Here is a 576,716-nt window from a genome sequence, read left to right on the forward strand (position 1 = left end):
GATTGCAGGGAAACACCCCCAGCTGCCGTGGATATGGAACACCATGAGAATTTGGGAAATTCTCATACAAATGAGTCTTCCACTAGAAATGTTCTGCATCTGACTGCAGTACTTTTTATGAACTGTAGATCAGTTAGACCAGTCATTCAGTATAATATTCAGTTGACTAGAACGAGACTACATAATGCAGCTGTATGCACAGGTAAACAAACCTGCTGACAAGTATCTGGTAACACATTTTAAGGTAAAAGCATAATACATCTGTCCTAGCTTACCTATAACACTCCCATTGTTCTATTTCACGCAGCAACTCTGAGCTCTTCTGCTCTTGAGTAGCTGGGTCTTCTTCTCTGGAGAGTCTCAAAAGTTTTAAGAAGTGAAGTGGAAGATGTACACACATTCTGAAGGGCATGGACATCTAGAATCACAACACAAATCACCTGAGTTCTCAGGAAAACCTTTCTTCTTAGAAGGAAGATTGCATGGCATTTAGTTGATTTATTACTGCACTTAGAAGATAAACAGTAATGCAGTGAACTCCCTGACCCTCGCATAAATAGAGCACAGAATAATCCCAACAACTTTACATAGGATCAAAGGAAGAGGAACCAGAGCTGTTTCAGCTGATATGCCTTTCTTTCCTAGTTGTTTTTGCATCTTCTATTACTGCCTATTTTCTTAGAAACAAGCTAGAGGGTAGATTTGAGGTACCAGTGGGATGAAGGAAAGCTTCTTATGACTAAATGAAGTGCAGAGAAAACAGAAAAGAAAAAACATGTTTGTTGTAAAGACTAGACTTGCCTTGATGCAGCAGTCACAGCAGACGACACTAAGAAAAAGAAATACCCAGCATTATGTTTGAGAAAAGCTCAGTAAACACAGGTGCTGTATTAAGGATGACTTACCCAGAGTCTCAGTTTGTGACTGCAGCAAAGTCACTTGAAGGCAAAATGAACAAGTCAAGAGTTCTCTGTTCAGCCAGCCCTCCTATGGTATTTATAGTACTTTTAGGTCATCTGAAGCACACCATCATTTGTAGCTTGAAGGCTTCAAATGCAAGTACCATTTTCACTAACAGAGTTACTGAACTACCACTGATTGTTTAGTTATTGCTTGTATTCAGTGCAGCACTTGGCTGCTGTTTCAAATAGACTTAAATGAGCCTGGGAGAACCTGAAATTTCTCTTTTCCTCTCCTATGAAGAGAAAAACTCTGACAAATCAGTGGATAATACTAGGTCCAATTCTTTCCCCAGGCACAAGGTCTGGAGTCCACTTTTCCAGTCCTGAATAGAAAGCTGTGTTGAAAAGGCTCTCCAGAACCTGCTCAAGCCCTTGACTGAAGTAAAATCCAACCTACAGAGCAAAATGAAGACAGTGATTGCTGCGAAGAATTGAGCGTTATGCTTGCACATTAAATTTGGGCATTGCTAGCTATTACTAAGAGTTAATATTGAGATACCACTTCCGAGGTAAGTTTTCCCATGTTCTTCAGCCTAGCTTGTGTAGTAAGGCAAAGCCGAAACGCTAAGGAACCCATTCCAATCCAAGGACTGCTACCATATGAATTCTGAGTATTTTCACTGCTATTCTTTTACTCAACTCTCCATCCTCATTCAGTCCTTTCGTACCCACTCACCTGCTGCAGAGGTAACAGCTGTAAGGCCACTTAAGAAACATCTGCTTACGGCAGCTGAAACAGATCTGTGGAATGGAAAATGTTGTGAATGCCAACAGGAAATATCTTTCAACCAACAGTATCCACTGCCTGCCAAAGAGCGAGCATACAAGCTAACCTTCTCAAGGCTTCAGATCCACACAGAATAGCTGATCCATTGAAGGATAGCAGAGACAGGAATTAAAAGCTAAAAAGGCAATAGAGGCCTTATTTGTAAGTCTGTGTTTTTGTGATGCAGAGGTTTGGAGCAGCTGCCAGACAACAGGAGTTCAAAAAGAGGCTCTTGAACAAACAATAGCTGTATTGTGCAATAGTGTAACAGTAGCTAGTTAAGAGAGGGAAGAAGAGAGACATTCTTTGAGGTAGACTGCAACAATCCCAAAGAGATTAAGTCAGGGCAACTTTGAATCCAATCCTGAAGCAATAAGTGAGTCATAAGGAAGCTGATGAGTCTCTTGAACTTTATAAAAAGAACATTCATACACAGCTGGCAGTCAGAAGTGATATTATCTTGAGGAGCAGAGCTTGAGAAAGCTATAAAAAAAAAAAAAAAAAAAAAAAAAAAACTTCAACAGTGAGAACACAAAGGGGATAAGAGAGCCATTTTAGAATAAGCAGAGAGAAAGCAAATTAAAGCAACACTGGTTAAGAAAGGTGAGAAGAAAACAGGGATTCTTGTGACAGGAGTGGAGTTATCATAGCTGCGCTAGTAGAACTCTTTGGCTCTGTGCATACTGCTACTTAAGTGAGTACAAGAAGCTGACCCCAAAGCCTAGCAGCATGAAATTCCTCACATCTGGGTTCCAACGGGCTTTCTCTGAAGACTTCTGCTCTTGAGGGGCTGGTGGAAGTAGGCCCTCTAGAACAGGCTGTGAATAAGTAAGCAGAGTGGGCAGGCAACAGTCCTGTGCTGTAGCATTCTCTACCTCCCTCATCTCTCTAGCCTTTATATTCATCCCTCAGCAGGATGGCTTAGGTCAGCACAACTCAAGTGTTAAGAGTCTGAATTAAAAGCCTTTGAAATTCGGTACACAGAGAAGCAATCTGTATCTCTGTGAATTCAGAGCTGGACAACAAGAACGGCAATCAGCTAAACTAGCATAGAAATAACAGATGAAATACTAAGCGAAGGCTAGGCTGCTACTTAGGGAATTTACACAGCCTAAGATTGATTAGAAGCCATCACAGCACAAGTATTAAAAGATCCTATACAGCCTAGGGACAAACTCAGATCAGCAGCATGAACAGGAAGAACTGAGGCAGAGTACCTCAGCAGTTCAAGACTAAGAGATGAAACCAGGCAGCTTCTATCAAGGCAAGGACAGTACTCTACAAGGAGAAGGAAACATACCTTTGCTCTTGGAAAGACACCATCACTACTTCCTTGGGAAAAGCCTCCCCTTTTCAGCACTATCATTGCATATCTGGTTCCAATCAGTTCAGCAATGGTAGGTGATGGCCTTGTAGTAGGAAAGTAAGAGTCCTGTCCAAAAACAGAAGTTAAGCATCAGAAAGAGCTAAACACACACACACACACACACACACACACACACACACACACACACACACATACACACATACACACACACTGTAAAAGCTATTCTCAAACCTCAGTCCCAAGAGGCTCAGCAACATTTCTATCCAGAACTCACTTCTGCTGATGGACTGTATGTGTCGCTAGTAGAGCACGCTTCAGGGAATACTGCTTTAGCTTTTGAGATTTTAGTAAAAAACTCAAGTAGTTTCCTGAACCTGCACTAGGGAAGCATGTCCTTTGCCCCCCCTTCAAAGCATTTAATCCCATCACCAGAAAACTCTCCTACCCTTGGATACAGACATAGCACAGATGGTACCTTTTCCTCTCCTCACCTAAGGTACAGGTTCTCTCCACAACACAACGCTCTTGTCTTATCTTTCACCAAAGACCCACTGATCCCACACAAATAGCAGCTATTTTTTCTTTCCTTTTCAACAAGATCACCAGTTTTTGTCTAGGTGGGGAGCCTTGCCCACCTGCATCCCCCACTGTGCCGCTGAACAAAGAGGTCAGGGTTATGATAAGATTAGAATTTTATCTGTGGTGGGAGAAAGAGCAATGCAGCTCCCTCCAAGGACACTACAAGTTTTATATTGCCTCCAAGTGAAAAATAATATCCCAATGTAAGCTGAGCATACAATATGGCTTAAATAAAACCAACATAACATGTTCAATACATGTACACAAGGTTCAAGGTGCACACTGGAATCATCATCAGATATATTAGAACAGCTTGGCAGCTGATATGCCAGACTTACAAATTTCTTGCTTTGAAGGCCAGTGTCTAAAGATTTGGACCTTCTTCTGTAAGGATGCAGCTGCTGCTGGCCAACATTCAGGACACTGTTATGCTGAAGGTCTCCTAGCAGGGGTGTGCTCACGGGAGGAAGTGTATGATCTGCAGCAAGACCTGGGTAGAAAGTTTCAGACTGCTGCAAAAAACTGGGCTGGCAGCCTCTAAATGTTCCCCCAAAAGTTGAATAGTTAAGAGCATGACACTGCCTTCTGAAGACAGCTAGGCCTGCATCTCTCCTTCTCAAACTCCATTAATTCAGATCATAAAAAGCAGAGATTACTGTAATTATGCTTGTCAGTAGGAAGTGATGAGCCTTCATTAGCACCATTTAGTTTAATATAATCAAGCGCTCTACTTCAACATTCAAAAGGCTCATTAAGTTTTTAACTGTGAATTCAATTATGCCTTTTGGGATACACTATCATTGTTTTGAAGCTGCAGGAGATGTACAAGCATCAGTCAACTGCAGAGGAATGGTTTTCTAAGGACACCTCCCCAGACTCATGATTTAGTGTTGGAGCTTCTTCTGTCAAGTACCTTCAAGTGATCAGAGAGCTGCAGCACAGTAAGCCCTAAGTTTATGGCAGCACAGTAGGCCACTGACTACTTTGTCACCACCTGGTTTACACACATAGCAAAAACAGCACTGACCTGTGCTGCTGTAGGACACTACTGATGACCTGGCTGAGGCATGCTGGGTGCTGGAAGACAGCTTTGGAGTCATTTCCTGTAGACCAGAGAACAAGGTACTCTTAAGCTTGCTCAGACTATTACTAAACAAAACCCAGGATTCAGAATCGACCAGAAACAGTACAAGGCTTATTCAGAAGTAGGAGAAAGAAAGAAAACAATGTAGAATATTTAGAAACTTAGTGTTTCAAGAATCAATTGCAAGTAAATTTTCCCTAAACAGGAAGCTCCAGTCAAGCCAGTTAAGTTTCAGATTCATCTGTTATCACCTCAATCAAGCTCAGTGCTGATTTTAGTCCCAAATTTTCAATGGGTCAGCAACCAACTTCACTAGATTCTTTACAGCTTTCAGAATGCTTTGCCATTTTTCTTAGTTCTGGCTCACATGTACCAACTGGAAAACAGTTAAGTGTACTAATAACTTAGCTCAAACCCAATGCTGTATGTAGAGAGCATAGTTTCTAGCTTCTCTAGAAAAGCAGAATAAAGTTACAGCCTCTACAGAGGTCTTTCTAGTTCACAATAATACACCAATAGTTCTCAAGCTGTGAATATTCCTACAAGTAGCACATTCTTGTGCAAATATAGCTAAGATTTTCTGCTTTTATTAATTCATATCCATTTTCCTCAGTTAAGCAAATGCATTTCAGACAAATGCTTACAGAAAACAGATTCCTGTTTGTTTGCCAGAGCATCTGTGCTGGGCATAACGTGTTAGGGTTTCAGTTCTGTTCCATACAGTTTCTAACTGTGCTCAGACTGAATCCCAGAACCACACAGTCAAGATCAGGCTATGAAATTAAAGAACCCAAAGCCCGCATAGCCCAGTTTACTTAAAAATGGTGCTCCTTCAGTTGCTTCCCAGGCAGAAGAGTGGGAATTCACCAGTAAAGTTGCTTCCTGTAACTAAATCATGTGAAATGCAAACACATCTAGCATCAGTTGCCTCACTGGAAGGTAAAAGTAGGAGTTTGGCTAATATGCGCCAAAATTTCTCCTATATTTCTCAAGATTTTGAGAATACCTAGTTTTAGTGACAACAGCAGACCTTAGAGTTATAAGCCACACTCGTGTCATAAAAAGAAGCGTTTAAACATCACATGAGTTTCTGTAGAGTCAAATACTCCAGTGAACAAAACAGTATCATGTTTGTTCACTTTTGAAGAACAAGACTGCTCACGCTGAGATTTGAACTTGATGTTCTAAGGTACATATCTGTACAGATACAATGCTTAGAATAGACTGTTTATACTTATTCAGCCCTTTCATTTAAAGCCTTACCTGAATTCCTGATCTCGGATGCTGTGCTCTTGTGTTCACGATCTGAAGTGCTGCACTGGCATCTAGGGATGTTAAAAAAATATTATTCAGAGATTTCAAGGCAACATTTGGAATTACAGACATTTCTGGGTGGTGTGAGGGAAGTGAAAGAAAGAATACACATGCAACAGTAAGATATCATGTTGTGGCAAGAAAGTAACACACCTTATACCCACATATCAGAGTTTGATATTTACCCTGTTATTTAATATTTCAGTTTTAGGAAATTATTGAAATCCTGCTTTCCAAGTCAGTTGACAAATTCAACTCTCTATTTATAAAAATCACAGTTTGAAACATCTTCAAGATGTAATAAACCGCAAAGAGTTTTCTAGAAATATTCTTATCATTTACAAACCAAGTTTGCATTCCCTCCTCCCTTACATTATATGTTATGCAATATTTTTATCAAGCATACAACTGAAGTCTAATGACTTCAGTTGTATGCTTGATAAGGTCACTCTGTAGCAGATACCTTTAGGCCTGCTCCCACTTTCCCTTGCTGATGACGATCGAAGCTTCTGTGGTTGCTTAATTTCTGCCATGAGCTGTTTGTGTAAGGTAGGCTCTGATGGCACACACTCTTTCAGCTTCCGCTCCAGCACCTGCAGGCAGAGCATAGCACTGCAAAGAGCCAGTAGCTAAAGTGGGGAGACAGTGGTGACAGAACTGGAGCTTCAGCAAGGGTACTGCTGTACAAGCGCCTCTCACTCAAGAGGGCACTGAGCCCTCTACATCATGCCTTCCATACCTCATTTCTTGTCTTTTGAGGCACTTGAGAGAAGCTTCAGATAATGTGTTTGTTAAAGAACATTTCAGCAACTTTCAGATTTGAAACAAGGCTAGATCAAGTAGTATAGGAGTACTTTCAGGACCACAAAGTGCTCCAGCTAGAAGTAGCAGCAGTGGAAATAGACTGATAATTTTTCTCTGAAGATTTGCCACCTCCCATTTTCCTAATCCCATGTGTTGGCAGCGAGTTCTGCCCAACAGTTAATTACAATTTAGCCCTCTCCTAAATCCAAACCAGTAGTTAAAACATTAAATTTGTATTCCCAGAAATCATCCTATCAACTCTGAAATTATCTTGCTTTGCTATCATTAGATACAGCACCAAGTCACCTACAGGTTTTAGATGAGGCTTGGGAGTGGCTACAGCATTGCTGGGGGTTTTGCATTTTTGCTCGATGTTCACCTGAAAAAGCAGAAATGGTGCTTGAGCAATAAGTTTCTCCACAGTTTGCACACCTTCTCATTCAGAGGCACAATGAACAACTCAAAATATTGAGAATAAGGAATGCGGAGAAGAAATTAAAAAAAAAAAAAAAAAAAAAAAAGAGTAGGAAAATGTAGAGTGATTAAGTTTGCTTAGAGGTTTTTTGTAGAAACAGCTTTGCCTATGGCAAGAGATGATCAGAAGCCCTGCACGGCCCTTTGGAGCATGCATAGGAAGCAGACAGCTCAAAATGCTCTAAGAAGCTACTGAAAAAAATGTTGTAGTCATATTTTAAGGTCAGGACTTGATCACAATACTTTCATTAGTGATAACTCAGCTCCAAGGAGGAGAGTTACTGAATAGGTTAACACAGAACATAGAAGACCATAACAAGAACTGTAGCAGCAGGCAGCTGTATGCATAAGCTAGAGTCCCAGAGACTGGTTTACAGCCCCACATAAACTAGGAACAATAGCAAGATAGAACTGCAGTGCAGGCATTCTTGTGAGGCAGATTTTTTCTCTCATCAAGGCCTGTGTTTGATGTAGAGAGGACAAATATATATATACACACATGTACAACTTGACTTATCTGCCTTGTCCACTTATTCTTACTTTGAGACTATGCCATTTTCTTTCCCTGTGCATACAACTGCAGAATACATGAGAGTGCAGTAAAATACCACTAGCTGTCCTTTAATTTGAAAATTAGACCACTGTTTGCTACAGGAGCTTTAAAGTAGCTTTGCACATGGGGAAATCCTTGTTTAAGAGACTTCTCAAACAAAGTCTGAAACAGTAAGTACTCCTTTCCTTCTCCCAGTATTTTTGACAAATGCGCTTCAAATTGAAGCTTGTGCTTCTTGTCAACCACAGGGAATAAAAAAAAAGAAAAAAAGAAATCAAGAGCCAGTTCATCCTGCCACCTTCAGTTACGTTTCTGTACTACATAGTGCTTTACAATACATAGCAGTATCAATGAAATGAGTAGTTGTATTTTCTCCTTTCCATTACTACTCACGTATTTCTGAACAAATTAGTCTCCAGATAAGTGTTAAAGCCTTATCTGAAGGCTGGCGCCACAATCAAAAGTGAGAGTTAGAGTTTTATGAGTGTTGAGCTGAAGATTTGAATCCCCCGCCTCTAGGAGTGCCAGCAAGGAGGGAAAAAAATGTTGATGTCTAGCACGCTAAGCAAACTTTTCACTTTAAAATATTGGTCTTTATTATAACTGGAGTTGTGTCTTATGTTCTGCCAAGATGTCTGTTTGCAAAACACACCAATGCCACAAAGCCTTATGCCAGTGTTTTAGATCTGCTCATCATTCCCAGCTCAAGCTGCAGCAAGTAAACAGCATCACAAACCTTCGGAGGCACTCAGTCATTTTTATATCTGCGCATCTTCACCAACATCAACATTGCTAGAAGCCTTTACCATTTGAGTCAGCACCACAGCTGCCCTGGAAGCAGTTGAACTTTTTTTTTCATCCTGCCTAAGCTCCTGCAGTAGCTCGCATACACTCCTACAGGCCTCTGCCTTAGGCTGAGCAGAGCACTAACTCCACAGTGATTTTACATTTTCATACATCTCACAGCAGCTAAGGCAAGAAATCCAGTAAGAGATGCCAAGCACGGCACAACTCAAGCAGCCTGTAAAGACAAGTGTCTTGAGTACAAAAGCATGAGCAGGCAAGAGTTTCTTTAATGGAGTTGTTTTGTGCAAGGCAGCTTAATTGCACTGGAGAAGGAAGTGACTGACACCTGGAGGGGAAACAAGCTTGCTATCCAGCTTCATAAAAGTTTGTCTGCCCCAGATTAGAAAGGTACTGGAAATGAAGCGTTTGGTTGGATAAACATAACAATCAGATATTGAGCTGTAGCTGAGAGGGAGCTCTTAATACTTTTGGATCGGATGTACCTTTGAGAAAGACCTGAAGAGTGCCTTTCAGTCAGAACAAATACTGTTTGGAAACCAGTTGGTTTCAAAATTGTCCCCTGACTGTAGTCACTCACCTTCCGAAGTTTGTACCTCTTGTGCCGAATATCATCTAGAAGTAATTCATAAGGGGAGTAGGTACATTCTTTCAGAGGGACAGGACGCTGTGGTCGCTCAGTGGCCTTCTGCAGCTTTACACCATTCTGCAGTTCATGGATGACACTGGGCCACAGGGATGCCTAGGAGAATCCAGTGAGAAACAAGTCAACATCTAGCTAGAACTCATGGCAGAGCACTCTCTCCCTCTCTGTTAATGGGACAAACTGAGCAACTGAAGTCTTGCAGAAACAAAGTGTGTTCTCAACAGTCCCCTTTAACCCACTTGAAGATTAGGGCATAGTACCAGGTTTATCCCTGATTTTTGTCATCAACTTTATGAATGTACTTCATCAAAACACACTTTTTGTTGCCAGGTATTTAAGACTAATCTTCTTGAAGTACTTCCTGCAAGCATTCCATGTACCAGAAGAGTTTTTGTTTTGGTTTCCCCCCTCTTCTTTCCTGTCTTCATATTATTGCACTCTAGGAAACACTGAGAATGAAATCCCAAGCCTTATGATTAAAATCCTCTGAACTTTTGGAAACCAAGAGTCGAAGAGCCCACAAACTCGAAGAACACAAAGAGAAAGCAATCTCTAACAGCAACTTATGTTAGTGGTTACAGCCTGGAGACATAAGCTGATAACTCCTATCTTCCCATCCAGTTCCTGTATTAATACCTGTTTCCACAGGATTCTCAGGCACGTAGGATAGCACAACAAAAGTTAAAGGCAGGAAAAAAAACACACAACATAATCCACTCAATAGCCTGTTTAGACAACATTGTAACGGAAGAGCAAAGTCAACAGCTTATTTAGTTCCCAAAGGCAAACTGAATATGAAAGTGATTGTATTATAAACAGTAAAGAAGGAAGCAACATGTTTTAGAAAACTGCCTCAGAACAGAACTTCTGATTTAAATTCATATCCATCTTCCTTTTACAGGATGAAGTGCGTTCTCTCAAATTATGCCTTCAGATATCTTGGTATAATAGCAGAAAAATTTTACGTATACTCTGACTGGTAGGCTGCCTTTGAGGAGAAAGACATTTAATTGGATTGCTTTAGGTGGGTTCTGCAACAGTGGTATCTCACTTCAAACAAAAAAAAATAAAGAGCAGTCAGATGTTAGCCATATACTAGCCGTATCTCCTTGACTAACATAATTTATTGTGTAGCAGAACACACACACCACACAAATCTCTTAAAGTCCTACCAAAGAAAGAGCTAAGCAAATAGATTGGTGTTTGTCTCCTATTCAACACTAAACACTTTCCATTCTCTTCAACATCGTAAGTGGTAAGATAGCTGTTCCCAAGAGATCTTGGTGCTTAAATTTCAAGCAGAAGATTGTCTTGTGACACATATGAATCAGCTCTGCTCAGACAAAACAACCCTGCATGATATCAGGTTGCAGTATGTGTTTCAGAAAGCCCATTTCATAGCAGTCAAGATGGAAAAGTGTGGTCCACAGACAGCATTAACTGCTTGGCACTACTTAAGGCCTCAGCTCCAATCTGGAATCCCAGAAGTCGGCACCCTGGTTATTTTAAACTCAAGAGTTTGTCAGAGTGATGCAGTGAACTGGTGCTGAGGGACTTGGAAACTAGAGGCAAAGGATTTGCAACAGACATCCTGCTTTTGGAATCCATGTCTCCTGAAGGAGCAGAGGCCAAAAACACTGGCCTCCAGGCCACACGTCAAAGCCCATGTATTTATTCATGTATTCCCTGCAGAAAAGTGCTACAGCAGTTGATGAGTTTGTGGTTTAAGATAGCTTGCCAGCTTATTTTAATAGATCACAAATTTGAGAATATGCCCAAACACACATTTCACAAACATTTTCATACGAATAGTTTGAGCACGCTTCAAAGCAAGTGCTATTTAGACAAAAAGAGCAAGTCCACAAGTCTCTAGGGGCTTGCCATTTGTCTCCACAGACTCCAGACTACAGAGCATTTGTTTATGCTGGGCAGAGCTCCAGCCAGAAGAGCTATTTGTTTCTGACTGAGCCCTGACTATGTAGGGCCTTGGAAAAGAGTAGAATAAGTTGCTATCTCCGCCCCAAACACATTCCAAGATCTACAGAAGGACAGAACAGAAGGACAAGTAACACAGAAAACAGAAGGTAGGAGCTACATCTCCAGCCTCACCCTACTTCATGCCTTTGTCGAGCTGCTGGAGCTCACAACCATAAGGAGGGATGGAGTTACTTTCCTCCCCTCCAGCCCTGAACTAACAGCAGACTCCACGTGATTAAAGTGATGCAGTCCATCTTACTCTGACCACCAACAGGAAGTCTTCTGGGAGTTGTTAATCCAACTACAGAAAGAAACAGATTCCTTTTGACAGGTATCAAATCCTGCCAAGAGATGGAGTGTGGGACTCATTTCAGTAAGAAACAGCATGAGTAACTACTTGTGGACACTTATTCCAAAGAGTGCCTCCAATTTCACTTCTAGAAGTGGTTTAAGTTGAACCACAAAGAGGCTCTTTGTGCAGAAAAAGCATCCACATGAGGTAAACACATGAAATAGCTTAAGTTCAAGTTCACATCCCAGCTTGTTTTGCAGACAAGTCTTTAACTACTTAAGTTCTTGAACAATGTAACAAGTGTAATTGATGTTCAAGCTCTATTTTTGTTTGTTTGTTTAAACAAAGAAGTCACTAGGAAGCCTCAGAGAGCAAGGGTAGACAAACAAGCCCAACCTCCTCTAATGAAGGAATGGAATCCCTTACCCACTGTTTTTCCTTCTTCTGCACGTGGGTTTCCAGCAAATCTTCCTCATCCATTTTTTTTAGACTCTAAGAAGTGAGCACAAGAGGTTGTCACATTGAGCTGTCCAGTGCTTTCCCATTTATCCAGTATAAATTATTAATGGTGACTTGAAAAGCTTAGAGGCCCCAACACCCAAACATTCACAATTTACAATAAATAGTGTGGTGCAGAGAAGTGTTCCATATCATGAAAACAGACCATCAGCTAGGTACTCCATTCCTAGTGCAATGGAAAAATTATAACTAGATCCATTTATGGAGGTAGAAGGCATAGTAGATAAGGGGTGATGCCAAATATACCTCTTTGGAGGTCTGGATGATGGACACAAGCTTCTGAAGTTCAATAAATTCAGTAAAAAGACTCTTACAGGTCATTCTGTAATGACTGGTAGCCTCAGAAGGCATGGACAGGTGATGCTCACAGGCCTGAAAGAAGTGGAACTGTTTAAAAGAAATCTTGAAATAAAAACACTTGAAGGTTGAAGAAAGCAAAATCCTTATTTTTGCTCAATCTGTGGTTAAAAATCATTTTCCTCATTGTTCCTTTGTATCTTTTTGTTTATTTTACTGTAGATGCAGAGGAGCAAAGAAGTAAAATGCCAAATCTTATATTTACAATAACTTCAGTACTTGTGTGATTTATATATCCTGATCTCCACAAGCTGTGCTTTGAAATAAGTACCTGGAAGGGAAAGCTTCCAAACCACAACAAAACACAGCAGGTGGAGTCACTTGTCATCTCATTTTCCCCCTTGGCACCCTACCCTGCTTACACCAGGGCTCCAACGATTTCTTGTTTTCTTAAATTACGGCTGAGAGGAGGCTATTAGTTTGAGCTGTGGCATTCAAATCCTCTTGCAGCAACCAAATATTATGGACAAGTGACTTGTTTCAAGATCTGTAGTCTTCTAGGTACTGAACACTACCGTTGGAGACTACATATTGAAGAAACTTGTAGACAGAGCTGTGAGAGCCATGTTCAGACTTCCTCCTTCGTTTCTTTTCCATAGACATTTGAGTGCACCTTAAAGGTTTTAAACCTTCCAGGTCTGACAGAAAAGCTACACCCTCCCCCCATCCAACAAACTGCCCAGCTACTCCCCAGAAACAGCCTGTCAGCATGATTAGCCATCAGCTCCTCTAAAGCAGCTGTGTTTACTGAGCAAGAAGAAGAAAACCTTGATAACATCCTGCAGGGTGACTATTGGCTTCATTCCCTCATCATCCAGTTTCAACATGAGGCAGAGCAGTTTATCCAGCGGATCACTCAGTTCTCGCTCAACTTGGCTGTCAATTCCCCAGTCCAGAGCTTCATAGATCACCACTCCCAGGTACTCCAGCAGCTGCAGACAGAAGCCAAGGAAGCAGTACAACTCCACAGCCTTCACTTCCCTATTGCTGCTGCCCCACGGGGCTGAGTACACCTCTCAGGGTGAAAAGAGCTCAAAAAGCAACTGACTGCTCTTCCAGTAGCCTGGGACACTCCCCAGTGAGCTATGTTAAGCTTTTAAAAAGCCTTGTCTAGAACCTCTAAATGATGACACCAGGACAAAAAGCCTATACGCTATTCCACAGTAGCAGCACTAGTGCACGCTATTTGTTTCCCAGTCCCAAAGTCTTACTGGAGCTCACTCCTAACATTTTATTTCATCTTTCAGATTACAGGGACAGTCACACCCACAGTACCCAGTGAATGAAAATACCTTCACAGTTTTAGGCAGCTAGATGCCTGCATCTCCCATGCTGGCTTTCTACATGGCAGGATTATATCTGCATGTATACAAAAGCAAAGACACAGGCTTACCTTGTCCTCTGACTGCTGAATGCTGCCAGCATCTGAAAGGGAAACAAGAGGAGGTAGGGCAGGATGATCACTGCACAGGCATTGATCAACAGTTTTTAGATAAACAGGCTTATTTTTCAAGAACCCTGCCAAGCAGTGCAAGATACCCTTTATTTACTGTGACCATTAGCCCCAATTTAAGTACCACTGGTTAGTTTCTTTCCTTTGTTAGTATATATCTAATTACAAGGAAGACAATGGATGTTTGTCTTCATTCTTTACTACTCGCTCTTGTTCCTGCAGAGTCTAGCAATGAACTCCACAGTCAGAAAAATTTTATCAGAAAAATTAGCAGGCATATCTGCATTACATCTTATGTATAAACCTTTAGAATAAAGTACAGACAGAAGAGCAGCCTATATAGTGAGAACAACCTGAGCATACAGAGAAGGGGAAAAATAAAAAGTTTTCATCTGCTTTGTCCCTAAATTTCAACCAATTACAGAAAACAACCCCTGGCATCCACAGCTACTTATGCTCTTACCAGACTTATGATACACCCGGAAGGAAACAGTGCCATCAGCATGAATAAAGATGCTCCCAGGACCTTTTATGAATACAGAATGGAGTGATGGGTACAGCCCTTGGACTAATTCTTTCATTCTGCAGCAGCACTGAAAGCAAATAGCCCAGGCTTGCTCTTCGCTTATAGGGTGCTCAAAGCACCTCAAAATCTCAGCTAGAGAGACCTTTGCAGCCCTCTGCTCACAGCATGGAGACTCCATGTTCATTTTTACAACTCTTTACTAGACTAGGAAGCTTAACAGCCTTGTTCCCAGGACAAGAGAATGCTCAGGCAGCAGCCTTTTATCAGTTCTGACTCAAGGTTTGTTCCCTCACACACTCTGCCACACACAGGTGTGAACACTAATGCCAATTTTACTCTAGCTTTTTAAAGGGACACCACTTAATTTTGCATTTGCACAAACCTCTTTGAAGGAAAAAACAGGAAGCATTTAACAAATTGGATTCTAAAATAATGAGATGGGTCAAAATTTGTACTCAGTTTAATGTAGTTGTCTACAGCAAATACATTAATGGCAATGCTAGAAGGTGAGTGAACATTTATCTTTGACTCAAGCGTGAGGAAATAGCGATAGGACAAGGGGGAATGGTTTTAAACTGAGACAGGGAAGGTTTAGCTTAGATATTAGGAGGAAGTTTTTCACACAGAGGTGGTGACACACTGAACAGGTTGCCCAAGGAAGCTGTGGATGCCCCATCCCTGGAGGCATTCAAGGCCAGGCTGGATGTGGCTCTGGGCAGCCTGGTCTGCTGGTTGGCGACCCTGCACATAGCAGGGGGTTGAAACCAGATGATCATTGTGGTCCTTTTCAACCCAGGCCATTCTATGGTGCTATGAGATGTCTTGAAGTGCAGCCTCATCAATGTTGCATACAGAAAGGCCATCACCTCCCTGCTGCTGCTGGCTGCACATCTCTTGATGCAAGCCAAGAGTGCAGCTGGCCTTGGCCATCTGGGCACACTGCTGGCTGACGTTCAGCCGGTTGTCAGCTAACACCTCCAAACCCTTTTCTGCAGCACAGCGTTCCAACCGCTCTGCCCCAAGCCTTCAGCCTTTAGCTTGGCACTGCGAAGGGGACCATGGACTTGGGCTGGGATCACGCACCCGAGCGCACACTCAGTCCCTCTTCCCCGCCCCAAATGCCGACTGCTGCTCACGTGAAGCACATCGCCGTGTTTTGCGTTGTGGGATCTGGGCATTGCGTGATGGCAGAGGACAGCCAACAGGACTTGTGTCACCGCCCGACGGGCTGCCGCCGCAGCGCATCGCAAGGGCCGTCAGCTGCTGCACCCTCCCTTCCGAGCAGCCCAAACGGTAACGCTCCACGCGCGCTGGGAACGCCGGGGATGACTGAGTGCAGACCGCACCCCCGCCCGCATGTCCCGCCCCGCGCAGCGCCGCCCCGCACAGGGAAAGATGGCGGCGCCCGAGGCGGCGTGGAACCGCGTGGACGTGCCGTGGCCCGCTAGCAGCAGCGCGGTGGCCGTGACCGCCCAGCACCCCGCAGGTCCCCGGCTCGGTTGCCGGACCGCGCGGCCGGGATAGAGTGGGGAGGGGCGGAGGCACCGGAGCCAGAGAGGCCGCAGGGAGGGCCGGGAGGGGGAAGGCGACCCTGGGCGTGCGGAGTCTGGGGGAGCGCGCGTGGGGAACGGCGGTGCGCGCGGCCGTTGCTGAGTGCCTCCCGTTCGCAGTGAGCTGCCTGCCGGCCCTGCGGCGGCGCTGCGTTGGCGCCCTGAAGCGGCTGTCCGGGCCGGGCCTGGCCGCCGAGGGACGCGTCTTGCGGGCCCTGCTCTACGTCTTCCACAGCAGGCTGCTGCGGCACCGGCCTTACCTGGCTATGCAGCAGGTGAGCGGCGGGCAACCTGCCTTGAACACCTCCAGGGACGGGGCATCCACCTCTCTGGGCAGCCTGTTCCAGCACCTCACCACTCTCACAGTAAAGAACTTCCCCCTGACATCCAACCTAAATCTTCCCTCCCTCAACTGAAAACCATTTCCCTTTGTCCTGCAGTTATCTACCCTTTCAAAGAGTTGATTCCCCTCCTGTTTGTAGGCTCCCTTTAGGTACTGAAAGGCTGCAATGAGGTCACCCCACAGCCTTCTTTTGTCCAGGTCCTGCTCCCTCAGCCTGTCCTCACAGGGGAGGTGCTCCATCTTTGGATCATCTTTGTGGCTCTCCTCTGGACCTCTCCAACAGCTCTCTGTCTTTCTTGTACTGGGGGCTCCAGACCTGGACACAGTACTCCAGATGGGGCCTCACAAGAGCAGAGTAGAGAGGGACAATCACCTCCCTGTTCCTGCTGGCCACCCCTCTTCTGATGGAGCCCAGGATATCATTTGCTTTCCGAGCTGCAAGAGCATAATGCTGGCTCATGTTAAGCTTTTTATCCATCAGAACCCCCAGGTCCTTCTCTGCAGGGCTGCTCTCAAGGTCTGCTCGTTGATACCTAGGATTCGTTTGGCCCAAGTGCAAAACCACAGATGGTTTGTGCACACCATGCACTGGTCCCGGAATGGGCCTGGGACATCGTGCAAAGCAGTGCTCTATTTCAGCTGGTGTGTCTTGGAGCCTCGTGCTATTTGATTCAGTTGGGAGCGGGGAGGTTTGTGTGTGGAAGAACAACTGCAGGCTGTTCTGTCAGGCACTGCCTCTCCTAAGGCAGAAGCTTAACTCTTCAGCAGTTCTGTAGTAAAGGGATTGCCATAGTCTTCAAATAACTATGCTGAAATAAAACAGCAGTCATTCTTACCTTCTTGATTCATTTGTTCTTTATTGTTTTTGAAAGACTGGTTACATCCCAAACACATTCCATTGTTAATATTTCAGAAACCTCTGTACTTTATCCCCATCATGCTGCATTATCACAGAGACACAGAATATCATGGGTTGTAAGGGACCCATAAGGATCATTGAGTGCAACTCCTGGCTCCATGCAGGACCACCCAAAAATCAGACCGTCTGCCTCAGAGCATTGTCTAAATGCTTCTTGAACTCCATTTATATGCTGCAGGAGAAACCATGCAGTGCCAATGAACAGTGACCTGCTCCTGCTCTTAATTCCCTGTTCACAGTAAGGTGATAAAGGGGTCTCTTCTGCACAGTGCAGATATGGGAACATGACTGCATCACACAAACCTGCAATTTGCTATTAAACTGATGAGGGGAAGGTGTCACTTAAAATACTGACTGCTCTTAGACAAGGGCATTTGTGTCTCTCAGAACACCAGCTGAAGGACTTTCCTTTTTTTTTCTTCTTTTTTTTCCCCTTTTTTTTTCGTAGGTAGAACAATGCTTGAAGCGCCTGTGGAAAATGAACTTGGTGGGCTGCATTGAAACCCTGGCAGAACTGATTCCCAGGTAGGTATTGCATACGTGACCCTGTATGCAATACTACCCATTGATCAGCCTAGGGAACTGAAGGCCTCCTTCAGTTGCTATGCTAGATTCAGTTGCAGATGCTAGATCGCAGATGTCTCCTTGCCCTTGTCTTGTCACAGGAAAAATAAAGCCGAGGCCCAAGCGGAGTGCTTAGTTCCCAGCCAGTCTATGCTGGAAACGGTGGCCGTGAAGGTGCTGGGAGGCTGTAAGCTCATACTGCGTCTGCTAGACTGTTGCTGTAAAGCATTTCTGTATCCTTTTTTCACTATGTAAACATTCTTACAGCTCACCGGCAGCACTTCACGAGGCCAAAGTAAGGTCTGCTGTAGGCTCTGTGTTGCTGGTGGACTCCACTGTGCAATTCATTTGTGCATGTTGAAGATTCTTTGATAGCCAGACATCTTATTTTCAAGTTATTAGGTAGGAACCTCAGGCTGTTGGCTGGCTGCTGTTCCAGCCTTGAGAAACCCAAAGTTTGGATACATATCTCCCAAATTATTCAGGATATTGCCTTGTGAATTGCCTGTAGTTGGTGTGTTCAGCAAGTTTCATTACATACTGTTTATTCTTTAACCTTAACTGGTGTAATCCTCAGCTTGTCTGTTAAACATCTCTGTTCAGAAGAATTCATACTTTTGAACACCGTGGCTTCAGGCTTGTTGAGCCGGCTATGGTTTGTGTATTTGAGTTTGCTGTCTTTTTGACATGCCTGTCAGGGAGAAAGCTTGTGATTAGAGCATTGCTGCTGAGTGAGCTTTATTCAGCTAGGAGGAGAGAGGAAAAAGATCTTATAAATCAGAGATCCCTCCATCCTTTTGGACTCGATTCTAGCACCTGAAGAGTTGTGTGAGTGGAGAGTGCTGTTTTGGAAGGCTTTGTTCTTTGTTCATCCTAAGGATGAACCATAAAGGAATGCTAATAAAAACACAGCATTACTGCTAGCCTGCCATACACTGACATCTGGCACTCTGCAGCAAGCAGTACATCTGCCTCATGCTGACATGGAAAGGCTGTGATAAAGTTGCTCACTAATAATTTTCCTGGAAAATCATTGTTTTGGTCAGAGCAGCACTAAGAAATAACTACTGCCTGTAACTGAGGAAGTAACAGGACTATGCACAAGAGCTTGCTAAAATTGTTTTCCACATAAGAAATCTCTTTTTCCCCAGCAAACACAGAGCATCAGTGCAAGCACAAGTGTCCTGAGTCCACGTGCACTGCTCATTAGAAAGACCTCTTGTGAAATGATTTGTGCATGATGTGAGAGCCTGCACTCTACAAAGCTGTAGGACCAGTCACATCAGTCCTGTGCTGTGGTCATGAATATGCCTGAAAGATGGAAGGTGTTTTGGCAGGAGAGGCTCAGGCTAGTATTAAAGGAAAATGTGATGGAATGTAAAGAGAAGGGCCTCTACTGAATGAGAACAAAGGGAAAGGGCAGTTTGAAATGTGATTTTTTTTAATCAGCTCTTCCCCTTGAGTTCAAGGCAATTGTTCAGTGAGTATAAGCACAAGTTCTTGCTAGGGGAGAGTCTACACCTTTGTCTTCTCCCTTCAGGATTCAATACAGGTGTGTACTGCAGAGCCTCATCTCCCTGTATGGCGTGGTATCAACATCACTTCATCTGGTGTCTGAGACCCAGCAGATGCCTTACATCAAGGGATTTACCTTCCCTTCTGATATCAGTAGCTTTCTTGGAGTTAACCTTTCTTCTGAGGTGAAGAAACAAAAAGCTAAAATGCTTACAGCAAAAAGACCTACCAGCTGGCTGAAGAAGCTCTTCCCAACCACGTCAGAAGCAGTGTCAAAGGTTGGGAAAAAGAGAGGTTTTGTGACCCCTGCAAGTGCTGTGAAAAACCACAGCATCCCTGCGGATGACATTGGAGAACCCGTTCTGACAACCAGAGACAGCAGAGGTAAAGTCTTTTGCCACAGCGCTACTGGTTTGTGAGATCTGAGACTGGCTACAGCTTTGTCTAACAGAGCCAAGCACTTTTACTACCCAGAGTGTGGTTCTGGTACTAACTCTCCTCTCTTGTCCTTGGAAGAGGATGAGAATGCTGCATGTACCCTTGATTTTATAAAGCTGTAGATAATGTCAGTACTGGGGAAGAAGGAGAATTGTTTTTAAACAACACAGCAAAGAGAGAAGCAGGCAATGAATGCTGTGTACAGGTCCTGTATTTTCTTGCTTCTGTATAATTGGGGCCCAAGAATGGCAAGGGATGCAAAGTCCACACGAGTAAGTAACATAATATAGGGGGCACGTAGCCCAGAACTAGCAATCGTCTCTTGCAGTCAGGCCTATGGTTGGCAGTGACAGTCAGGCATCTGGATATGTGCATGAAGCTTTTATACATGCAAGCTCACCCTTACAGCCATCTGTAAATCTGCATCTTCTTCATCCCTTGCTAGTTACCATGCAGGATGATGAAACGCTTGTAAGTGCTGGGTATAGGCATGAGGCTGCTGAGACAGTGGAGAGCTGAGAGCTCAGCAGGGCAAAGCATTACAGTGTCTTTGTGCAAGGTCCTAAAACTCTTTGCTTAATGGGAACTCTTCTCTTTCTATAGGGAACCACCTGCGGTTTGATGTGAAGAGTTTGCTTAGACCATCCAGACCTCCAGTACAAAGGGTTTGTATGCCACCATTTTACAGGAGTTTGCTTTTCTGTTGGCTTTTTTTTTTTTAAATTTGCTCTAAAGAGCCTAGCACTTGATACCTGTATGATGGAAGATGTCCCCTTTCCTTGCCTTATGTTACTCATCTAACAGGTCATTCTGTTATGAAAGCACTTGTTAGTTTGTCAAATGAAGTGACCAGAGAGGAAGTCAGTAGACAAGAATAGAAATGCTCATTGTGTGTCTCTCCTTAAGAAATGCAAAACACAGTGCTTTGCTCCACTCCAGCAGAGGATCAGACACCTCATGTTTTTAGAAACCCAACTATTTTTGTTTGTTTCAGGGTAGATGCACGACATCAAAACCTTTTAAAGAAACATCAGTGTCACTTTCCTCTTCTGTGGCAAAATTGCAGCATGCTGGGCCTTTCGTACAGATGTTTCAAACAGCTGCATCTTTTGGTGAGCTGTCAGAGGCACTCAGAAAAGCTATTCTGTGGTGCAAAGGCAATAAACTCAAATCAGCAGCTTATTTTCTGCGCAGCAAGTTGTTGAAAAGCAATCGGCTGCACCACGTGGAGGCGCAAGGATGCAGGTATTTTTCCTGAGTCTGGGGGTTCTGGATCTGACTTTCTATAGTTTAACTTCACATGTTTTGCTACAAGGCAGAGAAATACTGTGGTCTAACCTATTTTTTTGAGCTTGAGCACGATCACACCTTCAGGTCACTAGAACTGCTGATATGAATACTCTGTTTAGCTTCACTTGTGAGAGGATTTAAAAAGTTACTAAGTGCATGAATACGTAATAAAGAGGGGGGATGAAAATGCAGCTTAGATTATGTGCATGTATAATGATGCTAGATGATGTAAAGGGCATCAGATTTCTTGAGAATGCTATGGCTACCACTGTATAAGATGCTGTTTCATTTCCTGGGTATGACAAATGAAATGGTAAGAGAATGCCCGTATCTATATCTCTGAAAAGACCAGAAGTAACAGTAACAGCTGTTAAAGTTATCTTTTGTACATCTGCCTTTCTCTTAAGCTTGCAGAAGAAACTGTGCTGTGTCAAAACAACGCTCTGTAAATACCTCCTGCGGGGCTCACAGAACACACGCTGGCCAAGGCAGTACCATGGGGCATGGTTCTTTCAAAGGAGGGCAAAATTCTCCAAGTGCTCAAAGAGAATTCTGAAGACTGTTCAGCAAAAACATTCTGAGCTTTTTGGGGACCATGTGAGCAGTGTTTCACCCATCGTGAGGCCTTCAAGTTGGAAAGGATGTCCCATCATTCATACAGCCTCTGTGAAACAAAGTACAGCAGGGACTCCTGAACAGCTGCTGTTAAAAGAAAGCCCCAAGTCTGTGCACGGAGATTCTGAGAATGTGGATATTGATTCTATTTTTGCAGTAATGGGTGTCTGATTCTGGACTAGGAAGAAGAAACATGTCTCGTTTTTCTAAGTAGAACTCGGAATGCCTCTTAAGTGTCTTGGTACCTCATACACCAAGTTCTGCTAACAAAGGAATAACTATCTTATTTTTTTTTTAAGTTTTTTTTTTTTTTCCTTTTTTATGGAACAGTGTTAAAAACAGATAAGCAATCTTTATCCTTTTACCCAGCCTTGTCCAGGGACTGCAGCTTTGAGTTACTTCCTACTCAGTGCCTTTTCCCTTTTGCTGGGACCACCTGTTATTCGTGCTGTGCATTCAACAGCACTTAATTACCACCCAAGGCAGAAAGCTGCAGCTGATCACTTGCTGCTGCTCAGGCCTAAAGATCTGCCCCTTCTCCATAAAGTGTTATAACTCCTCTCTTGCTGTTTGTACAGACAACAGCCTTGACTTGCAGTGTTTTCACCGTTCTATACTTGTTATCCTTGTCCTGAAAAGAAGTTAACCAAATCCTGCTGCTTTGGAAATAGGGCAAAGCACAGCCAGAGCCTGCAAGAGTAAACCTACCTTTGAACAAGTCCTCCAGTGTCCTGAAGTCTTTTCAGTATGCAATTTTTGCCTGCTTGGCAAAGCAAAGTGTAGCTATTCCAGCACATATTTATTGCTTGCTCTAACACCATTTCACATGCTTAGTGCTTTCCATCAGGCTCTTAATTACCTGGTGATCCTGATCTTGGGGTTATTTATTTGAAAAACTTCTCTGAATGAAGTCAAACCAGCTTTATAGCTGAGCATCTGCCCAACAGGGGTAAGGAAGGGGTCTAAGAGCAAGTAAATCTGGAACAGGTTAATTTCAGTTCTCTAAACATACGGTAGAGAACAGCAGAGCTATGTCTACTAGGACAGAAACTGCACTTCAGAGCCCATGAAATGCTAGAAGAGCTCATACTTTTTTATGTGCCCTGTCTTAACTGGTCAATATAAGTTCAGTCTCTGAAGAGTGGGCACAGACTTGAGCTGTTTTATTCAAGGATTATATACAGAGCAGAATTTTGAATAGTTTGGGCTTGAAAACTTCATTCGTCCAGTTAACCAAGATCTATTTTCCAGGTTTCTTGTCAACAGAATACCTAGCAATAACCAAAGTAAAGAAGAACTTGTCACGGGCCTTCTAGATGCCAGATTCAACAGTCCCACAGCAAACAGACTTCTCACCTTTAAAGAATCCTTAGAGCTCATTTCTCAAATTCACAGAATGGTATAAAAACACGTTAGGAATAACACGTGCAATCAGGTAACACCTGGCTGCTTTGAATGCCTACCACAAGAGGTTGAGAGGCAGGGCAGATATCCCAGCAGCAATGATCTCCACCTCAAATAAACCCCTGAAAGCAACACACGTGACATTTCTTCTTCTTACAGGAGCCCACAGCATGCCCCCGTGAAGCCTGTACGCAGCATCAAGATCCATAATTTGCTTCATCAAAGGCCTTTCTGGCACGTTTCAGTTCTTCATTCATAGTCAGAAGGTCTTTAACTCTGGCAAACTTCCGGGGGTCCTTCCGGATTAGGAAGACAATGTCCTCAACCTGTACACGGCCCTGCCGTCCAATTGACATGGCCTTATGTGTCTGCAAGAGAGAAAAATCAGTGTTCCTCTACCCCTTTTAGTTTTTTTCTGATCTCAATCCCACTGTATTCCCTGTCATTTTTAACAGTCTAGAAGCAGCAAGTGCAGGATGTGGGCATTGCCATCCAAGTCCCAGAAGAACTTACAAGTGCAGTACCTCATATGCGTTGAGTACCACTCTACAGGAATGCCTTTGGAACTGAAGCCGGACTGGGGAGAACACACGCAGCGGACAACCTTTCAAAACTGAGCCATTTGTCAGCAGAACACATAGTGATGCCACAGGGTGCCTCAAAGTCAGCTGTAGATTTTTTCCTCTGCTACTTAAAGGCTCCAAACTCTGCCCTAAATCCATGTGCAATAAAGTGCATTAATTTTGTCTTAATATTCAAAGAGCAACATCTGAGTTTAGATTTCTTCCTAGCTGGAACTGAGTTTTTGCCTGGAATACTGCTGTCATTAAAGCAGAGGGAGCCAAAGCAGGCTCCCTAGATCAGGTTGCACAGGTAGGAGTCCGGGTGGGTCCTGAACATCTGCTGACAAGGAGACTCCACAACCCCTGTGGGCAGCCTGTTCCAGTGCTCCGTCACCCTCACTGTGAAGAAGTACTGTGCACATTTGTGCAGAAGCTCCTATACTCCAGTTTGTGGCCATTTCCCTTTGTCATATTGCCACACACCACTGAAAGTAGTCCAACCTTGTCTCTTTTCCTCCCGCACCTTAGATATTTATAGACATTGATCAGATCCCCTCTCAGTCTTCTTTTCCAAAGCTGAACAGAGCCGCCTTCAGTACACCGCCTCTGGCTGACTTACCATTTCTGTGATAAATTCTATCACCAGGTCCTCAAGAATGTCCACAGATTCTGTGTAAGGGTTCTGGTCATCCCCGAATCCGTACATCATGCATCTTACTGCAGGAAGATACACAGCGTGAGGCCTCTGTCTGCTCAGCACATCAGCAACGCTCCCATCCCGAGCTCCAGCCCAGTCACCACAGCAGGACGGTACCCACTCCCGGCAGGCAGGAGTGCAGGGAACACGTAGGCAGAAGCCAACAAAATCCCAGCAGCGCGCACGGAACGGGATGTCAGACAGCAGCATGCTGGGCCGGCCCCACACCAAACGCTTTACCGGCCACGGGGCAGCTGGCACGGCGGGTAACACACCGCCCCGGCAGCCCCCGCCTGGACTCACGTTCTTTAGAAAAGAGCCTCTTCCTCTTGCCCTGCCCGCCGTCCAGTCCGCCGCCGGCTTCCTCGGAGTCCTCCTCGAACTGGAGGGGCACAGCGGAGGAAGGAGGCCGTTAGACGGGGAGCCCCCTCCCGCCCTACGGGTAGACGCGTGGCCGCTCGCCCCACGCAAACAACCCGCAACCCCCGCCGCTCACCGGCGCATCCTCCTCCTCGTCAGCCATGGCCGCCACAGTCCGCCACCGCTTCCGGCCGAGGACGGAAGACCTTCCGGTTGCTCCGTCCCGCCTCCCACGGGGGCTGCCATCTTGTTGTGCCGAACTATTCTGTTAGAGCGCTTTCTTCTCCTGCCCTGACCAGTTCTTGCACTTGAAGACCTGCCGGCTTCCCTGAGTGTCTTTGCCCTTCAGAAACGCTTTCCATGGGATCCCGCGTAGAGTTTTCTCAGTATGTTTATATCACAGATTCTACGTCCAGGATCTGCTATGCTCCTGACGCTCAAGATCCTTGCTGAATGGTCTGTAGCACTCGTATCGCAGTGCTACTCTTACTGGCCTCTCTTCCTTTCTCCCAAAGCTTGCAAAGAATGCACGTTTATCTCTGCAGGAAGTGATTAGGAGACTGCTAATACAGCATCTGCCTCTGGTTAGCAGTTGATTTGTGACTCTCAGGTCACAAGCTGACAGTTCCTGTACACTTGTATCATAATGAGTATAAATCTAGGGAATCTGCAGATAAGAAAAGCAATGGATATGCTAAATCAAATCTCAAAATCAATTTTAGTCTCTGACGTTCATTTTAGGAAAAATAGTATTGGAGTATCAGTGGAGCTTTCTTGCAGGTAGCAAGGCACTGAAAGAGCGCAGGTCACTTTGTGACAAGGTTTTCTGGAAAAAGGATCTTAAATGCTCCAAATTCCTTTTCAGCATGTCAGTGACTTGGGCAAGAAGGCACAAGCTTTTGCTTGTGCATAGGTCTGTCCAGAAAAGCTGAAGATGAAATTTGACAATATAAGGCAAGTGCTACAGTTACGGTACCTAGTTCCATACCCTGTCAGGAGGATGCTCTGCAGAGATCCACTGCTGTTTCTTTTTGACTCAGTTTTTCAGCATGATTTTGGGTAAATTCCTCCTCCTACGTACATGGATCATGGCAGATTACTTGAATTTCACAACTTGAATTTCAGCACTGAACAATGTGAGTTCTTGTGGAGAATGTCATTTTAAAACATCTTTAGGACTTTTCCTAAATGATGGAGTACTGCGTGGAACATTACCACTGTTTTATTAAGCAGTGTGACATACACAAAGTGTCTTTAGGTATCCTGTTTGCTAGGCATTTATGCTTGGAGATACCTTTCAGGCAATCTGTTGCGCTTAATAGAGCAGTTACAGTTTAGGGAAGAGTAATGGCTGCTGGTTTGTATCATGGGGAATGATACCTTGGTAACTTAAGCTATTCAGAAGATTTTTCTTTAGGAAGCTGAAGAAGAGGAAGAAAAAGATGCAGTTGAAGTGATGACACTGGAGAAACAAAACCAGTAGACAGTAGAGTCAAGAAGATGGAACACAGAGGGATCTCAAGAAGTAAATTCAAAGGAAGTGAATACACTGCTTTGAGGTGTCTGAGATTAAACAGCCTTCCCCAAGGCAGTCTATGGCTGCTGCCATCTGGAGATACCACTTGCCTGAGGGCAGCAGTCCAGCAGTACTGTGGACACAGGAACCACTGGGGAACAGCATCAGCACAAATAGCCACATGGTGCACAAATGATACAGTGGATTATTAGAATACAAAAACATCATCTTCCCTATTAAACTAAATAGTTGATGGCGGTTCAATAATTACCTTATTGAGCACAACAGTTTCCTATGCTTATGTAAGATTTGAGTAGCTATATCTGAAGTAGTTAAAAATCAAGTATTTAACAAATGCTTGAACAGCGTTAAATTAGTATTAAAATGGAACAGTGCATACAGGCTTAACATTTTGGCTAATTCAGTAAGAGATACAGTAGTTAGCAAACCCAGTATTAAAAATCACTTGTGCACGTAAGGGAAGGACGTAAGTTGATACAGCTGGCTGTAAATTGATGAGATGGCAATAAAACAGATGTTACATGGAATGGTTTCAGGATCTCTCCTTCAGTTTGCTGCCAGGCCCACCACTTATCAGCGAGTGAACGAAAGAGAGAACTTCTGTGTCCACAGCCTCAGAAAATGCAATTCTTCATTCAGCAACACAGCACACTCCTAAGAACTTGGCAAGAAAGTCTACTTGCCAGTGTGTCACAACTGTTTAGCCAAAGCATGCACTAAAATGCTTGAACACGTAAAGCCTGCTTAATTTAACTTGATTTTATTTACTGTCACAGAGGCATCAATTCTTGCACACAACAAACTGAGGCCTTGAAGATTATAGCTTCTTTGACTACAATGATGCCTTTGAAAGACACTGGTTTTAAGATACTAACACATGCTTATTCCTGAAATGTTGACATGCACGTCAACATCTCTCTAGATCCTATTGTATTTATTTCTAGAATCAAACACCCACAGGCCAGTTTTCTTTGGAGCATTTTGGGATTATAAACAAAACAGCAGAGTTTTACAGGCTTGATCTCTGCTTACATGTAGAAACTGGAGATCCACATCTCTCTACAGTATTCCTCACCTTTCCACTTCCTACATATCTGCTGGAAACAAACTCTGCTTCAAGTCTAATCTGAGAGTTACAAGAAATTCCTTAATGTAGCAAACAGTAGAAATACCACCTTCAAGCCTCAGAGTAGTTTATGAAAGAATTACCTTGAGATTTAAACACTTAATGTAAGTTAGCTTGAACAACTGCATACACAGAATTGGCAGTCTTAAGACAGGATGAGTCCCAGGGCATGACACAGGCACTTACTAGCTTTGGTCTAAATTCCTGTGCACAACTACTGCTATTTAATGGCAGTTCTTTTTGTAGATTCTGTACAAGCTCTGGTTTCCCCCACATTGTACTCTTAGGTACAGCGGTTGTGGGACCTCAGTATTGTGCTTCAACTCCCAGCACAGGACAGATGCAGGTAACAGACCCATCTCTGATAACTCAGCTGAGGGCAGCTGCAGAACTTCAAGTGGGATTTAAAACAGAAGGTAGATGCAGCACCGAGTGATGATAAAGTGCAGGAGGAGAGAGTTCCGCTAGGTGTTGTTCATTTATCACCACTGTTTCAAGCCAACCAGAAGGCAGATCCCATAAAGTAGGTTTCCTTTCCTGCATCCACCAGGAACAAGGACAACTGGACGTACACAAGCGAGGCATGCTATCGTGCTGAACCTATGGAATGCACAATGCAGAGGAGTTACAAAGGTGCAAAAACACAAGAAGTTTCCAAAAAGCCTTTTGCAAACAAAGCATTGACTGTTTTCACTCTGGATAGCCTTAGAGCAGGCAGGGTGCCCATGTGCTAGTTTAAACTTCTAGATGTCATTCAGCTCAACAAGGCAAGTTTAGTTCACCTAACATACAGCCGTGTTTTTTTCATTTCTAAACTAAATGCTTTTTTATTAATGAGATTACTGGGCTATCTGTAGTATTCTAAATACAGCAGAGCTTAAGTAGGTGCAGTGAATTTTTGAATGTTTACCTGAAGGGAGATGGAGTCCTTTATTAAAACCTGGCTTCTCTGGAGGTCTCTGATTATTTATTTTTCCTCCACTGACACAAATACATAAGTTTTGTGTAGTACCCAGGATCCATTCACAGTGCAGATGTCTTGAATTAATGAATTTATTAAACAAAAAGCTTACCTTTAAAAACATTACCTTAGACAAAAATTTATACAAGCTTATCCAAAAATAATTTTGGTGCTTCAGATTCTTACAACAAAATTCCAGACCTCTAGTTTTGGCACCTTTTGTTCCAGATGAGCTGAGCAGACCAGGAGCCAGACTTTTCAGCTGGCCTCTACAGTAGGCAGGTTTCCAGTAACATGGGCTACGAAACACCTTAGCAAGTGGACTCCTGAAAACTCCACAGAACTGTGGAAACAAAGGGATGTTCAGTGCCTGATGCTGCGTATCTAGGAGCAAGACAAGCAAATTCAACCACTGGCTGCATTAAATTAAATTTATCCCCACAGTGCAATACAACATTAATAGAGTAAGCACTTCTAATGTAATCAATTATAGCTTGTTACTGCTAGCACAGTTCCAGACAAAGGTAGCTTGGTCAGTGCAAATCATCATCCACAAGGAACAGCAGCAAGAAAAAAACCCATTACCTGACTAGGAATAGCTGAGGAAAGCAACCCTGAGTTTTCTCCTTTACAAACTTCTGGATCCCCAGAACATTCTTTAACAACAGTCCCTTGGAAGCTCGGTCAATTTTTGTTAACACCATCTGTATGGACCCAGAAAAAGAAGACAGAGAGGAAAAGAAGATGATTTTGCTGCTAGCCTGGAACATCTGGAAGAGCTCCTGGGGCATTCTGCAAGGCAGGCAGAAAATTCTGGGTCATAGCTAATTGGGAGAAATGGTATAATACAGTTTACCAGAACACCACCACAGCCTGCACAGGCTATAGACCTTTTCATGTTCCTTGAGCTGAGCACTGAAAAACTGTCAATAAATAAATTTAAAAAAATCCCTCAGATGCCCCCAAACAAACCTTGGATCTATTTTATTATCAATAAAGAAGGCAGAGCGGATGGTATTACTAGTGAGGTAGGACAGCTTGCAAAAGTTCAGGTAGGAGGTACATTCCTTTATAGCTATATGCTAAAGGTAATCTAACACCAGTCAAGTTTTCCTACTGCTTCCACCTTCTCAAGAACAAAGTATTACTTACCACATAAGGAATCCCAAACTCCTCCAGCATCTCTACTGCAATAAGATCTGTGCTCTGGATTCCTACCACAGCATCAACTAATAGAAAAGTCCTCTTCAAGCTGTCAGAAATACAGGCAACAATAGTCAGCACCATTATTTTATCCTGCTGTGCTCCTGCCAAAGTCATAAGCAAGAACAAGAAATGCAAGATTTGGAGAAAGAAAAGCCAAGAAAAGCCATGCACGGCAGCTGAGAGTTCAGCATGGAGCAGCACCTTCATATCTTCTGCTGTTCAACCTGGCTAAGCATGAGTGAGTGACTGAATAAGGGTCACCACAGAGGTTTCCAGGGAACAACTTCAGACTCATCAACATGACCACTGAATGCTGCTAGCTCTGTGGCATTTTATCTTCTGATTACATCAATCTGCAAATCAGGCATTCATCTCTCATTACTGCATTGAGGTATAGTGAAGTCCCTTACTTGTGCCGCTCCTGCAGATAAGCCTCCACCATATCCACAAAGTCTTTTGGGGCACGGTAGCCATACCCTGGCATATCCACCAAAGTGAAGTACTTCCCTACGTTGAAGAAATTCATCTTCTTTGTGTGGCCCTGGGGAGAGGATTTAGAAAAGAAGAAGAAAGAGATGCTAAGATGGGCAGCTAGGTGACAGCCTGAAAGTGGTCTCTGTTCCATACCCCGTACATAAGCTGTCATCTCCTCCTCTTCTCACAATCCTCTATGGTTCTATCTTTAAAATAATCAACTAAAAATACCTTCACAGGTACCTTGGTTCTTTTACAAAGGGTTCTTTTACTCCATGTGCCAGGTGTGTTACGCACTAAGGCTGAGGAGCTATGCTGACTGCTTCCCACCTTTCTCTGTGCAAAAGCCAGGCCAGCGCTGGCTGCTCTCCTTCTACTCGAGCCTTTCCCTCTTCCTCAGTCACACCGCCTGGGTTACCAGCAGCTTTTGGCCCAGAGGGACAGAAGTTATAAACGGCACTTACTGGAGTTTTTGACACTCTGACCTCCACTTCTGGAGCCAGCGAGAACAAGGCCCGGATTAACGACGACTTGCCCACGTTGCTCCGGCCGATGAAGCACACCTGTGCTAGAGAAGAGCGAGCACTTCCACACCGACCTTCAGCACGGGGCGGCCGGCACCCACCGCCGCTTTTGCAGCCGCACGGGGCACAGCGGGGACAAAACTACAGCGCTGGGGTCGCCAAGCCCACCCAACCGGCCTCCCCGCTGTCCCGGCCGCGTCCTGACCTCGGGCCGCGCGGTCGTCGGGGCGTGCTCCATACGCACGGCGGAGCTCACGTAGTCGATGGCGTGACCGCGGCGGGAGGTGAAGAGCATCTCGGCATGCTGCAGCGCGGGCAGCCCGGGCTGGAACAGATTGAAGGCCGCCTCCTCTGCGCCGGGAGCCAGGTTGCGCGCCAGCCGCTGCAGTGGGAACATGACGCCGTCACGGCGGCTCCGCTCCAGCTTCAACACCTGCGAGAGGCCGGCCAGCGGCAGAGGAGAGTGGCCATACGGACCCCCCGCGCGGCTCCACGCCGCCCGCAGCAACAGCATAGCGGCGGCACTGGCCGGAAGGCGGCGGGCGGGGCGGGGCGGCGGGCGGGGCGGGCTCGGCGCTACGCAGCGTTTAACCCGTCGGTGTCTGAGCTATTGGCTTGCTTGGGCCGCGCTGAGTGAAGGAAAGTTGTCTTGAGCTGCATATACTTCGGTTGCTCCCAAAGCAATGCCTCCGAATTGTATTCATGGTAACTACAACGGATACAATACAGACAGTAGATATGTAGAGATATCTGTATTCCTGTTGTCCCCAGTGATGCGAACAAATCATAGACTAACAGAGAGAAAAAGCTTAGGCTGCTGACCAGGCTGGCCGTGTGTGGATATGAAGGAACAGCCTTTAGGTACCATAGAATCGCTCAGGTTGAAAAAGACCTTAGAGGTCATCAAGTCCAACTACTATCTAATCACACTATCCTTACTTTAAGAACCCACCGCTAAATCGTGTCCCTGAGTACCACATCCAAATGGTTTTTAAGCACATCCAGGGATGGTGACTCAACCACCTCCTTGGGGGGCCTATTCCGGTGGAACAGCCTCTGACAGCTGCTTTTTGTAGTAGGCATACAGGCAGCAGTCCAACACTGCCCTTCTTAGCATTTGGGAGTTTCTGTGGCCATGGCATCCAGAGGCTGCATGTGACACAATCCAGTGATGCTGAGGGCTCCTTGGGTCACACGGGTCACAGTTCTGAGGTTTCCATTGCATGAGATGGCTCCTGTTCCTTGAAGATCTACAATGTGGTATACAGAATTCTCTAGTGATCTGGACAGAAAACATGTCAGATGGAGATCCAGGCAAAAACGTTTATTTGGAAATGTGTAAATCCAGTAACACTGGAAAGCAACAAAGGCCATTTCTGAAAGTAAAATGAAGTGGGTTTTTGGAACCAACCATCCTTTCATTCAGATAGAGCAGGCATGTCCCACCCGCAGCCCGGCACAGCTCTCCCTGCAGCCATTCCCTGCCCCACACCACGATGGCGGTGTCTCTTCCCACCATGCAGCCCGGCCCCTCAGCACCAACGGGACATCGGTGCACTGTGACCCCATCCGGGCTGGGACCGGGACACGGGGCGCAGTGCGGTGCCAGCTCAAGTGGTGGCCAGTGGGGTTATGCAGTGTGTTACACTGGGACACCACAGTCCTCTGAACAGCCGTGCTTCTGTTTTGATACAAAGATTTGAGAATGCGTTTCAGGATGGCTGAAAAAATTATCAAATTTTTAGTTTATTTGCGGTTCCATTTTCAGTACATTACCTGTGAATTTTCAAATGGAATGTATAGAGTTGCAAATAAAAATCTGATCACGTCCTGCCACCAGACCTCTATTTACCCTTCACTTCACAGTCACACCTTATTCATGCCATTGCTTTTGGGTGGGATGCACCTTTATGAACAATTATTTTCAAGGATGAAGCACAGGAGGAGTAAAATTTCATCAAAAATCCCTATTATACACATGGAGAGCTCACTGAGTTTTGCAACCACTGCCATCGAATCAGCCCAATCTGCTGGTTTCACAAAAACAAGGTCATATATCCCACTAGTTTTATACTTTTGCTGCTCTCTTTTCTGATATGTTCTAATAAAAAACATTAAAAAATGAAAGAAGTTTTGTTACTTACATTCACTAATTACATTATATATTTTATGATGAGCTCTCCAAAAGTAATGCCTCTTATTTTATTATGTTGGCCAACAACACCAGAGGTGGATGTTGCTGGTATGGCAGTAGAGGTGGAACCTTCCTGCCAATATTTCCTTGTGTTTCGTTGCCACGCGACAGATGGACAGATGGCCACACGACAGCGGAGGGGCAGTGTGACAGAACTGCATCTGGCATGGGAGTGTGGATGAAGCAAAGCTGTGCCACCGAGTTACTTCATGCAGAAAAAATGGCACCCACTGACATTCACTGATGCTTGCTGAACATTTGTGGAGATCCAACAGTGGATGTGAGCACAGTGAGGCAGTGGGTGGTGCGTTTCAGCAGTGATGACAGTGGGGCACCTCCGCTGGTGCAGGTTTTGACGAGTGTGATATGCAGGGCAGGCTCCTGTTCATTGCTTGCAAAAATTCATAGCTAATCTGGTGACTATTTTGAAAACTAGTGTTTTGTCGCCAAATAGTGTTATTGTGCTCTTTGTATCTGTTGTAGTTTCCATGGATATAATTAGGAGCCATTACTTCAGGAGCAACTGACATACATGTAGCCTGGAACAATTCCCCTTCATTCCGTGCAGCCCAGGCGATGCAAAAGGTCGGACTCTCATGTAATAGGAGGAGCTTCCCAAGTGGTTGTTGTTGCTCGCTATGCCCACGAGATGGAAGTGAGGGTGCAGGCAGTGTGTGCACATGGAAACACCCTTACACGGACGGTGCTGCGTTCCTCCAGGACTCGAGGAGGTGTTTGCCATTTGGTGCCCGGGGGTGAGCCAGCTGGCGAGCAACAGCTCCACAGTGCGCTTTGGGACACCGGTAGCTAAAAACAGGCCTTGGTACATCACTAACTGGGAAGGAAATGGGAAGGATAAGGCCACTGCTAGAGGTGTGATGCATGCACAAAGTCCCCCCAGGACTCCTGCAGCATTGAAGAAATGACACAAAGGAAGCAGGGCACCTTGCAGTCATTCGCTGTACTTTGCTACCACGAGAAAATCAGTCTCCCAAACCACAGAAGTCTGAACTGAGGTGGAGGAAACAGTCTGAGGCTGAACAACACTTAGAACCAGCTCCAAAGATGTGCTAGAGGCAGATGTAAAACAGCCCGGTCAGAAGCTCTGCTGCACAGAGCAACTACTTGTGACACACCAATGATGCTCGTGCCACCATATTACCATTCTGTGTGGCTCCAGTGTTAAAGGACGACAGAGGCTGACCTTCCAAAACTTGAGAAACAGCAGCCAGCCCCACCACTGGACCCCATCCATATTGCACTTTCATGGCCTTTCCCTTCATCATAGGCATGCAGTAAATTGCTGTGCTGTGAGCAGCTTGTAATTCAAACTGAAAAAACGACATTAACTAGGAGAATGTGAACCTCAGTGCTTCCAGTTTTCATGGCTCAGGCCGTGTTTTCTTCCTCTGTCCTTTAGTGTTAAGCTCTGTCGTCAAGAGGAAGTGGCTGAAGCTCCCATGCTAGAGGGATATCTCCATCAGAGTGTTAAATATGTTCTTTTCATCTGGGGCTCATGTCTAAACATTTTAAATGCTTGTTGCACATGACCTCCAAACCACACAGCAGAGGCTGTACTGACCAAGGTAGCTGAAATTGCTTGACAAATATTTTGGAAAGAAAACTGCAACAACGGCAGAGATGAAAATTTCAGTGTATCGTGACTGTTGGCTATTCTAAATACAGAAACTGTGAGCACAGGAAGCCCAACTTACCTCTTGAACTTATCCAGATTCACCTTTGAGTCATCAATGGGCGCTATGCCCCTTCTCAGCTAACACCTGCAATTTGGAGGAGGGACGGTGGTGAGATATCTGCCTTCTTGCCAATGGTTTCTTCATCTGTGGATGCTTTGTGTCTGTTTGGCCAGAGGACCAAAGCCCTTTCAGGCAGGCACATTTCAGCACAGCCATGGACATCTATAAAACAGATGACTGCTGTGGGGCAAAGAGCTCTGTTCCCTTAGGAACAGGCAAAATAGGCAGCACCTCATTCCAGCCTGGTGGCTTCAAGGGCTGGGAAGGCTAACACTTTGGAGATAAAACTCCATTCACTGCATTAATTTCCAAAGAGGTACATCTTATATCTAGGAAGGTACCTTTGCTGATATGACAGCAGGCTTAATCACGTGGGCAGCCTCTACTTACCCACCTTCCCTGCCTGGAGGGGAGCAGGGACTGGCAATACATTTTAGAGAAGAAGTCTTAGGCTGTTTGGTACAAGAGGAAAATAGAGTAGGCTGGAAGGGAAATGGATTTTAAGAGGGTTTTATTTGGCTTTTTAATATGCCGAGCATCCTTTAAGCAGTAGGATAAGAATAACCTTGCCCCCATTCTTGATGATAAAATCCCCACTGTTGGATAAGAGCCAGACTAAAAGTCACTCTGCTTGTACTTTGTGCAACCTCTGCTACAGATTTTATCTTCTCTAAGTAACATTATGCAAAAGTCCAGAAAACAGAAAGCAAATACCAATACCACTTCCTTTATGTTGACCAATTCACTGCACAGGAAGAAGCTTCTTGATATGAATAACCATCAAGCTGTAGCTACAGTCAGGGGTCTGTATGAGCACAGGAAGAGCAGTGGCTCTAAGTGCTGCGGATCCCTAGCAGGGGAAGATGGGGAACTCACAGCAAGCTGGATGGTGCAAGAAGCCTGCATCATCCATGAAAACGAGAGCTGCCTGGGAAGTGGTCAGGAGCACCGCATGGACTGTCGTTCTGCTCACCAGCTCCGCAGTCACAGGAGCTACAGGTAGTTCTGACAGTATTTAGGGATCAAGTGTCTATGAAGGGCTGAGGAGGAAGGAGCACTGCATCACAATGATCTTTTTCTCAATTCTTCTTCAGATGGGGAAAAAAAAACAACCAAAAAAAGTAAGGGAAAGGATCTTAGAAATTGCCAAAGGGAATTTCTGATGTTTTCCTTCAGCTAAATGTTGTATTTACTCTTCTACTTCATCATTTTTCATTTGATGGCGCCATAATCAGGGAAATCGGTTCACATAAGTTTTTGAGTGGCAGGAGAGAATTTGACTCTTGTGCCTGCCCTGACTGGGGGGGTTGCTCATATCTACCACAAAACAGGAGTCAGTCTTTGTTGGTTCTTCTCCTGTACTGGGCAATGATGCTGAGGGAAGGGAACTCCAGGAGACCTTCCCACGCCAATGGGCTCAGCCAGCCTTTGCTTCCAAGTCATGTTACTTATCCATCGGTTTAGGGAATGGGCTGTGCAGAGGAAAGGAGAAAAACGAAGGACCGACTTTGGCAAACACAGCCATGAATTTGGCAATTGGTTTCTGTCTAAAACGAGACACGCAGCTCTTGGGCTGGTGGTGACAGGACCTCACTTCAGAATGTAATGGTGCTGACATTTGCCCGTGAAGCACGGAAGAGAACTCCAAGGCCATATGTGACATCTTGAGCACTTTCTCATACTTCTTTCTCCTTCCTTGTCTCCCCCAGGAATTAACAGAGTGTCAGCACACCTGGGTCACAGCGCTGTAATGACCTGCCCTAACAAAACAAATGTAACTATGGTAACATGGAAAATAAGCCCCAAGACTGGAGGCCAATGCGTCTTGGCATACCTGATTGGTAGTAACAAGACAGAAAAAACCAACTGCAGTGGCAGAATAAACTGGAGATCCAGACCAGACTGGGATCATGCACTTGAGATACAGCAAGTAGGAATGGCTGATGAGGGAAATTACACCTGCGAAGTGGTAAATGCAGATGGGAATTTCCATGGCCTGCATCACCTGACTGTGCAAGGTAAGGGTCTCCTTCCTCATTTCACTGTTCTCCAGAGGACGGTGTCCAGGCCTGGGCAAACAAAACTCCTCTCCTTGTGCACTAGAGGAAGTGTCTGGTAAGAAGAGGAGCTTTCTCATGGCAATAAAGGGTCATGCATTTCATGTAGAGTAACTCTGTTTCTTCCCTTTCGTTATTTGCCAAAACTCTCTTACCTTCTATTGCGGCTTTCTCCCCTGTAGAGTTATAAATGGTGAGTGTGAAGCAATTTAGAGTACTTTAAAGAAGGATTCTTAATGAGCACACTGATATCCTGCAGTCACTCAGTAACAGCTGCTTGGGACTAGTCTAATTCAGCCCTGTATTCTGGGGTATTCCCTACCTCCATGTCCAGGAATACCTCCTCTCAAGGCATGTGGCTGTAGTAGCTCACTTGAATGTAGAAGAATTGTCCAGAATGAAAAAAGATATACCCTTGTCTCTTGTGGCTTTGGAACACATTGCTGTGATGAGATGGCACTTCCAATTCCCCTCTTCTCACTATGATCCCTTTGGATAGTCGATAAAACCTCCTGTCCCACTGCAGCAACCCACACGCATCTCCCCCCTTCCTGGTACTCTGCAGTTTCCCCGAGAATGGCTCTGTACTGCGATGACCACGGGAACCCTGTGTGCGAGGCAGAGACAGAGAAGCCGGCTGCTGAGATCTCGTGGGTCCCACAGAGCAACTCCACACCCAGAGCAGACAGTCACAGTAACGGGACAGTGACAGTTCTCAGCAGGTTTGCAGCACATAGCAGCGATGGGAAGAATCCTACCTGCATCGTGTCCCACACAACTCTGAACGAGGCCAAGTCCATAGACTGCTCCTCATGTAAGCTTCCCTTTGTGTGCTCAGTTTCCTGTTTAGCCCTCTGTTCCTGCACTAAGACGTCAGTGGCATGACTGCAACCATGCAGCTGAGCTGAAGTTTCCAGTGAGAAATTTGTTGGGGTGGGGAAGGATAAACAAATGTGCTGTCAGAATTGAAAAGTGCTCTGTTAAATTCTAGGCAAGAAGATAAACATGGTACTCTTCCTTTCTAAAAATAAGGCTGAAATTAGTCTTATTCAGAAGTATACGGCAAATAATATTTTCTAGAAGGTGTGATTCTGTCAGGCATGCAGTAAATGGTTTGTGAGGTGCACTTAAAATAACTGTTTCTCTTTAGACCGCACTGCACGGTTTCATCAGTGTGTCATCAGCCTTGCTTGTCTGCTGGCCTCCTTTTTCCTTTTGGCTGTTCTTCACCTCTGCATATTCTGTGATGCCAGGTATGTGCAGGATGTGATACATATAACACCCCCCTTGTCACACCTAGAGAAGTTTACAAGGGCTTCTGGTGCTATTTCACATCATGTGCAGTCATGTCAGAATCTGACACAAGTGAACCAGCTCAGCACATGTTCATGCGGGTTTATCAGAGATATGTAACATCACAGCTGCTCTTAGAATTCATTCATTGGTGCTAGAGACCCGCCTCCTGCTGCCGTACTTCTTCCAGTAGCAAAAATACAAAAGAAACATCAGTTCAGTTCCACTGATAGAACAGTTCCGCAGATAGAAAACACGGGATTTCCAGGCTATGAAGATTAAATGACAGCAAAATATCTTCCAGAGGTTGGGTACACACTTTTGGACAATGTTGTCTTTCTCAAACAAAGGTAAGGAAGGCAGGGGTCATGCAGAAATGCAGGAAGTATTGCACAAGATCAGAATCAGTTTGTAACTGTTTCAGAGTTCTGGCAGCAATCTGGCAGCATGGCCAGTTATCAGTTGTATGCCGCAAGGTGCAACTGCTATGCAAAGTTACAGTACAAACAAGTAAAGCAGAAACAAAATGGAAGTATTTTCATTTGAGGTTACAGACATATATAATCAAAGATATAAAGCCTCATGTTTCTGAAATTCCCCACCAAAAGAAACAAATAGGAGAAATTCTGTTCTTGCATTCCTAGAGCACAGAACTGCATTTCTCAAAAAAATCTTGGTCCTCACATTTACAGTACTGATGTTTTGTTTTCCAGAAAGGAGAGGAACTCATAGAAGCCAAGGCATATCCATGTGCATAGCTGTCCAAGGCTATTCCTAACTCAGCACCTGAGCAGAGATGAAAGAAACTCCCTATATGCCTCAGTCTCAGCAATGTGAGATGTCACCGTGAATCACTGTGTCAAAGCATTCAGGCAGATGAAGCAAACATCCATGAAGCAGCCAATGTAACTGTGCAGAAATATGTCATGCAGGGCAGATCCTAGCTGATCTTTGTCAGCTTTCTCTTTTATCCTTTCTCTAAAGTAACCATAGATGTCATCACCCATGCAAGTATCCTTTTTTTTTTTTCTTAAATAAACACAATAAGAAAGTAATTCATGGTATATAGAAGGAAGTCACTCAACTTTAAGTACATCACATCCTCATATTCAAGTATCCTATTTTACTGGCTCAGAAGAAATTTTCTTGCATACTAGCAATAGCAACTTTCTCAAGATGGTTATGCAGGGACTGAAGTTAGCTTCAGTTTGAGCGGATTTATTATTTTCATTGGAAGAATTCTGTATTTCTGTATAAAAATGACCACGTATGGAGCCATCTACTGGAAGACTGTGTAGAGCAGTCGCTAGCGAAGGCTGAGGCCAAAATGCTGTTGAGTACTTCTGCCTTTTCCTTGTCTGTTGTTATCAGCCTGGCTATATTATCCACTAGAGGGGGTACACCTTCCTGGACTTTTCCAGTTGATGTACCCACAGAAGCCCTTCTTACCCTTCTTTGTGCCCCTTAACAAATCCACTTTCAGTTGGGCCTTGGCCTTCCTGACCTCATCCCTACACAGCCCAGCTGTTGTCACTGCCTGTGCATTTTCTTCTTGCTCTCCAGTTTGACCAGCAGGTCCTGATTCAGCCATGCTGATTTCTTGCCTTCCTTTCCTGACTTCCTACACTTGGGGATGGAGAGCTCTTGTGCCCTCAGGAAAGCTTCTTTAAACACCTGTCAGCTCTGCTCCATTCCCTTGTCCTTGAGAACAGATTCCCAGAGGATTTTGTTGACTAACTGCCTGATGAGCTGGAAGTTGGCCTTCCAAAATTAAACTTCCTGATTTTACTCTTTGTGTATCTGATATCTCTCAAGAGTGTGAACTCCATCAGTGCATGGTCACTGCTGCCCCAGCAGCCTCCAATCCTGATGTCACCAATCAGTTCACTTTCATTGGTGAGCAACAGGTCCAGCATTGCAGCTCCTCTGGTGGGGCTGTCCCTGGCTTTCCCTGGGTGTCAGGCATGCCAAGTACATCTAGACAGACAAAAATAGGTATAAACCATTTGAAGACACATAATTGCTTGCTCATAAATCCTAATAACTTGGAAGATGTATTGTTTTCTCCTTGAATAGCAAACTAGCTTGGCCTCCATTTCTTAGCTGATATCAGTAGTTTATTTACCACTACTTTTCTCCTCCTCACCTTTTTCTGGTGCAGCTGATAAAGTCCTGTAAGTCACTTCCTGGGCTGTTTCTGGCCATGACATTTGATGAACACAGCTGATGATTCCATTCCATGCTCACAGACACAGCCTCATTGTGCCCATCTGCTGTCACATATGGCTGTTTGGTCACAGGAGAGCTTGAACTTTGTACAACTGACACACAATTCAAGTAAACTTGGAGACAAGAGAAGAATAAACTCACTGCAATGCTAACCAAATTACTGCTAATTCACTGTGGTAACCTAACTGCCTTATCAAAAGCCAGCAGAAAACCACACTGACTTTGATATTTGTAGTTATCCTGGTAAGTTTCCACAGTGTGCATCAACCGACTGCATGCAAGTAGTATTCAGCTAAAGTGCTTCTCTGCAGCATCTGAACAAGCTCTGGGCATGTGTACATACAAACCCACATGCAGACACACAGCTGTTCCACCAGTGGTTGTATTTTACCGTAAGAAAACCTGCAGAGCTGCAATTCTGCTTGGCTCTTACTAAGTAAATTACAGACAAACAATACACAGATAAGACTTCTCTTTTTTCTCTCTCTTCATCAACTGTAGGACAAATCAGCATTTCAGAGATGCCAACAGAGTTAGCCCCTATGTTAGCAATATACCACCAGTGTCAGCAGAATGCAAGATGTGAATCTTGCTGTACTGTCTGGGGCTAGCATATGGTATTTGACTTTTGCCAGAAAGAAAAATAACTAGCATTCTTTGCTGCAGTTTCCATTCAAGCAGCTCAGAGCCTCTCTGTCCTCCTTCAGAGATGAAAGAGATCAAATTCTTACAGTAGAATCCACAGGATTATATGATCAACCTTGCCACCATTCTTTGGTCTATTTATTCTCAAAGCCATCACAAATCCTTCTGCAGGACTGGGGATAAAGCCACCCAAGATTTCTACATTGTGAGTTTCAGTCCTGTCTCCTGAGCAGCTACTGAAACAACCTGGAATGTTTTGTCCTTTATCTCACCAGATGCCAAATATTCTCTTTGGCACGTTCACTACATAGTGAGCTTTGGCAAGAAAAGATTGCTTGCCTTTTTTGATTGTCGTTGGTTTTTAATATACCAGTTTTAAATTATTGTTCTTCTTATATGTAAAAAAAAGAGGAAACAGTTCTGACAAATTCAGAGACCACACTAACTTTCCTCATTGCACCTTTACCCCTAAGTAAGTGCTACTCTAAATATCAGTCCTTCTGCAGCACAGACACGCTACTGAGACCGCAAGTTGACCACAGACCCCTTTCTTTTGTTGCTTGGTGAGCCTATCCCAAAGTATTATGTAAAGCCATCTCACATCCTGTTCACTTGCAAGAACTCTCAGTAAGCTCTCCAGCATCACCATCTGTAGCTCTTCCATACTGCTAGTTCTGAATTCCTAGTACAATTCTGCTCTTTTCCCTCCTAATCCTATTTCAGCACGGTTGATGGGACACTGGGAGATTGAAAGATATTTTCAGTTCTCCAGAGTATTTCTGAAGCTTTGTATGAGGATATAAACCCACGCCTGTCTCGCTGACAAGCTCTCACACCAACCTGTAGAGTACCCTGCTTTTCTTCTGTGTGCTATGACTCATGCAACCTGTCTGATCTACCCCAAGATTGCCATAAGGGAGGAAGTACTACAGCAGTGGTGAGGAACAGCCAGGGAGGGGACAGGGCAAGTGAAGCAGAGGCTGCTTGGTTCTCTCAAATGCTGATGGTGCTCCAGCGTGAAAGTGATGCTGTGTTCCAGGTGGAGGCAGTTTCTCTTTATAGGGGCAATGAAACTGCAGAGCAGACTGTGAGGGAAGGCATGACTACATTAAAAGAGCTCTTTCTGTGTCTAAAAACGAATGAACAACAGACATTTCTACTTAACTCTGCTACTCAGAGGCTCCTCTATCTGTAACAGCTGCTTTCTCCAAAAGCAGTTTTAAAAGCCATGTTGTTAATTTTCCATCTTTGGATGTGTTCAGGCATTGGCAAAAGACCACATTGTAAAGAAAATATGTCAGCTGATATTATTCTGAGAGAGGAATAAGCTGGGATCATGCCTGGACACTGATAATACCTTGTCATTACTAGAGGAAGAACGTTTCGTTCCTGACCCCTAACATCTAATGCAAAATATATCTTCACCCAGTTGTGTGCAAAGAAGGGACAAGCAGAAGCCACAGTCACTGTTATCTATTTCCACATGCTTTTCCATACTGTCAGCACAGGAGGCTTGGTGCTGTGAAGAGGGATCTCCAGCAAGGACCCAAGGCTGACTACCTTCATGAGTATATTATATATACTCACATATATATATGAGCTATTAATGCTGGAGGTCAGGAGAACATGCAACATTTGCCTTTGCTGTCAGACTCAAGCCTAGGTAGCACATCCACATCAGACAGCAGCTTGAATGGAAAAAGAAAAAAGAATGGAACAGAAGAAAATTCACCACAGGAATTAAGGAAAAGCGAGACCAGGCAGGAATTTGCTCCCCAGATTTCCTTTTCATGATGCCGGACAGCAAACTGGCAGCAGAGAAAGCGTCTGCTCTGCTGCTGGGCTGGGTTGGGGGAAGGAAACAGAGAAGGATGTGAGCCTCTGGTGGTGGTTTTTTTTTCTCTTTATTTTGTTGTTCTTTTTGTTTGTTTTTTTGGAGGTGAAAGATGTGTGGGAAGGAAGTGGCAGAGATCAGCTTAGGAAATGTTTAGGTTTTCTTAGGAAAACAGCTAACCCCAGTCAAGAGGTTCCAAACAACACACCAACAAGTACTGGTTACTTTTATGGGGCTTTCTGGTGATTGGTATACTTTGATATTTTCCCTGGGTCTTGAAGGCAGTCTTCAAAACAGTTCAGATAGATTTTAAGGGAGAACACTGTGATGGCAAGCTCACAGCTGAACCTACTCAAAGAAATGTGTGTAAATTTGTGCATCTTCCTGACACACAAGGCTGAGAATGGGAGTCTGGTTTGAAGCAGATGGCAGATTCAAGCAGCTGCTCAGCCCGTCAAAGCACAGGGCAATGCACAAACCACCAAGACACCTTTACAAGGATACCAGAACTGGGCATCACCCAGAAAGACACTTTCTGCGTTAGGACACTGAATACATTGACGCAATTGCTCTCACTGGTTAGGACAACACTTGTTACCATGATTGCCAAATGACAAACCAAACAAAAGAAAATCCTAAGACCACCAAAATCCACACATTTAGCAGTTAGATGGTTTCCATGTTTGGAGAATAGCTGTGTGTGTGCTGTGGTTTTCGAAGCTACGCTTATACATCTATCACAATGCCATATCGCAATGCACAAAAACTTGGCACCAAATAAAACAGATATTCACAAACTGCAAATCCATCCAGGGTTCAAACAAAATCAACCACAGCAACAATAACAAAAAACAAAAAACAAACAAAAAACCCAAAAAACAAAAACAAAAAAACCCCTAAAACCCCAAAAAACCACCCAAACCCCCGAAGAAAAAATGCAAAAAAACCCAACCAAACAAACAAAAAAAACAACCAGTAATGAACAGACCAGAGAGGAATTTTGCACCAAGGGCAGAGCTGAGAATATATTTATGATGGATGTTGAATTCATGAATATTTCAATTTGTTTTAGCCCAAAAGCCTCAGAATTAAATATTTAAATTTAACATGTAGAAGTCTACATCTTGACTGAAGTCTAACAGTACCAAAAAAAGATGCACAGGAAATCCTCACAATGAGTCAAGCGCTGTTTTGGCTCAGTGAAAACTCTCCTTCCATCCTAAAAGTTAAATGCTGCTATTTGCTCAACACACGAGTCGGTGATGAAAAAGCTGATAGTGTATTTTAGAACTGTTACCTTGGTTGTACACAGAACAAGCAGATCAGAAAGAATATTAGCATGTCTGTACTGTCATGCACCAAGATATGAAAAAAAAACCAGATAAAATATTTGAATATTCACATGGGAATGTATGAAAAATGGCATTTTCAGTCTACATTTGAAAGAGAGCAATAACAATTTGAGGAAGAAACTTTGGTGGCAAACACCACAGCTGGGGCTTAGAGTTGCCTGCATGTAGTTCTGTGCCTTCACCCAAAAGGTTCAGAGGAAAGAAGAGGAGACAGGTTCTCCCTTGATTCCCTCACATTTGCATAGATACTTAATTATTTTGCATGCCTGCTCATGTCACAGCAGCCAGGTATTGTATTCATTTGACACCTGGCATTGTGCTGGTGAATGCAGTCCTGGGTGAGTTATGCTCTGCCTTTGCAGTCACTTGCAATACTCCTCTGAAGAATGGTACAGCCTCCAATATTGAAGCACCTGAAATTGTCACATAACTCCAGAATCTAGGAGCTTATTTTAATTGGATCTTTATTTTTCTCTTCTTCAAATCCAGGTATTTCCTCACTTTCATCTGCAGCAATAAAAGAAACAACAGCTTGTATACAAGAAAAGTAATTTTCTACTATTCCTACATATTTTAATTGCAATTTTTAATTGGAATTTTTTTTTTTTTTTTTTTTCTGAAAGAAAAATATGGATTTTACCACAGATTTTACTGGAGTAGGGATAGTAAACATTTTCCTTTATGACACCAGAGGACACCAAACCTGTCCTCTTCAGAGAGATTCAGTAGGAATCTCCCACTGTAAAATCTGGACTGTAGGAAAATATTAGTACACAGCAAGTGTTTGCTTTTGGGTAGAGCTATGAGAAAATACATGTGTACCTGCTATCCTGATGGAAGCTGTTTGTCTATACCTTCGAGACATTAATGGACAGTATACTTTTCATGCAGAAGACTGCTTTAAAGACCAGTATTTCTGCCCGGGTGGCTTTCACAGATTATGCATTTGTTAAGAGTAGCTAGTTCATAGACAAAAAATTTTTGACAGAGCTAAGGAGTGAAAGTTGGAGTGAGGTGAAGACAAGCATCTTTTCATTCATAAATGGATCTTTACAATTTCTCAAGTTTTTCTAACAAGCCACAGTTGCATTGGGCAGAACATATTTATTCTCATTCACTCTAGCAGTAAGTTTCTGAGTTCAGCTGAGACAAGCTGAAAGTAGTCATCAGGGGAAGAAGAGTTATATATCTCATAACTATTGGTCTTTACAAAAACTTGCTGAATTTAGCATCAGAAAATCTCTTGTTAAGCTTGTACAACTTAAGACTGAAGATAAACACGGATTTCTGTGTAGAATATTTGTGCACAGCTGCTTCAGTCAATGAATTATTTTAATCCAACAAACCAGGAAAAACTCGCATATAAACCATAGACATCAGAAAGGACTTCAGTTCAAATGTCTCTTTTAGGTTTGCTGCTATTGATTCATGAATTCCACAAATGCCACAGAGAAGCTGCAGTGATCATTCTCCACCAGTGCCTCACAGCCTTACATAGAAGCAGCAACCTCACTGCACTCTTGTGAGTGACCAGGCAGAGCATGAGAGAAAAGAAGCCAGCACCTTTTATATCAATTCCTTTTTACATGCCAAGCCACAGGTTTCACTCTCCTCAGCACCAGCAAAGCTCAGCATTACTCTCAGGATACCATACGATCACAAGCAAACCAGTGGGTCTCCACAGTCTGCAGATAATCCATTCCTGAACTCCCTTAGAGGAGATTAAAAAGACTAGAACCCAGAATGGCAGACGTCATTCCAAGTTCTAGCACAGTGCCTATATGTCAAGCAAGTGAAAAACAACCATACTGAGCTATCACCAGCACTTCTAACACAGCTGGTTCCCCTGCAGTTTCTTTTCTCCTACATACCCAGCTTGTCTCAGCTGCAGTCCATGCAAGCATCTGCCCAGCCAAAGTTGGTCAAAATGATGACACCCCTTGTTGGTTGTTTCTGGACAGCCTTTCCCTCTGGTCTGTATATGTGTCACATGGTCATTATGTGCAGACTGTAAAACAATGCATGTGAGCTATTCAGTGCTTGTCAGGGCCTTTCCTTACATCTGATGGCTCAATTTTCAAGCCAGTACATTTTTAACATGATTCTCTTTGTCTTTTTTTTTTTTTCCTTTTCTTTATTTTACTTCTCAGTGTAATGTATACTAAAGGTACAAAGTGAGCAAGAAGTAGGAAGAGCTTTTAGTGAGAAAACCAACAATTACTTCTGAATTTCCATTACCAAAACAGAGATCAGTAGGTTTCAAGTCTTCCTCTGCCACAGTGCTTAGTTGCAAGACAGCAAATCTGTGACCACAGGTTCTTTGTATTTTACTCACTGTATCTGTCCATCTGAGGATTATGAAAAATCCTCCCACGTCCTCTCAGTGTGTGAGCTCCCCAGCAATCTCAGTTCTACCTACCCTAGGTTAGCAATACCTTGCTCCAGAAGCACCCCTTAATCTTCTGTGTGTGTTCTCTTCTATGTGTGTTACCCACACCATAATCCTTTGAATATGTATGTGCTTATAGTCAGGAAATTACAAGCAATTACCTGCTCAGCAGCAAACAGGAAGTCTGAAATCCGGAACAAAGCTGATCTGAGCTTGTGCTACAGACACAGTGGCACTTGAATCTGTAATTCCTTTCTTCCACATGATATGACAATGAAACGGTTTAGCAACCTTTGGCAGATGCTCACTTTGGAAAAGGATTAAATAAAAAGGAGAGGCAAAATAGAGCCTAAATTATTTATCTAAAAATGAAATGCTTCAAAATATATAAGTAGTTTACTTTGACCAAACTGTACTGCGGTGTTTCTTGTTTGCTTTTGTTCTGGTTCTTAGTTTTTGTGAGTGATCTCTGTGTAAGTACTGTGCAAAAGCACGGCTGGGTGCCTATAAGCAGGAGTGGTATGATCAGCTCTTAAGAGTATTTCTCGGATCCATTAAAGAATGTTTCATACAATTTATTTTATTGATAAATATTACAATTTTGAGCTGAGATTATCTGTGGTAGATGTCTGCCTCACGTCAATATTTGAATTTTTCCTTTAATTTTTCATTTAGATCAGTAACTCCCAAGAACATTTTGCTAACACCAGAAAGCGTGGGCAGCCTTTTATTTGAAAAGACATATTTTACATCAAGGGATTGATATATGGCAGCACTTGCTTTTCTGACAGTGCTGTGCTGTGTTGAGTCCCACCAATGCTTGGTCACTCACTCTCTCATTAGCAGTCTAGCTGGAGAACAGATGTGAGTCAGGCTTGATACTGATGCAGTCATTAATTTTGACCCTTCGTTAAAAGAGACTTGTGCACGACCATATGCATTTTTTCTTTCTGAAGAAAAGTTAGTTAAACCGACTGAAAGGTACCACCTAGACACACAGGTTTATATGTGTGGGCAGTACAGTTTCTACACAGTCTATACCATACAGACCAGAAGTGTGGTATAAATCACCCATCAGAGCAAAAGCCCTTTCTTCCTTCTGCAGTGAAAAATGAGAAACAGCACAAGAAGCATTTCACGTGAGTAAACTGAGGGTGCTATTACTTCTTTGTGGTAACATAACTGAAAGCCACACAAGCAAAACATGTATTTTAAATTAACACGAAGATCAAGTTCACAGAGTGAAAGTGAGCCTGCTGCAGTTGAAAGGTACTGCTTATTACAGAGCCGTCCTTGCAGCACAGCAACCTGAGCTCACATCCACTCATGCAGAGTAGGCACACCTGATATTGCTCATGCACAGGTGGAGCTGTTCGCTGTTCACAAAAAGAATTGACAGTTCAAGACCTACTTTCCTCTCTCTGACAGAAATTACTAACAGTGCTCAAAGCGAAGGGCACACTGCTTATTTTATGATACCATTCTTCAGCGTTCTCAAACATGAGACTGTGGGCTTTGCCATGATTTCAGATATTATCAGAGAAATATATTTTGTTTTCAGATAAATACTTAGCAGCTTGGTCAGAGTACTAGCCATACTTACATTTTAACCACCAACCTTATGCTATCATTTATGTTTATTTCATGTGAATTAGTTTTCTCTGAACTGAGTGGCAAGGCAAACTGTAAGAAATGCATGGCAGACTTTTCCCTGAGAGACCCAGAGATTGCCTTCAGTTTTTCCCTACCAAAAATGTCCAGTAAACAAGCTTTGAGACTTAAGCAGTAACAGAAAGTTTTACTTAGGACACAGCAAACACCCAGCTACAGACTTATTCATTATTACTACTGTAACTCGTTACAACTTGCCAGCTTGTCCTAGGGCATCATGCAGAAGTCCATCCACATCACTTTAATGTGCATGACATCCTCACAGAGTCTGCTGACCAAGGCCTATGTAGTTCAGAAGTTATCTTTAATCTGGTATCTAACAACTGACTCTCCATCACTGAGATAAGCAGGTGCTTTTGTCAGTACTTTAGAGATGGGGAGCAACGAATAGAAGCATACGGTACTATGCAAATAATTGACAATTGATAGAAGTGACAGTAGTAACAAAAAACTCCCCACAAAAAGGAGTTTTCTTCAGCAGAACTTCTCACTTAAGTAAGGATCCCATGGACAAGTAAGGCTGATATATGCTAGCTGCTCCCTCAGGCCCTGTGTTTATTCCTTGTCATACTGCATGGATGGCATACTCTAGGACATGCCAGATGGATGGCATACACTAGGACAGACTGGCACTAAAATAGAATTGGTACCAATTCCTAGCATACAAGGAGCATCTCCCTCATTCCTCAGTTTCTCTTCAAGGAGGTCTCTTTGTATGTGGTTCAGAACTCTGCTCCCATTAATGGCCAAACGCTTCTTATCTGGAAGAAGGCATCAACAGTGCAAATGTAGAAAGACTTATTTTGTCAGCACTTTGCAGAAGAGCTGGGGAGGGGCTGGTAAGACAGGAGCATTTTCAATGCTCAATGAAGGATATGTTTCTGCCACCAGCTCAGAAAAAGAATGCTCTCTTTTAGATGAAACAAGATAAGGAAAGACTCCTATCCCATCAGAGCTCTGCTGCAGGGGTTATCAGCTGCAGATCAGCCCTGTGAGGAAAGGCTGAGCAAAGTAGGTACAGGGGGTCCAGCTCTGCAAAAAGGCATGGACTGGAAGCTCTCCACCTTCAGCAGCCTGACTGAAGCTGTGAAATGAGTCTAGACTAAAAGCAGCAGCATATCCAAGCTAGAGATCAAGCAGAAAGCAAAGACCTAGGTTTGGGTTTAAATGGGGACTCCTGTCCCATTTGTGAGTAGAGGTTCAGTCAGGGCTCCTGGTACCTGTTAGTGCTCCCTGAATCCAACCACTGCAAAGGGCAAACTAACTGTGCAGGGATGAGCTTCATTAAATCTGCTTAGAAGTCTGGTTCATTTGCTGCATCTAGATTTACATACAGTGCAGTCACTGTTAGGGACTGTAATGTAGGCATATGTACAGAAATGGGAGAGAGCAGATGGTGTGAGTCCTGCATCACTGTGGTAGCCACAAAATATATTGTTTCTTGTAAGACTGTAAAACAGGCTGCATGTCACTCACAACTACCAGCGAGCAAGAGTGTCTTGTTCTGAAAGGCAGTGCTTACAATGAGCACAACACTATAGTTTGCTTGCATCCAGACCTTCACTCAATTGATTCTTGCTTGTATTGGTTTGTTCTTCCCTAGGATAATAATGAGCCTGGAAAGAGATCTACACAAATCTGTGAATAAATTAAAAATCTACAACTTCTAGTCTGCTCAACATTGCAAAAATATCTACTTGCTGAAGTAATTTTGGTGATGGGGGACTGTCCAGTGCCAAATACTCAGTCTAGAGTTGCAAATGTTCACAATATAGGTGGTATAATGGCAAAATAATAGGACTTGCCTAATCTTCACTTACTGCCACCCGTCTTCCTATCAAAAGGCTGGCTGGACCTATGTTTATTGTTACTACGTGTGGTGTTTCCACTCATGCACATGCACTTTTTCCTATTAAGTAGTCTGCTTAACACTTGTGCATCGGAAGGTTATCTTACACTGCATCAAGTACTGTTTATTCATTTCATGTGTTGCCTGGTAATGTCATCAAAACGCAGTATGTTATGAAACTGGGCAAGCACAAGCAACTCTCTAAACCAGTGAGTCTCAGGTCTTGCAAGTGGGTAGCCCATTTCACTAGGAAAAATACTCAGTTATGAAACTCCTTTACATACTGCCTCAGAGATGGATTTGAAAATCACGTGTATTTGCAGTGTATGTATATGGGAGTATTTCTGTAAGAGGAAGAAAAAAGCATGAGAAGAACCTGAATGAGAAAGGTTGAGAGCCCATGCATGAATAGCAGTGCAGGATTATATTTATGTGAGGTACTGGTAAGGTCTTTGATGTTGTCCCCTGTCCACTTTCTGTGATGTTTCAGATGTATCAGCAACTTAGTTGAGGAGTGTCACTGTCTATTGATCATGCATTTTACTCCAGATAAATAGCTTTGGTTCTTTTCAGGATCACAGATTAAAAAGAGTGAGAAATTACAAATAGAGGTGAAAACAATGTTAGAATTGCTCATATTTGCTGTCATGTGGGCTACAAACAACCTCAGCAAACAAATCCCTTTCTCCATGGAATGGGAAAAACACACAGCCCATTCATGTGCACTGCACTGAGAGGCAACTTTGAACTCAGCTGAATACTGAACTTTGAGAACAGTGAGTCAAATCACAGCTGTCAAGTGCATCCAAGATAACACAAGTACCTCCTTATAGCAAACTCAGTTTTGCTTATTTCATGTTTTATGCCATGGCAGGAAGCAGTAATTCTCTATGATGCTAACTGTCTTTTCTGATTTAATGAGGAAATTTCCTTAAAAAGTTTTTTCTCGTTTGTCTTGCTCTTAGTTCTCAGATGAAGAATGAGTTTACTTTTAGATAAAGATGAATCTTTACAGCAGTCTCAATGCAGCAGTTACATTTTAATTAAATGCTTTCATTTAAATGTTTTATTTTAAAACAATGATGATCAGTCATTATGCTATACCTAATTCAAGTAATTACATTAGATAAAAGTCATATAGTACTGCAGACTTTCTCCTCAAGCTTTACAGGAAGTAGAACTTCAAAAATACTTTTAAAAATACAAACCCCGCTCCCCTGAACAAATTAATCTTTCACTTTGTGGTGAATAACATATTTCTTTCCATCCTAAAACATATTTCTGAAAGAGGGAAGTGTTATCTGCTTTGGCTGCAAGGCAGGGATGACTGACCAACTCACGGTCTCTTTTTTTTAATCTACTGAAGTTACCCACAGGTTAAATGTACATCATCAAAACAGTATAATCTTACAGACTGGATAGTGAGGAAAAACTGATAAGGATTATCTGACACTATGTTTTGAAACATTTTGAAATAGAGCAATAGGTCAGTTTGCTGTGCATTCTAGATTAACATGTAGACAGTTTTCTTTAGAGAAAAGGTAACACTTATCTCTTTCTGCCAGAGCAGCTGAAAAAGTTAGGTGGACTGCAGGTAAGTTCAGTGGGAGAACCATACAACACAAACAAGATATTCCTTGAAAAGTCACTTCTGATCTGTCAGTGTTTATGGTGAAACAAGATCTTACCACATGTTTATCAGCACAAGACATCAGCCAGGGAGAAAAGTAGGCTGGTGAATTTGCATAAGAATTATTTCCCCACCCTGTATGAATGACCCACTTTATTAGGCAAAAAGTCCATTCTGAACGTGGGTAGCAGTGCAGGAAACCTTATTTGTATTTGGTGATTTGGATCACAACAGTGTATAACAAAATGATTTTTTGGGAAGAAAACTGCTGTACTCCTGCCGCACGTTTACTGACAGAAATGGCATTCATTAGTGAACTGCTTATCAGAAAAACCAGATGCTCTTTACAGAGCTCCAGTCATAAGATGCCATCATAATCAAAGGGCTCAAGGTTTTGAAAACCATTCCCAAGCGGAAAACTTAATACCCTCTTTTGGCTCATCAAAACTAGAGTTGCATTTCCTGGATTTTAATGCTGTTTCATTCTACATCATGATTTCAGCATTTTCTTCCCAAATAGCTGCTACAGCAGTTTCTAAAGAAAGAACAGAGCAGTGTGAGACAACATGTCATTTCTACTGCCCAAGTCATCATTTTTGAGCTTCTAACTCACTGCCTTATTCACATTGCACTGGAGAGATGCAAATTTCACATCATCACTTTTATTCATCAATATGTACACTATGTTCTGAGCTGATTAAAACATAAAAACAAACACTGCAGCTACCGGAGTGATACTATCTTGTTCTTTTTTTCTTTTTTTTTTTCATCTGAAATGTTCTCAGTAGTACTGAATTCCCATATGAATTGATATTTAGAGTTCCACCCCATCTTCTGTACCAGACAGGCCTCGTTGATACAGGTGAAACAAGCAGGGCTGATTCCTATCCATATATCAGCATCAGAAAAAGACAAACTGTTTAGATTAGCAAGTCTACTCACCAGAGAGAAGACAATTTGTTCTCAACTTCCAACACATGCACCTGGAACATAACATCAGCATTATATGTATATAATGCATGTAGCCTGGGAATTTGGGCCTTTCTGCTGGCACAAGCTGTTTTTACAGTCCACTGGCAAAAACAGAAGGTCACAGAATCTGCCAGTGGCAAAGTTGGAAGAGATATCTATACTTCCAGCCTGTCCTGATCCCTACAAATCAATTCTCTTCCCTTTCTCAAAAAGTGGCAAGAACAGCACCATGAAACTAGGAAAATCCATTCTGTACACTGAAAATATAATCAGGAAATTTGTTCAATAAACGGGGCTTTCTGAGGTTAGAATAGAGATTCATTTAGACTTTGCTACATCTTGATAAAACTAATTATAACTGAATGATTTTGCACTTAAAATGACCGTCCTAGATTAGGTTTAGCTAACAAATAGCCCACGTAGCTGCTCACTTACTCCCCTCACCCTGAGTGGGACAGGGGAAGAAAATAGAACGGGAATCAGAAATCTCATGAGTCAAGAAAGAAACAAGAAGATTCCTTATGAATTACTGTCATGGGCAAAACAGACTCGACATGGGAAAATTATTGTCAATTGATAAAAACATGTGGCTAGTAGCAAACAGGAAGAAAATATTAAAAGAACAATATTTCTCCCCACTTTCCTATCCTCAACTTCATTGCTGACCCCTCAGCCCCCCTAGAGGCAGAGGAGGGATGTGGATTGCAGTCAGTAAACAGCAGTGTCGCTCTCTGTATTTTGGACACACCTGATCTTCTGTAGCCTTGAGGAAATTATGAGTTTCTTTTTTTAATATAGTCTCCTTTTCCCACCTATAGCTCTCTGGTTTGGTTTTGTTTTGTTTTGCTTTTCTGGAAAAATAAAGAATAGCACAGAAGATCCTAAAGCTGAGAACACATAACTTCTCTTAATCACCTGCAGATTAGTTTCATCACTGCTACACCATTCACTACCGTGTTTAAGTCTGATCCTGGGAGGAGTGTATAGATATGTATAAAGGGTGTTTCAAATGCCTTGGGAAACTTCCTCTTTATCTAAAAAAAATGAGATACTGCCAGTACTCATTCTCTGTGGCCAGAAAACCCAGGCTTCAGTAGAGCACTTTTCTAAGAAGGCAGCTGGTTTTTAATCTGAAGACATTGAGGCATGGGAATCATTACTTCCTACAGTAGTTTGTTCCAACAAGTGAGTCATACTCACTTAAAAAAAAAAAACAAAAAAAACAAAAAAAACGACCATGTCTGATTTACGGTTTGAATTTGACTGGATGTAACTTGGTGGGTGTTGCTTCTTTTTCACTCAGTTAAAACATCCTTTAACACCTGCACTTTTCCTTTGTACATGTTTCCCGCATATTTGCATGTTGACATCAGATTAAATTTAATCTCCTGTGTTTCCACTTACATGGTTCTTTGTATGCTATTGTAGTTATCTCACCAAAGGATTAGAGCTTCCAGAAAAGCATTTCTTGCTATAATTGAGGAAATGAATGCGTACAAGTCAGGACAACCTGATCATTTATTTCATACAGGTTTCTTCATACCTTGAGACAAAATTCCAATGAAACTAACGAATTTGACAATACACAGCTTGTAAAATTTGGCCTTTTCAGGATGAGATTTATTGATGAATTTTCTTGGTCACTTCAATGGCAGTGATCAGAAAGAAAGATAGAAAGGCTTCATCTTTTCTCCCCTAAGTTCCACTTAATCCTGCCAAAAGTTTTAAAGCAAAGATGATTTTAGACAGATATCTGACAGGTTTTTGTTTTACAAAAAATTGACTAATTTCAACTTTCAGTGACTACTGATGAATGTCATGATGGATCTCAGTGGAATTTCCATCGTTTAAAAATGATTTTGAACTGTGAGTTTACTGTGAATTTATCTGTGCTAAGTTGAACTTCACATAGGAGAGAGGCTATCCTAATAAATCAGAAGAACTGAGAGAAGTTTCCTCTCCAGTGTTCAAAGATACCATGCTGAAAATAACTATTCTGAATGGCAAACTTGAGATTTTGCTAATTCTATGTGGCAGTATAACTGGATTTGGGAAGCTTTTTTTGGTTCAAAAGCATGAGTCTAGCACAAATATTTAAACAATACTGTAACCATCCTGAACATGAAAAGTCAGTTTGACTAAAACTCTCTATAGACAGCAACAATATAGACTTCAGTAAGGCCTTTCACATAATCCCCCATAACATCCTTCTCATTAGAAAGATATGGATTTGGTGGGTGGACTATTTGATAGACAAGAACTGACTGTGAGATCATACCCAGAACGTGGTGGTCAATGGCTCAATATCCAGACGGAGATCAGTGATGAGTGGTATCTCTCAGGGGTCAGTACGGGGACTGCTACTCTTTAACATCTTCATGAATTACATCACTGAGATCGAGTGTACCCTCAGCAAGTCTGCAGATGACATCAAGCTGTATGGTATAGTCAGCATACCCAAAGGATGAGGTACCATGCAGAGAGACCCAGACAGGCTCGAGCAACGGGCCCAGGTTAACCTCATGATGTTCAACAAATTGAAGTGCAAGTTCGTGCACCTGGGTCATGGCAACCCCAACAATCAAATATTCCTCACAAGCTGGAGGTTGTAAGGATGGAGCACATAAAGGACCAAGGAGTACTGTTAGATGGCAAGCTGGACATGCACCAGCAGTGTGCTCTTGCAGCCCAGAAAGCCAACTGTATCCTGAGCTACATCCAAAGAAGCATGGCCAGCAAATCAAGAAGTGAACCTGCCCTTCTACTCTGCGCTGGTGAGGCCTCACCTGCAGTACTGAATCCAGATATGGAGTCCTCAGTACAGGACAAATGTGGACCTGTCAGAGTGTGTCCAAAGGAGAGCCACAAAAATGATCCAAGGCATGGAACACCTCCCATATAAGGACAGGCTGAGAGAGCTGAGGCTGTTCATCCTGGAAATGAGAAGGCTCTGCGGAGACCTGAGAGTGGCCTGTCAGTATCTAAAATGGAAGCTATAAGGAAGAAGGGAACAGACTCTTCAGCAGGGTCTGTGGAGACAGGACAAGGTGAAATGGGTTCAAACTAAAAGAGGAGAGATTTAGACTGGATATAAGGAAGAATTTTTAAAATAAGGGTGATGAGGCGCTGGAACAGGTTGCCCAGACAGGTGGAGTATGCCCCATCCCTGGAGACATTCTAGGCCAGGCTGGATGGGGCTCTGAGCAACCCGATGTAGCTGTAGGTGTCCCTGTTCATTGCAGGGGAGTTGGACTAGATGACCTTAAGTGGTCCTTTCCAACTCAAACGATTTTATAGTTCTAAAATTGTATGAATACACACACCCGCACATACAATGCTCACTTCTGCATGCCTTGACTGCACTGTGGAAAAACTAGCTTTCTAAAGGCACAGGAGATGTTCAGATCCAGAACTGCTTTCAGTTCTTTATCTTTTTCCAATTGCAGAGTGAAATACATTATGCATCGAAGTTCCTAATAAACTTAGTATATAATTTCAGAGTGGCCTTAAAAAAGCTCTCATACATTAGCCACATGCCACCACCATCTGATACCTCAGACTTGAATCAAATGCTTCTCTTAGCTTCCTTTTTTCTTTCATCTTGTAATCATAATTTTCATTTACTTTCCTCCACAGCTGTACATATAGCTGAAGTGCAAGACTGAAAAACAATCTCATCTCTCTTACAAGGACTACAACTCCAAACTAACATGCCAGGATCTACCAGACCATGGCATTTGACTCTCTCTACAGTCCATTGATCTCTGATTGTGTTTTTCTTGCTTTAACCTCCAACACTAGCCCTTCTGCAGCAGGAGGAAGGTAACAGAATAGCTTCCAGCTTTTAGTTTTCCTATGTTAAGAAGTTAAGAACCTAAATGTTAATGCTTAGTGCATGTGGATTTCTAAATTCCAAAACAGATTTTAATAATATGGTTTGCAAATGAAAAAGCAGTAGAAAAACTATCCCAAGAAGTCCAGAAATTGCCTCTCAAGTCTTTCATCCCTAAGGAAATGAAGACACCAAGTTTCATTCTCCTGAAGTCCACACCTTTAACCAAAAACTCCCAACATCACAGGACTGTATTATTTATATTTTTGTGACTCTGTCCACCAGAGGATTACATGGAGACTGAGATCCTGTTTGCATGCATGATTTCTTTAAATATTCAGCTATCTGGTGTTGGTAGCCTTATCTGCCTGAGGTTAGGACTGTTGTCATGGAACTCATCGCATTTCCCAGTGATACATCAGGTGCCTGTTGCCATCCACCCAGATGGAAATCAAGGTGCATACAATGTGAATCTCAGTTGTTGCATCACACAGCAATGACCATCACAGGTGTCTTTCTCACCTGTCTCATTCCTCAAAAAGCTCTTGGTTCTAAAGGGGAGTCTTATTTTGGCAAAGGGTTGTATGGCAGACAAGCAGACTTGTACCAAAGTATCTTCAGGGGAGAGGCCATCCCACAAGCCCAGAGACTGAAAATAGTGATATGGGGAATGAAATCCTCTGATCCAGATAGAGAAGAATAGAGTGAAGAATGCTCAGCATTTTAAGGAATCAGAGAAGTGAAACATCTTCCTGTTGAGAAAGCAGAGCCTTAACAGTAACTTATTTCAGTACAACCTCTTGCAAGATTTTCCTCCTGACTAAAGAAAAGAAGGGCTGACTCCAGTTTTGGATCTCCAGCACAGAGGGGAGCTAGGGCTCATCTGCAAGTTCCTGCTCACCAAACATCTGTCTCATTTAATCCGGTCCTCTGAGTCACTTCCTCCCCACTTTTCAGTCATCCGCCCTCAGTGCACTTCTCCAACTAACCCAGTCCTCTTTGCACAATCTGGAGCAGGGTTCAAGGCGAGTCTTTCTGGGAGGTAGGCTACAGTATAACCAAAGCGTATCACAGAGTAAAACTCCTAGATATCTTTGCTTAAGCAGGACTTTTGAGCTGGTGTGAATCACATGTTTTTAGGAATCTTAATGCTGGAAAAGAGCCACAACATTCCACATCAACAGAATTGTTCATATGTTAGTGATACCAGAGCTAGCTCCAAGTAAGCTGACATGCCATTGCGTTGAACACTCATCTCCACGGGGCAGCAGTTAGTTGCATGAACAAGTTGCTCTGCCTGGCAAGGTGCAGAACTGCTGACTCGTCTGTAGCTCTTCCATTTCTAAAGCTAGCTCAAAGCTAGCTCAGGATGTTAGAAACTGTGAAGTACGGACATTGCCCGCAGAAGGTTTTGAGACAGGAATCCAAGGAGACACAGGAAACAGAATTTCAGACTAGGCTGCAGGGAAGTGGTTAGCGTACTTAGCTCCCCATACAGCACTCCTAGAAATACTTTGAAACAATGGGTAGAATTCTATTTACCTGCATGTGTGTAAAGTGGGAACGATAGTTCTGAACTTGGAGTCAGGCCTTGTAATTTCAGTCTTGCTATTCAATGCAAGCTTCCCTGAAGGGAGAAGGACTCTGGGAATGTGGGCTTCATCTCAGGTTCACCTATGCTTCAGTAGGTGTTGTGTAAAAGAAACCATATTCTCAGCAGGACTTTCAGGTGTGTGGGTGTTTCCAGGAATAAACAACACTCAACCACAGAACAACCAGGAAGCGACTTTATAAGCATACCATGTCACTTTACTGCTACAAAATTTATAAATTTTATCTCCACAGCCAGCTATAGTGCCACTGACTCACCTTGTGGTGGGCTAGGAAATGGTGCACCGTATGCTAAAATGACAAAGCCTGCAATTGCAAGCATTCAGATGATCATATTTTGTGGAGCCTGTCAATCACACTCCAGATAGACTGGACAAACTCTAAGTTCTAAACCAGAATACTAGGAGGAACAGACATACGGAGTAAAGTGCATTTGCAAGGTGGATATAGAAGTTTTGCATCTGCCCGTACAAGAAGTGAGACTATCCAATATTTATGCTTGCTTTTTCACACACCCTTATATTCAAAATTAATGTATTTTGTTGTGGAGGATGCAAATAAAATATAAGAAATTATTTTTCCTTCATTATAAATGTAACAAGTTCTAGGCTCTAAGACGGGTCATCAAAAGGCAGGAAATTCAGTGACAAAAGTGACATATACTGCTATCTTTGAAAGAATTGAAGTGTTTTTGATGCCTTATACACTGGGTAAGGCTGCTACATAACATATTCTAGCTTTGATTCCACTTACTTGCCAAATTCCCAGACAAGACCATTGCATTTTGTTGCCAGAATGTGTACTTAATCTGTAAGACAACTCTCTCAGTAGCACAGAGAACCACAACACTTTTCCAGAACCACTCTGAAGTTCAGAGATAATTGGATTTTCCCATATATAAGCAGCTTTGTGCTACGTGTGTGGTTGCAAGATTTAGGGTCCTGAGCTGACACAGAAGGAGATACAACAGAGAGAATTCTCATGTGGAGAAAAACATGGAAGATCCACAAGATGCAGGCCAGCATACCAGTTTATAGCAGCTGTGGTTTCAGCACATTGATATTCATATCAGCACGGGGAATGAAATTCCTGAAAAAATTCCATTTCTGTCTGTATCTTGATAGTCATAATCCAGCCTTACACATCTCCATTTCTTATTGAACAAATGATTGGTGTGGAATCTGCTGTCAGCAAGGACTTCAAGGCTGAGTAAAACCACTTCAAACAGAGCAGATCACAGACAGTGCCTTTGTCAAATAATATCTGATAACATTATGATAATTAACATAAAATGGTTCTGCAGTAACCCACATTGAAAACCGCAGGCAAAGGCCAAGTCTTTATGGTCTATACACAGAAGACAGGGAATGCTCAGACTTAAGAAAGACTGCAGTGGCTCCTCATGGTCCTCATGGCACCTTAAACAAATGAGCCTCTGCTGCTGTGTAGAAATGTGCATTCGCTATAAGTGTCTTTATGACTTAGGCTTCAGCCTCAGCTATTACAGTTTGTCCCTCTCTTTCTTCTCCTTTTCATCAAATACAACGATATTTCCAAACCAATGCAGCCAGCAATCCCTGATACCCCTCCCCCACTTCCATGCATTATTTTTCATCTAGGTCATCCTCTGTCCCACTCTGGCCTTTTTTGGGATTGATTCCTCTGTCATGGAATCCTGGCTTCCAATCTGTAACTGAGAGGACAGGAAGAAGAAATTAAGGATCCATCACTTCCTGTCGTAGAATGATGCTCAGATTTCTGTCCTACCTTCTCCTATGAGGCCCCTTGTTCCTGAACACCCAGGCTTGAAGCAGGAAGTTGTTCACAGGGCTTTCTAATGGCATCTTAAACGATACCTGCCTAGCAAAAGAACTCAGCTAATTTCTGGTTCCAAAGGAATTCCTGTTGGAATGGCAGAAATCTTTAACTGTGTTCATTTAAACTAGGATTTTCATTATTAATAAGTATACTCTCTTCTAAAATCTCATCTAACCCAGTACATCTTTCATTCTTCAAGTATTTCTCTTCAAGCAGCAATCGTCCAGTTTGCCAAATATAGAACCATAACACTGTTTGAGTTGGAAGGGACCTTTAAAGGTCATATAGTCCAACTTTCCTGCAATGAACAGGGACATCTACAGCTAGACGAGGTTGTTCAGAGCCCAGTCTGGCTTCCACATTTACACCACTTCAGTTTCACTTGGCCTTTGCATCAAGTTTGATCACTGTTTATTTCACACCAAAGGCCTCGTACTGCTTGTATGTCGCCTAATTCCTTCTCCCACCTTTATCTTAATCTTGACTTAAATAAATGACTCCTCTTCTTCTCCAAGCCCTTATCTAGAATACAGCTATGTGTTATTTAGTCACATTTCTAGATCAGTGTTGAACAGTCAAAAAATAAACCAGGGTGTTATTATGAATAGTGAGAACCTCAGTATAGTGAAAACCTCAGAATAGTGCAGAGAAATATCAGAATGTTAAACTGGATTTAAAAATCAAGTGGGAAAAATCTATAGAACTCCTTGCCAAACAAACTTCTACTCAATAGTAAGACTCTAGGAGCAAGAAAAACAAATTTCTGCCTCGTCTGAATTTCTTTATATGGTCATTATCTTTTTGTTTTGTTTTGTTTTTTTTGTTTTCTGTTTTTTTTTTCACTTATTCACAAAAGACGTTTATGTCCAAAAGTGCTGTGCAGTCTTAGTTCCTGAAAACCTCAGCTTTCTGCTGACTTTGATCTGTTTTTTGTCTTCGCTGTTTTTGACTCTGTCCTCAATGATTATTACTCTGACTTGTAATTTTTGGCAGCTGAAATCCTCTCTACTGCTGTCCTGCAGGTGCCAGGGAAATGCTGTGGCTTAAGGAAAAAAAATGAAGCTCTGAATCTGAAATGACTAAATCAGTGAGGAGGTGAAGAAACAGGAACAATGTTATCAAAAGAAAAAATATTATTCTGAAAAAATACCAAACAGTTTTCATTGAAAGATATGGGTAAGCTTCAATTGGTACAATTTCTGTTGGAAAGTATGTAAAATAGTATTTCTTTCTTCTCACTCAGTTTCTCTTCCCAGTGTCTTGAAAGCCTTGTTGTTCTAACAGAAAGGGGGAAATCCTTAAGACAGAAGGAGGAATTTTCTATAATGCAGTGTGACAGAAGTGCCAGATGTTTACATTAGTGGTAGTAGAGGTGATAAAGAGGACAAAAAATTTTCTTACTAGCTCCCCAAGTCAAAGGTTTTCTTTTTGATATTAAACTCAGGCTTGAATAATCTCCTCCATTTTTACCCCATCTGAGATCCGCTGCAGGGTTTATCTTTGCTCATCAGCCTCTTGAGGAGAGCCAATGAACGGAAGGCAGAGCTGCTTAGTATGTTTCCTCAGCGTTCGCCTAGGCACTCAGCACAGGAAGCCTAGTGCTCAGAAAAGTCAGAAGGAGGAACCTCTCCAGCATTGAGGAGTCAGGCGGTCAGGAGAGGAGTAGGGAGAGGGAAGAGAAAACACCAGCACTGGCTGCTGAGGATGCATGGGCAAACAACAGTCTCCATGATCACAGCTAAGCTGTCAGCAAGAGCAATGGAGTGACGGAGCTGCCTGAGCCATGAAAGCAGGAGCTGATATGGAGATTGCTGGAAAGGCTGTGTGTGTCTTCATGCTGCTCACTATCATCAGGCTCAGAAGAACAGAGGGTGAGTCGAACTGGTCTCTGAAAGCGAACAGGCATCAGGGTGGAAAAAAGGGAAATGCGTGCAGGTATTTTCTTCTCGTAAGGATTTCTGCTGAGGAGAGGTGGTAGGCACAGTGAAATATGGCAGGGATCTCTCGCATCTTTCTGAGAAGTGGTGGAAGATCACTGGTGAGCTGACAGTAGGGATCAGCTTCTGGAATTTTTCTCTAAGGCTAATAGGAATAACTGCAATCAAGCATGTGTAGGGCTTTGGTGCCAAACATGGTGAACTAACCCTTTCTTTGTCATCAACTTAAGTTTAATATATTCTAGATATAGAAGTTAATGTCTTCCAGATAGTGTTTATTTGCATTTGCAGAGTTTGTGCTCTTCCAGACAGCAAACAGTAGTCCTAAGATTCGGCCAGTGAATTAGGAATTTGAGCAGCAGTTTCAGAAACCTAAACTGTCAGCTGGAGACATCTCTGAATAACATTTAATATGCATGTGCCCATTACTCTTATGGACAGGTAGAATTAAGCTGCATGGTAATGAGTTATTTTATTCACTTGGCTAGAAAGCAAGAGTAGCTCCTTGAAGATATTTTTAAGCAGAGTAGATGCAGTCATTGCTGGCAGTGAGGGAACACCACTCAGTAATGCATTTGGTAGATCAAACAAGGGATCTGAAATGCTAACCTCAGTACCACTACTTGGAAAAACTCAAAATACTTCACAAACTATTTAATTCTGTGGCACACAGTAGGCACACTGCAGGTAAAACATAAACAAAACAGCTATCAGAAATGAAACTATCTCAGAAGAATGCTGAAGAACTGTCCTAAGGTCATGAATACAGATTAATGATAGCATCAGAGACAATCTACAATTCTGAGAGAGCTGGGCACTTCAATATTAGTGTGACAGTGCTAAGCAAGTTATAGTGACAATATTTTTCACTTAGAGATCCCAGACCAAAAGTATGAAGATAATCTGGTGTGTGTACTCTATCCAGAGAATTGGAATGCTGTGTGAAGCTCAGAGGGAATTGTGCTCCCTCTCTGAAGACCGAAGCAAGATACTCCAAGTGAAATAATGTCACGCAAAAATTGTTGTGCATAACCAGACCTTATCTGCATTTGTACTTTCCTTAACATTTCCTTAGCATGCTGCTCTATGTGGCTTTGGTCAGTTTCTACGAATAAGAAAAAAGGCAGCTCAGCAAAGTCACTCCATGACTGTTATGTTTAAATCTGCACCCAAATGGGGCTGAACAATAATATGCTGCTAAAGCTGCTGGTGCACGATCTGTATGACTCTTCCTGAGAATCCTCATTGCAGAAGCAGTGGAAATGATTCAGAATTAAAATCTTGCTGGCAAACTTTGAAGACTTTTCCTTGTTTAAAAGAACAAACAGGGCACCTTGAGTGGCTGTATGCATACATGCTCCAAAGAAAAAGGATAAGGGAGGGCAAGTTTTTCTATGAGAGATTCACACAACTAAACTCTTTATTGGAGTAACACAAGCAGCGTTGACTTATTCAAGTCCTACACCTCCAGTACTACCATGTGACAATAGATATGACCTAGTGCTTCAGAGGAAGCTGCAGTAAGTCCATTCTCAGGAATGAGATGTGATTCTCTATGGTTAGTTCAGTTCTAACATTAGCAAAGAAGTGAAACCAATTGCACTGGTGCTGGAATTAGAGTGTATGAGGTGAATAAAATTGAAATAGAACGTCAGACCAACCTGTCTAGAGTACAAGGTCAACTACACAAATTCTTGAATGCAACTGCTTTTAGCTTTCACTTAGCTTCTTTCTTTAACAAAACCTTTTAATTCTCCTTTGCTAATATGATGGTGTTTTATTGCCTTGTTACTTGCACCGACTTGGTGTGTTCCCTTTCCTTGTTGCTTCCTATTCTACTTTACTGCTCCGGAAATAAAATCATAGGCTAAAAAAGTATTCTGGTAAATTTTCATTTGTCTCCGTTTCATGATTGCTCTGCTGTTCCCTTGTTTCTATGTGCTGGAATCACTTTGACTTCTTTTACAATAAAAACCTAAACCACCGTAACAAATTTTTCTTACCAAGATGCTTAAAACAGAACTCTGTACTACTAAATTAAGCAAAAAAAAAAAATTCTCAAAAGGTATCTAAATTGCCCTAGCACAATCTTCAAAGCATGTTCATGTGACATAACAATTTACTTTGCTATGGTCCAAACACAGCATTTGAAGGTGTCTAGCTTCATAACTACAGAAATAGAGAAGTTCAGTTTTGCAAGTTGACCACATATTCCATCACTACAAGTATATCTATTTTGATAATGAACCTACAGATGTACAGGCTATTTAAAACTCACTGGTAATATATTTTATACACAGTGGTACAACCATTCAAAAAAAATAAAGCATAGAGATTCTTCTTATGCTGCTTTATTTTTTCCCAAGTAAGAAAATGCTAGAAAAGAAAAGCTGAAGCTGATTACTAAGCAAGGTATGACTGAGATTTTAACCATACAAAGATGAAGGTGTAAGCCTGTTTTCACAGCAGCTCCTTGTCTGCTCTTTGCAAAAAAAAGAAAAAAGAAAAAAGGGCAGGGCATACAACCCATCACTTGCTGTCAATGCTCTATTTTTGTTTGGAATAACAGGAAAATTCCTCTTAAGCATAAATGGTAAAACTTTTTGTATTCTTCTCCTGATGAGGAAGAGAGTAGAAAGTCAAGGTCAGCATGCAGAATACAATATCAAACACTCTGTTTCTGTAGTAAGAAGAGTTCAGAAGGCATTCACAGTTTATTTCAAAGGGTATCCATTATGAAAGAAATAATACCCAAATCACTTTGGCTTCCAGTGTAAAACCTCTTTTCCTCTTATCCTTTCCAGCTCACATTCTGCAAAGATAAAGATCTATTGAATCTGCATACACAAGTTGCTATAGCAAGTTTAAAGATAGTAACCACAATTGTAACAAACATGACAGCTTAAGTTCAGTGAAGATTTATAGATGATGGAAGATTTGGGCTAAGGTGCTAATTCTACAGGCTGGATGATGCCAACACATCACTTCAACGCCAGCTCCTCCATTAAAGAGGCATACTGATCCTTTTTTTCTACAGAGGCATGTTGATATTGAGACATAGCTCTTTTACATAAGAGTAGAAACAGCCTCAGAAAAGATCCCTAAGTCACTGCACCAAATTGCCCTTTTTTACAGGCACTGCATCGTGAAACAAACAATTTGAGCACCAAAAAAAGAGAATGGAAAAGAATCCTAAACACGTTGAAAGGCTGCTTTTAATCCAGATTGAGGCAAGATACTCTATTCCAATTTCCAGCCTATATTTGTTGCACTTTTAAAATTGTTATTACATTTTGAGATGACAGATTTTAATGCATATCTACTATTCCATCATGAATATTACCTGGTTATTCTTTTGAGGTGTTTCTATAATACTGTATACTTTCTGCTTTCAACAAATTTCCTCACAAACTCCAGATACAAATACCAAAGCAATTATTTGAAATGCTACACAGAATTAGTAAAAAACTTGCCTGCTGAAAAACATTATTAGCAAGCCACCTTCAGTGTGACACTTCCTTTCAACACTATCTTTTGCTTTCCCTCCTGGAAACAATTCTTTATCCATCACACATCCCTCCAACTGTTCCTCTTCTCATCAGCTCAATTTAGGATTTTTGAGAGGACAGTGTATCAAACCTCTTTTCCAATGAGGTGAGATTTAACATCTTCCTTTTGCCTACAAAACCAGTTGTCTTGAATGACTGTTTGAAAGGATGCTGAAGAAAGCTAAAGAGCGTGAGGAAATGACAGGGACTTTAAGAACCAAGATTTGGCAACTGCGAAGTTATATTCTGTCTGGAATGTGAAAACTGAAACCTTTTGTTCTTTATTAAGTTCTGTCTGTGTACTTGTCTTTCTGCAAGATATACAATCACTCCCTGATATTAAAGTTTGCAATCTAAAAAAAATCCAGCCATGCTGCAGACAATTCGTACTATAAAAGCACAGTTCACGTTGAAACAGCATAACTTTCTGTCTGTTTTAAATTTGCCACTAAATTTGGTAAGGCAGCAGGAAAGAGATACATGCTGCAACTGACACAGGAATTGTGGTAGAAATGTGCTGCAAGAACAAAAGAACAGTTTGGGCATAAAAATGAAATTTCTGTAGACAGGAAAAAGGCTTAAATAGAATGAAATGGGAAAAGGATACTTTCAAGGAATAATGAAAAAGGATGGATAAAAGAGGGTTTGAAGGAACTCAACAATAAAGACTTCAGTCTTTTATTGTGTCAAGTATTGCCTATCTATGGATGTGTTGACACTGAAAAAGCTGTGACTGTAGCTGAAGTTCTGATGTGAATTCACATCAGTTCAAGCCAACTGGTTCATGTATTTCTACTGCGAGACTTACAGCATTCAAACTACTAACTGCCTACCCAGAATGCAGGGCAGGTTTTCAGTCTGCATTCTGTCCTGTGTCGTTCTGGATACACTGACAAAGTCATGAAGCTGCCATATAGAAAGTTCTGACAATAATTTAGCAAATTATATCCTAGTACAAAGACCTTCTATTTGTTTATCTTTCACTTCATTCCAGACAAGACTTTCTAAGTGTTCACAGGCACCCTGTGATGGGAGAAGGGGAAAATAGATGCAGAGCTCAACCTATTGTACTTGGCCTCTTCCAAGTGTCTGGTACTGTCTTTTTGATCATAACTTGCTATGACTAATATAACGTATTCATTCCAAGATACAGTTAGTCATTTAACTGTGGTTTATCACTGTTTCAGTTCTTTATATATCTAAATTTAATGTGTCATTATCACAGGGAGGGGGAAAAGGTGGGAGGTGGGATGCTCCAAAACACGTTGCAGATAGTGACAGCAAGAAATGAAGATACAAATACACAAACAGGATCGTGCCTGAGAAATTAAAGTAATCTCCTTACAGTGTAAAAAACTCTTTAGCACCTGAATTTCTGCAGAGGCTGTCACGAAACTTGAGTCATTCTGAGGGTAAGAAAAGGTTTTATCTGCTGCAAAGAATAAGAGGCTGGAAATTTTTCCTACTTGAAAGGAATCAGAAGTGTTTCCAAGCTGTCTTTGATTTTGCAGTGATTCCTCTGAAAATTTTAGTGGTTTCACATTCAAATTTTCCTGTTTTTAAAATATTTATTTCTCCTTCTACTGTGTGAAGTAGAAACAAGAGAAATGACTAAGTGATACTGCAAAAGAACTGGCGTAACTAGTTATCCACCAGAGCTGTGAAACAGGCTATGTTTAACCATGTTAAAAAACAAGACAACTTGTTTCCCCAGTCTTTTTCAATTACAATAATCTTAGCGTGACAACAGTAACCACTACGTTTCTGAAACACAAATACCAACTCCTCCTTTGAGTGTGCTTTTTCCCAAGTGAGGATATGTCCATTTTCAAATTGGAATTTCACAGAATCACAGAATGTCAGGGATTGGAAGGGACCTCAAAAGATCATCTAGTCCAATCCCCCTGCTGGAGCAGGAGCACCTAGATCAGGTCACACAGGACTGCGTGGGTTTTGAACATCTCCAGAGAAGGAGACCCCACAACCTCTCTGGGCAGCCTGTGCCAGTGTTCTGTTACCCTTAATTTGTCAGTGCATTGCAATGTACACTCGATACACTGGAATAGAGCTCATGAACTTCCTCAAATATTGCTTAAAATCTATGCAAGAGTCAATGGGAGACACTGAAAGGATGACAAAATGTTATTTGAATTTTAATAAGGTGAACTTCAGAGTCTGGAGTCAAATTGGAGGACTTTAGTCTGGTCTTCAACCCCATCTCCAACCTCGTAACCTGTCAGAGGAGGCTCCAAAGTGAAATCTTCATGAAATCCCACAAATGGGATTTGTTTCAATAACCAAATTTTGGTAGTTCAGCTTGGAGCTGTACAGAACTCCCTGAATCTCACTTGCCTTTTTTCTACATTGGAATGATTGACAACACATTCTCCAAGGCTCTGCACCTTCCAACGAACAGAAAAAAATGATTGCCATTTTTCAGAGTTCACTCATTTGTGAATGAGACTGAAAATGAGAAGTTATTTACAATAAATATATAGATATGTGATCCTTTGTATAGTCTCTCTTGAATAGAATGAAATCATTAGCAGGGCTGACATTTAATTATCATTCTTCATTATCACTGCAAGGAGACAAGCGTGACAGCTCACACCTCTTCAATTTTCTTTTTCTCTGCAGACCCACAGAGAGAGAGGCCTTTGCTAAACTGGTTATTCACTTTTTCAGTTGGAGTAAGCTATCAGTCCAGCTCAGCTCAGTTATAGCATGCGATTTCACCTTTTGAGAAGCATCAATGCAATGTACTGGCTTGATTCCAAGCCATCATTCAAATAGCTAAAAGCTGATGTGTATGGCATATGTGCCCTGATACTTCAGGTCTTAAACCAATCAGCTATCACAGAGAAAACTTCAGCAACTGACTGCCATTTTACAGTATGAAAGCACCATTCCAGGAAACAACGGTACAGTGATCAGTCTGAATTTTAATACCTACAGCATTGAACCTTTCCTCTTTTGTAGTGGAATAATTTTGTTTAGTTTGCCCACAGAGAAGGTATGCATCCTTTATGTTTAATTAAGTTCCTGGAGAGAGGGGGATTTGTGTTCTCCTCCTGAGCTGCTCAGCTCATACCCAAGAGTGCAGGCTCGGGCAGGCTATAGAAAGGCAAAGAAAACAGACTGGGAGACAGAACCTTGCAAAGGATTTGGTTGGAACAAATTTACAGGAAGACATAGAAGTGATGGAAAAAGAAGACAAGAAGAAATTATGTGAAATCCATGCAGCCTGACAAGTCACTGAAAGCTGGTGGAATAGAAAAGAGGACTAGGGGAAAGAAGTCATTTTGTATGAGGCACAGAGAGCATTTCGTTGATGAGTACAGCCAACAACTATAAGGTACCTGAAAAGTTATCACTTCCTTGGTTTATATTTTAACAAGGAACATTTTTAGAGACAGAAGGCTTTTGGAATGCTCACTATAAAGAAAAGTTATGGCTTGACCAACTGCAGCCCTTGATTAACAGGAGATCCCTTCAATACCTACACACCAAAGTAAAGCTGTGGCTGACCAGAAAGGACAGGGAAGAGGATAATTTTCATTCAAGAACTGATTTTGTGCTGTTTGATCCGATAGCTCATGGATGTTCAAATTTTTGGCTTGTCCAGGCTGCACTAAGTGAAGAGGAACTGTCTAGGGCTGCATATAGAATATATAGTATTGTTAATGTATATAAGTAACAAAAATCATTTTATTTTTTATATTTTTTATTAAAACATTAAAAAGAACAAAAAAAGCCCCACATAAAATTAGTGGGATATTTGATCTTTTTTTTGTGTGTGTGTCGAAACTGATGTATCAGTCTGGTTCAATAGCAGCAGCAGAAATTCTTACTGACTTCTCAATATGTTTGTCAGATTTTTGATGGAATTTTACTGTCCTATTGTTTCATCCTTGAAAATCGTTGCTCACAAATATATGTACTGCCAAAAAGTGATGACACAAATAAGATGTGGTTGTGAAGTGATGGTTGTTTTTCTCTGGTAAGAGAGGGCTTATAAAGGTCTGGGAAAGAGATATGATCAAAATTTTGACTTGAATACTTGATTACAACTCTATACACTCCATTTGAAATTTCACAGACAAATGTATTTATGTCAACTGAAAGTGGAGTTGCAAGCATAAAAAATGGATTTTTTTGTAATCTTGGAACATTGTCCCAAATACCTTCATCAAAACGGAAAGCATGGCTGCATATTCTTCACTAATCACATGACTGTGTTCAATCAATGTACCAAAATGCGTAACATTATTTGCCATCCCTTGAGTCAGCACTGCACTGTGCCCTATGTCCTGCTTCCAGCCCAGACAGTGCTGCTTACACAGTGCTGTGTGGTTGCTGTGAATGATGGTTGCGCAGTCAGGGCTGGGCTGCTCAGTGGGGCAGAGTCATTGCCATGATGATGTGGGGGCAAGGGGAGGCCACAGGGTGGGATGGGCTGGGCAGTGGATGGCCAGGCTGTGGGTAGGACATACGTGCCATAACTATTAGCAGACTAATTGTGGAGTGTATATATATTTTAGTCTGTATTTAAATAAAGCTAATTTTGTGGTTATGAATAGGAAATCTCAATATCTCATTGATAAAAACAGGATTTAGACTATGTCTTAGCTTAAAACAGAAGGAAAGGCAAATCCTGTTTTTATCAGAAACTGTTAAGAAAATCTATGACATTGTCCTTTGTAAGCTCTTGTTTTGTAAGTTCTCATCAAGTATTAAACATACAGTAGCACTGTACCTCCATGTGGCTGACAAGCAGAGCTAATAAGCAAAAGACTAGCAGAACGTGGCCACGCTAGTTTTGCAGCTAGGTATTCATATCGGATAGGCCCTGCAGTTATGCCTTTCTCCTTCACCATTTTCTCCCTTCCTCTTTCAACTCAACAACAGACATACAGAGTTTTAGCTAGCTTTAGGAGAATACTAACAGGGTCATAAGATACGATAAAACCTAGTAATATGTTTCTATTCTACAGAGGAAAAAGCATCTTCCTTACTCTGCTTCAAGAAGAGGTTGTCAGTCAAGGTAGAAATAGAAGTCAACCAAACCTTTAACCATTTTCGGCACACACATCCTTCTTCAGTACAGGAAGTCTAAAGGTTATGATTCTAGCAACATACTAGACAAAAGAAGAAAAGCAAGAAAGAATGTATACAATTTATGTTTATGTAAATGCCACTTACATATACTCTAGTAATGAAAGAGGACACTAAGGTGAAAGCAGTTTAACATTATGATATTTATATTTTAGTAGGCAGATGCATGTAAGAATAGGACAAGCAAATATATTTTTTAGTAATTAAACTATCATCTGGAGAAAAAAACATTTGCTGTATTAAACAAGTTACAGGGGAAATCAGAACCTTTCTACAGATTTGTCATAAACCTAAAATTGTACTTACATATGACCTAACAGATTTTAAGCTGACTCATGAGACTTATCATTTCTAAAGAATGGTACCTGACTAATTCTGAGGTGACTCTGACAGAAGGGCGTAACAGAAAGCATTACTTCTGTTCCCTTTTTCTTTCCAGTCTTGAAGTATGCAAACTCATTTTGGGAAACTACCCAACACAATAGGTCACCTGGGAAATGCATAGTTGAAAGACCATTAAACCGATATTCCTATAGGATGTACATGAAAGTGTACACCATTATGCATGCACAAGATTGTCTTTTCTGGTACACACTGCAAACATTATCCAAACAAAACCCCAACCCCCTCAGCTCCAACATATAGTCTGTTTGAATGCAGAGGTTTGCTTAGTCATTTTTAGATGAGGTCAGCTATACTGATGACATGACTCAGAGTTCTGAGGCACTTGGCCTTGTTAAGCTGGCAGAGGAAACACTTTGTTCTCCTGTTTTCAGAGGCATTCATAGAGCTCACTTGCAGAAGCCATCCTGACAGAAAAGGCTTTTTTTCAGTTCCTTTTCTGGTAAAATAATCTGATTTTAAAACATGCACCTCACATTTTCTTGAAATGACATTTGGCAGAAAAAAAACCTCATCATTTAAAACACCTTCAGTGTAACAATGTATCAAAGAATGGTAAATAACTGAATTAAGACAACAAGCATTTGTAGGGCTGGTGTATAATTTATGTATCAGAAAACTGTGAATAATTAGCACTTTATCTGTTGATTTCTCAAACAAACTAATAATAATGATCTGACTAAAAACTTAAAGGTGGTTTTCATTAGGACCATTTCTTATTGTGTGGTACATGTTCAGGAACTGGCCTTCATATTGTGCTGGCAGAGGTCACAGAATTCCAGCTCTAAGCAAGGGAACAAGAAACTCAGAAAGGTCCAGTCTGGGGAAGACTTTGGCAAAGGTCTGAATAATCAAGCACAAGTTAGGTCTTCTAACTCTTTGCATTTAGAATAAATAGTGTAGTACAGTTGGAAGAGACCTTCAGAGATCATCCAGTCCAACTTCATGGCTAACCAAAAGTTAAAGCATGTCACTGAGTGCACTACCCAAATGTTCCTTGAATGACAAATATGGGCATCAACCACCTCACAAGAAAGCTTGTTTCAGTGTTGGGCCACTCTTGTAGTACAGAAATTTTTCTTAATGTCCAGTCTGAGCCTCCTCCAGTGCAGCTTTGGGCTCTTCCCTTGTGTTCCATCAGCACTTCACCTAATTCTTCAAGAGTTTATTTATACATACAGATACACTGCTGATTTTTTGGGTTATTTGGTTTCTCCTTCAACAGGACTGAAAAATGTAAAAGTCCCATCCCCTTCGCAGTTGTTCATGCCATTTTGCTACCTATGCCTTGGGCTTTTGCCTTCTCTCAATCTCAAAAGCACCTCACAGAGGAAGTGTGCTATGAATGTCATAACACGTAAGGAACTAATCTTAAAGAATGACAGATAACCTTTCTTTCACCTCCGAGTGTTTGTCTACATAAATGTTTACTGTGAACAACACCCATCACATATTAACTTATTAAGGAAAATACACCAGTGTGGATAGTTGAAATAAAACAGAACTGTCCCAAATATGACATCATTTTGAGTGGCTTCACAGCACTGTAACTGTCAAGGAAACCCCTTGGATGTGTCAGCTGAAGACATAGGCATATGAGCAGTTATAAGGCTGGTCAGTATAAAAAGATCTAACATTTCAAAAATGATTCAGCCCTGACAACTTGTGGAAAAGGTAATTCATGGGCACATAAGAAAAAATAAAAATATAATTTTAAAAAATATTGAAGGCAATCCTGACTGTGCAGCTACTTGTCTTGCATAAGAAAATGCTACTTGTCTACATAATACAGAGGAGCCATCACAGTAGCCTGGCTGTCACCCTTCCAATGGCCAAAGCGACAACTTACAGAGAGGTCATGAACACTGTGTCCAGGCTTTTTCCATACAGGGAATTAGGTTATTAATTAGGTTATTAGGTTATTTAAGCACACAGCTCATGGATCATGAAAAGACAAAGAAAAAGGTCATTGTACATGACTCCATCCAAAAGTCATCACTTAAAGCCCAAAAGAAGTCAGTGTCATAGAAAGAAAATCAAACAAAAAACAAAGAGAATGTTTCCATGCAAATGTGAAACAGAACACACAAACAAGACACAATATTAGAGTCAACAGAAGTTGCTATACCAGCTGAATAAAGATTGTCTGCGATCTTAGCCTCATAAGCAAGAGGGATAGAGGTACTGGGCACATTTTACACCTCTGTAGCTGCATGCATGGAGCAAAGATGGGTAGGACTTACATATGCCTTATGTGGACTGCTGCCCGTCACAGCATGAAAGCACATATGAGCACTGTGTACACACAGTGTGAATGAGTATGTCCACAAAGATTCAGAAAATAAAGACACCTCTGAGACATTAGACTTTTCTCTCGCACAAAGCTTCCCCATTGCTATCTGTGCTGCAATCATGTCTGACAGATACAATCAAGGTCTTTGCCACAGTGCTGGATTTATTTTGCATGAATGCAGATATAAAAGTTGCTTACTTCCTTTGTAATAACAGTTTCAGAAAAAAGTCATGACCAGATGGTCAAATAAAAGGTGGTAATAGCCCTGAAGTGTTAGGCACATTTTTACAAAATGGGGGAAAAGGACACTGGTGAGAGGTGCATATAAAACCACCTATCTTCTGAATCACTAGTTTTCGTGTATGTGGCAAATACCTGTTCAGCTCATTTGTTTCTCAAGCTTTGTCCTCCCACCCATGGCAAATTTTGTTTAAAAAAACAAACAAACAAACAAAAAAAACCCAACAACTTTAAAAAAAATAAACCTCTTTTTAAAATTATTTTTTATTTTTATTTTTAATGTCCCAACCTGCAAAACTTGCTAAAAACAAGAATAGTGAAAATGTGGAGATCATTTTTTCTGACTTCCAATCTGAACCTCCCTTGCTGCAATTTGAGGCTATATAAGAAACAAAACTACTTTACTTACTTACTTACTTATTTACTTACTTACTTGCTTATTATTAAATCATAATATTTATTTATTTATTAAAGCATAAAAAATTGGGGCAGCAAATCATACAATTAGCAAGATGGACATGTATGGTTTAGCCCAAATAATGAATATTGCTTTTGCTCACTAGCGGAGGTGAGCCTTTCAGTGAAACCTCATTCACTAGAACCTTCATTCCAGTTCTTAATGTTAGGGATGTCCTACTGAAGTTCAATACTTTAGCATAAACAATGCTGTGAAAACATAGCTGGATCATGGCCGTCATGAAGATCGATAATCCCTGTATTTACCCACAGATACAAGCCATATTCCAAGAGCAGTTTCAAAGAGCAAAGTACTTAATTCCCACCTAAATCAGACAAAATTAATTTCCTTTGTAAGAAGATATCAGCATTGCATTCTGGAATAGTAGGCCTAAGGAGTTACTAATCTTGTCTGAATCAGAAGAGATCCAATAGATATAACCATGACCCCCCACAAAGGCATCATTGCTCTTATACATCCATTTTGTATTTGTCTGACATGCTGTGTTTTAGGTCATTTTATGATGCTGCACTACCTGTAGAGTCACTCATTTTAAGATGGCATAAAGAGAGAAAAAGAACTAAGAAATATCCTGGACTGGATCTAAATACTGTACAAATCTTGAAGACTGAGAATAAGCTTTCTTTGCCTCTTATATTATTGTCAGCAAATCCACGATGCTAACTGTAGCAACTCAGCCATATTAAAAATATTCTTTTAATATTCGTTGAATTCTTGTAGTGGTTCCATGATGGAACAAGCAGGAGAACTGTAAGATAATCTCACATTTTTTAGATGTCTAATAAGAGGATTAAAAATGTATTCAATTAAGGAAAAAAGATAAATATATTTCCTGCACTTCTCATGACAGTAGACAAAACCTTAGGAAAAAGGGATATCTCTTTCTCCAGTACAGGAAAATGAGATCAGTTTGCATCCCTGCTACCTATCAAGACAGTAGAAATCAATGGCTTTCTCAGAAAAGACTGCCAGTAGAGAATCAGATCCAAGTGACATAAGCAAAGACAAAGTAGGTTACAAACCTGGAAAAGTGGCAACTATACAGAGATTCTGATAGAAAGAACAGAGACATAAGAGGCAGGAAACAATTAAATGAATCTACCAACAAATGTTTAAGCAATGAACAAAGAGTTGAATACATATGAATAAGATATTGATCTGATAAAATCAATGTGCTGGAGCATGCTCTTCTTGCAGTATCTCTCTCATCGAATAAGATAAGTCCCAGTGGGAAACATGTTGATAGAGCAGACTGTAATAGCCCACTGGCTCCACAGTCCATAGCAGATGACAACTTTATGGATAAGCAAAGGCAGGGCCTCACTCCAGAATGTAATATTACTGACATTTCCCTGTGAAGCACAGACAAGAACTCCAAGGCCATACGTAACATCCTTGGACACCTTTTCATACCTCTTTCTCCTTCCTTGTCTCCTCCAGGAATTAACAGAGTGTCAGCACACCTGGGTCACAGCGCTGTGATGACCTGCCCTAACAAAACAAATATAACTATGGTAACATGGAAAATAAGCCCCAAGACTGGAGGCCAATGCGTCTTGGCATACCTGATTGGTAGTAACAAGTCAGAAAAAACCAACTGCAGTGACAGAATAAACTGGAGATCCAGACCAGACTGGGATCATGCACTTGAGATACAGCAAGTAGGAATGGCTGATGAGGGAAATTACACCTGCGAAGTGGTAAATGCAGATGGGAATTTCCATGGCCTGCATCACCTGACTGTGCAAGGTAAGGGTCTCCTTCCTCATTTCACTGTTCTCCAGAGGACGGTGTCCAGGCCTGGGCAAACAAAACTCCTCTCCTTGTGCATGGGAGGAAGTTTAGGGTAAGAAGAGGAGCTTTCTCATGGCTAGAAAGGGTGATGCATTTCATGTAGAGTAACTGTTTCTTCCCTTTTCTTATTTGCCAAAATTTTCTTTCTTCTTCCTATAGAGTTACAAGTAACAGGTGTGAAGCAATTTTCAAGACACAGAAGGATTTTGCATGGGTAACATGTTATTTTGTAGTAACTCAGTAAAACATTAATTTTTCTAAAGCATATAAGATAAACAACTATGAGTACCAAGATATTCTATCAAACACATTATGTTAGTACTCAGATAGGAAGAACAGCATAATTTCCTCCTCAGTTGGCATTCCAATCCATCTTAAGCTATGACTCTGTTGTCTCTTGGTACAAAAGACTAATTCAGCCCTGTATTCTGGGGTATTCCCTACCCCCAGTGTCCAGGAATACCTCCTGTCAGGGCACGTGGCCATAGTAACTCACTTGAATGTAAAAGAATTGTCTAGAATGAAAAAAAGATCTACTGTGTTTGTCTCCTGTGGCTTTGGAACACATTGCTGTGATGAGATGGCACTTCCAATTCCCCTCTTCTCACTATGATCCCTTTGGATAGTCGATAAAACCTCCTGTCCCACTGCAGCAACCCACACGCATCTCCCCCCTTCCTGGTACTCTGCAGTTTCCCCGAGAATGGCTCTGTACTGCGATGACCACGGGAACCCTGTGTGCGAGGCAGAGACAGAGAAGCCGGCTGCTGAGATCTCGTGGGTCCCACAGAGCAGCTCCACACCCAGAGCAGACAGTCACAGTAACGGGACAGTGACAGTTCTCAGCAGGTTTGCAGCACATAGCAGCGATGGGAAGAATCCTACCTGCATCGTGTCCCACACAACTCTGAACGAGGCCAAGTCCATAGACTGCTCCTCACGTAAGCTTCCCTGTGTGTGCTCAGTGTTCAAAGTCCCATTTAACCCTCTCTTCACATTCTTGCTCTACAGCTAAAGAAACCTACAATCAAATTCTATGTAGATGAGTGCCATCCCATACCACTTTTGCTTATAAACTTTGACAGTTTGTTTGCATTCCAGACACTATTTCCAAGTGGTTTCTTCCCTAAGACTGAAGTACATTGATGCATTAGTGTTATTTGGGTATTTGGAAAGCTGTAGGAAGCAGCATCAGAGTAGACATGCTCTTATTGTTAAAATGCAAATGATCTCCTGTTCGGATCATGGTAAGAGAGAGAAAGAGACCCAACTACCATATATCTAGCAGAAACAAACAAATCATTTTGAGTTGTGAATATCTGACACAGTAAGATTGGTTTCTGCATTTTGGTTTGAATTTTTTTTTCTTTAATTGGATAACTACATGTGAATTGCAATATGGAGATATGCAGAGTCCTTGTGAGAGGATCATCCACAACTTAGTGCATAAATGTTGTGAGCTGTCCACTGTGGAATTTGGGCCATCTGCTTTTGTTTCTGACACAAACCATGTTTTCATTTCTCAGATAGCTTTCATTAATGACTTTCCTTTCTGCTAAAGAGGATTATATTTTACAAGCATGCTGAAAATGTATATATTAAAGCAGCTTTAAACTTACACTGAAATATTAAAGAAACAGAAGTAAGAAGACATAACTAAGACTAACTCATTGCTTTTAGCACACAGATATCTTATCCTGTGCATAGCCATCGTTCTCAGTTTCCTGATCATCATCACGTTTGCGGCTGTCATTTACTATTTAAAGCTCCATGGTTACAGGTATGTACAAGATGGGGCTAAGGAAAACTCATCTGGTGTTAGCAGAAAGCTTTAAATACTGTTTGTGTCTTGAAATCAAATGATTCTGTCTCTCTGTGCTGCTCATGGTAACCGCTATGGGTGAATTAACTATATCAAATATTCTGACTTTCTACTGCAGTAATTGTGCATTGCACACATCTTCACTGAATAATGCCCCTGAGTAAAACATAGATGGTTAGATGTTGGCAAGCAATACTCATTATACTGCATGCTGCACTGAATGGAAACTTCATTCTATCAGGAAACTGGCAGAGTAAATGCAGTCTTCAGGTACTGTGAGAGCCTGTCAGTGTCTCTCTTGTTCAGATCAGAGGATTAATTTCTCTTCCACTAAGCTTTATCAAGTGCCAGAGGATTCATCAGTGCTATCCTGCCACATCAACAGATGGGGCAGCAGATTTTATACGTATTTTGAACAAGATCTCTGGGTGAAGCTGAATTCTACACCCTTTAGGATTTGGAGTGGAGAAGAAAGCAGTCCCATGGAAAAAGAATATAAAAATAATTTGTGCAGATAAAGGCTAATTAGCACTTGACTGAACACTCCTGATAAATTCTCTCTGTCTCCTATTCCTAAACTGACTTTTGTTCCAACTTTCTCCCAGAGATGAATAATTAGTTCAGTACAAATTCACTAAGGACAAATTGTGCATCCTTCCAGAGGATGACATTTGTTTTAATGCTTATTTTCTTTCTCACAGATTCTGTCGCAAAACCAAACCTCCTGATATTGTTCCTACATATTCCTTGCAGGTAAGGAGATTAGGCCATCACTAAATCAGGGATTTTCTAATAGCCCTGAAAACATAGTCAAGTAAGAGAAACCATAAGATTTTTATTTTTTTAATTATTATTATTTTTTCAGTTGGCAATATTATGTCATATACTTTTGAATGTAGCTGTATCTCAGTATTGTCACCACCATAATTCTGTCTTGGAGCAAATATTAGCAGCATGTTTCAACAGCAAAAACTCAATAACTGCCATCTTTTATTATTGTAAGGAGCGAGTCCCACGGCATCTTCCTGGCCATATGAGATACACTGGTCACAGCTGTTGTACTAACAATACCCAAGAAGGGGCGCAATTTTGTGGATTGGGGAATACTAAGAAAGATTGTAAATAAAATGATTAAACAACAATACAAACACAGGAAAGCATGCACAGAAACTGTGAGACATATATATTGTGCTTCTCCATGTACCTACAGTAGATTCAAGGCTCAAATTCTCACATTTTTAAAGTACTTCAGCTTAGATTTCTGAAATGACTTAGCCAATTCTAGCTATTTTTATTCTTTATCTTCTGCTGCCCTGCCTCTTAATTGTTGCTGACAGACACAGTTTCATAAATGTAAAATAATCAGTTACATACCAGTCTTCGTGTTGGCACACTTTCATTAGTGTAGACCCTACACAGTTATCACAGAATCATAGAACAGTTTGGGTTGGAAGGGCCCTTCAAGGTCATCTAGTTCCAACCCCCTGCTATAGGCAGGAACACCTCCCACTAAACCAGGTTGCCCAAAGCCCCATCCAGCCTGGCCTTCAACACCTCCAAGGTGAGGGGTGTCCACCCTATCTAAGCAACTTGTTCCAGTATCTCACAACCCTCACAGTAAAGAATTTCTTCTTAACACCTACTCTAAATCTATCCTCTTCCAGTTTAAAGCCATTTATCCTTGTTATGTCACTAAAAACCCATATAAAACATCCCTCTACAGTTTTCCTGCATGCCCCCTTCAGGTACTGGAAGACCACTTTACAGTCTCTCCGGAGTTCTCCCTTCTCCATGCTGATGAGCCCCTCTCAGCTCTCTCAGCCTCTCCTCATTATGGGAGGTTCTCAAGCCCTCTGATCATCTTCATGGCCCACCTCTCGACCGTCTCCAAAAGCTTGATGTCCTTCTTGTGTTGGGGAGCCCAGAACTGGGCATATGACTCCAGGTGGGGTCTCATGAGAGCAGAGCAGAAGGGCAGAATCACCTCCCTCGACCTGCTGGTCACGCTTCTCTTGATGCAACCCAGGATATCCTGCCTTCATGACACCCCATCTGGAGTACTGTGTTCTGGTCTGGGGCCTCCAGTACAGGAAAGATGTAGAGCCGTTGGAGAGGGTCCAGAAGAGGACCACTAAGGTGACTAGAGGGCTAAAGCACCTATCCTATAAAGATAGGTGAGATGGGAGGGAGCTGGGCTTGTTCAGCCTGGTGAAGAGAAGGCTGCTGAGAGCCTTGAGGCAGTCTGGTCTAGTGGTTGGCAATCCTGCCTGTGGCAGGGGGTTGAAACTAGATGATCTTTGAAGTTCCTTTTCAACCCAGGCCATTCTATGATTTTATGATTCTATGAGACCACGAGGGGAGTAAACTCTTCAAAAGGGCTGACAACAGCAGGACTAGGGGAAATGGATCGAAGTTGAAGGAGGGAAGATTTAGGTTGGATGTTAGGGGGAAGTTCTATACAAGGAGAGTGGTTAGGCCCTGGAACGGGCTGCCCAGGGAGGTTGTGGATGCCCCGTCCCTGGAGGTGTTCAAGGCCAGGTTGGACAGGGTCCTGGGCAACCTGATCTGAATGTGTGTGTTTGGTGGCCCTGCTAGGCAGGGGGGTTGGAACTACATGATCCTTGAGGTCCCTTCCAACCCGGGTGATTCTGTGATTCTGTGATTCTGTGATTCTGTGAGACCTCACTGCAGCTTCTCAGTATTTAAAAGGTGATCATAAAAAGGAGGGGAATCAACATTTACTTGAGTAGACAGTGACAGGACAAGGGGGAATGATTTTAAGCTCAAGAAGGGAAGATTTAGATTGGATGCTGGGGGAAGTTCTTTACAGAGAGAATGGTGATATGCTGGAACAGGCGCCCAGAGAGACTGTGGATGCCCATCCCTGGAGGTGTTCAAGGTCAGGTTAGGTGGGCCCTGGGCAGCCTGGTCTAGAACCAGATCTGGAGGTTGGTGGCCCTGCCTGGGGCAGGGGCTTAGGAACTTGATGAACCTTGGGGTCCCTTCCAACCCAAGCCATTCTATAATTCTATGATACAATTTGGCCTTCTGGGCTGCAAGTGCACACTGCTGGCTCATGTTGAGTCTTTCATCAACAAACATCCCCAAACCCTTCTCCTCAGGGTTGCTCTCAAGCTATTCTCCACTCAGCCTGTATCTGTGCTTGGAATTGCCCTGACCCAGGTGCAGGAGCTTGCTTTTGACCTTGTTGAACTTCATACTTTCTTCATTCCAGATGAAAAGCTTGCAGTGACTTGACAAAATAAACTACTTTCTGTATTCACAATTTTTGGTTTTGTTTTACTAGGATGACACAGTGGAGGTGGAACCTTATACTACTTATGTGCAGAAGGAAAATGCAATTTACAACTCAGTATCTGATCTGACATTGAGGCAGAATCTTCCACAAGGACAGTCACCAGCAACATGAGTGATTCAGCAACATTGGAAAGGGGAGAGACGATTTCTATTACTAAGACAAGTCACAGAAAGAAATTTCTCAAAGCATTTGGCCAAAGTGGGAGGCGACATAGCTCACTAGGTCTCTTTAAAGATATATGTTAATCGATGAGTCTGCACAGTTCTTTTTTTTCCCCTCTTTTTTGCCTTCCTCATTGGTAAAGGAAAGAGATGTCCTTTTTTTCCTAGGGAAAATCTCACTGACATCAAGACATAGTTTTTCCTGGAAAAAATACGCTATAATTGGTTTTCCCTTTGCTGTTCTTGCATTGGACATTCTAGTTTTGTTGGTCACTTCTAGGCATTACTTCGATACTCTTGACACTATGTTGCATACATTTGGGAGATGCGGAGAGTGTTTAAGTCAAACACCCTTCAGTTAGCAGCCACTTTTTCCTAATTGACAAATGACTAACATAATGGCTCTGATCATCACAGAACATTTTGCCTAGCAAAAGGTATCAGTAGGGAAGACCTTCAATCTCTGCTCTGAAAATGGAAATGAGTCATGAACGTACAAGTTCATTCACTAAAAAAAGAGACATCACTAGCATGCTGATTTAACTCGTTAGGTTTATGCTCAGTATTTCCACTAAACCTGTTCATTTGGTTAGTCAGATTATTGCTTTGATTGCTTTTCTATAAGATTACCTGGAGATGGGGTCTTCTTAAATGTATTGGCATTAAAGTACTGTAAAAGAATTACATTACTCAAATCTGGTAAGCTATTTTTTAACAGAAATTAACTTCAAGTATTTAGCAATGAAAAGTTCAAATATATTATCTATAACTGTGCAATAATGTACTAAAAGGACAAAGCTCCTGATGATTGTGATATTTATTTTAAGTACAACTGGAGATATTTTACTCATATGTCTAGATCTTTCACTATTATTTTTTTTAATGTAACTACAAGTCCCCTTTGTTGTATGTAAATTTGCTTGTATATCTTAAAGTGTCTCATGTTAAGGTGATTTCTTCTCATCTTCCCAAAATATATTTTCAGAATAAGTAATATATATATATATCTAAACTAGCAGCTCTCAAGATTTTTTGACTGATGTCTTACTAAGTAATGTATAAACTGGCTTACAGTAACAGTAAAGAGATCCATTTGTAAATTTCTGTTTACTGCCTTTTCTTTCAGTATTTGAAAAGACAGAATGAGTAGCTGGCCTGATGGTAGGATGAGAAGAACAGGATTTTTCCTTTAGATCACAGAATTCTCTTTCTCACATGTTGCTAGAGTTCTCTTTTGAGGTAGTCTCTTGAGGGCTATGCTTAGAAAACAGACTTCTACACTGACTGAAGTTCTTTGAATGCATTACTCATGTAAACTGATGTGATTATTGATTTTCACTCTATGAGCTGTGAAACAGCTGCTTTTGTCCAAATGTTCATATGTATGCAAGTATTGCTTTTCTCCATTTCATTGTCATTTTGAAATGTGATGGATCAAAGCTGCAAAATGAATTTAGCATACTGAAATATAAATCAGCTACAGACATGAAGGTCTAAATAAACTCCAATTTCCAGTGTCTTCCCAAAGGAGAGAACCAGTCAGTCATGGTCCTCTAAAATTTCCCTCTTTAAATAGGTGTAATGCTGTCTCAGTGACCTTTCTTTGCATTGCAAACAACCACCACTTCTCAGATTTTTTCCTACAGACTGGAAAGTCATTTATGTTGTTCAGTGTCCATAAAATGGGGTTCATCCTGTGGGGCAGCTGTTTTTCAAGGTAGATTCTTGCCAGTTTATATGCAATATATTAAATCTATCCAAGTACAGAACCTGCTAATCTGCTGTCCAGCTGCAGGGTTTTAAGATTCTTTACAGGTCCATTACACTGGACTAAACATGTATGATTCAGACCTAGATTTTGCTAAGTTGCTAGCTGATCAATTATCTCCTTTGTCCTCTACTTTGTTCCACCATCAGGCCATCAGGCCATGCACTCTGAGGCAAGAGTCAGTAGGCTGTTGATGGTGGCATGAATGTTTTCTGACCTGAAGCTCAGTGCAGCCAAGGGCTAGAAGGCCCAATCAGTCAACACAATAAATAATCTTGCCCTTTCATGTAGACAGGAAGGCATTTTTTGTGCCTAACTGATGAGCATAGCCAAGGATACAGGCAGATCCTCTACAGTAATTTGGCAGAGAATAGGCTTTTGCCCATATCTTGTGACTGTGATAAATACATACAAGCATCTCAGGTACACATACGTATCAAATCATCTTTCTTTCAAGAAGCACTGAATCTTCCTTCCTCCATTCCTCATTCTCTATCAGGCTACTTGCTATTTCTCTTTGCAGTGTACTGCTATTGTGCTACAGTCATCCTCCATACCCAAATTTCTTTATCTATTACTGGTCAGACAATCCTACCCTCTAAAACTTCCCAGCATGTTACAGAGTCGGAAGAAAGTTAGCAGCTTTTCAACTGCTTTCAGAAGTTTTGGTTTCCACCACATTTATCAAGGATCAATAACCTTGTGCTGCAACATTTACTTCTGCTTAATTTTATTTCCCACCTTAGCTGCTGTATTTACACACATACAGTGCAGTCTCTTGCTAGTTCACAACTGCCATTCCTGCTCTAATCAGGCAGTTAATAATCATGGTTATCTTATGACTATAAAGAACCCTGAACACTGAGCTTACATGCACTGGAAGTCAGCAGGTGTTGTGACGCTCACTGAAGAACAGCAGCTTCCTTCAGAATAAGGGTTTATTTTTTAAGATGAGACTGACAGTATGAAAAAATGGATGCGCTATAAACCCTGCAACTGATGAAAGCTGCAAAACATCAGTTACTGGGACTCTCTAACCAGAAATTATTTCATGGGTACGGAGTCAACCCCTCCACCACTCATTACAGCAATATATAAAATTTCATTAAAACACAACTTCTAGCAGAGTAGTCATTATATGACCACTTACCTGCTTCACACAGCTTTCCTAACGTGACCCCATTAACTGTTCAGCACTCCGTCAGCTTTCAGGACTTACAGCTCCTCTCTCCTGCCAGTATCACCTCCTTGTACTTGTGCTTTACTATCCACAGTTTAGTTTTTAATCCTGATGTCCTTTCTGGGTTCTCTTGTTTGGTGTGTGACTGCCCCACTGTTCTGCCCAGCTTATTGCCAGATATGAATTAAAATGAGTTCAACATCTTCTGTTTTCATCATTCTGGAAGATAAATGTAAATTTTGACATTAGAACTTGATGTCTTTCACATGAGCACTGACACGGGCACTTAACTGCAGATGTAGAAGGGACTTCTTTTTATATAGAGAGAGAATGACTGCGTTTCTTTACACAAATCTAGGAAAATCTATTGGCAAGGGACTGATAAATAAGTTTCAAGAAACATTAATTAAAAGAAATGCGAAAGTTCTGGAATCTTTATAAGCAGTGTAAGAAGCGATTCATATTCTATTGGTAGGGGAAGAGAAGTATGCAATGCAGTTAGTCATAGCTAGAAAGCAAAAACACAGTTTGAGAGGAGAAAACAAATTCACAGAAATTACTAAGCAGAATTACGTTACATTACTGAGTATATTTCACTAGTCACTACATCAGAAAGGCTTCCATAGCCTGTTCTGTTCTCCCTGACATTCACTACTGAGAAAGTATCTCTCTCTGGCAGACTAAAGGTGACAAATGTCTTTAACCACATGTTAAATTTAAAAATAATTACACTTTTGCTTTTTCTCATTTAACACAGATGGGACATTCCTTGGCTAGGAAACTGCATAAACATTTAGAAAGCTACCTCAGTGTTTTTCTTCATACCCCAAACAATGCCTTTGTGTAACTTCTGCAATGACATCTGTTCATTAAAAATGACATTATTTAGAATATGAGCATTCTGGAATTACTGCTTACTGGACAGATCAGATTGCATTGTCATTCCTTTATGGTATCCAAAATCTGTCTCTGTCATCACGGACCCTTGGTATAGTTAAAACTGTAAGCATTACAAGGCAAACGCTATATTTAGGCCCTGAATTTGCTATCAGATTGTACAGAGGGATCCAAATTCAAAACAGAGACTCCAACACAGTGTGAAAATACGAATAACACAAAGAAGCTACAAACTGAGCTAGAGGGGAAGTATGTTTGTCACATATTATGACTCACGCTATCCATTTTGCTCAAACACAGATCTTGTTTGTGTAAAAAGCTTCCTCACTGATTGGCACCATGAATCTCACCATACAAAAAACTTGAGAATTCACAGCTGTTTCTGTCTGCCACAATTCTGCTTGGAATTAGAGCTGTTTCACATATACTGGATGCAGGTAGCACCTATATCAGCAATGCTACACAACAACACCCTAGCCTGAGTCATCAAACTCAGAACACTGTTCTAATTGCTTTAATCTTTCTAAGAGTATATTCTTATCACATTGCATACCAGACTCACTTTTTTTCCCACAGTTTCTCTCTTACCTTCAGTCATTATTGTCTAGGTGTTATTACTAGCTTTACCAATCAGTAATCTGTAAAACATTAACTTACAAGGCCATGGTGGGCAGATGCACATAGTCAGCTTCTGTCTGGCAATATCAATACACTTGCTCTACAATAGCTGCACTCCAAGATCTAGGAGCCTGAGGCTGTGCCTGCTCAAGGTGCATGTAGACTGCTGATAAGTCCTTGTAGGTTTACTACAACTTATTGAAGTCAAGGCACATCAGAAGACCTACACCTCTAGGCTGAAGGCTCTTCTACCTTACGATCTGCGTCTATCCAACTGAAAACACAGGCTCTGTGCTGATGCTGTAACAAAACCTTCTTCTGGGGTGAGTTAGGATAAAATGTTGCTGCTGTTAAGAGGAAATTTGAAACTCAGGCTGACCCACAAAATATAAAAAGGCCCAAAAAGAGAAGTTCTTTTGACGCCCTATTTTGGCATCAGGTATCTTGGTCTTCGGCCTCACACCTCTAAGGCAGAAGCTCATGTGTCACTGTGGTAAACGATAGTATAGAGAGGAAAGAGTGAGTTCACAGCCTTGCTACATAATGTTATTAAACTTGATTCCACTTGATCAAAATCTGTAGAGTTTTTCCCTCCCTCTCAAAGCCTCACCATTGTTTTTTTAATATTATTTTTTCTAGCTTAGCATGTTCAGGTGATATATCCTGGGAATAAGAAACATTCCAGCTATATCCAGATGAAAACAGCTATACAGGGAAATAAGTTAAAACCTGTAATGACCACTAGATGACAGTTTCACCTCATCCTCTGAAAAACACTGCCACGGGAGGAATAGTCGTTCTCCATATATTCTCTCATTGGATTTGGGATTTTAGTGATTCTTTTTTCTTACATGTGGAGCTTCTTTTGTGACACGAGGTTCTTACTTCAAAAAAAAACCCACATTTTCCTGAAGGTGACACAACAGTGCATATAAAACAATAGTGGCATATAAGGCAATTCTGAATGCAGCAAATACAGTATAATATTCACCAACAAGCTCATTCAAAATTGATTACTGACATCCCTATGGTATACACAAAATCACAGTTTTGTAAGTAGCTTTTTTGTACTATTGTAAGTTCTGATGGGACAGAGAAGAGAATGGGGAAAAGCCAGTAGGATATCTACAGGTGGGGCATTAAAAGGCATATTGGGAAGATGGAGGAATTAATGAGAATTTAAAGGACTGCAGTTAAAAGCAGTGGATTCTCTCCTTTTTCAGCACCCCACCTTCTCAGTGGGAAGGCTCCTATTCCTTTTTATTACAGGAATCCAAATCCATCTACAGCCTGACACCCACAGCTAATTCTCTCCTGTGACCCCACTGGTTCCCAAACCTCCTGGACTGCTCTTTTGGGAAAGGAAGCAGGTGGGTGTGAAGTCCCAGTGGAAACGCAACGAAGGACAGAGGCGTATGGCCTAACTACTCTTGTTGCTAGTAGGATCAAAAAGGTGCAGATAGTAAAGCAGAATGGCATCTGCTTCAGTTGTTATTCAATTCAGACAATTGTTGCTTATATTCTAGGTAAAATAAACATCTGAAGTCAGCTTTGGCCAGATTTCCTACTCTTTTCCCTCAGCACACACCTGTAACCCAGAACACCACACAACATACAAAGAGATTGAATCCTATTGTGGGACCCTCTGGTACCATGTGTGAGCTGAGCTTAATCTCCATCTTCCAGTTTGGAAAGAGGAAAAGGAAATGGGTAAGAGACCACTGCATACCACCTCAGTGAATGAGAATCATCAAAACCTGATGGAAAGCATGATGGAGAAAGTAGGTAGAGGCCACATTTTCTGCCTTCATGAAAGATAAAACTGGAGAGGATCTTGAAAACTAAGGGGAGTTTATGCTGCCTTTTTAATTGTAGGATCTAGGCATTCCCACACTGCTATGTGTGGTCTTTCTTTCTAAAGAAAACCCTATAAAACATGGCCAAGAATTTATATTCACAAGAAAACGTAAGTATAGAAACCTGGTAGGAATGTTTCTGTCATCAACCCTTTGCCCTTACATCTGTACCTTTCGTGGCTCTCTCACACTGAGAACCATGAATCAAATATATATATTTTTTAAAGTTTGCATCTTATTGCAGTCACCTGCAGTATGATGTTAGTCCCCTTTATGTTTCTCCTGGGTAACCACCTCAATCCAAGCCACTGCCCCTGCTTTTTTTCTCTTCCCACTTTTCTGCAAGCACTCAGACCTCTCTGTACTGAAATGTTGATAATAATATTAGAAGTTTCATCAGCTTCCAAAATAAGCTTCCTATATCAAGTTTTGTTATAAACATAGCACAAGGGACTGAGGATGTATGGTGTGAAAAGATGTATATTCAAACACAAAACAAACAGATGACTGGGCACGGATGTATGTGATCCACCACACTCCTTGGCATGCTGTTTCAGGAAAGGAAAGTAGAAACACAGAATCATACAATTGCTCAGGTTGGAAAAGACCTTAAAGATCATGAAATCCAAATGCAACCTAACTATACTACCCTAACTGTTTCTGGTAGGATCAAGAGCATAGACTTGCAGTAGAAACTTTAGAAGAAGTTATATGAGAGTGGCTTAGAGATTAATAACTGTAGCAACATGTGTTTTAGGAGTGTTTACTACTGCCAGCACTTGCCCCTTTCCAACTTCAGGAGCCACAAGGCAGAAGAACAACTCAACACATAATAGACCTGCTAACAAGGGGGATAGGGGATATCCAAACCAAGAGCACGGTGCAAATGTAAGAGATGCCAGTGCCACAAGGCACTCCTTCTCTGGACTTAGTATTTAAAGAGCAGCAGTCAGAATACTTTAGAAGAGCAATAATACTGCCTGCCAGTAACACTTTCTAGCCAAGGATTTTACAGCACTTCATCATTACTTATATATTCAGTCTCACTGACCCCCTCTAAATCATCATTGGTATTTTAAATAGACAGGAACATGAAGGGTACAATAATCAGCTTACAGTCACCCAGAACTACACTGTGCCCATTCAAAAATCACAGAATCACAGAATGGCCCGGGTTGGAAGGGACCTCAAGGATCATGAATCTCCAACCCCCCTGCCACAGGCAGGGCCACCAACCTCCCCATTTAATGAAAAACAGGCTGCCCAGGGCCCCATCCAACCTGGCCTTGATGGGGCATCCACAACCTCTCTGGGCAGCCTGTTCCAGCACCTCACCACTCTCTGGGTAAAGAATTTCCCCCTGATATCCGACCTAAATCTTCCCTCACTCAACTTCAAACCATTTCCCTTTGTCCTGCAGTTACCTACCCTTTCAAAGAGTTGATTCCCCTCCTGTTTGTAGGCTCCCTTTACGTACTGAAAGGCTGCAAACCCTGAAGCTTTCTTTTCTCCACGCCCAGCTCCCTCAGCCTGTCTTTGTAGGGGAGATGCTCCAGTCCCCTGATCATCTTTGTGGCTCTCCTCTGGACCCTCTCCAACAGCTCTCTGTCTTTCTTGTACTGGAGGCTCCAGATCTGGATTCCAGTACTCCAGATGGGGCCTCACGAGCAGAGTAGAGAGGGACAATCACCTCCCTGTTCCTGCTGGCCACCCCTCTTCTGATGGAGCCCAGGATACCATTTGCTTTCCAAGTTGCAAGAGCACACTACTGGCTCATGTTAAGCTTTTCATCTATCAGGACCCCCAGGTCTGCTCTCAAGGACCGCTCCTTCCAGTCTGTATGGATGCCTGGGATTCCTCCAGCCCAAGTGCAAAACTTTGCAGTTTGCCATGTTGAACCTCATTAGGTTCACCCCGGCCTATCTTTCGAGTCTGTTGAGGTCTCTGTGAATAGAAATCAGGAAAGATCAACTGCAGTAGTAAAGAAAGATTGTTATAAGCACCCTCAAATCCATTTTTAAAAAGCTGACAATACCTCCAGTAAAAACAGGCAAACTAATTCTAGAAGTCCCACATTTCCTTATGTAAAACAGGGCAATGATAGTGACCTACTTTGTGAACTGCATGGTCTTCTACTTATAATACTGTGTAGAAACTAAGCATTTCTTCTAGCATCAAAGTGCTTCCACACCAGAGCTTGACCATAGTTAACTGTGAATACTGCTAATCCATTTAAGAGAACAGAAAGTAAAAACAGTAATATCACATTGAAACTGCCAAACTCAGGTCAGATGGGGAAACTTGCCCTTCCCTCCCATCCCTCCATATTTCCTCCATGTCACAGAAGTGCATATAACATTCTTACAGAGAATAATGCTGAGTTTTTAAGGAATAACTTTCTAAGGTCCTTTGGTATTTGATTTCAGATGTCACCTTGCTGCAAATCATTTTTTCTTCTCCATTTATTAAGTAATGCTTTCCATGGGACGCTGGTTTTTATTTGCTTATTTGTTTTCCTATGGTCTCTTCACACTGATCAGTGCTCAGCAGTGCTTGAGCTGTACAAGCTGATGAGCTCATGCCCTAAAGTGGAAAGGTTACACAAGACTCAGCTGCTAACACTCTGAAGGCTGAGAATCTACAAACACTGCCACGTGTACGCAGGGATGGGAGGGTGGCTTTAAAAAGAGTGGGAAACAAACTGCAAAAACAATGTATAACATTGCGACTTTGGTTGGATGTCATCTGCTTTCATTTACCATTGCAAGCTCTACTGCACCAGCTGAAAGTAAACATTATTTCTACTCTTTATAACCATAATCGTAACCATAAAACAGGACACAAAAAATCACTTAGATGACTGAATGTGAGTGAAAGAGTCCAAGACACTAGATCTAAGGAACTAAAGTATAGTAGAATAACTCAAAAGAATTCTTAAATATTATTTCAGGAAGCTATTCCCTACTGCTCTACTCCTCTTGTCATCAAAATGAGAAAGAAATTTCTAGCTACTTTTAGGGGGTAGAAGAAAGAAAGTTTGTAAAAATTTCCGTGGTGGCTTTTCATCTTATAGCCAGATTCCATTAACCTTATTCATTCCATAAAGGGAACAAATCTCAAGTCACATACAGTCTAACATATGATCTCTTAATTGCTTTTAATGTAGGAGGATTGTATTTCTCATGTCCTGGCTAAAGATCAAAAGAAAATTGTTAGGGCAGGAGGTAGACACCAAAATGTCTTTTGATGCCAGCTCTTTTTTTCTTTTTTTTTTTTTTTTCCCTTTTTCAGACTTTCATCCAAAACATGCTTACTTTGGCAGCCAAACCATAGGGCCATGAAATCATAAAGAGCCACTGTCCAATTCTTACTTCTGCAAGACAGCAGACCAAATCTAATCCCTGAAAACTGCAGCTATTTTGATCAAAACTCTTTTGCCAAACTAGGAAATCTTTTTAAATTGTTGTTGTTGTTGTCCTGTCATCAGGATCTGGAGGTGTTCAGGAGACATATTTTTCCCGAGGGCTTTTGAGCTATTCTCTTTTGCCTGCCTTTCAATTACATAAAGAAAAAGGACTGGGGATTGCTGGAGAGAGGGGAAGAAAAATGATTTGGTCTGTTTAAGAACTTGCTTTCAAAAGACTGAATGAATGGCTCAGGGGGATAATGAAGACTTGCTTCTATGCCGCTGGCTCAAATCTGAAGTGACTGAAGATCATTGCTCTTTTATTACCTATGTGTGCTATAGCAATATCTAGAGACTAATCAAAATTGACAAAGATATAGTAAGCACTACATAAGCAGGGAGTTGCAGACAGTCTTTGACCTAAGGAACTTAGAATTTAAACATACACACCAGATACGAGAGAACAGGATATTATCAAGATGTTTGAAAGTGCATGCAATGTTGGCTGCACTTTCAGTGCTTTAATGCCTTGTTAGACCTTCCTGGACCAAAGTTAAGGTTTTCAAAAGCATACAGAGGTGTAAGAGTTATGACTGTATTGAGAAGTCTCACCTCAAACGACTAACTCTGCAAGCTGATATACAGTTTCCATTTCTGTTCCTATTGAAATGAATGTTAAATTATTATGCCATTCAAGCAACAATAACAACTTAAATAACTACATGTCTCTGATAAAAAAAAAAAAGCAGAAACCAGTTCTTATGAGGACTTCTTTCGGCAGACATCAAAGCAGTTAAGTTGAAAGTATGTAAGACACCATATTCCTGCTGTGAAGAGAAGGTAGGCAGCAGATGGAATTCAAGGCATGAAATAAAGGACAGGAATTAATTAGAGACACGGAATAACTCAGAATTAGACTAATAGGACAGCATTCATCTAGAGCAAGACTGATCATATTGTCAGTATTATCAGAAATCTAACAACTGCAGGCACAGTGAAACAGAACAGGAAATGCATAAACCTAAATAGCGTAATTTCTGCACTAATTCTCCATTGATCTTTGGATGCATTAAGCTCTCCCTTTTAATCACGGGAATCGCAGAATGGCTGAAGTGGGAAGGGAACCTCAGGAGGTCACCAGCTCCCAGCCCTGATCACGTAGGGACACCCAAAGCAGGCTGCCCAGGTCAATGTCCAGGTGGCTTCTGAAGATCTCCAAGGAGGATATTCCAGAGTTTCTATGAGCAAGCTGTGCCAGTGCTCTGTCATCCACACAGTAAAGATGTGCTTCCTGATGCTTAGGTGGAAAAAGCTGAAGTAGTGTGGAAGTACAGGCAGCAATTTAAGATAGGGAACACTGTGCAGAAGTCACTTATGCAAGGATCAGTACAGGATTTCCGTTCTCAGGTAGGTTTATGGACCTTTAATGTCACAATATTCGGATATTAATGCTCTATGAAGTCAAATTCTAGTCACTACAGTCTGCTAGGTGTTAACATATGATGCCGTAATGAGTTATGAGTTATATTCCTCTTTGATCTGCAATACAAAAACCTCCATCTCTCAGTAATGTCAGAATTTGATCTCACAGGAAAAATTAAGAACAGATTAGCTAAAACCTAAAACAAGTAAATAATGTCCTTTGGGGAATCATATCTGGCAGTTTACTAAGGAAATTCAAAAGTATAAATATTTACAATAGGAGGTACACAGACTTCTCGTAATATTATATAGCTGATTCCAATTTGGAATACATGCTGTTCTGCTTAAGTTTATTCCATCTGCTTTTGAAATCTGACCCATACCCCACATATAAACTTCATTATTTGCTCATCCTTTCTATCTCTATCCCTGCTGGTTTTTTTTTTTTTGTTTTGGTTTGGTTTGTTTTTTTTCTTTTTTTTCTTTTTTCTCTTTGGGTTTGTCTTTTATTGGAAATTCCATGTGCTTTTAAATTTTACCAAAGAATTGCTTTGATGAAAAGCTGTGAATTAAAAAAAACGTATTTACAAAATAATTTCAAGCTGCATATTTATATATGAATATACAAATGTATGTATATAATTTTACTATTATTTAGTAGGATCACTGGACAATTTAGAAATGCTAGTGAAAAACAGGGAATAAAACCTTCTTCCTTGTAGAGTTTACAGTCTGAAAAGACAAAATAGACAGAGTCGAAGAAAAAACACCAAGCCTTCATGCCAGACCTGTACTTTAAAGCTTTTTTACCTCATTCCTTTCCAGCATCTCAAAAGTAACTTGCAATTTCAATAACACAGAAGATTTTATACCCATCAGTAAAAAAATGTGTAACATGCAGGGCCAAAAGAATGAAGCCATTGTCAGCACAGTATGACACATCTGCACTGGGGGTTTGCAATAGCGTTAGTGCACCAGGGCCCCTGCACTAGTGCAAAGAAGATCCTAATTAAAGCAATCTGTATGGCTCAAACTAGGGCTGGGCAGGCCCCAGACTATACAGAGATTCCCAACAGCTTTTAAGCATGCTGTCTGGGTCTTGGTGAATGAGCCCCATTCAGACGTGTCTACCCTGTGTCTGCCCCTCTCATATAGTCAGGTTCCTGCAATGGTTTGCTGCTTCCCATTTCCGAAGCAGAAGAAGTTTCTAATAAAATATTTGAAACCGACTTCTATCAGATCAGAAGAAGTCAACATGAAGCTTGGAGCCCAGATTTCATCCAAAATGTTTCGTCCTCGTTTATAAGGCTGTATCACAAGTTACCAATTCACAGTCTGAGAACCTGAATCTTTCACAGATGGATTCTCCTGAATCAATGCTTGATTATGGGAGGTAGGTGAAAATTGGAAAGAAAAAGAAAAAAAAAAAAAAAAAAAAGGGGAGTTGGTCTCACTGTATAGTACTTACACTATAGTATAAGGATGGGCATACAATGACATTCATCCTTGTTTCACTGGAAACTGGGAAACTAAGGGCAGAAGATCAGTTTCCAAATCTAACTTCACTGCTGGTAATATCTGGAGTGATAATGTAGTATATTAAACTTACAGTGGAGGCCAAGGATTAAGCAGATAAACAGCAGAAGGTATACTTAACAGTAGAGAGTTATAGATACTTCTAGAGCTTGATAGTTTTCTGAAGAGAATGTGCTGATGCTAAGCAGCACTAGAAAACATCTCATTCCTACTCTCTACAAGAAAATGACAGACCCCAGCACGACTAAAATTCTTTGGAAAAAAGCCCCACTTTTTACCAGCTTTGCATAGAAATATTCAATGCCAGACACAGGTGAAAGTACACTCCAGGGTCAACATTTTGTTAGCTTCACTCAGTCTTAATGCACGTAAGTTCTAAGGAGATGTATGGACTACTAGAAATGCCTCGAAAATGCAGCCCTGATAGATTTGAATCAGGCCTCTATCTGAAGACCAGACCAGACATATAGTCAAAGTAGCAATGCTTCAACTAGGCATTAAGAAATAAAAAATGTGTCCTTGTCCTGGCCTCATCTTATTTGAAAGTAATTTAACTGTTTCATTGGGTAGACCCCTAGATGGTTACTAAAGGATTTAAATAAGGTCGTGTTATCCACTGAGGCCTTAAGGGTCTAGGAGCATAAGTGAAAACCTCGTGATTCTCTTTTAGTCAGTGAACCACTTCATTTTTACCTATCTATCATCTCATGGGCCAGGCAGCTTCTGCTCATCAGGTTCTATTTTAAAAAATGGTTTGTGGAGGAAACCACAGACAGCCAACAAAATCCTGAGGATTTATTTTTTCAGGGCTGCATTATCATTAAAGTCTACAGAAACCTGCATCTGACAGGAAAGTGGAAGCAAATGGAGGGTCAGAAACATGCAACACATTAATCCTGCTATTGTTTTCAGAGGAACACTTATCTGGATCTTAAAACTGCCTTTACTGTTATAGATCCCATAAAGGTCCATATGGGTCCAAATTTCCTAGCTGGCCCTAATCTCTAAGTCTAGCCAAAGTTAATACAGACATTTTTGTGTTCTAGGTCATGTCCTATGTATATTCATATACAGAACAGAAAAGGTGGAACAAACTGGTTGCCTCTGTGCACTGGGAATCCTCAACTATTGCAGTGTTTTTCTGCAGAGAATTTAACCTTGTGCCAACTGATGACCCAAGACTAGAGTCCCAAAACCAGAGAGCTATATAGGTGGTTTCCAATAGCTACAGTGGTCTGCACAAGACCCCTCTGGACTTCTGCCAGATACAGTTTAGGCAATCTGGAGAGCATGGGCCAAGCTGTACAATGCAGGCCTGTGGTGGTTTAACACCCAAGGCACACGAATACTGTGAGGTTCAAAGGGATGCAGGGGAAAAAAAAGCATACAAAGCACAAAGCAGTATCTTTCTGTGGCTGCAAGTTCTAGACTTGAAAGTTACTGCCTTGTCTCAGGGAATAACCTGGAGGCATAATCAGCTCTGATCTGTTTGTTTTTATCTCCTCCTGGGAACCATTATACGATATTAACAAAATAAATCAATTTTAAATAACTCTGTGTATACTCACAACAGAGCAGTTCTTTCTGGCATACCTCAGGGACGTTATGCAGTCCTCCGCCATTATGAATGAATGAATGGGCCTTAGCTGTACTGCAATGGAGTAATTTGTTTTAATAATGTCTGAATATACACTGAGGTAATATTTGTGAAATCCCTAATAGTGTTCTCAGGGTAAAAAAATCACATATTTAGGGAACAGTGATTATTTTCATTTAAAGAGCAGTTATGTGCAAAAAAGAGCCTCTAAAAATGACACCAGGAGAATCATATTTACTCTGGTAAATGGTTTCAGTTCAGACTTGCCTGATGCACAAGTCATGGGTGTTTTCTTTCAAATGGCAGTTACAGAAACTTCACGTAGGATTTGAAAGACATCTGCTTTTTATCCCCATACACACAAGGGAGAGACTGCAACTATATTTAACTGAAGAGTTGGCAGCAAGGAGAGACACCAGATGCCCAGAATCTTCCTAATCCTTTACAAGAGAGTCCTCCTCCTTTTAGAAAAAGAACATTTTGGTTGGAGGTAGGTAAAAGTCGCATATGAACTAGAAACAACACAGAAAGAACACTGTTTTAAGGGCTGGAGTCTCTCTTGGGAGTCTGTTTTCTAATATTAATTCCTTCTACCACTAAAAATGCCAGGATGTTCAAGAAGAGTATTTTAAGGTTTTCAAGAACGCCTTACTGAGGAAGATAAAGACATGGATGAATCCAAGGATAAATCCTTTTTGGATTGGATAAAGACATGTCAGTGCCTTTAAGTCAGGTCAAGGACTGAACATTGCATGCTTGTCATTTTTTGATTTTCCACAAGTATCCCGGAATCAATGTCTCTTCTCAGTCAAATATTAAGCTCTTCTGAAGGTATTTCCTATCCTGACTTCTTTCTGCAGACGTTCTACCTGTTTCTTTTTAATTTATGATAGCTCTTTGGAACATTTAGTTCTAAGACCAAGAGAAAATATTTGTAAAATACCGGCTGAAATTTCATTAACAACACACAAAAATAAATTGCTGTAGGCCAATATTTAAAGGCCCAAATTCCCTATTAATAGCCAACTATTCACTGTCATTTGATAAAGCCTAACCTGCATTTAATACTGACAGAGCATCTTGTTTGGCTACACGGTGTTTCTAATGATAAAAGATTAACTGCTGAGATTTATGCAGTATATCTATTGATTGACTGATTGATTGAAGGAATGCTGTTGACTGCTTTCCGTTCTGCAGGCTACCTGCTTACTAGACTGTACCTTCCCTGATGTATGGATTCAACACAGTTTTTGTTGGAGTAGTTCATTACATCACAAAGACAAGCTTGCGGCTTCTGGATTGCTGCTTCAACAGCAGTGGAGTTAAGAGCACTGCAAAAGCATGGTGCTGAAGATGAGACTGACAAGGAATTTCCAGGCTCAGCACTGCAATCAGTTACAGCCATCTCCCCCTTTCCAAACAATATCCCTTCTGGGCAGCTGTTATTGATGTTTGGCTTTGACTCAGAAGCAAATCTTTGCAAGGATTGGAAAGTTTGAATGTAATCATTTGGCTGCCTTGCAGTTATCTCAAGTGAACAAAAATGTTTTTCATCTGTTAGAAACTTTGTTCAGCTCAAGGCAACTGAAACATCATCCCAACACTTCACAAACCTATAGGCTTCTCTAGTATTTTGTTTTGTCAGATTCAGGATCTAGACTCTATAGAAACTGCTTAACAAAGTGAATAAAACCCAAATGCTTGGCACTGCTACAGAACTCTGTTTCAGTGTGGGTGACAGCCCCATGCTTTATTTGTACACGACAGATTCTGTTAAAGCTATGAGCTACAGATAAAAATTATTCTTGAGGAAGGAATTTAAATAACATGAGTATAAACCTTTGCTGGGAATCACTTAGAGACAGAGGTAAACTGTTCAACTGCCCATAGTACAAGCTTTGTAACTATCCACATGGCAATCTACATGATATAGCAGGTTTTCATTAATCCACATTAACAGGAAGAGCTAATTTTTTCTTTTTTTTTTTTAAAGAAAGTTACTACATGAAAAGCACAGAATATAAACTAGGTTCACTCCTTTGAAAAAGGATTTTAGCATTCATTGCTAGGTTATTATAATACCATAAATAATTCTTTACTTCATAACAATAATAAAATCACATTTGGAAATCTTATCAGAAAACTATAAGCCTGACAACAGAAACCTTATGTTTACATCCTGATTAGGGAGTTTCCTCATGTACTTTAATTAGAACACAAGCATCATTCACATCTTTCAATTAGAAATATCTCAGTATACATTTCCTGATGTGTTAGAAGAGACCATCGGAGGAATTGCATTATAAAACTGAAAGCTAATAACCTTGGAATATTTTCAGTTGCTTTTCAGCACTTTATGTTTGTGCATGGACAAAATCACTGTATTTTCATTAAATAAAATAGTATAGAAAGTCCTATTTACAAATAAAGATAGAAAGTAGCTGATGCCTACATCACTGCTGAAATCTGCCACTAAATACTTTCCTCTGTGCAGAGGAAGTACCTGAAAACATATTCAGGAATACAATTACAGGTCAGTTAAATGTTTTCCAATGAAGAAGAGCAATAAGCAATGACAGCTTAAATTGGATAGTGCCAATTGTCAGAAATTTTTAAATTGATTTAGTCAAAATAATGAAATAATGTGTACGAAGGCCTACTAAAAACAGCAGGTCTGACTTTGTTAACACTATTGCTAAAAAATTGTTTTCTTCTATGAAGCTGCTTTAACAAAAGATAATTTTTTAAGCCTTTTTTGACAGTGATAAACTCATGCTTGGCCTGAATTGAGGGTGCATGCTTCTTTTTTTAAGAGAAAAGTAAGTTAAGAGTATAAATAAACAGCTTCCAGATAGTTTTCACAAAACTGAAGCAATGCTTGTTAGTATGATGTTAGCAAATGTCAGAGTCCGAGCCAAAGATCACAGAAATAAAATGAAGCCTTTCTGGCTGACTCCAAGGGACAAACATATTACAATCTACTGATGATATATTTTGTTATAATTACAGGCATCAGATGTTGCAGCCAGAGCGTTGGATATCTGCAGCCAGAGGGTTGTGGTCAATGGCTCTATGTCCAGATGGAGGCCGGTCATGAGTGGTGATCTCCAAGATTCAGTCTTGGGACAGGTGCTCTTCAATATCTTTATCAAAGACACGAAGGGATCAGGTATACCCTCAGCAAGTTTGCTGATGACACTAATCTGAGTGGTGCAGTTGACATGGTAGAAGGATGGGATGTCATCCAGAGGGACCTGGACAAGCTTGAAAAGTGAGCACATGAGAACCTAATGAGATTCAGCAAAGCAAAGTGCATGATGTTACACTTGGGCTTGGGCAAACCCAGATACATTTATAGACTGGAAAAGAACTCACTGAGAGCAGCCCTGCAGAGAAGGACTTAGGGCTCTAGGGGGATGTGAAGCCAGTAGTGTGTGTGCTTGCACCCTGGAAGGCCAACAGTATCCTGAGCTGCATCAAAAGAGGGGTGGCCACAGAGTGATGGAGGTGGCTGTTTCTGTCCTTGTGAGGCCTCATCTGAAATACTGCATTCAGGCCTGGAGGCCCCCAGCACAAGAAGGATATGGAGCTCCATATCACCTCCCTTTTCTGAAGTTAGATATGAAGCTATCCTATCTCACTGGAAAAACAGAAGTGTGATAATATACATGGCTCACTGTATCTACTTAGAACAAATCTTTTCTGTTTTTCAGACATTTTAATATGTTTTGCAACTCCTGTGCTAAGTTACAGGCCTCAAGCCTTTTTTGTTGTTGTTGTTGTGGTTTTTAAAATTGGCTTTGTGGTCTTGAGACATTCAACATGAAGAGTCTCTAACCTAGTCTTCACAGGCTATGCCTTCTTGTAAATAATATACAGGACAAAAGTTTAATTTTAATAAAATGGCTGACTTTCCTATATATTTTCCTCTGTGGTTTAGTGATTTGTGGTAGCAAGGGTAATGGGAGGATGGTTGGACTAGATGATCTTGTAAGTCCTTTTTAACCTTGTGATTCTATTATTCTACCTTTTCCTCCTCCCTGTTTCCTTATGTTGAAGCATGTTTTGTCTGGCAGAAAGTAGCAAACGAGTCACTGTCAGCATTCATATGATCAGGTACTAATAAAATACTAGCAATATTCAGGAATGTAAATTCTACAGGTGAGTTAGAGCTACAAAATTTGCACCTGAAACCAAACTTGCTGTAATGTTTCAGCTCATGGGAACCACAGGAATTACTTTCAGCTCAACTTGATTCACAGTAGGCAAAACTACGTTGCATTTCATTACAATATTTTATATAACTGGTGCTTATTTGTGTATTAGGCAACAGAAGACAAAACCTCTGCTGGCTGCAAGGGCCAGTGGCTATGTGCATAAAAGTCTGTGTAAGGTATTGGAGTATTGGGTATTGGAGACAAATCTTTTACCTGGTACTACACACAGAGTACTGCCTCCCATTTGCTCCTCTCCTCAAGCAAGTTTAAAGACCAAACTGGCAAAATTAATCTCCAGAATTGTAGTGAGACTTTAACAGATGAGAATGGTACCATAGAAAAGCAAACTTCAGTGACAAAGAGCCCCCGCAAAACAAACAAAAAAAACCAAATAAGTGATGCGTGCCAGGTTGTAATAAAAGGAACAAAATGCCTGCAAAAAGAATTATTTAAGATTTCCAGTTTGCTATGGAAAAAAAAAAAAAAAAAAAAGAAGCACTTGCAAATGTAGATATGTTCCATCATCGTTTTTATTTCTGTATGAAATTCTCAGAGGGCCTCTGTCCCAGACACTAAGTTAATTTGCACAAAAACAGTTACAGGTTGGATAAAGACTGTAGGTACTTCAGAAGAGAGAGAGACAGTGTATTTGTGTACAAAACACCTGTTGCTGTAGGGCTCTGATTCTATCTCTGTATCTCTGGGCTCTCTGTATTTCTGACAGAAATAATGCTAACAATAGTAATAATAGTTGAAAGCACATGCTGTTAGCTAAACTGGAGGCATCCATGTGTAAAACTACAGTACAGTCAGGAAACCACAGAACCAAAATATTAATGTTGGAATGCTGGAGATGAAAGGACAAAGAACACAGGATGAGCACAAAGTCTGTGTTAGGAAACACTGCTCTGAACATGCAGACTTTGCAACAGGAAATAAAATCTCCTTCAAAACTTGGTTATTTTAGCAAAGCAACAGAGCAGACTGGCACGATTTTGCTCCAGGAAGAGTCCAAGGTGCCACCTCAAATTTCTCTTGCTCTTTTTCTGATAATGGTTTAATATGCACGACTGGATTGATGATTTCTCCGTGGTTATGAGATGGAGCATAGCCTGCAATGCTCGCTAGTACGATAACTATAATATCACTTTCAACACAGTATTTCTTGGTGGTAATGTATGAGAAGGGACAGAAAAAGTTCAGCTGGGTTTTCAGAAAGAGCAGCACTTGCCTGTTTTGTTTGTTCATCTGGACAAACAAACAAGATGGCACTGCGCATATTTAATTCATTCGGTCTCATTAGAAAGATGATGCTTTCTTCAGAGATGGTGAAGTCTTTCAACATTTACTCTTATGATCTAAGTTCTGTTCAGAAAGGCAGGTGCTCTGATACCCCTCTTGCAGAGTTAAATTGCAGGTTTTAAATAAACTGGGAGGTCTACATTAAAAGCTCTTGGTCTTCAGTAGAGCTTTGGTACTCACCAAGAGCTGCAGCAGAACATGAAAACCTTGCAGATTATACAGCTGCAAACCAAAGGGCTCACTCAGTAACACACTTAATAAACCCCGTGGTCTCCAAACGTGCATTCAAGGATATTCAAACACTTTGGGATTACTGGGCTTGTATGAAGTTAAGCTAAGCCATGCCCTTGGCTCTAAAGTAAAACTAGTCTCACCATCACCATCTCTGCTTTTCATTTCCATGGAGCTTTGCCAATGGAAATTCAGCTCAAGTTGAGCACAACCAGACATGCTGTCACTGCTGTTGCTGGGCTGGACCATGACAGTTAACCTTTCTGGGCCACTATGTGATACAGAATGTGTGCTGGTACAGTAAAATTCCTTGCTGCTGGACTCTCAACTAAGTGTCAAATCAGCTGTTGGAGATGATGATGGAGCAGTCCCAGGGGCACACATCTCTCTAAATCTGCAAAATGAGCCTTGATGTCTGCAGCTGCATTAGCACAGATGTTGCCATCCACTTCTGACATATCATCACACTGACATACTAAAACCTTTCCAGAGCAAAATCAGAATTTTTTTGAGATTAACTCTTTTTCAGATTCAATGCAAGTAGAAGATGTTTTTACTTTTCATTATGATAGACACAGAAACTTAGTGTATGAAATCACGTTCATTTCTCAGATAAACATTTCAGTTTATCTTTTGGCTTATTTCATAGCTGACCACTTCTAAAACTGTTAGGACATACACAAACACAAAAGGATTAAGGAAGCTCACTAGGATTTTAATGTGTATATATAGACATTGCCTTGCAAGGGAAAAACATTCTTGATTTCCAGTGGTGTTTTCAGTGCTGCTACAATCCCACTAGTGTTGCATTATTGAGCAAACTGGCAGCAAAAATTATTTCGATATCTATTGAGCAACAGATTTAAGGAAATTGAGCTATTCCACTGAGACTTTGTCAGAAAGTCAGATGAGAGATCCCAGTGTCTTTGCTAGGAAAGAAATAACAAAAATAATCTTCATGTACTTAGAAGGGAAACCAGGGGCCCACGCTTCACAGTCAGCTCACTACAGTGTTGTAGAGGCAATGCACTTTCAGTAAAGGAATGAACCAGTTTCCAGACAAGTTCTCCTTCCTCAGAGGCTGGAGATTGACAATACATCTATATTAACAGTGCTGGGAACTGCAAGTGTGAAGTGAAATGAAATATTTATGATGTTATTGCAAGTGCTACATACGTATAAACTGCAAGTTCCTGTGCCTTTCACTGGAGAGCCTGTTCTCTACTCCACACAGTGCAGGCTTATAAAGTCTACAAGCTTCAAGGGCTATGTTTTAAACTCCAGAAAATAATCTTTCTGTTCTGAAGATGGATAAAAGCATTTGCAAGATAATGTCAATTTTCCTGTTACAAAATTAATGCTTGCTTGACAGTTTAAAGATGAAGGTCTTATCTGGAAAATAAAGCTTTGGCGGACGTGACTTCTACAGTGCACCTCCCAAAGGCAGTGAGGAGAGCTGCCCACTCCTCCACTGCCTTATCATATTTCTTTTTCCTGAGTGTGTGGTGCCCCTAACACACCACTGGTTCTTCTGGAAATGAGACTCAAATGCTGCTTTCAGACACAGGTTTCAATATGAGTGCCCAACTCCCACCTATTTATCTCAACTGATTGCAGAGAAAGTGTAATGGACAAAATCTCAAATTCATTTCCCAGTACTCGTACCTGTTTCAGAGCCCTGAAAATCTGGGAATTACCAGGTTGGGAAATCGTTCCTTTCTCTCCTGGCTCACAGTGCAGCAGCCCCTTGACAGTACCCAGACAGTAAGAGAAAGGTCAGAGCTCTGTAGCAAGAGCTGAGGCCTCAGCAAACCCCTAGGCTCAAGGCATTTGGAAAAGCTGCCCAGTACGTGTAATTCTGCAAGCTTTTCAATATCAATATGGGCATTTGGGAACTACTGTAGGAGATCCTGTGGCAAGAATCTGCCTCATTTTTATTTTGTAATGTACAGAGCATATTTATGCATCTGTAGACATATTTCCCCAACTATGAACACAAACTCTTCAGAACCTTTTGTTAAGTACTCTATATGATTTTCATAGAAAATGGAGGATAGTAGCTGCAGTGCCTTCAGAGCTCATGAGCTAAACACTGGCAAAATGCATAAAAGCATTTCTCATCTATCAAAGAAAATAAACTGAATTTCCTCAGCACCTCACTTCCGGCCTCCACACCATAGTGATCACAACTTTTGAAAGTATAGCATAAGAGAAAATAAGTAAATCTGCTGGGCATATCAGTGTGACTTGGCACTCTCACAGGTAAACTGTCTGGGAGACGGGAGGAATTTTTTTCCAAGTCAGGCTCATACAGCACTGAAGACATTTTCTTTCCTGATCAGGCATGCTTATTTGCCAGAGCTGATTGCAGTCACCAGCATCTGCTGCAAGAACATTCAGCAACAGTCTTCCCATTTTTGAAGCGTAGCTAAGGACAGTTAAACTTTCCAAATGCACCAATGCTTGCAGCATAATTAATCTCAGTCTGAAGAGCAACCTTTTACACAGGCATGAAGTGATAGGACAAGAGGGAGCAGTTTAAAACTATAATATGGAAGTTTTGTACTAGCTGTAAAAAAGAAATTCTTTACTGTGAGGATGGTGAAGCAATGGAGCAGGTTGCACAGAAAAGCTGTGAATGCCTCATCCCTCTAAGTGTTCAGAACCAGTCTGGATAAGGTCTTGGGCAACCTGGCCTAGTGGAAGGTAAACAGAGGGCTGGAAATGGATGATCCTTAAAGTCCTTTCCAATTTTGTCAGTCTGTAATGTGTATGGGCAATCCAACACAATGGGCTTCATTGTAATGGAGGAAGGATGAAGTGGTTTTATGGACTCAACAGTGCTGGGTAATAAGCAGAAACTCTACTACAGTGCCTAGCATTGATCTGTATAGACCAAAAGGGAAAGTTCACTTGTGCTTACTGACATCAAAAGACTTATGAGGAGAGGGCTACTGCAGAAACCTGAGCATCTGTAAGCAACTGTAAGGTCTAAGGAAAATCATCCTAAAATTTAACCTCTGCCAATGAGGACTCTTATTTCCCAATGTGACAAAGGATTCATTTTAGTCATAAGCTTCATCAGATTCTGTGCAGCAAGTGAAAATAGGTCACAGCTTAGAGGAAAAGCTGTCAGTAAATAACCAAAGTGTTTTTAAGTCAAAAGAACACCGTGAGTTGCTTTTCTCTCTTCTCTCCCACCCAGTCTTGTTTGTCATGATTTGGACTCAGAGATCACCTCCCCAGAAAGATCTGAAGAAACCTTTCATCATGGTCTCTTCTCAAATTGCATTTAATTCCGCAGCATAATGCCTATGTGGTTGCTTCTTTTTTTTTTTTTTTTCCCCCTCCATTTCTTGCTAAATAAAAAGAATTTTAAAACCAGAGGGCTGCCTGCTTAATTTTTACATAACTGAGAGGTTGAGTTTTATTTGATGTGATCTCCAAGTGAAGTGTAGAGGGAAAACAGGATACTGTATCTGGCATCAAATATGTGGCAATCACGCAAAGTAAACTCTTGATATGTCTGTAATCTCTTTGTTGGCTTACCCCTGATTCAATTTAAGGCTCTGGAAAAAGCCACCAAACCTCTTCATAAGAAGTGTGAGATGGAATTTATTAGTCACAGCAATTTGCTTGCCATGGGACTCTGGCAGTAAGAGAGGGTAGCATAAGGAAAGGAACAAACCTAGAGGTGCAATTCCTTTGTCTCTTAGTCCTACCTGTCAAAGAGAAGAGTTCCAGGTAGTTTAACACACAGAAGCTAAGCATAGTAAGGTACATCTAGGGGAAAGTTTGACTTCAAAACTTCTGTCTTCTGATTTCCTCAGCCCTTAGGATGCGAACAAATCCATATGCTTTAAAAACATAAAAACAGAAGGATGGAAAGGGAGGTTGCAGACTGCTACAAGGATATAATTTTGTAAGAGTACACAGCAGAATTATGCTCATCTTTCCACTAGATATCATTTTTCTTGCATCTCTTTCACATTCTTTTTTTCAGTTCAGCTCAGATGACATTATTCACTGAGAAAAATGGACTTATCTTATTCACTTTTAAAAATCACATTGTCCACCCTATTCCTACCTCATTCTGAAGGATTTAAAAAAAACCTTTTCACAGGCAAGGTAGTATGTACTCCACGTTCTTACACACCCCATTCTCCTTTGCTAGAGGGGATAGGAAAGACTTTCTAGGAAAGGTATGTTAGACAAATAAGAAAACTACCAAGGAGCGGAGAGCTTAAAAGAAGGAGCCAGAGGGAGCAGGAATTCTCTCCTCAGATAAATACTCCAAGCTTCACCTAACTCATGCAAAGTACCCATGCAGCCTGGTGCAGAGCAGCTTAGAGACTGTGCACCGCTTCGTGCCTACTGTGATGGTACAAGATGGGAAAAGCAAATGGCGCCCTGGCTGTGCAGTGGCCCTCTGTTCCCTCAGGATTGCTCTGTTGGTCTGTCTCGGGACAGAGCAGGAAAGTCACTAGAGGAATTTGTGAGGCAGGCCAGCAAAAAATCGAATGGGTGTGGTTGGGTGGAAGCAAAGGAAAGGAATTTAGTGGGATTTAGACTAGATACTAGAAAGAGATTTTTGCCCTCACTTTACTGTGTGGGTGGTGAGACATTGGAATAGATTGTCCAATGAGGTTGTGAACGTCCCCTCCCTGGAAGCATTCAAGGCCAGGCTGGACGGGGCTCTGAGCAACCTGGTCTAGAGACAGGTGTCCTTGCCTATAGCAGGGAGTTGAAACAAGATGATTTTAAAGGTCTCTTCCAAACTAAACCATTCTATGAGTTCCACAGTGGAGAATTTCGAAAAGGTTGCAAGGGAGTGGAAAACATATCCAACAGACACAGATTGGGTACCCTCCTCTCACACCTTCGCAGTACCCCAAGGGACCCATCACTCTTACCACCAGTGCTATGTGGAATCCAGGCTGCCCCACAGCGGCCTCCTCAGGAGCTGGGCTGTGCCCCAGGCCTCCCCTCACTCAGCTGCTTCATGTGCCCACTACCCTCAGCTGCAGGGCTCTGGAATGTTCTGCGGTCAGTTGCCAGAGGCCAGTTGCTAACAGCCAACTGCCAATCACCAATTGCCAGCTCCTCACCTTCCCTTCCCAGTTTGCAAAACCTCCCCTCCCCCCCAGGCCGTACAGGGCAAGAGGCAGTCTTCCAGCAGAAGCCACCTTGCAAGACTCCAGCATCTGATGCAGCCCCACAGGAATCACCCGCACATCTTAAGCTTAAGGCTGCAATGATATGTGAACAGAGTAATTGCCCTTTGTATGAGCCAGGAGGATTAAGACAGGGTTTAACACAATGAGAAGGGGTGGTTTTGCACAGAAACTCAGGAGTGATTGAAAACAGCCCTATTTTCTTCTGTTTCAGGCAGTCCAGCTCAGCACAGTGTGCTGCCAGCTGCAGTGTTTGGGATACTGCTAACAACACTGCCTTAATGTAGTGACAAAAATAACCGAGAACTGAGTCACGTTTTCCTTTTCTTTTAACAGTTTTTCATCATAAATAAAATCAGGGTATTTCAGGGCGTCCTTTTCAGGGCACATCTGGGTAAAGAGAAAAGCGCTTCACGCCCACCCGTACACCCATCAATAGGAGGCCATTTTGTGGGGTGGACTGGAGTGGACTGGACTCATGTCCTTGCCTGGAGTCTCCTTCTCCGGGACATACAACTCAGTGCAACAGCAGCCATCCATCTCACTTCATGTCGACACATTTTGAGATGAAGAAAAGGCTTTCATAGACACTTTCTTTTTCGTAGTTTGAAGTTATTTACTGAAAAAGCAAACTCTTGTAAAGTTTCGTCTTGTAAAGTTTTCTAGACCACCTTTTTACTTTCCTCCTTTTTTTCTTCCTTTCTTTCCTTTAAGGACGCTCAATTGTTTTTTCAAACCAACATTCACTTATTGGAAAAATAAAGGAAGAAACTGTGAGAAATTTCAAATTAAATGGAAAAAATATTTTTGGCAACTTTTAAAGAAAGCAATTCCAAACACTGGCCGCTCTTTGAAGTGAAATCCTTCAGCTAATCTCCCTAGTTCTTTTTGTGAGTTATGAGACAAGTTGAAGAAATGGATGGATGGAAGATTATTCTTGATGGTACCTAGAACGTCTCTGTAAATTCTTAGCATCACCGAATCATACAATCGTTATGTTTGGATACACTTCTGCTTTTTCTTCCTTCTCCTCAGTTAAAAGGGTGCCAAAGTGGGTCTCAAGGCAAATTCATGATCCTGCTGAAAAAATGGCCACAGACTGTGCAGGATTAGTGCATAAACAACAGTTCTCTTACACTATACTTAGCAAGACAGTCAGGGCAAGCCAATGCAGACTGCAGATAGTTAGGAAAGATACAATATATGATGAAGATGCTAGTTCTCCCAAATTCCAAAATGAATCATAAATACATATGTAATCTCACTTTTCAATCTGGGGGAGACCCTTGAATATCCCTATTATGAGGGGCACATAAATTTTGAGGTACTTAAGTATTAGAGAGGAATCACCGTGGCACTGGCTGTTCTTTGCAGTTCTCTTGGAGGCGCAGCAAGAGCCAGCCCCAGTATCCCCATCTTCCTAAGTAACCACAGGATTACTCCACTACCTCAGTAAATTCTATCTTCCTTAGTGACTCAAAAGGCAGTAAATACATATTATGGTGTTCTGATACAGGCTCACTCCAGACATCTTTGATTAAAAAGAAAACTGTTTTTTTTCTTGTATTACTTCCCCTACCCTACAGTTGTCTCAGAATGTTTTTGTTCTTCCCGACAGAAGAAAAACACTGATCCACCTGTTAATGTCATCTCTCTTTCAGTCAGCTGCTTTACATGTTTGTTCATAGAAGGCTGAAAAATGGGCCAGTGCAACAGTCCTAAGCAAGAGAAAAGCTACCAGTACTTCTAGTTCACACATCACACGTATTTCAGAGTGGGACTGATTAGGACTGCTGTTAGTAACAGGGAACTGTGTCAGAGGTGCTGTATCCTATAAATTAGTTTAAGCTGAGGTAATGCATGTGCCAACATACACACAACAACATGTTTACTGGCTCATCAGATGTCTGGGAGAAACAAGACCTGCAACATTTCCAAGTATTGATTTTAAGAGTTTCGTAACCCTTACAAAATGTCCAAACTTATATGCAGTTTCTTGAAATACTAAAAAACATTGCATTTTCTTCACACAGGAAAAAAACTGAGAAAATAAAATTGGCATCTAGACTCAGTCTGGCTGGACAGCAAGAACAGCCTTGTTCTAAAAGTGTGGCATTTATCAGTGGAATCTCCTAAATTTTAATTCACCCCATTTGCAACCTGTGTAGCACTCTTTAAAGTAATTTAATTCTAGTCCAGACAGCACATTTTGTATGCTGCTGAGCAGATTAGTCATACGAGTGTATTTCTTTCTGTGGGACTACTCATGTGAGTAACTTCTGGGAGTTTGAGAGGCAAACCTGAGCCTGTGTATGGAGTCTCATAGAAGAAGAAAAATCTACCACAAATGTTAATTAGTTGGACCTCCGTGGAGAAAGAAGTATTTATGGTAAAGCTAGAAGAAATAGTAAGATAGGAAAATCTATAAAAAAAGAACAATAGTTTCCTAAGTAACAGAGGCCTTATTAACTGCTTTAAATATTATTAAACTGGACTGTGGAATTGCAAATGTGGGGAATCAAATAGAACCACCTTGTTGAAGACACATAGAAAATGAGTCAGTACTGCTCTTCTGTTTGTAGTACCCATCATCTTTCAGCAGGTGATTATAACACCTGAGAGAAGAATACAATTGCTATGCAGCAAATCCTGATAAATGAATCCAACCGCAAATCACTCAGAATTGTCATTTCTCTTTTGAACCAAAACCAGAGTGTTGTTCTATAGCCTTTGGGAACTTAAACTGGAACTGGACCCTCTTCAAACTTACTTTACTTAAGGAGAACTAACATTTTCTCTCCCTGAAGCTCCATTTCCACCCGAACTTTTCCAGCACTGTGCTATGAGTCAGTTCCAATTTACCAGGCTGGTTAACAAACAGTTAGTGTCCTGTACTGAAACTGAGCAGGAACAATTTCAGTTCCAGATAAAACTGAACTGAGCTCCTGATATGACACATCCTTGTTTATGCTGGGATTACCTAATCATGTGGATTTGCTTAAGTAAATCCAATCTGAAACAATCATTCTTCAGAAAACTGAGGTTTATGTACCACTTCAACTTCCTGTTACTGTCTGTGTCTTTACTACTTGCGTTTCTCCCACATGATCCCAAAATACTAGTTAAGCCTCTTGATTCCAGGGAGATACCGGTTTCTTCTTCCATAAGAAAATCAAGATGCTGTACAGAACACTGAAAATGGGGTTAGAAGAAGGATGTGGGAATCCTGGTGGCGACTCGTTTCCCTTGCCCTACAGTTCACTAAGCTGGTGGTGCTTTAGCTATTTGCGAAAGACTTCCTTTGCTCTATAAAATGTACAACAGACAGATTAGGAATAATGCAGCCCTCAAGAGAACTGACTCTAAAAGCACATGTTCCTGAGCCAGGCAACAGCCAAATTTTGTGCCAACGACCATCTCCAAGTAAGATTTAATACCTTCTTCTTCTTTCTTTTCTTTCTTTCCCATAATAGAAGTATCATGGATTTTGAATTGGAGTTGTCCAAATCTGAGTTGAGCCACAAAAATGTATTTAAAACAGCAAAGTGTACAACTGAAATACTGCACAGATCACTATCCCAGTGGTGGTTATATCTTGCGTGACATGACATTATGTGCTATTATCAGGTTTTGATTATGACATTTGGATGACTCATAACCATAAGTTTGCTTTCTAATCTTCCTAGCCTCATATAGAGAATGGGGGGGAAAAGCATGTGAAAGTGAACTCAGTGACTGCATACATTGCCCTGCACTGTGGAGAATAAAGCTCTCAGCTTGCTTGGAATTTACTAAAGTTACCAAATACTAGAGTATATGTGCCATAATTTATTCATTCTTTCCATACCAGAGAGGCCTCCCTCTGAGCAGAGCTTATTCCATTTTCCATCTGGAAATATTCCCCTTTGAGAAGCTAGTGACCTGACAGAGTGGTTATTCTCACTCTCGGGAAAAGAAATGAAAACCTACATGAATCCCAAGGACTTAGCACCACTGATGTGTGATATTATCCAGAATCAAAGAGATTATTTACTATTTATGCTAAAGCCTTTAGCATTGCTGAGGCAGAAAATTATGGTTTACCCCCACTCGCATATTCCTGCACTCATACTGTTGAGAGCTTTGAGAAAGTGCCTTAGACTTAATAAAGTTGAGGTCTGCAGATTTTACAAGCACATGTATGCTGGCAGCCTGTGTTCAGGCTTTTTTTCCAGCAGAGTATGTTTGCACCATCCGGACACCAAAACTGGCTCAGAAAAATTGAGCTTTCTTAGTGTGGAAATCCACCTGGGATAACTGACCTCACTGAGAAGATGAAACTCCCTCACAGACAGGACTGAGTTTAGCTAACAGCCAGCTCGAGTCTCTCTCCAACATACTACACTTAAGGTATGCTGCTTTATCCAGTGCAAACACAGATGGGGCCTGAGAGAGCTAATGTGCTGTAAATACTAAGTCACAGAAAGTTCACACAGGCATCCAGCATATTCAGATACACAGCATGAAATTAACAAGTTACAAGAGACTGAAACATATAACTTGAAAAGCAGCTGCTGGGCAGCCTGTGCACAGGGCTGTCCTTAACACTCAGGAGTGTTAGGCCTGCTTGGAATTTGCAGAGGAAAACTGAAGTTAAAGAGGGCAACAATCGCATGTTTTGTGCAGCACTTGGCTGCATTGCCAATGAAAGGAAAAGCAGACTTGGGCTCATAAGCACTTTACTGATCCTTTGCTTTGTTTTCCCTTACCTCACCCTAACACCTTTCAAATTACCTTATTAACATAAGCAACTTGTTAAATTACCCAGACGTTTCATATTTGCAGCAGTTTTAGGGAGGAGTGATAGTCACACAATGGCATCTGCAGCTGATTGTCATTTATTTATCCAACAGTGTTTTCAAATCTCTTGCCCAAAATCAGAACAGCAATCCTCACAGGGAATGCAGTGCCAAGAGCACGCATACATGCGAGGCTGTCTGAAATTTTAATTGCACAAAGGTCAGAAAGTTCAGGCTGAAGGTTCCCACAGCAGCTCGAGCCCCTTTCCTCTGCATGTCACATTGGACAATGGGGTCTTTCACTACATAATCTCACAGAATGGGCAATTCAGCACGCTGCAAGACACATAGAACCATCTCCTATGCTGCAGAGGACTTCCACTCCTCTTCTGTCATCTCAGAGGAACTCCTCTACCTCTTTCCATCCCTAGGAGTGAAATCATGCTCTGGAAACCCCTACACAATCAGTTAAAAGGAAGCTTATGTATCTAAGGAAGTACACAAATACAACAAGGTGTCAAGCACATATGTATCTTGTAGAACACTGCTGGACTCATTGATTAGTGTACAAGCTTCCATTTAGGCACATGTTTAAACAGTGCCTAGGTGAGTCTCAGAATCCTGAATGTGGAGGAGGAGACTGATTCCAAGTTCTTCTAATTCTTGCTGTGATATACAGAAGCCAAAAAACATTAGTGATAACAAAAAGCTAAACTGTTTTAAGATGAAGTTGAGTTCATGAGGAGTGCTACGAAAACTAGGGGGATAATGACAGCAAGAGAGTAGACTTAGAGAGTCTTCAAATCTTACCCAGCCCCATGGTCCTCATTTCCTCTACACCGATTTTTATATGCACTGCTGACTTGCTTCTGTATCAGCAGCTTAGGTGAACTGCCACCTCACAGCTGTTCTGGACCAGTTGCAAAATCTCTGTAGATTTGAAAAGCTCTCAGAAAAGATTTGTGTCATTTTCTGTGGGCAAATAACCAAAGCCAGACTCTGCCCCTACTGACAGCTTCAGTAAGTCTGACTCCTTCACCTGGAATTTATGGAATGCACAAGATGCTTATATGAAGGCCTGAATGTGGAAAAAATTCTTAGTTTTTCCATATGTTTTACGTATACGCTCATCTGGGGAAGAAGAGAATTAAGGGATTGTTCTCTGTACCAGTTTAAATTCTCCTGAAAGAACAGAACATTAAAAACAAAAGAACCCACGCTCAAACAAACAAAACAGAGAACAGATTCTTCTTAAGTCCCGTCAAATTATGATTATGTACAAAAATAAAATTTGACATGTCTTCTTATTACAGTTTTACAGAGCCTGCAAGCTGCAAATCAGCCATCATATTGTGCTGAATTCTCCAAACAGACAAGGAATGAGATAGTTCCAGTTAGCAGCACTAACATTATTTTGACAAGACAAAGGCCAGAAATTTTATAGATGGGAAAATGAAGTGTGAAGAGGGCAAGTGGTTTCTTTCAGGTCACACAAAAAGCCTGTGGCTGAGCAGGACCTGAAACACGATTTTCCCTCGACTGTGCCTACATTCAAGTAACTGCCTTAGCCAGACTAAATACCTGCCCCTCCATGCTGCATACAGGTCAGATTACTCCCCACATTTTTCAGGACAGAGCAAAATGGGTCTATGCTAGAGGAAGTCCAGGCACTACTGAGAATAGTTCATTCTATGTTCTGCTCCAGACAGCTGGCATAGAAATAAACTGTAGATATAAACCATACCAAACCTGAGTTCAGCTTTACAGTACCTACTTCAGCGTGCTTTGCACTCTCAAGCATTCTGACAAATCCTCACACTACGTGCACAGCACGTAATTTATGCCACTGAATTCATCTGATAAAAACATCATCTCAGTGAGCTGCAACATATTCCTTGTTGTTGCAGGCATTTTAAATGCAAAAGAAAGATAATTTAAAATACTGATTGTATCTAGGACTAGACAGCTGCCATGTAGTTCTGGAAGAGGTGAGAATGGATTCAGTATAAACGCTGTCAGCCTGTTCTTCAGCAGGTTTGTCTTGAGTATGGCTGTAAGCAACACTATACCACCTGGACTGGGAAAGGTTGACATTTGACAGTGTAGATGTATTTATATGACCAAGTAGAAGACTGTGAAAAAGCAAAAGAAAAGCTGAACATTTATTCTCATTAAATTGATTAGGGTTGCATGTTAAAAAATGAGCTAAGAGGTAAGCTACCTCAACCCAATCTGAGTAAGCCACCAGCTTTAATCAAAACAAGTGTCCACTGATGCCAACTATGACTTACACAGTTTGGATCCAAGATGCTTCTGCATAAAATGGAAATAACTTGTGCTAGGTGAAAAGCAGAGTTAGTCTCCTAGTGCTAATTCTACAACACACTATAGCTCAAGCACTAAAGCAGGATTAATTTATAATACCCACTGATTAAAAAAGAGAAAAAGACCAGACCTTACATCACACAAAGCAAATGACTGGACACCAGCCAGATGTTTGAGCAAATGTCTACTTCCTCCACTAACTGTGCTGCCTCTAATTCTCTGGGAAATTTTCCCTAATGGCATTGGTGTGGCAAAACTTAGTTTGTTCATTCTTCCCAACTTAGTCACTTACACCACATTCCTATGAACTCTGATGCACATTCCCTACCAGAAGTCCTTGCAAAATTTGTAGTGTTTGCGTGCTGCTTTATGAAGAACTTGTAAGCAGATCTCAGGAAGATTTGAAATTTATGGCTTTCATATAACAGTGTGCTTCTGCCCAAAACAGCACGTGGATAACCCTAGCAGAGAAGCTTCATGAGAACTCATGACTGGAAATTATTGTTGGGGCAAATTCAGATAACTGTAATATGACAAAAATGAATATGAGGTAGATCAACCATTTGAATAAGGTAACTAGATACGTAACTGGCTCTCCCATAATTGAGAACTTTGAGTCAGGATTGAGTCAGTCTTTCTTGAATGTAAGTGCTAGATGAATTGAAGAATCTAGAGATTCTTGTGAAATCTTGGGTTACATGGAATGGAAGATAAGTAATTAGCAAAGTTGGGTTTTTTTGCCTTCAGCATAACATCTATTTACTTAACTACCAGCTATACAGAATCTTAAGAGATTCTGTCTACAGGGGTCTACATGAATATAGATATTCCCACTTAAATGCCGTATATAACACTGAGACAGCTAATTATGAAGCATTCTGTGTGCAGGGAACTGGGAAAAATTGATCAAAACCTTCCTTCTGGCTACAGTGCAGTGATTCATTTTTACCTGTTTAATGACATTTTATTATTGTTATTTATTTATATCTCACTTAGTAGTGAGCTATTTCTTGCCAACAGGTCATTTGGACAGTCCAGGAAAACCATAATATGTGATTAGAACTCATTGTAATAGAGAACAGCTTTCTTCCCAGGAGAAGAGAGAGAAAAAGAGAAATTCAGCAAGTGCTGGTACAACTGCCTGTAGTTTGAATTACTAATGTATGATGTAATGTACCTTGGCTCTTCTTTCCAGCCTGAGCACAGTTCAGACTGCTGTTTCAGGCAGCAAACAGACAGATCCAGCACCACACAAGCATAAGCAAGCTCATACCCAGGGAAAAGTTGTGGTTGAGGTCAGGGCAATGTTACAGACTCCACTACAGTGTCTCCTTGTTAATCCCTATTTATCAGTGTTGTTGATCAACACTGTGGAACAGTATTCAGGTCTAGACTGTAATTCGGATAAGGTTTGACTCCACACACGTCTTCCTGACTTTCCTCTCTAAAGCAACTTCAAAATATTAGACGTCTGCCAAAGGCCAAAATTTCAGCTGAAAAATCTGACAAGCACTTTGTAAAACAAAGTAAAGCATGTAAAGCAGGGGCCTGTATCATGTTGGCCTTGAGCCTTCTGTAAGAGATCCCATGTTAATACACTTGAATCTTTCAGAGGCCTATGTCTAAATCCAGAAGAATTCAGGAGGTGTACACATAAGGCCAAGAATTCACACCTAAACAGCTAAGTAGGATCAGTAAGTGCATTCCTCTTCAATTTTGTTTAGCACTGGTCTGACAGCTTTTCATATGCTTTCTCTCTGTTATGAAAGTTGTACAGGAGCAGTGTAAATCTGTACAAATGCTACTTTTAAAATTAGTTTTAGGGTTCAGTTGTCTACAGGTCACACACAGTCTGCCCTGCAGCTGGAGCTGGTAGCGCTTGCTATTATGCAGCTGCATGCTGGAACTAGAAGGAGCACAAAACAACCAAAGACTAAAGAGTAGCCAACTTCTGTTTATCATGTAGTTGAACTATTGACTTACAGGTGAGAGGCTCCTTATATTAGCCCTCATCCCTCTCATTACTCTTCCCTTTTGATAAAATGCTCTAGGAACCTTTTGTGTGTGTGTGTTGGTTTTTTTTGTGTGTGTGTGTGGTATTTCTGAAATCAGCTAGATGAATCCCATCTGTGTTGAGTACAGAGTAGTTAAGGGATTTAGCTGCAGAGAGCCTTCATCACCTCACCCTTTGGCAAAGTGAACAGCAAACTCTGGAGTTAATCCCTTCATATAATAAAGATAATAATGCTGTCAGAAGATAGAAGCACTGAATGGAAATAAAGGAGAAGCAAGCCATTGGGGCATACTAGATGTCTCGATGGGACTGAAACCCAGAATCAATGAACTGCAAATGAAAAAAATTGTCACTCTTTTATGCACAATTTCTGTGATGGATGACTAAAAGATAGTGTTGCATTATCTGCTTGTCATCTAAGACTTAAAAAAAAAAAAATATATATATATATATATAAAACATCAGAATGATGAATAATGCGTTGAAAATTATAAAAGTTTTACATGAATTAATACTCCCCTGCAATATTTTACTGTCAACAGTTTACATATCAGATCAGCCCGGTTCTGTGACTAATGGGGCAGGGAGACCCATGCCGCAGGAAAGAGAAAAGGGAAAAGGGGGAAGGGTAGGGAAATGGGCCTAAAAACAAAACAGCGGCAGTGATTTGAGGAAGAAAGCTAATTTACTAAAAAAAAGATATCAGAATGCAAGATAACAAACACAACATAATACAATATAATTGGAACTGAAGCTAATAAATGAAATAAAATGAGAGGGAGAGTGTCCAGCAAACCGCAGACCTTACTCTAATGGTGAAGGTGAGGCGAGTAGGGAGCACACACGCTGTTGAGACAAGCAGAAAGGAGGAGTGGAAGAAGAGGGAAACAGGCCTTTGAGGTCAGAATGAAGATACTTAAGAAAAAATCAGGAAATGATTGTGTTATCACTAGATACTGGATCAGTAATACACAGGCTGTGTAAATGTGTAGCACTGGCTTTGTGCAGCACTGAGTGAATGCTCTTGCTGCTGTATAAGTGCAACGATTTAGATGAATGTCAGAGTGGGGAAGAAGTGGCCCAGATTAACATCAAACTGAAGTATTAATCTGAAGAGGTAAAGCCCAGCTCCTGTAAAGGAGAAAAGAAGAATCTGAGCACTCACTGAGGGAGTCACTGAGGCCAGGAATTCAGCAGCATGTAGGAAAGAAATAGAAATTTCCTAGGGAAAGAAAATACACCAGGGCAGAGGGTGCAATTCACTGATTGACAATTCAAAAATGCTTTGAAGGATATCGTGCTGGGCATAACCAACTTTTCGTAAGTTAAGACAGGTAGAAAGAAGTAATTTCAATCAGCATTAGGTTATTTAGTAAGTATTTGCTACTGAGACCTTTACAGCTTTCCTGAAGCAATTAATAGTGGCTACATATGGATGCAAAATACCGGAGTATCTAATCTCATGTGGCAATTCTTGTATTTTTGCAAGTAAAAAAGTAGGTTACAGAAGACCAAATGACAACAGCTAGATGAAAGAAATACATTTCTCAAGAGGACTGCCTAGGATGTCACAGATTATTTTGCAAGAATTCAAATAAACTAAAATTTAAGGCATTATAAGAATTGCTCAAAATCAGATAAGTCAAATTCTGTGTTCGGTTACACCAGTTCAAGCTTATGTTTTTCTCCTGTGGTACAGGTATGATTGAATGGAAAATAAACCTTGGTCCAGCAAAACTTACATCTTGACACCCTTCTCAGTAAATGTTTTACAAACTTTAGCAGCAAAAACAAAAGGAAGAACCACTGCAGGGTGCACTTTATGAGAGAAAATAAAGTCTCTTTTGGAACAGTCTCTCACAGAATTGGAATCAATTCAGCTGTAGTTCAAATGGGAATCCTTATTATAAAAGAAAACAATGATCTACTGCCCAAACGCATCTGAAAGGAACTGTTATATAGCACACTGCTTCATTCCCAGAGAGCCTGTGTAATCATATCTATAGCTCCAGCCCCGAATATCAATGGTTCAAACTCTCCCATTTGTTACGTGTGTGCAGCAGCTTCAAGAGACTTTAAGTAGGGGAGATTTGGCCCAAAATAAGGTTAAACAGATGGCTTGACCATTTACTTCTGAAGTAAAGAAATAAATAAAATGTTCACGGCGAAGCAACTGCCCTTCAAACGCCTATTCAGCTTAGGAGATCATACAGTAGTCTCATTCCTAGCCAGTGAAGTCAGGCTGTAACCACAACAGCAGAGAGTGTAAATCTCCACTGTATGAAATGGCCCAGGCTGATAAAGCGGATTGTTGTGCAAGTACATCTGTGTCTGTGTCTAGGTAAAGTAAGAAAGCGTATGGCTTAGGGTGGGAGTTAGGGACAGGAAATAGCCCACCAAATCCTTTACCAGAGCAGCTGTGGGTGAGTTGCCAGTTGGATGAGCACTGCAGGTGGGCTGAAGCATGCTTCTGAGCATGGGTTGTGGGGGTCACAGGAAGAGGAGGCAGACAGATGGAAGAGGATAATCCAGTAAAGGAAAATCAGCCTGTGCCAGCTGATTCTGGCATCATACAGTGATGCTATTCCTCAGGGGGAAAGTGCTCACTCCAGCCTGACCTCAGACTAATCATTACAGTTGGTACATACAGAAGAGCTCAGAAAAAGACAGCTCTTTTGCTCCAGCCTGCACTCCTGACTTGACAGACTGGGGCCCATGAGCTGGCAGCATACAAATCTATAAAGATGGGGAAAATAACAGCCTCCCTTTAATCATTCTAAATCTGGCATTAGGTCAAGCTTTTCTTTAACATTTTCCAGTGAAACCGGGGCTTTCTTTCTTTCCTTTCATTAAAATAAACAAATGTATGATTGATGATCCTGGAGCCTGATATCTCCTACATATAAAAAGATACAGGATAAGATACAGCAGTGGCAATTGCCAAAACAGCACATACTGATGTGTTCCAACTCTTATCTCCAGACACCCCTCTAAAGGGAAGAAGCCCGTTTCCACGGCCTTGTCAGCCACTGGCTTCTCTGTTGCCGTGGAGGGAAAAACACAGGGGTGATCTTACAAAGAAGGGGCCTTAACCAAAAGGTTAAGCTGTGGCCAGCCTGCTTATCCTAGTGATGCTGATGAGAGACAAGGGAGTAGTAACACTGGCTTATGCAATAGTAATGCAGCAAAGCACAGCAAAATTGAAATGAAAATCAACTGAGGAATTAAAATTCTTTCTCTTACCATCCAAGCACACTGGTACACTTGAGAATGGGCAGATCCTCCAGAGCTTAATTCCATTTTGGAAAGGCTGTTGAATGGAATCCAAACAGAAAATCAGTTTGAGCCGATATTTTTAATCTCAGACCACACAGGAACTTATCTTGATGATTTTGCTGATGCTGAGCCAGGATGAGCAAACTTCATTTTTTCTGGTTCCGAATAAAAGCAGAATTTGCCATTGTCACCAGGCACCTTCCTGTATGGGAACTGCTTGTGTCTAGTAGAGTCCAAACTTCATGCTTTAGACATTTAACAAGTTTCTTGTCTCTCCCAGGATGTATTGCTCACCCAAAGGTGCATTGTGATGGTGCTTTGCCATGCAGATCTTTGCAGCAGGCTGTTCACCAGAAAAACTTTTCACTAGCCTAAATTGATGCCCTCTCCTGAGAAACCAGCCAATTCCCTTTTCTGCTCTGTGTGAAGTGATCTAGGAGTTGCTGGGCCCTCAGCTCAAACTCCTGGATATAACCTCGAATGCACCTTAGATCCCAGATGTGAAAGTGCATGCTTATGCACTGTATAGGCACAGGGGAATCAGGAAGGAAGTGTCCAGTCCTTCACACTGGCATCCCTTACTTTCCTTTCCCTGACAAAATACTGTAGCTACCCACCTTTGTGCCTCTGTATTGCAGCAGATACCGCACACCAAGTGGGCCACCTCCATGAAGCCCCAGAAAACCTGCAGATTTACATTTAAATGAACAATGGTTTGTAGAAGATTCTGAAGGCTGAAAATCCGAGAAACAAAACAACATATTCGATCTGAGTCATGTCTCCTACTTAAGTGCTTCTGGGATATTTCCTTCCTGTTCCTCCACAAAGACAGACAGTTTTTCTTTTAAGAAATTCACTCCTCAGTTGGACTTTTTTACAATGAAAATTAAACAGAAGCACAAAGCTGGAGTTTGTGGGTAACTGGCAAGATCAAACTATGAGAGCTGTTTTAAAAGTTACTTGATACTTAATGAATTGCAAACTCAGTAGAGTACCAGCTGGAAACAGCTAAGCCATTAACCAGCAAGAGATGAGAAAGAATAATGATGAAATGAGTCAGCAACACAGATATCCTGGAGAAAATACTTCTGGCACTGCAGGGCAACCTAAGCAAGTGTGTTATATATAGAACTGGTCCTTATTTGAACACACAGATCTTGAAGTTGACCCCAAACAGAAAGCAGGTACAGAGAGAAATAGGTAGGATGGCTGTGTTGAAGCCTAGGCTGTGAGCTAGGAGTTTCCAGTTTCCCTTTCTCTCAGTTTAGCTTGTCTGCTTGTCCCCAGTCTTTGCAGGCAAACAGGCCACAACACTGAGGACGTTATGATCTGCAGGCAAATGATTAGTGGCTCTCTGTCAGCCTGGCAGGCCAGGAGCCCTGGGGTTCTTGTCTCAGACCACATGTTCTTTGTAGTAGAGGCTGTGTTCTTGCTCTGGGAACTCTAACCTTCGTTGCATACACTCCCTAACAAGGATGAGTACCAGAAATTAAAGCATTTACCTTTTAGACCAAAAAGGAGCTGAATGTTCTTTAATACTTCAGCTACAGGCCTTTAGTTACAGAGCTTTTTCTATGTTTATGGCCTAAAATCTCCACTAGATGCACCATTTTGCTCAAAAAATATTAGGTGCTTTTGTCTATACTAGATCATGGAGGATTAGGAAAGAATATGTAGGAGTGATTTATTTATGCAATGAGTATTTTAACATTGGTCCAAAACATTTGTTTTCTTTTCTGGTGGGGAGGATGAGCTGAATTCTCTGTTTCAGAGTCAGTGTTGCTAACAGAGTGGGATTTTAAGTCTGCCTCTTGGCAATATGGTTGTTCTGTAAAGTAGAAATGTTTTTGGATTCAGTTCTGTACTTCATAAGTTTATGATTTACCCTGGACAACAATCTTAAAAAAATGATGATACGGCGACAAATTACTAATACTGGGCCAAATGCTTTGTTTCTTAAGCACTATTTCCCACAGTCTTCTTTTAGGCTCCATTAAGAAAAAAGTTAAGATGGCTCTCAGAATTTGTTATTTCTCAATAAAAAGTACATAGGAGTAGCAAAAGGACAGAATTTCTTATCATATAACTCAGCTTGAAGAACAGCTGAATTTAAAAGAAGACAGTTTTGCACTGTGTTAGATCTTTTTGTTCTCTAGATCCTGGATGGCAGCTTCTTTGCCAAGTCTCCTTGAAAGCTTAAACAAATTGGGTACAGTTTACACCCTTAAAGATCCTTGCAAATTTTGTCAGATTTATTTATTCCTTACTCTTTTGTATATCTAGGAAAAATGTGATTTTGAACAAAATTCAGTCCATTAGTTCTGAGACAGAAATACACAACTCCTAAGACAAGGAATAGGTAAATGTCATTCTCTACCTTTTCCTGGGGGCAGAGGAAAGTGTTAGTACTTTTCCAAAATTGTTTGATTCACATTGCTGAAAAATTGTAAAAAAAGATATTACTTGGTAAGACTTCAAAATAAGGCTCTTTTTCCCTTGCTTAGCTGCAGCAAAGTAATTTTCCACAGTCCCCACTATGAAGTGCTCACCTCTGTATAAGAAAGAGCATTACAGATGAGATAAAATGTATAGACATTTCCGGCTTCCTGTCTCTCCTTTATGAAAGCAATACTTTGGACCTCTTCTCTCTTCTTAGCAACTGGTTGCCATAGAAGTTGTAGGAATACAGTTATCTTCAAGATTTCCAGCAGCTTCAAGAACTGCTAGATGAAAATGAAAAGCAAGATTAGCCCACTAACAAAGCTGAAAAAAGAAAAAAGAAAAAAAAAGAGAAAAAAGTTCATGTTAAGAAAACACTATACTAGAGAGAATTTGTATGAGGAAATTAAAGCAAACGAGGGTAAGTTAAATACTTAACCACAGGATGCAAGTAACAGCCATTTTTTAAGTGTAGGAGGCAAGCCGATGAGGGCTTCCAAGTCCACATTCCCTGATGACATAATCTCTGCCACATAGACAGATGCTTTGCTGATATTAAGCCCAAAATCAGCATTCTCCTTCTCAGATTTGGTTCATTCAGCTAAAGGAGTATTTAGAGAGGTTAGCAATTTAGCTGGAAGTATTTCACTCAGCACTGATATTCACAATCAAGGTTTCATCCTCGGGACTGTAATTTTTTCATGACTTCAAACCAAAATTATCTCAATTTATTACCGCACAAATAAAGGCAATGAAACCTAAGGATGCAGTGATGTCTTTTCACATGTCAAAAATATATTAATTCTTTTTTTTTTTCCAATTGGAATATTTCAAGCCACTGGAATGTTTTGTAGTCTAGATCTTTTGTGCATTTGGGATTAAAAACAGCCAAGATACTTCATTTTTTAAATAGTCTTCTGTATTGTAGAACTATTATTTTCCCCTTAATAAAAGTTAATTACAGTCTGCTGGATACAGCTGGATTCATTTCATAATGCAGAACAGCACGTGAAGCACAGTTCTACCACAAAAATTCTCAGTTCCCTCTGCTCCTTCTTTTTGTTTTGGCTTGGGTCACTTTAGTAAGGGAAACTTCATCATGTGAAATGCACAACAGGATAAATTCTGCACTCAGTCCTCTCTGTTCTCCCCCATCCAGCCACTTTCATTTCAAAGTGCCCATATTTCACAGGGATGTTCCTCTCAAGCAAGCCAAACCTTCTGCTCTGGCACAGTCACACAAGAAATCTGGGTGATGAAGCCCAGAGCTGCACTGTGATCTCATACAATTTCTTGCTTTGAGATATTCAAGCCAGCTGTCCAGTGCTTGAGAAAGTGACTTGGCAGAAGAGGAGGAGACACTTCAGAGCTCTGCCACCACCCAGACTGATTGACTCTCACTGAAGTTCACCTCGCTCACAAGAGTCCCCATGCAGGAAGGTGCAGCCCAAAGTCTGATCAAACTGTGGCTGCTGTCAAAAGATGTCATGGAATGTGCTTGACAATCTGCATGACCTACACCAAAATTTCTTGTGATGCACTGATCAAATTCTCCACTAGCACTGGCAAAAGAGCATTTTTCAGCGCCAAATTCGTCAAAGCCTCAACCTTACCTAAAGCAAAAATTGAGGGTCCTCTTTATTATTCACAGGGGAATGGGCATGCATGACAAAGAAAATGTACATCTCATTCACCACATATGAGCTTTACTTTTGCAACTGAAGCATCACCATACCAGTCTGTTGAATATTTACATGGTGACCTTCATTTTTTTTATCCTTAGATATCAAAACAATTTACAAAGAGAAGAGTAAGTCTTTCTCAGATGTCAAGAACTTTTGCAAAGGAGGAAGCAGATATGTGCTGAGATAATGTAAAAAAGGTTAGCAGCGTAGGCAGAAAATTAGAGGCATGGTTCTGAGCAGCTAGCAAATCTCTTGAAGTGGAGTATTACATTCTAATTGTTTTGAAACTACAAGAACAGAAGAAATCTCCTTTGTCTTTTTTCTCACTAAACTCATCACAGGTCCATCTGTGCTTTCAGGACCTAAAAAAACCAGATCATCTGGTTCTTCATCAGCTGTGGAGTACTACTGTACTAGTTACTGTCATTTCCTAACTCTTCAAAGGATTTAGTACTCTCTTGTTCACTCTGCTCAAAAGAGAACAATAAGGCCTGTAGTGACACATTATTCAAATACACAGTAGAGTTCCCACAATAAAAGACATCTGGTACTGCACAAAACAGCAAAGCTATAGATTAGCAAGATATTTGCAGTCTTGAGAAGCATTTGCAGCTCTTGAGAAGCATATTGCTTTATGTAAGCAGAGTGCAAATCAGCATGAGTAATAATTATGATATAGCCTTCTGCAACCTTTTACATCTCTTTTGCTGAGGTTTAATTCCAATGGGAACAGTTGCACAGACTTAATTAGTCAGAGCACTGCTTCTAGAAGGAGGCAGGTGACATTGCATTTGAAGACACCTTGGACAAAGTACAGTCAAAAACTCTGTCTTGCATAAACACCATGCATACAAGCTTCATCACTTTTACGGAGCCAGACTGAGCATTTTATTTAATTAAATACTGTGATGTAGATACTACATTATTTACCCTAAACTTAAAAAATAAGCTATGAACAAGGTCAGTCCATTAATCTTATGAATGTAACTAGCAAGCTATCTGAGCAAATATGAAAATAAGTGCTTTCTTCCCATACTATTTTTTTCTGAAGAATATCCTGTGATAATGTCATTGCTACAAGAACAGGTGCTTTTTCTGTTTTAGAACAGAACAAAACCTATCTGTTCACATCCTGAAGTACAGTAGAGGGATCAGTTGGCTAGGAAACTCTAAGCTTGGGTGACCCAACAGACCCTCTTTTTCTTATCTATAGCTTCTCCAGCAAGGCATTTGCACATTTCAGTTTTCACATTACTGAATTTACTGGGGGGAAAAAGAACAACAACAACAAAAACACATGCTCCACGTAAGCTGAAGAAAATTAGCAGAGGGAGATCTGAAGCACGGTGAGTTGGGAATGGTTATATGAGCCCTGGGGAAAAACATCATCTTTAATGGAAAATTAATGAAAGCCAAGCAAATTCATTTGGAATATGAATATGAAAACCATAGGACAATTTTGGGTAAACAGTGATGTCATCAGGTGGCCAGGAGAGACATGCCAATGTTCATTCTCAGCCCACAAATGATCACAACAAATAAATGCAAATGAAAGCTGGAGGTCACTTATTCATGTCTGTGCAGTAAGAGAATTAATGAAAGAGTATGACAAGAGTATCATGTAAGGTTAGCCACACAGCTACTAATTATTGATGAAGTTACTGCTAGAGGTAACAGCAAGTTACAGTGCCCTGCTGTGACTGGTAAAAACGGGAACTTGTTCTGCGGATGTATTGACTGAAGCTTCATATCATGATATCAGCACCTTGGGTTCTTTAGAACAGGAAGCCAGCCAGCCTTCTCATGAGAGATACTCCAGTTCTCTTTTCAGAAAATGAAAGAAATCAGCTTTACTGTTGTGACTGGAATCTGACCTGGGTGGCTGCACTCTGTTCCAGCTTCTGTGGGAAGCCTGGTCTCTGGTCTCTGCTCATCCAAACCACCAGAACTTGGCACTCAGATAAAATGCTTTACACTATTGTTATCTCTTCTATGAGAAGTAGGTTTGGTTTAATGTCACAAAACCTCATCAGTTTTGGTTTTGTTCCGTTAGTTCAGACGTGAGATTGTTCATAACAGAGTTCTTTTATAATTAAACCTCAGTGGTTAGATGGGTAAGATGGCAAATTCCAATCTTAGGCTATTGACATGAAACTAATTTGGGCTACTGAAGTTTGTGGTAGAGCTTGTCTTGGTATGACTTTGAGGAACTCACATTTCTGCTGTTCTGAAATGGGAACTATATTCTCTGCTACTTACCTTCTCAGGCTTTTCAAACAGCAGAATGTATAATGACTAATTTCTCTTCTTTGATTAGAACAAAAACATTTAGTGATGTATTCTTTTCAATTTTCTGCTATGTAGAAAACACTTGAATTCCTCATAGTAAGACCACACTTGCAAGAAAGTAATCAAGATTCAATTATACATTAAAAAGTAGAGTATTTTTTGATAGCAAAGGCAAGAGGTGTAGAGTCAGAATCCTTCTAAGGCAGAAGTTCAGTAGTTTGCTGAACTATGCCACAAAGCTGTCCCGTCTTTAGAAAAAGTTGTTTCAGTCAAATAAAATGTTTTCCAGCACATCCCCCCCAAAAAAGTTTTTTTAACCAGTGAAGTTTTCTTTCTTGTGGCAGGGCCTCGGGGCTTCTGTCGGCCAGTTTTGCAACCAAAACTACCCTATGGTTAGATTATATAAATACCAAGATTTAAAAAAAGAAAAGCAGAAATAAGTTTGAGGCTTGGCTTTTCTATAAATATTCACCTAAGTTCTGTGCAGACATTTATAATACAGAAAAGACTGTTTTCACCAAGTAGGTCCAGGAACTAGCAAATCATCAGATCAGAGATTCTCAAAAATTGTTCCCTGGCAGACTTTTGCATTTGTCATTCTCTGTGGTTATTGAAAAAAACCCATTCTTCTTAGAGATAACTTCCCTACCTCCTGACAGGTTCTTTCACAACACTGTTGACTCCGAGTATCATATAAATGCCTCTAAACACTCAAAAATGTTTAGTGTGTATAGCCAGGTTTTGATCTGTAGGGCTCAGCACACTCACCAAAGAAAGAACAGACTTTCATCATGCAGATGGGGAAGATTCTTATCACACAGATTTTTACGTCAAGCAAAGATCTTTTACTGCAGCTAGCTAACTTCTTTGTTGAGCAGTACTGCTCACTGCTTGCAAAGCAAAGCACTGTGTAATATGGGCGAGGGCACTGCAGTCTGACCGAGTGCAATTTGTTTAAGCTGATATAAATCTATAGGAGCAAAGTAGATGGATTCTTGAGAAAGGCAGCAAAAATGCCCAGAACCAGAGAAATATTTTAAAAAGAGAATGTAGTGACTATGCAAATGGCTATTGAACTGAGAGAGCAGTTATAAAAAGAACATAGGACAGTGATGCCCAGAGCAGAGGGAATGAGATGCACTTCTCCTGCTGAAGCAAGGAAATTGAATAGGCTACCGTGAATACAAAGGATATTAGCATTAAAATTGTGAAAGTGATTTCCTCACCTCTTTACTGCTTTTGTGTCCCTGAAACGCCAGGTTTGGTGAATCTTGGGACCTAGTTAAATTCTTGTTGAAGGAGACAGGAACATAAATAAACATATTTTTAGTACAAACTTTTTAGTTAGAGAGGTTCCATTTCCCTAGGCATAGGAAAATTACCAGTATGTTTCTTCCAACAGAAACATTTTCTTAACCCCTCACTTGCTCCTACAGATAAACAGCATTCTCTTGGTCTCAATCACTCTTTAATATATCTATTTATTTTACTGCTTCCTCCTCCTCATAGCACCATGTTTTTTTCGCAGTATTGGAAACCATATAGGATAAAATCCTTTCTTTAAGCCCAACTTGCTTCAGTAATGGACCTGGCCAAATTACAGCTAAGCTGGTACCAGAGTAAGGCTTGGGTCATGATACAGAAAGGTTCAGCTGGATTGCTTTGACAAGAAGCATATTGTCTTTATATCTCTCATGTGTTAAGGTTTGCAATCTTTTCTACTTTCTTTTCTTCCTGCAAGAGACAGCAAGAACCACCCCTTTATCTTCCCAGACTTGATATTCTTATCCAACTTCCAGGAAGACGCAGTCACACAAAGTCATGCAAAGAGGAAAAAGAGAACTGCAAGAAATACTAAATAACATCTATGGAACGCAAAGCACTGAACTGTGTAAAACTGCTTTAGCTGAAGGATGTTATTTACCATTAGTCTGGGACACCACTTTTTCTTGGAAAGGAGTTGTCATTTGTAAGATTAGTAATCATAAACTGCAGATGGACTCTAGAAGATAAGCTGTGATCATGGAGTGATGCTGGTTTATCCTCTTTTATCTCAACAGACCATTAAATCAATGAATAGCCCAATTTTCAGACAGTCTGGTGCTCACTTCACAGTCAGCAGTCTTAATTTCCAGATAAACTGAAGTGCCATGTCCCCCTACTGTACAACAGCCACGCCAGTGGGTAATCGCACTGTGAGCTAATATGAATTTTGCACAGGCTGCTCCTTCAGCAACACAAAGTGGAACAGTTAGATCAGATCAGGCTTCAGAGCAGGCAGGTGGCAGATGAGCGTGTGAGAGTTAAGATACACCAGTCTACTATATGGGCACAGGTAGGACTCAACACCAATCAAATTAACACTGAAAGGAAGATGGGCAGATTTATGTTAGACACAAGGAAGAAACTCTTTTCCATGAGGGTAGTGGGGTACTGGAATAGGTTGCTCAGAGAAGCTGTGGATGCCCCATCCCTGGAGGTGTTCAAGGCCAGGTTGGATGGGACTCTGGGTACCCTGATCTAGTGGGTGGTATCCTTGCCCATGGCAGGGGGGTTGAAACTGGGTGGTCTGTACAATCCCTTGCAACTCAAGCCATTCTATGATTCTATGACATCTTAGCAATGGCCACTTGTCTTCACCCGTAAAATGGATAGGAGTAGCACATTAGTGGAGTTACTGGAAATAACGCATTAATGTTTGTAGGTAAAAGTGTTTAGCTGCTGCAGGAATTACAGCACATAGTTAAGCTAGCCAGTACTAATTGCTGGAGGGAACACAAGGTTGGGGGTAGGCAAGGAGTTGGGGTTTTTTTTGCACAGTGATTTCTTTAGATAGGTATTTTTCTTAGTCGTGTCAGCATTTAGCCCAAAGATCTATTTGGAATTGAAAGGCTGTAGCTTTTTTTTTCATTGTCTCTGTTCTGGAACATAGAAATTATGAATTTCACTAGCTGACAATATGTGTAATTACTGGCATTTTCTGCTGTTGACCATGGGAAACAAGGTGACTTGGAAGTTTTCACACAGGGGTGAGGAAAGGAATATGACTCGCACAGAGCATTTTTAAAATAATCTCCCCCTATCATATCTCACCCCAAATAAATAGCGGAAAAATTATACTTTCCTTAGGTCCTCAAACACAGTTTTGATTTTTGCTCAGATGTTATGAAGGAACTTCATCATTACAGAAGTAGAATTAGTTTACATACTTTCCTTTTTTCTAAGGCATTGAAAATATTAACACTGGCTCTACCTAAATAGCATTCAATGTCAGCATCTCATCATTTCAGCCAAGTGCAATGCTGACTTTCAAAAGAGTCTGCAGTCTAAAAAGTGGCTCCGTGAAAGTGATACTGGGATACTTTATGTTTGCTCCTGTTTATCCGTATCAGAATGAACAATCACTTCATTTTTTATTTTTCATCTGCCAGTGTCTGAATATGAAAAATATCAGAAATTTTACCAGAAATAAACTAAAAGCCAGTTGACAGCCTGATTGATGAGAAAGGAGGAGTGGCTGGATGTCACCAAAAGAGTAAAAACTTTTCAGTAGCACAGACTTCTCCTCATCAATCCAAAACGTCTCAACGTACAAACAAGAATCTCAAATTCAGTGCCACCTTTCCCAGCTAGGTAGCAATCAAAAGGTTTTCTTTTAAACAACTTTACAGATGTTGCCTTTCACTTTTGCTCAATGTCCTTTTTACAGAGGAAGCCAGGACAAGCAGCTGTGTGCTACTTGTTACTTTATATGAGGTATGTATGTGGAGAAGGAAAGAGCATGCAAAGTTTCAGATGAAAGAATTACCCACTCACCACTAAACAAACTAAGAAGCAATGGAAAGATACAGAGCATTTTTTTCACTTCTCTTAACACACCATCACAGAGCACGTAAAGCACAAATACCCTCAGCATAAGAGGATTTGGGCAGAAGCTTTTCGTTCACCGGTTGTGAAAATGAGAACTACTTGCAAACATTTGGAGATCACCTTCAAAGACATGGTCATTGCTCCTTTCTGCTGTGTGAAGCAGCAAAGAGAAAGGAAGTAAAACAGGAATGAAAATATTTGGTGGTGATGCTTCCTGAAATAAACTGTTTACCTAAAAGAGCACAGTTAAATATTTTTAAACTAGCACCAGCTAATTAAACAATTAAAGGTTGCAGAACTCGCCCTGGATATAGGATCAGGTGCTGAAAGACTCTTCTGTGAATGCAGTAAACTGATGTGGCTACATGAAAAGCAAATTGTATGTATGATCACAAGCCCTCAAAAACCAGTCCCATGTAAAGGACTTTCAGAAAAAAAATACGTATGTGCATTCAGCTTAAAAATCAGCCAGGAACAAATTCTTCTCTTTTTTTCTTTTTCTTTTTCTTTTTTTTTTTCCCCTGCCAATAGCAATAAGCTGAAAACTAAAGGGCTCTTTAAAGTAGTTTTTTTTCAGATTTGCACCTATAGTCCTCAGTGTAATCAAAGGCATGACTTCGCATGATACTTCCTCATTAAGGTGGCTGGAAAATAGAGTGAGAAGATCTCAGACCATGTTACACAACTTGGCATGGGTAAAGTGCTCTTTTACAATGATAGAAACAGCTTGTTTTGTCAGTCAGTTTGGATACAAGAGAGAAGAGAATGAAAAGTTAACAACAACCTGAATTCCTGAGTGAGAACCACAATTGATCGTTCCTTATTGGGCTGCTCAAATTTTAGAGTCAGATGACAGGAAATGTTGAACAAATAGAGGGGTCTGGTTAGGATAACTGGCTACTGTGTTGGAAAGAATGGAAAATGAAAATAAAGCAGCTGTATTAAAAGGATTTACCTACATACATGAGCAACAATTACAGATTATTAGCAACCTTCGACAGCAGAATTTTAGACTGTATAGGAATTGGCTTTTCTTGTTCCATGAACAACTTCAAAATATTTCCAATCTGCATAGATTGTCAGAGGACCAAATGCTTTTCATCCAGCAAAATTATTAACGTATTTTCTATTTGAATCACCAAAACCTTTCATTATGACACCTGTTAAGTACTTTAATGGGATTTTGAGAATGTAGTTTAAAAAAAAAACTACATATTTTGCTTACCTTTTCAAAGACAAGTTCTTGAATTTGAAAAATGTATTTTGTAGCTTTGAAACTTGCATTTTTACATTTTTTCCTGTAATGTGAGTCAAGAACTTTTGAAACTGATGCTTGCAAAGTTCTTACGAGAACTTGGGGATTTTCCAGCAAAACTAGACATTCAAACCAGGCCTGCTTTGCAGGAGCAGATGCCTCCCACCATCATCATCCATGTCAGCTATTTTAACAAGACCGTTCTCAGAGAAGAGGGTATTTTCCTTTCTACTCGTGCAAGACCCAGCAGAAAAAAAAGGGTTCTTGAAACAGTTGTTTCTAAAACAATACAGGATACTTCTGATTTGGTTATCTAAGTGTGTCCTGTACTTCCTAGAACTGTAACTAAGCCGGGAGCGAGGTAGGCACAGTCCTTCCTTCTACACAGCTCACTGAACAGAATTCTTTCTGCAGGGGCTTTTGTGCTGGACTTGAAATCCTGTCCCCTCTGCCCAAGTGCTAATGATCCCATGGTGTGTTTTTCAGAGTTTTCGGGGTTGTCCTTAAACAAAATCCCACTTCATTTTCCCTTTTCGGGCAGAAAGCCCGGAGCTAATTGGATGCATTCTCTCTCTTCTTCAGCGACTAAATGTAATGCTGATGTGTGCATATAATGTGGGAATCACGTTAATCATAGGCGCACAGATTTCAAAGCCAAGAGCGCTGGTTGTGATGACCTAGTCTGATCCACAGTGTAACACCAGGCATAGAATTTCTGCCAGTGATTCCTGCCACAAGCCCATGATTTTGCACCTCAGTTCCCATCTGTATAAACCTAGTCGCAGCTTCCAGACACTGGGTTTGTTATGCCTCCCTCTGCGTAAAAGAGTTCTTTGTTCCCAGAAACCTCCTACTACACTAAAGCCTTATGGGCTCTGATCAAGTCACCTCTTCACCTACTCTTTGCTAAAATGAATAGATTAAGCCTTTTATATCTCTACCCTCAAGGTAAGGTTTCCAGGCTTTGAATTATCTATGAAAGGACCACATAGACCTATGCTGTTGGTATCTCACAAAAATCTTGAAGATATGAAGCTCCTGCAGTGTGGGCTCTTCAAAGGCTGCACAGCTTTTTATTCAGAGGTTAGTAATTTCAGCCCTCCAGTTGGATCTACAGACTTTGCTTTGAACCCAAGCTTGTATGTTATGTCTATAGTTTTCTCATCATCTGTTATTTCTCAATTTGTCCAACAGAGTAGCTGTAATTTGAAATGAGTCCTAGCATCTGCATTTAAGCAGAGTTATGGATTCATATTCAGGGCAAAGGCTTGGAATCTTCAATGGCACCCATAAGGAAAAAAACAACTTAAAACAGAAGTGCTGATCAGTAAGGACTTAAGCAATTAGGTGAGATATCACACAAAGTCTTGGCTGTCCTGTTTGAGATGTAAATTTTTAGTTTGGCCTGTTTTTATTGACTTGATCCTTCAAAAAGAAAACTTGTCTGAAAGGGCTGCTCGTACTACTTCCTGTTACCCTGTTTGACCTGCCATATGTGTATATACATCAAGTGCCAGCTTACTGAATGTGCTGTTCCTGTAATTGCTAGCAAAAGCCCATGTAATCCATGACAAACCAGCCCTAATTTTCATGGCAAGATTCCCAGGTTTTGCAGCAATCTGATGACAGAGATATCTCAAGTATTTTGCACCCATTGAAAAATAGTGACATCATCAAGAGATTAATCATGAACTTAATAAATACTTAATGCAGAACTCCCTTGCTCTAGTATCCTAGTATCTATCTTGGATAGATATATACAGATATATGCACACAAAACTTCAGTTTTCATAATTCTTATACTTAACTGCATTGTGAAAATCAGAGATTTTAAGAGAGCAAGTAAAATCTGGAGAGTTTAACAGAGATTATTAAGGGCTAGATAAGTTGTTCAAATTGTCTAAGAAATTAAGCAGTCCATGCAAGATGCAAATCATAGGGAAAATGTCAACATAGCAGTCATTTATGTTTCTCTAATCAAGTTGAGAATTGAAAGTTCACTCTGTAAAATGAATTTCAAGTATTTTCTTTTTGATTTTTTTTCAATACATACCTTTGCAATACAGAGCTCTTTCTAGCTGCTTACATGTACCATATTAGTATTTTTTTTAAACAGGAAGCAAAAGAAGGAAGGGAGGAATGTGGGAAATAGAGCAAGCAAAACATGATCAACTTTTTTCACTAAGTGTCTTTCATAAACACCCTTTTCAACAAAACGTTTGTAAAAATACTGCCTGTTTTTCATTTTTTCATTGAAAATGCATCAAGTATACGTACAGTAAGTCATACATGCTGAAGCTGCTACTTCAGGCTATCTGCAAACTCAGGAGAAGGATTAGGGTTATTTTCACATACAATAGGACTAGAAAAAAATATTTTTCTATATATTCAGGCACTCTAAAGCCCCATTCAATGGTAAGAGATGGAGTGTATCTTTGATATACAGAACTGTCACGTTACCCTAATTTATTTATATTATATATTTATATACCCTAATTTAGTTATATTTTCTCCTGCAAAAGTCTGAGACATAGAATCCATTGTCTGACTCTGTATTGACTGTGAGGTAGTGCTTGCATCCACTGGTCAAGAAGAAACTTAGGAACCAGAGAGCTGCTTTTTCAGCACAGTTGAGCTGGTGTTTTCATTTTCAACATGTTTTGCATTAAGCATCACTAAAGCCCTTTTACTAATTCTGATCTTGTGATTTTTGCCATTGAAGAATAGGAGCAGAACCCAGTAGAGCAAAGTGATGTAGTATTAGGGTATTCTTTCAAAAGCAACATCCAAATGTGACGGCTGCTCTATTGTCTGGCTCTTTAAACCCAGCACAGGATTTTCCTTATGGGACAGTGCTCCAGCAAAATAAATGAACGGGCTGTAATCTAAACTCCAAAGCTCTCCATAAGATATTATTGTGTTCCAGGCTCTGAAATAATAGGAGAGACAGTACATTGTGGACAAACATCTACTTCTGCACTTTTGGAGAGATCAAAGCTTGTCTGTCTGCAATAACTTTGGATAGATACAAGATAGCTTGAGCCAACACGGTCACACAGTAAGAGAAAATGTTATCAACCCTACATTGTAATTTAAATCCCAATTTCTTCTCAATGCGTCAGCAAGACAAAAGCCTGAAAAACAGCTTACTTGCATGGCATCTATTAAAGCCCCAGTGTTGGAGGTGGAAGAGCAAGTGGAGGATGAAGCACGATAGAAGAAGCACCAGAGGATGCTGTAGAATGGAGACAGAAAGAAGACCATATGTTCAAGTTGAAATTGTTTAAAAAGGGCTTAGTTACCAGAAGACAAGTGTCCCAAATTTTCAACAGATCAGCATTAGAACAAAAACATTCCCCAGATCTTCACCCGTGTTCTCACAGAGGCATAATTTGGACAGGGGCATTTCAAGCCAACTGGACCTGCCATCACCAAATCTGAATGTAGGGCTAGATATATACCCACTGATATTTGTGGGAAGGAGATTAGTGGTCCCAGTTCTACACTATCTCCAAACAACAATCAGCTATGGCAAGATACTGTGGTTGGCATATTTTCCTCACCTGCTTTGCATTTTCTTCCACTGGGTCTGGCAGAAGTTGAGTTAGGTGAAGGTTTGTGCTAATTGTATCCCATCGTTGGTACAAGTTCCATGTCTGGCCTGCAGATCTTTCCACCACACTCTTTACAGCAGTGGGGCAGTTGGCAGAGCCAGAAGCAGAGCTGAACCAATGGGTTTACCCACAATCTGCCATGCACAGCACAGCGACATTGTAGCAGGCTGGAAACGCCACCAGAGCGATCTCAATGCCTCAGCTGAGTCTCAGGACCTTCTAAAACTGTGTAACTCAGCTTGGATTTCTGAATTATCCCAGCTTGAGCATATTGGCTTTTGGATACAGAGATGCTTTGCGAGCTCAGCCCCTGCCATGCCAGGCATTGCTCAACTGAAGAGCTAGACAGTGCCTGTCGGGCCACAGCATTCCTGCAAGGGGCTGCAGCCCTAACAGGGTCAGTGCCCAAGCTCTGGAGGGGGTCACAGCTCGAAGGCTGAGAAGGAGGGGGATGCCAAGAAGGCCATGGGCTGTCTGCCCTCCTGCAGGCAGGAGTGAGGAAGTCCTGGAGGGGTTTCCCAAGGGCTGCCAGTTTCCCCACAGGAAACCTTGGCTGTATTTCCTGCTATGCTGCATGTTGATGTGTGGGCTGTAAATCTGGATGTTAACACAGGAGCATTATGTTCCCCTGAACGGATGGAGGAGTAACTCAGCCTTTTCTTCCTCATTATCCACTATAATGCCTCTTCAAAGTCAAGCACAAGATGACTGTGACTTGCTCAAAGCCACTGTCATTAAGCAGGACACATGATTCTCCTCCTTTTGCTTCTAATCTGTTTCATTCAGGGCTGAGGGCTGATCTCACATAGTCTTTACAGGGTGCCGGTCTTGCCTCACTGGGCAACTAATGTAGTCTAGCTAACACATAAGGTCCAGTTGCATTACGTGCCCTCAGTCATTTCCTTTCAAGAAAACCTAGTTACGCTATCTCAAAACTGCAAAAATGAGTATGTATCACAATGTTTTCCTTCGAAGCATAAGATCCTACTGCTGACCCCTGGCAAATACTTCAAACACAACAACTTCATGCAGCGTTAGATAATCAGATGAAACATTTCATTCAGTTCAAAAAATCAAACATCCCAGTCTTGGTCAAGGGCAGCCACAGATAGAATCAGTATATTTTTTAAAGACAGAGGGTAACTATTATTATTGTATGTAGTAATTGACTGGCAGCAACCTTTAGAGTCCCAGTGCCAGACAAGAACCTTACTGTGCTAGGCGCTGTTCAGAAGTAGAGCAAGATTCTGACCTTTATTCCCCTGGGAGTGAGGGTAAAAAAAGACAAAAGCATCATGCTCAAATTAACGTAATGAAGTTATAGAAATTGAGCTATTTGAGTCTACAGCCACCCAGAGTTTTGATCTGGCAATATGAAATGGCATGAGAGAATAATAAAGGAGGGAGAAAAAAAAGTGGACTGCACTTAGTTAAAAATGTTCAAGACTAAAAAGGAAATTTGCGTTGGTGGTGATACACAAAAATGTGCCTGGAAACACAATGAAAGTTTGGGATCTAGTTTCTCCAATTTTCATCCCTCCAGCTCATTCTTATGAATGTCCTACATAAATAATTTTGCAGGTCTCTAGGTTGTCAGCACTCACCTATTCCTACAGCTAGAAGTTTTTTTTTCTCCCTTTTTGAAAGATCTAATACAAGCCTTCTTTGCTGAACTTAGACATTTTTTAAGACTATCGTATTTCCCACCCCTTGCTCCTGCCATATTCTCTTTTTCTAGACTAAACAAAGCTGATTTTCTCAGCCTTTACTCACAGGTCATGCTTTCTAAGTCTCTTATCATTCTTGTTGCTCCAACAGCAACTTTTTCATGTCTGTCTGCATCTTACAGACAATACAGTGCATCCCACAGCGAATGTTAGGAGTTAGAGTTTGGAATAGAATTCCAAAGAAGGGAGAATATTCTTCTACTGTAAAAATTACATCAAATTAAATATTAGCAGTAGAGTAGTAGGAGTTATTCCATACTGTCAGAGATTGATTAGGTGACACCAAATATATTGTTTCTACTTTTGTTTATTCTGGAGCAGAGGTAGATGGAAGTGGCTACAATGGTGACTGTTTCATAAACTCATGCTTTCATGACAAAGTCATTATTAAGACTCTGGAAAGGGGTGAATACCATATCAGTACAAAACGTTGTAGTAGAGCCAAGAAGACTCATATGCTTTATGTTTAGTGGCACTAGAACACTTGTCTGATGCTGATGAAGAAGTAGGATGATATACCACAGGCACACACACTCAGTAAAGCAAGAATATATATACATAGCACCCTGCTCAAAGGAGCACATTGGAAAAGATCCCCAGCTGGTATGTGCTCTGCTGGATCTGGAGCAGTTGGCAGTACTGTTGTATTTAACATCTTTGTGGGAAAAAAGGAAAGAATCTCTGTTATGCCATCCTTCAGGTCCACAAAGGATGTTCCTTGTGCAGCTTTTCAGCCTTCCTAGTGTAAACTCAGTTCAGCTTAAGTTTATTTGAAAGTGGTGGGTTTGGAGTGGGATCAATCATACAGGCTTCTTGCAGAATGGAACCCCAATGGCAAATTATCAGCTAATCCACGGCTCATGAAAATTACTTACGATTTTTTTCCCCTGAGTGTTTTCCTTGTTTGTTACTCTATCTCTGACAGTGGTGGACCCTAGCTGAGGAAGGGGTCTCATACCCCCTCTCATTTTCCCCTTGCAGAAAAATAAAAATACTAATTATCACAGGGACACACCCAGCTGGCCCTCGCTTAGGCCATTTATCAGCATCAACTCCAAGGAGGAAAGCCTGTTCTGTTCACAGAACAAGTTGGAAAAGTACAAAAGATTGAGAGCGGGGGAAAAACGGATAAAAAATCCTACAACTGTTTTTTCTGTAAATCCTAGAGGGAACTTGGAGCCTGCAGTTTGTTTATCATTTGATTTTATTCAACTGTACTGCAAGAAATAAGGAAGGAGAAAGCTAGGATTGTCTGGAATAGGCTTATAGCCAAACTACACCACTGAGAAAAGGAAAAATGGGTGGAGTTGCTATACGTAGACAACTAATTCCACCAATTCTTCACTTGACCACATCATCTCTCACTTTGTATGCTTCAGTTACTGCCTCACCCTTTTCACACTGGGAATTATCCAGCATTCCCAGAGACTCATCTTGATTTTCTGCTCCTCTGCTTCCTTAAGAATTTATACCAATACCAAGAGTAAATAGAAGACTGTAAAGTCAAGAGCGAGAGCTTCATTTAGTGGAATTATTCCATTCTCCTCAGCATTACTCATCAACAAGCATTACCAAGATGGTGCTGGGGCTCACTGCTATTGCACATCATTTTGTGGGACAGGATGCAGAGAAGGAGGCTTTGGAATTGTTTTCTAATCCCACCTTAGTTTGCCTGGACATGTATCAGCACTTTCCAGAATGTCCCTTCACTCTATCTCTCAATTCCCTTTTTCTTACTGTCACTTCTCTGCATCTCCTGCCATCTCTGTAAAAAGACTGCCTTCTCAGCTCTTCACCCCATAAAGGATTCTACCTTAGTGCCAGCTATTCATCATGTATCAAGGGAAGGAAAGTGTGCTTCAGGTTCTTCTCCTGCTTTGTTCTCATTCTGTGACCCATCACTTTACTTACAGTAAACCAACAAACAAGCAAACAAGCAAACGACAACAATAAAACACAAAATCTGTGCAGTAGAACAGAAAGCTTAAGTAATAATACTAGTACAAAATAGGTCTGTTCTTGCAGAATCTTTGTTTTAATCATTTACAGGCGGAAAATACGGACATCTTTCTGCATATTATTTTTCCCACTGCATTTTATCTGGCAACTCAAAACCTTATAGCCGTATGGAGGATGGCCATATAATTTCAGGGTTCACTTCCAAGCCTTGTGCTGTAGCAGATCATCTGGTGTTTGACCTTCACACAAGCTGAAAGCCTTGGGAAGAACACCACCTTCAGATTTTAAGATCCGTTAACAAAATCAATAGCTTTGTGGCCACTGTGCACATATATATTACATCTGAAACACTCTAAGTTCAGGCCGTATCAAGGATTAGGACCCCAAATGACACCATCAACAAGCAACAACAACAAGAAGCTGAAATTCCTACACAGACCATGCTCACTGATCAAACACAAGTCCATGTGACAGCTCAGGTTAATTAGTTGATGTATGCCAGGCCTTTCACTGAAGTTTGAGCTAAAATACAGTAATTAACAAGTGAGGCAGACTGAAGCGTACACAGTTATGGCAGCTCAGTTGCTCTGAGACAATCAGGTAAATGGCAATAACTTGACCACCTGTCTAAGCCAGAATGCATCTCAGCATGGCTCCGTAATGGGATGAATTTTAAGATTATGATTTGAAGATTAAGATTATGAATTGAATCCAGTTCTCCCTACTGCACCTAGCCCTGTGCTCCTTGTCTAGTTAGGGAATAAGTGTTTCCAAAGGCACTGTTTGTGATATATGTGTTGAGAGCATCTATACCTATGTTCATAACCTCCAAGACTGTTTCAGGCACTCACAGTTGATGCACATGCCACCTTCCCCTCTCCCAGGAGCCCCTAGGATCACACATAATTGTCAGCCAACAAATGTTGTGTTTTTCTACTTATATGAGCCAGAACTCTACTCCTGCCAACACCCATTCTTGTTTATTCTATATCTGTTTGTCTTTCTTGGCATCTCGTGTTGTAGTGCCTAAGAGGAAGCAAGGCACAAGCACTTGGAAGGATCAACTTCTTTCATTCAGGTATCCAAACAGTCAGCAGGTGCACAATGGATTTTGATCAAAAGCCATGCAGGCATTGAAGGCATTGAAAAGGAAGGCTTCATGACTGGCTGCAGAAATTAAAGTGCCCAGTCTTCAACTGAGACAAACTTTAATAAATCAAAATTTTAAAAATCAAAATCCTTGGCCACTAGAGAAATTCAGATCACACCTGGAGTTCAGGATTCACATTGTGACTCATTCTAGGTGGTATGGCATGATTTTGTTCCCTTACTTTCCTCAGAAGCAATCACTTGGTGTTTTAGGATAAACATCTGTCAGGAAATAGATCATATCCTATAGGAACAGAAGGAGGAAACTAAGCTTTGTTCATGAAATGCTAAGAATGTATTTTTAACATCAGGGGCCTGGGGGACTTTCCCATAATTAGTTTACAGGAGTATGTCAGAAAGTCTCTGGCAGGGTACACAGCACTCATAAATCTGCATGAGTGTAAAGTGTTCCAGGGTTCCTTCAAAGGGACTGGACCAGAGGCAAAAATAGCAGGATACCCTTCATGTGGTAATCTCAGGCACCGCATACCAGGAGGTATCGGGAATCTTAATGAGGAATCCACTCTCTGGAGACTTTTACCTCTAATCTGCACCACAGGCAAGGAGGGAATGAAGGAGGGAAGAAAATAAACAGAAGTGTGCTCACATTCTTTGACAGAGCCAAAATGGACTTCCAGACTCTTTAATGTTCCCTCATTGCTGACCAGTGATGACCCGGTAAGACAGAAGTAAACATATTCAACATTAGAAATAAGGTCAAGTTCTCAGACAAATTTAAATGCATCTCCACTGGTTTCACCTGCACTTTACAGTCAAAGACCTGCTTCAGTGAGGCAAACTTACCCTCCATTAGGCTTGCAGCATTTGAAAACTGTTTGAGTAGGAAAGAGTGGCAGCTACTCATATACCCAGGAGGTACAGGCTGGCTTCATCACCAGGAAAGATCATTATTGTCCTAGTCCAGTGGTTTTGGAATGTGAAAGTGTTTTCTTCCCATGAAGACACAAACATTCATAAAGCAAATTTAAAACCACTAAAATGAATTAATTTCACTTAACTTGGGGGCAGGTAGTTGTTTTGTTTTGTTGCCCATCTTAAGGAACAATGGAGTGACAGTTACTGTAACTGCTGTCTTTACAATCCCCCAACTCATGTTTTTTGCTCTTCTCCCAGAAAGATGTGAAAATATTTCCTCATTCTCTGTTTGCCACTTCCTCAAAATGGAGATAAAAATCTAAACAAATCAAAATAGAAGACTACATTATAATGAAACTACCATTTTTCTTGGTAATCTCCTTCAAACCTTGTATGCAATGACCTTAAGAAACTTCACACAGCCCTGAAATTGATTATTGTGAGAAAAGTTTTTCAATACCCCAGTCTGCATGTTAACACTGAGGTAATTAAGAACTGGAACCATTGTATGAGAAATCAGATTTCCAAGCTATTACACAATTATTCTCCTTAAACTAGCTGTCACATATTTCTTACCACTAAAAGTAAAGTGTTTTCAAATTTCCAGAGAGAATTATTTATTTAATTCCTACATTTGAGTCGAAGCATGTACTTCATTCATCAGCTGCTGTCATTCATCCGTTTTTGGAGATGGGACCAAATGTTTTTGCGTTCTCCTTCTTGTGAGCTAGCAAAGTCCCAGTGCTTTTTCAGAATACAGCATGACATGGGACAAGGAGAGTAACTTAAGTGTTTTTAGTGAAATTCAAGGATGAAAAATCCTTTTTCAAATCATCTCTTTAAATAAAGAGAACAAAGTTTGTGCTCAGCAGGCCATTTTAGAACACAGAGAGAATGTATAATTTTAACTCCATTCTAAAGTACTTATCCAGAAGTAACAGTCTGTGCATCAGAGCACACAGAGTACAGTCGGACTTCTTCAGTCTTTCATTTCTCCAGGCACTGTTTCCCACAGCATTCCCCTGGGGAAGCTGGCAGCTCATGGCTTAAACAGGTGTGCTCTGAGTAAAACACTGCCTGGATGGCCAGGCCCAGAAAGTGGTGGTGAATGGAGTCAAATCCAGCTGCTGACCAGTCACGAGTGGTGTTCCCCAAGGGTCTGTAGTGGGGCCTGTCCTGTTTAATATCTTTATTGATGTTCTGGATGAGTGGATTGAGTGTACCTTTAGTAAGTTTACAGAAAATGCTTCTCTATGCCTGAGGGAAGAAAGTCCCTACAGAGGTATCTGGATAGGCTGGATCAATGGGCTGAGGCCAATTGTATGAGGTTCAACAAGACCAAGTGCTGGGTCCTACGCTTTGGTCAGAACAACCCCATGCAATGCTACAAGCTTGGGGCAGAGTGGCTGGATAGCTGTGCAGTGGAACATTGAGGCACTGGAGCATGTTCAAAGAAGGACAACGAAGCTGGTGAAGGGTCTGGAGCACAGGACTTATGAGGAGTGACTGAGGAAACCAGGATTGTTTAGTCTAGAGAACAGGAGACTTGGGAGACATTACTGTTCTCTACAACCACCTGAAAGGAGGCTACGGCAAGGTGCAGGTCTGCCTCTTCTCCAAGGTGAATAGTGATAGGTCTAGAGGGAACAGCCTTGAGTTGCACCGGGGGAGGTTCAGGTTGGTTATTAGGAAAAATTTCTTCTCAGATGGAGTGGTGAGGCATTGGAACAGGATGCCCATGGAGGTGGTTGAGTCACTGTCCTTGGAGATGTTCGAGAACCGTGTAGATATAGCATTGAGGGACATGGTCTAGTGGGCATGGTGTTGGTGGGTTGACAGCAGAAATAGAAAATCTTAGAGATCTTTTCCAACCTTAATGATTCTATGAAATTGTCCTAGTTCAGTCACACACTCGCTGAGACTGCATTATTGACTCTGCAAATAAAAGAAGCTTCACATAAGGATCTATACCAGGTTCAGTAATGTTATCTGCCCCTCTCTTCTACCAATTTTGCCTTCCACAGAATGAAAATACTTCCACTTTGTAAAGCACTTTGAAAGTTACAGAAAAAAAAAAAAAAGACTGAAAAACAACAAACCATTCTCCAGATTACTTATCACTAAGGACACCAAGATCTGATACTTAAGTAATGCCTGTGAATCTAATAGAAGGATTCATCTTTCAATCTGAGCAAAGGAAATTGTCGAATATTTTGCATTTACACCAGCTACAAACAACTAAAACCAACACTGAAGCTTGAGCAACCATAGAAGACCACTGTCCCTAATTCTCATTATATGTAGAACGGCAGGGCCCAGCTGGGAAAGGCAATCTGCTAACATCTTACTAGCTGGCAATGAACAAGAACTAAGTGTGTGCACTGAGTGAGTGCTTCACTTCAGACGCTTGAATGAAGTAATGTTCTACAGTGCTAATGTAAATACAGTTCAATAGAGAGGATGCTGGCAGGAAGCCACTGTTAGGATATAAATTCATGATGCTGGAAGATTAGCTTGGTTTGGCTTGCAGAAGTAAGTTTACAAAGAAATACAGCATCTCACATATATAAATATTTTACCCAGGTAGTAAACCAAGAGAAAGTCTGGATCTTTTTATCACGTACCACGATTAAACAGATGGTTCCACTTCCTCCACAACTTACCCTTATGCTGAAAAAGAACAAGTAAAATGGAAGAGACTCCCAGGTATGCGTGATGTATTTCAGCTAGCCAGGTCAACTGAACAGCATGCAAAGCAGATGAGAAGATACTCTCTTCATGCCCATTCTCACTTGTATCACTCAAAGTATTGATTAATACTGTCCCAAATTAGGAGATTTGGCTGTGAATATGTATATTAACGTTTTCTCCAAAGAGAAATAGCTTTCCAACTGTTCCTTCAAAGAGATGCTACTGAATCTTCTTAGATTATCATTTATTGTTTTTTTTCTAGCCTTCCTGTTTGTCTCATGCAAGCTCTTTATAAAGATTAAATCTGACAAATACTTGGGAATCCATCCAATGCCCAGTTCAATTGTCATAGGAAGATCATTGGTAGTGGCTGATGGCTGTAGGCATTTGCGCTTTCTGGCAACTGCAGATAGTCTGATGAGGGAAATTTGAACCCAGTGAAAGCAACACAAGGGGTTTCACTTTTTTGCTTCTGGCAAATCAAGTAGCTATATCTTCCAACATCAATAATGGATTGTGCCATTGATTCAGACTTAGAGCAGGTCCTCAGTTTCCTTAACTACTTGTAGGCTGCTATTGAAACTTGCCAGTTTCAAGAGGTGTAGGGCTATGCCTTTAGAGCTTTCATTTTTTTCTTCAATTCTTTTATGAATCTGTAAGACTTCAGCTCAATTTTCCATCACCTCTCTCACGTAACATGTCCTTATATTGTATTATATCACAGAATCACAGAATCACCCTGTGCTTCACAGGGCCCATGGCAATTGTCTTCTCTTCTGCATTCTACCATAAAGCTTGAGCAATACTCAAGCACATCATTTCTAAATAACATCTTGTCCTAGGAGTTTCTTATCTACAACAGTCTCTGTTCTTAACTACATCATTCAAAATGGAGTTGCTGTGGATCATCAGTACCATCAATACCAGGTTCCATTTCTCTCTAATCTTAGTTTTATGAGAATGCTTGGGATCCCACTGTTTGTGACTGGATGTGGAAAGTGATTGGGATGCCAGTGGCAGTAAGTGTGACAAGTGTGTTGACCGCAGTAAGATGGCTGGTAGCCATGCACAGCAGAGTGCATATGTGGAAAGTCTCTATCACTGTCCACATCACCTCTCCCACATCAGCCACTAGCCAATGCTCCAGGCACGTGGTTTGACCTTTAGCCTAGGTTCCTAAGCTTGTAAGGACCTCACAGTTTCTTCAGTTCCTAGCCTAGACCCCAGGCAATCAAGCTTCCCTGTTTTCAGCGCTAGACTGTTTTTCTTTCATCCTGTTGCACCTGTTCTATCAGAGATTAAAAAAATGGCTGAATTTTGTCCACACAAACCTATTATAATTTTCTAAGTGGTGGGTCTAACTCTCTCTACTTACACTGCTTTCAGCAGTACACCTATTGGTCCATTCTCAGTCAATCTCTCTGTCCTGCCTCCTTCAGTTTGAGTGTGCACAAACTGTACACAAAATAGCTGCTATGGTTTTATTCCCTCCCCTGAGCAATTCTGTTCATGTTGATATTTTATACTACTTTTATTAGGATTAGTTTTGGCCTCTCACAGTCTTCCAAATAAGCTGGAATCACATGTTCCTCAAATCTTTCTGCCTTTAATTAGAGCATTTCTGTCTGAAGAGCTATCTGTGGCCACGAGAGCTGCATGTTCTAACATAATATAATTATGAATTCCTTCTTGCAGTTCTGCTTTTGGGGAAGAAAAAAAAATTGTCTCTCCTCTCAAATCATCCGATGCCACAAAGCCCTGTAAACGTTGTCAGCACCCATCCCAGTGTTTTACACATATCCTGACATCCCCTGAGGAAATGTTCAAAAACTAAGATATTACAAAGGAAAATGTAACAAGAAGCATGCCTTATTCTGTAGGATAACATCTGGGACATTTGAGCTCAAGAGGAAGGTTGTGGGCACAGGGTCTCCACTTACATTTGGAGCTAACATAGCGCAGTTCACAGTCTTTGTCTTCACCTTCACCTTGGACTCTAATTGCACTCCTGACCTAAATAAAAATCTCTGTCAGTATCTATGCAGACTCCCAAGTGTGACTAAATTTGGGCACTTTTACCACTAATATAATTCTCAGTATTATTTTTGAGATCCTGACTTTGACTCAAGAAGCAAATTTTATGTTAGGAAGAATAGAATTAATAGCTAATACAATACAATGAGTGGGTGATCTGAGACAGTCAGCACAGCTTCATCAAGGGAAGGTTGTGCCTGTCCAATCTGGTGGCCTTCTATGATGAAGTGATAGCATAGGTGGGCAAAGGGAAGGCAAGTGATGTCATCTACCTGGATTTCTGCAAGACCTTTGACATGGTCTCCCACCACGTCTTTATCTCTAAATTGGAAAGAAATGAATTTGAAGGATGGACTATTCAGAGGATAAGGAATTGGTTGAAAGGTCACAGCAATGAGGTTGTGGTCAATGGCTCTATCTCCAAGTAGAACCGGGTAACAAGCAGTGTTCCCCAGGGGTCTTGGGTCTGGTTTTCTTTAACATCTTTGTCAGTGACATACATGATAGCACTGAGTGCATCCCCAGCAAGTTTGCTGATGACAGGACAAGGGGAAATGGTTTCAAATGAAAGGAAGGGAGATTTAGATTTGGTCAGTGGGAAGGAGAAAGGAAGGTTTAGTAGCAGATTGTAATTTGTATCCTCCATCCTGTCATAAATTACTACTACATGGGCCAGTGTGTTCCTGCTTTGGTCAGCAAGGCAGCATTCTGTAAGCCCATATTGCCTAGAAGCTGCCAGCTATATCTGAAACTTGCTTTGTGTTCTCCCCACATCTTTCCTATCATGATCTTAGATTTTCAGTCTTTTTGGTTTGCCTGTTCCATGCACAGCTGCCTGCCCAGTTTGCTGAATTCTAAAATCCTTCCATGACACCAGTGCTGCAGTTATGGCTCTCCATGCAACATACTTTTTCTCTGAAAAAGTGGTCAGGTGCTGGAATGGGCTGCATAGAGTGGTGGTGATGTCACTGACTATGGAGATGTTGAAGAAACATTTAGGTTGTTGTACTGAGTGACATGGCTTAGTGGGAGATATTGGTGATAAATGGATGGTTGAACTGGATTATCTTAAGAGGTCTTTTCCAACCTTGGTGATTCTATGACTCTATGTTTCAGAAGAGGGAGAAGGACACTTCTGGATTGCTTTCTGTCATACATTCAACAGACAAATCCATAACCAAGGTTGTGCATTCCATGAGATGGAAAAAATGACACGAATGAAAATTCCAACTTTTGTGGCTAAGAACAGAAAAGGCAGAAATACACAGATGAGGTGATGAGAAGCCCACTAGTAGCAGCGACAGAAAAAAATATGTCTTTAAAGATGAATCATATATTCCAGGGTTCAAAATATACAGTGTCGTAAGACTGGCCGCTCTTCATGGGATATTATGGTTGTTTATAGGCTATGCATTTTACAATTAAAATGACAGTACTTGAGTCATATGCTTAGTAACCTTCCCAAGGTAACACAAGAGATTTCAGTAACATCCAAATGCTCACTGATATAGTTCCTCCTGCCTCTGCACAGTCTGCTGCTTATTAATGAGAAGAGCTGAAAAAAGATACATCCATGTTCAAGAACAATAGCTCTGAGTTTGTGTCCTGTACAGACAGAAAGGGAAGGGGAGATGACACTGCTGATGTCTGTTCCAAATAGCAAATGACGCACCAAACCACTGAAATTTCCTATGCTTTTGTTTCCATATTTGCAAACTGAGGCTACCACAAAGGCTGTCATGAGGCATGTAGTTCAAAAGTGCCTTGAAGCCACTGATAGTAGAGTCCTGGATATTGCTAAACATCAGCTTTCAGTTTAGGATCTCAAATAGGAAATAATAGAAATAGACAACATTATCCTGTAAGATAGGCCACAATGTGTGAAACAAAAAAACCAGCACTGCCACAACAGCCCCTTTGTGAATGGCGCGACAGGGGCTGAGGTTTGTATTTATACAAGTCTGTACAGATCCCCGTATAAACACTGGCCTGAGATGGGTCAGTGAATGCACTAAATGAAGGCACCATGACATTATTCTGCATTGTCCTACTGATTCCAATAAAAACACTTACCAATGCCTAGTCACATGTCTTTCTGACCTGCTAGATTGCATATTATTACACTTGCTTACTGGAATAACAGAAAGGGAATGCTTTCTACAGAAGTGGGTTGTTGGTCAGAGAGTTTAGTACTGAAATGGGTTTCTCATACAAAGAGGCCTTCTTGTCCCTTAGTCACACCCTTACTACCTTAGTTCAAGGAGCACCCAGCACAAAGCACAGGTAAGAGTGAATTCTCTTTGTCTGAATGTGCTTATTTTCCTCCCACACACATACAGAGTGAGAAGTTTTTAAGCACTATTTGCCCCTGCATGAGTGAGATGGCCTCTGCCAGGTGCTCCTGAGAAAAGAGCATATCCCTTCATGGCTCCATCCTCTGTGGCTGCAGTCAGCTAGCAAGGAGTTGGGGGAAGAGACATCTGTTTCAGATTAAGGAATCTGTTCCAAAACTTTCTGTTCAATGCAAAAAGCACAACAGCACCATGAAACAGCCAGATTCCTTCGAAAGGGAAAGGATGGAGAGAACACAGCAGATGCAAAGTAACTTCTTGCTATGACCTGTCCAAGGATGGCAAGAGGAGAGCTACAGTAAAAACAGTCATTAGGGTTGAAATTAAGTTACAAGCTTGCCACAGGATAAGAGCTTTACCATTCCTCAGAATTAGTACATTTTCCAAACATAAGGTTTCCATCAATTTTTTTTTTTTTTTTTTAAGCAGAGAAAAAAGTATGAGTACCAAAGTAAGAAAAAGCAGCAATAATTCAACATTTTCCAAAATATTAAAGCTAAGAAGTATGAGGAAAAATTGATTTGTGCCTTTCTAGACAGCTAAGGATTATAGAAGGAGGTTATTGGCTTCTCTGGATTCCGAGCTCTTTTTCTCTCTAATTCCTCATAGATTTACAAAAGTTGGAAGCTTACTATGCAGCAGGCTCATCAAATGGTGAACTTGTCAGTAACTTCTCTCGAAGACTTCCATTTTAATAACCATCTGATTAAAGGAGAGAGGTTTTAATTTTGCTTTAAAATAAGAACACAGATGTAATGTACGTATTATGTTAATTTGGGGGGTATTTTGCATGAAACATAAATTGAACTAGTTTGTTGTTGATGTTTTTAATTAATATTAAAAGCAGAGGAGCATTTGTGCATCATATGGACTCTCACTGAAACCTGAAGCTGAACTGAACACTGCTTGGAGACAGGTTATTGCTTCAGCAAACATTTTTTATTTTTCATTTAGAATAAGAAAACAGCTCACATCCTATGCATCAAATGCTTCTTCTGGTCTAATTGCCACTGCTGATAAGTGTAAACATCTATTTTTTTCTTGCAAAAATCACAGATGATCCATTCAGTACAATAAAATAAGAGAAAAGCAAGAGTTTGAGGGATTTGAGGCATCTGTATATGTCACTAGATGGCGTTGCAAAACAGTTATGGTATAGCTTAATGGCAAACCACAAGGCTGTGAAAGTTGATTAATAAGCTGCTGTGCTCACATGTGATACTTTGGAGAACCTGCTCATGTACCACATTCACTGAACTAGGCTCAGGTACCAGTTCCCAGTCAGAGATGCTACAGTGACAGACCGTACAAATGACACACACAAATGACCAGTTTTCTTTCTCTACTGCTGCCCCGACGCAGCGATCTTGCAAGTGTAGTGAGATCCTCATTCCTACCAGACTAACTCATTGAAACCAGGGAGAGAAGCAAAGTCAGGGCTATTTTCATAGTGAACATGGTCCTGTCTTAGGAAATCTGTTGGGCATGTTTCCAGCTTTATGCAGATGACTGATTGATTGCCCTTCCTTAAAGCCTGTGTTGTAGTTGAGCCTAAGAGTGAGTTTCTAAAGTTGATATGAAGAGGTGCTGTATATATTAATATGTATTTGAGATCAGCTCATCAAACTTTAACAGTTAAAAGGATAAATGTTCAGAGACAACCTGCCCTCCTCCTAGGAGCTCTGGGAATCAAGACAGTCATCTCATCCCCCACTTTACCCACCCGTCTCTCAGCTGAGGTTAGTTCCAAATTACAACTGCACTGCCACTTGCCTTCTGGCCTGCCTACAGTTACAGCCATATAGCTGCACTGGCAGCATTAGGACTGGCAGAGATGAGGCTCTGCCTTTGCAGTTCAGTTAAGAAGTCTGTTGATGATGTATGAGCTGTAACAGAGACCAGCTCTCATCCCCAGAGCTGTGCCCGTTCTCCAAGGCTAGCAGGGACAGCATGAGACTTGTTCTTGTCACTAAAATCAGAAGGCATTTTTCTAACTCCCCAGGAAACCAGAACTAGAGGATCTGAAGGTCTCAGTATAGGGTTGGAGAAGCATGTGAAGCTGGAGCTTTCTATTCTACTTCTTTCTGCACAGGATGCATATGAGGACGGGTATGTATGCTCTAGGAATGGAATACTAGAACTGGATGGATGAGACACAAAATGCTGATGCAGTCACCTAAGACTTATTTCCCTGCTCATAAGATGTTCCCTCATGCTCTGCCCAGCTCACATTTAGGAAATCCAGGTATAACAAGCACTTGCCACCTCCCTTTGGAAGTTACCTGCAAAGTTTTGATATGTCTACTTCCATGGACTCTTATCCCTCATGCTAGCCTTGTCTTTGTCCAGTGATTCTATTGCCCAACATTCCCTGTAAAAAATCTCTTGTTCCCTGGTTCTTCATATCACAGCTCATTTTGGCTTATCATTTCCCCAAGCTTAATGTATATGCTTCCTTCTCATTCTCTCTTCATCAGTCAGTCTCTCAGTCTCTCTGTCACTTCTGCTTTTCCTCTCAAAGAGAATTAAATCTCTCCCTCTATAAATAGAGCTGGTTGTTGTTCGAGTCTGCTGCTGATCTTTCCATTACCAAAGCTTCTTGTCATTATATAGCTTACCATCTGCTATGTGTGATGGCATGCAGATGTTAGTCATACAGATGTTAGACATTTCTGGCTACCAGTACAGCAATAAAGAAATATTCCTCTAACACAAAAACTTGAGAACTTGCCTTAAATGAACTAAATAACAGAGGGTTAGTTCTGTCCCTTCGCTTCATGTTGTTGATGAGCAAAATCACATTTTTTCACTCACATTTGAGGAAAAATGTTCACTCTTATTCTTTAGAATGTTCTTTAAAAGCTCCCTATAAACTTCCCTATGCTAAGATACTCCTGCACCACTGATGTGTAGACCTATGTGTCTAACACGTATTTGGCCATTCATGTCTAACACAACAGCCTGGCACTCCTGCCTCTATTGCTTCATTGTTCCTTGAGGTCTTGTAATTGTCTGTCTATAACCACCTATTGCCTTCAGCAGAGACTGCAGTTTTCCTGAAGAACTTTTTTGATGCTTCAGATCTTTGATTGCTGTTACAACAGCATCCTGGCACTAGCCAGGCTATTAATACTAATGACCATGAATGAAACCCATCTAGGACTAGATGATCTTTAAGGTCTCTCACAACCCAAGCCATTCTGTGAAATCATCAAACTCTCTCTACTCCTTTAATTCTTAGCTGTTAGCTAGAATAAATTCATATCAGATGTAATAGTATATTTCCAAGGGTGAGATTAAGGGCAAACACTATTAGCATATCAATCACAGTTTTAGCATCAGACAACAATTATGGATATTTGTAAAGAGTTTTTGAGAAGGAAGATATTACTGGAAATATGAAACTAGCACATTTCATTCAGTAAATAATTTTTGATAAATTTTGATGTTGTTACTCTGTAACAGGATTTAGTTGCTTTCTGATTTCAGTGTTTTTTTTTTCCCTCTGGTTGGGATGGCAACAATAATATAGTAATACAAACAAAAAAAAATGGAAAATAGAGCCTGTGAAAAAGGAACTTTAAATTAACTTTGTATCTGGTCACCAGTTTTGTTTCCTGCAGAAATGTGACAGATTCCAAACAGTTTTGGAGAGCACAGACATTTGGCTTCAGGCTTTTAAGGATTATAAAATCATTCACTCTGGGAGCTGAGTTGAGTTGGCTACTTCATAAGCATCAGTACCATGCAACCATTTAATATTAACTGTCTATGTAGAAACAACAATGAAGAAAACTGGAGGCTTAAATACACTGGGACTTCCAACATCAGTTGCTGCGTTGTGTCAGATACTTTCATAGCTAAAGGTGGTGTAAGAGTAAATTGGACTTCCTTACTCCAACAACATGACTCTCTAAAACACCTGCAGGAAATAAGACACCTAAATCATGTTTTAACCACACCTGCATCACTGTACACTTTTACATGACTTGACGCTTAAATCAATCTATTCTTGATAAACAGTGATTTTCTGTTCTTTGCTTTCTTTCCATTTTGAGTTCATGGACACAAAATTTTATAGTTGACTAAATGATGTCTGCTATATCTCGATTCTCCCAGTGCTGACACATGTATGTAAAGCAGCTTTAGCAGTTCTGGCCATTTGTGTGATAAAATTTCTATTATTACTGGAACAAAACCAGGTCACCTCCCCTCAGTGAAAGCAGGAGCTTGCTGTAGTAATTATGGAAAAACTAACAACATCCAGACTTGAAAATTTGGACCAATTATTTCACCTGGGATCTCTTTCACAACATATTTACTTTCTCATTTCTTTCTCCCTCCTCTTTAATTGTTGGAAGGCTGTGATCTCCCTTAAGTTTTCAGTTTAATCATATCCTATAAATATGGGTAACATCCAGGAATTTTTGCTGATGACAGGAACTTTGCCATTGATTTCAAGGCAGCTGGTTCATATATCAGGAACATGTGTGGGCCTGTCTTTAACAAGAAAATGAGAATGCAAAACCAGAAATGGAAATATCGGATTTAATTGTATATTTTCCTGAAAAAAAAGTCGACTGTACATGTTTCTCTCTTTCTTGTTTTGCTCATTCTGGAGATAATTATCAGGGAGCTTTTATCATTAATACAGCTCTCTGGGCTTAGGTGACAGGGAAGCAAAAGCATTTCTTCTGGTCCTCTAGGTCTGCTTCCTGCTGAGCGGCACAAGTGTGTTGCCACTGCTTCTCTCCTAACAGCACATTCACTGCAATGACATGCAGTGTTGACAACATCGGACCTCTTTATTTGGAAAGAACCTGTCTGGACTGGGATGTCACCCTCCACTCATACATTACACACAGAGGTACCAGATTCAGTGGCAACAACGTATTGCTTTATAGTAATATTAGTGCTTTTAGAATATGAGCAAAAACAGCTTGCAATAATGATCTACAGAAGGGCAGAGACAGTATGTCTCTGAAAGCTTAAAAATAGAAATTAACATAGTATCTGTATATTGAAAGGGAACCAGATCCAAAAACGAACCTTGAAAAGCTATCTAGTATATAGCATATCAGATGCATCTTTTCAGATGTGAGCCTCTACAGGAGTATAATCCAAGAACAGCAGCAATGTATTAATAAAACACGCTTCAACCATATTTATTTTTTTTTCTGGCAGATAGTGCTTTTGCACTCTAGCCCAAAATATATAATGAACTCCAGATCTCACTAGTTGCTGGAATGTCCTTCGTCAATAACTGTGAAAAAATGTCTCTCTCTCACTCCGCAGTACCAAACTGAGCTGTGGAATTTATATGCATAAGTTCTTCCACTCTTAAAATGCATTTTATATTCTGAATGAAAATACTGATGGTGATTGTGCACGGCAGAGACCATTCCCTGCCTCTGCTATGTATGCTAACCCCATCTGCAACTTTTTCGTTTATGTGAGCGTATTGCTTCTGAAGCAATCTCAGAAACCCAGCTTTTTCTTATTATCATTTGATTAAAAATTAATACCAGTATTACTGAATGGGAAAGAGAGAGGTGTGTACATGTCAGTGTAAGATACCATATCAGGGATTAGGATGTTTTTTTAATTGTTTGCTTCTCTTGGTAAGAAAACCACTTTAGGATTCAAATGCATCGTTAGTCTTTGGCTTTGTGGAAACTTATCCACAAGACCTCAGTTTTGCTTTGATTCCAATCTGAGCTGAGTTTAAATCACTGGCCTAAAGAACTGCAAATTGTAGTTGCCAAACCCTCTGGACCATTGTCATGTCTCAAGACTCCTCACACCATTTTGCACCCTCTTCGTATGTTTTCAGTTGAAAGGACCATAATAGCCAGCACTGTTGTATTGCCAGCTGCTGACCACTTGCCATTATCTCATGAATTATGGTTTAAGAACTCGCTGCCTACATCATTCTGCACATATTTCTGCTTCCAAAAGTAGTGCAGAAAGATGACTGATTTATGACCCTGTACACTGGTGGAATGATGAGATTAAGCAAATTAGCAATTCGTCTCCTCTCCCAGGTGAGTACTTTTTGCTCCTCCACAGCCACAGAAGGAAAATAAAATTCTGCAAGACCTGTATTCACCAGCCAAAGCCCACACCCAGAAGGCTGGCATGGGTCTTCTCACCAAAAATAAAAGCTCTTAGAGGAGGCTATAGATCCTCATCCTGCTCTAAATGACTCCAGAACTTTTGACTCCATTTTCTAAATATTCGAGTTTAAGGTGATAGTTGCACATTTCTGCTCTATCTCCAAGAGCATTCCTCCAGAGTTTTCTCTTCCATCTTCAAAGGCCCATCTTCTCCTCCTTCATGACTGGACATAGCTGGGCAGTAGTAGACACTTGTGCTAGATTCAAGGAACGAAATTAAGAGCCTTGGGCTTCCAACTACTTGTATTCCTTTTTCTCATTTTTATAAACTGACCTACAGGTCTCCGGCTTCTGGAGCATCTGCTTACTTAATGGTCACACCTACAAACAGGTAGCACCCTCTTCTGCCACCCACTAAGGAAAGACTCAAGAAGCATCTGGCGAGAAGACTTAGTTTAGCCCAAAGGAGGCAAGGGATAGCCACAGGCTGTCCCTCAGCTAAACGTAGTAGTATCTGATTCTCTTCATTCACACAAAGAGAAAAGAGTGAATTCACACAAGATGAAATTTGGTAATGCTCCTGATAGCAAATTTTAAAAAAGGACCATGAATGCCTGCAAGTGAGCATGAGCAATCTGACAAAAAAGTGTGGTGCATTATTTAAAGGTGATAATATTTCCGAATGTCACTTTCAGGCTTGAACTGTCTTCAGTCTGACCTAAAGAATACGGATAGAATCATTACATTCTTATTCCACTTCAGTGCCTTGCCTTGTCTTCCTTGCCTTCCATGCCCTTCCCTCTATAGAGCCACGAGAGTTACCAAAACAAGATGAACGTCAGTATATGCTTAAATGCTCATCTGACTTAGAATCATAGGAAAATCTGAATCTTTGCCACTGGCTAGTAAAATGTTAGAACAAAAATGTTTGCAACCATGTAACTAGTCATTTTTATATTCATCCATAAAGCTTTCTGACACGTAATCTCTGAGAGTAATCGCTGAGCACAGCCCTGTTTTGGAAGAGTCTTCTTTTGCTAAACTGTAGCCCAGCCTGTTTTTTAAACAGGATCCTCCTTGATTCCAACCCCTTCAATTTTATAATCAAAACAAGTCTTTAAAAAAAGAAGGAACCAAACAAATTTTTTACTTAAATTACAGGGTGAAAGAAAAAGGTTTACAAACCATAATATTTTAGGCTAGATAATAAGGCCCACAAATATCTAAGGATCAACCTCATCTGAATCAGTGGGCTGTTTTCTGGCAGAAATTCCTTCAAGTTCCTCTGTCAATGAAGAGGAGAACTGAGCCTTCCCTGGTAAGTGAATTAGCTGATTGTACTGCAGGTCACTTTCTACTTGATCTGCTTCCACATGTGCAAATCCATAAGTGGTTGCACTTGGACAAAAACAGTAATCAGGGAAATCAGACCTGGGAGCTGAAGTCCCAGCATTTGTGCAAAGAAGTTGCATAAGCTCTAGCTTTCATCCTACTTAAATCTATTTCATACCACAAAGCAGAGCAGCAAGAGCCAGGAGAGAATTTCCCCTCTATCCAGACAGGATAGAAGAAAAAAGAAAGTCTGCTGGAGGGAGGAGGTGGCTAGGATCACTGCTCAGACCTGCACCAGTATAACTTTCTGTTGTGCAGAGGTACAAATGTGGGAAAAGAAACCAAGCCCTTGCAGCTGGTGAGTCCACTGCCATAGCTGAATTCATGACCTGGGAAACCACTGTGCTTCATGGGACAATTCTAAACCTCAGCATCATAAAATGCCCTCAGTAGAGTTTCCCCATGGGTAATACTGCTCCAGGAGAGGGAAGTTGGCCTCACTTATTGATCAGAGCTCATGAAGTCTCCTTTTCCCAGTAACACCAAGAAAGGAGACAACTATTTCTGTGACTGAAAGAATCCTGTACATCAGCAGCTATAACATCAAGAGATCAGCTACAGCAGGCTGCAATGGCTCTGAGACTCTCAGTGGCTTGTGACTAGTAACACAGTTTGAAAGGCCGGCAGATGGCAATCTTCGTACTCATTTGCTCTCAATAAGCACTTTGGTCTCAGAGTACATGACATCAGTTGCATCAGTTTGGAATAGAATTTGTGTCTGTCCTGGCCAGAAAATGTTATGTTCTTCCTGGCTGACACTTCCATCCCAGATGTCAACCAGATGTAGAACAAGAAATGGGTCTATCTGAGAGCCTTTCTCTCACCAGGAGGCCCTGTAAACTTGACAGAGGTGCTAAACTCAAGGTCACCCTGCATGCAGGCCAGTACTAATATCCAGACATTAGAATTTCACTGCATCTCAAATAAAGCCCAAACCTATGCGGTTGCAGCCCTGTCACTATCTTGAAGGCTTAACCTCAGAATTAAAAGTTTGTAATATGTGTCATATTGCATCATTGGTTTCTAAGCAACACTGCTGGGGGACTCTACAGAAAAAATGTACATTTTAATAGTGAAGGCTCTGCTGGGGCCTCCCTATTTATCAAAAGCGCCTTTCTATTTTAGGAGCTTGATCTGACTAACCAGGCACCGCTCTTTTTATTATGGGTCATTGCTTTTGCAAGCCTCCCTGTATTGACTCCTTTTCCTGCTTACATATAGGGGGCTGCAGCACAGGTCCACTGTGTACACTCTTAGTTGTTATTTCCCCAGCTGCTGGATGGGCTATGACCCCAGGCACATCACTAATAATAGCTTCCTCCCTTCAGAGGAAAGCAAAGAGCCAGCAGAGTTCAAGAAACCTGCCCCTTTTCAGAGGAGCAACAATGTCTGCTTCCCAGGACTCAGACTCTGGTTCTCTGTTATCCAGTCACCCCCACTGGCATCCACAGGGGATCTCCACCTGCTCCTCTGGCTCCCAGCTTCCCAGCACAGAGCAGCTGATGCTGGCTTTCCCAAGCCCCTTCATCTCCCATCACCTTCCATGTAAACTCCCTGAAGGCTTTTCTGTTAATTCCTTAGCAGCTAAAATAGCGCAGTTTTGTGCACAGCCCTTTACACACACTTTATCTATATATATATGTTTAATTCTGATACCTAAAGCAGAACATAGAAATACCCACAAAACAGTTATTCATAAGCACATATATATTTCCCTTTTGTGGACACAGCATTAACTATCACTTCCTCATTCAAACCACTCTGAAGACTACAAGATCTGCCTTGTAGCAACTCTACCTGTCTCAAATAGCAAGCTTGTGTTAGCAATAAGAACTGATTTCCATAAGTCTCCAAAGAGCCACACTCTTCAAGAGTGGATGGCATTTTGCTCTCAAATTTCCCATATTGGTGAGTCCATAAGGATCTCTTTCCATCCTTTTGCCATGTCTTCTAATCTACAGATCTCCTACAGGCTTGATTTGAAGAAATGACAGCAGAAAACAACCATACCACTGGGGAAATGGTCTCAGGGATTAACAAAGATCACTAATAAAAGAAGTTGCAGTAATTGACAATTACTTCAAGTCTGCATTTGTCAAGATTTAATTCCTAATCCTTTGGCCACCCTTTGATGGATTACAAAGCCATTTTCTTTCAAAGGACTTTTTCCTGTGTATGCATGCGGAGATCGTGCCCAAGGTGTGGCTGTGCCTTCTCTACAGTTAGCTTGACCTTTTCCCACCTCTGTTTGCATAAGACCGTATCCAGATGTCACATCACTTTTTGAATCCCATGCAACTCTTCAGAAAAGCTTGATGTGCATGGCAGGAACAGCCTTATTGGTACTACATATTAATTCCTTACTTCGCATTGTATGTGAGTAGATGTTTTCCTTGCTGCAGTATCAAAGCAGAAGCTTATTTCCAGTGGATTATCTACTCTGACCTTTAAGTTCTTTACAGAATAGCTGCATTCTAGGATATTTTTATTCATCTCATGCATATTTCACACATTTTTTTGTTTCCTGCAGTATGACCTTGCTTTGATCCTGTAAGACGTAAGTTTGCTTTACTAGGAGTTCCACTTTGGCCTGTAAAAATTATTTACCTCCTATGAAATTCCAATGCCAAATATTTTCAGCAGTCATTTCAGGTTTCATTCCTCACCTCCAATAAAAATTCCAAGAAGCATCAGCCTTGGAAACAATTCCTGCAGCTCCAGCTCTTGCTGTGTGATAGTCTGTCCCTGCAGCTGACTTACAATCTGTCACCTTTGGTGATCTGTCACCTTTTGATAAGCTTAAAGGAAATTCTGAAGCACTTTTCAATAAAGTCCTCACAAAGACTATTTTGTGTATCTATAATTTGATAGGACAGACAGTAGAGAGAATCTCTGTTTCTTTCCTTCATTTTCATGTGCTAGATGTGTTTTTTGTGGCTTCGTTCAAGCTATGCAGATAAATGTTTTGCTTTTGTATGGATTCCTACAACAAGAAAATTGAAGTGATTTAGTGGGAAAAAAAAATCAATTGTTCCAAATTAAGCATTTGGCTTCAACTTCAACTCTGTGATTTCTTTTTTAAATCTTTGTAGTAAAACTGAAGGAAACACTGAAATGAAAAGCACTTCTGAAGCTAGAGTTTATTTACTTTAAAAAGTCACAATGAAGTGAAATTGTTTAAAGACTTATTTTTCCTTGTCAAGATTAATAATCCAGCAGGTCTGCCACTAGTGTAAGTTTAAATGGAAAATGTTACCCAATCCTTGCTTCACAGAACTCCACTTTTGTGGTCCTTCTGAGAGGTACAATCCTCCTATTTTGTAGCTGATATTCTGGGAGGGGCTGATTGCATTCACATTAATGTGAGCACAGGCATGCACCATCCTCCCATACCTCCACACATACCACAGGCCATAGAATGCAAACAGTGCACACAAATTAGTGTGGAGCAAAAACACCACCAACATTTACCAGTGCGTTTGATAACATAAAGTTAAAATGAAGCAAATAAGGAAAGAGAAAGAAGAGGAAGTGTTTTGTCTTTGAAACAGTCATTTCAAGGGACGAAGAAGGTACACTTTTGCCACAATAATTCAGATCAAATGCAGTATTTTATCACGATCACAAGAATGCAGCAGCATCTCTGTAAATAAGTGAGATTTTGGAAAACTATAAAAATAATATTAAGATCCTGGTTGTTTTCAGTTGTTATCCATCAACCACAACTAAGTGGTGTTTTACACTAAAGGTTCATGACACACTGAAGCCGGTGTGAATCAGCTAAAGACCAGGTGCTGGCAGTACAGCAGTGCCAGCTTACGTCAGCTCAATAGAATGGTGTCATTTACCCCATGAACAGAGCAAAGGACATGACCCTGTCCTTAACCATGTTGCTTTAGGTATTTTTGCACTTTTTTTTTTTTACTGCTAGTGTACATTCAAGGGAAATACATGTGACGCTGTTTTTAGTACCATAATGCAGTAAACATCTTGATCTCTTTAAAACTACAAATGAACAAACAGCCATGTGTATATATGTTTACAGAGCAGACTATAGTGACACATCCAAGAGGATCTGAAAGTGAAATCGGCAGGAAAGTGAAGCAAAACAGGATTTTACTGGAGAACTCCCAGAAAACAAACGAACGGGGAGAAGGGGAGCAGAAGGCAGAAACAATAGGGTTACAAAGCAACTACTTTTAAAACAGCAGAGGGGTTTCTGACACAGATGGGGAAATACATTTCTCACGGGACTCTTTTTTATTCAGAGCGTGTCTTTGTAATGGGAAGAAAGAGAAAGATGTGACTGGGGAGCACAAGGGAGCTCGGAAGCGCAAAGGAAAGAGTTAAGGCTGGAGTCACCCTCTCTGAAGTGCGCTGTGATGCTGTGCAGTGTTTCAGCCCCCAGAGCCTTCCTCCTCCCTCCCTCCCTGTGTCAGAGTGGGGAGGAGGCGGGTTCTGCTGAGCTGTTAAATCCTGAGTGAAGTTTCCCCCATTTCCAGTGGCCACTGTTGTCTGAAGCTGGTTCTGAGCAGCGCTGGGGTTACCCTGACATTTCTGGGACCGTAAAGAGCCAAGAAGGGAAGGAGAAGAAAAGATTAAACTTACACAATTTGCTTTTGTCTAAGTGTGGAGAAAGGGGAAAGGGAAGCATCTGCTTTTTTTTCAACACCACATTCCTGTGTTTTTCTTCAGCCTGGAAAATATATTAATGCTTGTGCTTTCCTTTCTGGAAACAAAGGAGCTAAGCTGGACTGAGGAAGCAAGGAGTGGGAAGGAGGCTTGAGGAAGTTTGAAAGAGAGAGACTCAGAGCAGCTAGGAGTTTCCTTTTCTTAAATGAAATCCCTGCCTGTGTGGGTAACCGGTACAGAAAGAAGACAGACCTGCAGGTAAATGGAGAAGCAGAGATCCCAAAGGAAATTTCCACTCACCTCATCCCGCTTGTCAAGAACGTGAAGAAAAAAGAAAAGGTAAAAGATACACAAGTAGACAGACGGGCTCTGGGACCTGCTAGGCTGTGTAAGGATAAATCACCGAGCAGCAGCAAAGCTGTATGGCATTTGTCTCCTTTTAAAGGAAAAAGACGTGAAACCTCGTCTCTGGAAGGGGAACTTCCGTGAGAGTGTAAGTCTCAAGTCTAATTCTTGGCTTTCTGCTCTATGTACCAGACCTATTCTCTCTGTGTGTTTGCATGTGTGCATGTGAAAGTGTGAGAGACTGAGAGAGTGAGAAGGATGTGGATCATGATGTCCTTTTGGATAGACAGAGTTGTGTCACAGGTGGATGATGTCATTTTTTGATAAAATGATCCATTTTGTGCTTTTCCAAAAATAACTTTTAAACTCTACAAAACCACTGGGGTAATACTGAGGTGTAACCAGCACTCTTAAATTCCTAAAACTATCCAGTCTCTTTCTGTGGTTTTATTTAATCATTTGTGCAAATCATCATACTGTTAACACCTGACTTTTTCTCCTCCTTCCCACAAGCAGATTGCACAATGAACTGGAGGCCAGCTCTCAGCTTAGCCCTGCTGTGGACAGCATGGCTAGTTTGTGGCTCTGAGACGACAGGGAGGTTAGCAGAGAGAGGGAGCCATGGAGTTAGGAAAGTGCCTCAGTCTCACAGGGCTGCAAGCAGCCTCCTGAGAAGGTCTGGAGCATCCCTAAAGAATCTGAGCCCGAATCCCCAACACCCCGTCACCAAGAGAGATTCTTCAGTACCTCCAAAGGCACCTGCCAACCTCCTGAAAGAGGAATCACGTTCCCAGCCCAGGAGCATAGGCACCAGAACAAGGCGGGTACAGAGACTCACAGCTGCAGCCAAATATTCCAAGTCTGAGATGATCAAAGATGAAGGGATATCTACTGCCCCGCAGTCACGAGCAGTACGCTTCCCTTTGGGATCAAGCTCCCCCAATGTCTTGGCCAGCTTTGCTGGGAAAAATCGGGTGTGGGTCATTTCTGCCCCTCATGCCTCGGAGGGCTACTACCGGCTCATGATGAGCCTGCTGAAAAATGATGTTTACTGTGAACTGGCTGAGAGACACATCCAGCAGATTGTGTTGTTCCATGAAGAAGGGGAAGAAGGAGGAAAAGTCAGAAGGATAACCAATGAAGGAAAAATCCTGGAACAGCCACTGGATCCTGCTCTCATCCCTAAACTCATGAGCTTTCTGAAACTAGAAAAGGGGAAATTTGGCATGGTGCTGCTGAAGAAAACTCTACAGGTGGAGGAAAGGTACCCTTACCCTGTAAGGCTGGAGGCCATGTATGAGGTCATTGATCAGAACCCCATCAGAAAAATTGAGAAGATGAGACAGAAGGGTTTCATACAGACTTGCAAAGCAGCTGGGGTGGAGGGACAGGTGGTTGAAGATGACAATAACGGGGGGAGCACCCAATCTACCCCAGGTGGTGGGCATGTCCAAGTATCAGCCGGAGGGAGGAAGGAGGAACCAAGGAGGAACAACAACCAGCCAACAAGGACCAAAACAGTGAGAAAACCAATGACAACCACTGTGGCTACTCCTCTGCCTACAGTAAGGACCACTGCCCTCCCTACCACCACCGCAGCCACCCGGCCCACCTCCCGCACAGTGACAACAGCAAGCAGGCCTACAACAACAACTACACCCGTCCCCACCACACAGAGGACATGGACCACAAAGTCACATACCACCACAGAGTACTACAGGCTGCCAGCAGCTCCTGAGGCCACCACACCGCGAGTCATGGCCTCTGAGGATTTCTATTCTCCTGTGTGGAAGGCAAATCGCAGGGACCGGCAGCGAGGCCATCCAGAGAAACACCTGGCAGCCACACGGAAACCAAGCAAAGGTGGCCGCTATGAGAGCTTCACAGAAGTCCCAACCGCCCCCTCAGTGCATTACACGAAGGCAAGCGTGAGTAGGTTTAAAGATAATCGAACAGACAGGAAGGACTATAACCACAGGGACCTGAATGTCACGCCAGGGCAACACAAACCAACTAAGACTAAACCACCAAAAAAGAAGATGCAAGAGAAGATACTGAGTAATGAATACGAAGATAAATACGACCCAAGTAAGCCTGCTAGTCCCCATCTAGAGGAAGAGATTGCAGTAGGAAGTATTCCCCCAAAGAAAGGGAAAGAATCAAAGAAGCATGAGCGAATGGATAAACCTGAGAAGAAAAAGAAAAAGGACAGACCTGACAAGCTGCAGAAGAGTGAGAAACAGTCCAAGAAGGATAAAGCTGAGAAAAAGAGCAAGCAGGATAAAGACCGTAGCAAAAAAAACAAGAAGGGGAGCAGAACAGAAAATGAGGATTTCCCCAAGTCCAACAAGAAGCCTTTCTTACAGCCTCCCAGGAAATCGGTGGCCAACCTCCTAGACTATTTTGAAGGCAAAAGGCGGCTCATTGTGAGTAACTTGTTCATCTGAATTCTATTTCATAAATGAACTAATATCTCCATCCTAGTAGGAACATGGGGAACAGAAAGTTTATGGTGCTTTTGTATTACTCTATTTTGTTGATTTTGTTTAAGAGATCAGATCTCTAGATTTGGAGGATCATTGCCAACATGGAAGTTTTTGCAGCCTCATGTAGAAAATCTTACGTATGGTACAAAAATCCATCAGACAGGAATTAGGTTAAAACTTCTTCCCACTCACTTCCATGAGCCATCATACAGTCATCAGAATATTTTATTTTCAATAGATATACAGGTATCAGGATCCCTACAACTATATTCAATAAAATGAAGTTCATGTGGATTTCAGTCATTGCTTTAGGGTACTTGCCAATGTCACTACATTTTGATGCTAAGCATGTCCTGCCAGCTGGCAAACCTGTTTTGTATTGGTGCTGGTGTCCTAAAACTGGAAGCAAGCCAGGTGTTTTTGGCAGTATTATGCATGTCTGACTAACGATATGCACAAAGGCATATGACAAGTTTGCCCTGAGGTAGAACTGTTATATGTGCCATTATTTCTCGTGGGAATTTGGCGTTCAGATCTCCTAGATATCTTCAGGGATCCCATACAAACTTTGTTCCCTTTTATTCTCCTGCTGTTTTTATTAAACAATAACTGTATGGTTAGTTTTCAAGTCTTAGAAACTCAGCACAATCTGGAGTTACTTCTCTCAGGGTTTAATAGTGTTGTATGTTTTTCCAACGACTTATCTAAAAAAACACTTCACCTGCAACAGGAAACAGTTTTAGCTGTAGTACAGATGTTTTTCCTGGCAGATGGCACATATCCTGAAACGGCACACTTTGAAAAATAGTTCTTTAAAAATATTATTATGGGAGCTGGTTTCTTGCAATTATTCCACTGCAAGCTGGCCTCTTTGACAGTTATTGTTCAACAGTCAGTGTCACAACACAGTTTTCACTTTGATGCCCCATATTTCAGTTCAAATACCTAAGACGCCAAGCCAAGATTTCAACCACTGGAATGTAATTAATCATTCTGTTGATGATTCACAAACATAAGTAGAATCCAACTTTCTTATTCCCCTCCCTATTCTTCCAGCTTCAGGGCCTGTGCAGAGCTAGAAGAAGAACAATCCCTAGCATGTTGTGAGTGGAGAACAATCATATAATCATAGAATGGTTTGGGTTGGAAGGGACCTTTAAGATCATCTAGTTCCAAGTCCCTGCTATAGGCAGGGACTCCTCCTTCTAGACCAAAGCCCCATCCAGCCTGGCCTTGAATGCTTCCAGGGAAAGGGGCATTCACAGCCTCACTGGGCAACCTGTTTTCCAGTATCTCACCACCCTCACAGTACAGAATTTCTTCCTAATATCTAGTCTAAACCTACCTATTTCCAGTTTAAAACCATTTCCCCTCATCCTGTCGCATAAATATCCTTATAAAAACTCCGTCCCCAGCTTTCCTGTAGGCCCCCTTCAAGGAACTCGAAGACTACTATCCTCAGAGCCTTCTTTTCTCCAGGCTGAAGAGCCCCAGCTCTCTCAGCCTGTCCTCATAGGGAAGGTTCTCCAGCTCTCTAATCATCGTTGTGGCCCTCCTCTGGACCTGCTCCAACAGCTCCATGTCTTTCTTGTGTTGGGGGCTCCAGAACTGGACACAGTACTCCAGGTGGGGTCTCACGAGAACAGAGTAGAGAGGCAGAATCATCTCCCTACATCTGCTGGTCACACTTCTCTTAATGTAGCCCAGGATACAGTTGGACTTCTGGGCTGCAAGCACACTTTGTCAGCTCATATTGAATCTCTCATCAATTGACACTCCCAATTCTTTCTCCTCAGGGCTGCCCTTAAGCCATTCTCTGCCCAACCTGTATTTGTGCTTAAGATTGCCCCAACCCAGATGCAGGACCTTGCACTTGGCCTTATATTTGATCCATTTGCAATATATTTGAATAATATTCAAATATTATTCAATTATATTATTATTATTATTGAAAAATTTGAACTTAAGTTAATTTTGCAAATAATGCTTGTCAGTTACATGTTAACTACCAGTTAGGCAAACCAAAGAAGTTTGAGATCTTTGAAATTTGGTCATATATGTCAATGTTGTGGCTTCCAACAACATGTCTAGCATCAAGACAAATAAAAACAAATTTGTAAAACGTCAAAATCTGAGCTTATGGATGTCAAACTGTTAATTCATTACACCAGCACAGTCACAGCAACTTAAAGGCTGGTCTGAAATTTCAATCAGCTGATACCAGGCCACCTGTCAGCTGCATTTTCATTAAAAGAGCTGCACAATCTCAGGCTGTCAGGCCAGAACTCACTGAAGAGAAATGATTGTGCCATGTTCCATTATATTTCTCTAGTATCTAATACTACCTTCAGCCTGCTTGTCCTGAAGTTTCTTGAAGGACAAGTTTGAGGTAATCAATAATAAAAGCAATGGTAGAAGCCTGTTCTCTCTTTTCCATCCCCAGCACGTGGATAACAAAAAACTTTCCAAGCTTAGTTAATCCATACACATGCATTTTTGCACTCCTTCCTATCAAACTATTCAGTTCGCTTAGGGTAAGTCCTTCTAGCTGGACAAACTCTACCATTCATGAGTCTTCAAACTCCTCTAAAGAATTAGCCCACGCTGTTACAGAATTGGCCCTACCTGAGTAGAACACCATCACATTGCTGTGATACTGTCTTACAGCCACTTTAGTAGACTGTCTCCCAAAGATGTGTTTCAATCCTCTCCCAGTACAAGAGAATTTTAAGAGAGTCACAGGCTTTTAAGACTTATGCATCATTAAGGATTTCAGTTTGCAGGTTTCAGCATGCTTTTCAAACATATAGATTCTGAAGGCTAATCTGCGTTAAGTTCAATTAATGACAAACGTAGGATCCACCTGTGAACACTGAACAAGCATATGGGTATTGAGGTCTGCAGCCCCACCAGTCCATACTGAGGGTTTTGTTTCATTCTTACTAACGTTGAGAAGTCTTGGCTTACTGAGTTTGGGTTTTCTGTTTATTTCCTTATGGCGATGAAGTGCAAGCTGACAGTTTGTATAACCATTTATACACAGGTGCACATATATGAATACATACATGCACATACACACACATGCATGAAAATGCAGGTAGATGTGACGCATTTTCTGTTTGGCTTTAACAGTCCTAGAACAAAGCTTTGATGTGAAGATTGCTTTGCCTTTTAAATGCTCCCTGTTTCATTTTGCAAGATCCGAACAAGTACATCTAATTCAGACTTCAGTGTGTGCTCTTATTTACAGCCTCTAAAACTAAACGTACAATGCAAACCAATGGTCTGGTTTTGGTTCCAGTCCTCAAATCCTCTTGATGATCTTTTCTTAACTTGAAGTATTTCTGTGCAATTTAAAAACAATTCATTACATGTAAATCAAACACTTTTTGTGTTTAATTCTCATTCACCCAGGGCTATAGTCATGCCAGGGAGTCTTTCTATAAACTGGTCAGATTTTACAAGCTGATAAATGTCCCCTACGTTTCAGTACAGTTATTAAAATTAATAATGAGTGTATTGTAAACATTAGCCTTCAGGCTCTGTGAACATGAGGTATATAGAAGATAATTTTACCTGCTACAGACTGAAGCATAAGCTTGCAATTGACGGATTCTGGTATTTTAATATATTAAATGATAAAATTCAGATTCCAATTCCCTTTGTGTTTGGAGGAGTGGTTGCAGGTACTTCAGTGTGTTGCACTGACAGCATTTATACGATTATGTTGCTAGACTGGGGGCATTCCTCTCCAAACTTCTTCTGGAAACTGCTGCATAGAACTACTGCATGCTGACCAGACCATTGGTTGCACTTTCCTCTTAGTTTCAGAAGCCATGAGTGAGAACATATATTGAAGTCTGAATTAGACCTGTCATCAAACCTTGCAGAACAAAGCAGGGAACATTTAAGAGACAAACACCCTTCCTGGGACTTCAGAATCCTAGTCACTGATGAAGGAGCCAAGTTATGTGCTTTAAACTTTTTTAAGCTTTCAATTGTTAGGAGACTTTGAAATGAATGCAGTAATATAAACTGTGGATAATTTTATACTTTTGTTTTTATAACTGTTCTTCCCCCTGCTTTTCCTCCATAGCCATGCCTTCTAATCAAATAAAAGACCCATATCACAGCAAAGTGACTTAAAACAAATATATGATAAATCTGATTTTCAGGTGAGGTCACAGTGGCCTTATTGAGTTTTCAAGGTCTTCTTATACGACCATCAGTTATATAATTATTCAATGAGCTCTAGTTGTAATTGCACTGTCATAGTCGAAACAGCCACAGGAGCTCTGCTTGGAGCATAAGATGAGGATGGAGTAGCTGCCAGGCTGCCATGTTCCCAGTGCTCCTGCTGTGACTGGGTGGGAGGAATCCTAAATATGTTGCATCCCTGATGAGTGGGGGGAGATGTGGTAGGGCAAAGGATAATAAGAAGGTAGAGGGCTTCCTGTAAATTCCAGTGTCATTTCTCCTACCAGTACTGTGGAAAGGCATTGGAAGAGCTGGTGCTACCATGCTTCCTATGGCTTTCCTGGGACTGGCTGGAGAGGACTAGTCTTAAAGGTATGCTACAACCACAAGCAAAATAAAACTATAGAGGAGTCAATAGCTTTATGAGAAAGAAATCCAAGGTTGCAGACAGAGACTAGTTCTCCTTCAGTGAAATAGTAATCTGCTTCATTTCTTATATTAAACAAGCTCTTTTGTCTCTGCCACCAACCAGCTGATTACAACCCCCAAGGCGGACAACACCATGTATGTTCAGCAGCGAGACGAATATCTGGAGAGCTTCTGCAAGATGGCAACAAGGAAAATCTCAGTCATTACAATTTTTGGCACCATGAACAACAGCAGCATGAAAATTGACCACTTCCAGCTAGGTTCCTTTTTTTTATATAATTTCTTTCCATCTTGTGGGCACATAACAGACAGCAAAGGGAGAAATTTCCCCAGCTTGGGTCAAGACCTAAGCAAGACCATCTGCTGTGGGATAGTAAGATTTTCAAACCCATTCCTCCTCCCTCCATGCTGACTACTGTCATTCTGTATTTATGTAAAGGCCTCTAATATTTTCCATGCTTAGGCTTCCAGCGCTGTAACTTCAGCTTTGTTTGTGGGAATTCATAAAGACAGTAAAATAGTGTAACAGAGAAAAGGCCTGAAAATTTGATGAGGACATGGAAAATGGGGGAAATGAGGCTCAGTTCTACCAGTATCATGAATACTAACCTCACTATCAGGATGGTTGTCCTAATACAGCTCCACCATTGTTTCTTTTCTAAACCATGGGTGGCTAGATATTTGCTAGCATGTTTTAAACACGGTTTAAAGAAACTGTCTGATGTCATGAAGGAGAGGAGGTGGGGTACAGAAGAAGCTGAAGAGAATGTTTGAGATGATAATTCAAAACTTGGTGTAAGCTTACTCTGTTTTGAAGTTCAACATCATTAGCTTTCTGCCCTGCCATATAACATTTACTTACGCCTTTTCACTCCTCATGAGGCCATGGAAAAGGCTTAATTTTGCACAGGGACACACTCACTGAACCCAGGACTGTGAGAGAAGTGTGCCAGGTAGACTCCTTGAAGTGAGTTCTTTTCCTTCCAAGATCAGCTTTTCTAGGCTTAACAGATGATTTTGAGATGTTTAAAGTGAGTACTTTCTACCACAAGTAGAGGTCCAAGAACGTTTTCCTCTCTCTGCTAGTAAAGAGATATTCATTTAGGAGATTTCATCCATAGCTTCTAAGTATGGGCAACCCTATATATTTGTACTAGCATACCTGATATTAAAAGGTTTACCGTTTTAATTCTGATAGCCTCTCTTTGCCCAGAAAGCAAGATACTCATCAGTGTGTCTGTTTATTGCTGGCTGTTAAGAGGTTAATCTTTGGAGGCACTATAAATCAGACTGTGCAGGTCTTGTAAAGCACTTCTTTCAGCATTATCTAGTTCCACTTTCTTTAGAGTTCCCGTATCTGCAAGTGGCACTGGGCATCCAACTCTTATGTAGTGTTTAAACAACAGGTGTCAGTGCTCAGGTCCTGGGGAAACCCACCAAACCCAGCAAGAACCTTTCCTTCAATTATGGTGGAATTTGGACAGAGACATCAAGTCCAGGTCCAGCAAAGCACCTAAGCTTTAGTGTCTTTTAAAGAATGTAAGCAATCCTGTTGCTGTCTGCATCTACAGCTTCGCACCAGTTTAAGTGTTTTGATGAACCAAGGCAAATCAATAGTATATAAACTACTAGTTTTGCTTATAACTGACCACATTCAGAAATTCATATGGTTTGGTTTCCCAGACCTTAGAAGCAATGTATGATAGAATGGAAAGCTCAGGACTACATGATGCTCCCATTACCTGTCTCTTCCAGAGTATTTCAGATCTGGCATAAAACTGGTTGGAAAATGATGGAACTATGCCTGGCTTCCAGCCATGCCCCCCCTACTATCAGAGAGAGGGGAGCTAGCTGGGGGCCAGCAGACTTGTCTGTGAACAGCAGAGACTCACATATCCAGACTATCCATCCATGCACCTCTCTGGCAAATCTGGAGTGGTACAGAATTTTCCACATCAGACCAAGGTTACTCAAGGTCACTTTTTCTGTACCTACACCATCTGTCTGTCAGTGGACTGTTTAGGAATATATTTAGCTCCAGTCTCTCTAATAAACAGACATTCACTCTGACACAGACCATACTCTTTCAGCCTCTTCCAAACTTAACTTACACCCAAACTTCTTCCAAACCACAAATGTGTATAACAGCTTAATTCTCATAGGAGGAATTAACTTGTTGAAAAAAAGCAAGAGACTTAGAAGGGTATGAGCTAACCTTACATGAGAAGCTCACCTTACAAGTTTGCCCAGAACACCTAATCTCCTGAGCTTTTTCAAAATTTTAATAATACAAACACTTTTCTATTCTCCCTCCCCTTCTTCTCTACTCTTCTTGCTGGCATAGCCTCTTAATGACACAGTCTCTGTCAGCATCAGAGGCAGCAAAAACTCCTAACAAATGTTTTGTTCACAGTATTTTGCCAAAGTGAGAAGTCTTAGCAGCCAGCACAAAGGGATCTACTTAAATTGCTATATCTTCGGACTTGCTGTGCTAGTGAATTATAAGTGACAAAAACAGAAAGGCCCACAGAAAATACTTCATCTGGAATTTCAAACATATTTAGAAGTAGTTAATGAAAGAGCTCATTAACACTGTTTGGCCTAGACTGATTTATGATGAAACCAAAGACTGTTTCCCATTGGAATGACAGAAAATCAGAATCCTTTTCACCTCAAGTTAGCCATTTGGTCTCTTTCCCCCACATCCTGGGAACAGGGCTTCAGGGAACTAAACTGCAGTTCCAAGCTGTAACACAACCATCTTACAACCAAAGCCAGCACATAATCTACTAGGCTTCTATACTTTCACAGCTAAGTACTGACATTCTTTGTTTGACTGAATTATTTGTAAAGAGTAACTCAGCTTTCCAGCCTATCTGGCTGCTAAAGATGTACTGAGAAAAGATTTTACACTTTTTCAGTGACCTATACAGAAACATCAAAGAGAATTTTGCTGGTGGTAGCAGACAGTCTCAACTGTGTTGTTCTTCAGGCTGACCCAATATGCTTTATGACAGTGAAGGCTGGGGACAAGTGGTGAACTGGAAAAAGGCTATCGGATTAACTTATATTTTCCTCTCCAAAAACCACTTCTATGTTTGCATAAGTTTTCAAGGCAAGTCAGTCCTTCTGGCTTTTTTCCCCAGAAAACATTTTTCTGTATCACTTTTGTCATTTGTTTTACTTTACATTGTAAGCTCTGAAAGAAAACATCCAAACAGTGAAACTCTAGAGTGCTATCTTCATGTTGCTATCTGCAACCTTTGAAGCAAAACAGTGCTATGAGTCAGTTAGTGTAAGGTAATGTACCATTGAAGCTGTTTTCCACTAACCTCTCTTGCATTATTTTACCTCCGTACAGACCAATGAGAAAGTGCTGATCTTGCTTTAGGATAAAATTGCAGGCATAAGTATGAATTTTGGTTAATGTTTTAAGAGTCATGCTTGACATTAGTAAGATGTAAGTCTTGTTTAAGAAGCATTAAAGCATAACTGACCCATATAACAGAGAATTTATAACATTACCTACAGTCCTTCACAAAACTGTAAAGTACATATAACCATGCACAACCATTAAAAATGTTGTCTGTAGAATGATTAGTATAGCCAAATTATAGCACTTGATGGTGTTTGGTTTTTTTTCCCCCCAAGGTATGAAGTTTAGGTCAGGTTCTGATCCAAACATTTTCAACTATTTTCAAAATATACATTTGTTCTTGAATAAGTATTTTCTGTTGTTGCATGTTGAAATCAGTTCATCTCATGTCTGTTTGCTGATGAATAACAGTGAAGCAGGAGACAGTAAAGCTGAACCTCTGCACTGCAGCTCTTTACTGGCTGTGGCATCTCTGACTTCAGGCAGATCACTTAAGCCACGACTGAGATCGCTAAGTGATGATGAGAGTATTTATGACCTAGTGCTGTCTTAGGGCATAAACAAGTAGTATTTGAAGACAGCTCTTTGGCCCCCAGGTGCTTTATTTCACTGTGTGTGAGACTTCCCTGCTTTTTAATTCCCAGGCCCACAGCTGCATCTGGAGGCCTGCTCTAGCACTGTTGTAGTTGTATAGTGCTGTTCTGGATGCTGGGGATGAGCTGATGATATGCAGGCTTTCAGGACTTGGCCCTAACGCACTCTGGCTTAAGGAAATTAGGGATCCTCAGTACCTCTATGGGCTTGTCCTGAACACGTTTCAAATCTCTGTCACAAGTCACATGGATCTAACTTTGTAAATACATACCCAGAGTTTCTTTTGGTACTTGTCATCAAATGATGATAAATCATTTGAAAATGGTGAAAGAGGTGAAACTTTTAGGTTGAAACTTGAAGCATCAGACTAATCATTTTTCATGTTAAATATAAGAAAAGAGACATAAAGTTCTGAGGCGGGCATAAAGTTCTGAGTTAGTTAAAAATCTTTTTGGGTGTTTGGTTCTTTTCCATTTGAATAATTTGGACATTTAGTAATTCTGTAAGTTTCAAAATGAAATCACTGTCTGCTTTTTTTTTCTTCCTCTCTCTTTTCTGAAAGTTTTCTTAGGGTAGAGCCAGTGAGTATGCATAAAATCATTCTCAGAACACCTTTTTTTCCCCATCAGTGTGCTAGAATAGGAAACTAACACCAGCAAGCACATAGAAGAGTGCCACAGCATGGTATTTGTGCAGACCCAAAGAGCTAAAACTGCAGTATCCAAGATATGTTTAATGGTTTCTAGTTTCTTGTAGTCACTAAACATCCCATGTAATTTTTTAAGACTGAAAGATACTGCAGAGTCCTGGACAGCCTCAAGTTGTTCTAACTACATTTTACTTATTCAAATTCTCAACGCTTTCCAGCCTCTGCAGGAAACTGTAAGTTTCTATTTTCTATTGCAGGAGCAGCTGCATTTCAGGAGCTACTGAAATAATTAACACACACATGAATATATAAATATGTCTGAAAGAATCTCAAATCCCTCTCCAGAAAAGAGTAGGCAACCAAAATTTTTCAAAAGCAAGTAAAAATGCCTAATGTTGAAGTACATGAGACCTAGGGTAAACTCATTTTCCAAAAATACTGAGACAGAAAACTGGACAGTTAAAAGCCCTAGTGGCATAGCACTGTTTTTGAAGATCTTGCCATTGCAGTGGGAAGAGGTACTATGGAAGATGAACTTCCTCTTTTCTTGCAAGATGTAACTGAAGACAACTTGCTGTGCAATTCCATGACCGTTTTCATTTCTCCTCTGTTTTGTATTAAGATAACGAAAAGCCCATGAAAGTGATAGAGGATGAAGATCTTGTGGATCAGCAGCTCATCAGTGAGTTGAGGAAAGAGTATGGGATGACCTACAATGATTTCTTCATGGTGCTGACAGACACTGACATGAAGGTCAAGGTGAGAATTTTGACTCTTGGAAAGAAAAGGCATTGAAAAATATGAAAAAAATAAATAGATGAAATTATAATATAGGCTAGCATGTCAGGCACATAAGAGACTGTCATTGCTAGATGACAAGAAAAAGGACAGTAAGAGAATATGTTAGGAATTAGATCATTATCTTCATAATCTGCAGATGGGAGGATCTCAGGGATTGTGGCTTTCTGTGGGGATGGTGAGCTGACACTGCTGGGACAGGACAGCCTCTGGAAGGGATGTTTATGCAGTACCTGGTATTTTAAACACAGTATGACAACTCACCAAGATGTTAACTATTTTATATGACAACGCCCTACAAAAGCATATATTGACAATGTGTTGCCTGCAATGGCCTGGTCTTAACACATTGGACAAACAATCTGTCATTCCCAAGGAGCAGTCTGACTGCAAAAATAGGAATATTACCATAGTTCATCATCTGTTTTAGGCATTGCTACCTGTGTGCATAGGAGGATATTTGAATCTGTATACCCCACAGTGCTGCAATGCATGCAGAAAGAATGCTAATACGTGGACCAGTTTTCAACTGTTCTTTTTGCTTGACAGCAATACTATGAAGTACCCATAGCAATGAAGTCCGTGTTTGATTTGATCGATACCTTCCAGTCACGAATTAAAGACATGGAAAGACAGAAAAAAGAGGGCATTGTCTGCAAAGAAGATAAAAAGCAATCCCTCGAAAGCTTCTTATCCAGGTATTACCTTCTGCTCTTAACTGCTGCTTGTCCTAGTAATTACTGTCTTACTAGAAAAATAACTATCCAACTACTTCTACAACTTTTAATAGAGATTTCTCAGTGCTATCAGTGTTAAGCAAAGCAGAGATGTAGCCACAGCTGCATGCAGTCTTGCACAGAGAGCTAGAAGTCAGTGTGCATGTTGTTGCACATTTTTTGGACACTAACTTTCTGTATATCAGTCTCCCCCAACTTCCCCCCCCAAGATATGGAGATAATAACACTGATTTGCATTAAAAGAGCAAATAAGGATTAATTCACAGATGTTAGCTCATTGTTTTGAACGTATAAAGTACAATGTTGATGTTTCAACCGCCATTACAGTCTCATTAATCCCCTTCTAATCCTTTTCATGTAGTTCGATTCACTAATTCATTTGCTGTAATTTCCTTCTTATACTGCTTGAGATAACAGTTGGCCTTTGCCAGTATTAGTCATGTTAGTCATGCATTACAGATCTTGCAGATGTTTCTTGTAAAATGCCTGAGAGACCTTCTGTAGAAAGGCAGTTTTGTTTGTGCAGTCTCTATATACCTGCGAGACCTAAATACCTTGAAATAAACGTTTGGGTTGTGGGAAAATTCAGACCCAAAGAACAGCAGTGTACAGAAAAATTTACACAAAATTAGGGCTATCTCATCACTCTAGGCTTTAAGTGGTACTACTGTGTTCTCCGCACCTACTATCAGAATCTATCCAGGTACACCTTTAATGCCAGATGCCTATACAAATAAGTGGGACAGAATAATGTGTTATGACACGAGGGGGAATGCAGCAACAGGCAAATTGGTAGGTTGTTTATTCATGAACATTTCAAAATTTTATGGCCACTTCTACAGAAAGAGAACCTTTAACAAGACATACCCCACCCTCCTCACCACCTCCTGTTTAGGTCTCAGTGATTCATCCTCAAGACCACCAAGAAGAACCACAGTTTGGAAGCAGCTGTCCAACACAAGAAAGAGCTTGTATGCTGAGAAGTGGCAGTTCCCAAATACTTCTTTGCTTATGAACAGCCTTAGTAGTAAATACACGTTAGAGAAACAGGCAGGAAAAATACAGAATGGTGCATCTATAAACAGAACTACTGCTGCACAAAATTTGTCTGTTGTCTGTGGAATAGACATCAGGTTTAAGTGTTGGGTGGACTTCATTAGCCACGATAACTGGTCAGATTCCCAGCAAGATTACTTCCAGCTTTGTCCAAGATTAACTTTCCAGCTGAACAAGAGTCCTAGCGTTGCAGATTTGGGAGGTCAGTTGTACTTAGGTCTCTCTGAATGTAATGCCTATTTATTTCCATGGAAACTATAACAGATACGAAGAGCACAACAGCACTATCTGATAGAGCAAGTTAACACCTACAAAACACCATTTTTCAATATAGGCACCACCATCAGCTGTGCAATTTCACCAGTGATGAAAAAGAGCATACATGCAGTACTTGTACAAACCTGCACAGGTGGAGGTGACCCACTGTTGCTGCTGTCACTGCTGAAAAGTCCCTCGTCCCCCTCATCCCCCCCCCCCCACCTCACTGTGCACACATCCACACTCTGATCTTCATATTCAGCAAGTGTTGATGAATGACAGTGGGTGCCATTTTTTCTGCATGGAGGAATTCAGCAACACACCTTTTCTTCACCCACACTGCCATGTCAGATGCCAATTTGTCAGACTGGCCTTCTGCTGCCATCTGTCACACAGCAACAAAATTTAACAGAATATTGGTAGGAGGTTCAACCTCTACTTCCATACAACCAACATAATAAAACAGGAGACATTACTTTTAGAACAGCCCTTGTAAAATTGCAAATGTTGTTCTTTACACCTCTGTCTAGTGTGAAAGAAGACCAAGAGCCAGGACTTCCTTAAGTAATTCTTAAAAACCACACATATTGGCAAGAGATCCTTGAATTTCCTTGGATCCCTGTAACACTGAGACACTGGCTGTGCTGCTTTCTGGGCTCACAAATCAGAATGAGAAATAAAACCGGTTAAATGAGGAAGACAGGGTGCACAAAGGGAAAGGTCTGGCAGATTATTTGGGACAGGAATGCCAGTTTGTGTTTCCCACGTCAGGAAAATAGGCATAAATTTGTATATTAGTGTTTCTAAACCAGCAGCTGTAAAAATCTAAATAAATTAATGTATTGGTTAGATGTGACTTCAAACAAGCACACAGGTATAGGCCTTGCCTGGGATAGAAGAATTCACAACTCAAGTGACTGTTAATATTCCTCATCTCTATGCATCCAAAGCAGATACTCAAAAATTAGTAAGTAATCATTAGAGTATCTTAACGCAACTCAAAGGTAAGGTACTATACTCATTTATGCCGTAGACAAAATGTGATCCAATTTTTCCATTCTCTGTCCTTGTTTATAGGCAGCCAAGTGTTTTTGATATACAAAGTATCACAAAAAAAAATGTCTACTATTTTCAGAAAAACAAGAAATTCATCCTCTTTTCTTTACATCATTATATGATTAATGCATCTTCTTGTTCCCATTTGCATACTGCATGCACATCTCACATCTCCTAGCTGTTCCTCCTGGGCAAGATTAAAACTGAGGAACTTATTTTAAAAAACAAAACAAATCACTTATTAAAAAAAAAAAAAAAGCATCAGTCAGTCAACAAGATAAACAATTAGGCAGGAGCATCCTCTGCATTCTCAGTAACTTCTATGACTGAGCAAATCCCACAGTATTTTCTGCATTCTCAAGTGGAATAGTGTTGATCCACTGCATTAGCTTTTATTTTGAGATCTTCATGTGGCGCTGCAGAAAGGCAGACTATTATTGTAACAGAGTAACATCTGCATCCATTTAAAATATCATTTCCTGCTATAAAAATATCCCTGCAGCTCTGCAAATTCCTATAAATCTGACTTATTTAGGTTCAGTGTATAAGTACCTTTACTCAAAAAAGGGGTTGTTTGCAGAGTATTAAATAACTCTGTAGTTAGAATTCTTAAGGGTTTCAAGTGTCCCTATGGCATTCCCTTTCTCTGAGAGGACAATGAAAAGTGATCCTCAGTGCATAAGTTTGGTTTGATGAGACACCCCTGTTAAAGAGAATTCCAAAATCTATTCTGCTGCCCAATGGATGGCTTATGTAGCCACAGTCTCATACAGACATCTACATAAACAAGACTAGATTTAAGAGAATGTTAAAAGTATTTTGAGTGAGCGTGTGTGGTAAAGAAGAAAAAGAGATCAGTGATTATTTACATAGAAGCATGAGTTATGTCTGAAATGAAGATACACCCTAATTCTCAGACAGCCCTTGGACTGCAAAATAACAGAGCAGTTCCAGCAACAGCAAATGACATAGAAGCTAAAATGTCTAATGAGAAATTCTACAGGAATCTCTCTTGCACTTGAATATGCAGGTCTCAGCATTGTAATATCCAGCAAAGGTGGCCTTCAGCAAAGATCTTAAGCTTTTCAGTGTTTATTTGGCTAAACTGCAGCAAAGCTGCAAGAGTTTTTTTGTTTTGTTTTGGAGCTGTACAATTCCACATAGGCTTTATCCTCTTTCCGTGATGAATGAAACTGGGAAGAACTCCCAGCAGCCGTTTCTTAGAAGTTGTGAAAGTTATACGTATCTCAGCCTAAAGAACAAAAATCCTCAAAGTACTCCAGTCGTATGTCATGATGGTTCCCTGTTGCACTCCCTTTTGTTTTCAGGTTCCGATGGAGAAGGCGGCTAGTGGTAATCTCTGCTCCCAGTGATGAGGACTGGGCTTATTCCCAGCAGCTTGCTGCTCTCAGTGGACAAGCCTGTAATTTTGGTGAGTCAAAGGAAATTACATTCTTGCTCCCCAAAACCCACATCCTTCCTGGTGATGCGATGGATTCTTTTGCTCAAGTCTGAAACTAGACAATCTGAGGAGTCTCACAACTGAAGCTTGTAGCTACTCCAAATACAAATGGAAAATACCATGATAAGCAGGTAGTACAGCACCGTCAGCTAACAACACTAAATCAAGTGTTCCCTAGAATCTTTTGCTTTAGGCAGGAAAGGTTAGTGCTCTGAAGCTTCTCTTCCAGCTTATACTATTGATGACCTATCTTACTGCATGAATTAATTATGCAATGCCTTGGAAGAGTCAGATTCTTATACCCAGCTTAGAACTAGGGAGATGCATGGGTATCAGTTGCCTTTTTTTTTTTCTTCTTTTTATTTTTTTTCCCTCCCCTTTTCCTTCCTGCTCCATTTCCTAAACCTGTAAAAAAATGTTAATGGAAGCTACTTCAATCCAGCAACAACCTTCTCAGCTCCTTAACTAGGCACTTAAGATATTCACTAGAGAGACGGACTGTTCCACGAGGCAGTTGAGAGCAAGACTGTTTACAAAAGCCTAGAGAGTCTTGCACCTTAACTTAGGTTCCTAGCAATAACAGAGTGATGCAAGGCCTAAACTTTACTCCTGTAACAGAATGAAATAGGTCCCATTCAAAAGCCATTATTTCAGTACATTTCAACACTGTTACTGCTACACTGCCTTGTTTACTCATAATCACCCGGCTTTCACTTAGAGCTTTAGCAACATCTTATTTGGTAACTCCCAAAGAAAACTGTGAACCATTGTAAACTCCTTTCAGAAGAACAGAACACAGCCATTCCTTCTACCTCTTGCTAAGAATAGACTGAAGGAGCTCCTAAAGGGTTTGTCTTCAATGGTTTTTCTTAACCAAGTGATGTTTCCAAGCATCTTATCTCCACATTGTAAGAAGTTACAGAGATTTCGTGGATCACATAGACTCACGTTTCATAAACAGGTTCTGCAGCCGCCTAAGACTTTCTTCAGTGCTGAGGCAACAGTTCAAGCTTTTGCTCAGAGCAAGTGAAAGAAGTACATGCCTGTCCTAAGCCGTACAGTACAGCGATCGGCAGTTTAACTGTTTCTTATATCACCTCTAATTAAATTTCTGCTATATGAAATGAACAAAACAGTGCAGAGATATTCTTAATTTTGGATGTGGCCTCTGTGAGTTACTGGTATGTCAGTATGCTAGCTTATCCCCATGTTTGGGACAGGTGATGTGACTGGCAGAGACTACAGGGAAACTGGCTGTTCAGCTTCACAGAGGGCTGCTGAGACCAGCTGCTAATTAAGCTAGCATAGGTCTGGCTGAATTAACTGAAATATGTCCAAGAATGTGCATAAAGAACAGGTCTCACTCAAAATCTCCCTCATTTCTTCCACAGGTCTGCGCCATATAACTATCCTCAAGTTGTTAGGAGTTGGAGAAGATGTCGGTGGTGTCTTAGAGTTGTATCCAATTAATGGTAAGTGACTGTTTCTTGATCACCTCCAGGGATGTGACTGCACCATGCCCATGGGCAGCCCATTCCAGCACTTGAACACTGTTTTGGAGAAGAACTTCTTCGTAACATCCAACCTAAAATCTCCCCTGGTGCAACTTGAGGCCATTCCCTCCAGTCCTGTTGCTAATTATGCAGGAAAAGAGGCCAACCTCCACCTTGCCATAACCTCCTTTCAAAGTAATTGTAGAGAGTGATGTTGTCAGCCCTGAGCCCCCTCTTCTACACACAAAACAATTCCAGTTCCCTCAGCCACTCCCCATAAGACCTGTGCTCCAGACTCCTCACCAGCTCCGCTGACCTTCTCTGGACACGCTCCAGGGCATCAACATCTTTCCGGTAGCAAGAGGACCAAAACTGAACACAGTACTTGAGGTGCAGCCTCACCAGAGCTGAGTACAGGGGACAATAACTTCCCTGCTCCTGCTGACTGCATTCTTTCTGATACAAGCCAGGATGCCATCGGCCTTTCTGGCCACCTGGGCACACTTTGGTTCATGTTAACCAGTCTAGCATCAACCAACCTCCCTAGGTCCATTTCTTGCACACAATCTTCCAGTATTTCTGCCCCAAACCTGTAGCACTGCCTGGGGTTGTTGTGGCCAGCGTGCAAGATTTGGCACTTGAACTTCATCCCATTGGCCTCAGCCCAGCTTTCCAGCATGTCCAGATTGCTCTGTAGGGCTTTCCTACCCCCAGGCAAATAGACACTTCCTGCCAGCTTGGTGTTACCTGCAAATTTACTGAGGGTGCACTTGTGCCCTCATTCACATCATCAATAAAGATACTAAACAACATAGACCCAATACTGACTGCAAGGGAACACCACTCATGATCGGTCACCAGCTGATTTAACTCCATTCACCAACACTTTCTGGGCCCAGCCCTCCAGCCAGTTCTTTACCCAGTAAAGACTGTATCTGTACAAACAATGGGCTACCAGTTTCTCAGGAGAATAATGTGGGAGACAGCATCGAAGACTTTGCTGAAGTCCAGGTAGGCAGCATCGAATTCATTGAAGACTCTGTTGAAGTCTAGCAGCAGGGCAACCACCTCTGGTATACTCTCTTACAAGCTGCATCAGGAAGTTACCTTCCATTCACTCTAGAAACTTCCCAGACTGCTTCTTCTGTGCTGCATTCTATTTCCAAGATACATCAAGAAAGTTGAAGTCCCCTATGAGAACAAGGGCTGATGATCATGCTACTTCTGCCTGCTGCTTGTAGAATGCCTCATCTGTCTCTTCACCGTGATTAGGTGGTTTATAAGAGTCCCAGCAGGATGCCTGCCTTGTTGGCCCTCCCTCTGATCCTTACCTCTAGAGATTCAATCTTATCATTCCCAGCCCCAAGCTCAATAACATCAAAACATTCTCTAATATAGAGAGCCATGCAACCACCTCTCTTTCTTCAACTGTCCCTTCCAAAGAGCTTACAGCCATCTACTGCAGCAGCACTCCCAGTCATGGAAGCAATCCCACCATGTTTCCATAATGGAAATTAAGTCATATTTGTCTGCCACACAATGCCTTCCAGCTCCTCCTGTTTGTTGCCCATGCTGCATGCATCGCTGTAGATGCACTTCAGCTGGGCCTGTTGCCTCATTCCCAATCCCATCATCATTCCCTTAGGCTCATCTCTAGCAAGCTTGGTTTTTAACCCCCTCTTCCCCCTTCACATCTAGTTTAAAGCCCTCTCAACAGGCCCTACCAGCTCCTTGGCTAGCATCCATATCCTGCTTTAAGACAGATGAGACCCACCAGCAGACATCAGGCCAGGAACAGAGTAAACTGCCCCACGGTCAAAAAAAACCCCAAATTCTTGTGATTGCACCAGCTTCAGCCATGTATTTATGAGATGGGTTTTCTTGCTTCTCTCAGAATGCATCCCTGCCACTGATAGAGGAACATACAACCTGTACACCTGCTCTGCCTATTAACTGCCTCAGTCCCCTGAAATTCTTTTTGATAATCCTCAGGCTTCTCTCAGCAACTTCATCGCTGCTGGCCTGAACTATCAATAAAGGATAACAATCAAAGGAGCAAATCAGATATTGTTATACATGCTATGTAGTTCTCAACAGATACCTTTAATGTGCTTGTCAAATCACCCTTTGATTTCATGTCAACTTTTAGCATCCATACTTCCCTCTGAGAAACTCCATAAATCTGCAAACCAACTCTTACTTGTCCTAAACATGATTCCTATAGGGCTATTAGATATCCCTTACCTTTTCTGTGGGTAAAAGTTAATTAATCCCTGCAGTAACATACACAATCCTGTAGATCTCCCCCAACCCACTGACAAACCTATGACCATCCTCATTGCCTTGGATTTTTTTCCAGTTTCAAGGTGAGAGAATCAGACGTGTATGTGGTATTCAAGAGGGACACAAAAGGTTTACATAGTGGCATAATGATATTGTTTTCTTCCTGTATTATTTTCTTCATAGCTTCTAACATCTGTTTTGGCTTTTTGACCACTAGTGAGCAGAGAACAAGCCTTTCAAATAACTCCCTTTCATAAACATAAGCTCTAACCTAGAATAGCACCTGTCCCACCATAGACAGCTGTGAACTTTACTGGTTACAGAATCACAGAATTGCAGGGGTTGGAAAGGACTTCAGAATATCAGAGTCCAACCTCCCTGGCAAAGCAGGTACCCTACAATAGGTCACACAAGCTACCTTCCTGTACTCTAGGAACCGATGATATATTATTCCTACCCTGTTTCTGCCTTCCAATCATATTATCAAAGTTTATTTTGAAGCCTTCTAGTAATCTTCATCAACTGTATCAGCCTGACCACTCTCAGCTACCCACTCACAGATCTCCTTTGGAGAATCTCACAAAGTGGGTAAGCAGGATGCCACTTCGTGGAAGTCCTGTTACTACATCAACTCTGCATATAGGTGTCCACTGACCCTAGTTGTCTTATACTTTCTGCCCACTTAGTACAGCCTTCATATTTATAAGCCAAATTCAGCAGATCAGCATGAGAGCCTATTTTTTAAAGTCATTGTGACATCTGCCATTTCTCATATTTCATACAGCATTCCAGTTCAAAAGTGAGGTTCTACACTGCCATTAATGACCCAGCATATTCATCCTGCAATGCTGCACACTATCACATTTCTAGTGTAGTGATTTCTTTCACTGTGACTATTTTTGTGTGCCTTCTGCAGACATTAACCGTTACTCAAGCTGCAAAAGAAGCAAAAGACACACATGCATGCCAGGTGAGGAAAAGGTGTGCCAGACCACAGTAGCTTCAGCTTAGAGGATAAAGACAAATTTACTAACCTTAACAAAACCATTAAAAATGCATCTTTGGTTCACAGTACAGCAGCCTTTCATTTCAGAACCAGGAAATACTACACTGCAAATGACAAGAATATTACGTTATCAAACACTAGGCTGTATCTTTTCTCACACTGCAAACTCACTGAGTTACTGACACTCATCACTGTTGCTTAAACAAAATGCCAATGCTGTTTTGTGTGATCACTTTCTAGGAAGCGCTACTGTGGACCGAGAAGATATCCCAGCTAACTTGGTGAAAGACATTCGAAATTATTTCCAAATTAGCCCAGAGTATTTCTCCATGCTTCTAGTTGGGAAAGATGGAAACGTCAAATCCTGGTACCCTTCTCCAATGTGGTCTATGGCAATTGTGTATGATCTGATTGATTCCATGCAGCTTCGGCGACAGGAAATGACAATTCAGCAATCGCTCGGCATGCAGTGCCCAGAAGATGAGTATGGTGGGTATGGTTACCATAGCTATCACCAGGGATACCAGGAAGGTTACCAAGATGACTACCGTCACCATGGAAGTTACCACCATGGATATCCATACTGAAAAGAGCAAGTTAGTCTCTGACTGCCCTGTGCCTGTCTTCTAATAGCTATCCAAGCAATATGTGGCCTGTTGCAGAGTTTTTCCAGGCCATCTAGATATCCACGCCTCCTTCTTGCACTGTTCAATCAAGGGACTTTGGTTATTTGCCTTCTCAAAAATGCAGAAGCCTTTTTACGGTGAAACAATTCAAAACCATAGTATTGAAGCTTTAAACAATAAAGACTCCTTTATATTTTTAATCCTAAAAACAAAAGGCATCAGCAGTTGCTGTTTCTTTGTACTAAAACTAAACAAAAAGTCCCCACAGCCTCAGTCCATGGACGCTACTGTAGGGCAGGACATGAATGGTCTGACAAATATTGCAATGCTCTTTTTAGTATTTTTTCTAAGAAAAAAAACCCTGTATTTATTGGAAAGTGAGAATTTTGCATTGCGCTGATGAAGATAAGCGAAGAACTTCAAAACTTTCCCAAAAAAGGAAACATTATGAAAGACACCTTTGACAAGTTCTTCAATAATAATTAAAAAAATCCTTTTGAAGTAATTTGTCTAAAAAACACAGCATCCCTTGTACAGTGCATCAGCATTGTAATTTGCTGACTTTGCCAATGAAAGTAAGAATTTTTGGTTCTGGCAGTACTTGTTCCAACACTGAACAGTGTAAAGTTCTCTTAACAGCAAAGCTGGCTGCACGTGGCCATCTAGTCTTTTAATTGGGTCCCTTTTCTTTTAGGTCTTACACACCTGGCAGTTAATTCTGAGTTAATGAGAGCTAAGTGAAAACACCAGCCATATAGTCTTGTCTGAAATAAACTAAAAGCATTATTTCTAATCAGAAAAAAAAAAAAAAAAAGGAAAACATTGTCATTCACATATTTTAAATAAGTTGTACTAGCTCTCTATTGTAATGTTATGTAAACTATTGCTCTAAACTCCAGATTTCCTTCTACCTCTTCTCATATCCTACCCCCTGAAAAAAGAAAAAAAGGATGAAATGTTTATAGAATTGTTTGAGTATAATTTGATTTGCTACTAAACCAGCTGTATTTCTGCCACATTTTCTGAAATGTTTTTCTTCTCCCTTCTCACTGTTGTCTTCGCACATTGGATCCATTGCACAACCTTATTCTGTTGAAGTCAGTTGCAGAAACTCCTTGCAAAGCTGTGTTTTCAGTATCGTTTGGGTTAGATTCCCAAATGCTAAAGACTCAGCAGCAAGATTCAGGAATATGTTGAAGTGAAGGCATCATGCAAATCTTCACATTGGCACAGTAGTCTTGTCTACTGTTTCAGGCACACCTATTAGTCACCTTTTCTTTTTATAATCTGTTACATGGAAGCATATTCCAGATATGCATTCATGCCCTTCATGCATATGTGTAACAGGGCACTCATTAGGTTTTGTCATCACAGCAGTAGCACTGGAGTAGGTAGAAAGTACAACTCAAAACTGGACAGAGCATGCTCTACCATGTGAGATTTTGTATTTTCTATTTTTTTTTTGCTTTCTTTTTCCCCCCAGATGTGGATTGTTTTGTTTAGTTTTTCTGATGGAGTGAGGGTTTTTGTTGTTTTTTTGTGGTTGTTGTTGGGTTGGTTTTTTTTTGTGGGGGGAGGAGGGGAGGTCATATCTTGCTTGGGGGAGAAGGTCATATCTTGCTTACCCTTCTGAAAGGCAGACAGATGTCAAGAGGTCACAGGGCCTGGCCAGTTGTTCCTCTGCATTAGACCTAGTCACCTTCCAGGGCTGGCTGCCCTCTGCCAAAAGGTCTAGCCAACACAGGATATTGCTTCTATCTTAAAACTCTCAGGTTTGCGTCTGGAGCTAAGTGGGCAAAGATAGACTTCTGAGAGATCCAATATGAGAGGACTGATGCCTGCACAGTACTTCTCTTTACCTACAGAACTTCTGCAGCTGAAAGCAGAGGACAGAGAAAACAAAACAAAAAGCCCAAAGAGGACAGATTAAAAAAAAAAAAAAAAAAAAAGTTATAGAACTGAAAGTTTTCTAAGAAAAAAGATTGAGTCCCACAGCTTAGTCTTAGAGAACAAGTACAAGTACTGCACCAACGCGTTAAGGTCAGTTACCTAACCATCTTTGCCTAAAGCAAAAGCAGAGGAAAGTGTACCTAACAGCCACCGCCTGTTGACAAAAGAAGAAGCATCTCTGGAGTGTCTTCTTTCAATTTTTCATTTCAACTTTCCTATAACCTTATTTTTCATGCAAATGAAAAATAAAAGCTGTTTTAATTGACAGTACAAAACATGGAACCTAGACATCCTGTGCCAAGCAGTAGGAAGAGACAGTAAACTTACAAAAGACAGGGCTATGCCTAATCCAAGTTGTGCAAATATCAAACCCAGTCTTGGCTGTGGAAGTTGCATTTAAAAAAAGCAACTCCAAACAAGTTATGTACTGATAAGGGAGGCTGGGATGTGCTCTTAACCAAAACTGCACATTTTAACATTATAAAATTTGAGACACTCAGTATGATTGTACCTTCTGGTGCCAATTCTGCCTTCATTACAAAATGGCTTAAAATTACTAACAACTTTTAGCAACGATTTAAAACCCTGATTTTGCAACCTACCTCTCCCTGTGGAAAACTAAAAGCGAAGTGGGAGGAACACTAATCCTTTTAACAAAAATTACCTCAAAGACTCCAAAAGTATCAGAGAGACAGACAACTCCAGACCAACACTTAATCGTGCCAAACACAGATCAAAAATACTGCATCTGTCCCTGCAGCACCACTGTGAGGACAGGTTTATTGAGATTAAAGCCCTGTTTTTACAGTTCTGAGGAGGAAGTTTTGACACAATGAAGGAAAATTTCAAAACTTTTTTCTCATCCATATTTCTGGGATTTGATTCAGCTTGAGCTGTCCTTTAAGCACAATGGCTCAGCTTCTACTTTCACAAAGTAGCTGAAATTAACCAATAAAAACTACTTTAACAAACTTGTTATAAACAAGAGAAACATGAAGAGATCTCTCTTCCTTAGAGGTTTTATGAACTAATTCCTCCCATCCAAGGGAGGAACATAACATTCTAAGCAGTGATAAAGTTCAAACATTTGTGAATCTGGGCTCTGACTCACAACTTTGAAAGAGCTCTCAGTCCAACACCTTCATTAAAGACTACGTGTCAAATTAATGCTGATCTCCAAAAAACTCCTAATAAAATTCCCTATTGCCTTTTGAGGAGTAAAATAGTAAGCTAGAGAAGAAAAAAAAAAAAGTAAGCTTTCTGACACAGAGTAGGTGAAGGACACCACAGTGGAAGTACTTAACCACTCTTACTGCTGTAGGGATCACATGATCTATTTGCAATGTATAGCTCCACAGAACAGCCTCACTTGCTAACCAGAGTTGTTTTTTTCAGCTAACATTTGCTTATAGTCACTTTCTCTAACAAATGTCATATACACACTACATTTGACTATCACCATGGGCAGTATGACTGCACAGAAATGCATGGCCATATTTCCGAATTACTTATACACTTTTTATTGCTAAGTTTATATTAAGTCCTTACCCATTTTTAGACAGTTAATGTTCCTGTTACTGCTGAGAGGATTCAAAGTTCTCTTCCATTATTAAAAGAAACCTGCCTGGCCAATCCAACAGCCTCATTCCAACCTGTTCACCTGAAGACAACAGAAAGATTTCCACACATTAGACAGCACCTAACTCTACATGGAAAGTAAATCAGATAGATCAGTAAATCAGTATATCAGCATACATTCACAGTTATACACCTGATATCTTTGTGCAATCAGAGTTCGGCAAAACAAGTCAAGCGTTACAGCATCAGTGAAACTTAGAGAGGGAAGAAATGACTAAGGCTGACAAGAGCCAAATGCAATCCCAAATACACTTCATAAAATTTGCAAATCAGTCATTTCCAACTCTTATCTCTCTTAAGGCAGACAGTTCACGCAGGAAGGTCAAATAATGTTTTCAAGACATTCATTTCAGGTTTGACACTGTCACTAGAAGTATGAAGCAGAATTCTATGCTGTGACTTAATCTAAGGCAAAACTGTCTGCAAAAGTCAATGTAAAAAGCTACCACTTTAACAGCAGTCTAAAGCCAACAGTACTTTCATTTTTTCATGAAAATATCTGCTAAAAGTGGGTAGCTGTGACTGGAAAACAAAAAACCAGAAGCAAAAACAATGAACTCAGGCAGTATATATTGCAAACCTGTATGCAATGGAAAACAAAATGAAGCTGTCTTATTGCAAACTAAGTCTCAAAACAGTTTAAGGGTTTCTTTGTTTCTTTTTTAACACTGAACTTTCATTTCCCAAATCAGGATATCATACATCAATGAAACCATGTGGAGTTTACATTCAAATATACTTTCTTATTCATTCTGTATAGATCCAAACAACAAGATTTTTCTTGTTGTTGAAAGCACAACAAGCACAACGACATCAGCTGTAAAATGTTTTTCATTTTTCAACACTACTTACAATGTTACCTCATATAAACAAACCACAACAATAATTTCTCTTTGTATAATTAGTCTTAATACATACAAGAAAAAGCTTACACTTCTGGGGGGGAAAAAAAAAAAAACAGTAAGATTTCACATTCATCATCCAAAAAACCAAAAATCAGAGTAAGAATTTCACATACATAGTTTCTGACAGGCATTGGCCACAACTGGAAACAGGCTGCTCTTTTTGATGGATCAGTGACAGGAGGTATGCTAATAAATGCAGCAATGAGCCATCAATACAGTATGTGTAAGTAAGCTGTTAGCACATAGAGCCTGGAAACAGGGTAGAAGAGGGGAACAAAGACAGAACTGTCCACAGAGAAATGCATTACTATATTCTGTGGTATGAGAGTTTGATGCTGAACTTATTGCATACCTCCTTAGGAATTCCTTTGACAGTATCTTTCCAAGAACACATTAATAACTCTTATCTGCATTCCTATTCACTTCATCCTTCAATTTTTAAGATTCACTGAATTACTTGGAACCTATTTTTCATCTCACTCAAAATACAAGCCAACAGTTATTCTGAAATCACCCTGCCTGGCACTCTGCAGAATAACTTTTCACTCTGTAAACCGAATGCAAACCTTTATCAGTCTGAGTTAGTGGAGCAACGCCAAACGATTCCAACACCTGTGCCCTCCTGCTTGGTGCTCCATGTATTTAGTACTACATGTTGTAGTGCCTCACTGTAGCTATGTAATATTCACTTTCAGATGGTGGCCCCAGTGTAAAGTATATCTCTACATACATGCTTTCCACATGCAGAAAAGATCTTATGATACATTCAAACTGAATAACATACTTTTGTTTTATTCAGGCTCTTTCGGTGTTAGGCCACATAAGTTGCATGTAAAATACACTATTTTCTATAAAGGCATTCCATATTTCATTTTCCCCAAACACTGGGAGACAGGCACAAAGCAATCTCATACTAGAAATATGAGAGAGCTAGTGGCTGAAGTCACTGAAATCTATTCTGCTTCAGTCACATCAAAGAATCAGGAAGGACTCCACAGGAGCCAGTACAGAGTTACACTGGTGTAGAACAGGAATGAAAATTAAATTAAAACCATTCATACTGAAATCACACTCTAGAGATTCCTCTGTCTGAAAAATCCTTAACCCAAATTGTCTGATTTATTATACATTCACAAGTCAAGGTTTGATAAGATTGTTTCAAGGGGACTCTTTCACTCAGCTAGGGATGTTTCAATCTGATTGACCAAAATACAATAAAACAGTCAATATGCTTCATTATTTATAAGGTTATTAGTCCCAGCTTAATTAGAAGATGCTCATCAGTCCTCCTACCACTTCTGCAACATGAACAACAGTTTTATCACCTCTGTTTTGCTAACAAAAGAATTCATAAAGGAATTTGCACCGCTTCACAACCAACCAAAGTGACGAAAGACACACGCTGGCGTATTTGCAGCAAGGACTGCCCTCCAATACAGCATGTCACCCACACAACTGAGTCCAGCATCCAAGTCTCTTCTTGTTCACATCAATTATAAACTTGGTTTATTACAGCAGATTTTAACCTCTTCATTTGCAGAGATAGTAAGAGGGAAAACAGTTTTCAAGAATGTGTGGCTCAAATTAAGAGTTTGAATGTTTTCCTCATCTATCTCTGACATTTAGGCCCAAAGAAATCTCAATCATTCTGCAAAAAGGGAAAAAGGAAACATGAACATTCCCTCACTATGAGTAATAGCATTCTTCTCAGCCTGCTCCATGCTAGAGTGAATCTTCATCTGTATCAATGTCACTGCTTGGTTTGTTCAATCTCTCAAATTCTTCTCCATCCTGCAAGAACCAGAAGCAGGAGAAAACAATGTGAACAAAAGTGAACTTGTTATCAATGCATAAAGAAAGGAGAGAAGAAGAAAGACTATTTTTAAGCAATCTCTGTGATGTCAACACCCAGTAATTTATCTTTTACAAGTGTGTTCAAATCTTACTCTAGTACACATATGCTAATAAATGACAACCTCTTTATCTTCAATGCTTTTTTCTGTAGCTTGATCCCTGAAAAATCTTGTAGCCCACCATCAGGAAACTTGCACACATAGTATTCTTTGTTTTTACCACATACGCTCACTTGTAAATCACAGAATCACAGAATCACAGAATCACCCGGGTTGGAAGGGACCTCAAGGATCATGTAGTTCCAACCCCCCTGCCTAGCAGGGCCACCAAACACACACATTCAGATCAGGTTGCCCAGGACCCCGTCCAACCTGGCCTTAAACACATCCAAGGACGGGGCATCCACAACCTCCCTGGGCAGCCCGTTCCAGGGCCTAACCACTCTCCTTGTATAGAACTTCCCCCTAACATCCAACCTAAATCTTCCCTCACTTCAACTTCGATCCATTTCCCCTAGTCCTGCTGTTGTCAGCCCTTTTGAAGAGTTTACTCCCCTCCTGGGTGTAGGTTCCCTTCAGGTATTGATAGGCTGCAATGAGGTCACCCCGCAGCCTTCTCTTCTCCAGGCTGAACAAGCCCAGCTCCCTCAGCCTGTCCTCATAGGGGAGACGCTCCAGCCGTCTGATCATCTTAGTCGCCCTCCTCTGGACCCTTTCCAAAATCTCAATGTCTTTCTTGTACTGAGGGCTCCACACCTGGACACAGTACTCCAGATGGGGCCTCACAAGAGCCGAGTAGAGAGGGACGATCACCTCCCTGTCCCTGCTGACCACCCCTCTCCTGATGGAGCCCAGGATCCCATTTGCCTTTCGAGCTGCCAGAGCGCACTGCTGGCTCATGTTCAGTCTCTCGTCCATCAGGACCCCCAGGTCCTTCTCTGCCGAGCTGCTCTCAAGGACCGCTCCTCCCAGCCTGTACGGGTGCCTGGGGTTCTTCCGGCCCAAATGCAAAACCTTGCACTTTGCCGTGTTGAACCTCATTAGGTTCACCCGAGCCCAGCCCTCCAGCCTGTCGAGGTCCCTCTGAATGAAATAAATGCTAAAATAAATAGTTTCAGGTACAAAAGAAAACCCCACATACTGCTCGTTAAACAAGCATCTAAAAAGGGCACCATTTATAAGTTTCAGAAAACATCTGTTGGAAGCTTAATGTTTCCTAGAATTAAATGGAGACAGCACTCTCTGCTGGTTACAACATGTATTACTGACATACAGCTGTCCACACAGAATGAAGCAATTCTTTCCCCCTTAGACTGACTTCTCAGCTCAGGTGAGTTAACTGGGATTCCTAAGGGCAAGCTCTCTGTGCCATATTAGAGTTATCTAGGTTACAGTTCAACTTAGGGAAGGGGAAAAAACAAACAAACAACACACAAAAGGCCCTGGAGAAAATGCTGTGTAAGAAACAATATTAAAATGTCTACTCCAATGTTACCATTGTGTCTGTTTGTATCTTTGACTGTTATGACAGAAATAATCTTAATAACAAATACTGATTTCTTCATGATGTGGGCTCAGCTACACAAAAATTTCAGTTCCACTTAAGTATTGTTAGTTTCCTGGCATCGATTCTAATTTCTGTATTCCCAGGGCCAGCAATATCCTCAACAGAGAATTTGCACAAAGCTGAAGTTGCTCACAGCACAGTCACTGCAGAAAAGCATTGTTTATCTGGGATTTATGAATTGAAAGAGGGTGACATGCAAAGCAATATTCAATCACTTTTGAAGGCTTTTGACAAAGAACACGGATTTCGGTGTTTCAGTTGATGAGTGATTTCAGTCCATATCCCATAGCGTAAATAGAGGGGAAATAAGAAAAAATAAATAATTAAAAAAAAAAAAAAAATCAGAGAAGACAAGCATGGAAAAGCCTTACCCCACTTGACCTCTCCCATGTATCTCCTTTGAAAAGCTTGCCCCTTTCCCTCATAGCAGTATATTCCAGGCCTCTTGGTTTACTGGCATTATAGATGAATATGGAGAGAAGCACTACAGGAGCTTCCAAAAAGAACTCTAAAGAAGGCCTGAAGTCAAAGATGACAAAAGACACAGTAGTGATGATGACAGTGGTGATCTGAGCTGTCATAACATGGAACATATTGTCTCGGAACTTCAAGATAAAGGCTACAGACAACCCCAGGAAAGCAGTGACAAATATGAGAGCCACTGAGAAGATGTTGTGCCCATAAAAGAAACCACAATTCCCTATTTGCCTCCGGTCCTTAGCCTGTAGGCCCAGCATCAGTCCATTGAACAACACTCCAAAGGCATACAGTTTGCTGTTCTGTGTGAAGATGCTTTCACCAAGCTGATCTCCATCTTTCAATATCTTTTCATTGTAGATGTTAGCCAGGGCAGAAATGAAACACTGCACTAGAATAAGCAGATGCCCCAGACTGAGTCGTAGAGGTTTCAGTGCTCCTGCCATGGTACTTGTAACATTCCACCGGAAGGTGGGAAGGAATCTTGGTGCTCCACAGCTACCATTTTCCATGCACGTTTCCTCCGGTCCAGCAGAAAAAAGGCAGTGGTTAGATGGGCTGAAAAACATACTGTGATGGAATCCATGCACAGCCAAGCTTTGCTGATGGCCTCCAGTTCCTAGTGTAAGGGCGACGATGGATAAGAATAAGATAACCAGAGATGCCCACTGTACCCAAGAGAGTTTTCGCCTAGGAGCAGACAAAAAAAGCCACGAACTTTAGAAACATGGTCACACAAATTCAATGAGAACAAACCCTATAAAGCACACACAAAACATTGTGCTTGACTACGTTTCCTTATCTGTGGCATGATGAAAAATCTTGATTTTTCAGAATCGACAGGAAAATGCCAAAACATAGCATACTTCTTTATGGCAAGGGGATCCCAACTTGGTGATCGCAGAAACACAGAATAGACAATAAACCAATGTAGAGACAACAAAAGGAAAATCTTTCAAGATTAAGTCAGTTGTAGATGCTGGCTACCTAACAACTGAAATCAACTGCTGTCCTTGTAATCACAGATTTGAAGGATTAAAAAGAAGTCAGACATTCCAATAATTCTCTCTCCAATAAACCTTTACAGCATTTCATTTTTTCCCCATGATTTTGTACATTTTTTACATATTTTATGATGGCAGAAATGTAATGTACAAGGCCTAATGTCTTATCTGTTGTAACTACTCTCTCACTCAAGCAAGTGAAACTAGTTTGTTGTGGGGGGAAAAAAAACTTAAACAAAAAAAAAAATCAAAATTCGGAAGATTAAACAAACTGTGACATCACAAGAGATATTAAACTAAAGAACTGAGTAAAAGCACTTTGGCCAAACTACCAGATGCTCTTTTGGAATATTAACACCTGTGGAAAATGCATCTTTGTTCAGACTTCACCACAAATAACTTTTCAGGTAGTGTAAGAAAGCTAATATCCTTTTCCCTATCACATGAATAACAAAGAAGAGACTTAACCTATGCAAATAAGCAGAAACACATCAGGGCAGGAACAATATTACTGAAAACACCTATTTCACTCTCATATATCTCATCCTTTCTTGCTAGATTACCTTTACATTCCTGTAAGAGCTACATTGGTCTGAAAAGATGTACTGCTCATCATTAAATATGAGATTTAACGCACAAACAAAGATACACCAACCCAAACCTTAAGTCTGATCATTCAACAGCTATAACTTGCAATCTGTGACAGGTGACCATACGTGGAGATACACAGGAGCCTCTGAAAACCTATTATTTCCAACACCTTCTTATGTAGAACACAAAGCCATTTCTCTAAGATGGTAGAGTTGCAAGAGAACAGTATTACTGTTGCTATCAGACAAAGAAAGACTGTAGTGTAACCACTGTATCTAGGCTAGAAAGACAAAATTTAAAGTTTTGTTTACCTTATTAAGTACTACTTACTTTAGCACTATCCTGAAGAGAAGAGCCGTTGTTATAATGACAAAATTTGAGAAGAGGACAGCCATTGCCTAGAAAAAGAAGAGGAACAAAGTTATAATTCAGACATGTTGATATCAGCCCAACAACTTTCAGTAATACCTTACAGAAGGGAGACCAGAGTGGAAAGCATCACTCTAGTACTGAACCTTCTTTCTTTAACAAAGTGGTAGGAAAGCATAGCCCTAAAATAACATTGGAGCATCATTTCAAAGTGCCAAAGCAGACAACGTCAGCTGCCCTTCCTCTGTTCACTGTTGCTATAACTCCATTGTAGAAGTCCACCAGATTGGTCAAGAATGATCTGCCCATGGTGAAGCTGTGCTGGCTCTCTCAGATCACTTCCTCATGAAACTACGCGGGGTCTTAAGTAAGCTGACACATGACACATCTGCCTAAGAAATCACAGCTTCATTTTATGCTTCGTGAAATTACAACTCAGTTAAAAACTCATGTTAGGTGAAAATTATGGAAGAAAATAACAATGAATGAACAGATGGAACTGGAGCTGGTAGAAATCACTCTGGAAGAAGGAGACTTAAAATTGATGTACAAATGACGTGCAAAACAATGATTGAGCTTTTGACTGAGACAAAAACACAGCATACATGGAACAACATCTCTGGTAACATTAATACAACCCAAATCGATGGAAGAATACTTAAAGTGAATTAATTTTGAGTTGCTCTATTCTGGGGACACAGGGGACATCAATCTCACATAAGTACGAATTAGAAAACAATTTACAAAAGGCCACCACACTAATGGCCTACATGCTGCCAGCATTACAAGAAAAGCTTGTAAAATTAAGTCTACCAGTAACATACATTAAATACTGAAGAATAACCGCAGTTACTGCTGAAGCTTCAAGAGAAAAGACCTCACCAAAGCAACTCTACAGTCAAGATGCCTGCTCACCTAAGTATAACATAGTCCAAAGCCTATTTAGTGTCAAAATTCACATGAAACAAAGTGTAGCCAGGCATGGCTGCCTTCTTTCAGGCATCTTGCATCTGCCTTTTCACTCTGAGGGTTTTGCAACTCCATCAAGATATTCTACCTTATAGGTATTTGGTTACCTCATTTACTATTTCTGTCTGGTTAGCCATGATGGTGTCACAGTCTTATCTACCCATCAGGTAAAAACTAAAAGACACTAAGAATTCCGAAGAAAAGTAACTCTAGTGCACATGTTCTGAGGAGAGAGAAAAGTTTTACATGTGAATGCATATGGGTGTGTGCATGCAACACAAAATCTGCAATGCACATTTAACAAGAGATTGCTCTAACTCAGCCAAATCAAGCTGTTTAAGAAAGCAATAAGTATTGTGTAGCCTTTTAAATATCAGACTTTGCTATTATAAATGCTATAGCTGAATTTCCTTCCACCAACCCCCCCCCTCCAAGAAAGCAAAGAACACAAATAAAATACCATCTACTAATGTTAAAATACCAAATTACAAAGAGTTACAGAATTAGGGGGATTATTCATTTTAATCATTTTTTTTTTCAGCCAGGTCCTATTCTAGACTCTGTTCTGTCCCTACCAGAAATGCACATCTAAAAGGACATTAGTTTAGAGAAGAAATCCTGAAAGAGAATGAACAGAAACAGTTAAACAGATTTTTAATGGTAAAAAAAAGAGTAGACAGTATCTTATAGCAAGCAGTAACCGTTTGCTTCCATGAAATTTCAAACAGATTCTGAGCCAAAAGGTACTTTAGCATAAAGAGAGAGAGAGCGCAATAAAACCATATTTCCCAAGTATACATAGATTCATTCAGAAGGCTGAATGTAGCTAGAAAAAAAAAGTATAAATAATAAAACATGTTAAACATAACTAAGTCCCATATATTGTTATATAAAAATAAAAAGTAAAAAATTGAGAGCCAAACAGTTTTATTCCTTGCCTACTCACTTCCCATTACACTTTTTTCACTTAGGGAGATTACATTTATTTGATTTTCTTTGGAATTGTTGAGGAAAGAAAACAAGTCAACATGTGAAGTCATGTAAATAAAGTGGCAGAAGCCACACAGAAAAGGGCAACTCAAGCATCAGCAACATGTGCAAATGCATTGAGAGAGAAATACAGAATTGAAGAAGCCAAAGATTGGAAAGCACAAAAAACCTGCCCCTTACTTAAGGAATTCAGCCTATTCCTAACTCACTTAGGAGAGAGAAAACGCACAGAAACATTCCTCTACTGAGAGCTGTAAAACTGGATCACTGGCAGGAGGAAGGATGGTCTAGCTGTTCAGATGACTCATTTACCTGCAAATCTTGTACTGTCAATGTAGCAATTGCTGATAGCCTACAGTCAGTCTTGTCAATTATTAACACACTAAAAGATACTTTAGTCAGTACAGGCATACTTACTGGCTGGAGGTAGGACAGCACATAGAAGACAATCAAGTTGTCCAAAAAGTAAAGAAAGGCAGGAATTGACCATTTCATGGAATTACAAAAATTCTTCCAGGAAAGACAGCCAAATGGATGATCTAAGCAGCCCTCTGGAAGGAAAACAAATCAATAGGAGAAGCAACTTTTTTATTATCAGAAGTCCATTTTGAAGCCCTCTGAATAGTCACCAGCATTCTCTGGCAACACAGAGGACAGCCCCAAGGCAGAACACACAGCTAAAACAGAAATCTAGTGTCTGTAAGCATTCACATCCTTGCTTCACTAAGGAAACTATGAAGGAATCACAGAATTGTAGGGGTTGGAAGGGACTTCTAGAGATCATTGAGTCCAACCTGCCTGCTAAACCTGCTAAAGTAGGTGCCCTACAGCAAGTCACGAAGGCAGGCACCCAGACAAGTCTTGACTATCACCAAAGGAGATTCCACAACTTCTCTAAGCAGATTTTGCTAATCTGTCCACAAGACAGAAACCTGAATTAGGGTTTCTCAAGTGGTTTCTCACGTGAGAATTAAAACAAAATTTGCAATCTCTAGCTCTGCTCTCCTTTTTTTTTTTTTCTTTTGCCATTTTGTCTTGTTCTGTTCTAGGGCTGAACAGAAACAGCAAAAAGATGCTTAGAGAATCCTTTAACCCTATCAGAGTATTTCTCCACTGGTGCAAAAACACATCATAATCATTCTTTGAGGACCAAAAAGCACTCCAGAAAGCCCCCACACAATAGTCACATCAGTATCAGCTGATTATCAATCTCATTTAGATCAGAAATAATGACATGGATGGAGGATCTGTTCATTTAGCACCCAAAGGGTAGCCAGTAACAAGCATCTTTTCAGTCATGTCTTCACAGTGAGGCAACTCCTATTACCCTTGCCCAATGCTGTGCTAAAATTTCAAAAAGATTAGATTGTCTTCATTACACTTTCTAACTCAACTCATTATCCTCATTTCTGCTATCATACAAACAACTTGAGAACATCTGAATTGAATGGAAAAATTGGAGTTATAATAAGTATGGTTATAATTGTGTATCAAAGACATAATTCCAGAGAACATTACTGTCAGGACTTCATGCCATTACATGTGAATCTATTAGTGGGAAGGTAATAAAAAAAAAAAATGATATGAAGTATAATAAATCTTAGCAAGTCAACACATCTTAGTTACTTGAAACATATGTACTCACCTTTTTTCTTAACCCATAGAGCCAGTACCACGCACAGGAACAGTTTTACTACTTCAGAACATATGTTCACTGTTGTAGGAAGATAATCATACTTGTTATCTGTGGGATTCAGCAAATTGTAAAGAGTACACCATCAGATTCCTTTTGCATTCACAACTGGAAAAGGAAATACTTTAACCCCTTCAGTCAGGATTAGACCCCCTGCTCATAAACACAAAGTGTTAGCACTCCTATTACAGATAGTCAGTTTTTGACAAGTCAGGTGCCCTTCTAGGCTGAAATCTTTCCTCATTTGCTCTCAGTTTACAGTACATTTTTTTTGGAAGAACTAACCATCATTTTTAAAACAATCAAACCAGGAAATATTTTCCCCCCCAGAGTGATAGAGTATGTTTTCCTAGTAGGAGAAAGCTTCCAGGATGACATGACCTACTTCGTGGATTTTCTTTTCTTTGACAGCATATTTTGCTAACGTTTGCTAAAAGGACAGCATATTTTGCTAACATTTGCTCTAAGACAGCTTGCACACCACTATACCACCTTCTCCTGAAGGTGCTGTGAAACAAATAAACTGGTCATGCACCACCAACAGTGTCTGCACAGTTTAATATTTGGAAATCAGCTATAAAGTAATCTACTGTCTCATCTTTTGAGGCTAATCTTCAACTGGATCAGATATCTTGCAACCTCAAATTGTTATTCTATGTTAGACACAGTGAAATTTTTGCCTCAGTTTATGTAATGGAAAACTAGGTGGAAAACTAGGTTTTGGGGTATCCGTTACACCTGAAATAACAAATCTTATTTGAAGTTCATTACGTTTATTGTCCAACAATACCTTCATTAGCAGAATATTTCATCAGAAGGATTCGACTTGAGCCCAGAGCAATGAAGACTCCTCCAAGTAGAAATGTGTAGATGGTTGTCTTGGAGCAAACTGCAGAGCGACGACAGCACTTGCTCTCCATTCTGCTGCCTTGCTGTCAGTGCCCTTTGGATGACACAACACACATATGCTATAAACAGTACTTTCAGAGGCTGATATGGTGAGGTGAAACGTCTGCCTTTTATTGCTTTATTTCATCTCAAACAAAATGGTTTGTGTTGAGAACTATAATTGCATGCTAAAATCAACATTTTATTTCAAATGAGGGCCAGCCAGGGGGAAATAAACACCTCACATACACAGTGATATCTATGGAATACTCACCAGCTGAACAAGATAAATGTTATTATAATGTATAATTATAAATGTAATTTTATAAAAAATACATGTAATATTATAATTATAATGTAAATGTATAATAACACATTGTTATTTCTCCACAGAATTTTTATGTTTGAATATACATGTACGTATATCACAGAATGGCTGGGTTAAAAGGGCCCATCCAGTTCCAGCCCCCGCCGCGAGCAGGGTTGTCACCCACCAGACCAGGCTGCCAGGGTTCCATCCAACCCGGCCTCGATCTCTTTCACAAACAGCTCCTGTTCCCGATCGCAGCAGAGAGAGTTGCACAGGGCCGCCCGCGGCTCGTCCGCTACCAGACGCGCTCCGGGCGGCTGTTTCCGCAGTTCAGCCACCCGCTAACGAAAGACGGAAGGGTGGCGGCCCCGGCACCGCCAGGCACCGGCTGTCAACGGTCTCTCGCCTCGCGCCGATCCACCTCAGCGGCTGCGCCTCAGCCTCGCGGCTGCGCTCGCCGCTCTCTGCCACGTCTCCGCCTCGCGGGCGCGGGGCAAGCCGAGCCGACAGAGGGCGGCTGCCGCCGACGCTCGGCTCTCCCCGTTCTGTTCCCACAGGCCTCGGCCGTAGCCCGTTTGAGCTCCCCGCCCCACTGCACTCAGCAGCCAGGCACCGGGCACGGCGACGCTGCCGTCAAACACACCCGTCGCCGGTGGGGAACGAAGACCGCGACCCTGTCCCTAATCCCGCTCGTTCTCTTTCTCTCCCGGTCCTCATCCCCGGCACCTTGCCCCTCTCCCGCTTCCCCACCGGCCTCACCTGCCGGGGCGGAGCCGAACGGGGCGGAACCCTCCCCGAGACGGACGGCAGCGCGCGCCCCGACTGCCCCTCCTCCGCCGCCTCATTCTCCATGACAACTACCCACGTGATCCAGGTTTACTTCCGGATTTCTCTCCCCACCACGTGACGCATACGTTTATTTTCGGGGACGAGTGCAAGAAAAGCTGTCGGCTTCCCGTCTTGGTCTGTGCCTGCGCGTGCGCACATGAGGTACGTGTGCGCGACGGAGCGGGCGGCGGGTCACGTGGCCGGGACAGGGGGCGGGGCTGCCGGTGCCGCCGTGACCGTTGGCTGCGGCGATCGTTCCCGTGGCCTTCCTGTGGCGGCATGCAGAACGTCATCAACACGGTGAAGGGGAAGGCCCTGGAGGTGGCCGAGTACCTCACTCCCGTCCTCAAGGTGCCGGCTCTGCGCGGAGATCCCAGCGCGTTCTCTTGCTAGGCGTTCCGGGAGGGGGGAGGAGTGGGTGGCCGCCCTCTCTGTGAAGGCCGCGCTGACGCCCCGAGGGTCGCGAGGGCGCCGCCCCGCCTCTGCGAATTGGCTCCAAAGGAGGGAGCGGGCAGCTGCCTGCTTCCGTGGGGTTGAGCTGCGCTTTGCGTTCCGTCAGGGCTGGAGCATCCCTTGGGGAGGTGGGGGAAGATGATGGTGGCAGGCCTCGGGAGGCGGCGGCGGGTTGCTGGAAGAACGGCTTGTCTGCTGTCATCGTTTTGTGTTGAAGTGGCTGAACGTTTGCCTGTGTGAGCAGGGATGGAAGCCAAGCGTGCTTGTGCAGTGGTAGGCTTGAGTGTGGTTTCAGGGGTGGGTTGCAGTGGGTCTTTGGGTAAGAGTGCAGCTTTCTCAGCTGACAGAAAGAAACAAACTCATCAAGTCTCCGTTATGTGCGCAACTATAAAGCTGTATAGCGTGGCTGGCTGTATCAGCATTGCTAAATAAATGGAAGCATCTGCACGACGTAACAGCAAACAGTAGAAATTCTTCATGGTCTCCTCTAATAATATGCTTATAAAGGTGTACAGCAAATCTATTCCTGCTTGCTTAGGTAGGTATGAAGTGATTTTTTTTTTTTTTTATTTTTTCTCCATTTCTCAATTTCGTAATATATTCTACCTTCAGTTTTCAACTGTTTTCCTATTCAAAAGTTGACTTTGTATGGAAATATTTAACTTCCCAGCAGTTCTCTCACTACTGACTTTCAGACTTTTTCCATGCTTTCATTAAAATATGTAGCCACTCCAATAGTAATGCCTCCTGCTTATTTCTGTGGAAGCTATAACAAATGCACTGAATACAATAACAGTATTTGGCAGAGAAAATACCCGGCTACAAATCATGATTGCTCAACATAGGCACCAGCATTAGCTGTGCATTTTTGCCAGCAATGAACAAGAGCCTGCATGCCACTCATCAAAATCTGCATCATTGGAGATGACCAGTTGCTGCCACTGCTGAAACACACCACTCACCACCTTGCTGTGCCCATGTCAGAGTCAGAGGGGTTGGAAGGGACCTCCAGAGATCATCAATTCCAACCCCCCTGCCAAAACAGGCTCCCTACACCAGATCATACAACTAGGTGTCCAGGCAGGTCTTGAAAATCTCCAGAGAGGGAAACTCCACAACCTCCGTGGGCAGCCTGTTCCAGTGCTCTGTCACCCTCACTGTAAAGAAGCTCACTACATCCACTGTTTTGGTCTGCAGAAATGCTCAGCAGGTGTCGATGAATGTCAGTAGCAGCCATGTTTTCTGCGTGGAGGAATTCAGTGGCACATCTTCATTTCATCCACACTCATAGGTCAGACACCATTTTATTGTACTTCCCCTTTGCTGCCATTTGTCACACGGCAACCAAATGTAATGGAATATTGGTGGGAGTGTTCAATCCTGCCATATCACCTACATCTACCTCTGACATTGTAGACCAACTTAATAAAATAGGGGGCGTTATTTCTGCAGCAACCCTTGTATGCCTGCTGTAATTGCCTACAACAACAAGCTCTCTGGCTATAGTTCTGCTGCGTGACCTTCTACATGACTTGTACTGTGCAACCTGGATCCTTGGACAGAAGTTGGTGATATGCAGTTATTAATTGAACTTGTCCCTTTAAAGCAAATAACATGCTCCTGCCTGGATAGTCTGTCTCTGTAGGTTTCACCACCAGTGCGAGCCATCTGCTGCTGTGAAGTTGTGTGGAAATATGGCTTGTTCACTGCAGTATGGCTGTTGCACAACTGGTATTTTATTATGTGAACAGCAGAGGAGTTTTTGTGCTCAGATATGCTGGGGGGCTGTGGAACTTCTCATGGGTGGGAGGTGATGATAACATGTATGTATTCCCTTTACAAGGGGATTTAAGCAAGTACGCTGATTTCTTGACTTCACAAATTAACTTTAGCTACTGTGTCTTGTGCTAGGCTTGCATACCACATGATGCACATAGATTAAAAAAAGTGAACGATTTACCCTCTGGGAACAGAGAGTGGTTATTTTACATTTTTCCTAATGTAATTCCAGAACTACAAGCTTGTTCTTGTTGCATAAAGTGTATGGATAATTTTGAGGTTAAATAGTAAGTAGACTGTAACGAGGTGTTGCATAATATGTTATTCTCAATTTTTATAGTAATCCTAATTGCTAAATTAGTTCTTTAGTTTTTTTTATTTTTGTTAACTGCGTATAGCAGTGCATATAGTGATGTTTGCACAACAACCAGTTTGTTTATCATTAATCATTCACTTCAGTGTCTCTTCTTCAGAGACATAATGGGAGAGAAAGGGATCAGGTATTCATGAATACCTCCCCTGTCCTGGGATCTGGTGAAGTCGCCATCCCTGGCAGGGTTCAAGAGGCATCTGGATAAGGAGCTATGAGATATTGTTTAGTAGCTTGCGTTAGAAATCATAATGAGAGGATGGACTGGGTGATCTTGTGGGTCCTTTCCAACCTTGTGATTCTGTGAAATAGGTGAGCTTGTTTCCTTTTATATAGCGCAGGTGGTAGTGTGCACCAGGGTCAAGCGCCGGGAAGAACTAAGTTAAGTAGCAGCTGGTTTTCTTTAATGCTTTCCCAGTGACTGAACCTGCTGAAGTTGTAGCCAAACAAAATCCTTTGTGTTTGCTGCTTTTAGTCTTGATGGAAAGAATCGTGAGTTCTTCAGGGCAAGAAGCTATGTAGTAATTGATGACTTGAAAAGTGAGCTATGCCATCCTTGAAATTTATATTCTTTCAAAAGTTCTGCTTAAATAGCTGAAAAACTGTAGGTTTCCTTGAGGCTTTTCTGAATGAAAAAACAAATGAATCATAAACAGAGTACTCTCTCTCCAAATTTGATCATGCTGAAAATGTAGTCTTAAACTTCATAGATGTTGTCTTTAATGCAAAAGATCTTAATTTTTCTATGCAAAACTAAATTACGTGGCTGTTTGCCATCTGTTGTAATCATAACTGGTTCTATGGTGTGTATAATGAATGCATCAAAACAAAATGGGTACCAAAAAGATTTAGTAACAGTCATTGCAGCTTTTCTTATCACAGGTGAACGCTGGTTCAGTCCTTCATTTCATGACCTAGAAACCCACATACTGATGCATTACGCTGTCATTCAGTATTTAAACAGTCTCAAAATTGTTATTCTAAAGATCATTATTTCCAGCTGCTTTTCTGTCTCTGACTGGTAAATGTAATACAGAGTGTAAGGTGTCCTCTTTCTCTTGTTTGTTTTTTTTATTATTATTATTACTTTTATAATATATTTATTATTATTGACATAACTGACTCTATCAAAAGCAAAAAAGAATAAATTAAAAACCACTTTGTAATCTTATCATGAACCTTGTTCCCCCCTCCCCCCCTCCAAGTCTGCTACAAAGTAATTTTATCAGGCCTTATGTTATAGGATATGGAGGTATCAGCATAAGCAGAGGCTGCCTCCAAGCTGCTTTGCAGATCTATGTGGACTGAGCAGATATTTTTGTCACCAGGAAAGTGAATATGTTGATTTGCCAGCCGAGCTCAAAATCTCTACCTTTTATTTATTGCAGGAATCCAAATTTAAAGAAACTGGAGTCATTACACCTGAAGAAGTAAGTATTTAGAACCTTTGAAATACATTTGGAAACTGTGAAAGTGCTGATAATTTTTACTCAAAGTGACTGTGCTCATCTCAAACAGTTTACTTCTTTGTCAGTTAAGTATTCCTTCTTGAAACAATTTCCACAATGTGAAAAAAAAAAAGCCTTCTTAGCCTACAGGTGAAGTAGGTCAGCATCAGAATTCTTCTTGAGATCTGAACGTGGGATGTCTTTTCCTGTGTTATGTCCTAAAACACTAGTTAGAAAGTTTTTGCTGGGTCAACAGCTCCGTTTGTCTTGGGGGGTTAACAGGAATATGTTTATTTCAAAGGCTTTTCTCATAAACATTTCATGAGGTAAATTTAGTACTGTATCTTGCTTACCTCACTTTTGGTTCCTTCCAAGACTATGGCTAAATCATTATATATGCTTGTCTACGGTAAGCATTCATTCAACACTTTTCTTTTTCTCTTGCCCCCCCCCCCCCCGGAGGCGGTTTCATGCTGCCAAGCAATTGCAATTTTTAAAGAGGAAAAAAAGAATTTTTCTAGAATTGTAAAAGCACTGAATATGCAGTGCTGTTTGGGCTTCCTGGTTGCGCTTCTTCTCCCATTAAAATGCTACTGTTCTGAAAATACGTTGTCCTTACTGAACAGTTAGGTAGAATGAAAGAAAAATGTGATGACTTACAGATATGAAGATGAAATTAAACCAACTGCAGCTAGTATGGGCAGGAGTGTTTTTCCTAATGTTGGTAGCTAGTATTGTTCTGCTGTGTTACGAGACATGCAAACATTTGTGCTCTCTGTCATCCAGAAGAGCAGTACTCTGAAGAACAGGCTTAGTAACAAAGTGTTCTGCTGTATTGATAACAATATATATGTGTAGATGGTTATATGTTTTACATACTAATATATTTGTTTTTTCTATATAAAACAAGTATAACTTTACAGAGAAAGTGTAAATGAATGTACTAGTGCCTAATCCCTTCTTGATCTGAAGGAGGGAACTCCATAGTAGAACTGAAAAGATAGTTTCTGTAGTGGCAAGAAACACTCTATGCTACATTAAGCTGTTTGCAGTATTTATGGGTCAGTAAAATAATGCAAATAATATGTATTATCTGTGTAAACACAGATACTGATAGGATGAATAAATTGAATCCTTCAAAGCTGTACTCAAGAGAAATGGTTATCTAGCAAGACAAATTGTTTTCTTAAACTTAGGTAGGGCTGAAGCGTGGACCTGTTTATTGTCTCTTTGAGAACCTTTTTACTCACTGATGGTTTTGTTCTTTATAGAATAGTGATTGCTAAAGAGTTGAAGTCACCTGTGATGATGGTAGGATGTTATCTTTGAATGAGTTTGGGTTTCCCAAGTAATGAATTTCAATTTAACTTGTTTTTCCTGCATCTTAGTCTGAGATACCACTGTGGTAAACTTTGTGAGGAGGGACATGACTTAGTGGACATGGTGGGGATGAGTTGGGGTTGGATTGGATGATCTTATTGGTCTTTTCCAATCTTAATGGTTCTATGATCTTGTGGCTTGTCTGTGAAGATGAATCTATTCAAGGCTAGGCTGGATGGGGGCTCTGAGCAGCCTGGTCTGGTGGGAGGTGTCCCTGTCTATAGCAGTGAGGTTGGAACTGGGTGGTCTTAGACATCCCTTCCAACCCAAACCATTCCATAATAACACTAATGATGACTAATCAAATTCAACATTAGTACTCTTTTTTGGGGTCTGTGTAATTGATGTAATTTCAGCAAGTTCTTGCCTGCCAGGTGTTCTTGTTAATTAATAACTCATAAAGATAGCCTTTTAAATTTCATATGTGAGCATGGGCAAATCTTTAAAATAATTCTTTTCAAGAGTAGAAGTAAGATGTTGTCCTAAAATTGTTCTCTTGTCACTTTTGTGTTACCGGCTAAGGTACGATAGCAGTAGCACAGGAGAAACAGAAAGTGAAACCACCTGATTTAATTATGCAGTCCAAGCTGAAGAAAAATGCAAGTGAAATTTAGAGATTGTTTTAGGTTTTTTGTATTACAGAACCTGCAAAGAATGCTTTGAATTTTTTCATCTTGAATAATGTCTTTTAACAGCGGAGCTGCAAGCGCTGTTCCAGTTCCCTGGACAGAGAATTTTAGATGATTCTGGATTTCCATGTGGTGTTTATTATCACATAAAGCCTAGTGCATGCTTTTGTTGTTGTTGTTGTTGTTTTTTTTAATTTCCCTGTGTGTTGGAAGGGATTACAGTTTTCCTTAAATTGAAAATTTCACTTCAGCTAGAGGCTTCTCTTGGAGAATGGTTGAAACGGTTCACTTTTGCAGAGATCAGGTCTGCTAACTCATATGCAGTACATGTTCTGGTATTTTCCACTGTGTGCTGAGCCTTTGCATTGGAAGGCACGATGAGAAAATGGCTGATGCTTATGCTGCAAGCCTGCTGTATCACGCCATAACGCCTTGTGGGCAGCTTACAAATATGTTGTTGTAAATTGGCATTCTAAGAAAAGAAAACAACTGTAGCATTAGGTGTGTATCTTCTTTTCAAAGTGAACTAGTGCATGGAACACAGAAATCATTATATTTGATTATATTTCATTAATCATTATATATGATTATTATATAATCATTGTTATCATTAGATTATGCTGGGTAGATTCTGAGTTGGTACAGTTTTGCATGGTGAAATAGCTGTTATCTTTGATACTAAGAAAAAGTAGAGTGAAGATTTTTAAAAGTTCTTTGTTTGGAACAACGTTCTACGTAAGTTTTTTCAATTTACTAAGTGTGTGGTTATCCATATCTAGTAAATGCCAGTGGTGAAATATGGTGGTTGGTGCTCACTTCTTAAAGCATACTGTTTACTCCTCTGTTGCAGTTCTCTCACTAATTCAATGAAGTAGTGACGGTCTTGCTTCTGTTCTTGCTGCAAAATTGTTGTGAACACTAGAAGAGAATTAAATTTTTGGGTTTTTTTTGTAGCTGAAACTCAAATAAATGTACATAAAGTTTTTACTGGATTGATTTTGGATGGAAAGCTTAAGTTCAGTTATGCATCTCATATTAATCTCTTCAATGTCTTTGTAAAACATGAAGAGTAGCAAATAAAAGTAATTTATCCTTCACAAAATCAATGATGTAACTTGGATTAAGAAACAGTGGTTAGTATGCGTTTCCTTCAGGTGAAGTTGATTTAGTTTTGTAAGTCATTTTATGATTAGCTGAAAAATAGTTGAAAGAAAGCATCAAACAAAGTTTAAACAGATTAACTATGTAATAAGTATCAGAGGAATATGCAACTGAAATATAAATAGTATTGCAGGAATTGCATGTTGCTTTCTTATGCTATATTTAACAGTTCTTTAATTTTTTCTTGCCTTAACAGTTTGTCGCAGCTGGCGATCACTTAGTTCACCACTGTCCTACTTGGCAATGGTAAGTATACACAAAAGAATTGCACAAAGTTGTAGCATCCTTACATACCTATGCTTTGATGTGTTTCCATTGGATACAACCGTACAATTGTCTCATTTCAGAATAGTACTCTGACTCTTGCGGTGCAATCTACTCTATCTCTATGATGAAGATATCTGAACTTTAAGTCAAACAGGTCTTTTTTATTCTTTGTAGCAGTATGGAAAATAAGGGTTTGTTTGTGGGTTTTTTTCGTTGTTATTGTTCTCCAAAGGCTCTGGTGGAAATAAACTTGTACATACCATGCATGCTTTCAGTACTTAGCTGCGGTGGCAGTGTCTCTTCCCAAGTTTGTCTTTCGTGTTTAAAAAAAACAAAAGGCCATGTCCAAACAGAATTGCTAAGAACAAGTTGTAATTGGTATGTTTTAAGCAAGAGTTTGGTTAAATATTTTCAAGTAGACCCACGCCAGGTTGCTTTGTGCTGTGTTTGTTCTGGGAAATTCATTGTTATTCACACGCAGTGGGGGGTGCAAACAGGGTACTTTCTTACATTTTATTAGTATCTTGCATTATAAAACAAATCATTCTGGACCGTGAACAGATAAAGAATTGTTATACTTGAATCAGTTTCTTGCCTATTTTACTGTCTTCAGAAAAAATAAGATGCTGAATCATGTCTGTACATAAGCTTTATGCACATAGTTTGCAGCAGATTATTTAGTAGATTAGAAGACTTTTATTCCAAACCAAAAAGCAAGGAAGGTAAAAGAAAGTGCTCTGAATAATGTGAGCTTAGCAAAATTACTGGAGTCTGGTTACTATGGACAGGTTTTATAACTTCCGTTTCTTTTTCTGAAGTTGCTTTCTAGAGATGCTTGGTACTATGTTATTGCTGATTCTAGTATGTTTCTTACAGACTAGATTGTTTTGTCAACCCATCTTTGCTAGGCTATCTCAAAGTGAAGGTGGTTATTGAAGCAGAAAATATTTGTAATCCAAGACTTGATAGTTTAGGAATGGCCAACTTTTTTTGATCCCATACAGATATCGAAGTCTCTATATAACCAAGGGCAAAGTTATAGCAAACAAATTCTGTTAAGAGTTCAAAAGGAGTACATAAAATACTCTTGATGTAGATTGAAAATAGGGTTCTTTTGCTTGCACGTCATCAAATTCCCAACCTTTTTGTGGTGCATTTTGTTTTGCAGGGCTTCAGGAGAAGAGCTAAAAGTCAAGGCTTATCTGCCAACAGACAAACAATTTTTGGTAACTAAAAATGGTAAGGCTGAAGTTTAAATATAAGTGTGTTTAGGACAGCATGGTTGATTGTGCTGTCAACTCTACTCATTGCCTGTATTGACAATTGAAGCATATTTTGTTCTTGTGATACTAGAAGTTTTTCCTGCACATCTGAATGTGCTTTTATCTGTTATTACCAGGACTTTATACCAGCAGTGCAGTTTCTTTTGATGAAGTAAAAATGAAGAGTAAATGCCATAAACTTGTCTATTGTCCTTGTCTATCTTTTTTTTTCCTCCACCCTTTGGATCATAATTGGTTTATTAAGTTTAAATAAATAAGATATGTTTATTTTACACCTCCTTTTGGAAATGGTGGGTTATTGAAGTTCCCAGAATTGTCATACCAGTGCTTCTGGTATGTCACTGTTCCTTTCAATAATTTATATTATACTGTTATATGAAATGCAATTTTAAATCCAGTTTTCATCAAGTTCACAATTGTGTGTATGTATAATACTTATGATGACTACCTTTTCAAGAAAATACAGGAGAGACCTGTACATTGATGTGCATTGGCAGTACCATGGTAGAATTGTTTTCTTGAGAGATTTTGTATAAAAATGTGTCAAAGATAATGTAATTAGAGGTACCTGCAATACTGTGAAGATCCTCAAAAGTTTTTTTACCTGCTGGAAGTTGTATTTCATGCTTTGATGTCACTTGCAAGCTTTTGAAGTCTTGCAGGGAACTATAGGGAACTGTCATATGAAGATGTTAGTGCTAGTGTTGGACAGACTTCAGTGAGATAGTCTTGATAGCTGAATGGCCAGGTGATCTACTTTGTTTATCTCTTCTACTCCCTCCAGGGTGCCACATTGCTGTGAGCTTCCTAGGCCACGCTTTAAAGCAATGTGTTTGTGCTATTTCTACTGGTAGTGACGCATTGGCCAAGCACCTGAGTAGAAGCTGTGGGCTAAGGGTGAAGCCAAAAGCCATTCTACAGGCTTCATTTTGGAAGTCTTTGGAGAATGTTCTTTCACTGTGACTTTCAAGCCTTCTTCTCTCTTTCTGAAAATTAGCATTTTTGTTGTACTGCTCGTTTATGCAATTGGAAAGAGTCTGCTTTGTCTTAACTGGATCCGCATTTTCTGTGACTGTTTTCTGAAAATTATATTTAAATTGTACTTAAATGGCAATATAATACGTATGACTGAAGTTGCTTTAATTAACAAATTAATTTTAGCCTATTCCAAACTTGTAGATGTTAATTAGCATGATAAATTAGGTACGTTTAACAGTAAATATCTGATACAAACTTTTAAAAGAATTCTAGAGACAAATCAGCTCAGTAAACTCGTGGTAATGTAGGCAACATTGTACTTGGGCTAGATGTAATTTAGTGTTTAGCAGTAGTTTAGTTGTTAGCAAATTAATAGGTAGCATAAAGACACATGAAAAGTTAATTTGTTTCTGGTGCTTATGAGTTTGGGTGAAAGTTCTAATTGTTAGAAGAAGAATGAACTTGCAGCAACTCAAGTGATGTGCTGTAGTGAGATAAAACACCGCTTACAGCTCATCAGCATAATTAATTTCATTTGAAATATATATATCCAGGGTTCCTTAAATAAAGATATGAGCTAACTATATTTCAGAAGACCTTGTAGAAAAGTTTCTTGCATCAATCTGATTTTGTATAGGAATGGCTGCAGTCATCTTGTTTTGCAATTTTTTGCAGTACCGTGCTACAAAAGGTGCAAGCAGATGGAGTACTCAGATGAGCAGGAGGCAATTATAGAAGAAGATGATGGTGATGGGGGATGGGTAGACACCTTTCACAATGCAGGTATTCAGAGTCTTGCTTCAAACTTTGCATTTGGTAATCAATAAGATTATCAGTTTCCACTATTAGAAAGTAAAATCTTTCTCATGCGGTTGACTGTGTATCTAATCTGGAAGAAAGTATGTTACTGTGCCAGAAACCCACGTGCTTTGTGTATGACTGCTTGTATGACATATTTAACTGTATGCCTGTATGTGTCTGAAATAGGCTGCTTTTCAGCGATGTCAATGGTATTTTAGTTATTTTGGTATTCTCTTAGAAAAGTTCTAGGAAGTTATTGCCAGGGGGGAAGCTAGGGGCTGTGTACTGGCTCATTCTTTAGCAAAGAGATCTTCTCTTAAAGAGAACACTGGTTTAAAATATATGTCAAGAACATAGTAATTTCTGCTTTTAGTCAGATTGCATGTGAAGGATTTTGATATTTAAATGATGATGCAAAGAGTCTTAATGATTGTAGTATTTCCGATTTTGTTAATTTGTTGGGTTTGAGTTAAAAAGGGGAACAATTAGAAAACAGCTCCTAGTATTTGATGTCATTTGAAGGGCTAAAAATATTGTTAAATAAGGTGATGACTGTGAAAGATGATCCTTTTTTATTTTTAATGAGCTTGTGTCTAAAAATTATTGCTTACAGGGATCTGTCTCATTATCAGGCTTGTTCAGCCTGGAGAAGAGAGGGCTGGAGAGTGACCTCATTGCAGCCTCCCAGTACCTAAAGGGAGCCTACAAATAGGAGGGTAGCCAACTCTTTACAAGGGTACATAACAGCAGGACAAGGGGAAATGGTTTTAAGTTGAGAGAAGGAAGATTTAGGTTGGATATCAGGGGATGTTCTTTACCAGCAGAGTTATGAGTACTGGAACAGGCTGCCCAGAGAGGTTGTGGATGCCCCGTCCCTGGAGGTGTTCAAGGCCAGGTTGGATGGGGCCCTGGCAGTCTGGTCTTTTATTAAATGGGGACGTTGGTGGCCCTGCATGTGGCAGGGATTTGGAGCTTGTTGATCCTTGAGGTCCCTTCAAAACCAAGCCATTCTAGGATTCTGTGATTCTATGATCCTATGTAGCACAGCTTCTAGTAAACCACGTTGTCCTTTTCTGAGAAATGGCAGTTTTATTAGTTTTAATCAATTTCTTCATGAGCTGTAATGAGTTGATTAAATTCAATCTTTCAATTACATTGTCTTCTACTGCCTCCAAAGCTGGAATATATTTCAGTCAGCTTTACTTTTTTCAGTGTAATTTCTTTTGCTGTATTCTGGCAAAAATGTATTCTGGCAAATCTTCTCTCATTAAATAATTTAGCCATACTGAGGAGAGCAGGGGTGCAAGAAGATGCTTTTGCTTCTGTAAATGTGTATTTTTGATCACTGGAAATTCTTCTTCCTGCTCTTCATAATTGAACACATCTCCGCGAGGAAATCATGTGAGATAGCTTTGTCATATTCTTTAATTAGGTATGCCTTCTCCTCTACTCTGTCAAGTTTTGGGTGTGGGTTTTTTTGTTTTATTGGGTGAGATTATTTGGGTTGATTGATTTGGTTCCTGTGCTTTGCTAGTACAGCCATAAGACTTCTAACTAGATCTAGCTGGGTCTCTGAACAATCTTAGGAGGTAAAAATTTATTTCCTTTCATCTGTATTGATAAGTTTTGTAACAACACTTTTTGGTGTGTGTGGCAAAACTGCATGTAAACAATCACATTTCCACTAGAAATACGTTGTTTCTGAGCAGCATTCACCTGACATCCCTTTTCCTAAGCAATTAAGGTCCATTTTTGCATTTCTGCGGGACAGTAACTTGATTTCAAGTTCATTCATTCATGATATAACTTCTCACCTGAGCAGTTAAGAAGATTCATTTACTGTTCCAAAGCAGAATGTTGTTGTGTATCCCAAAGAGCAGCAAATGAGTGCTATAATAAAAGTGGGAATCAAATGCGGAGGCATTGAAATATTGATACTGCTGTGATTTGGGGTGTTTTTTACTTCCACTTCTTCTCAGCTGAAAGCATTGTGTGCTACCATGTTTCTGCTTTGTTGTCAACACTTTGCCTTCAAGATGCTTCGAAACAACTAATGAAGCATACCTTGCTTGTGAAGCTGAGAGAATTCACATTGTGAATTCATTCTTTGTGCCAATGATCCTTAAAATAAAAAATCCAAATTACTTTGCAGTTATTCCATCAACAAAATTTGTTTGCAGCATAAGAGCTGTGCTATTGTGCTATGCATTACTAGCATGGTCTGTTTATGGATGTCCAGCTCCAAGCATGCTGCCAACACCAAATAAATAGCCTTTCAAATCTATAGAATTGTTGTGAGGTGTAATAGGAATGATCATATGCTGCTTTCTGAGTTCCTTGTAATTCGTTGTAGTGTTCTGTAACAAAGAAGCAGGCTTCTTTAATGCAAATTTGCTGTTCAATTAACAGGTATAGCGGGTGCAACAGAAGCAGTTAAGGAGATCACTCTAGACTGTAAGGTACTTGCTTTGGAATTATTTTTTTTTCTTTGTTATTGGACATAAAGGTAATAGAGATCTTCCCTGCAGCAATCTAGTGTTGTTTCTGAAAGTCTAGAATACTCTTTGTCACTAGATGTGTTGCAGATATTCGTTGACCTTCATAGCTGTGATACAGATTTAAGCATGTAATCTCTACATTACCATGTGTTTACCAGAGCGGTGTTCTTTTTAGGCTGTGTTTAACTAGTGTGCTCTTGTGCCAAGCTTGTACAAACTGAAAATGCACCTGAATTTACAGTGATAACTCCCCTTGTTTCTCAAGAAGCTGATGTTTGGTGATCCAATGTAAATAATCTTTTTTTTTTTTTGTGGAAAAATAATGCAGGAGTAGGAAGTATTTATTCATAATCTTTAAACTTCATTTGCAGTAGTGTTTAAACTCTTTAAGTCCTGTTTGATGCCCTCACATTCACTGACATACTAGCACTGTTTAAATAGCTTACAAAGTCATCAGTTTCTGTACGTTTCCAAAAAATCACTCGGTAGCAGGATCCAAATCTGAAACTTAAGGCCTCATGAAACTGAGAACAGAAATTGAAATGGATATGTGTAATAGCTAATGTGCTTAAGAGATGGGGAGAATGTCACAAAGGGCAAAATGATTTTAATGATGAACGCTCGAGTGGAGTTCTATTTGTGTCATTTAAGAATGTGTGAAACCATCCAAGCATGAATCTTTTTGATTCTGAAGATTAGATGGAAAGAGAACGGAAATTGTAAGCAACTCAAACTCTGTTGATGTGATTAACTGTGAAATTCATCCAAGTGAGACTGTACTGAACACTGTGAAAATACAACTTTTTGACAACTCATTTACGTAAAGGTAGAAAAAACTCTCTTAAGAATCACCTGGAGGTGACTGGCGTTTCTACAAAATGTAACTGTAGAACCTTATTGGATGTGTAACTGCTGTTGTGTTAAGGATTTCACTTCTGTTTTGTACACAGAAAAAAAAATCTGCATGTAGAGTACTTCATTTCTTGGATCACAAGGCCAATCCAGAATGACAAATCTTTTTCTGCTTATGTACCATTTGCTGAAGTACTCAACGACATAGTTATGTACTGATTATGTTTTGTTTTGTTTTCCTTATAATTAGAGCAGCTCCTAATTCTAATCATTGTTTTGAGTATTCTCTTGAAGTCTTCATGACATTGGCATAAATTGAGGCCTCCCTCTCTGAATTTCTCTGGAATTGTCTGTTGGATTCAAACGTTATCCATAGGCACAAAAGTTGTTTGAGGGCTTGTTTGTGGCTTAGTTTATAGAAAGTCGTAATCTGCATGTCTAGTTGTGGGCTTTCATTTGAGGCAAGTGGGTTATTTGAAAATAAATTATGGCTGTGTAATACTTTATTTGTGATTATTCTTTACATATAAATAGAATCATTCTGGACTAATGTTTGAGTTCAGTATAGTCCTTGTTAGTATTGCAGATTATTTTATTTCATTTATTTATTTATTTTTTGCACGGCTGTTTTGACTGGACCTAAATACTTGAGATTTGCTGGGGCATCTTAAATGCAGCTGTCTTTAAAGTAGTGCTTTCAATTTTTACTTTTTATCTAAAGGATAATATAAAAATACCAGAGCGATCAGCATCCTGTGAAGATGATGACGAGGAAGATGAAGGAGAAGCTGCAGACATGGAAGGTATTTCCGTAATTGAATGGGATGCACTTTTTTTTCAGGCCTTTAGCTATAGTGGTACACTTTAAGAGAATACTACTTTATTTTTACAGAATGCATGCTAACAATAATCAGCAGGCAGATCTCCTTTATTATCTTTTGTATGGTCTTATTGGTGCATGTTTAATTTGTGTGATGAAATCTCAATGACTATTGACAGGCGAATAGGTTTGAGTAGCAACATAGAAGCAAAGAAAAATTAGGAATTTAGCATAGTTTCATTCCTGCTACATGGCTGTACCTAATCCGTCAACTAAAAACCACTTTTTTAAGGATTGTTTATCATGTACTTGTAGGCTGTGTCACATTTGTATTAAAAAAGGCTTAGTCTGGTTTGGGGGTTGGGAAATCTATGCGAGTGAAACATTTTTTTGTACATGTGACAATGAGAATGAGAAATATGACAACTAGCTGTGAACTGAACACAGAATTTTATGGGTCTTCTTTTCAGAATATGAAGAAAGTGGGCTATTGGAGACAGATGATGTGAGTGAACTGTTCTGTCTTGTCTGTTAAAATACTTATCACCAGTATGAGCACAGGCAGAGTAAAAATAAAGATGATAAGTGGCTCACATAAGGTTATTAGGAGCAGTGGGATTCCTGAGCTTGGTTTCCTATGGATTTGTCTCCTTCCTGACTACCTTAACTCATAGGTCCTTAGAAATTTTGACCGCAGTAATTTTGCTTTCTTTGCTGTTCTGTTTTGCTCTGCTTACATACTATGCTCAATTCACAAGTTATAAAGTGTGGTGGTTGTTCTAAAACCTGTATGTGGTGGACGGAGTGTCTTATAGGTTCCGTTAATTGCATGCACACTCCAGAATCTAATGAGGGAAGACAGGGCATCATTGTTTGGAGGCACTTTTCTGAGGTTTTCATGAAACCTGCATAATCTGAGACCTGCCTTGTGAATTTCATTGGGATTGTCTTTTTTGTTTAAAAGTTTTTGGTGGAAGAAGGGAAGAGGGTAGGACAACGTAGTTGCACCTTTCCTTGAGAAATCGTGTCTTAAAAAACAAACAAAAAAAAGTGGAGAGAAATTTATATTACTTCTTTGAAGACTGAAAACAAAACCTAAAAGCCTGTATTTCTTAATGTACACTGGAGAACATTTATTTTGATCTTGCAGCCCTACCTAGCTGCATAGGATGGGACAAGAGGGAATACAAACAGGACTATACTAATGTTGTCATTTTCACCTTGAAAACCAGGCAACACTTGACACAAGACAGATTGTAGAAGTTAACAAAGCCAAAGTTGATGTTGGAGGGGAAGATGCTATTCTACAGACTAGAACTTATGACCTCTACATCACTTACGACAAGTATTACCAAACTCCAAGGCTCTGGTTATTTGGATATGATGAGGTACAGCGAAGTTTCTTTGTTTGTTTGTTTTCCCACTTCTGTGAAATGAGACCAAGTCAGATAACAAGGCTACTTTGTTATTACTTTCTAAATCACAGTGCAAATTGAAAGGAAGAAATGGTGAGGAAGCCATTATGCAGGCAGGATTGCAGACACGGCTTTTAGGGTTGCAGGACACAGAAATTATTTCACTGAAAAACTGTGCTTGATAACTAAGTATTTTTGCAAAAAGGGGGATTGTGCACTGTTATTTTTTAAGCTATTGCTCTAAGAGAAGCTAAGAGAAATAACCCCTGTCAATTCAGACAACTAAACATGTGTTATTGTGATAAAAAGATTAGATAAATCACTTCCCTTTTACTAGCTAAGTTTCTTGGATCAAAGTTGATGAGGGCTTATGACTCAGGTACCTAGATGGGAACCAGGGCCTTGGTTGTTGTATATAGAATTGACCATTCACCTTATATACTAAAAGCAAGGTTTTATGTAGTACTATTTCAACACCGTATGAATTTTAACACAATCTGTATTTTCAGTGTACTTTCAGAACTGTTGTGCTTGTGACTTACAGTACTACATGTGTTCGTGATGCTAGAACTACTAAGAAGCAGTAAAAAATTCTTTTTTAGTAATGCTTTTGATGGAGTGTTCCTTTTTTCTTTGTAGCAGCGGCAGCCTTTAACAGTAGAGCATATGTATGAAGACATTAGTCAAGATCATGTCAAGAAGACTGTGACCATTGAAAACCATCCTCACCTTCCTCCACCTCCCATGTGCTCAGTTCATCCATGCAGGTAAGTGTTTCTAGTGTGATGTGGGATGTGGACATAAGGCACTTTGCTGTTCTTGTTAAGGTTTTGATTCAGGTTTTTTGGACTTATTTCCATACTTGGCTGCCACAATGGTCTCTTAGCTTCTGAGGGAATATAAAATACAGATAATAGTTTTTCTCTGAGATCATTCCGCTGCTCACTGCTGCAAATGTACTATGCAGTTAGAGTTCTCTTTTCTGTGCTTAACTTGCTTTTCCTCCACTTTCCCAAAAATTCCAGAAGATGGCAGACTACTAGAACTCTATAAAGCAAGTTCTGTGCTTTCATTTGCTGTTTCTGGGGGAGTAGAAGTATAACATATGCTTTGAGAGCAGGAAAATGTTATTTCAGTGTGAAAGAACTCTCTTTCATTACTACCTTCTCCCCAAAATGTCCATTAAACTGCTAAGTACAGGTCCTGTAATTGTCACACTGAAATATTATTTTGCACTTACGTTTAAAAAAAAAAAAATTGTTTTCAGGATCTTTTCTGTTGCATTTCCACATTTCTTATCCAATGTACAAGTAGTCTGTAGTTAGACTAGTTGCACAGATATTTTTTCTAACATGTTTTTGAAGATGGCTTTTATCTTAGATGTAGAGTGATTCTTCAGCTTCTTGCTATTATCAAGATCTTGGAGATGTGAATTCGGGCTTTCTCTCTGTCTTTTTTTTTTTTTTCCCATTAAAAAATAAAAAGGAAAAACATCCCGTATCGTATACATGCTTACTATAGAAATAAATAGAAATTCTGATTGTCCCTTTCACTCACATAAGTTTCTTTGTGCTTGAAGAAACAATTCTGGATCTTGTGTCACTAGTTGAGATGCCGAATAATTAGCATGTGACTGACAAGCTTGTGGTAACTTCTGCAGAGTCAAAGCATTCTTATTTCTAGGTTAGGCATTCTTTGAACATACGATTAGTTTTGGGAAGGCTGTACCATTCTTTATAAAGAATGGAAGCTTTGAACTGGTGGATGGCTGCTCTTGATCTTATGAGGTTGTATATCCATGTGTTTTACAATCTGTATCTTGTCTTCCAGATTTTGGTTCTTTAACCACCGCCTTGCAATAGTCTCTGCTTTTAACAAGCACTCGAGCTTATGCCTGCACAATATTAAGCAGGGAAAACATTTCACAAGTGGGAAATAGCTTTCTGCCCAGTTCAGCTGATGTAGAGAAATTTAAGTAATGAACTTCATTGCTGGTCTTTAAATGACCAGGTTTAAGTCTATAAAGACCCATCTAGACAAGCCTTGGTACTCGAGAGTAGTATAGGAAGCAGATACAACTTAGAGAACTATTAGAAAAGGAATAAAGACTAAAACAGAAAACATTTAAGTTTCTACTGTGAATCTGTGGGATGACCTATATGTTGAATACTGCAGTAAGTTGTTGTTATCCATTCTGTAGTCTTTGAGATAAAGGAAGAGGTACAGATAGGGTATCAGGAATAGCTGCAGTTATGAAGCTTCTTCCAAATAAGAAATGATTTGAGTAATCTGGGACCCTTCAGCTAGCAAAAGACAGAGGAATGAGTTCTGATTTCAGTGACTCTTATCATGAAAGCCACAGAGGGACAATAGCCAGTAGGTCTTTCTTTTTATTTTTTTCCTCAGTAGTAAAGTGCGTATTATTGAATGGAACTCACTACTGGCATGTTGAAAGCCAGAAAAAGGAGTAAACTCTGCATATATCTAAGAAACCTAAATATTAAAGTTGTTTAGGAAGTTAATGGAAGAAAAATTGTCAAGAGTTGTCAGGTGTGGTTACTGTTCCAGAATTAGGGAGCCTCTAGTCTGTGTACTGCTGGAGACTTGAAAAATTTGAGGGAAGCATTACTAAGTACGTGCTCAGGCCTCTTTTTTTGAGCATGTACTATGAGTTTGTCAGATAATGAGGAGAATGAAAAAGATCTTTTGCTGTAAGAAGGATTTGGGAAGAAAAAAGCATATGCTGTTCTTTCCTTTTGATGGTTGATCAGGTGGGATGAATGTAGGAAGGTTTAGCAGACTGAGTGGGAAGGCAATTAACCAAAGCAAAGGAGAAAACGTTCCTGATGTGGCTCAATTTAGTGGATGCTGAAAGACCTGCTAATAGAGGGATGTGAGGAAGCCTCTGATGGATGCATGTTGGAGGGCACTCACAAAAGAAATAAAGATGACAAGATATTTGGGCATGACAACCCTTGCTGACTACTTAAAGCTGTAGAGTATATTCTTGTCTGTGACTACAATGTATCCTGTTTAATTTTGCAGACTTCTTTATAGAAGAAGAACCAATTTCCTATTAGCCTGTGAATTTGGATTGAAATTTTTTCACAGAGGAGAGCTGCGAGTGTATGTGTTCCTCCTCTGAAATGAGTAAAGTTTCAGTGACTTTGTTACATAATTCACATCTACCCTCGGAAAAACAGCTTGCATCATGAGACTTACTGCAATTAGTCTTTTAAGAACAAAAAAGGAAGATTGATATTGCAGTGAGATCAGTTTGTCACTAGTCTTAAATGTAGAGGAAGCAATGTAGCCTTCTCCCAAAACAAGACAAGGTGATCTAATTGACTGGCAACTGCTTGACATTGTGTAAGTTAGCAGGTGTTGTCCTGAGAATGTGAAGAAAGTGACTGATAGTGTATCTAAAATGGTGGTTTAAAATGGAATTCTGTGTGACTGCTAGGTACTAATGTTACAAAGGCCATGGTTAAATTAGGTTGCCTCATGCTGCTTAATTCTTAAAGCATTAAATATGTTCTCTTGCTGTATGAGGCAAGCTATTCGATCTCCTTAATTTAATAAGGCTTATAGCTGAGAAGGTCTGGACTTCTGAGATTTTATTTATTAATTTATTTTAAAAGGTCAAAAATGTTTTGTTGTTAAGTTAGTGTTTTTCTAACTCTGCAGCTGTTGCTTCCCTACGCATTACATATATTGTGTAACGTGGGGTACTTGCGTGGTCCTAAACTCACTTGGCTGTTTCTTGCAATGCGTATGTCCTTCTGTCCTGCGTCAGAGAACAGGAGGAAATGGGATGTTGGCATGAGGGAGACTGCCACTTCTTAAGACTGGTTCTATTTTAAGTAGTTAGTTGAAAGAGTTCATCTTGCAGCTCTTCTGGAAGTTGTATTCCTTATCAGCATTTTTATGATACCAGCAGGAACACATTCAACTTCCTCATTAATTGCTGGAAACTGGTTTAACCACAGTTCTCACTATTTATGTGGGTTTTATGACTGATAATTTGATAGCAAACTAGTTAACTGCTAAACACATTTACAATTGGGTTTGAATTACATATGCTAATTCCGAGATCATATTTTCCTCTCCTTCAGAATGTATAATAATAGGCTTTTGAAGTCTTTTAACCTTACATAGTGTAAGCTATCAGCAGGGAAGTGATTGTAAGGCTCAGGATAAGTGAATTGTAGAGTTTATGGTCAACTGTCAAGATTATGCAGGTTTATACTGAAAAAAGCACCTGTGTGCTTTTTTTTCCCACCAGTGTCTTTCTGTGAGCAGTTACAGACACTGAGTCACATTCGTGGACAGTTTTCTCTTGAAAATACACTGTCCTACAGTGTCTTAGATTCAGCTTTGTTCTAGAAGCTTATAGTTGTCCACTACACTGAAAGTCCTGAAGAAGTCCTTTTACTGTTTTGAACTGTGAATAATTGATCATTTCTGGTATTGCTGTTGTGTGGTTTGTGGGTTGTGTTTCCCCCCAATAGGTCAGGATGGTTTTTATTGTATACATTTACTTTTCAGTGTTGTAATTTTCCCTTTCAGCTGATACTGAGAAAATATCAGTATGTCGACTGTGCTGAATTCCACTGTCAGATATGATTTTATTTATTCATTTACTTCTGAAAGATTTTAGTTACTTCCAAGGGGAATTGGGCATAAACTGGAGCACAAGAAGTTCCACACAGTAAGAGTGACAGAGCACTGGAATGGGCAGCCCAGGTTGTGCAGTCTTCTCTGGTAATATTCAAGACCTGTCTGGATGCCAACCTGTGCAACCTGCTGCAGGGGGCCTGCTTTGGCAGGAGAATTGGACTTGGTGATCTCTGGAGGTCCCTTCCAACCCCTACAGTTCTGTGATTCTCTTCAAAAGCAAAAACTTTTAACAAAGTAAAAACTTATGAAAGTGTAATCAATCTAAGAAATTGGATTCTCTCAATTTATTTATTTATGGACTTAACTCTGTACGTATCTGTCTCAATTTCTTTTCAATATGAACAACAGTATTTTTTACTTAGAATATGAATGTTAACTCATATTACTTGAAGCACATCAAGAGTTGGTAATATACCAGTAAGTAAATTAAGAGATTTTAGTAGATGTTTCAAATGTTTGATCTACTGATCTACTTGTTAGATGAAGTGATATACAAACAGGCCTGAAACAAACATCAGTGAACACGTAGCATTTACAGTTACCTTGGGTTAAGGCAACCAGTTATTTTGGGGGAACTAATATTCAGAAGTAAGGTAATAATAATAATCTTTGAGATTTCTAGATAGGGTTTTTCAAATTACACTTCTCCCGAAGTTAGCTTGCTTCTTTTATTTTTAGGATATGTATTCTTCATGTTGTCTTCTCAAAATTTTCTTGTAGAAGGAAACCAACTTTTGAAAGCTTCTAAGTCACAAAGTTTCTCACAGGTAACTTTAAAACTGTAAGATTGACCATTATGTGGCTGTTAGAGAATTCCAGTTATCTTTTACTAATCCTTAGAAAACTGGAAGGAACAAATCTCATTAAGATGTACGTACAGGCTGAGGGAGCTGGACTTGTTCAGCCTGGAGAAAAGAAGGCTGCAGGGTGACCTCATTGCAGCCTTTCAGTACCTAAAGGGAGCCTATAAACAGGAGGAGAATCAACTCTTTGAAAGGGTAGATAACTGCAGGATAAGGGGAAACGGTTTTAAGTTGAGGAAGGGGAGATTTAGGTTGGATGTTGGGGGGAAGTTCTTTACTGTGAGAGTGGTGAGGTGCTGGAACAGGCTGCCCAGAGAGGTTGTGGATGCCCCATCCCTGGAGGTGTTCAAGGCCAGGTTGGATGGGGCCCTGGGCAGTCTGGTCTAGTATTAAATGGGGAGGTTGGTGGCCCTGTGTGAGGGTGGGGGGGGATTGGAGATTGATGATCCTTGAGGTCCCTTCCAACCCTGGCCATTCTGTGATTCTGTATGAGGTTGAGCCAGTATCCTGAAAAAGAATTAAAATAGCTGTGTGGTGACTTGTACTTGTGCCACTACAAAAAATAACTCCCCATTAACAGATGAGAGGATGAAACTTACGTTGTAACAGAGGTCACATGCCTACAAAGAAGCATCTGGCTTAGGTACCTGTGTGAGCATAAGTTCTGCAGTGGCATCATGAGGATCCAGAATTGGAATCAACTCTGATGATTAGTTGGTTTCTAATGACCAACAGCACAGTAAGTGACAAATGCTGACCTTTATTATTTCCCAGACTTACACGTTCCTGTTTACAAAGTGTCTTGGTAACTTTACAACAACTTCCTTCCTTGTGTTTGCAGTCACTGTCAGCATGAGTAACTTTAGAGATAATTACTGAATGCCACTATTAGTCAGTTATTTAGGCTGTTTTGATTTGTATAATTATGTCAAAGGATGTTCAGTAAGTTATTCAGACTGTGCTTACCACTCTTCCTGGTTCTTACAAATACAGTTTGTTTCAGGATGAGTACTTTAAACTGCTACTGTTGACTGACTTGCACTGTTAAATGGGTGGGCAAACATAACACCATGTGGCATTTCTGGCCAGGACTGCCTACAGAATCATGAATTTAAAGCTGATGGATAGGTGAAAGTGACAACCTGTGAGTCTGAGTTAATAAGTTATAATTAAAACTTCAATTGACCGTACAGTATTTTCCTCCTCTGAGTTGGTATGTTCTTCATCCCTTAGTTTATGACATAGAAGAGCTGTCTTGAACACAAGACTATTATTCCTGAATTGTAGCTGATCATTAGAAGATTTATAGCATTCCTTGTTGGAAGTATTCAAAACTAGATCAGACAGGCTCCTGAGCAATCGGTTCTAGCTTACTCTTCTTCTTGCAGGAAAGGCTGGACTTGGCAGTACTAGGCAATGACCAGAAACTTTTCTAACCTCAGTTTGTGATTCCATTTTATATTCTTATAAAAGGTGTTTTATGTAGGTTTGGCTTACCCTGCATTTCCAAGGAAACTATGAGTTGTGTATTTGATATTTCTTAAGCACACTGAAAATCACCCGAGGCAGATGAAAACGCTGCAGGGATTTCTAGGTCACCTTCAGAGATCATCTGGGGACTTCTGCTGGCTTGCTGCTTCTAGTGAGGATTACCTTCTAGAGACTTTCCTGATGACTTTGTCATTTTACAATTAACAATTGTACAAGCAGAAGGAAAATACACTGTCTTGCATTATGCTATTCAGTCTTCACTGTAGCATAGAATATTTTCTTTTTCTTTATGAATGTAAGAGGCTGGCAATTGTTATATTCAGCACTTCAATATTAATATTTCAGTCGTTGTTGGGACTTCTCTGTTAATAAACTGCAAGTTTCATCTTGCTGCTGTGGAACCAAACATCCGAAACTTTTTAATTTGCAGGTAATATGATTTTATTGAGATGAAGAAGTTATTTTTTCGTTATTTTTTCATTCACTGCTTCTAATCTGTATTTCAGGCATGCGGAAGTGATGAAGAAAATAATAGAGACTGTTGCAGAAGGTGGAGGAGAACTTGGAGTTCACATGTATCCTTTTTCATTACTGCATGCTATTTGTAAGGATTTCTTTCAGTGTAGGGAGCTGTTACTTAAGGGTTCCTAAACTAGAATTCAATAGTGTGTGAAAGCAATAAACCATGTTTGTGGTAGTACTTAATTAGAGTTCTGGGATGAGCTCCTTCTGTGTAAATGAACACTGCTACTCTGCTGGGGAGAGGGGAGGGCAGGTGAGGAACCAGAGCGGAAAACGAGTAGTATTGAAGGGACAAGATTGAAAGTTTGCATCTCAATTAAGGAGGTAGCTATGAATATGCAATTGAGATCCTGGTGAGGGAGGATGTAGTAAGAAGATAAGGCTGGAGTTACATAGACGTTGGCTGGAGTTGGCATGTATTTAAGTGAAGTTTGAGAATCCATGCTTTGATATTACCACAGAGTAGACTTGGAAATATCAGATGTACTACTTTGGTATTAGATTTGGCTCTGAGATTGATTTTAGTGATTTATTTTAGTTTTTGTTTCACTGCATGCCTCAGTCACAAGTGGACAGACACCTCAGTTTACAATTGTCCAGCATACTCAACATTACAAATTTGGGACCAACAATCGTTTGAAGGTGTATCATACAGGGAAGACTAAGAAAATCTGCTATTCAAAGGCAAGCTTTTGAGCTTAGCAAAGCTTATTTCTCCTTCCCTTCTCAAGAGCAAGGAGCACTTCCAGAGGGTGTTTCAGAACAGCAGCTTACTTTTTTTTCTGAGCGACTGAAACTGAGAAGTTTCAGTTTAAGTTCTGTACAGAGAGAGCGGTGAGGTGCTGGAACAGGCTGCCCAGAGAGGTTGTGGATGCCCTGTCCCTAGAGGTGTTCAAGGCCAGGTTGGATGGGGCCCTGGGCAGCCTGGTCTGGCATTAAATGGGGAGGCTGGTGGCCCTGCTTGTGGCAGGGGGGTTGGAGATTCATGATCCATGAGCCATTCTGTGAGAAGAAGCCTGTTTTCCCTGCAGCTGCAGGAAGGAATTAGCCTTGCTAGGTTCAGTTCAGCTTGGCATTTGTTAATAACAAATGTTAAGTTGATAAATGGCATTATATGTTCTTGTATGATATTTGTAAGAGTTATTGAAAGTAACTTCTAGTTCCTTGTTTTATCTTGAAAAAGTAAGACTTCTATGTTTGGGCAAGCACCAGATGTTATTACTAGAGATCTGTTGTATTAGTTTCCCAGTCTCTAACTGTATAATTTCTAAGTGCTATTTTCCTGCTAGCAAGAAGAACAGTTGAATGAAATATTGTAAGTGACTTCTAGTTTGTTTTATGGGATTTCCAGTTTTTACAACTCTTCCTTAACAAGAAATTCAGGTACCTTCTTATTTTCTTGAAATTTGTACAGGCAGTCATTCCAACAATAGAATATGACTACACAAGGCACTTTACAATGTAACTAAGATAAAAGATCCTCTATCAAGTCTTTTTTTTAAATAACCCATCCATGTGACATACATTATACACAATTTCTGTAATTAACCTTTTATCAAGCTGATAGATGAAAATAAAATGTTCCATTACCAGCCTTTTTAATAAAAGTTTTTGTGTGTAATAAATAAACCACTTTCATTCCTGTATACATACTGCAATAAGAAGTGGAATTTTTTTGTTCATAATTCTTTCAAAATGATTTCAACAGAAAACTATTTTTCCTCCATACATGGAAGTCAGTCTCCTTTATTAGTAGAATCCTTATGCTTTTGGCTTTGTTGCTAAGATGATTCTCAAAAATGTGATTCATTTATTTTTGTCTGATTTAAATTCACCTGAAAGCGAAGGCATTTTGGGTTTGTTTTTTTTTTTGCTGTTTTTTTTGTTTGTTTGTTTATTTGTTTGTTTTCCCCTTGTTGTGAATGATTATATTTGCTCTAACTGTAGGAAGATTTAAACCTGAAAGAAATTAAGTAGAATCTTGTTAGGAAAACTTAACTGCATCTTAAACTAAAGTAGCTCTAAATAAGCATGCTTTGAAAACTAATTTATATTCACACTAGAACAAGGTTAGCATTTTGAGATGGAATTCTTAGGGAGAAAAATAGTATTAGTGTGTAGTCTGCTGATCTTGTAATAAAGGCAAGAACAGTCGTGTTGAAAAAATCCCAGATTGAAGGTGGAGGGATAAAATCACTGTGTTAGACTAAAGTTTAGTCTTGTAACATGTCTTGACCTATAGACTATGCTAACTGGTAGCTTAATAGCGTGGTTTCCATTTTGAGGGTAACTGTACCTGGTATTGTTTGTGATGTTTGTGAAGTCAGATATCACAGACACATCCAGGTTTTGGCAGCCACTTTTTTTTCGCTGTACAACATTAGTTTTTCATTGATGGAGATGGGGAGAAAGGATTGGTAAGTGTATGTCATAGGTTCACTTAAATCTGTGTAGCTATCGCAACATCATTGTCTGCCAAACATCATCGTGCCAGAGAATCCGAAGTTGGATACCTGTGGCTGTCTGAATTTACTGTTGAAGAAGAAGGCTGGCATAAGGGAACCCTTTCTTGGCTGTTCTCTATACCATGCTCTTACCTGAGAGCCTGTAACCAATTCTTTCTTCTGTATTTAAATTAACTTTCCTCTTTTGATATCCATCTTCACTTCCTTCTTGGACAGAATTTAAGCAATGTCTGCGTAAGTGAACAGTAATGCTGGCTGAAACATGATAAAAACCACACCCACTGAGTCATGCAGTAAGATTTCCTTATCAGATTCATTTCAAAGATGTTTTGGATTTTTTGGTAGCGAGTGAAATTGTTGTTCTTCACCTAGTGAATAGATTCTTTTTATTTTTTTAATGAGGGGACCAAACAGATCTTATGATTTAAAATTAACCAGCATTGATACATTGTTTTGGAGTTTCTGTTTCTTTGCTCTGCCAAAATGTTCTCGTTAGGAAGGTAAATTAGTTTTTCACTGGTTTCCAATATGCTGAGATAGTAATTACGACATTCTTAGTCAGGCTGTTGGTGAAAGTAAGTTGGCATGATTTAAACTACTGAAGGCTTTTTTGTGTGACCATTTCAGATAAACGGGGCAACAGCACTGAAGCCAGCTAGCCAGTGGCTTCCATCAGCACCAGGATATTAAATATTGAATTTGTAGCACTAATATACTCTGAGTACCATAAAGCCCATCCCATACATGAAAATAAGCAGATACTTGGTGACTAACATGTATGATGCTCTCTATTTGGCTGCATATCAGAGTGGCTGTACCTGACTTGAAAAGCTGATGTGTATGCTTCCAGCAGTTATACTGTACATTCATATTTTCTGCTGTTTGGCACTAGTATTAATAATTCCTTTTTAAGTGAAGATTGCTGTTGTAGGATCTGCTATAAATTTAAGCAAATATAATAACTTCAGTTGTAGCTTTTAGCAAATCCTGCATGGTCTGAATTTTTCTTCTACGTTAAAAAAGTTCCTGAGAAGTTCTGCTCTTCTGGTGTGCTTCCTCTGCTGCACATTTTATAGTTTCTATGGCTTTTCACTTGCCTTCTAGATCACTATGTATCAGTCTTAGACTTTTCTGAATACATCCTAGTTTACAGGTATTGCAGTGGAAACCTGGGTAAAATTCTGATTCCATTGAATCTGAACTGAAGTTGTGGTTTAATTTATTTATTTACTACTAGAGAGAATGGGTTTTGATGAAAAGGGACTAACCTTAGTGATACTAAATGAGATGTGGGGAAAAAAAAAAAAAAAAAAAAAAACCAAAATAAACAAACCACCATTTATTTATTTAGAATTTTGAAAGTTCAATTCATCTGTTGCATGTAGGTGTGGGAAAGTGCAGCTGGTTTAACCAGCTTGGTAACAAACAGCCTAATCAGTTGCTAGAAAACCAGAATGCCTGTGTTCTGACCGCTTTCATTCTAAGCAGAAAGAAAGCCAAGGTGGACGTGCTGCTATGACTGACTTAGCATGAAGGCAGTTTGTCCTGTTTAGCAAATCAGTTGTAAGACTGAACAAATAAAGAAATCCTAGTACAGAAGTCAAACAGAAACACAGAATACAAGAAGGACTGAGAGTAGGAGCAAAATCCCTTGTGGAATAAGACTGAAAAGTTTGGGGCAAAAATAAGTAAAAATTTTGAGTCTGTTGTTACTAATGTTAATGGAAGGTAGTTTTTCTTTCTTAATATGAACATTTTTCAGACCAAAAGGCAACAATGTCAGACAAATATGTTAAATATTTTTGTTCTGCATTTTTGCTGTCCTATAGTCTGTATGACAACAGATGTTATGTGGTCATATAGGAGCTGCACAGAATGTGTTCTTATATGTGTGCTGCCACCAAATACAGAATGTGTAAGTTGTTCTCAGAAAGAAAGGTGAAGAGTTTCTAAATACTGTTCATTTTCACAGTATGCACTTGTGGCTTTCAACATAGTACATCTGCTTCAAATTTTCTAAAATTAGTAATTTTTTAACTTTTATTAGCTTTAGTGCATTCTTACAGATGTGAAGATATTTATTTGGTGGCTTCTCATATGAATTGTGCCTGGTAGATTTGGTAAGTGCCCTCTCCATCTTTTACCTGCATTCAAAACCATGTGTTTGCTGCTGATCAATAATTAACTCACTGTTTGCCCATAGAAGTCCTTTCACCCTTTGCTAAATGAAGTATTCTTACTGGGTATGTTGTGCTTTTTGTGTGCTTGAATGGGAGAGGGAGAAGTCTGTGTGAGGTTATTAATAGCAACCATTTCAATAATTGCTATATAACCTTTTCTTTATGCTAGCTCCCTCTTTGTCACAATAATGCAACTGTTAAAACTGACAGCAACTTCTGAGTTGTTGCTGCCTTGGAGCACTTAGGATAGTGTTTGTGATAGAGCAGAAAGAATTTTGTTATAGGTCCTAGTAATTTGTAGAAAGAGGAAAATAATTTCAGAGCTCTTTTTTGAAAAGTCATCTATTCTTGATTGCACAGACTCAGTCTAGGCTATTAGGCCTGAAAAATTTACAATTCTAGTTTGTTTTAAAGGTCAATCTCAGGGCCACCATTTCAGTATGTTTCTGTTCCAGGACCATAATTACTAGGTGTTGGAATAGACAATACATTTCCTCAGTAGGAAGTAGCTAGCTTTTATTATTAGAAAATACTGCTTATGCTTCTCTTTCCATGCTTTATTTTTATGGAGCATGTGAATATCAATACATCCCAAATATCAATGTGAAAAAATCATGTGAATATCAATATATCCCAAAAGTCCTACATAGCTTTTGGGAATAACACTGAATGTCTTTTGTCAGTGTGGACTGGATCCATGCAACTCCATGCATGGCTTTTGCCCACAATATCTTTTGGTGTTACTGTTGCTGTTTAAAAATAAGGGCAAGCAATGATGATTACTAAACTAGATGCACATACAGTGTTGCCAAGGAGACGTTGTTAATATTGTAGCTATGTTTATGTATAGACAATAAAATTGCATGGTTTTGAAAGAACTGAACCTGAAAATGTATTTCTGTATCACTTGTAACATTATTTATTTTAGTATTTTGCAGACAGCCAATGCTAACTGAAAAAAAAAACCAACCACAATTGTAGGCAGTTAATAGAAAAAAAATAGAAAGAATCAGGGTCTTCAGGTTATTAATACTGATGTTCAAAACACTGAAACATCCCAAAGCCTGGAGGACACAGTGAGGTACAGTAAGTTTTTTTAAATTACTACCAAAAAAGAAGCAGGCTAACCCAGATGACTTCAGGCTACTCATCTTTATGTGGATCTTATGAGACGGGAAAAATGAGGAGAAAATAGGTAAATAGCCAACGTGGGACTTTGTTCTTAAAAGATTAAAGAAAGCTGATGCATGCTAATCATTGTAGCTTAATGGAAGATTGGTCTGGTCTATTTTGATCACTCTTCTTTTAAAACTATTGATTTTTTCAGTCAAGTTTGTGAAAAGCAATTTCACTGATACAGTGCATTTTTGATTCCTAATGTATTTGATCCCTTTTACTTTTTGATTACTTCTTCGTGATTTGGTGTCTGAGAAATGTGCTTCTGGAGATGAGACAACTGATTTAAAAGTGAGGATGGTTTAGTTTTAACAGAATGTACTTCAGAAACAGCTGTTCTTCATCCGTTTTGTACGGATTGTTCATATGCCCAGAAATTATTTTTTTGTAAAATCCAAATTACAGGCATTTTTACACTGTCAGACTTTTAAACACTGGCACTGAAATAAATCCTTAGCCAGAGATAAGATTAGGACCAAAGCAGAAGTGAGACAAATATTGTAACTAATTACTTTAAAATCATTGAAGCAGTTGGCTAAGGATTGTGGTGGATTCTTTAATCAAAACAATAATTAATAATGAGATACTATTGAACTGTGTACCTAAGATTTTCTCTTCAATAGTATTGCACACACTGTAGTCCTATCTGGTTGTTGCTGGATTCTGGATTTTGAATCAAGTTCATGTATGAGTCAAAGCAGCTCTTGGCTACAACTAATGAGCTCCATGCAGGTGGAATAGGAGCTAACCTATTTTTCCATGCCTGTGGTTTTTTGCTCTACAAGTTGATTGTGATTTTTTTTTTTTTTTTCAGGTTTAGGCACCAAACTATCCAGAACTTTGGTAAGTGAACATTTAGCAATTAGTCATGTCTCATTTGTTTATTTTTGACTGTCTCCCTATCTCTTCTAAGGCTATGTCATACTCGTTTGGATAGAGTTACCATAGAAGCTGCCAGTTAGGCATTCTGCTGTTGAGCAAGGAATTGTTGAACCTGGAACTTAGCAGCTTTTGTTTTGAAGTAGTATGAAGTAATTTCATCCTTATTTTTGTCCGAGTCTGGAATGAAATTATTTTGACTTCTTTTTTTAAGTAAGTTAGGTTCTTTTTTTCTTGGAAACATCAGCAAGACATTCTTGAAGAAAAAAACAACAACATTGTAAATATGTATTCATGGAAAAAAAAATAGTGTTTTTTCTTTTTCTCCAATAATCCCAGTGTACAGGGATCAAATTTAACAATTTTCTTGTTGTTCTGACATGTTTTTAAACACTAGTAAAAAGAGGGAGACGCCTTTGTTGATATAGTTGACATTTATACTGAGCTTATCAAAAGGTACTTTCCTCATAATTTTTCCTTAGATAAATTACAATAAATCCTAATGAAGACTTGATTAGAAGGATTCTGATTGCAGACAAATCTTCAGGCTGGCCTGTGAGCTGCCAATGGGAAGCCATTTCATTATCCATTATCTGAGTTTCTTGAGAATGTTGTGAGAACCAAGCTGAAGTTAACAACGTGTTTGGAAATTATGAATATTCAGTATGAAATAACCTGAAGTAAACTTGAAATATATTTAGCTCTGCATCTACTTCTAGTCCCTGTATCTAATCCTTCAGCATTTTGTCTCTCAAAAGGAATGATTCCTTAGGCTCTAAGAGATGTAAAATCCAACTGGGAAATTTCCACTATACTGACTATCTGCTGAGTTTTGTTTTGTTTTGTTTTTTTTTTAAATCTTCTTGGAAAATGGAACACGTGCCCCCTTCTTCCTAACCTAGTCAAAGATCTTGTAATTGTAAGTAATCTAAGTAATTGTTTCCTGCATCTGATATCCTGCTGCTTCAGTAGACAATGACCCACCCACAGTCTGTAGGGGGGCTGAAGCAGCTTCCCCTTGGTGCCTGTCTCTTCCTGAAAATGATGTGGAGGAGGGGAGTGAAGGTAGTTTAAACAGGTTGGTGTTTTTTTTTTGTTTTTTTTTTTTATCTCTACTGGATCCCTGTCAGCAAGGGGAGGAGGAGGTGAAGAGCAGTGACCTGAGTGTAGCGAACAGCGTTACCCTCTTGCGTCAGGATTATTTCATTTCTGAGGGGAAGTTAGAAGCTGAAACAGCAATAAAAGTAGCAGTTTCTGCTTCATCTTCCAGAGCAGCATAAGCAGGCATTCATACCATGACACTCCGCTGCATGCATCTTTTTCTCTTGCTTCTGCTCAGTTCATGGTGGCCGGACTCAGAGAAGCACGTGGTGGGAGCTGTGAAGGTCAGGGAGCATTATATAGCTGCTCAGTTCACTGTTTGGACCTACAAACCGGAGTCTGAGGAAAAGTCCAGGTAACAAAGAACAAGATGGGAAGGGTGAAACTAGTCCTGTCTTGTGACTAAAAGTTTTTTTAGTCTCTTATGGAATTTCAGAGACCAGGAATACTTCAGTTGGTTTTGGAGGACCTGTGTGATCTCAACTAGAACCAATGAAGTATCAGAAGCTTTAATAAAATCATTTTTTTAGATTTTCAGAGCACTTTTGTTGCATATATTCAGAACTTGCTTTTATCATCTTCTGTATCTGTACGGTGGGTTTTTTTGTTTGTTTTGTTGTCTTGGGTTTTTTTGTCTTGTTTTGTTTTAATGTCGTTATTTTTAAAAGTATGGATTTTGTGAATTGCTAGAATTAACACTAGATTGGTAATTCTGCAAAAGCTTTCAGACTTTAGGGAATAAGTGGCTTCTAATTTGGGTACTCTTACTTTCACTTAAATCAGAGCCTGATGAACTTTGGAACTAGCTGATGTTGTTTCTGAGTTATTGAGTAGTTTCTGTGAAATGTTCATCCTGGGTTCTGCTGAGCAAAGGTTGTAGAATCAAATATTGCTATTTAAATGAAAATACTATTTTCAAAATTCTTTTTTCTTATTGCATTGCAAGCTGATAATGCTACATGCACATGCAGATAGAGCATATAAATTAGCTTCTTTGTTTTGACAAGATGTGCTTGTGATAATAAACACTGCAAGTGCAATGCTGCAAATGACTTGCACCTTCTTTGGAATTAATTATACTTCATTCTTATACTATGCTCACTATATGGACACAATTCACAGCTTTTATTTGTTCATGAATTGGGGTTAAATAATACAAATTATGTGTTTTCTCTGATACTGAAGGATGTATTTTAATACTACTGCATTTTTTTTGTATCAGCGCATGACTGGTTTTCTTAGTCTGGTTTTGTGTGTGTGTAAATCTGAACTTCCAGGTCAGATTTCAGTTTTTCTAAATGTTTTTCAAGATTAATTCAAACAAAGTTTCTATGGTTTCTAAAACTCCCCTTGGAAGTGAAAGAAAACTGCTATCACCTTAATACCAAACAGCCAAGATAGAAGAAAATGGAATTTAAGTGTGGGTAAACTAAGCCAAATGTCAACTATTGACCTGGACGTGTGGATTTAATGTTTAGAACTTAATTCTTGTCTGCACTAAATGCATCAATATGCAGATTACCTACCATTTTATTGAACATCACATTTTGGATAAATTTTTTTCATGCAGTGGATAAGATATGCCTCAAACCTCAGTTTGAAGTTTTCAGTCTATAATTTTGCAAGACTTTTTCCATATACAATGCCTATTGAAGTAATATCACATAAGTATGTAGAGCAACACAATATTGAGTGGATCTAATGAACTCTGTAGAACATCAGCTCAAAGAAAAAAAACTCTGGAAAAATATTTATTGCAGAAAGGCTAATGACTTGAATCCCAAAGGCATTTGAGTATGTAACTCATTCTCTTTCAACAGAAACTCGGTGCTTAAATGTAAAGAATGTGATTGTTTGCTTCTTAGAGTTCTAGGTAAATGATGATGAAAATAAAGTGGATTCTGCTGATTTTTTTTTTTTATTTTTTTTTTTAATTGAGCTTCAAGATGTTTAGACTAAGGATACTTAGCTTCTCTTCAGCACAGAGTCATAGAATGGCTTGGTTTGGAAGGGACTGTAAAGATCTCATAGTTCCAGGCTACCCTTTGTGAGCAGGGTTGTCACTCAGCAGCTCTGGTTGCCTGGGGCCTCATCCAGTCTGGCCTTGAACACCTCCAGAAGTGGGGCATCAACAGCTTCTCTGGGCAAACCTGTTCCAGCACCTCACTATCTTCTCAATGAAAAACTTCCCCTGGACATCTAATCTAAATCTTCCCTCTTTAATTTAAAATCATTACCCCTTGTCCTATCATTATCTACCCATGTAAAAAGTTGATTTCTCTCCTGTTTAAAATCTCCCTAATGACTAGTATATAAATATTAGAAAGCCATAATGGTGTCTACCTGGAGCCTTCCCCTCTCTACAAGCCCAGCTCCTTCAGCCTGTCTTCATAGGAGGGGTGCTCCATCTCTCTGATCATCTTTGTGGCCCTCCTCTAAGCCTTTCCTAGTAGCTCTGCACCTTTCCTGTGTTTGGGGCCCCAGACCTGGACACAGCACTCTAGCTGGGGCCTCACAAGGGCAGAGTAGAGAGAGACAATCACCTTCCTCACCCTGCTGGCCACCCCTCTTCTCATGCAGCCCAGGGTACCGTTGGCCTTCCAGGCTATGAGGGCTCACTGTTGGTTCGTGGTAAGTTTTTCATCAACCAGGACCCATAAGTCCTTCTCAGCATGGCTGCTCTGAAGAAGTTCTTCTCCCAGTCTGTATAAACATCTGGGATCACCCCAAACTAGGTGCAAAACCTTACACTTTGCTTTATTAAATTTCATTAATTTCACATGGGCCCACCTTTTGAGTTTATCAAGGTCCCTCTATCTTTATAGAGGTTTATAGATTACCATGTATAAGTAACATACATAAAATACTTAGAGTGAAAATGTGTTTTTTGTGAGTGAAGCATTGCAGATGCAGCTACTGAAAGTTTTGTAACTAGACCGAATTGCATGTTCTGAGATTTGTGAAGTGTTGGTAACCCAATTACTTTGTTTCTTTTAGCTGTACAGTTGGCATTGGTAAGTTTCTTCCTCTACCCCTGTAGTCTTATGTACGTGTTCTATTGCACATTGCCACACTAGGGCAGCGCATCAGTGAAGATCATGGATCATGCCCTTCTCCTTCAGAGTGAAATTAAATTTTATCAGTGACTTCCAAGATTTGAAGCATGAACTGCTTCTGCCTGACTGTTGTTGCAAAAGTGTAAGAGAAGGATTTACAAAAATCTCTTCAAGAATAGATCTCCCCCATCTGGACCCTGAATGTCACTGAAGCCAGCTCATTTGATTATCTCTGCACAGCCTCTGTGTGTGTGAGAAGCCCATAAACTTCCTGTTATCAAAAGTGCCTTGCTTAACTGAGAGGGCATTACAAAAATAGCAAGTAGAAGTACTGTTGGATTCAGTCATTGTACGTACTAGGAAATCAACCATAAATGTTAAGCTAAGCACAAAGTATTTTCCCTTTAACATTTGTTTCACCATTATTTTAATTCCAGAAGGCTTCTGTGCTGGTTTCCTGCCTGCTTGCCTGTGCATTTGCTGAGAAAACAGTTTGTGGTCTACTTGGTGTGCATGTCATCTATGTAACAAGATTAAGAACTGCCAGGTTTCCCTGAAAAGCAGTTGTCTTAGTTGTTTATTTTTGTCATAGCTGCTACTGGTGTTTGTTATTTATGGTATTATAGAATCATTGTGATGAGCCTTAAAGAGAAATACAGGTTTCTCATAGTGTTGTGTCAGATGCTTTCCAGATAAAATGTCAGAACATCTTCCACTGTGTCTTAAATAGTGAAGAAAATAAAGACATCTTCATCACAAAATCAGGACTATAGAAACTAGAAGCAAAATAAGGGGTAAACTGAGCTAGGTATTGTAATTGCATGTCTAATATGTATGAAATAGTTTAGCTCAAGAATATCATAGGTACAGTGAAGTAACAGGGAAAGAAAGACTGTACAGAGAGTTGGACTATGGTGGCCAGCCTTCAGCGAAATGTGGAAGTGATGAAATGTAATTCCAGAATTCATTTTCCAAGGTATCTGTTAATCTGTAATGACATTTTTTTGAATCTTCATTCTTTTAATTTTTTTGTAACTCTTGTGGTTTCAGATTGATACATTTGGATCCTGTGTTTAAGAAAATTTCTTACAGAGAATATGAAGTGGATTTTAAAAAAGAAAAGCCAGCAGATAAGTCTACAGGTAAATAGAAAAGAAGATGCTTGTTTGCTGCTTGTCTTAAAGCCAGTAACACACAGTAATGTGACACTATATGTGACACTATATGTGACACTATAAATTCATGTATAATTTGCTCAAGGTCTGAGACTAAATGTGTTTCTGATAGATCACCGGAAAGGAAGGAATGGAAAGGAAGAAATGAATTATGAGGTCAAGTGTGAAAAAATAACTCCTTGCCTTTGATGTCCTTTACTATTTCAAGGTGCTTTAGATGGATAGAGGCAAAGTCTTGTATTGATGCTATACATAAGTGTTATACTTGTATTTTGATACTTATGCAGAGTAATTACATAGTCTGTTCTTCATATTAATGGAAAAAATAACTTCAGATGTTAAAAGCATCTAATTTCAAAGCAAACTTATGTCGTTTTGGTGATACCGAATTGTTCCAAGTGAGCCTGAAAAATCTGATTTTTTTCCAAATGTGTTTTCCTCTTTTTTTCTGAAAATTCTTATTTAACAGAGAAAGAAATTCACAAAGTGGCTTACAATAAAGGAAACAAACAGGTGAAAGATTACTTTAGCAGGCTTTTTCTAACGAGGTTTTTTTTTTTTTTTTTTTTGGTTGGTTCTGCAATATGAGAACAGGTTTAAGGCCCTCCTAGAACCATTTGCAGGCTTTGCGTAAAAAAATTTTCAACATGTGATTTTGAACTTTAGAATACCTTTTAGGTACTTGTTGTTCTTTGACAGGTGCATTGAGAGTGCTACTTAAAGAAATATTTTAATGCCCTTGAAATCTCTTTTTCTGCCTCCCTAAAAATATCTGACTAAATTGCATGTGAAGGAATGAATCCTAGAAATTCCCAATGAACGTCCAACAGAAACCATTTGATAAATATGCAATATCTGGAAAATAGCCAGAGTGCTACTCACTCAGTTTTATAACATAACTGTCAGTAAACTGCAGGTTTTTCTGCCTGATGAGCCTTTTTACAGGTAAATCTTTGTGGTGGTATTACGTTCCTGTCTATAGTTTGTGCAACTTGTACTTTGAGCGAGCTCTTATTCTCTGCTGGAAAAAGAATTCTTCCTTTCATTAAGCAAACTGTTTTGTTCACAATTTTTCTCTCCTTATCTTGACAGGACTGCTTGGGCCAACCCTGCGTGCTGAAGTGGGAGATACTTTAATAGTTCACTTTAAGAATATGGCTGACAAGCCCATCAGTATTCATCCCCAGGGCTTAGTTTACAACAAAAAGGCAGAAGGTAAATGCTGTAAAATCCCCATGTTTTCTTCTTGTAGACTAGAGAGAGAACTGACCAGTGCTGACGTCCTGGTGGGGGTCTTCATCTTCCAGGATGAAGAGACAGACAAGGTGTTCTATGAGCAGCTGGCAGAAGTTGCATGATTACCAGCTCTTGTTCTCATGGGGGATTTCAACTTCCATGATATATGCTGTAAATACAATGCAAATGAAGCAGTTTCTAGAGTGGTTTCTAGAGTGTGTGGAAGATAACTTCCTGATGCAGCTTGTAAGAGAGCCTTCCAGAGGAGATGTCCCACCAGATCTGTTGCTCACAAACAGAGGACTGGTAGGAGATATGGAGAACAGGAGCTGTCTTGAGCAAAGTGACCATGAAATGGCAGTTCTCTGTTCTTGGTGATGTCAAGAAAGTGGGGGGGCAAAACTGCTACCTTGGACTTCCAAAGGGCAGACTTTAAACTATTCAGGATGCTGATAGGGAGGGTCTCTGGAGATTCAGTTCTGAAGGGTAAAGGTGGGAGCAAGCTGTCTCCCTGTGCTGTAAGATGAGCCAGGAGTGGAAGAAGACTTTTGTGGATGAAAAGGGAACTTTTTCTCCAAGAGAAAAAGAATCTACCTCCAGTGGAACAAGGGATGGGCAGCTTTGTGAGAGTACAAAGAAGTTGTTAGGATATGTCGGGAGAAAATTAGAAAGGCAGAAGCCCAGCTTGAAATCACTCTGTAGTGAATGAGAACAAAATTTTTTTTACAAATATATTAATAGTAAAAGAAGAGCTAAGGAGAATCTCTGTCCTTTACTGTATGTGGTGGTGAATGTGACCACTGAGGATAAGGAAAAGGCTGAGGGGTTCTCAATGCCTTCTTTACATCTGTCTTTAATAGTCAGACCAGTTATCCTCAGGAACTCTACCCCCTGACCTGGAAGTCTCAGATGGGGAGCAGAATTCAAGTGGAAACAGTTAGAGACCTGCTACTCCACCTAGACTGTGCATAGGGCCAGATGGCATCCATGCAAGGGTGCTGAGAGAGCAGGCAGAGGCAGCGTTCCCAGTCATCCAGAGAGGTCCCAGAGGACTGGAGGCTTGCCAATGTGACTCTCATCTACAAGAAGCATTGCAAAGAGGATCTGGGGAGCTACAAGCCTGTCAGCCTGACCTTGGTGCCAGGGAAGATTATGGAGCAGATCAGCATGTGCAGGACAGTCAGGGGATCAGGCCCAGCCAGCATGGGTTTGTGAAAGGCAGGTCCTACTTAACTAACCTGATCTCATTCTGTGATTGAGTGACCTGCCTGGTAAATGAGGGAAAGGCTGTTGATGTAGTCTACCTAGACTTCAGCAAAGTCTTCAGTGCTGTCTCCCACATTATTCTCCTGAGAAACTGGCAGCCCGTGGCTTGGACAGGTACACTCTGCTGGGTAAAGAACTGGCTGGAGGCCTACGCCCAGAAAGTGGTGGTGAATGGAACTAAATCCAGCTGGTGACTGGTCATGAGTTGTGCTCCCCAAGGGTATGTGCTGGGCCTGTCCTGTTTAAGATCTTGACCAAGGACATTGAGTACACCCTCAGTAAACTTGCAGGGAACACCAAGCTGGCAGGAAGTGTCGATCTGCCTGGAGGTAGGAAAGCCCTACAGAGCAATCTGGACATGCTGGAAAGCTGCGCTGAGGCCAGTGGGATGAAGTTCAACAGGTGCCAGGTCCTGCATGCTGTCCACAATAGCCCAGCAATGCTACAGGTTTGGGGCAGAAAGGCTGGAAGACTGTGTGCAAGAAATGGACATGGGGAGGTTGGTTGATGCTAGACTGGTTAACATGAACCAACAGTGTGCCCAGGTGGCCAGAAAGGCCAATGGCATCCTGGCTTGTATCGGAAAGAATGCAGCCAGCAGGAGCAGGGAGGTTATTGTCCCCTGTACTCAGCTCTGGTGAGGCTGCACCTCAAGTACTGTGTTCAGTTTTGGTCTTCTCACTACCAGAAAGATGTTGATGCCCTGGAGCGTGTCCAGAGAAGGTCAGCGGAGCTGGTGAGGAGTCTGGAGCACAGGTCTTATGGGGAGTGGCTGAGGGAACTGGAATTGTTTTGTCTGTAGAAGAGGGGGCTCAGGGCTGACAACATCACTCTCTACAATTACTTTGAAAGGAGGTTATGGCAAGGTGGAGGTTGGCCTCTTTTCCTGCATAATTAGCGACAGGACTGGAGGGAATGGCCTCAAGTTGCACCAGGGGAGATTTTAGGTTGGATGTTACGAAGAAGTTCTTCTCCAAAACAGTGTTCAAGTGCTGGAATGGGCTGCCCATGGGCATGGTGCAGTCACATCCCTGGAGGTGATCAAGAAACGTTTAGATGAGGTACTATGGGAGATGGTTTAGTGGGGAAGTATTGTTGATAAGTGGACAGTTAGGCTAGATGATCTTGGAAATCTTTTCCAACCTTGGTGATTCTTTGAACGTTTGGGTTTATGTGTAGCACAGATATCTGTTGATAGTGGATTAAAACTTCACACCTATTTTCAGCTTCTTTCTTGTTTGTGAGTGAACATGAGTGTCTTCTGAAACGTACATTCTCCTGACCAGCTCCACTGTGCTAGTTCAGTTTGCACCTCAGGAACCTGAGGAAGTGAAGGGAGTGAAGGGGTGAGAAGCTGTATTTCCTAGCAGAACCTGAATATATGCATTTGGATAACACAAATATAGTCTAATGCTTTTCCAGGGTACAACAATGATTGGGCAGAACTAGCATTTTTCTTTTTTTTTTTTTTTTATCCCTCAACTTAATGCTGTCTGGCCATTTAAAACTCTCTAACGATCAAAAATAAAATACAATTTGATGTTAAGACAATTTAAAGGATAGGCAAGTAGGCTGCAGAAAGCTGGAATTCACATGGAAGTATAAAAAAGATGCAGTAGTGGACTGGCCTTATAAAATTCATTAAGGCTGTGAAGACAGCCTGAAGCAGGTAGAAAGACAAAGTTGCTAATTAATAATCTAGCTCTTTCAGAATGAAGGAAAATTAGACTCAAGACTGTGCTACAGAATGCTTATTCATAAAAAGAGAAGCATCTTCAACAGTGGGTACTTATGCAGGTTTTGTCCCCAGAAACCTGAAAATGACTGTAAATTTGAACTGGACAGAGCAAAGGCATGAATGAAGCGCCCCTTCTTCTCAAAGAGCTGCAGTTGTTGATATTTGAACACGGAAGAGAGTGGCCCAGAAAAGTGTTGGGGCAAGGGCGTCTTGAGGTTTTTTGGCCTTTTCTTTTTGGAGCAGATTTTGGTGAAAGAAGTGGAAGAGAGAAGAGAGAAGGATTCTAAACTGTAAGCTTTTCAGAACAACACTGATCTAGAATCGCAGAAACAAACATTGAGAAAGTTCTCCATGAATGGTTTTGTAGACTACGTGGAGGGTCTGACAATTTTGTGGCCTTTGAATTGAGTAGGTGGGTAACTGTTCATGAAATAAATGAAACTTGGGCCATTTTCTTGTTCCCTCACATAACTGCTAGGATGAACACACTGTTTTCGGAGAATATTATCCTGCAAGTGTAAAATAATCTTCTTCAGGAACTGTAAACTCATTTATACAGTTTATGATCTCTTGTTGATAGTGTCCAAACTGACACATCAATTCCTGCTATATCATGGGGTGAATCTCTGCGATTGCCTGTGCTCCTTGGATTGCCTTGCCCTAGGTGCTGAACCAAAGTTTTTACTGGCTGTTTCCAAATTTATTCGAGGCTTTATTTGCTGTGTGGGTACAAAATTTTTACCTTCATCTCCTGGGATATCACATAGGTGTGATTAGTAATTCAGTTTCACTGTTCTATTAATGTGTGTTTTGCACTTAGAATTTTCAATTTCTGACTCCCCTTTTTCATATTACATTTCTTTGGTTATTGTAGGCTTAGATATGAGACATTACTGTTATTTAGATATGCAGTGCACAAAAGCTCTAAGGCAGCAAGCCAATGCTAGCCTGCACAGTGGCTTTATGAGAAGTGATTAGAAAGCTGGCAAAGAGAGCAGTATTTCAACTTCTACTGAATATCAGTGAGCAGAGGCTGAAGGTTCATGCCATCTTAACTCTGTTAATTTGAAGACAGACACCTTTTGACAGAGGTGGCAGACTTAGAAAATCTTGAATCTGTAAGAAACAGGATAGTGAAATAGATACTTTCCTACGTGCTACTCCCCACAATGTAAGTGGAGCCATCAGTCATCCCTATGTATTTGATATTTCATAAGAAAGATAGCAAGCTTTTGGAATTGTTGTAGGAACTTCAATTAGCTCATACTTTAAGTACTCAGTTTTCATGTCAGCCTGCTTTCTCTTCTTTGAAGGTTCTCTGTATGATGACAGAACATCATCTGCAGAAAAACAAGATGATGCTGTGCTTCCAGGCCAGGTCTACACATATGTGTGGGATATAACAGAAGAAGTTGGTCCAAGAGAAGCTGACCTTCCTTGTCTTACTTATGCGTATTATTCTCATGAGAACATGGTAACAGATTTTAACTCTGGATTGATTGGAGCACTGCTTATCTGCAAGAAAGGTAATGAATATGGGAATGTTATAAAAAGGGACTTTTCAGTTAAAGTGCTGACTGATTAAGTTTTGTATGAGAAACAGATAAATTCTGCTGTTAAGTTAAGACTCCTTTCTGCAAGAAAACAGGATTTTGTAGTCTCTCGTAAATATAAAAGAGTAGTCTCTCATTAAAGAAAGACATTTAAGGCAGGTGCCTCATTCTAAGTAGAAAAATCTGCATGCTCCCAAAGTTTTTAGTTTCTGCAGTCCAAATGACATCTAATTTAGTCTTAAATGATGTACATATATTAAAAGCAGCAAATGGATTTTTTTTTTTTTTTTTTTTTTTTGTATGTGAACAATCTGTAGAAAGAACCATAATTCTGTGTGGTAGGTACTTATGCCCAAAATGAATTCTACTTTTTGATAGAAATCTCACCTGTATGACAAACTCAACTCGATACTTTCTTATAACTGATCCAATTCTGAAGTATTTGTGAGTCTTTTGTATGCAGTTTTATGCTTTTTAAAGGAGCTGATGACCTCATGGCGTATTTGAAAAGGCAGTGTTCACACTGCAGATGGCTCAGCCATCCTTCTCCTTGCCTTGTAGTCTCAGAAGAGAGAAGTCAGTCTAGTTGTGTCGAGAAGGCTGCTGAATATTCTTTTCTTGGATGTTAGACTTTTTGATTCCATGGTTACCTAAAACAAAAAGCATTTTCAGAAATAAAATCATTTTATGATCATTCTTAAGATCTTTGTTTTTGGAAGCAGATTCAGGCAGCACATTGTAACAGAAGCAAGTTAGTTAAATACATACACATGCCATTGCATTGGTATGGAAACTGCTTCACTTCTGCTTGAAATTAACACCTTTTATTTATTTATTTTTCATAGGAAGCCTAAATGAGGATGGGTCACAGAAACTTTTTGACAAGGAATATATACTAATGTTTGGTGTTTTTGATGAAAACAAGAGTTGGCAAAGATCAGCATCACTTAAATACACAATTAATGGGTACGCTGATGGAACGTTACCAGGTACTGTACAAGCTGATGTGACATGACGTACACATGAATGAAGATTGAACATTGCCTTTCTTTGTTTTTTGTTTTTTTTTTTGTTTGTTTGTTTGTTTTTGTGCAAGAGGACAGGACTAGATGAGCGGGGTACAGCCTTTTTTAGAACATGTTTTTAATCACCTAAATTCTGGACGAGTGCTATGCCATACTGCTATTAAGGAAAACAAGATTATTAACTTTAAAAACAAACAAAACCCTTTTTTTTTTTTTTTACTTGGATAATGGGGGAAGTAGTGATGTAACTAGGTGAACTTCTGATTTTTCAGCACATGGAATATCCCAGATGAAAAACTTCCTGGAAGTGGAAAATCAGTTACCATTAAATCAGACAATTAAGTGAGAAGATCAAGATGGTGATAATAGGACTATTCTGTTAGCGTTCTCCCTTGTTCTCCTTTCTTCTTATCTCTGTCCAGTCCATTGAGGAAATGCAGAAGGCTGTTTAGGGTATTGAGCTTTTATTAAGCAAATACTAGACAGGATACTTAATTTCACTACCCATAGCCTTCATTCTTCAACTTCAGTCCTTTTCATTTCTTTCAAGTGAGGAGAAATTGGCTCTCAGAAAGAGGCTGCTGATTTTTTTCTTTCTTCCCCAGTTTGCTGTAAGTCAGATTGTCATTTGCATGCAAGATTTAACACCTTTCTCACTTCTCTTTCAGATTTAGAGGCTTGTATGTATGACAACATTAGCTGGCATTTGATAGGAATGAGTTCTAAGCCAGAAATTTTCTCCGTTCATATAAATGGCCAGGTCATGGAGCAAAGACATCACCGCATTTCTACTGTAAACCTAGTGGGAGGAGCATCAACCACAGTGAACATGACAGTGAGTGAGGAAGGAAGGTGGCTGATATCTTCTCTTGTCCAAAAGCACTTGAAAGGCAAGGAAACATCTATTTATTAAGCAACTTTAGAGTTTTCCTTTTCTTCTTTAAGCCCCCAAAAGCTTCTGTCCTGCAGTGAATAACTATACTTCAGATAGTTTTCATTTAATTAAGAAAACACTGGAAAATAGGATGTTCTGTTGACACTAGAAATGCAAGATGAATTACCAATCGTTCTTATCTGCAGCTGTACATCTGCATGCAGATCAGAGTAGCAGTAAGTCAGAATTCAAACTTCTAAGTCTCTGCAAGCTGTTCAGTTGATCACCATTTTAAAATGAGTGAGAAATCACCTATTTTCAGAGAAATGGAGCTCTCTCAGATATGGAGCACTCAATCTAGTAAGTCTAGTGAAAATATTTGCTGTTCATTGTTTGATAGTAGTGATCAAAGTTCTGTTTGAAAGATTGAGAAAAATCTCTCATAAGAGCAGAAAGGTGTGTTTTGGGGAAAAATATAGAAAAAGAAAAAAAAAAAACAACAGGCAAAAACAAAGCTTTTTATCAATTCAGCTGATATTTCCAAGGACAAGTAGGTGAGAGAGCTGTTGTATTCCATTTGATTAATACAGGCTCCTTGAAGGCTTCCCAAGCCACATCGATGCAACCTTTTTAAGCCTGAGAAAATAACAGTAATAAACAAACCTTGCAGGCTGAGGTAAAGAGAAACAAGAAATGTGATTCAGGTGGTCAGAGCTCAAAGTGGAAAATCACTGTGGTACTCTGTTTCTTTTCAATTAGCTGGAATGCATGGCTACCTTACTGTAAGAGACTGTGGAGACAGACAGGTGAAGAAGAGTCGTCTGTCCCTTAAGGAACGTCGCATGATCAAAAACTGGGAATATTTCATTGCTGCAGAAGAAGTTGTTTGGGATTATGCCCCAACCATTCCAGACAGCCTTGATAAGTAAAATAATACTTTGTCAACATAATATGGAATGTTAATGTGAAATCACACAGTAATTCAGGTTGGAGAGGACCTCTGAGGGTTGTCTCACCTGAATTTCTACACAAAGCAGTGTAAACTTAAAAATTCTATCCATCTGCAAAATTACACCAGGTTGGGCAGCCCCTATCTGATTGAATTTTCATTGTTTGCACAGCTGGGGACCTCTTAGCCTCTCCTCGGTGCCTTTTCAATCTCACATGTAATCAGATGTTCTAATATTGAGACCTTTAGCTATTGCCACTCATACCATCATTATGCAACTCTGAAGAAGTGTATGGTATCTCTCATTTCATAGCTAAAGATAAAAACAAGATTCCTTCCTTAACCCTTTCTTCTTACAACTGAGTAAGCCCATCCTTTCCTTGTATGACATGTATTTTGTCCCCCTAATCACCTTGGTGACCCTCCTCTGCACTCTCTTCAGTGTGTCAGTGCCTTTCTTTTGCTGCAGTGCTTTTAAGAAAACACTTTCTTTCACCTCTAAAGGGGAGCTTAAAACATGCAGATGACAGGAAATGCAGAAGGTAGCATGCAAGCCTGCCTTCTAAATCACTTTTCAACACAAATTCTGCTGAAATAAACAATCCTTCGAGGAGAAAGGCAGTATTTCTAGAGAATCAAGGTTTTAAAAATGTTAGCATGGTAAAAAATATGGGACAGGGCGAAAGAGAGATTGCTCTATAGGTGACCTTTGCATGGCACCAAATAGATGACATAAAAGTCATATTACATTAGCATATTTGGTTGCTCTGTTCAACTTAAGATAAGTACAAGGAAATAGAAGGAATTCTGCAATATACTTGATGTTGTAGTGCACAGTGCTGCCAGTGCACTGTAGGATCATACAGGGTCAGTGCTGGTGCTGCAAGCTGATGTCCATAAGAACCTTTAGGGATTTAAGTAGAACAAGACAAATGCCTTATCCCATATGGGTCGATATACCTCCTTACAACATAGTTTTGACATAACTGTGAAGTATACCTTCTTCTTTGCTATCATTTGCTTCACTTCTCACTTGCTCAGAAATTGCATGGGGCAAACTTGTCTCCTTTTTATCTCTTTCTTGGCTAGTTACATGTCATCCCTCAACTGCTACAGTGCTCTGCCTTTTCTTCTTTTGTTTGGAATTTCAGCATTTGGCCTTGTTCAGTAGCCTTTTTTGAAGGGCCAGTGACCAGGACGAACACGTTATTCTATGTTGCTTAGAAATGTTTATCTCAGTTCTGCTCAGCATTATAATTCTCAATGTTTTTAAACGTGGGAATTTCTCAATTTGTTATACAATATTTGATTGGGATTGAGGTTATCTGAGCACTGTTCCTGGCTTCCCTGAAGTGTTTGCTATTGTAAGCAGTGTTTTTCCTAAATTTGTCTGTGCCCTTTTCAAAGAACATTATTTTCTGTTAATTTATCTTGAAAATGTGGGTGCTACTTCAATTTATCTCTTTCTTGCATGTATTTTATATTAAACTCAATGAAAGCGCTGATGTTAATTGGTTGTATGTGACCCTAAAACACAAATAGCATTGCAAACTTTTTCTTATCTGATATAGGTTAAAATTTGAGGTGAGGACCGTTAGATTAACTCTGGAGTTGAATTTTATTTCAAATAGTGAGATTTCTACTAGTTTCTTCAGTGCCAGATCAGTAATTGGTGTCACTCTTCAAGTTTTGTTGATCCATTTGTCTTTTCTTTTTAAGACACTATAAAGCTCAACATTTGGACAACTACTCGAATCTAATAGGTAAAAAATATAAAAAGGCTATTTTTAGACAATATACTGATGGCAGCTTCACCAAACGTCTGGAAATTCCTCGTCCCAAGGAAACTGGGATTCTGGGTCCAGTTATAAGAGCTCAAATCAATGATAAAGTTAAAGTAAGTACTGTAACCTCAGAGTTTAGTACTGTAGAATAATTTTCTATTGGTAGAGATATGTAAGAACTAGTTTAATTTGTTCATAGTTTTTTTGGTTGGCTGGTGTTATTGCTTTTTGGTTGTGGTTTGTTGGTTGTTATTTTGTTTTTTGTTTTTTCCAAATCCTCTAGTTAATTTAATAAATAGTGGCCTTATTAAAAAGTATAATCACAGGTGACAATCGTTAGGTTAATTTTTTCAATGTTCTATCTATAATTTCACGATTTTTATTTATTTTAATAACTTAATTCGTTTACACTTTCTTTTGTAAAGTATGTTGTCACTGGTACACAATGAAAAAAGCCAGATCAGGTTGGACTTCTAGGGAAATTTAGGTCAGAAGCTAAGGCTCGTGAGCCACCCATTTCTGATGTTATTTTTTTGGGCTGTTTTTGTCAGCGTTGCTCAGTTTTCAGTAGTTAAATGTTCTTTCATGGAGTTATTAAGTGAAACAACAAAACATTACAAGTTTGTAGCGTCGCATCCTCTTGCCTTTCTGTTGTCACTTAATGATGCGTGAATTTATCAAAACATTCCTTTTTTTTCCTGGTTTTATCATGAGTAGACAGGATGTTGTCTTTTCTAATCTCTTTCCCCTTTCAGTCTTGGAATTAGGGAAAATATTTTCTTTTAAGTTGGTTTTCTCTAGTGCTGAAGGCTGTTAGGCATTTCAGTCAATAACTTCATATTTCCTGAGGCAGTATGTGCTTAGAAGCAGGAAGAACAAATGTTTTCTAGGCAGCAAGTGTGAGAAGCTGAAGTTCACAGTGTGGGTTCCACAAGCCCTGCAGAAGCAGGATCCCACCAGGTACCAGCAGCATTTAAACAATGAATTCATGTTGCGAAACCATATGTGAAGCATCCTTTTGCCTTTTCAGCTCTTTCAGGGCATGAAACTAGGCAAATTCTACTACAGTTGAAACTTGGTTATGTGTTCAGACACAGATTTTTGGAATACTAAATTTTCCTTTTTATTTCATCTATCAATACAGATTGTATTCAAAAATAAGGCCAGCAGACCCTACAGTATGTACTTCCATGGAGTGACGCTTTCAAAGAATGCAGAAGGAGCTAATTATCCGCAGGATCCCACAGGTAAGAAATTTGTGGATCGTGTTTTGAGTATCACTGTGGAGAGTTCTGCTGCTTTCAAAGAGACGCTGTCAGTCAGAATTCATTACGTGGATTCTGTGCTCTGCCTCTGCTGACCTTTTGTGCTGCCTTATGGAGAAACCAAGGTACTATTTGCAAAGCATTAAAAAATAACCTTTCTTCAGTGTCTTGCTGGTGATTTTTAGAACCAAAAGCTCTTGCTGAACTTCATTTATCTCAGACGTAGCTTGAAATGACGTAAGTGCACCAATTTCATTAAAAGGTGCAGTCTGGCACTAAATAAAGATCTGGCTCTAAGTTTGTATTATCTGTTTATTTTTCCTTAGGCAATGCCACCCAGAGTAAAGGAATTCAACCAGGGGAGACCTACACGTATGAATGGCAAATTGCTAAAACAGATCAACCCACTGCAGAGGATGCACAGTGCATTACCCGGCTGTATCATAGTGCTGTAGATATTGAGAGAGATGTAGCCTCTGGACTGATTGGCCCACTTCTAATCTGTAAAAGTGAAGCACTTTCTCAGAAGGGTGTGCAGGTAACGTCTCAGAGGGATTTTGCTCATTAATATTATTTGATCTATAGTGAAATTTGTTTTTATTTTAATTTAGAGAAATGTCTTAGAGAGAGCAATCAAACTAATAGGTTTCTGAAGAAATTATTTGAAGATACAGTCTAACTGTCTGCAATGGTAGAGGAATTTTATTCTGATTTTCTTAGCAAGAGCAGCATTTCAACAAGAAGTCAGCCTTATTTGTATGTCTGTTTCTAGACTTGGAAATAAACTTTCCTGCTGCTATTACACCTTCACACTTCTTCATTCAGATCTGAGCTGGTGTTTCTTTGTAACACATCTAACTCAACATGGTCTGCCAGTCTCTGGCATCACTGATTCTAGAGCAACCCAGTAATATGGAAGAGTTCTGGGAGAGTGTATTTGCCATCGACTGAAATCTTGCTTGGAAAAGATTAGAGCATCACTTCAGAGAAAAAACATCAAAAACTTTGTGCTTGGATCAAACCAGAAGGCCGGTCCATTTACTAAGAACCCATCTGCGTGTCAGTAGTGTTAGTATCTTGCTCAGTGTTGCACCACACAGCTGAGCTGGAGTAGAGTGTCATGCTGAAGTCCTGACCCCCAATTGCCTTTCAGTTATTCACTTTGAATCGCACCATAACTGTGTTGAAGCTTATGTCACTTCCTTGTAGGTAAGTAAAATAGATCTGAGTCATTAGTGTCTCTGCTCATAGAATGTAATTGTGCTTATGCTGATTGTCTTTCAGAAAAAGGCAGATGGGGAGCAGCATGCGATGTTTGCTGTGTTTGATGAAAATAAGAGCTGGTACATAGAAGACAATATCAAGGACTACTGCAGTAACCCTGCCTCTGTTAGAAGGGATGACCTCAAGTTCTATAACTCAAACATAATGCACAGTGAGTGGGATAACAAACTGAAGATTATGGAAGTCGTGTGAGACCGAGTGTTCAGTGATTGCAGTTGTCCGATGTAATGCAATTGGGTTTTTCTCTAGTGGGGACTGGGCTGACTACAGGCCCTGAAGCAAAAGCAAGAGTTCTTTAATTTTAATACAGCATTCTGCTGATTTGGAGATACTGTTTCCAGAGCTGGAATTCCCATCCTAGTTTGTATTGTGTTTTCAGCCCTGTGTCAGTCTCTCTCTGCCAAGTGCAGGCCTAATAAACTGGACTGACATCAACGAACAAGAGGCTTTAGAAGTCTTTCACTTTAGTTTTTCTGTTGGTGAGGCATGAAAATATTAAGACCGTCTATATTTTGCTTTCTTTTTAGCAATAAATGGCTACGTGACTGACAGAAATGAAATCCTTGGATTTTGCCAAGATAATGTTGTTCAGTGGCACTTCTCCAGTGTTGGCACTCAGGACGAGATTGTCTCTATTCGCCTTTCTGGGCATGCTTTCCTGTATAGAGGAAAATACCAAGATGTGTTGAACCTTTTCCCAATGAGTGGAGAATCAGTCACAGTGGAAATGGACAATATTGGTAAGAGGCAGGACTGCAGTGCTTATTTGACAGCTCCTCTAACTGCCTTTTAAGCCCCGGTCCATAAGAATTTACCAAAATAGGAAATCTTTTCAGATACACACAGTGCCAGGAAAATCTTGAATCGATGTCTATTGCAGCTGATATGTATGAAGTTTCATTAGCTGCACAGGTGCTTAGCACATACATAATTGTATGTGCTGATAATGAAGTTCTTTTAGTGGTTCTTTGTGTATTTGGGTTTTTTTCTAATTCACAGTTAGGATTGGGGTTAGCAACAGTCATTTTAAGGTATTAAAATTAATGTTCATGGTAACAACCTGGTATCACCTCCGACGTTTTGATTCCCGACTCTGATTCCCAGCTTCTCCATCTTAAGTAACTTAAAAAAGCCAACACTCAAATTACTCTTGTTACTGTTGAACAAAGTGGCTACACATTACCTCAGGTTATTGGTCATTCAGCAGCAGTAAAGTCTGCCACGCTGAATCAGGTCACTAGTCCACCAGTATCTATCTCAATATCTAACAGTGTTTAATACTAGACCTTGAAAAAATAATAGTACAGTTCATGTAGTCTGCACTTGAGAAATTACCTTGTGAAAGGACAAAAATTTATTCCTCATTGAAGACTCTGAGTGTCCAATGATTATCTTAAAATCCCATAGGATTTAGGTATCCTTATTCTGTTCAAATATCAGTGAGCTTTCTGGTTGTGGTTTTGTTTTTAGATTTTTTCATAAAGATTTTTTGTCCTCCCAGCTTGCTTTTTGATGATCTCATAGCCTCAAGAGCTTATCAGTTAAATATACATTGTAGGGATTTTTCATTGTTTTTCAGGACTAGGGAATCGTTAAGAACCCATAAGATTTGATGACAACTTTCCCAGAAATAAATTGTATTTCTGTTTGGTTGTGTATGCAATTTGTTTTTACCATCTAGGTCCTGTAAATTTGTTGCTGTTAGAAATAGGGAAAACGATGCAGGTTGCAGTTTGTCTTTTTTCAGACTCTATCTTTCTGTATTCTGTCACTTTTGCTAGTTCCAAAAGCAAATATACAACAAGCAAAGAACTTGATGCCATTTAAGGAATGGGATTGTACTTTTATTCTCTACTGATCCTAGTTTCAAATGGAAAACTTCATCTTCTAATTTGAAAGTTCTGGTAACTCCTCCAAAACCTAGTCATTTAGATGCTGAGGCTGACAGTTTGATATTTGTGTACAGATTAGAAACTCAAAATACTTTATTATTCTTCTAAAGATCATCTGGTATGCATTCAAAAGCTTTTAAAATACCATGTTTGTCAAAGATTTGTCTACATTGTATCACAAAGTGCTTTGTTTAGAATCTTTATGTGCATGGCAATAGATATAATAACAAAGACTGATTAAAATTAATACTTAATCTCAAAAGACAGAATCTTAGATCCAACTCTAAATATAGGATCTTTCATATCATTTTTTCTTTCTTTTTCACATTGATCTTTTTCATGGGATACGTTTTCACTCATGTCCAAGGTATGCCTCAATCTTTGGGAAAGATCTCCAGTTCTTATTTATTTATTTATCTGTTTATTTATATGGGCTCCTATTTATTTACAAGTATTATTTTTCATTGCAGTGTAGCTCTTAGGAAACTCAGCTGAGGATTAACACTCTTCTATAGCAGGTGCTGTAGAAAAAAAACCAACAATTTTCCCTCACTGTTTACATGGTAGGTAGCATTCACTCCCATAAATACTGCATATTGGAAAAACATTTTTGTTTTGCTTGCAGGCACTTGGCTTTTGGCATCCTGGGGTTCCACAGAGATGAGTTATGGCATGAGACTGAGATTCAGAGATGTCAGATGTGACTATGAGGATGATAGCTTGTTTGATGTTGTGGATTTCACAAACACCAAGACTGATAAAAAGGCTCTTTCCACCTCAGTTGAGGAAGATCTGGGAGAAGAGGTAGATGAAGATGATTCAGAATATCAGGATCTGCTGGCTTCTGTTTATTCCATCCGAAGCTTAAGAAATACAGGAGAAACTGAAGAAACTCAAAACCTTACAGCATTGGCCTGGGGACAATCTGAAGACATTGATACTGCAAGTTCTAAGGTGGCTGTTGACTCAAATCTGACAGTTACCAATGGCAGTCAATTGACAGAGTTCTTAGAAACTCATACTGCTCCTCCTCTCCAAATTGAGACTGAAACATTCCAATCAAATTATACATCAGTCACAGCAGAAAAGTACTTACTTTTAGCTAATGCAAGTGATGGAAAGCCTAACTTAATTTTTGAGAATAGAAGCAGAAGCGATTATGCAGTAAATCACAGTAATATGTCTGGAGGTGAGCACTTGCTGAGCAATGGAGAGGCCCAGGTGAAAAATGCAGAAGAGCCTCTGACTGATAGAAAAGACAGTAATTTTTTTACTGAAGAACATCAAGAAGAAAGCACAGGGAAAAGAAATAACAGCATTAATAGCAAAAGAAAAAAGCGAAGCTCGGTGGCCATTAAATTTTACTCTGTCCAAAAGATGAAAGCTCTTCTAAATCATGTAAGAAATAAAAATGTCTCATTTTCTGATAAGACAAATGCACCTAATTCTATGCAGCATACAGAGAATGCATCCAGCACAGCCACAGTGAGAGATGATCAGCATCCAAGTGATTATGATGGTGATCTGGAAGAGGAAGAAACCAAGGGGGGCAATGCCATGCATGCAGGTAATTTGACGCTTGAGTTGGAAGTCACTGTAGAAGAAAATGAGTCTAATGCATCCAGCCTCTCTCAACTTGAGCTATCCAAAGATAAACAAACAGATTCATTTTCTTTAGATCATACATTGGGCGATATAAGACCTCACTCGAGCCCTGCATTAGTGAAGAACTTTCTGGAAGCATCGTTGCCCAGGGCTGTGAAGTACTCATCTAAAATGACAGATGAGGAATGGAATTTGGTGTCTGCAAAGGGGATTCAGAGACTGGAAGCAAACTTAGACAAATCTGTTAGTGATAAGTTGAATTATGGAGGCAGAAATGGTACAATATTCCTAAATAAGAAGCATATGAAGAAGGATGGGGGATTCTCACATCTAATTGGAGAAAAACATAAAGGCAACTACAAGCACCCACCTCTGAAAAGAAAGGAAGGGAATAAGAATAATACTTTGAGTACATCTGGAACCTTTGTCAAGATCCGAAGGAAAAAAAAAGAATACCCAAAAACTACTCAATTTTTGAACCCAAGGAGTAAAAAGCCCCAGAAATTCACCAAACCTACTGAAGAGCTTGGCCGCACATTGCTTCCAGGTGGGGCCAACCACGTAACACTGCCGTGTTGCACTAACACCACAGAGTCACCCAGTAAGTCCAGGCACAGAGAATTGCCAGGTGATACACAGCAGCTTAAGCCATCCATCGTCATTGGGCTTCCCCACGAAAATGGGAACTATGAATACACTTCAGGAGAATATTACAGCGAGGATACTTCAGGTGATGAATATGAATACTATTATGTGAGCTTTGATGATCCATACATGACAGACCCAAAACTGAACGTCAATGAACAGCGTAACCCAGAAAACATTGCTGAACATTACCTGCGTAGCAGAGGGAATGAGAGGAGATACTACATTGCAGCTAAGGAAGTCTGCTGGAACTATGCAGGACTTAAAAAAAGGTTTGGCTAAATCCTTAACTTTCATTTTGGTCGTATTGACACTAACAAAGTGTTGATTTGCATGCTGATGAACTGAAGAGCATCTGTAACCTGCGGTGTGATTTTGACATTACGGTTACACAGCTCTTAAGGATTTTTCATGGAGGCTGGTAATCCTTTGCAGTCTCACTAAAAACACTCTTTAATACAAAAGTGGAAAAAAACCTCTGTCATTAACTTCCATTTAGCTTTGTTGTGCTTGAATGACCTGTTTTACATCCTCCTTCAGCTCTTAGATTCTGTAGTAGAGACTGGACAAAGAAACCTCTCTGTATAAAGACTTTTCAGGTATTAAATGATGTGACTGATCTAATACAGAAAGATTGTGCTTATAGGTAGTATGAAATTGCACCGTTTCTAGCACTGAAAAGAAATGGTTCTGGTGTTTCAATTCTCTATTATAAAATTAAAACACTTATGAGACCTAGCAATGAAACATAAATGCAAAGTGCTTAATCATGCAGGAGATAGAGAATTCCTTACACTTAAAGTAAAAATACAGCTGGATGAATTATTGCAGTGTTGTTCATAGTGCGTAGAGAAATCACAAAATGACAGGATCACAAACCCTAACATTGATTTTTGTTGAGTTTTTTTTGACAGCATCTCAATGCTACAACAAAAAAAAGTATGTATGACTTGTGAGAGACTCCATACTAAAAAATTATTATCTTGATTTAACCAAATTAAGGTCACTACTTACGTTACAATGCGTAGAATTCCTAGTCATCTTTCATCCAAGGGCTGAACTTTGTGATTTTTGAAATGAAGACCACAACCATAACTTCAGTTTTCATCTGTCATTACGGAATGCTCAGCTCTGAAATATCTAAGTTTTCAGGCTGAATTTCCTGAATTTATTTGAATGAATCCCTAGTGCTTCTATTTAAAATCTAAATAATGCTTCAAGTGCTTAAGAGCTAATTTGTTCTTACCATCTCTGTTTCCAGAGACTAGTAGTAGTTTTTGTCAGTGACAAATGGCCAAGTATTTGAAGAGTCTCCCAAACTGTAGAACTAGAAGTTTTTAAACAATGTAAGTTATGATTTTCAAAATCAGCTGGCACATCTGTGTTTATTCTTTACATTCTGAAATGTTTCTGTTGCATAAGTACCCGACTTCATCAAAACTGTGTCCAGTTCACTGTGTGTTTTCTTTTGGGGGCTTCCTTTCAGTACGATGATGTATGACAAAATCTGTAAAGATGGCAGCACAAAGAAGGTGATTTTTCAAAGGTACACAGACAGTACCTTTACGGTTCTTCAGGATGAAGGCGAGTATGAAGAACATCTTGGCATCCTTGGACCGGTTATCCGGGCTGAAGTGAATGATGTAATCCTGGTAAGTTGCTGTTCTTTCAATATGTGCACGAGATAGGATTTTTATGGTGATCTACGGTGGGACATGGAATGGATCTAAAAATGCCACAGATTTTAAAAGATGATAGAGGAGAGACATTTTTCAGAGCCAGAAATTGCACAGAGGACAAAAGAACACAGTGATGTGTTATTTCATTGAAGGAGTAAGATTTTTGCTGTTTTATTCACTGTGAATTCACTCCTGCTTTTCTTTCTCGTGTTTCCCACCAGATTTATGTTTAGCATTAGAAAGTTTTCTTAGACCCAAACTGCACTAAAAGTATTACTTTTTATGTGAAAGTGGATCATTTTATAACTTGTAAGAAGAATTGGTAGTATACTGGTAGTATACTTACACTAGGAAGCATGATGACGTAGTGCTTTCCTGCTTTCCTCACCCTTCCCCATCTATCTTCCAACACACAAGCATGGACTGCGTAAAGTAGATCTCACACCTTTCTGCTTATTTCTGTGAGTGATGTACAGTAGGAACACACTAAACTATGTTAAAAATACAAGGAAGAAAGAATCTATTTTAGCTTGCAAAAGTTATATTTTAAAGGAGGTAAATATGGAATCTCCCTGTCCTTGTGCTTATCTGGGACAAGTGTGACTGACACATGCAGAGATCTAATGTTACTATTTGGTTATCGTCTGCCCTTTATTGCGACCATGCAGCTGAATGTAAGTAGAAGCTCTGTATCTCACTGCTTGCTGTAAATAAGCATTCCCAGGATTGAAAAGGAGAAGCAGGAACCTGGACCCAGTAGAAGGCAGGGAGATTGTCTCATGCTTCCTAATATTTAGTTATCATATTTAGTTATCAACCAGCACTGGAGAGCATGACACTGCTCTGCGTGGAGCTCTGAAAATTTATTCTTACCAGCTTTGCTGTTGACAATGTGGCCTGTGGTCATTATACAAATGTTGACCCTGGTTTGAAGTTATTAGAAGGCATTACACAGGACCTTTACTTTAGGCCCAGAATTGCTCAACGGATTTTTCTTCTTCTTTGTCTAGGTTCATTTTAAGAATCTGGCATCCAGACCATATTCCCTCCACGCCCATGGACTTTTTTATGAAAAGTCCTCTGAGGGAAGCATTTATGATGATGAGTCTAGTGATTGGTTTAAAGAAGATGATAAAGTTCAGCCAAATAGCAGCTACATATATGTATGGTATGCAAACAAACGATCAGGACCACTGCAGCCAGGAGCAGCTTGTCGTTCCTGGGTCTACTACTCTGATGTAAATCTGGTAAGGAAATCAAACTAGAAGTGATAGTATTGCTGCAATTTATGATTTATATATAATCATAGAGGTGTGGAGGGATCTCTTGATATTATCTAGTCCAATCTCCCCGTGCGTGCTCTAGGCAACTAAAGCAGGTTGCCTGGATTACACATCAAGTCAGATTTTTGATATCTCCAAATGATGTTATTGTACAGATGTGGAAATGTAAGATGCTGAACACTTTTTAGATAGCTGTCCTGACGTTTGGGTGTGATGTTCTGATGTGAAATTTAATCTCTTATATTCAATTAAAAGAGGGAATAAACTGTTGATTAATTTAGAATAGGAAACACTAGTAGATTGAGGCAACTAAAGAGATAGAGCACTGGAAATTTCAGGACCCTTCTGCTACGTTTTTAGAGCTTTATGTATTTCCATAGAATGTTTTTGACATCTTTTAGGAAATCTATTCTTACATTTAATACGGGTTTACTACCTTGTAGGAGAAAGATACGCACTCGGGTTTGATTGGGCCGATACTGATCTGTGAAAAAGGAACCTTCAGTGCATCAGACAGCAACAGAACAAACACTCGAGACTTTTTCTTGCTTTTTATGGTCTTTGATGAAGAAAAAAGCTGGTACTTTGACAAACGCTCTAGAAAGCCTTGTACTGAGAAGACCCTAGAAATGAAACAATGCCACAGATTCTATGGTACTTATTTCCTTTTCTCAAGTATTTACTGGGGTAAAGGGAAAGGTGTTGAGGGAATTATGTCAGTTCACTTTGCTTGTGAACAAACGTAAATCCTGCACATAAGTTATCTGAGTATTTTTTTTGCTGTTGCTGTTCTCCATTGTCCCCATAACAGTCATAGTTTTATCATAGAAGATTAGCATTGACTGGAAAATTGGTATTAAAATGTAGAAAGGGTATTGACCTGAAACTTTAAAAAGGCTTTTCAATTTAAACAAACAAACAGAAAAAAACCATACCAATAAAACCCCCCAAACCACTCTTCTTGGTAAGAGGCTAATACTCTGGGAAAGTGAATCCTTTTGCAAGAAGTATAAAAACAGAATAATAATTTGGCAAATCGACTAGTTCTACTGAAAGAATTTTAAGCAGTTCTAGGACTCCGTGTGCTTCTGTGTGGACACAGAGATTTTATTTACGTAGAGTGGAGTAAGTGGCTAAGTGCTGAGAGGTAATCTTTTGTTCTCTTTGAAATAATTGATGGTATGTAGACTGTACTGTACAGTGATGTTTTTCCTGAGTATACTAAATATTTCAATAAATATTTCATTAAATACTTGACTTATTTTAATAACTACTTTCTCACATTTTTGAAGATCTGTTTAGTGAAGTGTTAACCATTCCAGCAATGTGGTGTTTTTTTTTCAGCCATTAATGGGATTACCTACAGTTTGCAAGGCCTGAGGATGTATGAAGGTGAACTCGTCCGATGGCATTTGCTTAATATGGGTGTGCCAAAAGACATTCATGTTGTTCATTTTCATGGACAGACGTTCACAGAACAACTAGAGCTCATGAAGTATCAGCTTGGTACATACACACTCCTTCCAGGTAAGTATCAGAATAAATTCTAAGGGTCAGTTAGTGCAGTCATACCAATGTAAATGGGAACAGAATTTGGCTGTGGGCACAGGAAAACAGAATTTGAGGGCGCTAACAGTCCAGGTGCCAACAGTGGTCAGAAACTTATTATTAGCACCTCACTTAATATTTTGGGAGGTCAGAAATGAAGACATGAGAGATAAGCATAAAGTTATGGTCGAAACATTTGTGTTTGGGCAAATGTTTTCCTCTCAGATGAGTAGAAATGTATGTGGAAAATGAATATTAGTATGGTCCGTAGTACTACCTTCTGTTTGTATTTTCTTGCTGCTCACTAGGCATGTGACAATTGGTTTAAGGTTTCTGTCCTTTGTGTCTTTCTTTTCCTTTCTACAAAGTAGTCATAGATTGGATTTGGCTTTGGCTTTGGCTTTGTAAAGTGCTCAACAGTAAAGAAAGTAAAGGAATTCCATAGGATAGTGTCTGCCACAAATTCCTCATGAAATTAAGAATATACAATAACACAGCTGTCCTGTTCATACATTCCCAGACGTCAGCACCTCTGGAAGTCCCATCAGTGTTTGCTGGGAATTACTATTGGTATCTGGCTTGTGAGCATTTATTTTTACAATGGGAAGTGAGTATGATGCAGGAAAAAAAAAACAGAACAAATGTCAGCCCTAGGAGAATGCTTACATACAGAAAGTAATTAAATAAGCTAAAAACACTCTTTAGGCCAGAACTTACTCCTTTACCCATCACCGTCAACACTGTGACGTGCATAACAGCACTTAGAAAGGCTGCATTGGCAGCTGTGCATGTTTTTAAAAAAATAATAATATAGGAAACAATCAAAATAATGGGATTGGCTTGGAAGGATATGATGTTATTTCAGTGAACATTAGATGATTTGTTCACAGTTTAAGCCTTTTATTGTAATATTTTTCACCATGACATCTCTGTATGTTTTTCACAGAATCACAGAATGGCCAGGGTTGGAATGGACCTCAAGGATCATGAATCTCCAACCCCCCTGCCACATGCAGGGCCATTTTTGTTTAAATGAGAACCAGAATTGTCATGTCTGCACTAACTAGAAACATAAGAAAAGCAATGAAGCATGTATTGTGTTTTCTTAAAAATAATTTAAAAAAAGATCACACAAATATCCTTAAAGGTCTGATTCCTACTCAATCCTTGGCTTTCTTGAGGTATGCAAAAAGTGAAGAAAGGGCTCATACATGTCAGTGTCCTTCATCTAGTTTTCTTTACATCCATCCAGTACATTACTTGAACAAACTGGGGAGCACAAGTAAGGACTGCAATCAACACCACAGAATCAACACCCCTACATTATGTAATAAACTTAGTATTGTTCATTACATGGATCAGTCTGCCATGTGCAGATCTGCCATGTGCAGGTGTCTGTTGTTGCATACCATCACCTACGCTTCTGCAACTTATAGTAGCAGGAAAGACTAGGTTTTGTTGTGCTCTCTTAATTCTCTGTCTCCAGATTGAACTTGCTTGTTAAGAAGAAAAAAGGATTGGCATCAGTGGTGTTAGTTCTGCTTTCTCTGCTACGTTTAGCATGGAGAAATTTTTCTGAATCAAGCCATAGTATAATCTCTAATTTAACATACAGCCTCACTAACATCAGCCTTATAATGCTAACACTTCTGATATATTTTTTTTCTTCCATCTTTTCAAGGCTCATTTCAGACAGTTGAAATGAAACCACAGAGACCTGGCTGGTGGCTTTTAGACACTGAAGTGGGGGAATATCAGCAAGCAGGAATGCAAGCATCCTATTTGGTTCTCGAGAAAGGTACTGAATTAAGATATTTTTTTGGCTAGGGGAATCAAGCTATAAAGTCATCTCTGTCCTTTCAGGGTCACTGAAAATAAGTTCAGGAGTGCTCTGCAAAATGTGCTTTCAAGGGGGTGGAGTGATTACTGCAAATTTATTCTAAAAGAAAAATGTTCAGCCTTTAGCATACTAGCTTTGAATTCATTGGTTTTCTCTCAGTGACCATTAGATTAATCGATTGAAAGAAACTGCAGAGATTTATTTGTCCTCTGGGAAAAGAATGGTAAAGTTACATTATTATTCAGAATTTCTCTGAGCAGTGCTGCCTTAGAACATTGCATCTGGATATATACTGAAGTTAAATCTTCCTTTTAACAACAAACTTACTGTGCTCTGCCCAGAGTGCAAGATTCCAATGGGTATGGCAAGTGGAGTTATACTTGATTCACAAATCAACGCTTCGCATCATATAGGTGAGTTAATAGTTGAAAAGATCTGAGCATGATACTGAATATCACCACCAAAGTGCTGCAGTTCCATTTATTTTATTTTATTTTTACATCTTACATCAGTAATGAATCATTTGACAGGTTAAAAAGCTCTCCAGTTCTTCAGAGGCTGATGTGAACTAGATAGCCCTCATCACTGAATTCAAACACTGTCATGGATCTTCTGTCAGCACCATAAGCCCGAGAGTCAAGCAGACCTCTGTCAATGGCCTGCTGCATGACCTGGAACAAATATAACTTCATCTTTTTATCCTCTGGGTTCCCCATTTGAAAATCAACATGAAGTGCTCAAAAAATTTTTTGAATTTGCAGGTGATATGAGCTGTCAAAGTGCAAAGTGCGTTTGTATTGAAAGATTTGGGAAACTGGCATCCAGAATGATGACAGTTTTTGCTTTACCAGGTTAACTTTTTACATGAAAACTATATCATTTTCTAGAGAAATTGTTAGGATTCTACACAGACAGTAGCAAGTGAAGGTGTACACAGGTTGCACAAGCAACCTTTTTTTCCTTTTTTCTTTTTTTTTTTTTCTCTTCAAGACAGATCTTAAAGGAACCAAAGTACTCCATGTTTTAAGCATATCTCTTTAAATTCTTTATTCATATTTTTTTTTTTCTGTAGACTACTGGGAACCTAAGTTAGCCCGGTTAAACAATTCTGGAACATATAATGCTTGGAGTACAACAATGACAAATGATCTTCCTTGGATTCAGGTATATATTACAATATATGCTTGGCCATCATTAAGCCTGGACATGTCCATGCAATCCTGTGTTGTTATTTTCTTGCAACTTGTATTAGAAAATTAAGTTGCTTTTGTTGTTATAGAGCAAGCTGCTGTTGAAAACAGAAGATGAATCAACTTTGTTTAGAGATGCCATAAACTGCCTACCCCTCTTGGAGTTAACCCAGTCTGTAGTGCCCTTGAAGCTCAATGGCTCAACGGTCACCCTTACAATTTAGACTGAAACCATTTGTTAGGCAATTAAAGTCATTCTCTCCTCTACCTTTTTTTATGTTTACCTAACAGTATATATTTATTTTTATGTACATTTGTTGGGTGATGATTTAAAGTGTAATACTCTCAAGTAGTACTTAAGATAGTTTTGGAGAATATTTATTTTTATTGGATGCTTCCGTGTTCAGCTTGATGTATCACATGCAAATGAAGCTGATAAAATTATGGCTTCAAGCACTGTACTTTTCAGGTGCCTCACTTCCATGTTTTTCTTCTATTTAATCACTTTTGCTCCAGATGGCTAAGGTAAACCCATATCTATGATTTCCTTAAACTCTTGTGAAAATGACCAGTTGAAAGAAGAGAGAGACTCAGATTAGTGTTGCAGCAACTGCTTGTATTCCTCCTGGGGGTGTTATATTGTGGGTACCAAAATGCAGGGCTCAAAGCTACTGTGTAGATGCCAATGAATACAACTTATATCATTGTGCAGTTCTGACTTCATAAACATCTTTCTGTTCCCAGGTGGACTTTCAAAGACAAGTTGTATTAACTGGAATACAGACACAGGGTGCCAAGCATTTTTTAAAGTCCTTCTACGTCCAGAAGTTCTTTATTGTTTACAGCAGAGACAAACGAAAGTGGAACACTTTCAGAGGAGACAGCTCTCCAGCAAAAAAGGTTTGTACATACAATAGAGATTGTAACAACCTAGGTAACCTCATTGGATGATACAGTGAGTTGATAACTTTATTTTATGTTAGAGACAATGGAAGAATCGGTGGTCTTTAGAGACCTTGAGCTTGAAACCTCAAACAGCATTTACCAATCAAAATTCAGACCAGAAGACAAATTGTAAGATAAACCTGCTAGACTGGGATTTAGATTGTCCCTGTGACCTTTTCTGTAGAGTCTGGCTTACTCACAAGCATCTCTTCCTACTTTTGTTTCCTAAGCCCACATTAACTTTTTGAAACAAGCAGGAAGATGAACTAAAAATTAGACCCTATTTCATTAGGAACCAAATGCTTCTTCCTTTTTTGTTCTTCCTCCTATCACAACAACTGAATTTTAAACTATCTGAATTGCCTGCAGTAGGCACGTGTGACAAGTTTGGCCTTACCCCATAAAAGGCTCCTTTTATACCCAAACACTGCAGCCCTGCCAAATACAGCTTTCTGTGGTAGGACTCCCAAATCAAAGCACTTTCTCTTACCTCTCCTTTTGCCTCTTTTCCAACAGTTTTATATAGTGCATAGCAATGGGTTGCTTATTTGAACTGAAGGTTTTAGATGCTTCCAAATGTGCTAAGATGGGACCATGAAATAATACATGTTCCCTGCAACATAAGATGCTCCATCATGGTGGATAGGGCTCATGGCAAAAAAGACTTCCTTTACAGAGCAGGCTTTCACCATCCAAGCTTGTGTTTGCATTAAATTAGCTATATGTGGGTATTTTTTTATTTATTTATTTATTTATTTTTAAGATTTTTGAAGGTAATTCTGATGCCCATGGTATAAAAGAGAACATCATTGATCCTCCTATTATTGCGAGGTATATCAGAGTCTACCCAACACAGGCCTACAATGAACCTACTCTTCGCATGGAGCTCCTTGGCTGTGAAGTAGATGGTAAGAATGATTTGTGTGCTTGTGCTTGGCAATTTTTCTGGCAATTTTTGAACTTTTATGTTCAATGAAGCTAAAATTGTGAGTGTTCTCCAATTCCAGCTTTGTCACTTAGACTATGGCTACTTGGTTGAACATGGCACTTCTCTTAACAGGTTGCTCTTTGCCACTTGGAATGGAAAATGGAGAGATCAAGAATACTCAGATAACAGCCTCATCTGTTAAGACATCCTGGTTTAGTACCTGGGAGCCTTCCCTCGCCCGCCTTAACCAGAAAGGAAAGATAAATGCCTGGCGAGCCAAGGTAACAAGTGAAAAAGAGGGACAAGTGCAGGAAAGCTACTGCTAATAAATTTGTGCTCTGTGCTCTTGTGCCTTCTGTAGGCTGTGCCCAGTGCCAAACATGGTAGGTTACTTCACAACTCTTTAACAATCTTGTGTGAGGAAGCCCATTCCACCCTCACTAGAAAACTTGTTAAACTTTTGGCAAAAAATGAAATCATATTTTGGAGAGATGGATGGTGCCCTCAGATCCACAGCCTGCAGCACTTCCCTGCGAAAATCTCTCTCTTAATTTCTAAATGAACACAAGTTTGAATATTTGGCTTCATGGAGCTAAAGAAACCCTTCCTGGATTGGCATATAGTCAGTACAGCGTAATGGATCTGAGGCTGCAGATTTTGTGGTTCATTCTGCCCCTGTTCTACTGAAAACCTTCAACAGGGCGGGTGAATTGCACCTGCAGAATGGAGCTGCATTTATTTATGAAGCACCTTCAGAGTTGCTGGAAGCAAGCATTTGTTAGAAGTGTTTGGTAACAGTATTATGTACAAAGTCCTTTGAAATTTGCTGGAAGCTTCTGCTTTATATAAGCATTTGATATTAACATTATATATTTTAACATTGGAGATAAATCTATTATTGAGGTGGGTTGACTTTGGCTTTTTGCCTGGTTTCCACCAAATCACTCTCTCACTCCCCCTCCTCAGCAGAATGGGAAGAAAAAAGCTATGCAAAAACTCATGGATTGTGACAAGGGTGGGGAGATTGTTCACCACTTACTGTCACAACGCAAAAACACTTGACTTTGGCAAGCTTAATTTAATTAATAAATTAATTTAATTTATTGCTGACTCATTACAGAGCAGGACAGTAAGAACAACAAGAAGCTAAAAACACCTTTTCCCCTACTTCTTCCCAGGCTCAGCTTCACTTCTGACTCTCCTTGCCCAATGGCACTTGGTGACTGGGAGCTGTGCTCAGTGCACAGGCTTTCTCTTTGCTGCTTCTTCCTCTACTCCAGCATGTGTAATTTACACAAGGTGCAGTTCTTCGGGAGTAAACTGCTCTAATGTAGGTTTGCTACAGGCTTTAGTTCCTGTCAGGCAACCTGCTCCAATGTGGGCACCTCTTCATGGGCTGCAGTTCCTGCCAGGAGCTTGCTCATGAGTAGGCTGTCCTTGGGCTACATTTTCTCTGGGAGGATGTCTACCTGTTGCACTGTGATTATCTGCTCTGACATGGCCCAGGATGGACTGCAGGGGACAGGCTGCTTCACCATGGTCTTCTCTATGGGCTGCAGTGGAATTTCCTCCTCTCTCCTCCCCTCCCCTGAGTATTTGCAGAGTTGTTTCTCACATTTTTCTTATCCTCCTCTTTCATAGCTGCTCATGTTTTTTTATCCATTCCTAAATGTGGTATCAAAGAAACAATCAGCATTGCTCATTGGCTTAGCTTTTGCCAGCAGTGGATCCACCTGGAATCGGCTCTATCCAATATGAAACAGGCAGTTGCTGGTCTTATCTCACAGAAACCACCCCCATTAGCAAAACCTTACCATATAAACAAATAGTTATTTTTCTATATGTATTGAAAATAATGCAAAAATCTTAAGATACACCACCTGCAATGAAGAAGTTAATTGCAATGGCCACAAAGTGTGCTTTTGACTTCTGTTTTCGCTTTACTATTTTTTTCCTCTTTGCAGTTTTAATACGCTCTTAACTACAGTTGTTGCTCTGAAAGTAATATGTCCTATTTAGATACAAAGAGCACAACAAAACTATTTGAAAGAGAAAATCCTCAGCTACAAAACAATATTTTTCAGTGTAGTCGCCACCATTAGCTGTGTATTTTCACCAGCAATGAACTGCCTGCCACACTGGTAAAAATCTGCACCAGCAGAGGTGATCCAATGTCACTTTCCAAATGGTTGAGTTCAGTTACACGCCTTTGCTTCATCTTCACTTCCACATCAGACACCACTCTGTCAGGCTGCCCCTCTGCTGCTATCTGTCACACAGCAACAACATGTAATGGAATACTGATGGGAAGGTTCAGTCTCTGCTGCCATACCACCAACATCTACCGCTGACGTCCTGGGCCAACATAATAACATAAGTGGCATTATCTTCAGAGCAGGCCTTGTATCCTTCAACAAGAATTTTCACTTAAGCAAATAAAAAGATATACATGTTTTCTAACGGGTCACCTTGCTTATCAATTACAGTCAAACAACAACCAACAGTGGCTGCAAATTGATCTCCTCACGATAAAGAAGATAACTGCTATTGCTACCCAGGGGGTCAAGTCTGTATCAACCGAAAACTTTGTGAAAACCTATGTTATTCTCTACAGCAACCAAGGCTCGGAGTGGAAATCCTATACAGAGGGTTCAAGCTCAGTGGAAAAGGTATCATCTTCAGCTCAGACAACTCTGCCATTGTTTTGTTTCAGATTCTGAGCACAGTGAGGGCAGAGCACTCAGCCAAAAAGATACTCTCTCAGGACTTTAAAATGTTAGGGAGCTGGAGTTACTAAGATAATGTCATAATATCAGTCTGATTTTTCACAGTACTTTACAGTAATAGAAGAACACCAAATCCGTAGAGAATGCAGTCAACTTTGTGATAAAAGGAACTGATGCTATTTGTAAAGAAGGACATTTCATTTGAATGCACAAGGCCATTTAATCTTGATGAACAAAAGATTTTCAAGGGACTCTTTCCAGCTTTTTTTTATTTTTGCCTTTAGTGTATCATTTAAATCAATGAGCATTTATGTGTAACACAGCTGGAGAGCTCTGGATGCCCAAGAGCTGGTGACATACTTTATATTATAACCCGTATCACTTTACATCAACCTGGCCCGAGGGGCAAGATAGAGGTAAAATAGGGGAAGTTTGGTTTTGTAATCCATTCAAATTAGAAAGGAACCTTTTGTGATGTGAATGGACATCACAACAGAGGTGGTTGAGATGCTGATGGCCTGAAATAGTGTCAACCCAGCATTTCAAAAGGAAACTGCATTTTGCATAACATCAGCATCCACATGGTCCATCTGCTCTGGGCAGCTAATGCAGTGGCTTAGAACCATTTTAAAAAGAAAAGGAAAAAAACCCAGCTTATTTTAAAGTGCTGCCTTTTACCTCATGGTGTATTCTGTATTTGCAGGTTTTCTCTGGCAATGAAAACAACAATGGGCATGTCAAGCACTTCTTCAACCCACCTATCCTGTCCAGGTTTATCCGCATTGTTCCAAAAACATGGTACAATGGTATTGCCCTTCGGGTGGAACTTTTTGGCTGTGATTTTGGTGGGGATCTGACTGCAAAAAGAACTGAGAAGTCTGGGAGCTCTTAACCTTTCTGCAATCATCACACAGAGAAACTTCTTAAAAAAACAACAGAAAAACCCACCAACTCTTAAAGTGATCGTACTTAATAGTTTAGATGTGTGCCTCATCAAAGGACATAATGTGTTGCTAACAAGAATTGAGAGAGGGTTCTTTGGCAGGCATCCCATTCCTATAAATACACACTTCAGAAAGAAGCTTCTTTTCTGTGGAAATAAATAGTGGTCCCTTCTATTTTATATATTGCTTCTTCATCTTTACGAGTAGACTGTCTTGCTTTGTACTTATTTTTATATCTTTAAATATCAGCCACACTTCTGCAGCAGAGGGGAATAATAGAAAGCTGCTGGTGGACATTCTCCATGCGTAGGGCTGAGAGGAAAAACCAGTGCAGACATGGAGCTGCCATTCTGCATTCCAGCAATGCCTTGGTAAGAAATTATTGTGGAGATGAGCTCACCTCCAGACATCTTTCATCTACGCTCTGACAAAGGTAGAAAGCATCCCAGCGTCAAAGTATATGTATCCTCTCTTCTTTGAGAATGTGGTTCACATTATTGATTTGGTTCTTACATAGCAAGCACACTGGAAATGCTATGGGTTTTGGATAACATTTTATCTTCAGTGCCCAGGAATGGGGAGGGATAGCCAGCAATATCTATTGCCCAAAAATGAGAAGGAAAGCGTATGTGCATTTCTCACAGGATGGCTACATTTAGCAACAACACCTATGCAGACTGTGAACTCATCTTTCCAGCAGAGGTTTAGCTAAGCTTTCAGAAGTGTCATTGGATTCCATCCTGCAAATTATTTGCAGAACTTGCATTATTATGGTTTCCTTGAGAATGTGGAATTTTTGAAGTTGTTTTTGAGCCTCATGGCATTATCCAGCTTACTTCAGCAGTTTTTCAGTCCTTGTATCTTAATGCACATTTCGAAATAAGGATGTAAAGCAGGAGTGTAAAGTAATTCTTTTTTCTTTTCAACTGTCAAAAGCTGTTGTCATTTTTCACTAAAAATAAAGATAACACTGTAGCATGAAAAGCATCAACATTTTAATTTGTATATCTGCCTCTGCAGTAGTACATCTTCACCAATAATTAGTGAAATTTCCATCACAGAAGTAAAATTTTCTGCTGAATAGGAAATTTCAGTGCTAATTAGAATTAACTTCAAACTGTGAAATAGTATGAATTCAGTTTATATTATGCACTAATTCAGTATAATTCTTGAAAGACTGGTTACTTAATATTTTATGACGGCGCTTAAATTATTTTTATTTGATACATCTACTAAGTTGCATCACAAGCTGTATTCACTTAGATGAAAAAATTTTGAACTTTGGAGACACTGTTTACCCTAGAATACAAATATTAAATGCTTGCAAAGTTTGGCAGAACAAGAGTTTTGTGAGAGATGCACTAAACAGTCTCTGTTGGGGTTGGTCTCTTCTCCCAGGTAACAGCAATAGGATGAGAGGTAATGGCCTTAAATTGCAGGAGGATGTTCAGGTTGGGTATGAGGAAACATTTTCTTCTCAGAAAGAGTGGTGCTGCAGTGGCACAGCTGCCAAGGGAGGTGGTGCAGTCACTGTTCTGTGGAAGTGCTCAAGAACTGTGTAGATGTGGCACTGAGGGACATGGCTAGTGAGCATGGGCTGACAGTTGGTCTAAGTGATCTTAGTGGTCTTTTCCAGCCTTAACAATCATGATTTCAAAAGGCTTTAAGAAGTGTTCTTAAAGATTCTAAATAAGCAATTATTAGACTTAGACAAGTGCAGGGGCAGGACTACATACATCTGCATCGGTTTTCCAAGTTGGAGGCTCTGCTTACGCTTGTTAACAGATGGGACTTTGGTCAATTTGAGCAGCTGTTCTGGTTGTCCTCTCCCAACCTCTTGTGAACCCCCCAGCTACAAGCTGGAGGGACAAAGTGGAAAAAATAGAAGACCTTGACACTGTGCAAATGTTGTTCTGCAATAGCTAAACCATTGTCAACATTTTTTTAGCCACAAATCCACAACTCAGCACCATCCCTGAAGAAAATCAGCTCCATCCTTATCAGACTCAGTACGATCTCCACTCCTTATTCCACACCGTTTACATCACACTCAGCTCTTACACTATAATACATCTTCAAGATCCTCACCAACCACACCTCGCTTCTCATCCTTTGATGCGTGCATACACAGATATTATTCTCTGAGCCTATGGTTCACTTCTGTGAAACATCCATTGAGTTCATAGTCCATGACTGGGGTTCCGTTTGCTAAGGTCATTGCTCGGGAGGGGAGAAGTGTTGTATTGAGTTACTGGAGTTGCAGCACGTCCAGCACAGAAGCATTGCCCAAGCAATCTGCCAGCCTGGGTACGTGGCGAGTGCAGTTATCGAAACGTTCCTAGGCACAGCAGAGAAAGGTGATAAGTGCACTAAACAGCAAAAGCCAAAAACAGTCTCTAATAAGCACTAGACTCTAATGAAGGCTCAGGACCCTGCTTATTCACAGCTACACAGCTCAAATAGCAACAAATCCTCTGGCACACTGATCAAATCTGCCATGATCTCAGACCCCTTTTTGGACACCAAAAAGGACCGTGGCAGGGTGACTGCGGCCAGCAGGGAAGCCCCCACCCCTTTTCTTGCTCACTCCCCCTGACAAAAGGAGCAAAAGCAAGAAACATATGCATATCAACATAAAGACAGTTTTATAAGCAAAGCAAAGTAAGGAATTAATTTGCTACTTCCCACTGGTGGGCAGAAGTCCAGCCACTTCCTGGAAATTAGGGCCTCAGTATGCCAAATGCCATGACCTTGAATATCCCTCCTTTACATGCTCTCATGCAGCTTTCATGGCTGAGTGTGATGCCATGTAGCACAGAATATCCCTGCGCTTAGTTTGCACTAGCTGCTGTGTTTTTTTGTCCTCTCAGCCTCTCACCTGTCCGCTCGCTGCAGCCCACAGTAGAAACAGAGGCGGCCTCGGCGCTGTGCAAGCAGTTCAGCAATAGCCAAGCCATCGGTGCCCTGTTAATATGGTTTTAGTCACAGATTGAAAATAAAGCACCTGGGGGTTTCTGTGAAGAAAATTAACTCCATCCTAGTGAGACGAATTACACAGAGTATTTCCATGTGCAATTTGGGGATAAATTCCTTCTGTTCACAGGAAGGGAGATGCGAAAACATGCCGGCGTGGGACCTGCCAAACCAAACTGAAGGTAATCTATGCTTAGTGAGCACTTTGGTGGCTGGAAAAGAGTTTTCATCACCTATATGAAGCAGCCAGCATAGACTGAATCTGCCAAGGCTTTAGAAGACCATCAAAATGGTCAGACTTGCACCACATTTTACACACCGTGGAATAAATCCTGTGTGTGTTGAAATGAACTGCAAAATACTTAAGGGGAGCAGGAATTTCTGCAGTTCTTTCACAGCAGGAAATAAAGATGTGCATCAGAACATGAAGCAAACAAGCTCTTGTGGACTAAAGCAGAAATGTAGTGCCAGGCCTGGGAGTAGCTGTATCTCACCAGTGATGTTTCTCTTCAGGCTGAGGGTGCCTTGCACTGCCCTCCTGACCCAAAGCCCCAGAGCTAATTGTCTGTAGCCTCCAATGAATGGTAACAGAATTGCTGCCCTCTAATGCTTCCAGGTGGCCTTGGGGGGCCCCAAAGCATCTCCAGAGCGTGGTATAGGGATAGCAGTGCACAAATCCCTGTGTTCTTCTCACAAAATGCCACTGAGTGTTCCCTTCTGCCTTCCAGAGGCAGTGGCCGTGCTACATCACACAGAAATTGTGCAACTGGTTGTAGAAGTGAGGTGGACATACACATAAACACAGCTGAGCAGCTCAGAGCCAGACATGTGAGCTCAGTATTCAAGTAGGTTTGTACAGACTGAAAAGTCTCGAGGCCATTCAGGCAGCACAGCAGCCTTCTTTCTCATAGAATAGATGAAGGCTCCGTTTTTTTGCTGGCTCATTGCTGGCAGTTCTGGCCATGTCTCATGTGCTGCAAGGTAGCAGGACTGCAGCTGAGCCGGCTCACCTCCACCAAGGCGTCCTGCTGTTTGCCTAGTGGGTGGTTCCCTTCACAACATAGGCAGAGCAACGCCTGGTGGGAATACAATGCTGCACATTACGCAGGAATCAGAGTCAACGTGGATTGTCTATCTCCCAAAATGTGCATGAAAATAGATGCAGAGGTGGATCTGGGCTTTGGGACACTTCAGTGATGTCACTGAGTGTGTGTGGCAAAAGGAAGGCATGCCTGTGCGAAGTGCCAAGAAAACTCCATGGAAAAAGCACCAGGTAGGAATCTGGCAGATACCCAGCCTTCAGCAGCACCCTGATACGGCTGTGAGCACAGGTGGCTTAACCAGAATTATGGGACTGTGCCAAAGTGGCAAAACAATGGATTGCAACTTCATATGCAGTAATAAGCTGGAAGTACATTTCTGACAGGAAAAGATCTTTTGGAGACATACCTGGAGGAGGAAGGCGTGAGGAAAGACTGTTTATTAACATGTTATCATCTATCATCACAGAAATGAGATGAAACACTATCCTGGGGTAACCAATTGCTGTTTCCTATTAGTGAGTCACTCATTCCTCTCAGAGAGCCCTTCTTGCTCTCACTCCTTTATTTTGTTAAGTTTATTCATGCTCATTGTATCTCATCCACCCAGTTTATCCACTCACATTTTCCTATCATTACTGTGCCCCATTCTCCACTTGTTTGTTACGCCCAGTGTTTGCATTATGCTTTAATTACAATAACCTCCGTCTTCTTGGATGTTCATGTAACACTTTCCAAAATGGGTCGTGGAATCATTCTGAGGGGTCCTGGGAACATCTGTGACACCATTCCTAACTGGAGAAATGCTATGCTGAGCCCACTGTGACATAGGTATGTCTAAAGGCACAAATTCAGAATGGTCCACATGCTTCTACATTTAATGAAAGCACTGGGTTTGTTCTAACTCTGCTTGATCCACTGCGCTCTTTTCCAGCATTCACCATGAACATTTGCACACTGGTATCCCCATCTGTGGCAGACTTAAGTGACTTTTCACTTTTTTCCTTGCAACTGACTGAAAAACATTTCAAAAATGCTCTGCCCCAAATGGAAATGTCTATTGCTGTACAATGATTCATCTCAGACTAAGGGTTAATCTGAGATCTTGTAGCAACCGATTCCTCGGTGGTTTCCCCATGCACAGCTTTCAGGATATGTGTGGCCTACCAGTCATGTTGAACACAAGATCAAGCAAGATCAGAGGTGATGAACACAGCACTGGAGGAGACACATGGTGGAATGATGCAGTCACTAAGGCACAAACTATGGGCAAAAAGCAGTGACGTTTCAGCAAAAATAAAAATAAGATGAATTAGCATAGAAATACTGTGCTAAAATATCTTGGACTTCCAGATCGTGTTGTAGTAAAACAGAAGCAGAAAATATTTCTCACTGTTCCCTGCAATAGAAAAGGGCTGTTGTATTCTTTTAATGAGGGACATTTTCTTGCAATTCAAGGGCAATTGAGCAGATTATACTAAAATGGACATGGCAATGGTTGTTGACCCTCGCTTCATTTCTCTAAAAAACAAAACTGCAACATTCCTGCAGGAGTTTTGTGGCTCTCAAAAAGCCAGAATGGCTCCAAAATGGCCGTGGCATTGAAAGAATATCCTAGAGGAACTCAAGTAATCTTATTTTTTGAAGAAGGAAAAGAATAATGTAAGAGGAAAGGATCATGGAGCTGAAACAATTCCGTTCTTAATGCTTTTTTAAAATCACTGATTTACAATTTGATGGGATAACGGTGCATTTGTCCCTCCAGTGAAATTGTTTTCTTTCATTTTTTTAGATGCTGGGGAAACACGTGCTCTGTACTTACAGAACAAGGCTATTCTCTTGAATAGGGGAGAGACCTTTAGTGTCTGGAACTAACAAACCCCAGACACATAGGAGGTAAAGGAAATGAGTGCATCTGAGTAAAGATATTGATGTGTGTGCTTTTGAATTAACCCTTCATGGCTGTCAAATTTCTGTAAATCTCCTGTTCAGAGCCCTCACATTACCAAAAGATCTGTGAGGAGGAGCTGGAAGAGATAGACCTTCAAGACTGCAACCAATCTGTTCTTAAAAATCACTACAATCTATAGGCCTTGTGGTAAACTAAGCATGCTTCATTTCAGAAATAATTTGGCCTTCTTCCATCTCTATTCCAACACATAAGCTTGTTAGTAAAATCTATTTCCTCAGATTAATTAAACAGGCATAATCATGAAACCACGGAAATTAGTTGCTGCCTTTTCTCATACCTATGTGCCTTTGTTCTGTCCATGTTCAGCAAAGAAAAAGTCTGTTTTACTCCCTTGTTTTAATGAGTTCCCAAGTTATCTGGACCATCTTAGTGCTCTCACATACTGGCTTTTCAAGAGGGCAGGAAGCTTTCAACATACAGAGGCTTTTCTCCAAACAGCTTGGTAAGACTTTAAGAGAACTTCCCTCACACATGCATTTTACAAAATCCTACACAACAAACTGTGGGCCAGAACTGGTTACCAGTACTCCCCTCTGATGCATATTTGTGTGAAACTTCTCCCAGTTTATAGTGCAGGTAAGGCGTGACCTGAAAATGTCATTGTCTGCAACTGAACTGTGCATTCAGATGAGCTTCTTGGATCCCATGCCCAACAAAGCATCCTGTAGGGGTGATAGTTGCTGCCTCACTTAAAACTAAAAGGGATTCTTAGTTGTTAGCACTAAGGAAAACAGCAATAGTACCTTTCCAAAGGGATTGGTGTGATTCTTTTCTTCCAAAGTGCCAACAGCAATTTATGAGATTGCTCTGAAAATCTGAAATGTTCTGGGCAAGTACAGGTGGATTGCAAGGTTTGCTTGTGCAACAGAGGAGTAGGAAACAGAGCCAGCATGTCTCCTGGCCGGCCAAAGAACTGGAGGTTATTTGAGGAAACTCGTACACTGACAGCAGTTCTGAGTGGTCAGGTAGCACAGCACAGAAAATGCCACCAAAGGAGTGGGCTGCATGAGAAACAAGTGGGCTTATGTCCAGGGAAACCCAGCAGGAAAGGCTTTTTGAGCCAGTGGGCAATGACCTGCAGCCACCAAGGTCGGTGGGATTCTCTGAGATTCATATTTACTCCACTGCAATTACTTGACGAGTTGAAGATAAGGACTTGCTTATTGCTACCCACATGACATTTATTGTAATGCAAATTGCATCACTGCATCCAAGATCAGACCAAGTTTTTAATGGATTCCCTATGGCTTTGGTTTCCTATTGACATTTTAACTTCAGGATCATATCAGGGATGATACAGACCTGTCTGGCTAAATCCTTGTCTTGGGCTCCTGTTTTGTCCAACAGTGCTACATGAGCTGTACCTTCCAATGAAATGTTGCTGGATGGGGTATGTTCAGGAGCTGTGCAAGCCAAAGCTGTGTCTGTAAAAGGCAGCCATCGCACAGTACATCCATACCATAAATCACTCTGGCACTTTAAGTCATACATGTCAAGTGCTTCTGGCAGATCAGCACTGACTGTTATGGTCTTGAGAGATGTTACATTTTTTTTTCACTTATATTATATGTGTGGAATCCTCACAATGAGAGTCATCAGAGTCACTGTCCCTGGAGGTGTTCAAGAAGTAGATGTAGTACAAAGGAACAGGGTTTAGTGGGCAACATTGGTGGTAGATGGATGGTTGGACCAGATGATCTTGGAGGCCTTTTCCAGCTTTGGTGATTCTGCGATTCTGTGATCACTCAAACTGGTCAAGTCATTCCAGTAAGAAAATGTTTTTCTCAGAAAAAAATAGTTTTATCCCGTGTGGAAGGCATTTATTTTCAAAACACTCTTCACATCATGTGAAGCTAGAAGTTAACAAACATACAGCCTTGGAGAGAACCACACTGCTGTCTAGCGCTAATGTAAATTGTAAGGTTATTTTGGCCTTGGAACTTAACTTACAACTGAGAGATAGGAATTACTGTTCTGTACTTCTTTATTTTAAACTTTCTATTACTTTTTTTTTTTTTTTCTAATGAATAATGTATGTGCTTGTTGAGAAAGGTAGGGAGCAGTCATGATTAAGAGACAAATGCAAACAAAATCCTGCTTTTTCACAGCTCACATTTTCCATCTTGGGGAAAAAAAAAATGAGGGTTTTGTTTTTTTTTCTCTACCATCAAACCCCTTTAACCTTAACATACTGTTCTTACTAGAATAGAGGGGGTAGAGAGAGAAAATGAAGATTGGGAAAGAAGTCAAAATCCAGACAAGAAACTTTTGGCTTGTTTCCAAAGGAAGAAAGTGTTCTGTGAAAACAAAACAAAGTGAGTTCCTTGGAGAGCAAAAGAAGCCCTCAGAAAGCCTGGAGTGCTTCAAACAATACTTTGCAGGTTCTTTTTCTTACACAGCACTTGGAAGCCAAATCTAGGTTCACTGACTGCTGTCTGTATCACCTAGGTACACACATTGAGTGACATGACATAACTTCTGTTCTGGCCTGCACCCTGGAAACCATAGCTCAGATCCAGTGGTGTAACTCTAAGGCGTGGTTGTCCAACCTTTAGACTTGCCTGGGCTGAATGAGTGAAGAGGAGTTGTCTTGGGCCACACATATGTAGTTGCTCCAAAAGTAATGCCTCCTATTTATTTCCATGACAACAGATGCAAGGAGCACAATAACACTGTTTAATTGATTGAGCAAATTCTCAACTACAAAACACGATTTTTCCACATAGTCACCAGCTGTGCATTTTTGCCAGCAGTGAATAAGAGCCTGTGAGCCAGGCTTGTAAAAATATGTACGAGTGGAGATAACCCACTGTCACTGTTGCCACTGCTGAAACACACCACCTACCACCTCACTGTGCTCACATTCACTGTTTGGTCTTCAGAAATCTTTCAGTGTCAGTGAACACTCACTGAGGAATTCAATGACACACCTTTGCTTCATCCACACTACCATGTCAGAAGCCATTCTGTCAGAGTGTCTGTCTCTCCGCTGCCATCTGTCAGACAGCAACCAAGTGTAATGGAATATTAGCAGGAAGGTTCAACCTCTACTGCTATACCATTTACATCTGCCTTTGACACTGTGGGAAACATGATGAAAAAGCAGGCATTAATCTTAGAGCAGATATATAGTTAATATATATAAGTAACAGGTGGGACATGTCTGCTCTAGGGGCTGCCATTTTAGGAAGGACAAAGGCCAATCATCAGATTCTGGGAGCAGCCTGGAAGCTGTGGGAAGTGCTGCCCCTAAGCAGGATGCACCAAGGGACACCCAAAATGTTTAGCTGAGTTTTACACAGCTAGGTATTCTTATTGACCTAGAATACTTTGTAGCTATATCTATTCAGCTATAATGATGGAGATGGTAATAAAAACCTGCAATTCAAGGAATCTATTCTGAGGCCAAGTAGAACCTGTTCTTGCCTGTCTACTTGTGCATAACCAGATGCCTTTTGAGGGCTTTTATTTCGCATCTTCGTGCACTGAGCCTCAGCTAGGAGGAAGATATGCAATGGCAAAGGTGGGAGACCCTTTTGTGAACTTTTTATGGCATCAGCAAGTTTGGGGAACAAACCTTAGGTAGATAGAGTAGGAAGCCATAGCAGTGGTAGCAGTGTGGTGGAGATCAAGGGAATGCAGCACAGGATGAGGTGAAATAGGTAGATAGTAAACCAGTGTGGGATAGATCAAGTAGCAGAACAGCAATTTAGAAGGAGACTGACAGAGCTTTAAGAGCAGCAGTCCTGGGTGATGCTTTAGATAACTGTTTTGAATCTAATAGCTTCATTTTCTTCTCTTGTTTAGTATTTCCTTCGGCTGGACAACAAGGTATTGCTGTTAGTGAACCACAGGAGTGCTTCCAGCTCTTTATCTTCCTAAACTGAAAAAAGTGGGGGAGATCAGAAGCTGAAGGAAAGAAAGAGCCAGCACAGCACAGCTGAGCAGGGCAGCACAGTGCAGAGCGGCAGGTAGAGGCCTTGTTTGTTGAGCTGGTTTCCAGGGAAAGCTTGTGCCTGCCCTTGGAGAAGAGGGAGGTGGGGAGCTGTTGGAGTAGAATGGCAAGGAGAGAACTGCAATGGCAACACACTGATTGAGTTTTCCTTCTGTCCATACACAAGAGGGGCATCAACCTTCCTTTCAGTAATCAGTTGTGAATGCGTATTGTAAGCTGTGGAACCAGAGGACCTCCCACTTACACCATTCAGACGTGGGATGCGATGCTCAGACTGAATCGCGTTCTCTAGTGGACTCTCGGTTACTGCCATTTTGTATACATCTTTTCCTGAACCGATGAGTTTTTCTGCTAATTCTTCAACGGGCGGATGAACAGTTTTTGCAGTTTTCTCCATCCTCTCCTCTCTCTCTCTTTTCCGGTGCCCGCTCCCGGCCTCAGCCACCTCCCCCCTCCGTTTCCCTACCCCAGTTCCCTGCGTTCCCCACTCACCCGCGACCCCACGGTTCCGGGACCCCAGAGGCCGGCCGCGCCGCCCCTACTCCCCCACACACGTGCTCTTCTCCCGCCACAGCCCTCCCACCTCCCTCTTCCCATTGGTCGGCCTGCCCGGGAGAAGGAGGTCTCGTCCAATGAGAGAGCGGTACGCAGTCCCGCCTCCGAAGCGCCAGCGAATGGGCTTTAAGAGCCGCGCGGCGGGCTGGCGGTTGGAGGTGCCTTTGGGGAGGGAGGTGACCTCTCAGCCTCCTGCGCCGGCATGGCGGGGCTGCGGGGGGCCCGGCCCGCGAGGAGTGGCCCCGGCTGCTGCTGGGCTCTGCCCACCGGGCTGCTGTGTGCCTACGGCTTCTTTTGCAGTGTGCGGCCCTCGGAGCCCTTTCTCACCCGTTACCTGTTGGAGCCGCACAAAAACCTCAACGAGACGCAGGTACTGGGCTGCTCGGGACCGGGTGCCCACTCTTAATTTCCATTCGCTGTGGGGTGACCGCCATCTCTTCTCCTCCTCCTTCCTCAGGTGTTCAACGAGATCTACCCAGTGTGGACGTACTCGTACCTGGCACTGCTGTTCCCTGTGTTCCTGGCTACAGACTACCTGCGCTACAAGCCTGTGGTGCTGCTGCAAGGCCTGAGCCTCATCGTCACCTGGTTCTTGCTGCTTTACGCCCAAGGGCTGCGTGCCTTCCAGCTCCTTGAGTTCTTCTATGGGATGGGCACCGCCACAGACATTGCCTACTACTCCTATATCTACAGCGTGGTGGATGTGGATCTGTACCGCAAGGTCACCAGCTACTGCCGCAGTGCCACACTGGTGGGCTACACGGTGGGCTCTGTGTGTGGGCAGCTTCTTGTGTCCCTAGCAGGGTGGTCCCTCTTCAGCCTCAATGTCATCTCCTTGACCTCCATCTCTGTTGCCTTTGGCACAGCGTGGTTCCTGCCGATGCCAAGGAAAAGCCTTTTCTTCCACCATGCCGCCACTCAGCCCTTCAGCTTGGAGATGAAGGTCATGGATTGTAAGAATGGGGCCATCGTGCAGGACCAGCCCGGTGTGCCAAGAGTGCCTGGATGGGAGGATGAGGTCAAAATGCCCTTAAACAGGGAGGGACATTCGGCAGAGAAAAAGGTGAGCTCCATCCTCCGTGCGCCTCATTTATTTGTGTACGCAGGTGCAATATCCAACAGCAAAAAGCATCCCTTCACCTACCCCACTTCCTTAATTATGGCACAGGCAAATCTTTTCCTGGTTTCCTCTTTCTGATTGAGCTTAGTAGGCTGCTCCTTGATTTTTCTGAAGTCACTCTGCACCTATCACAGGGCTTTGGTTAGATCTCTCTGGCTGTCAAATCTCTATCCAATGTTACAAGGTGTATCTCAGGGTGCTGAAAGTTCTGTGCTTCTCCAAATGCTGTGTTCGCTTCTAGATATGCCTGTGACTCCCAGAGGAAAGAAACTGATCTTTCTGTACCCACGTCTTGAATGCTTTTGCTCCTTTGAATATTATGCAAACTGCAGTAATACGCATGTAGCAATTGGTTTCTGTCTTATGATCCTGGAAGGGAACTGCTCCAGGAAGGGAGCTGTGGTAATCCTGGAAAGCATTTACAGACTGGTGCTGGATATTTTGCAGGGGATACCTTTGGTGTTCATTTAGTGCATTCCAGTTGTGCACCACAGTTGGTGCTAGCAGTGCCCCAGCTGCTGCAGGCCTGTGACCTCCAGCACAGTCAGCGGGGGGGGGGGGCTCCCAGCTGCAGGCTGTTACACGTGTTTGCAGCTTGTTGAGATGTGTGAGAACCTGTGGTGGCACAGGGTGCACTTGGGGCCCTGAGGAGAGTCAGCACTGCTCCTAGCCGTGAGAAGTCATGCTTCTTTGGGAACAGGGCACAAGGTAGGCGTGTCTGCTGCTTCAGGCAGCTGAGGTGTGATTCATCCTCGCAAGCAAGCCAGTCCCTGGAGCGAGAGGAATGGAGAGTTGGGCTTATATTTATTTAATTTTGAGATGGGTTGTGTTATTCCTGTGTGTGTCGGGGCTGGGGTTTGCTTGCTAACGAGGGAGCTTTATGCCCTAGCAGCCAGGCAGCTGTGGTTTGGGCACAACTTGCACGTACCCCGTTGCTGAGTTGGCAAGGGGAAAATGAAATGCTGGATAGAGTCTTTTGTTTTCTTTTCTTAAGGAAGTGATGTATATATCTTTATCTTGCTCTGCCTTCTGTTGGAAAGGAAGGGCAGCAGCATGGCACCTCAGTGGTGTTTGCACGTGCTTCTGCAGATTTTCTGCTTTTAGGGCAGGAGTGGCTTTGCTGAGGAAATTAAAAGCAAGAGTATATTTATCCATATTCTACTTGCCTGAATATTTGTTAAACAGGACTGAAATTCAGTGCCAATAAATGACAGGATTAACATCACCTTTCTGCCCCTTCTATTTATCTGACTCCCACCCCCCACTGCCAGGGACAGGGCTGCTCCAGAACTCGTGTTGGGGAAGGTGGGGGGGGGAGGAGGGTAGGGAGTAGGAGGGAGAGGGGGAAGGAATTCAGTACCAGCCTGGGGTTGGGTCACACCAGGTGCCAAAATCTGAGAGGCACTGCTGCCTGGCTGCAGCCTTAATTAAGGTAATGGCAAGCACATTTGATGAATGTACCATTATTTGCACTACCACTAATGTACAGAAGCACTGCCAGGAGGGATAGGGGGAGGGGCTGATGGGGCCTGTCCTGCTTATCAGGCATAAGTCTGTCAAGATTGCAAATCAGAGTCTGCAGTGTGTGACGGTCACAGATACTGTTTTTTTTTCCTGCACCTGGCTGCATGCTTTGTGTGCTGACCTCTTCTCACGTTGTTCTGATGGACTTTGCAGAAGCAGTGTCTGTGCAGAGTAAGCATCTTGCCTTTGGCAAAGCACTGAAGGGACCGTGTACTATTAAATAACGATGCTCAGAAATTGGTGCTACTTTGAGAAGTGTAAAAGGGGAGCTTAGGACAGAGTGAGGTCACAGCCTTTATTGGGGATTTCAGTGGAGACATCTCAAAATGAGACTTGTGGTTTGAAGGGAAGCAGTGCTGTGCCATGCTGTGTGTGCAGAAGTTCACACTGGCAGGTCTCCCTGCAGGGAATTTCAGCTCATAGGGGCTGGTGATGCAGCTGGGGTCAGGGTCTTGACTGAATCACATTCCATGTGAATTAACTGCTGCTCGGGCTGATGTGAGAAGGGTGGACTTTGCAAGCAGCTCTGGCTACAAAGTGAATGCGTGCTTGCTTCCTCTGCTGATTTGGAACAAAGTGGTGAGGTATGTTATCCCTAAGATTCATTACTTAAATTTTTTTCTGACCACTTTGTGGGTCTTTTCCTTTTCCTTTTCCCTTTTGTGTTCTTTCTTGTGTTCTTTCTAGAAAGATCTGGAAGAGAAAGGTTCACTCCTGCCTCATTCCTTTTGTCAAAGAACTTCTATGTGCAAGAATTGTCATTTGTGATGGTGTCTGATGGAAGGACCTTTCATTCTTTTTAGATCCTCAGACAATATCTCTCTTCTAAGAGCACTGACTGACATTAACAGGGATAGAGAGTGGTGCAATGGTACTGCTTCGTTGAATTCTTAACCCCTGAATGCTGGACTAAGGAAAATTGACTTTTATTTGTGAGGAGAAATATTTTTAAAAATACTGTTACTTGAATTCTTTCTATGCTGATCCAAATTCAACCAGACTTGCTAGGATTTAATAAATGAGCTGTCAGTGATGCTTTTGCCTTTGAGGAATGACTGACTTCTGATCTTGTTCCCTCAAAGTGGTTGTTGTCCCTAGTCTCTTCTCTCTGTTATCTGTCAGTTGCTCATGTAACGCTTCTGGTAACCAGCAGTTACTGCTCTGTAATGAAAGACAAATGAGGAGGGAGGGTGCTTATGACTGAGACCTTCCATCCCATGTAAGGAATCAGCACTTACATTGGTTACCTGGTTAGGGCAGGGATCAGCTCCTGGGACCTCTGTGTGATGAGGAATCCTTGTTCATTGCTTGGTGCAACTTTGTGTCTTAAAGTGGTTCTGTTACTCCTCAGTGACCAGACCTCTTGGAAGCTGTAATTTTGCAGAGCAGCCTGAATTATTTATAGACTAACATTTATCTTTCCCTCCCTCTCCAACTTAAGCAGGAGCAGAAAGTAGATGCCTTAGAAGTGCTCAAGGATCTCTGGCGGGACTTCCTGCAGTGCTATTCCTCTCGGACCATGCTGTGCTGGTCAGTCTGGTGGGCGCTGTCTACCTGTGGCTACTTCCAGGTCATCAACTATGTTCAGGGCCTGTGGGAGATGGTGCTGCCTTCTCAAAGCACAGAGATCTACAATGGTGGTGTGGAGGCAGCCTCAACGCTGCTAGGTAAGCTGCTAATGTAGCTCCTGCTCTGCTGTGAAAAATGTCTTATGTCCCTGAGTGTCACCAAAGCGCACTTTGGACATGTCTTATATTCCCCTATACGTGCGGGAGAGGGAATTTCTGCACTTGAGATGAGTCTTCCATGACATGCATGATGCAGTACTCAGCGCTGAGTTTGCTTTGTGAAGCTCTAATTCTTGTAATCCAGTGCATAGGTATTTAAAGGAGCATCCTGAGTCAGTTATTCTGAAAGACTTGGCAGAAGGCTCCAGGCATCTGGCTGCCCCTTCTTGGCTGCCACTGTAGCTACAGGCTTAAAGCAGTTGGGATGGTCGTTGTTTTAGCCACTCAAAGCCAGGGTAAAGATTCTTTACATTTACTGCTTTTTCTCTGGCAGTGTAGGGAACATATGAAAGTTTCCTGTACACATGCAGTGTGCAGTGAATTGCCATATAGTCATTTCAGCACTGTTAAGAAGAAAGGCTACATAAGATGAAGTGTCTCTTGACTTGAAAGGGCCAAGATGGTTGGTCAGCGCACAAACTTGTCTAATAAGTTGCTTAATACTGTTTCATTATCAGTACTAGGACAATACCTTTTTAATGTAGCTAACTTATCCTTCCAGAGGCTTTTTAGATGTTGCTGTAATATATTCCTTTTCTTTGATGGAACTTTGTTCTAACGATCTCCTATGCATGGTACTTTCTTGGGGGCAGAAGAAATCATGGTATCCCAACAAACAAGCTTGAAATCTGTCTTTGGCATGCTCAGCCCTATCTTGGAGTTTGGTGGGAGGCTCTGTCTGTTTTATAGCTTTAGAAGCTTATCTAATGTGTTAGCTGGGTTTGAACCAGTCAGCAACTTAATTCTTGAGTTTTTGACCATTGAGTTTTTGGGCTCGGGTGAACCTGATGAGGTTCAACACGGCAAAGTGCAGAGTTTTGCACTTGGGCTGGAGGAATCCCAGGCATCCATACAGACTGGAAGGAGCGGTCCTTAAGAGCAGCCCTATGGAGAAGGACCTGGGGGTCTTGATAGATGAAAAACTTAACATGAGTCAGCAGTGTGCCCTTGTTGCTTGGAAGGCAAATGGTATCCTGGCCTCTATTGAAAGAGGGATGGCCAGCAGGGGCAGGGAGGTGATTGTCCCCTTCTACTCTGCTCTTGCGAAGCCCCATTTGGAATACTGCATCCAAGTGTGGAGCCCCCAGTACAAAAAAGACAAGGAGCTGTTGGAGAGGTCCAGAGGAGAGCCACAAAGATGATCAGGGGACTGGAGCACCTCCCCTATGAGGACAGGCTGAGGGAGTTGGGCCTGGAGAAAAGAAGGCTGTGGGATGACCTCATTGCAGCCTTTCAGTACCTAAAGGGAGCCTACAAACAGGAGGGGAATCAACTGTTTGAAAGGGTAGGTAACTGCAGGATGAGGGGAAATGGTTTTCAGTTGAGGGAGGGAAGATTTAGGTTGGATGTCAGGGGAAAGTTCTTTACTGTGAGAGTGGTGAGGTGCTGGAACAGGCTGCCCAGAGAGGTTGTGGATGCCCCATCCCTGGAGGTGTTCAAGGCCAGGATGGATGGGGCCCTGGGCAGCCTGGTCTGGTATTAAATGGGGAGGTTGGTGGCCCTGCCTGTGGGTGGGGGGGTTGGAGATTCATGATCCTTGAGGTCCCTTCCAACCCTGTGATTCTGACTATTAAAGAGTTTTCTTTGAATGTCACTTAAATAGCATGTGGTGATATGCCTTCACAGCATGATACCATGGCTCTTATTTTAGTTATTTTTGTCTTCCGCTGCTATCCTGCCTTGGCCTCAGGAGAGAAAATAATTGGTAACAAGGGAAAGAAGTTGCCAGTTCAGTCAGTGTCTGGGTGCAGAAATAATAAGTCACCATCATCTTCTTACTTCAGCTGGAGAATGCTCTGTAAAGTAAGGGCATCTTCAGAGGGAAACTGTCAGGTTCTGAGATGTCTTTACTAAGCATCTAAATTTATTGTGTTAAGGGGGTATAACGTAGGCAGATTAAAAAAATAAAAAAAAAATAAATGGTATAAATATGGAGGTAATTATTCTTCAAATCTTTGAGATCGAGATCCCAGGTGGCCAAGAGGACCAACGGCATCCTGGCCTGCATTAGAAATACTGTGGCCAGGAGGAACGGGGAGGTGATCATCCCTCTGTACTCAGCTCTGGTGAGGCTGCACCTTGACTACTGTGTTCAGTTTTGGGCCACTCACTACAAGACATTGAGGCCCTGGAGCATGCCCTGAGAATGGCAACAAAACTGGTGAGGGATTTGGGAGTACAAATCTTATGAGGAGCAGCTGAGGGAGCTGGGATTGTTCAGTCTGGAGAAGAGGAGGCTCAGGGGAGACCTCATTGCACTCTACAACTTTCTGAAGGGAGGCTGTGATGAGGAGGGGTTTGGCCTCTTCTCCCAGGCAAAAAAAAAAAAAAAAAAACAGGACCTGAGGAAATGGCTACAAGTTGTGCCAGAGGAGATTAGAAATAAAGATAAACTTTTTCTCTCAGAGTGGTCAGGCACTGGAATGGCTGCCCAGGGAGGCGGTGGAGTCGCTGGCAGTGTTCAAGAGGTGACTGGATGAGGAGCTGCGAGATATGGGTCAGTGCTTGTGGTAGCAGTGGTAATGGGAGCAGGGTTGGACTAGATGATCTTATAGGTCCTTTCCAACCTTATGGTTCTATGATTCTATGCTTATCAAATCCTGTAAACAATGGCCTTAAAAAAGGTAGTTTCACTCAACTCAGGCAAAGCTACATTTTTTATTTTTTTATTTTTTTTCCTATCTGATATCTTTTCTGCAAAGGGCTGAGTCATTTTGGGAGATGCTTTCAGAAAACGAATTAGCTTCTCTCTTGGAACCACTCATAAAAGAGAACCAAAAAATTCTTCCGCTTGATACAGACTAAGTACTTGGAACAAGTGAAGATTAGTAATCTCAGCTGAAAGCTTTCAGTAACCTAGACAGTGGGATTGAGTGCGCCCTCAGAGAGCGTGCAGGTGACACTAAGCCGAGTGATGTGACAGAATGGAAGGATGCCATCCAGAGAGACCTGGACAAGCTTGAAAGGCAGGAGGGTGTGAACCTAATGAGTTTCAATAAGGCCAGGTGCAAGAGGCGTTGCACTTGGGTCAGAGTGATCTCAAGTATGTATACAGACTGAGAGAAGAACTCAGAGTAGCATTGAGGAGAAAGATTTGAGGGTCTTGGTGGATGAAAAACTGGACAAATATGTGCTTGCAGCCTGAAAGGCCAACTGTATCTGTGGGCTACACCAGAAGAGGGGTAGCTAGCAGCACGAGGGAAACGATTGTCCCCCACTGCCCTGCCCTCATGAGGCCCCATCTGGAGTAGTGCATCCAGGGCCATGAAGTCCTGAAGGCTGGAGCAGCTTTCTTGCAAAGACAAGCTAAGAAAGCTGGGCTTGTTCACCCTGGGGAAGAGAAGACTCTGGAGACCTCTTTGTATCCTTCTAGCACTTGAGAAGCATTTATAATCAAGAGGAAGGCAAACTTTTTCCATGGTTTGATAGTGATGGAACAAGAGGGAATGGTTTTCGACTAAAAGAGGGGAGATCTAGATTAGATGTTGGGAGAAGGTTTTTACTCAGAGGGTGGTAAGGCACTGGCTCAAGCTCAGAGGAGTTATGGATGCCCCATTCGTAGGGGTGTTTAAAGCCAGGCTGAACATGACCCTGGGCAACCTGATTTAGTGTCTGATTTGGTGGTTTACAGATGCCTACATCAGGAGAGTTTGAACTAGATGATCTACAAAATGATCTTTTGCAATCCAAGCCATTCTGTGATTTTTATGTATAATAGGACTAGAGGAATCTGAGATGATCATCTAATAACCTGACTTTCTAGGCAGTAATGCATATGCTCTCACTTCTGTTTTCCAGTTTGAATGTATTTATGAGCAGTATATTTCTGACTTCACATAAAGGCTATGTTTTTGAAAGCTTCTCATTTTGGCCTATCTGTAGATGTTCTTTATCATGGGCCAGTGCTGCCAAGCTTTTGTACGTATTGTTTAGTACATTTGAGCTCATCTCACTGGCCCCTCTTTGCACCAACTTTGTATCATATCTGATTTGAGTTGCCTTCTTTTTGAAGATGGATGACTAGAACAGCACTCAGCTTTATTCAAGGAGCCCTTGATCTTGTAGAAGAACATGAATGCACTTCACTTCTCTCTCTTTACTGAAAATCTCTGATCTCTGTCCTGGTGCATCCCAGATTTCATCTGCTGTTGTCATGGATCTTAGTCATCCTGTGATCAGTTATGGGCAATGTCTGTTTACGTTCACATAACATGCTGCTGCTATCCCTGCCTGTACATGTGCTGCTCTGCAGAAGGATTTGAGTAGAGCATAGTGACTTAGGTGTCTCTCAGCTTCCTGTCCTGTGTGACATAAATATTATTCTTTCTAGTCAGGTCAACTGACTGTTTAGCCAAATCTATGCGGTTTCTTAGGGTTGTGGCAGACCTTCATCAGGCTGGGATGTGAAAACACTGGATCAGCTATATGTGTTTAATTGCTGGACACATGTTGTATATATTATAATCAGGTACTGGACTGGTATAACCTTGAGCATTATTGGAAATACAACTTTGAGTTGTTCCTAGATCCCCAGAATGAGACACTGAATGCCTCCTCCCAAATCTCAAAATTAATGAGATGATGGAAAGAAGACTCTAGGACCTAGCTTCTTTTTGCATATTAGTGTTTCTCTGCTAGGGAGAGCCAGGCTTTCAGAGAACAAAATGTCAGTCAGGTAGTATCAGAGCAGGCACTGGGAAGAAGAGTTTTGGTTGGAGTGAATATGTTCTTTCTCCAAGGCAAAAAGAACTACCTTTTCTAGTCTGCAAGATTATTGTGAGATCTGACAGGATTGCAGATGTATGCCCCTGACAAAAAGAGCCTCTGTGTTTTGAGATTTTTCTAAGAGAACAGTCCAGTTGAGGGCTACAAAGCCTAGATGTTGCAGTGTAGAACTTCTGTATGGTGATCAAATGCTGAATACAATCCTGTTTTTCAGAGCTTTCCAGTAAGCCTCCCTTTATCAGTATGCTGTTTGTCTAGTTCTAGCAGCAGTATTACAGTATTGGTTGCTCTTTCACTTGTTTGCAAAACAAAGCCTATTTTGAATAGGAATTTTCTTGTAATAGATATCTTGGCTTCTTAGTAGTTACAGCTGTGACAGTGCATGAAATGCACCTTGCCTGCAGTTTGAGAAGTGCATATTTCATGCTACCCATTTTGGGATCTGTCTTGTTCCATCTCCACTTTTCTAAAATCCAGCAGGATCTACAGACCTGTTCTAGTTATAAAGGATTTTTTGTGCACAGTCAGTGGTAAGATTTTCTTTTTTTATGGCCTCAATAGTTTGTAATGAAATTTTGTCATTTTTAGATCTGGGTTTGATCCCATGCTCTCACTTAATGAGCCCAGTGGGAAGATGACATTAAGTGTAAGTTTTCCTGCCTCCTAAATGAGAGTTCTAGCAGCTGCCTGTCAAAGTGGAGATACACCCAGTGAATGCAGACCCTGAAGCACCACAGCACTGTTAACAGGGTGCTTCTGTAAAGCAGTGTTTACATTTCTGTTGCCTGCTTGACAACACTTCTATGATCAGAGCAACTATGTTCTGAGTCACGAGGTTGCTGTGCTTATGAAGCCAGGCAGGAGATTTCAGTAGGAGTCATCTCACTGACCTATTTTGTTTTTCCCCATTAGCATAAATAGGAGCTAAGGTGTGTGCATAAGTATCTTCCATTTCACTTGTGTTTAGGTAGTAGAGGCCATATGACTAATACTGTGTCCAAATTTTTCCAAGTGCAGTAACTAATAGTTATGCTTTCCTTCCCTTCACAGGAGCTGTTGCAGTATTTGCTGTGGGTCATATAAAAACATCCTGGGCCATGTGGGGTGAAGTGGCACTTGCCCTGTTCTCCTTTCTTATTGCTGCTGCTGTATATATTATGAACACTGTTCACAACATCTGGGTGTGCTATGCATCTTATGTTGTCTTCAGAATTATTTACATGCTGCTAATCACAATAGCAACGTAAGTGTATATTTTTTTTAATGTAAATTACTCTCAAGATTATAACTGATGTGAAAGCTGACCTATTTTCTATGTAAGCAGTGTCTCACCTTGATTCAGGAAATCTGTTGCAAGGGTTTGTGTTCTGATTCAAGTTGGAAACTGTGGCACAGCGGTGTGTATTTTGCTGAAAGTGTGCCCAAGATCAAATGGTGTTATTTAAAAAATATTTTTAAATATTTAAAAATATATTTTTCTGAATGTTTAAATATTAGATTGCCCTGGCAAGAAGCACTATTTCTGTAAACATGGCTGGGGTGAAGTGTTAGCCATGAGGAGAGGACAATACTTTATCCATATTATGGGGTCAGTTTTCCCTTTTGTATACTGGAGAAGACTTCTTCAGTGTCACCTCCTTGCTTTGAGGAGGTAAATGCAGCTGTTGTTGAGCTTATACCCAGTGCTGTGTGACAGCCCAGGTACTTTGGAGGGGAGATGGTGAAACTGGTAACTGCAAAGGCCACGGCCCACACTGAGGTAGGTTGATGCTTAAAGGCCAGCAGTTTTTGAGATTAGAGGGCATTGTACCTGTTCAGACTGCATCAGACAGAGTTGCTTCAATAAGACTGAAACCCACAAGCTTCCCAAAGTATCTGTAGCTTCTTATATGTCTCTGGAGTCTCCACTAGTCTGATCCTAGTTAGACAAGTATACTACCAGTGCAAGCTGATTTAGCTGTAGAGAACATGTAGCTCCTCCATTGCCTAGTTATACAGAGATGTTCCTCCTAGTCTTACATTTCCCTTCTTCTTCCCCATCTTTATGTTTCTGTCCATCCCTGTCTCTCCAGGTTTCAGATTGCTACAAATCTCAGTGTGGAGCGGTATGCTCTGGTGTTTGGGGTCAACACATTCATTGCCTTAGCACTTCAGACTTTACTCACATTAATTGTCGTAGATGCCAGTGGGCTTGGATTGGACATCTTCACTCAGGTTTGACAGACTTTTTTCTTTACTGATGGGAGGGAGGAATGCAAAACTAGGCTATGAAGTCTCTCAGCCACTGGTTTCTGGGGCAAGGGTTTGCTGATAAAGAAATGCTTACTAATTCCTGATCTTTAAGAATAAGGAAGCTCATGAATTAACCTTCTTACGTGTTTAGTAACTGTTTTGTTTAGTCACTTTTTCCTTCTCTTCTCTGCAGTTCATGATTTATGCATCGTATTTTGCGGCTATCTCCCTGGTGTTCTTGGGCAGTGGTTTATACAGTATTATGAGAGCCCACAGAAGACAAGAGCGGGTGCGGAGCAGGTCTCCTGAAAGCTGTTAGTGCACTACGTGAAGACTGTGTGGCTACATATGAAGACAGAGGTCTGTTTTTAATCTCTGCCTTTTCTTCCCAAGGCAGCCATCTTGATGGTACTTGATCCATATTTATACTATATTAGTAGTACACTTTAAAAGGTAAATGTATTGGGTCTTACGTAAGTAAGAACAAATATCTTCTTTCTAAAATGCCTTTTGTTCTTCTGTTGCATGTTTGGGATGCGTGATGAAGAACAAATTTCAAAAAAATGAAAGCCTTGGGACGTTTTAGTCTAAGGCTGTGCATCTGGAGGCTGCTGTAGGAAAGGCAGCTTTAGGATTGCCTGGTCAGCCACTGTTCTTGTTGTTAAGATGCTGCTGCATAACGGGTGTGTTCAAAGACTTCTTTCTGCAGAGACTTGGGCCCAGGAGAGGCGGTGGCCTTAGGCCTGTGCTCTGCAGCATGGTTCTCACAGTGCCTGCCCTGTGATGCTGGTTACTTTGTTTTGAGGTCTCTGACACTAAGATTTCTGCATACGCACATGCTTCCTTCAGTTGTTTGTACTGTTTCTGCTGCTTGTCTCCTATCTCCGCTGTCAGATTTTTACTATAGCTAATAGTGTTGCCTCTCCAAAAGCCTAAGTGTGTCCTGGGGCAACTTGTGGCAGCCCTGAATTGCTCTCAGTGATGCTACTTCTGCTGTGAAGGCCTGTGCCCAAGGGAATGTAAAGCTGTAGGGGAGCCCAAGAGGGATCCATTTTCAAGTGGATTAGGTGCTAGTCTGCAGAACCACTTGATGTCCTTGCCTTTGTCCTCAAGGGTTGCAGACTGTTGCAATTGTATGAGTCACTGATTCATAACCCTGATGGCTGGGCTATCTCAGTGGGATGGTGGATATGAGTGCATCATCAGAGGAGGAAGGTGACTTGCAAGATTTTAGACTGTTCTGTGTAACCTCAGAATTGTGACTGCCGTTACTGTATTTACTTCAGTTACTGTATTTAACAGAATGAACTCTTGAGGTCTTGAGAAATACTGATTACTGCTCTGTCACTCCTTCCCATTTTAAAGCGCCTCTGTTTCTGGTGGGTCTGCATCACTAGTTCTGCCTCATTTTTTCCACTTAAGCAAAAAGAAAAGAATATTTGTGGGAGAAATGTTTTATTTTCTTTGGTCTGGACAATTTGGGTCTTGCCTCATAGCTGATTTTTAAAATAATTTATTTGTTCCAAATTGCTTCAGCACTGGTGAGGAGTTACACAGAGCTGTCCTAGACCTGGGCACCTGGGTACTCAGGCACCATAACCAGCACAGCACTGTGGGCATGTCCTGCAAATTGTCCCTGTTGCTGTGCAGGTTGCGGTTTTAAGCATATGGAGAACTGGCAAGGGAGAACATGTTGTACAGTCTGCTTCTTTTCCATGCCTACTCCTTGTGCAGCTGGAGTTATTCCAGTCAGCCTCGAAGAGGCAGCTTCATTTTATTGCCTGGTCTGTCTTGTGCTGTGGAGAACTCATAGCTTTTTCTCTCCTGCCTGGAAGAGGTACAGCCATTCTCATCATTTGTGTGAGCCTTAGTCTTAACCACACAAAATGAATGACTAACACATTTGAGATTATGCTCTGTGGGGTCTGTGGAGCTCTTCCAGGTTGGCTGTGCCAGGAGATGCACTCTCCAGAGCTTCATAGTACCAGCGGCCCACCTCCTGAAGTGTCTTCAGGGTTCAGCTGTAGTGACACTGAAATGCATAAATTTAATTGCCTTATCCTGAAATAGAAACTTGAAGCCACCTATGTATACGTTCCCTTCTTTAATGTATTAAAAAAAAATCTGAAGCTGTGAAGTCTAGCTGACAGGGTGTCTTGAGAAAGGAGTAGAAAGAGCATCTTGTGTCCTTTGGACTCCTTAGCCTGATGACAGCTGTGACATGAGATGAGGCATGGATACATGGCACTTGTATCAAGTGACTGAAAGAAGCAGCTCAATTTTACTGTTTTTATTACAGAGAATAAATGTTTGATGGGGAGCAACACAGTTATTAAAAAAAAAAAAGTCAAATAGTTATGAGTTACAGCAGTAACAATGATTTTTTTTTTTTCTACAAAAGTAATGAAATTGTAATAGAGCAGCATGTTACACTGTGTACATCTTCAGGCCTGTCAAAGTATGAAGGCTATGGATGTTCTTATGTTGTGCTGCTGGTGTGGTGATGAAATGCCAGTGACTAACTGCAGCTGTACACAGAATTACTGATGCCTATGAAATTCTGTAAACATGTTGATACTGTGGGTAGGACCCATTCACCTTGTTTCTAATTTAATAGGTATTTTTGTTAAATAAAAATTTTTCAAGATACCATGTGTGGTCAATGTCTTTCTGTTATCTTGCTAATCCATGGTGTTGCTGCCATTAATGTTTGCAGGTTGTCTTGAGCATCTCTGCTACAAGGGGGGAAAAAAATCTGGACAAACCATGCAAAGAATCAACTATCATCTTCTTGGCTCTGTTTTGTATAGGTTTGCAGAACTCTGTGTGAGTGTCTTGGCCTTGGGGTTCCTTAATTGCTGAGCAGTTCAGAAATCCCATTCTGTAGTTCTAATACAGACTGCAGCTGAGGGAGAACTTGGTGCAGGGTAACCCTGGACAGGAAGCACAAGTCTCATTAAGGTTGACTGCAAGGGAAAGCAGGTGTGTTTACTGTGCAGGTGGATCTTTCTATTTACATCAATCCAATTACAAAATTGAGGTTCTAAGGCAGAACACTATAGATTTCCTGTCCAGGCACATCTATGCTTGATTACATTAGGAAGCTGTCCTTGTGCTGTACTTCTGGAAGAGATGACTGCTACCTGCTAGTGCAGGCTGGGCTTAAGGGGGGGAAGTACTCTCTGGGCTACCAGACTGTGGCAAGGTGTGGGGAGTAGCCAACAAGCCTTCTGTATTGCTTGTTAAGAGGAAAAAATAGGTGACTGGGAAGAGTGTGTGTGTATGCTAGGAAAAAATGCAGTTCTTGCAAGTATTTCCTTGAGAGCCTTATTGCTGAGGCAGGATGGATGCAACTGTCAGTACGTCAGACATGTGAATTTCATTCTCTGCCTTATCTGGGTGAATAGGAATGCCAGCATTAGCTTCTTGAATGTGCAGGGGATTAAAATCTATGCTTGCATAAAGCAGGGAACTAATTAATAGTTCAGATAGCATAGCATTACATTTCAAGGCAGATTCAAGTGTTTCACATCTCTGGTGCTGATGAAAGGTGCTGTGACAAGAATCCTGATGCTGCTTCTCTTCTGTGAGCAAAGCAGGTCCACGTGAACTGTGGCAATCCCTATTGCTCCTCCCATTGCACACTGCCACAGTGATAGCTGAGAAGGGACGTCAAGCTACTGCCACAAACTGGATTCCTGCCTTAGCAGCAGGTGTGGTTTGATAGGGACGAGAGAAATACCACACGTGGCTGAGCTGCTTCCCTGGGACGTGGTGGCTGGTACCCTTTTCAGGTAAGTGTCAAAACTGAATCTGTGCATCCTATGCTCGGTTTGCTGAGGTCCTTACATAGCTCCTGGGCTTCTGCTCCTTGTTAGGGGAGAGGCTTGTGTTCAAAAGATAAGGAACAGTGGGAGCTGCTAGAGGACTCAGTACAGCAGGCAGCACCCACTGCTGTGCTTCTGGGCTGTCATTGGCCTTGAGAGCCTGTGAGGGCACTGCAGAGTTATGTTAAAATTTGCTGTGGCTGTGTGCATATGTAAAGCAGGGGCTGTTTTGGCTGTGCTTTCAGGGAAGGGAAGGGCTCTGCATAGATATGATTACATTTTTTACTTTGGCACAATTGTAGCTAATTACTGGGAAGGAAAGAGAGACTTCAGTTATGAAGGAGGGCAGGGGGCTAGCAGCTCCAGTTCCTATTCCTAGTGACATATGGCAGTGTCAGCTCTCTCCTACTAAAAATGTGGCAGTGCTTGTTCACTGGTTCTCTGCAGGTGTCACACAGCCTTTCTCTGTTAAGCACACTTGTCCTGTATAAATTGGTGTTTCCTACATGCAGTATCTGGTGCATTAGTGACATGAAAAAGAGCAACCAGCATGTAGGAAACCTGTCCCTGGAGTGCTGCACTGCTCAGCTATTGTTTCCATTGCATTTCTTCACAACCGTGTTGTGTTGTGGTTCCATCACAGAAAGGAACATCTGAAGACATAAACTTAATGACACACGGGTTCAAAAACATGTGCATGTTTTTAGATTCATCTTGAAATATAATTACATATTCATTATCAGGCATTAAAGCTTGATCTTTCAGCAGTTGAGTCTAATCCTTGTCTTACAATCAGGCTGACTTGTAATTAGAAGAATAAAGCATCTCTGGTAAATGAAAAGGGTGGCACTGCTTTGTAAGATGAAGGGTGTGCTAGAAGTAGAAGAGCACAGAGAGAACTGGGGCAATATCAAAGTTTTATTTTAGATGCTGTGAACTTGTCTATGCATGTAAATGTTGGGAACTGAAACTCTGGAGTGTCATCTTCACATACAGGCTATCTGACCCTGCCTGAGGCCAGTTTTTGCTACTGCAGCAGGGACCTCCATCAGTAGGTAACGCGTTATCTGAGGTAAATACCGTGGGGCCCTCCCTTCCCTATGAAGCATTTGGCCTTCTGGTGTGGTTCTAGGCTGTCTCTTTCAGCTTTGTTAGGCCTTTTTAAATCAAAACAGGGCTCTACTGCCATGTTGAGAATAACAAGCTGCATGACAGGACATCTCCTTGTCCCATTCCTGTGCCCACTGTGCTGCTGTGGCCCCAGCCTCCACGCCAGCAGGAGCCCGGAGAAGGAGCATGCCCCGCAGTGAGGTGTGGCAAAGCGCCATGCTCTGCACAGGGAAAACGTTCCCGTTCTTAGTGTGACCTGAGGGTGGCTGGGCCTGCAGCTTGGGGGGAGAGGCTGTTGGGGATGAGCCATCTCAGCCCAGAAGGTAATTTTATTTAGGATTGTTTCTTAGTTCACATTTCAAAGCTGTTGGAGCGATGCACGATTATCACAGAGGGGCACTTCCCCAGCGGTGTAGCACTAACAAACATTCCAGATTTGATACTGCCGCATGAACGACGCAGCGCAAAGCTTCCGGCACCGGAATGCCCGCGGATGGGCCCAGAGGGCCGCCATGCCGTCCCCACGGCGACGGGGTGGCGCCGCCCGGTGGCAGGGCTCGCGCCCGCCTTTGCCATGGCGACGGCCACTGGGGAGGGAGTTTGGCCCTCGGGGGCCGCCATCGGTGGTGACCGTTGCTGCGGAGTGGGGGGGGAGGGGAGCTGTTGCCATGGCAACATTACCGCGCCTGGCCGAGCCGCGCTCTGAGCACCAGCGAGGCCCGGAGGGGTGGGCCTGAGGCCACAGGGGCCTCCATTGGTGGGACCAGGGGTAACGGCTTTAAACTAAATTTAGATGACGCGCTATGGAGAAATTTGTTACGCAGAGGGCGGTGAGGCCCCGGTACGGGCCGCCCACAGAAGCTTGTGGGTGCCCCATCTCTGGGGGCGTTGAAGGCTGGGTTGGTTGGGGCCCTGGGCAGCTTTAGCTGGTCGGGGCCCCAGCCTCCCGCGCGGGGGGCAGGCAGGGGGTTGGACACGGATGGGCTTTAAGGCCCTTTCCAGCCCAACTGTTCTATGGAACTGAAGATCTGAGATTCACTAAAAATTTCTGGTCCCTCCTGAAGCTGAGTGCTTTTAATTCTTACTTCATAATTCCCACAATGGAGCAGGAGCTGATTCAGGATCTTCTGGAACAGGATTGTTAAGCTAAACTGACAGTACCTCTTCAGCCACAACTGCTTCATGCTAAGACAGAAGAGGTTGAACTCACGCTAGCCTCCTTTGTTATCTGCATCATTAAAAAAAAAAAAAAAAGAAAAAGAAAAGTGTTCACTATTAAGCAGCAGAGATTGTCGTGAATGTGTTTTGTTAAAGGCACAGTTCAGCTTTGTGCCTTTTAAAACTGCTTCACATAATTATGAAGAAGCGTAGGAGGAGTAGTTCTTTGTGCTGAGTATGTCCTAGAGTGAGGTAACCTCTGTTAGGAACTAAGGTATGTGCCACTACCCAGAGCAAAGGAGTTTGGGAGGAAGGGGCCTTTCCAAGCAAAAAGATTTGTGTCTGTCATGAGTGGAGGTGCAGGTAAAACGTGAGGGGAAATAGATGTGGCGTAGAAAGTCAAGACAAGAATCAGAACAAGTCTTGAAAATTTTAACTCAAGAGTGACCTGGTGTGACCTGAAGTGATTATCCCAGCAAGTGGTAGCTAAACAGAAATGAGAGCTAGGAATAAAAAAGTGTCCAGATTTCCTTGAACTGAGAATGGCTTAAACAATAAGGAGCTTTCATAAGGGCTGTTTGTATATAAGTTTGCAATAAAAGTACCAGCCTTATAACTGTTCTTTCCTTGTAACTAAATCTTGACTAAATTTCGAGGCCTAAAAGAACAACGCACTCATCGTGCATAGAACAAAAAGTTGTGAGAGACAGAACTGTGTGTGAGTACATAACTGAGAACTCAGTGATGCTCATCAGAATATAAAAGAAAAGGTTCAGCAGCAGCTTTTGGATGTTACAAAACATATGGCAAGATAATTAGGCAGAGAGGGAAGTCCAGGCATAGCCCTTCCTGTCTGGAACAGCAGGGCAGATCGAACAGCCGGAGTTGTCCTACTGTTCTGGGGCCCTCCTGGCTCAGAGCTAATTCCTGCATCCCATGTTGTGCTGCCACGTGCTTACTCATATTGAGATCCTATAGTGTTTGTGAGGATGCAAAGTAATTATAGGAGAGAGATGTGGAAGCGGCAACTTCAGGTAACAGCAAAGGGTGCAAAGAGGAAGGGAACTTTTGAACAGCTTCCTTTTATGTTGCTTCAATAAACAAGTAGAAACAAATTAGGGATTGAATGATGAGTGGCTAACGCTGTTAAAAGAACAGTATCAGCTGTCTGGCCTGTGTCTCTGCACACCTTCAACCTTATTGTGACTTTAGGTGGGAGTGATTCCAGGCAGGCATCCTGGCATCCAAACAGGAGCCATTGGCACCTATGTGCTGTGCAGTCCAAAGACTGTTTAAAAGACTCTATGGTGGCTTATCTTCAGTTTTGTCATGAGTTTGACTATATCCAGCTTGATTAACTGGCTACTCTTTCCCATCGTTACCCTTTTCATCCATTCAAACCAGAATGGAATCTTTTTTCCGTCAGTCTCACGTGGTCTATCTGACTTCCTGACCCCAACTATTAGTGGAAATAACATGGTGTGAATGCTGGCTGCTTGTATATGTTTGGTAATGGTAGCAGATGGCTCCTGCCCAGTCAGTGAGTGTCTTTCATTTTAATAGAAGCTTTTTGTTGGCTCCTTTTAAGCTGTGACATAGATCTTCTAGAATCCTACAGCTTTGTAATGTAACTTAAAAATATTTAAAGGAGAGGGGGGCAAGCAGGTAGAGGGCAATGCTGAGGATGTAAAACCCACCTGGGAGCATTGAAAGCTCATAATACCTCTAAAAATGAGAAAATAGTGATCTTTTTGTTAAATAAGGAGAATACCAGTTAGGAGATTGTGTGTCAAAAACTGTGAGAGATGCTGAGTATGTCGTCTTGCTGTGTTTTGATTCAAATCTTCCTCCTCCTAATTAGAGCTGGAAAGGCCAAAGCCATTCATATTATTAAATCATCCTTAGTTCTGCGATGCCGTGGCACTGCCTTACGTGGTTGTACTGATACTGCTTGCAAGTTTGATGTGGTGCTGTGGGAGGTAGCTGTGTTCTGTGCTGGAGTTTTAAAACATTTATTCCTTCTTTCACAGCATCATTCTACCATAGCACCAAAATGAGTGAAAATGAAGACCAGGCTAGTCTGGCAAATATGGATAATTTAACAGAAGGAGAAGAATATGAGGATGACTTTGAAAAAGACCTTGAATGGCTAATTAATGAAGAGGAGAAGGAAAACCTTGGTGAAAGAGAGGTATTTGTTAAATTAAATGTTAGTCGTTTTATTTAGAAGGCCAAAAGAATATACGTTAAGCATACTAAGCACTAAATTCACTGTGGTTTGAGATGCGTGGGTATGCTCTTTGAATTTTGACAAGGAAGGTTATTTGGAATGACAGCAGAAAATAATCCAGTGACCTGGTTAGTTTGCTTACAATTGTCTTAACACAAAAAATTCAGTGTTCATTGAAAATGTGTTTGGTACAAAAGTACTGCTTCCAGTGCAGGCTCCTTGGAGTACTCGTGCAGCACATTGCTCTGTTTTCACATTATCACTGATTGCTTCAATGCTCGAGCCGTGGTTAGTTAAGCTTTTTGTAGATATGTACATGGAGAAAATGTTTTATTAGTGTGGAAAAAGCTATTTGTTAATCTGCTCTCTGTGTGATAGCCCCTTTTAAAATACGTGTACGTAGTACTGCTTTCCTCTTTCACTCTTTCTTTTCTGTTTCTTGGATACTATTCTTTGTTGAGAGAATAAATTGAGACAAAGAGCTTATTTTTTCAGACTCCTGAAAAGAAAGAAGACGACTTTGAGGGGAAAAATGTTAAAGTCATGGCAACCTTTGAGGAAGACCATGAGAAAATGGAAAACGATCCAGATGAGCTTTCAGAAGGAGGCATAGATGTGAAAGTGAAGCCCCGTGAGGAAGAAAGTTTGATGTCTGGATCTGACATGAAAGAGGGAGACCAGGTTTCTGATACTGATAGTGAATGCTCTATCCAGGAATCCAAGTTGGAAAACCAAGAGGAACTGGATGAGGAGGTAGATGAAGAAATAAAGCGTTATGTCTTGGAAAAAATAGAGGAAGCCAACAAACTGCTGGAGAATCAGGCTCCTGTGGGTGAAAACAGAGAGCGGAAATTAAAATTTAAGGATACTTTGGTGGATCTTGAGGTTCCTCCTCTTGAAGATGTTGAAGTTTATAAAGCAGACCTTGCAGGAGGAGGTGATGTTTCAACTAAGCTGTCTCAGTTGCATATTTCTAATAAAACGGGACCAGAAAGCGCATCACTTTCATTCCCTGCTGGCAAGAATGAAGAACAGAAGAATGGTAAAGTCTTAGTGGAAAAAGATGGAAAGTTTGAGCTCTTAAGTTTACGTGATATTGAAAGCCAGGGCTTTTTGCCCCCAATAAGTGTTTCTTTCACTGATATTGAAACCCAACGTATGCCGCCAAAATCCTCTCACCTCAGTTCTTCTGGCACCATCTCTAGAATGAAGGAAGTACGTCCAATAAGACAAGGCATACGTTCTTTTTCTCCTGCTGCAGAAGAGTGTGCCTTTTTGCCTAAGCCTCCGTCTAACCCTAAACATCGTCCAAATTCTGCTATCAGTGCTGCAAGAGGTCTGGGAAAACGGAAGACTCCACCAAGATCACAGTCTGCAAATGTGCCCTTGAGAAGTTCCACTTACTGCCTTTCTCCTAGACAAAAAGAACTACGGAAGCAGTTGGAACAAAGGAAGGAAAAACTGAGGAAAGAGGTAAAGATACAGAGGCAACAAGCAGATCACAATGACCATCGCATTCCTCTGCCTCATAAAGGCCACGTGGTTACAGCATTTACTCTGTTCTTTTATGATAAAAGAGGCAGTAGTAATATTAATTCTCTGGAGTTTGCATAGAATCTCTTAAAATTCCTTTCATTTTCTTAAAACGAACCAAAACCCAACAGAATTACAGATAATGACATAGGATTATGCCTTGCTCACAGGAGAAACAAAATATTTAATCCTCTCCTCATATATAGACTTTCTTTTGCTTTTCTATACTTACAGCTTTTGTTTATTGACTCCCTCAAAATTCCATTGCAAACCCATTATTTACTGAAACACTGTACAAGGTATCGCATCCACATTGCAGTGTAATCTGTGGGGAAACCACAGTCATGCAGGTGCACATTTGGGTGCTGATGAAGCAGGTAATTGACAACTCTCATATGGGACAGCGTTTAGTCATAAAATAGGATTTTACACAGGACAGTGACTGTGAGAACTATGAACAAGAGTGCATGTGTTTCAAATGTGTGGAAGACTTCACAAGGAGCATGCCTTGTTGGCTGCATGAGCTGCATGCAGGTAATATCACCTTGAAAGATAATGCAACAGGATACTTTTTTTTTCCCTATAAATATTTTGCATGGCTGTTGTAGTACATTTTCTTAATGAGTTTGTTGCAAAGTGGGACTCTTTCCCTTTCTCTGTGAATGGATATTGTTTTTCCTTATTGGTTTTACCTGCTTGCTACACAGAGGACAAAAGGAAAAAAATATTCCCATGGCAGAGGTTGTTATACTCGTGTCTATACAGGGCAGTCAAATAAAAGGGGGGGGGGGGAAGTATATTTTAGAAAATCAAATCCCTGTCTATTCAGGGATTTATATACTCAATATTTTATTATTTCTTCAGCTTCTTTTTCAGAAAAATATTTAATAGCAGAATCAGCTGCTGACAGCTGCTAGCAGGAGCTTCATAAATCTTTAGTGGAGTCTTTAAAAACAGGGCTGCCTTGTTTCACTTTGGTGATACAATTGGAGAAAGGAAAAAGCTTGTGATATGTTGCAATTTGTTTTTCTACTTAAGAGTTAAATATTCAATTTTTTTTTGAAGAGCAACGTTTCAATTCACAAATTCTATGTGAGCGTAATAATGGTCACATTTAAAAATGTTCCTTCCAGACCTGACAGGTAGCATGGATTCTACCCAAGCTGTTCACACTCCTCTAGGCTTCCAGTCAGGTGCTTTAAATATAAGGTCACTGAATAAAAAGGTCATGGAAGCATCTACCAATTTGCTGTGCCACGATGTTCTAAAAGAGCTGGCTAAGTAGTTCTGAAGGCCTTTCAATCCATGAAAATACCTCTAGCATGCTTTATTTGGAAAGTTTGCTGAGGCATAGATCAGTAACAAGAGGTATGAAATGTGAAGAGTTACTAATGTGGTAATTTTGTATGTGTTAATTTGTACACAGAAGACTAGATCTCTTGACCACATACTTCACATATTTAAGGTAAATAGTATGATAGTCCACTGTTAGGCTAACAGTGTGCACTACATCTCTGTTGGCCAATTTATGAAGAACGTAAGAATGTAGTTCTTCATTTCTTCATTCTTGAAGGGGAACAAATGCATGATTGATTTCACAGGCATGAAACATTCTTGATGTTATTGGTATCCATCTGCCTTATTTTGGTGGGTTTCTTTCAGTAAAGATGCTGTGCATAGGTGGGAGGAGAAGACTATTGCAACGAGTGGGGTTATCAAAATGTGGTAAAATGTCCTCATCAGCTTTCTGAAGCATTGTTTGAAGTCTTTTCCCCTACTGGTACGTACTTGTTAGCTAAAATGTGATTAGTAGCTAGAAGAAAGTTCTCAATTTTGTAAGTATCAATTCATTTCGTGAACTTTTGAATGGTGCTGAGCTATTAATACATCTCTAAGAAAGCATATTACAACTTCATGCCCAGAAAAAGCTCCCTAAGATAATGCCAGCATTCCAATGAGTAGTTAAATATCCTTTTGGATTTCGTGGTCTCTCAAGTCAGTGTTTCTTTACTTTTTAAAATGTATCAATTACCCATGACTGCCTTCACATCAGCTCAACTGGGCAGATGTCAGACGTCCATTTGAAAGTTCTGACCTGTTGCTTTTGAAATGTTCACGAGTCGAGATGTACCATGGAAATGATGGTAATCTCAAAAGGCAGTTAGACTGGGGGTATCTATATGTAGCCTGAAGCTGCAGGGAAGTGCTTGGACTAGTTTCTTCCTAAAGATTGTACCAACTAGCTATAGTCTGGCTATCCCTTTTTCGTCAATATTTTTGTCAGAATATAATTCAAATCACTCACTGTGACACTCAAATCACTCCATTGTGACAATAAGGCCTTTGCAGATTAAGGCAGTCATTTCAGTAAAGTTTTATTTGCTCTTAATTTCATACAAGGAAGAAGAAAGGAAGAAAGAGCAAGAAGAACAGAAGAGAAGGGAGAATGAGATGGTGTTTAGAGCTTGGTTACAGAAGAAGAAAGAACAAGTGCAAGAAGAAAAGCGAATTCGTCGTGCAAAGGAACTAGAAAACTTGAACACCAAAGTAAGGTCACCCTAATGTAGGACTGGGAGTCATACTGATCTGATTCCTTTTGTAAGCCTGGGTTCTTAGCTAAGTCTACGAAAATGGGCAGTGATGGGAATTTTTTTGTCATATTGCTTGCAGGGAGGAGCTAGATTGCCTTGCATGTTCTGGATGGTTCTGCCTAGCAAGTTGGATCTTGTCATACAGGCTCCGTTTGTGAACTTATTCACAATAAAATCACAGTGATGCCCTTTTTTAAATCAAGCAGATGACTTAATTGAGCTCAGCTGTGAGCAAGCCAGAAAACCCTTTAAGTTTATTCCTTACCATCAGAATTTGTTGGCAATCAGCTAATGCGTGTGGCCTGACTAGAGAATGATGATTCAGATGCTCTGAAGTTCTTCTATGTTGCAACAATGAGCTGAAAAAGTTAAATTCTGTATTTTTTATAACGTGCTGCTTTGAGTGCTTGCTCATGTATTTATTCCATGACATGTCAGCAAACATCAAATGCTACAAGTTTCTCTAATGTCAATGGGAGATGTCAGCAGAGCTCCAAAATTATAAGAGTACAGTTAGTATAAAGGCTGTTTAAAGATGACCCCTGTGCATATGTCTTATTTAAATAGGAGAGAAACAGGAATCCAGAAGAAGCGTTCAAGTTATGGGTTAAAAAAAAGCACCAAGAACACATGAAAGAAAAACAAATAGAAATTTTGAGACGGCAGGAAGAGGGAATTACATTTTTTCCAAGGACAGAGGAATGCAACAGAGCTTTTAAGGAGTGAGTAGAATCCTATGAAATCCATCTTGAAAATGACACCAGGAGTATTGGGATGAAGTAGTGCCTCTCATGCTTGTGGCAGATAGGCTTTTAGATTGGTGTGGCCGTAATACCTTTATCCTGGTGGCTTTATTTAAACGAGGCCAAGCCTACCTTGAAAGAATGAAATAAAATTTGCAGTTTTATCTGTGTTGTGTTTCTCTCTCTACAGATGGCTAAAAAGAAAGAGAGAAGAAAAGCGAGCTGAAGAACTGGCGGCTAAAGAGGCAGCAAGGCAGCTTCGATTAGAAGCTAGAAGAGCAAAACAGATGCAGAACATGCACAGCATTAGTTCGGAGCCTAGATCTTTTCGCTTCAGAGACAATTACAGTTGAAAATTTGGAGGTAACCACTGAGTTCTTGGGGACAGCCCTCTTAATTTTTATGGCTTGAGCTACTGCTGTTTACAGCTACTGACTTTGTGGTGTTTTTAAAGCTTTCTAGCAAATTCAACAGTCCCCTTCACCGACAATGGTTTTGCTACTTATTTATAATTAATTTTGTTGAAAAGCCTGCTTTTATGCACAACTCAGGGATCTTCTTGGTTTGACCAAATCAAAATGAGAGCAAGATCTGTTTGCGGGGGTGGCAAATACATTTCCTTTTAAAAGGCACTTTATATTGAACTCCACCATGAATTCCTGGATGCAGGCTATTATTATGTTGTGTTTTTTTTTTTTTTTTTTTTTTTTTTTTTTCTGGATTAATATTGGTATTTGCTGCTTGTGATGAGTGTACAACTTGTGGCGTTGAAAAATGCTTTCTGGAATCTTTGCCACTTTCTATTGGCTTGTGGAGCAGCTGTTCCAGCCCAACTATTCTAACTAGGGGAAGTGGTGACTAAAGGCTAACATGTATGTGAACTTGCAAGTTTCTGGAACTTCTTTTCTGTGAGTCAAACTGATGCATTCATATTTAGTAATTTGCTATTCCATGAAATGAAAGATAATTTACATTATGACCTTTGCCAATATCAAGGAAGCTGAATTCTTTGTGTACATTTCCATGTTTGCTACATTTATTGAAATATACCACCACCTTGATATTGGGAACTCGTGATAGAGAATATGCTGAAATGACTGATGAAATCAAAGTTATCTGTGGGGAACACAGGGTGTGAAATGAGCTGTATTAAATCCAAAATTGTAACTTGTAAGCAAAGAAAATTTATTATGTTCTTCATGCAAACCAAAGCATGCCCAAGAAAGCAAGAACTTGTAACTTGCTAATTCTGTTTGTAGTATGAGACTTAAAAGAAAAAAAAAAAAAGGGTGAAAGCAGCTATTGTAGAAACCCTTTTCCTAAGATAGACCCTACCTATGATAAATCTGGGAGTTAAATTAAAAATGCTTATTTGCATCCTCCTGATTTTCCTCTGCGTTTGCTCCTGTGTTTCTTCTATGTCCTGTCTTTGGATTTAGCAGATAAGCTGCAGGAATATTCATTTGAACTTGCTTCACAGTAACAAAATCATAAAGTAAAAAAATTTTTTTACTAATACTTGTGCAAAAGTAGTGCTTATCTTCAGCCTCCCCTAACACCCAGGAATACTGTGGGCAAGGAATGAACTCTAATGCTAGTTTAGCTTTCAACACTGTGTATTAAAGGAGGTTTCTGTTTCTTTTCTGAGGACTGACTACTTAACAGCATGACTGTAGAAGACAAAAGAGAGGGAAAAGCCGTTGTTTTACCTGCGTGAAAATACAAGAATATCACTCCACAGTTTTCAAGAATCCATTTAAAACCAGTTACTATTTATATGTTGTAGCTAGAGTTCGTTCAAGCTCTTTTCCTCTCCTCCACACTCTTTCAGAGCTTACAGCTATAAAGACTCATTGCTTACACTCCTTATGACTAAATTTAAAAGACTGAACATACACCTGAGGACAGTTCATTGCCTTGGATAACACTAAAGAACCATGGAGCTGACTATATCCTAATGACCTATGATTATTACTTATTAAAAATATAGCATTTCCTTTGCTTTGGTATAGTTTATGCTTTTACTTCCCTGTAAAGATGATGAATTCATTAAGATTTGCTAATAAGATTGTCAAACTTAAGTAGTCAGGGGGAATCTCTAGGCTCTACAAATTGGACCAGCATAAAGTCTTGGGTCTTGCCTTTGTAGAAGGAAGCTGTTTTTCACACTGAAAAGGAATAAAGCAGCCCACAGAATAAAGAAATCCTGGCAGTCCCTGGCTTCAAGAGGCAGAGAAGCAGAAAATACAGGATTTCCAATTTTAAACCCACTTATATAGAAAGAAACAGGAAAAAGGGAAGCCTGCTGAACACCAACTAGTGGAATTCTTCAGAAAGAGTGCATGTGCGGTCATAAACATCAGCCATGTTTTTAAAGGGCTATGAGCTCTCCTTGACAGTGGTCGCAACAATTGAAAGTTATGTCTTCGTATCTTGTATATGGGTGAAACCTTCCAATATTCTTCTTTGTAGAAAGGAAGGAAGAGGGAGAAGTCTGAGAAAAAGAAGCTTCTGTTGATGTTTCTGTACGTGCAGCTGGATCCAGTACACGTAGCACCTACGAGAAGAAAAGCTGAGAATGAAAATTTATCTGCTAAGCTTAATAGGATTTATCCTTCTGTAACAGCGTGGAAGGTTTTCTGCTCAAAAGCAGAGTTTTTCAACTTGATTTCAAACAATACATGTATTATTTATGTTGTGCTTATTCTTCCGTGTTTTTGATTTTTAAACACCAGACAGCTCTATCCAGCATGTTTCCCCTGCAAATCATTTTTAAATACAATATTAAGCAGTTGCCACAAAGCAAGGCTTTTCTTTCTGAAAACATGCCCCTCTGGTGTGTTGAAAGACTGAGTTGTATGGAAGGTTCTTACCCTTTCAGCCATTTTCTCAGCAGGGGTATTGCAAAATTCCACAGCTGCTGAAGTCTTTTTTGGACTGCTAGTTCCAACATTTCCAAGAAGATGTGAGCTTACAGCTTTGGCTAGTTTACAGTTCACAGCTGCTAGCTCTGTTGTAGTGTAAGGCTGGGCACTGGGATAGTATGTCTGTTGTCTCCCCCACTGAAGAGAAACCATCAGTTCCTCTAGAAGCCTGCGGAGAGAGAAAAACAATCTCGTGGTTTCATATTCCATGCTATCAGCACACATGCTTCAGTGCAATCTTCCCCAAATTTGCTGTACAAGTCAGATGTTAATTGAAAAAGGTTTCATTATTTAAAGCAAGGAGGCAAAGCAGGTTACTCTCACAGACAAGGCTTCACCAATGCAGAATTTTAACAGTGGAAAAAATTAAAAGACATTTGTCAGACTAAGCACTGAAAAGTCATCGCAGGTAAAAGAATCTGTTAGTTTTGGAAAGAGAAGATTCTTGAAATTAAGACAGTAAGTGATTAACTACATATAGTCTGCGGATATGAGAGATGTTAGTTCTACCTTCATACCTTGAAGCTATATGACCTTCAAGAACTCACACCTCTATGGAATACTGGGGAAAGAATTAGTGCTACTTTGGCTTTCAACACTGAGAATGAAAAGCAGCTATATAATCATCTGCATATCTGTTTTTTTCTTAAATGTAACACGAATAGGGGAAAGTTATTTCAATTCTTCTCCAGCCCAGAATAAACCAACAGAAATGAGAAGTCTGTAGAGAAGTAGTCTGGATTAGGAAAATCATACTTTTGTGTATGAATCATTTCTTGGCGGAACTGATCACGTTCATTCAACAGATCCTGAATTGCACTTTGTGCATCTCTGGTTTGACGCTGAAGAATTGCTCTGGTGTTGGTTAGCTCATCAGCCATAACCCTGCAAAAGACATTTCCAATTAGTAATTTAAGTGAGCAGCTTGAAAGTCACCTTCACTCTATTGCAGACAGTATTTAATCAGCTCAGTCTAAGGATTAAGCTGCCATTCCCCTTCCTTCCCCATGCAGAACTTGTCAACCTAATTACAAAGGACATGCATTAAGAGCAACTTCTATTCAACTACAAGCATTTAAGTGCAAAACTACATCTGAGTTTAAATAATCTTATGCCACTCTATACAGATGGGTAAGTGAGCACGGTGCACAAACATCCTGACAGACAAAGCTGAATACATTTTATTATGGACAGGTTTCTTGCAGGTACACTGTAATCACATCTTTTCACAGTCATTTCTAAAGATGACAGCTATGGCTGCAGACTGCATCCACTTCTCTGCTTCTCTCAGGGCACAATACCTAGATGTCAAATGCTCCAGATACAAGCATGTGAGAACTGCTTGTGATATTTTGCTATTCTATGCCAACAGACCCCTGGAGCTGGTACTTCAATGCCTCAGATACTGCAAACACCAAGAACAGAATGCATTTTAACAACTACCAGCAAGGAATCTGAGACTTGAATGAATGAGAGCCTTACAATAGAACAGATGTTACTTTGATCACATCTCCACACTGTCAAAAGTGTTACTGGAAGAGGCTCCCTTGCAGTGATCTTAGGATTCATATTAATGCTGAAGAATTGTTTCTTTTACTTGTGTAAAACTAGGATAGTAATGCTTGCCTGGATGGTACTATCACAACTGCTTATCATTCACTCAGTACATCAAAACTGCTGAATACCAGCAATTTAAATGGACTAGATCATACATTCTCATTTCCTTCAAGCAGTAAGTCATTTTCATAATATGCACTAAGCATCACTAGTTAAAATGCAGTGAGTTATAGATGAGTACAGTAGAAGATTAAAATCCTATCACTATTTGCAGATCTGATAGATCATCTACACTTGGCAAGTTAAAAGTCTAATCCCTTGTCAAATGAGACTGACACTTAGACCAGCTTAAGATTTGCTCTTAACTCTTACAATGTATTAGTTTATGAGCACAGAAGTTAACGTAGGGTTCCTTCTGTAAACAAACATTTAATGAAGAGGTCTCTCTATTCTTCCATTCTTAGTTGCTGGTTTTAATAGATCCCTGAAAAATTAATGAATTTTTTTTTTTTAAAAAAAACAAATTGGTGATTGCATCATACTTTCAGCTGTCATGGAAGACATTTTCAAACCCTAAACTGGACACAGTTACACAGTTGATTAGAAATAAGAACTTCTCTTATGTTAACAAGAACTGGAGTTAGCATTTTAGGAGTATTAGGACCCACTCTATTACTTCTGAAAGGCAGAACTACTGAGATTTACAAGCAGCTCAGTTTCTTTTTATCTCTTCTCTGATTGAAACTAAATGGTAAGTGTCTTACAATAGTAGCTGTGGTAGCCCTCTGCATATATATATATACACACATACACATTCCCAAGTGCTGCAGTGGGTGCATATAATAAAAGCCTACAGAAAAATGCTGCTTGAAGTGGGAATACCTGCTTGCTAGGAATTTGCTTCGCCACACATCACACTGTATAGACATGCGCTCCAGTTGTTCAGACAACTGAGACAGATTCCGGCCCAAGGCTTCATTTTCTAGGATAAGCTGATTTTTCTCACGAGCCATCCGCTCAAAGTGATACTGCAGATCATCTCCAACAGAAGCAACAAGGAGTTTCTTCAGCTCCCGATTCACCTAGAATTAGACCAAACTATCTGATCATTACCAATATGGATTGAAACACTTTCTACGTTTGTACGAACTGAGGCAACATATTTTTTAAAATGAGCAGTTTCTGTTTCCAGAATGGAATGCACCCAAAGGAGAGGATAATAAGCCTCACAATCCACTCCAGTGAGACAAAATTTTAAGAGTAACGCACATTTAACACTTCCTTGTTTAAATTTTAACAGCATTCAAGAAGGAAGAATAAAAACGTGGTACATGAAACAAAGAAAGTTTCAGTCCTATTCAAGTCCTGACTCAGTAAAATAGCAAAGGATTACATAAGCCATTTGTAAGTTATGTTACACCTCCTTCAATGGTGTAACATTTTTTTTTTAACTAAGCATTGGGTCACGAGAAAAGATCTTGCTCCTCAAAAGACATTTCCCTGCAGTCCTACAGTGCGTTTGTTTCTCCCAGATTCATGCTTTGATATTTTTATCTGCTGACAGAGAAGCACCAGAGTACTCTGATGCATTTCTACTCTCTATCTTGTAAGTTCAAAAAGAAAACAGTTTCAAAGCTTCAGTGTCGTAGCAGTTATCTTTGATTTTATTCACAAGCTAAATAAACCAAAGCAACTCAACTGTGAGGAAAAAAAAACCCTTCATTTCTTACCTCCGTCTGTATACGCAGCTGATTAGAGAGACCTTCTTTATCCTGTAACAACCGCTTTTCTGAATTCTTCAGCTTTTCGATTGCATTTTTGAGCTCAGTCTGTTCTTTCTTGGGATCTGCAGTTCCATCTGACTGATGGAAAGCATCTCCTTTGTGTCCCGCCGATTTAGCTACTTTAGCATTTTTAGTTGCAACTACATGGGTGATAGCTGCTTTGGGGACTAATATACGCACAGCTTCAACTTCTACTGATTTATCAGCATGTATCTGCCCTAGCTGGAGAACTCCAGGACTCAGCGATGAGACTGCTTTTTTTTGTGGGCTGTGGTGGATGTGATGGTTTGTAGCGCTGGCTCCAGTGCTTACTTCTACAGATTCACCCGTCTGCTCTGTTTCCATGCCATCTCCAGGTCCTCGGATGGGTGATGAGGCATAGTCAACTACAGTTCAGAAACAGCAGAGGTAGTTACCATCTTAATGTCATTGCAACTCTTCCCTTCATTTACGTACTTCAGAGGTGAAAGTTTTAATTTTACACTGCATGCAAAACAGTCCTTTGCAGCAGGAGCTATCAAACACAAATTAGAATCTAGAAAGCCTTTACTCAAGTATGCACTGCTAATTATGACACATTCATTGATAAATTTTACTAGTTTCCATCACATAATATTGGGTAGATGTGCAGATATGATCAAGAACCATTAAGGAGAAAAATTCCTGACAATGTTACCTATGGAGTGACAGCGAACTTCAGCTTCTGGGAGCTGACAAAAATCACAGCAGATCTATTTAAAAATCCAAAGCTGCTATTAAGCTATACAGCTACTAACACCATAAGAAATTTAAGAGGTTTTAAGTACTACAAGATGTTCTGAGTTAATGATTTAAAAAAGCCAACATATCAGTTGCATTTCATTTTTAATTAACTGCCCCCAGTACTCCTAGTAAGGCTACATTCTGCTCTAGATTCCCAAATATGCCTGAAATTCATTTTGCTGAAGCTCATTACGTTTTCGGCTGAGTTAAATGCTATCACAGTAAGGTTTCCCCACAGTGGACATGGCAGGAAAGCTTCTCAGAACACTGCTACACATACTGCCATTATTTCTCTTACTGCAGGGAGTAACGTGCCTGCATCCTCTGTCCTATTCCCCATGCTGGACTTCACAATAGAGTTGCCATTACAGTGCTCTACTTTCAGGATTCAGGCAGTGCCAGCAATTTCTAAAGGCCAGAGAGGGCTATCAGACAAAGGTGTAGACACGTAACCGCACGAATGACAAACCTGCTTTTCCAGGCAAAACCACGTTAGGAGATCTAGTTCAATTAACTGCTCATTTCATGCAGTTAAAGAAATAAGACCTTAGAATTCAGGTTAAAGACCTTTTAATCCAGTCAGCTCAGATACCGCACCAACCACCTACTTTTTTCTAGAGATGTCATTTTCTTGCTAGCAGTCAGCTCTTCTTAACTACGTAATCCTGAGGAGGAAAAGAGGGAAAGCATCTTCAGGAAGGGAAGTTAATCTTGGAAGTTAATCAGCCTGTTTTCGAATACAGCCTCTAAAATTCAGTTCAGTAGCACACTGATACACTGTTTACTGTGAACTACAAGCTCTAAAGGAGGTAAAAAGCCCACACCGAAACAAATGTAAAAGCAAACGCCCCCGAAACCCGAGAAAAGTCAAAAGAAGGATCCGAGCCGTCTGGCAGCTGCTGCTTCTCTCACCGAGGGCCGGGCTTCAACTTCCATCTCTTGCTCGTCCAGTTCTAGTTCCCATGCTTCAAATCCCTCCTTGCAGTCTCCCTCCTTTTCGCAGAGCCCTCACCCCACCCTCTGTGACTCCATCATACTCCTTCCCGCCCGGCGCCGCTCTCGAACCCCAACCCCAACCCAACAGCCGCCCGCCGCCCCCCACGCACAGCCCCCACACGTTACCAGCTCCACAGCCCGCACCCGTCACCTCCGCCAGCGCCGCTGCCCACCTTCCGCTTCCGTCCGGAACAGCCTCACGCCCAGCGCAGGGCGGGGCGTCCGTTGCCAGGGCCGCGGGAAGCGAGGCGGCCGCCGCCATGGTGAGCGCCGGGCCTGGGGTCGGTTGGGTGGGCTCTTCGCTCGGGGTTAAAGCAACGGGGCGCCGCCCCCCCACCCGCCTTTAGAGGCGCCCAGCGGCGGTCTCTTGATAGGTCCACGACTTAATGATGATTTGTATAAGTCGCTGTTGTGTTTGGTTTTTTTTTCCTTACCGCAGGTTACCGGTTCAGTGCTTGATGGATAGAAATCGAATCCATTTCTGTCGCTTACTCGCTAAAGAGCTTGAGGACGATCACTTCACAATCTTGTTTCTCCCTCTTATCGCAGACGCTCGTGCCCTGATATTTTCCCACTCACTGTTCGTGCACGCTCAGATCTAGTTTTTGCTGTGTGTAATTTTCTCTCAGTGCAGTGTCCTACCTGCATAACCTGTGCTAGCTGAGGTTTCGCTGCCACTAAACAGAGCAGAACTCTTGTTTCTTGTGTTCCAGTTACTCGTAGTGCCAAATGATCTCTCTTTTCTTCCGCTCCTGGCTGCATTCTCCAATCTAACTGTGATCCACTGTAACCTTCAGGGATTTTTCCCTGTGTTCTTGCTGTTAGTTTTTCCCCAGATATTTGAATTTATTTTCTTGGTTGTCACTGTAATAATTTGCAGCCATCTCTATGGGATTACAGAATTTCAGACCATTTCTCAGATAGTCAAAATCGCACTGAGCTCTGTTTACCAGACTGGAATCTCTCCCAGCTTAGTGTGAGCCTGGATTCTGAAAGTGCACTTCTCTGTTTCATTGCCAGCATGGCAATGAAATAAAACATGACATAAAACCAGGTGGGTGACAGAACATTTTGGAACCTCACTTGAAATTGACTTACAGCTTGCAAGAGAATTATTCCTAGTTACTTCTGCATGTGGCGATTGTAACTGTGCTTTAATGTAGGTCGCAGTTCCCTACTTCACTTGCCAGAACGTGGGGTGTCTTAGATTGGAGGTCCTATCAAAGCCAAGCGTGTCACATCAGTGGCTTCTCCCTTACTTACGTAGCCCACTTACCATATCTGAAAGGGAAAACGGTCACGACAGGATTTTTTTCTTGTCACACTAACGTTATCAGCTTTGTATAACGTTTTGTCTTCAGAGATGCTTACTGATTTTCTAATAACTCATTGTGTTATCTTCCAAAGTCTGCAGTTGAGTGAGCTGTCCCAGCCTTGATCTCCTCCAGTCCCTGAGGCCATTCTCTACAGCTGCTCAACAGTACGAGTGGGTTGAGGTTTCTGTGGCTGCTGTCCTTAGTGCATCAGAGACCATTTCATGTGCTGATGCGAGTATGTCTAACTTCTTTAAACTCTTCTTTCTTGTTTTGTAGTTCTGTGCTCTGGCTTAAACCAGCTAAATTACCTCTCCAGTTGTAACCCGCTTATTTGCTTCTGTGAGTGCTGCAGTAAGAAGAAACTCTGTATTTCAGTTTCCTTCTTCGCTTTCATCCTAGAAGCGGGATACTGTAGTGAAAATGCTAAGTCACAGCTTGAAATAGTGATTGAACACCTGGTAGGAAGGCAGGGCCAACTCAGGGGAGCTCAGGTGCAAGCAATGCTCCTGATTGACCAGAGGGGGTGGAGCAGTATCCGCTCTTTCCCAGACCTCATATAAGGGTTGGCAGTGGAGGTAAGGATATCTTTCTGGAGGTCCCTGTATTTGTGAGGCCTTATAAAGGTAAGTATCTTCTTTCTTTTGTTTCTGTGTCTACAGCAGTTGTGTTTGGGCTGATCCTTGCTTGTTGTAGCTTAGGATGTTGCTATTCTGTTGTCATTGCTGTGCTTTCCATTTTGCTATGGATGTGTTTTTTTTTTTTCTAGGGGTTTGATCCTGTGACTTAAAGCATTTGATCCAACTCATGTGTTTTTTTAAAACATCTTTTTCTCAGAAAGATGGAGTTAAAAAATAAATGACTCCTTTCCTACGTATTCAATTTCTTCCTATAAGTCAGATTAAACATCAGGAACCTAATAACATTCTGTAAGTAATGAATTTTCTGGTAGGACGTTTAGCATGCTTATAGCACTGTGTTGTTTATAGTCAGTGTAAATTGTGACTGTGTTAGTTATAGTGTATGTATCTACTCAAGGGGAAAAAAAAATCAAAAAACAAAACAAAAACCAACAATAATCCAGTTACAAGTCATGCTATGGCCATAGAAATAAAAATGTAGTAATGTATTAGAGCATCATCTTGAAAACATTAGTTATTTATTCATGAGTTTGTTGTACTGTGTCACTTAAAAGCATTCCAGATGTGGAAATCCACCATTTACCTGGGAAAAATAGCTTTTGTGTGCAAGCAGCTTGCCAGACAGGTACAGAGTCTTATTGCACTCAGGCTGTCTATAGGTGTAGTTCCATGTTTCTCTTCCTCTGTTCTTTAATGCAAACATTCTTGTCACCACAGCTCCAATAACTGCAGAGAACATTAAAAAGCATCTTTTTCCGTCTTGCACATAAAGAACAGGTGGCTTAGTCAATAGGATGTCATCTGGGTTTGATTTTATGGGTGTGGAAGCAGCAGTGGAATTTGAGCTTTCAGCTTCCTTAGTTCTTTCTACAAAATCAGAAAAAACATCTATGTAGTAGACTTTCCTGGGCTAGGTTGCCCGAGCTTGCAATCATGCCATGTTGACCAGGATCTTGAGTATAACTGGAGATGAGCAGTTCAGCACACTCCAACAAAGATTTTTCTAACAACTGTTATATGTTTGTTATCTTCAGTTCATTAGTAAATCCCCAAAGCCCGGCTCAGTGAATACTAATACAGAAGTGCTTAGTTAAGGCAGGGAAGAAAAATAAGTAATTTTCTTGTAAAATGAGTAATTATTTAAAATCAGTACTTTTTGAAAAACAGCTTTGATTCATCAGTGGAAGAGATTTACTTTGTGATTTGGGAATGGATGTTAGAAAGTAAGTAGTACATCAGCCATTCCTACAGCACAGCTGCAGAATGCTGGGTTGCTCATGGCCAGGGTATCTTGTTGTGATCAGATTTTCAGCTGCAGGCATTATAGAGGCAGTACAGCTCACAGGCAGCTGCAGACTGCAGTTTCATTTGGGAACCAGTAATTTCAGCCATAGTGGATTAGCTGGCAAAATGGGATGTTTTGTGTGAAGAAAACTCTCATTCAGGTATGATCATATAGAGAGGCAAAACTTTCCCATTTCATAGAGCTGAACAAGTGCACATTTGCAAATGACTAGAAGTTATTTCATAAATTCTGTATCTTTTGTTGCAAAACTCTTGTACTTAAAAAAAAGTTATTTTTTTTTAAACTCTTCCTGAAAAAGATGCAAAACCTTCCCTTGAGAACAGCTTTCTTAATAGTTGTGAAGACTTGCTTTTGTGGCCCAGAAACCAAGGCTGAATTTCACTGCAGATGACCACCCTGATTTTTTTCCTCTGTGGAGTAAGTGGCCCAAGCCTTTCCAATATAAGCTGGCATGGCACAAACATGTTGTGTTTGTGTTGCATATTGAATCTTATAAGCATCAGAATTATGATATGGTTTCTTCTTGAACTAATGTTTCCTAGTAATGCTAGTTTTCTCTTGGGCAGGTGGGCTGTGAATGCAGCAGAAGGTATATCTGATAAAATAACAGAATCTTTGGCCCTGTATGAGCCGAATGAAAACTGCTAAAAGAATATAACTCTCCTGTGAGATGTATCTGATTCAGCAGTGGAAAACTGTGTTCCAGGAACTCATTTTGGGTTTGATACTGCCATCTTTATGATATGACTCGCTATATAAAATACCACTCTACATATATATAAAGCTGACAGATTCAAAATCCATGGGATAAATTGCCTCCTACTCTAGCCAACTCTGAGCTGTGGCTTGCAGGAGCTGCCATCCCTAAAAGCAATTTTAGATGCAATGATAGCTCCTCTGACTGATGTGTCTGAAGTAGCTGATGGTATGAAAGGCAAAGTTATCTAGAATTACATAATGATAAATTCCATTTTAATCTCCCTTTATTACCCAGAATTGTCACTCAGGATTCTTCAGATTATAACTGCAGTTTTTAATAACTTGGCATATCTATTCTAATGGTATGGATTTGACTTTTTTCTTCTTTCAATATTGTTAGAAAGTGAAGAAATTCGGGAATTATTCAGTGAAGCATTGCCAGGAGCATAAGGAGAAGTTGCCAATTGAAAGTTTATGATTAAAAAAAGAGATTTATTGACAGAGTCAGTGGTTATTTAAAGCGTTTTTCCAAGCAGATTTCATATGGATAAAATTGATACTTAAGAATGTTGTATTTGAGCTCTGAATTATTTTTCAGAGCACCTCAGGTTACCATAAGAAGTCCACACATCTGTGTAGGATCTGGAGAAACTGAGAAGTTCTGATGGATGTGACCCTTAGGCAAGAAGCAGCCAAACTGACAATGAAAACATTGTTTAGGCTGGGAGGGACTTGCTGGGGTAACCCAGTCTGACCCACCTTTCAAAAATGGTTCTAATCAGCTCAGGTTGCTTTAGGACACCTGGGTGCATCCTGAACATATCAAAAGATGGAGATTCTGCTCCCCTGGGCAACCTGTCCTGGTGTTCCCACCCTTTTGGTTAAAGAAAGGAATAATCAGATAAATCCTTACTGGAAATCCTGTGTTTCAGCTTGTGTCCTTTTTTGCTTTCACACTGAAAAGGCTGGCCCCATCTTGCAGTCAGGGAGCTGAGGGCTGCGGTCTCTCCCACTTTTCTTCCTCCCTGGCTGAGCAGGTCCTGCTCTCTCAGCTCCATCTTGTATGTCTTGTTCTACAGTCTGTAGTGGTTTTGCTGGCCAGTGGCAAAATTCTGAGAAGCACAAGGTTTTGCCTTTTTCTATGCATTTAATCTGTGAGAATAGTGAATCTTTGAAAAGGACTTTTGGCTGCTTGGTTAAATGTTTTAACTAAGTTCCTAAAAATAAATAAAAATTGCAGGGATCTATTGCATCCCGGTGGGATACTCCGTTAATGATTAGCTGACTGCTGAAAAATGGAGGTTGTAAGGATCACCTGTTGCTGTGAGCCTGGAACCCTGAGGCTTTTTCCATGAACACTGATTTGTATTTACTGACTTTATCTACAGCTGTGGCCACTGTGAATAATCACTAAAAGTAGTATTTCATGGTACTCAATCAGTAAGAACTGTGCTTGGCCTAATCACAGAATTCACAGAATGGCCAGGGTTGGAAGGGACCTCAAGGATCATGAATCTCCAACCCCCTGCCACATGCAGGACCACCAACCTCCCCATTTAATGCCTGACTGGGCTGCCCAGGGCCCCATCCAACCTGGCCTTGAACACCTCCAGGGATGGGGCATCCACAACCTCTCTGGGCAGCCTGTTCCAGCACCTCACCACTCTCACAGTAAAGAACTTCCCCCTGACATCCAACCTAAATCTTCCCTGCCTCAACTGAAAACCATTTCCCCTCATCCTGCAGTTACCTACCCTTTCAAGCAGTTGATTCCCCTCCTGTTTGTAGGCTCCCTTTAGGTACTGAAAAGCTGCAATGAGGTCACCCCACAGCTGCCTCTTCTGCAGGCTGCACAAGCCCAGCTCCCTCAGCCTGTCCTCACAGGGGAGGTGCTCCAGTCCCCTGATCATCTTTGTGGCTCTCCTCTGGACCTCTCCAACAGCTCTCTGTCTTTCTTGTACTGAGGCTCCAGACCTGGGCACAGTATTCCAGCTGGGGCCTCACAAGAACAGAGTACAGAGGGGCAATCGCTTCCCTCTCCCTGCCGGCCACCCCTCTTCTGATGGAGCACAGGATACCATTTGCTTTTTACCATTTTTGCTTTTTTTCCTTTGAACGCTAGATGGTGCTCCTACACTTGCAAATAAGTGGCTCTTGGAAATGTATTCTTGAGAATATAACAGGTTCTCTATTTGCGTGGGATTCTTTAACTGTCTTATTCATTTAAAAGAAAAGTCATCTTTTTTTCTGCGGAATATTCTAGCGTGCTTATAAAGAGAAGGTATACAGAGGTATAGAAATGGGAAGTGGGAAATGTGTGCATGCATGCTTGAGGCTATGTGCAGATTCTTTTATATCAATGCCATGCGTATTTAGGTCTTTCACTAAATTTAGTAACCCTTCTGTTTTTATCCTTTTTGGATATTTATTCACTTACTGGAGTTGCAGTTGTGGAGCAGGACTAAGTAAAGCAGTGTGTTTTCTAATTACCTAATTACAATGCTGGCCTTCATGTGTTTGTTCTCTATTATGGCACATTTCTTAATTGATTGGGCTGCGGCCACTCAGCCTGAACATTCACAGCTCAGTGGTGAGAAGACATAGAATTGTAGAATCATAACAGTTGGAAAAGACCTCTAAAATCATGCAGTTCAACTGTCCACCTACCACCAGTATTTCCCCACTAAACCATGTCCCTTAGTGTAACATCTAAACATTTCTTAAATACCTCCAGGGACAGTGACTCGCCCACTTCCCTGGGGAGCTGTTGGACTAACAGTGGTTGCTGGTGGCATCTGTGGAGCTGGCAGGCTGGGCAGCATCAGCAACCCTGCTCTTCCTCCTTTCAGTGTCCAGTTTTTGCATTGCAGTGAGGAGTATGAAGAAGTGGGAAATGAGGATGGACTAACTGGGCTGCCTTTGCCATGGTTTTGGAGAAACATGGTAGCAGGTTACACAAGAAATCTGGATATTTTATCCATCAAATCTTTCTATTCTGTGAAAGGAATGGTATGACTTATCCTGTTTCACGAAAGGATGAAATGGGTTGTGTAGTGTCTTTTTTTCTGAAAGTGCTGAGCATTAAATGCAGCTGTGAAAGTAGGGAAAAGTAATGTGATCAGAACTATATACAAAACTGAATGTATCCTTCAGTCACTGCTTGCATCCATCAGAGACCTTCACATCTCTGGGAACTAATGTAGTCTGCTCCAAACTGTGGTGACGAAAGTTCTGTGCTCTGGGAAGAGAAGTAAATTTTTAAATTGCCAAACATTTGTAAAATTGACCTGCAGAATTTCATTAGAAATGGCAGAATTTAAGAACAGCGTTATAAGTACCCACTTTGCTTCCTTTACCCCACAGAGGTTTTTACTTTTTGACAGCTTCACTAATGGGAAGCTGCTGAATGGTTTTCTTTTATGACAAATTCTGTTCATGTTAACTGTCATTAGATCGACAGCAGAATATAGAGTAAATGGGCATGACATCTGTGCTAGCTGAAACCTGGATTTAGTCCAGTTACATTAGAGTTAACACTTGACACAATTTAGGAGAAAAAGAGTGTTTTAACTTCAACAGTTGGTTAAACAGTGGTGTAGACAAAGTACTTGCTTTAAGTGCCCACTGTAGTAAATAAGAAACTTGTCAGCAGAGTTGTTTGCTTACTTCAGTGGATCATAAATCTTTACTACACTGTTATGTGCTCTGAACATTTGAGGTAGATGCAGTATGTGCGGTCTCTGGAACGTTCACACAAACTCCTGGGTGTTAGTGCTTGATGGTATCAGTGGGCTGAAGGACACAAACTTCCTTAGCTGTGATTCCAAGGCAAACAGTCAGTTCTTGTTAAAAATGATTTTCAGAGGATTATTATGAGCCAAGATAATCTAAGGATGCTGTAGGAATTAGGTTAGGCTGAAGTGCTGTTGAAAACTTTCATTCAAGATTTGTAGGTGGTTTCCTTCAAACCTTTACTTCCAGTTGCTTGTAGCTTTCTGCAGGTTTTTATTCTGCTTCACATTTTCCAGATAGCTTCTACTGGGGGTTGCAAATTTAATGGAATAAGGATTTGTGGGAAACAAATTGAAAAATTTGTCAGTCCCAACAAATAAGTGAGTAAGCAGGTCTTCCTCCAAGAGCTTTTAACAAAGAAATAGTCATTGTAAAGGAAGACTACCTTTGAGTATTGCTGTCAACGTTAATGTTTGGCCAAGCTTTGTCTTTCAAGAGTATACATACAGTGAGGATGAGAGCATGTAATGCAATGCACACAAGCACCTCAAAGCATATATAGCCCTCTTGCCCTCTGGGGTCGCATGCAGATACTGACCTCACTCCAGTGTCAGAGACCCAGCATTCGGTAGCTGATCAGGGCAGTGTTGGTTTAGTGCAGGTTTCAGCCTGGAGAGAAGAAGGCTACAGGGTGATCTAATTGTAGCCTTTAAGTACCTAAAGGGAGCCTGTAAACAGGAGGGGAATCAACTCTTTGAAAGGGTAAATAACAGCAGGACAAGGGGAAATGGTTTGAAGTTGAGGGAGGGAAGATTTAGGTTGGATGTCAGGGGAAGTTCTTTACTGTGAGAGTGGTGAGGTGCTGGAACAGGCTGCCCAGAGAGGTTGTGGATGCCCCATCCCTGGAGGTGTTCAAGGCCAGGATGGATGGGGCCCTGGGCAGCCTGGTCTAGTATTAAATGGGGAGATTGGTGGCCCTGCCTATGGGTGGGGGGGGTTGGAGATTCATGATCCTTGAGGTCCCTTCCAGCCTGGGTCATTCTGTGGTTCTGCCTCTTGTGATAAATTTTTCTAAGCACCTAAGCTGTATGCTCAAATATTCCAAGTCTGTATGCAAATCTTCCAGGTCTGTGACATAGGTTATTATGTAATGGATGCTTTTCTGAGTCAGGGAAGTGCTCTGCTTTCACTACAGTCAGTGTCACACTCTTCCTGAGTTGGTGGAGGCAAACAGTGTGCTGCAGAGCACTAATGTCTCTAAGAGCAGTTGCGAGAGTTGCACCAGAAGTAATGCGTTCTATTTTATGTTGGCCCCTGACTTCAAATGGTTGTGGTAGAGCAGGAGAAGGTGAACGTTCCCACTAGTATTCCCTTACATTTTGTTGCTATGCCACAGATGGCAGCAGACAGGCAATCTGACAGAATGCCCGACATGGAAGTGTGGGTGAAGCAGGGGTGTGGAACTGAATTCCCCCATGTGGGGGGGGAAAAAAAAAAAGGTATCTGTTGCCCTTCATTGATGCTTGCTGAGTATTTGTGGAGATCAGACAGTGGATGTGAGCACAGTGAAGTGCTGAGTGATGCATTTCAGCAGTGGCAACAGCAATGTGAAAGACAAGTGATGTTCTGTGTAGACATGCACAGCTGTTACACCACAAAATGAAGAGTGTCTTGATCAGTTAATCAATGCAGATTGGTAGATTACAAGAGGGAACTTGGCTTCAGTGCACTGGAAGTGATGGTGGCAATGTTAGAATATTGCGAAGCTGAGTCCAAATGAATGGATGAGTATAATGAATGCTTGCACAGAAACTTGCATACGCTGTTCTGTCTGTTCCTCAGGATCTAGTGAACCGATGCTAGGCTAGAGGGGACAGTTTCCTACATCTAATCATTACCAGTGGTGAGACGTAGTATCTCCAGTACATGTCACAGTCAAAATGGCAGTCCGTGGAGTGGCAACATGCAAATTCCTCATTACAGAAAAAGTTCAAGATGGAGCCCTCAGCAGATAAAGTGATATGCACTGCCTTTTGGGATAGGAAGGGGGCAATCCTGGGTTTCCTGGAACCCCTACCGTCAATTCTGACCACTTCATTGTAATGCTGACTAAGCTGAAGGCTCTGACTTGCGGAGTTAGGCCAGAGAAGACTACCTTTCTCCTGTAACACCATGTTTCTGGCCCCCATGCCAGTCGGAAGATGGTAGAACACACTGTGATCTTGTCTGGACTGTCCTATCACAACCATTGTATGTAGCAGCTTTTTGCTCCTATTTGGGCCAGTGAAACATAGACCGGATGGGAAATGTTTCACTAGCAATGATGATGTCAAAGCAGGTGTGAAACAGTGGGTCGCAAATTTTGATGAGTCCAGTGCAGACTCTCGTTCATCGCTGGTGAGAATGCATGGCTAATGGTGGTGACTGTGTTGAAAAGTGTTTTGTAGCTGAGAATTTGCTCTGTCAAGCAGTGTTATTGTGCTCTTTGTATGCGTTGTAGTTTCCATGGAAGTAAATAGGAGGCATTGTTTTTAGAGTGACCTATGTACTGAGAATTTTGTCTTCAGCCTTCTAGAGCTGTGCTCATCAAGACTCCTGCACATATGGAATCATTTTGTTGAGCCAAAATCCCAGTCGAAGATGATTCACTTGGTCAAAACAGAGGCAGAAATAACCATTACTTCGCAGCAGACGGCCCAAGCAGCAAGTCATATAAGCAGGCAGTTCTAAAGGCATCTGAGAAGCTGGACACCTGTGATATTGGGAGTTAGGAAACTGGAACTAAAGAAAATAGCAGCTGTTTATGGTAGGGTGAATGTTGTACTTGCAGCTGTGTTTAATTCATATATTAAGTATTTAATAACAAACCAACAGTTTCATAAAATTATCTAGAAGAATTCATGTAAAATTTTGAGTAGGTAGGATTTGCTTTATGCTGAGGGGGAGAAAGGAGATGCTTTCAAAATTCACCAGTGAACTTCTGAATTTGACATTGAGTGAGAACTGCTTGTAGTCAAGGCACTGTCATGGAATCTGCAGTTTCCAGGTGTTTCTCAATTTGAAAGTGATCTTTTTGGCCCTCTGAAGAAAAGCCTGTTGCAAATGTGGGGGGAGGCGCAAGAGCAGCGAGGCGGGATGTTCTAAAAAATTATACCAGTTCTAAAAATTATGCTGGTGCCAATATCAGAAACATGAACAAAGAGGAGGAGGAAGATGAGGTTTAAGACAGAGCTAATTGAGAGCTCTATCTACACAGTGTTGTGGTTTTAAGTTTTACCTGAAACATATCCTGTATTGGAACCGTGGAAGACAGAGATGGGTTGAATAACAGAACTTAATAAGCGTGCGTTGCTGAGGATTTATTTTGGGATTTAAGGGTGATTACAGTGCTGAAAATGAGAACACTTTCTGCCACTCAGTATACTATTTGCTAAATACCACTGGTATGTCTGAAACCTCTCATTTCTTGCAAAATGGTTGCTAGCATTTAATAGCTTAGCTACTTCTGCACTATCTTTTTACTTTTTTTGCACCTTTTTCTTTCACAAATTGATATATCTATTTTAATGAAGTATTGATGATGAAAAATTACTTGTACTGTGTAAATGGAATTTTTTCACATAGCTGCTTTCAACCTGTTTGCCTCACAAAACAAAGCTTATGTCATCGCAGTATGTGTGTCTGACTCCCATCTTCTTCCCTTGCTTTTCCCCTAATAAGTTTGAGGTTTACTGGCAGATGTCAGGTAGGTTTGATAGAGGTATAATAATGTTCCTCTGGGTGTCTCGGGAATGGGAGGGAACCTTCCAAGGCATTTTTAAAGGAAGACTTCACTGAGTGCAGCCCTAGTGATGCTTCAGAGAATCCAGGTGAGTTTGAGCCTGTTCTAATACTTGAGCTGAAGAAAAGTTGCATTCAGAATGGTCAGGGTTGAGAAAGACCAGTGCAGAAAACCAAGCCTCATTCTTATGATTTCTTGCTATTTATTAATGTCAGGTGGCCTTAAAGTAAGGCAGAGTGAAGTGATATAAAAGTGTATTTGCTTAATCTTGTCGTCTATTGAAGTGAAGTGTACAGACCTTCTTACTTTCTCTATGCTCTTCAGCTTGATTATGTGGAAGGTATGAAGGCAGGCTTACATAATGAAACAGCAAGTCTGTGATAAAGTGACTCTATCCATTTTGCTGACTCTTCCTTTGCTCTCTGAGGAGCATCTTGCTGTAGCAGTTCAGGTATAGACTGCATTATAGGAAGCTATACCCTGTGTTATGTAAACTAAAATGGCTTTACAGTTCTTCTGATATGAATATCCTCTATTTACCAGTGCCCAGGGAAGGGCATGCCCTTCTAGAGTAAGGATTTTCTTGGAGGAAAAGAGGCACACAAGGTTAAGTGGGCTTGCCTGAGGTAGCACAGGAAGTCCATGAAGAGCTGGAGCAGAGAAATCCCAGTTCTGTTTCCTGTCTTCCATCAACCTTCACTTAACAATCCAGAAGACATTTCATGACATTTTCCTATTCTCTTGGATAAAAACTTGTGCAAATGGAGCTGGGCAGCTCATTAAGTATTTTTGCCATCTTCTAATCTAATTTAGTTTGCCATGTCTTGTGTGATGTTTCAAGTTCATCGTTTTATGTAACACTTTTGTAGAGATTCAGATTGTTTAGAATGGTTTTGATTTTTTTCTTTTCTTTTTTTGGTCCTTCAGGTTCATGAATTTATCCGCAGGGGGCTGTCACATTTGAGATGTCCTTACGTAAAAGAAAAGCACTCCAAGCCCACTGGCAGAGACCACCTTTAAAGCTAATTAAAGTGACACATTTTGTCTGGATTCAGAAGCACACGGTGCTACTTGTAAAGCCAGGTGTCCTACTGGACATGCAGCTCCCTAGGCAGGTGCATAAGTAGACTTCTTTATGTTGGATTCAGCCTCATATTGTCACCTGAAAAGTTTGAAATAATTTGTATCTTTGACTTTTGATACCATTTTTTGTTAAAAATATTCCTGCTCACCCAAAATATGTCAGACAGTATCAACAGGTTGACATAGAAGGGAAAAATTATTGCATTTTTCTATAAGAACTATAGCTTATATAGTTAAGAAGATTCAGGGCAGGCTTTCTGGAAAGTTTTCTTTATGAATTATGAGAAGTACCCATTCGATGTGAGAATCATTCTTGTGCTAGCCCAGTGTGTTCCCATTAATTTTTGTACAAGCAGCTTTACCATTAAAATCCATGCTCAAGCACACCTTTCCCTGTGACAGCACAGAGTTTTACAAAATACAGAATGCTGAGACCAAGATGGATCTTTCTGGCTCCGATTCAGCTTCTACTGAGGTTTTTGCAGTCTTTTTATTGCTTCTCTGGGAGTTGATTCATGTGCTTTTGTTCTCCTTCTGATCTGATTTCAGAATTACTGGGAAAATCGAAGGAGCAGCAGACGTAAATCTACTGACTTAGAACAGTGATATTATTTGTGACTCCCAAACTTTTAAATATGCAGGCAGCAGTCTGAGTCCACGTCACATATTTCATGCACACTGAAGTTTCTGATAGCACATGTAAGCCCCAGTAGATTACTGATAGCATATAAAGGTGGACTTCCTAGATATCTTAGGTCTCCTTTAGTTCTGAGGACTATTTCGATAGTTCCATGTGAAATTTTCTTGAGTATTAAGCTGTAGAGGTTATGAAACGTTGCAGGCTGGTAACTACTGTATGTGTGGGTGGTTGCTTCCATTCGATTAGAGATCAGAGCGATTACAGCTGGAGATCATGAATTGGCAAACAGGTAGAAAATATTAAAAATATTAATAACTGATATTATTATCAGGCTTATTGATGAAACAGAATTATCTGTATAATAAAAGGTCATATGAAAGGCAATACCCTTGTGGAGGGAAAAAAAAAAAAAGTTACTTGTATAACAACACAGGGGATCATTTCAACTGCCCTTCTCTTAGACTGTGATGAGCCAGAAAGTACATATGTTCAGTAGAAAATGGACTACTTAAGCACTTATTTCCTGTTTTCTCCATTATAAGAAAAGCTCCACAATGAAATTTCTAGTCAAAACCAGAGGAAGAGTATAAAAGTGTGCATCCCATAAGAATGAAGTGATGTGGCAGTCGGAAACATCAGAATATATTCTGCCTAGTTTGGATTGGAGGGATGTTATTTCTCCACTTTTGCATGCAAGTTCCTTAGTGCCTGAACTCTGCTGTTCCATCCACTGTTCCATCACTGTGTTCCTTCACCTGAGAATCTCTGAAAGCTCCACTTTTGTTTTACTGTTGAACAGAAGCCCTGTGGAAATTTAAGAGTTTTATACAGCAAGACATCTTTTCCTGCCCAGCTTACTAAGCATTCTCCCTTCTGGTTATGGGCTTCATTGGCAGCTATGTTCCAGACAAACCATTTCCCTCTACAGTATGAGTTTTTTATGAGTGCTTTGGCTTCCAGAATGTAGCCCCATGCTAGCTGAGAGCTGCTGCTACTTACATCACTTTCAGTACTATGTACATACAATATTTGATTTTTTTTTTTTAAAAAAAGCTCAGCTGTATTTCGGTAAATGTTTCTCATAAGCACGGAACCATAGAAACCATACTTCTACTGCATATTCATACGTAGAAATATAAAGTAAGAAAAACCAAGCTAGCTAAACCTGATGTGTATCAAAACGTTTTTCTCTGCAGCCCATGAAAGAAGATTATTTTTTTTCATCTTCACATTAGGTGAATTTCTGATGTCACTGATTTCTTATGCGCTGGTTTTCACAATGAAAAGAGCCTGTAAAAACTGAACTTGAATTCAGCAACTTTAAAACCTTTGGTACCTAAATATAAAGTAGGCAGTTACTTCTGGGTTTTCTGATGTCAGTATTTCTTCCACTGATGTGAAGACTAAAGAAAATTAATTTTTATTGCTTGTTTAGTAGCATAGCCGTGAAAGAAGAGACTGCGTGTGATTATGATGAGTAGAGAGATGAAATGAATGGAAACTGTTTCAAAGGGAGAAGTTCTTGTTACGATATGCATAGATTGCCTTGTTCTGTTATTAGTCAAACTGTTCACACTGATGTGATTTTACTAGCAGCTGACACGTTTCAGCCATGTCTTGAAATGATGTACAGACTTCTTTGCTATGATCGTTTTCTAAAACTACTAGCTCTACATGTTTTTCAGGTATAAAATAGCAATCAATTCAAACTTTCCTACTGATTCCATTGCTGTACATTGAGAGTGTAGTCTCTGTGGCACTTTCCAAGACTAAGTAGTCTTTTTGCCTTGGGTTTGCTTACCATCCTAAAAGAAGATAACACAGAATGGTCATTCAGCTAATATAAAGTATATAAATACAAAGCAAGCAGTAGAGCTTGCTGAATAACAGAAATGAATAAGCTCAGGCATTGAGTAAGATCTCAGAAAATGAACTTTGATGCAGCCTTCTGCAGAAGTCCTCTTCTGTAGTTAGTACTCCAGGAACAAGAACTGCTTTTCTTTTCAGACAGCCTCTTCAGCAGACTATCAGTTCACTGTGGTTCTATATAACATGCATCCTTTATAAGATGGTGGTCAAATTCATCAGTCAATGCTTTGTCTTGTCTTTCAGCAGTATGAGTGCATTTAAGAACAAGGTTGAAATTAGTCATTTATTATTATCTGTTAGCCCTCATTATTGTCAAGAACAGGCCTATATGGAAAACAAAGTGTGAGATTTGCCATAGGAAGGTGTTTATTCTGGCTTACATTTATCTAGAATGATGGCAGTAGCAATGAAAACACAAGCACGACTAACTTAACTAAGGATCAGAAACTAGGGTAAGTCTGCAGGGAACTTTTGTGCATCATTCTGTGCCTAAAAGATTTGCTTAAATAATGTCAAAGGCTGTAGTGTCTGCTGTAGAGATAACACAAGTTACTTCTAAAGTAACTTGTACAAATATTGAGTTCATTGCTGTATGAACTTGTGCATTTAGAAATAAGAGTTTTGCAGCCTTCACATGGCACTGGGTGAGTTTTCCTGATAGGATCCTGTATTTGTTTTGCAGCAGAGGGGCACCACAGAGGCTGACAGTAAGGCATGATGCTTTTAACTACACCGAATTATCCATCACACTGTGAAATTCTGAAATGATTTGTTATCTCATTCTTTCTCATTGCTGCTTGTGCTCAGACTGTAACCTGCAAAAACTCTTAAGTCAGTTTTAAGCTGAAGATGTTGAAGCAAAAATGCACTTGACAACAAAAGCAAGATCACAGATTTGTGGACTTGTTATCTTTTTCTTTCTTTAGGCTTCCACTCACCACAAAAGTGATTACAATTTCTTTTAACCTATTTCCGTAGTCATGGAAGCCCACATGAAATCTTTGTCCCATTTCTTAGTGGGAAGTCTTTAAAGCAATTAAAATGTTGTTGTTCTCTAAAATATGATGACAAAAAGGCCTAGTTGGCTGCAACTCCACCGAACAGCTATCAAATAGCTGATATTGCAGAATAGCTAACATATGCCACTAAGAGGTGCTAGAGCTGCACATCCACATGGATTGCATCGCCTTTGTGCTTGCTTCCCTCAAGGGTGAGTGAGGGGGAACGACGCGTGTAGCTACAGATCTAGAATTATTGTAGTCTGCCTTTAAAAGCATGCTTCTTAGGAGCAGGAAATAAGTTGTAAATGCATTCAGGTTGTTTATGCTTTATATGCATTTCAGGAGGTTAACTCCTGAATCACTTTACTGTCCTTAGTTCTGTTTTTCTCAACATTAACAGAAGTTCAGATATCACAGCTCAGAAAGAGATTTTCCTGTAATCTGTGTGGGAAACATGACAAGATTCAGTATTTTAATTGGGAACAAGCACACTTTTTCAACAAATGAAAGTAAGTCTAATCCCTGACTCAGTGTAACAAAGTTAGGTCTCACAAGAAATACTACAAAAGTCCAGATTTCATGGCTGGTGGAATCAGAATAAGTTTTGAGATTTCCTGGAAAACTGCCATATTGTTTTTATCATCACTTAAAAGGTGATGTGTAACCAGTGAAAAGATGTCACCAGCTGTATTTATCAAATGATGATATGCAGGGTGTGCAAGTGCATCCAATAACAATTTTTGCTTTTCTGATAACAAATGCAACAAAACTGTACATCTTATTTATTACACGTATGATTACTTCAGTAGCCCTCCCTTTTGTTTTTGCAGAGTCAAGATGACAGGTATGCTTTCACTGCTGAATGGTATGACCCAAATGCTTCACTCTTTCGGCGTTATGAGCTTCTGTATTATCCAAAAGATGGATCAGTTGAAATGGTAAGAATAAAAAACAGTAATTTTAAATATAATAATTAAACTGCTTATAAAATGGAAAACCACTGCCAATTATTTTTCCAGGTAATTATGTTGTAGCTGAAGACATGCTGTTCTTCTAGTTTGAGAAATAGAGAAAAGCGTGGTAGTTCACAGTGGAGCATGTGCAAGAGCTTCCATATTAATGATTTTTGTCTTAAGCTTGGAGAGTTTCATTTTCACAGATCTGTTTTCATTTAATCTTTTATTGGATTTAAGTTTGGAACTCAGCAGCATGAACCTACTGCACAAATTGAAGGTGATCCTTAACAAGAACAATTTTCAGTTAGAATTCTAGAAGTCTCTGAAGCGTTAGCTGTAAACAATTTCTATCAAAGTGGAGGAAACAGTGAACTAAGTTGGTTTTAAAGCAGGGAAGGATGTTTCTGTGAGTGGAATCCAAATTTTTCCATTATTGGTTCTTGCATAGACTTTTCTGACTTGTGCCACATTGAACTAATCCTCATTTTTAATTGATAGTAGGTTAAAGCAAGAAATATAGTGCAGATAATCCTGTATTGATAATCCAGTAAAATAGCCAGTGCTTTGTGCTTCCGTTTAGGAATGAATTAGTGATTTTTGACTAGAGTTTGCTAGATTTTAATGAGGATCTAAAGGTCTGAAAATAGCCTAAATTTGAATATTCACATGTATTAATTTCAATATATTTTTTAATTTTTTCTTGCCTTAAATATCAAACACAGAAATAACAGAACTATCGGAATCTACCTTTTTCTTATCCAAACTGTTATTTACTGAAACCATGGTACCCACCTGTGAGGAGATGCACTGTGCACTTTTTACTGATAATCTCTTGAAATAAACTCTACTGTGATGTTGTCCCTTTTAACTTAGTTATTTGTATGATATGTGTGTGCACAGTTGTCAAAACGTGAGGATTTTTTTCTGTGAGACATCAGAGCTAATCAGTCAGGAGCCGTAATAATCTTCCTACACAACCATGTGGAGGCTGACAAAATTGTTGTTCATTTCTCCTAGATATCTTAAAACCATAGCTTTCAAGGTGTTCTTGGGCTTTATGCATCAAACACCTATGACTTGGTACGTTCCTACATTTTGCTGGTGTGTTCTCAGGGTTGAGGCAGTATTGCGTGTATGCAGTCATGAGTTTGCATGGACTTTGTGAGATCAATATAACTGCTAAAAAAGCAAAAATGCCTACAGTATCTTCTGCAAGTTCAATTTGGGGGTGAGTTTGCAGACAGAAATTACATTTAAGATGATTTTCTGGATTTATTTATGGTTTCTAAAACTTATCTGGAGTCTGGTGATTCTTTTTTCGTTACTGCAAAATTCTTCTGGATCTTTTGTATCTTCCCAAGGAGATGGCAGCTGCTCACTTTGCCTCTAATGCATTCTTGGAGAAGAGAGGTAATGGACACGAGTCAGCTTCTCTCTGCTTATGAGAGAGCTGTCAATCACCCTTCCCATCTCTGCAATGGTAGCTTTCCTTTGTAATGCTCTAGCTGAAGGTGGAATAGAGCTGTTCAATGTTTATGTTATATGAGGTTCTCAGGTTTCCATTTGTTTCTTACTCCTTCATATTTCCTTCCTTCCTGTGAAGGAAAAATACAGTAGAAATAACATGACAAGTTTTCAGCTTGCTTTGCAGACATTAGAAAGCAGCACAGGTTTTTGTCCAAAGACAGCAAGCAACTGTTTCTGATCAGCCTGAGTACGTCAAGAGAGACATCCCCAACTATCCAAGTTTTCCACAGTTAACTCTCATGCAGAATTTTTAAATCCAAACTTCTCTTTCTAGAGGAGATTTCCTAAAATAAAGAAGAAATCTTTGAAAACGACACATTCCTAGAGAGAATTATTGTGGACAATTTACCTGTTTACATATACATAAGAGAAGGAAGAGAGAAAACAAACAAAATCAAAGCCATCTTACATTTCTTCTGCTGTGACTTTTCATTTGTATTGTAAGAAGATATTTTAGGCAGATATGAAATTCCACTCTAAAGGATTTGTTAATACAGATAGGTGCCTCTTTTTTCTTCCCTCTTCATCTTCTGCTTGAGAAGAGAGAAGCAGAAGGGGGTGTGCCTTTCTAGGAACTGTTTGTGCTTCAGTGAAGGTATGATCAAGCTTTTAGTTGAGATATTAAGAATTTTAATGCTTGATTCAATTAATAGGCCTCTTCTTGAAACTGAAGAACACTGAGAGCGTATAGGTGAGGGCTAAGGATGTTTTTATTACAGAATCCTGCTTATAGAAGGAGGTATCAAAAAAAAAAAGTTTGGCCTGAAGAGGACAAAACTTTTCCTTTCCTGAGATTCTGTTTCTCTAAGAGACTGAAGGGATCTGTAATATTTATATGTAGTAGAGAAGAAACTGTTCATGAGGTTGTATTTTGTGCTTTAGCAGTCCACCCAGAAAACTGCGCATTAATGTCTTCCTTCTTGCTCAGAATGTTGATATGTAGCTGAATCGTCTTGACAGGCATTTCAGCTTGCAGCTCTAGGCAGTGAGAACTTCTGAACGTAGTGCTGCAGCCATCCATCCATCCCTAATTCAGAGTTGTACACAGCCAAATAAAGCACAATATCACTGGAACAGTCCCCTGAAGACAAGACCTGCCACAGCATGTATTATGGTTTCTACTGCTTCAAGCCATTGGCCTGTGAAACAGCACAGACCAGCTAGGGGGAATTCTGATTGAGGCTGAGCAGAGTTAGCCACTAGGAACGTGAACCATTTACCATAGTTGGAATTAGCACAAGCAAGTAATAAAATAAAAACTGCGAAGACAGCCATCCCCCTGAGACCACTTAAAACTACACATTTGTTCCGTTTATCTTCTAAGCATTCCTGGTGCGTGTGCAAGTTCAAAGGGTTAAGAATAAAGTCAATTTAATGATCAGATTCAATCCCACAGAGCTATGGAAATTTCTGAAGGAAAAGTAAGAATTATGTTGAGTTTGCCAACAGCTTAGATCTCTTGCTGTAGAAGGTTCTATTCTTCTTTTGTCTGCAGTATGATGTGAAGAACCATCGTACCTTTTTAAAGCGCACCAAGTATGAGAGCTTACACCTTGAGGATCTGTTTGTGGGCAACAAAATTACTGTGTTTTCTCGTCATCTTTCCTTAGTGGACTATGGAGATCAATATACAGCACGCAAGCTAGGGAGCCGCAAAGAAAGGTAAGAAAACCTGTTTGTTTGAAATCCTCCTTTATGACTGGGGTAATTGTTCTTTGCTGAAAATAGGATTTCTGTACTGTGGGAAAAGGAGGAATTAGTCACAAGTCTGCATGAGGTTTGCAGTCATCTGGCATACTGATAGCTGGAGGGAAGAAGTTCCCTGCTTGTAGGCAAACCCACCATTATCCCTCCCACCTGATACATCTTCAAGGCCAGTTTATCCACGGTGTGTGATGCTGCATTCTCCAGATCTCTCTGAAGAGGAGAGGTGGAGGAGGAAAACATGAGCTCCAACTCAGCTTTGTTACTCCTTGCAGGGCTGGTAGGAGTAGCATTCTTGTGATTTGTGGATTCTCTCAGGGCAGTATTGATGTAGTAACCTTAATGGATACTGGGCCACAATCTTGCAAACTGCCTCTCTGCAATCAGTGCAGAAAACTAGTACCTTACCAAACACGTCTATCCTGTATTATCAGTAGTAACAGAACAGTAGGGACTGGAGCGAGAATGGCCATTCCTATCCTCTATTGCTTTTCTCACTGTGGAGGTTTTTCATTTCAGAATGCTTTCAGCATTTCATAAACTATGCATGCATGAGGATGAGAAGTGTGGAGTGGGAATGTCAATAAAACCTACGTGGTTGTATGTTAAGACAAACTTAATAGGTAAAAACCCATCCAAGAACAAAAGTAGTAGGAGAAACTTAGAATGACAATAAGGTTACTCTAGGAGAAATTTAAATCTGATTTGCCTGCACTGCATATAATTTCTGAATTCAGGAATTAGTGAATTTAGATCATTTGCTCCAGGTTTTTGTTGTTGGTGGTTTTTTTTTTTTTTTTTTTTTTTTAAAGAAGTTCATAGAGTATTTTCACAGGCATGGTGTTGCAGTGAGCCCTGTTCAGTTCTATTGCTCTCTTTCACTGTCTGGTGTTAGTTTGAACTCTTTTTGAAGAAGCATAACTGGACACTTTGGAACAGCTGCAAGTTTTGGCATTATCTTTGTCCTAACCTCACAAAAACATTGCCTTGGAAATGACTGCCATAATAAGTTTTCATAAGAAGCTTCCAGAAGGATGATTTCTGGTGCTTTTTCTTCAGTCTGGAGTTGCAAATGGTGGAAGAGTAGCAAAGAGAGTGGAGAATAGCAGAGAAGGACTTCTGTGTATGACACTGCTCTCTGTTTCTCATTGGAGTGTTGAGTAGATTACATCTGTCTTGTTTATGGGTTTTATCTCGGTGTAATTTTTTTATTGCTGCATGTTTCATGCTCTGCCTAAACTTGCATAAGCCCTGGTACTGATGGATTTATAATAAGAAAAGGTGGCTTGTGATAAAGTGGAACATTTTTCTCATAAGTGTAGCTGTATGTTTGTACAGCAACACTGTATAGCCAGCAACACCACAGATTTGTCAGTGAGGTGGTCCTTGGAGAGGGGGGTGCTCTACAAAAGGAAGGAGAGAATTTATGACGTAAGCTATTTGGAAAACATTTTAGGAATGTCAGCTGAAAGATAACATAAATATGCAAGTGATGTTACATATTCAGAATGGCCTTGGGGAACATAGTAAAAGGTGTCTTAAACAGGCAAGATATCCTCAAAATCCAGTTCCTTCACAGAAGCTGGCTTTCACTGGGTAAACAGGGTCATAGTAAAGGAATCCTTGTGCAAAATGGCTGCATGTGGACTGTTTGTCTTTTTGGCCTGGTCCTCACAGCATTTAAAGCAGTTATTAGTTAAACATTATTATTAGTAAGATTTCTGCAGCACTTAATTCCTAAAAATAATTTCTAGTTGGAATGTTGCTAATAATTTTGTGGATGTTGTATGAGGGCAAAAATATTCGTGCCTTTCCTTGCCTTTATACTGTACAGGATAATCTGTTTATCTCAGCTTTGGAGGTACATTCTCTGGCTGCTGAATATGCATGCAGACAAAGCTCAGAAAAGACCTGTGAGTAAGGTAATGTACATAAGAAGAAAAAAGTGAATGTTTTGAATTAGGGGCCTTTGTTCTTGTCAGGAGAGCCAGCAAATGTCACTCTAATTACATGAGGTGTGAAACACATGGTAAGAGGCCAGTGTAAGGAAATAAGACAGGTAGGTAAGCATGTATTTACTTAGAGCACACAGTGTAAAGAAACACTGCTTTAAGAAAGTGACTTCTGTTGTATAGTCCTCCATTTGTGATCCTGGGCAGTTGTAACCTGAAGTAAACACTTGTCTGAGCAGTGTGTACTTTCTAAGTTGTCTGTACTCAATGTCAGTTAATATCCATGATTTTGAAAATGGTATGAGAAAACTTGTGTCTCGAGCAGAAATACTCAATCTCTTCAAATTGGCTGTGTCATTGACATAATCAGTATCTCTTCCCCTACATGACATAGGACTTTTGCACGTACTGTAGCTTATTTTTAATAAGTAGGTTTCACAAGCATAGCTACAACATGAATTGTGCACCGTTTCTTTGATCAGCTCCCATCTCCTGGTTGTTTTTTTCTTTTTAGCACTCGTTGGAGTACTGTCAAACAATCCTTCTGAAAATGTAAGCAACCAGGATGAGTTTTCATTCTTTGTTCCTAGACCTAAAATTGTTTCAAAAAGTACTCTGCAGACTGCATCATGTAAGACTACAAAAATATATTGCTAATTAAAGCTAAAAATAAGACATTTTCAATCGAATCTCAGGAACAGGCTTCAGCATCTTGAATTATACTTTTTCTTGCCCTGCTTGCTTCTGAAAAGCTCATACTGATATGTTACACACTTTATACAGTGATGTTAGCTAAAAGGTTTTGTTAGATTTTGCTCACTGCGATTTTTGTTAGTTTCTTCCAGGTGAATTACTACTCAAAGCAATGTTTCATTGCACTTGGCTGGGAATTAGAGTTTTACTGGAAAGCTTGAAATTAGAAGTGTAAGGGATTGTTTATTTCTAGTGTTAGCACTTTGTGCTGAACAGCCTGTGTAATAGCATAGATCGAGAAAAAAAAAAAAAAAAAAATAATAATTCCGGAGGGAAACGTCAACTTCACTGGTGATTTTATGCAATGATTTGATCCTTGGTGATCACGGTAAATGAGCAAGTTGAGAGCTTCTTGAGCCAGGGTGTACATCATGCATTGTGTGAAGGTATGCCTGGCCTAGCACACAACTGCTTACCTTCATGTGCCTTGATGCACATGGCACATTCTGTCATATGATAAATAATATCACAAAATAAATTGGAGCTATTAAATCCTTGGGAAGTGTTGTCAGGCTATGGCCACATGGATTATGCTAGCATGCTTCCCTGAGGTCAGCCTTCTCTGGCCTGAAGACAGGGTTAAATCGTTTTTGGTTTGGACTGCGATGTACTGAAGCATAGGCTCAGCTGATTATTCAAATGCAATTTCTTATAATTGCTTGCCTCTACCTTTAGTCAACAAGTCTTCCTGTGTTATGTTTCCCTGCTGATCTGTGTATGGAAGCCTTCTGATGCTTGTGGAAATCTGTGTTGGTATCTGAGCCGTGAAGGTCATCTATGTCTCTCTCTTAATTTCACATGCGATGTTGCATGCATTCAAATTTCCCTCTTTGTTTTCCGCTCTGACACCGCTCTTCCTTAACGTTTGCTGTAAAATAGGTAGCCTGTTCATTCCCAAAGCATCTGGTAATCTCTGGTTGCCTAAGGTAAGGTAGTAAAGGTAGTAGAAATTCATCCATCTCCTGTATCCTCAGCATATTTGCTCTCATTGGAATATACTGCTGCAAACCTATGGGTTGCTTTTCATTTTTATGCTGCTAAATAAAAAGAGAAGTTTGTCATTATTTACCTGTCATTTATGGAGGTGCTGCTTTAAAAAAAATCTATCTTGAGAAGCCTTTGTTATTAGAAACAGTGTAAAAAGATGGAAGGAGTGAAAGAGCTCTTCAGGATTGTCACAGAGACAGTTTCAGAGATACAGAATTGAATAAATCATCTGTTGATTTGTAAGCTGAGCACATTTGAAGCTGACTCACCACAAGATGAATGCAAATAGAAAATGCCATTTTACAGACCTTCCTTTTTGCTTGTTACTTTTGATTAATAATATATTTAGTGCTTGGTGTACTTGGTCTGATGCAAAGCATGCTAATAAAACTGTCCTGGCCTTGGGGATGTATAGTATAAAAAGATAATTGTTGAAAAGATAGGATGTACTTGAAAACAAAAATGTGGGGGAGAGCATTGAGATTTTTTTTGGTCTCTCTTAGAATACAGATGTCAGTCAGTAACTAATACCTTATCTCACAACGTTTTATTGTGTCCATTATCAGCATCAGCTACCGTGGCACACAACTCATATACTGTGGAGTGTTTGTACTGTATGAAGGAAAACTGGACCCTCTTGTCACTGGGGCCTCCTAAACTTTTAAAGTAATAATACAATAATCATTTCACTTTGATTTTTGTGGGAGGCATGTTTTTAGGTAATATTTCTAAATACAGAAGTTGATCAGCTTGGTTTTTATGTATATAATGGTTACCTAAGGAAAGAGCATAGAAGGGAGAAGGAAACAAATGAGTGATGTTCTAACTCAAAGCAGGGAGTGAGGAGCATAGAGAAACTATCTACCTCTGCAGCATGAGAGAGATGTACTTCAAAAAATTTAATGTGTATCTCATAATTCCTTGTGACTGAATATTCCTCATAGCTTTCGTGCTTAGGAAAGTGTTCTTTTCTGTCTTGCTAAAGGCACAATTGTGTGACTATGAGGTTATCGTTCTTGAATATTTAAAACTGAAATCACTGAGTAAAATCTCGTGGACAAACTGCTTAAAAAGTGTAGGTTTTAAATTGAATGGATTCTGTGGGTAGAATATCAGTTTGAGAATATCAGGAAACAGGCAAGTGTTGAGAATACAAGGAATTTCATGTGTGAAAGAGAAGAACCAAACTTCAGGAGCAGGCTGTGAACAGTTGCTGTGAGGTTTGGGTTAGGAAAGGTAGCCATTGCTGTGGGTAGAGGTACGCACCACTTCAAGAAGTGATCAGATTATTTGCTGTCAGAGTGAGGGAAGAAGCAGGTAAATGGCGACTGATGGAACGCTATGGGCTGACTTGGCTTTAGAAAGCTGAGGAAACTGTAATAAGCAAAGCTTATTCTCATTGGAATAATGCTTGGCACAGACATTGAAGAATAGCATAGGAATTGGTGAGACAGTGGGACTAGAATGCTTGACTGTGGCAGAATGTCTTTCTGTGGTGCTTTTCCATCTGAGCGTAAACTCGACATGCACACTAAATTCTTTAAGAAAAGTAATGTTGGCTGTATCTCTCTTTTCTTTCAGAACATTGGCTTTGATTAAACCTGATGCAACACCAAAGATTGGAGAACTAGTAGATATCATTATTAATGCAGGATTTACAATAACTAAGGCCAAAATGATGGTGCTTTCAAGGTAAGAAATTATAAGGTCAGCTCTATTGTATGTACTATTCGTGCAGTTCAGGCCATTCTCTGAAGTTTATCCCATGTTGTTCTACACATTAAATCCATTCCAGTGAGTAATAAAGGGAAGGCTCATCTGTTTCATAACAGTGTGTAGGTTTCTAAATACATATAGAAAATAAAGTATTACAAAGCTTTGTGCAAATGAGTATGGGTGATTAAACAATTTGTGTGAATCCAAGGTGACTAGCATTACTTCAGCAATTCAGTCACATTCACCGATGACTTCTCTGCATGTGCTCACCTTGTAACTTCCTGATATAAGCCGTATTACAGATTATAACACAGTTGTCTTAAAAGTACTTGGTTTCTTCACTCTCTGTAAATTCATTGTCTTAATTTGTACTCCCGAAGCCTGAACATGTTTGCTTTTTAATAACTAGGCAACACAGGCAAAGCAGGTGATCTTTTGATCACGTTGCAGGGTTGAACAGGTGCATCTCCCTGAATGCTCCCCCTGCACCCTTTGCTGCTCTCCACCTGTCTCATTCAACCACAAGATTATGGTTTCCTTTGCAAAATGCTTTCCCATAAAGATGATTAATTTATCCTAAAGAGTTTTCCAAGATTATGGTATTTCTCAGTTACTGCATTGCCAAGCCTTTTGATATGCAACATCTTTTTGACAAGAAAAGCTATCCGTATTAAATAGTACAATTTTCATGGTTCCTTGGGATTTCTCTGTGAGGTCAAGAACAATTTTATCCTACCTTGAAGTTCTTTTTGGCTTTCTGAAATACTAATTAAAAAAAAAAAAAAAGTGAGCACCTCCTCTTATGTCTGTGTTCACTTACTACAGTGTTTGATGAGACTGGTCCCAGATGCTCTCTCAAACAACTCCACTTTGTGAGTTCAGTCAGGTTTGCAATGCTGGCTTACAATTCAGTGTTTTTCAAGCGAGTGGTTTTTTTTTTTTTTTTTTTTTTTTTTTTTTTGGCTTGCTTTCCTGCAGTCTGAGATATTTGATTCTCAAGTGTTGAGTGGTTCTTTATTTCAGTGTCAGTGAACTTGGAGAACTATTGAGCCAAGTTGTGTGATTTGAAGGAAATGGAAACTGGGAATTAAACTTTTATTGCCTACTGCCTATATAAAACTCCCTGCTTGTCTTGTAAAATTGAAAATGATTATTAAGTGTGAAATTGAGCCTCAGTACTAAATCTAGTTAAATGATGTATGAGTATTTGTAGTTTCTCTGCATAACATACACTGTTTCTTGCTATTGCCATTTTAAAATGCTGGAGCAGTGGCTTTGCCAAAATTTTCTACTAGATCTGGCATACTTACTCAAGCAAGCATTGTCATCTGTTGCTTTCAGTGAAGAAAATATTACTGACACTCATCTGGCAATCCCTGTTAGCTTGGTTTATGCCTCTGTTTTTTTTTTTTTTTTTTGTTTTTTTTTTTAAAAAAAGCTATAGCCAAGATACAAAAGTGAGGACAGATACCTGCTTTGATAGGTCAGCTATCTAGACACAGAAGTTAATCGCATGTGAGTTGAGTCTGTTATTTCCTGGTGAACACTGTTTTCCTTTCTTTAAAAGCAGAACAGTAACAAGAGATGAAATGGAAAAAGGAGCTAAGTTATACAGCACAACCATAGTTCTATATTTCTTGCAATAGGAATTCTTAACTGAATAGTAGAGTTCAACTTGATACAGAAAAAATATTCCAGAAATATTTCTTCGTATTCAGAGATGACAGTATGGAATCTGTTTGTGTACTTTTTCCCCATTTGCTTTCCGAAGTTATTTGGTGAATTAATTTCGGCAAGGGATGTTCTGATGAAATAGTGAATTGTAAGCAAAAACTTGGAGCTTGAGAGTGCAAGTATTCCTGTGACTAGCATTGGTTTTGAAGCAACCAACCAGGAACTGTTTGGTTCCAATGGGTAGATAGCTGTTCTGATTCCTCAAAGAAGAAATTTGTGATTGTTAAAATCTTTTTCAGGGAAATTAAATTATCTTTAGGTACTTCTTGAGGTTATTTCTTGCCTCTGGCAATATCAGGCCTAAGTCTGGACTGCAAATGAAGAAAGATGTAAGAAGTTGCATTGCAGATGACAGTTACTGTGACTTGGTTCTGACTTGCAGCATGTTACTTGAAATATATTCAGGTGGTGTCTTTCAGTAAAGGGAGCTGCTTGAAGTGAGTAAAACTGTGGAGACCAGAAAATTTCAGGAGACATTTTTTGCCTTCAGAAGGAATTTTTCAGATGGGGATCTTTCAGTTTCTATGCATCTCTGCTTTGATTATGAGGTTTGTACACAGACTGGGGGATCAGCATTACTGCTTGCTTTCAGCTGCTAGTCTGCTTCGAGAGTTTATCCATCTCGGCAAATTCCAGCTTCAGAACATGGTACTTGGTGGGATTTGAAAGCAAGCAAGTCCAAACCTGCACTTCTGAACTGGAGTTTTGAAGCTGCAGTTGCAAGATAACGGCTGAACTTGAAAACTCTCATGGATTCTTCTAGCTGTTGTCATGCAGAAAAAGCAGTGAAGGTAGCAAGAGTTTGCATGAGGAGCCATTCAAGAAAAAGGAGGTAGGAGGGTGGGCTGTCTAGCTCAGGAAGTGGCAAGGTGAAAAGCCAAAGAGTGATGTTTCACAGGTGGATGGAAGAAGGATCTGCACTATGGACCCTGAAACTGAGCACAGGGCTACTAGAGGCATGGCTGTGGGAGTGCAGAGCTTGGGGAGGGCCGTCATGCTGTGTTAGTGATTAATATTCTGGCATTTAGCCTGCAGCATCTGATGTGCTATCTTTGTACTCAGGTACTGAGACTAAGTAACAGCTGCAGTACAGGTACACTTTGTGTGCTTGCTTGCCTTTTTTTACCTGAAAAAGTACTGAGCTCTCCTCATGGAAATCTCTTGCTATGGGAGCAGACAGTGTGTAGTAACTGGATTTTTCCCTGAGGGAAGTGCGTGACCAAACTCAGTTATAAAAGGGAAAAGCATATGAGAAAGCATGTTTTAATCTGGAGGGGTTGTGCTACCTATTGGAATTGTAACATTTGTGGATACTGAGTAGAAACCAGATTATGCACTATGCTGTTGTTCACTGTCATCAAACACTAGCCCCAATAAGGAAATAGGTTTCACTGAAGCAGATGAATTGTTTATTTATGCTTTAAAACCAGATTTCATTACCCGACGTATACACTCAAATTGAACTGAAAGATCAAAGCAATGTAACAGTGAATAGCTTGTCAGGAGGGTGTTTCTGCTGTGTTTGTTTCCCAAGCTAAGAATGTGGAGCTCATCAGTGACTTTGAAAATCTTAGTTTTAGTGATGACTTCCTTCCCAGATGAGGATTGTGAACAGGAGTCAGTTACACCTCTAACTATGCTAAATATGACAAAGTTAAATGTAAGAGTGCTGCTCCAAAAGTAATGCCTCCTGTTTTACTATGGTGGAGACTGAACCTTCACACCAGCATTCCCTTACACGTTGCTGTGTGACAGGTGGCAGCGGAGGGGCAGTCTGATAAAGTGGCACCTGACATGAGAATACAGATGAAGCAAAGGTGTGTCATTGAATTTTTCCATGCGGAAAGCATGATGCCCATTAACATTCACTGTTGCTTGCTGAACATTTCTGGAGATCTCACAGTGCCCACATTCACTGTTTGACAGTGGGTGGTGCATTTCAACACTGACAGCAATAGTAGGTCACCTCTGCTGGCATGAGTTTTGGTAAGAGTACCATGCAGGCTCTGGTTCATCATTGGTGAAAATGCACAGCTAATGGAAGTAACTGTTGAAAAATACTGTTTGTAGCTGAGATTTTTCTGTATCAAATAATGCTATTGTACTCTTTGTATCTATTTTAGTTTCCATGGAACTAAATAGGAGGCATTACTTCTGGAGTAATCTGTGTAGTTTCTTTTACAGGGTATGAATGCCCCATAAATTTTCCAACTCAGGAAGGCGTTATCAATAGAAAAATGTTGATGAATGATAGTTTGTGGTTCTCAGAGTTTATATATATGTGTGAGTGTGTATATATATGTGTACGCATATATACACTTTGTATATATCTATATAAAGCTGCATCTTTTTACTTTTCCAGAAAAGAAGCGGTTGATTTCTACGTAGACCATCAATCAAAACCTTTTTATAAGTAGGTACATCACTTTTAGCTTGACATAGTTATCGTTCTGCAACAGCAACTGATTTACTGTGGGTCCAAACTCAAGCCCTTCTGACTGAGTACAGGCTATATCTGACCATGATGGAGATCAGATGATCTAGAACTTTTTTTTTTTTTTTTTTTTGCTGAGTAATTGTTTGAGTATGTTGATAAAAAGCAAGAGTTTTGCCTGTGGTGTTATTTCACAGATGTCTGTCTACGCTAATGATAGTTATCTGAGGAACCTTAAGCTTTTGTCCTTATTTGCTTGGTCTTCCCTACTACAGTCTTATTCACTACATCTTCTATATAGGAATTTTCTCAAATTTAGAAACAAATAATTATAAATCATTTCAAAACAATGAGAAGAAAAATCTTCCTCAAAGCAGAGCTACAAAGTTAGGTTGCTCAGGTCTTTGCTGAGTTGAGTTCTGAACCTCTCTGCTGGGTCACGTATTTTCGTTGGCTTTAATTTACAGCCCGGATCACCATATGTTGTTTCCATTTTGCAGTGAGCTTCTCCAGTTTATAACAAGTGGTCCTGTTGTTGCTATGGAAATCTTACGGGATGATGCAGTTTGTAAATGGAAAACATTACTGGGGCCTGCAAATTCTGCAGTGGCTCGTACTGATGAACCAGACAGCATTAGAGCAAACTTTGGACATGATGGCATAAGAAATGCAGCTCATGGCCCAGATTCAGTTGCCTCAGCTGCTCGAGTAAGTTTTTGACTTTGTTTCTTAACTAGTTTTCTTGTTAATTTAATTTGATAATGCAAGTGGTCAGGAATTTCTCACTACTTTTTTTCCCATTTGAGTTCTGAATGAATAGGTATTCTCTTTTTTAGCATGGAAGAATAAACTGTCTGGAAACAGGAATCTTGTTTATATTTGCCATAAATGGAAGTCTCGGACATTTTGATCAGGACAACGTGCCTAGTCCTCTAAAAACTCTGCTCCCATTGTGCATATCAAATATTCATGAAGACAAACCATTTTGTATTGCTTTGTGTTCTGGAAGGTAATACAGTGGGCCTGGCTTCTAAAAGTTCCCCTTCTCCTTGTCATCTGTATTTTCTTAAAGTATTAAGAAAAAGCCCTAGGACTGGGTGATTAAATATTACCGGCATTTCCATAGAACAGAGGTGTTTGTGAACACTGATGTGGGGTAGATCTGCTGATAAGCAATGGCTAGAGTAAAGTTTACTGAACAGTTTTTCAGTACTGCGCTGTTATCTTAGCTCTAAACTAGCAGGGAAAAGATAATTGTTGCTTCTGGGATCCCAGTCTTTCCCCTTTATTACCTTGAAGCAGCTGCAGTAGAACAAATTTGGAAAAGATCTGCTCTTTTGAGGGATGCCTCATAGTAGTTGGCACTTTATGTACTAGGAAATGTGTAGCAATGATGTGCTAGTGGTGAGCGTAGCTGCAGCTGCTGTGGGTTTGCAGGGCATGGGAAACTCACTGTGAGGCCTGGGCATTGCTTGAAGCACCATGCTCAGGTGTCTGCATGGTGCATGGCCTGTGGGGCCTCTCTGCACACCTTTTCGTTTTGACAAGTCATGTTTTGGACGTGAAATACTTCTTGTGGTGGAAAGTCTGGTGGAAATGATACATATCCAGAAAGAGTTTGGATGAAGTTCAATTCTTATAAAGGAGAATCTTTAGACAAGTCTTTGTAATTCTGGTTAAGTAAACTGATGTCTTCATGCACAAAGGGAAAAGTTTCTCTTTGTTTCTATGTGCAGCAGTGACCTGCTGTGCCAGCTTTTTACCTAAGAGTGTAGGAGACAGTATGTATTAATTAAATTTCCAATCAGAATCTTATGCTATGTGCTTTGGCTTAAGTTTGTAGTTCTCTTTTACATTTCAACAGTTTGAAGGCCCTGCTCATGTGTAGTATTTTTATGACTAAAATTATTGCATTGCTGAACTTTTGCAGATGTAGGCATCCTTGTGGTGTTGCTGATACCACTCTCTGATAAAACAACTGAACTTGTGAATTTAATAGGCCTCTACGTATTTTAACATTGTAGGTGCAGAACTATCTGCTTGTATAGCAGCTGCCATGGAAACTAGTTGGTTGCAGTTTGCAGAAGCTTTCCTGAAAAGAAATAGAAAATAGAGGGACCTAAATGAAATTTTTTTTGAAAGAAAACCAAAGTCCCAACTACATCTAATGGATGTACTATACACTGAGCAGTTAGAGTAGAACAGTGCAATGACTAATCAAAGTAGGCCCCTGGTGTACTTTGAGGTTATTTTTCTTTCTGTAGGACAATTTTTTTTTCATATTAGGTATGAATAAAAAAAATTGCTTTTTTAAGGCATCACTTGGATTTTGTTTGTCATTTCATTATCCTACTCTTCAGCATTATTTAGATACTTTTCTCTTCTGGCATTTAATGGACCAAAGAAAGTGGTAAGTATTTGAAGTATTTTGTTGTCTCCTTCTCGCTGCTGCTTTTAGAATGAACATTAGTTAACAGAATGGCACAAGGTCTTTGAGGGTTGCAGCATGTCACCAAAATAAGGATGTAGGAAACTAACCCTTATGGGCACTCAAAATGGGCATTGCTTGCTAGGAGGGGAAAAAAAAAACCTCAGAAAATAGAAACACTTCACCTGTTGAAAGATCCATCAGTGAAAACTGTGTAATTGTTCAAGTTAGGATTACAGGAATTGCCATAGTAACATGAGGAGAAGATTGAGAAATAGTTTATTCTATCTGAATTGAGCTAGTAAATTAAATAAGACATTTCCAGGAAATGGCCTTCGGCGCTCTTAGTGTTACACACAAAAAAATTAGATGGATTTGGAAGTAGTATCTCCAGGATATTATTATTTCCCTTAAATAGAAATTCATCAATTCTCTTACTTAACTTGACCAGTAGGTCTTAAATGGAATCTGTGTTTCAAGCATTTGACTAATATTTATTGGCAGATTGTGTAAGCTATGTGAATAAATGGTATGGAAAAAGCATGAAGCTGGCAGTGAACAGTTTAAAAAAAAAAAAAAAAAAACCTAAAAATCACTGAGGAAATAAGCTTGGGTGTCAAGCTTGCTGTAGTCTAAGACTGAATAATGATGGCAGGAGGAAAGGAAGTAATGGGAAAAAAGAGGTTCTTTTGATTCTTCACAGAAATCAGAGTAATTGAGTTCATCTTCCATTCACTAAGACTGAGGGGGGTGGGGGGAAGAGGGATAAGAGTCTGTAAGTCATGAGAGTGGAGCCAACAATTTTAGGTGAAGATTTTTTTTAATACAAAAGGAAAAAAAAATAGTTGTAAGCAGGTGGGATGGAGATTGGTTTTGTATAAGGAAAAACTGGGTGCTCATAGTGTTATTGCTGAAGTGGAGGAAAATGTGTCATGAAAAGAGGGAAGCTAAAATCTGTATATGGGAGTAGATCTGCAAAAAATTCTGAGGAAAGAATTTAGAAATCTGGGAATGCTTCATCTGCCAAATGATTGTGGCAGCAGTAGCAGCACTTTGAATGTTCTGAGTGGAAATAGATTGTATTGTGGAAGCAGAAAGGGAAAAAAAAAAACTACAAGAAACATTCAAATGATGTTTTTATGATTGTAGCAATCATAATGTTGCCAGGGAGTGAAAGATATACTTCTCCCCTACAATAACCTACATTTGTAGTGCAAAAATCAATAATTTTCTGTGACTGAGTACTTTGGATGTTGTTACTTATGATGAAAGCTCATGCATGCAGCTAGATAAAACTAAAGTGAATTCAATTGCAATTGTTTTCAGGAGCTGGAGTTGTTCTTTCCGTCCAGTGGAGGCCATGGACCAGCCAACAGTGCAAAATTCACAAACTCTACTTGTTGCATTATTAAGCCTCATGCAGTTAATGAAGGTAAGCAATATAAATAGTGGAGGTGAAAGCAAATTACACTTCGTTTTATCTCATGATCATTCCTGTGCCACTTTTTGTGACAGTGTGAAACTGCAGGAATGCGGGGTATTTCATTGTACTTGAAAGTGTATGCAGAGCCTTTTTCATACGCCTTTAGTATTTCTTCAGTTTACTATCATGGGTTGTGTGCTGTGTGGATACTTGTTAATTTCAGAATAAACACTGAGAGATTGGAGGGAAAAAAAAAATGAGTCAATGAATCTCATTTAAGCTGTGATAACTTAACCATATCCTTATTCCTATCTGTCTACCACTCCAGTGGCGGTTAGCTTCCTCATGAAAGCAGGACACCTGGTTATATTACAGCGTCTTCCATTTACATGGTAACATATTACATTAAAACTTCTCACAAAGGGAATTTTTTTCAGATGTGAATCTTGCACTGTGGGGATGGGAAGTAGCAAATATTTGTAGGACTCCAAGGTTCTTTCTGTTCTGGAGCATATCTTGCAAATTTACTTTATGAGCATCAGAAAAGTTTAATGCCGAATTGTTACCGTGCTGGAATAATCTCACTTTTGTGTCATGTACTTAAATACAGGAGCATGTGTAAGAGCAGTAAGTGCCGTAAAATACTTCAGTTCTGGCATTTCAACAATATTTGAGTGCAAAATGAATGTTGTCATGTGAGCACGTTTAGATTTTTCTTGGTAAGAGGCAGCACAGTAGTTATTTCTCCATGGACAGCTAAAATAGAGACAGCAGAAATGGCCGTGGCAATTTCCAGACCTTTCATATCTCAAATGGGATATCTGGAGGACTTGGCAAAAAAAAAAAAAAAAAAAAAAAAAAAAACCAAAACAAAGCAAAAACCAAAACCAAAAAACTTTTACAATGAAGAGTCTTGCACTCAGCATTGATAAAAACGCCTGTTGTCTTTTGGAGGCCTTTGAAGTCATCTGCTCCTGATACATCTGCCTTGCAGCACAGACAGAAAGATGTTCTTCTTAAGAAAATATAGGATGCAGCTAAAACTGTGAACTTAACTATTTAAACATTTGCAAAAGGCAGACTTTATTGTGGTAGGATTGTTAATGTCCTTAATTTTTCAAAATTGCAAAGTGGGTGGCTTGAAGTGTGCTCTCTCATACTTAAGATGCAATTTGTGTCATATATGGGGGCTCAGACTCTTAGTGAGCAAAAGTTGTCCCTAATTTTAATCATCTTCACTTATGTAGATTTCATAGTGCCTTGTCCATTATTTTCATTTTTCTTGACCTTCTCTGGATTTTTCTGAATTGCCAGAGGTCAAATTCTGGCCCTGGCTGTACTTGTGTGTGTGTGTGTGTGTGTGTGTGTGTGTGTGTGTTGGAGAAAGAATTAGAGATGCAGATAAGCAGGAAATACAAATTCACACCCTGCTTTGTAGAGTGAGAGCTGGAAAGACTGGTCAGAAGTGAAGCTTAGGTTCCACTACTATAGTCCTATCTCATGCCATAGGGAACAGGAAAGGTAGACCACTGCTTTCGAACAATTAAAATTTGCAAAATAGTGTACCTTGTGTGCATGTTCTCCATCCACATTGCTTTGAATAGTTCTTTCAACAGAATGAAGGAAGCAACACTGCATTTTCTAAGCTAATAAAACTTTTTATGAATTTAAAATGATTATCAAGAGTGATGGAACTCAGAGGCTGGCTATGTTTTTATCTTATTAAATTTAGTTGTTTCTATCTGTTCTTTATGCCATTACTTTGACTATTTCCATAGCCACACGTCCTGCACTTCTTAGAGATAATGATTCTGTGGCAGTCTTATTAATCTTTTCAGAAGACTGACTTCTGACAGGGAGTGAATCTTAAGGAAGGGAAGAGTCACTGTGACTGGGCAGCAACTTCCCCCTTTGGTAGAGAGCGCTGCGTTAGCTTTATATTGCAGCTGGACTGGTTAGATATGAGAGGAATCCTTCACAAAGGCTGTGGGAACTCTCCTCCCAATGGTCCAGGAGTGTCCCAGGGAGGGTTTGGTTATCTTAGCCTGCCTTCTTCTGTATTCCTTACTCTTGTACTCCTCTCTAGTCTGTTGCAGAGTGGCAGCTCTTCTGGTATGATTGGTCCTCCTTCCCCATAGAGATTATTTTGGAGTCTGGGAGACCCCTTCAGGCTCAGCAGTCTGCAACAGAAGAGGGAGGCCCTGCTCATCTCTCTTCTAACAGCTATTAGTAACTGTGTTTGGTGATACCTGAGATGTCTCCTGTATCTCAATTAGAGTAGGTGCTATAGCAACTAATGAGCTTCCCCTCAGGCGCAATTGCTGGTAGGAGACTGCGTGGTATAAAAAATAAGCAACTTTTCCCTCCTCCCCACCCCCTCCCAACAAAACAGCACTCCCTGCTGCAGTTGTCCACTCCTGATTTTTTTTTTTTTCTGGCTGGTAAAATGTAAGGTAAAATAAGGCATCTGGAGAGAGAGAAAATCCCATACAGCCATCAGTGCCAGGAGGTGGTCTGTCTGAGACCCAGTGAGGAAAGTTATGTGGGTCAATGCAGGAGAGTCTCTTATGCGCTGCAGATTTGATTTGTGCTCCACAAATTTTCACTATTGAGTATCTAAAAATAAACCTTTCTGTAATTTCCTATGCACTGCTGAGCTTGAACTTATCTAATTACCATGAATGTAATCTGCTCATTACATGCGTACAATTACATGAAGTTTCTCTTACACATTTGAGCTTACTTAGAGCTTAGTCTTTATTTCTATAGGAATGTTTAACTGGATTCTGATTTGAATTTTATTTCTTTTTCCAGTGTTTTTTTTTTTCCTTTTTTTCCTGCAGAGTCCGTTGCGTGAGTAGTTCTTAGAAGGAAAATATCTGCAACTTTTTAGATCCAGGAAAGAGTTTGCTTAGCCGTAGATAAGCAAAAAAGCTTTTTAGTTAGCTTCCCTTGCTATCAGAAGGCTGGATCTAATCTTTAGTTTACGTTGGTTAATTCAAGGACAGAATCATTCTTAGAAGCTGGCTTTGATTACCGTAGAGAGTTTACAGATTCCTGTCCAGTGCCAAAGCAGTGGAAAGTCACCATGAGTTTAATCTCTGGCCTTGCTGACCTGATCCTGACCGGTGCACAGAAACGCCAGTTGCTAAGCAGCCCAGTACACAGCGCAGGGCTCTGCCTGTGAACTCTGAAGAGGGTTTGCAAAAGCATTCCAGTTCCTCTTTGTTGAAAAAACCAATCTGCTGCATGGAGCTGCATACTTGATCTGACCAGAAGTATATCTGAGGGTCACAGCCTGATTTGACCCCTCTGGAGTCTACCATACTTTTCAGTGTCTTCTGGTTACCTCCTTCACTTGTCTTGGTGCCAGTTTTCAGCCAAGAAGGATGACAACTAGTGAGCACACATCTTCAGTACATTAACTAGGATTTTAGGGCTTGATCTGTTAACAACTGGAGAGTTTTAGTGTTGCTGTATTTCCCACTTGCTTCTTGTGTTAGGAGCTTCTGATAACTCAGGTATACAAGGTCACAGCTGCAACCAGTTAGACATTCTTTTTGTAACTCCCTTCATGTTATTAGGTTCAGAGGCATTACCAGTAGTGCTCAGAAGGCAAAATTATAAATACACCAAAATATATGAACTTCAATCTAATGCTCTGACAGTTACGGCACAACTGTTTTGTCAGTAGAAACAGTGCTTTGTAAATCACTGGATGGAATTAACTTTAATTTATTATCTGTAATAGTTTAGTCATGTTTGCTGTAGGGATTAGAGCTTGGTATTTCATGACTTTGATTGTAAAGTTTCTTTAATATGGCTTTTATTTTATTTCCTTGTAAAATGAGCGGGGGGGAAAAAAATGAAAATAGCAATGATCAGGATGTAAAGGCTGGGTTCAGAAGTGTTACATTTCACATTTTCACATCCGTAGTTTACAGCACAGAGCTCGAGTTGAAATCCTGCCCTCTGTTTCTGCACTCCCAAGTTTGAGACACGAGTTCTGAAGTCAGAGTTTTCTTGAAAATAGATTTGAGGCTAAAACTGTGACATGAACTTGAAAAACAAAACTGTAATTGGGACTTCATTGGATCTGATGCAAACTGAAAAGCTTGCCTAAAGACACAGAAGCCTCTATGGCCTCAAGAACTGCTAGGTGCATGACTGCCTACGCAGACAGGTTTGTTCTTCTGGGATGTGTTAAGCTAGATATTTTCTTCTAACATTACTACTAAAATCTTATGCTTTTTTGTAATTAAAATTAAAAAAAAAACGCAGTAATTACAGTGCTGTCTTCCACATAATTGTTCAACTGAGATTTAAATCTCATAGAAAACAAAAGGAGCAGGACAGTTTTGTTTTTTTTTTTCCAAAAGGTATTCAGTAAAAGATATTCAGTACAAATATCATTTTAACTCTGTTTTGAATGGATAGTAAATCTTTGGGAGCTATCACCAGCTCTCTTAACTTAATACTTACTGGACTGCCTTAGCAAATCACAGAGTTTTATATTGATTAGCAAAATGCTACATGAAAGCTCAGTGTAAGAATCATGTTTCCTTATTTATACAGTCTAGGAAAAATCATAACTGAAAGTAGTTATTCACTCATAAGACAAGTTTTACTTTGTCAAAGAAAAGAGTAGCTAAGACAGCAGTTGAGTCTAAGGCAGAAAAAGAGTGCACCCACATAAGACCTCAAATGAAGTTACTTTCTAAGACAGACTGGAGAGAGAACTAAAATCCAGTGTTGCAGTAGATTGTGTCTGACTGCAAACAGGAGAACCGTTCCTGATCTACAACAGCCTTATTGCCCTTTGAATGGGAATACATCACTGTGTAAATGTCCAATTCACTTCTGTAGTGTGATAAGTGTAATTACGTGTATGCGGTTAGGAATGTAAATAAACTGGGAAAGAAGAGAGGGTGTAATAGGAGAGGTGCAAATCTGTCATCGTTCTCAGATAACAGCATCTATCGCCTTTTAGGAAGATAATCTGTATACATTATGTCAGGTTTTGAAAAATTGTAAACAAGCTCTGGAAATCATATATTCTCACCCTGAGGTTTTTAAACAGACAAAGTCTGAGTAACTCATTTTTATTTCCAGGAGACTTCAGAGATAGAACAGGCTTTTCAGAAAGCTGTTTTCTTATAATTGAGAAAGAAATAGGAATGCCATTTTCTTTTAAGTAATCTAAAAGCATATTTTCTGTCTCTAAGTATGTATTATAGAAAGGTGAAAGGTAGATGCTGTGAACTTCTTCTACAAGTTTGAGTGCGGAAAGGCATCAGTGATAAGCAGGATGAACACAAATCTTTGCAGGAACTTGAGAGATGTACAATAGATGATTTGAGTGTGACCTCTGGATAGTCTCACATGCAATCAGTCTTAATGCTGCAGTCAAATGAAAACTACCCAGTAATGCACCATGCTTTCAGATGCAGACATCTCTTTGCAGAAGGGTTTACGCTGAAAGAAGCAGCATTTATGTAAAATTAAAGGCATTAACATATTTCTTGGAGATGTTAGAGTGTTGAGGTGTTCTGAAGTGTTGGTCTAGTGGTAATTTTCTTTTCTTACAGAGAAATGAAGAATCACTTAAAAACAACCTTCTTTTCCACTTTAAAATTGAGAAAATTTTAGCCTCCACTAAAATATCAGTCCATCCACTTTTGTCTTTTTTTTTCACTTTCTTTACTGTAAATGACAAATGTATAAATGTAAATACTGTAAAGTTGTAATGATAAATATTCTGATTTTGGGATGTTTGTCTTTTGAAACTAAGCCTACGTTGTTTTTCAGTTATTTCCTGCATGCTTTTACAGCTTGGCACAGGCTTCCCAGCTTAGTCTGATTTTTTTGATTTCCCTGGAGGTGTTCAAGGCCAGATTGGATAGGGCCCTGGGCAGCCTGGTCTAGTATTAAATGGGGAGGCTGGTGGTCCTGCCTGTGCCAGGGAGGTTGGAGATTCATGATCCTTGAGGTCCCTTTCAACCCGGCCCATTCTGTGATTTCAGTGACTAGTGGGGAAATGTCATTTATTTTTCCAATTATGAAAAATAAATTTATATTAATGAGGTAGAGAGGAAGATGGAAAGGATTTCCAAATTCTATATTCGAGACAGAAGGGAAGAGAAAGAGCTATACGTCATACGGGGGAAAAAAAAATATGAAAATGGCACTGCTAATCTTTGCTGAAGCTCGCATCTCATACTACTGGGAAGACTTGAACGTCCTTCTGTGTACAGAAGGCAGACTTAATGTTTTGTAAGAAAGACATTAAGAAGGAGCGTTTATTACTGCATTTGGGAATTTTCTTTCGTAATGTGTTAGTGAAAAGTTAATGCTGTAGTTAGATTTAATAGTTTCTAAGAGTGGTCCAGGGAATTTCAGGCTAATTACGCTGCTTTGATACAAGGAAAGCTGATGAGTCAAGAGTCTATAAATTAATTTAAACCACTTAGATAATGATGATATGATGGAAATCTACCAGCATGTCTTCTATAACGGATAACGTGCTTTACTGGTCTGTGAGTTCTTTAAGTACACTTTATATAAAGAAAGATAAATCAGATCCAGATAGTTTAATTCACTTGAATACTGGGGCTTTCATTAGGGCCCCTTGGTGTTAGGAAACCAAAATTTTCCTTTAATGAATCATAGAATCACCAAGGTTGGATAAGACCTAAAAGATCATCCAGTCCAACCGTTCAAACTATTCCCAATAGCTCCCACTAAACCATGTCCCTCAACACGACATCCAGAAATAATATGTTTAGAGCTGTGCAAAATAAGCATCTGATTAGCTTTAAATCATTTTTCCCTAACACTGAATTGGAGACATGAGCTTGTGAAACTAAAGGGGTTCTACAAGTGAGGTCATGGCATCCATCCTTGGTTCTTGTCAATATTTTTACTAATGACTGGGATGGGGAAGAACAGAGCACACTTGGTGCCATGCACCTACGGTAGTTTTGGAGGATGTGATGAGAATTCAAAATGTTCTTGATAAACTGCAGAATGTGAAGATGAAAATGTAAACAACTTCATAGCGTTACAGTGGAGGAAGGAAAATTAAAGCTACAAGTGTAAAATAGAGGAAGCACAAGTGTAAAATAAGAACAGGCTGGGTGTTGGTGAAAAACCTGCAGAGAAGTGGTCAGAACAGCGATATATCATATGCACAATCAGCACTGTTAATGTTGGACGCAGTGTAGTTCTACTCAGTGCTCTAAGGCTGCAACCTGTGCACTGCCTCCTGTTTCTAGGCACTTTGTTTCACAAATAACGTAACGAGCAGCAAGAATGATATGAGTCAAAAATACAGAATGCAGAGGTATGAGATGGTCTTTTGCCAAGGCAAAAATAAATGATAGAACTTACAGTATGTTTACTATTGATCTTGGGCGGAGTTGGCAAACTTTCTGCAGGGAGTAAAATAGAAAATTAGTATATTCTGGAACAGATTCTAGAGAATCTCTTGAGGGCTTTAACCTCTAGAGTTGTGTTTATTGATAACTGCAACAATAGATTAAAATTGCCATTTATAATTATGGGCTAACGCAAACTGCAAGGAATAGTTTTAACCACTTCCTCTTTGTAATTATAACCATTCATGAACAGTCTTGTGCACAGTGTTCAGTGAGAAATAAAAATATGTTAATAAGCATGTGAGTGGTTTGAATGATGATGCTAGATCCTGTCATATAAATCAGTGGTGCAGTCTCGATTCAAATATTGTGTTTAGTTTTGTTTATGCTCAGGAAAGAAGTAAATGAAAGTCATGATAACTGTGGAAACATTCTTCTAGGTGGCATGCTTGAATGTGTTATTTTCAAGGGAAAGTGTGATGCTTTAGTTTCCTTCCGTTTGCCTGATGTGGGTCACTCATAAGATCATCTTTCCCCTTGTAGTCCCTGTTTTGCTGCTCCAGAATAAAGCAAATAAAGAACATCTGGAAATCCTTTTTCATACAGTACACAGTGAGGCTGGAAGATCAGAAGCTGCGGGCTATCACTGTGATTGTGGTTTGGGGTGTTTAGAAATTGTATCCACACTGCTTAATAAGAATGCTCGGAGTTGCATTATTTTTCAGTAGTAAGTAAGAGAAGGGACCAATAAAATTTGTTCTCTGAAGCACTGTTTACCTATGGCTGAAATACATTTCAAGAAGGCCCAGCTCTGAGTCCCTCTTTTTCTTCTTTTGAAATGGAGGGGAAAAAAAAAGACTGTTTAGAGCCAAACCTGATGATCCTCTGGGATAGAAGCTTAAACCTTGGCAGCAAAGAATAAGATAACCTTTTTCTTTTCATTATAATGTGAAGCAGAAACGCATTTCAAAATGTCAAAAAAGAAAAAAAAAGACACAAAATGAGTAGCTACTTGGTGCTAATTTAAGTGTGTTGTATTGGTTGCCTCTGAAAATACGTTATTGGATTAGGTAGATCATTGATATTATTGCTGATGGCAGGTTATGTATTCCTGTGAAAAATCTTCTATTGTTCCTTAGGAATTATTTTCAATTATTAGAAGGGTAATAAGTAAATGAAGCATCGAGACTGAGATGCCTGACTTGCTTTGAAGGCAGACTGTCTTCCTTAATAAGCTTTTAACAGTGGAGTGGTTACATTGGGAAATGGGCCAAGAACAAAGGGAAGAGAATGTAATGTTCTTAGTCATAGGGCTGGTGGTTGGTAGTGCCTGGGACTGGCAGATCCCAGGAACACAGCTGCTACATCCCATTAATTAAAGTGCTGTTAGGTGACTTTTGTGAACTGTTTTATTTTTATTCCGATCCATAATTCTGCAAGAACTTGTAGCTTTTTTTCAGTCTGATGTCTTCCCTGCTATTTTCTGTTCCTTAATGGAGTGCAATTTTCAAATGTTGTGTTGCAGAAAAGTGTCACTGATGAGACCTTATCATTTCATCTGATTAAACTCTGTTGGAAGATTTGTCCAGTGTAATTTGCATAGTAACAATGCTTTCTAGGAGACTTAGTGCTCTCTCTCTCTTTCTGTCATTTGTAAGGATTAGTATTAAATTCCCTAGTTGTATTTAGTAATATTTGTGATTCTTTGGTGTGTTGTGATTAAAAATTGATCATAATTAGTGCCTAATCTGCAGCTTTGATTTGGGTTCTTACTGTAATCGCATTTTAAACATGCACTGGCCCTTTTCGGAGGGTCCTTAAAAAGTTGAAAAAGTTGTTTTTCCATGACATATCTGGATTTTAAAGTTGAAAACACGTTGTGAAAAGCTGCTGAAATAACACTTTGTCTAATTAGTTCTTCTTTTCCTTGGCCTTATCTGCCCACAAAGGAGAGCATACGTCCCAATTCAGTCATGTAATTGGCTGAAAGCCAGAAACATCTCAGGCTGAACCTTGAGCTTGTGCATTTCATCTGCTTCAGGATGGCCTTTGTTTTTTTTGTTCCTATTTGGGGAATAGAATTTAAAAAGAAGGCGTTGCTGGGAGAAGTGATGCATGTGTTGCCTAGATTGAGACAGTGGAGGCCAAGTGGAGGCTCACAACTCATATATCCTCCTGTGCCTTGATTCCTGCCTTTGGGAAGTGGAGCTAACATCTTGTTTTGCAAGCGTAAGTGAAATCTCATGACTCTCTCAAAGAGATTATATGGTATGTACATATTCATATAGAATCATAGAATGGCCTGGGCTGAAAAGGACTAAAATGATCATCTAGTTTCAAACCCCTGCTACATGCAGGGTCTCTAACCACTGGACCAAGTTGCCCAGAGCGACATCCAGGCTGGCCTTGGATGCCTCCAGGGATGGGGCATCTACAACCTCCTTGGGCAACCTGTTCCAGTGTGTCAACACCCTCTGTGTGGAAAAACTTTCTCTTAATATCTAGCCTAAACTTCCCATCTCAATTTAAAACCATTCACCCCTGTAAATAGATAGATAAAAAAATTATATAAAAATATATTAAAAGTATACATTATGTAATTATGTATTATATATAATATATATCATTATGTATACTATTGTATTTATATTTTTATGTATTTTAATATTTGTAGTGCATAATATAGGTAATATATTAACAGCCATTCCCCTTTTACATATCTCTATAGAGAGAGAGAGAGAGAGAGACATCTGTCTGTGAGCAATGGTGACAGTGATTTTTGTGGTTAAGCCTTTTTAATGCTGCAGTTCTAAGCAGTTCTGGCGCTCTGTGTCTTTGAGTGAGAGTGAAGTCGGAAATCAAGGTACTGGGCAATCTCAATAGGTTTATCACAGTTAAATATTAAACTAATCTTGTATTAAAGACCATTTTGCAAATAATGTTCTTACTTTATTTGACTTCTATCACTAAAGGAGCCTGTCCCATCTCTACAGAGAAGAAAAATCTTAACACTTCAGTGCAGGAGCAGCCCAGAAAACTGAATGTTTAAGTCTAAAAGAGGAATTTTGCTTACAGTGTGTAAAATGGCTGAGGATAAAATTCTAAAAAAGCAGATCCCCCTGGTACCTCAGAACCTGATACTTGATGAGTATTTTAGTGTTCTTGCCAGCTGTGAAGGCCTGTGCAAGCGGGCTGTTCTTTACTGATAGAGTGTACGATGGAGAAGGGCAGCTGTTGGGCCAAGCAGCTTTCTCATATCAGCGTAACCTTGACTGCCCTTTGCCTGGCACTGTCCCTTCTTCCGTCTTTGATTTCTCATAAGCCAGTGGCTATTAACTGGAATATTGTATCTGAAGACTGAGAATGAGGAAGTTTTCATGCTCTGCTGCAGATTACTTATTTATATCTTTATTTCCTGGAGGATTCCCAAGCTGGCCTTTCATCTCTGAGTTCACAGTTATAGGCTTGCTGCTTCCCTGAGACCTTTGTGTAGATGCACTGGGTTGGTCAACCTTTTCTGTAGCGTGGACAAAAAGAAACTAGAGGTCTTTTTCCTTTTTTTATATAGTCTTGTGCTTACTGTGTAAATTTCTTAGTCTCTTCGTTTTGCTGCTGCATTTTTTAAAAACTTCCTTTGAAAAGTAGGGAAAACATATTTTTCTAGCTTTACGTGAGCGTTAAAAGGAAATTTTTATCAGTGCAAATGGGCCATGATGTAACAGTATATTTTGACAACAGGAATTGCACTCACCTCCACTTGTTCTGTAAGCCCCAAGAGCTGCATGCACTGAATACATACCCAAATCTCAGGCACTCCATTTAGCAGTTTAAATATTTTTGAAAAAAAAAATTTGTGCCATTTTATAGGGGGAAGGTGGTTTTACATGAGCCTTGATTTAAAAAATGCTGTGATGAATACTTCAGGCACAAGTTTTTTCATTTTCATTTGTAAAAAACACTTCTTTAAAAGCTAAGATGATCAGAGGCTGGAGCACCTCTCCTATGAGGAAAGGTTGATGGAACTGGGCTTGTTTAGCTTGAAGAAGGCTCTGGGGAGACCTCATTATGGCTTCCAGTACTTGAAGGGAGCATATGAACAGGAGGGGGAACAAATGTTTGAGTTTGATGTTGAGTGGATAGTGGTAAGACAAGGGGGAATGGTTTTAAACTGAGACAAGGGAGGTTTAGCTTAGATATCAGGAGGAAGTTTTTCACACAGAGGTGGTGACGCACTGAACAGGTTGCCCAAGGAGGCTGTGGATGCCCCATCCCTGGAGGCATTCAAGGCCAGGCTGGATGTGGCTCTGGGCAGCCTGGGCTGCTGGTTGGCGACCCTGCACATAGCAGGGGGGTTGAAACTTACATAATCATTGTGGTCCTTTTCAACCCAGGTCATTCTATGATTCTTTCCAGGTATCTATTTTATTTATTCAGAACTTCTTCTGACCTTTTAATGTGTAGGAAGCTTACAATTGTGTGCTGCAGGTATTAGCAGACAGTATACAATTCAGGTCTCGAGTGTGCTAGGTCTTAGATATCAGCTTTATTTTATTTTCATTTACTGAATTTATGCAATGTTATTAAAAAAAAAAAAAAAAAAAAACCACCTTTCAGCTTAGAGACTAGTTAATAAAAGGATTCAATGATTAAGAGTCAAATTTTGCTGTTGTAATTCATTACAGAATACTCTGCTCTGAATCAATGTCCAGAAATTTGTAGTTGCTTACAGTTTGTACTAGAGGGCAGACAGTTTTGTTATGTAAAAACAGGAATGCTCTACAATTCTCAAATAACAGAGTACTATGCTTAGCTGCCACGATCTTTCAAATGGCATGATTAGTGTAAGTGCAGGCAATCTGAAACGCGCATTCAGTGGAAAATCAGTGGTTCTTGTTCTCCTATATTAATATTTTATTACATTAATTTTGTTCCTTTTCAGTGTTATTGAGTCTTTGAGCATACATTCATAGCATAAAATAGTATGATCAGCAGTAACATATTTGTGAGTTAGAACCTCAGAAGCAGTGGGCTGTTTTTCACTGTGCTTTTCGCATAGTGACATGAACTTCTGTGCTGATGTTTATTATTGTTCTGCGTTGTTTCTAGTTCAAACTTGGATCCAGCTCTGGTGAACACTGTGTAAGACTGCAAAATAGGTAGCCTATGCCCTGAATTGATTACTGCTTAAACTACAAATATTGGTATTGGAACTTCAGTATGGATGTAAATCTTGATTTTGAAGTTACTGGGTATCTCAGAAAAAAAAAGACTTTACCAGCAACCTATTTGGCTAGAGCCTAATTAATCATTTTTCAGCAGTTGAATAGAATTTAGTTGTTCAAAATCATTACTGCATCATTTTAGATAGAGAATAAAAATATTATAATTTCATAAATATAGAGTATTTAGATAGGGAGCTTTGCCCCCTGCTTCTTTTCATAGCTTTGCATAGACACTGGCTTAACTGTTATGGCAGCATAAATACTTTGGAATTCTAATTTCTTTTGTTTGAGTACTGTACTTTGTGTGTTTTTTCAGGACTAGCTGGAAAGATTATAAAAGCCATCATCAATGAAGGATTTCAGATCTCGGCTTTGCAGATGGTAGGTTTTCTTTTGTCTTTATCTTTTTTATAAACAGAGGCTGGAACTGTCCTATATGCACTTGACAGCAATTCAGAGATGTCTTCCTGAAATACAAAACCCTCGTACCAGCTGTGTAGTTATGTTTTAGGATCAGTACAGCCTTTGTTATATTTGTATTTTATTGTTTGGTTGATCAGCTGATCTGTTTCCCCTTGCTGTTCAACCATGACTGGAGAGACTTCATCTCTGTGTTTCAGTTTCACGTGGCTAGAAGGGGCATGGTGATGCTGATGTTTTCTGGAAACTTAAGATATCTTTTGAAAACTGAACTAGTTAGGATTAGGGAAAAGATTGTTAACATCCTACAAGTCTTTAAACTTACAGTTAGTGTGAACTTATAGGAGAGTTTTTGAAGACACTTCAAAGATTGACATCCTCATCACCAGCAGAATTTAAAGGGAATTGCACAGAGATTGTTCTGGAGAGTAGCCCTGTAAGAACTGCCTTTTGTGTTTTCTGAAAGTCTTCAGATCTGAAATCTCCTTGTGATTCAAATACTCCAGAAATGAAGACTAGTTTCTTCTCTTTCCTTTGCAACAAACAGATCCTCTTGTAGATCTTAGTGGCATTAGCCAACACTACAAATGAAGTACATTGTCTACTGATGTTTAAGGTAGAAGAAGGTACTTTATGCTCTTTTGTGTGTGGGACCATTGGCTAAAAGGATGATAAACATATTACAGTTGTAAAGCCATTTCTTTTACTGGGTGGAACTTAGAATAGCATTCTGATTTCTTGCTGATTATGAAGGGCTATCTATTTTTTTCCATCTAATGTGAATGACTAACACTTTTTATTTTCGTAGTTCAACATGGAGCGTGCAAATGTGGAGGAATTTTATGAGATTTACAAAGGTGTTGTTGCTGAATATATGGTAAGCATAAATTTGAAAAGTCTCTATTTATAAATAAAACATGATTAAACAAGGAAGTGGTCACATCTGCCCATCTTGAAACTGTGATAATACTTCCTCTAGGAACTAGTTTTTGTCCAATTCTAACTTGTTCTGAAATAAAATGTATGTCATATCCAAAATTGTGCTGCCTATCTTGCAAGAAAGGAGTATCCTTTGTGGGAATTATTGAGCTAAGTAATTAGTAAAATACAACAGAGAGAAAGAAGCCCTCAGGTAAATTATTTTATTGTGGTAGAACTATGTATCACACACACACGTTTTATGTATATATACATATTTATATATAGCGTATACATCTTTGGTCAGTTTGATATTGCTTGTTGTACCAGAATAAGTATGTATTGTTTTGTTTACAGTGGGGCTGCTATACTGGAATGTTTCCTAGTGATGTTCTGAGCTGTTCTTCAGTTTATTGATCTGGCTTCTGTGGACCTTCAGAAAACTTAAGAAATTTAAGATATAATGTAATCCTAGGGGCATCTAAGATCACATGATATTACTATGGTTTGTTGTATTGCAATATAAAGCCTCCTAATGGCAGATAGAACAACAGGAATCAGGAAGACAAGTTGGTGTTTCCCTATAACCTTTATTCATTTTACAATTAGTAATGATTTTCTTTTCACTGCCATGATATGTACCATGCAAATTATCCTTAATTTATAAATGGTTAAATTATTAAAAGATTTCTACTCAGTTACTTCTATTATTCCAGACAATTACCAATAGTACTCTGACAATGTGACTTTTTCTTTCCTTTATGATTGTTTAGTCAACTTCAACAGGGTTTATAGATTCCTCTTCATATAGTTTAGGGACACTGTTTGTTTGCTGTCAGATTGACGAATACTTACAAAATTTCCTCTACTAACATCCTTTGTGCCAGGAACTCATATAAGACTGGACAGACAGACTTGAAGGTGAGTTACAGAACTCAAATGTGGTAGTGCCTGACTGGTATTTTAAGACCCAGAGAATCCTCTGGTATTATAAAAATACAAATTGAACGAAATTTGATATCTATCTATCATTTTCTGCTGTTTGGTATATGCTCTGACCCTCAGATAAGTGGTAAAGTTACATACTTTGTCTGAAAAGTTACTCAGAAGGGAACGTGACATTTAAGCTGGATAAGTAAATAAGGAAATCTGTTTCAGATGGGATTTCAAGTGAGAACCTGGGGCTCCGTCCTGAAAGCCATATGTGCTTGACACACTTAGTTGAAATTAAGGGGATATCTTCACGCACTCGGCTTATTTGTGAAACAGGATAATGTGGGAAAGCTGATCGTGATGGTAAAGACCTCCAGAAAAGACACATATGGAAACAGCAGTAGGTATTGTCAGTGCAGGCCAAATAGGAAGAAGTACATTTTGAAATAAGGAACTAAAGAAAGAATATGACCTCTTACATCTGTAACTCAGAGCTGTCTGTTTTGATCTGAATTTTATTTATCATTTTAAAATAAGTCGGTGCAGAAGAGGAAGATACTCATCACCCAGAAGTCTTCTTCAGAAAACGTATTCTCATTTCTTCTGGTTACACTTTTACAGTCAGATGAAGGCTTGATGTATTGTACATAAAACATATATCTGTTAGAAAAAAATGCTGAACAGTTGCTAAGTTGAAAAAAAAAAACCACGTTTGTTGGTATCTCTTCTAATCAATAGATCCTACATAGGATTTTGCTTACTGATAAAAAGGAGGAAGATTCTGTGCTAGCTCCAAATTCACCTTATTAATAAAAAATGCTTGAATTTCATCCAGTTTCAAGAATGGTCTTGGTTGACCACTAGCCACATTATCTGATGAATAAATCATTTGCTAAAGAAAAATTAATTTAGCTGTAATTACAAGTCCTACCAAAGAGGAAAAGGTGATGAGGCCTTTTTTGGGAGGGAAATATGTATTATTTTGTTGTAAAGCATGAAACTAGCCTGCACTCTACTCACGTGCCCTCAAGAATATTTCTACCTACATTTGCTAGGAGCAGGTTAATGATGGAGGCACTTGGCTAAAATTCTGTCTATTCATGTCACAGTGCTAAGAAGAAGCATGTGCTCTTAACATGGTATTTATTATAAAGATAGCAACTCTTCGGAACAGTGTTGCTTGACTTGGATTCTTTTGAGTATTTCATTTCTGTCATACTTCATAAAATGCAGAAGTGGACTCTATTGTTTTCCTAGTGCTTTTTGCCTGCTCTTGATGCTCTTGTTCTCTGCTTCTCTTCTTGTTCTCTGCTCATCCTTGACCTGTGCAGAGCTGGTGAGCTTGGTTGCAGCACCTTGTGCATTATTCCCTATTCTCTCTGACTTCTTGTGAATGTTTTCTTCTTTTCTCTTTCCTCAGTGACTTTAGTTCTTTCAGTTGCCCTTATTTCTTCAGAACTTGCCTGCCCAAATTTCTGGACAAGAACGAAATTAATAAAGGCATGTTTTTTTGTTTTTGTTTTTAAATCAATTTAGACTAAGGTAGCATATTTCTGCTTCTGAAATCTATGCCTCTAATTGACAAACTCTAAATTGGCACTAATGTCTGGAGATAGCCTAAGCTTACAAAAACTAAAAACCTGTATTTATCATCTACTGAGGACTCGAGGATATCTCTTTACACTTCAGGAAGCTCCAGCAAAAAGGTTTATTTCAGTGTAACCAAGATTCTGGTAAGAGCATACACAAGAAATACTGCTAGATCAAGGATCTTTTTCCTGAAATGATGTGCCATGCACTCCTTTCAATTTAAATTCCTGGTTCTATTGTCCTGTGTGTTTCAGCTTCCATAATATACAAAGAAATGACAGAACCAAAAGCCCAAGAGATGTTTTCTTGACTTTAAGCCATCAAATATAGGCTGTGTCCTGTGCTTCCTATAGGGAATGTTGTTAAACATGATGTCTGTGGAACTTGCTCAACATGGTGTCATTTTTCAGACTTATGCCTTGCAAAGTGTAGTATTGATTCAGTTTAGACTGACAAGTTAGGAGGCAGTTCTGTGAAATACAAGTCAAGATTAGTAAGAATGCACCTGTAAAAGAATTTAAGGTATTGTGGATACTGTTGCATGTTGTTCAGTATCCCAGAGATAGAATGTTCAATTTATCTCCATCTCCACCATGTAAACTAAGTTACAAAATGTGCTATATATATATATGTATATGTATATATGTATATATATATGTATGTATGTATTTATGAATACTAATGATATCTTTGCTTCACACCTTTGCTTTCCTAAATCCACCAGTATTTCTTTTTTTCTTTCCCATCTGGTATGTTTGGATCAAGTTTTTTGGGGGAATGCAACCCTCCATAGTGCTGAAAGCTCAGGTTTGTTTTGGTCTTTTTTCTTTTCCAGGAGATGGTTACAGAGTTGTGCTCAGGCCCTTGCATAGCAATGGAGATTATACAGCCTGAACTTCCAAAAGTGTTCAGAGACTTTTGTGGTCCTTCTGATCCTGTAAGTACTTGCTTGAGTGATAAGGAATGCTAAAAAAAAAAAAAATATAATAATAATGCAGTGTCTATGAATTGAAATCTATGTGAACTGAAATATTACAGCGTGGTATGACTGCCATATACCTGCTGCATTTCCTCAAAACATGTGAGCGTCACATTATTATGGAAGTGAAATGCTAGACTTGGGATCAGTTTGCAAATTCTCTAGTGATTTCTTCAGTCTTACCTAAACCAGATGATAAAATACTATGATGATATTTATGTGAAAATAAAGTTATCCATAAATCACGGTTAGAGATGTGTAAGTATTCTAGCACAAGTCTTGAAAGCTGGAACAAACAGTTATTATTGTTGTATGCCCATGTAAATCAGTTGTTAGTTCACTGCAGTCTGTAGCATTGTTCTAAGACAAAAGTACAAAAGAAGAAACAGTTTCTGTGGCTTTTGTAAGGAAACAAAAAAATGCAAATCTTACTGTAGCTGTTTGTTATGCTAATAGTTCCAGCTTTTATTTTTTAATTTCTTGAGGTAAGTAATTGGATATGCATGATACTGTAAGCAGTCTGGAGATGAGCATAAAACAAGCATAAACGCTGTCTCAAAGGGTTTGCCATTTCTTGTTAAATAGCAAATGCTAACGTACCACACAGAAGCCACAGGGAGAAATATCAAGATGGAGGCAATGAAATTAGATATTACAATTATAAATAGATATTATAATTTCATGTTTTAGTTGCAGGCTGGGTGAGTTTAACAGTTTCCATGGGGGGGGGGAGATCATGAAGATTTTTACTGGTACTGTAATTTGTTTGGGATATATTTCTCTTCAGATCTGGGGAAGTATAAGCTAAAGGCATTGTCCAAACCTGTCTTCCCCTTCTGTTTGATCACACTGAATGTTACAAATGTTCCTCTGTTCAGTTAGCATCTTGTAAACAGAGTATAACCTGCAACTTTTGGACACCATCTTCACAGCAGTTGCACTAATGTATGTTTGGAAGATAGGCAGCTGTGTTTAGTATTTCTGTATGCTGTTTTCTATCAGAATTTCGAGCTAATTGACTCTTCAAGCATGTAAAGTGCATGTGCAGTGACTGTGCCTGTTTTCAAGAGTGATCTTTGCCTGAAATGTGTGTCTCTTCCGACTGTGTTACTGGCTTGTCCTTGAGGAAGAAGTGACTGAGTATTTCAGTGGCCTTCTGTCATTCATAACCTGTGTAGTCAGTGAAACTCCCCAATGAACTTACAGTGAAAATATCTGTCTCAAATAAAGGTATCAGAAGCCACATTGGAGTTGCATTATGAAACAAGGTTATCATAGAATCATAAAATCACTGAGGTTGAAAAAGACCGTGATGGAGGGACCTTTAAGATACGGTGCACTTGATGTTCTAGTGGTTAAAGTAAATGTAAGTGTCATGCAAATAATGTATTGTGGCTAGGAGATCTGGATCTATCTGTTTTTTTTTTCACCTGTTTATATATGCTAAGTCCTGGTGTGTGTACAACCTATTTAGAAATACAAGTGAAGAAAAGTTTGTAGCTATAGTACAGAATGTATCTGAGTCATTCTGGCTCCTGTTAAGTATTTTCCATTTAGTAGTATTGAGATCACAGTGATTACTTTCAAAGCAAAGTCCTGTTTAATGTTAGTAAAGGAACTGGAATTTGACTTACGTAATGAATTGCTCTCAGTCACGTGTGCTGTGAATTATGTCTCAGCTACGTAGCAAATGTAATAACCACTCTGTGGCAAGTCATGTGTTGCAATTGGATCTGATTGTCAGCAGCACTTTAAGTCTGTTCTTGGTTTTGCAGGGAGATGGCTGGGACACGCTTCTTTTATAAAAGGCATCCAAAGAGATGTGATCCATATTTTGCTAAATCAAAGCAAGATGTTGATTAGAAATAAATTCAGTTTTTGTCCAAGTCTCTCATTAAGGCTGAAAAAAGAATCAGAGTTGTTCCGTTTTGAGCACTAGACTTTAATAAGCTAGCAATTTATACAAAGTGTACAATGCTAAAAATGAAGTGGAACTTTGTGCTATTTTCTACAACTGGGTAATATTTTGTTAGCACCGCAGGTCAGTAAGGCTCTCTGCCAAAAATATCCTTCCTTATAATACAGCTTTTAAATTCTTTATTAAAACGTCTTGGGTGGTATTAGGGGAAGGCTGCTAACCAAAAACCTGTTCTGAGCTTCTTTGTAGGAGAATATGAATAACCTATGAAATCTGGAAAGTTGGGTAAAGATATTTGTCTGTAATGAGCTGTGCTAGCTGTTCTTACTCTCAAAATTACTGTCCCTGACTTGATTGAGCGGATTGGTGTCACAGTTCGTGGTCTTGGTGTGTTTGTGTGTGTGTCCCTGTTGGATAGTGAATGGACAATGAGAAATGTTTTTCTGCAGATCCCGCTGCTTCCTGCATTCTCATTTTACAGTGGTACATTGCTGATGAATGGCTGTCTGGGCTGTTGCACTCTTGGTGAACTGTCAGAATCTTTCATCATACATAGCTTAGCCTTCTGCAGCACAGCCAGATTTTTTCTGGTTATGGTGGCCTCAACTGAGGCCTCTCTGTACTCTCAGATCAGCTGTGGTGTTTGTCTTGTCTTCTGGTTGCAGGCCTGTAGTTTATTTTTGCAGCCAGACCTCAGACAGATCATGTAGCTTACTCTCAACATCCCTCTGCACCTTGATCTCTCTTTTCCTGGAAAGCTTCTTGGTAGTTGGTGTGGAGGGCACAGAAATGGAAGACTCTCCACATCTGCTATTATAAATAAGTATTCATGCTTTACATATTGTTGTAGCAACCCAATAAAAAGTTAACAGGCTGTTCTGATGCCTATCTTGAAAATACTGCTCTTTACAAAATTATCATGTGCTGTTCAAAAAAAAAAAAAGTCTCAGTTTCACACCAGTCTTAAACTTCTCAGGGAAGCCCCAGTCTCTCCTAAGACCCAAAAGTGAGGAGGTGTGAGATATCAAGATCCTATGAGCAGTGGAACACTTCTATTTAGATATTTGAATTCTGAGTAGGAATGGGATTTCTGAAATGACTGAGTTCCACAGATTTTCTATGGTTTCTGAATTGACTAAGCCCTTTTTCAAAATCATGCCACCTTATCAAATCTTGTTAAGTAGATTATCAAACTGTATATTTCATGCTGGGTGCTGTTATCTCACTCTCTTCACTGGTGTGGTTCTGAAGTTGAGAGAAAAAAAAAAAAATACACCTGTGGTAAAAAGGCAGCTGATCTAGAAAGCTGGTAGGAGGACTTGATAAGTCAATTAACTTGAACTTCAGTGCACACTCTCTTGGAAATAAGAGTTGCTAACTGTAACCAAAGTTAAATAGAAAAGAAGTTGTGTTTCTTCTTGAGAAATGGGAGTGCACCATGGGGTAAATGTAGCACAGCGTGCCTTATCCAAAAACACCAAAGATTATTCCATGCTGAGTTGAGGACAGGGAAGAAAATGTGGGTGGGACTGCTGCAAATAGTGAAGAGCCTTTAGGTGTTTGTTGTCTCACATGTAACTGGAAGCAAAGGTTAGCACTGAAAACCTCAGCTTCATAGCAAGGATAAATAGTCTAGGGGATCACAGAATCACAGAATTGTAGGGGTTGGAAGGGACCTCCAGAGATCATTGAGTCCAACCCCCTGCCAAAGCAGGTTCCCTACAGCAGGTCGCACAGGTCGGCATCCAGGCAGGTCTTGAACATCTCCAGTGAAGGAGACTCCACCACCTCCCTGGGCAGCCTGTTCCAGTGCTCCGTCACCTCACTGTAAAGAAGTTCTTGCGCACATTTGTGCAGAACTTCCTATGCTGCAGTTTCCGGCTGTTTCCCCTTGTCCTGTCTCCACTCACCACTGGAAACAGTCTGGCCTCACCATTCTGCCCCCCACACCTCAGATATTTATAGACCTGGATCAGGTCCCCTCTCAGTCTTCTTTTCTCAAGGCTGAACAGACCCAGTTCGCTCACCCTTTCTTCATAGGGGAGATGCTCCAGGCCCTTCACCATCTTTGTGGCCCTCCGCTGGACTCTTTCCAAGAGATCCCTGTCCTTTTTGTACTGGGGAGCCCAGAACTGGACGCAGTACTGCAGATGAGGCCTTACCAGGGCAGAGTAGAGGGGGAGGATCACCTCCCTCGACCTGCTGGCCACGCTCTTTTTAATGCACCCCAGTATGCCATTGGCCTTTTGGATTCTGTTACTGCTTGAGTTCAGTTGGATGTATGTTTCAACTGATGGGTGTTTGTGTGGTTTTTTGGCCTCTGAAGCATGTAAAAGCCTTTTGCTAATACTTAGATCTGAAGATACAGCTTTCATTTCACATCATCTTGTGTTGAATTAGCTGCTTGTAATGTTTTGTCATGGAATTGTTGAGGTGATTATTTTCTATTCATAAAACACTTGAAAAATACTGTAGAAATTGGATCTATTGTTTTTTTTTGTTCTTTTGAACTTCCTTCATGCACAAATGAAAAGGTTGGTTGTAACGTGATTGAAGGAATTTGTGTAAGCTACATGCTTCTGGCTGATTGTGTAATTTATAGTAATCTTAACTCCTTTTAGTTAGGAGTGGCAGTACACTGAAAGTTACTCAAGTACCTTATGCTGTGAAATATTTTTAACATGATGGGATGATGTGGTGCAGTATTTCTGCACCTGATGGGCTGGGTCTGTTGGGGGGTTTTCATATATTTGGTTTTGATCCTAACCTGCGTTCTTTCTACATAAGGGATTTGCAATTTTAATTGTAACAGCGTATTAATATTCTTTTGTAATTTTGCATCAGTGACAAAGAGCTGAAAGAGAGATTGGCTGGTTTAAAGCAAAGCAGTGAACTGGAAGAGTGGGAGTCTGCTTTAGCTCCATTCCTGACCTCACTGTGTGACCTTGGACAAAAGGTTCAATATGTTTCTGCCTCAGTTATCACATCAGTTAAATAGGGATAACAGTATGAGCCAAAGAGCATTATTGCTGTAAGATTTTTATCTGGATAGCCCTCCTGTGAACATCTAGCAATGGAAATGATCTACATGCAAGGCTAAAAAATGTTTATGTTCAGCCGTGTTTTAGAAGAACAGTATTTTTTATTACAACACATAAGAATGAGTTCAGAGAAAAGTATAAAGAAATATAAAGGTTATTTTCAAGCTGCCAAGTATGTGTCTTCTGGTGATACCTTCAGACCTGTTTCAGCGTGGATCTCCCTGTATCCTGGTGAGCCTCAATCAGGGTGTTGACAATCAAATACACAATGTGTCTCAAGAGAAATACGATTTATTAATCTAATTCTCTAATGAAGACTTTCATATCTTAAACTGCCTGCTCAGAGAGTCTGAGTCATGTAATAATAATAAAATTTTTCATTCAGCACCAGACCATTATCAGCTAGAGCAGCAAACAGATCGATTTGAGTTACAATATCCTGCTGTCTAAGCCTGCAATGGGAAAGACATGATTGAATTGCTTAGATGTTATCCAGGGTCAGTCATCTGACTCTGTCCTTTCAGTTTTTAATTTCCCCATCAAACTCTGCAGGTCTAATGAAAATGTAATACAGACAGTGCTGAGGCCTGCTAGTTGGTAATTTTTTTCTGAGAAAGAGGCCGCGGAGAGAGATTCTTCCCTGTGGTGTTTTGGCTGAGCTGATGCTGCTGGTTCACACAGCTCAAAGTAAGCTTAGGGCTTCTACCTTCAGGGGGAGCAGGGGACCTATTAAGACCCTGTCTAGAAGAAAGGAGGTGTTAAGACTGCTGTACGCTAATGGACCATGGCTATAATGTGGCTGTAGTAATGAGCTGCCATCGCTGCTTTAGACTATGCCAGATACACTGGCGTATGGTGTGACATTTGCCTCCAAAAGTGTTACAGCTTGCTGTCATTTAGGTCTTGTGGTTCTGTGGATGTCAAACCCCACATCTGTGGTAGTGGTTTGCTTTCCTTTGTTTAAAATGGACAGAGTCTGCACTGGTTGTACTGGAAAACAGACATTCATAAATGTCATGTTTGTTCTTCTGTTCAAAGCTGTGTCGTAGCCGTAGGAGCAGCTGAGAATTAAGAATCTGATTAAAAAATTTTACAGGTATGAGTGCAGTGTTCAGAGTGTTCCCGATGTGTCCTCTTCCTTCTGCAAGGGTATCACAAGGTCTGCCAACCCCCTGACACCTGGCTTTTTCATATGTATGTATGTTTTACGGCTGCAGGATGCACAATCTGGTTACAGTTTTGAGATGACTCAACTCTTGTTTATTACATACTGACTTCTGAAAATCACCTTTAATGGTGATGGTCCTCTGACAGGAAAAGGGACTTCAGCCTCACTGAAATACATCTTTGTGGGGAAATCAGAAAACTAGAGTGGTGGCAGAGACTGTTGCTTTTAGATGCTGCTTTAAATGTTACTTATTACTGCCTAAAGATCACTGTCATATGATGACCATTTAGTGTGGAAAAGGAGTTTGTAGGCGCACATTGATTCTCAGTAAGTAAATGGATATATTTTAAAAATTGCTATTTTTAGTCATGATTGGCAGTCATCATCAGGAGACTAAATGCTGAAAGTTCTCAAGACTGAGCTCTGCCTTTAATCCGGTGTGACTGAGCTGTATTGGTAAGGTTGCAGTTTGAACAAAACTTTTATCTGACACTCCTCATTTGATGCTCCAGAACTGCAAGACTTGACAGTGTCAACAGTGTGACATTTTCTGCCTAAATAAATGCTAGATCAGAAGTTGTTGGACTTAGTGTTAGTCGTCAAAAAATTGCAGTCACTTGATAAAATAGATAATAGTAGATAATAAAAAGTATTGTCTGGCCCACTAGCACCACAGAGGCATGACTGGGGGGCAGTCTGCTGCTTGCATCCACTGGAGAGAAGGTTCTGGGAGACAATGTTTTTGTATCCCATGACAATGAAGGCCCCTTAACTGAAATTTCTGGACACTTTGAGGAAGCTACCAACATTTTATCAAAGGTTCTATATGACCTCTCAAAAATCAGCATCAGCTTTAGAAGCCTCAAGCACACCTGCATCCCTGTATTTCCCTTATATCAGACTTTGCTCTGGGCTCCTTGTGCATGGTCCCAGGCTGGAATAAATGGCTTGCATTTAGCAAGAGGAAGCTGAACATAAGGCCAGAGACTGAAGGAAAACAAGGATGTGCCACAAGGCATTAATAGCATTGATTATTGATCTTGATAGAATCATTAAATACATTTGGTTGGAAGGGACCTCAAGGATGGTCAGGTTCCAACTCCTGTGCCACAGGCAGGGTTGCCAGCTACTAGATCAGGCTGCTCAGGGCCCCATCCAACCTGGCCTTAAACGCCTCCAGGGATGGGGCATCCACAGCCTCTCTGGGCACCTCACCACTCAGTAAGAAAAAAAAAAATTCCCCCTGAAGTCCAATCTAAATCTCCTTTTCATTTAAAACCCTTTCCCCTTGTCATGTCACTATCTCCCCATGTAAAAGGTTGATTTTCCTCATATTTATAAGCTCCCTTTAAAAACTGAAAGGCTGCAGTGAGGTGTGCCCGCAGGCTTCTCTTTTTTCAGACTGAACAAGCCCAGTTCCTTCAGCCTGTCTTCATAGGATAGGTGCTCCAGCCCTTGAATTATCTTTGTGGCCCTTCCCCATATCCAGTCCAGTAGCTCAGCATCCTTATTATGTTGGGGTCCCCAGGCTTAAATGCAGTATTCCAGCTGGGGCCCCACAAGGGCAGAAAAGAGGGGGACAGTTACCTCCTTTACCCTGCTGGTCATTCTTCTTCTGATGAAGCCCAGGATACCATTGGCCTTCCAGGCTGCAGGCTCACACTTGTGGCTCACATTCAGTTTTTCATCAACCCTTAAGTCCTCAGCAGGGCTACTCAAGTTTATAAACATATCTGGGGTTACCTTGACCCAAGTGCAAAATCTTGCATTTGGCTTTGTTGAAGCTCATTAGGTTCACACAGGCCCATCTTTTGAGTTTATCAAGGTCCCTCTGGATGCCATGCTTTCCTTCTGCTATATCAACAGCACCACTCAGCGTGGTGTCATCAGCAAGCTTGCTGAGGGTGCACTCAATCCTATCATCTGTGTCATTAGATGTTAAAGAATTAAAGAATACCAGACCCAAAACAGAACCCTGGGGGACACTGCTTGTTACTTGCCTCCACTTAGATATAGAGCCATTGACCACAACCCTCTGGCTACAAGACTCCAACCAATTCCTTATGTACTGAACAATCCATCCTTGAAATCAATCTCTTTCCGATTTAGAGATAAGGATATGGTGGGGAACCATGTCAAAGGCCTTGCAGAAATCCAGGTAGATGACATCACTTGCCTTCCCTTTGTCCGCTGATGCCATCACTCTGTCATAGAAGGCCACCAGATTGGTCAGGCACACCCTTCCCTTGGTGAAACCATGCTGACTATCTCAGATCACCCGCTTGTCCTGCATGTGCCTTAACGCATCTTCCGGGATTTGTCCCTTGATCTTCCTGGGCACAGAGGTAAGAGTCATCAGCCTGTAGTTCCCTGCGTCCTCCTTCCTCCTTTTCTTGTAAATGGGAGTGATATCTTCCATTTTTCCAGTCCTGGAAGACTTTGCTATGACTTTTCAAACATGATGGAGAGCAGTTTGGCAGTCACATCAGCCAGCTACCTTAAGACTCCAGGATGCATGTCATCTGGCCCTGTGGACTTGTATACACATCCAGTTTCATGAGTCTGTATCGGACTTGCTCTGACCTTACAGTGAGGTGGATTTTGTTCCCCCAGTTCCCACACAGAGGTTCAGGTTCAGGGATGTGAAGTTCAGGGATGTGAGAATCCTGGCTGCTAGTGAAGACAGAGGTAAAGAACTCACTGAGGACTTCAGCCTTCTCTGTATCTGTTGTAGTAAAGAAGGACTGGCTACTTAGAGGAGGTGTGCTCTCTTTGGCCTGTCTCTTCTGACCTACATACCTGTGGAATACCTTGCCAAGTTCAGTTCCATCTTCATTGACTTGCTGTGCTGCCACAGAGACTTCCTAGCTATGCCCCAGTATGTGTAACATTCTGAAAGAATGCTGAAGCTAGGTTTTCTAGACTTTTCCTTACAACACATCTTAGGCCTAGCCCTTTTATAAAGAATTAAACTATACTTAGAATATTTACTTTTAAGAAAACTTTATTTCTTGCTTAAGAACTTTTGTGCCGTTCAATAGATGTCTCACAGACGAAGGTAAAGACATACAGGTTGATCTGAAATCGCACAGACTAATTGTGTCTATCAGTGTGAAGGAAGTCTTAAAGCTTGTCTTAGGGATTGTAAAGGCTCCCTTTACACTCAGACTGTGTGTGTCTCAAAGCAATAGGTGGGTGTTATTAAAAATATGGTATTTTAGGCTTCTGTGATGAACACAAGATTCTTACAAATGTTGTGAGTCATATAAATTTGTCTACTCAGCCTTTAAGATCTGATTTTTTTTCAATCATGGGGGATTTTGATTCTAACTCTCCATCTGTAGGTCTTTTTTAGAAAATTATTTTTTCCACGACCTTTTTGTACTTTATTTGTCTGTTTAGAGTCTCAGTAAGTTTTCACTGTACGCTGTGTTTCAGAGAATAATATGGATTGAGTATATACCAAGGCTGCTCTGAAAGTAATGCCTCCTATTTTATGATGTTGGCCCACAATCTCAAAGGCGGATGTTGTTGGTATGGCAGTAGAGGCTGAACCATCCCACCAGTACCTCATTACATATTGCTGTCATGTCACAGATGGCAGTAGAGAGGCAGTCTGACAAAATGGCATCTGGCACGGAAGTGTACATGAAGCATAGATGTGGAATTGAATTTCTCTGTGAAGAAAAAATGGCTCCCCTTGTTATTCATCAATGCTTGCTGAATATTTAGAGAGATCAAACAGTGGATGTAAGCACAATGAAGCAGTGGGTGGTGCATTTCAGCATGGCAACAGCGACATGAAAGACAAATTGTGTTCTGGATGGCTGTGCACAGCTGTCACATCACAAAATGAAGAGTGTCTCAATCAGGTGCATATCAATGGATTATGACCTTGGAACTGTGTACAGAGCTGAATATCATCTTCAGTATGTTGGAAATGATAGTGGCAATGTTGAATTATCACAAAGTTTGCACCAGGTGACTCCCCGAAATTCTCACACAGGAACAGACAGAAACTGTCAGGATTTATTGAACTAATATGAAACTACAGGTGACGTTTTCCTGGGTCACATCATTACTGGTAATGAGATCTGGTGTTACCACTACGATCTGGTGTCAATGACAGTCCATGGACTAATGGCATGAATTTTCTATCAAAGAAAAAAGTTTAAGGTATAGCCCTGAACAGGTGAAGTGATGTGTGCTGTCCTTTCGGATCTTGCTGCATTTCCTGGAGCTTGGACAGTCAACTTTGACCACAGCATCACAACGTTGACTAGGCTGAAGGCTTGATCTTCCAGAGTCAGGCCAGAGAAGAAGACAGCCTTTTTTCTGCAACATGATATCCCTGAGGCCCACACCAGTTGGAAGTCACTGCCAATCTTGGCTGACTGTCCCACCACACCCACTGTATAGTCTGAATTTGGTGCCTTCTGGCTTCCATCTGTTTGGACCAACGAAAGATGGACGGACTGCGTAAGCAAAGTTTTCATAGAAATGACGTTGTAATAGTGATGTGAATAGTAACCATGTGAAACAGTGGGTCACCGCCACTGTGGCAGATTTTGATGAGTCCAGCATGCAGATTCTTGTTCATCGCTGGTGAAAATGCAGAGCTAATGGTAGTGACTATGTTGAAATAAGTGTTTTGTAACTGAGAATTCGCTCTGTCAAGTAGTGTTATTGTGTTCTTTGTATCTGATGTAGTTTCCATGGGAATAAATAGGAGACATTATTTTTAGAGCAACCTATGTAATGTAGATGGACTGTATATTATTTCTGAAAGCAAGTAACTTTTTTAAAATGCTTCTCTTATCTAGTTTCATTTAGCATTTGTTTTTTTTTTTTTTTTTTTTTTTTTTTTTTTTAAAGGAAAAAAGCTCTTTCAAAATGCAGAATCTTAGTTGTCTCTCATTCCTTGCGTATTGTAGATGGACTGGGGAGAAATGTTTTGTTTCTCACTACTGTAGAAAAAGAGGTAGGCTTTTAACATGCCAGATGATTGTGTGACACCAGCCTGATGCCAACAAATACACAATGTACTTTTATCACAGGCAGGCTGATCAAAGGTGACCTATAGAATTCTCTCTCCAGGGCTTGTTTCTCCCTGCTAGACAGGGTTAAAATGTGATTACCATGCCAACAGGAGGGTTAAAATACTCTGTTCTAAAAATGAGAATATTCTTTCCCCTAGTCCGTATACAGTCTTTGACAATAAGACACATATTAGACATGAGGAAGAACTATTTCTCTCAGAGAGTGGTCAGGCACTGGAATGGCTGCCCAGGGAGGTGGTGGAGTCACCATCCCTGGCAGTGTTCAAGAGGTGTCTGGACGACGCGCTGCATGATGTGGTTTAGTGCTTGTGGTGGCAATGGTGATGAGGAGACGGTTGGACTGGCTGATCTTAGGTCATTTCCAACCTTGTGATTTGATTCTATGATTCTATCAAATCTAGCCATCAGAAGCCACAGGCTACAGTCTTCTCTTGCAGTCATGGGAGATACGACTTCTTTGGTGATTGCCTTTTTTTTTTTTTTTTTTTTAAAACTTCTCACTTTGAAATACTCTGTGATGGTTTCTTCCCTAGTTCCTGATGTTTCTGAGAATAGATTTATTGAAATATTCAGTCCATGAAAGCACAAGGTAAGAGCCTCCTTGAAAATGTGCTTGGTTCTGGGTTAGTTTCAGTCTAAGCTGTTGTTTCCTTTGTTTCCCTTGTGTTCTGTTTGGTTATAGTAGGCAGCAAATCATTCTTTTACGCTGAACAGCAATATTTTTGAATATACAAAGCTAATCTCTGAAAAGAGGGACTGAAATAAATAATAATAATAATAACAATAAAATTCCATATGACCTTAGTCCTTTCTTGGAAAAAAGGAGCAGTATTTTCAGAAGACGGGGGAAATGCTGACGTCACTCTGTCTGGGGAAGAATATGTTATTGTTATGCACTGAACAACAGTTTTTTCCTTCTCTAGTTTCATAGCGTAGAACAGATATACATCCTGGTCACAGTGACCTTGTGTTTTTGCAGAATCTTTGATTTGAATAGATTAAAAGCATTTGCCTCACATGCCTGATTCAGGCTTTTGTTGACTGTAGATAGGCTTGTCCTTCCCTTGAACTCTTCCTGAGTTCAAGGGAACTGAAGGTTGGAACACGGTAGTTTTGTACTACTGTTATGTATACTCCAATTTATGAAATAATATGAATTTTATCTTCAGTAAAAAACAATGTAAGAAAATAATACACCAAGCTGGAATTTTGCCACGCTGCAAGGGCTTTTTTTTCTGGAATACTGTAGAAGGCAGTTATGGTTAGTGCACACAGGTGCTCATTGAAAATGTACAGCAGAGCAAACTACGAAAATGCAAGAAAAAGGCAGTAGTGCCCTTGCTTTTCCATATAACCATGATAATGGTGTGAGCCTGTGTATCCTGGAGTTGACTGCAGCTGTCCCAAAAGATTTCATGTCTTTCAGCTGGCAACTTAGGAGCAGGCAATTCCTGGATGAGCATCACTTTTCTTTTTTCTTTTATTAAGAGCACTTGGAATAGACAGCTGGAGAGGATGACCAGGTCTGTCAAAGCTCTTATCCCAGAGGAATGCTTATTCAAGCTCTGCTTGGTTAATAAATAGGTGATAGACCTAATCATAACAAAACAGAAAAAGAAATGCAAATCACAGTGTATTTTATGTACTCTTGTGATAATTTGGTCTTAAATTTGGTGATAAAGTGATCTTAGAGTACGCAAAATAAATTGATCTGTGGGAGACTGATCACTGCTGGAAGGAGATGTATCAGTTTCTCAGGTGAATTTCCCCTAAAATGGATTGGTTGGCTTTGTAGGTGGTGTAAATCATTTCAGCAAGGTATATATGGACTGAAATTCTGTAGGTGCTTTGTATGTCATTAAATTAATGTGAGATGTGCATGCTGTGACCAGAACATGTTTGAATTTACTTTCTGCTTGAGCTGTATTACGATGGCTTTAAACTGGGCAAAAGTAAATCTGGGATCTCAGTCTTCCCTTCTGTAACAGAAATAAATAGGTAGTCTGGATTGACTTTTCTGATGATGATGGATATTTTATTGTTTTTATTACTTTTCTTTAAATTCTCCTCTCTGCAATTGCTGACAGCTTTGAAAACAGCTGCAGTCAGATTTTTCAGTGTTTAGCTGGTCTTACTGTCTCTGTGCGTTATTAACAAAGGTATTTAAGAAAATTGGATATAAAATGAGTAATTCAAATGCGGAGAACCTGAAGAATTTAGGATTATGTTTGCTGGTCTGTTTGATTTAGGCTGACTCTGTTTTACTACACAGAGCTACCTGTGCAGAATTTTTAGCAGCTTCATTTACAGTGTGATGGCATGCATCTGATGTCCACGTGTGAATTCTCTTGAATATCTATCTAGAAGATTCCCCTTTCTCTGCACCTATTGTACTTACTGGTCTGAAGGGTATAATGAGGTTGGGGTAGATGATGCATGAGCAAGAGTTCTTCGTATTTGTGGGATAACCATGAGGCTCTGGGTATGGTTGGCAAGTGATGTGAAAAGATAGAAAAAGAGGAATCTATGTGTGTTCTCCTACTAAGGTCAGATGAACCAATACCCCACATAGCCAGTGTAATATCAAGACAGTGCTGCAAAGAAACAACAGCACGTTATAGTCAGAGGTGACTCCCTCCTGAAATATCCCATCTGCAGATCAGACCCTCTTTTCAGAAAAGTTTTCTGCCTCCTTAGGACTTAGATCATTTAGGTACAGAATCCAGTCATCTTGGTGAAGATCATGTTTCTTGGCTTGTAACTTGGCAGGACTAATTGAGAAAGCTTTGAACTAGGAGTGATGGAGAAAGTAGGATACTGTTAGGAACACTGAAGCTAAGCCTTGGGATGGAACGATAGCATCTGAAAGCGGCAAGGGTCGTAGGAGCACTTGCGCTGCTCTAGGGAGCCTTGAGGCCTCAGGAGCACATCTGAAATGCTTATTTACCAACTTGTGCAGTAGGAGGAACAGACAGGATAAACTGGAAGCTCTGATCCTTTCCCAGAGCTCTGACATGGAAATTAGTTAGAGTGAGTGCAATGAGTCTCATGACCGGAGTGCTGGAAAACTATCTAATGTCCAGGAGGGGTGAGCAGGGCATACAAAGTAAAGTTGTTTCATTGTATGTAAGGGATAGTTTAGACTGTGCTGGCATTGTTGTTAGGGATGATTCAGTAGAGAACCTCTGGATGAAAATTAAGGGGATGGATGACAAAGCAGATGTTGTCATGGGTGTCTATAGATCACCAACACTGAAGAGTCACTCTATAGGCAATTAGGAGAAATGTCTGATCACATGCCCTCATCTTTCTGGGAGATGTTTGAAGTAGACCCCTTCCAGCAATTTACTGATGGTCTTGGAAGGCCATGGAGGATGCTAATTACAAGAAGGGCACAAAGGAAGACCCAGGAAAGATTACAGTTCTGCTAGTCTAACCTTAGTCCTCAAGCTAGATTATCTTAGGTGTTACTGAAAGACATTTGAAGAACAAAGCTGGCATCAGATCATTGTGGGCTCATGAAGGAGAAGTCTTGCTTTAGTAATCTGATCTCCTAAGATAAGGTCACTTGCTTGGTAGATGAAAGAAAAGGCAGAGCATGTAATCTTTCCAGAACGTAGTATGGTTTTTGATACTGTCCCTCACAACATCTTTCTGGACAAATCAAGTTTTGAGATGCGCAGCACACCCAGCCAATCAATACAGGTGATTCTTGCACTATATTTTGCATCAGTGCAGCTTCACCTTGAATACTGTGCGTATTCTGGGCTTCACAATATGAAAAGGATGTTAAGGTACTTGAAAGCATTCACTAAGGGCCATAAGCTGGTAGCAGGGCTGGGAGACATGAGGGCATTCAAGTTGCTCAGTCTAGAGAAGAGGCCCTCATTCTCTGCATCTCCCTGAGGAGGAGAAGCAGAGGGTGGTGCTGAGCTCTGCTCCTGGTCACTGGTGACAGGATAGGAGCAGCACAGAACTGTGCTGGGGCGAGAGCCAGAAAAGATTTATTTACTCTTAAGGTGGTCAAACACTGGAAACCATCCTAGACAGCTGGTGGATGCCCCGCCTGTCAGTGTTCAAGAGTCATTATGAATCATGTTCTCAGTGATGTGCTTTAACTTTTAATTAGCCCTAAATTGATCTGGCAGTTGGATTAGATGATCTCTCAAGGTCCCTTCCAATTGAACAATGCTGTATTCCTGTGTAACTCTCAGTTTTCCTTTGGTGACCTGAATGGTCTGGATTTTGCAGACCGTGACTTATCAACAGTGTGCTACACTGCAATTAAAGCAGCATTAAGTCAAGGAGAGAATAGTTGAGTAACTGGATTGGGAAAATCTGAGCTAAGAACTAGACATAGAGCTTATGATGCTTGTGAAGTACGTGTTTCTTTGTGCTTCTAGGAAATTGCTGTCTCTCTGCCTTCCTATTCTGTTTTCCTCTTATTTTCTGTTCTTCTTCATGTCTGTTCATATGGCAGGGTTTCCAGACTTGGTCTAATCCAACTCTAATCCCATCTAATCCAACTTGGTCTTGATATGTATAGGAACGCTCACTAGTACAACTTGTCTTGAACACAGCAGGAGCTTTAGAGAATGTAGTTGTTACACAAAATAATGACTGCTTCTTCCATCTGAACAGGACTGTTCACAACTGTGTGGGAAGAAATGACAGCACTACTGCATCCAAGGAAAAGCTGGCTATTGGCTAGGAGAGGCTTCAGGGCGCAGAGTGGAAGGGAAATCACTCTCTGTTGCTAAGCTCCAAGTGATAAAGGTCTGCGTGTTCTGTTGAGGTGGATGGTTCAAGTTGGGAAATCTTGGTAGAAGCTTAGAAGCAGTTTTCTCAGTCAGATGTCTGGACTGCTTTTGCAAATGTGAAATTGTCTCTTTAATTTCTGAAAAAAGGTATTTTGCAGTTATTCGTAGGGGGGGAAAACTTAGCCAAGATATCTGCAGGCTAAAAATGTCTTGCAATTTCATAGTGACTTTCACTGGAGACTCTTCTGTATGTTTTGCTAACATGGATTAATATTCTAGAATATCTCCTGCAGCCTAGTATTTTTTTTTTATCCTTGTTTTACATGTGAGTTAATAAATGGATGAAATTCTGGATGCATTGAAGGTGATGGAAAAGGATCAGTAGGACCAACCTTTCATCTTTAAAGCTTGAAGTAATGTAACTAATAACTCAGTTTACAGTTATACTATATTTTCTGATGTCTTGTGGAGTTAGTTGCTTTTTCGTTACTAAATGCTTTTTCCAGCTTGTTGAGTAATGTGTGTAATATGTTATTCCACCCCGGCAGTAAAGTAAGATAACTAGGTATTTTATCTTTAATTTGTGGCCAACTAACACTTGGTACGTCAGTTATCCTCAAAACGTCATCAAATCTAGCTCAGACTTAACTCCAAAGTGTGGCTTCTTACTCTTATCTAAATTAAGCCCGTAAGCTGTGTCAGATATGCACATAAATACAACAGTAAATAAATTTGAGCAGGGCGGTTATCATTGGAATTGCTCATACATCAATCGGTAGTGCTAAGACCAGCAAAAATGCTGTCTCAGGCTGGCAAATGTGCCACGTTTGCTGCCCACAGAGAAGTCTGTGGAGAGTTGGTGTGGCACCTTTGGGCCGCCAGTGAGGAGGCTCCGCAGGGAGGGTGTGTGGGAGTGAAGTGGAGAGAGTGATAGTGCCTCAAGGGGATGCAGGGTGAGAAGCAGACAGTATAACAACTTCTGCAGACTTGTGAGCTTCAGAAAAACCTGCCAACACTGGAGTGCAGAATATAATTTTAGGGCTGTTAACAAAAACTCCAGAAGATACTGGGCTGCAGAGCGCTTAGTTCAGAGGTAGGCTGACTTTAAAGTAAACAGAAGAGCAGATGGATTTTTTTTTTACCCAAGCTAGTGTGGGCTTTTGTAACAAAATAAACTATGATTTGATTACTTGCTGTTATCATTGCAAAACTATTTGATTTCAGAAGACGAGTCTCTGACGCACTTTCTATAGCCTTGCAACTGAAAACATTCCTGTTGACTGGCTCTGATCATTGAGTTTGCTGAACAAACCTTTACAACCACACTACTTCAAAAATGTAACTGTATGCACACAGACTTTGCTCAATTAATGATGACATCCAGTAAGTGATCGGGAACGTAAATATTTTATCATCCATCAGGAGAAGACAGCTTGGATGTCTAGGTCATATGTGTAGTGCTCAGATGATAGAAGGTTATGCTAAATTTTATTAAGAATTTCAGTGTTGTCTTTCTAGACTCCTGAGGATCTGTACATCAGTTCATTTTTTGAAAAACATTAGAAGGTGAAGTGTATGTGTATGTGTGTTCAGAGAGGATTGTTTTGGTTTAACTTTTTTTATGAGACGCAGAATATACAAAAGAGTTTCTGATAACACTGACTCCCCCAGTTGTGTGTGTACGGCCTCAGATACTGAGTCCATATATGTACATGACATTGCTGCAGCTCCTGAAGAAAAAGAAAATGTATCAATGTGTCAAGGGACTTGCATTCTGGTTAGCTTTATAAAATGAAAGCTGAAGGATACCTGCTGCATTCTCTTTAACATTGACCTCGTTTTGTTTTTAGAAAGTCTCTGAAGTACTTGTCAACAGAAGGGCCGGAGCTTTCAGGGCAAAATGGTTTCTTACTCAGTTACAGTGGTGACGGTACCATCTCCTTTAGACTTTTCTCTCAGTAATGTAAGTAGAAGGCTCAGCAGTGCATTTGCTGTGTTAAGCAGTCCTGAGATTGGTGAAAGAGCTCGAAGGTGTCACGTTCTTCTGCTGTGACTGATGTTGAATATAAGGTGGCTCATTGTATGAAGCTGGGGAGTGTCAGCCAGGTCAGAGTTGAAGTGGTGATGGAGAAAACACCCCTATCAAAATGGTTGACTAGAGTTTGGAAGAAGTATGCATTGCAAAGAATGCATACAAAGCAAGTTGAGGCAAGCTAGCCCTTTTGATATCATGCTCAAGGTCATCTGTGAACACAAATGTGATTTTGACAGCATAGCCGTTGCCTTTGTGTGAGAGCTTCTGGGAAGGATGTATCAGACCGATCAAGTGAACCTGCTCCCACTGTAACAGTATTTTTCTGGTGTTTCTTCACTTGAATAACCATTACAGGAAACACTGGTCTAGCATTGCATTCTGCATAGCAGAGGTTGTTTAGCTTTTTTATTTTACTTTTTGTGTCAGAATGACTGTTCTCTGCAGCTCCCTGCTGCAACCTGTGCTGTGTGGCTGGTGCTAAAATCTCCCTAGAGGAGAGCCCACTGAAAAGCTGTGTTGATGGGAAGAGAAGACAGTTATCCTACCTGCCTTGCAAACTGTGCTGTGAAGGAATCTTTTTCTGAAGGGGCTTATCACCCTTCACTCAGTATAGCGGAAGCTCAGTTGCCATCAGCTTTCAGGTGATTAAGGCTAAATTGGACAAATTCCACTGCAAGTACTGAAATTTACCTTATTCCTTGTTAATATGAATTCCGTTCACTTGAAAAAAGGCATAGCTGGTCAGTAGAAAGAGAAAAGCATCTATTTTATTTGCGTGGCTCTGCCTCCTGCCTTCTGAATCATACAGCACCCTCACAGGCCATCACTTTCATGACAGTGGCTGAGCATAGAGAAGCAGAGAAGGGAGAAACTCCCAGAGTATACGGAGTGGGAGACTAGGTCATCATAAAGCTTTTAGGAAGAGTGATGAATGAGGAGTGCTGAGAGCAGCAAGGAGCCAATGCATAGCTAGGGCTCAGAAGAAGGCAAACAGAATGTTTTGCTGAAGCTTAGAGGGGACTGTGCAGGGTTTCTTGCAGCACAAGAAGTCCTCTCAATGCTGCTGTCCTGAAAGCAAACCTAAAAGAATGAACCTGCTCTGGCAGCACACTGTAATAGGTGAGGAATGGATCATGAGTTCTCTTACTTTTATTTTGCTTCACTCAACAGAACTAGCAACAGATTGTCAAGGTTCCCTTGTTCCAGTTGATGTTTAAGTGGAACACAGTTCTAGGCTATAAAATTTTGAGTGTGCTTTTGATACATTCAAGGTTTGTGTGGTTTCCGGGTGAGGAAGGAGGAAAGGGTTGCTACACAGAGCCAGTGACTGCAGCTTTGGTTTTAGCTTGAATACTATTTAAACAATAGTAAAGCATGGTACAGACCTTTCTGCCTTTCCAGACATCCAAATAAAGTAGATGCTTTAAAAAACAATCTGGCTAATTTACTTGAAATCTGCAGTTTTGGCTGGAATATGTTTTAACAGTTCAAATAATAACTTTCTCTCCAGCACATGAAAAATCAGTTGTTTGAAAGACAAGTGGTTCACAAGCCTTGCTTGTGAAGAATGTTTATGATTTTTCAGTCTGATTTTGACATATTACTCTACCAATATCACTGGTGATTTTTTTTCCTTCCGCTCATATAGAGATAGATTTTAGCATGTTGTATTCCATACAAGCAGTATTTTCATAGGGCAAAGTTGGATAGAAAAATGAAATATAGGTGACTGTAGCTTGTGTAAGAGGATAAGGCTGTTCAAAGGGCTGTAAATCAAAGCCCAGTCTGTAAAGTGTGATGAAATAACCTGCTGCATGAGATCCAAGAAGATGTAGCCTAGCATGGCTGGCTCTGCTGCAGACATAGTGTAATTTTCATGGGAGAAGTGAGTTTGTAGCATTCTCATTTGCACACATGCATGAAGTTCCCGCACACACGTTCTTCCTCTCTTAGGCATATGGTAGAACAGCTGGAGTTGCTCTTAACTCTTCCATCATTCTACCCTCACAGAATCATAAAATCATTTAGGTTAGAAAAGACTTTGAAGATTGTTAAGTCTAACTGTATGGGAACTGCTGAGTCACGGCCTGAACCTCTGATTAATCACCTGAGGTGAGCCTTGAGTCAGCCAGAGGAGCACAGGTGAAGGCAATTCACCTGTGCTGCCGGAAGGGGTGGAGCCAGGCTCCACCCCTCCTGGACCTATTTAAGAGCTGGCTACCAGAGGGGAAGGATCTCTTCTGGAGATCTCCTCTTTTGGTATCTTCTGGTGAGCTCAACCCAAGGGTAAGCTCTTCCACTTATTCTCTTTTGTGATCATTGTCTGTTTGCCTTACTCTCTTGATTATATTGTAATTATAACATCTTGGTTATACAAAATTATAACATCTTGGTTATACACTAACCATTCACATAACACTACAAGTCTATTGCTAAACCATATCCCTAAGCACCACATCTCAAATGCCTCCAGGGATGGTGGCTCCACCACCTCCCTGGGCAGCCCGTTCCAATGCCTGACCACCCTCTCCATAAAGAAATTCTTTCTGACCTCCAGACCAAACTTCCTTTGGCACAACTTGAAGCTATTGCCTTAGCTAAGCCTTTGAGAAAGTTTTTGAAAATGGCTACTATGCAAAATGCATTCCTAAAACTAGGCTCAGCAGCAAACTTATAAAAATGGTTAAAAGAAAAAAGAAACATAAAAAACCCACAACTATTATATTTGTGTCTCTGTTGTTGCATATAAGGCACTATAAATAAAGTACTCAGCAAGTATCCTGTCATAGAGCTGAAGAGTGTATATTAAGATGTGCTGTGAGGACTTAATTCTCTAAGGAACTTTCTTCCCACCTCTCAGAAACATTCCCAAGATTTCCAACTATACATACATGCAAACACCTGTACATGGGTCTTATACAGCTGTTTGTATCCCTGTCCTTTACTGCTACTTTGTTTACTGGAGGTTTTTCAGTGTGTTATAAGAGATAGATTAATAACACTTTGGAATTGATGCTTGTTTTCTTCTTCTGGCTATGTAATTGTAAATGGAGAATGTCCTACCTCTTGTTCTGCTTATTAACTGATGGCCAGAAGGGTTTATTTAGATTCTTTTTAATCAAGTGCTAACAACCTGAAGAGCTGCAACACCTACCTTTTGCTCCTTCTAATCTAATCCGATGGCAGACAGAACAGAATCAGTCCCTGTTTGTGCAGGAAGGTTCATGAATTTCAAGGGAGAAGGAAAATGTGTCATATCCCATGTAGGAAAACTGGAGGAAGAATAGGTCATATACTTCAAAAAGTGGGAGCTTTTGCCAGCCCAAGTGAGAGTGAGCTGAGTCCGAGTGAAGAACAAAAGCAAAGTCTTCTGGTGTGAAGTTGTAAAGCAGAAATGGGAGCTAAGGGCAAATGGTAAATGAAATGGCCATTGCTGCTTTTAAAGAAAAAAAAAAAAAAAAAGCAAAAATGAGTCTTGTGAGAAAAGAGGAAAAACTTGGGAAAGTTTCTTAAGAACTATCATTTTTGGACCCGTAGGAGGAGGGAACAGTTTCAGCCAAAGGGTTTGATAGATAGGAGATAAAGTTAGGTGTTTCATGCTCTGTTTAGCTTTTGAGATCTAAGCTATCTTTTACTGAAGTATTTCTAAACGTTCCTTGGCCACAAACATTTTTTTGTAATATTCCCAAGCTTATTGCCAGCTTTCTGACATGTTAGTTCTTACTGGAATCGGCAGTTGTTTTAAGGAAGTGATTGATTGAGGTGTTACATAGCTGGTATGACTTCCATTTCTCCAGCAGATTTTCTCATCGCAAGGCTTTAGTGAGGAGTGTAAGGAGGTTTTTTGTTCATTTATTTGTTTTTTTAATATCAAACTATGAACCTTTAAAGAAAAACTTGCCTGATGTCAAGAGTATTTTATTAAATATCCCCGGCATCCATATTCAAAGATGTTGAATGATCAGTAATGTAGCAGTGGGAAACTGAAACTTTTACCATGTTAGACATGCTTCAAGTGTTAAAGCATTTTGTCTTTTAGGTGTATATCAGATCAGCATTGGAAACAGAGATAGATTTATTAGGTAAGAGATTATTATTACAGGAAATAATTGTTAATTATTATTACAGGAAAACAGCTAGGGCTTGCTGGGCTAAGAGAAAATCTTGCCTTTAAAGTCCAGTTGTCTTAGTTTAGGAAAGAGATGTGACAAATGAAAGAAGTTGGAAAGTTTAGGAAAGAGATGTGACAAATGAAAGAAGTTGGAAAGTGGCTGAAGAGTGCTGGCAGATACACTCTTCTGAGTTCTTGTGGGACTCATTTCTTCCCAGAGGAAAGCATGCGTCATGCAGGTGGTTCTCATCTGTACCTGTGCACAGATTTCCACGTTAGCCAGGAGCCATTACTGAAGTTGCTTTGAAACCCCTTGACCCAAAAAGTTAAGGAATGCTTGGACAATCCAGTGTGGCGATTTGGCTGTAGGGTCAGGAAAGACCAGCTGAGATATCAAAGCAAACACCTGGGAGGGGCACAGTAAAACTATGCTAGCCACTTCCAAAGTGATTACTCTCTAATAATGCAGGGAGGACAGATCAACAAGTTTTGGTGTGGTTAGCATAGGAAAAGGGTCAAAAGGTAAGTCTGCAAGGTGATAGTGCAGAGAAGTACAGCAGGGTTGAAGTATGCCTTGAAAGGAGGAGGATAGTGGGAGTAAGAGCCAACAAAAGCAGTCCTGTGATGTATAAGGTGAGAAATTCACCATAGCAGAGATGAGAGAGGATTGTTGTCTCAACATCTGAGCGGTATCTGCTACAATAATCAAACGTACTCTTGAAGGCCAAGAAAAAGTTTGGTACTATAGATAAAGAAAGAGGGTTGAAATGTCAATACGAAGAACAGAGAGATGTAAAGAATCTGGAGTGATACTGAGAAGGATCAAACCAAATACAACATCTTTCCGTAGCTGAGAACCATACTGGTAGTAGTCACAGGGTCACAGAAGCACAGCAGCATTGGATAGCTGAAACTGCTCAGTAGTTCATTGTCACCAATGTCAGGTTCTGAGGAAGAGTGCATTGCTCATGGAGGCAGTCTACAGGCTCTGTGCTGGTGTCTGCTCACTAAGTACTAGCACATTCTGTGCTCAGGAGCTGCAAAATTGTTAACACAAGTTAACTATAATAATACAAATGCTAGGAAGGAGTATCTGTAATGTGGAGAATCCTACATTCCAACTAAGCTGCCTCAATTGGCCCAGTTTCAAGCAGACATTCAAGATTTTGATCTTGACTTGTTAGCAGTTGTCCCTGCGTAGTTCAAACTGAAATTACCCTCTTTGTTTTCTTTTCTAGCGCACCACGTATGCTAGTATAACACAGTAATGTTTTGCATTATAAGATTCTACTGCACCATGTAGTTCACAAGGTCTTTTGATTTTCTTGTGTTTAATAGGAGATAGCCCGTTTTCTCCGACCTGGAACTCTGCGTGCTGTCTTTGGGAAGAACAAGATTCAGAATGCTGTCCACTGCACAGATCTACCAGAAGATGGACTTCTGGAGGTAAGACTTGTTAGGTAAACATATGCTTTTATATCGTAGGAAATTTAAGGTGAAAAACAGCACTTGACACTATTTTAAGCTGTTGAAGTGTTTTATTTGTAGAGTAGCTTAGCTGGATTCCAATGATCACTGAGAAGCAAAAGCAAAAAGTTTATAAAGAGCAATAAACTCATTTAATTCAGATACTGTAAAAACTTGATCTGTGCTCTTTTCTTGAACACAAAGTATGCTAGAATACTTAGTGAAATGAAAATTGAGTCTTTTGTTTGGCTGAATGTATCTTTTGAACTGGACACCAACATCTAGAAGTGCTTCTGCAAGGACACCTTCATGGCCTCTGCTTGAATGACCACTATAACACCCAGTCTGGTATGTCCCAGCAGAGAGCTTGTGACAGGCCTGCGATGTTTCAGGCACTAAAGGTTCAAATTCTTCGCATAGGTACCAGCTTTATTGATACATGGGCATAATTATGCATATCATATGGAATTTACCATGTTTTATAGTAACTTACTAAGAGTTTGGCTTCGTATGCTTTCATTAAGTCCAATAAAATGGAAAAAAGTGAATTAAAGGAATTTGTAAAGGCAGAACAAGCTCAGTCACCTAATGCCATGCCCAAAAATGAGGTCTGGACAAGAGATGTTGAAGTAGTGTGTCAGTGTATCTTGGATGGATCTTTTTATCAATGCATGCGTTTCTTCAGTGAGTACATAGCTTCTACTGTACTTTCTGCAAGCATTTATGAGTGGTTTGCTGTCAAACTATAGCAACATGATGAAGCAGTGAGAGTTCTCCTAGCTTGGATAACTTTATATGGCCAAAAGTGCTTTCATTGAGGGAGGAAGCTAACTGCGTCATGATCTCCCAGTGTGAGGTAAAATTAGATGTGTGGGTTAAAAGTGCTGTTTGACAGGAAATTGCATCTTAACTTAAAAAATAGTATAGTGTTAATTGAAAATTCCAGCCAACATCAACAAAGTCACAGCTTTTTAAACCATTTCCAAGCTGCCACTGAAAGTTGTCAACTTTTAATTTCTGTGCAATGGGTCTGGATTTAAACAAGCAAGCAGGTATTTGTCATCACGTGCCTAAGATCTATCAGTTATTTCTTTTAAATGGCAGTAGAAAAAAAGACGTAATCCACAAGAAAGAAGAGAATCTCACCAACACTGATACAGCATTTTAGTACTTCAGCAGAATTCTCTCTTTCATATTCACTGTTGGTCTCGTGTATGCTGTTTGGTGGTGCAGAGCAACTATAACTCCATTTTGCTGATGGTTTAAATTGAGTTTACAGCTAATATAGGTTTAATTGTATACAGAATGTGGTTCTTCATGTTTCTAGTTTCTTCTATATAGTCGAGGCTACAGCAGTTGTAAAGGACATCAGTTGAGTGAATGCTTAAATTTGATTGACAAATGAGCATTATATGGAAGCCTTTTACTGTCAGAACTGTACTTTATGGTGTTTCCTCAGATCTTGTTTTTTGTGTTTTGTAAGAAATGGAGGTGCCTGAAAATGTAGGTAAGCATCTGAATTTGTTTAAGCTTGTCACAAATTATGAAAAATAAATGATCCAGTGTGCTCAAAGGTGATTCTTGGGGAAAAAGCTTTTTGTACTTAAAATCAGTCACAGAGGTCTCACTTACTTGGCAAGCAGAAGCCAGGCTTTCCCCTTGCCCATCCCCTTTAACTGTAATGGTGCTGTATGTCCTGGGCAAAATGATGCTGTGGCGTGGAGGACAACTACAGAAGAAAACTTCAGCCAAAGGCACCAGGCCAGGCTAACATTTATAGGAAATATGCTGTTTTCAATGAATGGTGGAGAATATTTTCATTCTGTAATGAATAACTGAATATTTTAATATATTGAACTGAACAGAGTGATTAGCCTCAGAGGGGGAGAACCCAGAAATAGATAAAACACTTGTAGAAGAGAATGAGCTTGGCAGTCCTACCTTGGCTCCCTGGCCAAATGTAGCAGTGGGGATTTGCTTCTTTCAGTGTAGTTTGTGTGCATTTGTTATGTCTGTGTCCTGGAAGGTATAACTGTTACTGAGATGTTAATGCTGCTGTTCTGATAAAAACTTTACAGTATCCTTGTAGGACAACTGATTAGTAGAGGGGGAGATTGGAGTAAACATACTGCTGTTACTTCATTGACTGAAATGGCAGAAAGAAATCCATCCTACTAGGTGTACAGTACAAAGATGAACAACCCTTTAAAAATCCCAAAGGAAAGCATATAATTGCTAGCATTTCTTCAGGCGGCATTGTTTTTTTGTACCAGATTACTGCTCTATTACAGGTATCATCCAGTGTAGTTCAAAACCCCAGACTACACGCAAATCATTGCACTCCTTTTTGCTGTTTTAAAAGGTAAATTTGGCAACCTGAAGTCAGGCACAAGAGCTAGGAACTTCAGAGTTTCATTTTTAACTCTGGTGCTGATTTTATGTGAGTTTGGCCAAACCCCTTGTCAAATTTTGGCATGAAACTATTTGACTCTCCTATTCTGTATGTAGATGTTCTGACTTAGTATTCCGTTTTGGAGGAGGCAAAAATAAGTGCAACTAGTTTTAGAAAGCAAATTGCAGAATCATTATTGCAAATAATGACATTAAGTTGTTAAAACCTCTTTCTTTCTCTGTCTCCTACCACATACACCTTCTATATTCTATTTTAATTTGCAGAACAGGAAATGGTGTAATTTCTCTTCTGAATCCTGTCAGGTTTTGCACCACCCCTAAACCCGATAAGTATTTTTGGAAAGACGATGCTGTGATGTAATCTTTCCAAAACTCTTGGTCAGCCGGAGAGGAGGGCCTTACCCAACTGTTGCAGCCCCAAAAGCAGACGGAGTCAGTCTGATAGACAGTGAATAATAGTGTTTGCTACATTTGTTTCAGAGCTTCTGTGCAACCTTGACCATGTTTTATGGCTGAATCACTGTTTTCCAGATGCTCCCATTTCCAGTACTGCCTCGCCTTACAGGCTGAAGGGCCTGCAGAGTGGATTTTCCTCAACTCTGAGCTTGCAGAGAGCCCTGTGGGTTTGTACAAAGAGCTAGCCAGTACACAGAGTACTTACACTACTAATGTTAATGCAGTGTTTTGGGTGTCCCTGCCACAATCCAGACTCTGTCGTGGTCATGTGTTCTGTGCACACATCCACAGGATCAGCATTGCCCATAGGAGCTTGAGGGCAAAATGGTCAGAAGGGACTGCTGCTCTTGCTGCTTTGTCGCTGGAAAGGTGAAGAGGTTGATGTGTGTATGTTAATTCTTCTGGGAACTTCTGATCTTCCAGAACAAAATGAGTATGGAAAGGGGAGATGCCTGGCTAACTCACTATCCTGTTGTGTACCTGAAGTGCATGGCATTTATTAAAGCACAATAAAGATGCGTTCCTATGTAGAAGGGAACATACCAGTGCTTTCTTGAGGACTCAGGTATCCTCAGTCCAGATACTGCATATTTTAATATTTTCCCACCACCCTATGCAGTTTTTATCAACCATGGCTGAAGATCTAGCTGAGGTTTTAAAGGTGCTTATAGTGCTGGCTGATTGCCCATAAATGGAGTGATGTCCTTTAACTGTTCAGGGAGGTGCGAGAGGTACCTGAAGATCAGATGCTTTCTGATGTTAATAGTCAGATTCTTTATGTCCTTGGTGGTTCATATACTCAGTGGTTAGTAGAAAGGGAAGGCGGTGAACTTTCTCCCCAGAATCATGATCAAGAAAGGCACATGCTTGGGGAGGAAAGGGAGCAGCACTCTCAGGAACAAGGGCTGATTAGCTAAGGAAGGGTCAGCTTACCTGCGTAGTTTTAGAACACTATATGTAATTAATGTAGTGCAGTAGTTTTCCAGTGTTTTCTGTTGGTCCTCTTTTCCATGGACCTGGAAAAAGGAACATTCACTTTTTAATCTAAAAAACAAACAAACAAACAAGCCAAACCCTAAAAATTAAACACCAGCACTTGCTCCCACTAGTTTGACCCTTAAGTCCTATCTTTGTTCTACGTTCTACTCCACGTTTTGGGCAGTGACTGAAACATATCAGAGAGTTAATGAATAACTTGCTTGGGCTCCGCAGATGAGGAATGATGCAGTGAGTCTAAAATACAACTGGCCATGTGGAAAAACCAGTGTATTTTCAGTTGTAAAGCTCTAGCAGCTAATGTTTTTATTAGTATGCTGATACAGGAGGAGTGAGCCCTGAAGCCACTTAGATGAGCACTTTGACTTACTGGGCCAGGCACTTTTTTATTGATTTCGTGTACTTGTGTGTCCTTGTATCAGTACAAAATGTATTGTCATAAGTGACAACATATAGACACAAATAGCTCAGCACAGTCCATTTTCACAGCTCTCCTTTAAATCTTCCATTTGAATGGGCAGAGGAGAGAAAGGAGGAAGTAAGGAAAAAAATCTGTGAGATGTGGAGTGTTTATGAAATATTGGCGTTTCACAGGTAATAGCTAAAACCTCAATTTCTTTATTTTTCAGGTGAACTGATAATGTTGCTTAGGATATTCATTCAGAGCGGGCGTTTGTATTTGTTTTCCATATGCAAAGCAGGTGCCAGTCTACATCTTGGCGGTTTTTTTCTGTTTTAAACAGCAGGCACTATTTCAACCATTCAGACAGTTACAGTGCTCACCTGGATTCACATTTTTTTCTGAATCTGAGCAATACACCAGAGACAGTGTTGCATCTGTTTCTTTCATGTGCATGCAGTGAAAAGGTTGCTCTGGCTTCACTCACCGTCTTGGACCTGAGAATCATTTCTGGTAAAAAATGCTGTTGAAATAGGTGTGTTGGCAAACTATCAGATCCAATGAATCAGCATTCCCTGGACAAACAAGGTTCCTTGAAATTAGTTATTCCTGGTCTGTGTTTAGTTGAAGTACTCTGGAACGTGTTGTGGCTACCGGGCTTCAAAATTGATGTGCCCCCTTACAGAATGAAAGAAAATTAAAAATCAGTCTGTGAAAATCTCACATTGCTGAAGTCCAATGAGTACAGCTTTCCACAGGAGGTGGTGCTGTGCGCACACCTCAGTTCCTTGCAGCTCCACCAAGCAGAACACCTTGCAGATTATGCAGGAATCCGCTCATCTGCAGCCATTAAAAATCTGCTATCCTAAACCTGCAGTTGTTACAAAACAAGTATTTCTGGGTTTTATCATGCTCTGCCTGTAAATTTTTACCCATACCATGCAGTTCAAGGTATTTTTGTGAGTGGTTCCTTAAGGGCATTTGCACTGTAGCCAGACACTAGGGACTATAGGTTACTCCTGTGTGGGCTATCTGAAAGGTCTCTCCACTGAGGTGCAACCTGCCATGTCCAGGCTGTCCCCACAAGCTCTGTGTTCCCGTGTCATGGTGTTTGGGTAGGGTCAGTCTCCTGCAGCTTCTTTGCATTATTGAAGAATGCCTAATAGGCATGTGTGCCATAAGTGAGAGAAATAATAAAATGATTCAAAACAGAGCCATAAAATCACCAAGCGTGGAAAAGACCTCCAAGATCATTTAGTCCAGCTGTCCACCTGCCACCAATACTTCCCCACTAAACCAAGTCCTGTAGTGTGTGAGATCTGGGTGGGATAACCTTGCTTTTGCTGAGGGAGATATGTTATTAGATGACTAATTCTTCTAGTGGACGATAACACGGCATTTGCTGTGGGAGAGTGTCTTCTAGGCTACGTATGAAACAGTAGAGCGGACTGAGGTGTCAAGCCAGTTTTTATGGAGAATGTGCCAGCTTTCTTCTTGGCCTTGTGCCTGCATCTGTGGATGCTCTTTCCACTGACTCCTCTTGGAGGATGTGCATGTTTCCGTGTGGCTGCCAGTTGCCATCAGGCACTTCCTTCGGGGGACTGTGGAGGCAGATGGGTCAGCTTTTAGTGTCACAGGCAGCCTTCCAGCCAGGCAGTAGTGAGTACCTCCTCCAGGATCATCTGCTGGCCTTCTTCCTCGCCTCTGAGCTATTTGTGGCTTCTGCAGATACGACAATAACCTTTTAGATGGGGTGGTTTTGCTGTTATCAGGAAGAATGGGATGTGTTTGTCTTCTGAGAGATGATTTTTGGTTGGTTGATTGGTTGATGGTTTCTTTTTGAATAGGCTGCTCAGAGAAGCTGTGGGTGCCCCATTGCTGGAGCATTCAAGGCCAGCTTGGATGGGATGGGGCCCTGGGCAGCCTGAGCTGGTGAATGGCAGCTCTAACCATGGCAGGGGCTAGAACTGGGTGGGCTTTGAGGTCCTTTGCAACCTACAATTCTGTTATTCTGTGCCATAGTGGTGTGATGTTTTCTCCCATTACTTTAAATGTCGGCTGTGCAGGTAGTCTGTACTGCTGGAAGCTCTTTCTCCTGGCTTGCTGTTTCTAAACACACACGTGGTATCAGCCAGCTGTACAAACTACTGGCAGAGACCTGCAGAACAGACTTGCCCACGTTCTGAAACTAGGAAGTTCAGCTGGCTGAATCCAGCCTCAGGACAGTGGGAGGCAATGACAGACAATAAGCAGTGACAAGATGGGCCAGTTCACAGCTGTGCTTAGTCCACACCGGTGCTGTGGGTGATGCAAACCAGTATTGCTTTCCTTAGGCTTTGTGTTAATTAAATGCTCTGAAGGGTTAAGAGCTGCCCTTGGGTTTTGATGCGGCATGCATTCCACCTGCTAGAAGCCAGCTGTACCTTGGTCTGGTGTTCTAAGCAGTGCCATGAGAAGCACGCCTTGTTCCTGCTTTCCCTTTGCATTTATTTGAGGAGGTCAAGGAGGAGCAAGCTGATCTCATGTGCCATTCAGAGTGAATGAGGAGGCACTCACCTTGCGGCAGGGAGACATGACAAATGCTTCCCATAACCATTTCCATCAGAACAGAGTCCTCTTACAGGATCACTCTTGCTCCCTGCCAACCTGCCTTTTTTCTGCTTGCTTCTTTCCTTCCTCCTCACTGCCACTATCTCTACGTGTGGGTGTGCTGCAGGGTGGAAATGCTGTTGTACCAACCGCGAGCTGATCGCTGCCTTTAGATTGTAACACAGCGGTTTAGGACAGAAGACACTGGAGGGATGAAGTTCTGTTAAACTCATCTTTTGGTGCACCAAGGTATAGTCCAAACGGTTTAATACAGCATGTCAATGAGTAACTCTCAGAGGCGTCAATGTGCTTAGTGTGGAATTTGTGTGTGTCACATTCTGAACAAAGGTCTCCTGTATTGCTTGTTACCGATTAACTTGTCTGGCATTATGCAAGCTGCCCCTACCAGCTGAGAACTAACTCTCTCCATTCACAGGGCAGCGTGTCTTGTAAAACATTACACAGCAGAAGTGCATAGCATGGCAATGAACCTTTCACTGAGGGCATTTCAGCTGTACAGTATTTCCCTCGGGAGCCTTTAAAATATTAATAAAGCAGCCATTGTTTCACTCAGTCATACGGCAATTTTGCAATGAAGCCTTTTATTAGGGGCTCACACTGAGCTGCATAATCCATGGTAAGGTGCTTTTAATCATCTGCAGTGAACAGAAATGAAAAATATGAAGGTTTGGTTGTTGTTTCTTTTTTTGCAAGTTTTCATCAAAGCAATAGTTTTTTCTGGCCGCAGTTGGAAATTTTAGTCTCTCTGCTCTATAGTGAGTACTGTCAGGTAATGCTTATTATGATTCTCTGTTTTAACTTCTTGACACTTTTTATCCAACAGCCGCAGGAACAGGGCGGAAAGAATCTGGAGTGTAGGAAAACTTCTCATTTGGTGATGGTTTTGCATATCAGAGAATGTTAGCACTGGAATTCTGTCTCCAAACATTTCCCCAGGCTGTACATACGGTTGTACAGCAAATTAAGCTTTTTCCATTGGCTTATAGAATCAAAGAATGAGGAAAGATCTCTAAAATCATGTAGTCCAACCACTGACCCATCACCACCATGCCCACTAGATCATTACATGAAGAGAAAGGAAAATGTAAAATAACAGTAGATGGATTTTGAACACGTTGTTGATGATCGATTTTTTTTTTCTTTCTTTTTTTTAAATGATGATACTGGGTCACTTGCAGCCTAATTTTGAACATCAGTTGTATAATTACTGTGCTTGTGGGCTAGACAGGCAAACTAAATTAGAACCTTGTTTAAACTGAGTAGTGAAATAGTTCAGCCCTTGTACTTCCTCTTGAGGGTGAGATGCAAGGTTTGGTTCCTTCTCTTTCTGCCAGGCCGGAGCTCTCTGAGTGCTAGAGAGGAGCAGCCAGTGAGTGTCAATCAAGCAGCTCTTTGAGACTCACCTTCTCCTGGTAACTTGTGTGTGCTTGGCTTTTGGCACCTGTCCACGTTGCACTGAGCAAGGTCATTTTGTGGAGGGGAGGTCAAGGCAGAGAGAAGGCACGATGCTTCTTTGTAACTCATCTGAGGCCCACTTTGTGGTTTTGAGTCAACTGCTACCTTTGTTCCCTCATTTTGAGCCCAAAATCCCCAGCCCTGCTTCCTCTTGCCCTCCATGTTCCTCCACTTGAAACACAACAGCAATTAAGCTGCAACTCAATAGCTCTTTGGCAGACTAAAGCGAGAACAGAAAAAACTTTGCCTTCTACAGCAAAAGCAATAAGTGGGTTTTGTTATGTAGAAGCTCAGAATCTCCTTTCATTTCTTAAGCACAGAGTCCTTCACCTTTTCTTCTTGTAATAGTAGCGCTGTTTTCCTGTGGCACATGGCTGCACGTTGCAAATATATTTTAACATGAATTCCTATTCCTGACCTCAACTAGCTGCACCTCCCAGCTTTGCCTCAGAGGTTAGATAGGCAAATGATCAGCTGCATTTGTACTTTCTGTATTGGGTTAACCCCTTTTTTTGTCAGTGACTGACCACTGTATATGTATGAGAAAAGAATTGAAGTCATTCGTCATTCAACACATGTATGTGTTGAAAATCATGTTGAAGCATGGAGGGTAGGGAACAAAGCCAGATTGTGTTAATCTGGACGGAAGACTAGACTGCAAACATGGTTTTTCTATCTAGCGTAGATGCTAACAACATGGACAATCTTAAGAGTTATCAATCTCTATAAACCAATTCTTCTTGCACAGTTAATAATAACCAATTTTTCAAAGTGTACTGATTTTGTCTTCTGTTATGGTAATACTGAGGGCTCAGGCCCTGTGTGATAATCCTGTGCTGGCAGCTGTGCAAATAGAGAGCAGAATGAACAAAATGGTGGTGATCACCTATAAGGATACTGGCTGTTGTCACGGGCTCCTTGAAGTCACCAGCCAGAGTAAAATTCTCCCTCTTCCTCTTCAACTCTTAAGTGCATTGACATATAGATGGGGAGTGACCTATCTACAAGTTTATCTCGTGGTTATGTGGGCAAGTTTCTCTGTGTTGACCTCAGTGGCATTTATTGCTGTTCTGTTGGGGAGGGACACTGTGTTGAGGGACACTGTGCTGAGGAACTGAGGGCTTCCTTTGGCAGTTATCACATACATTTCAGCTGTTGAACAGGAGCATGGTCATGCATGTGCCAGGAGCCTGGTCCTGATGTGGCAGCTCAGGGCTCAGCCCATGGCAAGAGTGCTGTAACAAGTGAGGATTGCTGAGACTTGAAAAGAGCTCTTGGGCTCCCGACACTGACCTGTCTCAGAGGAGAACGGAGCTTTCCACATCTACTGACGTTACATGGAAGGTGGTTTTTTTTTGGCTGCTGCACTATCAACACAGAGCTACGGTCTGCACAGGAGTTATGACGGTGCCCGGGAGACCACTGCTTGTGGACTGCCTGGTGTTTCTGTTTTGTTGTTATTTTGCAGCATGTTATGTTGCTGTCTTATGTGTCATAACATTTGTCCTGCTGCCAGGGGCATCCTGTTAGGTCCCCTGGCCAAATGCAAAGCATCTGTGTTGCTCGGGAAGAGCTTAAATGGCTGGCTGCTTTTATTCATTATTTCACTTACGTACTTGTTGCTTTACACATTCTTGTCCTCTCTTTGTGATAACTTCCACCCTATTTGCATTAATCAGAAGAACTGTGACTTTCCGTACTCTCAGAGTAGGCTGGAGAGCCATAACTCACTGTTGGCAAGAAGCCCCAGTGGTGCCTGTGGCTTGTGAGAACACATCCACACCCAGCTTTACTGAGAAATCTCAGGTGCTTTTTCAGGGTTGCAACTTGCACCGACACCTGTGATGCTGGGCCTTGTGTATTGTCTGCACCTGAGCTGCCTGGCTCTGGGGCATTGTAGGCACATTTGGGGCTGTTTTGTCTGGGGAAGAGGAGGCTGAGGGGAGACCTTACTGTTCTTTTCCAATACCTGAAAGGTGATTGCAGTGAGAGTGGGGTTGGTCTCTTCTCACTGGTGACAGGACGAGGGGAAATGGCCTCAAGTTGCGCCACAGTAAGTTTAGATTGGATATTAGGAATAACTTCTTTACAGAAAGTGTTGTTAAGCACTGGAATTGGCTCCCCAGGGAGGTGGTTGAGTCACCATCCCTGAGTGTGTTTAAAAATCGTTTGGATGTGGTGCTCAGGACATGACTTAGTGGAGAGTTGTTAGAGTTAGGGTAGTATGTTGTGGTTGGACTTGATGATCTTTAAGGTCTTTTCCAACCTGAACAATTCTATGATTCTGTGATGCACAAGAGTCTCCACCTTTACAGCAGGCAAGTGACCCTACTGATGTGTATGATGCATAGAGGCAGTGGTTCTGGGGGCTCAGTGAGTTACCTTGGATCCTTGTGAAAGCAGTGCTTGCTGTCATGTTTTTATTTTGCTTGTTTTCTTGTGCTGCTACATAGTAAATAGCATAAAACTCACTTTCTTTGTATTTTGGTTGTGGTCTTGTAGTGATTCTTTTACATCCTGTTTAAAGTCCAGATTTCTCTAATGTACAGTAAAATTTCAAAATGTGTATCTTCCATTGCCCTTTCACCATATTTTCTGAATTGATCATAACTATACATGATGTTTGAGGTGGCTGTTTTCAGCACACAGCATAAAGCAGGACATGCACTATGTTATTCAGTAGTCTTTCTTTATTAAAACCTTTCCTTACAAAGGTGTGGGGATTTTTTTGTGTGCATAGGGTCTTTTTTCCCAGCTGTACTTTAGACATTAATTTGGACACTTGAAGCACGTGTGTCCAGTCTCAGTCAGCCTGAGGAGCCTTATTTCCTACAGTGCTTGATGCCTTAGAGAGAGACAAGAATGAGTAACTTCCAGTTTAAACACACTAGGATTAAATTCTCTTCAGGTGTGTATGTGAAAATAATTCTTTATGGTCAGTGAATTAGATGCTCCTCTTTGACAACAGTTTTCATTTCTACACTGCTTTTGCCTGGAAAGATGGTAGGAATCTACGTGTTTTGGGTGTGTTAACCTAACAATTTAGTGATGTGCTGAGTGAAGTGTGGCTGAAAGGCATTTTAGGCATTAGCAAATCATAGAATTACAGATGGTTGGGTTGGAAGGGACCTCACAGCCCACCCAGTTCCAACCCTGTTGCTGTGGGCAGGGCTGGCAGCCCTGCCACCTGCCACCTCAGGGGCCTAATCCAACCTGGCCTTGAGTGCCTGCAGGCATGCACTAAAGGCTCCAAGTTCATGTTGATGTTCAAAACAAAATTAATGAACAAAAAGATCTTTGTTTCCTACTAGTGACCTCAAGGTGAGATGACCTATAAAAATTATAAGACTTCAGTGTTTTGGGAGAGTGGTACTTGTTAGTGATGCTATAAATTAAGGTTAGCAAACATCCCCTGGATCATGTTGCTAGATACCTGCACTGAGTCGAGAAGGTGCAGTTTCACAGGGATTTCATGGAGAAGGTACTGATGAGTGTCTGGCTGCTTGAAAGGCACTGAGGTGACTGATGGCTCAAAATTAATACAGGGATGAAAGCTTTCCATCTCACGGCTGCCAGTTCTGATTTGGCAGTGATGAAGAAGGACTGGAACTGCTGGCATGTTTTGAATGATGGATGTGAATTGAATCTGTGATCTCAGCGTGTTTTTTACTGATGTGTCTCCTCATCATTCTAATACTAGTTGTCCAGAACTGCCAGCCCAAGGGTCAGTATGAATGGACCATGACTGGTAAGGTACTCTTTAATTGCCAGGATTTTTCTCTATGACAAGACATAATGATTTCTGCGTGTCTCACAATGCTGTGAGACGTGTTCAATGTGTGCCTTGCTTTGTCTCTATGGCAAATCATAGGATACCCTGAGCTGGGAGGGACAGTGAGGAAAGCAGAAGAACAGCTCATGTCATCTGCCTGGACTTGTACATTTGATACAGTGCTGCACAACATCTTTGTCTCTGAATTGAAGAAAGATGAATCTGATGCATGGGCCACAAAGTAGATAAGAAATTGGTTGGTTGGCTGCACGAAGAGTGTGGTGAACAGCTCAGTGTCCAGGGGGAGAGTGATGTGCCTCAGGAGTTGATAGTGGAACCAGAGCTGTTTAACAACTTTGTTGGCAGCACAGGCAAGGGTAGCGAGCACACCCTCAGCAAGTTTGCAAGTGACAGCAAGCGGAGTGGTGCTGTTGATGTGTTGGAGGGAAGGGATGCCATCCAGAGGCAGGTTTGCAAGGTGGGCCTGTGAGAACCTAATGAGGTTCACAAAGGCCAAGTTGTGAGGTCCTGCTCCCATCCCAGAGGAGAGATGTGAAGATGATCAAGGGGCTGGAGCATCCCTTCTTTGAATACAGACTGAGGGAGCTGTGCTGTTCTCCTTTTTTAGTGGGGAGACTTGGTGGCCTTCCAGTACCCAAAGGGGGCTGCAGGAAAGATGGAGAAGCACTCTTTGTCAGGGATTGTATTGATAGGACAAGGAGTAACATTTTTAAACTAAAAGAGGGTGGGATTTTATTAGACATAAGGAAGACATTTTTTACTTGGTGGTAAGTCCCCGCCACAGCTGCCCAGAGAAGCTGTGGATGCCCATCCTTGGAGGTGTTCAAGGCCAGGTTGGATGGGGCTCTGAGCATCCTGAGCTGGTGGGTGGCAGCCCTGCCTGCAGTAGGGTGTTAGAACCACACAGTCTTTGAGGTTGCTTCCAACCCAAACCATTCTGCCATTCTGTGTCATCATTGGGCCAACACCTGTCATCAGCACTGTTTTTTGCTTTGTTTACTGAGTAAAAATAGTAAATTGTAGGTGTCTGTACCACTTATGCTGGAATTCTTCAGGACATTTGGTGACCGCACTGGGTCCTGGGTTATTACCAAGATCTGCTGCTCTCCCTTGGATGCCTCATTTGATTTCTTTCCCTTTTTCTTTTTTTCCTGATTTTGCCTGTCTCTCCATGCTCCATGCACACGTTGTTCAAATGATAATTACTTGTGCTCTGCCATGGCATTAGACTGGAATTCATTATCGCCTTCCTTATTAACTGCTGAAACTTTGTGGTAACATTTGGAAGCTTCCAGCGGGAGCGGCCGACCCCATCAGAGTGAGTTGTGCAAGATGTGTTTGTGACGGAAGCAAATCTTCAGGGAACTGAAGCAGCTCTCAGCTCCTCCCGGCTGAAGCAGTTTGTAAGGTCAGAGCCAGAAAGTCGTGGTTATTCATCCCTGTTATTACTTCCTGAACGTTATTGTTATTAGTCCCTGAGCAGGAACTGGAGCGGGCACAGCGGCATGCTGTAAAGCAGGTAGATGGTTTATGGAATTTGCAAGGAGAGTGCTGATCTTAAATTTAATCCTCTTCCATCCCTGGGAAGGAGTGAGCAAGCCTGAATATCAGCACTGTTTGAAGGTCAGGAGATGGAGTCAGTTGGTTTCAGACCCATCCCTGATGTGTGCAGAGGTGAATTCCCCTACCACCCCTTCATCTTGTGAAGAGACCGGAGGCGTGTGTGGTTCATAGGAGCTGACCTTGCCTTGGGTCAAACATGAGGTGTGCTGAGAGGCTTTATACATGCACAGCTGCTTTTCCTGTGGTTTATGCTGTTTGGACTCTGGGAATGAGAGTGGCTGTATTTCCTGCAATGTCGGGCATTGTGGAAAGCTCGACCCTGGCCGGAGCTCAGTATGGGTACCTCCCAGCCCTGGATCCCTTTGGGAGATGGTGTGGTGCTTCTAGAGCTGGGCTCTTGGAGCTGTGACCTGTGACTGGGAAGGCATCCCCTGTCTCTTGGTGGTACTGAAGTCTTTGGCCTTGGTTCTCATCTCTGCAAAGAGCCACATGCTTTGTCATGTGAGCGGGACAGCTGTTACCCTGCTGCCTGGAGCTTCTCCCAAGGGTGAGGCTCTTGGGGTGAAGAGCCTTCCGTGTACCACAGCCGTCTCAGATGCTAATAGGTTTTAATGGGCACTGGGAGGTGGCTGACCCACATCATAATTATATACGAAGAGAACACAGTGGCCCTCATTTTCATGTTATACAATGCATAACTGCTGTGCTCGTTCTCATGTCACCTGTAGGTCATAAGTAAGCTGACGCTTTCAGCCAGGCTTGGGTGGATTGCCTGCCAAAAGTCAGTGGCAGTGAAGGACCCAAGGGGTCAGAGCAAACAATTCTGGTGCCAACAGATAGCGAGCAGGAGGCACTTGCTCAGCATCTTACGGTGTGGAGGGACAGGGCTGTCCAAAGGAGTGGTGGGATCTGGTAGTTTCCTTGCCTAAAAGTTTGCCCACTTCGCACAGCCACGGGACCTGTGCTACCCACAGCTTTGTGAACATCTCTGTTAGGGGCCCAGCCCAGTGTCTGTGGCACCAGGCTTTAGCCGTGGTAGCTCAGGTGCTTGGGGCCAAGTGGGCAGCACCATTCCAAAAGTTCTCAGATTTGGCACTGTTAACACCGATGGCTGTTGTGTATTTGTGCAAGTGGTAGTGCTGGCACAGGCTTAAAGATGCTTGTCATTAAATGTGTTATGCTGCCATTTATTTTATTAGTATTTTTATGCATCTCTGTGTAACCCAGAAACACAGGTGCCCTGTATCAACACGGTGATAAAGTTCACGTTAATGGTTATAGTTGTACTTAACGGTGTTGAGCCAACCTGGCAGAGGGAACAAAGTGTTCAGGTGGGTGGTTGGTTTATAGGGTGATTTACTGCTGGGCAGTAAGGCAGAGATAACCTGAAGAGAACAGCTTTTACATAGGCAACACAAACTGAAAAAAAAACAAAAACAAGAAGTCCAACAGCCTGCAGACCACTGTGGTTGGAGCCAGGAGCAGCCTGCTGATAGCGGGGTTGTCATGGCACCTGCTGGTCCCTACGGTGGGAGGCTGGCAGGTGTGTGAGCACCTCATTCATGGGTGACGTGAGGTCACTGAGTTGGTGTGAGCTGAGGATAGGAGCTTGGGGTTGTATTATTTTATAGTGTATTAATCGGGGCGTATGCTACGAGTGCGTTGTGACACGTGCTTCCTGAAGGACGACAGGTGCTGTAAGGTTTCTATGATGTTAGACCAAACCCTGAAGTAAGACCTTATTTTTATTAGTAGTTTATGCTTGGACTTTGCTCTCACATGATAAGTTAGGAGATAAATTATCTGGATCTTTTGGTGCTCTGAAAATGAAAGCTTTTTGTTTCTCTAATGCCATGCACATAGGGCATGAATTGTAGGGGTGAGGCCGTGTCTAAGGCAACCGTGATCCAAGCACCCCTGTGATTGATCACAGTGTCAGCCCACTGACTTCTAGGAGCCAAATGGCTGCGCATTTGGCCCGCCTGCAGGGGAGGATTTTAGTGCTTCAATTACCATGTCTTTGTTGAGCCCCAGCACATCAGACAGCTGAAGGTGGTGTTCCAGACTGCATCTGCTCTGCATTGGAGATGATCAGATGCTTATGCTAAATGCTGTAGCATGTAATAGCTGTGCTTGTCCTCCTAGCTGATGGCAAAAAGTTCAGCAGGCCGCTTTTCTAGTATATTGCATTCCAATTATGAAGGCTTTTTCAAGAGGTTGCTTTGGAATATCAATGTTTTGTTAGTTCAGCACAAGGAAATTCTGCCTGGCAATCCGCTTCACACAGAATGAAATGATAGTGGCTCCAGCAGGACGCTGGCTGCCAAACCTCATCAAGTCTCTGGGCAGCCCTGCCAGGAGCACCCTGTGCTCAGTGCAGCACCCAGCCCAGCTCTCAGCCCTGCAGCTCCCTTCTCCTGCTGCTGTGACTCATGCCCTCCCTGCTCCCACGGCACTCATCTCTGGTGGCTGCTTCACGCTAAGGATGCACTATTACTAGCCAGTAGCTGGCACCCCAGGCTCAGAGAATGTGAAGTGAAAAGTGCTGAACCTTTCAACTGAGTGGTTGTGGAACAGCACAGTTGCAGGTACTGCTGCAGCCTCTGAGGGAGCAACTAGCTGAGAGAGAGGGAAGCCACTACTTCATCCTAGGTCACTTTGTTCTAGAGCAGACGCGTAACATCTGGTCAAAGGTGGCAGCAGCAGTTTATGACACTGACAGTGGATGTTATGGATGTGTCAACGTGTCAAGCTCAGCTGGAAATGAGAATGATGTCCTTTGATTTCTGAAACAGGTGCAGTACTTCTTCAAGATTCTGGACAACTGAGAGCTCCCACCCTCAAAGCAGAAGGCACGGGCACAGAGCAGTGTTCATTCATTTATTTGTCCAATATGTCAACCTGACTGAAATACAAGATCAACAAGAGCACTGTACTCCTGGCAAGTATTACATGTTAGAACATAGAGTTTTGCACTTTAGACAACATTTAACACCATTCTATGGGGTACTGCATTGCTTTTATAAAGTTTAAAATAAAGATTTATTTTCAAACATGTGACTTTGGTTTATTTCATACATTACACTTCCTTGCAGAAAAAATAAAATTGTACAACTGCATAAATATAAAATTCATCCACCATGAAAATGGTTAAAACATTCAATAAAGACATTAGCACCACAGTGTGCGATGCCTCCAGAAGGAAAAAAAAGAAAAAAGAAAATATACAAAGCAAAGAGTTGTGCCTATCACTGAGGACAGCAATAGCCTGACCCAGGTCTCTCGCAGACACACTGGAGGATGAGGGAAAAGGTGGAGAGAGAGACAGCATTCGCTACAGAGCACAGTACACAGTCATCTATTCTCTTTAATCTCACTTAAGTTAGTTTAGCCTGCCACCCCTCCAAAGAAAACATCCTAACACCACAGAAAAGTCAGAAGCCTTATGGAGTGCTGTTGAATAGAGTCTCACAGGTGGGCCTTTCTTTTCAAAGGAACAAAATAATGAGAAGTATCATGCCAGTTCTAGTCCCATTGAGTATTTACACCTTGGACAGCAGAAGTCTTTGCTCACAAGAAGTAGAAAACAGATACGATACATGGCTTGAAAAATGACCAGAGTATGCACCTATAGTACTGTACACTAAATAAAATACACAAGGCAGCAATACTTAGGGGCCAGAAACACTGCTTACTACAAGTCAGTTATGGAATTATAATTTACAGTAAAAATGGGCATGTCCCAAGGCTCAATTCTGTTTTCTTTTGTCATTTACAGTAGAATAAATATTTGTCGCTATTGCTACACTTGGTTTACATTCTAACCTAGTAAATGCAGAAAGCTAGTGTAAAGCATATAGATTACGTGTAGGTCCCATACGTATGACAGTTTGTTCAAGACTAGTAGGTTTTCTTTTTTGTTCTTTTTTTTTTTTTAAACCTTTTTTAAATGGCTAGGAGGAAGAGGGGGGGAGAGAGAGTTGTGCTTACAATCAGCTGCTTCTTATGTCAAATTTAATATCAAAGCGTCCCTGGAAGCGGTCTTTGTCGCTGTACTGGATGTTCTGCCCATAGGCCCTGCATTCCACACGCACTTCCACGTCGTAGGTCAGGTTGGTGAACTGCACTGCCACCAGTGGCTGCAGGTAGTGCGGCTGCAGGAGCTTGCCATAGTACGGGTAGTACTGCAGGGCAAAGCCCGGGTAACCACCCATGCCGTAGTACTCCACTGCGCCGACCTTGTCCGAGTCCTCTTCCCTCTGAGATGAGAAAAAGAGCAAATGATGAAAACGCCCATTTTGTAGCTGTGCTCTCTCACACTGGCTGGTTTATTTTATCAGTACTGTGCCCCCTCTCTGGTGACCGCTGCTCCTCGCATCCACAGCCTCACCAAGACCGCTCCAACCCGAAGGGCACCAGGGTGCTGCCTACCCACCAGCTCCCAAGCTGTGCCTCCCAGCACGCACAGCCAGGAAGAGCATTTTTTTTTTACAATTTGTTTATTTAAAAACCTCACACAACCATTTCTTTGTACATTCAGAAGTCAGCACAGCTTCTTGTGTGACCACTGTCTTCAGTTAAACAAAACAAAAAAGCCTCTGCTCCTTTTCAGCAGCTTTAGCATCCTAAGTAAATATCTCTTCACCAGAGCAGTTTCCCAGCCATCCTTGCTAAGAACTGCAGTACAACTCTCTGCAGCCCTACAGCCACTTCTGGCCTCACCCTCTTGGTGAGGGCACTGCTGTTGTTCATCACCAAGGGCACTTGAGAAGCTCCCACTACTGAGGAAAGAGCTCCCATGAGAGAGCCACCCCAACCACCTGCTGAAGGGCAGCAGGAGGCAGTTACTATTGGACAAAGACTCTGCCTGCAGTTCCCCACTTCTCCATTGTTATATCTCACTTACCTTAGCAACACAGTGGACAGGGATGAGATAGGGGTTGTATTTTCCTGCAAGACCTCCAGGGAGGCTCTCATTTTCTGGTGCCTGGAAGAAACCCACAAGAGTGCCACGTTAACACACTGGATGATGCATCCGCACAGACTGGGGTACCTGCGCAGCAGCAGAGCTCGGTGGCACCAAACCACAGCCAACAGGAATCCCTTTGGCTCAGCCCCTGAGGCCACAGCCATCACTGGCGGTTCTTGGGACAGGCAGGCAGAGTGACACAACTGTGAGCACTGCAGTGCACCCAAGTACAGCTGCTATCTACTCCTACAGACACTTTCATTTCACGGAGTCACTGAAGAAAGCGTCTCCTGTTTGCTTGTGCAAATGTCACCCAGTGGCAGAAGGAGATGCAGTGCTGGGAGATTTGCCAACCCAACCACCAGGTGAATGCAGTCAGGACTGGAAACACACAGCAAAGAATGACGGAGGTGGTCACACCCTGACAATGTTGCTGAATTTTGACATCACCCATGTGGAAGGACTCCAGAAAAGCTGGCAGTGCCAGCTCTGTGTGCAGAGCTCAGATCAGCCTGGCAAACACCATTCCCTATACGCAAGCTGTAGGGCTTCTGCCAAAGCATGGAATAGAGGAACAAATGAACACCGCCTCAGATACACACACTTTAAGTCACACTGCACCCAGACCCTGCTCTTCAATACACACCAAACCCTCCTCTTCCTCAATCACACTGTGCATCTTCACAGCACCCTGCAATTGCCACAGCACAGGAAATTCCTGCACACAGTTTCCACCTGGGATCAGATGATTCAAGATCCAACTGATCTCCTGCAGCACAGGACAGCCTTCCTTTTGTAGACAAGTTTGCCTCCAACCACATTAGTGAGCCAGCCTTTCCCCCTCCTCTCAACTATGCCTACTGATGGTGATGCAGGCTGCCTGATGTACCAGCGCGTGGCTTTCCATCCAGGAAATGGAGCGGTGTGCTGAGAACCTTGCCTCATTCAATAACTTGTACTCTGCCTCTGAGTTCTCGTAGAATTTATTGGCATCTCAATGGGCAGGGGAAAAAAATAAAGTAAAAGCAGTTCCTGCCCAGATTAACTTCCTTCAACAGCTGCCACAATCCTGTCTCTCAGTGCAGCACCAAGCACGGGGCAGAACAGCAGACACTCATGGTTTTTCTGAGTCTGCACTCAGTAACCCAGAGCTCATCTTGTCTTTCTTGCTGTGAGAGCTGTACCAAACTCCCAGATGTAGTTTACAGTTCATAGTCTAATACCTCATACAGCACTACTGCACTGAACTAAGTGGTTTCAGCAAGGCAGGCAGCTCTGCAGCACCTGGGGAAGGTGTCTGAGGCACAACACCACTGGCTGATCCTACTGCAGACACCATAGGTCTGGGACTGTCATGTAGCAGCACACAGGTAACATGGGTTTTTATCATTTAAAGAAAACACCTCACTGGAGTAATTCAGTTAGCAGGCTCTGTAAGTCACCAGAGTTGAGCAGGAGTCTGCACTATGACACTCACGGCTACTTGCTGTGAACCTGCCATATGCATTTTCTGTTGCTTTTTAATGAAACCATTTTTAAAGCCGGCCATACAGTGGTACCCACAGTCTCTCCTTTGCAGAACGGGCTTAATACTGATCTCTCTCTACAGAGACAGAAAAGCAGGCACAAGCTGAAAGACTTTTCCAGAACCACAGCAAATCCGCAGCCAGCTTCCTATCCTCATCAGTAGCTTCATTTAGAAAGGGAGGAGGTACTTGCCTTAGGTTTGAAGCCGATAATTCTGTTGAGCTTGACGAGAATGCATGGTTTGCCCTCCTTGTACCCAAAGGTGTTATCCTGTAGCCCCGAGCAGTTCTCCAGCCACTCACGTTTGAACTTACAGACCTTCTTCTGACCTTGGGCATCATTGTATGGTCCTCTCTCTTTGTAATCCGCAGGTGTGTCTACCATGGGGAGGAACGGAAGAACAATCACATGCAGTGCGACCCTCTTCTCATCAGGGACAGCCCTATTTCTGCATCCCTGTGCCCTCAGGATTCCCACTCGCCCACACGGGCAATACCACCTCCAACACCACCTCCTGGGCCTGCGGCACAGGCCTGTGCCCAGCTGCTCCTCCCCCTACACAGACTGATCATGGCCCCATGCGTCTGTGGGCTCTGTAACTGAGAGTTCTTATGGGCTACACGAGAGCAAACGTTGGCAATACAAGAGCACAGAGATTTTTCTGGTAACTTTTTGTAACCGAGGGATCCCCTCAGATTTTACATGCATGTGTTAACAGGTTATCATCTCACTGCCCTCTAGAATCTTCCAGATGTTTTGCAGAACTGCATCAACACTACTGACACAGTCCCCAGCAAAGTCACCAGTAAAACCTCCCATGGCTTTCATGGAAGTTGTAAGGTCAGTGCTATATGCTGTGGAGAATCAGCTGCAATCTTCTCCAAGAGAAATCTGCAAGTCCCCAGCCACATACCCTTTGCAATAAGCTTCTGGTACACTCCCAGCCAGATCCAGTCTGTCCAAACTCATCTTTAAATGAGCAGCTGACAGAACTGGAACCAAAGCCCACCAGTTAAAGTCTACCATGTGGTGCTCGTATGAGGAAAGGGACAGATGAAGACAGAAAATGCCACTACTGACCCTCATGTGCCAACAGACTCAACAGAGGCACTGGTCAGAACCCTCAATGTAGGAAATAACGAGGACTTACCTCCACAGTCCTGAAATACGATGTTGTCAGTCTGCTCACCAGCACTGTACTTGCTTAAGAACCCCTCCAGATTCTTCACATATGGGTCATAGCTTTTGGGATCGGAGACAGTAAAGGAAATTTCTGTCTTTTGTACCTGAGGGACTTGAGTCAGTCCTAAGGAAAACAAAATCAGGAAGAAAACATGAAGAGCTGCATGGCCTGTGGGCAGCACTACACACAGAAAGCACAAAGCAGTATTACTAATCTGTATTTTTCAGGCCTCACGACTCACAGAAAACAATTTAAGCTCACTAGAGGGGAGGTTCTGAAGGGCTCTTATCTCCAGTTTCCACCAAGAGTCTGGAATATTCGTCATTAGGTTTGCATCACTGCACAGATAAAAATCACAGCTCCAGAAGGAAGGCTACAAGTCAAAGTTTTCCTCCAGAAAAGCAGACAACTGCAGACCCCTGCCTCCTCGCCAACAACAGCAGGAAGCTGACTGCACCTGAGAGCAACCACACTGTGAGCTCCCAGGGACACTGGCTCCTACACATGCATACCTCACAGGGTGACCTGGAAAGCTGCAATGCTGTGAGTTGGGAAACACCACTCCACCAAGAGAGATGCTTCAAGGCCGTCCTATATCCTGGGCTGTCTGACTGGCTCCAGTTTTGACTTCAGGAGGACAAGTAGAAAAAGAATGCGTGGAATAGATAGAAGCAGTGTCCGTAGATGATGAAAAACACTCAGCCCTTTGTCTGTCAGTATGGGACTTGGAAATAGCTGCTCTTGTGTGAAGTTTAGGTCATGTTTTAATTGAATGCGCTGATGCATGGCTAACACTTAAATTTAAAGCAATGGGAACTAGAATTCATGCTGCCTTCGTGGTTGCCACTGTAATTACTCAGGTCTCAACTTTTGTTCAGTTTGCCATCTTCACTTTAGCAGGAACAAAAAAAAACAAGCAGGAGAGCAGTATTCCCTTTGACAGCTCAGAAGAGGTCTGTTGCCAACAAGTTTCTTCAGAGCAAGGCTCAGGCAGCTCAGCAGACTGGCCCCAGCTGGCAGCAGCTTGCGACTCCAGCCGTTTTCCTAAGGCCACTCTTGTGCTTCTGCTCAGCCACTGCTTGGCTAGCTCACCGCTCCCCTACCCACTGAGATGGAGTTTGTAACCTGGGACAAAGATGAGCTTTGTTCCCTCTGAAGGCAGCTCCTGGTGGCTGAAGATAGTGAGACACCTGGAGAGCAGCTTGCAATTTCAGGTTTTATTCCAAGAAGCAGCTTTGCCCACTCCAAGCTCCCTTTGGTACAAACTGCCCATGCTCAGCATTACATATTCAGAAGCAATTCACCATTCCATCAGCAGAATTACGTTGCACCCTTCAAAGTCAGTGGAGCTTTCAACCTCTTTTCAAGCAACTCCTTGCTTTCCTGTCCTACCAATGGTTACAGATGCATAAAATAAGTTGGGTTTGGTTTTAGTAAAGGACTTCAACCTATCCCGGCAACTCTCCTCACGTTACTGATCCACCAGGAAGCAGTGAGTGTGGAGTTACTCAAAATGACTCACTGGGCCTGCCTCTTCCAGAGTTCAAGTTACAGTTATCAGTTGAGTGAGTAAATATAATACTGAGGAAAGCTTGGCCAGGCTTGCTAAGTTTTGCTCAGGCCATTGGGCTGTTAGCTCACTCAGACCTGCTAGCAGCAAGGAAGTCCCCACTTGCTTTTTATCGCACCCACAGCCACCCAGGCAGGCACAGTGAGGGTGAAGGGCAGAGCGAGCCCTGCAGCCCCCATGAAAGCCCCGAGCTTGCTGCCAGGAGAGCCCAGCACCAATCCTCCAGCCACCCACAAGACCTGGAGAACAGGCTCCCAGTCCATCCTGCAAACCTTTGCAGAGCAGCACCAGAGTCCAAGCAGCACCTCGTGCAGCTGCTCCAAGAGAAAGCTCTTCCTGACCACAGCCATCAGCCACAGCAAAGCTTGGCTGCCCTCAGCCCAGCACATGCTTTGGTGGCACAGGGGCTCGCTTTGTTCGAGACAAGAACAAAGTAGGGATCAGCTTTTCCACTTTGGAGACAAACAAGTGAACCTATGAGAAGACAAAAGGTGCTCGATGCTGACTGAAAACCTATCAGTGGTTTCCACCACAACTTCCGTACTCACACGCACGTGACTGACTGCACGCACAGCCCTAAGCACAGGCCTATCATTTATTTCCTTGTTTTGAGCATGAACATACAGATGGCACAGAAGGAATAACAAAAGCTTCAGTACCGTTACCAGAGTGGCACCATAGGTAAACCTTTCCTGAGCAACTTTGTTTAATGCTGATTTGCTAAGACAAGAGGGGGAACCCTCTCTAAAACGTTGTGATCTTTCTGAAAGCTTCTCATCCCTACAGGGAGAACTGAAACAAGCATCAGGGTGCGGACTGAATCGTCCCAGTGCTACTTGCCAGGGGTTGGTGGGCAATAAGGAAGTTCAAGGCTGCATAAGGCTCTCAGGGACTTGTGCTCATGAGGAAGCCATTCATCAACAAACTCTGGGAGACAGAAATGAAGCCTTGCATGTTCCCACGGCCAGAAGTCCAAACAAAACTCTCTCCATTTTCAAATTACGTGTGCCACAGGTCACCTCGTGTCATTACCAGTCATGTCTGGTGATGCTGCTCATAACATGGAAGAATCAAGGCACTCACTTCCAGGAAAACAGAGACAAAACCACTTTTGATTCTGACATACTATTTCTGTAATTGCCTTGCAGAGTGCATTGCGAGGCAGTAAGATCACTGTTTTCACTTGACTGACACTGTCTGCACAAGAGACAAATGGTGCCTCACCTCAGTAACAGAAACCATTGAAAGGTTGTATCTAATTCCAAATGTGCTAAAGTATCTCAAACCAGACAAGTCTGACAAGCCCCTAATTCTTTTTCCAGACACAGTTCCACTCCCAGAATACTGCCGCAGATTACAAGTGCACTTAATCCATTTCATTTCCAACTGAACGTTCCGTGTTCTAGCATTCTAAGCTCCAGGAGCACCACTTGAGAAAAAGCACTGTCCTGAAGGTGAAGGAGAAGAAACTAGAAGCAGTAGGTCAGGGCTGTTAGTAGCAGCGGTTGTGCAAGCCTGCAGGAACTACAGTTGCTTCATCATGCAGTGCTCATTTCCCAGCACCGTGGTTCAGAATAAGTTTAAACACTACTTGGGTGACACAGATGACAAATTTAGCAACCACTACACCAATCCTACTTCACACCCCACACACTAAGTGAGGGTGGGCTTTCAAAGTCTCCATGCTAACTGATGCCCTTCCAAACTCTAACTCACCCTCTATCTTGTCCCAGAAGTGCAAGAAAGCAGGTGCAAGTTTTCTAGAAATGCAGTAAATCTGCTTGGCTTGGAGGAGGCAGACGGTGTCCCTAGAGCTTGAGATTCAGATGTTTTTCATGCTTAGGTGCTGAGATAAGAGACAGAAGCAGAAGTGTGAGTCAACAGGAGGTGGTACAGGCCTCTTGGGGCTTTCCTATCACCCTGGCTTCCATCTCCCCGCTGCTATCAGAGCAGAATAAACCAAATGGAGAACACACAGCAGAGCAGCCCTTCCCAGCAGATGCTGCCCAGGCAACATTTAACACAGCAGAGACATGAGCTCTCCCAATTAGAAAAGGCCACCTCCTTTTTGCCACCACTTCAAAGCACACGTAGCACTGTCTGCAAGGCACACCATGGTCCGCAGGAGCACCACGAGATGGCAGGATACACAGCCCCATTTCCATTGGGGAAGAAGAAAAAATGGACTTCAACACAGAATATTAAACCTTCATTTTTTGAAGAGGCTCTTCCCTGCCAGCAGGGCGAGCGCTGTGGCTAAAGCAGAGTCCGAGGCACAGCACGCATGGAAGCCTACTGTGCCTACTGCTACAGCAGCAAGGCTGGACAAAAGGTGACCACACTGCCCCTTTTCTCCCAGCCCAGGGAGAAAGAGCAAAAAGCACCATGGAAGGTATGGCAGTAAGCTGCCCTAAAGCTGCATCACATCCCCGTTGTGCTTAGCACACAAATCAATTAGCATACAAATGACATTTGGCTACAAAGAGCACTTTAAGGCCATATTCCCACATCAGTAACTTGAGGAAACATCCTGTATCTTCTGCTGCTGTTTGGAACCTTTCATACTGCAGAACTAGAAGGACATTATAGCAGCCTCTACAGCACTTCCTCCTGTAAACCTTGAAGGAGAGTCAAGTATTCACTCTTCCCAACCACATGGGATCACAAAATGGTCTTGCTCAAGGACAAAGGATTTAACAGGCACAAAATCAGGTTTTCCAGCTTTCCAGGACATCTGGGACCTATCAAGCTGCCACTATACGTACTCTGCTTGCAACTCCCCCTACAAGAACCAGGAACTAGAATTGCATAACACTTTTTTAAACATAGTTCATAGGCTGCAGGGCTGTCAGTTCATGGAAAATTAGTTAGATGCTCACCATGTGAGTGAACACGTGCTAATTGCCAGAGGTGCAGTTCTGTTAGCAGTACAGGGAGCCCTCTGCATACTACAGGAACACAGTGATTACTGTCTGCCCACAGCATCCCCTGCACCCCACTACAAGCTCAGTCTCTATGAAAGCTTTATGATGTATTGTGGTCTAAGAGGTGCCATGCTGCAGAACAAGGAACAGACACCACAGTAAGAGCCACCCTTCACCTGTCCACACGTGGAGAAAAACATCAGATGACGCCCTGCGAAGGGCTGTGTTGTGTGCATATGCCATTACAGCTGTTCTTTAAACCTTCTCTATTGGGCTGCATGCTGCCATTTGTTCACTGTTGGATTCTCTTATACTGCTTGATTTCAGTCCCAAAGCCCATTTCAAACTCAGAAAATCCCTTAGAACCTTTTTATTTCTTCCTTTTTCAATTTCTATAGTACACACTAAGCCAGCATCCTGAAATTCATTTCCCTTTATTTGTTACGAGAAGATAAAGCTCAGTGGTGCAGTAGGCAATTAAAAGACAAATAACATCCTGCAGGCTGAAATCTTGCAAAGAAATTTTACTACAGAGTTGCTCTGCAATTAGCTCTGCCTAACAGCAGTTTGTGATCCTAACAGTTTACCTAGAATGAGTAATTAGGTGACACCGGACTAAGCAGCAAGACTGTCTGGATGTGACCCAAGATCCACTTTTCTGCTCATTATTTCATGCCTGGGCTTCAACTGAGGAAAACCACATTTAAGAAATATCTATTCCCCATTAGCCATGTTTGTCTTTCAAATGCAGACAACAGCTCTGGTCAGTGTCAGCAGCATGGAGTCCTTACCGCCAGCATCACGGCCTGATGCAGAGGTGGGAACAGCCAGCATCAGCACTGACAGCAGCGCTTATCCCAGCCATTCCAGTACCTTAAGAACTGCCACACGCTGACAGCAGTTCCTTTCTCTGTTCTGAAAGTGATGGTGGAAAAGCAGTTATCCAAAAGAGACAATTCTCTGCCGAGATACCAGCACTGTCTGGTGAGGCAGCACTCCCTGCGTTGTTGGAGCAGGGAATGGCTGCAGAACAGCCCCGCAGACAGCAGCACTGTAAGACGCCGTGTGACACCAGAGCCAGCTTCTGCAGCCACAAGCCATCAGCCTCACAATTGTCACTTAAATACCACCGTTATTAAAAGCTGTTTTACAGAGCAACTGGAGACAGATCGTTACCATACCCAGTGCCAAGCAGCCTCAAGGTCACCCGCGATACAGGAAGGCAGCAGTTGCGCAGCTCCCCCCACGTGCAGAGCTGCCGCAGGAGGCAGCAGGCAGACAGGGACCCTGCGGCAGCGGGCACAGAAGGCAGGCTGGGCACAACTCAAGCAGATACCTGCATTTCTGGCAGATCCCTGCTTGATCTAGCAGAGAAAAGCTGTGCATCGGGAGACACCAGACTCACCTCTGATCCTCCCACTGCACATTCGCTGCTGCAGTTACCTCCCGGAGCTCACAACTTAGCATTAAGCAATGCGATTCACTAAGCACATCCAGAACTGGGACTTCCTCCCCTTTCTCCTTGTGCACCCCACTTTCACTGACAAGCATTTTACTTTGTCCCCCCATTTTCCCCATGGGAACATAGTGGCTATGAAAGAATCTGAACCCAAGCTCTTTGCGCAGCTCATTCCCAAGTGAAGTCTGAACCTCACCCCACTGCTTCAGTTTAAGGGGAGAGCATTAATCCAGGTTCAGGCTTCTCTCAGACAGGAAGAAAGCCTAATGTGCTGCAAGCCTGAGCTCTAACAGGACTTTCTTTTAGCACCAGTGCTGCTCACAGAAGGCCTGGAACATACCCATCCCCTAGCAATATGCACTGCAGCAAGGAGATGCTGTTTTCATCCTCCTCCCTGAGGTGAGTAATTGAAGTGCCCCCAGAACAGTCTGCACCAGCCATCACTTTCCTCCATCCAGTTACCTGGGGGTGCCACACGGTCCTGGTACTTGGGTTCAAATTCACTGACGGTGAGCAACATCACTTGGATGGTCCCAATGAAAATCCCTGCCAGGCAGCCATAGAAGATGACATAGAAGAGGAGGATCTTAACTGCAAGAGAAGAACAGAAAGATGAATAAAGCCCCAAGACTCTCAGTACTCTGAAGCACAAAGGTTAAATTGTGTTCTTCTCTATTTCCATGGATCCCTCAGCTAAGCAATGCCACCACAAGGTGACAGGCTTTGGTGGGACGCAAGCCCAGCACAGAGAAAACATGCTGCACACAGTAGGTTTCTGAAGGACGCTCATTCCACATTTCTCCAAGCCTCAAAGCTGCTTCCAGGGAATCTTAAAGAGCTATTAGATTCTGGTTTATGAGCACTGGTAAAGTCTGACCTTCTCTAGTAATACAGTATCTGGCTTCTATCCAAGAACAGGAGCAGGAATTGGGCACAAATAATCACTGATGCTCCATCTCAAGTGTAGGGAAGGACTTACATGCATCAAAGCACTCCGTATTTGCCAATCACTTGCATCTATACAGGCAGTTCAGCACTGCCAATTCCAATTAAAAAGAATTCTTTAATAATGACAGACTGAATTCAGTTTTGGTCTGAACAGAGACAACTAAAATAACCTCGGACACAGCGCAGCTCATACTCTGGGTATCGGTTACTGGTTTACAGAGATTATCTCAACTGATTAACTGCACGGTAACATGCCGTACTAGGCATCACCAGGATAAGCCAGCCCATGCCAAGCAACTGTATGCTAATGGGGCCGCAGGGACAAGCCAGGCAGTGCAGCAGACGCTGAGCACTTGATCCCAGTGCCCTGACCTTGCTGCAGGCCAGGGAGAAGAGAGGCCTGTTTGGAGGCCTCAAGGTGAGCAGATACAAGGGCAAGGGAGGATGCAGCAGGTGAAAGTATTCCTCCTCTCCTGGGCCCCAGCACAAAAGCCTCCATCAACTGAGAAGCCTCTTGATTAACACAGCTGTCTCTGGCTGGTTGTTCCTCATCTGCTAAGGAACCAGGACCAGGGGGTACTGCCAGCAATGGAGGCTGAGGGATGCGGTGAGCAGGCACTCCATTCTCTTGTCCTCCTGGTGCGTACCACAGCCAGGGCTGGTGGGCAGAGCTCGGTGCAACAGCGCGGTTCTCCACGAGTTAAAAAACACTCTTTGGTATCCAGGCAGCGTAAAGCCAGTGGCTGTGACGTCAGAAGCATTTGGAAATTTTTTCCAGAGCACGGTCATAGGAGGTGCTGTTGTAACAAACCAAACACTAACGCCGTTGTCTGCAGCGTAAAGATGCCTTTGAGCACTGTAACATCAAAAGGCCGGTGCTGGGAGGTAGCACATTTAATCAGCTTCCCAGGCAGGATGCTCTTAGCACCAAAGGCACCTTAAAGGTCAAGCTTTCAAAAAACACACAGGTCCGGGCCCAAGCACGCGGCACCGTATGAGAAAGCGGCCCGCAACAGGTCGGCAGGTCCCTGGGCATAGGGCCAGCAGCTCAAGGAGTGACCCTGAAGCGGACACGGGCACCTGGGGGACAACACAGGCGTGCCGCAGGGAAGGCACGGGCAGCGCTACCCAACATCACGCTGCCCGCAGCCGCTGCCAGGTTGCGGCACCCGCGTCGCGTGCGCACGGAAAGCGGCAAAACCCTCTTTAAGGGTCTTAAGGGCCACTCGTGCGGCGCCGCAAGAAGCCGCCTCTCCGTCCTCGCGGGCGCGGAAACGGACAGCCGCTTTCTCGCGGCGAGGCGCAGGCAGCTCGGCGTCCTTTCTCCGGGGAAGGATAGAGCGGAAGAAGCGGGGCGCAGCCGGGAGGCCGCCCGCCCGCCGCGGCGATGCCGGAGAAGGCGCCCCAAGGACGAGGCGCCCTCGCCAAGGTCGGCCCACCCCGCCCCGCCCCACCCCACCTGCACGCCCGCCCCGCCGCGGTAGGCGCGCAGCCCCCGGCCCCGCCGCAACCCCGCCGCAGGGGAGGGAGGCGTGGCGCTCCGCGCTGCAGTGCCCGCCGCCCCCAGCCCCGCACTCACACCAGCTGCCCCCGGTGCGGCCCAGCAGCTCCTTCTTCTCCGAGTTCCAGATGAACTTCTTCCAATTGCCGTCGCCGTCCTTGGCCTTCCCGCGGGCCATGGTGAGCGGGCGGGGGGCGGCGGGAGAGAATGAACGTCGGATCGGACGGGCCCCGGCCGGTACTCCGCGCCCCGGGCTCGAGGAGGCGTGGGTGCTCCCGCCCGCGCTGAGGGGCGGCCGGCGGCGCTGGCCCGGCGGGGGACGCTACCGCGAGCTGCGGCGGCGACGGGCGAAGCAGAAGCGAGCTGAGCCCACCGGGCACGGAGCGGCCGCGCTCCCCGCCCGCCGCGCCCCTTCATATACGCCGCCGGCTCCCGCCCCCCCGGCGGCGCGGCCAATGGGAGCCGGCGGTGGGGCGCGAGGGCGGGGCACGAGGCGGGCCGGGCGGTGCCCGGCGGGCGGAGTCGGGCTCGTGAAGGGCTCGTGCGGAGCTCGCGCCCGCGCTGGCGGGCGCGCGCGCAGGTGTGGCGCCGCGAACGGGTAGCGGCCTCGCGCCGCGCTCGCGTGCGGGGCGCTCCGTGCAAAGCAGGCGCCGCCCCCGCCGCTCGGCACCTGCCGGCAGCTTCTTTTGTTTCCCCGTTGGGGGGAGGGAGGGCGCGGGGCGCAGCCGCCCTGGCAAGGTGACCCGCGGGGGGGCTGCGGCAAGCGGCGGTGTGCGCGGGGCTGCGGCGCGGGGAGCGGGGGAAAGGCGGGGCGGGAGCTCAGGCCGCGGGGATGGCCGTGCGGCGCAGAGCGGTGAGCGGGGTGCCCCTTCCACGTGAGCCACACCGGCTCAGCTGCCCACGGCCCCATCCAACCCGGCCTTGTGCGTCTCCAAGGATGGGGCACCGCTGCTCCTCTGGGCGGCTGTGGCAGCCTCTCACCGCCCTCTGAGTGAAAAATTTCTTCTAATCTAACCTAAATCTCCCTTCTTTTAGTTTAAAACTGCCTCCCCCGTGTCTTAGCACCATCTGCCCGTGTAAGAAGTCGGACTCCCTCCTGTTAATCAGCTCCCCTCAAGTGCTGGAAGGCCACATAATGAGGTCTCTCTGAAGCCTTCTCCAGGTTGAACAAACCCAGCTCCCCCAGCCTTCCTTCACAGGTCCCGTGGCCAAAGCACAGCCAAAGCCCCTGAGGCAACTAATACTGAGATAGTTTATGTGGCCTTGGCCATGAGGCTGCATGGGGACAGACACCCTGATGGTGCTTCCCAAAGCCTCCCAGGCTCGTCTGCTAGAAGCATCATGCAGGAGAATGGGGAGTTTGAGTGTGTTTAAGTGGGAGAGCCGCTTTGCTGAATGCTCCATGGATATCCATGGCGTAACATGGATATCAGAGGAAGCCAGCTCTGTGGCACCTTATAGGTGATGAAAGGAGCCAGCCACATGGACTTTTGTCCTAGGTAAGTTAGGGGAACTTGCTCCCAGTGGCATTCAGACAGCTGATCTTCCAAGGGGGAAGAGGATGAGTGGCATCTCTCTTTTTCTCTGTGGTGTTTGTCAGAGCTCATCTTTAAAGAGACCTGCTGATGGTGGGCGATAACAAGAGCAAACACAGACAGCAGGATCTGATACCCAGTGAACATCGTGTGCCTTGTAGGGAGGAGTATCGGTTACGAGTTAAGAGGACTGTGATTACAATCAAGCCAATAAACAAGACGCTGTGGGAGGAATAGCTGCCCATGTCCACTGCACAGGTCCCAGTGCTATAGCTATTGTAGCCAGCAAGGCTACATCCTCAGCTGTGGGCCGCCCACTCTGCCTGGCTGCCTGGTAATAAAACCGGCTCCCTCTCATATCCTGGGTGCCCCTCATGGCCTCAGTACCCTGCCCTGCCTCAGCCAGTACTTTGGGAACTGAGTGCAGATGTGTGATGTTGCCACATAAATGTGTTCATGAGGCAGCCTGTCCACTTATGCTGTGCCTGGCCATGTCTACAAGCCAAGAAAATCCCACACAAGTTGGCTTAGGGCTGGTGGAATGGCAGCAACTAATGCAGCCCTCCCCTCCTTGCCTTCTGTCCAAGCAACAGGGACACCCAAAGTGAAAACAGCAGGTTTATGGCCATTGAGAGTAAGTCTGGAGAAAGCAACTAAGATGAATGATCCATCTAACCTGAGTAGCCATATCACGGTTACAGCATAAATGGCCACTCGGAAACATGATCTTTCTCTGAGCACGTTCTCTCACTACCAGAACTGATGGTGCCTGTGGAAGCTGAGCTGCAGGAGAGCCTGGCTTCATTGCTGTTTGCTTAAGGATCATTGGGAAACTTCCTGCAAGAATCTGTATTTCTGGGCAAACACAGAATCCCTTTTAGGTTGGCAGCAGCACCAAATCCCCATAACTGCACAGGACAGGGCATGCAGGGTCCGGGATGGGCAGAAGGCATTCCATGAGGGTTGTGCACCGTTTCTGCAAACCTTTTTCTGAAGCTGCCATCCCATGCACGCTCAAGACATGTGCTTTGCTTGATGTCGGCACATTATTCTCCCTGAATCAGCAGAACTAATAGGCAACAGGGTGCCATATTTTATTCAGATTTACCATTTGTTTGACTGCTCAGATATCAATCAGGCCGTCTCTAAGGCCACCAGTATATGATCTGATCTTTCGAGGTGATAAGAGCCTGAGGCAACTTAGAAACTGCCAAGAACAAAGAACAAAATGTGCAAAGGCATCCACATCCAGATTAGCTGTGGGAGGAAGGATGGGGCTGGGGAGAGCTGTGCAGTAGCACCTAGGAAAGAAAAACCCGTGGGATGGACTTTGTTAGGGTTTATCTTTCCACCCTTTGGAGCTGGCTTGTGAAGAGCACTCTGGTTTCCTCCAGTGGGTTTGGCCATAGTTGTCCAACAAGGATATTCCTTGCAGTTTCCTGCATTATGGGACTGGAAGAAAGCAAAGGTGTCCCACTGAAGGTCAGATGGAGGGCAGACATTTGAAGCAGCAGCAACAGAGAAGGACATGGCATAGAGCAGAGCAAAGCCATGGTTTGTCTAGCGTGGAAATGAGGAAATTCTTAGGAAATGAGGCACTGTGGCTGACGGTCACGGGCAGAAAGTATAGGTAAAGTGTGAGAACCATCTCTGAAGGCAGCTGCAGTCTGTGCTATGACATGCCATGGAGGAAGAGGCAAGGCATGCTGTGAGGAGGAGCTCACAGGCTGTGGGATTGAGAGCTACTATAAGATGTCAGAAGTGGGCAAAATGACATTAAACAGTTACTGCTCATAGGCTGCCACCAGCAACAAACAGGGCTAGGCCTCTTCAGGCTCGCGTGCCTGGAGCTGGGAAAGGGCAGCTGCTCAAGAGCTTGGCACAGGGCCTGCAGCCACACACAGCAGGTGAGAGGGGGTGAGGAACTGCATGGGCAGTGGAGCCCTGCAGCACACAACCTAGCCTCTCCTGCTGAAAGCAGGGGCCTGGTGGCACACAGGCATTTTATAACCTTTTACACCCCCCTGGTAGCTGCATGGGGCCTTGAGGGAAGAGGAATGACCTTCAAGAATCACCCTCTGTCTCCCCAGGAGGGGAGTGCCAGTGTGCGGTTCCCACACAGCTTCCTGGTCCTGCATGGCACTGTCCTCTGATTTTCAGCCTCACATTGGCTCAGGTGGGACCTGTAGCGTCCCAGAGCATGGTATGGCAAAAATAGCTTCCAGGTCTTCCTCCTTGTTCCCCACAGATGTGGGATCAAGAGGGATTAGCTTATAGACACACATGGTTGGTCCAATGAATGTGACAAATGCATTTGAACGGATTTGCCACACAGAGCTATGTGAGTTAACAACGTTTAAAATGTTGTGAACTGGTAGATACTGGCAAAATAAGTAAATATAGAACAGAAAATTCAGCTGTGAAGCCACTGTTCCTTTCTCTAATACCAGTTTTATGGCAGTGTAGTGTTATTTGTGGGGGTGCCTGCACAGCTCACCCTTGGCGAGATGGTGTGGACAACAACAGCTGCTAAGACAGAAGTCAGCATAAACAGCACGTGTGAATGGAAAATCCAGAAGTCTCTGAGAGGGCATTTACACCAAAATGATCTTGCTGGAGGGGGAAACAGCCACTAGGGTAAAGAGGAGAATTACCATCAGCTGAATTAAGTGGTAAGCAAGAGATGACATCGATCTGAAAGACATCATAAAGATATAGAAAAGAAGCCCAAAAACATGTATCAGAGTGGGGAGAAACCTCAAAGAGGGACAGAGAAGAAGTGGAAACCCACCCTGGCACTGGCAGCAGCTGCCCTGCTGGCATCACACTCTCCCAGCTTAGATGCATCCTATCTGGGATGCTGGCAGCAACCTAACCCTGCGGGCAGGGTCCCACACTTTGAGTGCACATTAATAACCTGCTGGGGTGCCTTCCCCAGCATCAGTGGGGTGCATCAGTAGGGAGCAGCATGGGCACCCCTGAAGCTGGAGCTGGCACAGCTCCACAGGAGCAGGATGTGAGTGGGAGGGACCTGCACTGCCAGAAATGACCCCGTTTCTGGAGAGACTGGGGTGGGTGTCTGTGTGTGAGGGATGAAAACCTTTGGGGACTGGTTATAAAAGTATGCCTAGGAGCTTCTAGGAATTTATTTGTGTTTCCTAAGTGTCTTAACGCTGTGGGTCAGCTGATGTATTGCTAGTGTTGGTTTTGAATATACAGTTCACTGATAGTTAATCACATATCCTTAATAAATCAGTAAACCAACCCCAGTCTTGATTTGATTTAACCCATGCAAGTTGAGCTGTTTTTCTGCAACAATGACCAACTGGTATAAGTTTTTCACCAACCCTGGCAGGCAAAGGCTCGTGTGCTTAGTCAGAGAAAAAAACATTCACTTCATGATGATCTGGAGACCAGGTGCAGGACACCAGGTGGTTTCTGGAGTGGCCTGGCTGGCAGGAAAGTGGAGACAGGAAAGGGGGATGCGTGACAGACAGCATGCTGTGTGCCTGGTGTTTGATAGCCGAGATAAATATCAATGGTGGACAGTACAGAGTCACCCTGTCTGAGCACACCACTAGCAACGGAACCTGCCAGCTATCAACATGGTACTGATGGATGCAACAGCAACTTGTTAAGGCAGCAGAAGTCAAGCCATATTGCCAGGATTTCTCCTTTTGGCTGAAGAGGAGAAAATTAATCTCTTCAGTGAAGATAATATGAAAATAATTTCCTGCAGGAAATCCACCCTGTTTTCACACAGGGCAGAAGTATTACCCAGGAACCAGCTATGAAGCTGGCAAGAACAGCACATATCCTGTGCCAACGGGCACCCGGAGCCCTTCCTGGAGCGACAGTCAGCTGTCTGGTAGCTGTCCACCGAGCTCCAACAGCTACACCAGCTCCTGATTCGCTCAGTGTCTGCACAGCTTGGGGAGATACAGAGCCTGCAACTCCAGAGGTCTGCTTCAGCCTCACCCCCTGCTGGTTGACACAAAATGGCTCCTGTTTGGCTCCAATACGCACCATTGAAACAGGCCATTGTTAGTTTTCTGTCTTGGCAGCAACATCATAAGGCTTCAGTTCCTGCTCACTCCGGACAGGGGTTTCTAATGGCAGTTGTATTTAGGCACCAGCTTGCTTGGCTGCCCCAGTGAGACCTGTGCTGACTCCAGGACTGGCCATTCTGGGACTGCCAGCGCTAAAGCAAGTCAGGGAACGAGAACTAAACAAACTCCAAAACTATTCTGAGGACTGCTCTAACACAGTTTAAAAAGTAAAACAAAAATCTGAGTGGAAAACATTTCTATCTTTAGCCATCAGGAGCAAGACTTATCTAAGTAGCCTCACACAGGAACTGGCAATCAGAATGGGAGAGTTAGGGTTCAACTTGTTCCTAAACAACTTGTTTTAATTGTTCTGTCAGGGCCACAGTGGGATGCTACATGATTTGCTTGTCTGAGGCCTTTCTTCTCCTTCTCATGGGAGATCCTTTCCCTAAAACAACTAACAAATGTCTTTAATAATTTTAAAGATTGCTCCAGTGTTGTTCACACTGTAAGTTCTTACCATATGAAGGTAGCTCACTCTAGCAACTGGAAAGCCTGCTGTCCTCTGTTGAACTCTTGTTGGCCTTCGGTTTGGGTTGTTTGGTATGACTGCAGCACATTGCGATAACAACACTGCACCCTGACCTGAAACACAGTAAATTAATACATGTTAAAAATGACCACATTTTGACTGGAGAATCTGTCTTGAGGTTTTCTTTGACGTCCAGTTATTGTGACAGAACACACTTCAGTTCTGTGATGGAAATGATCTGTCTTCATTCTCCTGGCTTAAGTTCAGTGCTGTAACCACACTTGAATCTGAAATCTTCTCTTTTAACTAGTCCTACACAGTCCACAGCATGTCACACAACCTCATTTCTGGTTGAGAAAGGCTCCATATGAGAGTCATTAGTACACAGGCCAGTGGAGGCAAACATGTACCTAATAAGATTTTAAAAAGTGCTGAAGTCTTTCTCATTATAATCAGTGAAGATGAAGGGCCAGATCTACGTAGAGCACTGGAAAAGCCAGATGGACCTCAGTTTGTATTTTTAGGTGCTTGTGTACCTTGGAAGATCTGCTTTTGACTTCTGTGGTTCTGCCTTTCTGCTCATCTAGCTCAGTTACCTTTCACATGGACATTTGTGCCAGGCCCACAACAAAGCTAATCTGTTCTATAAAGGCAGAGTAGGACCTGGCACTCGTGTCTGCAGATCCCTCTGCTCTTTTTCAGGAACTTCTTGTTGAATATGAAACCGCAAGTTCCACGCAGAAGGAAGTGAACACCATAAACAAGCCACTCCATCATGTCTGGTCTAGTGATAGGTAGAGGAGGACAGCACATGTGCTGCTGCTGTTACTGACATGAGGCAACATCTTCGTTTTGCTATGTAAATCCACATGATTGTGAAAAGACAAAGGACCCCAGGACCTGGACTCGCGCTATTTTCTTGCTGGAAAAATTCCCAAAATACAAAGTAGAACATAGTTCTCTGTATCTTAAGGTATTCCCCCGGCAACCAGGGTTGGGAATTTAATGCAAATTCCCTTTCCTTCACATCTGTATTTCCTTTTGAAATTGTCTCTACTGGTAATCAAAGATCAGCTGTTATCAGAGTATGTTCAAAGTGCTTCACAAATGAACACTCATTACCAAAACAGCCTCGTCTAGGCAGTTTTATCACAAGTTGGTCATGTCAATTTTAAGGACATAAGACTGGACACACCTGGAACACATCAAAGTCCACTTAGGCCAGTTTCTTCCTCAGCTGTGGCCAATAGCAAATAGTTCAAAGAATCTCCTAAGAGCAGGGCAAATGCGGAGTGACCAACCAACCTCCCAGGTGTGAACAGCTTAGGGTTTCCCAAGCCAGGGAATACATTAACAGCTAAGAAAAATGGGTATAGTCCCAAACCTCATCTGTTTCTCACTTTGGAGCAGCAGTTTGTATCTGGCACACTGTACCTCACCCTCCAGCTCTGTGATGAGGCAGCAGCCTCTCTATGTTCATCTGTGTAAACTTGAGAGGCCAGCAGCTGTGTAGATGTGAGGGCAGGTCTCACAGCTATACATGAGCAGCTACGGCCTTTGCTGGGCTTTGCACTGTTACCTATCATCACAGCTCATGCAGAAGTGTTTAAAGCTGTCCATGGTGTCACTATGTAAGCCATCATCAGCTCAGGGTGCCCAGAGATCAGCCTTCCTGCAGACTGAGCAGTAAGAGGCACACTGTAGATATGTGCTAGTGTATCTGATGAGCGAGGTGCCTACCTGCACCTTCATCTTACTTTCACAATTGTGTTTGAGCAGTCACCTACATGTCAACAACCTCAAAGAGCACTCTAGCCTGTAGCATAAGAATCTTTGAGTTTCTTCTTTGGACTCTCAGCACATACAAACTACTCTGCCTTTTGTATTTCAGTTGAAGTGGTCAGCATGTTACCTGTGGTGGCACAGTGGCTCTCCATCCTATCTGGCTGCACTACAAGAAGCAAGCCACACGGAATGACATGCTGCTAGGCATATCCTTACTTTCTAAGTGCTAATTAATTGAATAATGGGTTGGTTAGCAAGGCCTCTCATCTATACTGTACTCAAAACACCATCTGGAAAAAGGCTGGTGAGGTTAGCAAGATGGATGCTCTGTTATATCTGATACCTTTGTAAGAGAATCTGTCCCAGCATAACTAATGAGACTGTATTTAAAAGCAAAGATGTATATTTGTTCTCTGAGACAGCATTTGTGAGATGGCAAACATTTTCTTGATTGGAACGGTGATCGCTGTGCTTCATTCTGTGACAAACAGCAGAATGAGTTTCCTGTTTAAAATGGAAAGCAAACAGTTTACTCAAAGAGCTTTAAATGTCATCAGTCTCTTAGAAAATGCATGCTAGCAGGCCGTGACTCTGAAAGCAGTGGAGCTGTTCAGTGTACCTTTTGCCTCCACCTAAGCCCACTGGATGCATATGGATGATGATGGCTATCTTTATGCCAACAGCCCTGTTTCAGGCCAGGGATCCTCTGACCTGCCTCTGAATTGAAAGTGTGAAGCTCTGGACAGATTTTGCTGTTTTGGTTCTTCCACATTTATCCCAGGGATCAGATTTCCAGGAATCTGCTGCAGTCGAGTTCCTGTAACAAAATGCCACAGGAAAAGTCACCTGCATTAGGTGCTCACAATAGGCCTGCAAATTCTTCTCTCCCCTCTCCTCTTTAAAGTACGCTGATGCTGTTGTGGTCCCTGTTAGAACAAGCAGGTACCTGAGGTACCTGGAAGGAAGCTGGGGGCAGAAGAGCAAACAGAATCGGTGTTTTGTTGCCTCAGGTACAGCTCCATGCAGGTGACAGTCACATCCCTGTAGCTAGCAGGCAGCTGCCCACAGCCTGCCTGTGCTGGACCTGTGATTGAGAATGAGGTGCATCTTGCCTCGTGCCTCCCACACAGCAAAATGCTTTCCAGATATTAATGAACTGAGCCCAGCACTACTGCTTTTCTAAGGCAGAGAGGTGCCTGTTTCATCAGCGGGAGAGGTTACGGGTATGACTGCATGAAGGTGGTCTGGAAACCTCATTTGAATGGAGTTTTGGCAAGCTAACAAAACTTGTGAACATAATTAAATCACATTAGAGCCCCACGTGGGCATTCTTACTGAGAGGTGTGTTTATTCTCTACAGTATACTCCACCTCCAGAGCAAATTGAAGCAAATTAATTTAACCCACCATTTAACTCTTACTGAAGGTGTCCACTTTAATATGGTTAACTCATCTATTTGAAATTCACACTTTTAGTTCACTGAGATGACTTCTTCCTGAGCAATCCTTTGTAAAGAAGCCCTCCCAGAGGGAGTAGAAGGGCCCTGTTTAGGATCATTCCAGAGTGCCAGAATGGCCCACAGGTTTTCTGTGGATCTAGCCCTACTGTACTCTTTACCTACCCCACCACATCATGCTCTGCAGCAGACCCAAAGGGCAGAGGCAAGGCAGGAAGCACAAGCTAGCAAGAGTCTTGTCTGGCTGCAAGTAACACTGCATAGAAAATTCATGAAAATGCCGCAGTTCTTCAGGACTGCAAAGTCTGGGGATCATTTGTTCTGCCCTTCCAGCGTAACACAGACAGTATAATTTCATTCTGTTACTTCTTCAGTCAGCCTGATAGCTTATCTTTGACTGAAGCACGAAGTCAGATATTTGCTGCAGTCAGATTGTTCCAGGCATTTTGTTGGATGCGTGTTTTCCATTGAAACCAATTTTTGCTTTTAGTAAACTACTTTTTTTTTTAACTTTTTTTTTTTTTTTTTTTAAATAATATTTTCCCCTCTAACAGACATGCTTCTCTCTGCAAATGTGTAGTCACTGCTTTCTTGGGAACACAGCTCTGGTCTGTAGCAGCTTAAGAAAAAGGAGGACAGAAAGCCATTGCTTTTCTTCATCCTGAAATTATTACACCAACATGAATGCAGATTTCTCTGAGTCTCAACACCTTTCTCATGACACTGCTGCTATATTTAAGTTCTTGAGGATGTACAGTGGTTCAGTTTGTCTCCCTCCCCATGTCAGCAGTGCAGCTGAAACAGAAACATCAACGTTTTCAGGCTTTACAAGGTAGTTGCAGGCACAGGCATTCCACAGGAGTTCAAGGCAGTTCTGAGAGCTATAAATTTCATCTTTCCACCTATCCCAAAAGTGGGGTGAGATGGAGCAGTACTGAAAGATTCAAATACACAGTGGAACAAAGTATAAAACTGAGCAAGGCAGAAAAACATAGGATTGCCTCTACAGAATAGATAATTCACTCCTATAAATATTTTTATCTTGCCAGATTAGGTTTAGCCACACAGCACTGATAAGCTGAGCCAGCATCCCGAGATCATTGGTAAAGCTCAGAATTATATGTGAAGTTTTCCAGTGCTGCATCTTATAATGGTAGTAAAGATAGGAAGCACTAAAGCTTACCTTTTCCTGAGGCAGAAACTGAGAGGAGTGGAAATGTGACTCTACCTTGGTGACAATGGATAGATATTTTCTAGAGAACTTGGAGCAATGCTTAGAAGTCAAATAATAGTTACTGCATGTTTGGCACCCTGATCCATAGACCTATCTGGCCAGAGCTCACAGGGACAACAGCAAAGCTGGATGTAGTGGCTAGGCTGAGATCTGCAGACACAACCTGCTATAGCAATGCTATCTACCCTCTGTACTACCAGGATCTCTTGAGCCCAGCCCTTTCCTCAGGCTTTCAGTCCTCTATGTGGAGAGCTACAGAGCTCTAACAAGCCCTGAAGAAACAACATTAGAGTCATTCAGTCATTCAGACAACCTGTCAGGGATTTAAGCCCTCACCTTTATTATAGTGCCCTTACATGAAGCTGAATAAAACACGGGATACTCAACTGTCTTTGACAAATGCATTGTGTTTGCCTGATTTTCTCATTTGCCACAGAAGAGAGATGGAATTATTCTTTCTGATCAAATGAGTTTTAGCTTTCCTCATTAGCTTTTCATAATCTTTAGTGTGCATATTGGAAGGAAGGGGCTTTCAGCAATTTTGGCTGAAAGCAAAATGAGTAAAGGTTAAAACCGAGAGTAAGAGGCAATGGGAATGCACCACTGCTGCAGAGAAATTTCCAGCCTGATCTTGACTGCATGAGAAGTTTTAAAACAGCAAAAAATAATTTAAAAAAGAGCCCAAGAAATCTCCACTGAAGTAACAGAGCGGGCTGTTCAGGTCTGAGGGGCTGTTCAGGTCTGAGAATGTTACTCACATGGTTGATATCATGTAAATAGCCCAATGAAGGGCTTATCTAAACTGAAACTGTCACTTTTAGCCTTGGTTGGGTCAGTTTAGGTCACTCCAGCGAGTTTAAATTATGGCAACATCAGCACTGCAAACCCTTACATGTTCTAAGGAAGACAGAGGGATGTATTATATAGCATGGGGCATCTCACGTACATGAATCTGTCATCTGACCTAAAGGATCACCCAGCCTCCTCCAAACCATTACATCTTCTGCTGCAGAGTGTCCAGTATGATGGAATTGAAACAAGCAGAGGTGAACAACCTCTGAGCCCACAGCTGCAGTATCTCACCGATTAAAAATCGTAAGTCGGAGGCAGGTCAGAAGGCTCTTGCACGCCCTCCTCATGCCTAGACTTTGCAATAGGTGCATACCATTCTGAGGAGGTGCACCAAGGTCATCAGAGTAGGTTGAGTATCTGCCAGAACCACACAGACTGAGTCACCACCCAGCTGGACTGTGTAGCTGGGCATCTCTGCAGTGCGTGATTCTTGAAGTTCTTGCCTAGCCTAGATGATTCTGTGATCTGCTCCAGATGAGGCTTGCCAGTACCGCAGTACAGCCACAGCTCAGAGCAGCGACAGAATGCATTCTCCAAAAGGAAATCAGTTATCTGGACAAAAATGCTTTTTTGGTGACATAACTCTTGTCAACATCAGGGCTTTCACAAGCTTTGTTTTTTTTCACACTCCTACCCAGCTCAGCTTTGACCAGCAAAACAGTGAAATGTAGGGCAAATGCTCCAAGACATCTAATCTTTTTACTTACGTAAGAGCAATCAACAATGTAAGATTGATCACAGGTAGCAGATGCAACTTTCAATGGCCCACAGGAGAAGGAAGCAGAACGCACTTCATTGTGAAGTGTTTTCAGGGAAGTCTGCTTGCGTGCCGTGCCAAGTGTGGGCAGGGCTTCGGGAACCTGAAGGTCACCTTGGCACATGTCCTCACAGTGCTGCCTGCCCTGCCCTGCAGCTGTGGGACACCAGCCCAGAGGACACTGCTGGTGACTCGTGCAAGGTGCGCAAAGAGCTGGAGGGCAGCAGGGCAAAGAGCAGGACTGAAGGAAGATGATGCTGCATGTGGTGCATACCTATGGCAGACGACCTGTAATTCTTTGCACAATGCCAGAAAGCGGGGGTGGCTTTTAAAGATATTTTCTGTACTGGAGCTAAGAATGGCAGGTTTCACAATGAAGCTGTTGTTCAATTATACATGATTCAATGTGTTTGCAGATTTGACAGAGACAGGGAAGTAATAAAACAAAGATACTAAGACTTATCAGCAATTCTTGCCATTTCTTAATGTTACTTCTAATCTATGCCTTTGACCCTTTGGTAATTCTACTTCATTTTGTGCTGCTGTAACATTCAGCAAATGACTGAAAACTTTATGCCAGTCGCTAGCTTATCATGTTTGCTCTATGACAACCCAAGACAAAGGACAGTACATCATAAAAGTCCAATTCCATAGTTAGATTCCTCAGTAGATGGCTTGAATTTCTAACGAGCAGAAATTTGCTCTCTCGCTGCTTTTAATAGAAACTCAAGGGTTCCTGAAGAATCAAGTCTTTTATCAAATTGTCAAATATGGACTTGGGAACATAGCTTTGGAAAGCAAATCAGAAGCATAGGCCTTTGGTGAATGCTGTGTCATAAGTATTGCTATAGCCACAATAGCTAGTACAGCTATTGTGGGGCAGGGACTCCTTAATATAGGAAGGGACCTCATAATGTTTATGCTTCTTCATTCAAATGACTTGAGGGACAGCTCTGCGTGCTGTCAGGTTGGCTGAGCCCCAGGGGCTGAATCTACAGCTGCTGCTCTGTTGACCTACCAACTGCTCATGGGAGCACAGGCACACGTTACCTCCCCGCCTCCCTCTTGCAGCACAGCCCTGCCTTCTGCCTGTGGGGCTGCTGCATAGTCATGTTTGTGCACTGGTGCTTTGCATGGGCAAAGCTTTCATGTCTGCAAAGCGAAGAGAGAAGAGGTGCGTCAATGACAGACCTGCTGGGGTTGCTCTAAGGGAATTTTAACTGGGAGTTATACTGCTATGTTCTAAGGGAAAAACAACCTCCTCTTGACACACTTGGTGACTGCAGAAAGGCTGCCATGCACTTCGGTCACACGACAGGACTACACAGCACAAAACAAAGGTTCAAGGTGGTAGATTCAAAGCTAACAAGAGGAAATGCTTTATGAAATGCATAGTTAAATTCTGTCGCTTGCTGCCAATAGTGCTGTGGATGCCAAAAAGACATTTTGAAAAGTGATTTGACAAAGTCACGAGTATAGCTATTAGGGGCTATTAAACAGCAAGATTCTAGGAAGCTTTCAGGAACCTGCACCCTCGTGCATACAGTGTACCAGAGACTCACCATTTTCATGCACTTTGCTTTATGCATCTGCTACCAATCAACAGAGAGAGGAAACTAGAACAGATAAACATTTAGAGTGAGCCAGTATGTCCATTTTTCACATGAAACCTTTTATGTTGGTCTTAATATACATCAGTACTGAGAGTTGTTAACCACAGTGCTTCAATAACTGCTTCATAAGCAGCTGAGCCAGCTTGGCAGTCCATTCAGCCTCTTAAAGAGAAAAGCTATAAAATCAGTGGGGAGATAGTCATGCCTTGCTGTCCCTGGGCTAATTTAGCCAGCTGTGGCCTGCAAAAAGGAAGAGCTTCTCAGACACTTAGTTCACCTGATTCACCTGATACAAACATATCCTCAGGGACATTCCCAGCCCAGATGCAAAAGATTGCAGTAGGCAATGATCCTGGTTCCAGGTCTCTCAAGAGCTCTGCCAGCACCTAAACACCCAATCTGTAATACTTTTCAGCTCAGGAGACTAGCATACAACAGGGAGGAGATTCTGAAATAAAGAAAAAAATAATAATTGCACCATTGCCTAAAAGGATATTGCCAACCTCTACAGATCTGTAAATCATTCCCCACAAATGTTATAGTGCACACCTCATTTTGGAAGTCTTCCTTCATTGGTGTGAGAGTCCTCGCCACGCTGCAAAGTGAAGGTGCCTGAGAATCCTACTGCAGTATTGGTTATTACACGTAAGGGCAAACTCTGTTTTAGCAAGGAATTTGTCCCCTGAGTTGTAACACGGACTGGACTTGCATACACAGGGGAGGAAAAAACATGCAGTAACATGGTTAACAGAGAATTGCACTGTAATGTGACTCCTTGGCATAGAGATCTGCCTGCGTAAATGCCATTTCAGGCATGACAGATGGAGGGAAAGGCTTTAATGCTGCTGTATTGTGCTGCTGCTCCCAAACTGAACAGATCCCAGACCACCATGTTGCTGTAGTGCTTTGCTACTGTGCCCTCTTGCTACGTGCTGTGGTGATCTTGTCTGCAGGCAGGAAATCCCAGAAGTAATTCCCTGAGGAATACCAATGGGAAACTCAAGTTTAATTACTTGTTCTGCCTCAAGATCTTCTCACATTGCTTAGGAAACCAAAAAGGTGACATCTTAGTGACCCTATGGACCTCCTGTGTGAGGAAACGCAAGCTTTGTCAAGCTTTACCCCAGGAGGGCAGCAGAAGGGATGAGTGACCTGGTGAAACTCTAGCCTATTGACGAGGACCTTGCCTAGAAGAGGAGACACTCAACCTCCCATCTGGAAGCCTGTTTGCATCAGTGTCACAAGCATCTAATCTTGGCATAGCTATAGAGCCCAGCACCAATCTGCCCCAGTCTCACTCCCCTGCTGGAAAGAAACAGTTTCTCAAGATTTCCCTGAACAACCATACAACTGTATTACAGAACAGCTTGTTCTACCTCAAGCCACACAGTTATTTCATCTTGTGGTGGGCCTTGGGGGAGCACTTTATCACCAGCTGCAGCAGGGTTGAACGGTTTCCTGCTGTTGATGATTAAGGAAATAACAGTTGCCAGACAGAGATTTACCTGAAGGCCTCTGCTGAAGCTCTTCCCCTTTGATTGCCCTTCAATGTCGTGCCTTGCCAGGCCTTGTTAAGGCTTCTCCATTGTTCTTCATGCTGTCAGTTAGTCACGACTTTGCAAAGGCGAATATGCAATTGAGATCCTTAATTAATGCCACGTAACGTTCAGATGAATTCACTGGGGAAGGGACATGTGAAAGGAATCAAACCAGAAACCTAGCAGAGTGGGGGGAGGGCTGTGGACCCCTTCCAAGGATTTTATCTGTAGAAAGATCTCATTAAGCTAGAATAATATGCAAGCTCGTTTACAAAGAAAATGAACATCAAGACAAGCTGAAGCTAACAACCAGCTGTCTCCTCTTTGAGAGTTAAACGCATTAGCTCCAGAGGCAGAAAAGAAAAATAGGCTTAGGATTTGTGTATCTTAAAACAAGTGAAACCTACACCCACTGGTGTAACACTCCAAATCTTCCACTTCTTTTGCATCGTGGGGGCAGGTCTAATTCACTAGATGGGAACGTGCCTTGATTGGCCACGGCTAAGCTAACATAGGCTTTGCTGCTTGCTGTTGACAAGCTCAGTCATCCCTTCCAAGTGCCTGTGGCACTTTCTCTCCATCCCAGTGCAGCCCAGCCCAGGCTTCCAGGCCTGGCTTTGCTGCCTGGGGATGGCTGAAAGCCCACGCTGAAGACAGGGTGACCAGCAGGTTGGTCTTGGATTCGGGTTTGAGGAAAGGCGATGCCACATTGGCCAGATGCCACATTCCCACTGGGAATACAAATAGTTAGTATAAACTCTCGGATAAAAAAAGAATAAAAATACAACAGGCTTTAGACAGTGTTGATTTCAAATCTGTCTATGAGAGTTAGCCACATAGTTGACCTTCCCACAGAGCTGGACATATGTTCCTGTTGGTGTGTCTACACTAGAGGGGATTTTTCAGCATATATACGTTGCTAGAGCCATGACAAAAATATTTCAGTAATAGAGATTCCATTCATACCACTGGAGGAGCTATTTTCTTAGCTACCTAAATAGACTAAGCTGTGCATTTTTATTTTTATTTTTTGCAAGCACAGATGAAATTATATTAGGGCCAGCACAGATATGAGTTGGATGTGTATTCTCCCAACTAGTATATCTTGGACCAGACAGCAAAACTTTTCAAGGCAGAGTGATTTGCATGCACATTGTCAGTATCACCATTACACTTTACCAAGTCACTAAGAGAAAAACAAACCTAGGGAAGAACATTCACTCCAGTATGAGAAGTCACACAGCTCTGACAAAGAGCCAACAGTAGTTAACTCAATTTCTCCCACACTTCATTGAACTGTTCCATTCAGTCGTCTCTCTGCAGATGTCAATACGCTGAGGATGTCAATGCTTCCTTTATGGCCAGGAAACTTCTACCTCTGTCTGAGATTTACCAGAAAATAAATGTATGCCCCTGAACTAAAACCATCAATAAATAACAATCAAATCTGCATACTCTGTGTGACAGCAGAGAACCTGAGCTGCCTTCAAAACACAATACAAAGTGCTTGGATTCCCCAGCACAATGGCTTGTCAGGGATGCATACATTTATTCCCAAGGAGAGACAGGCTTGGTGGTCAAGATGAAGACACAGATCAAACAGCTTGTTCTCTCCACTGCAGCTGTCTGTTAAACAGAAACGTAAAGCATTACATTATTATAGGCAAACTTGCTTTACTCTTTGTCCTCTCCATTCCTTAGTTGAAAGGTGGAAGTCAAAATATTTCTGTATTTCAGGAATCAAGATTGTTTCTGCATAAGCATAGAGCAAATCAGAGGATCTAATTTTTTAGCAAGCCTACCTGCTTTTGAAGGCAAAGCATATATTGGTACAATATGATTGAGAAGACCAAAATGGTTTTGTTCTTGGACACTCCATTTAAACCATTTCAGATCTGGCTCAGATTCAACGGTCTGAATAACCTTCTAGCCCATTTCAGCAGGAAAGCAGGGAGTAAGAATTCCCAAATGCCCTTGTTCAGACATTCTCTAATGAATGATATGATTTACCATAGTTTCCTCTCACAGGGGGCAATGGGAATACCCACATACATGGAAATCTAGAGATGTGGAGGTCTTTATTACACTAAGAAAAGGTGAGCACAGACACTAAACCTAAGCACTTTTTGAATACAAGGCATAGCATTACAAGTGCTGGAATATTCTTAAGTAGGAAATTATTTAAAGGACAAGCAGGACAACAGTGTATCACTGTATAGCTAACACGCGCGTGTGTAAAGCCTGTGTTATTTTTAAAAAGGGCAAATAGACTATGAAGAAAATAAACAGCTACATATCAAGATCTAGACTCACTACTGACTCATCGATACAGCTGCCTCCCCTCCCCACAGCTTTATTTGGGAGAAATTATTAGAAATAATTAGATTTTTTTACTGCGGTTTCTCAAGCATTTCTAATGGGTCATATATTAGCTACAATGTAGTGTCTCCAGCCTTCTATTTAAGTAATATTTTGTTCTGGCGAGCAGTGCAAACATGGCCTGAGAACAGACTGCGACCTCCTCCAGTCAAATTCACAAATGTAATTTGGCTTTTGTCTCCTGCTGCAAGTCTGCTGCTGACAAAATGCATTATTATATATGTGATTATTAAGGTAATCATAAAATACGACATGTTGTTTGATGTTGCTGCTAAAACAACAAAGATCTCTGATTGGCAAACACCATCTTTGTCAGCATAACACGCCTTTCTCATCAGTTGCATACCAGGATACGTTATCCTGGGTTTTACCCATATACTCAGGAATGTCTGACATGACTATAAATAATTCAGCCCTGACATGTAGTTTTTCAAAGGCTCAGTCTCAGTTATAATACAAGATAAAGCAAAGTGCCTCCTTCTCAAGGAGGGAGTATGAGAACCATGCTCTGACCATTTTCTTTACCTGCGTGACTTTACAATGAAGATGGCATTTCTGAGGCCACATCTTTGTGGGAAAATGCACCCAGCTGAGAACTTGGAACAGGCAGAACCGGTGGAAAATCCCCAGTACAACACACAGATGGGAGAGCCAATGCCGAACAGTTAACACATTCCTGGCCTGAAAAGATTTCCTTTCCACAAGTCCTGGCTCGCTGAGAGCAGGGTGATCTCAGGCTTACAGGCCACCTCTCTCACTGGAACTCACTGCAGAGAATAGGGTTAAAAAATAAACTCACTGGTAAGAGAGTGGGAAGATCACTTGTTCCAGGGATACCAGCAGTATCTGAAAATGTCCAAAGAAAGGAGATCCAGAAGTTCTTTGCACTTGTCCACAGCATTGAGGCAAAAGGAATTAAAAAATGAAAGGGAAATAACCCATTTTGGCTTTGCCCTTCCGATGTGACAGAAGTGAAGACCGAGTCTCAACTCAGGGCTTGGGATCTGATACTTATGCTTGCTCCAATGAAGTTTCTTTGGCTTAAGCTTGAAGTCCAGAGCAAGAATCTCCTGCTGAAAACTTAACTGGCAGAAGAAAGGGGCTAGCTGTCCTTGCCTTATGCTCTTTGCTTGTTGGATATCAGCCCTTGGAGGAGAAGGAGCAGAAAAAAAACCTGTTGAGGCCAGGAGTGCACATCTCCAGCTTCCTGAACATCTGGACACTGGCAAACAGTACCAGCAAAATGCCACAACACAACTTGCCCAGCCAACATGCTGCCCTGGGCTGCCTGTTGTAGATTCATGCAAATCCCCGCCAGCTAGGCAGAAATGTCCCAACAGAGACATGGTTGCTGCTAGAGTCCACGGCCATTTACAATTACTTTACCTATCCTTCTGGAGTTCAAGGAGAAAATGCTGCAGAACAGGACTCCCCCCTTGGCTTTTTCCACTTCCCTCAGGGCAACCACTCAGGACTGCAAAAGAGTGCTGGTGAGAGTAATTTTTCTACAAGGACACTGCTCCCTTGCAAACCAGCGGGCAGCACCTGATTGTGCCTGGATGTGCACACGGGGCTAAAGGGGACGTAGAGCATCTCTATCCTTTTTCTTAGCTTCATGGAGATCCCTAACTCCCCGCTGCTGAACCCAGCACCAGTGAATGTTCTTTGCTGGCTTCCCACCACCCATAGGTCAGACAGGATCATTTATCAGCAGAAGCCTGCTCCCTGGCCTGTGAGGCCCTAACTTCCCTGGGCAAGGAGCACAAGGCAGTGCAGGATGCCAGTACAAATGGTTGTCGTGCCCTGAGGAGCACCTGCTGCAGTCTGGGCAGCTTGCTGTGCTGACCAAACCAGTTACACCAGCACTGCCGTCCTCCCAGCCCCCATACCAAGTTCTTTGGGACGTGGGGAGGCCTCCAGGCAGCAGAGAGGTGGGGATGGGGCAGACGGCTGGGGACAAGGTCAAGAGAGAGAAGAGGAAATGTGAAGCTTGACTGACAGGCATTTTACTCCAGAGCAAGCTTTCTCGAGGACTGACACAGTAGGTGATTGGGAAGGAAACGGCCTTCAGAGAGAAGCAAACAGTGTTTCACCAAAGGTGAGAAGGAACAAGCACAAATAGACCAGGCCACATGAAAGGCTCAAGGCCTTCCTATATATCCCAGCCTTTCCTCCACTCCTGCTTGTGATTCTGTGAGCTCAAACTGGCTCCTCAAGTTGGGAGACTTCTGGCTTAGACACAAGAGAGAACTTTTCCCAAAATGGCAGTATGCTTTGCTCATCCTTGCAACATGTGGGGCAACACTGCTGTGGCAATGTGCCAGCCTCAGCGTGCAGCTCACCTAGTATCGGCTGTTGTGCAAGTGCCTTCTGGTGTGCCCAGGAAAGCCCAGGCTGCTTGCAAAGCAGACCATGCAAGCGTCAAAGATGAAATGCGACATGAGCTGTTGCAACACCTCTGGGGTTACAACCTAAATCTGTGGGTATGCTTTGTGAAAAATAAGCAATGAAAAAGAGTGAGAAATCAAGCTGCATGTGAGTGTCTGGGTGGCTTCTGTGTGCTGTAACAGTCTCTTCACCTCCTTGTGCTGCTCCTGTTGACCTTGACTCCCAGTGAGAAGGCCGCCAGTGTAAATCAAACACAGACTAGCAGTGCTTAGCTGTCAAATTCCAGTCAGTGGTTGCTGGCAGGCTGAGTGAAACAAGTTTTAGGCTTCAGTGGTTCACATCTCGGTTGCAATGGACCCAAATTATCTGCTCAGCTGTGAGGCTAAGATCTGAACATGCAACTGAAGCTACTCTAACCTGAGAGGAAGGACAAGGATCTGGAAGGCTTTGGCCTTGCCACAACCTGATATGTAACCATGCCCAAGCCACCTTTTAGCTCTCTCGCCTTGCTTCACTGAATCAGGGCACAGGTTGGTACTGAGGCTTGTACAGAGTTTGGTGACATGTCAAGTGACTGTGGTCCCAGAAGGGTCCCCATGAAAGACCATGGACCTGCACACTCATGGCAAAGGTATGACAGGTGTGTTTGCTCAGCTCTGCCTGTCCTCCACATCTGTGTGAATGAAGCAAAGCTTCAGGCTCCAGGCTGTGAACAATTTCTCTCATCGATGCTAAATTCACCCTAAAGCAGCAGCGTGTGTTTTTTTTCTCACCTCCTCCCTCTCCTGAAGTTCCTTTCAGGTAACAGGCCATACCCAGAGATTCTTCAAGATGTTAAACAGGAAATCTTAGGTTAGAGAAAGCGCTGCTGTTGTTAGGACAACACATATCACAAATGCTTCCATTGCTGTGCTCTCCTGACTTGTCACAACCACTCTCCTTCTGCTTCATGGCCTCTTTCCCACATGACAGGTTGCAAATGAGGTCAAATGCTCTGGAAATGGTTTGCAGTACTTTTTCTGTATATATTAAAAAGCTCCAAATGAAAGCATTTCTCAAGTCAGCACTGTTTCAGCAAAGATGCCTAAATTGCAGTGTTGAGTTAAAAGCAATGTTGATCAAACTGGAGCAATTGACTGGCTTTGCACAGACAAACCAGGCCAGCAAGATCTATAAGGTGGCCACTCACTGCTGTAACCACCAAGCTTTCCACCTCTCATATGTCTTAATGGCAGGTTTGGTTCATGATAATCTACAACTTATATTTGCACAGTGTGTCTATTTCATAGCAGCTTTCTAATTGCAAATAGCAAGGTTACACATACTGCTCTCTACCTGAGGAGAAGACTATATGACCTATCTGACATGCAGCCCACAGATATGGAAAAATCAAGGGAAAGGAAACCTAGTTATAATATCTGGAACTTGGCAATGGTGCAGGGTTAACACACTGCACAGAAAAAATAAATCAGTGCAATTAGAACTGGTACCCAAAGAGTCTAGACCTCATGATTACACATCTCATGGAAAACATGGCTGGTAGCATGGAATTTTCTAGCACTGTCATGGGCCTTTCTTGCTTCAGATATAAGATTGCCACCTAGTGATCACCCCTACAGGGGCAATACCCTAGATTTCAATCTTTCCCCCTATAACATCCTCCATTCCTCTCCCTTTATCAGTAAGACTCCATTTATTTTGCAATATCTGATCAGATTGCAACCAGAGGTCATATAACTGTACAGACCATTAAACACCATTTCATTTGGGCAGATGCAAATGGCTCCATTATGCTGAAATCCCATTACTCACACAGCTCACTTTAAGCACTGGGCTATCATCTGAGCAAGGCAGTAAAGGCAATAAAAACACAGCCTGCCCAAGACATGGTTCTTGCTGGGGAGATCTGGATGCAGGAAGTATTTCCAGATACTTCCAGATCTGTGCTGCTTAATATACAATGGGAACATATTGCCAGCAGCTAGATTTACATGTCTGGAACTAGAATATTTCGACACGTCTTGCTGGTTTGTGGTACTCTGTCCCTAACTACCAAATGTGGAGCATGGGCTTTTAAATAACTTCTCATCCAAATGCATGTGAAAAGAGTATCCCTGCTGGAAACTTCTCACTGTAGAACAGCTATGTTTGTGCTGGAAAACCCAGCCATCACCACCCAATAGAACAGAAGAGAGATCTTGCAGGGATTCTTCTCAAACAAATTTACAAAAACAACAGATATTCCAAGAGCGTAGAAGGTCACGTAGCACCCCTGACTCCTGTTTGTTACCTCTGTTAAGCTGGCCACTTTCTGGTTTCCTTTTTTGCTGCTTGCTAGGCAGTTTCTAATTCATACAGTGTTTCTGTAGCCACTGTTTTGCTCTGTATCTCACAAATTTTTGAGGCCTAGTTTTCCTCTGCAGAGCTGGGGCTAAAATCTGTGCATTTCTGAGTTTTCTCATTTCAGTCACAGCCCCTGCCTCTGATTCAGCGTGGTGTTTCTGATAGAACCCAGAGAAGGAAGAAACAAGAACAGACTGCATCATGGCCTCCTCACGTGGGTTGTGCTGCAGAGCTGAGACAGGAGAAGAGGAAGAGCCTGTGTTGGCAAGGGAGAGGGTTCAGCTGAAACTAACGTGCATCATGGTATTCCTCTGCTCTAATGGAGTGCTGAAATAGGGCTATGATCAGCCTCTCCTTTTCTCATACTGGAATCCCAAGTGGCTATTACTAGTTCCTAACTAAATATTGGAAGCATGAGCTGTCTATCCTAAGCTCCCAGGGTTGGAGACAAAACTGCCCTAAGAGGCAATTAACACTGTCAGGCAAGATGAGGGCAGGTTAACATGGTAAAGGTCATGCACAGAGGGCACCTTGCCCTGACCAAGGGTGACGCTATGTTTGCTTCTCTCTGGAGAGCAGCATTAAGGAGAAGTCAAGCACAGGCCACATAGAGTAACTGTGAAACAGCAGTGGAAAGCTGAATAGCTTTACTGGCAAGGAAGGATAGAGAGCTTAAAAATTTTTGCAATAAACAGCTGATCTTCTGACCTGATTCAAAATCAGGCCTGGTAAGAACGGATGATGATTCAGCCTTGGAGGACTGATTAGTACTCTGCGTGCCCGGATGTGCTGGCCTCAATCTGGTGCTTTGGAGATACCCGCGTGATGGAGATCTCCTTATATCTGGCACAAATTGAGAGATTTAGGAGGCCACTAGGCTGAAACTGAGTCAGCCACTTAGTATTATGGTCAATACCTGTCAGCCAGAAAGACCTGGTGATATTCATACCAAGCTGCTTTTGGCATCCCAGCCTACGCAAGCTGGGACAAGAAGCCACATACATAATGATATTGGGAAGCTCTCCTTAGAAAGGCTATGTGTGCATGTGAATGTCCTCATAATGTTGTCAAATGCTTTTCCTATCTTCTTACAACTTAGTTCCTTCACTCTCAGGGTGCTGCAGTTTTTAACAAAATATTTTACTGCCTCACCAGTTGCACAGTTTCAGGTCTCACTGTCTTTCTCACACAAAGCACAGCTATCGGTGTAGTGTTGTAGCTAGCAGAGCTCAGTATTGCATTTACAGTTTATTTTCCCAGATAGTAGATGAGCCATACCAGGAAAAAAAAAAAAAAAAAAAAAAAAAAAAAAAAAAAAAAAAAAAAAAATCCAAACCAAAACAACTCCTGTTGTTGCTTTTTCCTGAATCACTGCACTTACATTAAAGCTTTTGCTGATTGCAGTTGCCTAGAGGGAGAAGAGGGGGAGAAAATGTATTTTCCGCATTCCTAATAGCTCTATAATTTCCAAGTAGATGATAAGGTTGGGTCGTGTCATTGATTGCTGTAACTCTGGACATCCCAAGGTAGGTGGGAAGTAGACAGAGGCAGGCTGCCCATTCCATGGAAGGGGCAGAGCCTCACAGAAGAAAACCAGAGAGACAAAGCCTACGCAGGTCTGAATCCATACCAGGAAATCACTCTTTTCTTTTCAGCAGAGCTATTATGACGAAGGTGAGCTCTAGTATGAGGCATGAGCAGCTGCTTTTAACACTGAGTTCATTAACACCCCTTTGATTAAAATACCAAATCTATTGGAAGGAAATGGCCACTTTCTCTGGGACCTCCTCATCAACATCTCAAGTCACAGAATCACAGAACTGTAGGGGTTGGAAGGGACCTCCAGAGATCATCGAGTCCAACCCCCTGCCAAAGCAGGTTCCCTACAGCAGGTCGCACAGGTCGGCATCCAGGCAGGTCTTGAACATCTCCAGAGAAGGAGACTCCACCACCTCCCTGGGCAGCCTGTTCCAGTGCTCCGTCACCTCACTGTAAAGAAGTTCTTGTGCACATTTGTGCAGAACTTCCTATGCTGCAGTTTCCGGCTGTTTCCCCTTGTCCTGTCTCCACTCACCACTGAAAAGAGTCTGGCCTCGCCACTCTGCCCCCCACACCTTAGATATTTATAGACCTGAAGTCTATAAATTAAGTCCACCAAGGGAGACCTCCAGCAGCTAGTCTTGGTGTCTGTGACAGTTTTAAAGGTAGAACATCTTCCGAAAAAAGCTATATACCACCACACTTCCCCTATATACCTTAATATAACAAATCAATGGGAAATTTCTCCTTGTGTCCAGATGACAACTTTCTGTCTCAACAAGGAAGCAGGAAGAGGAAAATGAAATATAGTACACTGGAAAACACTGAATGCAATATTTACCTGTCTAGCTACACCCTCTTTCTTTCAATATTCTTTGCTTCTTCTCCTGCTAGATAGCTTTCTGCATCAGTTCATTCACAGAAGCACTTGACTTTTGATTTGGGAGCCAGGACTCCAGTTACATTCTAGTTCTACCAAGGTTCACCTGGGAAACTTTTGCACCTTTCTCTGCATTCTTTTTAGGCTTTTATGTCAGCCTGCTGCACACTCTGAATAACCCTGCTCAGCCATGTAGCCATGGAGCAGGCACATACTATTGAAGGGATTTTCCCACTTGCTCTAACGACGCAGTATATGAACATCTAGATGCCTCTGTGTTTGTATAACTCAGAGAAACATGTGGGGTTTAAAATTCAAAATACCTCAATTCGTTATGGAAATAAAGCACTCGCTTGCTGGGATAAGGTTGCTGTTTGCAGCTTACACCACTTGTTGAGTCACAGGGAGGAGGAGGAGAGGGTGGGTTAGTGAGTGCACTTCTGTGTCCCAATTCTTTTGATAATGGTCTGGGCAGCTGTATGCAGTCTTCCCGATGCACACAGAAACCACTGGCAGACTGGCCAGGCTGGCCAAAGCTTTCTACACCATGGATTCAGAACAGCACACTCTTCATACGGTATTTATGGTGCCAGGGAGCCAACAGAGCTGGTGAGGGAAGGCGCTACTCCAAAGCTCCATCGAGCAAGCACAAGACACCTGTCCTCTTATCCCTCTGCCACCGTGCTGCCAGCCTGGAAAGAAGCTGTATCGAAGAGGCGAGCATGGTCCTCACCACATATCTGGGCTTCTCCTTCCCTTTCTCCACTGTCCTCCACAGTGCAGGCTGCTTTGGAGCCACACATGATGCTGGCAGGAGCCCAGACCAGGTGAGCAGGACCTGTGTGCCCCAGCCAGCCCACAGGGCTTGCACCAGGAACCTGGCACTGGAACAATGAGGAGTATCCACCCCTCCCAGGAGGAGCTGTTTTCTTTTAATACTGCTTCTCTTGTTCAGGAGATTAAGGACATGGTTGAGGTTTGTGGCATTTTTCCTCTGGGATCTAATTAGAAAGGAAGAAAAATGAATCTGAATGGTCATTAACTCTTCAGTGTCCACACTACTGCTATCACGTGCCGTGAGTGGTAGTAGGACAGGAACGCACACAGAGACACCTCTTGGAGGTCCCTTGGTAGCCTCCAGGGCTACCCTGAACCAGAGGCAATGTGTCAGTGTCTGGTTGATGGATGTTACAAATAATTTGCGTATTTTTATAAAGGGAAGTTTTTCAATATTTGATGTTCTCCTTAAAGATGCAGTCTCCAGTGTCAAGGGATTGCACTGGTGCTTTGATTGAAGGAAAATGGGATTTGAGCTGTCATGGCTACAGCAAAAAGCCTGGAGACATAACTGCCCTGTACACTAAGGACATCCATATCCAGGAGGCATAAAAAGTGAGGTCTTTCTGTTTATTTAGTAATACTTTATTTCTAAATGTTGGGGGGCGCTTCCTTGATGATTAAACACCTGAGATCAGTAGCAGTGCTCACAGGTAACTTTCCTTTGTACAAAGACAGTGCTTTTTTTGACATTGACAGTACCCTGGTTCTACTCGTTAGAGAAAGAAAGCATTTGGCACTCCCACAACTTCCACTCTGCCTACATCATTAGCAAGAGTCTTGAGAACACACCAGATATCGAAAAGCAGACCCATAAGTAAAAACATACAAATCAGCTTTGAGACCATCTACTAAACAGAATGACAGAACTGCAGGCATTGGAAGGGACCTCAAGAGGTCATCGAGTCCAACCCCCCTGCTAAAGCAGGTTCCTTACAATAGGTTGCACAGGTAGGCATCCAGACAGGTCTTGAATATCTCCATAGAGAGAGACTCCACAACCTCTCTGGGCAATCTGCGCCAGTGCTCTGCCACATTTACTGTAAAGAAGTTCTTCTGCACATTAGTGCAGAACTTCCTATGTTCAAGTTTTAGGCTATTACTCCTTGTCCTATCTCTGCGCGCCACCAAGAGGAGCCTGGTCTCATCCATATGCCTCTCATCTCCCTTTAGGTATTTATAAACATTAATCAGATTCCCTCTCAAGTCTTCTTTTCCCCAGGCTGAACAGACCCAGGTTACTCAGCTTTCCTCACCTGGGAGATGCTCCAGGCTCTTTATCATCTTTATGGCCCTCTGCTGGACTCCATCCAGAAGATCCCTTTATTGAACTGGGGAACCCAGAACTGGACACAGGATTCTAAATGTGGCCTCACAAAGGCAGAACAGAGGGGGAGGATCACCTCCCTCAACTTGTTGGCCACGCTCTTTGTAATGCACCTCAGGATACCATTGGCCTTCTTGGCCACAAGGACACACTGCTGGCTCATGGCCAACCTGTTGTCCACCAGGACACCCAGGTCCTTCTCTGCAGAGCTCCTCTCCAGCAGGTCAGCCCCTAGCCTGTACTGATGCATGCGGTTGTACCTCCCCAGGTGCAAGACTCTACATTTACTCTTTTAAAACCTCATCAGGTTCCTTCCTGCCTAACTCTCCAGTCTGTCCAAATCTTTTTGAATGGCAGCACAGCCTTCTAGTGCGTCAGTCACTCCTCCCAGTTTTGTGTTATCTGCAAACTTACTGAGGGTGGACTCCATCCTTTCATCCAGTTTGCTGTTGAAGATGTTGAACAAGACCAGGCCCAGCACTGACCCCTGGGGAACACCACTAGTTAAAGACCTCCAACCAGACTCTGTGTCATTGATGATAACCCTCTGAGCTCTACCAGTCAGCCAGTCTACCTTACTGAACCTTGCTACAAGAAATATTGCTGAAATACTGTGCAGTATACATCTCTTTTATGGCCACCAGTACCAAATAACTAGCCAACTCACTATTTACTAAACAATGTTATGAACAAAATGTAAACTCTCCACAGAGAAGACTGCAGTAAATTAGATTTCTCATGCATCTGCACTCGGTCCCAACTCCATCAAGGAGTTGCTAACATTGTAAGCCCTTCCATTAATACAGATGAACATTTAGAAACAACCAGTTAGCTAGAGAAAAATTTCCCGTGTGTTCCCTTGCAAATTACATTGACATGTAGTATTTGATCTTTCTCTACTCGCTGTTCTGGGTAGTTTGTCCCACAAGAACAAAAAAGGAGCTTCTGATCCTAGGACAGTGGCAGTCTTTCCAGCAGAACAGGCTATGCTATGCTTTTAAGATCACAGACTTTGAAACCCCAAAGCATAGTCTGAAGTGTTTGACAGGCTGTTAGTACTACTAACTACTTTTGTTCTCTGGTAGACTTAGACTTCTGATTATTATTATTATTATTATTATTTTCTTTAAGAGTAAATCACAATGATAGATTTAGGAGTGCTTTACAGTAAGCTTTGAAAGAGAACATATACCAATGTACCAATGATATTTACAGACATTCATCCAAGAGCAGCCCCATAAATTATTTCCCATTTTGCCATTTTTGAATAATGCAGTTATCCCCTGTCTGTTTTCAGATCCCTGCATATATCAGTTTTTAGATAGCTGGATATCATCACATAGCATTTTACTTAGAGTGAGCTTTGTCTGTTTTGTAGTGTATCAAGCTGGACAGGCACAGGCTGACAGGTCTCTTGGCTCTTCCAGTAGATTTCTTGCTGAATGCCTTTCTCTGGACTATGGGAGACCAAGCCATAGAGTCAGAGAGTCATAACATCATTATGGTTGAAAAAGATCACTAAGATCATCTAGTCCAGCTGTCAGCCCATCCCCACCATGCCCACTAACCATATCCCTCAGTGCCACATTTACACAGCTCTTGAACACCTCCAGGGATGGTTATTCCACCATCTCCTTAAACAGCCCATGCCACTGCCTCACCTCTCCTTCTGAGAAGAATTTTTTCCAAATACTCAGCCTGAAGTCCTTGGAAATCAGAAATAGTAGGGGATATGAGAGGGACATGGGTTTTTCCAATCTTAAAGTTGTTAAATTCAGGATTCATTAATGGCTGAGGTTTACAGTGGCCTGTATTTAAATCTTTCAGCCTTGACTGTGAGCTCTTCCAAAACATGGCCAAAGTGAGTGAGATCCTACCCTCATTCCTGAGAACACATTACTTAAAATCTGAACGTTACTTAATCAATCTGAACACGCACAGGAAATTAAATAACTTCTATTATCTTAAACACCTTAATTTAGGCAACAGTATCCTCAGCTAATAATATAGGACAAAACTGGAAAGGATGAGGTTAAACTTTTAATTGGTTGTTTAGTGTTTCAATCCCAGGCAGCATTTACGTATGGACTAAACACGGGGGTGGTTTAGGAATAATACAGGGTGTACTGACTGTAAATAGGCTGCAAGTTACGAGCCTGTGAGCAAGCCATGATCTGATGTAGTAAATCTCAAGTCAGAAGCTCCTGTGGTCTGTGACATCATGGGTACTTGAAGCTCTATTTATAAACTCTGCTGTGCACTGTCAAGAGTATTGCCAATTCAGAAATGCCTTCTAATTAAAATGTTTAGGATTCTTTTCTTATGGTCCTGTGGCAACCTATTTCCAGCAACTTTAAAGCAAAAGGAAGGCAGAACTGCTTGGGGCCACAGTTTGCATGGGGCCAGGCACTTGCATTCCAGGGAACCTGGAGGAGCAGACAGAGCGCACAAGGTTCGGGCCATCCAGCTGTCACTTTGCTCTTTAAAAACAGTTTTTCTTCCCACCTCACTGAAATGATCCGAAACACTGACAAAGAAATATTTGAAGAGCGAAGTGAGGAAAACAAAAAGAGGGTGAGTGCAGATAAGATGACCCACCCACACCACCGCTTGCTGTGGCCGTCAAGGGTCCAATCCTTCTGTTAAAAAACAGAGTAAAATGAGTTTGCCAGCATCTGCTTTGGCTGTGGCACCTCTAACACAACTGCAAACGTACCTCTGGAGGCTGAGAGAGGTCATGAGGAACTTCTGCTGGACAATCGCTCTGTGTGTGAAAGGCTTTAGAGAGGAAGGCACCTCAAACAAGGCACACTCACTGATTGATAAAGCAGACAATAGGAAAAGGGATTTAAACAAGACAGGAAGAGAGAGTATTAAACAGCCTCTGAGGTTTGTAATGATTTAATTCAATCAGAGTAAGGTACAGGCTGTTGATTTAAAAACAGTGTCCTTGGATAATTGGTGCAATTATGTTTAAATATATTGTTTTGTCTACATCAATTTGGCTGCACCTTCCCTCAATGCAGCTGGAGAAAATGGACATTTCCGTGTGTCTCTGTGTGCTGGAAGACCAGCCTATGCACTGTGTGTGTGTACCTGCACTTTACAAGGACTGAGCTTGCAGCGGTGCTGCTGACGCCAGCAGGCACTATTGTGAAATTCCCAGAAGAGGAAGCCCACCTTTCTGGTACAAAGGTATTGGTGCTGCCAGCTGAAAGTACTGTCAGAAGGACAAACAGCAGGTGCCAAAGAGCTAAAAACCAGAATACTTAGGTAAATCCTGTAATATGCAAGATACAATTTCCTTCTGCTTTCAGTATCAACTGATTAATTGTAATTAATTGAATTGTTGGGATAAAGCCCATTTCCTAGAGGCACTTGCAAAGGATTTCCTAAAATAGCCCTCTGGAATTTCCAGGCCTCTTTCATGTCTTCCCAAACACAACTATAAAGCAGCCAAGTGGTCACAAACTGACTGTCTCCTCCCTTCCCCTGCTGCAGAGGGGTGGAGCAGTGCCTTCCTGACCCGCTTGCTGTCATTTCACTTATGACACGATCCCTGTATTTCACTGGAAATAATACTGGCATCACGCAGGAAGGAAGCATGACTGACTAGTGGCTGCTGTGATAAATAATCTCGTAATGAGCATTAATGCTGGGGAGAAGCATAGCCGAGGAAGAGTGTCCTGTGCTTGGGCTTGAACTCAGTCCATCTTAGTTTCTGACGACTGCTTCGAGCCTGCAGTGATGTCTTGAAGCTCCTGGTACCCAGAGGTGCTTAGTTCAGTCTTGGTGTTTTCTAAATGCATTAATTCTCATAGCACAGACTGCTATCTCAAAGGCTCTAAACGGAAAGCAAACGCTTGGACCTGCGAGGCGAGCAGTGAGGAGCCAGGCTGACAGGCTGCAGCCATGCACCAATGACTGGAGACAGTGACCAGAAGCTGCTCCCAGCTGGCAGTGGCTCAGCTTCCTGTGTGACATGAATCATGGCTTGGGGCCAGCAACCTGAGAACAAAGTACCCTCAGTACAGCAAACAGAGATGCCAGGGACTGGGTGGCTTAGCAAGAGTTGGGCTCTTCACTGGTTTTTCAGACATAGTCTGCCCCAGTGCTGGGGCAATAGTGTCATTCAGGCCTTTTAACAGCTGGGAACACAACCAGAGGATGGTCCGTTGGAGGCTATGTGGAAGCAAACCATTACATGGCTTGCTGATACTGCTCTCCGGTCCTCTTCACAACTGGCACTGGAAATGAGTGCAGCCCTGCAGACAGCAGGGCTGTGCATCCAGCCCAGCCTCTGGCATCCTCCTCTCCATTACACACGGACACAGCGTTCCACCTCTGAACATGAGATGGGGGCTGAGCCACCTTTAAGCAGCTTTCTTATTCTTGTGAGGTATAAAATGCCACACCTAGAGATTTCCGAACAGGAAGAGTTAGCAATTCAAATAAGCAACCTGATATTTAGAGGAGTTGCCTCTCACAGATTCCAAGCCTTTAAAACAAGGTTGTGCAGGGACACAAGTGAAGAGAAAACACTTGGATTAATGAGAGAAGTGAGTAACAATAGATTTAATTAATCAATAACCACAAACACCCTTAGGAACAGCTGCCAGCCAACTGGAAAGTCTCTCTCTTGCATAACAAAGTCAAACTTTAAGTGCTTTATTGCTCAATGGAGAATTTTTTTTTTTTGTATGCTTTATGTTTGAATTTAATCTGGAATTATTGACCTTTTATAAACATTGACCCTATGGCTTTTTTTTTTTTCCTTCTGGCGAAAGGGCGAGGGAAAATGCCAAATGACATTGAACTGATAAATGAGGTGTAGTGCCTCAGAAACACCTATGGATGACATCTCCAGAATGAACAGTGTGTCCCAGAACACATGTTTAAACATTGAATCTGAGTTGGTATCTCCCAAGGACATACTTACTGCGTGTGCTCATGGACACGTGCTTGAAAACATTCATTTTCTAATTTTTTTTTTTTTTTATGATAAGAGGCTCTGCTCTTCCAAGGTCTATAGAGACATAGAGCAGGAGACAGAAAAACTGTCAACCTGAGGACACAAGATGGCCATGAAAAAGGAAATGAAATGGTACTGAAGGGACAGTCTAGGCAACGCTGAGCAGCACCTACAATCTAGAGCACAAGTGGATTATCTGAAACCAGAAGACGGCACTCCATTATCAGGAGTAACTACACCTGCAGGTACATTCAGATGTGCCAAGAAAAAAAAAACAACACCAAAATAGAACAAGAAAAACACTAGTTTCAGCCTAATGGGAAAAAACACCTCCTTTAAGATTGCTCTTCCTGCGAGCCCACCACTCAGTTGAGCAAATCAGATGCATACAGCAGGACAGGATTCCCTCTTCATCTGACGGAACGTACGTTCTCAGTAGGACACTCCAGTTAGTCATCACATATGCATACAAAGAAGATGTACAGACATGGGTTCACTTGAAGAGCAGTTTCCCCTTTCCTCTTTATGTCTTGACTGTATGTGACAGCACAAGAGATTCATGGACCCCTCCTCACCTTTTCCAGGTGAATACTGATCCCTGATCCTTTACAATTGGCCTGGCATTTAGGAATCCAGGCACTGGAATTTTTTAGTCCTTCTCCTAGAGTTCCCAGCATGCTCAAGAGGAGTAGTTTGCATCGGCCTTGGGCTACATTTGATTCACAAATGCAATGAAAATACGCTTTGTACCTCCTTACCAATATTTCTGAGTCTGCATGTTTCTTCTGCAAGCTGTTTTGCGGTTGTCAGCATGCTAAAAAATAAAGCACCTTACTCTACAATATAGATTTGCCATGTCTAAGTCATCTGATGAGGCTTTTAAAATCCAGAACTTCCCCCCACGCTTCTCCATACACACTCACTCTCCCATGTCACGATAAATGTTCTGAATCAGACAGATATTTAACAAACACAGAGAAAATCCCACTGGAAACAAGTACAGATTTATAGAAGTTTTACAGTGATCATAACTGCTTAGATTCTAATCACTGCATCTAATAAAAAAATCCATCAGCCAAGCACCGAATTTCACAGTGACATCAACACTGTAAGTTATGCAATGAAGAATATTTTACATACTATGAGACTACAGAAGGGGCAGGGAACAGTAAGGAGAGCAAACTGCAGAAAACCAGAAGTGTATGTGAAAGAATAGTGCTTTTCTTATTATTTTGTAGTTACCATTGAGTAGACAATTGAACGTGGGCCTGCAGCTCTGCACCAAGCTCGATCTTTCTGGATTGGTGACTGCAAAGAGCAGGTCGTTTGGGAGGATGGCTGGGCAGCTTCCTGACCGAGTTTGTGCAGTTTGCATAGGAAAGACAGGATGAAAAGTCTGTTCCCCTAAGCCAGGAGCTCTGGATTTGATGTTACCCTTCATTTTCATTAATCACGTTTAGTGGTCCAAGCACTGCTACTTTGAAGCAAGAAAGGGATGAAAGATAGCCGTAAATGCATTTCTGACACAACAGCATTTTATGGGAAACTTCTGTTCATGCAAGGAACTTGAGAGAAAACAGAGGCCACATGACTCAACTAGTCTCTTGCATTATTCATCTCTGGGCCACACTAAGACAGAAAGTGCTGATGAACATCTAGACAGTAGGACGGATTTAACTCTGGTCTGTGCATTTCCCATCAGGTTTTGGGCATCTCTGTGCTGTAAATGGGATAAAGATGCTCATGTTAGTGCTGAGCTGAGCCAAGGCTTCCTGAACATCATTGCAGCATGCTGCTGTGCTGACATACTTGATTTGAATGTGGTTGCAGAAAGGCTTCTTTTAGGCACTGCTGGGTCACAATGTACGGCTTTCAGATCTGAGCAGGATGGGGATGGAAGGAACAGGAAAAAATAAACAAAAACAAACAAAAAAGAGAAACCAGGTAGCAGGGAGCAACAGTAACAACAAATGGCATCTGAAGATAAACAGCATAGTTTATAAACAACATAGTTATAAATAGTGTAGTTTATCCTTACATAGTCATATCTATGCTAATAACATCTCCATTATGAAGTACTTTCCTCATTACGCCTTTGCAGGTAAGAAGTCACATCCATCTGCTGTATCTCAGGAGGTTCTTAGAAAATAGGATTATCTGTCTAATCACAGATTAGACAACAAAGGGTGCAGGGAAGCTGGAATTCAAGCTGCTATCCTTAGCAGGCCAGCAGCCTTACACACAGCCTCAGTTTTACATCTCCCTACCTAAAAAGGTTTCCAGAAGGAGTTCCTCCCTCAGCCAGGGCGTTCATCTGGAGCAGCTGTGAGCTCAGCCACAACTGTTGTGAGCTGGACCAGGTCTTGCCAGCTCACACCAACCTAGTCCCAACAGCTCATCCTTCCATGCCATTAACAATGGCAGTGTGACAGCCTGCTCCTGTCACCATGGTGAACTTTAGACAGGACTATTCCAAGTTTAATCTTCTTGGAGGAGGCATATTAATTAGGTTCTGTTAACTCAAATAATTTTTATAGAACCGAAGCAACGTTTTACTATCATAAACCTGTGTTAAATACCTGTTATCTCAATTACCTTCAGAGGAACTGCACTGAAGTCAGTGGGGTTACCATTGCTATGATCAGTGCTAGAGTGCTTCTCCTTATCCCAACAGGTTCTGATTTAATTATTCTCCCTCCTAGCGCTTAACTTGGAGCATGCAAGTAGTTCAGCTGAATCAGACTATGTCCAGAACGAGTGCAGTTTGTCGTCATCTTCCAGAGTTAAGCCCACAGTCTTACATTATTATGTTGAAAAGTTTAAGGTAGGGCCATGACTCATGATCTATCACTGTTTAGGAACCTCTATATTTGATAAAATAAAACTCTTAAAAAAATAAGGCAAAACCAAAAACATTGACACAACAGAAATATAAATTATCAGCAAGTGTCTTGGGATGAAGAGAAAAAAACTAATCAAGGTTAGATCAACCCAGTTCAAGGCAAACATACTATATTTCTATGTATACAGTGGCAACTCACATGTAGTGTTATTAAGAGAACATACACTTGAGAAAAACTAATGTTTTAACTCAAGCGTGGTGGATGCTGTTTAAAAATGTACTGCTTTATACTGTAGGTTACTGATGATGCATTTTAAAATCTGTTTTGCCTGTGTGCTGTTGAGCTTTTCTCTCCGGGCACTGGGCAAGGAATAGAGGCATCTGAGTTTCACAGAATTTCTCTCCTATTCAACCTCTGAAATAGTGAACCCCTTTGGCTATGCCAGGATATTTCCATCAATATCTTTTATTACTATGAGTTTATTTATTTGTCCATATGTAAGCGCAGTCACTGAGATACAGGCAGAATCCCATTGGCATCCCTGAAGCCTTCTATTTAGTGACACGACAAACCCATTCTCTCCAGTTCTTACTTTCCCTTCACATCCCTGAAGATGAGGAGTAGCCCATTTGTTACGTCTGTGGCCTATTCCACCCAAGCCCCGCTTTACAGATGCTTCTGAAACTTAAGGGCCTAGTTACACATACAGAGATATAAAGGGTTTTTTTGCTGTATTTGTTTTACCCAAACCTCTTGTCTTCCTTTCCAGAGGGAAGGGGAACCCAATGGAGATGACCGTTTACTGATAAGAACCTCACTGATCCCTTCTTTACAATAAAGAAAATATGCTTAGACTAGTTTTGTTTTTAAAAGACTCCATGAACAGACCTCACAGCCTCCAACGCTGCTTCACTCTTCTCGTTTTCAGTATAAATCTACTTCCAATACTTAACCAAAATTTTTTGTTTATACAAAAAGAACTGCCCACTATTTGTTGTATAACTCTTCAGTCACAAAAGCAGGGAGCAATTAATCCTCGTTCCTTTCAGAACATCATCAGAAGTTTTCTATGTTCCCTCTCAATCTTCTTTATCCTAAACCCAGAAAACCCAATTCCTTCAGTCATTCCCATTTTCACCAGGTTTTCTAGATCTGTGACCATTTTCATTACTCACTTATAATGCCATTTCCATTTGTGCCTCATACACAGAAATGCTAAAGATGAGATGGTTTTTCTCTGATAGTAGCAGAGAGTTTCTGCTGAGATATGTCAGAATGTACCATAAACTGGATTAGATTTCCTCCAAAGGAAGCAATTACATGTAGGCAAATTTAGTAACTTTTAGAAACTTTCTGGTATTATCATGAGAGTATCTCAGTACCCTGATATGTCCAGTACACAATTATTAAAATCATCAAGATGAACTGTAACTGTGCACATTATATTCCTTATGTTACTCTATCTCTTGGTCTCATTACCTCAGACTTTTTCATCCCCTGGTTGTGTCTCTGATACCTTGTGGATGTCTTGTAGGAATGACTATCCTTCAGTAGATCTATAAAAAGTCACTTAGTCCATTGGGGTTTTAGCTTGGCAAGACTGTGGGCATTAAAATGTTTTTCTTAAGTAATGTAATAATGCATCAAATGAGAAATCACCTAATAGTATAGATAGCAAAGAGAGTTAATCTGGTATTAGCAAAACTGATGGGAGGAATCCAGGCTGGAGAAGAGTGGAGCAGAGCTGGTGACAGCAAGTCCTTTGCCTTCCGTGGCACAAACCCAGGAAAGAGGAGCAGCTTGTGGAAGTGCCTGTACAGCAGCCCCATGAAATCACTTGATAAGCCGGAAGCGGAAGAGGTGAGGTTATGTTCTGCACACTGATGCCAGTCCCTTGGCAGAAATGGCTCTTGGATTCTCATTGAACCTCTTTGTTCTCCTCTGATTTTGTGAACAATGTGGTTCTGTTTCTACTCATGAATGTGACCCCTTATGGCTCACTGTAGTTGCTTTATTCTTTACATAAACCTTAGGAACCAAGGTTGTTTTTTTTTTTTATTTTCTTCACAGGAGATGAACTTGTCTTTCAAAACTGTCCTATGGTTCTCTGGCACAGCAGAGATAGCTGGGTCGTGCCTGGATCATTACTGTGAAACACCACCAGGAGGAAAGTTAAGGGAAGTCAGGTTGCTGCATACAGTGCCATACAATGTAGGACAGCTATTTAGGTCCTTCTCCTGTCACAGGAGTTCACATTGTCATCAGTCTGTTCTCCAGCCTGCCAATACAAAGTCACCAGGTGCAGCAGGCCTGAGCTAAACAAGCGTTGCGTTTACGAACAGCATCTCAGTGAGATGCAGGGAGGGAGTGATCTGTTTCACAACAGAGGTGACAAGTCGCTCACAGTCAGCAGCATGGCACACATTTTTTGCAGCATGCCAGCTCCTCAGGCCTCCTGTTCATCACTGCTAGAGAGGCTGGGACAGAGTGTCAAAAATGTGTAACAGGAGTATGAAGGTCTGGGGAGATGATTAGCCCATTTAGTGCGATCTGCTTACCCACTTAAATATTTTCTTTCCACTCAACCCTTCTTTCTTACTCTTTCCTGGTATGCTGTGATTCTCCCCCTTCTGCCTGCAGACAAAAAGCTCTAGCTGTTGCTTGATCTCATTTCTGTGACATTTCAGGCACTCTTCCTGCTGACTTGTTCCATCTGGTTATTACCCTTTGAGTGAGAAGCAGTTCTGCCTGCATCGCTGTTGAGTCTCCTAGGCTGTGTGCTGAGTGTTTCGGCTCCTCCTCCCTGAACAAGCAGCCTTAAGCAGGTTTATAAATAGGAGTTTTGAAATTAATGAGAAGGGGTGCGGGGGTGAGGAAGAGAGAAACCGTGCCGAAGCCACTTTGGAGGCAGATCCTAATGCTCTTCAGAATGACAGCTTTGCAGGCACAGTGGTAGAAGGGCAATCGAAGAAAGGATGGTAAAGCACTGAGAGGGAAAACGGGTTTACGTCTTGGCTCTGCCACTAGTTTTAATATGACATTGGAAAAATCATACCTCCTCTCAGTTCTCTGTGAGCGGGATCCTTCTCCTGCTTCCCTCCCAGCAAATGCACTGTAATGCTTGTGGGGCAAGGATGGCATATTCCTATGCATTTGCTTGCAGGTTAGTAAAATTAGGCTTGCTTCTTACTGGGATCTCCTACTATCACTACAGTAATACAGACTTCTATTCAGAGTCAGTGCAGAGACATTCTCCCCTTTGGGCAGTGCCCAGGCTCACACACATACCATGCTCTTGCTGGGACACAATATGCACCTTGCACTTTCTGATTTTTTTCGCCTTTTGTTTTTATTATCCCTACTTAGGGCTAGTAAATCAAGCACCACAAGCACTGCTGGGAGTACTGACTTTCAGCCCACTTTCCAGAAGGATAAATCACATCCCTTATCTGTACCACGAAGACAAAACACAGCCAGTGTGACCTAATTCATACAGATGGCATGTGGGTCAGCAGCTTTCTATCCAGGCAACACTCTGCGTAGGTTACAGTGTTCTGCAAATGCCAAGTGTCACTGTACTTGATCTCTGAACCAAAAAAAAAGGCAAAGACATATACCAAAGTGAAAGCAGAGGAGTGGCTCTAAGGCAGCTTTCTAATGGTGTAGCAGTACCTGTGACTAAAGAGAGGCAGGAGCCAGACACTTAAAGGCTGTGGCAGACCTGAAAAGCAACACATTCATTCTGCTCCTGAAAAGCTTTCCAGGAGTAACAAGATTATTGGACAAGTATTCTGTCCTTGCAAGTCCTAGGAATCCATGTGACATCTGCAGAGTTTAGCAGATAGATGGGGGATGAGAGGTCAGATATAGAGAAAAATCTGCATACAAGTGCAGTGGGTCGTGGGCAGTTGGCCAGGATTGATTGACTCTGAAGCCACAAGATATTCTATCTCTCTGTCTGCAGTAGAAATCATCTAGATTTATTCTAGCACAGGAAAACCAAAATGCAGACATCGTGCTTGATATACTTTTTGTACTTACAAAAGAAGGGATGGATGCTCCTGCATCTCTTATTTCTGGACCTTGCTCAGGCTAAATCTCAAGCATGCTGTTCTCTTAATCCACCAAATTAGGACTGACTCCTTGAGAGAATAGAGTAGTCTTCTCCTCCTTGTACAGATTTTCTTTTCAGAAGATGCTTTCTGAAAAAACTTGGAAGCTTTCATTTGCAATCATGAAAATAACAACTTCCTATACTGCATCTCCTTTTGGGACAAATTCCTATTTAGTCTTGGTTAAAACTGATAACTGAAAACAAACACAGTAGTTCCAAACATTCAGCTTCAAGAACAGCAGCACGAACCACTTAAAACATTCTAGTATTGTACAACGTGAAGAATTAGCCACAGTTTTGCAGCAGTATTTGGGGGCATATCCGAACAGCAAGAGTACAGATCTCATTTACCCAGCTTAGAAAAAGCAATATCTAGACAGTTCCTGTATTTTTACCCAATAGGCTGAAGGCACATTTAGTTGGAAAACAAGACATTCTGCTGTTCCTCTGTATTCAGTTCTCCACCAAACTCTTGCAAAAATTTATGTGACATCTCTCAGATAGCTTCACCAGCCCACTAACTCATAGAGGAGGTGTACGACCCATATCTTACATGATACCCTCCCAGCAGGTTGCTATCAGACAGCAATTTGGATGCAGAATGGAAGATTGAGCCCTTGTACTTTATAAGTTGAATGTGATGGTCTTCCGAAGCCTGTTGGCAAAGTTCAAAGATTATGACAGCAATTTGAAAGAGGAAGCTGAATTGCAGCCAGCTCACATCATCTTAACTAGAGATGTGTTGAACTTTTAAATGAAGTACTATACTCCCACTGTGTCCTGCCATGCAGAAGATCTGGGTCTTCTACACAGTGAAAATTCCTTCTCATGGCACCAGGACATGGACAGACTCTCTCTGTCACTAACTTTTAAGCACAGGGAAACATTAAGCACTGTAGGAAACCTGCTTCTAGTAATGTCCCAGAAAAAGTCCCTCTGTTGTAACAGAGTACCTCAGGAAAAGTCTTTTTCAGAACTTGTTGCAACCAACGACCATGTTTGCTTACTTGCCCTTTTTGGAAGCCAGCTTTCTATCCAGTATTGCTTCTATATTGAGCTAAATACCCGTCCCATTTCTCCACAACCATCAGCCACACTTTCTACTTTGCAGAGCACGTTGCACAACAACACAGGTTCTGTTTTGCTACCCAGTTTTTTTTGGCTGCTACATCAGAGCTTTATCCGTAGGAATGCATTACCTACCTACAAACAAATAAAGCAGGACTAACTGCGCACCCTATTTCTACTGTACTTGCATCTGGTCTTAGACTTGTTCATTTCATCATGGTGAATCATAGAATTGCTCGGGTTGGAAAAGACCTTAAAGATCATCAAGACCCACTGCAACCTAGCCATCCTACCCTAACTCCAACAACCCACCACTAAATCATGTCCCTGAGCACCACATCCAAATGGCTTTTAAGCACATCCAGGGATGGTGACTCAACCACCTCACTGGGGAGCCTATTCCAGTGCTTAACAACCCTTTCTGTAAAGAAATCGCTCTAGATCTAAAATGATCTAAAGAGACTGACCTAGTACTGCAGTTCTCAAACCACGGGACGTGAGATTCCAAGGGTCCATGAATTAGTTTAAAATCCATGGATAAAGAACAAGAAAAGGAAATCTACTTGACCCACAGAAGTCCATACCTCTGTGGGAATTTTTAGTGACTGGCAAATCAAAGAAAGGTTGAAAACCATTTGTCTGGTGAAAGAAGACAGGCTATGCTCCCTGGAGTGTAAAGTTTTGGGAATAGCTGAGGAACTCTGCCAGTTTTGTAACAGCTGCAGGGTCTAGTCAGCGCCTGTCTGTGAACATCAGCACTGTGAAATAGCTTAGGCTGCACAGAGTATTCCAGTGCTGGATGAGCCACCCCTTCTGAGCAGTAAGTTTTATTTAGGGGTATTTACATAGAAACCAGTGATAGAATAGTGTAAATTAAATCACATGAAATATTCACAGTGCAAAAAACTGCTCTTTACATAAGGAGCTGCTGCAGGCTCCTTTCATCCTCTGAGCTCCTCACAGCGTTTGCACAAACCATTCCCAGGAAAAGTCCCAAGCGCACTTCAGCAGAAGGCCTTCACTAGGTTACATTGATGGCAGTGACATTGATGGCAGTGACAGTTCTTTCAATGGAAAGAGAGAACTTTCCATTTTTAAACTTCCTATGAAGCTAAAGGTCAACAACAAGAAGAAAAAGCACCCTGAATCACTCTGAATGCTCCAGCTGAATCTAAACGATACATTTGAAAAATGGTAACTCAGTAAAAGCATTCTGGTTCTGTTTAAAAACCACACACACAAAATAAATACGTTGCAGAATGATTTTTTTTTTTTTTTTTTTTTTTAAAAAAATTTCCTCCCCCAGAAGCCTGCAGGGCCGGCCCCTACTTTAGACTTTCTGCCTTCCCTTCACGAGCACACTTCTCACTGGGACACTGATGGATGCCCATTCAGCATCTTCTACATACAAATCTTCCTGTCATGCCTGAAAGATTTCCCCCATATGTATACAGCTCTGCCCATTTTCAGCTTGGCCCTTTGCTTTGGCATGAGCAGTCTGTATAGCTTCAGTCCATGTGCGGAGTCAGGAAGACATTGCAGTGAGGTGCAGTGATGGCTTCCAGCAGGGCGTGTATCCAGAGGAAAAGAGTGCTCCTGCTAAATGGGACATGGCAGAGCTGCTTTCTCTGTGATGTCATTCATATCTGATGAAGTATGCGCACACTAAAATACCATGAGATGATAAAGAATATTACTGGAATGAATACTAGCTTCTAAATGTATACCTGTATTTTGGCACGTTAAAGAAACACTCGATAGAATCCATTCAAAATACATAAAGGCAGAGCAGTGAGAGAACCAAATCCAAACTGCAATCACGTTTACGCAACACCCCAATTTAGGGATTAGTGCCACTAAGGTATCTATCTCCCCTGCAGTGCCTGGTAGCATTAAAATCCTATTAAATGCCTATGTCTTCACATTGCTGTATTGCTTAAAAAAAATCTGGTCCTGCCTGTATAGCTAGACCTGTTTCAAAAGTGACATACATCCAGACAAAAAGTGCCTTAATGGGACTGTTGTAATGTCTCTGCTGCCACAGACAGACACCGTAGTGAGCACAAGGCCACAGGAAGCAGCCAGGAGCTGGTAGGATCTGTGCTTCTTCCACAGATTTCCAGCACACTTGCTAAGCAGGCAGGGGCACAAGCTGCCCAATGGCAGGCTGGCTCCTGCACAGGGTCCAACAAGCCAGGTTAGCAGCAGCATCTTCTGCTGAGTCAAGCCATACTGGCTCTCACATGGCCTCTGCTAGTCTGGCATAGAAATCATCTTTCAGTAAGGAGTATGATCAGCTGGGTCATCTCTGTGTGAACACACAGTGAGCTTTAGGTGAGGTGTGAAAGAGACCAGAGACTGTGGCTACGGAGAAAAATGTTGCTACTGCAGCCAAACCCTCGGAATAATGCCTGCTTTTCTGTTTATCCTCATTCTCCCATTGGTGAAATCACCTGTCATAGTTTCTCAAGGCTGATAAAAAGAAGCAAACTTTACTAAATAGTTTAGCTGAGGATTTCCTCAGCAGCGTGCCATGCAGCAGGCATCTCCTGCACATTCTCAGTTGTCTGCAGGACTGAGTGGAAAGGATTGCTTCAGTTTTTAGATGCATTTCCAAGGTCACAAAAATGTTCACACTTTCTACTGCTGACTGTTCAATGGCAGGTAAAGGATGTTGTAGCTAATAGGTACACAGATTGGAGCTAATTATAGTGATTGACTTGCTGTGGGCTTAATTGCTTATTAGAATCACTGATTTTACTGATCACTGAAATGAAAAGTCTCCGAGTCTCACAACATGCCAAGAAATATCCACCATCTGAAGGATAAACTTGGAAAGCTCCAAGACAAGGGTACTTGTACACATCTAATTTCAGTGTAAAGTAGGTAGCATTTCAGAACCAGTTTACACTAGAGCAGCTCCACGGTCCACTCTTGCCAAGGACCAGTACCAAGTCCCAGCGTGAGCCAGCTGCTGCTATGTACTTGCATAAGGAGAGCACAGATAGGCAGCTGTGTTTTCATCAAATCCTTCTTGTATTAAGCAAGCCTGCAAATTCTCCTCTCACTCCAGGACACCAGCTTAAGCCGTGCTGTCTTCTAGCCTTGTGGCATGTGCTGCTTACTGAGTGCTATCCAAGGCAGACTGTACACTGCTAAAAGTAGAGGTAGCTACAGAAGGCAACAAGGAATCAAGTATTTGCTTATATAGTTTTATATGCCATAGCGTTGCCTAGTTTCAGGACCTTTGTTTTTTTTCCCCTTGCCCACAGGCACCAGTTGTGTCCATTTTCCATCCCCACCTCCTATTTCTTCAAGTAGCTCCAGCAGATCAGCTTAGCACAGCCCTAATCTACTAAAATGAGCACCAGGAAGGCTTGTATTGCTCACCTCCAGCCCAGACTCAGGAAGGTCCTGTGCTTGACTTGTACTACTGTGCAGGTGAACGGGAATCCTTGTTTTTCCCCTCCCAAGCATCTCTGTTCATATTTTAACCCTCCCAGCTTTGGGCATGTTGTTTCATTTATCCTTCATTTTACCATGCCCACTGGAGTCAATCTTCTCACTACTGATGTGGCGACTTGATTCTCTGATGGCCCCACTGTTCTGAGCCCCTCATGGGAACACGAGGCACTAGCTTACATTCAGAAACAGATTTTGCAGGGCTGCCTGGCAGCTACACTGTCCTCTCTGCTATTCAGATATAGGTATGTACCTGGTTTTCACCTGCTGCATTTCACAGCTGATCACCTGGGTGCAAGCTGCAACTGAGAGCAGATCAAGGCAGTGCATTTATGATCCACAGCAGCTCAGAAGCAGAAGTATGACCACCTCACCCAGAGGTGCAGACCCAGCTCTGTGCTCTCACTGCCTGTTAGATGCCTTGCACCAAGTCACAGCCTGTACTCCACAGAATCCTTCTGGGGCCTGTGGCTTTGGATTTGGCCTTGCTTGCTCTTTCAGGGCTTCAGCAAGGCTTCAACAGGCTCCAGCTAGTTCCTTTGTCACTATTTCTCTTTTCTTTGATTCATACTCTGTCATAAGCAGCAGGAGATAAAGCTGTGCTAAAGGGGATGATGTTTGAACGTTGTGCTGTACAAACATGAAGCCGTGAATAACACCGTTCCCCCTTTAAACAAAATACTCCTGTGTGTGTGAATGGGAGCTCTTTCCACTATGACATGTTAGTGCAATGAATTCCCTGCACTGAGACATTGCTCACAGCCTTGAGACAAGGCACAAAGGGAGTGCAAATAAATGAACAATACGATGGAAGAAACAAAGGGCAGAATAAAGCAAACAAGCAATAAATAAAAATGAAAAGGAGATCCAGCCTGCAGTGCTTAAAGCTGTGCTGTGCAAAGACCCCCACACAAAGTAATGCAGAATTTCTACAAAACTAGGCTGGCAAAAAGTCTATGGGGAGTCCAGTCAGAAGAACATGGCGACTCCATGAGCAAGCACAGCGCTGGCAGTTAAAGGATAAGTGCTGCACAGTTTTCACTTTGGCCTAGTGCATCCCATTGCATGGGATCCCTCAGAGTTTTCCCAAGGTCCTTCCCAGCTCCCAAAACACAGTGGTATTTGAGCTTAGCAGAGTACAGCAACAACACACAGGCAAAGAAAAGATGTTTGTTGCTGTAGGGGCACTCCCTTCTTTTGCCCACCTAGCTGCAAGAGCTCCTCTACAAGCAAATATTCCTCATACTACAAACTACATAAGACCAACTCCTTTTGCCAAGAGTCATGGGTAGTCTTTTACCCCAGAGCCTTCAGGCTTATGGAAAAAATGTGCCAAGCATATATATCATTCAATTGGAGGCTAGCAGAAACAGACACAGAATCATATTAGAAAGCTCAAAGTTGTACTCATAATGTCACAATGTCAACCACAGGATCACAGAATCATACACAGAATGGTTTGGGTTGAAGGGACCTTTAAGATCATCTAGTTCCAGCCATGTTCTCTACAATTTTATGTTAGGCATTTCTTCCCAAATAGCAGTTTGCTCCCATGTGTCTGCTCCTGCTTTCCAGACAGCTCCTTCCACAACTGATTCCCCCTTCTCCCTCTTTTCTCCTCATTCTCCTTCCTCACTTCTTGTTATCAAAGCAGATCCATCCTTGCTGAACTCCCATCTCAAAACCCAGCAGCAGTGTCACTGCAGAAGAGCTGTTACCTGCTCTACTTTGGTCTCATATGTACAAAACATTTAACGCAGCAGTTGATCTCAGAGCTCTGTAAAACAGCTTTTCCTCCTTTGTAACCATCTGCTTAGCATTATATATTGTGCATTACATGGCCAACTGCATTCACCAAACACTATCCTCTTGCTCCCACATTCAAAGAATTACAGAATGGTTTGGGTTGGAAGGGACCTTAAAGATGATCCAATTCCATTATATGGGCAGGGTTGCTACCAGCTCAGGCTGCCCAGGGCTCTACCCAACCTGGTCTTGAACAACTCCAGGTATGGGATACCCATAGCTTCTCTGGGCAGCCTGTGCCAGTAAACAGATACAAGATGGAGAAACACAGGCTTCTCATCTTTACCCTGATCACAGTTGGTTTGAACTTCTCAGCCCCTGGGCTGCTGCATGTTTCAAGCCCTTCTTTTGTGCTAGATCCAGTCATTTCTGATGGGTGAGTTTCTGGCTAGGTCAGAAAGGTGATCCAGCTTGCTGGATGACCAAAAGTGGCAGCTAGGCTGCACAGCAGAGGGTATGGGTACGATGGTGACTGCCCAGTACCTCAGTGGAGAACAAGATATCTCATGAGAGCAGTGAACTGGCAGCCAAATCAAAGGCTCCCCTGAAAGAGGGCTGCATGTGCTTGTTCCTTTTCAAACACATTTCTGCAAAACAAAATACTTCTATAAGATCTTTCTGCCCAACCTGTGTATTTTTTTCTCCTGGTTGTAATTAACTGTCAAATCTTGATGCACATGTTTTGCTCATCTGTCATTTAAATATGCAAAAGTCAAGGCTTCTTGAAGGCAGCAAGTGCTCATTTCCCTCTCTCGCTCTGGTTACAGAGACACCAGTACTGCTTAACTTGATTAAAAGTGCCCTGGTGCACCACACATTTAACCATTCATTCATGCTCCTGATCTACACTCTCACTTGTACAGAGTCTTGTGTTCATGCACCTGGCTGCTGAATAGCTCAGGATGAAAAATAACTTTCCCTTCAAAATTTGGTTCACAGCATTATGACATAAACACTTGTGCTAGTACCACACACAAGACAACTTTGCAGGGGCAGAATGATAGTGAACAGCTAGCATGGAATGGGAGACATTTACACTGGTAACCACAAACTGTAGCCTTACTGCTCTCAGCATTTGCAGCAGTTTCAACTAAAATTGCATAGTCCACTACATATTGAACAGGGTCAAAAGCTTGACCTACAGCTGTGAGTCGTCTCCACCTTCTTGCAATTACACAATGGTGAAGCATCTGCAACCTAAACTGCCCCTCACCTCCCACCACCTTCTCAAAATATATGACTCTTACGTGATCCATGTCTCTTCTTCCCAGCAGGAGTTCATGATCTAAGGCTAGCCACAACCTGCTATAGCTCTTGTTTATTACTGGCAGCCTAGCAAAACTTGTAGGGTAAGAACAGCGATTTCTGCTCTTCAAGGACATTTCTCTACAAGGTATCTGTAAGGATCTCAAAACACTTCAAAAACATCCTTTAGTGATGACTCACAGCACCTCCTCTCATTGCTGTTCAGCGCTAAAATTGAGTCTGTGGTTTCTCCATACCTACAGTGTGCTGGCAGCAAGGTCTTCGGTGCCTGCTGCTTTTGCCTCTTCCCCATCCTCATTCCTTGTGCCGTCTTCACCTCCAAGCAGGCTGACCTGCAGTTGTGTACTGCTCCATGAACCACGGATATTTTATAAACTCAACAGTTACCAGACTGACAGCACTAGTGGGCAAACAGTGATTGATGAACATGGCAGTAACATGCAGTGGCAGAAGCAGGAATGAGATATAGAGGGACGAGAGAGTAAGGAGAAGAGGATGATGTTGGGAAGCAAAGTAGCAATCTCTGAAACCAGTACTACCAAAGAAGACTGTCATCAGGCACTATCCCAGGTATAGAGAAGGTAAATGACACATCTGACAGAAAGGAGTAGGTAATTGGCAGAGAAAACATAACTTTAATATATGCTGACACTTTTTTTATCCCCTCTCTCAACATTAGGCATGCTTCTGCTCTGCTGTTCTTTGAAATTGCAATGAAAAGCCAACCTGAGACTGTCTCAGCTAGGTATGCTATCAACAGCTGGAAGGTAGTAAAGTTTCTGGACTTTTACTTTTTAAAGACAAAAGAAACAGCTGCACCCATATGCTTGAGCCAGGTCTACTCTTAAAGGCTGCATGCACATACACACTGAACTTGTCCATTTTCTTCCCTTCTGATCTTTTTTTCCTGCTACCACAAGAAAATGGCACTAGTTCATTTAAACTGAATTTAAAAAATTAATTGATAAGTAAGTTTTCAAGATGAGTTTTAAACCAGTGCAAAGAGTCAGGTAACCACCTCTTAAATTTCAGTGGGCTCTTGTCGTTCAGCCTGAACTGTTGCCCAATTCCTAAACCAGAGCAAAGCCTTGCTTACAAGGGAAACTCAGTATAGTGCTCCTGGTGTGCAAGGTCAGCAGGGACACTGCTCCAATCCGACCCGCCCACAGCTCGCTGTGGGAAACGTCACCTTCCAGCCTTTTGTGAGATCCAAACAAGCCTGCTGTACATGTTTGGTGTATCAGAAAATGGGAAGAGGTTAGAAGCTACATTTTTTTTTTAAGCTTTGCAACTCATATTAAATGGCAAGGCCTAGCAATTTAGTAAGCAACTCCATGTAAATCTGCGAGTTGTTGAACTACCTCCTGGGTTACACTCTCTGAGTTGGCTTGGTTTCCCTGCTTCATTTCTGTACTTGTTAAGCCTAGTGTTCTTTCTAACCATTCTATTGCAGAACACACTGTGATCCCCAGTATGGTGCCCTCAAAAGCTACAACTGGGCATTTCTGAACACCAACCACTTCCCCTGTATGACACCCTCTCTGTTTCATTTCCATCTGTTAATTCCCTTTCTCTCACACCACCTAACAACCAGCAGGGAGGGCCTTGGGATCCAGGCAGAACTGTGGCTGTCCCTCATCACATCATCTTGATTAGAGTCAGCACTGCTCTGCCTTCAGAGAAAGAGGAGATGCTGCTCACTTTTTTTCTGCTCCAGGGCTGCTGCAGACAGGTGCAGAGCTGGGGCTGGGAGTAAAGAGCACAGTTAACTTTGCAGAGCAGGAAACCAAAGCATGCAAACCAGCTATGACCTAAATGCCTCCCTTGTCTATTCCAAAGCACTAAAAAGTTTGACTGCCTTCTGCTACTGCCACCTCTACTCCACTGGGTTCAGAGGACACAGACAGCTGCTATTTGCAGCAATGGGACTAGCAGCAACATGTAACCCCCAGCCCTCTATGCAGGGTCACTGCCACTCTTCCCACTTCCTTCCCTTTTCTGTCACAGACGTAGACCTCAGTATCTGTTCCTCATACTGACAGCAGCTACATTCATTTTTGATTTGTTGCTGTAAAGCTTAATGCTGCTCTGGAGAGGTGCTGCATTTGTTTAAAAGTGCACACTGTTCAGCATGAAGGTTTTTGATCTTACTGAGGGCAAGCTCCTATTTAAAGGTGAGGTTAGCTGCTGGGAGAAGTGCTGCCAGCAGCCTCTGATTAGGCACAGCAGGAGCAGGCTCACAGTGAAGAAGGCTGCTCATCCCTTGCTGGCTGAGCTGTGAAAGCAGCCGTGCTTCCAGGAGTCCAGTAACAAACCAGCTCAGTATTTGTTCCAGGCTGGCCCCAGCACCTGACATCTGGCACAGTATGTAGCTGAATTGCCTTCAGATGCAAAACTGGCTTCTAACACAGCTGCGTTATTAATTTGTTGAATGACAAGAAGAATTGCTAAGGATGCAGGTAATAAAGGAAGCAGTATGTTTTAAAACTTAACAAAAATACTGATATGAGATTTCAATAACTTCCAGTAGGTATCTACCACAAAAGAAGCACTGTTTAAAGCAGCTCTTCAATGCCAAAATATTTAGTCTCATTATTGTAGATACTTATGCAATCATTTCTTAGGCTGCTTTGTTTCATAGCCAAATCGATCACTGAGGATTACTGATAGAACAGTAGCAGAAATTCTGCAAAGGAAGACACAAAAGCAAACAGCTAAAGATCTCCAGACAAAATACCCAAGCAGTGCACAGAGAAATGCTCAGAAGTGTAGACTTAGGATCATATGACACAGAAAAAGATCATCATCAAGGAAACAAAAACATGGACTCACAGGTAGGAAATGCCAGGATTAAAACTGCATATGAAACCTTTGTTCCCTGTTGGAGGAAGGATACTGTGGTATGATATTCAATTGCAGAATCACAGGTTGTTTTGTCTGAGGAACTCATACTACAGTGTGTAGGGAACTGGTGAGCTTGAACTCTACTATTATGGATAGGTGGACTTGTACTATTAGACCATTGCATGCTACACATTTTAACCAGACCAAATGCAAGCACATTTCAACAACCTTTTCAGCCAAAGCTCACAAGATGGCATAAGAATGCTTTGCACTCATATAGGGGACATACATTAGCTGTGGAAGGACAGAGCACGGTTGACTCATCGTGAAGTAATTGAAGCACAGGCAGACTGCATGATACGCAGTCTGCCAGAACAGAGTGTCACTTCACTTCTTCAAGAAGCCTTTGACACAGCAAAGTATGCACTATTTCAGCACAGTGCATCATGTGGCCATGATACTTTTACTCTTGGACATACCATCTCATAAAGTTGTAGATCAAACAGACATGCTTGTTCTTACTGTCCTTATTCCACGCCTGTTGGCACACCTTGTACCCTGCACGCAAGCTGAGTCCCAAAATGAACACACAAATGGTATTTCTTCCTGGTACTCTCAACATAGTACCATACTGCAGGTCTCAGGTGATAGGCCAGCTTATGAAGCCAGCTCTGAACAGTGCATGTGTCCTACAGCCATGAAGAACTTATCTATTGCAACCTTAATGGACATATCATCAGAACGATTCTAAGAGGTTGTGGGAAAAGGATATTAACCTTATTTTACACATACAGCATTGGGTCTTAGAAATTAAAGGCTATAACTCTTTCTGACTCACCAACCTAGCGAAAGGAAGTGATTTTTTTTTCTCAGTTTTTCTCTGTTTACTACAACTAGCCAATTGCAATTTGTTGTCATTCTCACAATGGAATTCCTTAAGATAAAAGCCTAAACGATTATCTTGCCTATTTACCTAGCACAGAATGCTGATCAGCAGCACTTGTCCCTCTGATGTAATTCTTTTTTGAGACAAGGATGCCGATGGAGGCTGTCTCACAGCTGTATCAACTCATGGTCTCAGGAACAGGTTAAACCATTGTACACCATGTAGCCACTTGGATTTTATTCCTCATTTCTCTTCTGACTGCATGGCAAATATGTGTGAGGGCATAAGATAGCTCACTTCACCATGGGATTTCCCTGGTATTTCAGCAGTATTTCAGCTGAGTGAGGGGTACCGTCCAGTTTTTACAAATGAGAATCAGAAGTTTAACAAATGAAATCATTTGTATCAGATGCAGCCACGGACCAAAAGTACTCCTCTGACCTACAAGTCTTCTGTATCTATCCTTCTGACACTTACCAAAGGAATACAAGTTCCATCCATTCTTCCAACTGGAATAACCATTAAAAAATGTCTTCAGGCATTTTCACATCTTCTCCTCAATCCTAAGCTGAGGTCAATTCAAGAACACACCGGCCCTTTTGTCCTACCTTAGCCCACGTGTCAATTCAAAAATCCTTTTGGTCATTTTCTTTGCCAGTGAGAATCATTCCAGATTCCACACTTTCAGCCCAAGAGTGATTATTGTATTTTCATGCTTGTTCCAGCATTGGGATAGAGCCTCACATCTCCTCCTGGACTGCCCAGTTCTCTTGGCCTAGTTTTGACTTTCCTTCCTTCTACTTCCCATGCTGCATCATAAGCTGCACCTTTCTGTCTTTCCTCCTGGTGACATGAAAGGTAGTTCAGAAGACCACACAACTGCCTTTTATTCTCCCCCTTTCTGCAGGCTCTTCTGTCAATGACAGTTATGTCTGATCAGCCACCCAGGCACTGTGTTGACCTCATTATGGACTTCACAGCTTATGCAGATGAGGTGTCATCACAGAGCAGTAAAGATTCTGGCTCTGACATGACTTTGCCATCCTTGAGAGCAGTCTTACTCCTTTACCTTTTGATTGAGATTAACTCTTTTCTAAATCCTTGTAGTCTCAAGCAATAGGGCAGAAAAATGTCTCTGAGCTTTACATTTTCTTCTTTCACGTTGTTTGTGCTGGCATTTTTCTCTGGATTCCCAGTGTGCTTTCCACTTCTATTCTGCAACCCAGATGCAGTCTTTTGTGTAACTTTATTTGGTTCCTTCACAAGTTCCCATAATGAGGGATCTTGCTGGGACAATTAGGATCTGGGTAAGTAGTTTCAATTTTTGATCCCTCTCACCCATTAGCTCTTTAGAAAAATTGGTCCAGGCTACAAAGACACAAATGATCCTGTCTTTTTTATTAGCTGTTCTGTAATTTCTTGTAAGATTGCTACATGCAGTAAGATTTTTACTGTACTGTTTCAGAACTGATCACACTTTTACATAATGTAAACTTGAATATACCACCCAGAGCTTTTCGTAATGAAGTGTGCCTATCTAAACGCAACAGTTAACCTTTGAGATTTAAAGAGTTAATGTACTTTTTCCAAATTCTGATCTAATACAGAGGGTCAGCATTCCACTTGTACTTGTGTACTTGTGTACCATTCCACTTGTGTACTTGCTAGGAGAGTGGGGGCTTCCTCTGATAAGTTCTGAAGCCTTAAGGAAAGGTTGGAACTTGGGAGATGCAGGTCCAGCTCCCTGACTTACCCAGGTTTTCAACCTTGGAAAACCACTAAGTGCTGTCCTCATTCGGTTTCCCATGAATCACATGGATACAGTAGCAGTCTCTGTCCTTACAAGACAGTTGGTGGAGGTATTTATAATGTAAAGCAGTGAAGTGATGATGGTGCTGAAGGGCTGGGAATGACTGGTAAAAAGAGAGCAGAGGAATGCTTCCAGCCTCATTTTAAAATGACAGAAGTGAGATAGAACCCAGAGGACATGTCATGTGCACCTATGACTAATGTGTCTGTGCCCACTATGGTCTGCAAAATAAATTGAAGGCCAGAGAAGAGCAATTGGCATTTTCATATTCTTTGTTATTCAGCTATCCTCTTTAATGTTTCAGTGACATTATCTGAAAAGAAAAAAATAAATAAAAGAACCAAACACAAAATTACCTCTTCATTCAAAATGCAGTAGAGAACAGATCATTTCTTTTCACTAATTGGAACTTGTGGCAGCAGCAAAAGCAATTTTTAACTCAGATATGCCTGTTGAAGGATTTTCCTGAAAATGATCCAAGATGAACGGACAGCCATAATGTTCTACACCTCTTGCTTCTTTCCTCTTCCGTGTTTATAACGATCTCTACTTGAGACATTACCATGAGTTATTATTAGTGAAGTATTCCTAGCAGTATGCCAAGTATGTTAAGCATCATTCAGACATAAATATTCACTCAGCAAGGTCCATTCTTACATTTCCAACTGAGTTAATGGCACAGCAACCCCTCCTTAGAGGATCTCACTGCTAACGAGCACATAAACTCTCAGGAGGAGTGAGGAGTTGTAATAGTAAGACGAGGCCAACCACTTAGTCTTGGAAGCCTTTAACATAAGGGACACTAAAAAGAAAAGCAGGGCTGCAATCCTCCTTTGAACCTTGAGCTCCAGATGCCCTTTCAGAAAGCAGTGCTAATGCAGAATATGATTACAATCAATTGGTCCCGGAAAAAGCTTCACTCCCCAGATTACCATTAGCAATGCTGACATGTTCTGTCACACAGCTGTAGGGCTTGTACTCAGTGCCACCACTTTTGGAGCCTCTGTGGTCCCTGCCCAACCTCGGTCTTCTCCCTCTTTTCTCTTCTGTGTGCCCTTAACCTCTTCCTGATTCTTGAGATGGTCCTTTATCTTTGCCTCTTACAAAAATGCTTCCAGACAGACAGTTGATCCAATGGGTCTTGATCTGATCTTCTTTCATGGGAACTGCATGTTCCCTCCTCAAGGAGAAAGGAGAGGTGCTGGTGTCCTTCTTACTGTATCTGGATGAAAATGAAGTAGCAAACTTTCAAAACTTGGGATTGTCAACCATGTTTCTTTAAACTGGAGTGGGCAATGCAAACACTTTCCTGAGCAGTTGTGAAACACTACAGAAAAGATAACTGTTATTTAAGTAATCTGTTCCTAGAGAAAAATTCTAAGAGCCCGGTGAAAAATAAAAGCAAGGAAATATCAAATTTCTGATGCCAAAGAACACTGAGATATTGTTTCAGAATTTCAGACCAACTCTTAGTTCCAGTATTAGGAATATCCTTATTGTAGCAAAATTATTTCTGCCTTGAACATCAGTGCTGCAAAGCTTCTATTTTAATATGTAGTAGTCCTTTATTTAGAAGAAAAAAAAAAAAATTAAGAAAAAAAGCCTGCAAATTATGCTGTTTTCAAAACGTTGAACATTCATCAGAGCTGAACAGCATGAGTTGACAATACCTGACAATATATTGCTTTAATCAAAACTCGTCAACCCTATGAACCGTGACTGGAATAGCTTTAAGCTAAACTGCTTAAATCAGTCTAAGCCTTTAGAGCAGTTTAAGATAACTAAGCCACTTAAACTCATTAGTACTAAGAGTTAAATAACATCAGTAGCATATCAGAGATCCTGTATTAAAGCCACTCTAGCACTACAACTTTCTCAAGCATGAACACTTTCAACATTATGAACTGCTTGCAATTTTTTTCTAAGTCAAGTGCAGCTGATGGTCTGCCTTGTGATCTTGCCTGGATGATCAGTCATGATGTACTCCACAACAGAAGTCAAGTGTGAAGTTGTTGGGCTTATCCATTTTTTAATATTACACCAAGAGTAAATTTGACCAGAGAATACAGAAAACTCTTTTGCTGGCTTTGTTCACATACCTAAAAATAGTCTATTATTTCTTGACATTATTTGTCTCTGCATATATCATTTTTTAAGCTTTTTTAAAATGTGTGTTGGGGAGCACAAGGTGTGAGGCTCCTGGGTTGACTTGAGGTTGATATGGCTGCATTACTCATGAGCGTCAAAGTGTCAGTCAGTTGTGTGAATCATTCCTAGAGCTCAATATTGTGCATTTTAGAAGAAAAACTCTTAAATGCTTTTAAATAAGTGAAGTAATGTTCAGGAATCTTATTCTAGTATGTCATCAGCAGTAACTCCATTTTCTCTTACGGAAGAAGCCAACTGAGCAGCACGGGCAAATATACCTTCCCTGCTCAGAGAGGAGTGGCACATGTCAGAGCAGCAGGGAAGGAAAAAACAGAAGAGGTGTCAGATATGTCAAGGTCCTGCTCTCATGCATTAGGGCCTCCAGCAGCTGCCAAGAAAGGACTCTAACACAGAAGTCAAAATCTTTTTTTTTTGGGGGGGGGCAAGCAGACACTGTGACAGTCTGCTGCCCAAGACAAAGACCTATGTTGTCTGTGCTTGCAATAGACCTGTCTATGTAGCTGCTCTGTGTTTATTTCAAAGACCAGCTTCTACAGCTTCTATCAGAAAAGGAAAAACATAAATAGAATATTATATGCCAAAAAATCCCAAACTTGGACTTTTTTTTATGTCATCTAGTTATCGCGATACAAGGTCTGATGCCTTGCCGTAACTCTTGCTTTTAGCCACACATGTGCTCTTTATTCACAATATATTACTGCTTTCATCAACACCAGTGGCAGAGAGAAATGGAGGAAGAAGCCTGATACAAAGAAAATACTTTGAAACTTCTTAGTGAAGAGTGAAAAGTCACAGAGGAGAGAGTTTAATGAGCAAAGTCCAGAGGTGGATGTAGCTCTCAAGCCTGTCACCTTGGTGTCATTGTTTCAGAAGCATTTAGCTCTATTCTCCACACAATTCTCATGCCATAGAGGAGGACTGAATACAGTCACAAGGCCGGTCTAGGTTTCTGAAGGGCTGCAGCATTCATGGTGTTATGTGAATTAAGTTCCATAAAGCTTCTATAGCATTGAAAGCAAGAAAAGTAAAGAAAAGCAACATCAAAACTTCATCCTAGTCCTCACATGAGGTTTATTAATATAATTGGAGCATTAGCTGCTCATCAGCCTTTTACCACTTGAGACAAAGGAGCAACTATTCAAGTGGAAGGAAGAAGAAAGCCTAGAAATTTCAAAACTATGTGCTGAACATGAACAGAATAGCATAGTTCAGTTGGAAGAGACCTACAAAGATCATCGAATCCAACTGTCTGACCACTGCAGAGCTAACCAGAATTTAGAGCATATAATTGAGGGCATGAGGAAGTAAAAGATGCCTAACTAAGACACTCAGCAAGGAAAATTTCAGCCTGAATAATACAATTTAGGAAGGTTGTAAGAAACTTACAGGGGGAAAAAAAAAAAAGTAGACTATTGTAATGGAAATAATTGTGCAACCTTAATTGTGGGTATTGCTGCCTAGGATGAGCACAGCTGAGAGGCTACCTTCTCATATAAAAATGGCAGAGCTGCAACACAGCTGCAACCAAATGGTATCATTTGATGCTGCATCCCTGAATAGCTTTAGCAAACATAGAACACCAATGATTAGGAAAAACAATGTATATTAAAAGCACAATAAAGTAAAGGTAAGTTCAGAGAACACATGTGTTTTCTATACATTTTTACAGGCTGTGTGATTGCACCTTATAATTCCTGGAGCAGGGCTATATTTCTGCTTTTGGTGCAGAACAGATATAAAAAGTGGAGAGATTTAGTTTCTAGGTCATAATGCAAGCTGTCGCACATTCCTCTTTCTGCCTTTCAAAGGGTGATGACTCTCCACTTTTACTGAAGTTTTACTAAACTCCTTTTAACTATGCATGCATGCTCTTCAGCTGGATTAAGTACAGGCAACGCCAGTCAGGAGTCATGTAGTCCTACTTATTATCCTCTTTAGTGACTGTTTACAAATAAACTCTTATTAAGACACACTTGATACAGTCTTTATCAGTTTCCACCCAAATTACCATAGCTGCATAATTAAACAGGTCTGGGGCATAAAATGCATTTGAATTGATGTTTGGGTTCTTTGCTACAGTTTTTTTCATTAAATGACTCATATTGATCAAACCCTGCAATTACTGTAACGCTTTTCATCTCCCTAGACATGAAAATGTGGTGGATAATTGGTCACCCTAAACATGAGTGCTGCACTTGAAATGCTTAAAATCATGTAACATCTTTTATATGGACACAGTAGGGTTTGAATATGTCTTTACATTTTTCCAGTAGCTATAGGTAAGTGATGGTTCTTTGTATTTCTTGTCTTTTTCCTTCTCTCTCAAAACGTATTTCTCTTCAAGCTTCTCGTTCTAACAGACATCCTGACGTGTTATAATGAATTAATCAATATTGTACCTTTACACAAAGAAAACTAGTTTTACATTTTATCTTAGATCACATCCACCTTTAGAAGATGCTAACTGAGGCTTTAATTTGCTGTTCCAAGTTCCTAGCTAGGTTCACAGCCTGGTTATTCCACAGGAGCCACAAGTGAAGATCTATGCTAACAAGGCAAAATTGTTTATTTTAAAGTAGGCTGTGCTCCTGTGAACATGAGCAGGAAAGGCTGATTGCTAACACAGCCCAAAAGCCTACATAGCAAAGCAAAACAAAACAAAGCCCACTGTGGATCACAGATGGAGAGATTCAGCAAAGAGCAGCTCTCAGATTTCAGTGCCATCAAGATTAGCCTTTGAGACACTTGAAGAGCAGAATAAACCCTCTTCCCTCACTGCCTGCCCAGGGAAAGATTCATTTCTGGTGCAATGTTTCTCTATACCTGGGTGTACACAGATGGCTTAAAAGACCTTCTACATAGAGTACAGCACAGGATTTTGCTTCCTGATCCCCAGGAATACGTGACAGTAACTCTAAGAGGCCAGCAGGATCAGTTTGAAGTGTCATAGCCTGACTCTGATCATAGAATCACAGAGTCATAGAATATCTCATAAGGATCATAGAGCTCAACTCCTGACTCTACAAAGGACCACACAAAAAATAAAACCCTGTGTCTAAGAGCAGTGTTCAAACACTCCTTGAACACTGGCAGGTTGGGAGCCTGTTCTAGGGCCCGCAACTCCTCCTGATGAAGAACCTTTTCCTAACTCCCACCCCGACCTCCCCTAACACAGTTTCATGCCATTCCCTCGGGTTCTGTCAACTCTTGGAGAACTTTTCATCTAAGGTGGTTTACTGATGCCAACAGCAAAATCAACACTATACGTGTAGCAATTCAGTAGACAACTTCACCCAAGCATTAGAACTGACATATTCCTAGATCTCTTTAGGGGAAAGCCTTTTCAGTGAGATTGTGTGTTCTTGACTCAAGGATTGTGAAGCATGTGCATTTGGTTTAGTGGCCTCAGAGGATTTCTGCAAGGACGCAAGGTAACTGCAGGACACAACTCAACCTAGTATTTCACTCCTTCTATGCTTTGTCCTTCTTCAGGAAACCTGGGACACCTCAAATGCTTGTGGGAGATGCTCAGACACCAATGTACTGGCTTCATTCTCCTTGTGACTTGTGCATCACTGGCACTGCTGCCAGCAGCAAGCTGCTAGGTACCACCATGTTTGCTTCAGCAGTCACTTTTTCTCTCCAGCAAAACAGCACAACCCATCTGCATATCAGATAATCCATCATGGCCTCTGGCTTTTTAACTACCTCATGGAGTCACTCCTTTATGTGCTGCTGCACAGGTCTACCCATGACTCCTGAAAACACACTGCTTTCTTTGTTCTAAACAAGTTTTTGAACTTTGGTATGTTTATACAAAAAGACAACGGAAGATACGGGACCAACTCCCTGAATATATTTAAGTCACAGCATGTCACGGGGATCAGAAAATCCTTCTTTGGCTCAACCATTCACCAAACAGCACCTACCATCAGACTCCATTTTTCAGTTTCCTGCAGCTTACAGTTAAAGCAAACTCCCACAGACTTCCACCAAGGTCCTGACAGCGTAAGGCCATCCTTTTTCAGAGTAATCCTACGGCAATAGCAAGAAGAGATTCGTTAGAAAAAAAAACCTAGGCTGGGATTTTCTTCCTCGAATAATTAGGTAATTTGCAATAGCATTCTCTGTGGCGTTTATTAAAATGCCATGACTCAGACATAGCTGTGAGAATGCTAAGGAGCTGATTTGCTTTCCTGTTAGTAGCACTGATTTGTGTGCTTGGGATTTGCTCTTTGCAGGGTCAGAACAATTAAGAGTCTTTATCTTCACCATTTATATCTAGCCAGGTTCACTTTTTCAGTACATTTTGCTATCCAGCAAAATGGAAAAGTTTTAAGTTAAAGCATACTATTTTGAAATCAAGAAGGAAAGCATATTGGATTTTCTGTCTTTATAGAATCATAGCTAAGTTACACTAAAGTTTTGACCTTGTATTCAGGATAGTACCGTAAACAAATGGGTGGGCACATGCACGATTGTAGCACACAGCTGCTTTAAGTATATTTTGAGCCTCAATGTGACACTGTGGGGTGCTGACTAGCTTGTAAGATACTGGATTACTAGAATCAGCACTCACTTGCAGATTCAGAACCTGAGACCTGATCCTTAAAGGTACTGTTTTGCTGATGAGAGCACATTTCATTTTTTAAAACTGACACAATTTTCCTTGTATTAAACAATGCATTTTGTCTTAGAATTTTTAGGTCAATTGTTTGGGCTCACTTAAGACTGAAACAGTCTAAAACTAAAATAATATAAGGGCTGCTCCAAAACTAATGCCTCCCATTTTATTATGTTGGTCTAGTACATCAGAGGCAGATGTTGGTGGTATGGCAGCAGAGGCTGAACCTTGCCACAAATATTCCCTTATATGTTGTTGCTGTGTGACAGATGGCAGCAGAGGGGCAGTCTGACAGAATGTCGTCTGACATGGAAGTGCTTATGAAGCAAAGGGGTACCACTGAATTCCTCCATGTGGAAAAAACGGCTCTTGCTGACCTTCATTGATGCTTTCTAAACATTTGTGAAGACTGTACAGTGGATATGAGCATAGTGAGGCAGTGGGTGGTACGTTTCATCAGTGGTGACAGCAACAATGGGTCACCTCCGCTGATACAGATTATTATGAGCACAGCATGCTGATTCCTGTTCATCACTGTTGAAAATGCACAGCTAATGGTGATGACTATGCTGACAAATAATGCTCTGTAGCTGACGATTTACTCTATCAAATAGTGTTAATGCACTCTTCGTAGCTGTTGTAGTTTCCATGGAAATAAACAGGAGGCATTACTTTTGGAGCAACCTATGTATAAAACTGAAAATGCTTCATATGGAGGAATGAAAAACAGCCAAAATGCAACCACGCCCAGAACAAAGATCTTGCCAGCTCTAAGAGCTTAATTTTTTTTTTTTTTTTTTTATTTTTATTTTTTTTTTTCCCATAAGAAAAAATTGTAATTCTGCTCTGCCACATGTGCAGAGGAAAAAGAAAGTGATTCTGGCTGGCTTGCAGAATTGCTGCTGATCATAGGAGAGCATCATTTGAACTTTTCACTATTCAGGTGTCATCAAAGCACTGCAATACCATTCAGCTTTATGAACGATAAGTCGGTAACATGTGAAGCACAGGATGAGTGTTTCCTTCTCTATCTCTACTAGTTTCATGCTGTTTCTCTGCCTTAAGGTCATGTTGCCCTGTCCTGTAGTGATCCTGCTGCCTTTCCTAGACTTCTGCAGTCACCTGTCATTACAAACATACGTCAGCTGCTGTACCATCTTGTGTTTTAATATAGCCAATGGGGTTTAACCTGACAATGAAATTTCTGGGCCAGCTCCACTGGGCTCTGCTGATGCTGAGGTGCTTTCAGCTTGAGCACCAAAGTCATGCTGTGTACACATAGTTAAGTGCCAGCCAGCTGAGGTACCCTTCCCAGCCCAAACACAAGCCTTGTGGAAGTGCTGAAGTGCATCCTCCACAGCCACCTGTGCAACACCATGCAGAAATGGAGAGAGGAGCCCTCAGGTCTTCCAAAAGCCTGGGCCCCTTCACCTTCCTCTTCAACCCTTCCCCAAACCCAAGGGTTGACAACTGAAGATCCATTCACCCTGGTCACTCTTTTGGACACCTCCAAGGAGATCTTGTTTGCCTCTATGGCTCAGCACTTGCGTACCCCTGAAAAGCTCTCCTGGGCAATACTGGCAGCCAAGCAGCACTCAAGGCTTTGCCCCTAGCCTGGCACTCATTTCTTCTGCTCCTTTTGTAAGATCAAGGTAAGCACACATAAAACTACAGCAAGGGCACTAGCTATAACACTTTGTCCTGTCATTTGAATGAATAAGGGCTTCCCTTCCCCAAGCCACAGATCACAGCCCAATTTGTTGTGAGTTTTTAGTGAGTGATTGATTCCTGCAATTGCTCCGTATCAGAGGTGGGTAAGTGAATGTTTACCAAACACTGCTACTTTGGAGTTTGCATAACATTATTAGGTAGATCGGCAAAATAAAACACTTGATCCTTTGATCTAAAGGCTGAGTATGTATTTCAGACCTGCAATGTCCACGATTCCACAATATCTGCTTATGTTCACAGACGCACACATGCGTCCTTCCTGGCCTTCCCTTCAGCTCTGCTAGGTCAAGCTCATTAGAATTCAATGGAACCTGCCCGGGCCTCACACACTGCTACAATCTATTCGTAAACAAAAAGGCCACAAACTTCTTGCTTCAGTAAACACTTAGCATTTTAGAACAGCAGCATTCCTAGCAATACCACACACAGTGCAGACTTGCAAGAATATTTTGTGTACATGAGTCAAGGTGATTGTACTGATCCTCAGAAGGAAACCTCACTAGAGGCTATGATATGATACATTACCAGGCATATTGCCTCTGAACCAGGTTGGACCTGCTGCTACCAGAACTGACTAATTGTACTAACTGGATAGTTAGTTCTCAGGACTGTTATTTTATAGTTACAGAGACTACTCAGACTGCAGCCTTTCAAACCTCCAAATACATTGTAACTTAATTACTCAGCAGCACTCGGAAAAAACTGAAAATATGAGAATGCCACCTTAATGAGTTCTTACTAGCAATACAAATATTTGGGCTTCTGCACAAAAGACGATTATAGGTTAAGTGATATTTGGATAGCATCATGTGGCTGATTAAAAATGGAATAAATTGCTAATGCAGTGAAGAATGCATCTGTTTACAGGCTTGAATCAAATTCTAAAACGAGGAGAAAAAAAAAAAATCGGAAAAGTTTTCTCATTTTATGTACTATCGTGTAGAATTGACACATATATATTAGACATTTCTCTGCAAAGGAAAAAAGAAAGGAAAATGAGACGAAAAAGTGAAATAGATCTTACTTTAAAAGACAAAAAATTATCATCAAGGTTTTTTTTGTTTTGTTTTGTTTTTTGTATATGTCTTTGCTTTTTGAATTACAGTTCTAGTCTGTAAAACTGTTGTGTAAAAATACTACTTACTCAACAGAACGGCTGCCATGGAAATGGTTCTCAAGCAATTCTTCTCACTTCAGTGAAACACAGTGGGCTCCCCCATCCCTTCTGCCCTCACTTGCATTTATTCAGCAGCATGAAAGCAATTTCCCTGGGCATCATCACTATCATGTTTGCCTTCCAGATTAGCCATTTACCTGTTGAGGCACATCAAAACCCATGGGGAAAAGCACCAAGAAAGCAGGATTTGACTTGCAGAGCCTTTAACAAGGTTTACGTAGAAGACTTGATTTTGATTCACCAGGGATTTTAGAGAACAGTAGGACTATCAACTCTTTTTTTAAAGACACATTTCTACACAGACTTCAATGACAAGGCCTGTGCTTCTGAGCTCCCAAAGCGATATCCCAGGGATGAGTCTGACATGAAGCTACTATTGATGCAGGGTGAAAGACTGAGAACTCTGGTGAAAAGGAAAGCCCTGCTTATCTGCAAGATCAGGCATAGTGCAGTGAGAAGAAGCTCCCTGTGTATTCCTGTCGGGAAGTAATATCCAGCAACACAAGAAAAGGAGGTGATGCTCTCTAGTTTCTCTGATTTCCATTTCTTTCACAACCCAAGTCACATCTTCAGCCTCAGTCTGCACAGATATGACCAAGCCGGATTTTAAAAGGCCACCAAAGCTACTGAAAAAGGCAAACTATCTGAGGATTTATTGCCAATGCCAGGTTAAACAGATGGTTGATGGACTGGTACTGTAGAGTGCTTGTTATGCCACTTAAAAGTGGCCTATGTCCATCTCTATAAAGTCAGCATTTCCTCCTTGGGAATAGTCCCATCACCTGTGTGTTGTGGAGGAAATGTCTCCTGTATCACTGTCTTTCAGTGTCTTATTCATAAATAAAGCAGCTTGTTTACAAACATTACTGTAAAGAAAAATTCTTCAGGAGGTAACATACCTCAAGTGCAGGAAAACCTGACCTGAAGAGCGATCATTATTGTTAAGGCCTCAGGTATCATTTTATGCTATGCTCTTTCCATATTATATGCTATATGTTTTTCCCACCTTTCTGCTCTCCAAACTGACAGCAGCTTACCTGTGTAGTGCCTTTTTCCTTGTAAGCAGACAAGTACTTAGTGTACAACAGAGTATGTGTTCTGGTCAAGTGCCACAGGGATCAAGGGAAACGTCCAAAATCTTAGATACCACCCTGAAGATCAGAGAGAATCCATCTCTCTTGATAGCAAAATTAGGCCAGAAATATAATAATAATAGACCTCTCTCATGGGGTTTTGTTACATCAGCTCCTGTTTGAGGCCAGAGCTGTCTGAAAATTTGGAAGAGAATGTTAAAATAAATTTTGTTGCTCAAAGAAGAGGAGATTAAAAAGGAGAAAGAGGAGAAAGGAGAAGGAAAGGGAAAGAGAAATGAAAAAAAAAAAAAAGGAAAAAAGGAAAAAAGGAGAGGAAGAGAAAGAGGGAGAGATGAAAACAATGGTAAAGAGGGGAAGAAAAGGGAAGAGAAGACAAAGAGAGAAGAAGAAGCAAAAGGAAAAGGAAAAAGGAAAGAAACAGAAAAAGAAAAACAAAAGGAAAAAACAAAAAGAAATAAGAAAAAAGAAAAAAAGAGAACCTTCATAGGATTGATTTGTTCATGCCCAAGTGCAGATAAGACTCAGTGATCACAACAAGCAATTCTGATAAGCAATGCCCTAGCAATCCTTCTCCTTACTGCCCTGCATCACATATTGTCCCCTGCAGAAATGAAGAGCACAAAGGTGTTGTGAAATACTATGAAATCAGAAGGCAAGAATTTGTACTCCCTATGTCCTTATTCTGCATCAGTAGGATTACACCCAGCACAGGAAGATGAGACATAAATCTCTAGCCTCAACACAGAAGATTCCTGCTGGCAGATCTGGTGCTGCCATTGGCAAATTGTCATCTAGAGATATCTGTGGGATTTCAGGGCATGCAAAACAGAAGAAATGCAGGATTGACCCCAGAGATACCCATCTTTGATAACAGCGGGAATCCCTGCTCCAGAGTGACTTGAAATGCCAGGCAGAAAACCAAGCAGGGAGATGCTTCAATTGCCCTTCATTAACTTCCCCTTATCATAGTATAAACAGACCTGAAACCTGAGAAAGCAAATGTTTAGAACACACCTTATACTTCGGGAATGTTTATAAATTGCCAGCCCTTTACAGAAACAACAAGCAGGAATTAGACAAGAAAAATCCCTTGAAGATATTTCCTGGTTTCTGCTAAGCATGTAAAGAGAGAAGGAAGACTCAATCAATTTGGATCATTTCCAGATACAAACTAGCACCTCCATATGAGGCTGTGCTTTTGGTAATGCTTGTTCTGTGTTTGCCATGCCATGAACCGGAGCCACGAACAGCAGCAGCAAGCAAAAACAAAAAGCTGTCAACTGCAGATTGTGCAGAACAAAACAAGGCTTGGCTGCTAGCTCACAACACCTAGCAGTGCTTGTGGGGTGGAAGAGGAGGATTCACCAACATGGCTTAGTGGCATGGTCCTGAAATCTCAGCCGATAACAGAACTGACCATTTCCCTGCCTGTAGTCACTTTTTTAAGGAAAAAGAACAGCTTTCACACAAAATCTATTTGGTGCTGGTCTGCAAAGAGGACTGCTCTCCACTGAAACCTGCCATTCACACATCAACAGGGTATTTACATGAGATTCCAATTTCAGTATGTTTTCCTCATGCTTATGGTGCTGTAAATTTGCATACAAAGGTAGGAATTTCCAAGCAGGGGCTGCCAGGGTTCTGCCTTCAACACGCTGCAGGATTTGCTAGGCCAGGGTGCATTAGCTTCCACGACATCCACCATCTATCAAAGGCAGCAGGCAGTGCCTGCTTCTCAAGAGGCAAACTCCAAATGTTACAGACAATGCAGTGCTGCCTATGAGAAAAATCCCTTTCTCCTAAACAAAATAGCTGCCCAGTATCCCAGTTCCATCAAACCCCATCTTCTTCTCTGCTTGCTTTGTGCTTCACATATGCTCCCCCAATCATTACTGTTTTCCTTTCCAAATCTCATGGGCACTGTGGCCCAGGGGAGCCCACTCTCTGTCTAACAGGATCTACCCAACATCTTGCCCTTGCATGCCACATGCTCATGAATCCATACCGCACTGCAGCCAGAAGCCAGGCACGTTCATCCACCCTGGGGAGCAAGCAGGTGAGGAAAGGGATATTCTTAATGTCTTACAATGCAAAGAGGGTTTGCAGTGTTGTAGGATCTTCCAAACAAGTGAATATTACCATTCATGAAGGTGATGTGGAGCAAGCCAATGTTTTGATGGCTTGCACAGAAGTGTAATGGACTATGTAGACATAATTCTTGAATTTCTAGACAAAAATCAAGCACTTAGATGTCTATTGAAATTCAATAGACAGCTGTTCAAGTTCTATCCCACTGGAATCATGTCATTCAGCAATTTTTACTGCATTTCATTACTATTGAGTTATTTTCCTTCTGGTTTAACTGCATGCAATATTTATGAGGTGGGTCCAAAAAATACCCAGTACATGGAAAGCTGCAGTTAAGGACAACCAAGGAAGAGGGTTTGACTGCATCAGTGCCTTCAGGAGTAGGATCCAGAAGCCATTACACTTCAGGTTCTTAATCATGATTAAAAACAGCAGTACTTGTGCTGCTACTTTATGGCCCTGGCAAACTAATGAATACTATGGGGCCGAAGGGCCAAAAGGCAAGTCCTGAGACTTGGGAGCCCCATCTGCTCACACATTTTTCCACTTCTGTAGGGCTGCTGTGACGTACCTACCAGCTGGTGCAGCTGACTCTGACTGCCCCCTAGTGCAGGGATCAAATTTTTTGAAGAATTTAAGACAGGGATAGCTACAAATGGAACAGAGAACTAGAGCTGAATAAAAAGTTAGCTCTTACTCAAGCATGAGAGAACTACGGCTGGCAAGGAGCATCCAAAGTCATAATCTAGGTGCTAAACTATCTATAAAAGAAAGACCACTGAGGTGTTTTAACAGTGCACAGCAAACAGTTATTCTGCTGCCCCAGAGAGAAATTCTCATGCAAATTGCATGTAAATGAGCAAAATATAACATAAACCTAAGCATCATGTGGTAACTCTACATTTTAGGAGTGTCAGAAACGGCTTCTGGGTATGATGTGGTTAAGAGAACACCTGGCTAGTTCAGTCTCTGTCTCATATGTCAGGATTGACTACTGAACCAATTCACAGACCTTCTCATCTTACAGGAGGTTTTAGAAGTTCTTTTCCATTAAAAAAAAATATATATATATATAATTCTGTACTATGAAATCCACGAAAGCCCAAGGAAGGTGTTCTTCTGTGGCATCACTCAGGACAATTCTAGGTAATCTTGATTTTTCATAGCTTAAGGCTTTTGAGACATTATTAAGACAAAAAACAGAGCAACCTCATCGTAAGAGTCAACAACTACCCGCAATTAGATACAGCAAGACAAAATTACATTACTGGAGAGAAAAGATCTAGTTACAATGGTTCCAAATAGACATCTAAACTATTCATCTTCTGTACATAAGTGTAGCTGGTATATTCCAGCTACACTTATCGCACAATAAAAAGTCAATCTGAACGAGCTGTGTCAGAATGACAACATTCTTGGGATCCATTTGATAGTTTCCTGTTGAAAAGATGCATTATAATGAGATTAATTTAATAGCATGAAAGATTCAGAAGACTGGTAATGGACTACGGAGTCCTTTATCTTTCACAGTCTTTTATGGTGATCACTTTGCATAAGATTCATCTACTCTATGATGGCCCTTTCTCAACAAGAGGCCAGTCACTGAGCAAAATGCAAGAAATCATATGCATTTTCACTATCATCCATAATAGTTAGAATTTATTTCAAAAACATAGTGCTAATGAAACATCATTAGACAGACAGTGGTATTAAGTGCCTTGGCACTGTGGCTGCATTTAGCTCAAATGAGGTGTATTAATGGATCTTACCTGCCTTTAGATCCCCCGTATGTACTAATATGCATGTGTATCTACACAGACCTGAAACCTGCTACTCGTTCTCTCACCTTAGCTATGTCCCTGTGAAACTTCTCATTCTTGGGAGATTTATCAAGCCCAAGCAAATGAATAGCCTGCAAACATTATTATCTCATACCCATCCCTCTTCCCAGCTCTTCTTACATACGCAAATGAGACACAGCATGCTTTTGCTTAAAAGCCAACCCAAGGTACTCAGGCCAAAACCTATTTTAATTTTTCAACAGGTAATTAGAAGTCTGCTTAGAGCAAGTTAATATTCTCATTCAGTTCCTGGTGAAGAGTTATCTGTACAAAACCACATCAACACAACCTGTAGGGCTGAATTCAAGGACAGAAGCCATCACATGGAAACTGTCTTATGGCCAGAACTCATTGGTAGAATTTGTTACCACTGATACACCTATTCAGTGACTAATCAGAAGCTTTTAGTTTCAAGGGCACATTCTAACCTGAAATAAATATCCCATAGTAGCTACTTCCACTCACCTGAATAACTTATATTATTATTATTATTTCTTTTGAGAGTACTATCTGTGCTAGTCTTGCTGGTGTATCTTTTGCAAAGCCTCCATCAACTACAGTCAGACTTCAGCAGCAGACCTATGAAGAGAAACACAGTTTTGTATGTTTCTGGCTCTTAGCATTACACAGCTAAATTTTCAAGATAATAACAACATCTGAATAGTGTAACTTCCCAGTAGTAAAGACATGCTGGATCTCCAGTGTTAGTTCCTGATGAACTGAAAAAGGCTGGGGACAGAGACAGACACACAATGTGGAGGTAGATGCCTACCACTGGGGCAGCTGACTGAGGCTCTGACTGACAGCACGGAAATAAGGGGAATTTATAAGCAGTTGTGCCTTAAAATGAATCTCCTACCAAACCTTGGTCTGGTTAAATCTTTGCAGAGTCAGACAGAAAGATCTTCAATTAACACTGCCTATTTCCAGCTTAATTGGCTTACTTCCTCAGTTCCCTTGGGAGGAGAGTGTCAGTGTGCACAGTGATACCTACATGTACCCTTGCTCTTGCTCTCTTGTCAGGAGATATTCCTAGCATGTATCTGCTGTTGCTGCCATGGCTCTTGCCATTGAGAAACAGAAATCGTTATAGACCTGCTGGATCTTTTGTTCCCATAAATGCATGGTCATATAATAGCATAACAAATACAGAAGTTGTATAACAATTCAATGTATTTGACAACAACTGGTGGAAAACAGGCAACTGAAAGGCCAAACCACCAAAAATAGCACTCTCTTCGACAAAAGAGAGGGCCTGCTGTAAGCGGAGTTGGAAGAGTTCAGCTTGCACAGCCCAGAACATTCACCAGTATAACTTTGTCCAGAGCTGTACAAGTTTCTATTAAATCTTCCTCCAACATTGTGTTCCAACACTGTCCTGTGGGGGCAATTTCTAGGAAGTGTGCATAAATTTCATGTCAAAATACAGCTATGTCTAGCTTCAAATCAGAGTCATGGGAAAGTTCCCATTGGTTTCAGCAGAGTTGGTTCACATTCTTCATCTAACATAACTACAGCTGGAAGCTATGCATGCAGATACACTGGATACACACAACACTGGTTGCACATGGACAGCATATCACATCAATCACAGAAAGCAGCAATAACTTCACTGTTATTAAACCATCCAGAGCTAATAACTAGGAACAAGGAGATAAGCACAATACTTAGTACTTTCACAAAGGTCTAAGGGAGCTCCACGAGATAGTAGATACAGTCCTCACTCCTCTGTGCCCTGTGGAAAACTCCAGCCCGTGGATGCCAGTCTGATCCAGTTTACACTCAGGACCAGGCAGTGCTTTACTAAAGTCAGTGTGACACTATTATTGTGAAAGCACAGGAATAAGTATTATCTCTTGTCACACTTGCATGCTGTTATGCAGCAGTAAATAAAAGAAAAGCTTGAAGCAAGTAAAATGAGAAGCAAGCTGGCTGAAATTTACTCCAGTAGGTGAGCTGGAAGAGGTCTGGTAGACCTGCTAGCAACTGAACTCTTTCCCCAGCTCACCTGCAGTAACATCTGCACATGACTAGTGACAAGAGGTGTATGTAAAGGAAACAGTCAAGGAAACAGTCCACTACCATTACTCTCTGAGGACAACAAAAGCAAATAGAACAAGACACAACCACTTTTCAATCACAATCACTGTTTTACTGCATGGTGCAAGATAAATGCTTCCTCCTCTGTCCTCCCATTTATGTACCATAATATTAGTTAAGATTGAAATCTAGTAAATTAGACAATCTTCAGTTCAGTTTTCCACAGCAATATTAACTCTGCCTAACAGGGCTAGTCAGACAGAGGGATGTGACAGACTATAAATCTGGCAACTTAACACAGTACTGTTATTCTGCCTTCTGCCTTAGATGTACACTCACATTTATTCCAAACAGGAGCACATAAACAAAATTCAGAGGTCAGTTCTATAGTATAACTGTGTAAAAAAAAAAATAAACTTCTACCACTGATTAATGTGCAGTTTTTCTTTACAAGACGAGTTCCATGCATACCATCAATAAATACCTTCCAACCAAAGCATCTGTATTTGGGAATTTAGTACATAATCACAGAATCACAGAATCGTAGGGGTTGGAAGAAACCTCCAGAGATCATCGAGTCCAACCCCCCTGCCAAAGCAGGTTCCCTACAGCAGGTCGCACAGGTCGGCATCCAGGCAGGTCTTGAACATCTCCAGAGAAGGAGACTCCACCACCTCCCTGGGCAGCCTGTGCCAGTGCTCCGTCACCTCACTGTAAAGAAGTTCTTGCGCATATTTGTGCGGAACTTCCTATGCTCCAGTTCCTGGCTGTTTCCCCTTGTCCTGTCTCCACACACTGCTGAAAAGAGTCTGGCCTCGCCAGTCTGCCCCCCACACCTTAGATATTTATAGACCTGGTCAGGTCCCCTCTCAGTCTTCTTTTCTCAAGGCTGAACAGACCCAGTTCGCTCAGCCTTTCTTCATAGGAGAGACGCTCCAGGCCCTTCACCATCTTTGTGGCCCTCCACTGGACTCTTTCCAAGAGATCCCTGTCTTCTTTGTGCTGAACACAGTACTCCAGATGAGGTCTTACCAGGGCAGAGTAGAGGGGGAGGATCACCTCCCTCGACCTGCTGGCCACGCTCTTTTTAATGCACCCCAGTAAGCCATTGGCCTTTTTGGCCACAAGGGCACACTGCTGGCTCATGGCCAATCTGTCATCCACCAGGACACCCAGGTCCCTCTCTGCAGAGCTCTTCTCCAGCAGCTCATCCCCCGGCCTGTACTGGTGCATGCAATTATTCCTCCCTAGATGCAAGACTCTACACTTGCCTTTGTTAAATCTCATCTGGTTTCTTACTGCCCAGCTCTCCAGCCTGTCCAGGTCTTGCTGAATGGCAGCACAGCCTTCAGGCATGTCAGCCAATCCTCCCAACTTCGTATCATCAGCAAATTTGCTGAGGGTGGCCACTGTCCCCTCATCAAGGTCACTGATGAAGATGTTGAACAAGACCAGACCCAGCACTGACTCCTGAGGAACACCACTAGTTTAAGGTCTCCAACCAGACTCTGCACTGCCAACAGTGACCCTCTGTGCTCTGCCAGTCAGCCAGTTCTCAACCCACCTCACTGTCCACTCATCTATCCACACTTCCTCAGCTTTGTTATAAGAATGTCGTGGGGGACAGTATCAAACGCCTTGCTGAAATCAAGGTAGACTACGTCCACTGCTCTTCCCCCATCCACTCAGCCAGTGACAACATCATAGAAGGCTACCAGGTTGGTCAAGCATAACCTCCCCTGGTGAACCCATGCTGATTGCTCCTGATAGTCTCTTTTTCTTCCAGTTTTCTGCAGATGGCATCCAGCACAAGCTGCTCCATCACCTTTCCAGGGACAGAGGCGAGGCTGGCCTGTAATTACCTGGATCTTTCTTCTTGCCCTTTTTGAAGGCTAGAGTGACATTGGCTATCCTCCAGTCTTCAGGCACCTTCCCCCATTCTCCAAGACCTCTCAAAGATGACAGAGAGTGTGGTTCAGCAATCACCTCTGCCAGCTCCCTCAGTATCTGTGGATGCATCCCATCAGGTCCCATGGATTTATGAACATCGGTGTTGCCTAGGCGCTTTCAGACCGCCTCTTCCCTCACTAAAAGGAAGTCTTCCATTCCCCAGACCCTCCCACTAACCTCCAGGGTCTGGGATTCCTGAGGGAGAGCTTTTTAACTGAAGACAGAAGCAAAGAAGGCTTTCAGTATCTCCACCTTCTCAGCATCCCCCATTACCCGAACACCCCCCCCTCACTTAGTAGGGGAGCCACATTCTCCCTAGTCTTCCTTTTACTGTTAACATACTTGAAAAAGCCGTTTTTATTATCCTTTATCCCCTTTGCCAGATTCAATTCCAGGTGGGCTTTAGCCTTCCTCATTGCATCCCTGCAGGCCCTGACAACATTTCTATATTCTTCCCAAGCGGTCAGACCCTTTTTCCACATTTCATGGACCTTCTTCTTCCCTTTGAGTTTGTACATGAGCTCCTTGCTCATCCACACAGGTCTCTTGCCACCCTCTCCTGATTTCTTCCTCACAGAGATGCACCGATCCTGAGCTTGGAAGAAGAGCTGTTTAAATGCTGATCAGCTCTCAGAGGCCCCTTTACTTTCTAACACCCTAGCCAACAGGATAGCTCCAAGTAGGTCCCGGAAGAGATCAAAGTTGGCTCTCCTGAAGTCCAGGGTAGCAATCCTACTTTTTGCTTTGCTTCTTCCACTCAAAATCTTGAACTCCACCGTCTTGTAGTCCCTACAACCCAAGCTGCCGCCCAACCTTTACTTCCTTGACAAGCCCTTCCTTATTAGTGAGAATAAGGTCCAGCAACAACCCTCCCCTCATCGGTTCCTCCACTACCTGCATCAGAAAGTTGTCTTCAACACATTGCAGGGACTGTTTGGACTGTTGCTTATCCAGAAAATATCTGGATAATTGAAGTCCTCCATAAGTACCAGCACCTGGGATTGTGACACTACTTCCAGTTGCTTATGGAAGGCCTCATCAACCTCCTCCTCCTGATCAGGGGGCCTGCAGTACACACACAAAACAGTGTCACCCTTACAAGCCTTCCCCTTGATTCTCACCTACAAGCTCTGCACTACTACACCACTCTCCCCCAGGTGGAGTTCGATATATTCTAGCTGCTCTCTCACATAAAGAGCAACTCCACCACCCCACCTCGCCAGCCAATCTTTCCTAAAAAGCACATAGCCCTCCATGATAACATTCCAGTCATGCGAGCTGCCCCACCACTGTGATTGCAATGAGATCCAGTCTCCGTGATTGCAATTAGATCGTGGTCATGTGACCGCATGCACATCTCCCACTCTTCCTGTTTATTTCCCATACTGTGCACTTTAGCATACAGACACTTTAGGGAAGCAGCATCCCCCTGTCCCTCTCATCCCTTAGAACTCCACCCTCATCACCTCTCAAGCTCTGTTTTGAGCCTTGAACTACCCACTCAACTCCAGTGGCCCTCATTTTGTCCTCTTCCCCTTTCTTACCTAGTTTAAACACCTTTCAATAAGTCCCACCAGTTCCTGGGCTAGGATCCTTTTATCCCTTGCAGACAGGTGAGTTCCATCTGCAGCCATCATGCCAGGTGCCAAGTAAATTGCCCCATGGTCAAAAAAACCAAAATTCTTGTGTTTGCAGCAATCTCTGGGCTATTTATTTATGAGGAGGGGTTTTTTTGAGCCTCTCAGTATCCCTCCCTGTCACTGAAGGAATAGAAGAGAAAACCACATGCAATAAGAAAAAAATCATAGAATTGCTCAGGTTGGAAAAGATCAAGTCCAACCACAACCTAACCATACTACCCTAACTCCAACAACTCTCTGCTAAACCATGTTCCTGAGCACCACATCCAAACAGTTTTTAAGCATACTCAGGGATGGTGACTCAACTACCTCTGTGGGGAACCTATTCCAGTGCTTAACAACCCCTTCTGTAAAGAAGTTTTTCCTGATATCCAACCTAAACTTACCCCGGCACATTCCCATGACAGCATTCTTGCTCCTCCATGTTTTAACGGAGTGATATTTAACATACAGCATCATGACTTTAAAGCTGTCTCAGTCACACTGTAGTCACAGTATAAGCACACTTTGATGTTCAATGGCACAATCACAAACTTTTCCAATTCATCTGCTGGGCAAATAACTATGCTACTGAAATCTGTGCTACATTATTGTCCTGAAACTGTCCTGGAGTTCCATGTCCTTCAATATCTTGTATCTAAAAATGGAACTCTCAGCTCACTCCCAAGAGGTCACTAATTAAAATAGGTATTTTTAGACTTTAGGTATACTCAGATACACTGCAAGTGATACTATAAATACCTTTGTGACTTTATTTTCTGATACATTTAGACCCTATGAAAAGGACAAAAAATTTACCTTCACTGTAAGGACAGTCCAACCTATGAAAATACATAGTGGGCATAAAACAGAAAGGAAAAAAAAAAGCAATCATCTAGTGGCTTAAGTAGTTGGCCTTTCAACTGCATTAATGTGTTATGGCAGAAACAAATGACAATTGCAAGACAGCAAATGAGGAGTTGGATTTACTGCATCACCAGCTCCAACTAGATTCTGAAGAGTTTATTTTCCCATTTATTCCCTTATGTCTTTATCTTCCCAACAAAGAAGCATTCTTTGCTATTTCAGTTAAGGTTACAAGAGGCTTCAGGGAAGATGAGATGAAGGTAGACACACTTCCATAACGTTCCTAAAAGGCTCAAAGTGAGAAACGTGTTCCTAAGATCATACTTTGAGCTTCCTACAGTACAACAGGGAAGGGAGTAGAGACATCAGGAGAAATCTTCTGTCTCCTCTTGGGTCTGAGCAACACTTTTGCACCACTTCTTCACCATGTCCTGATGCTGTACTGAATGTACAAGGCATAGGAGGCACATCTGAGTAACCCTTTGGCTTGAGCAGGAAAGAAAGAAAGGACAGAGGCTACAGAAAGGGCAAAAAGTCATGATTTATAAAACAAACAGTTTTTAAGACTTGTAATTAGTTATTGAGCCATAAAACACACCTCAATATTCATAACCACTTGAATGCATACAATCTTGTCTTCTTTCATTGTCTAATATGATAGGAAGATATCTTCACAATTATGAAGAAGAGAGAAACAAAGAACCTAAAAGATAGCTGGTAAGTTGTGGGATGGTGTCAGAAGTCCGTCAAACTTCACCTCATATGTTATTGCTGACAGAATAAGCACATTATGAACGTTGCATGTAGATTTTCACCTTCTTTTTCAAATTATAAGTTAACCACGAAAATGCAGGTAGCATTTCCTTTACACCTGTAATGGGAAGTCTTCTGGTCAATATACTACATGGAAAAAAAAACCCCAAAAAACAACCAACAACACTGCACTGCCTGCTTACGTCAATGGCTTACACAGCTTTCTTGATGCAGACACAAACAATTTCATAGGAGTTCCCAAAAAGAACAGTTACATCTGTTAAATGTATTTTACAGATAGGAAATTTTACAGAATGGAGTGACTAACATCTCATGACAGCTAGGAACTGACTGAAGGCCCCTGAATTCTATTGTATCTTTCTTCCTTTTTCATCCCTAATTCAAGCTGTTAAGCACCCACTGTGCCACAGAGTAGCCCCAAAAATGCATTAAGATTTTGATCTGCATACTTTTGCTGTTCTACTCTCCTAAATTTCTTGAAAATCAGTGTAGGCTTGGGTAAGAAGGGCCATGGGAAAGCCCAGTCTTTGACACTGGAACTCGCTTTCTATAATGAATCCCATTTTTATGCACTGCAAACAGCATGTTCTGTACTCAGTGCTCCATGAAGATGACCTGCTCTCTAAAGACAGAAGATGCAGTGAAGAGAAATATGAAGGAGGTCAGGTGAAATTTGTATGAATCTATTAGGAAGCCCTTAACAGTGATTCTGAGCTAATATATTTGTATTTTGCTTCACTGTAGTTTTGCAGATGGGGTAGGTACTTTTATTGGGATGAAAATATAAATATTTCACAAAATGAGCTGCTTATTTTTTGGGCTCCCATTGTCCTGCTGCAAGCAAGAGAGGTGCTCTTAGCCTTAACAATTATAACAGCTGTTCAGAAAACTGTAAGCACTCTACAGGATCAAGTCTTGTCTTCCTCTATTTACAAGGAAGAAACTGAAGCATGTGTTACTGTCAAATACAGCTCACCTGTGGAAGAATTCAGCTGTATTCCCTTTCTAATATTTATGTTACTGAGCTACACAGATCTTTGTTATTTAATATAACACTAGAATCATCTATAATTACTGGCTTCTGTTTGTGTTAACACAAAATATCATTTTAAGTTACACAGACCTGTTAGCATTACTGTAAACTGACTGCAAATTTGCTAAAGTAATGTAGATTTAAAGAAGATAAAATCTAGTCAACATTAAGTGATTTTACATAACTGTAAGTTTTACTACAGGTGAAGAATCATCTTGGGTAAACAACACTGAAACTCTTTGTTCAACTGCTAACCAGACAAGGAAACTGGCATTCAGTCAAAGAAAGCTCAAAGTCAAAAAATTCAGAAAACCAGCAGCTGTGGAAGCTGAATTACATATTTGAAAACCTTGATTATATCTGCTCATAAAGCTGAATTTAGTTACTCAGCAAGACACTCATCTAATTTCCCACTCACTACAAGGTCATCCCCACTAGCTACAAGGGGGTATTATTTTTTCTAGGCCAGTTAACTCTGATAACTATTTGTAGGAGATATTCTCGCACAACAATTGTATGTGGAAGCCCCTCGTTATTGCTGTTATCTAGAACAATATTTTCTGAATTATATTTGGAACAAGATAGTTAAAGACAATTCAGGCCAACCTAGGACTGTACTGATACCTTCACCAGAGTTCAGCTCAAGCCAGAGCTCCTACCCTCATGTAACTGGCTAATAGATAGGAATAGACAGAAAGTTATGATCCACATATTTTGCTTAAGTAATTCTGATCAAATCTTGCTAAGCCATAACTATATCAGTCAGGAGTGTATTTTTTTTTTTTTTTTTAACAAACATAAATGGTTTTATTGGCATAATACACTTTTATACAAATATAACATTCATTCACAGTAAAGGCCAGCACAGAGCTTTACCTCCATCGGGATATTTAAAGTCACTGCAACTTCTCCGTGTAGACAAATCTCACAATTCAAACCCTCTGAGACTGATCTGTCAGAGTTCTTGAGATTTGTTTTGTCATGGTATTGGAGGACTTCCCAAAACTCACTGTCCTGAATTATTGCCCCAGTACGCATGATTTTTTCCATCAGTTCCACTTCATAAAAGGAGGCAGCAGTTCTACCCAGGAGCCACCAGCCTTCAAAGTCTACAGCCATTTGTTTCTCTTTCATAAAGCTGAGCTTGAAATGTACTTGCAGTTACTCCTTCTCTCCCCCTCTGTGATTGCTCTGAAGAGCTCACTCTGCCTGTCCGCTTGACATTCCTTAGTCTTTATTTGTGTCTTAATACCCATCTCCGAGGGTCTCATGTGCAACTTAAAGGACAGAACTAAAAAGCTTCACTCTTAATAACATTTCTTAGGGAAAAAAAAAAAAAAGAAAAAAAAAAAAGATTCCAAACTGTGCCTTGTCATGATTCTCTTATGGCCTTGTATTGTTTCTGTGCTAAGCAGCAGGAATGGATTATACCAGGAACGGATTATCAAAGACCTGACTGCCTATAGATGATGCTAATCTCCCCTCTGCAGAGAGATAACAGTATTAATTTGCAATGCTTTCAGTTATTTTGGAAAAGGAAGTCAGTTAACCCAGTCCCAATGGTTCAAAACTGCTCTTGTGCTCTGATTTTTTAACCGAAACCTTCTGCTGCTTCAATCTGCTGAGCAATTGTCCCACAGCCTCAGGGAGGAGCTCGACTGGGACAAATGCTGAAATCAGGTGGGCAGGAGAAGGGCTGTGATGAGCTCAAGAGCATCTGTTCTCTCTTGCTCTTTGTTAGCCACAAGACGATGTGTGAGCTGCAGCTGTCTCTCTTATAGTGACCAGAGCAGAACTTAGCACCATGTTCTTTGACTTTTATGCTGGGATTTACCTTATGGATCCTCTCTGCTTTATTGCTACAGGCAGCCAGCGAGGACCACCAGGAAACTTGAAAATGAGCAACTCCAAAGACAAAAAGCACCTCTATGCATCTCTCCCAAACGTCACAGGAAATATTTAGGATCAAAAAGAGCACAGTTTCCTATTGACTATTGGTATAAACCTAATAATATATCTATTTTCTCTTTTCTTTTTTTTACTTTTTATCTTTTTTTAGCTGGTATGTCCTTCTAGTCTGTCTGTGAAATACAAAACATCCTCATGTAGTTTTGTCAGGCCTGGAATTGAAAAGATGACTGAATGAGATGTATACAGTCACAGAGCTCATCTTATCCAAAAAGATCCTGACTAAGGAAAGAGGAATCCTGTAAGAACAAAAGGGAAAAGGAGGGCCAGCCCCAGCAGAAGTGTGAGAACAGAGGTGCTCAGGGACCTTCAGATCTCCAGAGGCAACAAAACAAAGGTGCTGCCTGCAGTATTGAAGCAACCCCTGAAAACCTTCTAGTTTTCCTCCTTCTCTACAGTGCTAATCACTGGGCAGTGACATTTTCCTAAAAACAATGCCTAGTCTCTTTAGGCTGCACAATCCATTTGCACACCAGAACCAAGAACCTTATCATCCAAATGGGGGACATCGGAAACAGTAGTGTTTTACGCAGAAACTAAAACATGAGAAGGGGCAGAAGATACATAATGGAGGACAGAAACATAGGAATTTGCTACACTGTTCCACTGTTCCACTGTTACTTGAGTATTGCAACAGCTTCCAGAAATGCTCTGCAAAAATGTCACACAGAGCACTGTGTCAGGCCCTGAGGACAGCACTGGCTGATTATCCACTAGGCATTTTGATTTCACGCAACAAGCCACATTTGAGGAGATGTACCATCTTTGGTGATAGGATGAAGACACCATATGCAAACCAAGAAATCTAACTGCTAGAGAACTCCTGACTGAAGGCATGGCATAAATTACTGAGGAGCCTAATTTTGCATGTCAATGGCTATTACACTCTTACATCACTTGGACTGGAATATTTCACAGTGGGCAACCTGTAATTCTCAGGGCCATGGATTTTTGGCCCATCTGTACCTCACCTTACAAGATGCGTCTTGCTGCTCTATACAGAGGATTTGCTTGTGACCTCACACTCAAGTGATGATCTCATGCTCACTCTGTGCCACTTATTTCTAGGGAATTCATCTTTTTTACCACAGGGAGGAGAATCTGGCGTACTGAGATGCATGTAAGAGAACTGGCAAGCCGAGAAGATGCCACAATGCCTTGTCATCTGCATCTCCTCCACCTGACAGACAAGCCCTGCAGGGGAACATCTTCCAAAAGTCTTCTACCTTGATTTACATTCCATAGTAAAACCCCCCAGGTGTTTTACATACATTGCCAAATTAACAGAAATACTCATCAGAAATGATCTTGGCAGTGTCTAATAAGCCTTTTAGAGGCCTATATTTTTCTACTGCTGCAGCTTTTCAAAAAATTAATGCTTTGTTTTGACTTGACTAAGGATGAAGTAGGTGGGTGGTCTGAAATCCATATGGGCCACTTTAATTACCTTAGTCACACCAGCAGATACAAGTTACCACGGCATCCTCTGTTTTTTTCCTGTGTATTTTTTTTTCTAGTTTAGTTATAAACCACATCTATCCATGTTTCTCTTTGTAGAGATTCACAGTTTATAAGCTGTTTGCTGCCTGGTGATTTGTTTCCCTATGTGAATAAAGTTTTCAAAAGAGCTCAGCATGTTGTATTTAGTTATTCTCTCACTGACTTTAAATAGTAGTTATTTACTCCTCTTTTCTGTGGTCTTACTTGTTCATTATCAGTAAGGTGAGTCACGTTTGTCAGTACTCAGATGAGACACGTAAAAGAAGCTCTTGCTTAAAGGGCTGAACCAATACATGGTATCTTAAAGTCTTCCCAGAATCATAAATATCCCAAGTTGGAAATGGCCACAAGGATCATCAAGTCCAGCTCCTGGCTTCACACAGTACCACCCAAAATCTAAACCCTACCTCTGAGAGCAGTATCCAAACACGCCTTGAACTCAGCTCCATGCTGTTCCCTTGGGCCCCATCACTGTCACACAGAGCAGAGCTCAGCGCTGCCCCTCCGCTCCCTGTGAGGAGCCACAGCTGCAATCAGGCTCCCCTCAGCTCCTCTGCTCTGCTGAGCACACCACAGGATATCAGCTGCTCCTCACGCTTTTCAGCCCTCCTTTGGACACTCTCAAACGCTTTATGTCCATAAATTATGGCACCCACAGCTGCACAGTGCAGAGTTGCGGGAGGGTGCTGGCAGTGCTGGGCCTGGTGCGCCCCAGGGTACAGTTGGCCCTTTGGGCTGCCACGGCTCTCTGCTGGCTCACATTCAACTTGCTGTCACCCACAACCCAGATCCCTTTCTGTAGTGCTGCTCTCTAGCATCACATCCGCCAGTCTGTTACAAATACCCAGGGTTGCTCCATCCCAGCTATAGAATCCAGCACTTGCTCCAGTTAACCATTCAGTTGGTGATTGCCCAGACCTCTAATTTATCAACATCTCTCTGCAAGGCATCAACGGAGCCAGCAGCTCTTCCTAATTTAGGGAATGTAACCCCATATACATTGCTATAACCCTTCTGAAGATGCTCTCTGATGCACTGTAAAAAAGCAATAGAACAAATCTTTAAAGATGCCTTTTCTGACTATTACTATTGGAAATTATGTACCTCAGTCCAAATTCTTAGTATGCTCTCCCTCCCTGAGTGTCCTAGCAGCATCTGCTTAACAAATGGATGTCTTGCATTTCTTCAACTGATTAAGTGTATATGGTGTCACACAGTGCCCAACAGCTGCTGTTCAACCAGCTACAGCTGAGCAATTCTTATTTATGTGTATGTGTGTGTGTGCATGTGCACAACCTTGGAATCCCAAAATACTTGTAGTTCTGAAAGGGGTTTCCTGTCCCACAGGGTGAATCTCTTTCTTTTGATTTTGCCAGGCACATAGCATTTTAAGACTCCGGGACTGCACAGATAACACTTGGGAATGCTTGAGAACAAAATGCAATTTACTTGGGTGCAGTACAGCCACATTCATGTAAATCCACTGCCAAAGAGAGACCAGTCATAATATACAGTCTATGGAAATACAAGGAATTGAGAAAAAGATTCTCTTATTCATGGGACATCATAAATTCTGGGTTTCAAGAGCTTCAGCTCTACACCGCTGCTGCCAATTTCTTTACTTCTCTATCTACTGAGGCTCCAGGGGCCTCTGTGTTCAGACCACTCTTTCTGTCTTTACGGTAGCAGCACCCAGACCCAACAGGAGAACTGCCCTCAGGCTGCTGGTGGGTTGCAGGCAGGTGAGTAGCCACAGGCTGGCTGCTCCTGAGGACTTGGTGGGACTGCCTGTTTGTCTGGGAGGTGTGACATGAAACTCATGCACCAAGCATAATCTCCTTACTAGTTGTCATCTGGATGCAGAGGTTCCTAGATGCTGTCTAGATTCACAGACTCAGTATAGTATGCACAGTAGTTAGAGATGAGGCTCAACCTATGTGCAAGGTTGTTTGTTCTGCAATTTTCCTTCTGTAATCTTTCTGTGCTGTAGCTTGTACTAGCCAGTGGGGTGCTTTGAGAGAGAAGATTCTTGAGGGTTATTAACAAATTATGTTGTGATAAAAGCAACTGTAAACAGAAGTTGCTTATTTAATCATGGAAGTAATTTTAGAATCTGATTAGTTTTCCTACTGCAGCCAACTATTAAACTAAGGAATACATAATTGGGGTTAAGCATTGTGGCTTTTCTGGAAGGTCAAGTGAAATGGACCTTCCAGAAGAACCTGGAGGTGTAGGGCTATGGTGTTCAGGAATCAGAAGGAAAGGTGACTGCCAAGGCTGGGCAGAACAATTTCTAATGCACTGTCAAGCGTACAACAATGTTTTAGAGCTTGTTTAAATTAGAGGTGCACCTATACAAATGCCAGAAGAGATGTGCAGTCTAGGTATTTTCCACTCTGATAACTTCACAATGTAGTCTCTATGCAGATTTTCCCAGGGTAAGAAGCCCCTAGTTTCACTTTCATTAGCAAGTTACTTTTGCAAAGTTTTGCACTTGTTTTAGCCACTGTGTTCCAAACTGAACAAGTTCTAGGAAGAGCATACACTGAAATAAATTAATCCAACAGTTTGTATCGCACTTTCCTTTCCTGAGCTATCTTCAAATCCTAATATACCAGAGAACTTCAGAAAACACATCACACAAACACATTCCCAGTAAAATAAGTAAAGCTCGTAATAACTGCCACATCTAGATCTTGGGTAGTCAGTGACTGCCTGGTACAGGAGGAAAGCTGAAGCAAAAAGAGCTTCATCCTATATATAAGCTAGAACAGCATCTGTCTGGACTGTAAAAATAACAGGAAGAACCTATGAAGTTATTTCCTAATGTAAAAAGACTCTTCCTTTGATGGCGTAGGATATCTGTGAAATTGTCTCATTCTCTACATCTGCATTTGCTATCAGCAAGATATACCTGAAAATACATTTTTGTTTTGTAGGGATTATTCAAATCACAGACAAGACATTAAGGAATTTCAAGCATTGAAAAAAATGTCATTCTTTATAAGCGTGTTTGCAGAACATTTTAGTTTTAACTTGCTCTAATACTGAGAGATACTAAAGAAGAGGCCAGAGCCTTAATAACAAACTTCTCCCCATCCAAGAGGAAAGTACATAGCATTCCTGCCCAAGATCTACCAGGAGGGTTACAGATACACCATTCAAGGCAATATATGGACACAGGATTGCTTCAAATTACACCTGGCTCAACAAATGCCTCACCACACTCTCACTGAAATGCTTATCTCTGTTAATCAAATCTGCTTTCTTACATCTTTTCTTTCTCTCTCCCTCAATAACTCACCTACTTCATTCTTTTACCCTATTCTCCCCAACCTCCTTGTCGCTATTCCTTCTTTCCACCCAGATTCTTCCCAAGATCTTTCTATATCATCCTCTCTCAATTTTTCACTTGCCATTCAACTGATCCCATCCCAATGCTCTTATTCTTCTTAGGGTGTAGACAAGTTAGTGCAGCTTTGGATTCTGAAGCAAGACCTTACACAATCCCTTCCTTCAACCAGATTTTTCCATTTATATAGAGCTTTACTCTGCTCGCTTTCTGAAAACAAGAAGTCATTCTCAATAGCTGACTTAGCTTGGATTTGTAAGGCCCTAGAAGACCTGGATTAAAGGGGGAAAAGAATTCTGGCCCTGGAGCTGTCTGGGCTCATTGACAGGACTTTAAACTAGATTTGAAGGAGAAAAGGGCCTGCCCATAACAAGGTACAGGATAGCACAGCTAAGTTAAAGGGACAAGGTGCTAGCAGGGGTCTTAGCCTGCTGCATCTTTTGATGATGAAGGCAACAGGAAGACTAATGGTAAATACTTCAAAAGAATTAAGGATTTATCCTCCAGGAAGATGACAAGACCAGCTGCCCAGCTGAAGTATCTCTACACCAACACACACAGCTTGGGAAATAAACAGCAGGAGTTGGAAGCCACTGTGCTACTGGAAAACCATGGCATAGTTGCTGTCACCAAAACCCACTGGGATGATTCCCACGACTAACGGCTACAAGCTGCTCAGAAGGGACTGGTGAGGAAGGAGGGGAGAAAGTGCTGCCCTCTACATCAAGGGAGGAATAGAGTGTGAAGAGCTGTCCCTTAAGAACGACCACGAGCAAGTGGAAAGCCTGTGGGTGACAGAGACAGAAGCAACAAAGGGAGACTTGTGGTTTGGGGGTCCACAGCAGGATTCCTGATCAAGTGGAGCCTGTTGGTGAAGCCTTCCTCCTCCAGCTTCAGCAGGCGTCGTGTTTGCAGGCTGTCGCCCTGCTGGGAGACTTCAACCACCCTGACCTCTGCTGGGAACGTAGCACAGTGAGCTGTGAGTGATCCACAATGCTCCTGGAACGTATTGAGGACAACTTCCTGAGCCACGTAACAGCCCAACCAGGGGGGATGCAATGCTGGACCTGCTGCTCACCAATATGAGTGAACTGATGGGTGACATCAAGATTGAAGGCTGCAGGGCTGCAGTGACCATACAGTGGTGGAGTTCACGCTCTTAAGGGATATTGGACAGGCAAAGGGTAAAATCAGGAAGTTTAATTTTAAGAAAGCCAAATTCCAGCTCTTCAGGCAGTTAGCCAACAAAACCCCCTGAGAATCTATCCTCAAGGACAAGGGAGTGGAGCAGAGCCAGCACCCTCCACAAGTTTGCAGATGACACCAAACTGTGCATTGCAGCTAATATGCCCAAGGGACGGGATGCCACCCAGAGACATCTAGACAGGCTTGTGCCATGTGTCAAGATGAACCTCCCGAGGTTCAACAAATCCAAGTGTAAGTTCCTGCACCTGAGTCATGGCAATCCCTGTCATCAGTACAAGTTGGGGGATGTAAGAATAGAGCACAGCCCTGCACGAAAGAACCAGGGGTACTGGTGGATGGCAAGCTTGACATGATCCAGCAATGTGCCCTCGCAGCCCAGAAAGCCAACTGTATGTTGGGCTGCATCCTAAGCAGCTTGGCCAGCAGGTTGAGGGAGGTGATCCTGCCCATCTATTCCATGGTGGTGAGACCTCACCTGGAGTACTGTATCCAGATGGGGGATCCTCAGTACAGGAGAAACATGGACATGTTGGAATGTGTCCAGAGGAGGGCCACAAGAAAGATCCAAGAGATGGAGCATCTGCCCTACGAGGACAGGCTGCAATCTGGGGCTGTTCAGCCTGGAGAAGAGAGGGGACTGGCAAGACCTGCCAGAGGTTTTTCAATATCTAAAGGTGGGCTATAAGATAGGAGACAGACTCCTTAGCTGGGTCTGCTGTGACCGGACAAGGAGAAATGGTTTCAAACCATAAAGAAGGGGAGATTTAGACATAAGAAAAAAGTTTTTTTACAATAGGGGTGGTGAAGCACTGGAACAGGTTGACCACAGAGGTGGTGGATACCCTGTCCTTGAAGACATTCAAGGTCAGGCTGGACGGGGCTCAGAGCTGTAGGTGACATAGCTGTAGGTGTCCCTGTTCATCACAGGGAATTGGACTACATGACCCTTAAGGGTCTCTTCCAACTCAACCAGTTCTACTATTTTATGATTCTATAAGAGATCCTGCCAATAGATATGTTTTACTGAGGAAATGTCTATTCTGCAAGGATATGTATTCTACCTTTGTCTCCCACCTGATTAGTGTGCACTCTCTGCCTTAAGAAAGTGGCTTCCATTCTTCAGATGTCTTCCTGTACAATTGCTGGCACTTTATATATTGTGTCCAAAACAGCCCTTCCTTTGCTGGAATCATCTCCCTTCCAAATACGATTAAGCATTTGGCACTTCTTTTGCCTTTCAAATCATAGGACATAAACCCTTTCCCACGAGAATTATGTATTTTGATTTATCAAGTCTATGCCAACAGAACTGAGAGCACAGCTTGATATCCTGGGTGAAGTACCCAAAGTACGTTAACTATCTGCCTTCACTTGCAATGCAGCACCTAACAGTGAATGCTTAGCATCTGATGTTTATCCATTTGAGCCTGTTGTTATTTGTGGCTCAGACCATGGAGTTCTATGCTCAAGAGACTGTGACAGCCTTTGTTGCATTGAAATGCACCAAGACAATAGGATCAGCAAGAAGCTGTCAGGATTGGTGCAACGCCCATGCATGCCCAAAGCTCTGCTCTGTCCTACTCAGGGGAGTCATAATAGCATCTAAAGACTTGTCCACAGGGAAGGGCTAACTGGGTGAGGTGACATAAACACACCAGGGAGGACAGGAGAGCACAAAACAAGTTGCACATAGGAAAGCAGGACACAGAAAGCATTATCTTCCCCAGTTCAAAGATGGGAACTGAAACAGTAATTGTGACATGTCAAGGTCACTCAAGAATTGAGAAATAGAGATGAGAACAGAATTTTCTGTTTTTCTGAGTCACAGCTCAGTGCCTCAGTCACAAGACCATTCTTCATCTCTCACTCTCACCCCAAGGGAAAAACATGTCACTCCTATTTGCTTAACTAGCAGCAGTCCTATCTATAGGCTGTCCGTCTTCCTAAGTGCACACACAGGGTACCAGCAGTCTGAAGCAATAGTGACACATGAGAGCTTACCTCCCTGCTGGAGACACATGACACAGCTGATGTGCATTAGAAAGGCCGCCTGATTCATAAGGCACCGTCAGAGTTCATGCCTAATGATATCGATGGAGACAAGAATTCTCAGCCCGATCCCCCTCAGATTAGGTTTCTGAACATTCCCTTTATGGCACGTGGAGAGAATCTGAAGGAGAGTTCAACAGCACAGATTATTTTCCTGGCAAGGGGATGGACCTTTGAAGCTCTCAAGTGGTCCCAGAATAAACTTCATGACTTGAGAATGAACACTATGTGCTGACAACGTCTTTAAAGGCAGTCATCAGGGCAGCCTTTCTTGTGCCCACTGCTGTGCTGTGATCCCATCAGACTTTCTGGAAAGAATGCAAAGAGCTGGGTGGGATGCCTTTGTGAGTGCACAGTGGTGAGTACATCAGCTAGAGAATTAATGGGGAACACTCTCCCTTGACAGGCAGCTGTAGGTTCAGCCCTTCTGGTGGGTAATCCTGCTGTTTTTAGTGCCTCAAGATGGGTTCTCCTCAGAAACCCAGAATGTGGAGGTAGGACATGGAGGGGTGAGGAAATCATTGGGGAACAACAGAGGAGAGGATTCTTTGTGGAAGATAGCAAAAGATTGAAGTGAGGTCAGGTAGATGGTTCAGGACGTATGCTGGGTACAAGCAATGTCAAGCATAAAAAAGGGCTATTCTGATTAAAGCAAGTGTGGGAGCAAAATCCCAGCTCTGTTGAAATCCAAGACAGTGAAGGACTTAACTGATTTCAGGGGAGTTTGGGTTTGGCTTTGGGGATCTGCTTAGAATCATAGAATCATAGAATCACCAAGGTTGGAAAAGACCTAAAAGATCACCCAGTCCAACCGTTCACCTATTCCCAATAGCTCCCACTAAACCATGTCCCTCAACACGACATCCAGCCTTTCCTTGAACACCCCCAGGCTCGGTGACTCCACCACCTCCCTGGGCAGTCCGTTCCAGTGCCTGACCACCCTTTCTGAAAAGTAATACTTCCTCATGTCCAGCCTGAATCTCCCCTGCCGTAGCTTGAAGCCTGCAGAATCTCTGCTCATGTTCCGAGCATGGTGAGAGTGGTGTTTAATTTAAACTAATGCATGAGAGCAAGGTGCATTACTTCACATGGAGTGATGAACTCAAGGTGGCATTATGCTAGCCATTTGCTTTTCCATTGCTGGCTAAAATTCATTAAGGTATTCCACAAGAGGCGGTTTTCATGTTAAGCACAAAATGATACTTGGTCCTGTAAAAAAAAAAAAAAACACAAAAAAACTGGCAATGAGAAGATTTTGTGAGAATTTCATCTACTCTTTTTGGTTTTTTTTTTCATGTTAAACATAAACTTGGCACCACATTCATGGCATTTTGCCATGTACTTCAATCCACCTAGAACTGTTTTAGAGGAAAACCTCTGCTAGCTGTTAAGTGAAAACCTCCAATTATATTATGCACCCCATATTCAAAATCTATGAAATCCTGGGGGAGTTTCTGAGTTCAGACAGAAAAGCTGAACAAGCCAAACTTTGTCCATTCCTTCTTGTGCCCCTGTGAACTTTTCCTTAAATATCTTGAAACAAAGCTTTTTTCATGTCTGAGAATAGGAACCAACCGCTCTAGACCAAGTTTCACAATCCACACTTACTTATACTATAATGGAAGTTTGGCTTCACACTCCTACCAGGTCCCAGGCAATGGCTGTGCAGTAGAAGCAACAGCAGGAACCAATGTCTGCCTATAGTGATATTCCTGAGCTCAGGACATCTTTTGACAAGGGGAAGGCAGAAGCAACCATAGGGTATGATGACCTTTCTTCAACATCTCCTGGCTCATCTCCTGGCCTTGCCCAATTGGATCCCCAAGTTTAAAACCATTTTTCTTTTCAACTGAAGTAACAGGAGTAAAGGTGTTATTGCTGTCTTACTAATATCTGCCCCGAGTTTCAGGAACAGATCAGTAATTGCCATCAAAGCCACAAGCAAAAAGCTGGTGACAGATGAGCTGGGGATGTTTTATAATTGACAAGAGAGAAAATCCTGGGGTCTCCCCACTGAGATGAGCTTTCATATCCTTGCAGATTCTCCCACCTGCTGGAAAGCAATGTAGAAGACTATGACAGATGAGCTGAATGTAACTACATGCAAACACATACAGATGTTGTGGCTGTCTGCCAACACACCCTTCAGCAGAACAACTTCTGCTGGAGTTCAGTTCACTGTTTGTTCCTTTCCTTTTCCTTATGCTGTGTCCCCATACTGTAAGGCAATGCACTGCCACATCACCACACACGCACAAAGCCTGTGATGACAGTCCTCTGTGCCAGTGAACTCCCAGAGGTACTTTAAAGTAATTCTAACCACAGTTCTGAGAAGGGGTGGTGGGAAACCAGCAGCTGGAAATCACTGTTGGAGAAGGGGATGTGACAAGTAGGCAGCCTGATGAGAGAGGCCAAGCAGTACTACCTACGCAATGGAAAGAAGATCACATCATGGGTTCACTGTTTTTGACCTGTGGGCCTCAGGGTTAGAATATGTTGATATTAGCAGGATGTGATGCCTCAGGGGAAAGGGGATGAGCCAACATAATTCATTTGGCTAATCACAAACTGGAGCTATGAAGGGGAAGAAGAAGAATACTCCTGAGCAAATCAGAAGGCTTTGTGTGAAGCTTTGCAAAGCAGAAGCTCATGCACAAAGTGGGCTTTCCTTCAACTACTCTGCCAGCAAGGAAGACTGAAAATTCTCTACAGGGTAAGACTGAGGTGTGATGTTGGGGATGGTGAGATACGAGCCCCTAAGTCTTCACTATAGTGTGTGAGCTTGTTAGCTGTGAGAGAGGATGGGGAGGAGAGAGTGGGAAAGATCTTTGTCAGAGAGTCTGTGATACAAAACAGGCAGAAGGCTGATCAACAGAGTTGGATTGAGAGAGAGCAGAGCTGTGTTTCTTAGCAATCCAGTTATGAAAGAAACACCACAGCTCACTGCTTCTCCTTCATAATCAACGAAAAGTTAGGATAAAATGTTGCGTTTGTTTAGCTTTTTTTCCCCTCTTTATGTAAATAAAAAATAATTTACCTTCCCCTTTTGTTGTTTGCAATCAGGAATGTGTGTTTAATTTCAGAGTGTATTTTCACAGAATTTACTAGAAAATCTTTAACATCTTACCAAGTACTTCTGCTCTTCAGATAAGAAGTTCATAAGCACTGATTTGAAAGACCCAGCTTTATGTCTCCTGATTCTCTTGCTATTTGGGAAATCACATAGAAATCTCTGGCCAGTGTAGCAGTCTCTAAAGGGACATCAACCTCTGGCATAGTTAGAGCCAAACCTTAACTCCTTTTAATAACATTTTCTTTGGATCCTTTTTAATCTCTCTGCATGATAAGGGTCAGCTGCGTAAAATGTTAGTTTAAGTCACCTTGCCCTGCATACTTTTTTCTGAGACAAATATTAACTTGATTCATCTGAAAATCTGATCCATTGTGATTAATCATTTCTCAGACACTTGCAGCACTAGCTGCATTTATACATAACCAAGTCATTTTCCTTGTGAGTGATTGCTGCAATTGCACCAACATTTACATCCATACAAATGCGACAGAGACAGGAAGACAGTGAAAGGCAGGATTCTCTGCAAGCAGCTATTTATTCAGACATCATGCTCACCATGGTTGCTTTTGAGACTGCCTGACTAAAAAGGCACACACATGATGAGAAAGGTCTTCATCCTCATCACTACTTAAAACACGTTGGTTACAGTACTTCACAGAAAATTTCCCTACTTAAACACCAGCCTCTCACAAGCCTGCTCATCCCAAAGGCTGCAGTGGTATAGACAGACTGCTCATAAATTTTGTTTCTGGAGACAGAATAATTACAGTAGAGTGTAAAAGATATATAATTTGTTGTTTCTCCAAGCTGAAGCACATGCAGAGTTGAGCTGCAGCTCACTGCCTGTTGAAACATACCCACACGTGAAGTTCCTTGCCTTATACTCATAGATTCCCCCAGAATAGCCACTTCAGCTCATTTCAACAGCTTTGCATAGCAACTGCAGTATCTGCTGCCTTTGCTTTCTTCTCTATCAACTCTTTTTCTCTTCCGTGCATTATACTGACAGGAGGGCATGTGGCCCACTGGCTCACGTGACATCACAACAGGTTTGTGTCATGCTTTGGGACACCTGGTCTCCAAAGATCTCCTCAGGGCATCACAGATGATGCTCACCAGATGTGCCTGGCCTGGGATGTCACTGCAGAGAGAGAGAGGTGCAATGCTGCAGAGCAAACACAGGATAAAAAGAGGACGCAAACTGGGACTTCACTGCACGGTTTCTATCCTTGGTGAGCAAGATCTGCCAAGTCTGCTGGGTTAATATCTACCCACTGCATAAACCAAGACTCTCCCAAAGCCATGCTTTGTATTGGGAACAGAATACAGAATGACAAACAGCTTCTAGGTGGTAAAACCAGGCCTAATAACATCCAGAAAAAAGATAGCTTTCACCTGAACAGACTCAGCAAAATCATAGCTCCAGACAGGAACGCAGATTAGGAGAGAGTCAGGGCTGCTTCTGTCTGCCTCCACAACTGGTCTATATGTTTAAGAAGCTCTTTCAGCTCATCTGTTGGCATCAGCATCACAGGACTGCATCCCCAGTTGGCAAATGTAGAGTCACCTTGTGTTCCTCAGTACTAGATAAGGACCTTCTGCTGTATTTAGCATTTGCCTTTCCCTGCTACCACTCTACCCCACTAAGAGTGGGATGACCAGTGGATCACCAGTTTGCACTCTGAGCTGTACTGGTATGGCTGAAAGCACAGACTCACATTTAGGCAAAGTGGTGACCAATGCTCCCAAACTGATTTGTCAGCAGGTAAATAGAGCCATAGAAAATTCTGGGTGACTGGGTACAGGCAAGGCACAAAATGTATTTATCATTAGAGTAAATTCCTCTCAAAGCAAGCTGGGCTCCTTTCCTCGCTTCTGCAATTAAGGACTGTTCCCAAATCTAATTGCTCCGAGGGCTAGAAGCTTTCTTCTAATATCCAGGCTAAGTTCCTTCATGGTCAGTTTATGTCCATTTGTTCTTGGGATAAACTCATCCTTCAACATTAATTATTTCCTCTTCTTCCAGTCTTTATCCCTTGATACATTTATAGAGAAGAAATGCAACCCTTCTCTTCCTTCATTTTGCTGGCTGAAAAAGCCACTCTTTCCCCATCTCTCCATGTAGGCTAGGAGCAAACCTGTTCCTGGTATCATCTGTGAGCTCTTTTCTTTACCTGTTCCCACAAGAATACATATTTCTGGTAAGTAGCTGACAAGAAGTGCACATCATTTCTCAGTTCAGATGTCTCCTGAGCACAATATAACCTATTCAGTCTTCTATCTCTCCCTCAATACATTGTAGGGTATTGTTTGTCTTTTCACAATTCTAACACATCAGAGCTCACAGTCCTTCTGTGATGATAATATTACCTATTGCTTGTGCAAACTTTTGTGCTTCTCTGGCATTGCCAACTGCTGAGATACCACAGTGATGTTGTTATGGAAGTGGATACATTTCTGCATTTTAAAGCTAACACACCAGCAAAGACAGTTTCTGATTTCCATTCTTGTTACCTGATACCTTCCTTCTTCATACAACCTACCTCTGCCTCCCCATCAGCCAGTTACTTTATCCACATTCTAACTTTTTCATATCTTCTGTATTAATGACTACTTTTGCATATGGAACTGTGTCAAAAACTTTACTGTAGTTTGGTCAGATAACACCAACATCGTTTCCCCTGGCCAAAACAGTTATCAGCGAATGATATCAAATTATTTTGGCACATTCTACCTTTAGCAAACTGATAATTCATTGTATTGCATCGTTGCTCGTTTGCTTCCATATTTTTTCATTATTCATTCCTACAAATTGGCTCTGAAGCTGCTTGCATTGGGGAGGTCAGGAAAGTGGGTCTGCATTTCACTAGATTACACTTTTCTTAGAGATAACAGAAGTGGTGCATCTGTTATTCTGCAGTCAGACAGTGCCACCACCAACTTGATAGATTAATTAAAAATCCGCCCTAGAAGAGATGCCATTTCATATGCCAGCTATCTCAATATTCTGAGATATTCTGGTCCCCATGACTGGAGCTGATAGGGATGCTTACATTCTGGTTTCATCTCCATCACAGTCATTTCCTTTCCTATATGCACAGCATTTGCCCTATGTTCTCCACTGTTACAGTTCTTGAAAACTGAAGTAGTACTTGTTTATGCGCGCTGTCCTTGGGTCTCACATATGACATTCTCACTACTTTCCCCAGTTACGAGTAGACCCTCTCCATGACATGTCACAAAGGAGTTGGTGGTTGTTTCTTTTCCTTTCCTTCTGAAGGTCTGTCTCAGGTTGCCTTTTGATCATTTTAAATTAATTTTTACCAATTTAGCCCCCTTCCATTCCAGCAGATACAGCAGTGACCTGCCACTTATTCTGGTGGATCTGTGCCTTCTGTGCTTACATCACTCTAAATGTACCATTGTCAAAAATCACTTTGGAGCCAGTACAAAAGAGATGTCACAGAGGCTTGCCTGAGTTTAACAGTAGTCACATTTTAGACTACTTAAAATTAAACTTGTGCAATCTTGTGTGTGAAGATACACCCTAAATCCTTCACAGAGATTTAAATGAAGGCACTTCATGCCCACAACCCAGTAGCTCTGGGTCAGGGAGAAAGAAGCTTTTTTACTCCTTGCCTATTCTACATGTTCACTTATTTTGTAGATTGTCTCTTTTGTATTTTTAGAAGTGGATGTTGCTAAGGCAACCAAACTAGCTGAACATTTTGTTTCCCTAAGAACAATGCATGTTTAAATATTCAGGCAATTTTCCATTGTTCGGCAGGAATGGTGAGATCAGTCAGACTATCCAGACCAGATGAGGGAGGTTTAGGTTGGCTTTCTCTTATATTTAAAAGCCTTCAGTGTGGTGACAGTCATCCAACAGCCCTGTCCAAGAGGGGAAAATACACAGCAGACACATAGAAAACCCTCCATAAATGGGATAAATGTTTAGTTTTATTCCCTTTTGTTACACTCCCTACAATAAATCAGATCATTTATGTCCTTCCAGGTAGCTGAACTACGTTCACTCCTGTGAACTGTGTTGAGGCCTGCACAAAGCCTGCCTACACGTTGAAAACACAGCACCAAATAACATTATCGTACATGCCCATGGCTTCCAGGTACATGTTTCCAGCATCTGGAAAAGATCTGGAATATTCCTGCAGGGCTGGTATTGCCAAATTGGGAGTGGTGATGGGATCTTGCTAATGACTCTCATCCATCTGTCTGAAGCCCACCAGCTTGATTTCCTAGCTGTCTTTCCACTGGAGCACATTTAGGAGGGCAGGCACAACCCATCCCACTGGCTGATCTGTGATGGCAGGCACTATGACCTAGTAAGTATCTTGGAGCAGAGTGCTAACAATCAGAACAGCAAATGTCCATGTCCTGAAAGACAGCCAGAACCATGCACCAAAACTGGGGCACTTGCAAGTCTATTATTGATTTTGACATGATCATCTCTAGGATGACCACCATGTGTGTTTAGCTTCACTTTCTCCACTGGCATTGTGAGATGAGTAAAGCTATACAAACAAGACTAAAATATGTTTGTGGCTAAAAAATGTATTTAAAAGAAGTGACAAGTGCCATTGGAATTCTTGAAAGAGAAGAGGAAAGAAGTGGAGGAAACAAATAAAGGGGATTAAAATTGGGAAAGTGGTCAGCATGGGATGGCAAAAGCCATGGAAGCATAGACAGCACAGCACAGCTAAGAAGGGGATGTTCTCTCAGAGTTGATGTGTAATGCGGGAGCAGAAAGCTGCCTGATGTTCAGAGGATGAAGGTGCAGGGGGAAGTCATGACAGGGAAACAAGGCAGGAATATGGGACTGAAGCTATTACTGTCAGCACTGATAGAGATGGTAGAGATGGTGTGCAATGGAGCACGCCCTCCTCCTTGGAATGACACAGTACACACTTGACTAACTGCTATCACTACGGGTTGGAGCAATTTATCCTTTCCAACACATCTAGCTCCTGAAACATGCCACTCTCTCTTCTTTCTAATTACCTTTTCTGGAGACACAAATATACCATTAGCAGTGAATGGCAAGTAACCAGTTTGAAAAAAGAGCTTTAGAAATCTCTTTGCTTGTCATTATTTGACAGCTTTCTGTGTGTATTTCTGCTCTTCTCTGTCTTTATCTTTTTAAAAGTAAAGCACATCACCCAGAGCATTATCCTAAAAAACCATCACTGCAAAGAGGGTTGTGCTGTTCAAAGAACAATAACAAGGTCTCCCAGCTTAGCTAGTCCAGATCCACGCATCTCAAACAGTATGAAAAGTGTCCTAGGATTGCCAAAGATCCTAGGTTGAAATGACAGTGACAGCAAGAATTCATTTTCGGGAAACCATCTGCTTCATGGGATGTTGGACAGCTAGACAAAGTTTGAAGCAGAAAAGTACCAAAATGGGTACATACCACTTCATGGGTAATTAATTAAACAGAGAAACTCCTTTCTCTGGAAGGACAGCTGCCAAAACTGGCAAATATTGTTTGGGATGATTTTCATCGTATCTTTCTTTTACATCCCTCTCTCACTGCAGAGTGAATTACCAACCTATCAGTCTCCTCAAGCCTGAATCCTGGCCAAGCTGTAGGACTAGGAGGAAGGTTAGGAAGTCTGGAATAGGGCACATGGGTAAGAATGCTCTCAAGTCAAAGACAGGATTCAAGCAGATCTTAGACCTGGACAAATGGAAAGAAGAAATTGGGCAGAAAAAGGTTGCTCAGGAAGGAACAGGGCAGGCCAGTCCACTCTGAGCTTCCAGTTTGGAGAAGTTGTGGAAATCCAGCTTCATCACACTGCAACACTTCAGACTGAAAAAAAGTTGACAGCTTCAACCTTTGCCCATAGTCTACTGGAACCTCTGTGGAATCAGGATATGAAGCAGCTAAGTTATCACCTTCCTGTAAGGAAACCCAGGCAACCAAATCTAGGGAGGGAAGGAAAGAAGGAAGAACTGGAAAATGCAGACTGGAATGAATTAGGAGGTGGTAACAAAGAGACAAGGGGAAGAGAAGAAACACGAGGCGAGCCTATTTTCTGAACATTAGCAAACAACAAAGCCTTTGTTTCAGCCTTACTGACACTTCAAATGACAGTGTTTCTTCTGCCAGGTGGTATCTATAAAATATTCACCTAACTGTATATTGTGCCCAAAACATGAAGACTGAGCAAAACAAGATCAAGACTCAGAGAGGATTATTTTAATTTAAGACAGAGCACCTGTTGTATGAAGAATCAGCCTCTGTTTTGTTTGGTGGGTGTTTTTTGTTGCTTTTTTTTTCAGTGTCACGATAGACACTTCAGGAGAAAGAAGGAAGAAGATCCCCCAGGTGCAATCGAGGGATCAAAGCCAGCACAGGTGCAGCTGCAGCATCGTGGTGCCAGTCACCTGCAGCCTCTGTGGGGCAGGAGCAGGGAGATCAGGGATGGCACAGTCCAGTTTATCACGTCACAGAAGCTGGCCTAAGCTAGGCTTAGCTTCAAGACTGGGCACTGCCAGTGGCATTACTCATACCACTTTGAGCAATTCACTTTCCCTCCATCTGTCTCTGTCCACCTGCGAAACAGAGCCTGCTTTCCAGATGCTGGTACAGTGGAGAGTCTGCTTTCAGGCTGTAACTCTAAGGTAGGCAGCATTTGCTGTGGGAGACCACGGCTGTATGAATAGAGCAATGCAGTCTGGAGATCATGGCCCAGAGAAGGCAGATGCTGCAGGCAATAGTTATGCCTGGCACTGTCTAGTCCCAATTGCATTCCTGAATGTGAACTTGATGCAAAGTGGCTTACCTCTACCTTGCAGTTGACCAGGCAAAATTCCATCTCCAAATGAGATGGAGGATTGTAAAGGAGAGATCTGACACAAAAATATCTGAATAGCTCTCTTATGGCAATTCCTCAATGTACCTGGCCCATGACAAGGCTCTGTGATGTCTGCTTCTGACTGAATGCCCTGAGAAAACATTTGTAATGCACAGCATAATGGACACTTTCCATAAAGCAACTAGAAACTGCACTGAGAACAGACATTGCTCTGCACTGAGCAGTGAACCTCCCAAATGATTTTTACTGTCAGCATCTTTTTGTTCAATTGATATAAGAGACATAGCCATGAGCTCAGGGGCTTGTATGGGAGAGATTACTTCTCTTTTTGTACAGCCCTGCCCCTCCAATTGCTGCTTTTAATAAGCATTTAGGGACCAGGAGGAAGAGGAATGGGAGAAGAGGGGGGTAAAACAACCAGGCTTGTGACTGTTAGCCTTGTGATGCAGCTAATTGGACTTCCTTTCTATACAGTAATTTGACTTTGGCAATGCAAAAGCAGAAGATAAAAATAAAGCTGTGACCTTAATTATTCCTGCCAGGAGAGCAAACTATCTGCAAATGTAAACCACCAAAAAATCACACTAAAAAGAAGGTGCAAAACTAAACATGAATGAAGAGTTTTCCAAGATTGAACCAAGGTGGAGGTTTGGGGCGTACTCTGAATTTCACAAGTTCCCCACTACAGGGCCATACTCCATATTTAGGCACTGTGAGTAAGATGCATTACATAACTGTGCAAAATGCCAGAGATGTGGGGGAACAGATCCTGGCGGGGCTCAGGTATTAGACTGGGACCTGGAAAATATTGCCATGAATTTTCATCGCAAATCCACTGAGTCACAAAAATGTTATGGATTATTCACACTGAGGGAGGAGCCAAGAAAACACAGATCTAGAAAGAGACCCTTTTTGTGTGAGCCAGCTTCTGCTTCAGGCAAACACAGTCCTGTACATATGTACCTAGGATCAAGACGTGTTCATGTTCTTAGACATGAACACATCTTGATCACATCTTGATCATAGGTACATATGTACAGGATTCCTTTGATATCACCCCACAGCCAGCTTGGCTCTCCTGTAATTTTTCTCTACTACATGGATGCAAAGAACTGGCAGCAAATGTACCCTCACGATGGCCAAGAGAAGGGATATGCCTGACAGCAGGCACAGAATCGAGGGCACAGGAAGAATGAGAGGAAGACCTCCATACATGAGATCTCCACACAGGGCTTGAACAGGCAGCTCTTTGCCTTGCTTTCAAAGTGATAATAATCTTCTCTTCAAAATGACAGCTTAGGGCTCAGGTGCAGCAACACAGTTTTTGGAATCAAATTACTAGAAAGGTCAAAACCATTAACACATGCTTTAGGAAGAGGGAAAACACCAGGCAAAATCTGTACGCTTCCACTGCTGAAAGATGCCCCCTGGACTAGCAGATGCTATTATTTGCTTCATTTCACTGTAGGCAGAAGGGTGTCCTCTCTCCAAGGAAGAAGAAAAGGAGGTCATTCTATTTGGAGGTCTCTCAAAAACGTGCACAGCAGGAGGAGCTTCTTCTGACTGCAGAATTTAAGTACGGAAGTGTCAGAGGCAGTGAATGAACAGATTATGCCCCTGTTACCCAGCACAGCCCTGACTTGTACACTATCAGTAGGGTCCCTTTAGCATTCTATACTGTCAACAACTAGTGTTAGAAATGTACAGATTTACCCTTGCTCCCACATCTACTAAGAGGGAGTGAATATGGAGTTGTTGTTACACATATAGTACAACACCTAAGAAGAAAATTTTGGTCATGTCTTGATAACATGGACAGAGGCATAAGCATAGCAACTGGTCACATTACATTTCTAATTTTTACAGAAAGTACTGATTAAAAAAAGAGGCAAAAGAGCACACAAAGGTTTCAACAATGTTTGAGCTGCAACTTTGTCTTTCTTGTTCATCAGACACCTCTATGAAGCCACTGGAAGACACCTAGCTAGCACCTCAGCCATTAATCATTAATGTATTAATCATCAAGATATTTGGCATATTAGGGCAATGTATTTCCTTTCTGAGAGCTAAAATATCCAAGAAATAGTCTAGAGCTCCTATGATGAGCTGTATTCTGGGTGTTTCGTGCACCATTTCCCTACTTCGAGCTGAGCCTCACACTCCAAAAGATGGCTAAGGCAACAGTGATCACAAGACAGAAGTTCTGCCCCAACTTTTAAAGTTTACCAAGATAAGCACTATACTTAAAAGCTTCTCTCCCAGTGGTGCATTTCCCCATCTTCTTCCATGTAACTAATCTGCCTCTACATTTCATACGCAAGGTCATCTCATATTTGTCATGCATACTCCTGGATGGATAATACGATTCACCCTGATATGACAGTGCCAATCTCTCCAGTGTCATCTGACCTACCAAAAAAAATAATCTTTCTAATCTTTGAGAATGTCCTGTATTAGCTGCAGCCCTTCTGGTCTGAATCCTCTACAGTGGATTCAATTTCATGTAAATCCTACCAAGATGGACCATCCTAGGATAGGAATTCATATCTCTCTACAGCCTCTATTCTTCAAAGACAATCAAACCCTGCTTTTCCCATATGATGCACCTTCAAAGCTACATAATCTGTAATTTTTTCCTTCCCAGACCAGGGAGGTTTGCTCTGGAATTCACTCATCAAATACTTCAGACTGTCTTGCCCTGTATCTCCTTTTCACATTTGTATATCCTTTCGTGCAGCACTGCACATTCACATCGAATGTTCACCCTCAGTTGCAGCATTAATTTGAGCTTTTCCACAACTATATTTCCTTACCCAGTTCCCCTTGACCCACAAATACCTATGGCCTGAGCTTAATGAGCCATCCAACTCAGCTCAGGCTCAGGTTGTTAGCCACTGTATTCAAACCTGCTTGTCTTCCAGTGCTTTTCCACAACTTCCATGGGCCACACATTTTTGGTCAGCTGCTTGCCCATTCCTACATCAGAAATGACCCCTTGCTAAGACTTTGTATTCCAGGTTTAAATCCAGTTGGAATGCAGCCTCATGGGTAAGCAGTATTTCTGTTATTTCCATGGAGACACTCAAACCTGCTTTCATTTACACTGAAAAAAAATGTATCCCTGGGGAGCTGCAGGGCTGGGGACCTAAGAGGTGAAGTCCTACAGCCTCAGTCAAGTTAGCACACCTTTTCAAAGGACATGCCCCACTACAGCTTGGCACGCTGCATTTGCTGGCCTAGCTCAATCTGGCCCAAAGTCATGCAACAGCAGAAATGCACTCCATATACAGTATGCTTGTGAGAGCTCAGCTTTCCTGCTTGCTTTGCTTCTCCTGGTTGCAGCTGCAAGGATTATTCTCATATTCATCACAGATCACTGTGACACAGGCTGACTTTTTTTGTGTGTGTGGATACATTTGGGTTTTATCACTGCTTTGCACTGCATTGTGTTGGCTACAATACTGTCACTGCAGCCAAGTATTTCGGTTCAGAGCAGTATAATGTTTGACAGTATGAATAATTACCCTCATTTACCCTACTAACTCTGTACACAGAACTTTAAGGCTCTTGCAAGCCCCGTCATGGGAGAAAATATCAGAAACAAAATGCTGGAGAAGATAAGATATTCCTCTGTACTCAGGAATGGTAATTCAAAAAGGTTGTCTAGAGGTTGTATGGAGTTTGCCTTTAATGTTTTTGAAGCAGAGTGCTTTAAACCTTTAGAAGTGGGTAGTTGCCTCAGGACAGTGACTCCCAGTTTCCACTCTCCTCAGTGGAAATCCCTCTCTCTTTAGGCCTGGCCCCTTGTGTGGGCCAGCACGAGATAGCTGTGGTCACAGTCATGCTCTTCCCTTTCCCTGTTATCAGAGAATTCATTGGCAAGTAGCACTTCTGGGGGCATGAGGGCAGTGGAAGGACTGTGTTCACCTGACGATGAGGTTAGGACCTTGTGTGAAGGAACATAACAGATGCAGGGAAAACAAGAGTGCTCTGCTTCTCTTTCCTCTGTGGGGGCTTCAGTGCTCAGCACCTCCACACAGCATTTCCTCAAGGGATGGGCTGAGCTCACAGATCAAAGAACTGGCTTCAGGCCAGCACTTGGTCCTTCCCCATTGCTCAGGCAAACTCCTAAGATGCCACATATGTGAAATGAACTGCAGACAAGCTTGGTTGTACTGCGGGGGGGATTAGAGTTAATAGCTTTATGTTCTCACAATGAAGAAAGAAAAAACAACAAAGCCATGCAGGTATTTTAAGCAGCCTTGCTACCGGGCTGTGTATTTCCTTAATGCTGTTTCAGGAGAGACGGTTGTTAGGGAGAGGGAGCAGGAACCCATTTTGTATGTAGATTTCAAAGATCTTACAGTCTCGTGATGCTGGTGCAACAGAAGCAACATCTGGCCATTCTTTTTCAGTGATAATCAGATGACCTTGAGATCTGCCCAATCAGGGCAGTAAAGTGCATTATCCAAAATATCCCATTTTCCAAGATCATGCTTTCAGCTGTATCAGAGACAATCCCAGTGAAGAAGCAGTTCAGTTGGGCTCACCCTCCCTCTGGTTGTAAAGAAAGCCTGTTTTAGCACTGACCTTCTGAGCTGTCTAATGATGAAGATAGGAAGAGGCTGCAACCAGACAGAGAGAAAGAAGAGCCTTTTGCTAGCAGGGAAATGTGTGAGTAATACACACACTGTTGGACAGTGGCCAGATCACTCTAGTAACGGCTGTTAGTTCCTCTCACCAAGAAAATGATCAAATGAGAAAGAGAAGCTGCAGCCGAGTGTCAGAAATGCTGAGTCGCAACAGGAGAGTGCCGCATCTGATGGAAATTTACCCAGGAGCCAGCGACCTTCACATGCTGCTGGGGAGGAGGAGGACAGGGGACTTGCAGGGATATCCTGCCCTCATTCACATGTGGCTGTACCACATCCATATCACCACCCAGGCAGAGCACAGCCCAAAAAAAGGTGGTGAGACCAAGCTCAGGAGCTGTGGAAGCCTCAGGACAGAGAGGTCAACCAAGACAGATTCCAAGGCACGAAATGGGGTGCTGATTACATGGCACACAGGAATGGCTGCTCCCACAGCATCTCCTAATCTCTGGTGATTACTTGCCTCAGGTGATTTCTTGCTGCTCTTCTGGCCTTTCCCCTGCTGCTTTGGACACATGGACTTGAAATCAGAAAGCTGGGTCCAAATGATCCATGCCTGGAGCTACTCCACCTGGAGAAGGCAGGTAGTAAGGTGACTTCACAGCTCCATTTTTAGGGCAGTTGGGTCATGCTTTGTGTCAAGCAAGAGCTTCTTTCTGGGGAAGCTTCAACACAAGCTCTATAGCCATTTTCTCGAAATTTCAGGCACTTATGGTAAGTAGAATGAGAAACATTCTGGTTTCCCCCTTGTAAGAGGGGTCTGAGGTTTATGATATCACCAACACATCACTCTTTCTCCTGAATTCCAAGCACTGGGGCATAGTCGATGGCTTCATCTGCAAGGTTGCATCCTCGCCTTGAAAGACAGTGGGAAGCTGTGGGGAATGTGTAATAATGCAGGAAGATAAAGGATACAAGGCAGTATTTGAGAGCCAGAACTTAAAATACAATATAACTACTTGCATCATGTTGTAAGATGGAAAAAAATGAAGATGCAGCTGGTGATGCAATGATGGGGATGCTGGCTAGATGGTGCTAGTACATACTCCTGTACATTTGTCAGGGACCAGTACAACATTACTACTGATTTTCCTTCTGACGGGGTTTTCATTTCCATTGCAAAAGCCTGAGAAACTAGTCCTTAGTGAAGTTCTCAAAGATGAAAGGCTTTTGAAATACAGAAAAGATGATGTGCTCTTTGCAGTGTGGAGGAATGATAAGCAGATGACTTACTCAATCCAGTACGTTCACTCTGGCTACACATGACACAAAATATACTATCTGCCTCACATCATCCTTGACATCAACCCTTCTTGCATGGCACTGCAGAGACTTGTTCTTAATCCTCTACACTATAGCAGATTAAGCTTCCCTGCTTGTATTAATAGAGCTAGCTTCAATCACCAAGGCAATGGCAGGCTCCTTAGCCCCTGAAAGGAGCCTATCTACATGGCGAGGAGGAGATCTTGGCTCAAGCACACCATGTCCTGTGATCCACACATCTTCATTTGGCATGTTGTGCCAAACAAAGTTTGACTGCATCCTGCACCCTGCTTGTGAATCATGCTTCAGAGTATTCACACTGCCCTTCAGAAGATCAGGTCCATGTTGGAGAGATCCTGTGCTTGCAGTGTTAGGAAACTACTGGGCTTCTGGGACACATGCTGGTGCTAGACCACCAGGCTGTGTAATCTTTAGGTCCACACTGGGATGATTCTCAGACTCTGTAGCTTGGATTAAATGTCCTCTAGCCCTATTAGTGAGTATCTGTGTAAACAATACAGATGGAGGACATATTAGATCTTGGAAGAAGACTCAGACCTAAACTCACAGTGTAGCTATGCTTTATGGAAAGCCTAGTCACCACTAGAGGGAACAGAAGGCCACAATGAATGATAAAATTATAATATTGCAATCTAAAGTAAATGCAACCAACTAGAAAATACAAGCATGCATTCTCCATTAAAACTGGAAAAATAATCATGAAATATGCACTATGCTGCCAAGAGGAGAAAGTGGAGATTGAAAATGGGCAGCAAGCAGGAATTTCAATACCTCTGATTTTCTTCCAAGCTCTATCACTAACTCATCCATGTAAGCAGTGGGGAAAAAAGGGACATTTTGTATCTAGTTCTCCCTGAGGCTGTTGATAGAAGGCCAGTGTCAGCAAGAGCTGGGCCAATGAGGGCTAACTACTGTTGTGGAGGGGCACAATACCACAGCGCCAAAAGGTTCCCACCAAGGACTCCCAAGAAGTTAGGCAAAGCTACAGTCTGGGACATTTTGAGAGAAGAATAAGGTGCCATCTTTGCCGTCTGTACCAAGAAGATCCTCCAACATGCCAACCCTTTCTTTGGAGGAAGCATGAGGGTCATTCACTGGCACTATAGCCCACGCGGTGACAACAGCAGGATGCCCTGCTGGGTGTTGGGATGCCAGGCACTTCACACCAGCCCTCAAGCTGGCTGATGGTGAACAGAGTCCCAGAAGCCAAAATGGACTTAAGGAGCAGAGGAGGTTTTTTTCATTTAGTAACTCTCCCTACAGGTCAAAGTCGGCTGGATAGTGCTATATAGGAAGAAACAGCTCTCCAGTCTCTGATGCCAGCTATTTTAGTTTATCTTTAGTTCTTGAGGGCTGTTCCTTTTGTAGGTAATGGGTTTGCGAATCTTCATCCTCCTTTTCACTGTGCCACAACAACTGCACAACAACTTCAACAGATTCAATCCAGATTTACCCTGCTATAAACAAGAGGAGAGACAGATCTCCATGCTCTTGTTCCCAGGAATGAATGCTGAAGGTATCTTTTGAGCTGTTCCACAGCTAGATTTCTCTAAATCTGTATCAGAAACTGTCCCATTTCTGCCCTTTGTCCATATGACTCATCTCGATCCTGCTGTTGTTGTCAGCTATTAATGTAATTCCTAAGAAATGCACTTTTTTGGTTTCCAGCTGCCAGATTTATTTCCACCCTCTTCTTATGCACAAGTTTTCTTCTAATTCATCTAGGAACTCTGCATGGCACAGAGTCAACCTCTTCTCCCACTCACGTAAGTGAATCCCATGCAACCCTGTGCAGTGGGCCTGTCTACTGTCCTCCAGTAAGGAGGATGCAAAGGCCCACAGCTGAGTGAGAGCTTCAGCACAGTTCCAAAGCCAGCCAACAGATTTTGCTCCTTTATGAGCTCTCTTCTTCACTGGAAGAAAACACTGGGTTAACTGTGGCTACAGTCACCATAGCTGTATGACACAGAAGTCAACGGAACAGCATGATGTCAATCTTTTCCAGATCCCTTGATGGCACTTTTCAGATCTTGAGCTCCCTCTGCCCTTTCTCCCTACCTCCAAGGCCAGTCCCCTTAATTCTGTTGCCTGCCATGCACAGCAAGGTTACCTGCTGTGGCCTAGCCATGGCCAAAAGAAAAGAAAAGTGAATTCTTTCAAAAGCCAGTCCTACAGTTGTTAAGCCAACCATTGTTCCTTGGAGCCATTTCAGTGCCAAGATGATGTTGCCATACCTTTGGCAGGAAATCACACTTGAAGAAATAAAGGGAAAATTCAAACAATGAAGTCACTCTTTATCTTACAGCAACCATCCTTATAACAGTAAGCCTTCAGGGATGTGGGGGAGCCTATTCCTTGCCATATGGAGAGAAATTTGCCATATACCTAAGGGCCTCACAGCAAAGTGGTCCTGCAGATGCTCACTGATAGCTCCTAATTTTGAAGGTAAACGTATATCATATTTTGTCAAATAAATAACTGTTTTGAATCTTACATTGCTGTTACCTGATAAGCATATCTTTATCTATAATGAGATAGAAGTTGAAGTGGCTGTCTGTCCATTAGCTCCTGTAGGATGTGCTTCTGTTAGACAGCTCTCACCCTGCTGATACAAAAACAAGGCTGCTGTGTGTTGAGTGACTGCCATCGGTGGGCCTCAGAAAGCTATGAGACAGCTCAAGCATTGCTGACCAATGATTAAACATCGACACAAGTCAAAAGTACAGCAAAAGGCGACATCAAAGAGCAACGAAAAGAGCTGCAAAGCTCCAATCATGCAGAGGAAATGATACACCTGCATGGTAATGCTGGTTCCCTTCCTGCTCTCTGCGGAACCTGCGACTTCTGCAGAAGAGTTCTCTTTGCAAACCATTAACAGGGATGAGATTTAGACAAAAACAAACTTCCTTCTTGAGCACAAAATGGAAAGTGCGAAAGACAACCTCTGCCTGAAGAGTTCAGCAATCCATTAACGTAAGCTTACATGAGCCACATTTTCCATGTTTCTAAAATACAACCAAAGTAGCTAACATCTCTCATGTGGCCAGAATCCAGAGAAAAGCAAGCCAAAGCAAGACTGGGCAGTCCTCCAGCAGAGTGGGTTAGCTTCAAAAGCTGAAGTGCACTTAAAACTTTAAGGGGGAACAAAAGCCCATCTTTAGATGTGGATTCAAAAGCTGTACCTGAATTTCCAACCTGAAGAAAAGTTCCTCTTTCCAGATCAACGTTCCACTACTGTACTTCATATGTGTTTAGCACATATGGATGACCCTATTTGTTCAACTGGAACAAGTTTCATCATTCTGTCAATTATCACAGCTGACATTGACCTTTTCAATCTACTCCCTGCTCTGTATCCAGGGCAAATTTCCCACAACAGAGAAACATCTATTTATTTAGCAGCAGTCCAGGGCTTGACACAGAAGGTTTGATTTTACAAATGAAGAATGACAGGGAAATTCTGAGGAAGGCAGAAGATAACCCATCTCTAGCAACAAGTGCCACATAAAGGCATGGATAAGTAATTGCAGGTTTAGAATAAGGCTGTGACAGCCTATATTCATGGGCAAAAATAGCATAGTGGGAAGATCATTTTTTGTCCCATCTAAAGCTACCATTTCCACCAGCACTGGAACACCTAAGACAATGACGCTGACAAAATGGCACTGGTGGTACAACCCCCGTGGTATCGGTTGAACCTCTTTAAAATCTTCCATCTGTGTTATTATTCCAATCTCTGATGCTTTTCTTGAGTAGAAGTAACTGGCATATGCTGCTAAGTTGGACCAGCTGGTAGGCAGCTTAGCAGCATGGGGCTATTGTTTTTTAATCTCTGTTTTGCCTTGCCTTAATATAGATAACTGGCAAGGTGATACAAGCAGAGTCAACTCTCAGAACAATCAGTTAAAAGGCGTGGTTTCAGAGATCTTTTAATATCTTTAAGGGAGAAACATAGGTAGAAGTCATTTTAGAGATACGGACAGTCAAATAATCTCAGCCTCAGCAGTCTTCAGTGCACACTGAATAGGCTAAAAGAGAAGGGGCTGTAAGCTAGCTCCTATCAACCTAGTGTACACAGGAGTGCCACCCACATCATAAGATCAGTCATGACACATAAACCTGCTCTACTGAACAGCTGCAGTGAAGTGAGCAAGAACTGATTCAGCTTAATGACTGAGCTCTTAGATCTACTCAGAACTGAATGTGAAGGAGTGGAAGAACTGGAAAAGACTGGAGGAATGGAAATAGGGGAAAAAAAGTTCTTCTCTTTCTGCAACTTCCAGACAGATTCTGTGGCGTCCTTACATTGGCAATAAGCTTCTCCTCAGCCTTAGCTGCTCCTCTTTGCTTCAATGTATTAAAAATAGGATAACAAATCTATCTACACAAGGTTTTTATACAGTGTTTAAAATACCAAGAGTACCTGTGTCAGTAGAAATATGGAATTTTGAATTGACTGTTCTTATTTCACAGAGCACATTACCTAGAGCTTTTGAAATAACCAGGTGGAGGAGTTATGTTATTATTTGGAAGGGTTAAAATAACAAGAATAACAATAATATTATCCACAAATCCTAAATGCTTCCCTTTCTCAAGCTATATCATACACAGGTGACTCTCCACTGGGTGCGTTGCTGGGCAAACACTGACATATTTGTAAAGCAAAATGTCTACAGCACAGAGTTAAATGCCACCACTGCAATAGGCCACACACACACACACAAAGAAAAAAAAAAAGAAAAAAGAAAAAAGAAAAAAGCAGGAGAGATGAAAATTACTGCCAGTGTCCAAGGTCTTTGAAATAGCTGGGAGTTTGCTGTGTGAGATTCCTAGCTGTTAGCGTGTAAAAGAGAAGTAGGATTGGCAGTGTGTGAGTGCTGTCTGGCATGTATTTGAATGAGACAAGTGGTGGGGGATCAGATCCAGATTCACAGATCTGGAAAACAAAAACATTCATAGGTATAAATGCATCAAGATCTTTAAATGGAAAATGTTGGCAAGCTATAAAATACTACAGTGTAAAAAAAACATCAGGTAGGCATAAAAGAGAAAAGCCAGCTCAGAAAATAATCATTGGTATCTGCAAAAAATGTTACTTAAGGTGCCATCAAGAGCTAAGCCATTTATACTTTTGAAAAGAGGCATGGCTGAGAAAAGCAGTGCTCTGTCCTCACTATCATTAGCATTCTCAGTAGACCTTCTTAAAGAAAGGACAGTTGATGTAAATAAGTGAATGCTGATGTGGTGGCGATAGTCACAGACGAGGAAGGAACAGGATCCCATTGTGTAAAGGACCATGAACACCTAGTGATCCTCACTTGAGAGTTCCATATTTGGAGTGTAAGCAAGAGGCAATAGACAGAGTATGCTAGAAAGAGAGGTCCACACTGCAGCAAAGCTGCTTTTTCTGATTGAGTTTCATCTTGGTGAAATGATAAGTGATCCCATCATCCCAGCCTGGTGCTTATGGGAATCAGGATCTGTCTGTTATGTATGAAGGCAGCTTGCAGCTCTCTGATACTGACAGCAGAGACTACATCAGACAGTTCGTGCAGCAGTAACTATACGAACATTATTTTCTCTGCAGTGGATGACAGGGAAGATGGAATTTTTGGCAACACTCTCCCTAAGGTTTTTTTTCTGTTCCCTAGTCAATCTCTGCCTTCCAGGTTGCATTATTTCCTTATTCCTGCAACTCTGTCATTACTCTGCTTGCAGCACAGCATGGGATCTTAGCATGCAGCTCTGGACTTGGCCTGTCAGCTCACTGGAGTATTTAAACAGGGCAATGAAGCCAATGCAGCAAAAATGCTGACTGTACTATGGCCCAGGAGAAGTGCTACTCGTATTCAGCTCACGACAAAGCCTGTTACATCATAAATCCTCTGTGGCAGCAGGAGAGAGATGAGGGCATGAAGCCGGCCGCCTGTGTCATTGCTGGCACAGCCGCTGTATGTCACGCTCTCCTTCACTGCCTTCCATCACTTCTGCACTGTTCAGGCAGAATCCTAAGATCTGGGTCTGCAGAGCTACGAGTTAGCAAAAAACCTTTTCCCACCATGACCCAAAGGCCACAAAAACCAGGGAGCTTCCTGCTGTTGATCCATGTCTGTGCTCTGAGTAAATTTGACATAAGAAATATGGAACCCCCTTGGCGCCAATATTAACAATTTTCTGAGCGTAACAGCACTTTTAAGTGGGAACAAAGAGGCAAGGCTCTTGGAACAAATAAAAGCAGCTGTAAATGTCAAATTCATTTACTGTTGGGAAATCATATGTCTAGAGAGACAAGCTCACGGTGGTTATTATAACTGCTGGGTAAGAAACAAGTTTTCATTTTCTGCTGAATCGTTGTAAGCTTTGTTCCCCATCTCGTTCCACAGTGGTACAAGACAGAGATTCTTAAGAGCTTTCCTATGAACAAGTAGACAGCAGGCAGCAACAGACAAACAGTGAATAGCGAGTACATACGGGCATTTGCTTGGGGTTGCAAGATACTTACTGTCTAATTAGTAGTAAGAGGCAATAGCTTAAAAATTAAGTTTACAGCATCAGACTAGAAAGGTCAAAAATGAGCAGAAGCATAAAGAGCTACAGTAACTTCCTACAGGATACAGAATGGTCTAGCTGTGACTAAACCCCATATGTCACGATTTATCAGTCCAAGACTTGGGGATTTAGTAAACCAGGACCTTCCCTTGAGCTGCTGATATACTGAAGCTTAGGTTTAAATATATGAAGATATTTTTTGGAAAGAAGGCATAAAAAGAGTTTCAAGCAATTAGCACAGTTCATTTATTGGGTGCAAGGTTGCCAGGGCATTTGGAGAGCTGCACTGCCACTGAGCCAGGGACAATGACAGTTCCCCAGGCAATTGGTCTAACACATTGCTGGCATAAAAAACAATCATGCACTCTTTTTAACTGTCGTCTTTTGCATGCTTCTTCAAAATAACCACATGAGAGCTGTGCCTAACGTAGGGTGAGAAAATGTCTTTGACTTCCACTGCATGTGTAGCATACATCTGTATCTATGCTCCTAAGTACTTTGGGGCACAGTAGCAGCACACTCCTTTTAAATGAAAAAATGCAAAGCTTTCAATACATCACTTAGAATGGGATAGTGATAAAGATAACAACACAGAAGAGGAGTGCAGAAGTAGCAGAGTAACAGGAGCTTCAATGCTGTTTCCAAGTTCATTGAGTCACGAAGATATTTCATTGACATGCATGGTAACTTTCTGTTTGTGGGAAGAAAAAATACAGGCTGATTCTCCATCCTTGGAGGTTTTCAAGACTGGATAATGCTGTGTACAGCTGGGTCTGATCTCAGCTGACCCTGATTTGCAGAGGCCTCCAGAGGTACCTTCCTCATTCAACTATCCTGTGCTCACCACAGTGTGAGGACTATGGGTGCTGCTGCCTCCAGTTAGCAGAATGGCACCTTCTGGTTCTCACCCCCTTCATCTTATGTTGAAAATTTGTTGGCTCCTGAAGACAAACCACTGTTTCCCATGCTCCACCAGGAAGTGTCACTGGGGATATGGCTACAGAGGTAGCTTAACCTAGTAGTGAAAGGCATGTCCGTCCACATCTGTGGTAGGACAAGGGGGAATGATTTTAAACTAAAAGAGGGGAGATTTGGATTAAATGTTAGGAGGATGTTTTTTTAATCTGAGGGTGGTGAGGCACTGGCACAGCTGCCCAGAGAAGCTGTGGATGTCCCATAGCTGGAGGTGTTCAACACCTGGTTGGATGGGGTCCTGGGCAGCCTGAGCTGGTGGGAAATGTCCCTGCCCACAGCAAGGGGTTGGACCTGGATGGGCTTTGAGGTCTTTTCCAACCCTAGCCATTCTGTGATTCTGTTGTTCCGTGATTTCCAGTTAGCTTAAATCATGAGCTTCAGAACTAATAAGTGCTGAAACTGCACTGTGCTGCGTGGACATAAAATTTAGCCAGATGTTCAAGTTATGAGCAGAAAAATTTTCTTAATCATGTCATAAGATGCAAGCACAAGCTACTCTGCTACTGCTTCTCATGCCCTTTTATATTCTCATCTTACATACAACCCAAACACATAACTTTATTTTCTGAGGATTTAGAGTTCTTCTAGCTCTTTTTCACTCTTTCCATGTCTGTCTTTACATCTACTGGCAACTACTTTCCTTTCATTTATCCATCTAAAGCAAATAATAACACCAAGTTTTTTCACTCTCAAAGCTATTTGTCCAGAGACAGACTCACAGTGACCTCTGATGATGAGTAGAGACTGTAAATACACTAGAGGGAGAAGAATAATGGAGAATCTGGTGCACTAATAAAGCTGTTGGAGCTTTCAATGCAATACAATAACCTAGAGCATACAGCAAAGAAAAGGAATAGATGTGTTATTCTGTGGATGTAGTTGACAAGCCATCAGAATTTTCTGTGATTAGAAAAGCTGAACACATTAATAGCCATGTAGGCATTTTCTTCCTTGGTGAAAGCAGTTATTGGATCACACACAGTGTGAGGTAAGGCAATAAAATACAAGAGTGCTTTTACAAAACTCACCTGCCGTGTGGATAGGCAGAAGGCATGGTAAGCTATGTGGTGTGATGGCAAATTCTGCATGTTTGAAAACTAACAGAAGGCTCAGGAGCTGCATGGCTCAAGGGCACAAGTCCCAGCTGCTGAAATAACATTGCAGGAGCTCTTAGAAACACCTGCTGTGGTGATGAGGAAAAATTGTTCTCACCCAGCAGCACAAACAAGAGAAATCCAACTAAGAAATGTACAACTTCCAGCAATAGTGAGAAAAGCACATCACGGATCAGAACCAACTATGGCAGTGTGGGACTGTTGCAAATACGGGTATAACCTCACCTTAAGAACTTGGGGTGCCACATTTTTTGAACCTGACAATGAAAAAAAAAAACATGCCTATATAGAAAGGTGGAGAATAGGTCAAGGAAATATATTTTTGTTTCTATGCTAACTGTATCAGAATGGTATTTGAGCAAAGACAGCATCAAATCTGTCAGTTGAACAGATACAATGACCACTGAGACTGGCTTTCAGATATGTTGCATTCTCCATATTCCAATTTTGCATTTGAATCTCCAGATATCCCTGGGGTAAGGCAATCTTTCCCTTGAGCTGTCACTGCTGTCACCTCTGCACAGCAGGTGAGCAGGAGCTGCTCATAATTAGCCAAACAGGGTAGCAGCAAAAATGTCCTCCAGCCAACTTCTGCTCACAAGATAATGAAGCAAGATTTGTAAATGCCATGTAATGAGGGCCTTGACAACAGCAGTTACTGGTCACACTTGGAAAAAATCTATAATCCCTTCACAAATGCAAGGAACTTGGAGAAGGAGAAAGCAGAACTGACCTAGCTTGAATCCACCTGTTTGAGGTCTCCACAGCAGCAAAGATGCTAAAATCTCTGACTGAGGTTAAAAAAAAAAAGAAAGCATAAGGCTATTGAATATGCGTAAGGCAAATCTCTGCTCTGGTTTCCTTCCTCTATCCACTTTCAGAAGCACAAGGTAGAATGGTACAAGCTATCCACATTTCCAAATGCCACAACATTTACCCTTACTGTTCAGCCTGGAATACTCTGTGGGCCTGCTGCAGAGCAATAAGCAGATGCTGAGTACACTCCTAAGGTAGCTGTTAGCATAAGGATAAAGGGGTTTCAAGTCTGAGTAGTAGATACGAAGCAGGAGGCAAATCCAGAATGACAACTGAGGGAAGCTGAGAAAAAACAACCTCCCCTCTCCCATTTAATAATGGGCATAAAGCTGGGTGATGCAAGTATGTCCTTACATTTCCACTGCGACTGAAGAGCTTCCTAATCTTTTTGTGTAAAATGAGCTTGTAAAGTCCACAGAGAGATATTTAATGTTAGTTGACCACACTCCGCATAGCACCTGATGCAGATATCAAGGTGTGCACTTGTCAACAAGCAGGTTTAATCAAGGATTACCATCCCTAGAAAATAACAGAGGTGAAGTTCTAAATACCTTAATGGATCTGGGGTATTGTGGCATAAAAGAGATATGTATAATTGTATGGCATAATATCTATAATTAGAGTGAAGCTGAAATACAGCACCTCAGGCTAACAGCAACCTGCAGAGACCATCTTTCATGGTTAGGAGTGGAATCACCATGAAGACTACCAACTTCCAGGAACAGATAGATGTATGGATGCTCTGAAAGTAAGAAATATACATAAGGGCATGTGCTGCAAGAGACTTGGGACCTCAGTGGTACTCAAATGGGAAGGAGGAGTTGCATGCAGACGAAGCAGCACAGCCTTTTCTGGGCAGATGAAGCTCCTTTGGCACAGCTGCAGAAAGCCACGTTTATTGTCCACCCACACAGACCCCAGGCCTTTTGGCTTGATAGCACTCATTAGTGGCCCCACTTCTCAGAGCCAGCAAAGAGGGACAGCGTGTAGAGAGCTGTGCAACAGCATTGGGCGGATGTATGGATATAAGGCAGGGTGAAATGAGGGAGCGGAATTCCGACACCAGGAGCATGGGATTGTCTCAGCACATTGCTGAGAAGCTGCTTCTGGATCAGGACAAAACAGGAGGCCATTTTGAGCAACTACATAGGTCCAGAGTTGGAGAAGTATCTGCCTGCAGCAACAGTGTTAATTTTAAGCTGGCAGATTGTTTCTTGGACACCTTCACTTCCACCATTAAATCTCTGGGGCTGGCAGTTGTTATTACAATAATGTGAGGTGACAGTCACATGAGGAGTGGTGGATGGCTGAGCTGGCATGAAAATCCAAAAGGTCACAAGTTATAGTGACAGTACGCAGAAGCCCCTTCCCCACCTTTTCTCTACCCCCCTCCCTGCCCCTTCTCCAATCGTTTGCAATACCACAAAAGAAGGAAAGGCAAAAGAACAGAGAAATCATTCCAGTAACTGAAATGCAAACAGAAGAGCAGGGCTGGGAGCTTGGCTGCAGTGGATGTCTTGTCACTCCAGATATCAGGATTCAAAAACCATACAGCCAGAAGTGACCATCTAAGCATCTCTTCTCATTTTCCACATAACATGGATTGGGGAATAGCAGCCTGCTTTAGTGACTGTTACTTTGACACAAAGAAACCTGCACAGAGAGAGCACGAAACTGGTATGAAACCCCACGAGCAACGAGTGTTCTGCTCAGTATTTCTATTGCATTAGCATAAATGAACTGTGCAGAGAAAGGGTCCATTGCATTGCTGTAAAAATGAAGCTCTAGTAAGACACATTCTCACCCCGTGCTCCCTTATCTACCACGAGGAATACTGGTTTTGGCTCAGTCCCATTCCCATGACCAGTAAGCGAATTATAACTACTGCCATTCTCACATTAAAGATCAATCCAGCTCTGACCTCAAACTTACCCTGTAGGCCTGTCCAGAGCTATTATGAGTGATTAGTTCAGAATTTCCCCCCCAGCATTTCACAGCGATATTATGATCTGTAAGTCACGGTATGTACTAGAGAATGCCACGTGAGAGCTTTCTAATGATACCAAAATGATGTGAAGGAGAGACCCGCTCACCATTGACATCTCAGTTCCATGACACGAATCACAGCTGACTGAACTCTTCACGCCATGCAGTCAGATGGCTACACTCACAACTCTGGAATTTGGGGACCCATGTTCAGCTCTAGGCCAGGTCCACAGATTTTGGAAATGCTACAGCTGGCTACTACAGCCTCCTTTAAAAAATTTCTCACGGATTAAACTGAGCCATAAATGGAAACAGGTTTGTGTGAGACTTACAAAACAGAGAAAATAGTACTCGTGCCTACTTTGTATCACTTCTTAGATTAAGAAAAATAGCTTTAAAATACTTTGATTGCTTTTTCTAATTTATTCTGCATTAGAATTTAACATTTTTTCCTAACTATTTTATCACAGCAGACTTCAAGAATCAGCTGAACCTACACATTCTGAAGCTAAACTTTAAGCAGGCTTGGAGAAGAAGGTAGTTTTCACAGATCTGTTCAAAACTCCACATGCATTATATAATCACAGAATCACAGAACATCCCAAGATGGAAAGGACCCACAAGAATCATCAAGTCCAACCCCCTGCTCCACATAGCACCACCCCAGATCCAAACCTTATATCTCAGAGTGCTGTCCAAACTCAGCCTCCTTTGCTCTGGGCTGAACACACCATGGAACTTCAGTCCCTCCTTACATATCTTGCCCTCCTGACCTTCCCCATCTTTGTAGACCTCCTTCGGACACTAATAACTTAAAAATACATAAATTTATTTATCTGCCCTTTCTGCCATAATGATGCTCCGCTCTCACCATCACAAGAGCTAAGAGCAGTGACCAGAAGCCATGTGCTGGAGAAGCCACCCTCACTGGTGTCACCAACTTCACCAACACTGCTTTCCTGCCTTTCTTTCCCACTCCTGGTGCTGGGGCTTAAAATTCAGCTCTCACATGACTGCTGATGAAGCAGAGCTCCAGTTGCACGAGCTGCATGCCACTGACAAAAAATATGTTTAATATCAATTTTATTCAAAGATCCAACAAGCTCAGTGAAGAAGTATCTTTCTGAAAGAATCATAAAAAGCTTCAGAATATTTCTGCCTTCGATGATCTGGTGATGGCTGCTCTTCCAAGAAAGCTCTCTCTTCCAAGAAAACTATATAAAGTACAAATGACCAATTTTTAGATAGCACCAAAGTAGTTGAGCTGGAATTTAGCCCACAGAATAGACATAAATGATAATATTAAAAAAAGATGAGGACGTATTTGATGAAAAAGGGGACTCAGTTACTCAGCTCCTGCATAAAAAGGTCCTAGAAAAACACTGCCTGCTAATTTTGTGAAGGGGTTCAGCACTGACTCAGACCGAAGCATCTGTCTTAGCTCCTGAATAAATGCCATCATTTGCTGCAGCCCTGAGGACTTTTTCTTTCCTTTTGGCATTTTTACCTTCAAATACTGCAGTTCCCTGTGTGACTTGGCTCAGTATGGGACTGTAGCTAGAGAACTGGTTTGGATTTTAGGCATACATGCTAAAGTAAATAGTGATGACAATAGCAGTAACAGCAATTTAAAAAAAGACCTTTTAAGAAAGGATATTAGGAAAAGCCACCTGGACTTCAGCAGTGACATGTAATTGGAAAAATACTGTGCCCTGTCCTGACATTTGAAACTGTAATTACACACACTCGTCAAATTGGCTTTTCCTCACTGTAATGATCTTGGAAGAGTAATCGCAACAGCTCTGTAATTTGCAACAACTTTAGGGAATGAATCTATTAGCACAAATTGCAAGAGTTACTACAAGTTTTATTGGGGCAGCTTTCACAGCCTGATGTGTGGAGAGGGAAGGAGCAGTTACATTGCTGCTCTGACAAAAAGCCTGTATTGCTATGATTAACTGTGCCAGAGGTTAAAGAGCAGGGATCATCTAACTTGTTTACTATTAGCAGAGTTAAACAAATAATGCGTACTCTTCTGTTCATTAGCTACTCATGACTTCTTGCTATATGTGTATAATAGTCAAGTTACATGGTTCCTCATGCCACAGTCTGAGGGATGGCTGTGCCAGCATGGGCCAACTGTCCCCTTGTAAATCTATTAGAAATTATTTCTGTGTAGAGTTCTGTAAATCACCAATGACAACAACAGCCACAAGAAAGATGTGGAGCTTTAGGAACGGGTCCAGAGGAGGGCCACTAAGATGATCAGAGGGGTGAAGCACCTCTCCTATGAAGAAAGGTTGAGGGAACTGGGCTTGTTTAGCTTGGAGAAGAGAAGGTTCCGGGAAGACCTCATTGTGGCCTTCCAGTACTTGAAAGGAGCTTAAAAACAGGAAGGAGAACAACTGTTTAAGAGTGTGTCTAGTGATAGGACAAGGAGGAATGGTTTTAAACTAAGACAGGGGAAGTTTAGGTTAGATATTAGGAGGAAGTTTTCCACACAGAGGTGGTGACGCACTGAACAGGTTGCCCAAGGAGGCTGTGGATGCCCCATCCCTGGAGGCATTCAAGGCCAGGCTGGATGTGGCTCTGGGCAGCCTGGTCTGCTGGTTGGCGACCCTGCACATAGCAGGGGGGTTGAAACTTACATAATCATTGTGGTCCTTTTCAACCCAGGCCACTCTATGATTCTATGATTTCCAAGGCATTACATTTCAGATTTGCAGACAGAAAAGATTTATTGCAGCATCTGGACAGCTTCCCAGCCCAAGAAAACTTGCTTCAGTTGTTACTTCACTAATGTTTATGAGTGCAGCTTCCTCATCCTTTTTTTTTCTTTTTTTCAGGGACTCTATGACTTAAGGTTTGCATTTCCTTTTTCTATTAACAAGACAGTGATTTAATACCGTACGTTCAGGCAGAAACCTACAGAGGTAATCCAAAAGGCTTATGATAACCTTGGAAACAACACTGCTCTACAGAGCATTATTACAGGTGGCATCACATCAGAATTTTCTACAGCTACTTCCAAAGAGGTAACAGCTCTGGTATCCTCTAATATCCCTCAGTCTTAAACAGTAACTCTCCTTTTACACAGGCAGCAGTGCAAAGCAGAAGCTGAAGAAGTATGACTGTAGGGAACTTGCAGCAAGAAGGAGGTGGGAAAAGCTGATGGTCTAGACTGTGGAGATTAAAATCTATTTCTAGATGTGAGGTGGTGTCAGACACTGGGCAGACCACTGAGCCTACTGCATAAAATAAGGAGTTTTCAACATTTCCTGCTTTTCAAGAATGTGAATGAACTTAATCAAAGTACTTTGAGAACATCAAGTGAAAGGTGTTAGGAAAAAATGCAGTTAACAGTAGGAAATTTTGACAAAGGAACTCCAACCTTCCCCATATTACTCAGAAGGAAGGTAACAATGTTGAGATACGAAGTTGACAAGGAACGTGCCCCTTGTGAAGCATGGCTCTCAGCAGCTTCATCTTTCCCCACAATGCCAAGGCTTCTGTAACCTCATTTCAAAATCATAACAAGGCACCCTAAATCCTCACACCTTTATGAAAACTGACAGCACAGAAAGCTTATAAGAGAAAATGTCACACTGCAAAGATGGCACAGAAAAGTAATCAGCAATTGAGTTCAAATTACAGCTCCAGCAGCATCCCCTGACTCATCCAAGCTGCTCTGCTTTATTGGGACTGCCAGCAGCACTCTGAGACAATGTATAATGAAATATGAAAAATGTGTGACCCCACTGATGCAATGAGTTGATATGAAAAACACTTCATTGTTACTGTGAACTGCCATGACATGGCTTCATTAGCTTGGAATCAGACAGTGTACTGCTGCTGCTGCTGCTGCTGCTGCTTCAGACCTACTTGTGTATGGAGAACTTCAGGGTTCAGGGGGTACAGATTCAGGCTCCTTCCCCAGTACAAAATGCAAAGCTTCACTTCCAGCTATAGTCCTGTGTTACATGGGATGAAATTATTCTCATGCATCGTAAGAACCAAGTGTTGTGAATAACACGTTTACATGCCCCTTCTGCCTTCAGAGAGGGGCAAAAAAAATGGTTGTCCATGAGTTACACCTTTGCAGATGAAAGAACATCAAATTATTATTTACCAAAAATAAATAAAGCTTTTATCTTCTTTCCCCTATTTTTGCATAGAGCTTAAATGCTAAAATAACCCCCCTCAAGATGGTTATTGTTATTCATTTGAATAACACTGCTGGAACAGTGATGGTAGTTCCAAGCACTGCAATCTTCCTGTATTTCATGGCTACAGCATGGCAATGAATGAGAATACTGCAGCACTTCTCATAATGGCTCCAAAGCACTCATAATGCCTGCAGTGCTAGGTAATGCTGCATAGAGTATCTGCAGCAGGAGAGAAATACAGAATAATTCAGGTTGGAAGGGTTATCTCTCTTAAGGTTTCTAGCCCAAACTGTGCTGAAAGAAAAGCTAACTTCAAAGTTGGGCCAGAGAGGGGGGATATAAACGATAATCACTTTTATCTGCCATCAGTGGGTAAGACAGAAAACAAACACTTCTTTGTGGATTAAATGAAGCATTTCTAAGAACTAAGAGGGAATAAAATCACCAGCCAATATACATTTCATAGCAAGGAACTAGTATCAAAAGGTTGGCCCTAGCACCTCGTATTTGCTACTTCATTGATATTTTCTGCTTTTTCAAAAATGGAATGTGCAAGGCAGGCAGCTTAAACTCATATTAATGGGAAGATCATTTCAGAGAGACAGATTTTTGAACACCTTTGAATTATGCACTTAGTGCAAAGCCACCCAAAGTCACACATCTGCTGACCAGTTTGCAGCTCTTCTCAAGCCTGTTCTAAACTACTAGCCACTGCTCAGTGCCTTCAACTGCTCAGTATGACTCACTGGTCAGAATGGAAAAAGGCATAGTGGTTAGCATGCTAGTGAGTCAATGGAAACACAACCAAAATTGCATCTCTCAGCACTGCCAACATTGGTGGAATTATGTGGATTGGAGCAATGGTGTAAAAAGTTAATGAAACAAGCCCTGTGTAGTTTCAGCTTTGCTGCATGAACCAAGCAGCTTTCTACTTAATGAATGCTACTCAGAATGAAAAATTGTGTATGTGCATGATTCTTTTTTATAACCCTTAATAGGGGGTTTTGAATCACAGTTCCTCCCACTTCCAAATACCCCCCTTTTATAAGGCAACTAAAACCTATTACATCCTTCCTGTATGAAATTCTGCTCTCTTGTTTCTATTCAGTATCAAAATGAAATCTGACATTGTTCAAAGTTTCCAGAAAACACTGGAGCCAAAAAACACAGAATTGTTTGCACTGGTTCATATGGGGGACTTCAACCATCCTGATATTCAACTGTGATCTCTTCAAAGAGCTACTTGGATGAATCCTATGGGCTAGAGCATTAGAAGGTAAGGAGGCTCAAAATCGGTGCATACCTAAGCATAAGAAATTGGAGAAAGGTGTCAGGAGGCCTGTGTGGAAATCATGGATAAACTAAAAGGAAAGAAGGTCTATGAAATGTGGAAAAAGAGCCTGTCCACCTGGGAAGAATAAAGGAATTTTGTCAGGTCCTGTAGGGATGCAATGAGGAAGGTTAAGGCCCACTTGGAATTAAATCTTGCAAAGGAGGTAAAGGATAAGAACAAATGTTTTTTCAAGTTTGTTAACAATAAAAGGAAGACTAGGGAAAATGAGGTTCCTCCACTAAATGAGCTGGGTGCATGGTGACAGGGGATGCTGAGAAGGCTGAAATTCTGAATGCCTTCTTTTCTTCAGTCTTTAATGATAAGACTAGCCCTCAGGAATCCCAGACCCTGGAGGTAAGAGAAAGAGTCTGGAGAAAGGAAGATTTCCTGTTGGTCAAAGAGGATCTAGTCAAAGAGTATCTAGCCAAAATCAATGCACACAGATCCATGGGCCCAAAAGGATGCACACGTGTGCTGAGAGAATTGGCAGAGGTGACTGCTGAACCGCTCTCTATCATCTTTGAAAGGTCTTGGTGAATGGGAGAGAATAACCACTCTGGTCTTCAAGAAGGGCAAGAAGGAGGATCCATAAAACTACAGGCCAGTCAGCTTCATCCCTGTCCCTGTAAAGGTGATGGAACAACTTGTTCTGGATACTCTCTCCAAGCAATTGGAAGAGAAGAAGGTTATCAGGAGCAGTCAGCATGGATTCACCAAGGGGAAATCACAGAACCATGGAATTGTAGGGGCTGGAAGGGACCTCGAGAGATCATTGAGTCCAACCCCCCTGCAAAGCAGCCACTCTACAGCAGGCTGCAGAGGTAGGCATCCAGGCAGGTCTTGAATATCTCCAGAGAAAGAGAATCTACAACCTCCCTGGACAGCCTATTCCAGTTCTCCATCACCCTTACTGTGAAGAAGTTGTTTGCATATTGGTGCAGAGCTTCCTATGCTCAAGTTTATGGCTGTTTTCCCTTGTCCTGTCCCAACAGACAGTTGAAAAGAGGTTAGTCATGTCTCTTTGATTCCCACACTTAAGATATTTACAAAAACTAAATTTACAGACCTCAGTTTGCTCAGCCTTTCCTCATAGGGGAGATGCTCCAGGACCTTTATCACCTTTATGGCCCTCTGCTGGACTCTCTCCAAGAGATGTCTTTTTTGTACCAAGGAGCCCAAAAATAGACACAATACTCCAGATGATGACTGCAGAAAAGAGTGGGAGGATCACCCCCCTTGGCCTGCTGGATGCCTACCTGTGTGATCTATTGTAGGGAATCTGCTTTAGCAGTGGGGTTGGACTTGATGATCTCTGGAGGTCCCTTCCAACCCCTACAATTCTGTAATTCTGTGATTCTGTGATTCTGTGATCTCTTGAGGTCCCTTCCAATTCCCTGCAATTCTGTGGTTCTGTGACTTTCAGGTTGTCTCTGATCAGGACACATCTGCATTGCCACAACTGATATGGAAGACTTGTAGTTCCACGTCTCATGCACACTGTCTACCCTGTGCAGCACTTTTTTTCCAGTTTCTTGATCTTGGTGCAGCAGGCAGGTCCCATCCAATTCACTAAGAAGGATTGGACAAGGTAGACCTTATGTAGGAAAAGTATCAAAAGACAGACTGAAACTTCACATGCATGAAAACTGTGGGCAAAGAAAGACTTTCCTACTCTCCATAGTGGCTTCCCTACACTTTGGTCTTGTGCTCCTGATTTTTTGTAAGTTATATGAAGACCTCTTTCCAAAGTGCTTATAAAGGGTTATGTGAGGTGACGATCATATATATGATAATGTGGCAATTCCTGCTCAAATGACTTCCAGAACGCCTCTTGGGCACACAGAGACAGCAGTGTGCAGCATTCCCAGATGTTGATTACGTGTCTAAAGATATAAGAGGAGAAAAATGTAAACAAGTGAGTTTGCTGAAAAACTTATGTGTGCCTGTGCAGTTCAAGCCTACAATCTGATGCCCATGGGAACAGTATGTTCTTTCAGCCTTCAATTTCCTCTTTCTTTAGACTCTGGCTACTTATGTCCTCCCTTATTATTAACTAAGATCTTGAGCAAGGTAGCTTCAGGGAAAGGGCTGTTCTATGCTGTTGTATTTCCCCCTTCTCCAAGCATCTGCTTCAGCTGGAGATGAGGTCCTAAGCAAGATAAGCAGCTCTCAGTTGCACGCTTCACATGGATCTGCAATGGCTGTGAGCATGGGCAACTCAGTACTGCTGCACTGTGATTCATGCAAAGAGCTCAAACCTGTACTGCCAAAAAAAAAAAAAAAAAAAAAAGGCATTACCTACAGGCATGTAAGCACCTGTTTTAAGAGGCTGAAGGCAGCTCATGGGGTCTGGGCTGATCAGTGAAAGTGCCCACAAAACAATGACCAGGCATTATGAGTCTGGAGATGGCAAGAGAAGGGCTGCTATTTGGAGCAAATCCACTCATCTATCACTGATCTTCTTTCAAAAAGGATTACTAAAAGAATAAAAGTTCCCATGAAATTGTTTGTGCATGGCCAAAATGAGGAAGAAGAGTAGTGAAAGGGTTGGAAGAGAAGTTTGCAGCAAGAAACAAGCTCTGGATCTTTCGTGGTAAATTCACTGGAAGAGAGAGAATCAGGAGAACATTCTCCTGGAGAAGCTGGCAGCCTATGGCTTGGACAGTTGTGTTCTCTGCTGGGTAAAAAGCTGGCTGGCAGGCCAGGCCCAGAAAGTGGTGGTGAATGGAGTTAAATCCAGATGGTGACTGGTCATGAGTGATGCTTCTCAGGGCTCAGTACTGGGGCTGGCCCTCTGGATGAGGGCATTAAATGCACTCAGTAAGTTTGCAGATGACCCCAAACTGGGAGGAAGCGGCAATCTGCCTGAGGGTAGGAAGACCCTACAGAGGGATCTGGATCAATGGGCTGAGGCTAATTCTATGACCAAGTGCCAAGTCGTTTACTAAAACCCCATGCATAGCTACAGGCTTGGGGCAGAGTTGCTGGCAAGCGGCATGGAGGAAAAGGACCTGAGGGTGTTAGTTGACAGCTGGCTGAACATGAGCCAGTAGTGGGCCCAAGTGGCCAAGAAGGCCAATGTAATCCTGACCTATATGAGATATAGTGCAGACAGCAGGACTAGGGAGATCATTTACTCAGCACTGGTGAGGTCACACTTTGAGTACTGTGTTGAGTTTTGGGGCCCACAGTACAAAAAAGATATTGAGACCCTGGAGCGTGTCCAGAGAAGGACAGCAAAGCTGGTAAAAGGACTGAAGCACAAGTCTTATGAGGAGAGGCTGAAGGAGCTGGGATTGTTCATTCTGGAAAAGATGCTCAGGGCAGACCTTATCACTCTCTACAACTACCTGAAAGGAGGCTGTAGTGAGGTGGAGATTAGTCTCTTTTCCCAGGGGAAAAGATGTGGAACTAGCAATAGAACAAGAGGTAATGAACTTAAATTACACCAGGGAGGTCCAGCTTCGATATTATGAAAAACATCCTGTCAGAAAGAATGGGGTACTGGAACAAGCAGCCCGAGAAGGTAGTGGAGTCACCATCTCTGAAGGTTTTCAAGAAAAAGGTAGTCTCACTGAGTGATGTGGTCTAGAGTGATCAGAGTTATTAGTTGATTAGTTGGACTAGATAATCTTAGTGGTCTTTCCAAACTTAATGATTCTATGATTCTGTGAATCTGGAGCCAATCCAAAGGTCGTACTTTTCAATAGTAACACAGTACAAGTAGCATATGCACATGCAGAGTATGTTAGTTTGACTTTGAACTTTCTTACTTATTAAAACATCCTCAAGTCACTTGGATCTTGATGAGCCAAGTACAGAATTAAATAAAGTATGCCATTCCATGCTCTCTAGAATAGGGTGGTTTTCTGACAAACAATTGAAGGACATGGCATATAAATCACTTCCAAGTAGTAAGCCAGGTTTTGAATTTGCAGCACAGAAGTTCCCAGGTGTAACTTCTTGTTTCTAGCAAATGATAAAAGTGAGGTAGCATAAAAGGTCTTGCTCAAAGATTCCATTAGACTACAGTGTCACATGAAATTTATCATAATTTGTTTACATGCTTTATCCTCACATTAAAATACCCACTGAGTCCACCACTTTATGGTGCTCGCTCACAGTCATAGTAAAATCGCTCTGCGTGGAAACTTATGCCCTGCTTCATAGGGTGGCTGTTTCCAGGACAAGACAAATTCTCAGTCATTTGGGCTCCACCTCTCCTCTAACCAAACCACACTAAAACGTCTAAAGGGTTTTTCACAACAGGAGCAGTGAGTTCCTCCACCCTACCCTATTCCCTTCTTTCTAGGAACTGGCAGAATCCCTTCAAACATAGTTAAGGAAAAGAAAGTGGGGAGTGTGCAAAAAAATGACCACATTTTATTGGATGTTATTCATGACGGAAAACAGTGACTTCTAATAGAGCTTTAATTTCAAATAAAGTCATTTTCAAACTTAACTGCTGTCTTGTGGATGAAAGAGGGGTGTCTGTGACAGTTGTATTTTTTTTATAACCTATATCTAGCTCTAAAGTGCTAGCTCTGTGCTGAGTGCATAGATTATTTGTGGTGGTGAGACCCCTCTACTCCAAGGGCCTGTATAGTTACTGTACTTGCAGAATTCCACCTTAAAAGCATTTGGACGTGTCTGTAACTCAGGGAAGGTTTGCTAAGCTATGACACATTGCATTTGGATCTGGAAACATAACATCTGGAAGCCAAATGTTAGAAACGATATAAAAGAGCCAGCCCAACAAGCCAGTGGGGCATTTCTAAGCCAGAAAAATCCTCAGGATGGACCCTGTCCTTCTGTGGGTATTCCTGCCTCTGGCATCAGTGGCATGGGGCCAGTATGGTGACTACGAGTACGGCCCCTATAACTATGGAGATAACGATGAGTGGGTCAATGTATACCGGCAGGGTTTCAATTTTCAGTGCCCACATGGGCAGGTGATCGTGGCCATCAGGAGTGTCTTCAGCAAGAAGGAAGGCTCCGACAGACTGTGGAACTATGCCTGCATGCCTGCAGCCCAGAGCCTCGGTGAGCCGACAGAGTGCTGGTGGGAAGAGATCAACAGGGCGGGAACTGAATGGTAGGACACTCTGACCCACCCTGGGAGGGCACAGCTATGATACCCCATTTGGAATGCGGGTGCTTGTACATAGCAATGCCAGTGCATAGCACTGTGATCCTAGCCAGCGGCTTCGCTTCCTGAACACATTCCTCATGATGCATGCGTGAGGGGTGAGCAGCATCTCCTCTGCCTTCTCTGTAGCAGTTTCCTGCTGGAGGGTCTTTGTGCTTTACAAATGCTGTGCCATTTGGTCACTCATAACCTCAGCTGCATGGTGGCTTGGTCTTGCGGCTGTCATTTCAGAGCTGAGAAAACCTTCAGGGAGTGCAGGACAAAGTCGCTCTCAAAAGGCCACACAACGAATCAGTGCCTATACTGGGAAACTAATTGTCTAGCTCCTGACTCCAACTTCCTGCTCTTATCACTGGACAAAAATTTCTCTTTATCGTGCTGGCTTTTCTCTTCGTGTTTTTGTTGCTAAGCTTTTTGGCTTTAGCCCAGTGAAAGGCAGTTTTTGAGTTATGCTGGTACTACAGGAGCCAAAAATCCACACTAATGAGTGGTGATGGTGGCATATGCATGCACGATAATGATCACAGAAGATGATGTTAATTCCTTGGTGCAGTCAGTTTTGGTGCACTAGATGTTACATTTCCTATTCAGCTTTGAGGCAAAAGTGATCACATTTTGTGGCTGCAATAATACACGGAAATATGTATAGTATTTCATGTTTAGGCAGTATATACCCAATATTTAATTTTCTTCTGATTTTTTCATAAAATGTGAAATATACTTTTAAAACATTCCAAATATGAAACATCCTTTGAACAAAATGAAATGAATGCAAGGATATTTTCAAATATTGTAAATGGTTTTGCTCCAGAAATTGCAATATAATTTTTCTAGATTTCACATCATATGGGAACAATAATAGGCCAACAATAAATGCAAAGCTTCTGCTTTATAAATGAGTTACAATTTTGTCCGTAATTATTCACAGTATTTCATTCACCACGTGATACATTCCTATGGCTGATGCAACTGCTGAGGACTGACCCCATACTTCACTATGGAATAAGAAAATAAAGGGTGAGGGCTGCAAAACAGGCAGAAAAAAGACCCTGTGATAATACTGGGTGACTTCATCATCGTTCTCACATTTATGCAATTTCTACTTATTGCATAGTAAATTTGCTTTAGACCTTTCTGTTGTTCAAAATAAAATTGTTTTCATTCCAAAAATCCCTGGCAGCAATTGCTTGAGTTTGCTTCTCACAAACAGGACACTATGTAAGTCTATACAGAACATTTTCTTCTACTGTCTGGGGCCACATTTGTCATCATGCTCCGTATGCTTAGTGTGCCTAAATCCACAGCATATTATTTAAATCTGATTTCTTCTACCTCTTACTAATCTTTTCACTTTGTCCTTATATGTTTTCCTCTTGCCTTTCACCCAATCCTATCTTTCTTCCAAACACGTGTCCTGTCCAACCCCTCTTTAATGTTTTTAACTCTGTTTAACTCTCTCTCCTAGCTTTTAGAACTTCATAGGCACTTCTTCCCTAGCTGGCCTTCCAGTCAATCATCCTTACATCTACTCTTCTGCTCTGTAAAGATCTCTTTCTTCTACCTATCTAGGAGGTGGAGTGAGTTGAGTGTCAAATACACCAAAGTGTTTTGGGAACACACATCTCTTTGCAAAGGTGAATTTGTGAACCTAATTATTTTGGCTATTTCTGTTCATCCTAGCTTTGTCTGGTTGTACTCCACAGTTTTCTGTACTACAGGGCTGAGCTGGTTGCATATTCAGCATTTCATGGAGAGGATTTGCTGCATTCAAGAGCATACCTTGCTGTTCCCAGGCACTGCTGCCCAAGAATCCAGTAGGTTTATCCTGGAAGGGGGTCACAGCTGGGCCAGCAGAGAGCCAGCCTGGAGTGTCCAAGGGCAAACTTCAAACTTCAAGTTAATGTGACAACATGGATATAGCTTACAGAGCCTTTGATAATCCTACACCTACTCTCTTGGTAGTCATTACATTATTTCTCATAACAACCTCTTTTTTCTCTCTTCCATACTCATCTCAGTGCTCTTTGGAGCTGCTTCAAGCTCTAAAAAGATTCACTCAGTAATCAACTGGAACTACAAATATGAATCATAATCTCTACCAGTTCCTGTTTGGTCACCTCTGTTTCTGTGCTGATCTTCTGATTAACCGATGTGTTGGTGAGCCATACATCATCCTCATGTCAGTTGAGGCAGCATTCTGCTGAACTAGCTCATCCATTCCAATCCTGGGAGTAAGGACTGTAATATTTCTTCTTCAGCTCTGATCACAGGGTAGTTTGTCTTACTACACACATCACAGCCAGGGATATTCAATGGTTTCTTCCACCAATAACCACAAAGCTAATAAGTTTTTCCCAAAGTTTAAGCTACATTTCCTTTGCTGTAATTGAGGTTTGGTTTTTTTATTCCTTGTTCTGCCTTCATGCAAAAACACACACACAAAAAAACCTGATCTGTGATAAATTATGTTTGTGGCATTTCACAACTAGATCAGCATTTCTGACTGCTATGCTATGTACAATAGAGACAAACCCAAGAGAGGTTTCTTTAGAAAAGCCATTACACCAAGGAAAGCTTTAGAGAGAAAACAGAGTGGGAATACAAAGCAGAAAGAGGAAAACAATCTCCAACATGCTATTTTCTTTGGCCATCAGCGTTACGGAAAAAAATGGCAGAAAGGATGTGGAGGGTGTTGGACTGGGAGAGCTGGGTGTATGGGAGGGCAGGAAAGGATGACTGGCAGAGATAGTTTAGGTAAGTTTGCTTCCTAAACTACCATTAGGTAGTACATAAACTTCTAGGATTAAATCCATACCATTTTTCATCTTACAGATACGAAAAAAGGATTCAACAAAGAGAGGGTGATTATACGGATCCATATTAGGCATCTATCCAATCATCTATGTACTTGCACTTCTGAAGAGAGCATGTTCTTTTGTGTTTTGCTGAATAGACACAAGAAACCTGTGAATGTCTTATAAGACTCTCAGGAATATTTGGGTAAGAGATTGGATTAGATGACCAATTTCTTTTCAGCCTTCTCAGCTCCATAAATCTATGAATGTGTTCTAGTTCAAAGTTCAATATGTGGACAAAGGCTTTGCTGAATCTGTCCCAACAACTTAGTACTGGCTCTACTGCCTCTACAGGCTAGCTATCTGCAAACCAAGATGCTATTCAGCTGGGAGCAAACCTGTTCCTGAATAATTTGGAAATAATCATGTCTTGAGTATGCAAAAGTCCTCAGGATACCCTCTGGTTCTACATAGTCCTTCTAGTTATTTATTTGCTGTGACCTCACAAGGAACTGTGCCTCTTCAAACCAAATAAAGTGGATGTTTACATTTCAATTTGTACTGGAGGAGATTTGACCTTGGGTAAATATTTCACCAACTAAGAAAATGTAACGTCTAAGCTGGAGAGACTGCTTCATTGCTTCCCTGGATACTACAGAGATGTCTCGACAGACCAGACTTCCAATGAAGTATTTAAGAAAAACGATTTTTCTTGGCTAAAAGCGAATATATGAAAGGACAAGGTTGAAACAAACAAGTAAACTAAAACTTGCAAGTGAAAGGCAACATTTCCTTCCAGGAGAAAATGTTTGATTTACACATTAGAGAGATGGAACAGTGCTATATCCCCAGCATACTCCCAGTTATCCATAAGGCACAAAATAGAAAAGTTTCCAGCAAAGAGCTATTTAATGCATGTTTATTGCCTTTTTTCCTTGTTTAGACTTGTGAGAAAGTGTTTGGAAGAAACTCTGAAAAAACAGATGTCTAGATTCACCCACCTCATCCCCATTCCTGCTTTTCTTTGCTTTCTTATTCCATACACAAACACACAAAGGCATACACGCAGACCCTTCAAGCAGGCATACAACCCAATTTCCTATAAACTGGGTGCAAAGATAAGACTCAAGCAAAGGAAGGAAATGTCTGTAGGAGCCTCCTGTTCAGACAGAAGGCTGCTCACCCCTTTGTTCTCCATCTCTGACAGTCAAGCTGCCTTTTAAAATATTCCCATTTGCACTATCTATGCAAACATTAATTTTCCTACACTTTATGTTAAAGGGACAATGCTTTTAGCACATCTGCAGTGGCCTGAGTCCAGTGGGAACACTTGCAAAGAAGAGAGGTCTTTAGGTGGATAGGGAGGTCTCACCAATGGCTGTGAGAAAAAGATTGAGAGTGGAGTTACGAACTTGCCTTCTCTCTGAGCAGTGAGGAGAAAGGAAAGTCAGCACCTAGCCCTGACTGACTATCTGTCTCTTATGAGGGAAATAAAAACATAGCAGAAGTTCAGAATGAGGTTTCTTTTGATATGTGGAAGCAAGTGACAGCATGTTTGCCCACCCCACAACAGATAGTAAAGACTACTTTGTAGAAGTGGCCACCGGAGACTGGCACGGGCTAATCAAATGAAGAGAAGTAGTTCCCATAGTCTGACTGTCAGTGTTTCAAGTGTCCTGAGCATGTCCTCAGCCATTTATCTCTCCCCACTCATTTGTAATAGAAAGATCATTAAATTAGCTTTCTTCATGCAACTAACCAAATTATACAGAGGAAGGACAGTCCATAAAAACCACTCAGGACAGCAGGACAGGGCCTTCCTTCCAAACTGCCAGAAGTTTTGGAAACTGAAAGTGACAGGTTTTGGTGAAACGACACCAGAGGAAAACAGCGTGCCTAGTATCTTGTTAACACATGCCTCCCACACTCTAGACTCAGTCTTAGAAGCTGCATGAGGTTAGGCCAACTCTCTCCATGTGCGCTCCAGGCGGGATTGCAGAAGAAAGCATGTATTTTTATTGCCACTGCATTAGTATGTCATATCTGACATAATATACAGATCCATTCCTCTCTGATAGGTTCCAGAGAAAGAAATTAATTGTAAAAATTTTACAGAAGCCATCTGCTCTACAGCAAAAATAAATAAATAAATAAATAAATAGATAAATAGATAAATAAATAAATGAATAGCTTTTGGAAGTATGTAGAACTACATTCTCACTTTACCCTGTTATAAGGAACAAGCTGCCCTTTATGCAACACGACCAGGTGTCTACTGCGCTGTGTGTCAGACTGTGTTTTTCCAGAGAGAGGCTTAACATGGGCTCAAAAGTATTGCTGCAGCTTGACAGATTTACTCCTCTACATGTCACCATCTTCAGGGACAGTACATTGCTCTGGCTAATTTCTAATGTATCTGAAGGACAGAGGGTCTCAGATAAAGCACTAGATGAGGCATAACACACTGGGACACAGTCTAGCAAAGAACAACAAGATGCAGACATAATCAGAAGTGTTACCACAATTGGCACTTCAATTCAACACAATACTGCTGCAAGCACCTGATTTGTCTTCAGGTCACTGAGTTGAGTCCAGGATTCATACACTGGCTATCAACATGTGCAAATCCTGTGGGATGGTTTAAGCAGATCTGTAGGGTGAAACAGCTTGTGCATAGGACCCAAAATCCATACATGCATTTTGAGTAGGTTTGCTTCAGATCAGATCTAGTCTGGCCCCATGTACATACACAACCATGGAAGCTTTTGAATAAATCTTCTGGTTAAATCCCATCTGCAGCAAATTCAGTTTAAATGTTCCAAGATCTTTATACAATGGCAAACAGCAGTAAGCAGGGATGAATAGGAGACTTATTTTGGAAGTGCAGTCCTGATGTGAACTAAACCGCTAACATAAACACCTTCTTTGGTTGCTTGCCATGACAAAATCATACAACATTAATTATTGGCCACTTCAGAAGAAGATGTGGTGTGTGAGAGGCTTTTCACAGCAGTTGCAGCAGGTAGTGAGTGGGAAGTCTCAGCTACCATATCCTTACCTGTTACTACACAGAACGCCCTCCAAAAATAAGGCTTTATAGTTTACTTATTCTCCACAGAAAACCCTGCAGCCATTTCCAGCGAACGGGGAAAGGGCAACATCCCATTCAACAGCACCTGACATCTCCTCACCAATCTGCCCACTCCTCATCTACTAGCCAGCTCACCTCCTCTTCTACCACTATCAGACCCAAAAGGCAACTTTTCATGCAATCCAATTTGAGCCAACTAGAAAAATAAAACAACCCATCCATTGCCAAGTTTCATCCCACACAGTTCCAGTTGGTTTCTCATGCTTCTCTGCATTCGGTTTCCAAAAGGTATCTTCCTCTCTTCTTAGCAGTGTCAGGACTTTGAGAGTACAGAGAACCCAGCAACATTTCCAAATTATCCTCTTTAACAAGAAGTGCTAAAGAGTAGGTCTGGTGAAAAAGGCCATTTTTTGACTTCGTCATAAATCAAAGGATCTGAATCACTGTTTTTGATTCACGTTAGGAGTTTGAAGATCTGCTGTGACACAAGTAATTAGGATAGAGAAGAAAGAAATCTTCACAGGTTAAGACTTGTTTTCAGATTAGTATGTAGAGTATCTGACTAACAACGTACATGAGGAGAAGGCTGATAGGTTGTTCCATTTGAAGCATTACTTTTGGATTGTAGGAAAGAGGCCAAATGGGAAAAGGAAGGAGAAGAAGAGATTTTACACAAACTCACAAATAAACATTCCATTTTCTGAGAGCATTTCTTAATTTTTGGATGATTTTGAGTTGCAAATTAGGAAGATGAGAAGAAAAATCATCTTGCATTGTCTCAAAGCCAAAGAAAAGTGCTTCAATTTCACCATTATCTTTAGCCCTCTGAATCAAATATTGAGCTTGAAAAAAAGATTGCAGGATTTTATGTATATGCGACAGAAGTAGAGAGGGATAAATGAACTAGGGCTTAAAAGATCACTTCAAATGTTCCTTTGAATGTTTTTAAAATACAATAGCAATGTAATTACAAGGAATGATTTATTCCCAAATACACTCTGCATCAAAGAAAATAATTTTTAAGAAGGCTACGAATGTATGTAAGGAAGTGCGGAAAAAAATACTCCCACTATTACATCTATGAACAAGAGCTGTAAAATCTCCTAGGGGCACAAGGAACAGGGAAAATGACTAAATGGGAAGGGGAGAAGCAGAAGAAAATGTAAGTTTGGTTCTACTTCATAGATTAATGCAGAAAACTGCTCATTTTGCAACAGGTACAACCATTTCCCTATATTTCTGTGCATCATCTTTTCTTCTATCAGGATAACACCAATCATCTGAACCTATCCAATATGTTTACACAGAACCTTAGCCATATGTTCCCATGGCCTATGTGCCAAAAAAAACAGAACAACTTCCTACCAAAGTCCTGATGAAATCCTCTGAGAGTGAGCCAAACCGCTTTACTTGGTGTGATACCATAGCAACTCAGAGTCCCCATCACTACTTCACTGCGGAGGTCTTCAGAAGAGCCTCAGAAAGCACAGCACATATGTGTGGCCCCAGCAAATTGTGAGATGCGGGGAAACAAACAAATGTAAATAATACTGCCCGAACAATGCAACAGCATGGAGGGGACATACTGAAAAGACCCATGGTTCAAAGGTGGGAGCTGAAAGAACTGGATGGGATGGGAACCAGACTGGATGACCTTAGAGATCCTATCCAACCTTGCGGATTCTCTGATCATACAAATTCATCTATGTGCTGGTCAAAGCTTATCCATTTTTCAGCTTTTGTATTCAAGACCTTGAGACTCGAGTTTTGCAAACATTACCACCTGTGAGAAAGGAAATGGAAGAAACTGAATTCAAATAATTTTCTCCAACAGGGAAGCAATGAGGATAAGAGCGTCCTTGAGAAAATGAATGCTCAACATCTGAGTTAATAAGCTGTCTGTTTTCATGCTTTGTGAGCTATTCAAACTATGGTTATCACTTCAACTACCTAGGGTATCAGTGTCCACATACTTGCAGGGTGAGCAGAAAGAGAGGTGTGTTCTTGAAGATCATGCATATTCTCCTTGAAGATACTGATTTACTTGTATGACAGATTTCCTGAGTACACAGAAAACATGAAGAAATAGATTTTTCTTTTAAAAATCCCATTACAAAAAATTTTAGTCTTATAATTTTGTAAGACATGGCTTTCAATTTTCCTCTTGTGGTTATTATTAATTCATCATTTCATCTCCAGCCTGTAATGTTTAGCATTGCTAAACGTCATTGCTTTCTCCTTGAAAAACAAATTATTGAGAAAAGAAAGAAAAGAAAGTGCTGATCTTCTCATATAAAAGATCTACTAAGGATTCTTTTTGTAGAGAAGCAGTTGAGAAAATGACCCCAGTGAACTCCAAATGCTCAAATGCCAACAGTCAATGGACTACTTTGAAGTAAATCTCATGATTTGTAAATGATTGAGAATGGCAACAGCAGAACAATTTCTTGCCTCGTTTACATATTGGAATGATTAAATACATAAATACATAAAAACTGTTTTAAGTGCAATGTAATTGCTAAGACATTATTTGTTAACTATTGCTGCTTTATTATACAGTGCTAACTAAATATACAGCAAAGCCCTCAGCTCCTAACCTGAACCAAAAAAGCTGTTTTCCAAAGTGCTTAAAACCATCAAGTAATGTGAGACAATGTTTCCTTACGAGTTCCCTTCTTGTTCCTCTTTCTTAGGTACCAGACCTGCTCAAACAATGGGTTGGTGGCTGGTTTCCAGAGTCAGTATTTTCCATCTGTGCTTGACCGTGAATGGCAATTCTACTGCTGCCGCTACAGCCGGAGGTGCCCATATTCGTGCTGGTATGTTCAAGCAGAAGCCAAACCTATTAACCCTCTTCCTCAGCAGTTCCTGGAAGTGTCATTGGCCACTAATCCCATCTACATCCTTCCTTAAGAGAAACTTAACTGCATTTTATGGGGCTAAAAAATCCATTCACAGTCTGACCACAGGCTTCTTGAGGGATGTATGACTAAGGGAAATGAATGAGAGTGCTATACAGCAGAATGCAGTAGCTAGCCCTAAATGAACAAGTCTGAGTATCAGCAGCAGTCTAGCTGGAAACTGTGACAGGAGTCTCCAAAGTGAAATTGCATTTCATAAGTCATATAGCTCCTGCTTCCTGATCCAGTAATTTCACAGGAGCATTTCTATGCCATGCTATTCTGCTGTAATGACTGACTGTAGTGAACTTCTTTCCAGCTACCACAGAAAAAAAATATCCTCTGGCACATAGCTTTGGGTTTTTGAATTTTTATAGCATACAAATTGTTCCCTCTGTCAATGCTGTTGGAAGCCCAAAGTCAAAACTGATCTTGATCATAGTCAAAACCTAATGAAAAGGTGGTCTCACCTCAACACCAAATCACAACTGGTGCAGATAATCTCACAGAGACTAAGAAAAAACGAGCTTTTTAAGTGGAGCTTCCCTGTGGCCCCAAGTGTGGTTCCTCTAAACTGAGGGGGATGCACAATAGCAGACTGCGTAGAGAAAGCTCACATTGCTCCTGTCCATTCTACGTAAAGGAACTCCTAATTTTAGGCTCCAGGGCTACTACAGCTATTCTTACTGATACAAATAACAAACCCTCTGAATTAAAAAAAAAAAAAAAAAAAAAAAAAAAAACCCACATGAAAAAGAAGTGAAAAAATCCATGTTTGAATCTTTGCTTCTAGAACTCAGCTTTGAAGTATATTTCCCATTGAGATGTGCACAAGCTGTTTACATGCCCACTGGTCTTTCTTTATCTGGCTGGCTACTGGCCAAAACCAACAGCAGCGCCTTGCTTTGCAGACTTCATTCTTGCAGAGGAGAAAGATAGATATTTTCTATTTATTTTTTATTTTTAAGGATATAAAATCACAGGAACTCTATAAAAGTCTTTGAACTTTCTTCTGCTTGCTCTCCAGTTTTACCCTGCCTACGGATGTTCTCCACCTCTGGATTTATTTACACAACTGCCCACACTCTTCCCTCCAAGGAAAACTAACTTTTAACCACTTCTTCCAAACTCTCTTACTTCTCTAATATTGCCTATATTTTCAGTGAAACAACAGAAATCCTCTCTGGCTTCTTTAATTGTTGTTGACAGTTCTGTAGACGTTGTCTTGACAACTTGGAACAGCTTTGTCTTGCAAATTGTCATCCAGAGTAGTGCAAGCCCAAATATAAATGTTTAGGGTTACTGATGTCTGACATTTTCATCCCAGCTGCACACAGACTCCTATATTGTCCAGTGACAGCACTTCATTTCTTTGCTTGGAAGAGTGCCTTACACAATTTGCAGCTACAAGTCTTTCCATGCAGACAAAGCAGCATTTCAAAGGCAGCTGAAGTGTTTCTGCCCCTAAGAAGGGAAGAAATCCCACATGCTTACATTTGTCAGAGTGGAGAGCTGAATATCACAGTTTAAAATCTCTGAGAAGGTTTTCACAGATCTTCACCTGATGTGTGAAAAGCTTTTGGGGTGCACTGTGTTATCATGGGTTCGTTATAGAATTATTTGGCACCAGGTATTGCCAGCTTTGCTTACTCTGTGACGGCCCAGTTTGTTCTGCTCAAGCCAGTGGTCTGTCTTGCCACTTTCATATCCCCTCTCACTTTAACAGTCTGCTGCACAGTGTCTTCTTAAGAGTCACATTTGAAGTTACTCTTTTGAAGTTTGCATATGGCACCAAATTGGAGAGAAAAGCTGACACATTAGAGGGTGAGCACTTAGAGGGACCTGCACAAGCTGAAGGAAGGGGCTGACATTATTATGAAACTGAACAAGTCTTGCTTATGGGAAAGAAAAGCCCCTAGTAACAATATAGACTAGGGATTGACTATTTGGAAGCTTCCTTGTTTTGGAGGACGGCAACCTGCACAGCAGCCAGCAATGAGCCCTGGCAGCTGGGAAGATCAGCAGCACCCTGGGCTGCGTTAACTGCAGGGCAGCCAGCAGTTCAAGGGAAGTGATTGTCCCACTCCAGCCAGCACTCATGAGGCCACATCTAGATACTGCATCCAGTTCTGTGGTTATCTCCTGATGTAAGAAAAACGTCAGTCAATTAGAAAAAGTCCTGCGGAGGGGCAACAAAACAGCCAAGAGATAGAGCACTAAACCTCTGTGCTGAGGAAAGGCTTGCTCACTGTGAAGAAGGAGCAGCTGCAGTGGGCCTGAAGCGCAGCCTCCAGTAAGTACACACTGTTAAGAGGATGGAGTTGGGCCCTTCACAGTTATCCATAGTGGGAGGACAAGACATAACTTGAACCAAGGAAGACGTAGACTGGATATAAGGAAAATATTCTCCTCTGTGAGGACAGTGAAGCAGAGGAGCAGGTTGTTTGCTGGGGCTGTGCAAGCTCCATCCTTGGAAGTTTCCAAGACTAGTCTTGAAAAAGTCTGGAGCAGCCTGGTCTGATCTGACCTCAGGGCTAACCCATCTTTGGGCGGATGCTGTACCAGACACCCCCTGAGGTCTCTTTCTGCCAGACTTATCCTGCAATCCCAAACAGGAGGAGTCCACTGGTGGACTTACATCATGCACCAAAACCATCCCTTCTCTTCAAAAGTGGTCTCCTGCTCATTGTATGCTAGGAACAACACCTTTCCTGTTTTATTCCCTTTACTCTGCCCCACTAGTATCTGGGGACTGATAGAATATAAGCAACATGAACTGCAATGTGGTAGCATGAAACCCCATGCCCTGGAACTGCCTCTGCTACAGATGCGACTTGCCTGAACAGCTAAACAACTACATATAGCAACCAAACTTCCCATTTGCTAAGCTCACTCAAAAATCCACTTCCAATGACATTTCCAAGTTATCGTTAAAAACCCTCACTTACACATCACACTTCTAGTCTGTATCTTGCACTCAGTTTAAGAAACATTTGCCACGGAGACTATGTTTTTCAAACAATCCACAAAGCAGTTCGAGACTACCACAGCTAGTACCTCAAAATGTATACACATATGAAACACAATAAAAATATGCATGTGTATAGTGCATTATATATAAAAGTTTCTACTCAAGCCTTATATTTATTCTTTTCCAGAAACTAGTTGTCAAAAAACAAAACAAAACAAAACAGCTGTGGAGAAACAGCTAGTCAAGTCTTGCTGACTCCTATTTCTTGGAAGCAGATTAATTACAAGCAAAGCATCTATCAGTACAGAGCTATGTGGAAAGTATGTAATGACTCTGGTACCTCATGGATCATGTGTGATGCATAGGAAAATCCATATTAAAAAAAAAAAAAAAACAACAACAACGCACACAGCATAATTTCTTAGGAGCCTTGAATTTTAACTTGCAATGAATTGTGAAACCAGCTACAGGCAGAAAGGCATATCTCAGGAAAACTGAAATACTGAGATACAACAAAACCCCTTGCTTTAAATTAGTTCTCATCTTGGTATTTGATCTCTTCCTCCAGCTGTCTCCTTACATGTCTCTCTGGCAAATATGTATAAGCAGTAGTACAGCTGATCCTCATGTATGGTTTTTCTTGGCTCTTCTTCAGGACCATTTGTCCTTAAATGAGCTGTTTTCTACAATGAAAGAGACAGTGTTTCCCCATGAATATGAGCCATACAAATGGTTTGTTAGAATTTGATCCACTTTTTACAGCTGGAATCTTCTTTGTGTCTTGAGTCCCACTGACATTTATTGAAATACTACTTTATAACTCCGTCATGCAGACTGAAATGCACTTTAAGAGTTTCCTTAGTTTACTTGGTAGCATTTATACCTCTACACTTTATAGCCCAGCACTTCTGTTTCACAGTTCATCTTCTCACCATTAATTCCCAGTTTACCTGCACAGTAAGCACATACTGCAAATAAATATACTAGTCTCATAGTTTTGTACTTGCTATTTTATTTTTTCTCTACAACTACTTTATTTCCTTCCCCATCGTGCTAAGCCTTGCAACAGATTCTGCACGTTTTTACCATGCTGAAAATAATCAACATTCCCCACAGGAGGCAGAAAAGGTCCAATTATTTTACCTGTCTGGGGAATTTTACCACAGTAAAATAAATTGTATTCTTATTGAGACCACAAAGGAAGCAAATCCATTGCAGATACAGAGACAACATTATTAAATGGTCCCACTAGACCTCAGATTTTTCTCTTTGCCAGGAAATTGAAAGCTTGACTCTGTACTCTCTAAAGAAAACACATGTCACAGAAAAACCCCAAGTCTGCACAGATTGTTTATGACTGTTTTCCCTCTCCAAACAACCAGCAGTGCATGTGCCAGAAGGTCTGTCTGGAGCTGTGGCTGCTAGCTGTCACAGTGACGTTATCCAGGCAAACAATTACATTTTCCAAGAGCTATAAGGATTAAAGAACTTATTTGTTTTCTTGACTCAACCAGCTCCCAAAGCCATTTTCAAACTGATAAGATCCTAAGCAGGCTTACCAACACCAGAGATATAAAACTAGGAAGTGAAGTCAGAACACACGTGGCAGAAAATTATGCCTCTGGACAACTCAATTCCTCTCCACTCTTTTTTACCGACTTTGTTGTCACCCCAGCAAATACAACCTTCCAGTTCAACCTCCAGTGACACCTTCCACGGGTATTACAGAAGAAGCTGGCTAATGCTATTTCAAACATGTTTTTCTTGACAAATGGGCAGAAGGTGCCCTGATGTACATGATGAGTTACACAAGTAACATCTGAAAAGGTATGGCTATTCATGGGACACTCCTTGTCCCCGAAGGTCAGAAAGTTAATGTTAAAGCTTGTGCTTTCCTATTGAAATAAAAGAGCTCCTTCTTTTGGCTGTAGCTTTGTTGGGAGAGTTCAGCAAGGAAGAGGAAAAAGAGGGTTAAAGAGCAGTCATTCATCTTGTTAGTGTTGTAGTTGCACAAGAAGAGAAAAGGCCAATGCACTCCCTAACAATGTAATTACTAGCAGGGAATAACTATATTCAACAGCTGGAGCAGGAAACCATGAGCTGTACCACTGACTGTCTTTGATATTTTAAAAGACTCATTTCTTTTGTCCAATTCATATCCGAAGGCAAGGCATGTCCAAAGTTCCCACTTACTTCCGTAAAGGGAGGCACATACAACAGTACAGAGGCCTCAGTGTGACTAGATTTTCTTATCAGCGAAAAACAGATTCATGATAACTATCTCTGAAGTCAATTGTTAAGAGTGCTAAGGATCACTTTAGCTTAGCACAAAACATTCTTCTCAGTGCTAACTGCATAACCCTGTTTCCTATTAATCCCTAACACAGTAATTCTTCACCATGGAAAATAAACAACATTACTACTTTCAGACTGAAGCAATAACAACAGTAATCCCGTAACAGATCCTGCCTTTATTTTTCTGGTTTTTGGGGGATTTTTTTTTGGGGGGGGAGGGCTAGGGGGGTAGGGGAAAGGGGGGTCTTGCTTTAGGCAACATTTACAGGATTATAGTAAAGTATATCAGAAAAACTTGGGTCTGGGGGTGGGGTGTGCAAACCAGTGTAAAGAGATACAAACCTATACCAATACTTTCCTGACAGGTTTTCTTGCCTTCCCTCGTACATATGTTGCATTCACTTATGTCCCTTCACAGAAGCTTATATTTCCCAGCTTTTAATGTAGAACTTCTGTTTCCTGCTCTCAACAGTGCCATAACTGCTTCAAGTGTCTTGCATTCAAACATCTTACAATGAGTACTATTGAAGTGGATTTGCAAAGCAGAATCACAGAATGGTTTGAGTTGGAAGGGACCTTTAAGATCATGTAGTTCCAACCCCATGCTATAGAGAGGGATACCTCCCTGTAAACTAGGTTGCTCAGAGCCCCATCCTGCCTGGCCTTGAATGCCTCCAGAGAGGGGTCATTCACAGCCTTTAAGGCGCCACAAGCACCACCATTTGGTCATAGAGGCCTCAGATCAACCCAAACAGCAGTAGCCCTTTTGTCTCAGCACCTGGCAATTCTCAGGCTTTGGGAAACTTTGTGTTTCCCTAGTCCTTTTTTTTTTTTTTTGCTAGGAGATCAATGCTAGAAGTGGTTATAGGGCCCTCACGCAGGCTGATGATTGTTCACAAGAAGGCCTGGTCCTTGCTCTTCCAGACTTCTTTTGGCAGATAAAGCCTCCCAAAAGGGGAAAAGGTACCTCCTCCTTGATTTTTGAATCCTCTCATGTATAAACCATAGATTGCCATGCGTAGCTCACAAAGGCTACCATGTTTGTGAACTAATTCTCCCATTCAAGACAAAGAAATCAAGTATAAGATATATCTATGCATTAAAAACTAGATTATGATCTCTCAGGGGAGATAAATTTTGTGAGATTTCAAAAAGAGACACAGACCTGTTGGAGCACATCCAGAGGAGGGTCACAGAAATGATCCAAGGGATGGAACACCTCTCCTGCAAAGATAGGTTGAGAGAGCTGGGGCTGCTCAGCCTGGAGAAGAGAAGGCTCCAATGTGTGACCTGATAGCAGCCTTTCAGTATCTAAAGGGGAGCTACAGAAAATGGACAGACTCTTTAGCATGCTCTGCGGTGACAGAACGAGGAGAAATGGTTTCAAGCTTAAAGAGGGTAGATTTAGGCTGGATATAAGGAAAAATCTATCACAGCGAGGCTGGTGAGGCACTGGAACAGGTTGCCCAGAGATGTGCTGGATGCCCTGGAGACTTTCAAAGCGAGTCTGGATCAGGTCCTGGGTAACCTGATCTAGCTGTGGATGATCCTGTTCATTGCAGGGGAGTTGGACTAGATCACCTTTAAAGGTCCCTTCCAACTCAAAGGATTCTGTGATTCTGTAAAAAACGGGGAAAATAGAGAAGGGTTACTCAGCAGAGCCCTGCTGTGTGGATAACGAATTGCATTTTCCCTCCAAAGGGTACTGCACTATCCAGATGACCTTGGGTTAGACTGGCTTAAGGGAATAATTCCATAAATGAGTACAGAAAATTTCAAATCAAAAGAATCAGACAAATCACACAGACACAAGTGAACTTGAATTTTGCTTTCACAGCACTAACTTTTCCATGCAAAATGAATGGAGTTAGTAGGCATCTGTCCATGTAACAAGAACATCTTCAGAATAGTTCAAGTCCTCTTAATATTATTATTATTTTGTAATTGCAAATTTGCTTTTTGAATTTATCTTAGTAGAGTTGCCAATGAGTGGCTCAACAGAGCTGTGGAGCTGTTAGCATAGAGAAAGAGGGAAAAGGTAATAGGAACAAAGAAAAGAGAGAAAAGCCTCTCTGCTGTACCCATTTACTTCATAATAACACTGATTGCACTGACTGCTTCTGTAAAATGTTTGTAAGACACTTCACAGTTATTCACCAGTTTGTCATCAGATTTAATTTTAAAATGGAAAGATCATTAAACAAGTTAAAAGGACTGACTCTCAGTTATTAATTTCTGCCTCTGAGTAGAGCTGAAGTAGCTTTTTAACCTTGTGTTTTTCTGAGTCTGGTCTGCCCAGCACATACTGCTGGTCAAGATTACAGAACATTTTCCTTGCTGAATGCCAAACAGATGTTATGAAACACATTTGGTAGAACATATATAAACACACATCTTAGTTTCTTCTCAAAATAATAGCCCAAACAAGCCCAAAACTCTGAAATTGATGTAGGAATGTGAAATGAAATCCTAGTCCATACCTGGTTCTTATGTTGTATTTTAAAAATCTTCTGTGACCCATGAATCTTGGAGGATGCACTCTTAGGCACTCAAGCTACAAATTAGTAAACTATATACAGAGGATCTCCTCTAGTATAGGCAAGCAGTTATGTTACTGAACTTTCTTACCTCTAATGACAGTGCCCACATCTGCCTTTTGGGAATGATCTCACAGGTCCTAAACAGCATCCATTGAAACTGTGCTAGTTGGGGCTCACTGATTGAGATAAAGACAGTTCCTACAAGAAAAAAAAAAAAAAAAAAAAATTTTTTTTTAAAAAGCCAAAAAAGAGTAACAGCAAAAAGAGTAAACAAAAAAGTGATGCACAATGCACTTCTTCACCACCTGCTGACCAATGCCCAGCCAGTCTCTGAGCAGTGGCAGCCCCTCCCTAGTCCTCTTCCAAGCAGCTCCCCCATTTTTATTGTTCAGCACGATGCCACATGTTTGAGGCATCCCTTTGGCCACCTAGGTCTGTTGTCCTGGTTCAGTCCCCTCTCAGCTCCTTCTGCACTCCCAGCTCCTTGCTGTGGGGCAGCCAGCATGAAAAACTAAAAGTGTGTAAGCACTGCTCTGCAACAGCTAAAACACTGGTGTGCTATTAACATTATTTTCATCCAACATTATTATCAATTCTAAATGCACCGAGCTACTAGGAAGAAAATTAACTCTATCCCAGTCGAAAACTAGGAAAGACAGAGATTGTTCTTGGAATTTACAAGCCTAGTCAATCAAATTACAGTGCTCAGAAACATTCTCTAGTATTGTTAAATTTACTAGTATAGTTGAAGTCCCTGTTTCTTGTTTTCTGGTTATGGATCCAGAAACATGCTTGAGTTCCCAGATTCAGACTCATAGCTTCACTCACGCATGCAAAGAAATACACTGAAAAAAATATCGGTAGCAAAGGTCAGGCTTCGTGAATTGTATTAGAGTTCTAGACACACAGTGCAGAGCCTCAAAAGCAGCTGTTGGACAAACAGAGGTTATTGGCAAGTTGGCTATACCAAGGGATCGGCTTATGCTCAGGTTAAGGTTCTTAACTGGGAAGGTGTATCAGAGATTCAAGTCACAGACTGTCTAGGCAAAAAAAAAAAAAAAAAAAAAAAAAAAAGTATTCAAATCTGTGCTGTAAACTGTCTGACCTTGACGAATACAAACACATGGGAGCATGAGAGGAAATGTCCTGAAAGCAGAAATGATTCTGTCAGCTGACAGAATCAGCCTCCAGTCAAAACAGTGGATTAATTATGTTTGCCATGATTTGGAAACACATTAAGGTGACAATCTTTAGTCTAGGAAAAAACTACCAGCTAAGTGATGAGAAGCCATGATAAGCAGTTTTGTAATATTTTGTAATTATTCTTTGTCCAGGTTTGAGTCATTTCCCCTAAAATCCACAGTGATCTCATTTCAGACTTTCATGGGAGCTGGACTGAATATTGCAGCTCTGATTTTCCCACCTGCAGAGCCTACTGATGACTCTGATGAATCTATTCATCTGTCCTAAAAATTGCTGGCATACACATTTTCTTCTCCCAGACTGCAGTAGCTGCCTCCATGACCCGTGAAATACTGCAGCTCTTTTCTTATCAACAGCACAATGCTGCACGGGCTGCACAAACCTCCAGCCCTTGGTCACAGCTTTGACAACGAACACCATGTCCAGCCCTGATCTGCTTCCCACACACATTTGGTGTTTCTTGTACCACAGCCTGTACTTTCACTGATGGCTGTCATGGCCAAAAGGCAGAAGGCATGAGAATGAGAGTTCAAACAAGTTGAATGTTGAAACTTAGGACCTTGTATGGATTTACCAGAGTTTGACGTTTAGTCTGATTTTTCATTTGGTAAGGAATAGTGAATTGTTAGGAATGATGTTATGATTTTCTTCCATTTTGAAAAGCTATGAAAATGACCCAGAATTAAGTCAGTTCTACTTTGCAAAGATTTAAAAAGCATACGACGGGGAAAACAAAGTGATCAAAAATACATTTAAAATACACAGAGAGAAATGGCAACTTCAAAGAATTTTTTTTTGTTATTGGAAGTATGTCTATGAAAATGCAATCTGATAGAATATCTTCCAAAGCCAGCCACTTTTCAGGTAAACTTTCAATTTCTGAGAATTCCAACAGTTAGTGATTTGGGCCTGAAATACCAGTAAAGCACCTAATTTTAAAACATTAAAATCATCCCAATAATCACATTCCTAGCAAGTAAACTATTTAATCTTGTGCTCATATTCTGCTGATTTAAAAATATGAAAACACAAATGACTGTTTGGCTGGGGTGTGCTAGGTTCACCTTCAAGCATTGTTCTAGTATACTGCTGCTGGGCTGAATGAAGTCAGAAAACTGGCTGTCAGGATTTCTGTACAGGCATCCTAACTCTTTCAGTCTTCACAGGAGGGCAGCCAGCCATTTCAAACGGGACGGCGTTTCCCTTACAGGGGACCTGATTCTCCCTGTGCCACTCTGGAGCAAAGCTGATCCAACACCACCACCAACTCTCACGTTAAATGGTGTAATGTAGGAGAAGGCTGAGCACCCGGTTTCCATTCCTGATCTCTAACATAATGTTGGCATAAATTACTGGTCGAGGTCCCAGCCCCTCCCAACATCTGTTCATTAATGTGTAACGTCTGTAAAATCAAGTACAGAATTACTTTTGCATTTCCCAAGGAAGCAGCAATCATAATTTGTTTAATAAGTACATAAGCACTTTGAGCTTCTAAGAGAAAATACACTGAGCAAATGCTGTCCACGTCAATATTTTTACATCACAAGATAGACAGAAAATTGAAAGAACAAAGAAGAATGGATTAATTGCTATATTCCTTAACTATAATTAAAAAATGGATAAATGGTTATAGTTGTTTGGCGCAGCAACATTTACAGAACATTACAGCAGCTACCCAAGCAGACTGATAAAAGGAAAATCCCTGCAGTAAAAATCTAATTAGTAGACAAGCTTTAAATTCTTGTTAGGGCTGCTTCTATCCTACAACTACATATATATGTATGTACACAAACAATATTCCAAGCTGCTCTAAACAATTATAATATTTTAGTACATTTGTTCAGAAAGCTACAAAAATTAACTGTGTAGAAGAGAAAAGCAGCCTTACAAGTAAAACTGCATCTTGTAGTTCTATTAAGAAACTAAAACGTTCAAAGAAACTGGAAAATAAACTACTTGAGTTGCATTCAGTCAACTGGACTTTTCTATAAGATTGTGAACTGCTTTATCCTCTTTTTCCTTCACATAAAGGTTAACAACAGAATACCCAGGGCACTATGGAGAAGATATGGACATGATGATGTACACTTATGACTACTACATCCGTGGGGCAACAACAACTTTCTCTGCTGTGGACAGGTTTGTTTTTCATCTATTTCACTAGGAAAAAAAAGAAGAAAGTGACAGATTTTCCTTTCCTACTTCCCCTAGACAGTGCATGGCTACACATCATCTGCTGTGATACTCAGCATTAGGCTGCTACTTTTGAGGACCTAAATCCACAGTGCATGAGGCTAATAGTCCAGGGCTGTGTGTCAGGAGAAGCGGACCTTCATGGACAAGGGATCATCTGTCTTGTCCATTTGAGTAATGAAATATATGGTAATGGTTACATCTGAGCTCTGTGAAGTACAACACATCTTCAAAATTGTTACTTACCTATTTCAAGCTAGTATCTATTTTAACCCAGTAAATCCTCAGACTGGAAAAGTCTGGCCTTTCAGTGGATGAGGGACTCATTTTGGCCCACCCTTCTTTGAAGAGAAGCAGAGATTCTGCCAGCATGCAAAGACAAGATCACACCGCAGTGCGAATGCAGTAACTTGCCCTTATCCACTGTAACACATTTCTAGCAGATATGAGCTCACACCAGGAATTATTGTTAATGTGATACACGTGAATCCCCTTCCAGAAAATGAGTTTACTAATTTTCCTTGATCAGATCTGGCCATTACTTGTCATGTACTATTCCTCTTGAGCAAGGCTAGTGATGCTACAGTCGTGCAAATGAGCACGTGATTGCTCTGCTCGGTTAAAAAGATACCCCCCTCCCTCTCTACTATGCACAATTACAAAGTTTTAGAATTTGGACCAAACATAAACTCAACAGTGCTGTTTGGTTTTAGTGAGTGTAAGCAGTCACAGAAATCTGACTGTGGAAGACTGCTCTTGATTCCTTCATCTCGAGCTGATCTTTAATTCATCAGTTCTTTGAGCTATTTCTCTGCTGTTGGTTTTTAATCATTCCAGTCCTCTTACTTAAGTCCAGTATATTAAAGTATTTGCTATCCTACACAATGCAGACACAAGACAAGGCACACTGCCCTGGCCCACTGTTGCCAAGCCTAGCTAAAGGAGCAGAGAGAGAGAGAAAAACGGGAATTCAAACACACCGACATTTCAGACTGTCTCTAATTACACCCAGAGGAGCCAAGATGCGTTTGTCACTGGGATACTTTCAGCTTGACAGAGTTCTTCTCAGAGATCCCCTGAGAAAAAGGATTTCCTATAATAAGAAAGCCTTTCCAGAAATGATAACACACCATCATACTGGTCCAGATCTATAGACATACTTTGCAGACTAATATTTGTTGCTCTATTTATTAGCAAGTTGAACCTGTGTCTGTAATCTGTTCTTACAAGTAGAAGAGTAACTTTCACAGTTAGCTGACATAAAAGTATCTCTGCATCCTTTTAGATAAAAGACTGTAAGGGACACTTTGTAAGACTGCAAGGGACACCTCTACTCTGCTTTTCTGTTTCTTTTGGGTTTTTTTTTCCTCATAAATATTTCCCAGTGCTATTCCTAATCCTGGTTTCCCAGTGCCCTTGTAGAGAGCAGGACAGATAACACAGTGTGCTCTCCAGCAACTGGATTCCAGTCACCCTCAATTGGGGACAAGGGCAACATCAGGAGTCATAAAGACAAAGTTGGAAAAGAGCAGCTGAGGGAACCTTTGCCTCTGAGCGGATTTCTGCCTGTGACTTTTGAAGGCTGTACACTGTGGGCTGGCAGTGTGGGACTGACCAAGAGCAGAGGCAGCACCACAGGAATGTCAGGAGACACATCTCCACACGTTGTGGGACCACAGGACCTGAAAGAGGGAATAGCCACCAGCACCTCTGTTCTGCCACTGCGGTGACAATAGAGAAGAACATAAAAGAGTAGCAAGTGAAAATTATAAAAAACACGTTTTACAAGTGCAATCTAAGAAGTTTTTTTTTGAGCTAACGTGCTCTCAGAGATCTGAGAATGCCTAAAACCAACTTGTTCTGCCTAGTCCTGCTATATCAGTTTGCAGTTCACATTCACCTAGTGGCTTAATCGGTGACTCTCTCAAAGCTCAGCACAGTTTGCCGTCCCATAGTTATTTACAACTGAGTAAGGCAGAATAAGAACAACAAAAAAAACCCTTCTCCCAGTCCCAGCCTGTCAGAAGCAGACATGTGCAGCTTGTCAGTGTAAGCACACTGTAAATTTTGAGATTGCTTTTTATCTTCAGGCACATTAAAGTTGTGCTCATGCTATTTACCCCCTGTCAGGGAATGTTCTTGAGCTAACAAGAAGCACAAAAAAAGGCCTTTGAAGATATTTTAGTGTAAGCTTTCCTCATCACTTCAAACAGCAGGTATTTTTAGATATAAATATATATAAACATTATTTTTTTTTTAAGAAAAAAATGACTATACTTCTGCTTTTGAGCTAAAAGTCTCTCTGACAATAGGTGCTACTTTAGCAGACCATCATTATGATCCATGAAATCCTATTAATCCATGGGTTATCTTTTCTTTTTTTGTATATCTGGGTAACTCAGTGACTGTGTTTTTGAAAAGCACACAAACAATCCAAATGAAATCTTCCTAAAATGAACCTAAAATTTTATTTTGCATTACCTAAGTAAACTTTGATAAGTCTTATGAAAAAAAAGAAAAAAAAAAGACAAAAATCTATCAAGAAAAAACTTTCAAACAAAAAAGAACTTGCTGATGAGTATGAGACAAACCCAATTCCAAATGGCACTCAGCATTCATCTCTGAATCAGCATAGTAAAATTTTCAATTAGAAAAAGCTGAAATGAGAGGCTTTATGCTCATATAGAGCTGAAAAGTCAAATAAATCCTACTGCAGGACACACTCACCCAGGCAATGGAACCACTCAACAGCAGCCCTTATAACATCTGGCCTTGTGTCTGCAGATCACTGAGTAGCAATGGGTTCTTCACCAGTCTCCTCACCACTTGGAGCTGGCCACCAGAAAGCTGGGTCTGTGCAGGGCTCTTGTAAAGAAAGCTCCTGTTGAACTCATCTGGAAGCACTGCCCATTCCATGTGTCAGGTTTACAAGACCACCACTAGCAGAACCCAAACATTCAGAATCCTTTTGGTGCAAACCCATTACCAGTTTAAAAGACTGCCGCTATTTTTAAGGACTGTGCTTTAGACCAAAACGCCCCAGTACGACTGTACTAAGCAGCCTAAATTGATCATTTGCACTGTGTATGTTCCACAGGAGGTTAGTATTTGACCCTCTAAACTCACGTCTTTTTGTCAAGAGAAATATAATGAACAATAAGCTAGGATGGAAATCTGCAGCCTGTTATTTGATACCAAATCACTGGCCCCCACTGTTGAATCCTCCTGTGCCAGCCATGCTTCTAACAATTGTTGGTAGATATTCTATTACTCCACTGAGCAAAACCAGACATTAAGTTACTCACAAACCAGTAAAAGCTTGTTTTACACTTGTAAATGTTTTCTGTCTCACATGTGACTTGTGGAGATCAAGAATGAGAAGAAAGTTTAATTTCTCTTGTTATTGACTCCCTCCTATCTTTCACACAGATCACTAGCTAGAAGACATGAAAGAGAGAAAGAGAAAAATACAGAGTGTACAACTTTCCTCTTAGAAACAGCTTGAAACTCACCTGTTTTACTTCATTCAGACTCTGGAGCAATGGATCGTACTTCAATAACTTCTGACAGAACCATCCTTTTCCACTTGAACACTGATTTAAAGTTAATTTAGGACTGATCATTATCAATAATCATTGTCTTCTGAAGGATATTCAGAGACCTGATTGGACTAGATGATCTCAGTGGTTTTTCAAACCTTAATGATTCTATGATTATTCAGAGAGCTGATTTTCTTATTCTTTAGAGGAGTGGGAAAGATTTGTAACTAGCAGTTATATTCAATCTCCTTCTACTCTATAAAAACACTCAGAAGCACTCAGAAGAAAGACAGCTAATGGTAGATAAATGTTTTTGTTGCCACAATACCTTGTGTAAAGTTGTTCTTACTCATACAGTGTTATACTCTGCAGTTGCCATTGCCATCTCACATCTGTTCTTTCTTCTCTTATGCAGGGATCGTCAGTGGAAATTCATTGTCTGCAGGATGACAGAGTATGACTGCCCATTCCAGAATGTTTAAAAATATTGAGTATACCCAAACTGGAAAGCTTGAGGATGGACAAGATGTGATGAGAGTCAGTGATTGTGGGTGAAAGGCAATTAGGCTCACAAAAAATGTAGCACTCATCAGCTGTCTGTTGAATAATACAATTCTTCCCTCTGGAGCTATTCAATAAATTGCCAGCCCACATGCTTGCAGCAGAAGTTTTGGAGGATTCCTTTGAGCTGCACTGACAGTTGTATCCCCCAACTAATACTGCTTAGGACACACACATGTTAATGCTACACAAATCTATGTTAATATCCTTTTTTTATATATATCCATATATAGCCATTCTCAACACATAGAACTTTTTTCACATAGCAACTTTATATAAATTGCTTTCCAGCAAAGTCACTCCAAATGAAGTGGAGTGAAGGATACTATAAACTTTCCAGAAAGCAGTAATCTTTCCTGCTTTCTACTTCCTACTTGGAACCAACCCAATGATCTCTACTAGCTTCTCAGTGTTCAGTAGCTAAAAGTGTGCAGAAAGCAGTACCAGCAGATCTTTGACAAAATGCATTTGGGGTTACAGCCTCCAGCAAAACTTCAATGCTACAAATGTCTTCCTACCATGGCGAAATTCCAGGTATTTAAAATTGGAAGATGTCACTAGCTGTTTAAAATCAGTGCAGATCCATCAATAAAAACAAAAGCCTAACCTAGCTTTACTGAGAGTAATTTATATTGTCCTAAAAATTGTCAATGACATAACTAATTGGGAGATCTTTTCTGGGTAAACCCAGGAATAGGTCAGGCCAAGCCACTCTCTCGAAAAATATGCATACTGTATTTGTCTACTTTTCATATGGACTGGGTTTCCACCGTGGGGCCTGAACCACCTTTGGTAACATATTCTTGGCTTAGAATAGACAAATAAAGTTAACTATCTGGATGACCTCAGTTCCTCTGCGTATATCGTTTCATGCAAAGAATGAGCTGACCATGTTTTCAAAGCTGCACAGCAGTTGTGCAGCGGTATTCCAACAAGAAAGACTGTTAGCTCTTCCAGGAAGATCCAAAGTAGGATTTTTGCTTTGGAACATAATTTAGGGCTCAGTTTCTTGGCTCATTGATTCAGTGACAAACTTAGCAGTTTCAGCAGCACTGGCTCAAGAGCCATGATGATGCCAGCGATCAACTTAAGATTATAAGCTTCATAAGAAACGGTGTCAGACAGTCAGTTTCCAAGCTCCAGGCACTTTTAACATATTTACTAGCATACTCTCAAATGTGAGCATTAAAACTACACTTGTCCAATAAATGAATAATAGATTTGGCATTGCTATAGCCTCATTTTTCTTTCAATTTTACTTTTTCTACAACAACTTACTCATTTGCACACAAAGACACTGTCATTCTCAGAGACTGTGATGGTAACTAGGGAGCTTTTATAAGAGCCAGTTTCTGAGACAAGCAAGTAACAAAATAAAAGAGAAATTAAAAGGAAGAGAAAAGCTGGAGAAGATTGTTAGCTGGTAGACAGGCAAAGGAAATCATGAGATGGGCACAAGAGGAGAAGGTACTCATGCAAAGAAGCTGATAGAAAAGGACAGGCACTATGTCTAGGCACATTTGTGGGAACACCTGCCCTAGGGATGGCAGTACATAGTAAATCCTTCTCCTGCTGCAATCTTTACTTAAGCTGCTCTCGATTCTGTGTGCACACTACGGGTTCATGGAGTCCTCTGAGGTGACAGTGTAAGATCAGCTAAGAATCACAGAATCATAGAATTGGAAGGGACCCACAAGGACCATCGAATATAACTCCTGGTTCCACATAAGCACCTCAAATCCAAACCCAAAGTATGAGAACATTGTCCAAACGTTCTTTGTATTTTGTTTTTTCTCTAGTTTCTGCTAAATATTTTGTCCAGAAAGGTATCATGATACTGTACTGAAACAGTACTGAAAGCTCTGCTTTCAATCCAAAAAATCATACCCACTGGCATCCTTTGGTCAACTAGGTGGGTAACCTTGTCATAGAAAGAGATTAAGTTCATTAAATAGGACTTTCCCCTTGCGACCAATGTCTGCATTGTTTTTCAGCTGTTTGTCAAAAACTCCCAGGATAACCTTCCCCAGAAAATTGCCAGGTACCGAAGTGAGACTGGCAGGCCTACAGTTACCACAGTCTTTTTTCTTGCCCTTCCTAAAAACTGGAACGTTTGCCAGCTTCCAGTTGATAGAGACCTTACAGATTCCCACAACCATTGAAAAATTATTGAGAGAGGTCTCAGAATGACATTAGCCAGCTCTTTGAGTACTTGGGATGAATCTCATTGGGCTCCATTGACTTGTATGCATCTAGCTAGAGCAGCAAATCCCGCACAAGTTTGAGGTTGGCTGGGAGTTTATTGTTACCACAGTCATGGTCCTTCAACTCAGGACACTGAGGGTCCCAGATTCATAATGCTATAGAATGAGCAGCTCTGGTCCCTTGTCCACTGAAACTGTAGTGTCATGTTGTCCCATTTGCCACCTTTCTCCCTCATCTGTCCCAGTCACTTCCTTCCACCCATGCTCTATTCCCAGCTCCACCCTAGCAGTGCATCTGTGTGGGATACATTTCACAGGAGTCCTCTTCAGAAAGTTAAGTAATTCTCAGATGCGGGAATCTGTGAGTGGGAAACAAAATGTACCTCAAGTGAAGGCAGAAATGGGATGTGGACAAAAAAAAAAAAAAAAAAAAATCACACATCATAAAACAAAAAGCAGAACAGAGACAGCGTGCCTCCTGTAAGTCCTAGGACAGCCAGTTAGCAAAAGCTAGGAAGTAAACTTAGTTATTGTCTTTGTTGTAGCATCCATCTCTAATGCTTAGGTAATCTTTGTGTGTAGGAAGGTATCACTCCAGAGCTAATAAGATTCTAGCCTGAAATCTTTCGCACAAGGCAACAAGGTGCCTGCCTTGCAAAAGTTCTCAAGGTTCCGTCTGCTTTGACATTCCTAAATGGAATAATTCCATTTCCTATTCTAGGAAAAGGAGCCTTTCAACCTCTTTAGGGCACCTTTACTGGACCGGAACCATATTCCACTCTTGCTAACACAAACCAGATGCCACTGCCTCAGAAACATGACTACTCAGACCAAACTCATCTGGGAGCTGGTAGGTGGCACAGAAAGCCCAAAGCACTTCCTCAGCTTGATGTGTTCTGCAGCACAGAGGCACTCTATCTCACTCCTAAAGAGTCACGCCGATCTGAGAACCTATGCAGATATTGCATTACCAAATTCCCATATAGGCCTAACACTTTCAATTAACCCTTTTTTTTTATGAATAAATAATTTAATAAAGAAAACATCATCAAAGTCTTCTATGCATTTCATATATAACAAAAGTTTGTATTTAGTTCAGACACCTAAGAGAAAAGCCCTCTTTTGTAATGGCTAAGCACTGCCCAGTCATGCTTCCAGAGTTGCAGACAGCACACCATCAGCACTGCCAGTGATTTTTTTTAGACAAACTAAAGCAGGGTAATCTTTGCACTCACAAAGCAAAATGCAGCAAACCTCAAATTCCTCGGTGTTCAGAGTACATAAGCGCCACCATTTTTTTTCAACATTTTTCACTTTTAGTATTTTTAAGTACTTCAGAGTCTTTTCCAGCTGTTTCCCAACAACACTGAGCCTAGAAATGTGCTTTTTAAGTGATGGCTGAGATTTGTTGTTTAATCAGGTTTTGCAGGACATCAAATCCCATGATACTAATGATAAAATATACCAGACTTAGCAACACAGCACCGGTTGAAAAAAGAAACAGCAAACCTGTAACCCTATTGAAACATGGCACATTTCCTGTAAAATCAAGAGAGATCTTTCAACCTCTTCCAGTCCAGTGTTTGGGACTGTGCAACGCAAGATAAGCCTGGCATAAAGTCATGGCAGCACCAAAGCAGAGAGATGCCAACACAGCTGAAGGGAAATCAGACTGCGGAGGAAGAATACCTGGGAGAAGGCCAGCTGGCACTTAGGAGAACTTGACTACACTTGGCCCTTGACACACAGCCACCAAATCATTTTCTGTTTTTAAGCTTTATTTCAAACTCATGTTTATCACATCAGCAACATGTTACTGTACTGACCTGCATCTTTAAGGCTGCTGTACTGTTTACAGGCAGAGCATAACATTACCAGTAGTGGCACTCAGTTCCAGAGCGGTTGGCGTGAGCCACAGGCCACAGGACTTCTGCTGACAACACTTTACCAATAGTAAAACACTGCTTGTGCCGTGACTTACTTTTCAAGATAGGGTAGTTTTGCAATGGACTGCTGCCTTGTTCCTCATTATTTCAGGGTACTGGTACAAGTGCAGCTGATGCACTTCAGAGTAATCCGGATCTGTACACTGAGAAGTTTAGAAAAGGCACTATGGCTGCACACGTGCTTGAAGTTAAAGACAAGCACAAGTGTCTGTTGGTCAGATCCAGCAGGCTTGGCTCAGTCTTTCAAGAGCTGCATATTTGAACAGCATCGATTTCGGTCTTATGTATTGAAATCAATGGGAACGCTTGCAGATGTCAGCCAAAATCAATGGAATTCAGTCTTAAGCAAGAGGCAGACATCTAAACACTTTCCAGGATCTTAGTTTAGCTGGCGCATATCTTCAAGGAAGATTGGAAAAACTGGGTCTGAGTTAGTGAGAATCAATCAAAGAGTCTTCCAAGATATAAGAGGATGGATAAACACTGTATAACCTGCTCTTATTTTCTCAGATACAAAATTCTGACTTCATCTCAGAGAGCAGGACAGACTCTGCCTTACATTAGCTTTAAATTATTTTAAAAGAATAAAGAAAAGCTTTGCTGCAGGAATGGATTCTAAATTTCCTACCCGTATATCAGCTTTATAATAGCCGTTATTCCCCTGACTCCAAAGACAGCTTTGCTCCATTGTTCTGTTACACAGCAAATTTGCAAGCCTGAGCCTCACATAAAGGCCATGTCCATGGTAAGTCCCACTGCATTAAACAGAAAGACACAATGATATTTTCTGTGTGATGTGAGCTTTAGTTTACATGCAGAATCAAATTCTCCAGGCCTTGTTTGAGCCAGACAAGCCACTACACCACAGAACCTGGTCCCAAGTTGTGGAGAACAGAGAAGGCAGGCACAGAACAGGAATGGTGCTTTTTGTGAGAAAACTGAGAATGAGAAAGAAACTGTAGAGAAAGCAGTGCAAGTGAGACATGCTACCATCTGAAGAATTATGTAATTCCTTACAAGAAAAACATGCTTCAGTGTCTCAGGAGACACAATGAGTAGTATAATTTAATACTAGCAAAATTTCAGGAATTTGGAGAAAGCTCTCACAGAAACTTTGCAAAGTAAAAAGCTAGTACAGTATATTAAATACTATCCTTGAAAAGAAGAGGATTTGCCAGTTGAATCTGGTCTAACTGATAATGTTGATATAATTCTTTTAATCTGAGCTGGAAGCTCTGAACTCTTGACCAAAGGAAACAGACAGATGAGTCCAGGAGCAATGAGTTAACAGTGAAGTACGGGCAGGAGGCGGCGAAATCACAGAGGAAGAAAGAGAACAAAAGAACAGAAGCAAATAAATCCCCAACAAATTAATAAAGCCCAAGCCCCAGAACTGAAGTCCTAGCTTTCTGTAGTTGTTTGAGGTTTCATAAAAGGTTTTGCTTCAACTAGAATACACATATTTTCCAAGATCCTTCCAAGTCTGAAGTTGCTTAAGACTCCCGGTTTGGCTTCAGACCAATCTTAAAAGTGAACAAGCTTTGACTCGGATATATTCATCAGCAAAATCACTGCCGTAACAACAGAAGTCATCCAAAATTAAGTGCTTCCATCTTTCACTGAAAACTAACAGATGCCATGGTTAAATCCACTGATTTCTGCCCAGGCTAGCTCACAGTATTTTTCCTCCTCATTCCCTTCTTCTATTTTCATGTGGAAGACAACATTGTAAAGCATCTACAGTGGCCTTTTGTGGGTCTCACCTTGCTAGCTGTTATCCAGAGTACTGTAACATGGAAGGCAAACAACCAGCATCCCCTCTGCCACTGTCGCCAAGCATCTCCTTGGCATCATGTGATTTTACTCTGCAATTGCCTGTTTGCATGCTCTCTCAAAGTCCTAGTCCAAAGCCCATTGATACTGGTGGCATCAAGATACAAGGAAAGTTCCTTGCTTAGCTTGTTTATCCTGGTTTCACATAATCAGAGTGAATTTGGTACCTGTGAAAATACAAAATGGCCTTGAAGATTCCTAACTACCGTAACAGACACAGCTTTTTCTGCTCTCACCCAAATGGACCTCTTTAAAGTCTAGGAGAACAGCTGAGGGCCTTTGGCTCATTCAGCAACAACTGTATGTCTGAGGCAAGCAACATAGGCTTAACAAAAGCTATTGCTATGGCTTTTCTGCTAGGAATTGACTCATGACTGTAAACTTAATTCTAGATCAGCACTCAGATGGTCATTAAATTGTAACAGGTTTGCAATTGTTACAGCTCTCAGACTGGACTGCCGCAACAAAAAGATTTTTCCAATGATTTTATTTGCTGAATGTAGTGCTTTGGGTTGGAAAAAGTTACCTATCTCAATTTCTTTATCTATGGTCCAGGGTGAAAGCTAGGTGACACAAAATTGATGGAAACATCCTTTTTTACCACACTTACAAATGCTAAATCTGAACCTTTTTAGCAACACAATGTGCATTTTGCACTTTCGGTGGTCCAACATTATTCAATTTCCAGATGTCTCTGGCTGATGGTGGCCTTCACTGCAGGTAGGAATTACAGCACACACAGTGCTGAATCTGCACTTAAATTGCAGCACAGCAAATATTGCAGTCACAGGCACAGAAACATCAAGGCAAGACAACAAATTGAGCTATTGTTCACTTTTATTCTCTGCATTATTTAACAGAACAGGCAAGAGAAAAAGGGCTCTGAGTAATAAAGTGCTGTAAATGTACATTTACAGTACACAGTAAATGTGTAGATCACCATGGCATTTACTTCATACAGTGACTGAAAGAGCATCAGTGTTCTGCAACCACTTCACACAGAGTACATTTGCAAGTTACAAGAAAGAAATGTACATCACGATTTTAGTCAATACTTTGTTAAACTGAATTTCTCTCTTGGTCCCTTGGCTACTACAGATAGGACGCAGTAGTGGGACTTCACCTGTTTAGTGTGAGATAAGCCTGCAGCTGCATAGCTCGTTCTGGGCCAAGGAAATGCAGAACCAATGCCTCCATGCAGTCTCTGTGCTCTGCCTGAACAACATTGCATGCCATGAGCATCTATATAGTGTACATACTTTGACCTGACCCTTGGCAAGCCTTTTGAAATGCCCAGTCCACCTTCTATCCCCTTTACCATACTAATAATTGCCATCAGTAAGCAACCAAAAAAAATTAAGAAATCACTGGCACCACAGGGTGTGAAATCTTAGAATTAAGAGTGTTTGTGTGAACAGAGTTTAAAAAAACTGAAAGTTAAGTCCAACAAAAATAATCATAACTGCCTATTTCTTGAGGGACTTTCATGTTGCAAGTCCAGCACAGAAACACCTGTGTCATCTTCCAGTCTTTGCCTGGGCAAAGGCTTTTAACTGATTCATGCTAAGTTCTTCAATTGAGAGAACAAATTGATTATTCTGTTGCATACGTGTCCAATCCCCCAGTTTTATGTTTTTGTTGCCCACTTTTTTATGTTTTAATAACAAATATATAAAATAGGTTTTGTTACTTAGATACATTAGCTACATTATATATTTTATATGTGGCTCAAGACAGTTCCTCTTCACACAATGCAGCCTGGTAAGTCAAAGGGTTGGACACCCATAGTTTAGAGGACCATGCTCCAACAGATTGTTCAAGTTGCAATTTGTGTCTTCAGTACTCGAGCAAGGCAAAAAGACTTCAGTCATGTAAGCCACTGTTTCACAGCAAAAAAAAAAAAAAAGAAAAAAGAAAGAAAAAAAGAGTAAAGGAATGGATGTAGGAAAAAAATCTTCACAATGCCAAGGAGTCCTGGAGAATAAGCATTAACACCAGTCATGAAATGTGTTTAGACTCTTGAAAAATCCTCTCACTTTGAACCACTTTGAACAGTCCAATTGTGAACAGTCTCCATGGAAAAACTGTCCAGTGGCTGAAGTGCTACCCAGGGACCTGAGAGGATCTAGTCCAGTTCTCCTACCTATATCCACTCTCCTTGAGAGCTGAGTAAGCAGAACAAGGCTAGAGATCACACTGTTGCTTTGAGCAGGCTAGTACTGCTGAAAGACCCATCCAGAGATGCTATTTCATATTTTCAAAGGAATACTGTCATCGTGACTTGACTGCTAATTAATCAAGATGCATTCTTCAGCTAATATGGCTTGCCTGATTCCAGGACAGCATGGTTAACTTGGCCAAGACTGTGCTTTATTTAGCATGTAATTTAGATATATGAAACATGCCCTGTGTTTCTTAGCATCTTATCTTTCTGCAAATTAAGTATAGTAGTCATCAGTGACATTGTATGCAATTAAATTCAGTGAAAACACTGAGCTAAGACACTGTGATGAGAAAGGAAGATACTTCTAAATACAACAGATTAGATGAATCATAGTGTGAAACTACTAGCTCCACCTCTGGTGTTTTCTGCTTGCTACAGTACTGTCAAGAGCAGTGTGTCCAGCTCTTCAGGGTTCTGATGCCCAGCAGGTCTTCCCAGAACTAGTACAGCAGCACAGCAGCTTCCCAGACAGCATAGGCATCACAATGAACAAAACAATGCTAGGTTATCCACTCGGGGGACTTCTAACCCATCAGAATCTGATAGGAATGGTGGTGTGGAACAACACATCCAGGCAGCAAAACACACCCAACCCACGTCATCCTTCACTGCTAGTCCAGTTACAGCACACAGAAGTTGTAAACGAGCTAGTTGTAAACTGGATTTTGCTGTCAACACTCTTCAGGGATCACTGCTAACGAGTGGTCTAGGCAGGTGTCACCTTTTCCAGCTGTGCCAATACATATTTACCAGGATAGAGTCCTTCGGGAGAAAACTGAGGAGCTACTCTACTGCCTCTGAGATGCGAAAGCTGCACAACAGTGGAATACTGATGTGCTGCAGGAAACACACAGCGTGCTAAGGACACCCTTCCCAGCAAGGAAAAAGGAAGGTAGCAAGGAAAGAAAAGGTTCTTTAAGAGCTCTGGGAAAGTAGTCATGGCACCGAGCTGGCTGGTGTTCAAGAAGCATCTGGACAACATTCTTGAAGATACGGTCTGATTTTTGGGTGGTGCTGTGGGGATCCAGGAGTTGGACTCAGTGATCCTTGTGTTTCTCAGGATATTCTGCGAATCTACGACAGTGTCTTATAGACACCAAGCCAAGGAACTGCAAGGCATGTCCCCCCGACTACAGCTACCATTTTTATACTAGAATATGACATATAATTTGCGTTTAGGAAGTGTGCACACTTTGATCCACTTAGATTGCTATGTTATTACCAGATAATTTCACTTCGTTTTACAGAGGTGACTCCTTATGGCATAATAATCGATTTCAGTCTCACTTCAAAAGCACTAATAAGCCATTAATATTTTCTTTTGTTCTTCCATTCCAGCTTATCTTGCATCTCTCACTCAGAAGTAAAGAGCTGCTAAGGTTGGCACATGGATGCTTTGGTCAAGTGCACATCGCTTTTACTCAGAAGAGAAAAAGAAAGTCTGTCCACTGAGGAAGGGGGCCTTTTTTCTTCCTCAAGGATTTCTTCAAAGAGTGGTGTGGTGCTAGACAAGGTGGTGTAGCTGCAAAGCATAACCAACTAAAGAACACTGAAATCCAGAGAAAGCTCCTGGGAACTGTGCACAGTGACAGTACATGCCTAAATGAGGGGAACAGAGTGCTTTAGAGAGCAGCAAGGGCATGGGGAGAGAAGAGGAGCAGGGAAAGTGAGGTATTTTAAGTACAGACCCACTTTGCCAGAAAGATAGGATTTGAGAGATTTAAGGGAAAACTTTCCCCTGTACCACATCAGCCTACATTACTGCATGGCTGCTATGGGATGTAATTGCTTAGTTATAATTGCTTAGTAGTGCAGATATGGTGAAGGGGAAGGAAAAAAGCTTCTAGGTCCTTTACCCATCTCAGAAGGAAGCAACTCCTTGTGAAAGCTCGAAACAATCTATTCAGTGTTACCATTCACTGAGTCCCCCAGTGAGAGAGGTTGTTAAAAATTCCATCACCTCATTTTTTCAACTGTAGCAAACTATTTTCTCTAACCAGTACTAAGTTTTTCATGAGGATACAGTAGCTTCAGTAAAACAAGCAACGTTTGCCAGAAGACAGGCCAGCCTTCTAAGCATAAAATCTAAAGGAAAATTCTTACTTCAAAGAAGGCAGAAGAGGGACCGCAAGTTAGTTCACCACATCCTGAGTAATCTTAACCACTGCTGTCTGGTGCACAGTCTGAAACAGATTGTTATGAGCTGCGAATATCTGTTCACTGGGGTCCTGCAGGTGAGAGATGCATGAGAGTCTTGCTGGGTTTTAAGGCTGGAGCCAAGTGAAATCAAACAGCTGAGTTTGTACTCAGCAGCATAAACTAGTCAGGGTTTTCCAGGAAGACTTACACACAGAGAGAGATCATACACCTCTAAGTGAAACAGCTGCTGGGTGTGGGTTGAAAGGAGCTGCAAAGCACCTAATGGGGGTATTCCAGCTTCTTCGTGGAACTAGATCTGAAAAACACAGTGCAACGGTGCATCCTCTCTGGTAGCCTATATGAAACAGATCAGACACTTGCCCCCACTATCCTGGTACTGCTCATTTGAAGAATCTCCCTCTGGAAAGTCCTAGGCCGGACACTGAAGGTCAAGACTGGATGTAACTTGAAGACATTGACATAAAGCTGCTTGATACAGCAGCCAAGAAAATGTGAACTCTTTTTAGCACCATGTTCTCAAAACTTGTCTCCATAGATAGCTAGTGACACATGGAATAATCACTGTTCTACTTAGCAGAGCTTTTTACAAACTACAGAGCTTAGAAAAATTCTTGAGTACAGAGTATTTTGAAATAATACCCACTTGCTGGAAGTGGCATTGGCTTATGGCTCTTAGTGGCTTAGGGCAAATGCTAATAAATTGAGTCAAAATGCTCCAATGCTAATGACTCGACATTAAATCATACTGTATAGAGGAGACTGCTAGGCTTTTGTAATGGAAGGTTTTTTCTGCTTTTAAACCATGGAAGTTTTCAAAGGAGTAACTTGATAATGATAATAATAAAGACATGAGAACACAGTGAAGGCACTGTATTTTTATAAGGTTGATCTATAAAGATATTTATAACAGTCAGCACCCTTATAACCTCCAAAATATAGCCCACAAACAGCCATGAAATGAATATGCTTGGATGACTGCTTAGCTTAATCCAGTCACGATCAATGGAGGGACATCAGGGACGCAGGACTGAGTCCAGGAGTCAGCAAATGAAAGCACAGTGCAGAATGGTGATCCGAGCAGACTTCACACAGCAGGCTAAGTACATTAGACACTGACCAATCTTCCAAGGGAATTCTCTACATAAAATCCTCACCAGAGCAGAAATTGTCTCATTTTTGAACTATTAAAGGCATATTTCTCAACACCAAAGCCAAGGTCCCAAAGCCACAACCAACACTTTCCATGAAGCTTAGTGGGTTTACAGCAAGTCTAGTCTAGTACAGTATCATTCCCTGCTTTGCAAATGCTATTAAATTGTTTCCACTCTCTCACCACTGTTTCCAGTAAAGAGGGTTTAGCACAGACTAAAAGAAGCAAACAGGAAAACTTCAGTTGCTTAGCAGTACAACATACAGAGAGTTTCTGCAGACAGCTTGAATATCTTGCATGCTGAAGGCTGGTACTTGGGGTATTTCAAAGAGTCCTGGACGAGAGAAAACTTTCACAATTCTTTTATGTTTGTCCACTTACTTCTGATGTAGTCATTCTCCTGCCTCTATCCAAGATAATGAAGATGAACTCAGAGGACAAACTGATCCCCCAGGAATCCAGTGGACTTTAGACTGACGTCTGCATGGCTACATAATACAAAGCTGTATTAATTTAAGGATGTTGCTTTGCTTTTAGTATATGCATGTACTGATGGTAAGATGACCACTTGCTTGGTGTAAGGGAGGCAGCACAAGGACACAACTGTAGACACATGCAGAGCAGCACTTCCTGGTCACCATAACCCAGCATGAGAGCACTGTTGTTCCTTTTGTTCATACCTTCCCCTAATGTGAAAATATCACCATGATAGAGAAGACATGATATGCTCACTACAGGCAATTATATTAGATGTAAGAGCTATTTGCCTTCTGAGATCAACTTAACCAAAGGTATTATTTCTCTATTATCTCCCTTTAACTTGATAAAAAATGCTAATAATATATTTATTGTGCACAAAACAATGTGTACGTCACCGCCATTAATTACGTGCTTGTCAGAGAAAGCACAAGTAAAAAAGTGAAGCAAGTTATGAAACATGGATGAAAAATACTCAGTTGACAATGGAGCAATGCTCCTCCATATTCCCCTTGAGAAAGTGCAACTAGTTATTAAATATTCTTATCGATGATAAGTATAACAGACTTAGTAAATGTGGAGAAATGTCCTTTTTTAAAAATCGGGTTGAGTTTTCCAGGTATAACACTATGCTGCATGTAAGTGGAGAGGAGGCTGCTTAAGGTGTAGGATACATTATAGAATCTGTGGTGCGCCCCTGTTGAGCAAATCAATGATCCTGAACAATTAACAGGTGCCAAATGTAAATACTCTTTTTTGACCATGGGAAAGAGATGTATGAGCTCTTCTTTAACATGAATTCATTAGGAGAGAAAAGCTGTTGATTACCAGCTGCTTGCATAGTGATAAAAGTGTAAGAGAAGCCACAGGCACCTTATCACCTTATGCATACATTGCCTGACTGGCTCCCAGATAAAAGTTGTGTGGAGGAGGCAGTGCAGACAACTACCTACTCCTTTGGAAAGCACCAGGTGAACCCAGCATCCTTTATAATGCATCACCCACTGATGAGAAACCAAGACACCGTAACTTGATCTGGACCCACACGGTGATTCGCATGCAGACCACAGCTCCTGGTGCCATGCTACACACTGTGGCATCAACCAGCCCCTCTCCTCACAGCACAAGTATCCCCAGCACAGAGCCAAGGCAGTGTGGGAGCAATCTAACAAATGAGAGAGAAGAAGTGGGGAAAACGTTTCGGTCTTCACTTAAAACGTGATGAAAGCACCCTCAATGCAGCGCTTCCTCCTGAAAATCCCATCCCATCAGGCTCCAATCTTTGATCCCCGGCTTCAACTTTTCACATTTCCTTCATCAGAACTAGCCTGACAATGCAGGGAAAAATGGCAAAAGGATTTATTTACACTGTACATGGGCTCCCTGCTCACCTGCTACGTGATTTGGCATTACATAAATGGCCCAAGGTGTCACATTCCTCAGCTGGGCTCTGACTCTTGCAATAATCCAGGCAATGTGACTCTGAGCTGCTGGCGGGGCTATTTGTGAGAGTAACTGATGAGCAGGGAGACCAGAGAGAGTATTCTTTCTAATTTTTGTGTGTGCACATCACCAGATCATTATCTATTGACAGAAAAATCCAGAGAGTTTCCAAGATCCACTTCCAACCTGGCTAAGCACCAATGGAATCTCAATATCATTTCCCTCAACTTCCTTTTTTTCTGAGAACCAGCATAAAGGTGATCACATCATAGCTTCGCCAGCTTGCTTACTTGTATAAAACAAGTAGATCATGACCTTGCATAAGGTTTTTTTCTTTCACACTGATTGTCTGATTAAAAGCCCAAAGAAACCTGAGAAAACTTTAACATGGACTTCAAAGGGCTCTATAATTGGCCCTTGTTCATCTATCCCTTCAAAACACTCCTGGTGTTTTATGCCATACATTGTATTCAATAAATTTGGTGCCATTCTCCTACAAACCTCAAAGCATTCCCAGTTATTAGCCCTCCGAGATAACAGAGGTAAATATTATTCTGTGGCTGATTTGATGGCTCCTGAAAGCCAAGGGAAAGGATTTATCCAGCTAGTGCCAAAGCCGTGACAGGAATCTTGCTATTTCCACCCTACAAAATAGCCTCCCACGGCACAATTTTTCCATTTATATACAGGACTCGTTTTGCAAAGACTGACTGCAACAGGCAATGAACATCAACTCTGTTTCTCCTAGCATAGGCCTGGAGGTGCTCCTCATGTGTTGTCCTTTGACTCAGTATTGGAACACATTGTCCAGTTCTGGGCAAGATTGATGATAATGCCATCAGGCCCCAGCTGATTCATCAAGTAGTATCTGTCCCTCAGATAGAAGTCTTAATCATAACAGTGCCTCAATTCACACAAAAAGGAAATGTATAGTTGTTGTGAAGAGAGTTTAGAGCTGCACTGCTGCTGCTGTATTCACACAAACAGCAGGAATAGTGCTTGCCTGGAGACCACACACTCCCCAGATGAATTCCCTGTTATCTGGTGCACTGGGGCATGGCAATACTTCCACCTCACCCACTGGGAGCTCCATGGACTGCAGCAAGACAACAGGCTTAGAAACACTTCCTTCTTTTTCTGATGCAGAACAAACTCACTCACAACAGGAAGCTCACACCTTCCCCTCAGCATTCAAACAGCCTCTGTGGCCAACCAGCATAGAAGTCTTCTCACATCTTCAAACACTGTGGTGACTTTGTTCTCATGAATATATATATATATCCAATATTTCATGAAACAAAACAACCTTTGGGCCACAAAATAAAAAAGTTTTTCACCTTTTCTTTTTTCTTTTTCTTTTTTTTTTAAACAAACATCAAGAAATCATTACAAATGCAGATAAAAATGAAAGCTAATGGAGCTTTTTATAAATGTTTGTTTAAGATACAAAAATATTTCCCAAGAAAGTCTGGTATCTCCCAACTGGTTTTAAAAGCACATGCATCATAATTATTCCCCATGTCTATTACAGGTGAACTTACACTATAAGAAATCTTACTGCGCAGCGATTCACAGTGTGGCACAGTTCTTCTGAGATAAGGGATCTAACTGATCCAGTAAATACTTTGCAGAAAGGAGTAGAGAAAAAGGGGAGGGCAACTACTGAAATAGGGGACCTCTTAGAGAAGTTGTGGTATGGTACCTTGCAGCTTTTTCTATAGATGGTCTCTCTCGCACTTTCAAAGACAAATGATCCATAAAGCAATCCAACTGCTGTTTAGTCTAGTTTACAGACAGGGTGGGATTTAGGAGTAGGCAGTGTACAGGTGATCTGAAGGTTGCCTATAATTCCTGCATTCCAGTTTTTGATCCAATTCCATATGGCATCCAGTGCAAATCTCTGGAAAGGCAGAGCTGTTCTTCAGAACATAAGGACCCATGGGATTAAACTGTACCAGAGCTGCTGTCCTTTTCTCATCCGTTCAAAAGACATCACGGAAACTACCTTTTAATATTCTTGTCTTCCATTTATTGACTCATGCCCAATATAATCCATGACTAATTTCTCACAGGTCTGCAAAGGTCAACCAGAGTCCATTCAGGAAAACCTAGCATATAGTCTCACTTGACAAATGCAGCAGCATTGTATTCACTTGCAAAGATGACTTATTTCCAAAAAGTGACATAAAACACTAATATTGGTTTCTTGAAACATAGCAAGAATAACATTTCAAAGTGCATAGAAGATAAAATATAAGCTCAGTATAAGCTTGTATTAGCTCAACTGCTTTACCTCATTACACATTTCCACCCCACAATGCCTTCTGAAAGAATAAATCAGCTCCCTCTAATTTTCTCAGGTCTTAATAAAACAAATAAGCAAAGATGCATTAATTTAAGAGAAGCCTACCATACAGCTGTTAACAAACTGTTAACATTTTCCCAGTTTCATTAGTACTGCATGACAAAACCTTGCTCACAGCTGAACCTGACCTCACAGACCAGCTGATCAGTCAACAATGACATTTTGGCTATTTGATTTAGTTATCAAACAGCCAGAGCAGATCATACAGCTAGCAGAAGGAGTAACTTTCTTCTTATCATGTATCTTCTTCTTAATCTAATCACCTACAGAGCAATTTACCTACTTATTTCAGATCAAAGTAGCTTTAGTAAACAAAGCTGTCACCTTGCCAGGCAGCAGTTACAGATGACTTTCTTAAGTGGAGTGATATATGGAATAGCTGAACTGCAGGTTTAGGCTTTAAAAATAGGGGAACTTCATCAGTGCCAGTGTCAAGGCAACCTTTGAAACACGTGTTGGCACACAGGCACACACTCTACATGCTGCCATCAGAAACATTCTCTTTCAGAACAAAAAGAAAAAAGAATAAAGAAAACAAGATCCTCAGAATACAGAAATAATGAGCTCTGTTACTTTCGCAAAGTCAAAGGATATTGACCTCAGCAGCAATAAACAGTCAACAAAGGAGATATTTATACTGACATCCCATCAGCAGGGATCTCCATTTTGCAGTAGGTTAATCAGCTGGCAGTGAAAACCACTGAGATTCCCTCTTTCTCATCTCTTGGGTGGCCAAGAAAGTTTCATTAGAGGTTAACATGGAAGACAGAGACAGAAAATATGTGGCCATTGGATATTTTCTTATTTTCACATGTTGGACTCTCATATTACATGTTTTGACTCCTACATTTTGGAATCCAATCTACGTTTGGAAGCCACCTTCAGATAAGGTTTGCCATAGAAGGTTGGCTTCACCCTAATCACACCAGGAAAATCAATGACTGAAAAGCCATATTACAGGCACATAGCATCTCAAAATTACATGAACTTCCAAAATACCTTGTCTTGCAGGGTCTCTCCAAGAGGAAGCTCAGAGAAAAGCAGTTAGTCTTGTCTCAGGTACCATTACACGCCAAGGCAATCATTAAAAGTAGCTGATTGATTAGTCAGCCACTAATTCTTGTCACCTGCCCATGCATGCTATTACATTTTTTCAGCACACCGCAAATAAATCTAACTACTCAGTGACATTATTTCATTAAGAAGAAAATTAGGGAAGTAACTGAGTAAAAAATGATGATTTATACATCCATTTCCAACCTAGCAGCAAATAACTGTTTTTACACCGTAACAATACAGAATGCTTTCAACAAACTGATCTAAATTTCTGCCAAGCCATACTTCTCAGTTGGGCTTTTCTCTCATTATTATAGGTTAAAAAAAGGAAGAAGAAATAAATTATAAAAGTGTGTGGGTGGGTGCATGTACACAAAGGAAAAGTCACCCAGTTTGTGTTTTATTCATAATAAATCTCTGTATAAAATGCTAGGTCAGAATAATTTTCACGTTAAGAACTGAGCTGATAAAGCTGGAAGACTGCTAACAGTTGGCAAAATTACCCTTGGGTCACAATGTTCGTGGCACCTGTACACACATTTTCTCCCTTTTATCTTCCAGTTTATTGTAAAAGAGTCAGCTTGCTTGATCATTTTATGATCACAAGAAGGCAGCTATAGAAGAAATGACGAAACAAAGATTGTATGACAAATTAATTTTACAGAAATTAGTAACAGCTATAATTAGTACACAAACTAAAATTTAAATAGGGGAAAAGACTTGTAGTAATGAAGAGGGAATGCACGAATCTGTCTGGGGCAATGAATGATTCACTAAGCTTATGTATAGTACAACTGATAGCATTTCAGGTCCACGCGTCCCACCTAAATGAGGTCCAACTTCACTGTGGTCAAATTGGTATAACTTGATGTGAAGTTCACTGGCTACGGAAATCAGCTGATGATTTAAATCTAATTCCTCTTAGAGGGCAGAAGTGAGGATGCTGCCTAAGAAGTTAAGCAGGCTCATGTTATTTGCCCAAGGAAAACCTTCTCTTTCATGCTGATTTGTGCACCTCATCTAGTTTAAGGGGAAGTCTGATGAACCTGCTGAATGCAGCACAGCCACATCTTCTGCTCATTTATTTATGTACAGAAACTGTAGTAAATCTCATTGTTAGGCAATTAGAATGAAGCCACTGAGAATACACATATTCCATTTATAATCAACTCGGAAACCATTATTTCTGTCACTGAGAAAAGATAACAAATAACAAATATGAGTTTTTTATTCAATATGTATTGCCTTTCACTAGCTCCTCATGAAAGCAAGTTCTCCAAAAATAATGTTCCCTTCATTCTCCATTGGCTGTGAAAACTCAAGCACACATTTGCCAGCAAATTAAACCTTTCCTCCAGCATGAGTCAGTGCAATGTGCAATCCTGCATTTTGTGACACAGTCACAGCCCTGCAGTTCTCTCTTTAGATAAAGGTCATGTCATGGCTGTCTATAAATCTCTGATTCTGACAGGCTCAGTCATCACAGGGTCAAATATCAGTTCATACCCTGCTGACTGCATGGGAAGTATGTAATATTCCTCTCTCTCTCTCTCATGAGAGTCCATTTGGAGAGTCACAAAGAAGCAGAATGTGTAAATATTTATACTATTTATTAACATTGTAATGCACACAGGACTCAGAATGCATCCCATAGGGCAGTCTGAAAAATAAAATAGCACAATGTTCACTCTCCATAGAAGAACAGCCCCACTACACTCCATACCTGTTCAGCCAAAAGCTGCTGAAGAAGCCAGCCAAGTCCTGGCTTTACTACGTAGTAAATGTCATCAGTAAAGTTGGATTGTTTCAGGATCAGGGAGATATATCTCGACTTGAAGATTAATTGCCCCCACACTCATATCTAAGACCTCTTTATAATGTTCTGATTCATCCTATCTTGGCCAACACAC

At 41.5% G+C, this 576,716-nt stretch overlaps 16 protein-coding genes across 29 annotated transcripts; 10 read left to right on the forward strand and 6 right to left on the reverse strand.

Moving 5' to 3' along the window:
• Nucleotides 1–637: 637 nt before the first annotated feature.
• On the reverse strand, nucleotides 638–15,682 carry LOC122155616 (protein spire homolog 1-like). Its single transcript, XM_042809624.1, has 14 exons — nucleotides 15,574–15,682; nucleotides 13,852–13,883; nucleotides 13,226–13,390; nucleotides 12,348–12,473; nucleotides 12,009–12,074; nucleotides 9,248–9,409; nucleotides 7,147–7,215; nucleotides 6,496–6,625; nucleotides 5,982–6,043; nucleotides 4,662–4,737; nucleotides 3,973–4,124; nucleotides 3,029–3,160; nucleotides 1,639–1,703; nucleotides 638–829 (listed from the first exon to the last, which is right to left on the reverse strand). Exons 1-14 carry the CDS (start codon nucleotides 15,680–15,682, stop codon nucleotides 679–681), a joined length of 1,497 nt encoding a protein of 498 aa, XP_042665558.1. The 3' UTR covers nucleotides 638–678.
• Nucleotides 15,683–15,832: 150 nt separating this feature from the next.
• Nucleotides 15,833–23,827, forward strand: NEPRO (nucleolus and neural progenitor protein). Its single transcript, XM_042809625.1, has 9 exons — nucleotides 15,833–15,923; nucleotides 16,108–16,262; nucleotides 17,698–17,774; nucleotides 17,915–18,046; nucleotides 18,391–18,468; nucleotides 19,354–19,712; nucleotides 20,370–20,431; nucleotides 20,761–21,011; nucleotides 21,464–23,827. Exons 1-9 carry the CDS (start codon nucleotides 15,833–15,835, stop codon nucleotides 21,840–21,842), a joined length of 1,584 nt encoding a protein of 527 aa, XP_042665559.1. The 3' UTR covers nucleotides 21,843–23,827.
• On the reverse strand, nucleotides 22,818–24,917 carry TAF13 (TATA-box binding protein associated factor 13). Its single transcript, XM_042809810.1, has 4 exons — nucleotides 24,832–24,917; nucleotides 24,639–24,717; nucleotides 24,258–24,355; nucleotides 22,818–23,443 (listed from the first exon to the last, which is right to left on the reverse strand). The coding sequence occupies exons 1-4, from the start codon at nucleotides 24,856–24,858 to the stop codon at nucleotides 23,273–23,275; spliced, it is 375 nt and encodes a 124-aa protein (XP_042665744.1). The 5' UTR covers nucleotides 24,859–24,917; the 3' UTR covers nucleotides 22,818–23,272.
• A 1,649-nt stretch (nucleotides 24,918–26,566) lies between these two features.
• Nucleotides 26,567–31,040, reverse strand: GTPBP8 (GTP binding protein 8 (putative)). Its single transcript, XM_042809809.1, has 7 exons — nucleotides 30,729–31,040; nucleotides 30,464–30,562; nucleotides 29,936–30,066; nucleotides 29,472–29,571; nucleotides 28,905–29,023; nucleotides 28,536–28,662; nucleotides 26,567–27,958 (listed from the first exon to the last, which is right to left on the reverse strand). The coding sequence occupies exons 1-6, from the start codon at nucleotides 31,035–31,037 to the stop codon at nucleotides 28,578–28,580; spliced, it is 843 nt and encodes a 280-aa protein (XP_042665743.1). The 5' UTR covers nucleotides 31,038–31,040; the 3' UTR covers nucleotides 26,567–27,958; nucleotides 28,536–28,577.
• A 2,933-nt stretch (nucleotides 31,041–33,973) lies between these two features.
• CD200R1 (CD200 receptor 1) lies at nucleotides 33,974–82,292 on the forward strand. 5 transcript variants are annotated; one of them, XM_042810192.1, is made up of 7 exons: nucleotides 33,974–35,473; nucleotides 36,184–36,492; nucleotides 75,110–75,418; nucleotides 76,117–76,416; nucleotides 77,144–77,243; nucleotides 77,987–78,038; nucleotides 80,593–82,292. In XM_042810192.1, the coding sequence occupies exons 1-7, from the start codon at nucleotides 35,338–35,340 to the stop codon at nucleotides 80,713–80,715; spliced, it is 1,329 nt and encodes a 442-aa protein (XP_042666126.1). In that variant the 5' UTR covers nucleotides 33,974–35,337; the 3' UTR covers nucleotides 80,716–82,292. The 5 variants fall into 5 exon arrangements, with proteins under 5 accessions (XP_042666126.1, XP_042666128.1, XP_042666127.1 ...); XM_042810194.1 differs by having other exon boundaries at nucleotides 33,978–35,473; nucleotides 76,156–76,416; XM_042810193.1 differs by having other exon boundaries at nucleotides 34,245–35,473; nucleotides 76,117–76,404.
• On the forward strand, nucleotides 36,513–39,602 carry LOC122155879 (cell surface glycoprotein CD200 receptor 1-B-like). The gene is made up of 3 exons (XM_042810200.1): nucleotides 36,513–37,345; nucleotides 37,682–37,784; nucleotides 38,538–39,602. The coding sequence occupies exons 1-3, from the start codon at nucleotides 37,108–37,110 to the stop codon at nucleotides 38,554–38,556; spliced, it is 360 nt and encodes a 119-aa protein (XP_042666134.1). The 5' UTR covers nucleotides 36,513–37,107; the 3' UTR covers nucleotides 38,557–39,602.
• Nucleotides 82,293–158,257: 75,965 nt separating the features above from the next.
• Nucleotides 158,258–182,259, forward strand: CCDC80 (coiled-coil domain containing 80). Its single transcript, XM_042810191.1, has 8 exons — nucleotides 158,258–158,934; nucleotides 159,303–161,212; nucleotides 166,002–166,158; nucleotides 171,140–171,276; nucleotides 171,865–172,013; nucleotides 175,751–175,854; nucleotides 177,276–177,356; nucleotides 180,907–182,259. Exons 2-8 carry the CDS (start codon nucleotides 159,311–159,313, stop codon nucleotides 181,251–181,253), a joined length of 2,877 nt encoding a protein of 958 aa, XP_042666125.1. The 5' UTR covers nucleotides 158,258–158,934; nucleotides 159,303–159,310; the 3' UTR covers nucleotides 181,254–182,259.
• A 3,434-nt stretch (nucleotides 182,260–185,693) lies between these two features.
• Nucleotides 185,694–197,351, reverse strand: SLC35A5 (solute carrier family 35 member A5). Of its 2 annotated transcripts, none has more exons than XM_042810199.1 (7): nucleotides 197,256–197,351; nucleotides 196,089–196,241; nucleotides 195,251–195,349; nucleotides 194,023–194,156; nucleotides 191,608–191,675; nucleotides 189,577–190,372; nucleotides 185,694–187,576 (listed from the first exon to the last, which is right to left on the reverse strand). In XM_042810199.1, the coding sequence occupies exons 2-7, from the start codon at nucleotides 196,216–196,218 to the stop codon at nucleotides 187,508–187,510; spliced, it is 1,296 nt and encodes a 431-aa protein (XP_042666133.1). In that variant the 5' UTR covers nucleotides 196,219–196,241; nucleotides 197,256–197,351; the 3' UTR covers nucleotides 185,694–187,507. The 2 variants fall into 2 exon arrangements, with proteins under 2 accessions (XP_042666133.1, XP_042666132.1); XM_042810198.1 differs by lacking the exon at nucleotides 197,256–197,351 and adding an exon at nucleotides 196,681–196,898.
• Nucleotides 197,352–197,532: 181 nt separating this feature from the next.
• Nucleotides 197,533–222,602, forward strand: ATG3 (autophagy related 3). Its single transcript, XM_042810289.1, has 12 exons — nucleotides 197,533–197,675; nucleotides 201,315–201,356; nucleotides 204,741–204,790; nucleotides 205,980–206,050; nucleotides 207,748–207,855; nucleotides 210,283–210,332; nucleotides 211,945–212,026; nucleotides 212,514–212,548; nucleotides 213,276–213,431; nucleotides 214,098–214,225; nucleotides 220,939–221,007; nucleotides 222,338–222,602. Exons 1-12 carry the CDS (start codon nucleotides 197,604–197,606, stop codon nucleotides 222,417–222,419), a joined length of 945 nt encoding a protein of 314 aa, XP_042666223.1. The 5' UTR covers nucleotides 197,533–197,603; the 3' UTR covers nucleotides 222,420–222,602.
• Nucleotides 222,603–228,818: 6,216 nt separating this feature from the next.
• F5 (coagulation factor V) lies at nucleotides 228,819–263,364 on the forward strand. Its single transcript, XM_042809571.1, has 25 exons — nucleotides 228,819–229,110; nucleotides 232,862–232,953; nucleotides 234,079–234,201; nucleotides 238,540–238,752; nucleotides 239,625–239,768; nucleotides 240,473–240,694; nucleotides 241,438–241,603; nucleotides 243,347–243,524; nucleotides 244,556–244,658; nucleotides 245,003–245,214; nucleotides 245,961–246,111; nucleotides 246,488–246,700; nucleotides 248,478–250,374; nucleotides 251,589–251,754; nucleotides 252,792–253,028; nucleotides 253,508–253,718; nucleotides 254,409–254,591; nucleotides 256,294–256,410; nucleotides 256,794–256,865; nucleotides 257,525–257,616; nucleotides 258,387–258,542; nucleotides 259,351–259,495; nucleotides 259,648–259,796; nucleotides 262,002–262,184; nucleotides 262,945–263,364. The coding sequence occupies exons 1-25, from the start codon at nucleotides 228,950–228,952 to the stop codon at nucleotides 263,131–263,133; spliced, it is 5,775 nt and encodes a 1,924-aa protein (XP_042665505.1). The 5' UTR covers nucleotides 228,819–228,949; the 3' UTR covers nucleotides 263,134–263,364.
• A 10,518-nt stretch (nucleotides 263,365–273,882) lies between these two features.
• On the forward strand, nucleotides 273,883–285,387 carry SLC19A2 (solute carrier family 19 member 2). Its single transcript, XM_042809767.1, has 6 exons — nucleotides 273,883–274,050; nucleotides 274,138–274,743; nucleotides 277,769–277,991; nucleotides 283,887–284,079; nucleotides 284,909–285,050; nucleotides 285,262–285,387. The coding sequence occupies exons 1-6, from the start codon at nucleotides 273,883–273,885 to the stop codon at nucleotides 285,385–285,387; spliced, it is 1,458 nt and encodes a 485-aa protein (XP_042665701.1).
• Nucleotides 285,388–288,815: 3,428 nt separating this feature from the next.
• Nucleotides 288,816–299,533, forward strand: CCDC181 (coiled-coil domain containing 181). Of its 3 annotated transcripts, none has more exons than XM_042809765.1 (6): nucleotides 288,816–288,862; nucleotides 293,194–293,354; nucleotides 293,889–294,866; nucleotides 297,327–297,473; nucleotides 298,085–298,239; nucleotides 298,451–299,533. In XM_042809765.1, exons 2-6 carry the CDS (start codon nucleotides 293,217–293,219, stop codon nucleotides 298,611–298,613), a joined length of 1,581 nt encoding a protein of 526 aa, XP_042665699.1. In that variant the 5' UTR covers nucleotides 288,816–288,862; nucleotides 293,194–293,216; the 3' UTR covers nucleotides 298,614–299,533. The 3 variants fall into 3 exon arrangements, with proteins under 3 accessions (XP_042665699.1, XP_042665698.1, XP_042665700.1); XM_042809764.1 differs by lacking the exon at nucleotides 288,816–288,862 and adding an exon at nucleotides 290,700–290,774; XM_042809766.1 differs by lacking the exons at nucleotides 288,816–288,862; nucleotides 298,085–298,239 and having other exon boundaries at nucleotides 293,207–293,354; nucleotides 298,451–298,574.
• On the reverse strand, nucleotides 299,422–306,462 carry BLZF1 (basic leucine zipper nuclear factor 1). 2 transcript variants are annotated; one of them, XM_042809768.1, is made up of 7 exons: nucleotides 306,410–306,462; nucleotides 305,896–305,952; nucleotides 304,472–304,911; nucleotides 303,624–303,823; nucleotides 301,941–302,069; nucleotides 301,134–301,353; nucleotides 299,422–300,817 (listed from the first exon to the last, which is right to left on the reverse strand). In XM_042809768.1, exons 2-7 carry the CDS (start codon nucleotides 305,912–305,914, stop codon nucleotides 300,632–300,634), a joined length of 1,194 nt encoding a protein of 397 aa, XP_042665702.1. In that variant the 5' UTR covers nucleotides 305,915–305,952; nucleotides 306,410–306,462; the 3' UTR covers nucleotides 299,422–300,631. The 2 variants fall into 2 exon arrangements, with proteins under 2 accessions (XP_042665702.1, XP_042665703.1); XM_042809769.1 differs by lacking the exon at nucleotides 306,410–306,462 and adding an exon at nucleotides 306,200–306,281.
• Nucleotides 306,463–306,496: 34 nt separating this feature from the next.
• Nucleotides 306,497–397,700, forward strand: NME7 (NME/NM23 family member 7). Of its 6 annotated transcripts, XM_042809540.1 has the most exons (13): nucleotides 306,516–306,546; nucleotides 318,683–318,870; nucleotides 323,179–323,286; nucleotides 326,327–326,493; nucleotides 331,809–331,919; nucleotides 336,040–336,090; nucleotides 336,612–336,819; nucleotides 339,866–339,971; nucleotides 352,877–352,941; nucleotides 353,789–353,857; nucleotides 357,257–357,358; nucleotides 380,832–380,939; nucleotides 397,441–397,700. In XM_042809540.1, exons 2-13 carry the CDS (start codon nucleotides 318,721–318,723, stop codon nucleotides 397,471–397,473), a joined length of 1,278 nt encoding a protein of 425 aa, XP_042665474.1. In that variant the 5' UTR covers nucleotides 306,516–306,546; nucleotides 318,683–318,720; the 3' UTR covers nucleotides 397,474–397,700. The 6 variants fall into 6 exon arrangements, with proteins under 6 accessions (XP_042665477.1, XP_042665474.1, XP_042665475.1 ...); XM_042809543.1 differs by lacking the exon at nucleotides 318,683–318,870 and having other exon boundaries at nucleotides 306,497–306,546; XM_042809541.1 differs by lacking the exons at nucleotides 380,832–380,939; nucleotides 397,441–397,700 and adding an exon at nucleotides 373,229–373,341.
• ATP1B1 (ATPase Na+/K+ transporting subunit beta 1) lies at nucleotides 397,512–410,974 on the reverse strand. Its single transcript, XM_042809547.1, has 6 exons — nucleotides 410,805–410,974; nucleotides 408,740–408,868; nucleotides 402,292–402,447; nucleotides 401,334–401,518; nucleotides 399,552–399,632; nucleotides 397,512–398,904 (listed from the first exon to the last, which is right to left on the reverse strand). Exons 1-6 carry the CDS (start codon nucleotides 410,902–410,904, stop codon nucleotides 398,638–398,640), a joined length of 918 nt encoding a protein of 305 aa, XP_042665481.1. The 5' UTR covers nucleotides 410,905–410,974; the 3' UTR covers nucleotides 397,512–398,637.
• A 122,487-nt stretch (nucleotides 410,975–533,461) lies between these two features.
• On the forward strand, nucleotides 533,462–559,189 carry DPT (dermatopontin). Its single transcript, XM_042810738.1, has 4 exons — nucleotides 533,462–533,806; nucleotides 542,440–542,565; nucleotides 553,687–553,794; nucleotides 557,803–559,189. The coding sequence occupies exons 1-4, from the start codon at nucleotides 533,508–533,510 to the stop codon at nucleotides 557,867–557,869; spliced, it is 600 nt and encodes a 199-aa protein (XP_042666672.1). The 5' UTR covers nucleotides 533,462–533,507; the 3' UTR covers nucleotides 557,870–559,189.
• The last annotated feature ends 17,527 nt before the right edge of the window (nucleotides 559,190–576,716 follow it).

Source organism: Centrocercus urophasianus, unplaced genomic scaffold (genome assembly GCF_019232065.1).
Source record: "Centrocercus urophasianus isolate 14NV4802_14NV808 unplaced genomic scaffold, USGS_Curo_1.0 seq_12, whole genome shotgun sequence".
In the NCBI taxonomy this organism is placed as follows: Eukaryota; Metazoa; Chordata; class Aves; order Galliformes; family Phasianidae; genus Centrocercus; species Centrocercus urophasianus.

Excerpts from the sequence above, each read along its gene's own strand:
- ATG3 (XM_042810289.1), top strand. The coding sequence starts at position 197,604 with ATGCAGAACGTCATCAACACGGTGAAGGGGAAGGCCCTGGAGGTGGCC. Across the intron at positions 207,856-210,282 it reads AGACACCTTTCACAATGCAG|GTATAGCGGGTGCAACAGAA; the intron begins GTATTCAGAGTC and ends TTCAATTAACAG. Across the intron at positions 210,333-211,944 it reads AGATCACTCTAGACTGTAAG|GATAATATAAAAATACCAGA; the intron begins GTACTTGCTTTG and ends TTTTATCTAAAG.
- NME7 (XM_042809540.1), top strand. The coding sequence starts at position 318,721 with ATGTCCTTACGTAAAAGAAAAGCACTCCAAGCCCACTGGCAGAGACCA. Across the intron at positions 339,972-352,876 it reads GCCTCATGCAGTTAATGAAG|GACTAGCTGGAAAGATTATA; the intron begins GTAAGCAATATA and ends GTGTTTTTTCAG. Across the intron at positions 380,940-397,440 it reads CAGAAGATGGACTTCTGGAG|GTGCAGTACTTCTTCAAGAT; the intron begins GTAAGACTTGTT and ends TTTCTGAAACAG.
- DPT (XM_042810738.1), top strand. The coding sequence starts at position 533,508 with ATGGACCCTGTCCTTCTGTGGGTATTCCTGCCTCTGGCATCAGTGGCA. Across the intron at positions 533,807-542,439 it reads AACAGGGCGGGAACTGAATG|GTACCAGACCTGCTCAAACA; the intron begins GTAGGACACTCT and ends CCTCTTTCTTAG. Across the intron at positions 553,795-557,802 it reads ACTTTCTCTGCTGTGGACAG|GGATCGTCAGTGGAAATTCA; the intron begins GTTTGTTTTTCA and ends TCTCTTATGCAG.
- TAF13 (XM_042809810.1), bottom strand. The coding sequence starts at position 24,858 with ATGGCTGACGAGGAGGAGGATGCGCCG. Across the intron at positions 24,718-24,831 it reads ACGAGGAGGAGGATGCGCCG|TTCGAGGAGGACTCCGAGGA; the intron begins GTGAGCGGCGGG and ends GTGCCCCTCCAG. Across the intron at positions 24,356-24,638 it reads GAGGCTCTTTTCTAAAGAAC|TAAGATGCATGATGTACGGA; the intron begins GTGAGTCCAGGC and ends ATCTTCCTGCAG.
- SLC35A5 (XM_042810199.1), bottom strand. The coding sequence starts at position 196,218 with ATGGAGAGCAAGTGCTGTCGTCGCTCTGCAGTTTGCTCCAAGACAACC. Across the intron at positions 195,350-196,088 it reads GAAATATTCTGCTAATGAAG|ATAACAAGTATGATTATCTT; the intron begins GTATTGTTGGAC and ends TGAATCCCACAG. Across the intron at positions 194,157-195,250 it reads TCTATGGGTTAAGAAAAAAG|AGGGCTGCTTAGATCATCCA; the intron begins GTGAGTACATAT and ends TTTTCCTTCCAG.
- BLZF1 (XM_042809768.1), bottom strand. Across the intron at positions 303,824-304,471 it reads AGCTGCGTATACAGACGGAG|GTGAATCGGGAGCTGAAGAA; the intron begins GTAAGAAATGAA and ends GTCTAATTCTAG. Across the intron at positions 301,354-301,940 it reads GAAATGATTCATACACAAAA|GCTTCTAGAGGAACTGATGG; the intron begins GTATGATTTTCC and ends CTCTCTCCGCAG.
- LOC122155879 (XM_042810200.1), top strand. The coding sequence starts at position 37,108 with ATGGCTCTGTACTGCGATGACCACGGGAACCCTGTGTGCGAGGCAGAG. Across the intron at positions 37,346-37,681 it reads GTCCATAGACTGCTCCTCAT|ACCGCACTGCACGGTTTCAT; the intron begins GTAAGCTTCCCT and ends GTTTCTCTTTAG.
- F5 (XM_042809571.1), top strand. The coding sequence starts at position 228,950 with ATGACACTCCGCTGCATGCATCTTTTTCTCTTGCTTCTGCTCAGTTCA. Across the intron at positions 253,029-253,507 it reads ACTACTCTGATGTAAATCTG|GAGAAAGATACGCACTCGGG; the intron begins GTAAGGAAATCA and ends ACTACCTTGTAG. Across the intron at positions 259,797-262,001 it reads TAAATGCCTGGCGAGCCAAG|TCAAACAACAACCAACAGTG; the intron begins GTAACAAGTGAA and ends TATCAATTACAG.
- ATP1B1 (XM_042809547.1), bottom strand. The coding sequence starts at position 410,904 with ATGGCCCGCGGGAAGGCCAAGGACGGCGACGGCAATTGGAAGAAGTTC. Across the intron at positions 402,448-408,739 it reads GGACCGTGTGGCACCCCCAG|GACTGACTCAAGTCCCTCAG; the intron begins GTAACTGGATGG and ends TGTTTTCCTTAG. Across the intron at positions 398,905-399,551 it reads CTGTCCACTGTGTTGCTAAG|AGGGAAGAGGACTCGGACAA; the intron begins GTAAGTGAGATA and ends TTCTCATCTCAG.
- CCDC80 (XM_042810191.1), top strand. The coding sequence starts at position 159,311 with ATGAACTGGAGGCCAGCTCTCAGCTTAGCCCTGCTGTGGACAGCATGG. Across the intron at positions 161,213-166,001 it reads AAGGCAAAAGGCGGCTCATT|CTGATTACAACCCCCAAGGC; the intron begins GTGAGTAACTTG and ends GCCACCAACCAG. Across the intron at positions 166,159-171,139 it reads AATTGACCACTTCCAGCTAG|ATAACGAAAAGCCCATGAAA; the intron begins GTTCCTTTTTTT and ends TTTTGTATTAAG.
- LOC122155616 (XM_042809624.1), bottom strand. The coding sequence starts at position 15,682 with ATGCGCTGCGGCGGCAGCCCGTCGGGCGGTGACACAAGTCCTGTTGGC. Across the intron at positions 13,884-15,573 it reads AACACGGCGATGTGCTTCAC|ATGCTGGCAGCATTCAGCAG; the intron begins GTGAGCAGCAGT and ends TTTCCCTTTCAG. Across the intron at positions 9,410-12,008 it reads AGAAGAAGGAAAAACAGTGG|GCATCCCTGTGGCCCAGTGT; the intron begins GTAAGGGATTCC and ends GGATTCTCCTAG.
- CD200R1 (XM_042810192.1), top strand. The coding sequence starts at position 35,338 with ATGGGGAACTCACAGCAAGCTGGATGGTGCAAGAAGCCTGCATCATCC. Across the intron at positions 75,419-76,116 it reads GCATCACCTGACTGTGCAAG|CAACCCACACGCATCTCCCC; the intron begins GTAAGGGTCTCC and ends GTCCCACTGCAG. Across the intron at positions 78,039-80,592 it reads TTCCTACATATTCCTTGCAG|GATGACACAGTGGAGGTGGA; the intron begins GTAAGGAGATTA and ends TTGTTTTACTAG.
- SLC19A2 (XM_042809767.1), top strand. The coding sequence starts at position 273,883 with ATGGCGGGGCTGCGGGGGGCCCGGCCCGCGAGGAGTGGCCCCGGCTGC. Across the intron at positions 274,051-274,137 it reads AAAACCTCAACGAGACGCAG|GTGTTCAACGAGATCTACCC; the intron begins GTACTGGGCTGC and ends CTCCTTCCTCAG. Across the intron at positions 274,744-277,768 it reads GACATTCGGCAGAGAAAAAG|GAGCAGAAAGTAGATGCCTT; the intron begins GTGAGCTCCATC and ends CAACTTAAGCAG.
- GTPBP8 (XM_042809809.1), bottom strand. The coding sequence starts at position 31,037 with ATGCTGTTGCTGCGGGCGGCGTGGAGCCGCGCGGGGGGTCCGTATGGC. Across the intron at positions 30,067-30,463 it reads TCAGAGTGTCAAAAACTCCA|GGCCACACAAAGAAGATGAA; the intron begins GTAAGTGCCGTT and ends TCCTCTCCCCAG. Across the intron at positions 28,663-28,904 it reads CCTCAGCTATTCCTAGTCAG|TTCTGTGGAGTTTTCAGGAG; the intron begins GTAATGGGTTTT and ends TTGTTTCCACAG.
- NEPRO (XM_042809625.1), top strand. The coding sequence starts at position 15,833 with ATGGCGGCGCCCGAGGCGGCGTGGAACCGCGTGGACGTGCCGTGGCCC. Across the intron at positions 17,775-17,914 it reads CTGGCAGAACTGATTCCCAG|GAAAAATAAAGCCGAGGCCC; the intron begins GTAGGTATTGCA and ends GTCTTGTCACAG. Across the intron at positions 18,469-19,353 it reads GGCTTGTTGAGCCGGCTATG|GATTCAATACAGGTGTGTAC; the intron begins GTTTGTGTATTT and ends TTCTCCCTTCAG.
- CCDC181 (XM_042809765.1), top strand. The coding sequence starts at position 293,217 with ATGAGTGAAAATGAAGACCAGGCTAGTCTGGCAAATATGGATAATTTA. Across the intron at positions 293,355-293,888 it reads AAAACCTTGGTGAAAGAGAG|ACTCCTGAAAAGAAAGAAGA; the intron begins GTATTTGTTAAA and ends TTATTTTTTCAG. Across the intron at positions 297,474-298,084 it reads TAGAAAACTTGAACACCAAA|GAGAGAAACAGGAATCCAGA; the intron begins GTAAGGTCACCC and ends TTATTTAAATAG.